This window comes from Podarcis gaigeae (assembly GCF_964106915.1).
Source record: "Podarcis gaigeae genome assembly, chromosome: 9".
NCBI lineage: Eukaryota > Metazoa > Chordata > Lepidosauria > Squamata > Lacertidae > Podarcis > Podarcis gaigeae.
Window position 1 is genome coordinate 55,771,508 of NC_139685.1, and position 487,957 is coordinate 56,259,464.

Below are 487,957 nucleotides of genomic sequence, written 5' to 3' on the forward strand. Positions count from 1 at the left end.
AAACACTCTGTGAGGTCAGTGCGGCTGAGAGACTTCAAAAAAGTGCGACTAGCCCAAGGTCACCCAGCAGCTGCATGTGGAGGAGCGGGGAAGCGAACCCGGTTCACCAGATTACGAGTCTACCACTCTTAACCACTACACCACACTGGCTTACTACACCACCACTGCAGGCCCTTCAGGCTTGTCTACCTGGCCCTCAGAACTCTCCCCAAGCCACACTGCTGCTTCACATCCTGAGTGGCTAGCTGGCATGTCTCTTTGGAACTCTGGCAATGCCTCCTTGAGAGGATGAAGGCTAGAGGAAAGTGTGTGCATGTATAAACTAGCTTATTGGACAAAGGTAAAATTGACTTTTGTTGCTCTGTCCACTTTTGCCTCTGTACCTACTTTTGCCACCTGTCGTGGATGTGTGGCCTGAGAAAGGAATGTAGAACTCAGACTGAAAAAGTTTCCCAGCCAGATTTAAGGCTTTCAGTGCAAATAAGGTCATGGCCAGCCAGTGGCAGAGCAAGTGGACCGGTTGCCCGAGGGTGGGGCCAGCCGCCCACGGGGGCACCGCAGGGCCTCCAAGGTGTCTGCCTGTCTACCATTCAGCTGCCCTACAGCTGAGGGGGAGGCAACAGGCGGACCGTTTGGATAGCATGGAGCCTGCGGTTGCTCAAGCCACTGCGTCACTCCCAGGGGAGATGTGTGGCTCGGGCGCACTGCAGGCCCCACGGTGAGTGCCGCCTGGCATTTTGTCACCCCCCTCAGTGGGGACACCTGGGGCGGACTGCACCTACCGCACCCCCTTGCTACGCCCCTGTAGCCAGCAGACATCAACGTGGGAGAGATCAACACAACCATCTGAACAGAAGCACAAAGGAAAACTTGGCTGAGTGGCCGTACCAGCGGCCCACGGGAATGTGCACATTTTTCAGCTTTGTCTTATGCAACTTCAGGGCTTGGGATACATCTTACTTCTAGAGCAGCCACCCAATTAAAGAAAGCTTGGTTGATTAACTGTTCACCATTGTTGACACAGCATATTAAGCCAACGCTGTCTCAGTATCTTCTTCAGAGGTTCTGGACATTGATGCAGTGCCCTGGTGTTTAAAAAGTGAGAACAATTTTTTAAAAATGTTTCCCACTCAAAAAACAAAGGCAACAAAAACCATAGCAGCTGCTAAAAGCCAGTTTAAATAATAACAAAAGTATTGGACATAATTTGAAAATCTTCAGGGGACACACTGTAGCTTCTCTAGGGATACATGGGTGGTCTAACAAATTGCTTTGAGGGTGTGTGTGTGTGTGTGTTTTACACTCTAGCGGTATGTAAACTTTATCAAATAAATAAATAGTCTTCATACTTTTTTAGTTTGTAAGATTTTTTTTACCTTCCCAGGTTGAAAAGCAGTTTTCAGTGGATATTTCCAAGGAAGTGTGAATTTGTCCACTAGGGGTTGCTGTTGCACACCAATAGCATATGTGCTGTGGAGCCCACAATACCTATTAAACAATACAAAACAAAACAAAACAGGAGAAAGAAATGTACAAACCTATACAATGAAGCAACAACATTCATAATAAAACTTTAATTAAAATATAATGCAATTCAGGGAATAAACAATAATCAGCAGCCAGGGTAAAGAGGCATGGTTTTAGCCAGTGGTGAAGGTTTTAAAAATACATTGCTCCAAAATAAAAATATTATTTCCTCACCTCTTATTTTGAAACACGAATGGGGTATTGCCAGGACAACTGTATAGAAAATCATGTGTGGAGCTGTGGTTTAATTTATAGTATTCAGAACGCACACAAACACAGGGAAAGTATTTGAATTAAAAGAACATCTTGAAGAATATTGGAATTATATTATTCCTCTTGCATCCACTGTCCAGGGACAACAGGTTAGTCATACCTCAGTATTCTTTTGGACAAGGAGGGGAGATTCAACTACCCTGCTGCTGCTCCTTCTCTGGTCCATGAGTGGCCCTAGGTTAGACTCACTCTTGATACCATTTCTCAGAAACATGGAATGCAACCTCCGGTGACCTTAGGTTCTCTGGCCAATAGCAGAAGCCAGCGAGTGCCTTCCCTTCTGCTCTCCAGTCCTAGTGTAGCTATGTCAGGGAGGCTGATGTTTCAAAAGGAAGTAGGTGGCTGATGGGAAATGTTTGCCTACTGCCATTTTGTTTTGCAGAAGCAGGCAGAACTGCACTTTCCTTTTTATATATAAATATATATTTTTATTGATTTTTACATAAAATTTCCACAAATCATATAACATATTTTCTTATCTTATACAATGTTTTGGACTTCCATCAACCACATCTGAAGATTTTTCAGTCTTTATCACTTAATCTGCATTTCATTAATTTTAATAGTCCACTAATAATTCTTTTCATACTTTCCCCTGCAATATTTTGCATAGGCCTCCTTACAAAACTTCTTGCAATCCTACTGGCGTAATCTGTTGATTACAATTGCTTTTCAAATACTTCACATATTTACTCCAGTCCTCTGAGAATCTCTGATCCCGCAGGTTTCGAATCCTTCCTGTCATCTTATATGATTCTGAATAGTCCATTCATTTTGTCTGCCATTCTTCTTTCGTCGATAGTTCCTCTTGTTTCCATTTCTGTGCCAATAGTACACTTGCTCAGACCTGCACTTTCCACTGAAGTGAACAGGAGGAGACTCTGTGCTCTCAAGTCTGCAGTTGCTGCATCAGTGTACAGTGGAACCTTGGTTCTCGAACGCCTTGGTACTTGAACATTTCAGCTTCCGAACATTGAAAACCCGGAAGCAAGTGTTCTGGTTTTCAAATGTTTTTCAGAAGCCGAACGTCCAATGCAGCTGTGCCTGTGCCGGTTGTAAGCTGTGCCTTGGTTTTCAAACATTTTGGAAGTCGAACAGACTTCCAGAACAGATTACGTTCAAGAACCAAGGTACCACTGTATGTGTCTTTGACCTTTCAAGCGGACCAATGCTGTGTAGTTTGCCCCCCCCCCCGGCTTTTCTATGGTGCTAAAAAGTACTGGTAAACACAGATCACAGATCTCTTGCTTGTTTCCGAAACAAGCTCTAGCCGACTGCTAGGTCGTCATGAAATCAGCACAGATGCTCTTGGCCAGGAGATTGACATTGGAAGGCTTTGAAAGGAAATGTATTTAAGGAGGGATTAGAAGGAGGAAATGAAGGAAGCTTGGTATGTGAGGAGCTCTGATGAAACATTTCAGCTAGGTCCATAAATGACTGGACAGCAGTCAGAACAGTTTCATCAAAGGGCTTAATGGACACTTGATCCACAAGTGTCAAACTTGGAAAGTCCCTTGGCTGGTTGTGTTGCCACTAACATGCAGATTCACAAGGGCACTAATCTAAGTCAGTAAGTCTCGAAAGGAACACCTGTGGATCCTTACTGTTCCTGGGAGTGTAAAGATAGGTGGCATTCTCCTGCAAAGAGGCACATGGTTTTATTCTCAAAGAACTGCATGATTAAATGTGGTCTCTGAAAGGATAGAGTTTGCTATCAATTTATCCTTTTCCTGCTCCTGGCAATAAACTGTAACTACAGAAAACCATTCCACGTTTGCTTGGAAAGTTGCATAGTAAGACAACCAACTTTATTTTAAGGCAGCTACTAGGACTTGCCGATCAGATGGTCGGCGGTTCAAATCCCCACGATGGGGTGAGCTCCCGTTGCTCGGTCCCAGCTCCTGCCCACCTAGCAGTTCAAAAGCACGTCAGAGTGCAAGTAGATAAATAGGTACCGCTCCAGCGGGAAGGTAAACGGCATTTCTGTGTACTGCTCTGGTTCACCAGAAGCGGCTTAGTCACAATGGCCACATGACCCAGAAACTGTACGTCGGCTTCCTTGGCCAATAAAGCGAGATGAGCACCGCAACCCCAGAGTCAGTCATGACTGGACCTAATGGTCAGGGGTCCCTTTACCTTTTTACTGGGACCATATAAACCTGGTTAACTATTTTAAATAATAACTCTGCAGAAGATGAAATCCTACGAAACAATGATTGACGCATGTCCTCCAAACAATCAGTAGAAGCTGGTGTGTATAAGTGGGGGGAGGGGAAAGTGACAAAGTTGAATTCAAGTAGTAAAAATTAAAAGACTTCACAGAGCTGGACCCATAAATGTAGACAGTGTGGAAAATGACAAGGGAAAACTGTAACAAAGGATGGATCTCCGCAAATATTCTGGCATGTACTTAGGCTTCATTGCAGTTGTGAATGGGATCTGAGAGAAGTTAATGGTTTTGGCGACAGAGTTCTTGGATGTCTCCTGATGACTTGTTTATTGAGCATTTATCCTGATTGATTTGCATGGTGGTTACGTTACTTCCCAACACTTTCCTTGCCGCAAAAAGTCCAGGTTTTTCTAATTTGGTCCATTGCCACAGGAATGCTTTAATTGCATGAACCTAAACTGTCAGTATGCAACTGAATCCCTCCTGCAAAATAGCGACAGTCTGGATGGGGCCCTAAATATTGGCGAGAGAAAGTGCTCTAGTCCAAAGCAGTGCGTGACTAGAGAATAAAAAATACTTTAGTTGAGGATATGGAAAGAAGCCATAGATTTTCATAATGGATAGGGAGACAGAATAGATCACGCCTGGGGGCCAAATGTGACCCTCTAGAATTCTGGCCAGTGGAACACACACTCTCCCTATACTCTCACTGGCCCTCTAGGCACTCCAAATGTTTTTGCCAAGCTGAAATAAGACTTGATTCAAGTTTAGCAGGAGCTGTTGGCTAACCTGTGTGATGAGCTATCAGAAATGCAGCTTGGAACATCTTTCTTGCAATGGTATATCCCCACGCTCTGCCTACCCAATGCAAAGTGGCTGTTGGGCTCTCCCGGCCAAGAAATTGTATAGAAGAATTCTGGTTCAGGCTGGGATTTTGTCTGAGGAACACGGTCTTCCTCAATTTGAGGGGTTTCTGTGTGTCCCTCCACTGCTGACTCCATAGCCCAGTATTGAAACATAGATTAAAGAAGGGGAGCAAATTAGAAGAAATAAAGGGGGAGACCTGAAAGCTTTCCTGCCTAATCAACAGTCCAAACTGGTGTGTTGATGAGTATAAAGTGTAGTCAAGGACCGAAGAGCTGATGAGGAAATATGTGCTGCTCATTCTTAAGCAAAGTGTTGGGGAGGAGTTTCAGCCTCTCCAGACAGCGACATGGCGTTGATGCAGTAATAGTGTATCAGTGGTGAATTTATACTGGACTGTCTATATGTCATTCAGCTTTCTTAGTTGTTCTGCCACGCATGCCCAGTGTTACAGCATTATTGCCATATGGTGGAGTAATCTTGTGCTATGAAGCACAACCAAGGCGGGACCAAAAATTGTGTTTGTGGTATATAAAGTTACAGGATTTCAGCAGGACATTGTGGGGCACGCACTGTTTTGAAATGAAGCAGTATGTCCACCCCAATAACATAATGAAAGCTGAATTAAAAGGATGCTTGGAGGGTCCCCTAGTAATTGTTCACACCTCCTTTTAGGTGCACATCTCACAGAGCAATTCAGCACATTTCTGCATTCAAGAAAAGAAACAATCTGTTCAGCCGCTTCAAAGAGAGCAAGTATTCCTACCCCCCCCACCCGAAAACCACAAAAGCAAAGGGGTAAGAATCCAGCCAATAGTTTGTATACAGTGACACCTATAATGACAATTATATTTATAGATCTATAGGTCTCACAACCTTAGGCGCGGCACGATTGGTTGGAGAACTTAACAGCACACCCTTAACTTCCACTCCAGCGGTGTTGCACAGAAGTTACCCTGCTCTCATTTGGAGCTCTCTCTATTTTATTTATATAGGTTTCTAATTCTTCTGTGCTAGAGACCTAATGCATTTTATTCATTCTTCCCGCGGCTCAGTGCGGCCACTTTTTGTTCTCCTTTTACATTCTGTGTATACTTAACAGCTACCAACTGCTCTGTTGGAATGAGGATGAGAGTTTGTAAGGAGTCTCTCCTCTATTACCGCAAACAGCTCTCTGGTCTTCTGCCAGCGTCTTTAAGGCTACCCCACTGTGCTCAAACCACTTGTGTTTCAGATCCTTTAGGTCTCTCCTTGGCTATCCAATTCCATGCACTTGCTTCCTAGCAAGGCCTCCTAACAACATGATAGCACAAAGCTGAGCCCTGGGACTTTAAACAGTTAAAAACAGGTCCTCTTATCTTAGCATGAAAACATTTAAGGAGTGAGGATATTGGCAGTAGCTTCTGGTCTGGTAATTTCATTTACAGATATCATGGAATGAGTATCAGTTTTACAGCATGACTTATAACTGAGGATTTTCCAATGAGCAGATATTATTCCAGAGAGAATGAAACACCATCAACATAAAACAGTGATGCCTCATAGTTTCTTTTGTCGAAAATCTCCATATGTACTAGTGAGCAGGGTTTATGTTTGCAAAGCATATTTGGGATGCATTCCAGAAGCCACTTGCTTAAGAGGAGTCCAAATGGCATCAGTGGGACTCCTTCAGATTAAATGGCTTGTGGCTTTCATTGCCTTCCTTGCCTGCACATGCTATACACACTTTGTCAAAGTTGTGTTAGTGGTTTCTGTCTTACAAAAATCACTCATATTTTAGTTCAGTAGCTATTTAAAGCATGCTATACAAACAAAGAGGAATGCATTAAAGAAGAAGATACCTTGAATTAGTTTCTTCTAATAGGCAAATCCCCAAAATTCAAAATGTCTAGAAGAAGAGGGGTTATTACATGCGCCCTAACTTGAAGATTATAACCCCAAAGTGAAGTATGAAATTATTTCCAACAAAGCACCTTAAGTCAGAGATGCATCTAACTCATGATTATTAAGAGGGGAAGATGTGAAGGCAATAAATGACTATTGCAGCCCCACCACCCAGCCTGATTGCAGCTCATATCCTTTGGCAATCTAAACCCAACATGCAGTAGCTTGCAAACAACCTGTGTGCTACTCACAGCTTCAATGGATGGAAGGTATGCTAGGCAACATCCTTGTTGCCTGGGTCATTCTAACCTTATCTTCCTGATTGGTTGAGCACTCCTGAATATCAACAATGGTGGCAACTCTACCTTCTCCATCCTGATGGACAGCTCCTCTGTCACAGAGATGATTAAAAAAGTACAGTTATCACCAGAATTCTCACTTGTGTGCCCATAGTTCTGTAGATATAAGGGAAGACTGGTGCAACCCTATTTGCATTTTTGAGCTGTGTTCCAATATTGGGGCTTATATACTCCTGATGTCATGCTATGATTAGCTACCGAGTTAGTCAGAATCCTATTTTCCAATGAAGGCTGCAGGGAAATAACAACAGGAGGCTCCTCATGGCTCCAGAGGAAGAGTTCAACTTACCCCTTCTGCCACTCAAGTATATACTCCTCATCTTTATCTTCCTCCTCCTCGCCATAATTATGTCAGGTGAATAAGAGGCCTCTTCAAAAACCAAATCCTAGTAGTCAATGGGCACTGTCCATTTTTAGCCAACACACACAATATGCAGTGGGTAGCAGGCAGGTAAGGGAGAAAGGTGTTACTATCAGTCTCATATTCAATTTTGAGCCAGAGAGGAGCTTACAGGGCAATAATGCTCACCACATTTTGCAGGCGGACTTTACAAAATTTCCAAATCTTGTATTTCGTACCAAAAAAACTTGACTGACATCATTATATAAAATGCATATAGCAAGACTGTTCTGCCATCAACTAGGTCTAATCAATAGAAGTGATGCTAGAATTAGTTTGCTAGTCAACTGGGGGGGGGCAGGACTACTTTTTGTTTCTTGTAAATTGTTAAAATTAGCTGATAACTTAGATGCTATCTAGAGTTGATTTTACATTGCTTCATTACATTACTTGAGTTTACATTGCTTCAAAATCTTTTTCATTATATGAGACTGTACTGCTATTCATTTTTGAGCAGGCAAAGCATAGTGGTCAAGCCTGAGCTAGGAACCAGAAAGTTCCTTGCTCAGATTTTACTTTATCCACAAACTCTCTAGGCAGAGGCTATTCTCTTAGTCTCAGCCCACAACTACTGTATGAAGCCAGCCTTACCATGAGCCATGCTCAGCACAGATCAGCAGGGGTGGCAGTTTGAGTGTCTCTCCCCCCCACTGTCTGCTGGGCCACCCACAACAGGGCAAGTGACTAGCCAGTCACCTGACCATTGCGGCCACCAACTGCTTCTCCCCACTCCTGCTGATGCTAACGCCCAATTGATTGGCTGTCAGCAAAGCAACGGAGGCACAGACACTCTCAGGAAGGCGTGATCATGCCCATTGTTGCTGTGATCACCTTGGAAAGCAGCTGTGCCACAGTTTCTTTGCTGCAATGGCAGCAAATGCTATTTAAGCAGTATTTTAAACAGGCACAGGGTGACCTTGTACACAATGCCTCACCCTGAGGAAGGACCCCAGAACATTGCATTGGGCTTGCCAAAGGTTGAGAGCCAGTGTGGTGTAGTGGTTAAGAGCGGTAGTCTTGTAATCTGGGGAACCGGGTTCGCGTCTCCACTCCTCCACATGCAGCTGCTGGGTGACCTTGGGCCAGTCACACTTCTTTGAAGTCTCTCAGCCCCACTCACCTCACAGAGTGTTTGTTGTAGGGGAGGAAGGGAAAGGAGAATGTTAGCCGCTTTGAGACTCCTTAAAGGGAGTGAAAGGCGGGATATCAAATCCAAACTCCTCTTCTTCTTCTTCTTCTTCTTCTTCTTCTTCTTCTTCTTCTTCTTCTTCTTCTTCTTCTTGTAAGACAGAGGAGAAGAGGGCACTGGGGTGTTCTACCCAGCTCAGGCAATATGATGCCTGGTGCAGACCTTGGCGGAGATAATCATACTGGCCTTCCATGCTCCAATCCTTTGTAAGAATTATTGAGATGAAGTAAGTCAGAGTTGGACAATCTGTTTCTGGACTCCAGCACCCATTAACCCCAGTCAGCACGGCCAGTTAGGGATGCCAGGAGTTCATACCCAAAAACATCTGGAGGCCTACATGATGCCCACCCCTGATATAAGAGAAGCATTTGAACACTTGAAATATGTTATATCACTCAGAAGTACTGCCATTTAATGCACATTTGCTTTTAGCCCACAAAGTTTTTGTGCTTCCCTCCCCCCAAAATGAAGACATTTGCAAAACCATTTTTAAAACAACAAAATTATTCTCTACATTGATTGTCCTAAGAACATCCAAATCTAAATTTATGGATTGACTCACTAAAAGCTACAATGCAATGGCTTTAAGAAGAAAGTTTGTTCCTTGCCCAAAGACATTAGTGGTGCATTATGGACGACATGGAAAATGTAGCTTTTAATGGAAACTGCAACTAAACCATGTACTATTAGCACTGCAAATGCCATACTTTGATAAAGGATCTGTCACTCCCTGAATGAACTGTCTACGATGTCGTGTTGAAGGAATCAGTTGTTTTTGTATGGTCCCCTCCCGAACTGAAAAGAAAATCAACAGATTGACTTGGATGAAAAGCATAAGAATTGTCAGCATGAATGTTGTTATGATTCTTTTGTGACTAGAAGTTACATAAGAATATTTAGTACACATTTTCAAGTAGCTGGTAAATGGCAGAGCAAGCCTCTTTTGAGAAAGAATTATGATGCAGATCTCTAGATGTTTAATTACCGTTACTGCATTCATATAAGGGGACAGATGTTTCCCATCAGAGATGAGAAGAGGTGTCTAGGAAGGAAAACGTATTTCCTTGTAAAGCATGTAATGAATGGCAATACATTCACATGAACAAACATGTTAGACCCAAGTGTTTCTTCAGTATCCAATTCAGGGTAGGATGTTTCCATACCTCCCTTCCTCCTTTTCTGAATTCCCTCCTGGATTTAACAACTCAGATCACCTTGGCCTGTTGCGTAGCAGCACCAACGTACTGTATTACTTCAAACTTAAATTTCCACACTTTGTAACGCAGGTGTGATTTGATGGTTGCTTCTTAAACTCCTTTACCGTCCTCAAAATCCCATGTGAAAATTTCACAAGAATCTGGGAATAATAAATTGTCTTCCTGAAATCTCACTGCAAATTTTTTAAATATAAAGTGTTATGATGAAAATTAACCAAAATGCACCTAAAAGACTCTGCCCACCATGTTCATTTCACTGGCTGCAGCTTATTCCATTTCCCAGACATTTCCCTATCTATTAATTTCTGCATTGCATTTGAGCTTTCACATGGTGAAAATCATGGAAGTAAAGTGACAAAATTTGGGGTGGCATACAAAATTTGGGGTGGCATATAGTTTTCTGGCTGCTTTCTTGGGGGAATAATGGGGGAAGAGAAGTATGCACGTATTGAAAGAGTGAAGGAGGAGTGATGTTGTCCAATGATGTTCATTGTTGTGTCACACCATGGCAACTGCTGTGAATAAAATTTAGCATGACATGCTGGTGCAGTGGTACCTCAGTTTAAGTACTTAATTCATTCCGGAGGTCTGTACTTAACCTGAAACTGTTCTTAACCTGAAGCACCACTTTAGCTAATGGGGCCTCCTGCTGCCACCGTGCTGCTGGAGCACAATTTCTGTTCTCATCCTGAAGCAAAGTTCTTAACCTGAAGCACTATTTCTGGGTTAGCAGAGTCTGTAACCTGAAGCGTATGTAACCTGAAGTGTATGTAACCTGAGGTACCATTGTATATCAAACAAAAAGCTAGTTCCATAATACTACAGGCACTACAATGTGAAAGGAACATTCAAAAACAGGACAGAAGCACTAACATTACAATCAGGAAAACTAATGTGCTATTCCCCATGTCTCAGAATGCACCCCATGTCTTCTTTTAAATTCAGTTTACATGCAGGTCCCACTGTCAGAACACTTATTATACACAAATTCAGTTATCTATACATAAATAATTATGCCTACACACACAGCTGATTCACATATCCAAACAGGCTGAGTTTGCCCACTTGCTTACTTGTTTGTGCTTTTCTGGACAACAACAGCCATTTTGGGGCAAAAACCATGGAGAATGGGAGTGGGGAGAGAGATTGCACAAATCAGGGATCTGGAGAGATCAGACAAATCAGTTTTTCCTTTGTCTCTATTTGGCTGGTTGCAGCAATTTAGGAAGAAACCCTGGAGGAAGATGGGAGAGAGATCATGGATTAGAAATAGGAAATAATGGAAACTGTGGACTCTTTATGCAAACGTTCACCCAATGAACAATTTCCTAGGAATGCATTGTGTTTGGAAAGCGAGACCTAAATGCATTTTTAATCAAATGCACCCAACTTTTGGCCTAACATCTTGTTCACAGCAGTGCTGACACACATTAATGCTGTTGTAGAAAAAGAAAAAGAAAAACTTCGGGGAAGGCTGGTGATCTGTTGCTGCTGCCAGGCTTCAGATTACTACTGCCCCTCTTGTGCTCTCCCAAGCAAACATTCCCAGCATGTCTGTACTGCTGTCTGAGCGACATCTACACAGGCTTGGTCATGTCCACGGAATGGAAGATGGCAGGATCCCCAAGGATGTGCTCAATGGGGAGCTGGCTCAGGCACCAGGCCCATTGGCAAACCAACTCTGTGTTATGAAGATGTCTGCAATCGTGACATGAAGGCCAGCAACATCAACCTTCTCATGTGGGAATCCCTTGCAGACTACTGCAGTGCCTGGAGACAGGCAGTCAGGTTGTGCAGCCATAGCAGTGACCAGAGGAAGAATGACCACTGGGAGGAGCACACAGAGAAGAAACACCATGGTGCATCTGCAGCAGCACAACCAGATGCCTTCATTTGCCCCAGCTGCAACAAAACATGTCTCCCCCATGTTGGTCTCTACAGCCACAGCAGACACCGCAGCCTTCCAACAGTTTGACGTTACCTCCAAAGGCTCACTCCTCCATTGTTTCCATTGTCTGTCTTGACAGACAGATTCCAACAACCAACAGCACACACAATAAACAAAACAATACTCCCACTCACCAACTAGCAGATAAGAATAAAAGGATATTTAAAAACAACAACACTGGATTTAAACTCACATATGTAAAATAATTCAAAGTTAATTCTCTCCCCGTACTTTTTATTGAACCAACATTTGCAAGTTCACAGAAGCCCCAATATATGGCAATCTATGACGCTGCCCTGTAAATGTCATTGCTTTATATCATCTGTTGTGGTAAATATCTTACTAGTGTTTGCAAAAGTGGATTTGTGCAGTGGGGTGTTTATGTGAGCTGAGTAGCAGCATCCATTAGTAGCTGTGAATTTACTGTTATTACACTTTGTAAAATAGATGCAAGCAACTTTGCCATTGCCATCAAAGGTGAATAATGCCTGCAGTGCAGTGAGGGGTGAACCATAGAAATAAACACAGGAGATTTGTAATGGGTTGAAATGGAACACAACTTTTTTATTGCTTACAGAAGGCATTGGGTATGGATCCAGTATCAAGCAACCAACATGCTGGTTGATAAATAAGCTGGGGTCAACCCAGAGCTGGAGAATCACCCCTGACATATACCAGATGCTATTATCTTGCTTGGGCTGCCACTGTAAGAGGTGCTATGGCCCATTGGCTCCCATGTGGATTCCCAGTCAGAGACTCCCCTCCCAGATCCCTGATCAGCTAATGATCCAACTCAATGCCTTATGTTGCCACCTGAGCCAGACCCCACCTCGGCCAGCTCACCACCAAACCATTGACATCTGCAACCAATCCCCAAGGTCCTTGGCCACCTCCTTCAACCGGAGTCCGTTCCCTGCATGTCATGGACAGGCTGAATGCAGAGGAGTGGTGGGAGGCACCAAAGCTCTCCTGCTCTGCTGCATCCAGAGGTTCTTCCTCAGATACCAACACTTGGGACCATTTGAGAAGATCCTCAGGATTGTTCTGAGGGGCCCTACTTACTCATCAGGGTCCTTGACCTCTGGGGTGTCCCTTTCATCCTCCAAGGACTCTATTCCTGTCACAAGGTCAGGATTAGACATGACAAACCCATTGGAACACTTTGTTCAAAATGCGGGGGGAGGGACTATTATAAGAGAAGAGCTATTACACATTATAGATTAAAAATGAATACAAATTGATTTTGATTAAAATAGATTTGTTATGTTATGAAGACTGAATGTAGTTTAATTAATACTAATGGGTGGTTGGGTTAATTTTTCCTTGTTCTACTCAACTGCATCTTAACCCATGGAACTGGATATAGATTTTATTTTTGTTTTTCCTTTTCTATTTCATCTTCTTTCATGATTGCTTTCTTTCCATGTACAGTGATTTCTTAAATAGAGGAGGGGAGGATCCAAAGTTAACAGACCTCTGTGGGTCCAACAGTCAAATAGACAGTTTCCGCATGTGCTGTAGAGAGAAATGAGGGGCAGATGGAGTTCACCAACCTGGGAAAGTAGCGCATCTAGAACGAGAACTCTGGTCCTAAACCTCTGCTGCCTTGTAGGATATCTTCAGGAGAAGAAAAGGTCAAGGAGTAAACCCTACACAAATCCAGAGTGGAGTCTCTAAGACAACTGGATGGTGCCTTGTACACCTCCTTCTGGCAACTCCTGCAGCCAAGCTCATACCACAGGTATTCTCCGCTTTCCTTTGGACCACATCAGTGAGGCCGAGAGGAAGGTTTTGTCATCTGGGCACCCCAAGACCTCCATACACACTGCACAGACTTGCACCCTGGGGAGGTCACTTTGGTGCTGCAAACACAGCTGTTTGTCTTTACACTTGGAGGCACACTCCATTGTCTCCTGAGATGCCAACAACAATTACCGTATTGGCCTGAATATAAGCCTCACTTTTCCCCCCAAATGCTGACTGTGAAAAGTTAAAGTGCAGCTTAAATTCACAACCTTACAAAAATTTGCTTTAATGATATTGCTGCTGAAACAGACATACGATAAAACAGAACGGGTTTGAGTGCCTGCAGAATTTTAAGGGAATGGCTTATATTTGGGTATTATCTCTCCCCGCCCCCCCCCCCCTGAATTTTAAAGGTGCAGTTTATATTCGGGCTAATACGGTACAGCTGATTTTATATGCTGGCGGAAGAGCTGCTGAGATAACAAATCTGTGGTGCTTTGAAGATTTAGGGAAAGGATTATAAGCCACCCTGAGAGCTCAGTTTGAGTCCTATAGATGGGGTACATTTTAAACACAAATAGATATGTAACAACACAGAAGTCTTAATGGGTAAGCTGAATTCTTCCTATTTAACCTCAAAACCCAGGAAGCGCTTGCTCTCCTTTAAAACGTGCAAACACTTCAGCATTCCATGACTGTCATAATTCCAGCTCATCTATCAAGTTGTGCTGGAATATATGACTGGCATTTGCTGACCTCCTAACTCCTAACTGCTGCAAGAGTTTCTCTCACTTTCATTCCGCAGCACTTGCCAAATGATGTTGTTTCCCAATTCTAAATTATTACAGTATTAATAAGGGCAGTGATTTAGTATCTGCATTTTGATATTCACTTAGCTACAATTTCTGTATTCTGTCATCTGTCCAACAGTCAAGTTGGGTGTCGGGGAAAGATGGATGAGGGAAGCATCAAGGCATCCCCTCTAAAATTATCCACAAGAGGGCTCATTGTGAGCCGTGTATTACTAGCAGTCTAGTAGCAAACATCAAACAAATGAGGAAATGGAGGGAGAGCCCATAAAACATCCCCATTTGGTTGAATGGCTTTTTAGAAAATTGAGAACTGAAACTGCCATCACCAGAGCTGACAACTTTCCTATCTGCTGCTTACAAGCTAAAGGTTCTTCATATTACCTGCTTATTGAACATTCATCCTGATTTGCTTCTAGAAAGCCTACGCAGTAGTTACTGGTAGATTATGTCCAATTTTTACTGAGCTTTCATTCTTACTTGTTTACAGGGAAGGTTATATGACAATGAGCATTCATCCTGATACACCTGTTCATCATTCGTTCATCCTGCACTTTGCAGTGCATTCTCCCCTTCACTTTTCTAACTGCAAAAAGTTGTTTTTAAAGTAGATGCGTTGTGTTAGGGCGGCAGAGCACTTTAATCCACTTTCATTGGGCAAACATAAATGACCAGTATGCACTTGAATAGCTTGTACAAGATATTGACGGTCTGGAAGCACCCTAAACCAATGGGTGTTTCATCCTGAAAATAGTCACCATTCCATAGGCAAGTCTCTATTTTTTTGTACTTTTCCAGTGAATTGCTTTGAGCACCATATATGTACAGAATATGCAAAAGAAGTGACACACACATAAAGTCATTATAATATGCCCCAAGCAAAATTGCCACCATGTAGCGCTCTGTTAGCCTACTCTGTAGCTGCTTTTCAAAGTAATACAGGAAGTGACCTAACCTCACCACCCCCATCTCTCAATTGTATCTAATCTCTTTCCTTTCAGTCTAACTAAGATGGAAGAGGAGATACAAGCCACAGCAGAGATTATGGTACATCTGGGAGCCGAGTCGCTGTATGATTAGTTACCATTTAATTTTTCTCTCACTCCCACTCCTTTTATGGGCAAGTGAGGCACACACACTTAAGTGGTTTTCCTTAATGTACAATTCATGCCATATCTTCTTCTGTGACAATGGCAAACAGCACTAAGCAGCACTGATTCCTCACTTCATTCTTTTATTTCCTTTGCACAGAGTGGAGGGGTTGGTTCTGGAGTTGTGTCATTTTCTAGGGCAGTCCCAAAGCAAACACACCATCATTTATTAATATATAGGCCATCACTGGGAAACATGAACAATGACTTATTGTGTAAGAGACTGTTGATGCGTCAAGTTCAAGCCCCCAGAATTCCTCCTCCTGGGCCCACAATTGACCCATAGGATCCCTTCAATTCCATTGAGAGCCCTTTGTTTTGTATTTCTATTAATAATTATGTTGGGCGTACATATTTGCATGCCTGTATACCCAGAATGCACTGTGCTTTTTTTTTTTGCTTTTTTACAGATACTCCAAGGCAAAGCTGTTGCAAATTCTAGACTCAGAGTTGAGAGGACTCCAGTTTCCCTCCTCCAAAAATATATTTGGGCAACGGGGTAATGAAGACCACTTCTCCCCCGTCATTCATTTTATATATCCCAGACTTACCTCTTTAGAGTGTGCAGAGTGATTAATGTAAGTGTGAAATCCTTTTTAATATCCTTTCTTGAAAACCTTTGGAGGTGTAGGGTTTCAGCGCAGCACTCTTCTCTGTAATTCAAACTGAGTACTAACTTGTTATAGCAAGTGTGCAATAAATAATGGATTTTACTTGGAGTGAAATCCTGTGCGTGGTGGACTTGTTGTATTACAAAAAAGCTTTATAGGAAGGACTTGTATTTAATTCATTGCTAAAAAGCTTTGCAAATGCATATTTTGGCTTTTTACCTGGAATCTTGGATAGCACCCCTCTAATAAAAAATAACAATACTTTTCTTCGGCTACTGACAGTGGAATTAGAATTCCAGTTAGCAGCAGTGTTGTGATTTTGGACACACATGAAAAAAGGGAAGAATGCAGGGCTACTAATGTCCAGAACCAGATGGTTATCTCTGCAGCCGAGGTCCTTTGCTGTCTCTGGATACTTTTGGTACAGTACTTCAGCAAATACTTGACCTGGCTTTTGTGTAGATTCACAAGCTGTCCCTACAAACAGCAGGAGATTTATTATGTCTTTAACTTTTAATTTCCTTGCTTGGACTGTGGAAATGATGTGATGCGTGAGTCTGATGGTACTCCTTAAACAAATGCTGCCAGTATTTTAAACAGAACAAATAAGTTTGTTTCGGAATAAACAGGGTGTTGGGGGAATAAACTTTTCTTAAAACAGCTTTCAGGATTTACTGCATGTTGAGCCATCATTCTCTTGGCAAATTTTACTATGGAAGGAGAACAAATTTAAAAAAACACACTTTTGTGTGGGTGTACAAGTCAACACACACCACTGAACAACTTTCATCTCAAAAGTGTTTGGAAATATCTGGAGACTAGGACTTTCGAACCCTTACATGCCTATTCTCAAGATGCTATTAGTTGTCAGACTCTTCGCTGGAAGGTCTTGTGCTGATGTTATTTTGCTGAGCCAGGGAGTGGGATATTTAACCTTACAATTCATTCAGGATAGAAGAAGCCAAAATGAAGGGCAATTGTCAGACGGCAGTGGTGGTTGCTCTTGAGTAATCAGTCGGGACTCAGACCTGTCTTTTACAGGGTTTATTTTGGCCCAAAACTATTTACAGTGCAGAGCCACAAGTTCATGTCTGTCTCAATCGCTAGCAGAATCCAGGAGTAGTTGTTTCCGGGACCTCCCTCAACATAAGAGCTTCATCACCCCCAGCCTTTTCCTTCTTTCTTTGCATTTTACACCTCTGCGCAGGGTGGGCGACGGAAGGGGTGTGCTTCCCTCCTGGCTGGCTTGGCCAGGAGCAGTGCTGAGGCTCCCAGCATCCTCCTCTGTTCCTTTCCCCTCTTCCCCACTGGAGGTGTGGCTTTCCTCGCCATAGGAAGAGGAACTGCTACGCAAGAGTTTCAGAGGTTCCCTGTAACCCAACTGCCCCTCTGATTTCCTACCCTGTTCTGATGGCAGTACCTTGCGGGCAATGAAGGAAAGTTGCTGAGAATCCAGAAATCTCTGACTAGCCATAACTGGTGTGCCCCATCCTGCTTCAGAATAAGTTGCATGAGGAGGGGAACAGTCCTTACAAAATGTTGCCGTCAGACATTGCAAACTACGGTCACCATATTTCAAACAGTGAAAATCTGGACAGAAAAGTTGTTGATTTGCAAAATAGCAAAAAAAATATATTTTTTTGCTGTTTTTTAGCCATTTTTATGGAAAATTGGCACTGCTGACATGGGGTGCCGTTTGTCTGGATTTTCCTGGACATTTTTACTGATTTCTGCCTGGAACCTGCTAGAGACGGCAGTGTTCCAGATATGTCCGGGAAATTCCGGGTATATGGCAACCCTGTAAGAAGCAACGAGGACCAGAATCTTCTAGGTGTTCATATCAGCAAGGAAATCTGACTTAATAAGCTTTTGTATACCAGGGATAGCTCGGTTGGTAGAGCATGAGACTCTTAATTTCAGAGTCATGGGTTCAAGCCCTACATTGGCCAAAAGATTCCTACATTGCAGGGGATGGAATAGATAACCCTTGTGGTCCCAATTCTATGAATCTATAGGTCAGGACCTGATTCACACTGGCCTATAGCTGTGGTTGCCCCTATGTGATGAAATGCTCTTCCCTCTGTGGCAGCCACCAGTTGCTTCAGATATCATGTAAAACCTTCTCCTTTTGCCCAGGCTTTTCCTCATTTGTAAGACTGGACCTTCTTTGATGTGCTTGACTCCCTCAAACTTATTGTTTAATTTGCTTTTACATGCTTTGCTGTGCTTTTAGACTACTGTTCTAGGCTGTATTTTTTGCTTAAATAATATTGTTTGTTTTTAATATTGTATCACTGCTTAGACTTTTCTTTCTTTTCTAACATTAATCAGAATGTAAGTGCTCTTAAATAAACAAAATAATGAACAAGGGATGTCCTTGGTGGTGAGGCCATTTATTTGAAGTTCCCTCTGGCTATCAGCAGCCTGAGACTCTCCCTGAAGCCTCTCTCAAGTTACCATTTCAATCTTGCCCACCGCATTGAAATAAGTGTCAGAAGCACACAAAATTCACTTGCACGTACTGATGTTTCTTTCTTCTGTTTGATGATTTGCGGTGCTCATGCTCGGTGGTGTCTTCTCTTTGATGCCAAATAACACAAATGCTTGGTTAATCTCAGGTTCCTTTAAAAAAAGAGAGAAGTTCATCTAATGTTTTGTCTGACAGCCCTCTCAGTATTAATGGGGGGCCGCCAATGGCATTCCACAGCTGTTGTCCCTGTTTACAAATTGTAACACATGAGGACGTTCCCATTGTGGGGCATATGGAGCATGTTCTGTATGTTACGTTTAGCATTCTGCGATGTCTTGTTAAATCTCAATTTTACGGCCTTACCCTGTAAGGCTTTTCTGAACGAGACAGACAAGAGAGACAGGTGTGTCACAGATTCAGCATGGTGACAAGTTTTCAAATTCAGACGCATTCTTTGAGCCACAAAGTAAAGGAGCAGCTGGTGGCTCAAGGGCCTATCTGATTCTGCTGGAATTTGTGGCAGAAAGAATGAGTTGTTTTGTACTGCCTGAGAGCAACACCAGGCACATTTCTGTGGAGATACGATTTGTGTTTGATCTTGTCAGGTGGACTTTAGCCTTCACTAGTGGCCTGGCCATTATCTGTTCAGCTCTAAACAGTGTCTTGTGTTGGGGTTTGAATATTCTCAGCTCCTATTAAGATCAAAACTGTCTGAAAGTGCTGAGTGTGTCTGAATATACAGGCCTCATTATTTATCAAAACGTGACACGAAGGAAGAGAAGACTGTATGGGTACTGCAATTACATATACAAGATCATTTATGACAGTCATTTTAACACCATTGCTTTCCTTCTAGAAGGAATACTGTCGGTCCAGAGTTGGGATGCAGCTGAGGCAAAGGCAGAAAAGCATAAAAAAGCCAAATTGTGCTGTTAAAGGCAGATCAGTAGTTGGGTTCTGGAACACAGAGACAAGGATGCAAATGACCAGAAGTAATAATGGTGGAGGAACTGAGGTTGTATTCAACAAAGTCCTACTCAGAGTAGACCCACTGAAATTAATGGATCTAAATTAGCCATGTCCATTACCATCAATGGGTAATAGGACTAGCACTGAATAACACTCTGGTTTTTTTGCAGATATCAATGCAAACTGTCCTGATCCACACATCCTGGTCTCCCCCACCAGAGGTAGTACTACCCTTCCCCTAACACTGTTGAAAGTAGAATAATGTATAATCACCCAATACCAGTATGAACACACAATAAAATCTGGAGGGGCCCATGTGTGTTCATCTGATCAACAGAAAACATAATTTTTCCGAGCAGTTCTGGTCATGTTTATTTAAATCTAATAAGATGCTTTGAGAATATAGCATTATCAGTGCCCAGCTATTTCAGTAAGTAGCACAAGAGCAAAATAGGAAAATGCAAACATTTTGTGCTTAAGAGTTGTATGATAAACCAGATTACCTCATCATATTCCTCTTCTGCTTTGCTTTGCCAAGCTTTCTGATGTCGAGTTCCCATGTAAACACATGTAGCACTACAACTTTTCAAAGGCCCCTTGAGTAATTATCCTAAGATATTTTCAGAGGTAGGCCAAGAGGTTCCATGTGAAATTTCCTGGAGATGTTAAATGGTCATAAAGTAAAATTGAACATAGGTTTGAGGAATGTGCATTGCAATTCAATACGGCAAGCAAAGATCTATACAACATAGGCAACATTTTAAATCATGGTCTCTTTGCATGGGGAAATAAGAGATCTGGGTATCCCTGCCACCCGATCATTATAAACATCAAATGATGTTCATGTAGTCAAGGTGCCTCGAATTATATAATTTGTAATTATGAGGTAATATTGGGGAAGCATCACAGAAGCACTGATTATTCACACGTTTGAGCTGAAGATGATGTCTTTCAGAGCATAAATTCTATCCAGTGGTGAAGAAAAAAACACACTGATCTGTTTGTTGTTTTGCTTGGAAGAAGTCAGAAATTCATTCATCATTCATTTGTGCCAGGAAATTAAGACTGGCTCAAAACACTTTTTAAAACAGAAAATGACATTCAGGGTGTATGTACACCTCTCTGAGAAGGGCATGTAAGGAATTCCCTTGACAATTTATTCCTCACTCACTGGGCCAGGGATAGGGACTATGTGGCCCTTCAGATGTTTGTTAGACTTCAGCTCCCATCATCCTTGACCTTTGGCCATGCTGGCTGGAACTGTTCCCCATCTCTACCTTAGGCTGCCTCATTTGTTGCAACTCCAGATGTTTGAGTTTTGTCCTACTGTCACTTGGACCTGGCCTCCAATGATCTCTCTTGTAAAGTGAAACAGCTGAGTAAAGTTCACACTCTGTCTGCAATCCTATACACACTTGGGAGTGAACCCTACTGAATCCAGGCGTGAGCTACACATACAGCAGAAAAAAGGTGGCTGTCCTGAACCCCTGGCCTACCTGGCATCAAGTCAGTATGTCATGCTCAAAGTCCAGGGGTTAAGCCACACAAGCAAAGTTCAAATCCAAAGTCCAAAGGTCAGGAAACACAGCTCAGGGTCTATCCAAGTAGCCAAGTCTGAAGACCTGCAGTCAGGATACAGTCAAACCTGAAGCACAGTCCTATAGAGGTGCAGGAGCATCCAAGACAAGATCCATCAACATGGGCAGTTGAGCAGACAGCACACCTCAGCTCTGCTTCCCTTTTGTACTTTGCATGCTGATTGCAGCATCTGGGCTTGAGGAGACACGTGAGCCTCACCTGTCCTGAGCCTAATCCATCTGAGGAATCACATTCCTCCTCCCAGAGCTAGCAAGCCCCATCTGGCCAGCTTGGGAGCTGGGCTGTGGGTCCTTGCCTGCCTCAGCCTCCTGAAGCTCCCTACACCTCAGAGCCTGCCATGTTCATGGAGACAGGGGCCCCTCTGGCTCTGGTGGTGCGTCCTGCTGCTCTGGTTCCTGTGCACTGACCTCCATCCCCTCGTCGTCCTCCATCACCCTGCAAGTACTTCCTCCCCCATCCCCAGCTTGCCCCAGTGTGTCCCAGTCCTGGCTACACCACTTGCTGGGATCCTCTTCCTCCACTTCCCTGTCGTCCTGCCAGTTTATGACAGTGCCAGAATGGGCTGTACCACATCAGTTTCAAGATGAAGGAAGAGAAAGGAAGTAGGACAATTCCATTGGCTCTGCCTTTGGTCCTCCCTCAGCTGCCATTCCACCAGGCTACCTGAACTGCTTACATCAGTGATGGCCAAACTCGGCCCTTCACCTGTTTTGGGACTACAGTTCCCATCATCCCTGACCACTGGTCCTGTTAGCTAGGGATGATGGAAGTTGTAGTCCCAAAACATCTGGAGGGCCAAGTTTGACTTTCACTGGCTTGCATCATAGCTGATCATTATTAAAAAACTTTCTAGCTTTAAGAACTAGTGCTTGAGTTTGCTTTTCCCCCACCTCCCTTCCCTTTCCCTTTTGTGCCATATCCTTTAGACTGTAAATTTGTGGGATTGTCTTTTTTTTTTTTTTTACTGCCTGTATGCTGCTATGGGAGTCTACTTGACTGAATAATAGGGCCTTGTGCTTGACTAAATAAATAAATAGGTAAAGGTAAAGGTACCCCTGCCCGTACGGGCCAGTCTTGCCAGACTCTGGGGTTGTGCGCCCATCTCACTCAAGAGGCCAGGGGCCAGCGCTGTCCGGAGACACTTCCGGGTCACGTGGCCAGCGTGACATCGCTGCTCTGGCGAGCCAGAGCCGCACACGGAAACGCCGTTTACCTTCCCGCTGGTAAGCGGTCCCTATTTATCTACTTGCACCCGGAGGTGCTTTCGAACTGCTAGGTTGGCAGGCGCTGGGACCGAGCAGCGGGAGCGCACCCCGCCGCAGGGATTCGAACCGCCGACCTTTCGATCGGCAAGTCCTAGGCGCTGAGGCTTTAACCCACAGCGCCACCTGCGTCCCTGAAATAAATAAATAAGAGCATCTTATTATATGAAAACGATCATCTCAGAATCAGCCCTAAGCAACTCCTATAATAGTTCAGGATGGTGGGTTTTTCTGAAAACCTACTTTATTTAATGTGATATTTTTAGCATTAAGAAATGAACAATTGCATGCACAGGATGGGGCTTTTTTAAAAAAAAACACACACATGGAAATGAAACAGAGAGTAAGATGAATAAGGTTTTGGTTACAAACCCAAGAGAAAGGACAGGGTCCAAGAGGAAAAATTCCTGCATTGAATTAACACATTTTACAATCACGTTGCCGTCCTTCTCTGCCAGACAAATAAGGAGACTGAAAGAGACACTTGGAATGTAAACCATAACTGCATAATTTTCCTTGTCAGCTGATGCACACTGAAATTCTTACAATAACATAATAATACAAAATTAGGGACAGGTTTTTCCCCCCTGTTTTATGAGTGTTTCCCTTTCTGCATATTAAAAAGCCATTGTTTCTTTATTTATCCCTCTCTGTGGAAGATAGGGTTTTCTCCAAAGAAATCTATGTGCCATAATACAACCTTATCCTTCTTATTTTAGTTGTTTGTAAAGGTTTGGAACTGGAGCCTTTTCTTCTTGTTTTATTAGCAGTGGATGCCTTTCCCACTTCCAAACACTAACAGTATATTTTGGCCACGAGAGATGAAATATTCTGGTTCTTACGGAGCTGTTCATATGTGTGGCTGTCTTCCCCAAAGCTCCCCTTTTCCTCCCTTCCTAAGAGCAGCAGCTGTGACCCATGCAGTCGCCCAGTGGATGAAAGGACAATAAAACTCTGAAGTGACATACAGTAGTTGCTTGGTAACCACCTGCCAGGAAGCACAAGAATGGAACATATACAGTGCCCTGGAGACTGAGGGCATCACGTAGACAAATGGGTGCCATGCAGTTGGCCTGAGGATCAGGAGTGTTGAGCATGAATATATCCTACAAGGCAGTCTCACGCTATACGCACTGAACATAGCAGCACCTCAACTGCATCATATTATAGCCACAGCAAGGATTATTTCTTAACTATGACAACAGTCTTGGACAACTTTACCATATAAGTGCACAGAAAAATATCTAGAATTGGAAAAGAGATGACAGAATGGAAAAGCACATGTAATTTAGCCAAGCATTTCTATTTAAATACAATTGAAATAGTTAATCTTGTTTAAATTTCGAGACATTTGCATTCTTTGCTGTGGGTCAAGGCTATGGGCTTTGGACGCGCATCAGAATCCCAGATTAGGTTAGCCACGGTTTGTGCTCAGAGTAAAAACAAAATAGCAGGCCTGGCTGCATTTGAAGTAAGCAGAGCTACAATTCTGGGAGCTGCTTTCCCAGATGTTGAGTCACAAATGCCAGCCATCTTGAAGTAGATGATCTTGCGTAACTTAAGGCTTTCCCCATGAGATTATGTCCGCGTTGGCCTGTAACTTTAAAAGAGATCGCTTTCATCTGGATTTTGTCGGCCTCTTCCAACTTTGGAGCAAACCTGGAATCAGGACTGAAAGACTGATCTCTGATATAATTCTCTTTTATACAGTTACCCAATGGAAAGCATTTGCATGTTTAATAGCCTGTGTGGAACTGATATGTATGGCCCCATTACTACATGTTGAAATTAGAGTGTCATGCATTGACAGAAGACTGTCCTCTACCTGAATGGCTGTTTGAATGAGTCCTTTACAGTGGTACCTCGGGTTACAGATGCTTCAGGTTACAGACTCTTCAGGTTACAGATTTCGCTAACCCAGAAATAGTACCTCAGGTTAAGAACTTTGCTTCAGGATGAGAACAGAAATTGCACGGTGGCGACGCAGCGGCAGCGGGAGGCCCCATTAGCTAAAGTGGTACCTCAGGTTAAGAACAGTTTCAGGTTAAGAACGGACCTCCAGAACAAATTAAGTTCTTAATCTGAGGTACCACTGTATATGACAGACTGCCCAGTCCAAGTCCATTTTGAAAGTAAACCTTAGGACATCTAGCTATACGACTGTGGATTGAATTGGTTTGCATACATGCTATGCTGAGGGAAGAATGGGTGGACTTCATACATCTGACTAAAGTCATTTGAAAATCTGTACTTCCAAACAAGTGTGGAAACCTGATCTGCCTCCATGAGTTGTATCTGCACACACATAACCAGCTAAGCCCTTGGAACTAAAAGCTAAAAATCAGCCTAGGCTGGCCAGTAAAAATCACGCATGCCGCAGCTTGGAAGTGTCATGTGCATTGACCCATGTTAGCAACAGATCAGAATGTCAGCTACAATTGTCAGAGTCGTGTCTCTGAAATAATGGCACAAGCATCATGTTCTTTTGTGGATCCTTTGATGATGCCTGTACAAAATATATGCTGGTGGAATGTGCTCCGTGAGAGTATATGGTTGCTCTACAGCATTGACGTGTCTTCTTCTCCCCGGATCACCTTTCCGGATGCAAAAAGTGTAGCTGTTCTGCTGTTCATGCTAGGATAGGCAGCCTACTGGTATTTTGACTATTCTTGCAGCTGAGGATGTGATGAGTGAGCTGTCACATTTTGAGGAGGAGGGGATTTAAAGGAGTGGACTGGAGAGAGCAGGAAGCCCTTAAAGAATTAGCCCATGCTAAACCTTTCCTCGCATGGAGCACTGCGCGTCTCCTTTAACACATTTTAGCTGTGCACTTTCCAGTTTAGAATTCAGCTGCATGGGAATGGTAAAGCAGGGGAGATTATTTGTTTTCAGGAGGATAACAGCCCACCTTCTACACAGATTATGATTTGGATTTCAGTCCTGAAGCTACCGCTTGTCACCGATGATATTTTCATGAGTGTTTCCCTTCTGTGGGCAACATGAAGATGATGGTGGTGCATGATTTGTATCAGTAGACATGCAGTGATTCAGGTGCCTTGGGAAAATGTGGTGGTTCAGTTTTGACCCATCCTAGCCTCCACTTTGATATTTTCGTCTGTCATAGGGTAATCGTGACCTTTATAACCAAGATCATACTTCCCTTACATTTCTGAAAAGAGATATTAATTTCATCTATGTCCTGTCTTTTTCCTTACGCTGACAATAAAAGGGATATTGAAAACCTGGGCTATATGATATGGACATGTTGACTTCACTGCAGTGTCAACACTGCCATTTCTGTGTGTGGGTCACTGATGTCAATGCTGCCTCTTTGCTTGTTAGTTCACCTTTCATTGGTCATACTGTAGGGTACATTTCTCAAGCTCCACAAACTGAATGTATCTCCCTTTCCTGGGAATAGATATATTTCCAAACTACACAAAATAACTAACGATCTTATTTTGTCATGATCCACTCTATATTTTTCAGAAGGGATAATGTATTCTCTTTTTATTGCTTCTTCCTTTTATTGCCAACAGTTAGTAGGCAGCAAGAAGAGGGGAGTAAGTGACCACTTTCTTATCTGTAACGTTCAGTTGAAGAACAAATAATTTTGGCCAACAACTCGTGGAGCAGACAATGGAAAATAATTGTGGGAATTAAAAACATATTGTTTACACAATTCAGGGCTAACCAGGCATGTTATGTAAGAAACTTATGAATTATGATTATATCTTGCAGTAATCATGAAGCGAAAATGTGAATATTATACAAGCTGAGAAATACTGTACTCAAGTCAAGCGCTGAGATGTATTGCATTTGGTTTTAGGTGGATTCCAGCAATATAACTGAAGAGCCTCAAGAGCAATAGTTTGATTTGATACGTAGCAATGATTAATTTTCTTTCAGTCTTTCCCTTTCTCTGATGTTATTTTCAATTTGTCTTTCATTTTGCTTTTACAGGTCAATTGTTATAATAATTTATAATAATAATAATTTATTATTTGTACCCCGCCCATCTGGCTGGGTTTCCCCAGCCACTCTGGGCGGCTTCCAACAGAGATGAGAAATACACTAAAATGTCACATATTAAAAACCTCCCTGAACAGGGCTGCCTTCAGATGTCTTCTGAATGTCAGGTAGTTGTTTATCGCTTTGACATCTGATGGGAGGGCATTCCACAGGGCGGGCGCCACTACCGAGAAGGCCCTCTGCCTGGTTCCCTGTAACTTGGCTTCTCGCAGTGAGGGAACCGCCAGAAGGCCCTCGGAGCTGGACCTCAGTGTCCGTGCAGAACGATGGGGGAGGAGACGCTCCTTCAGATATACTGGACCGAGGCCAATTGTTGACTTAGTCTTAGGCTTATACCAAATAGTGTCCATCCACCAAAAGGAGCAGACATTGAAACAGCTTCCCCCTTCCTGCCTATTTCCCCAAAATTTCCTTGGGAGACTGAAGGAGCTTGACACTATCTCACAAAGACCCTGCTCCACTGAACTGAAATTTCAGCCTTCACGACATAGGAAAATGGCCAAGTAAACAGCTATTTTTGTGGAGGAGGGTCAAGATATTAACTGATATGCATGAAATTTCATATATAGCTATATAATCCCTAGTGCAGTAAGATAAGACCTTTGGAGCAGGCATTTTTTAAAAAGAGTTTTTTAATGAACAGCCCTAGTAGGGCAGTAATTGTTCCTTGATAATGTGTCACCCCCTCCATGATAGCACCAGGGGCGGCCTGACCCCTGCCCCCCTTCCTACGCCCCTGCCCCCCCAACTCACAACTATAGTCACTTTTTAAATAGCTGAACAGGCCACTGAGCTAGCAAGATAAGGACAGCCTTGCATGTATTGTCAATGTCAGGACCTGGGACCCACTATTGGGACCCATGTCTGGGCTGCTTTCCTCAGCAGTTGTAGTGCTTTTGCAAGTTATAGGATTTCTGGCCATCAGGTTACCTTCTCTAGGCCTTGATTTCATACATTAGGCACAGCCATTTGCTCTCCTCCAGTTTCCCCTTCCTATGTGTTTAGTGAAGTCACCCTTCACAAAATGGATGCATTGACACTGTTGTGGAAATTATTCCTAAATGTGGAATTCTTTGCTGCTCTTGGCCTCTAGGTCTTGACCTTCACTCCCAATTGGTGTATAATTGTCTTCTCCCTAGCATTAGGCTGGAGCTACATGCAAATGTCCCCTCCCCACAGTGTGGAGAATGGTTGATAAAAACCTCCATAAAGGAAGGATCTTCAACTGATCTCTGCTAATTCACATCAGCTGTGCATCAGATCTCTCTCTCTCTCTCTCTCTCTCTCTCTCTCTCTCTCTCTCTCTCTCTCTTGTGTTAAGGAAAGAATTATGATGGGGCAGGAATTGCAAGGTCAGCTACCACAGCTATCTGCAAAGATGCCAGAAAATTGTCATGTGCTGCCAAAAATGTTTTCTACCTCAGTATGCTGTAAATCTGACACAGGAAGGTTGCATGCACTTTTGCAGACAGGGGATAGTCATTTATTTCCCCATTTAACATGCTTTATTGAGTTTAGAATCAAATAAAGAGGCTATATTGCAAGAAAAGCGTGCTTCAGAGTTAAATGAGTTCTGTCAGTTTATGAAGTCTGAGGACCTTCCTCACTATGAATTGGCCTGTTTTCTTGGTCTATCATTCAAATGGGCAACAGTATCTGGAAGGAGGGAAACACTCTTTTGGGCATTTTGTTTTTCTTAAGTAGAGATCCATCTTCCACGGATTCCACCAAGAATGATAAAATTTGGAGCAGTGCTACACTGCTATATAGGAGGGTGAAAAGATGGATTCCCTTTAGAATTATTATTTTATAAGTGCCCTAGTAATAAGACAGCAAAAGCATAGATAGCTGTGGTATGGTGTTGATCCATAGAATTTTAGTAATGTAAATATCTGGAGCAAGCCTTCCTCATCATCTTACTACTTACTACATCTTACTACTTTGGATATGGAGCATTCACTTGCCACTCAGAATTAGCAGAGGGCTACTTTAGCTGTGGGACCTGGGTGGTGGGCTTGCCGATCGGAAGGTCAGCGGTTTGAATCCCTGCGACGGGGTGAGCTCCCGTTGTTCAGTCCCTGTTCCTTCCAACCTAGCAGTTTGAAAGCACGTCAGAGCGCAAGTAGATAAATAGGGAAGGTAAACGGCGTTTCCGTGCGCTGCTCTGGTTCACCAGAAGCAGCTTAGTCATGCTGGCCACATGACCCAGAACCTGTACGCCAGCTTCCTCGGCCAATAAAGCGAGATGAGCACTGCAACCCCAGAGTCGTCCGTGACTGGACCTAGTGGTCAGGGTCCCTTTACCTTTATACTTCAGCTGTGACTTTCTTCCAATATGGATTTTTAATACCTTTTTCAGAAATAAGGGAGTGACCATACACACATTGCATTCACCCCTGGCACATACATTAGGGGAAGCTGATATCTTTCTCAGTTAATATAAATCAGGATCCATTCACACATTCTGCTGTGAACTACTGTCTGCACCTGGACAGAGGCCCCCATTAAAGCCCCTGTTTTGTTCATTTGTGGAAGTGGTGAGGTTTTGCCTAAAAGTAGGTGTGTGGGGTGTGTTTTTTTAAGATGGTGTGACTGTGTGTGGTAAAAGGCATTCTTTACAATTTCTCAGTTCCCTGAAAGAATTGCATCAATAAGCAAAGGGTTTATTCATAAAAATCAGAGCATGTAGTCAACTGCAAAAGCTCTTCCACCCCCATTCCCCCTTCTGTGTTTCAGCACGGTTAGAAAGGAAACATAAAAGGACCAGGTCTACAGAGAATTTCTATGTGGTAGGTTGCTAATTCACAGATGATGTGGAGTTTTATGGATTAAGATGCAATTAACCCCAACAGCTGGATTTGCCTTACAGTTGAGTGCTTGGAGGTATAATCCACAAGTGTAAATAAGAAGTTTGGAAATTCAGATTTCCACTAGGCAATGCAGAGATCACGTTCGTAGTTTGTAGCTGGAAGCCAATTCATTTGGGTGCTTTCAAACCTAGCAGTTGTGACAATCATAGGTGCTTAATCTATAGGGATGGGATGAAAGAAGTTAACACCAATAAATTCACCTGCATTCATGGCACATTGCTATACCTGACATGGCCATTTAGTGTATTGTATTATTTCAGCATTCCTCACCCTTTCCCCGTAACCTTCCACCAAGGTGCTCATTAGCTTAGAGAGCAAAAGCAATACATTATTATTTCAAATATTCTTGCCAACTTTTGTATATTATTGCAACAGTAAACTGCACTGTATTGAAGCAGTTGATCTTTCATAGGTCACTACTTATAACAAACATGCAAGGAACATCCCCTCCTCCCCGCTGCCACTGAATACATTTCCAATAACACATCATCGGGGAAGCAAATTTTGAAACAAATATAAGAATGCTTAATATTAGAAGTGTAGTATTACAAGTATCTGGGCAATGCAACCTATATTTTTTTCCACGGTCACTAGGAAAGATCTTCTGAATATCAGTTGCTGGAAACCACAGGAGGGAAGAGACCTCTTCTGCTTGAATCCTGCTTGCTGGTTTTCCACAGTTCAGCCACTGTGAGAACAGGATGCTGGACTTGATGGGCCATTGGCTTGGTCCAGCAGACTCTTCTTATGTTATTCGGAGTACCAGCAACTTATATGAAAGTCTATTAAGAACAATAGAACCCAAATGATTGATGATGTTATTGTATTATTTGTTTATTTATTGCAATTGTCTCCTGCCTTTCCTCCGTGGAGCTCAATGTGGTGTACTTTGTTCTTCCTCTTCCCATTTTATCTTCACAACAACCCTGTGAGGGAGGTTAGGATGAGATACAGTGATTGGTCAAAGGTCTTCCAGTGAGCTTCATGGCTAAGCAGGCATTTGAAGCCTGGCCTCTCGGGTCTTAGTCCAACACTCTAGTCACTACATCACTATGGCTCTACATAACAGAACACCATAAGTGTGCCTGTCGCTTTACATGAGCTAAAATTCAACATGGGGAAACAGAGAGGAAAGTGGGGATGGGCAGGAGGGGAGGTAAATGAAGGAAGGGGTGAATAGGCTTAGATATAACAGGGCATGGGGAAAATACGTGACTTGTTTATCTCAGGTGCATTTAATGTGTACTGAAAAATACACAGGGCACGTTCACCCGAAGCTCTGCAAATGAATAAGCAAGAACATCCACCAAATCTGCCTGAACAGAAAGCAAGCGAACAAGAAGGCAAAATCCCTTACCACTTGATTTCCTTTTTCTCCCCAACGAGCTGTGCAAAACCCACAAAGAAATACAAAGTTTCTTATTGTATAAAAGCTGTTTCTAGCATCTACTAAAAAAAAGAAGAAGTCTAATTTCATTCTAAGCATATGGTTGGCTATTCCAGGGGGTAAACTTCCTAAAAATTACTTCCAGAAGAGACACTCACATAACAAAATCACATCGTACAGATGATGAAACCTTGGCAGAAAGACATTTCAGCACTGCTGCCAGAGAGAGGAGTTTCCAACCATGTAGGCAAATTCACTTCCTCAGTGATGATTGATACTACCATTATGCCTTCTTCTTGGTAACTTTTCAGTATCTGTTATGTTCCATCAGCCTAACCATTCTCACTGCTTATCTTTTTAGCTAAAGAGCAGAGTGAAGATGCTTTCGTTTAAACCAGTCAATAGATTGTTTACAATGGCTGTGCCTTCTGCTTTCTTAGGCTAATGTCTGGGCCAGTCGGGCAGCTGCTTGAGATTTTTGAGCATGCCAGCTCCCCCGCCTGTCATGTGCAGCCACAGCCACACGCAGAACTGAGCTTTTTGCACATAACCGCTACTGTCATTTCTCTGATTATTTGCAGATGCAGGCAAAACCTTGATTCTGCACGGGGCAGCAGTCACACATGACTGGATAGCAATGGGCAGGGAGTCAACCTGCAGAGCAATTTCAAAGCATCACCACGTACCTAGTGGACATGTGAGAAGACCCAAGGTTTTAATCGGATATGACTGGTAACAATTAGATGTGCTCTGCAGATGTGAGGGAACTATGGAGTGTTGTCCTTTGTACAGTACCATCAATGTGCATGGCGCTTTACAATGCTGGTGGGCAATTGAAGGCTGCATTCCTTCAGGGGAAATGTTTGGGATTCACCTACCAGTGATGGGTAGGGCCAGCACTGGCGGTGATTAGGAGCAAAGCCAAAAGATGGGGACAAAGCTGTATAGAAACCTCTTATACCTCATCCCACGTCATTCATTTTCTCCCTCCCTCCCTCTCCCTCCCTCCCTTCTCTCACCCATCAGAAGAGGATAGGTCCCAACCATGAGAGACCTGTAATATAAAATATGATTTAACAAGCAGAATCATTTTGTTTGAGTCGTTCATGTTTTATTCATCTGATCACTGTACTTGCCAATGATTCCTAGCTCTCAAACAGCATTCAGTGGCATTTTCTTTCTTTTCTTTTTCTGGAAGCTACTAAATGATGTTGTACAATTCTATATGCCCTTCACGTGGAAGTCATGGCCGGATAATCTGTTCCAGTGCAATATTATCACCCATTCTCCTGCTGCAACATTATATAAATCTGAGTGCAAAACCTTGTAATTCCCCAAGCTCATTATACAGGGAGCCTAATATGAAGTGTTTGATCAGATGCACATGGGGGCATTCACATGTCCCAAATGCCCACACATAATCTTGGTCTCGTGAGGCAATGGAGACAGCTTTCAAAGCTGATGTTCATGTGTTTCCAGCATTATTTTAGAAGGCTGGAGACCAGAAAGAGCAGCTCATTAGCACCAAGGAATGCCTTGGAGACCTGTGACATCACAGGTATTCCTTCTCCGCATCTGACCATTTCTGTTCTGTGTTGCAAATGTCCTCTTTCATAAGGTGAGTCAAGTGAAGGTCTTAGCCTGCAAAATACAAGTGAAGGCCTTTGTCTATGAAAGATACAATGTTTTGCAGTCTACACCCTCTCACAAAGAAAAGCAGGCTACAGATAACTCTTTATCTTCGCCTTCGTGTTTCCACAAACCAGAACCTAGAAGCAATTTCAGTAAAAGCTAAGTTCTTGTATCAAAGAACAGAAAATGTAAGATCATATTGCTGAGACACAGTGCCAAGAGTCTGGTAACTCTGTACAAAGGACCTCCATCCCAACAAACACGAACCACCCTGGCCACATTAAAGTAGGGAGGAAGCAACAGAAAATGAATAAGAATTTTAGAGGGAGGGACTAGGCCAGGTAACCATACTTCCTCTCTGCAATCAGGACCAATTCTAGTTTACGCTTGAAAACATTCCCTAAAAAATAAACATAACTGCTAGAGCTGTTGCAAGCAGGTGCATAAATGCGACCGGATTATTACCTTAGATGTCATATTTATACCCTGCTTTTCTATTGAAATAACACTCAAAGCAGCTTACAGTACAAAGCAACAGAAATATAATATAATAATAGAAAATATTAACAACGACAACAACAACAATTATATTATTCATACACCTCCCATCTGGGTGGTTTTCCCTGGTTTGAAACTACATTTTCAATATAATATCAATAAATTTAATGCGGGTCTATCATCTTGTTTGGTATTATGCATTTTGTGTATGTTTGTGTGTGTTTATGTCAGCAGAACAAGATAAGGCTCCTTTTTAGCATGAGGGTAGCATTATGGAATTATTCTACGGCTTGGGTTGTGATTGAACTGTAGTTTTCTTACAGTCTTTTGTATAGAATTCCAACATGTTGAGATTGACTGTAACATTCTAGCAAGTGGCAGGCAGGGAAGCCTACAGTGATATCTCCCCCCATCACCACTAATCTCATCAAACTAGGTGAAGTAAGTGGGGAAGAAATTGCAGGCAGGCTACAGTGGTGTGTGGGTGGAGGCTAGAGGAATTGTATCAGACACCATTGTGCCCCTGGATATAATTGCAAGTATGACCAGGTCTGAACTGGGATTAGAATTAACCAAGCAATTTTCAGATGTAAAATAATAACCACAACTTGGTTTGTTGAGCCCAGTTTTAAATTAGCATTGGGGATGAGGTTGCTCAATGTTAGCTGACACACCAAAATACTTGGTGGGCAGGCAAGAGAATTGACAGGACCTGAGGAGAGTCTGGTTTGGATCAAATGTTCCTGGGATTACGGTTTTTAAAAATGATGAAAATTTAAATGGGAAGAGCATAGAACTCGGCAATAAGAATGCAAAGACATAGAATAGCAATTCAGAGAGGCTGAATTACTAAAGGCCAAAAATAAAGAGCCAAAGACACTGTATGTAAATGTTTATATGCTAATGATGGAAGCCTCTAAGCTAAGATGGATAAACTGGAGTTCATGGTGTTAAGAGGATAAAGCTGATATAATGGACATAACTGAAATCTAGTGGGATGCACTTTCCCCTTTTGCTCCAACTAGTCAGTATAACTACATGTGACTAGAGCTTGATTGGGATGAAATTTTGTTGAGCGGTGCTAGTAAGGCAATGAAGCTGCCAGTACAGAGAAACATGGGAGCATTGCTGTAATTGGGACAATGAAGGACTTAATTTTCCCTCAGTGACATAAATACAGATCCGAATCTGATTGGCTATGTGATGCCAGGACATCATTGCATTTATTACATGATTGCTGACTGGCTTGGATCACATAGCGGAGACATGTTCAAAGTAAAAAGAATGGCACCAAAGCAGCCGTAACAGCACTGCAAGAAAGCCATCGCTGCAACAGGTGCAAAAAAGTGGGAAGCAGTTTTAGGTCTTCATCACTTTTTGAGTTCAACATGCCAACTTGTGTATCAAAAACCCAACCTATTAAAATTGTCGCAACACAGACTGTTGTTATTATTGTTGTTGACATTCATCTGTCTCGAGAGACAATGGAGTGTGCCTCTAGGGGTGAAGTCAAACCGCTGCCTTAGCAGCACAGAAGTGACCTCTCTAGGATGCAAGTCTGGCAGTGTGTATGGAGGTCCTGGGCTGCCCAGACGACAAGACATCTTGGCCTCGCAGAGCAATACATTTGGCATGAGCTTGGCTGCAGGAGTTGTCAGAAAAAGGCGTAAAAGGTGCCATCCAACCAACTTAGGGACTCCACTCTGGATTTCTGTGGGATTTACGCCTTAGCCTTTTCTTCTCCTGAAGATTTCCCTCAAGACAGGGAAGGTTTAGGATTTAGAACTTTTACTTAAATGAGCAATTGCTTTAATTGGAATGGTGATATGAAGGAAGAGGGTTGTGTGTGCATAAATATTTACATAGTGAGTATCATACATTTAAATCCATTGGGACAAAAATGGTCTATGAATGATGCTTTTCACATATAACATAAGAAGATAGAAACAGAAATAATTTCCATTACCTAAGTCACCCTGTCAAAAACATGTTTTGGCTACCTCTGTAGGAAAACATAGCAATGTATATGAATTGTCTTGCTGGATAAGAACCAAACATCCATTTATTATTTTATAGTCGTCTCCTAAGGCTTCCTCCATAGAGATGTTGTGTTGTGTCCCTTCCCGTTCATTTTAGTTGCTCTTTTATGTGTTTATTTTTGCTATATTGTATATTTTAGAATTGCAATAATTACCAAATCCCCAACAGATAATTAAGAACACTTATGTCCATTTATTTCAATAACAGAAATGTGACCAGTATTCTGAATGTGGTTATACTCTACAAATTGTACACTTACGATACTTTATTATCCTTGCTGCTCTATTTGCAAGAGTGAAGATTAATGGCAAATAATGCATGTTTAATTTAAACAATCTCTTTCTTACCTTATGGTGGTAGTCACAAGGGCAGCAACTAGCAACCAAGCACCTGTTCTAAAGAACTGTACAATGCTGACACTAAATACATTTTGTGCCTGTTCTTTGCTATTATTTACTGTGCATATGTTTCACTGCATAAGTAACTGAGCCATGTGTTACTGCTTAGTATATCTATTTAAACACTGAGAGTCAAAAGTAATTTTTTCTTACTTTATATGGGTGACTAAGCTGCACTCAGAGTAGACCCACTGGAATTAATGGATGGGTTATTTAAGTCTACTGATTCTGGTAAGTCTACTCTGAGTATGACTCATTCTGGATATCACCCTGTATTACTCTAAATTTTGTTCCAAATGACAGAATGTCCAAATTCATGTTTGAGTCTCCAAGCAAATGCATGACAGATATTAAACTGCTAAAATGCCTCATGCCTTTATATGTGCATATGAACAATGAATGCCATGCAAAAAGATGATGAGGGGTGCCACAGTTCTGCAGGATCTTAAGCTTCTCTGTTTCCCTGACATGTTCCCAAACTGCTTCCAAACCTAAGTGGTGGTTGCTCTGCCAAAGAATCCCTGCCACCATTCAGGATTGCTGTTCATCATTTTAAAAAGAAAATATCCTGCTTTCCTGTCCGTTTAGAAAGGAGATGGCTAGATCTGCCACAAACAAATGTGTCAATCGATGCAGTTATTGCGCACAAAAGCTAGCACCTGAAAGACCACTGAATTGACATTAACTGATGCTTTATCTATATCACTCTTCAGCCTGTATGTTTTGCAAAGAGGTCTGCTGTTCTTTTCTCCATTGCCTGGGAAAGGAACAATATACGGTATTGTGCTAGGGCTGGTCCAAGAGGTTTTCCTGTCAGAGATGGAGTAACAGCCGGTGCCCACACTCCAAGCCATGGTGCATATTCCCAAGGCCGACAAGCTACTTTGGCACCTGGGACATAAAATCCCACTTGTGCCTCTTCCCCCACCCTGGCAGTAAACCTACATTAATAAAAGATTAAATAACTAGTAGTTTGCTGCCATTTCATCACATCCAAAATCTGCTCCTGAGGCTGCCTCCCCATTCTGCCTAATGCTAGGACAGACCCTGATCATCATGAGTTATTCTGGTATATCAGGCACACCTTTTTGGACATTTTTATGGCTGTGCAACTGCGATTAGGGACTATGGATAAGAGGCACAATTTAGACTTTAAAATACTGCCCTGGTGAGCACAAATTGTTCAATGAAATGCTAATGTAACATTTATAAATGACACGATAATGTAACTCCATGAATATACATGCATGTATTTGTAGACAAGTTGCTTCCAGGTAGAGGCACCTGCCTATGACTGTTCACTCCTTCGTAAGGCTGTTAGGGAACCTAAGCCAGGTTCATTCTAGGACATGTGCAGCATGCACAAATCCTGTCCAGTATGGTTCCCTTTTTCAAAAGTAGACATGGGATCCCAGTCAGGCTGTGCAGTTTAAGAGCTGTGCAGTTTCATTCTGTTTGCGGTCTACAAAACTGTTCCCTCACTGTTCTTGCATGCTAATTAATTTTTATTTTTGCTTTAGATGTTGAAAATTAGCATTAAAGTCCTATAAATAATACTGTCTGTTAGAAAGCTCGGCTTTTCTGGTATTTTATCCTCTCATTTCCTATTAATATTACATTAACCTGTCAGGGTCCCCCCCCCCACTTCATTTTAGACTTCCCACAATAAATATGGTGTCTGATGATGACTTCTCAGATGCTATAGACTAGCTGTATACAGCTACAGTCCATAAGGCAAATCTATCCAGCTGCAATGTTCAACACTCATATTAAAACAAATGGCAAAATATTAGGTGCAAAAGATTGTCAACATATCTAGCTCACCGGTGGCTCCCAATTCTCTTTTAGAATGGATTTAACAGATGAATCTTCTTATCCATTCATTCATTTGCAGAATCATAATCCACTTCCCAGAGAAAAACTACTGAGGCAGTGTGCAATAAGATAAAGCACAAAAGTTTACAAACTCAGTAAATTGAAAGCAATAAAAATACTTCTACAATTCTACAACTAGTGTTCCATAAAATGATTGGGATCCACGTCTTAAATAAAAAATATCTTCAGTAGCCTTCACAATGCTTTCCTCCCAAGATCACAGGCAACATACTTTTGAATACTAGCTGCTGGGAATCGTGGGTTGGGATAGTGCTGTTGCAACCAGGTTTGGCTTGCATGGTTCTCATGAGCAGCCATTTGGTCGGTGCAGGAACAAGATGCTGGACTAGATCAGCCTACGGCTCTTATCTTCTTACTGGCCATCCAATAAGAGAGCCAGTGTGGTGTAGTGGTTAAGAGCGGCAGTCACATAATCTGGGGAACCGGGTTCGTGTCTCCGCTCCTCCACATGCAGCTGCTGGGTGACCTTGGGCCAGTCACATTTCTGTGAAGTCTCTCAGCCCCACTCACCTCACAGAGTGTTTGTTGTGGGGGAGGAAGGGAAAGGAGAATGTTAGCCGCTTTGAGACTCCTGAAGGGGAGTGAAAGGCGGGATATCAAATCCAAACTCTTCTTCTTCTTCTTCAATATTAAGATGGCAGGCATTTGTCTAATTTCAATTGGTAACTGATTCCAGAGGACTAAAGCCGCAACACTAAAAGCCCCAATGTCTAGTAAATGTAAGCACACCCAATCTGTTCAGTGCTACCCAGTTACGTGTGTATCTGGAAAGTATGTCTGTGTAGATGCTGCTAAACCTATTTAGTTAATTTCTACACAAGCATGAAATATACAATGCATTTGAGCAATTATTTATTTATTTATTACATCTATATTCTACCTTGCCTTTGAGGAGCCCAGTGAATGACTTCTCCACTCTTCCCCTATTTTATACTGCCAACAACTTGTGAAGGTTAGGCTTAGAGGCAGTGACTGGGCCAGGGTCACTCAGGAAGTATTATGGCTGGTGGGGGATTTGAAACCTGGTCTCCCAGATCCTATTTGGGCACTCTCAATCACTGCAGTACAGTGATCCTAAATAAGACAATTGGTTATCACGATCCTAAAATGATGAACCAGTTGTAGACTATCATCCTATATTTAGCACAAACCAGCACGGCGTCACTAGTCATGACCTAGCTGCTGTAATACTCCATTCTTCTTATTTCTTAGCATGGTACTTTGCATAGCATCAGGCTCAGGCAGAACCACACACCATACATTTAAAGCACATTCAACACATATGGCTTCCCTCTAGGAATCCTGGACACTGCAGTTGGTTAAAGAGGCTGGGAACTCGGCCTTCAATTCCGGGGGGGGGGGGGGGAAGCCATGCACTTTAAATGCATGTTGAATGTGCTTTCTTTGTATGGTGGGAGTCTGCTGGCTGCGCCTGGAGTCATTTGCATTCTTGTTAAGCAGCCAGAGGGTACCACTACAAGGTTGTTGTGTGGAGGGCAACACAGGAGAGACAGTGGGTGTGGGTGTGAGGATACACACCAAATAAGTTGCCAAAGGGCCCTGGAAGAAAGATTTTGTAACATTTATGGATTGTAAAATGTTTCAAAGCGATGTACAAAAAGAGAAACAACAATTGAAACATTCACAGCCATGGGCGTAGCCAGGATTTTTGTTAGGGAGCCTCCAAAAAGTTGTTGAGCTAATTTTGGGGAGATCGCCTGTAAAAATCCCCCCAAAGAGGACATTATGGGGGGCAGGCTTTTGTTTTTTGGGAGGGCAGGCTTCTGCTGGGGGGGGGGACAGAACCTCAGTTAATTGAGTATTTTTAATGCTTTTCAATACTTTTAGAGGATTTAGGGGGGTAACTGTCCCCTGCCCCCCCCGGCTACGCCCATGTTCACAGGGTGGTACATTGCGATACACTGATGTGAAGCACTGATAAAAACCGAACAACCTTTCTACCTGAGCTGCCTAAAGTTCCGGGACCGATTTTGAACGTAGGTACCTATTTGCGTCCCCTTGAAACTCCTACTCCTGACCTGTCCCCTCTGCTTTCCTCGCAAACTGCAGTTTAGAAGCGATCCCGATCCCGCGAGCCTGGGAAAGCAACGTGACGCCGCGGCGCCGGGGGGCTTTGCATATATTATGCAAATGCCCCTCGAACCCCCCTAGCCTCCTCTCTCCCTCTCTGGGAGCGCGCTGGGCGCCCGCCCCTCGGTCTAGGTGAATAAATTATGCTAATGAGGCTCCCGCGGTTCTGGCAGGCGCTTGGAGGCGGCGTGCGCTGTGCAGAGTCCAGAGAAGAGAGCGCGAGGCTCAGGAGTCGCTGCCGCCGCCGCTACTGTTCCTGACAGCCGCTACCGAAGGCGCCTACGCAGCCAGGGGGCTGCAAACACGCTCCGGGGAAAGGAAGAGAACCGCTGCCGCCGCCGCTCGCCGCTTCCTGGGGTCCCCTCGCACTTGGCTTGCCGCCGAAGTGACCCGGGCGCTGCGTAAAAGCGCACCAAGGAAGCCTGAGGAAAGCGGTGCAACAAGTCTCCGCTCCGCGCCGCCGGGTGGGGAAAACGGCTCCGGGGAGCACCTGGGAAGGTTGTCGGGCTTCGCTGGAGGGAGAATATTCCACGGAGGCGGCGGCGTGCTGACCGTGTGGATGGCAGTTTTGAGGGGCGCCCTGAGGAAGCTCGCCATGGTCTTTCTGCCTTGAAAGCCCCGCTCGCGCTTTGGCAAGCAGGCAGGGGGGGTCTTGACTTGGAGTTTATTTTTGTGGCGAGTGGGGGGCGCGTGTTCGCGTTTCTGTTGGCGGGCAGCTCCGGGCCAAGTGTCCCTCCTCCCCAGAGGAGGAAAGGGGATTTCGCCCTCCGCCTGTGCCAGCAGCCCAGCATGGTGGGGAAAAGCCCGGACGCCAAAGGTCAGGGTGCCAACGGGGAGGCCAGCTGCTGGGGAGGACAGCGCTGCTGCTCCGGCAGAACGGCGCCCCCCAGCTCGCTGTTGGCTGCCCTGCTGCTCTCGGTGGCGTCCATCGCTTCCTGCGTGTATCTGGGGATGAAGACCAGTGACCTTCAGGCCAGGGTCTTGGCCATCGAGACAGCCCAAGGGGACGGATCTGCTGCTGCTGCTTCTTCCTACCAACTGATGCCCAGCTACTCTTTGGATCAGCTCAATGCACTGATGAAGGAGAACGTGGAGCGGCTTCTGGCTCAGGTGGGGTGGCCTTGGGAGGCTGAGGGTGGGACTCCCAGGAAGAGACAGTTAGCCAGCCACCTCAGGAATGCCTCTCTGTTTACTGATGGAGGCCAGTTGCATGCGTAGCCCCAAATCGAAGCCAAAGGCAATAGAAGTAGGGGGTTCGTGCAGGCATGCTTTCAACAGAAAGAGGGAGAAACTGGGTAAATATTAGGAAACCAGTGTGTGAAAATAGCCAAACATTTTTGTGTGGCTGAATGACTTTTAGCTGGTTTTACTGGGGTAATTTGTGGACAGGGCTCCCCATGGCTTAGCCCTTCAGTTGGCTTTGAATTCTACAGAGACACACTCTTCATTATTGTTATTCACAGAGAAATGGAATCATAGAATTGCAGAGTTGGAAGGGACCCTCCAGGTCATCCAGCTCAAGCCCTAGAAATGTAGGAATCCTGCCCACAGCCGCCCCTGGATGGGGTCAAATCACCAGCCTTCTGGTTAACAGCCAGACACACTACTTTGCAGAGAAGCAATAATAATGAAGAGGGTGCCTCTGAGCATGTACAATGCTCCTTTCTGTTTTAACATTAGAAAGGAAAGAAGCCATACAAACCCCAAACAGGGTGCTGTCTAGACAGACTTGAGCTTTGAAACTAAATTAAGCCTTGGGCAGCAATTGCTTGAACAAGATGTTAAAAATCAGGATGGCTGTGTTGCTCTATGAACTGTGTTGCTCTGTGGGCATGGTCTTACGAGACCTGGGATAGCTTGAAAAAAAGAGACATCTGTATTGTTATATCAGGACTGTTCCATGTGTATTTCAAAGTGATGCCGTTCCCACCGAATGGTAGAAGAAATCCCTTTTACTTTAGTGTTGTGGCTCTTAAAATGCTTTTACTGAGATCTTTTGGAAGATAAAAATGTTCCAGACTTGAGGCTCAACAAGAACCCATACAGACATGTGGCTGTAAAATGTGGATCCAAGTTTCAGTGGGCTGCCAGGACCTGTCCCTAGTGACCATTTGGCAGCAGCCAGAATCCAATTGGCAGCGGCTGCTCCTATAATTGTGGTAGCATTTGACCTTCATATATAAAATATTCATTACTCTCTCATCTCTAATTTACAGATATTCACTCAAACCCAAGTTTTCTGCATTATTTTGTGCTTCACAGATGTGGGAAAGGGTGGGTGACTGTGTTCACATGAACAGGTAAAACGTGCGCAAGGGTGATTCAAGTGAAAGCCAGTTTGTGTGTGTGACCATTTAATCCATTAGCTATTGTTGGGGTGAACAAGTGATGTGAGTTGACTGAAATCCAAGTTTAGAGACCGTTGTAACTTAAGTAGGATATTAAACAGAGGTAAATCATAATGCAACACAGATCCACAGAATGTTTAACACCAGCTCTCTTAATCAGTTTCTCCTGCAAGGGACTAACATGCTGCTTACTGCTTTTTCTGTCTTTACCTCTCCTCCCTACAGAAGTCCTATGAGCATATGGCAAGAATCAGAATAGCAAGAGAAGCTCCTCCAGAATGCAATTGCCCACCAGGTATATGGCAGCAGCCTGGACAGTTCTAACTGTTTTTGTTTAATGTTTGTACATGGTTTCTTTGATTAGCTGATAGTGCTGAAGAAAGGTTTGAGAAAGGCTTAACAAGCATATCTCCTGTCTTCTGAAGTTTGAGATTAACAGAGGGGGGGAAATGTTAATTAATATAGCAGAGCAGCCTTAAACTTTCTAAGTAAAGGTCAGTTTTACAGAAATAAGTGGAGTTTTCTTCCATGTACAAGTAATTCACAATTTACACACATTTAATGCTTTACATGCTTGGTAATCAGAAAAAAAATAAAGTGGGGGGGGGGAGGGAAAAAACAACATCTGGGAAAAAAGACTTTGGCAATCCCACTCGCCATTGAAGCCAATGTGTTTTGACTATATGCAATCCCTGTGTAAGTTGATAGTCACCTGTAATGGCAATGTGTGTTAATATTTTGCCTCTTAAGTACTTTTAATCTGTGCTGTGTGATGTTAAGTGTGCTTGCCAAAAAAATTAATTGCATTGTATTCATTTAGACTTCTCCTCTATTAAATCAAGTCTACAGCCATTGGCCTGCGGGGAAGTCCCTTTGAACTCAGTGGCAGGGGTGCCGACTTGAATTAAAAAAGGGGGGGCAGGTAAGCCCTGCCTTGCATAATCACAAAATGCAGTGCACCCACCCATTATTTGAATGGCAATGCCCACAAATTCTGTAGGGGGGAAGCCCCCCTAAATATTTTATTGGGGAGGGGCTGAAGAAGTTGGCTTATATGCTCAATGGACTTCCTTCTGAGCAGAACTGTACAGGATTGCACCATGAGCCTGAAATCCCAGACACAGTTGCTTGGTAGTAAATCCCGCTGGAAGCAGTGGTATGGACTAATGAACAAAATGCATCTGATAAGGTTATAAGGCTGCAATTCTGTTCACATGTGCTAAGATTTAAATCCCATTTAATTCAGTGGAACTTACTTCTAAGTTAATATGCATAGGCTCAAACTGTCAATCCACTTATTTTTTCAGCATGATGCATTCAAATCAGTGGGATTCAATTCGAATAAATGTATTTAAGAGTGAAGTGTTAGAAATGTGATTGAAAGTATTCGTGTAGCAGTACAAGCTTTACAGAGATGTTTGTGTTTAACAAGCAGCAGCACACATTCTGACATTCTGTAGTGTAGGATCGCATCTGTGAGCAGTTCTGTGCAGCTGTTTGGCTCTTCTGAAAGGAGCAAGTATGTTAAGTACATCAGACAGTTCAAAAAACAGATCCAAAAATAATTTTAGTGTTTGGTTTCAGTTTGCATTAAATAATACATAAACTTTTGGGTTACTGTTTCCTTACTGTTTCCTTCATCATTGTAAAGGGATATTTTACCAGGTGACTGCATGTCTCCTGCTGTATATTATTATAAGGGATATGAGTTCACTACTGAAATCCATTAACTTCACTGGACATTCTTTGCAAGCAAACCTTTAAGTGGTGGATTCTATGAAAACGGGGTCAATAATGTGTGAAATGTTATTATCCTTGCAGTCTATTTTTTTGAAAAGACTAGTGCTGCTTAGGTAACTTACCTTAATGTTTTTTTTTATAAGTTATATATGAAGTTTTGCTGTTTTATGTTGGGCATCTTGAAACTGGAATGTGTTACAGGATGAGGGACTGTTGTAGGTATTTATGTAGGGTGCACACCTTAAGCAAAATGCTATTAATTTAAATATTAATGTGGGATAACAATGAGTAAGCCATGTAACTCTCGGTTTTGAAAATTTGCTGGTTTGCCATTATAAGGCACAAAGTATCTTAGCCTGGTAATTAGTACATTAGATACACTTAAACATAAGACCCTCCTTTTCACATATGTACTCATGTGAAGTAGGCATCAAAGGATTACTGGGGAGCAGTTCACATTCCCGGGGGAAGCATTGGGCATTCTGCCTAGTAACCCCTCCCCCCAGCTGACCATACAGTAGTGTGGCCTTCTGTGATGAATGCACAAGTACCTGCTCATGCAGAAGTTTCATGCAACTGGGACACTTGATCGCAGAAGTGTCTTCATGGTAGGAAAGTCTGTGCACATGCAGGCTTTTTCACTGCAGATGACCATGCTAATGTAAGGGCCAGTGGCTGATGCTGCGGGTGGGGCTGGAAATGTGGTTGTACTCTTCTGTAATTGAGTTATGCATGAAAAGGGCTTTAGAGGATGACTGAACCTTGGAGCTAAGGTTCATTACTCAGAGACAAATCCATGTTTTCCACTGAGTGTTTTATCAACAGATATGTGCATTTTTTTAACTGCACTTCAAATATCTTGGATTATATCTAAAAAGAAATATCTGAACAGGCTTGCTTTTCACTGTGATGATTAGTAGAACAGAGCTCTTTATCGCCTTCTTCAACAGCATTGACAGCTAAACTGGCATTAAACTAAAGAGCTGCTAAGGCTTTGGTAACCATTTTGGCTCTCTAGAACAAAAAGCATGGTGCAAATGAGGCGATACCATTTATTAACCCAGGAAATGTTCAAAATGTGAAACTCCTCTGCATCATATTACTCCAGCATTGTTGAGTGGTTTGTATATAATAAAAAGCATGGCTGGCTGTTGCTTTAAATAGCCATGTCTGAAGAAGTATTTTCTGCAGGGGTGCCAACTTGTATAAAATATGGAGAGGGCAGCAAAGCCCCACCCCACATAACTGATCACAAGACATGGCCCATGCACACCATTTGGATGGCAATGCCCATCAACTTTGCAGGGGGCAACCCCCTTAATATTTTATTTGGGGAGGGGCAAGGGACCTCGGCCCCTAGGATTTTGCTCCTATGATTCTGTTTGACCTTAAGACGCACATTAAATTTGTAAGAGCAGAGGTAATACACAACAACAACTTTTCTTCTTCAGGGGAGATACACAAACATTTTGTCAGGCTTGGGCTAATACGTGTGTGTAGCAAACTTTTGAGCTTTTAGTAGGCATGGTTTACTACTTTCTTAAGTGGTATGATCCAACATGCAGATGCATTCTATGAAGCTGAAACTCAAATATCGTGCTCTCCATGATATTCATTACTGTAAATAAACACTATAGTTGCTTCATAAGAATTCCTGATCTACTTTCAAGCTTAGACACAGCCTCTTCATACAGCTGCACTTATTACACATGCTGCTTTTCTTCTTTGCTGCCACTAGAGCTCCACATTATACCAACTATTACCTGAGCATCCTTTCTCTCTGTCTTTAGTATTGTGTTCCATTATATTGAAATTGACTGGATTTGTAAGTACACTGGAAGACATATTCCAACATGCTGAAGAGAAGCATGTGTTGAAATGGCATGTGTCAGGGATAGAAAACTTTAAAAATTAGGTGAGATTAATATAATGTGAATAATTTTTTTAAGGACTTAAATTGTCATGCGATGAAAAAAGCAGACCCCACCTTGTCGCTCTGAAGAAGGTATTGAAGAGTGATCATATGTATGATTACTGCATCTCAAAACTTGTAAATTAAATTTTAAATCTCAAAATTGAAGTGATCTAAAAAGGAAATATTTGAGTTTCCAGTCAGGATAAGAATTTAGGAAATATTTAAATAAAACTACAACAAACAGTTAAAGATAATCTTATACAGCCACTGTCCACTCCTCATGCCTATTCCCTGCACAAACCCTCTTGCAAATCCATCAGTCAAAGTATTTCATGTGTTCTGAGTTTGCTTGGAAGTTAGGCTTCCATTTAGTTACAGATTTGCCTGTTGCATGATCAAATACTAGTAATAGATGCTTGTATTAGCATATTACAAGCCATGCCAGTCTGTGCATCAAGTTAATTCTGACACTGTGTTAGGTCAGGGAGCTTTCAAAGGTAAAAAGAACTTGGTCAGTGTGTTGCTCATCAAACTCAAGCTGAAATCTTTGTTCAGTTATGAAGATCATTAAATGGCTATGGACATGTAGTTAGCCCCAGAAGGTTTATGTATATGAGTCTAAACTTCTGATTGTAGAACAAGCAAGTAGATAACAGCAGCAACAACAATTTTTGTGGGAAAGGCTGTTGACACCAGTTTGAGCAATGCAACAAAAATGGGGTATGCTCAGCCAGAGTAAGAGTTTGAACCATAATGCTTTAAAGTGATCTTATGTATCAATTCTCACATAGGCCTTACTCTATCAGCTGTTTTTTATTATCACAAAGTGGTCAGTTTTAAGATTTATTTAAAGCTCCATAACTTTCTCTTAGCATCACGTGGAAACAGAGCAAGTAGGTCTTGAAATTGTTTATTTAGAATACTTTGAACACAATTTTCTATTTTTGTGGCCATTGAAATGCTCAGGTAAATAGAGATGGAGCTCTGGGGACTAGGGTCGTTTGATGCCATTGTGGTTTAATTCACTGAATTTATTTATTATCAATTCACACAACTGAACGGAGTCCCAAAGCAATTTACAGGAAACATAAAATACAAAATTGCATAATAAAACATTCATGAAAACAATACAAATATACTAAAAGTGTTCATAAAACACACACACCACCTAGTATGATATATAATTTTGATTCCTATGTGTAGACTGTGTTCTCAAATTGATTCTTTTCTTTAAAACTCCACTGTGGTTTTATACTTTATGATTACATTACTGCAAGTCGGGATCAGCACTGGTTTATTTGAATGGCTTCTACAATAGCTGTTGTTGTTGTTGTTGTTGATGATGATAATGCAAGTACTGTGAAATGCTCCTAGCTTCCATGTGACTAGTGACATTCTGCTGGTCCTTTATGAACCCTGTTAAAAATAGTTTGTTCCATTTTCTCCTTGGCAAACTGCAATCTCTTGGCCGTTTAGGAAGTGATCTGATCTCAAACATTGAAGTGCAGTAAGTGTGATTCTGATTAATGTGAGCTAATCACCGCCTTGTGGTTCTCCATGGTAGGATTCTGCATGGCCAGAGAGGCCTGGTCACTGAGAGAAGCCAGATTCATGACCCTTCCCTGGCTGGCCTGCCAACATGCATGGGATTCCTTTTAACCAAATGGAGTCTTTACTTCCCATCCCTTGTCTAGGGTAAATAGGGTTTTCATTTCTTCTTACGAAGAAACTTCTCCAGACTCTGAAATCTGGGTTTCCACCAGTGATGTATGTCTTGTTTATTGGCTGCTTCCTTTTCTGCAGTGACATGCAATGAAGTGTCTGTTTTAATCAAATACAGTCGTACCTTGTTTTGTGGCTGGGATTCGTTCCGGAGCCCCGGCCGCTAGCCAAAAAGGATGCAGAGCAAAGTGCTGCGTCTGTGCATGTGCATGGAGTGGTTTGTGCTTCTGTGCATGCGTGAAGTGCAATTTAGTGCTTCTGCGCATGCGCGAGTGGCAAACCCAGAAGTAACACGTCCTGGTACTTCCGGGTTTGCCATGGACGTTTGCCAGAATGGACGCTAGACAAGGCGGACGTTCACAGAGGTATTACTGTGATAGTTGGGTCCCCCCCCCACTTTTCTAAGAAGCCATAAGCCTCATGCTGAAAGAAAGTCAATTGAAAAAGTCTCTGAGGCTACAATCCAATGCATGCTTATTAGAGAGTAACCACCATGAACACATGAATAGTAAATGGTATATATAAATAATAACAGCCATTCATTATTATTATTATTGCACCATATAGCATGTAATAGATACTAAACTTTTGCCAAATGGAGTTTTATACCTTCGTGTATAAACAAAAATGCTATCCCGTTTAGGAATGGGCTGCAAACTGGAGTGCATAGCCTTCAAGATGTTTCATTTTGATTCTTTTCCTCTTCTAGACAAGGCTTTTCTCAAAGATGGAATTATTGTTCCAACTGTCACAATATACGGTAATCTGTGTTTCAATCACAGTTTCAGTTAATGCTGGCAATTAAAACTGCTTAAACTTTTTTTAGACGGAAATCCCTTGCCTACTTACCTGGCTGTAAGCCTTATTGAACACAATGGGACTTAACTCTGAATAAACATGCATAGTATTGAACTACAAACATGAGCTGTCTGCATGAGAGCTCCATGATGGGTAGAATTTGACGGATGAAAAATTGATTTTTGCCTGCAATGCAGTTGTTAAAGACACAGACCTTCTAGTTTTGATAAGGAGTCATCCCTGAGCCTGCTCATAGCCATGAAGGTTTTAGGAGATGGTAGCTGAATGTAGGGTGTAAATGTAATCCAATTTCAACATTCAAACCATCTGTTTTGATGTGAAAGGGACCAAATTAACTTAAGGCTAATATTTCACGCTGATTCAATACAGTAATCAAGCCTACATTAAATGAAAAATGAATAATTTTAGCAGAGAGAAATGAATTTTAAAAACGTTTATTAACATAATAGATATATTTTCCTTCATTACATGGTAATCCAAGGAGGGTTTCCAATAAAAGTTTAGAATCATAATAAGTTTTACTGTATAAAAATACACATAAGATAAAGCCAATAAAAATCATTCAAATTAAACTGAATACCTTGACATGCAATTAACAATTTGACAATGACACTATTTTGCAAGGTTCTGAAAAGATATAAAAGGGGGGGTGGGAAACCCTAAATATATTTTTTTTTGCTGGGGTAGCGAAGAGAGGGGGAAAGAAACAGCACAGTCCTAAGCATGTTTATTCAGAAGCAAGGGCTATTGAGTTCAGTGGGGTTAACTCACAAGCTTGCTTAGGATTGCAACTTTAGTTGGATAAATTCAGTTTTATCCAATAAGGACCAAGTGAAACAGGCAGAAAGATTAGTAACTGAATGTAACATAAGCTCTGGAAGAAGTGTGGAAAAGGACGTATCCATAAATCACCAGTGCAATAAATTTATTTTGCAGAAGTGAGGAACTTGGAATCTACTATTATATATAGAAATGACACTGTCGTAATTGATATCTTTATGTCTGTTTTGGTTGTGCTGAGCTCAACAGCAGAACACCTATTGATTTCAGTGGAAACAATTGCACAGGAAGTTCACCTAGCATATGAACAAAACTTTGAACGTTCTCTCTGTGCTGATGGTATTTGGCAGAAAATAAACAACCTTCAGTGATGAGCGTTTGTCTTTTTGAGGGTTACAGCCAGTTTGAAAGGAAGATAAAAAATGTGGGGACACTGATATGAGATGAATCGGTTTGCAGTAAATATTGAAGATTCAGTATGTGATCACTTAGCTTAGCAGCTCTACAAAAAGCTTTTATATAGCAGGATGAGTAACTTTTTGTACAGTTCATTTGTTCTGTAACTTAAAAAAATGTTCATTTTAGACTTTGAACTGTAGGGTGATCTACGAGTTTGTTTGGCATGTTATTGTTCGGATAGCTTTCCTTTTCCCATGCCAAGTCAGTTGAGAACAACACCAGCATTTTCAGAACCTAACTTGATATTTCTAGACTTTTTTATTATTATTAAAGAAGCAGCAACAACACCTGTGGTTTGAAATAATTTCCAGTCTGTGGGTGCTGTCATCATTCTGAATTGCCCCTTTCTTCCTTCTTTCACCATCTGCATCTATTTTGTGCTGCTCCTCCAAGAGTCCCATAGTTTTCCATCTGAAGTGTTCTCATGCTTACTGTGCAAATTTGCCATGGTGAGGCCATCAAGTCTGCTTCAGTGCTGTTGTGTGAAAATGTGTAAAACCAAGTAAACGTTACAGGCGAGGCAGACTTGAAATGTTAGCCTGGTATGATCTGTATCCATAGTTTTGATTTAGATGGTGTTATGAAGATGCTCCATTAATTAATTTATCTTGTTGTGGCTCGAATCAGTAAAACGTTTCATTATTTGTCATGATTAATGCCATCAATGTAAGTGGTGCCTTATAGGGTTTTATAACCTCGGTAATGGGCTGGATGAGAGCCAGCAAACTGAAGCTCAAACCAGATAAGACTTAGGCACCTAGACTGGATAGGAGGTTGCCTGCTCTTGATGGGATTACACTCCCTCTGAAAGAGTAGGTACATAGCTTGGGGGATATTCCTGGATTCTTTGCGGTCGTTTGAGGCTCAGGTAGTTTTCCAGTGTTTTCCATCAGCTTTGGCTGGTAGCCCAGCTGTGCCCCTATTGGACAGGAACAGCCTAACTCCTATTGCCCATGCTCTGGTAACCTCTAGGTTACCGTATTTTTCGTCCTATAGGACGCACCGTCCCATAAGGCGTACCTAGTTTTTTGGGGGGAAATAAAGGGGAAAAAATTATTTCCCCCCCAGGTGCGGGGCTGGGGCGGGGGAAGCCCGGGCTTCCCCCGACCCCAGCCCCCAGAACAGGCAACTCTCCGCAAGCCGTGGGAGCCCGGCACCGGGCTCCCGCGCCTTGTGGAGAGCCGGGCGAAGTCTGGGTGCGCTGAGCGCAGCGCGCCCAGCCTTCGGCATGCAGGCAACTCTCCGCAAGGCGCAGAGCCCAGCGCAGGGCTCTCGCGTCTTGCGGAGAGCCGCACGAAGCCTGGAGAGCGAGAGGGGTCGGTGCGCACCAACCCGTCTCGCTCTCCAGGCTTCAGCGAATGCCTGCATTCACCCCATGGGACGCACACACATTTCCCCTTCATTTTTGGAGGGGGAAAAGTGTGTCCTATGGGGCAAAAAATACGTAAATTACTGCAATGCTTTATACATACAGCTGCCTCTGAAGATAGTCTGGAAACTTAAGCTAGTGCAGAATTCAGCAGCCAGGTTACTCACTGGGGCTAATAGTTTGAGCATATTAAACCAATCCTGGCCCAACGCATTGGCTGCTAATTAATTTCCAGGGCCAATTAAAAATGCTGGTTTTGACCTATAAATCCTTAAATAGCTCAGGACGGCAATACCTCAAGGACTGAATAACTGTGGACAAGTGAAGTGACTAAGGTGCGAAAAGGGAAAACCTGAGATAAGAACAAAGTGCTAATCAAGCAGGGAATGGAGCAGAACATGAAATGTCTGTTTAGATGAGGAGATGGAGAAGTGCATAAGTAGACATGTCATGATTTGGCAGCTGGTGTGCATCAGGCTGATGTAGTAATGTTGCTTGGCCAGAAAAATAGTTGGGAAGGAAAAGGAGAGGAATTTTCAGCGAACGAAGTCAGCAGGGCCTTTTTATTTCCTTCAAAGGCATTATTTCCTAAGTACTGCAAAGGCTACTTTAATTTTGTTATGAGATTAGGGGCTCACTTAAGGTGCAGTGCTTAACTGGGATATACACAGGGACATAATGTTGATGATGCAATACTATAGCAACACATTTCTAATTTTCAGTGTTCCATAAAGATTGCTTCCTGAGGCATTACAATTAGGGAAACTCATACAAGAGAGAATAAATCAATTTCAGGGATTAAAACAGGACTGAAATTGATATCAGCAGGGTGTTACTGCTTTATTATGAAGAAAAGAAGAGATGAATTAGGAGTTGCAGGAACCTGGAAGGAAAGCTCAGTTTCACAAAACAAATGAGGCAATGCACTGTCTGCCTTGCTTGTTGACAGGGCTATTCCAGTACTGTTCCTCCTCCCATTCTTAGATGTTAAGTTGTAATGCTGTCCCTTAATTTTATGGGGTTTCCCCCTGTCAGTGCTTTTATGCTCCCTACATAAAGATGTTTGCTGAAGTGGAGTAGCATACAGGCTTTTCCTTAATCTGTTTAAGGTTACTCAGCCTATCCCCTACAGTAGAAATAAATGAGTTTTATTGGCTAAGATAAAACCTTTTAATTCTGTTCGCCATGGGGGACCAATAAAGTTGAAAGGGATGATACAGATGACTAAAGATGACCTGATTGAAAGCTTTAGGTTTAGTTACGGCGTGACACTTGCTGTCTACTGGGAATTATACCCAAAGTAGTTTTGGCTTAGAATTAATACAGTACTTCATCTGGTTGAAATCTGGTTAATATTTGGTTGAAATCTTTTGTATGTGGCAGACAGATTTTGAAAGGCAGCTACAGCAGAATCCTATACATGTCTACTCAAAATTAAGTTCCATTGGGTGGTAGTCAACTAAGTTTTACTCAGAGTAGACCCATTGAAATTAATGAACCTAACGTAGTCATGTTAATTAATTTAAATGAGTTTTCTCTGAGTTAAACTTTTTTTCTGGAGGTCCTTCTTCTGCCTTGGTTAAGAGGAAACCTATTTTGAAGTGCTTCTGCCCATCATTGCCAGTGCATTCATGTAACACAAATAACTCTGGTATGCAAATTGCCCTTATCTCAAGAACAGCCCTATATGGTGGAGACAGACACAATATAGTACTTAGTCTGCCTGCTGCTGATCAGGCTCAGGAGTTGAAGTGGATCTGTTATTCTGTTTAGCCTAATCAAGTACTATTAATAGCTCTTGGATTGGGAGTAATGGGTCCATGATTGTTCAGGCTCTTTGGGAAAATTCATTTTGGCATTAAAGAGCATTTGTTTCCAGCTGAAGGCAGATTTCCCCTCCCCAATAATTTTCTTTCTTTCGGGTGCCTGAGCATCCCTCCTCTGACTGCATTCAGTGTTCTTTACACTGGGGTGCATGTAGGTCATTACAAAGAGGGTTACTCACATCCCTTTCTTGCATTGTGGCCAGACACACTAACCTTTTTGTTAGGCCATGATTGGTCACTTTGGCCTAAACCTTACGAAACCTCTCTGAGCAGAGAGAGCCTTGAGAGGAACTTTGTGTGTGACACACAGACACCAGTTCAAAGTCTGGCAGGGATACTATGGCATTCTGTGAGAAGGGGCTTGAGGGAGGAGGGGGAAGCTTTTCAGAGTGAATAGACAGATGGTTTTTGCCACTTGAAATCATACAGGAGGTACAATGGCTATACCACTTGCATCTTTGCCATGTGGGTTTGCAAGGCTTCTACATGATGGGAATATACACTTTGGATAGCCATAACAGTGAGACATTTGCTTGTTACTGCTGGTCTTTTCTTCTTCTTTGTGGTGAGGTTAGGACTTCCCTTTTTATGTGATGAAAGAAGCTTTACTCAAAGAATAATTTCATAAAGGGTGTTATTGTATGTGTATATATATATTTAGTGTGTGTGTCACTCTATATGTACACACATACACACACATAATGCTTACCTTCTGTGGACTAAACTAATCTTGTATTTGAAATACAATCTAAGTTTACCATAAGAAGAAATAATTCTGAATCCCTTTGGTATTGTGTAGTGTTATAATTAATTGTTTGAATTATGCTAATGGATAATGGTCAGAATAAATTAAAGTTTTAGAGGAAATTTTAATTATGTGCATATTATGTCAACAAAGATAGTGTAGAGGAACAAATTACAAGTAATGTAAAAAAATAAGAAGTGATTGTACATTGCACTGAAACCAGTTGCTCTCTGCTTTTGCAACTGTAATATTTGAAAACATTTCATTTTGTGATTCAGTCTGCTTATTTTTCATATATTTGCACAATATATGTTGCCATGTTTTAAAGAATTAAGAGTGCAATGTTATATGTGCCTCCTCAAAAGTATGTCCCATGGAGTTCCTTGAGGTTTGCTCCCAGGTAACTGGGTATAAGATGGCAATCATAAACTACATTGTGCTACATGGGTGGGGCGTGGGGAAAATTACATTTTACTCTAATTCTATGTTATCATATTATGGGGAATTCTACCCCACACTACAGATAAATTCTGAGGGTGGTTTGCAAACAATCAGAAATAAAAACGTACAAACATTGTGTGATATCAAAATATGTCATGGACCCATTGAAATCAAAGGACTTCCAGTGAGTTTAATTTGAGTGTGCCTTATTTGGATATCACCTTATATATCAAAAGCAGCCAGTCTAAAGAAAACAGCATAAATTCAGCAGCACAGATAGAGCTAGGGGGGGAGGTGGAGTTTTTTTTTGCCAGGCACTTAAATAACATCAAATGGATGCCTGATAAGTCTCTTTGGAGAGCGACTCTCCAAACTCTGGGTTAGCAGTGTTGTCCATCAGGTCCATGCTGCCACCAACCTGGAGCTCTCCTAAACTAGCTGCAACCACTTCCATCCTGGTGAATTCTGCATCACTGCTGCTCCCCCCTCCCCTCATGCACCACTGATGTAACCAAAAAAGCATTTTCCCTGAAACGTCCCTCCATCTTTCAGAGGTACTCAGAGAAGAGCCTCTGTTGAGCATATTAGTCTTGAGTGTGTAGACAGGGACAGGTGGTTTTTCAGGTACCCCACTTCAAACTCTTAATTTGATTTGTGAGAAAATGAAATAAAAGCTGAGAAGGGCCTATGCATTTCTGTCTAATCAATATTTTAATCTAGTAAGAGCTGTTGTATATGTCTCACAATTGGTAATATATATTGTTAATAGAAACTTTATACATTTGTTTTGTAAGTCTGAAGTCCAAAAACGTTACTCTTTCTTCCTTGATTCATTGCACATTTCTGAACAATGTTCGGTAATTTCATTGAGAACGTCTGTTGGAAAGCTCAGCATCATGAAGATAAATTATGATGTTTGTAGGATTTCTGGTGATTATACTTCATCAAAAGTAATTATCTGTTTCCTTAGTGACCTTCCTGATCAGTCCTTTCCCTCTTCCCTAATGCATAAAAAATAAATAACATCAGATTGCTAGTATAAATAGTTCAGCATCATTTTACTGCTGAGTTTGCTCTTTATTTTACTAACAAGCTAAAAGGGAAAAAAAATAGTGACCGGGCTTTGGTGCATCATGCAAAACTAGTATAGAAGCAAGATGCCAAAACAGAGGCACAAACTGTCATTGAAAGTAATTACAGTATGCTACTTATGAATGAAGAAATCTTACAGGAAGTTGGGTCTTTGGTGGAAAGAAGTCTTTACAAAAATTGACCCTCTAGTCACAAAAATAACTAAAATATTTTTAAGAATTCTTTATTTGAAAAAAAGAAAATTTACACCAGGACATTCAAGCTTGAAGTGTGCATGTCAGGATACAGTTTTTGCTCCTAGCTAAAGGCTAAAGGCACAGAGATCTTTTGCATGTCCATCTCTTTTGGGGTAGTATATTAGGAGGCTGGATAGGTGCCACGGGACCACCCTCCTCTTGTTTGCCTGTGTGAGATACCATGTTCTTATAGCCCCAATTATTGGAGCCTTTTGTTGATCTGTTTGACATCCTATAACCTTTTAAAATGTGGCTGTTTTTTGGGGTGTGTGTGTGTTATTGGGTTGTTTTTATTCTGATTATATATGTTGTGATATTTTCTGTGAACCGCCCTGAGACCTCTGGGTATAGGGGGGTACATAAACTCAATAAATAATAATAAATAAAAAAATAATAAGGATCAGGTGCACAGTTTGGAGGTGCTCTTAAAACAGGCTTTGTTCCTGGAAGTTTAGGTGGCAGCTGTAGCTAAGCCTTTTCCTAACTTAGGTTGCTGTGGCAACTGTACCACTTCTTGAGTATCATAATCTCTAAGGAGAGTTATTATTTTGGTGAGTGTATTCTGTGGGTGGCATCTAGTGTTGCAACAGAGGAATTCTGCTAGTTCAATAGAACTTCTCTTTCTTCTTCTGCTCTTCCTCTGCAATGCACCACCAACACCCTGGAGCTTATTTTGAGGGGGCAGGGGGAGCTGAAGGGGACAGAAGAGGAAGAGGAGGCTCTATTGTGTGCGTAGAAGTCTGTTGTGCCAGTGGAGTTGCTGTGTTTGATACAGCCCTGTGGTGTGTGGGTTTTCTAAAATATATATTGTATGTTTCATTTGATATATTTCAGTGTTTTGTATATGGTTTGTTGAATTATTATTAGCAGTAGTGGTTTTGAATGTTGAATTTATTTTGTATTTCCCATATCGATTCCTTTTTGTTGTTATTTGTAAACTGCTTAGCATGTATACATTAAAAAAAATGGAAATACATACACATGAAACAGGCTGTAGTACATCTTTTCAGCACTATGGCAATTGTTGAATTAAGCAACAAGTTAGCAATTTTGTATAGCTCACCGATCATATCCTGAAATCCTGATCACTGAAACACTAAAGAGTCTTGTGGTATCTTAAAAATTAGCAAATTTTTAGAAAAAACCAGAATGTTTTCAAAACAAGCATGTTGATTCTTAAAATCATTGACAGGTGATAGAACAAGTACATTGGACATGCTTATTGTATTTTCTATCTCTTCTGTTGTTAGGGGGATCAGTGTGTATATTTTACATATAGGCTAGCTCTATTGAATTGTCAGTCTAAATACATTTTTCATATCCTTCCCTTCTGACCTCAGTGCTTACAGTGCCCTTTTCTGCATGTGTGAATACCTGCTGTTCAGGATTGATGCATCTAACAAAGAAGATTTTAGTTCACAAAAGCTAATGCCACAATAAAATTTCTTAAACCTGCTCAGAACCACACCTGCCTTTGGTACCTATGCATTATATCGTTACTGCAAGGAAGTACAGTCATACCTCTAGTTGCGTTAGGTTCAGGTTGTGGATTTTTGGGTTGCGAACGCGGCAAACCCGGAAGTGTATACTTCTGGGTTTCACCCCATGTGTGTGTGCAGAAGCATTCTGCATGCTTTGTGCATGTGCAGGAGCACCCTATTGCATCATGCACATGTGCAGAAGTGGTGCTGTACTTACAGACTTTTTGGGGTGTGAACAGCACCCCAGAACGGATCACATCCGTAAGTAGAGGTACCACTGTACGCTTCACACAGGCCCTTCTGCACTTCTTCATGGTTAGAATAATGCTTGATTATGTCTTCCTGCAAATAAAAAGCAATGGAGATTATTGCACAGCCACCAGATTTTTCACACAGATCCTTGTGTTGGATCACCTTTGAAAGTTGGGATGCCATATGCATGGATATGCCAGTTGTGTTGTCTGACACCTACGATTATAAATGAAATCCCCCTTCAATTTGTCTTACGATGCAGAGAGAAATGTATGTCTCCCAACCACTATCAGGGCCAACTGAGCATCATTCCCCCCCCCCCCGCCAATAATTCATTGCTAGTGTTGTGCAACACACTGTTATATATGATGGTCTTTCAACTGGGTCTCTAGTTTTGAAGTCTGTTGGACTTCCTTTGGGGAAACTAGATCAAACCACCCTTTGACTGCAAGAAAAACAAACAAAATGAGAACCTGTTGTTGAGAGCTAATACCTAGAGTATTGGTGTGTGTGTGTGTTTCTAAACAAGGTGGCTTATACATTTTTAATATAGCTTGAATGATTATGGTGCTAATGAATATGGTTTCACTGAAATAAAACTGAGCCTTTAGTTTGCTTCAGAATAAGTTGCTGGGTTTGTTCTCTCTGAAGAACAAAGCCAAGATGGTGGGCGGGATTTTGCATGACCCTGCCGCTAGTCCCATGGGCTTGATAGGCTTTTTCAAAAGATGGAGCTGTATCTATTAACCTAATTAACTAAATTTTAATATGAGCAACTGAATGATCTCAAGTTCTGCCTCAATTCAAGCCTTAGCTGGAAGTTCAGACAAAGAAAATACTGTAAACACTTCCCATACAACATCCATCCTTGGCTTTTTCTCTTTTTCTAGTTTCTTTATAAATAAGATTAACATTTCCCCTGGGAGTAAGTAAGCTTCTGTTTGGCCTCATTAAATGTACCTTTTGGCCTTTGCTCCCCTGTGGTGATGAGAAGCTGTTGGAAAGATTTTGATGGTGATTTGTATGAAGTAAATTTAATTATTATCTACATTTTGTGGAAGCAGCACGCAGGCAGTTTTTCTTCCAAGAGAGAGAGAAGATGTGTGAAAGTTATATGAATTGTAGGCTTAAGGAGCATAGATGAGTTTTTAAAATAAATAAATAAATGAATCTAATAACTTTTTGAGATTGAAGACAACACATTGAAAAGCAGCGACAAATAACATTCTAGCACACAATATCCCAAATAATTTTGTTGGGCAGTTTATTCTTAATTCAATTGCAAGTGTAGAAGTTTTGAACTTGTAAACAGCACTGTTTCCCTCCCAACAGCTAAATTTACAAAAATGGAAGCAAATAGCATTTCGGGTTACTAGACTTTTACTCCCCCTAATCTGGGCAACCCTATCTGCATATTATGCAAATGGTTTGCTGATTATTATAAAGATCAGACATGGGTGGCATGGTCAGTATCAGGACAAAACCAGGCCAGGGTGGCTGTATGGCAGTTCTGCTAGAATTCAGAGTAGCAGGTTTCAGGTCAATTAACTATGAAATGGTTTCATACCATCTCTCTCCCTGTGTAATGCTAGAGAAATCACATTTCTACCATAATCCTAAGTGTATTTCTGTGGAAGACAAATTTCAGTTCAAAAGAAAGCTTGCTAGGCTTACAGTTGCATTCACATGTCTTTTAAATTCATTTTTTTGTTACTGAATATCAGAGCCGAAAAATACATGCTATCGTTGATCCTAAGTGTATTTATAAGGAAGCAAGCTTCACTGAAGTCAAAAAGTAATCATCTTAAAATCAGGATGCCAAGTCCTTAACGTATTTATAATGTCCCAAGACACAGAGTACAGTGTTGTAACAGTATCAGAACTGACCTGATAACACAATTACTTTCTACTAAACATCATTCCTACTAAAGGTTGTTCCTTTTTCACACTGAATGCTTGCTATAATATTATTACCTTTACATTACCTTACTGCACTGGATCATTAAATCTTATAAGGCAATAATTATTAACTGTGCAAAAACAATTCCATTTATAGTGTATGTAATTTCAGTGCTATCAGATGCTATATTTTATACATGCTCCATATACTTAATAAGGAGCCTACTTTGGTAATTCTGGGAGAGTTGTAAAATACTAAGAAATAATAACACTGGAGGTGGGACACAACTTCTTGCGTTCATGCAGCGTACCTATACAATGTCAGGGCATCATTGAACATGTTAGCATGCACCTTGCCTCTCAGTTTACTAACATTGGTTTTTCCAGTTGATGGTTGCTTAAATGTCTATTGCTGCATGAAAATATGTGTTGTAGCTGGATGGGCTTTCCATGTTGGGAGATAAGGCAACTAAAATGGGTGTGAGAGGATTTGGTTCAGACCTTCACTATTTTATTATTACTACTGAAATTGTCTAGCTAGCTGTCTTTCTGCTAAGGTGTTCAAGGAAAAAACATAGCAAAGACACTTTGATAAGCATTATGGCTGGAAAGTAGAATGTGCTGTTATAAATACACATATAGTAAAAACAAAAGCAACAGCAGAAACACACCCTGATTACTATAAACCAGACTCCTCATGGTTTGTTTCATTTTTCCATAGCATCTAATACATTCTGAAACATTCTAACATGGCACTAAAATGTTCTACACCTCTGGCAAATCATGTGTGTGAACAGGGCCCAAGAATCAACATTGTGGGAAGGTGTATTTGTAGAAACCCATGCAGAGGGTGGATGATAGTTTCCTAGATTTGGGAGATGAGGAAAAGTGGAAAATGCTCAGATTTAATTTGTGTTATGACAAGGACACTTTGAAGCTTAAGACGATTCAGTGAGAGGAATTGGTTAAAGCGGTAAGGAGGAGGCCATTCCAGGACAAATGATTTGCTTTACGAATTTTGTATATCATTGCAAATTAATAATTAATTCATAGTACATTTCATAAATGGTCCACTGGTGATCTAGTGGTTAGTGTGTTGGACCAGGACTAGAGAAACCCAGGTATCATAAGTTCAATGAGGTCACTTTGGGTCAGCAACTATCTCTCAACCTCACCTACCTCACAGGGTTTCTATGAGGATAAGATGTAGGAGAGCCATATTTGTTGCCTTGAACTCACTGGAGAAAACGTGGGATATAAATCATAAACACATTGATGAAATTGTTTATCTCTGATCTAGAACACATATTGCACATTGACAGTGCTAAGTAGATGAATAATGGCTAGGTTTATCCTTCACGTTAACTCACAGTCAACAGTTTAAAAGTGCAGCCAAGATATTCAGCTGTCATGGTACGCTACTTTCAGTTTTATTTTGGCCATTTTTAATTTGAAATCATGATCTAAGCATCAGGCCAAGAACATTAGCCTAAATTCCAAGCACCTTGGAGCAATTCATTCTCAGAACGCTAGCATGGGCTAGTGGACATACAAAAATAGCTTAGACCTAAACTACTGATTTTCAAATTAAACTGGAATGCTATTGGACCTTTTCTGAAATGACTAAATCACAGGCTTCTCCATCTTAGTGACATCGTTAAAATTGGAAACATCAAAAATGTCACAGTGTGATGTTGATGTATGAACACATGCTCTAAATTTATTCCGCTTTTAAAAAATGGTTCCACAAATGACCAGATTAATTTTAAATTACGATGATCTTACCACTCTTGTATTCATTCTGCAATGAATCATGCTGTTTGCTGTACACTTTCACATCCCTCACACAGCAGAGACTTGTAATTTACATTGAATTATTAATTGCATTTCACCACGAAACACATCAGAGATGGAGTTGTGAATAGACAATAGACAAAAGCAATTTTAGTACAGTCCAGTAGCAGTTCTACACACACTTATTGTAAGTTCCAGTGAACTCAGTAAATTTAATTCTGAGTAGGTCTGCATAGAATTGTACTACCAGGCCTGGCATTGTACCATACCAAGTACCTGAGGTGAACCACAAAATAGCACTCACCCTCCCCTCTACATCAGGAAAAAGGGAGGAAGATCTACATTGGGAACAATGGGGGAACCAAATCAACCTTACCCAAAGGTTGAAGTGGGAATCCATGGCCATTGTGGGGGGCGGGGCGGGGAGGAAGGGACCTGTTCTGAAGCAGGCTAGGCGACTGAACATGTGGATTTTGTGTGCAAGGACAGCAGGTGAAATACAATGTTTATTGTTGTAGAGGTTTGTTTTTTCTTGTCACTGCTTCCCAAAGGTTGATAGAATTGGAATTTTCATTGTTGTTTTTCTTAATATAGAATTGTAGGGTTTCTGCTATCCTTTCTTTTAATAGTTGGTTGGTCACTAAAATAGGATTCAATGACCATGATGGCAAGGTTTGGGTTTCATTGCTCAGTTGTAAGGTCACTTCTACTGGAGCATGATCAGTGATCTTGATGTTGCCGATGTTCAATGATTGCGTGAAGGGAATTAACTGTGGAGTGAGCAGTAAAAAGTCTAATCTGGATTGTGAAAAATACTAGCTTGAATGAAACGTAATACTGAAATCATTTGGATTTTCTTCACTCTATATATTGTATAAGCCCCATTTTTTAAAAAAATTGAAGGAATTTATAGGCATCTTTGTCTTTATCTTTAAAAAAAGTTCATCCTAAATCTGTATACCCTGGAGAGTGTAGACAATACTGAGCTAGACAGGGGAATGGTCAGACTAGGTGTAAAGGAGTTTCTCAAGTCCCTATGGGACACAAGTTGACATACATTTGCATGCCTTCTGTACATTTAAGTGGTTCTAAAGCAACAATCATTCCACCAGCTGCAACTTCTCCTGTTATAATGATACAGATTAATCCTTCCTTAGGTGTACAGATTCAGATCAGTTGTCTACCATAATCTTGTTCTTTTCACCCAGCTGATAATCTGTTCTTGAGCACCTTTCTGTTTATAACAGATAGCCTATCCTCCAACTTTGACTCGTAGTCCTCTGTGTCATCTGATTTACCCTTAACAGAACCTAATATCTCGCTTGTATTCTATTGCAATGTGCCCCTAAGTTCCATTCCTTAGTATATCTTGAGTGCTTGAGCATAGGCCAGGCTTTGTGATTGGTAGACTCTGTTATTAAATTGCTTTAAGTAAAGTGTTCCAAAAATGCATTGTGTTGCCTTAAAAAAAATCATAATGAAGAACAGCTTTGTTGCTCGTTAGGATTCTTTAGGTGGGGACGGGGGATGGGAAAGAAGCATTATGGAATAGCTTTCAAAATAATAAGTCCTTCTGAGTTGATTGTATGTGTGTAAGTGAGAAAGTGAAAGATACAAAACATTGGATTGCAATGTGAACTTCTAACATCTATGAGATGTGTTCTGGAAGGAAGGCAATGAAGAAATAGGTAGCAAAGGAGCTAATAGAAAGAAGTACCGGTAATTATTTTTTTAAAGGATCTAAGAGGTCCATGCACTTGTGAAGCTGATGTGGCTCTTATGTATATTGTACTTGGGCATATTAACTTACCATTATCTATACATGTGTGTTGAGATGTTTCAAATTATCATAGCAATTTTGCTTCATAAATCCATGTCACTGCATATATATTTCAATATTGGGCTTAAAAAACTGAATCATTCTTCCAAATAATGTATAATTTGGATAATAAAGCAGGTAGTAAGTACCCAATAATCAAATTCTAACTAAATCTGCTGAGACCACCACACCATTTATGATGTATGACTTTGCTTCTTTTCTTGCTCTGTGAGAAGAATTTCATGGGCTTTTTCAATGTAATTATTGCAATTTATTGTGAAGGGTGTGAATGATGAATCTGTGGCAAGTTTAGTACCAGTGTCAGTGGAAAAACTGCAATCAATTCATCATCAAGAAAAAGCAACAACTTCAGCCTGATATTTTGAAGACAAGCTATAGATCAAGTGGCCAAAATTGATTATTTTCTAATGATAAATATATCCCTTAGCTTAATGTGAGACCACTTAGTGAAGGATTTAGAAAATATATTGAATTTTCCGCTAACGTTTTTTCTGCCTTAAATTCTTTCAATGAAACTATAACCTTTTGGCCATAGTCAGTTTCTATCAGAAGTCTTTGATCTTGAAGTTGGTGTCCTTAAATTGAACAAGAGATAATAAAATCATATGACTGTTTTAGGTTGCAATTTATAAAGCTCACCATCTAATAAGTATGAAAGATGCATTAATATAATTGCAAAATATTCCTGACTCTCTTATTTCTTTATGCTATATATCATGGTTTTGGCAGCCCATTTTTAGACTTAGATAGGGAGCTTTTCACGTATGAGGAGATTTTTCTAGTTTATGGAAGCTAGAGCTGTTGCTGTATTATTTTTTTTAAAAGAAAATCTTGATTTTTCTGTTCTGAGATCTTAGACTTCTCAAGGTAGCAAGTGTTCTCTGCTTGAGAGGCTGTCCCTAGAAGCGTTAAGCAACTATCACTCTTGCAATATACTGGTACTCAATATACTGATACTGAAACATCCCCAGTTGACCTGACTGATGTCAGAACCAACTCCCCTATAACTCTCTGTGGTTTTTATACCATTGACCACAATGTCCTCCTGGGACAGCTCTGCAGACTGGGAGTCGGTGGCATGGTACTACAGAGGTTTTGCTCATATCTATTGGGTCATTTTCAGAGACTGGTGATGGAGGACTACTGTTCAACTCTGTGGGAATTATCTTCCAGGATTTGATATTGTTCCGTATGCTATTTAACATCTATATGAAGCTGCTGGGAGCTATAATTTAGAGAGAGGTATCATCAATATGTGGATGACATTCAGTGCTCATTCGCTGCTCCATCCTAATCAGGTGTGGCAGTACAGGGACCTGTGCTAGGAAGCCCAATAAACTAAAACTGATTCCATACAAGATGGAAGTGTTATGGGTGATAGGTGAACAGGTCTAGGTGAGACGCCCTCTTCTGGATGGGGTTGCAATCCTCTTGGAAGAGCAGATGTGTAGGCAGAGGACCCTCCTTGATCCAGCTTTGCTACTCGAGGTACAGGGAGCTTCAATGGTGGAGAATGCCTAGGGCCAGCCTGGTTGATGTGCCAGGAAAAAGCCTGGCTACAGTATCACATGATCAGGTAGCCTCTAGAATGGACTAATCTAATGTGCTCTGTGTGGGGCTGCCCTTGAAAATGGTTTGAAGATTGTGATACAGAATGCAGTAGCTAGAGGTTGATGGGCACTCCTAAGCAGACAGGCATTCTTGGCTGGACTCTTGCTGCCAATTCAGATTCAAGCCCAATTCAAGGTGCTTTTGCAGAAAAATAAAGTTGTAAATGATTGCGATCTAAGTAGATGAAGGAGCACCTTCCACGCCACCAGTACATTAAGATCTGCAGATCAAGCCCGACTGGTCGTGCAGCTGCTAGATTGACATGTGAAAGGGCTTTCTCTGCAGCAGTGTCCCATCTGTAAATGGGTGTGTGTCTAGTATCAATGTTGCTGGCTTTTCATTGGTTGGTGAACATTCATATTTTTGCCCAAGCCTTTGGGAGAGGGTGAGAATTCTAATAAATCACTCAGTTTGAAGCTGTCTGTTATTTGTTATTTGCTACTAGATGCTGAATGGCATGTTAGCAGTATCATGAATGAATAAATATTTCTACATTTAACACAAAGTACATTTTGCACATGTGATTATAATTTAAATGCTCTTTCTAACAGATGGCACAAAAGGATAAATTAAGGGCCAGTTGATAAATTGTCATATGACCACTTCAGCATGTGAGGGTTGTTATTGAGAAGCTTGATTCAGCTGCAATTCTATGTGTGCCTAGGAATTATGTATCTGCTTTGTCTTTCCTTTGAGCAATGAGTGCAGTGCCATTGCAAAGGATTAGAAAAAGGTATTTTCCCACAGTAGCAACTGTGCATGGAATTGAATACTACAATGTAAGTACAAACCTCATTAGTCCCCAGATTCTTTGCCATATCTAATGCAAGTATATATACCCTTATTTGGTCCTGAGGCATCAGGTATCTTCCACCAGTAATTAGATTAAGTCTAAGGGTATGTTCACATTACCATTTACAGTGGCTCCAGCACACTCCCAGTGCTGGTTTTTAAAGCCAGGTTCACATTATATTAGCCACAATCCTTTTGTTTCTTGTAGCTTTTAGAGAAATACTCCTTGCTGATGCACTTTAACCCAGCTTCTGTGTTATTTGAAAATGGAAGCTGTGGTTATGGTGTAGAGGGAACAATTTGGGCAGCTTTTGTGCATGCACAGATGAAGGTATGTTCATAGATGAAAGCTTCACTGAATTGGAGTTCAGTGCAGGGAAGGAAATTATTGGCTGAAGACATCCTTGCCCACACTCTGGTGTGAATAGCAGTGGAAGAAAGCAACTTGGAAATGCAATGTTTCAAGCTGCTAAAGGAACAAACTCGATAAGCGTACTTTTCCTGGGAATCACACCACCTTTCTCCACAAGGAAAAGTAACACTTTCTTCCCTTTTACTGCCAGTCCCTTCTTTGTTTATAACCTGGATCTGTTCACCCAGCCCTTCCCCTTGCTTTTTTTTGTTATTCTTTTCTGTAGTACCTCCTTTCTCTCCGCTTGAGTCTAAGAGGACCTCTTGCCTCTCTTAGTCCTATATCTTTAGGGGTGTCCTTGGATACTTTTGCCAGCTCCCAGCATTCTCACAAGCTGTTTTCTGCAAGATTCATCCCCCAAAACCATAGATGACTATGAAAAAACTCACTAATATATCTGAGAGTCAGCATGGGCAAATCTCTTCCTGCACCATCACATGCTGAAATAATCATGAACATAGGCCCTGGGCATGTGGGTTGTATGGTGTACTGGTGTTCAATATACAGTACTTATTTGGCTTAAGTCATCAGCTCTCTCTTTTTCTGTCTCTCTTTGTGTTTGTGCGTGGAGTGAATGTGTACAAGCCACAGATCAGCAGACACAATTGCTGCAAACTGCCCTTACATGTTTTAGGGGAAGCAAGTTTACAATGTGCATATTTTGTTTGGTCTGGCTAATGGTGTCTCTTTTACCTGCAAAACAAGGCCAGGAGAGCCTTTGTGGGGCATCTCTGCAATACCACCTCATTATTCTACCCTTTCTCTTCCTGTGGGGCTTGGGGCAGTCTGGTTGCAGTGCAAAGCCAAAACTAAGGGAAAGCAAAAGTTGCTCTGCAGCAGCTACTTTACAATGGGATGGGCAAACTGGTTCTCTGCTGTCACTGATCTATAGCAGGCTGGTCACCTGGAGAATATACACTATCCAGAGCAGCTTCAGAAGGACAATGTGGGAAATAAGAACACCTAGTTAGTGCATGGCTGGGGGTGAGCATTGAACTGTGGATGTCCTAGCTCATAGTCACAGCCACTAGACTATTTCAATACCTTTTAATTGCTTGCAGATGTGTACAACTATATATGAGCCCAAGGACAAAAGTGTACCTCTGAACTGGATTCCTTATCAAATTTCATCCCTTGTGGGGGGGGGAGTATCTCTTTCTCTGGGTGATTAAAAGACTACCCCCCCCACAAAACCAGACAAATGGTGAATAGCTTAGTTAGTAGTTCCTACAGCTGAATTTATGAAGAGCACTGTGAAATTGGAGCAAAGCTGCAGAGATATGATAGCAGAGAATGCAGAATAAGAGAATCCCATCTCTGAAAGTAATATCCTTGTAAATAGGATGTTATTTTCCACCATTATTGCCACGGAATGGAAATGCTGTATTGAGCAAATTGTCCCATATGTTGAAAAATAATCTATCCAAAGGAATGGAAGAGAGGCATAAGCTGCCATTCGTTCAGACCATTTACCACCTACCTGTGATATTCTTTGTGTTTTTATGTTCACACAAAAGCTTGTAAGAAAGACAGCTTTAGCACTTTCATCACAAATTGCTGGTACTCTGGATATGTCAGGGACATAGCCCACTTTTAAATCCACCTTGAATTGTAATCATTCTCATTTTTGCATGTTTAAAGGCCCATCTTCCACGCAGTTCAGTAATTGCAGCTGCTTGTTTATTTAAGTCTGTGACTTAAAAATATATTTCAAGGAGCACCTGTTGTTTTTAGTATATTACCATAAAACACATTTCTATACATTGCATGCATGATTTTGATGAGGAGAAATTCCAAAGCAGTTCCAAAGGCTAGTGTATGTATAAGTATTGTAGTAACAAGAGAGGAAGACTTTCACTCCTCATCACAACAAGCTGCACTCATTTTAGCTCCTGTGCACAAAATACCGGTACTTCTTTTTCCTTGTTCACATGTGGAGTTCAAAACTGTACTTTGGTATGCATACACTAGCATGGGGAAATGTACCAAGTGAACTAGTAAGTCACATCAGCAGCAATTGCCTATAATCAAGGAGGAAATTTTCTCATCTGATGCAATCTAGGAAATCTTTCAGTCTGCACATTACACATCTCCATGAAAGCAGGTACAGGAGAAAATCAGGCACAAAAAAAATCTCAGTGCTAGTGAAAGGAAACAAATTGTCTGTTTTGTCCATGGGTGGAAACTCTTTCCTTTCATTCTGAACATTTGAACTACATCTAAAGGACCATCAGAGAGTTGCTTGACCCCCAAACAAATTAAATTTGACACCCACAATTTTTCTTTGTTTAAACATTTTTCAGTTGTTTTCACTACTCAAAGGTAGTCCAGGTGAGGTATAGCTTCTAACTGTGTGAATCATAGAATCTTAGAATCATAGTGTTGGAAAGGACTTCAAAGGTCATCTAGTTGGTAGTGGCTTGGACTAGATGACCTTTGCAGTTCCTTTGAAGTCTGCGATGAAACACAGTCTGCACAACTGCATGTCAGTTCTCCTAAAATGGGCCTGCATCAGAATTGCTTCGAGGTCAGGGGAAAAGGGGCATGGGGAATCTGGAGATGGGGTTGTAGATGGCGTACACCAAATTTACTGTGCTAAAATACACATAACATTTTATTCTAGAATCAGTGAGGACTGAGTACTTTTTTCCCCTATGTTGTTCACACCCAGTCTATATCTAGTTCATGGGGGGGGGGTTGCCCACGAAAAGCACTTATTAACAACTTGAAAACAAATTGATTCTGCATACTCTACAGTGTGTTCATTTGAAAACAGATGGCAACGTGTGTGTGTGTGCGTGTACACACCCACCTGTCCAATGATGTGGTTGGGCATATACCAAGATTATAATCATTGCATCCTGGGTGCATCTTATTCTTCTGGTTGTACAGTAATTTGCTTTAAACAGTTTTTTTAAATACTGCATTTTTAAATTGCTGGAACCCAGCTTGGGACCTTAAGGTGAAGGATGGATAAGAAATGGAAAGAATAACAAATACATACATACATACATACATACATACATACATACATATGAAAGCAGTCATGAAGAAAAGCAGCGATGTTATAGATATTCTCTATGTGTAAAAGAATGCACACATGCCAAGATTAGGGGAGGGGAATCTTAATGAAATGATGGCCTTTTTATAATTTGGAAATGTAATTGTTTTCAAACTTCCCTTCATATGTACAAGGCAGCAATCTAAATGGATGAGTGTAGACTCTGAAGGATAAAAATGGACGCCATGTTGAAAAGAAAACCATTGGTAAATATTGGTGGCATGTGTAGAGCTACGTATAAAACAATAAAAAGGCCATATAATGTTGGAGGTGTGTGGGGAAAAACTTGTTGAAAGAAAGTATTTACCTAAATTTAGGGTTTTTAAAAATTAAAGGTAGCCATGTTTTTTTTTTGGTAGCCATGTTTCTGTAAGAAAAAACCCAAAATACACATTACTGCAATACCATTATTGGGAGAGCCAAAATTTTCGAAATTTTATGCAAGCTTTCAAATTTTCCAGGTAAGATGGTATACATCTTGGGGTAGGAGGAACAAAAGTTGGCTGGTCTTGGAGTCATCAATGAAGTCTGCATTTATTCACAGTCTTGAGATAAAACATGAGAGTAGGCAGCAGATGCTCAATTCAGGCTCTTTTAGGTGCTATTCAGGTTTCAGGTTGCTCACAGGACTGTTGGGAAGAAGAAGCATACAAAGATTGATCTCCCATTTTTAAGAATATAAGATCCATCTGCTTCCCAGATCTTCCTCCAATCTTAGGCAAAAGGCACAAGTTATTTTATAGGTAGAAAACGAGAATTCTGAGAAATTATGCATTTTATATATGGACAAAGCATGGCTACACAGAACATAAGGCCCATTTTGTTCAATGGGACTTACTCCCAGGGTTATGTGTGTATAGGATTGCACCGGTAGAGATGTACAACTATCTTTCAACTTCCCTTTTAGGGACCCCTACCTCACCAAAGAGGGACATGGGTGGGCTATGGTTAAACCGCCGAGCCTAGGACTTGCCGATCAGAAGGTTGGTGGTTTGAATCCCCACGACAGGGTGAGCTCCCGTTGCTCAGTCCCTGCTTCTGCCAACCTAGCAGTTCGAAAGCACGTCAAAGTGCAAGTAGATAAATAGGTACCACTCCAGCGGGAAGGTAAACGGTGTTTCCCTGTGCTGCTCTGGTTCGCCAGAAGCGGCTTAGTCATGCTGGCCACATGACCCGGAAGCTGTACGCCAGCTCCCTCGGCCAATAAAGCGAGATGAGCGCCGTAACCCCAGAGTTGGCCACGACTGGACCTAATGGTCAGGAGTCCCTTTACCTTTACTACCTCACCAAAAAAGCAGGTGGAAATTTAGTGGGAAATTTCATTCAAGTGGCCTTTACTGAGAAACATCACAGAGTGGTGGCACCATTTTTCACATAGAAATGCTTAAAGTGGGGTACTAACTGTGAGGGATATCCAATGTTCACCATACTCAGAGTGGTCTCATTCATATCAGTATATTTATTTATACCCATTGATTTTAGTAGATTTACTCTGAGTACGACAAATGTTGGATATCACTGTATAAATGTGCACAGTACTAACTGCAGATGATGCAAGCTGCATCTATGCCCAGGTGGTCAAATCACCCAAATAAATTGGTCTGTTGCAGATACTCTATTCAGTAATATGTTCAGGGAAAAGGAGGATGTCATGAGGAACATTTGTAGTGGACATTTGGGGGATATTCCCAAACTAACAGTTTTGTAATTTTGTTATGCCCCTTGGGGCAAAATCAGTTACATCATCATCATCATCACTACTTACTACTACTTAGTCCTAAAAAAAACAAAAACAAAAAAGTAACTTAAAATAACTCCCATTCCATCTGTCATTGTTACTTACAACCTTGCAGGAATCAGAAGAAGTCTTTCCTCGGATCTTGATTAAAGTTCTCACCACCTGTTTTAGTGGAATTATTACAGATGGGTCAATTCTAGCCAATTCTCCCTCCTTTTCATTAACAAAGATGAAAATTTCATATGCATTCTATTCACAGCATTTAAAACAGTGGTACCTCCGGTTAAGAACTTAATTCGTTCTGGAGGTCCGTTCTTAACCTGAAACTGCTCTTAACCTGAGGTACCACTTTAGCTAATGGGGCCTCCTGCTGCCACTGCACTGCTGGTGCGTAATTTCTGTTCTCATCCTGAAGCAAAGTTCTTAACCCGAGGTACTATTTCTGGGTTAGCGGAGTCTGTAACCTGAAGTGTATGTAACCCGAGGTACCACTGTACTATAAAGTTACTATTAATATTATTCCCATGCTACAGATTGAGGGACTGAAGCTGAAAGAAGTGGCCTGGCTTTGTGAGTGCATGGCTACAATGAGAAAGGAGATTTCTAGTGCACAGATTCCCAAACTGTGGTCCATGGCATGTCCCTAAAGATAGTTAAAAACCATGGAGAATCTAGCACAGTACATTATAATTCCTACAGCCCACAACAGGCAAAAAAGTCATTAAGTAGTCCCCAATACCCTCAGCAATTTTCAAGTGGACCATCAGGGGGGAAGTTTTCGGAACCACTGTTCTAGCACTTAAGTGTTAACAGCTATGCTACCCTATTTTGTGCCTTAAGTCAAGGTATGCTGCTGTTTGATAAAATTACAGTATTTTATTAAGTAGCTAACATTCATTTTGTTTATTCAAACTGACTGATTTCTGTGTTCTTTGTTCAACATGGAAAGAGAAAAATAGCCTTTACAATAAACAGAAGGTTGACTTTTTTGTAGTACAGAAGCACAGAAACATATCAAAATTTTAAAGCACCCTCTAATGTTTTCGGAATAATACAATCCTGACATCATTCTTTTAGAAAATGTAAGGTGTGGGAGGAGTATTTTTAAAGGGAAATTGTTTAAACACCAGATCCTTCCTTCTGCAGGGATTGTATCATACACCTAGTCTAGTTCATACATAGCCTTATTAAGCTTTCCTGTTGGCTAGAGACCAAGAGCTATAAAAATACCATTATAAATCTGAATGCAAAATAGAAGTGTGCGTATTTATGATTTATGGAGTGGCTGTTGATTATTTCTTGTGTGTGAAGCTGGCTGAAATAGGGTTAAATATTTGAACTCCAAAGGAGAATGGTTGAAGGGCAGTTTGCATGATTATACTACTCCAAATGCATGTGGACAGCACACATGGTGCAAAGCTGAAGAAACACAGGGTACTTCCTCAGCTGTTTGTGTACTGGAAAAGCAGCCTGGGGAGATACACAACAACCATGTGTGCAAAGAAGAGTGGTATTCTACTTAGAAGCGGTGATGATGTCACACTAATAGAATGTGGTGTGCATGAGAAGCAAGCAAGAAAAAAAGCCTTCTATGTATATTCCAGACCAAAATGTGTCATTGTGCTTTAGTTCCTCCCTTTAAAAGTGAAGCAATTCAAGTAAATGCAAGGCGACAATTTATTATTATTGCTTTTTAATTGCTTACTTATAGTTCAGGTGCTATACAGATGATACTAGAATTATAAAATACATTTGCATAAATGGAATTTGAGCCAAGTTTCCAAGATAGAGGTACTGGGGTGAAATCTGGGCGGGTTGTTACAAGTTTCACCAATTTTATTGTTTCAACAAATTTAAAACATTTCCTGTGCTGTAAATAAGAATTATATTCTTAATTAAAGGCGCATGACACTCTAAATAACTTGAGATTTAAAAGAGAATGGAGGTAGGGGAAAATGTAATACAACTGCTTATTTATTATAGCAAGGCATTCTGTCTTCTTGTAAGAACCCAGTTTTCTGCTTTGCATATTTTTGTTTCACACATGAATATTTTTCTTTGTATTATTGCAATTGCTGTACAGTTTATAGCCAGAAAAGCATAGCCAACACACTCTCCTTTGGAAACTAGAATGCATCTATAACAAGACATCAGAGTTTTGCATTTGTACTTACTTTGTGTACACACACACACACACACACACACACACACACATATGCTGGTACAGTAGAAATGGAGGTTACAAGGTAGACTATTGAAAATCTTGGTGCTTTTTCAAAGTTCACTTCTTCAGTATAGTAGCTAAACCTGTCTACTTTTCAACTTTCCATTTTTCAGTCTTGTCCAGTGATCTTTCTTTTCTGCAGGACTTCAGATATTAAAAGGAACCTTCTTACATGGACTTGTTAGACAGGGATGCTATTAAAGCTGAAAGGTTACTGCCAAACACCAAAAGGCTTAAGCTGCAATCACATCCACACTTTGCTCCATTGCATACAATAGGATTTACTTTTAAGCAGAGTGGATTTCATTTAAATCAAATCGATTTAAATCACAATTTAAATCACTAGTCAGTTAGACTTGATTTAAATCACTAGTCAGTAAGACTTGATTTAAATCACTAGTCAGTAAGACTTCATTTAAATCTTCTTTTTTTACAGAAAGACTCATTCTTGCTCGTATAATCTTAATACAGTGGTACCTCAGGTTAAGTACTTAATTCGTTCTGGAGGTCCGTACTTAACCTGAAACTGTTCTTAACCTGAAGCACCACTTTAGCTAATGGGGCCTCCTGCTGCTGCCGCGCCACCGGAGCATGATTTCTGTTCTCATCCTGAAGCAAAGTTCTTAACCCGAGGTACTATTTCTGGGTTAGCAGAGTCTGTAACCTGAAGCTTTTGTAACCCGAGGTACCACTGTATTTACAACCAGATGAAGGTTTCATTTTTGGAATAATAAATTTCCAGAGTAGTTTTTACAGTTATATCATAAATTACTGATTTGATTATACTATTAGAAATACATAGATAATTATGAAATTATTGTGAGGTTTAATAAGTTAACTGTTTATATTTGGACAACTTTTCTGCTGTATTTTATTCGAAGGAGAAAAATAATCACTTCCTTAAAAACAATTTAAACAATTTAATTAACTAAAACAATAACATTATAGCACATGTTATAGTTTGTTAACTGATGTGGTTAAACAGTTTTTTTAAAAAAAACTTCAACTGAGTTTTAGTACACATGAAAAACTTAAAACAAATCCTTTTTTCCTGATGAATAGCCTTTGGACTAGAATGTAACTTAAATAGAAAACTATTTTTAAAAAGATTTTTCCTCAAAAGCATTTTATTTTAAAAATCCAATTTAAATAAAAAAACTGATTTCTTTTTAAAAAATCATTGATTTTTATCCACCCTGCTTCTAAGTGAATATCATCAGATTGATTGGTCAGTCTTTTTGTTTTAGTTTCATGCTACAATGACAGCTTGCATTTTGAGCAATTGATATTTTGGTATTTGAAGCCTTCTTTGTTATGCTTTTCTGCCAGGATAGCTGCCTCTCAAGAGAGACACAATTCTGACAGGTCCCAGGTGGTAGAACACAAGGAGATCAAATATGGCTGCTCTGAAGAGGGTAACCACTTATGCATCACCAAAAAAGAAGACATACAAGAGTTCACAAATCTGCACAGAATTTACATATTATATGGAAACTTCAAAATAATCACTACAATTTAAATTTCACAGAAAGAAAGCCAATTAATTTCCCATCCAAATTACCCTGTATAAATCCTTGTGTTAATTTGCATCCCACCCCAGATGCAGGTCTTCAATTAATTTACCCCAATTAATTTACCACCATTAATTTACACCCAGTCAATTTCCCACCCAAATCTTGCTGCAAAATCAATTTCCCTCCAATTAATTATCCCCTATTCCTCATCAATCATCACGATTGCTCCCCCACATATTAAATCAAATTAAAAATAAAAGCATGCATGATGCTCTTTGGGTGGCTGTGGTGAAGATTCATTCTCTGAAATGATGGTGGTCTCCCCCCACCCCTTAATTAAGCGAAAGGGAACCCGACAATTAAACTCCTGTTACTGGTGATGGCAGCTGCACCAAGCTAATGGAAATCTCAGGTGTTCCTGGGAAATGACAATGTTTCCATTTCCTTTCCAGGGACAGCATACGGAAAAAGAAATAGTTGACCCTGGAAAGCAAATAGAATGTGTTGCTTCCCATGCAGGGGCATTTGAGGTTCAGACTGTGGTGCAGCCATGAGCTGGCAGTGGAAATTCATGTGCCAGCTGTCCTATTGCTTAATTAAGTAGAAAGTAAAGAAATGGGAACCCTTGCCAACTACCTTGTCCTGCCCTGCCCTGCCCTGTCCAGTATGGGCATACAAAAAAAAAGTCACCTCCCTAATCAGTCCTTGAAATACCAGTTGTCCAGTATAAAAGAGGTTGCCTGGCCACCCCAAGGTTGAAATATTCAGCCTAGAGACTTTATCAGTAGTTTTAGGGAGTGAAGGGGACGCGGGTGGCCCTGTGGGTTAAACCACAGAGCCTAGGACCTGCCGATCAGAAGGTCAGCGGTTTGAATCCCCGCGATGGGGTGAGCTCCCTTTGCTCAGTCCCTGCTCCTGCCAGCCTAGCAGTTCGAAAGCTCATCAAAGTGCAAGTAGATAAATAGGTACCACTCTGGTGGGAAGGTAAACGGCGTTTCCGTGCACTGCTCTGGTTCACCAGAAGCAGCTTAGTCATGCTGGCCACATGACCCGGAAGCTGTACGCCGGCTCCCTCGGCCAATAAAGTGAGATGAGTGCCGCAACCCCAGAGTTGGTCATGACTGAACCTAATGGTCAGGGGTCCCTTTAGCTTTTTTTAGGGAGTGAGGTGAAAATGTCTGAAATTGGTTTATGTTGTTGAGGCTTATTTCAGATGAGGTAAAAGACGTGTATTTTCTTTCTTAAATGGGGGTGGGGAGAGAGAAAAGCTTTGCAGTTGCTTCAAGCAGTGACAGTGGAGCTGAAGTCAAAGTAGCTCAACAGAATTCTTATTTGCTGAATAATTGGCCCAATGGGAATGATGTTATAGCATGACATAGCATCTGTTCCTTGGTATTCTTGTGGTAAAAATTGGATGCCCCCATTGGCTCAATGACCCTGTCAAAAGTGGAGGTGCAAAGATGGCCCTGCTTTAAAGCTTCAAGGGTCAAATCCAGGCATGCCTGGAGATGAAGCCCAGTGCAGAAATGTCTGTACCCACAGAAGTTGGAACAGGACTTTTGGTCATTTTGTGAGCAAACTGTGGCACCTAAAGTTGGCAAGTGATCAGAATTCTGCTGTAGGATATTTCCCAGTGTATAACATTACAAATTTGTTTTTATTGCAAAGAAATCATCCGAAAAGACAGCTTGTGATGAGCAAAATAGTTTCATTTTTTTCTTACCAAATAAGAGAGAAGGGAAGACAGCGAATTGCTTTAGTGGAAACTGTGACATCTCTTGAGTTAGAGAATCCTCAGTTGTAATGAAGCATTAATTAGCAAGTGAAGAGCAATATAGCAGAGTGTTGCTATTAATTTTACTGTGGTACCTAGCAGCCATCATCATGGACCAAAGCTCCATTGTGTTGTGGTATTCTTCAGCATCAGTGAATGAAAAAGATGGGACATGACCCAGAGCATTGGCAGACAATGTGCAAGAGACAACAGGTGGACACAGCAGACAGTCAGGGGAACATTGGGAAACAATGAGACATTAATAGTATAAAGCAAAACAGCTGCATAGGAGTAGTATATTGTTCATTAAGCACTGAGGGAGAGCTTTGGTGAACAGGAGGTAATTACCCAAATCACAGTTTAGACCAAACTACAATAAGCTGAGGGATGTGGATCACTTGGTAACTGTAAGAAGAGCACCATATTCCAGAGCATTCTGTGTTGGAAAATATATTGTATATACTGCTCATCTTTAATTCATGAATGATGATCTATGGGAATCTTTGCTTTCCTTCCAGCTCTTTTGCCATAATGAACTTCATCTGAATAGCCACATTCAGCAAACCAGACTTATTATTCTAAATACCCCACACTAAAAACATTTATACGTGGAACTATCTGGTTACTTATGCAGAAGACAAATGTATTGTTACTGTGCTCCCAGGACAATTCCAAACACTGTGAGTAAAACACAGCACACTGTAAATTGTATTGCCTTTGCATGACTGATCTGATCATACAGGATTCAAGTTTATATTAGAGTCAGGTTCTCTTTCTAAGTCAATAGCTTGAGTCATATGGCAATGCTTTAGCCTACCTTATTTATCGGATAGCCTTCTTGTAAGAGTTCGAAACAATGGTGCCTTATTTTTCTTCTCAATGAAAATACCTACCCACAACTTGCAATGATCTTAAAATCCTTTCCGCTAGGCACAGTGAAAAGCAATTACACAAAACAAGGCAATTGTGTTTGACGCAGGGTGGATTTAGATGTCTGGTTTTCTTCCCTGCTGATATTTGCACAGTGGAATCTACAGGTCTGATATGTGAAAGGGTCTGATAGGTGATGGACTGTGATACTGTAGTGATGCTGTTGTTGTTGTTTAGTCATTTAGTCGTGTCCGACTCTTTGTGACCCCATGGACCAGAGCACACCAGGCACTCCTGTCTTCCACTGTCTCCCACAGTTTGGTCAAACTCATGTTGGTAGCTTCGAGAACACTGTCAAACCATCTCATCCTCTGTCACCCCCTTCTCCTTGTGCCCTCAACCTTTCTCAACATCAGGGTCTTTTCCAGGGAGTCTTCTCTTCTCATGAGGTGGCCAAAGTATTGGAGCCTCAGCTTCACAATCTGTTGTTAGAAACAACAAACAAAAGCAATCCTTGTTACTGGAAGGATGGAAGAATAAAACTATGTGTGCATTGATCCAGGAAAGGTGACAGTTTAGGAGCTGCTAGTGAAAGGCATGCGAAGGGGCAACTACCTGCAGCTCTTGATTTGCTAGAAGACCTGGTCAGGGAGGAAACAAAGGACAAAATGTGTTTGTCAACCCCCCATCTCTGAATCTGAGGCCACAGGAAACCATTGAAGGAGCCAGATAGAATGATGGTAGCTGCCAGACCTGTATCTGAGAAATACTAGTTTCTGAGGAGAGGGACAACAGGAAAGGGGTTGCTGAGACACCCTTTCTGTGGATTTTATTGAAGCTTCCAGTTGCCCAATGTTGCAAACAGGATGCTTAATAGGTGGGTGTTTGGTGGGTTCTTCTTATGCTTTTGGATTCTTACAGTTAAATTATTATTTTTCTTGAGTATTTGCATGGATTAATAACAAACACTTTAATATTTGCAAAATATTTAATATTATTAATAATATTTACTCAATTTTTAATATTTACTCAATTCTGACTGAGTAAAAATAGTGTAATGCTTATTCAGTGTCATACATCACCAAATAATCTGGAAGCTCAAACCATCAGTTAATACACTATTGCAGAACTATAGAATTTAAAGCATAGCATAAAGGGAGGAATAGAATGATTGGTATTTAAGGTGCAGCATGAAACCATCAGGCAAATGGCAGGATATAAATGCTGAAAATAAAAATAAAAATGTACATAGTCAGTTGGATCTTTAGTGAATTATTTGCTTTATCAATTAAGTTGATTACTTCAAAACCATATTCAAGAAGTAATCTAATTTTAATAAATCACTTTTGTTCCTCATTGATACTAGTATCTTAAAATATTATTTAGTCTATTTGCCATAATTGTTACCAGAACCTTGTGATCATCCTTTAATAATGATATGGGTCTGTGCTACTTTTGCTTCTTTCCATGGGATATTTTCTTCTTTAGAACTGGTGCTAATGCTATATCACAGAGGTTGAGAACCTGTGACTTCTTAGATGCTCAACTACAGCTCCTACTGTTCCTGACCATTGGCCATCCTGGCTGGAACTATCAGGAACTGTAGTCCCGCAACATCTATTAACTTTAACTCATTTACAGCTGCTTCTATTTTTTGTTTAATTTTCTTCAATGAACCGTGTGACTTTCAGGACAAACCTGAAAGTTGAATCTCTGATGGTTGAGTCGAAGTTAGGTGACTCAAGTATCTTCTCTAATTCCACTCACAGCGGACTTCCTCTTACTTAGAGCAGTAATTAGCACTTTCCTATATGACTTTGAAATCTTAGAAGGAGATGCATGATGGATATCATTGAACATGCTTGAACTTTTTTTGGAACATTCTTTTCACATAGCATTGGTACCAGCTGCTCTTTTAACTCTGTCTGAACACTTATTTTCTGTTGCTGTTCCTCAGAGTACAAACATACTAAACTGACACCAAGACATAAGTATAACTGAAACACTGGAAGTACCCAATTAGCAGCATAAGAGGATACTTTTGCAGTGTATTGTTCTTCGTGTAATTATTGTTTATTGAATTCAGCTTACATTTTTTCTTAGAGCCATGATAAACAGAACTAACTGAACTGTATCTTTAAAAATATTGAATTCAGATAGTTAAATAGTATCTATTGCTCTTTAAATGAATCAGTGTAATTGCAATATGACTAACAAAAGAAAAAGAAGAAAACACATTGTAACATCCCAACACCTGTTTCTTAATAAATAACCTATCCAATTCTCCCTTACCTGGCCATTATAACTGGGCCTCTTCCCAAGATCAGTTACTTCATACTCTTCCTTTCATCAAAATCTTCTTCAAAGTCCTTGCTTGAACTGCCAGCCTTGATTTCTAGTTCCAATACACTTTGTTAGCCTTTAAGGTGTCATAAACCTCTTTGCTGGATTTGATGCAGACCAGACTAGCATCGCCCACTAATTGTTACAGTAAAGGTAAAGGTAAAGGACCCCTGACAGTTAAGTCCAGTTGTGAACGACTTTGGGGTTGCGGTGCTCATCTCGCTTTACTGGCCGAGGGAGCCGACGTATGTCCACAGACAGTTTTTCTGGGTCATGTGGCCAGCATGACTAAGCTGCTTCTGGCGAAACCAGAGCAGCACACGGAAACGCCGTTTACCTTCCCACTGGAGCGGTACCTATTTATCTACTTGCACTTTGATGTGCTTTTGAACTGCTAGGTTGGCAGGAACTGGGACCAAGTAACAGAATCTCACCCCATCGCGGGGATTTGAACCGCCGACCTACTGATCGGCAAGCCCTAGGCTTTGTGGTTTAGCCCACAGCGCCACCTGAGTCCCTCTAAAACCATAACTCTTCATAAAAATCCATCAGCATTTTTGCATAAATTTATCCTTAGGTAAATATTCATGGAATTTTGCCTAATATACACATTTCCCAATTGTTACAGTAGTTGTGATTAATTGGGGGACAGTTTTATTCTTTTGCTGAACTTGTTTCTGAACTATTTGTCCCTTGTGTAATATTGTGCCCATGAGCTGCTTTGGATTCTAAAAATGGGGCTGAATTGCTGTAGAGAAATGATATATAGAATCATAGAAATGTAGAGTTGGCATAGACCCAAAGAGTTTTTGTTTGTTGTCCTCTTTCTTTCATTGTACCATGACAGATGGCAAAAATGCTCGAATTGCCCATCTTTTTTTTTTTAATATAATTTTTATTAACAGGCCAATCAAATCACATTATTTCCAAACCACATTAGTTCCAAATTATACAGCCAAATTTTTAAATTTTTGTTGGGGGTACCCATACTTCAAGCTCCGAAAAGGGGTCCAAACATCACTTATATTGCTGCTTTAATTAGACAGTTCTATCCAGTTCTGTCCAGATAGTCTCTTTGTTACTTTCCACATCTTCTTGTTGTTATCATATATTCCTCTGATAATCTTCACAAGGGGGTTGAAAACAAACATCCTCTGTGTGGGTTTTACACTCTCCAAAAATCATATCACATAAGGACAGACGCCATTCCACACCTCCGTAAAGAACTTTCCCTCAGTCTGTCCGTTGATTTCGCCAGGCTTGCCAAACATATCTCAGAGGGCTCTGCCAGGTCTAGATCACATTCCGAAAATCCTTCGCATTCTGATGATCCTGGTCCTCCTCCCCCCGTCCTTCTTAGGCAAGCCTGTCTTAACGAGACGCCATTTGAAACTGTGTCATAAAACTTTTCTCCATTGTCCGATGTTTACCAATCCTCTCTTTGAACAATAATTCACACAGTTCTTAAATTCCTGATTGTGATAAATAAATTGCAACGATTCTTCTCTCTGGGGTGGAGGGTTATTAATACTCACATAAGGCAAAAAAGAAAGAAAAGTTTTTTCCTCCACCCCCCTTTCCGTTTCACTCCAGACATACCAGTCTTTTAATGGTGGTTCATCACTTGATTTATTTGTCCCGCCCGTCACTCCGCTCCCAGAGATCCATTAATCAGCAGTCTTAACTCCCGATCTTCGCTTGATGTATGTGCTTTAGCTTCTTTCCAATTATGTATTTCCAATTATATATTTCGAGCTAAAGCAAACCAGTGCGCTAATTGGAGACAGCGTCAGGAAGAGCCGACTTCACCCGAGGGCTTGTGCCAAGTGTCCGCACCCCCTTCTTTCAAATCCGGGGGACACCCCTGGCAAGGCAGTCCCCCCCATCCCCTTGGGGGGGGGGCGGGAAGGCTGCATACTTCCCATAGCAGCCTCTTAATTACCTTGTGTGGGTCGGAGAGATGTTATTGTCAGCCATCTTCCAATGCGCCCCCTGGTGGCCCCCTGAATTGCCCATCTTTTATTTATGTATTTGTTTGAGAAATGAAGTAAGTTTTTATTATACATTCCATGGTAAAATACATCATCTTACCAAAGAGTCTTAGTTGCAGTAATAATAAACCAAATGCTAAAGCTACAAAAAGAAAACTTGACCACTTACAGTATTTTCTTCCATTATTCCACTGTGGTACTGTTTGCAATTAATGGTCCAATTCTGTATTCCTTTACATACAGCCTTTTCAGTGTTTTTATTGGGTATTATCCAGTGTTAGGCATTCTCATGACAGATCAATTGAAATCAATTGACTTAAATTACTTACATATGATCATTTAAATTAATTTGCAGGGCAGCAGAGAAAGGCGCCAAATTTGAAAAGCACCAACTTTTAGGTGCAAAGGAAGAATCTTGATTATGCTTTAAGAGCACATCCTGTTTGTTCCCCAGTTTGCCTTCCTTTAGCTGTAGCTTGTACTTTTCAGTCCAGGAAAGGTGGTTGTGGTTAGCCCAAAATGAACTTGCAGGCCATTGTTTAAGAGCCTGTGAGTTGAAATTTCTAAATACTGCCATAAGAGAATCATGAACTGCAGGGGTCTGTATTGATAGCAAATTTCCACATTGGAATTTCTGTAATCCAGTAATTAAGAAGCCCTATTCTATACAATCAAATGCTTTTTCAGCAGCTGTGAAATGCTGTTAAATTTGCCTTATCAATAATGTTGCTTACTTCTTGAATATGGTTTTTAAATGATCTAATTTTAATAAATCATTTTTGTTTTTCATTGATATATTATCTTAAAATATTATTTAGTCTATTTGCCATAATTGTTACCAGGACCTTGTGATCATTGTTTAATAAGGTTATGGATCTATGCTACTTTTGCTTCTTTCCATGAGATATTTTCTTCTTTATGCACCAGTTTCTTCTTTATGCTAATGCACCGGTTCTAAAGTTCTTTAAACTATCAGGAATTGTAGTCCAGTAACATCTATTAACTTTAACTCATTTATAGCTGCTTCCAGATTTTTTTTTTAAGTTTTGCATGCCTTTTCCACCTGGCGTAGGAGGGTGGGGGTCCCAATTTTCTCCATATACAAAAGCTGAAGCAGCTGAACAGGTTTTGGGTTGGGGTATTGCACAGCGACTTTTGTTTCTGTTATTTTTGCCCCAGTGTTTAAATTGTTTAATATTGTTTTTAACTGTTCTTTGACCTTTTTAGAGTTTTCATTGTTTTTGAATGGAAGGACATGGGGTGTACCTGGGATAAGAGGAGCTGGAGAGAGCAGGGCAGAGTGACAATCACAGTGGTTCAGGGTAGGGGGTGTATAGTGTGGGAGGTGGGGCAGGTTGGGTAAGGGGCACACAGCACAGGCAGTTAGTTGCTGTGCCGTGTGCCGGCGCCTCTGCTAACCAGGGGAAGTAAATTACCATAGGGCTGTCCCAACATGTCACTGGTCCAGCACATGTGGTAGGCCATACCATGCAGCTTGTTTTCTCAACTGAGCAGAAAGAGGGTGATCTGAAAGTGGAGGATACTGACATCAGTCCCTTGACATAGCCAGATCACTTTCTGTTGTGATTTAGGCTTACAGCACCTTTTCCACTCCACAGAGGCGGGGGACCTATTAGGATGGTCTGTCCTCAGAGGCTGATTGATCCCCCTTTTTGCCTATTAATTTTTATTGAATTTCAAAGATTTTGATAATTTATGGTATAAAAGCACAAAATACATAGCATGTTTAATTAGCTTGGGAGAAGAAGAATGTCTTTGCCTGGTGCTTGAAGATATGCAATGAAGGTGCCAGGCAAGCCACCCACTTCTAGATTATGCCTGCTAGCAATTTTCTTTCAACATTTCACAGTGCCTTCTCAGTAATGGCACCTACCCTGTGGAATGCCCTTCCATCAAATGTCGAACAGATAATCAACTACCGTATTTTTCCGTCTATAAGATGCTCCCATGTATAAGACCTCCTCCCCTATTTATGGGGACTCAATTTTAAGAAAATGAGGGGAGATGGCCCAAAGTTCTTGAGTTTCTCCCCTCATGCAGCTGTGGGCAGCAAACACTCCCTAGATTGTTTCCCGTGTGCAGTGGCATCAGGGGAAGTTGCGCTTCCACCAGCCGGCTGGCTGGTGGACGTGCCACTTCTCCCCCCATGTCACTATCTGTGTATAGGACGATCCCAGTTTTTTGACACAATTTTTGAGTCAAAAAACCTCATCTAATACGGTATATGACTTTTAGAAGACTTCTGGAGCCAGCCCTATATAGGGAAGTTTTCAATGTTTGATGTTTTATTGTGTGTTTTTTATATTTTACTGGAAGACGTCCAGAGTGGCTGGGGCAACCCAAATGGATGGCATTTAAATAATAAAATTATTATTATTTATTATTAAGATCAAAATAGGACTATTTCTATTCATGAATGGGTGGGATTAATGGGTATAAGTGGGATGCCCACAGGGCTGACCCTGGCTCAGTGTATAAATTATTTATCAAGGTGTAAATAAGCTATATATCCTAAAGACACCACAGTCTCCACTTCCCTTCATTCCAGGGAAACTGAACCCTGGGGATAAGTGATAGAACCCATGGAATCTCACTGCGCAGAGATTGGGGTGGTATGTAAAAATATTATAATACAAATATTTAATGGTGGAAAGTATGTGCTTTAAAACTGGGTGACTTGGTTGAATTGCGTTCCTGCGCTGTAATCTTGGCAAACATTGGTTCACCAGCTGAAAAGTGGCATCCTATTGCCTTCTAGGGGGACATATTATGTTAAGTAGGGTGTAAACACTGCATATGTTATTGGAGAGCCCAATGGGTCATTAAGTAACTTTTACAAAGATGGTTTGGAGCCAGGGTTACTTCTTAATAATTCAAGAAAACATAGAATGTGGGGTTTTTTTGCCAATAAAGTAGGCAATGTGCATTCTTTATACATTTCAGATTTTAAATTTAAATCATGCTTTTTAAAGCACTGTCCCCTCTGCTGCCCTAAGAAATAATGAGTAGAAAATAACCAGCTAGAATGCCTTGCCCTGCATAGCTCTTTCTCAAGACTGTTGAACAAAACCTTTAGTCAAACATAGTACTTGTATACCCGATGGAGTGCTATTAAACATGATGCACTGACTGAGCTAGTTCAGTTTGTTTAATGTAATTAAGAGTCTGTGGTAAATCCTCCCTCTCTTGCATTCCACTGCAAAAGCCACAGTGAATGTGCCTAGTGAATGGCCTTTGCACACAACCTGTTTGTCTCAAATGAACGCCTTTTGTTTTTTAAATATCTGTTTTGCGCTGTCATTTCTGAATGTCTCTTCAGTGTAAAATAAATGGCTTATACAAGTACCTAATGGGAGCTGGAGGACTGTTTATTCTCAAGGAGCCTTAAAGTTCATGAAGAGGGGTCTGCTGGGGCCCAAATCAGTCAATCTTTTTTTAAAAAAATGCAATAAACCAAATAAAGAAACTATAGTTCAGAGAGCTGACATCATACTATAATATTTCCCAGACAACCCAAGACCTCTCATAATGTGTGTTTGATGCTCGCTCTCTCTCTCTCTCTCTCTTTGGTAGACACACACAAAGATTCTAATTGATAAATACTTTTATAGGCATTTTGGAGTTGTTTTGTGCAATGAAGAGTATGCCAGTCATGCAAACAAAACACAGTAGAGCAGCATTTTCAAATGATGCTTGGAATTCTTAGCAGTTCTGGTAGACCCTGGAGAGAAAAAGCCAAAACGTACACACACAAAAAACAACTGTTGAATCAAAAAAGGCACCGAAGTGAAGGAAATGAATGTAACTTATTAATTACAAACTTTTATTGCAGCTGCACAGGGTGTTTGCAGTTGAACACTTTATCTCTCTTTTGTGAAGTGAACTATAAAATGAAAGACTGAAGGTTTCATACTCAGACATGAATGTTTGATCTCTAACTCTATTTTTGTTAAATTATATGTGCTGTACACACTAGATCTGCAGGTTTAATCTATAGCATGACAGTGACCCTGGCACATCCTGCACAGATACCACATTAAGGCATTCCACAGGGTTAGTCAGTGGGGATCAGATTTCCAGATTTATTTTGATTTTATTTTATTTTACTTTAAAGCAGCTTAGGGTTCCCATTTTCAGTGGAACATGAACTCCAGAGAAGATATCGTTTAACCCTTTTCTCTGTGCCTTTTCCCCAGTCAAACTCCCCTCCTTTCTAAGGTACTACCAGGCTGCATTCACATTGCAGTTTATTCTGTTTTCGAGATGTTTTCCTAAGATGCTGCCTTATGCCAGGTCTATGTAGCCCCAATATTCCCTGCAGAAGCTCAAGCATCATCTGCTACTACCTCATTCTACTTTAAATTCAGGTGGTAGGACCTTCTGCTTGTAGAGCATAAGCTCTACCACATAGTCTTTAGTCCCTTTTCAAAGGACTCTCATTCACTGGAAGTTTTTAAGCAAAAGTTGGGTGGGCATCTCTCAAGGATGCTTTAGTTGCGATTTCTGCATTGCAGGGGGTTGAACTAGTTGACTTTCAGGGTCCCTTCAAACTCTACAGTTCCATGATTGACTTTCTAGATTAGGGATGTTCAACAGGTCGATCGCGATCTAGTGGTAGATTCCTGGGACGTTTTGGTAGATCACGGTTGATCACTGGCTTCCTTTTGTTAATGACGGCAAAAGAGCATCCAGCCCTGCCCCCTTCACCTGGTCCTCCATTCTTGCATGATCTGTAGAACGGAAGACGGTGTTTTTGCTGTGAGGATGATTGTTCCCTTAGCAATCTTTTGGTTTACCCCTTTCTCCCTAAAAAAACTTTTCCCCACCCCCCGCTCCCCAAAGGGGTAGGTCACTGCCAGTTTTTTATCGCAGTCTCTTAGAAGTTGGACGTCCCTGTTCTAGACCAACAAGCCAGGCAAAAAAGCAGTTTGACCATCAACCCATCTTTGCTCCTGTTGGGACTTGAATCTATTTCTTATCTTTCTTAATCCAGGCAGTTTATCATGCAGTTAAGAAGTTGGAAAGAACCTCAGAATTTATCTAGTCCCTTCCCCAAAGACCCTATTATGACATTGTGTGAAATGGGTTTCCTAATAGGATGATATCTACAGGATATCCTCTCCTGTAGAAGGTGGTGATCGGTTGGGTATATAAAGGATAAGACAATGTTTTAGGTATCTTTGTTCCAAGTTGCCTAGGGTATATCAGTACCAGCATGTTGAACACAGCCTGGTATGTTGTAATTACTGTTATTCAGTCAGAAAGGGGAAACCCAGCCAGATGGGTGGGGTATAAATATTATTGTTGTTGTTATTGTTGTTGTTGTTGTTAAAGGAAATGCTGTCAATAATAGACTTGTCCTTAACCCCTTTTCCAGTGAGCTGCTGGGATGATACGTCAGATCTGTGATATTTCATGGGTATTGACTTAATATAAGAAATTTGTGTGCACATAAAGCAATAGCTTGCTGATTTAGACTTAGACAACAGACCTATCTTTGTAGAAGAGGATTATTTTATATGGATACAGGTCAGGGCACTAAATTGGAGAGTTGTATGGGATGGATTTCCTGAAAGCTCTTGAACAGCAATTGCATTGAAACAGAAAATAACAGAAGCTGCCTGTCATGTCCTTCCAAAAAGCAGGAAAAAAATAAGTAAATGTGAGTTTAAAGTAAAGGGAGTATGAGTTCAGGTCAATAGATGCAACTATCTACAAGTCCCAGCACTCTCGTATCAGGGTTTTACAAAGAACCATTCAACATTTCAGTTTTATGATGGATTATCTTTCATCATGATTCCAGATAAAGCTCTAAAAACTAGGGCCATCTGTTTCAGTTGCATTGCAAATTCTGCGGCATTATTATCAGTTAGGGGTTTCAATTATTTTACTTTTTTGTCTTTCCATCTTAGTCTTCTGAAAACCAAAAGCATCAATCTTAGGCTCTTATTTTACTCCTAATTGCTTCAAGAAATCTTAGATAGGATGTCCCTTTTAGCAAAGCAGAATCATTTACAGCTGGTGCTAAAAATCAGGAAATGGAGCAGGCACCTCAAAATACTTCAGTTCCCTAAATCACACAAGGGTCAGACTGGAGGAAATCCATTCTGTGGACTTGCTTCCTGTGGCTCTTTTCCATGGATTGGATCATTCATGGAGAAAATTGTTTGTAGGGGAGGCGTTGGGAGAGGCAGGCAGCAGAGGAGACAAATTTCAGAACTTGTGTCATTTTATCTAGTGATTTACAGACTGAGATAAATCCTTCTGATTTTCTTAAGATCTGTCAAAAACAAAATGGCAGATGAGGTGCTTAACTTGTGTGTTGGGGCTGTACCACTTCAGATTACCAGTGTGGGCACTCTCATGATTTCTTCATACCCTCTCCAAGTAAATCCCCACATATAGAAAAAGAATGAATAAAGGATAGACCTGTAGAATAGGAAGTGACCCCAAGGGTCATCCAGTCCACCCCTCTGCCGTGCAGCAATAACTGACCGTTGGCTATCCAACTTCCATATAAAAACCTCCAGTGAAGGTCCAGCAACTTCCAGGGTAGTCTGTTCCACTGTCAAACAGTTCCTATCAATCAGAAAGTCATTCCTAATGTTTAGTTGGAATTTCCTTTCTTGTAATTTGAACCCACAGAGGCAAAAGCTAGGCTAGAGGCCCTTCTGTCCGAAAACCTAAGCCGTGTGTCAGAGGGTGTTTATATATATATATGAGACATACATATAATATGTATGTGTGAAATACATATCTATACTTTGTATATTTGCACTAAATTTCATCATGCTGTGTGGCCACAGATGACACTGTGAATTAGCATGACAAGAGTTGGATGGTGTAGGCAAGCTACAGAGGGACAGCTACAACAGGCTGCAGCAGCCCCTCCCCCAGAAGCCATGCTGCTGTACTGGCACATCTGCCTGCCAGCCCTGGGGCCCCTGTCCCCATGATTCAGATCCCCAGTCTGGCTGGCACTGCTACTGGCTGCCACCCCCCCCCTTTCCACAGCCAGTCAGGGGATCTGCTGCTGTGATGCACATTCTCAAAGCCATATGCCTCTTCCGTATGGTCTGTTAAACTACTAGAGGAATGCCATTTACATATCCTTCAACATTTCTCCAATGAAAATAGGGACGTCCCATTCCATAATGATAATTTTACTATTTACACCCCACACATCTTACTGGGTTGCTCCAGCCACTCTGAGCAGCTTCCAACTTATATAAAAACATTAAAAACATTAAGCATTTTAAAAAACTTCCCTATACAGGATTGCCTTCAGAAGGCTCCGGGGTTGGATAATTCATAACTCCATAGCCTCCAACATTTCTCCAATAAAGATAGGGACATTCGAAGGAAAAGTGACCTAGACAGCATCTTAAAAAGCAGAGACTTCACCTTGCCGATAAAGGTCTGTATAGTTAAAGCTATGGTTTTCCCAGTAGTGATGTATGGAAGTGAGAGCTGGACCACAAAGAAGCTCGATTGTCGAAGAATTGATGCTTTTCAATTATGGTGCTGGAGGAGACACTTGAGAGTCCCATGGACTGCAAGAAGATCAAACCTATCCATTCTTAAGGAAATCAGCCCTGAGTGCTCACTGGAAGGACAGATCCTGAAGCTGAGGCTCCAATACTTTGGCCACCTCATGAGAAGAGAAGACTCCCTGGAAAAGACCCTGATGTTGAGAAAGATTGAGGGCACAAGGAGAAGGGGACGACAGAGGGCGAGATGGTTGGACAGTGTTCTCAAAGCTACTAACATGAGTTTGACCAAACTGCGGGAGGCAGTGGAAGACAGGAGTGCATGGCATGCTCTGCTCCATGGGGTCACGAAGAGTTGGACACGACTAAATGACTAATCAACAACAACAAGGAAAAGTAGGACATTCTGGGATCAAATCAGAAACTGGGATGGCTTCTCTAAATTAGGGATGTCCCAGGAAAATAGGGACACTTGGAGGGTCTGCATTTAAAGGACCATGGAGTGCACTGAATATCTGTTTGAGTGCACATGTTGTCATTCTGTGCTGCATTACTTTTAGTGGGATGCATGTCAAAGTGCACATTCAATTGAAAGCAAAGTGGTGCAGATAGTGCATGCATTTGGAGCAATGTCTCATTTAGTCCTGCCATACCTCATCCGGAAAGTAATACATGGAAGTGATGCATGGAGATCTGCTTAGATAGATAAAGAAGGAGGGGTAAAAAAAAATTGGAAAGCTTATTTCTCTTTGCTTTTCTTATTTGGAGATGAGACAAAAGAAAGAAAGCAATAGCAAAATACACTGACTGCAAAAAAAGTGGGTGTGCATTTGTTTTTATTATTACTATTAAACCAAGGTATTTGATGCTGCATTTACTGGAACAGCACTTGATAAGGGAAGAAAGTGTTCTTTTCAGGCTTTCCAAAGACTTTGAAATGACAGTGAAATACCTAAGCATCAAATCTAATGGGAAAGCTAAAGTTGTCATCACAGCAGCCTATGGAGCTCACCAGAATTCAAGCTGATGAGAGAATTTCAGGAGCACTTATTGTTTTACTGCCATGGTGCTGAAGTAGGCCTTAAAGCCAGCTGTATTAAAGATACAGAGAGTGATTGAGAAGTGGGGAGTTTTACTAAGTTGGACTGAAAAAAGTAAATAAACTGGCAATCAAAATGATCAAGAATAGATGTAATAAATATGATTCAGAGAATTGTGTGTATTAGGCAGTCTGAATACACCCTGTGGTGCTTTGAGTCCTTTCCAAAATCATGACACCTCATAGGCAAGTTTTTAAAAGGCCAAGATTAAAAATCAGTTTACAGTTATGGGTGCTCAATCCTTTGTGTTCACCTAAAATTATGGGGGTCCCTTTGGAATCTATCACAATGAAAGCAAATAGTTCGTTGATTCCAACTGGATTCAGTCAGCTTGCCCGAATCAACTTGAAATAGCAGGTACTAATCTTAACTCAGTTGTAGATTCAGCTTGAAGGTTTATTGAAAAAATATTTTTCCCTTCACCTATGATTTCAGCATGCCATAAACTTAAAATAGTTAAAAGCAGCCAGCTGCAGGAGATGGGGAGGGGCTTGATTTGGGGCTTGATGTAGTTTTGTTTCTACAGTCAAAACCATCCTAAAATTGCTATTTGCCCCATGGGGGTAAACATAGAGGTACCAGTATGCTTCCTTCCTTCAGGGCATTATTAGGTGATTGCTTCAACTGGAAAAATGGCATGTGAAGAGAGTTAAGCCCCCCCTCCCCCGCTTCCTGCCATGGCCCTGATCTGAGTCAGGAGACCACCTGCAGATCTGCTTGCCACCTTGGGCAGCTCTCTTGCAGCCTGAGTGAGCTGTACCTTCAGACACAGATTGAATGAATAGAACAGAAGGGATGTAATTTATGTGGAATATTTACTATGAATTCGCATATGATGTGAATTGGAATTACGGATTTATTTTGTAAGTTGCTTTTTTACAGACAAGGAAAAAGTTGTAGTGTCAACAATAACAAAACCGCTAGATAAAGAAAGGAGAATGTTAAAGGAGAGGGTTATGTTGCAATGCTCCTGTATGCTGTTGAACATCTCTCCTGCTATTCAGAGATGCATTGGTGGTCTTAAACTGTAACTGCACCCTTAGGAGTAACCCCAAATGTTCCAGCTTCTGGTATTCTGCTCCACTGTGCCAGAAATCTAATGCTTCGATTGGGCAACACTACATAAAGTCTGTATAGATTTAGGGCAGCTGGCGTGTTCATTTCTAATTTCAATTTTTGGCATATGGGAACATTTGGCACTTTAAAGTCTTTCATTGTGGAGGTAGGCAGGATATTGCTGTGGGCTATCAAAGATCAGATTCATGATGAAGAAGTTACAGGAATGAAGGCTTAGATTAAAAGACTTTGAGCATCCCAACTTCCTGTATATAGTCTTTATTCCCAACTCAATATATTTTTGTACTTGTTTACTTACCCATGATAGAGTTTACTGTCTCATCATAGAGACAGTTTATTTGATCTCAGCGCATATTTATTTTTCACTTCCTTGACTCAGAAAAATGACAGGCATGCCATTCCAGACTGCATATACCCTAGCAGCTTCGGTGTTTCTGCTGGGCCACTGTCACTACTGGCTCCGACACAGCTCAGCACACAATACATGGAGTCCAGTAGTGTATTTTAATTCTTTATTCCAGAACATGGCTTACAGCTCAGCACTGCCTACCAGCCGAACTTGCTTCCATTGAGCAGGTGCCGGAACTAAAGGTCTCCACCCTCTACGTCCCCCTAAGATGGTAAAGGTAGAGGTAAAGGTACCCCTGACCAATAGGTCCAGTCGTGGACAACTCTGGGGTTGCAGCACTCATCTCACTCTATAGGCCAAGGGAGCCGGCGTACAGCTTCCGGGTCATGTGGCCAGCATGACTAAGCCACTTCTGGCGAACCAGAGCGGCACACGGAAATGCCGTTTCCTAAGATAATAGACCCCACCTATTTTTCAGCTGGATGTTTCCCTAGCAGCCTTTAACTATGGTGGGGGAGGGACCCTCTGTGCCCTTTGTTCTGCTACATGCAAAGCCCTCTGTGCCCTTGGAGACAAAGGGGGAGCAGAGCTTGGTCCAGTAGGAACGGCAAGGGAACATAGAATGCTGATATTTCCAGAAATAAAATTTGCAAAGCATTTCCATTTCTAGGGAGCCAGTGTGGTGTAGTGGTTAAGAGCTGTAGTCTTGTAATCTGGGGAACCGGGTTCGAGTCTCCGCTCCTCCACATGCAGCTGCTGGGTGACCTTGGGCTGGTCACACTTCTCTGAAGTCTCTCAGCCCCACTCACCTCACAGAGTGTTTGTTGTGGGGGAGGAAGGTAAAGGAGATTGTTAGCTGCTTTGAGACTCCTTAGGGTAGTGATAAAGTGGCATATCAAATCCAAACTCATCTTTTCTTCTTCTAGGTGCACTCTTGTGGTATACTGTAACACATATATGAACTCCAGCCAGTTTCAGTAGCACTCATATCCTGAAAGCATGCAGGTATTTATTTGGTGAGCATGAGTAGGCAAAATGTAAATTCATTTGTATGGTTAAATTCATTTGTATAGGGTTTTTTTTCTTTTCTTCTTCTTCTTCAATTTTTAATTTGTTTTTAAACAAATACAAGAGCCATTAAACCCTTATCTAACAGTACATCTAATAGTGTTTGTTTAATCCATTGACTCTAGACATAAACTTATACAGTCAACATTCAAGCATATTACTTAACGTAACCTTTCGACTGAGAATATTGAGCGGTTGGTATAACAAGGTCTTGATTTGATTTTGGCCATTAACATAGTTTAAAAGGAGGTCCACATTTCTTGGAAGATGTCTCTATTTGTTATGCCTTTAATTGCCCTCCTGTGGTTATTTGTTTTGGGGCACAGGCTTCCTCATTGATTGCTCAAGTTAAATGCGACAGTGCTAGTAGTGTCTGGCCACTGCAATTTATTTCTTTGTTCTGCTTACAAGATATAGAAAAATAATCTTCATTGCAGCTTTCTGTGTTCCAGCAGAGCCCTTTGTAGCTCTGAATGCCAGTGTAACCCTGTGCCAGATTCAGATTATAGTTAGCAGCTAGAGGAATTTTTCCCTAGTAGTAGGGCCAAGATGGGTCACCAAGTCTCTTGTGCTGGTGATGTGATGATGTGGAAACTATTACTTTGTAAGTTAGGGCTGAATGTTTGAGTAGGTATGTTTAATACTGAATATATGTACATAAATTGCATATGGGAACAACAGTGTTTTTTTAGCTGCTTGTTGGTTGTTCATATTGCTCACAAGAATTTATTTAAAGAAGAAAAGCTCACTCCTGCATTTTTGCAAGATCCCCTGTCGGTAGGGAATGTTGTGAAGCAATGTATTATTGCTCGGATTTCCTCTATGCCTAATCACCAAAACTCTAATAGATGGGAGTCTGGTTCTCACTGGCCTGCTAAAATTTACCTATCTCCTTTATAACTGCAGGTCTCTCTGCCTTATTCTGGCATTATGATACATATGGAAGATAGACTTAGCAAAATATTGAAACCCGATATTAAAGAGTCTGCCAGACAGGGAAGCAGGACTTGAGAAATCCATTCACTTAATCTTTCTTGTACTCAAGTTTTTTCTCAATGGATTTGTGATAGCCCATAATTGGACCAGAATTACATTTTTTTATAGTGAAAGTCTTGATAAGTAAAGTCTGTGATCTTAAGCAGTTGGGTCCACTGAAATATTTCCCCTTGTTTAAATGGTGATCCCTGCTCTTCTCACATTACTTCCCCCGCTCCTCTGTAAGCTTTCACTCATTCTTTCAGTATTTATTCAGCCCTGCATCTAAATTTTCATCCACAATGAGGATAAAAAAAGCACAATATCCCTGCTTGACTATTCATGGCTTCCCTCCTGCCGTTGTCATTATCACCAGTGGGAAATTGAAAATGGACTGACGGGCTGTCAGATAGGGCCTGCAAGGGCTGGTGGTTCGTGCCCTTGATCTAATACATTTGCTCCCAGATAACGTATTGATTGTTCAAGCTAAATATTGCAAAGAGAGAGCTCATATCTTCTCATGCTTTTCTGTCAGTTGATTCACATATTACATTTTAATTCAATACATTACCTCATGAGATTTTTTAAACTTTGTTTCCATGCTAGTAATTGTTCTTTGGATGTGTAATGGGTAGAGTGTTAGAGTAGGATCTGGGATACCATGGTTAAAATCCCCACTCAGCCATAAAACAGACTGAATCTGTCAATGTATCTTAGTCTACACTACCTCACAGGGCTCTTGCAAGGATAAAGTGAGAAGTGCAAGAACTATGCATGCTGCCATGAGCTCCTCTGAGAAAGGGTGGGTTGTATATGCCAGGAGCCCCTGGAACTGGGCCCCTTGCAAGGTGGGGGGTTGCTTTCCTGGCTTTGGGAAGGACGTGGGACTAGAGTCCTTGGGCCTCCTTCCCAAAGCCCCTATAACATGACTTTGAGGAGGCAGCACAAGGGCTCTGGGATGCTGACAGAGCCCTTGCACCACCTTCCTAAAGCCAGGTAAGCTCAGACGCGGGTAGCGCTGTGGGTTAAACCACAGAGCCTAGGACTTGCCGATCAGAAGGTCGGCAGTTCGAATCCGCAGAACGGGGTGAGCTCCCATTGCTCGGTCCCTGCTCCTACCAACCTAGCAGTTCGAAAGCACATCAAAGTGCAAGTAGATAAATAGGTACCGCTCCGGCGGGAAGGTAAACGGCATTTCCGTGTGCTGCTCTGGTTCCCCAGAAGCAGCTTAGTCATGCTGGCCACATGACCCGGAAGCTGTATGCTGGCTCCCTCGCCCAATAAAGCAAGATGAGCGCCGCAACCCCAGAGTCGGTCACGACTGGACCTAATGGTCAGGGGTCCCTTTACCTTTACCTTTTAAGCTCAGATTGATCACAACTTTACACAGGTGTTTGGGGGAAATAAATAACCGGAGAATGGGTTTCCTCCACTCTCCATTTATTTATTTATTTATTTTCCCTCACCCAACTACACAAAGCTATGACTGAGTAAGTAAAATAAGTTTTAAGTTGCTAGTTATCTTTATAACATCTGTATTAATGTGTATAGAATTGTGTTTAGATCATAGAGTCATAGGATTGTAGAGTTGGTGGCCTGTCACATGCGTTGGGCCTGTGACATGTTGGGACAGCCCCATAGTTTTCTTGGCAGCCGTGAGCCATCCCAGAACCAGTCACCTCAGCATAGATGTTGAAGTTCCCCTAAACTAGCAGTCTGTCTTGTTGATTGGTGGCAGTGGAGGCGGCGGGGGAGAGAGAGTGATGCCAAAATTTGAGGCCCCTCCCCAGCCCTCATGCTGCCTTCCCAAAGCCAGATAAGTGAGATGCTCAGCTTTGAGAAGGACATGCAAGGCTCTGGCAGGGTCCTAGAGCCTTCTCCCCACCTTCCCAAAGCCCAGCACTTCACTTACCCAGCTTTAGGAAAGCAGCTCGAGAGCTGCATGGGGGCATCAAATGCTGCTGAGGGCTGGGCCTCGAGGGCTGCAGTTGGCCCTTGGTCGCATGTTGGACCGCCTTGCTGTAGATGGTGAGAGGACTGAAGTTTCTCCTCTTACCCACCCCCTGCCCCCTGCTCGTCTCCTTGCCACCAACAGCAGCCTCTTTGTTCCTGGCCCCATCTTGATAACAGCAACAGCCTGAACTACCGTATATAAAATGTAGGGAGTCGGTGCAGGGGGTGGGGAAGGGGAAGGCCTGCTGAATGATTATATAGTGCTGTGGAAATTGTCAAGTGTTCCAGATAGTTTTGGATGCGGCCACCTAGAAGAGTAGGGAGATCTAGGTTAGAGTGTTCTTCTTTACTCCATTTCCCCAAGATCCAGCTTATTTGGAATAAGTGAAACTAAACCTAAGCTCTATTCTCACTGCATTCCCTATTCACCCTTCACAGCATCAACATAAGCCAGGGGTCACCAACCTCTTTTTGAGCCCATGGAGATAGGACATTTTTGCAGGCAACACCCCAGCAATTGGCCTAACCCAATCCAGAAATCCAGACTTTCCCAAACTAAAGTAAACCATCCGAGGATGTGTTTGACATTGAAACAACGCATGTTTTTAACTGAAAAGAAAGCTGTTTTCCCTACCACCAGCATGCCAATAAATGCATTGTGCTTAGTTTAATGTAGAAGTGAAGCTTATATGACTGATTGCAAAACACCCTGAAGGACACTTTGTTTTATGTGCTAGATCCCATAATACATTAAATCCAAAGCTGATCAGCTTGCTGAAGTAAGTGAAATGCAGTGGCCACGATCCAGCATAATTAAGTGATGGCCACATGAACAATGCGCTGGATTGCGGCCAGTCAACTAAACTTGGAATTGATTGCACTCCATGCTTATTCTTAAAAGGATTTATATAGGAGGGAAAAACTATTCCATTCTAAATAATCTCAATCATGGGTCAGGGATTGCTTATTTCAAGGGTGCCTAAGATGGTGCCCTACATATATTGAGGAACTCCAGTTCCTATCAGCCCCATCAATCAAGAGATGATGGGAGTTAATGTCCATCGGATAGAAACCCAAAGCTTATCTCCAACACTCAAATTTAACACTCTATGTGTAAGCTATGTATACTGGAATTCTTTTAACATGTCTACTTTATGCTTGCATATAGTATATATACTATCTATTTATTATTGTTGCTTCAAATTTATAACCTTCCCTTCCTCCCCAGAGGGAGTGCAAGGTCGCTCACAATGATAAAAATCACATTAAAAAAAACCTAAAACAATGCTATGACATATTTCAGTATATATGGTGTTTTTGTTTTTAAACAATAAACCATAAAACACTCAGTCTGAATAAACAAACAAAAAGTATCTCCATAATAGTAAAGAATTTCCTAGATTCCAGATTCCATTTGGGAGGGGATTTTATGCCTGGGGTGCCACCACTGAGAATGCCCTACTCTGGGTCTTCTTCCTTTTTTTGTACTAGTTGCAGCTCCCAGACTGTTCTTTAAAGGATACCCCTGTATAGTGCATTGCAGTAAACTATCTGGGGAGTTATTGTGGGTCGCTAAGGTGAACCCCTCTCAGTATATTCATACAATCATAGAACTGTAGAATTGGAAGGTACCCCCTACACTTCTCTGACTTCTCATGGTATATACTGCATGATATCTTAATATACCTGTGTCCTTTACTAAAGGTAAAGGTAAAAGGACCCCTGACCATTAGGTCCAGTCATGACCGACTCTGGGGTTGCGGCGCTCATCTCGCTTTATTGGCCGAGGGAGCCGGCATACAGCTTCCGGGTCACATGGCCAGCATGACTAAGCCACTGCTGGCGAACCAGAGCAGCACACGGAAATGCCATTTACCTTCCCGATGAAGCGGTACCTATTTATCTACTTGCACTTTGATGTGCTTTCAAACCTCTAGGTTGGCAGGAGCAGGGACTGAGCAACAGGAGCTCACCCCGTCCCGGGGATTCGAAACGCCGACCTTCTGATTGGCAAGTCCTAGGCTCTGTGGTTTAATCCACAGCGCCACCTTTACTAGTTCCAACTTAAAAATATTAATGAGAAAGGGAAATCTGCATATATGAAGAACATGTTTTCTCCTCTGATTTTGACATACGCATATCTGTGGGCAGAACTTTTAAATCCAAACTACTGTGTGCTCCCAACTTTGTGTCTTTCCTTTCCTTCCCCAATGTACATGAGTTCCAAGTTGATTGAGGTGGAAGGAGAATGGATATGATGAACAAATGGTATAAAATGGGGTGGGGAAGCATGGGGAGAGAGAATTGATTTGGAGGTTTCCAAAATATGAACCACGCATACTATATACCACATTCACTTCCCCTACAGACTTTAGGTAAATGAAAAACACATGGAGTGACTTGTTGAGTTGACTTTGTTCTCTGCTCTATCCTTGTTATGGATTTGTTTTCTGAATCCAGAGTTCTGAGTGTTTCTTGCTGGATGCTAGCAGGCTTGGAAATATCACAGCATGTGGGACCCAGTAAAACATGAACTTCATTTGTTTTCCTTGGCTTCTGTGTGTCATGATGTGTTCAAGATGACAGAATCTGCAAAACTGTAAATTTTAGTTAGGTCTCAACTGAATCCTGAACTTTGTCCTGCTCAGCTCAGGATGCCCAGATAGGTTGTTAGAGGTCGATTTAATATTCCCCTCCATCCCTGAGAATGTATTTAATTCAACATTAAAGGTATATGAGGTTGTAAAGGCTAGCGGACCTTACACTCAAATAATAATTTGGGTTCCAGTCCACGTACAACTGAAATCAATGGCAAAACTAATATTTATTTTAATGGCGTTGTTGGGCCCTGAAGGCGTTCTTACTTGGTTGGAGCCTTTTGAGTCTCTGCAGGGTTTTATCTATAAACCAGCCACAAACATGGGTTTTTCTGTGGAAGGTGATATCCACTAACTGCACTGGTCATTTTTGGCAATGTGGCTTTATCCTTCCAGCACGTTTCTGTACTCCCTTATCCAGAAAACATAAGTTCACACATTAATGCCCAAAGCTGATGGCAAGGGTGAGGAACTCAAGATACAAAAACCTTTCTGCTTGGTCCTGTAAAAGTTTACTATTAGTGCTGAAAACACTTGGGTGAAATGCGGTCAATTTTACCCAGGTGAAATGCACTTCTAGGCAAGTGGGTCAAAGGACTGTAGTCTGAAGTCGAGTCAAAAGAAAACTGTAGCTCTATCAATGGAACAATGTTCTCTGATCCTTTCCTTCTGAATATCTTAATGCATTTTTAAAACATACTTGACCTGACTTTATCAGTGCCAACTTTTTTTAATGGTAGGAGAATTTCATTTTGGTTTTATGAGGGATATGTTTTTCTGGAGGTTATCATGGCAGAATGCTATTCCCCTGCTTTCACCCTAACTATGGGGAAAGTAGAGTCCTTTTCTCCCTCACTAATTGCATTTCACCTCCAGAGATCTTAGTCTGAGTTGTCTGCATGAACGAGTCAATTTGCTAGTCTGAACACTGTTCCAGTGAGAAGCCATCATGGCTATTCCTGCAAAGAGTCTCTCTCTCTCTCTCTCTCTCTCTCTCTCTCTCTCTCTCTCTTGGAACAGTCCAAGCCGTGAAAGATTTTCAACCTAATATTACAGGTCAGAGGACTGGAAAATCCTCAGGACTGTATGGAGATGAATTGTTGTCATCATTCCCACAGCAAAACCTCCGATTCCAAGACTTCATCAGAAATCAAATTTGTCTGGTTACGGTATTTGCTGCATTTTCTGTTTTTAAAAATATTTCATAAAGACAAGACACTGAAAAAGTTCTAAGACAGGGGAAAAAACCTTGGGGAAAAACATAATCAGCTTCGTGGTTAATGAGCCTTTGGCCTCTCAGAGCAGCTGCTCAGCTTGCAATGTTCTCTGTTTCTGTTTCATGTGGGTGATAAGTGTCTCTTAAAGCCAGAATGAAGAGAGATTGGGACTCACTGCCTCAGCTGTTGATGTGTGTCACCCAACACAGATAATTAGGATTTTCTTCTAACCAACCTTCAAGGTTTCCCAAAGGGATTTTATTTTATTTTTTTGCCTCCCCACTCATAAGGTCAAATGTATAATTTGAGAACAAGAAGACACTTGGGAGCGCTTCGTTTTGCTCTGTGCACTTCCTGGATCTCCTCCAGTCAGCTAAAATAAACAGAATTGCACTGTGTGTAAACTGGGCTAATGTTGTAAACGAGAGCTTTTCCATCAAATGAAGCTGAGTTGCCAAGGTGGGAACTGTATGGAAGCAGCTGATTGTATGTGCAAAGGATCCCTGTGCAGATAATTAAATGTGGGAATATTCAGCTGATGCAGAGGAAGAGGCATGGTGCCTGCTGGCTTGATGAGTTGATATGCTTTTTTGCACAGTAGGTTCTGTGCTTGCATTATGTACTAGATAGCACATACACACGTTATCCCTGGGTGCATATAGCCTCTTTGCAGAAGAACCAATTGATGCATGGAAGTTGGGAACAGGGCCAGCGGGGGGAAATCTCACTCCTGCTTCCATACATTGATTATCCCCACATTTGGTCATTTGCACAGGGCTATAGTGTTTGATTCACATGTATGTGCCTAGCTTAAAACTCCACATTTACTAGAAACTGTTTTTAGAAGCGATTAATGTGGGATGAATTTTATGCTAGATGCATTGTGAATCTGCTCCTCTACAGTTTCTGCATAGATAGGGGTTTGCTCTGATCTTGCAGGCGCTTCCTATAGTCAACCAAAAATCCATCTTCTCAACCCAACTGCTGCTGTCTCAGTTTGGTCAACTTTATCTTTATTTAATGGCATGGTTTGTAAGATTGTTGAGCAGTTTTAATATGTTGGAGTGGAATCTGGCAGACATTTATAAATCAATCTGACACAGCGTGACCCACAAAACTAAACATAGCCTACCCACCATGTATTGTGGACAGCCACCCACCCTCTTCCCCCTCCCCCATTTTTTACTGGGAAATAAAACTGGAAGGATCTTCCAACCATTGCCAAATTGCCAATGGTGGCTGCATTTGTCTTGGTGATTCACATCTGTGGGCTGTGGTGTTGCTAACAGGACTTCCTCTGCAGCTTGCCGTGTCTGGAGAAGTGCACATAAAGCATGAATTTTTTTCAGCATGTTCCCATATACATTAATATTATATAATTTAATGCATTTGATGAAATGGCTTTTGTTCTATGCTGAGTTTCTTCCCTTTGCTGCTTCTTTTTTAAAATTTATTTTTATTAAATATTTCTTGGTTTACAAAAGTATGTGCAATGTCTCTTTTCAAGTTGCATTTTCTACAGATCAGTTTCATTTGTTGAGACATTAGTGTTACATTAGGAAGAAAAGGGAGAAAGAGGTGGAGGAGGATGAGTGGGGTTGGGGTTGGGTGGCAATGTTTCTATTTTACTTAATGCATGTGTGGGGTTTTTTGCCTCTTTGCTATTCACGTGTGTTCCTTTGGTGGTGAGAGAGGTTGGGGTTGGCCCTAGGGTGTGTTTGTTTGTTTGTGATTAGCCGTGGTGAACCTTATTTTCATGTGTGAGTGGGCTAGGTGGGTGTTTTGGATCAGGTTAGCCATATTGATTCCTATGCTGTTGGTAGATTCTTGTCATTATTTTGTTGGGCTGTGTATGTGATAAAGGGGAGCCATACCGGGGTGAAGGCATCTTCTTCTATTTGTCCCCGTGTCAGTTTCAGTTTATTGGTTAATTTTTCTAGTAAGGTTAATTTGGTACCTTTGGTCCATGCTTACCCCTGACAGCTCTCTCCAGTGTCTGGTTATGATGTTTCTGGCTGCTGAGAGTAGGTGGGTTATGAGTTCTTTGTGATGTGCATGGGCATTATTGTCTTGGAAGAAGTTTAGGAGTGCCAGTTCTGGGGTGATTTCTAATACTTGCTTGGTTATTTTGCATATTTCTTTTATGGCTGTTGTCCCTTTCCTTCTTTTGAAACACAAAACCTAATAGTGACTTTGCAGCATCCTTCGTTCTTCTGCTGACACCAAAGACAGACATCATTTCCTCCTCTTCCTTTGCTCCATTTAAAAGAACTTGTAAAAAAAAACCCTTGAACAAATGATCACAGCAGCAATACTCTTCCCTTCCTCTTGTCCACTTCATTCTATTTGAGAGCTTTATATCACAGGAGAAGTTTCGTGTTGTGGTAATCTGTGGAAATGGGATTTAGCCAAAGTAAAGCTCTTCGGAAATATGGAATGAGATTAAAATGACAGGATTGAGCTGTGATGTTTTTATCACTTTAAATACTTAGCTGTCACTTTCCTAGAAAAGAAGAAGAGGCACTTGTTTATATTTATTTATTTAATTCATTCACTGTATATCCTGCCATGTGCCTCAACAAAGCCCAAACACTCAAAATGCTGCTCACCTTGAGTTAAATATTTCTATCGCTACAGCAGCACATCATTAGAAATGACAGTGTGGAGTTTTGTGTGGACACTGTGCCTACACAAGAACAACGGCAGCTTTCCTAGATTTATTAGTGGTTTATCTGGCTTGGTAGCCAATATCTGGTCATGGAGAATCAGATGCCGCTTGCAGAGCACACAAGGCACTGGGATCCAGCAATTTTAGTTCATTGTGATGGACAGCCAAGTGCTTAGGGACTCTCTGATTAGAGTGTTGTATGCCCTGACCATATTTCTTAATTCTCTTTGAAGATTCTATAATCCATCAATTAGTTGCGTTCTGTAGCTCCTCGACTGCCACTGCCACCTTTTTAACCTAGTAATAATGTTTAGCTGTTGTTACATTCCCTGGTGGTAAGGTACAAAATAAGTCAAAACAAATCCAGTGGTTTATATTGTATGGGGGCGGGGACTCTTTCCCTCCCCCATCAAAAATGAAAAAAAGTCTTTTTCTATAACAGAGAAAACAAACAAATCTCTGCAAGTAAGGTAGAAAACCTCGTTCTTTCTGTCTGCTTATTTTCTTTAACCTCTTGGTTATGTTTGTTCGCCTTGTGAAGAGGCTAAAGAATGTACAGATGTGAAGAAGTTAGAGAAAAACCTTTTAACCTTTTGCTTCTGGGAGAAAGTATCATCCTTTGAATTTCTAAAGAAAGAAAGGTTTCTTTTGTGTTAGTTCGGAAGTATGGCTCAAGATTGCTTCTACCAATTTGACAATAAGTGAATAGAGATTGTCCTTATGCACACTTAGATTGTTTTCCATTTCTTGCATCTGTAACTCAAATGTAAAACCCACTTTAGTCATAATCCAATTGGTATAAATTTGACTCTCTTGCACTTTTTATCTCCCATTGATAACAAGTGCATATCCACACAAACAGCATGGGAGGCTCAAATGAGTTTTTAAATTTCACGAGTAAGCATTCTAATTATTCAGGACCCAGTTAAGATGCTAAAATAATAGTAATATCAATTTATATATTGCTTTTTTACAGTTGTCTCTAAGCCTCTGTATAGTGAAATGTAAAATGATTTAAAACCATAAAATCAGAAAATCTTCAGGAGGTGTTTGAAGTTCAACAGGAAGGCAACATCTCAGACATCAATTGGAGGGAGTCCAATAAGATTGCACCCACAATACTGAATTGCATAGCTTCTGGTGGAAATGAGCCATGCATCTGAACTGTGGGGATCTGCTAACAAGGACTTTCCTGAAGACCTCAATGATTGTGCAGGGATTTAAGGGAACAGGTGAACTTGTTCAGGAGAACATTTCAGGAGAACTTGTTTTCTGAACACCAGAAACTTGGTTTCAGATGTGTGCAGCAATAAAGGGGAATCTCAGGCTGAGGAGCAAACCTGCTGCACCTGGAACCAAGTGTGGCAAGAGAAGGTGAATGGGACACAGCTGTGGGAAGCCTGAGGAAGTACCACCCACCTTGGGCCTGCCCATAAAACACAAGTCTAGAGTGAGAGGCTAGGGTGCTGCCTCTGTTTCTTCTCATTGTGAGACTTCTGTGTGTGAGCTGGGAGTTTGTTTGGACCCTGGGTGAGAACCTGGAGGCTGAGAGGCAGGGTGTGTCAGAAGGTAAATGAAATGATATTGGTTTTTGTGTCTATTATCAATTTTGTATTAAAGTAACATTTTTATATGTGATTGTATATTTCTGTAATATTTTGTTGTCAGTTGTTGCTTCAGTTACTTGTACACTACTTAGACATATTTTTAATATATTAAGCAGGATAGAAATGATCAATCCATCAGATGTGTTCTCCAAGCATCTCTGTCTAGTCCTCAGGATTCCCAACCACACAGTCTCCTGAGCCACACCTCTCATCCCTTGCTTTGCACCCTCCTTGAGTGTTATTGTCTGGCTGGAATGTATCACACAAAAACTAACTGCAGTTCACAATGGGCAAATGTTCTGAATCTCTCCTTGCAGCCACACCAGACAAGGAGCAGGGGACGCATATACAGTGGCAGAGGAAGCCGATTGGGTGCCTGGAGCAGTGTGTGACCAGCCGCCTGCGGGGCGGGATGAGCCAGGGCAGGATGCTCTGTGGGGCCTCTGAGGAGTCTGCCTGCCTCCTCCCACTCAGCCGCCCTACAGCGGACCGTTTGGGGCAGAGCAGAGCCTGCGGGCGCCCAAGCCACCGTGTGACTCCCAGGAGAGATATGTGGCTCAGGTGCACTGCAGGCCCCACGGTGAGTGCCACCTGACATTTTGTCACCCCCTCAGTGGTGACACCTAGGGCAGACTGCCCCCCCTCACCCCTTCCTCCGCCACTGCGCGTATGCACTCAAGCCTTGCGTGGGCTTATTCCCTAAAGCACTAAGCCATAGTGTGAGGTGTTATATTGAAGTGTAACAGTACTGAAATGTGAAAACATGTTCTGGGTTTTAATATGTGAGGAGGCTCAGAATGCAGCCTTCACTTGAAGATATTCAAGAGGATAGAACTATATTCAAGTACAGAACCCCTTAAGTGAATCTATGTGTCAATAGTAAGACATCAGTTTGTAATAAACGGTGTTTGTTTCCATTTACAGAAGAGTACAGACTATGCCTTAAGATCAAGAAGCACAGGAATAGTTCCTGTTCTGTATCAAGGGACTGAGAAGGTTTTGAAGAACTTTGTGTACAACCTTTAGCAGCCTCCTTTGTTATAGCAAGGCAGCATTCAGCTACAATCTAGTGCACAATTGACATTTGTAAAGGAGTGCTGGATTGCAATCACTGGTCTTTATAGAATTCTAAGTAGAAATACATACAAACCTTCTTTGTGTGGATACCTTTTTTCTTTCAAAGTTGCAAATGCTAAAAAAAGAAATGTGTATTTTTCCTATTTTGGGTTCATTATTTTAAGAAATGGCTAGAAAGGCTGCCTCATTTATGAAGAATGCAGTGTAATTCACTGCATCACAGATGTTAGGAAATGCAGTGCACAAAATTATTAAGTGATCTAAAGTATATTGTAATCTAACGGATATATATTCAGCTTTCATAATGGGATAACGTTTCCTAAGTAAAAAAAAAATTGCAGCAAATGTTTCAGATCATGACAACATATCAGAGGGCTCGGGTAACCATAGTGTAACCAGGATGAGACCAATGTGCATAGTTTAACCGTACAGGGCTTTGAAATTGGCAGAGCTGGTTGGAGCTGTCCAACAGTTGTTGTGTCAGGTGCAACTGGGGCCAGTCAAGCTGGATTGCATGGAAGGCTAGCTATGACGTGGTGGAGGATGTGCTGCTCTTGTCAGCTTGGAGAAATTCCAAGATCAGCTGCCCAGGACATTAATCTAGCAGGACACAGATGGTGTCACCTTTGGTGGTCATGTTGTAGTTTAGAGCAAACTTGGAGTCTCTGGCACATGCTAACAAGGATTTGAGGATATGACACTCTACATTCCTAGACCAGGGTGGCAGAAGACATTCTGAGGATGTCGAACATTGACCTTCCTCATATAAATGACTAAAAGAAGTGACACATTAGTCATGCTGCAGGTTGTAAAAGTTGTGGATTGTCAAGAGCTGGTCCGGCAGTTCCTTGATTTGGATTCTCAGAATGGTTTGGGAGGGTTCCAAATCTGGTATTAGCTGTTAAAATGTAATAAATATAATGGAACTAGAAACAACAAGCCTGTTTTACCCTTTTCAGGAGTAACAGCATACTCTTGCTATAATAATGTACTGTGTAACAGCATACCACACTGAAAAAACATTGTGTAGTATTAGAGCTTCTCTTACACAACCTGTACTAGTTATGTGAAATGACTAGAGCAGTGAGAAAATCCACAACAGTTGCCTGACCCTGTCTGTTAAAGCATCTAATAAAATAGCTAAGCTTGCTATGTCTGAGTTATGGGAATTTATAGATGCATGTCAGGCTTGGAGTACGCAACATTAGATTGTTCAGAGTGTGCAGCTACATACAGCTCTTCAATTTCTTCTTTAAATTCTGTCTGTATATTCATTTACAAAATGAATAAGGTAGAAGGGCAAGCACTTTGAACATGTGGGTGCACAGTCGTGATATGATATCTGTGGGGAAATATAGAGACATAATCTATTCCTCTTCATGGAACTTCATATGTCTCCTGTTGTTACCTGTGCTGTGACCACTGCTTTTTTTATACTGATGTGGAACTTATCCTTGTGTTTGTTGCCATTTCCCATACCCTTAATGTTTAATTAAGACATGATAAAGTGGATTCTGCTAACATGCCACACTTTTGAATAATTATTATTTTTTAGTTAATTTTTATTGAAAGTAATACAATAAAAGTAAAATTAATCTAAAGACATAGAACAATGAAAAACCAAAATAAGAAAGAAAAATCAAGAAATAGAGAGATAGAAAAGAAGAAAGAAAGAAATATATAAAGGCCCTTCATCACATTTATATCATATCCTTTATTGTGGATGATGATTACATGGACAAGGGCTAGAAAATTACCTTTACCCTAAAGCGTTTATGAGCAGTTTGTTGGATGCTAGAGAACGGAAGAGGGTTTGTTTGTTTGTTTGTTTGTTTGTTTTGCTAGCTTGCTAGCCTACCTACCAGAAAGGTAGACCCTCCTAGCTCCCACCTGGGAGCATGTTTCTTTCCCCAGCCTCCCACTTTGGAGAACTTTCTACTCTGCCTCTCATGCAGGAACCACCATCTTTCAGCTGTTATGAGGGAGAACATACATTCCAAAATTCATGAGCAGCATATAAAGCTGTAGCTTGTGCACTTATTGTGCCAGATGCATGGAAGAAGAAAGTGCGCTTCCATCCCTTCACACTCCCGCATCTTTAGAAATTTCAAAGTCATACTTGGAACATAACTTTCGCTGTGTAAATATATTGATAGATGGCTGGAATAGAGAATATATAATCTGTGACTGAGTTTCCTAGGTGTTGCTAACTCGGTGACTGAAAATGGTAGCAATAAAAAATAATAATCAAACAACGCACAGCAGGGCTGGCCCAATACATTTTGGCACCTGAGGCGAACCACAGAATATCTCGCTGTCCCACTCCTGGCCAGGGAAGAAGGGGTGAGTAAAGCTCTACATTGGGAATGACTGGGAGGAGACCAGCAGTGCCTCCTATTTGCTAAGAGGCTGATGTAGAGATGGCATTAGGAGGCAGAGGCTGCTCAGAGGTGGCAGATCCAGTCTTTGTGGAGCATGCTACAGCTGTTGCTGCCACCATTGCAGTGGGTGATGCACTCCTTGGAGGCCAGATCTGCTGGTCCTGTGGATCCTGTTGCCTGAGGCAGTCACCTCACTTGCCTCATGGGAGGGCCAGCCCTGATGCACAGTCTCTAAAAACACTATTGTCTTGGGTCTGTCTTCTCTGAAGGAAGAGCCATAGCTCAGTGATATAGCATCTGTCTTGCATGAAGAAGATCCAGGCTCAGTTGCTGGTATCTCCATGTAGGGCAGGAATGTTCTCTGTCTGATACCCCGGAGAGCCACTGCCAGTCAGCAGAGACAATACTGAGTGAGGTGAACTGATGGTTATGGCTTGGTATCAGGCGGCTTCCTATGTTCCTATCAGATGTATTAAAGCATTCCTGGGGCAGCAGCATCATTGCTCAGCTTCTTATGTTGCACTTGGCTAGTAATATGATTCTGGCAAGAGCTGTGAAAATGATTTATTGTGGATGATGATTACATGGACAAGGGCTGGAAAATTACCTTTACCCCAAAGCATTTATGAGCAGTTTGTTGGATGCTAGAGAACGGAAGAGGGTTTGTTTGTTTGTTTGTTTGTTTTGCTAGCTTGCTAGCATACCTACCAGAAAGGTAGACCCTCCTAGCTCCCACCTGGGAGCATGTTTCTTTCCCCAGCCTCCCACTTTGGAGAACTCTTTCTAGCTTGCCTCTTCGCAAACCCGATTTCCAGCCAGTTGCCCTAGATAACTTTTGTTGTTGTTGTTGTTAGTGCGCCTCGAGAGTGTCTGTTACCAGTACTGGTAAAAAATATATACAGTGGTACCTCGGGTTACATACGCTTCAAGTTACACACTCTGCTAACCCAGAAATAGTGCTTCAGGTTAAGAACTTTGCTTCAGGATAAGAACAGAAATCAGTCTCCATCGGCGTGGCAGCAGCAGGAGGCCCCATTAGCTAAAGTGGTGCTTCAGGTTAAGAACAGTTTCAGGTTCAGAACGGACCTCCAGAACAAATTAAGTACTTAACCCGAGGTACCACTGTATTTGCATTTGCAGCTTTCCAATGACTAACTTCAAATAGACCAAACACAAACCCATCAGCAGTTGTTTAAAATTAAAGCCAGAAGGTGGTTATCCATCATGCTGTAGCTTATCCTCTGCATGTTGGGCATCCCACTTTGCCCTCCTTCAAGCCAAGTAACTGAAACTGCTGGACAGAATGACTTGGAATAAGGAAGCAAGAAGAACTGGTGGTGAGCCAGAGTCTACTTCCAGCTAGGGATGGGTGCATTGGTTAATTTGGTTTCTCATTTTCCCAGTCTTAAATTAGCTTTCTTTTTGTACAATTTTGAAATCTTGTGGGGTTTGTGAGCAATGCCACAAAAGTAAAAGATGGGTGACTAAATGAGTTTTCCAATGATCAGACAACAGAAGTCTAGTACTCCTTTGTATCTTCTTCTCCTGCCCCATGACTAGCAGAATAAACAATACAAAATAGTAAAAATTATGAAATAAATAATGAGTAGGAATAATATGAAGTAGGAAGTTTGAAGCCTATATAAACCGAGCAAATTCAGCATATATAAATGCTTCAAACTTTGTTTCCAAGGTGATAATTTATATTTGTGTTCTTGTGTAATTGATCTGATAAGACAAGGCAAGAACACACAGTGCAAGTTTGTTAGTACAGTGGACACTTGGGTTGCGAACATGATCCATGTGGGATGCACGTTCGCAACCCGCAGCATTCACAACCTGCGTCTATGCATGCGTGGGTTGCGATTCAGCGCTTCTGCGCATGCGCAAAGCACGATTTAGTGCTTCTGCGCATGCTCAACCGCTTAAACCTGGAAGTAACCCATTCCAGTACTTTCGGGTTTTGGTGGTCCACAACCCGAACAAACACAACCTGAAGCAGCTGTAACCTGAGGTATGACTGTACAGTACTTATATTTCTCCCCAATTTGATAGCACACAAATCAACAGCAAAAAGAACAGCTGAGCCAACGGAGAACAAAGCAAAAATGAAGAATAGCTTTCCTGCATGCTTCCTGTGCCTTGCTTCCCATACTCACTATCACAGTTTCCCTTTTCTGGGGGACTGCATTGCTGGAGGAGCTTTAGGACCTCGTGGTGACCCAGCAGTGAGTGGAGGGATGCTGCCCATGTCACTAGGGCACCCACCTGCGTTATGCCCCCCGGCCAACCAATCGGCCTTGCTATGAGTAATGTTGGTCGCCTGGTTGTTGGGGCCGGGTAGGAATTTCTCCACTTAGCAAATTGGCATCAGCCATTTGGTTTTTGCCTACCTAGTAGCAACTGTCACAACTTTGTAAGGTTAGGCATTGGGTAAGCCTTGTCATGGGAGTGGCGGTTGTTGCCTTCGGCCTGCCCCTCCACATTAAGGGTATCCCGCTAAAGGGATCTGGGGGTGTGGTTCCTGTCCGAAGCCTGGGTGTGAGCTAGGGCCATGCCATGACCCCATTGGTGACCCTTGGGGTCCTCTTAATGGATGTATATCATAGGGCTCCCCCTATTGGTGGTTGACCCTTGAGACTTCCTGCAGATGGGCAGGAGTCAGCTTCGGCATCGCTCTGGGAGCTTGCAGGGCTGGGGGCGGGGGAAGCCCGCCGCCTGCCTCCAAACCACGTTGGGAGACAGCGGGATGGCGCGCTGTGCCTCCCCGCTGTACCCCGAGCTTGCAGGGCTGGCGGCGGGGAGAAGCACGCTTCTCCCCGCCGCCAGCCTCCAAACCAGGCTGGGAGACAGCGGGATGGCGGCGTTCCGCCTCCCCGCTGTCCCCCGAGCTTGTGGGACTGGCGGTGGGGCTCTCCTGAAGCCTGGAGAGCGAGAGGGGTCAGTGCGCACCGACCCCTCTCGCTCTCCAGGCTTCAGCGAAAGCCTGCATTTGCCCCATAGGACGCGCACACATTTCCCCTTCCTTTTTGAAGGGGAAAAAGTGCGTCCTATAGGGCGAAAAATACGGTAGCCTTGCTTCACCCAGTTGCCTAAGTCAAACCGCTCGCATCTGTAACCAATAAAGTTGTGTCCTTATTTATCCCATTAACCCAACATATTCGTGTCTGTGTGTTTATTTCTGTGGGAACTGCGGGGCCCCGGGGCCTCACCATGCAAAGACATCTCTCAGTTTTGCTTGCTCTAATCAGCAGGATCTAAGATCCAGGTAAGCCCATTGCTCTGCTGGCCCAGTTAAAGCATATTCAAATATCAAAAGGGAGCTTTATCTTAGGGCAGTTTTTGCCAGTTTGCAGCTCATGCTCTTAGAAGTGGATTTTAGAATTTCAGATGGATTGTAGCATCTGATTTTGATCAATCAACATAATTTATTCATGTAGGTTCACAGGAGGCCAGTACACAGATCACAGTCAATAAAAATAAGAGAGAGATTTAAATAACAACCTGACATTCGTGATCTTCACATATCCTGAATATTACAATGTGCTTGTCTTTGAAACAGCAACTGCTGTGTTTTAATTGCATTTTGCTTACATTATGTTAATTTTAGAAGAGTCACACATTTCAGAGACTACTCAGCCTTTACTGAACTGGCTTCCTATAGTGAAGGAGAGAAGCATTGGCTCTCTGTTAATACAATCCTTAATAGATTTCCACATTCTGCATTATTTATGAAATTAATTTTGACAACAGGCAGTTTTTTTTTAATTGCTCTAACATTTGCTTTGGATGCTTGAAAGTGTAGTAGCTACTTGTTTTGGTAATTAAACAATGAGTCGCATTATCTGCCACATCAGGCTCTGACGTTTTCAATTATTCAGAAAAATGTTTTTTGTTGTAAGCTGGCACATCCTCATTAGCATGGATCTGGTTGAAATCAATCATGCAGCAACAATTCATAGACCGCTAGTCTTGTCACCTCCACTTAACTCACAAGATAAATTTGCCCTGAAACAAAGCATGTGGATGGTATTGATAGCAAATTATACTTACTATGTTATCATTTAGATGGCTAAATTCTGGCAGATTTAGACATAATGGGAAAGCATGCTTTCTCACTGTGTAAACAATTTATGGAAAGTCTCTGGCTCATACAGTCTCCCCCTCCTGCTTTTGGCACCAGAAGACAACTGAGGAAGCTTCTGATTCTAATTTTAAAATTAACCTCAGTTCCTTGTGATGTCCAAATTCACATAACAGTGGTCTGGTTAAACTGTAGCTTTAGAACAATCAAGGCCAGCCCAAGAAACAGCAAATGTGTCCCATCCTTAGGTCAAGGTACATGTTGGCTAAGTTTGGCACCTTGGACATCAAATTCAACAAGAGCCACTCATTGTGAGTAAAAAAGACAATAGTAATGATTCAAATAACTAACAATTTTCTGGTCTTTCATGACACACAAATTGAGTTTCCTAAGCATATGCCTCACTCTGCCTAACAATGTAGAATAAAAAACCAAGACTTGATCCTGTCTTGTTCTCACAAACCATAGTTTAAACAAACCAAATTAGCCAAGTTTGGATGTCATGGGGAGTTGTGGTTAGTTTAAAATGGGGAGCAAAAGCTTCTGAACTCCCCCTTGCAAATGCAAAAAAAGGTGGTTGGAACATGCAGTCCTAGGACTCCTCACGGCCCATTCACATTGTGAGAAATCATTGCTTTCTCTTACATTTTTTTCCAAGGTTTCTTGATTGAGAGCTGGTTTAGGAGTCCCTCAGAAGATGGTTATGTGTCACATTTATCTGTTGTGCTCCCCTGTGAAAAAGAGATCTGCTATCAGAAACTGTGCAGACACCTGTGCCTGACAAATCTCAAGTTTAATTATCAGAGGGAAAGAACATAGCTTATGTACTTTTTGTGATGATTTTTTTCATAAATCTGTTCTCCATAGTTCAGGAGACTGACTCACTTTTCCTTCTCATTCTGAAATAATTTTAAGCAATTAGACTGCATCGTGTAACAATTTAAAGAGGGAAGGTTTGCTGTTTATCATCTCATTTAGGAAAGATCTCGTTGTATATCTGTGTCCCTCGGGAAAACATTAAAAGCCTGTAAGCCATTTTCTTTTATGCACATATATATGAAAAGGAAATAAACTGCTGTCAGGAGAGAAATTAGAAAATGGGAGTTCTGCACCCAAACTCTGGTATACATAAAGTTTATGGATGAGACACATTCAGTGGTGAAAGTGGGTAAGAGCAAGCTGGTACAGAGCATTGATTAAACCATATGCAGATCTAGCAAAATGTGCCACTACGTTTAAGGTCTGACATGTGCTGTGGCCACTGCATGAATGTGTGGTGTAGTGGCTAGAGTGTTGCGCTTTGGACCTGGGAGCTGCGGTCCTAGTCACTCAGCCATGAAGCTTACTGAATAGTGTGGGGATAATATCAGGAGAAAGAGAACTTTATGCACCACCTTGAGAACCTTGGTAAAAGGTAAAAGGTACATGGGTGTGGAGACTCTCAAGTGCAAAGTGCTGGATCAGTATGGGGGAATGGCTCCTGCGTGCTCTGGATGCAATGCAGAGCTGCCACTATATGAAATCATTTCTGCAGGCTCCCACGTGATAGCTGTAATCAGACCTAAGTAATGGCAAAATGTTGTGGGAGCTCCGGCAAAGCACGTGTGCCATTTTGCATCTCTGGACAATCCTTAGAAGTTTTATCAACTTTGCAACATGTGGTTTTTAACCACAGAACAATATTATTATCCTTTCCTTCCAGCGTGAAGTGTATGCTAGCTTCCTCACACAGCAAATGCTATTACTGCCCCACTGCAGTGGTGGGGATCCTCTGTTCTGTGGGTCTAATAAGGCCTCCCAGTTTGGCTCATGAGGCTGTTTCAACCAGACCATGCACAACTGTCCTTCACCTGCCGCCTACTATGACACATTGCAGTGTATATATGTGTGTGTGTGTGTTTGTGTGTGTGTGTTACAGGCAACTCCCCATTTATGCCAGGCACTGAGTTCCAAGGCACTGTGTGCTCATCCTGCTCTGCCCTACTTCTCACTTGCATTGAATCCAGATGAAATGGTGGGAGTACAGCATTGGCACTTGTCAGTAGTAATGGACTGGATGAGGGTTTAACAAGCAGTGTTAGCAGGTTCCACTGTCAAGATGAGTGGTGTTTAACTGGTTCTAAAAGGGATTGAGCTGAATCTAAAGCAGGGGTCAGCAAACTTTTTTTTGGAGGAGGCCGCTTCACCGTCCCCCAGAGCTTTTCTCTCCCCCTCCCCTCTCCCCCTGCCTACCTCCTCCGCCACTCTGCCTGCGGTTGGGAGCCGGCAGCGGTGGTGGCACCTCTGCCTTTCAGGCCAGCTTTCCCGGGCACCAGGCGCGGGACCAGCAGGCGCACCAAGCTCTAGCCCACAGCACAGCCATGGGGAGAGGCTGGCGGGCAGGTGGCGAGGCTTCCTATCAAAGCCTAGCCCCCTTCCTCTGCAGGGCAGGGAGAAGCCAGGAAGAGGGAGGGAGGAGGGAGGAGACGATGCTGCGGTGAGGGAGGGAGGGAGGGAGGGGGGAAATTACCAAAAATAATGGTGCCGATTCAAGCAGCAATTGCAGAACTCTTCTAGGGCCGGATCCAGAGTGCAATTGTACCGGATCCGGCACACAGGCCTTAGTTTGCCAAGCCCTGATCTAAAGGATAAAAATTGGGGGTGTCTTTGGCCTGTCACATATTGAGAAGCAAGGGGATGGTGCCACTTATCAAGACCAGAAGCAACTGTGCACCATACAATCCAAAAATATCATATAAAAACATGAGGCTAGCACATTTAGGCATATTTTTAAAAGTGGTGACTAATATCATATTTCTTGTAATTTTCTAGATCAGTGCTGCAATTATACAACTGCTTACAGATGAGTATTTGTACTGAAGCCAGTAGAACTCTCTATGACATTTAGCCTTATAAAAATCCTTGAACGTAATAGAAATAATTACTAACTTTAAAATGCTGACCGATATACTTTAAATATTTACAATAATATTTGCAATCCAGGTTTAAACATACAATATTAAACTGATAGTTTAAATATTTATAGTTTGAATGTTGCAAATAGATCTGAACATATTTAAGATTGTTTTAATATATGTAATTGTTTTTATACGTGCAATTGTTTTGTAAATGGTTTTCATTGTATTGCAAAAGTGCTTTGAGATGTTTCAAAAGAAGCAGTTCATAAATGAAATGATATGATATGCAAGATGGTTCCTATTGTTGGATTAATGTCTGTTGGTACTCTATAAGAGTATGTAGGCTCCATTCAGATGTAACACAATGAAGGACAGGAAACTGAAGCTTCCATTCATGGTTTAGTTTTCACTTCATCTTGCAGCAACTCACTGATGCCCAAATCTATCTCTCAGGTTTTACTCTTCCCCCATCATATCACCAAATGCACCCTCAGAAGGTAGTAGCACTGTGGAACTCAGCATCATTGGGCAAAACCATGGTGAGAGTAGCTCTACAAAGCTGCATTACACATTGTTTAATGCCACATTAAAATTTTATCTACATAGGAAAATGAATGAATGGATTAGGCATAAGTCTAAGAGGTCACTCTCCTCATCTAAGACAAGATCTACAACTGACCTCACAACAGTTGCAGGAGGTGGATAGAATGTCTTATTCCAAATGTGCCTTATTCCAAAGCAGAGACATCAGTTTGCAGAGTGTTGTCTTGTTTAAGATGAAGGTCTACTGGTTGGTTGGGAGGCCATTCAGAGTCAGTGTGTCATGTGTCAGTGTCCATGTTTTCTCTAATCATTTGCAAGACATTGCAAAACATTGCATTCATACTTGAAAATTCCTACTTGCAAACCATTTGATAACCTTGTGTCTAGATTATCTTCACAAACCTCTGTTGCTTTCTTGATGTTTGTCAGGTCATCAGCATATAGGGTGATATAGGCCCTTTTTACAAGGTGCTTTGGAAACTCATGCAATACAAGAATTAGAGTTCTGGTCAAGAATGAAAAGTGCATAATTTAAATACCTTCATTTGTCTTTCCCGGTAGAGTTGCTCTAAGCACAAAGTGCTTGAAATGACTGTCATAACACAATGGGGACTGATTTAGTAACCATGATCTTTAAGGCAGTAATCTGTTGGTCTGGTCAAGGAGCTAAGTGCAATTTAACGTGCCCATGATGAGGAAAACATTGGGAAAATGTGTATAGGAATACTTGTTTAATTTCCTCCTTGCCTCTACGCCTACTCTGGAAAAATATGAATTGTCTGGGATTGTCTGGGAAAACTATTAATCATAATGACCATGTTAAAGTGTTCTCCCCACTCATTTAGAGGTCAGCACACTAATTCATGGGCAGTCATTCAGGTCAATAAATGGGTCACATATCCACCTCTGCTTGACTACTGGCTCACTGTGCCGGTTGTCATTGAATTAACAACAGCCAGCTCTTTTGGTAAATATAGGAAATGTGCAGATGAACGGAACTTTAGGGTGGAGTCGGGCATTGCTGCCAAAGTCCAAAAATAACAATTTAAGGCAATTCATCAGAATGATTACCATATCTTGCATATTTTTTATTTTTTGTAGATAGCAAAAATAAATTCGCAGGAATTGATATTTACGCACAATTATGTAGAGTTGTTTTTATTTCGTTTTTAAGGTTCAGACATCGCACATTCATATTTAATCTGAATTGCCATTTGGTGAATCAGTTATGTTAAACCAAAGCCTAATAAATCTAGTGCTAATTAAGTAATTAATTCAGTTCTCAGTCCTGTGAATACAGCAAAGCAATTTTAAAAAATAAAAAATAAAAGAGATTGATGTGTTTAGTAAAGAGATAATTAGATTTCATATTCAAAGTAAATAAAAAGCATAATTTTTCATTAATTAAAACCCTATTGGTGTGCACATAAAATGAAGTTTTAACTCTTCATTCTCAATATTAGCTGATACGTCAGTACCATCCCAATAATACAGAAGAGAATGGAGGCTGTGAGTGACTTCTCCAGGGCCATTCAGAGTGTATGTGACTGAGTACAGATGTAAACCAAGGGCGTCTGGCTGGGCTTAGACACAAGGGGAAATCACAGATCATTACAGCCATAATTTGGGCCGATAAAGATCTCAGCAGACAGATAATAGTTTGCAGTTGTTTGCTTGCTTTTGCTTTCTATCTGCTGATCATTCACTTTAATACCTTCATACCCATCTCCATTGCTCAGAAGCAATGGAGTTTAGGCTAGACAACTCCCATCTCCATGGTGTTGAGGAAAAGAAAATTAGCCCTAACTGTGGTTTGTCAATGATATGTTGATTCAGTCATAACAGCAAACCATAGTTTGCACAAACTGTGGCTTGTAAATGAACCACAAACAGTGGACTTAGATCTTGGTTTGTGGGTTCCAAAACAATAGATTGTGGAAAGACTGTAGCTCTGACATTTAATCAAACCATAGCTCAGCTGAACAAGTCATGATTTCACGTTATGTCTAAACCCAGCCAATGAACTACTTCTGTGTTTTACTGGGTAGTCATGGCTCAGAAGCTATCAGTTCCAAACATGCTTAGTCTGAGCAAGATTTTCTGTCTGCTTAGCAGGAAAAAAATAGCTTTTAAAAACATGCCCCTATTTTGGCATTGCTTTGCAATTCTAAATGCCTAGAGTGACCCCATCACCCATGCCACAAAGAACTTTATTTCCCCCCCTTAAGACTCCAGTTAATTTATGCTGCTGCAGAATCATAAACAACATATTTTGAAACCGCCATCAAGGAACCAACTGTTCCCTGTCCCTTTTACATGTCTGTGCTTTTGGAATGAGGAGCACAATTTTATAAAAACCTTCATGCCTCATTTGTGTATGGCATTAATATTCTTCTGGGAAGTTCACTTTAAAAAAATCATTCAAATGGAGTAAAATAATAGTATCAATACAAATATTTGTATCAAATCAAAGCAAGCAGCATAAAATCACTTTAAGAGAAGCATCAAGTTAGTTAAAAATTGTTCCAAAGACTACGATACATTGAAGCATAATTTTAAAAGACCTGGTAGACTATGAAGGTCTTTACCTGGTACCAAAAGATGTCTCACCCTCATAGATGGGTGCCATTGTGGGTTGGTCCAACAACGGATGGCCCCTTTGAGCCATAGCACAAAGGAAGCCCCTGGGCTGAGCTTGCTGCCTTTGGGGTGGATTCAGCCGAATCGCACAAATGGCAATCACAAGTGGGCATGGGAGTGGGCCACTTCTGATGGGCAGGCCCAACTGGACCTGAAGGTTTCACTTGGGTCTGTGTCCTGAATATAAAGGGGGGGCTATATTTTCAAGCCACTTCTTCACCGGATCTCCTACCCTCTCTCCCTGCATGGTTGACATTTGTTGGTCACCATATTTGGGACCGGGTTGGAATTTTCCCACTTGGCAAATTGGTTCCAACTCTGGTTTTCACCATCCTCGTAGGAGTTGTCACAACTTTGATGGTTTATGATGTTTTAACATGGTTGCAGAGCATGCTCAACTGGGATGCTTCCCAACTGGGATGCCACCCAGAGTGGCTGGGGCAACCCAGTCAGATGAGCAGCATATAAATGACTTTTATTTTATTTTATTATTATTATCCATAGCTGGGGTGCTACCAGTGTAGAGGCTACCCACCACACCCCTTTAGCTGGAGGATCCTAGAGAACTGCCTCTGATAAAGATTTTAAGGCGAGCCAGCTTAGCCCAGCAGTTCCATTGACCAACACATTGGTTGGATCCTCCGATCGCTTCCAGTGGTTTGAGACCTGCGGGTGCTGCCTGGCTTTTTTTTTAAAAAAAATAAAAAATAAAATATTTAAGGTATATAATGGAGGAAGTGATCCTTTAAAAAACCTATCCTCACAACACTTAGGATAAGGTCTGTTCTAACACTATACATGGACCAGGAAGTGGGTTGGAATCCAGTGCAATTGATGAAGTGTTGGGGTGTATCTGCCAGCCCCATTAATGTCCTCACTGCTTTGTTGTGGGCCAGCTGGCGTTTCTGAGCCATTTTCAAAAGCAGCCCCACATATAACACATTAGTTATCCAACTGCGATAGCATCATATTTTGTTGTATAAGCTGAAGCTGATAAAAGACATCCCATGCCATCAAGACCACCTGTGCTTCAGGTAACAATACTGGCTCCAGGAGTACCACAAATTACTAACCTGCTGCTTCAGAAGTTGTGCAAAAGTATCCTAAACAAGTTGTGAGCACACATAACTAGGTAGATGAACTATTTGCAAAGTAACTCTGTCTTATCTAAATTTGAGTTTCAGTTTATTAGCCAGATTGCCAATCATAATCACAATATCCTTTCCACTGGTGCTAGAATATAGGCCCTGACACTTATATATATAATCAGTTCAGCTCTCTCAGAGGTCACCAAATATTAAACAGGGGTGCTGTCCAACAGCTACTGGTTTATATGAAATGGGTTGCCAGCCATAGTCCAATACTTAGTGAAAAGGTACCTTTATCTTCCTTGCTGGTAAGTGGAAGCCTTGATAGAAATTCAAATGTTTGAATGAGCACAATTAATATAGTATTCTAGTTGAGGATGGGCAATCAGCCTTCCACCCACCCTTAAACTGTTCAGGGATTTTTGAGTATTCTAAGCAAACACTCAAAAAGCCTCAGATGCCCTCAAAAACCAGAGGATTGGCAACTTAAGTTGACAGAATATGCAGAACTTGCAGACTTAATATATAGAATAAGAGAGCAAGAAGAACACACATTTAGAGAAGACTGGAAAACTTTTATTGAATATCTGGGAAATGACTGTATGCAGCTGAAAAGGCTGGCAGCATTAAGATAAATTCAACAGAGTAAATAATTTTTGATGTAAAAGTGGAAAACTGATTTGAATGGCTATAGTAAAATATGCAGGGATGTACGGTATGTAAAATGAACCATGGAAAGAGTAGAAGGAAAGTCACTGAATATTTGAAAGCTTGTAAAATGTTTTCTTGGAAATGTAAAATTCAACAAAAAATATTATATATATATAAAAAACAAAAAGCCTCAAATGTGTTTATTTCAAATACTCAAAGCACATAAAGATGCCCACCTTGTTTTCCTGGACTTCACCTTTTTCTCTGCAAATCCACCCCCCCTTCCCCAGCACCCACAAAATATTTCTGCGTGGGAAAAGGTGGCAGGAGACAACAAAATATACAGTAATTTAATAAATAAAGTGGAGAAAAGTGGTCTCTCAAGTAACAAGGTCCCAAGTTGTTTTGGTACTTTGCTATATTTTATATGCAGTATATAAAAGACTTTTAAGCCATAGTGAGTAGATTCAGGTCATTCTGTGGGTTGATGGTAGTAACTGTGTGATTTTTAAAAAATGTTGATTGGACCCATTTCTAGTCTCTATCTAGTATGCTTCCTAAAGTGATGGTATCATCATTTGAAAAAATTAGAGCTGCTGCGTAGAACTTTGCTTTTAGCGAGTGCTGAAGTTGTTCACATCTTAAGATGATTTTAATGGGTCCTCTTAAGGGATATAATCTATATATTTATGAAGGGCATGTAAGGCTTCCCTGTCTCATCCTCTGTTACAACCACAATTGGTAATTATTTGGTGCTATTTCTAATTGCTCAAACCATATCACATACATCATCTCAGCCGTTCCTCAAGAATCCTGGAAGTAGGCCAGTAGTATTATTGTCATATTACAGATGGTGGCCAAGGCTAAGAGGCAGCTGTTTGTATAAGACCGTATGCTAGGGTGATGGTGGTAGGGCATTCCAGCTCATCGCTCAGGCTTTTAACCACTACACCACACCAACTCTCAAGGGCTTAGTGATAAAGGCAAGTGGCGCTGATGCAGGAAGGGGCTATTTCTCCTCCTCCTTTGACTGCTGTGCAACTTGTCCTCAGTGGCATAGCAAGGTCAGGTGGTACCCGGTGTGAAAAAGTTCTTCTCATCCCCACATTGAAATTATTAAAAGAAGGAAAAACAAGATACTTACAGTTGCAAGTGTTATTTTCTGGCTTATTTACTCAACATTTTGAGCATAAGCACTTAAAACCTTTCTTTCGTAATGGGAATTTCTTATGAATTAAATTTTTAACTTAATTTTGCTATTTTGAAGCTTTGGTTTAACATACAAATACAAACAAATAGCATGCATCATAATAATGTTTAGGTTATTTACCAAACTCAGTATCATAGAGGAGAGGATGATCACAATGAATCAAGGAACTTAAAAATGTAACAAAAATAAATTCAGCACAGCACTTATAAGCTTCAGTAATAATGCACAACTAACTCAACAGAATTACGTGGGGTGACTGACCAGCATGGCAGCAGATAGGATTGGTTGCTGGTTGAGTGATGATGAGTCACCGGTTGTTTACGTCTTGCTCGAGTACAAACTGCAGAGACAGACTTCAGCGAATCGGCAGAAGGAAACACCCCCTCTCTTTCACTATCCATACGCTCTCCACTACACAGCGTCTAGTTCAGCCATGTTTCGTTGCGTTTGTTGACTGAACCATGTATTGAACTAAGTTTCAATACATATTATGTTGACTTGTTGAGGTTAATTGTCAGACGAAGTTATTAAACTCGTTTTAAATACAGTGGTACCTCGGGTTAAGTACTTAATTCGTTCCGGAGGTCTGTTCTGAACCTGAAACTGTTCTTAACCTGAAGCACCACTTTAGCTAATGGGGCCTCCTGCTGATGCCACGCCGCTGGAGCACGATTTCTGTTCTCATCCTGAAGTAAAGTTCTTAACCCGAGGTACTATTTCTGGGCTAGCGGAGTCTGTAACCTGAAACGTCTGTAACCTGAAGCGTATGTAACCTGAGGTACCACTGTAATACTATTTTTTTTAAAAAAGTGTCATGAGCCCAATTTTTTATTATAAAAAACCCAAATATTTTTGCCATTTTGTCACTCCCCCCTCAGTGATGACACCCAGGGCGGACCACACCCACCGCACCCCCCTTCCTACACCACTGCTTGTCCTGTCTTGTTATGTCTGAGGAAAGGAGCAGCTATGTCTGGCGCTAAGTTGCTCCCCCCCTCTGTAACACAAAGCTACAGACATTTTACACCTTCCAACACAGGCCTTTCAGATAGAAAAAGAGATTTGCAAGAAAGGCTTCACAAAGACACGCGGGGAAAGGTGGCCTCACAAGGGCACAATGTTGCACAGTTTTTCTTCAGCCCAACAGGTGGCTTGTCAACATGCCATAACTGTAATTTTATATGGAGGTATTTAGAAGCTTCAGTACACAGACTACAGTATTTCAATTATGCCCATGCCTTTGATACTACACTACACGGTCGGGAATAGAATGGCATTATTTCAACATGGTGTATGCCAGTGTTAGCTATGCAGATTTTCTTACGTTGAATGCATGTGGCCAACAAGAAGTTGTACCAGTAATGTTTGGATTTACTTTGATTTGTGGATCATATAGTAAGCACGTGCAGTTATAGTGAAAAGGCATCCTGAAGAATGCATGCACCAAACGGCCATTAACGAAGACTTCTATCTTTAGAGATGCCTTATAAACAAAACGCCATCTACATACAATAATGATTTATTGCAACAGTTTGCTGTTGTGCTTGTGGATTATTGGCTTAGGTGTGGGAACTCGCAGAGAGCTTGATGCGGGAATATTATCTATGGGCAGCAGTCTCTTATGCTGGCAGATGAGGCACACAAACCGTTTGATCCCTTGCTGAATCAAGCTGCATGTTGTTGGCTTAAAAATCTAATGGAAAGAGTGCCCATAACACACAGCTTTCTTTACCTACATTTGGAATTCTCTTGGGATGGGGAGGTGCTTTGGCAGATTTGGAGAGAAAAGGTGACAGGCAGGGAAAGACTGGAGCTCAATAACAGAGTACATGCTTTGCATATAGAAGGTCTAAGGGCTGGGGAAAACTCCTGCCTGAATCGTGGAGAGCTGTTGCCACTCAGTGTACTGGGCTAGATGGGCAAAAATGGTCTGTCTTAATTTAAGATGGCTTTCTGTGTTGTTAGGGTTCTTAGTGTTAAGCACTCCCCCCCTCTCCTTATCCCTTATCTAATCCCAATCGCTCCATTGGAAAATGAAACTCTTCAACTCTTCAGAAGATCTAAGTGATAATAATTTATTGGCACAATTTTAATTCCATTTTGGTACTGAGAGCTTTAAGCAACAATGGCCCTTAATGACTCAAAAGCCACATTTCTGACCAAGTTACTCTCAAGCAGGAGACTGATTAGCTTTCTTCCAATATTCTTACTTGTGTTTGATGAGGACTGGCTTAGCTCAGTGTTTTAGGATATAATATCTATTATACATACAAGATACCCAATTTTGGAATGGATGGGTAAAAATCCCATCAGGTTAGGTGAATTGTTAAATGACTTGTGACTGTGCTTCCTTTTGAAAATGATGCTTTAGGAAACGAATGTAGCTCAGGGGCAAACACTTAGGCATTAAATGCACATTTGCATTTCATGCACTGGGTCATTGTTGTTTTTAATGGGTAAGATTGTGAGCATGGGGAATTTTTAGCCCCTTATTCTCTTTCCCTTGTTGTGTTCCTGAAGAAAACCCCTCATTTGAAGATGGTTCTGCACACTTCTAGCTCTAGGGAAGATAGCCATCCATTGTATGTTTCCTAAGTAAGTAAGACTATTTTGTTCAATAGGACATACTTCCAAGTAAGTGTGTGTGGGATTGCAGCCAGAATCTAGAGCATTATCATTCTGCATTCCCAGCATAAGGGAAGCTAATTTTGTTCTGACTTGAGGTGGGTGGAGTGGAAGATGGGAAGTAATTGAACCCTGGAGAAAACGAAATGCAGTCAGCCTTAGCATACTGCCTGCTTGCCTTTGGGCAGAACATTTTAACCTCTGGTCATAGTTATATGGCATGAAGTGAAACTGTAGATCATCTCTTATGGAAAGGGTCAAGAGCAATCGGATCAGACTCAGAAATGACTTTCTTATTGATGTGGCATTGAAACAGATTGCCTGCTGTATTGAGTGTAATTCTGTGTCTTAGGAATTTAGAAAATACCTTCCACCATGAGCCTAAACACACACATTCAGAAATAAAGGGTGCTTCTGTATGACTCTTTTTCAAAATGGATATAACTCATATGTCAATCTGCTGTGTACAAGGAGCATGCCACGTGCCACAATTTAAAGACCCTAGTGATGGCTATAATGTGTGCACAAACCCTTACGGTGGCCTATGTGCTGCAAGGATAATCTCAAGGGACTTGGAGATCAATCAAAAGACAAAGGGCACAATTTTACAACCAATATATATATAGAAATATATATAATGTGTCTTGATCATTTGATTTGTTTTTTGCAGAATTCAGTATCCCCCTACAAGTTGCAACCAACGATTATTTCTTTTAATACGCCTAGATCCAATTTAAGTTTTATTTCTTAGTGCCTGCTTTTAAATGAACCATTGCACTCAGTCTTATTCTAGGAAACCCATTTCAAAGGCCAATTCTCAAAAGGTCTTTAGCTTTTATCCAGAAGAGACAAAGGCCTTTAGAAAACTCTTCCAGCTTTTACTTTCACTTGACACCTACACAGTAGGTCAGCTTGTGTCCCAGAGAGCCATGTCTAAATGGTTCCTTTTATGCATTTCTAATTGTCTTGCTTTCTCAAGAGGGTCAGACTGAAGCTCATGCTTTCTGGACTATAGTTGGCAGTTCTATCCCTTGAGATGCAGAAGGCAGTGATTTGGAAGCACTTTTAGAAATATTTTTCATAAACACCATGAACTTGATAGTACATAGAGCTAATTCTAGCAAGCTTATTGTTCCATTGAAATCCTCTACCCCACCCTCATTCAAGTCTAAGATAAAGCATGTAAATGGAGCAATCTCACTCATAAATGATTATATCCCTGGATACAGATAGGTAGCCGTGTTGGTCTGCCATAGTCAAAACAAAAAAAATTCCTTCCAGTAGCACCTTAAAGACCAACTAAGTTAGTTCTAGGTATGAGCTTTCGTATGTATGCACACTTCTTCAGATACCTGAAGAAGTGTATCTGAAGAAGTGTGCATGCACACGAAAGCTCATACCTAGAACTAACTTAGTTGGTCTTTAAGGTGCTACTGGAAGGAATTTTTTTTGTTATATCCCTGGATTTCAAGCACCTATCCTCAACATTTGGTATTTATGTACCCCAAGGCATTCTGATTTCTGGGAAAGTTTGGGAAAGGGATTATTTTTAACCTCCCCACCCCCTCAGTAAATGTCTTGTCTATAATGCAGGTTGTTGTATGGTAAGGAAATACTAATACGGATGAACTGTTCACCTGATGTACCGTTGTTACATTTTCACTGCCGAGACAAAAAATTAACTGTGCTGTGCAAAGGATTATTGAGGTTGAAAACAACATAGCCAATAAATGCAGATTAAGTCGATTTAGTGTTTGATTTTAATATTCAGACCGAAGTTGCAGGATTTCAAGAGAAATCTGGGCATTTTGAGAGCATAAATCACCATATCTTCCATTCTATATTTATAACTAAATGTTAAGTGAACACATAGCACTGGAAGAAGGAAACAAGGAGACAGGGATTACTAGTGGTGATACAGGACTATTTCCAGATGCATAATCATGAAAGCACGTTAGCCTTATATGTTTACATGACATTTACATTGATGCAATAATGTGCTAAGTAGAACCACATTACTATTATGGTAGAGTAGTGATTACAGTGATCACAGCAAGACCCTCATTGTTATGTGATTATCCGATGTTCTCAGTGGAAAGAATGTGCCCATCTTGCAACCTACATCTTTACAATACCCCGCAGCAATTCAGAAATTGTTCAAAAGACATGAGGTCAGTAGGCATATATTTAGCTATAGTCAAATTTAGGAAACTCAGATAATGAACTGTATGAATAAACCATGTTAAACAATCTTCAAGTCACCTGAAAGACAGTTTGGAAACTCCAGCTGGTACAGAATTTGGCAGCCAGTTGCTCACCAAGACAAGATGGCTTGAGCATATTATGCAGATCCTGGCCTCACTGCATTGGCTGCCAATTAGTTTCCAGGCCCAATTCAAAGTGCTGGTTTTGACAAATAAATCTTTAAATGACTCAGGACAATATTTCCATACCCTCCAACATTTCTCCAATAAAAATAGGGATGTCCTAAGGAAAAGCAGGACATTCAGGTATCAAATGAGAAACAGGGACGGCTTCTGTAAATCTGAGAGTGTGCCTAGAAAATAGGGACACTTGAAGGGTCTGTAGTCCAAGGACCGCCTTGCCCCATATGAACCAACCAGACCCTGTGATCATCATCTGAAGCCCTTCTTTGAGTGAACCCCCATGAGAGGTCCAGAGGGTGGCAACACAGGAATGGACCTTCCCTGCAGTGGCTTCCCATTTGTGGAATGCTCTCTCCAGGGAGACTCACCTGGCACCTTCGTTAAGTACCTTTAGGTGCCAGGCAAAAACATTTCTCTTCAACCAGGCCTTTGTCTGGTTAACATTCTATGGCCTTTAAAATCTTATCAGGGGTGGGTATTTTTTTGTTTTTGTTTATTATGTATTTTGTGTTTTCATTTGGCATTTTTATGTTGTGAACCATCCTGTGATCACATGAAGGCCTATATACAAACAAACAAAGTCCCCGTAGGTTTCAGTAAAGACTACTTTGGAATACTAGATTTGCAGTTTAACCTCTGTTTGGGGTTAAATGATTTGTTTCATTCACTTTTATCAATGTTCCATTGATTTGCAACATAGTATGTCATTTACGTTCTCAAAAATTGAGTTTTAAATGGAGATTAGAATGCAGATACAAGCTTAGTTTTGATACTTGGTGTCACTATACATGACCCCCTCCCTCCCAATGTTCACCAAAGTTTCTTGGTTTTGTTATCAAAAGAAAAAGCTGGTTGTTTCAAGAAAGGGCTTTAAACCCTTTATAGTATACAGTTTGAGCAGGGTTGCCTTTTTTCATTCCAGCAAAAAAAAAAAAAAAAATATTAAAAATGTTTGATTTATCCTCAACAACATCCCATGGGACTAAGTGGACTGAAATCCAACTGAACTAGGTTACAGATTAGGCCATCTGTCATTTAAATGTCTCAGAAACGTTACTAGTTTAATTGCTTTGCTTTCTATAAATGCTCCTCTGTTTTCCTGCAGTGACTTTTTGGGAGTCATGGAACATACTTCTTTATTGTTTTTATTAGTGTCACCATCAAATGTTAGTTTTTATGTCTAAGCTAGGGGCATTCCATGTTGTGTCTGAGCTATGTTGGCCTCGGGAGTAAGAGGGTGGAGAGGCACTTGACTCATCCCACATTATGGTCTAAAGGCGCATGAAGCCACCACCTTGTTGAAGCTAAGCAGACTTAGGTCTGGTAAAGTTCCTGTATATGAACCTGAGAACCACATATACACTTCCATTGCAGTTGCCCACCTCAGGCTTGTGTGGTAGATGAATTATATACAAAAACTGCTTATTTAATATCAAGTTAAAATGTACTGGAGAACACATTTATATGAGCCAGACCTCACATAGAACTGGATATATGCTCAAATACTTTTTAGCAAAACGGGGGCATGAGAATAGAGTAAATTTCCACCTACCATTTTTCCACCATGCCTGAGTCATGTTCTGGAATAAGAGGCTCTAGGACTGAGGTTAATTCATGCTCTGTAGTAGTCATTGGTCTACCTACTGGGCCAGCCAACAAACTGCTTATTATGATGAGGGAGGGAGGGTTTTTTCTCTGTGTGTTATTCCATCAACCCAGCTGCTGAGTGTGAGCTGAACCAAAGACTGCCAATTTATTAGACTGGCTTGTGGCAACAGAGAAGGCGTTTCTGTAAATGCAAATGTATTACTGAATCTTTTAAACAGTTGCGCACTTCATAATTAGTTTTTCCAGTGGAAAGTTTTTAATAGACACAGTAATAACATTTATTATGGACATGTTTTATATAAAATTATAGCCAACAACTTGGCATGGCGTGACATGGAGATCCCTGTTGGTAAGTGATTTCTCTTGTAAAACATGCAGCAAAGTAATTTTGGTAGCTGGAATGTGAAGGGTTGTGAAAGGCCATTTGTAAGAGCAGACTTTCTGCTAGCTGTGAAGCAGTCACTTGATTCATCTGATTTACTCTCTACCCCATGTCACACACACACTGAAAGGATAGCCACGGAGAATGCTGAATCAGTTTCAGGGAGAGAGCAAAGCACGTGAAGGAGGTATTTCCTTGGTTTCCTCACATATGACTCCAAGGGAAAACAAGTGCCAGTGACTGGTCTCCAAAAATAAATAGTTTAGCAAGGTCCCAAATAGCATATATAATACAGTGGTACCTCGGGTTAAGTACTTAATTCGTTCCAGAGGTCCATTCTTAACCTGAAATTGTTCTTAACCTGAAGCACCACTTTAGCTAATGGGGCCTCCTGCTGCTGCCGCACCGCTGGAGCACGATTTCTGTTCTCATCCTAAAGCAAAGTTCTTAACCCGAGGTAATATTTCTGGGTTAGCGGAGTATGTAACCTGAAGCATATGTAGCCTGAAGTGTATGTAACCCAAGGTATCACTGTATCCTTCTCCACTAACAATGGACCTTCATTCCAACAGACTAATCTGTCCTTCTCAGTGCTTCCCAACCCTCAAGAAAAATAGATGCCAGAACTCACCTTGAATCAGGGTTCAAAATTAGCAAGGTGCCAGGGGCATTTTGCACCTAAAGATTCTTGATTTGTGAACAACGCAAAAAGTCTGGATGCAATTTTTTGCTCTTGGCTGACACTCAGGGATTACTGAAATGCATGTGCTTTGAAGTCTTGAAGTAAAGGTAAATGATATATGCTAAGGAGTTTAACAATAAAGAGTAGAGTGTTTTGAAAACTGAAGTACAGTACATGTATTAAAAATTTCTGCTAAAAAATGAGATATTAACAATGTGTCACTTATGTGAACTGTGTATTAGTTTATGCTTATATTTAAAAAAGTGTGCAATGGTAGAGGCCTGACTGGAAAGCTTAAAGCCCACTGCTTCTATACACTGCTTCGTTTGAAGGAAAGGAAATCCAAAATGGCCCCACCCTGTAGCTTGCCCAGTTGTGGCTAGGAGCAGCTAGAGCTAGGTGGAGTCATAGCTCTAAAAAAAGCGTAGACTCGCACACGCCAGCCAGCTTCCGTTTTCATGCTCCTTGCTCAAGCTATTTTAACCTTTTAGGGGTAAAGCTCAGTGCCAAATTACAAGGGGTGTTAAATGCTTTTTTGCATTCAAGGTTGCTTCCAGATGGCCTTTTTGTTGAACATCCATCCAGATTTGGTTGTGGAGAGGCTATTCAGCTTTGCGTCAGGCTGTTGCTATCTCACAACCAGCCTGGAATAGGAGCCTTGTAGTCTTGTTCTGGCCTAATTGAGAGTAGAGTTTCAGGAGGGTGGAAGCCAGGGGAGGGGGGATCAATGTTGGGCTTTCCCCACTTTCCAATGCAATTCCTTTGAGGCCTTTCCCTGCTGTGCTAAAAGAAAGCAGTAGCAGGAAAGACCTCCGAGACCCCTGGGGAGGCTCTGTCAAGCAGAGTAGACAATTCTGGGCTAGATGGACTAATAGGCAGACCTAGGAGAAGAGAAGGCAGCTTCCTGTGTTTTTGTAGCACAAGAGAGATCAGGTTTAGGGTTGTCAGTACTGACCCAGAGTATTTTATAAGGGGGTGGGGGGCTGGAAAATGAGGGAAAATGTTAATTTCCTGTCAATTCTGCAATTCAGGGAATTGTGTTTTCTAACCTTGTAGCACATATATCTCCACCCACACTCTAATCTGCCCTGCAGGGTACTACTACAAGCTGCTATGTGCTTGAAAAAGCTAATTCCTCCTTCTCCCCAGCCCCCATGCTCTCCTGGTTCCTTCTCAACTGATATATTCTGTGTATCCTAGAACAGAGGTGGGCACCTGGATCTGGCTAGTGGGATGGATCCTGACCCCTCCTAAACCCTGCAGGCCAGTTTGGCATGTGGATGAAGCCACCTACCTGTCAATCACCTGGCATAACCAATGTTTTCCTATGTTTACATGGCTTAAAGTCAAATCATGTGGGCAAAGGCATAAGGTTTTGCAAGCACCCGATAGCTGAATATCAACGCTTGGGCTTTGCAAGTGTTGACAGTGAGCTGACTGGTGCTTTCAAACCCAGGGAGCCATGTCTTTGCCTGTTCCTCACTTGACGTAGTATATGTAGGTGTGGCTGGGGGGGGGGAAATAGCCCCATGAACCAAAGTAGGCCTGCTGGGCCTAATTAGCCCTTAAGGCCATAGGGTCCTCACCACTGTTCTAGGCCATTTTGGTGGGTTTGTTTTTTAACCCTCTTAATTTGTGGCATATTTCCAGGTACCTAAGGAACTCTTACAAAGAATATGACATTATTTCAAATACACACATTTCGGCTCAGTTGCAATAAGCCCAGGACACAGTCTTATTGCAACAACAAAACAAAAAAATGACTTTTTGAGGCAGGGACATAGGGGAGGAAATATGGTCGCATGGAAGCATTCTGGGAAGCAGTTCCAGGCATCATCTTCAAGGGAAAATGGGTACAGTTGTTTTAGGGAGATAGGAGACCTTTGGTTGACCTGTTTGCAAATTTTCATTGCAGCAATTGGCATTTTAGGTCTGTATAACTATACCGTGCAAAAATCTGCTAAGCATTTGGTACTGACAGTTATTGAACTCTGTAATCAGTCTTGCAGAGCCAGCAAATCAGTAGAAATCTTTAAAATAACAGCAACAAGTTTGTATTATGTTATTGAAATACCTGGATTCGTAAGAAAATAAGCAGCATGCCTTCTCCTTGCATCATTCTCCCTTGCAAGCACATGTTTCCAACTCTGAAGTCACTTCAACATTTAGCATATGTTCCATCCTAAATAAAAAATGGTTATTCATTTTCTGAACCTACAGAACAAGAGTCACTTGACGTTTGGCAGGTACTTTTAATAAACTAAGGTGTTAAAATCTTTTTCTGTACAGATCTATATTATCCCCACATTAGCATTGTGGAAAACTTTAAAATACATATAATTCATTTTAATGAATGGGATTATATAAGCACATGTGTTTTGGGAATTAATACAGTTATGCTATACTTTTTGGCTGATTGAATTACACTTGTGCTATTAAATTCAATCTTTTGATGAAGGATTGTACAGATATGTGCATAAGACATGCCTGAGAATTCGCTAGCACTATGGTAGAGCAAAGAAAGGTTTTGCAAAACAAAATATTTGAGTTCTGCTAGTCTGAGATTTGCCATTTGGATTTTAACTGTACCCTCTTGGTGTTGCTAACGCATTATTCAAATAATGCATGCTTGTTTATTTTGGTGTTTCCTTAGGCAGCAGGGTGATTTCTTGCCACAAAGCTCCCAGTTCATTAGCAGTAAAATGGCGTGGAAATAAGAACACAATGTATGATTGTCACAATATAAAATCCATTGCATATATCATAGAAGACATGGCATCTCACTTAGATTGTATCCATACAAATTCCGCAAGTGATGTTAAATTTATGCATTGCCTTCCACTCAGATTGTATATGTTGAAAAAGTAATCTAGGATCGAAATGCCATGTGACTACAACTTCTGGTGACCAAGCTTTCATGTGATAGTTTTATTTTCATATTTAGCCCGGAAGCTCAAGGTGGTTTACAGCATAAAAATCAACAAGCAGCTGAATAAAACAGAGCACTGAAAGGCCATTACCAAAGTGCAACAGTAAAAACAGAGTCATTATAATAAAAATTATAACAGCCATAAAATCAGAACAGCCTTTGCAACTTAAAATCACAACAGCCTTCACAAGCCTCCTTTCACAGCTTGATATGCCCGCAGGAATAAATGTATTTTATGTCTCTCCCTAAAGGCCAGTGATGAGATACATTTCTGCATCTCGGTGAGATGTGCACACCAAGCTGGTCTCATTAATGAATGACACCATTGGGCCTGATCCAGACCTGATTGCTGTGTGAGCCTGGAGCTGGTGCAGGGATGGGAATCCGATCATCTTGCCACTGCTCAACTTCCATTGCAGCTGCCATGAGTGGTTGGGCTGTGAATAGAGCAATGTCTCTTCTGCTCCACAAGGTCCTGTTGGTGGGAGTTTGAGTGTTTGGATTGCTCCCTAACATGGCTGTCATTCCAGAGGTGGATAGAATTGGGATTCCCCCCCCCCCGATTCCATTAGTATTATGTATCCCTCTATATTTAATTATGAATGTGAATTAAAACTTTTCTGGTGCTCTGTACTGGTCCAATTCCTGCTTCCTTTCACCACTGATTCTGACTCAAGCACTGTATTACTAATTCATGTGAACTGTCTGCCTAATGCCTCTAAAATGGGGAAATCGCCTATTGTAGGAGCATACGTGCAATGGGCCAGTACGCCCAGCTGTTAACCAGAAGGTTGGTGGTTTGAATCCATCCAAGGATGGCGGGGGCAGAATTCATGTATGACACACGTTGGTCACGGGTCTCTTCCAACTATACAATTCTATGATTCTCTTCCTGGGATGTTATCTTTGTCATGTATACGTGGTATGAGTTATAGAGTTGGATCCAGAGGTGAGTTGTGGGAGTAACATATATTTCTTCCCCGTTGGCTATTCAGCAAAATCGCTGATCATCTGTGGCACATATTTTGTGTGACGGAGTGTGCTGCCACAGAGAGGATGCAGGAAAATTCAGCTTCTACCCACTCCAATATATGCACTTATCTATGGATCCAACCTATCAAGTCATCTATCCGTTAATTTTCTTCCTTATAATATTTAGTTTACAGTTATTTCAGATTTTTTTAAAAAATAAAATTGTATTTAAATTTTAAAAGCACCACTTTTAATGCTATCACCTCTTCAGCTGTACAAATTAGCTTTTTGATTTGGTTCTAATTTCATGTATATGGAAATACTAATCATATGCAGAATTCGTGCTTAGAGGATCATGTCTTGACTCCAAAGACATTTCTGTATGTCAGAATTCACTGGTGTGAAATCTTAGAACAGAATGTTTTATTTTGGGTACACACACACACCTTCCCTGCCACCAATAGTAGCAAAATGATAGGAAATGGGAAAAGGAAACCCCAGATATCCCAACTGCATGGAAATCCATTCTGTGTATTTAAGGGAAATTGTTTGTCAAGACATGGTATGCATCACTGCTGCCTCTTGACAGGCTCACCATGGAGAGACACAAATTAAATTCTTTCAGTTGCAGTTTTGAAGCTAAAAGTGTTTGACTGATTCAGACTCTGAATGGTGTTTAACGAATAAAGGGAAAAGAGCAGGAAGTTCTAATTGGCAAATTACTCCTTGTTATTTAGTTTGGCTTCCAAGTTTGAAATTACGATAATGAGGATCTTTGTGGGACATGCCCTTGAGCAGATCCAGGGGGCTTTTTCTTCAATTACTATTTAATGTGAAGATAGTCTGGCAACATATTGTAACATTTATGCCATCACTTTCTATTAAACAAATATTTAAATGTAATGATTTTTAAAACTAGCTCCAGTCCTTTTTATGGCTTATTAAATGCCTAAAATGAAATGCAAAATGCAAACAAAAACACAGAAGGGATTTCTGCCCCCCACCTAGGATTAATCAGAACTTTAATTCAATTAGTGCTTGTAAATGACATTCTTCATAAGAGAATAAAATTAAAAACATTCTACAGAACTAGGCTCTGGAAATAATTGTTTTATGATATTGCAAATGTTTGCATATAGCAAGAGGCCACAATAGGAAACAACATACCTTTTTTGCTGCCTAGATTTCCATTGTCTATGTCTCCAATCCCCCATAAAATAGAAAAGGTCATTTATAGGACTCAGTGTATTCCAGTATTTCCATTTAATATTCTTATCAATTAAAACAGCTAAGCATGTTTAGGATTGCACTATTAGGCAACATAGCTTGATACAGCATCCTCTATCCAAATAACTGTATTAGTTGTATTAGTAGTGCTTTGAACTCATTGCAGTTTCAATGGCAGTTTGTGATATTGTCCTGGAGCCTGCTGGTTTTTGGTTTTGTTTTAAATTGAACTTGTACTGAGCATGTGAAAGTTCCTTGCCATGCTTCAAGTAGCTCATGAACTCCATCAAGGTCAACATTTTCCCTTTTGCATGTTTGTAGTATGAAAACTATAAATGAGGCGTAATGTGCACATTTTTGATGTGCAACATCAAAAACATAGTAAGAGTCCAGGTGATTTCCCCCCATTACCCATCATGCAATGGCAGCCAAAGACACACATTACATGCTAAGGATTATTGGGGAAGGGGCTGAAAAAAATTAAATTGGCCATTTCATTATGTTTTTATATAAATCTGTAGATGGCATACAGATCTGGTCACCCCATCTAAAAGCTGGACAAAATACAGAGAAGGGCAATAAAATGATCAAAGGGCTGTAGCATTTTATCCACAGTGAATGCTAATCCATGTCTGTGTGTGCTAGAGGTTTCTACAACTATGTAGGGGAGCGGGTGGCGCTGTGGTCTGAACCACAGAGCCTCTTGGGCTTGCAGATTGGAAGGTTGGTGGTTCGAATCTGCATGAAAGGGTGAGCTCCCATTGCTTTGTCCCAGCTTCTGCCAACCTAGCAGTTCAAACACACACCAGTGCAAGTAGATAGATACCACTGTGGCGGAAAAGTAAATGGCATTTCCGTGCACTCTGGCACTCATCACGGTGTCCTGTTGCACCAGAAGCAGTTTAGTCATGCTGGCCACATGACCAGGAAAGCTGTCTGTGGACAAACGCTGGCTCTCTCATCCTGAAAGCGAGATGAGCGCCGCAACCCCATAGTCGCCTTTGACTGGACTTAACCATCCAGGGGTCCTTTACCTTTTTTTTACAACTATGCATAGTGTAGAGAAAGTGGATACTAATTAGCTTCCTGTGTTCTTACAGTATTTCAGGTTTTCAGCCTCCAAACAGCTCCCCCCCCCCATAATGCTCACTTGTTTGCAAAAATGAAAGAAGAGATTATCATCACCAACGCAGTAATGGTAACATATGTCGAAAGATAATTAATAAAAATCCTAAGGAGTGAGACTTGGCCTAGTCTTATGTGGTTGTTCCCCAAGAAGTGAGGTATATATGTGAAGAGCCTCTGTGTATTCCCTCTTGACTGGTTTGCAAACGAGCCAGGAAAATTGCAGGACTGTTCTTGAAGGTGTGGCAGACTCACATGCACACAGGCTGCCCTCAGCCCTGCTTGAGGCAAAGAATGAGAACATAGGTTCCCTTTTCCTCTGTAACAGGACATTATAGCCCTTAAATCTGGATACACTTTGCAAAATTCGTCAGGCTTTAAAGCCTTGCTTCTCATTAATCCATTGCTTCTCTATCAACATCATTATAAACTAGACTCTGGAATGTAAAGCTGAATTTAAAGAGCTTACTTCCCGGCATGTGTGTCTGTGTTTAAGATCAAAATCACTGAGAATTAAGTATCAAATTAAGTATGTGCCTGAATTTCTTGGTTTCCTAATACCTGGTTGTGTGACATCTTTCATTAAATTCTATCTGGTACTTTTTCCTGGGGAATATTAGCTAACTCCTGTCCATTTAACCTGCCTCTACAGCTGCTCAGCTGCAATCCCTAATTTCTGTACTGGCAGTCTGGCAGAATCATTCGTGCAAAATTTGATGGCTATATGCTGGGGAGTCATATAGATAATTTAATTAAATTAGCTGGATGCTGGTTGCACTAGGTGGCTCAGAGGTGGCTTTTGTGGAGTGAAAATGGAAATAATTGTTTGACATTTCAGAGAAAGAATAATCTTATACTATAATTCCTTCTATTTTCCAACTTCAGGGGTTGAGTGCTGGTGCGTATGTAGCCAAAGCAGAAACATCCCCACACAAGGGAAAGGTAACAGCAATTATGTAAGAATCCTACAGCTTGCAGAATTACATAAATAGTGAGGGTGTTTTTTCCAAAATAGGAGGCAAATGCATTAGCATGCTCACATGAAAAACAGGGGAGAGGGAAACAAGTGCCAAAACAAAGCTTCCTAGCTGGAACTCAAGAGCTGGCTCCCCTCCTGCTGTGACCAGCTCCCCTCCCTGCTGGTCTCCCAGAACATGCAGAGAAATGAAGAGGGCAGAGGAAAGAGAGACAAGATGAAGGAACCTCAGGTTGCTGGGAAAGGAACCGGGTGAAGAGCCTTATAGAGTGGTGGGAAGGTGGGGACCTTCAGTCTTCACAACCGCCTCACTGGGGCAAGATCTACTGGGAAGAGTTGCTGTGAGTTTTGAGGCTAGATCTATACAGATAGTCAGGCCCTGTTTTGGTTTCCTTGAATAAGGAGTTAACCTCACTGACACTGGGTGTTTTATTGCTGACCTGCCCCATACCTCAGCTCCTGTGTCACCCATGCTAACTAAGGGAAGGGAGTCATGTGGCTTGCACATGCAGCACTGGACTTTCAGCACTAATTTTCATGGATCTAGTGCATGTTTAGGCATTCCTACAATATATGAACTATCAAGATTGGAAAGCCTGAAACAGCACAGCCAGACATGAATATCAGAGGATTCTGGAGGCATCCTTGGATCATAACAAGTGTCTTTAAAATCAAATTGTACATCTGATAGTTCCATGCTGGACTTTACATTTGGGGGTTACGTTTGGATTTTAAGAAAATGTATTTCCTTTCAAAACCCTCGCCACTCTGTGTGTATTTATTTAAATCATTTTCATCATTCTCTTCAGCCAAAAAAGGCCCCCAGAGCAGCTTACAGATGTCAATAATAAGACATTCTCTGCCTTCAGGTTTAGAATATAAAAGACAGGAAGACATAATGGGAAAAGAGCCTGGAAAGGAGGAAAAGAGAAAGCTCAGGCATTATTACTTAGTTACTGAGTTCTTGTAACAAGTACAGTCATACCTTGTATTACAGATGCTTCAGGTCGCGTTTTTTCTGGTTACGGACCACCGAAACCTGGAAGTACTAGAATAGGTTACTTCTGGGTTTCGGCGGTCGTGCATGCGCAGAAGCTTTGCGCATGTGCATAAGTGCTGAATCACAATGCGTGTGTGTGTAGATGTGCTGCTGCGGGTTGCAAACGTGCATCCTACATGGATCACGTTCGCAACCTGAGCATCCACTGTACTTGGCATGAGAATATTTTAAGGAGAGGAGGAGCCAAAAGTTCCTGTCCTGCAATCCGCTCTCCCTCTTCTGCAGCCTGATGGAATAGCTGCTGATGTCAGGTGAGGGGAGAGCCTGATGGAGTCAGTATTTAAGAAGAGCATATGGAGAGGTGCCATTTCTCTCTCCTGAAGCCCAATGCTGCTGTAGATGACAGCTGAGGAAGGAACCCTGAACATCACATCTTTTAGCCATCAGTCAGACTAACACAACAGTTGAAAGCATAGTGAAGTTTTTAGTAGTAATAGTTTTTATCCCAGAAGTGTGCAACAGTAGCAAAAATTCCCTCAGCAGATGCCATAGTGATATACAAGATTGGCTGTTCAATACATCCCAATATCTTTTCTAAGTAGATATTCTCTTGTAGCAGCCTTTGCCAACCTGGTGCCCTACAGCTGTTTGGACTGATGGGAGTCGTGGTCCAAAACAGCTGGAAGGCACCAGTTAGGCAAAAGTTGTATTATAGTGTTACATCCTGAAGGGGTGACGCTCTTGTTGCAAAGAATAACTCTGTATGCTAAATAGATTACAGTGTTTCCTGGAAGAGATTTTTATTGCCGTATCCATTAGTCATGCAGTGGCATCAAAATCTTTCACCAAGTGGATAGTTGTCTACTTTCTGTTCCTTTTCTCTGCATGGAAGCCAGTGTGGAAGGCATCAGTTTACAAAGAAAAAAAGGGAGGGAACAACCCACCCCATTTTAATTAACTTCAGTTTATGTTGGTGCTATTTTTGGAAAATATAGGCAAGATGCTATTCATTATTCGTTTTGTGCGCAGGAGAGGAGTAAGGAAAGCACTGTGGTTGGTTTGTGAAATAAATCCTTGTTATTTTTCAGTATGGTTCTGGGGTTTGCAACAAGAACCATTAGTTATAGTGCATAAAGACAAGGATCCAAAGAAATCTGTGACAGGTTCCATGTGCCCAAGGCAGTCTTGGACTTGTCTTTCTTAAACAGCAGCTCTCCATGCTATACAGCAAGCTGTTTTTCTTCCTTTTTCTTTTTTAGATGTGGGAGTTTCAAAAACAGTTTCTGATATTGCATGGTTACAAAATAATGCTTTATTCTGGCAATATTTTGTTGTGTGTTTTTTGATTGTTGTGTTTTTTGAATGTTTTTTGATTGATTTTAACTGCTGATCATATTTCCTTGGCTCATAGTTTTATACTGTTGTTTTTAATAAGGTTAAAATGTTGTAAACCGCCCTGAGTAGTGCTTTTTTGGAAGAAGGGCAGGATATAACTGTTTAGGTAGATAGGTAGGTAGGTAGGTAGGTAGATGATAGGAGTATGCTGCTTAAAATGGGGGATGGGTGGGGATAAGCCAGACACTAGGCATGTCTAAAATAGCTCTCTGACTCTCAGGTATTACTATACATGGATTTTTCTAAATCTTGTTGTATGTTTTCTGAATTCGGAAAAAAATGATCGAAGGCCAGTTGACATGTTCCATAGAGTTCTATGTAACTCTTCCTTCATTTTTTGTGTTTTTTAAATGAAAAACAGCCACTAGAGGCTGAAATCAGGAGCAGAGGAAAGCCAGATATGGAGGGTTTGAGTGTGCGCACGTGCGCACACACACTTAACCCTTTCCCTGCCAGATAATTTTCTTACTGATTTCTACTCAAAGGAAAGGAGACCTGTATCTTTTTCCCAGTAGGGACTCTTAGAGAGGGGGTGATTTTAAAAGGAAAAATAACTGGGTGGGTTAGGGGAGTGGGTTAAGCACCTTACTCTTCCAACCTCTCCTCCATTCCTGATTGTAACATCCAGCATCCACTTTTCTTTTCTTTTTAAATGTTTTTAATGTAGAAGTTTACACAGAGGCCTGCACGTTGGATTTTTGCATTCCACCTACATCTCACTTCTGCAGAAATAGTGAAAATTACTGTGTTGTTTTTAAATGCAAATACTTGTTGCATCTCTGTAATATTTTGCTCGAAAAAGAGCAAACATTGTCATGATTCAGAGAGTCCACGAGGATTTTGTTTATATTTGTATTTAATTTGGTTTGCTTCATAATAAAATTAATGTTCCAGTTCAGTGAATGAATAACTGTTTTGCTATCATTTGATTTTGGAAGTAAATCCCCAGCGAATACCAGATCGCTTTTCTTTTATTAGCTGAGCACTTTCTTTTTCCATAGGCAATTCTTTTGGAACTAATTGGATTATACGTCAACAACATTTATAATTATTGGGGAGGAAAGGTAGCATAATTACATGGTCTAAAGGAAATGGTGTTGAACATAGAAAGCTTCCTTATACGGAGTCATGTAGCCTGGACTGGCAGTGGCTTTCTGGGAGGTGAACTTTCACAGCACCTGCTATTTTCAAGGTACTTTTAAAGAATTTCCAGGGATGAGTGGGGCATTATGGATGCTGAGCTTCTGCTGCACCACTGAGCATGGCCTATCCCCCAGTACCGCATCTGGCTTCATGGTGAAGCAATGATGCTTTGAGGTTCCTGATGTTCAAAACTCAAACTATGTTTGCTGCATCGCTACTACCAAACCAGATTTGGAAAGCTTGTGCTAATAAAATAATATGAGTCTGGAGCTGGCAATGAGCTTATGGTAGACTTAGAATCCCCGCTTTCCCTGCAAGCATGCACAGATGACATATTTCAGAATAGTTACCTCCCTGAAAAATCTATGTTTGGCAGTTGGGCCTCCATGATGCTAAGTCAAGGCTCAGGGAATCCTTCCCCTCCTCTGGTGGCAGCAAAAAAAGTAGGTAACAAGAAGAGTCCTTACCACATAATTTATTCAGAATTTACAGAGAGAGAGAAAGGAATGTAATTAAGCAATGGCGTTGCTCCGAGTAATCTCCCCCACCTTTATTCTACGTCATCTGCAGTGTCACCCCTTCTACAGTGGCTGCGTAAGGCCCTTTGTCTGTTCACTTTCTGCTCTTCCACTTTCACAGCCCTCCTGGTTTTAGGAGAAGGGGGATCGGGTATGCTTTCTAATGATAACATGTTAGCCAAATGTTCTGGCTCTGCTTCTTCCCCCTCCTCCCCTTCCATTATCTCCCAGCTCTGTCCTTCTTCTGTCTCAGACTCGTGACTTTCTGCAAACCACCGTTGTAAATCTATACTGTCCTCCTCTTCTTGTGAAGGTTGGGGGGAGGCGGCGGCCTCCACCATTCCTCTTCAGTCTAGTCCCTGACATGCTATAAGAATTAAATCTTATTCCCACATGGGGCCATGGGATCATGTAGAAAATATCCCAGCACTGCCATGATATTTTCCAGGACAATGTAGTAGATTCATATAGGACTATGTCAGGTCAAAGTCCTATCTAGTCCAACATCCTTAAGAACACAAGACAACTCTGCTGGATCAGTCCAATGGCCCATTCAGACTAGCATCCTGTTCTCACAGTGGCTGACCTGTGAGAAGTCTGCAAGCTGGACATGAGTGTAACTGCCCACTGCCCAAATGTGATTCTCAGTAACTGGTATTCAGAGGCGTAATGCCTTTGAAAGTGGAAGTAAGCCATCTACAACTAGTAGCCATTTATAGTCTTATCCACGAGGAATTTGTTTAATCCTCTCTTAGTACCATTCAAGTTGGTGGCCATCACTGCCTCCTTTGCGTGTACATTCCATAATTTGAAACTATGTGCTGCGTGAAGAATTGCTTTCAGTTATTTGTCCTGAATCTTCTAACATGGTGGCCATTAAGATGCCTATAGGAAGTTTGTGAGATAAATAGACTTCCCCAATGTTGTTGTCCAACAGCTGCTATTCAGAGGCATGCTCCCACTAACCCTGTAGGCAGCAGAGCGGGTAACAGTATTGTTCTCCATGGGAATAGAGGATTGTTTTATGGGAAATGTTTGAGCAAATGCACCATGTGGTTTGATGGGTAACTGCATAACTATGGAGTTAGTCCTGTAGACTTATAGCATGATAAGACTATATAAATATAAAGATAAAGGTAAAGGGACCCCTGACCATTAGGTCCAGTCGCGGATGACTCGGGTTGCAGAGCTCATCTCGCTTTACTGGCCGAGGGAGCTGGCATACAACTTCTGGGTCATGTGGCCAGCATGACTAAGCCGCTTCTGGTGAACCAGAGCAGCGCACGGAAATGCCGTTTGCCTTCCCGTCGGAGCGGTACCTATTTATCTACTTGCACTGCATGCTTTTGAACTGCTAGGTTGGCAGGAGCAGGGACCGAGCAACGGGCGCTCATCCCATTGCGGGGATTCAAACCGCCGACCTTCTGATCGGCAAGCCCTAGGCTCTGTGGTTTAACCCAAAGCACCACCCGCACCCCTTATATAAATATACATATATCTAAATAAAATGTAACACCTCAGGAGTCCCTGCTGTAATTTGGGTCTTATTTCATGGGGTGGTGGTTTAGTTCTTGAACATTTAAAAACTAAATAAATATATATATATTTGCCCATGAAATAAGACCCAAATTACAGCAGGGACTCCTGAGATGTTACATTTTATTTAGATATATGTATATTTATATAAGGGGCGTGTTCTTGAACATTTAAAAATGGAACCAACCAGCCTGCATACAGGTGAGCGTGGGAGTCTGGCTTTAGCTTTTCTAAAGACGCTTGGACTTCTGCAAATTTTTAGTGTTTTCCCAAGCCTCTTGTGTGAGCATGTTGCAGTTTTGGCTCTGTAAGGATTGGCACTCTTTCCTAAACTTTGCAAATAAAGAGAGTGACATATTCTCATGTTTGCTTGTCGTTATTTATAGCATGCACATAGGTCATAACAACATTTGCCAGTATATACAGATCGTATTTTAAATTGCTATATTTTATTGGCAATGGGGTTGATGATGCAGGACCCAGTGTTTCTCCTAAAAATAGCTTGGCCAGACCTATTTGGGGAACGCCCAGCAAACCGCTGGAATATTATAAGCTCAGCTGAAAGTGTTTGTTACTTAAATACTCTACAGCAGCCTTTGCCAAACTGGTGCCCCCACCCCACCCCAGTGTTGTTGGACTGCAACTCCCATCAGCCCCAGCCAAAACATGGTGATCTCAGCAAACATGCTTGCCACGTGGGTTACTAAGTAGTGGTCAAATATGAATTGTGCAGCAAAATGCATCATGTTTATTCAGAAGTCAAGGTTTGTGATTGGCTACAGATAACAGTTAGTGAGGAGAGACTTAACCATGAAATCATTACCTATTCTCCTTTTCTTCACTTCAACAAATGGAACAAGTAAAAAATATCTGAGCAGTTGTCTTGGGGACTGTGATACCAGCCTGCCAATGAACTATTGAAATATTAGCCTCAAAACATTCATTTCTTTGCAGTTGTGAAGACACTTCATTTTTATTAGGAAAAGGATTGAAAATAAAACTGCTGGTATCAGAATGTCATTGTACAAATTTATGATGTGACCACTGTGTATTTCCGTTCACTGCACCTCAGAAAGGGTGTTGGAAACGGTTCAGAAAAGGGAACCAAAATGCTCAATATGCTGGACCAACTACAAGTAAGAGGTGACTTGACAGAGGTGTATAGAATGATGCACGTTGTGGAGAAAGTGGCTAGAGAAGTTCCCCTCCCCAACCCCTAATACAAAAACTTGGGAAGATTCAATGAAGCTGAATCCTGCAAGATTGAGGAGAGACACTGCAGAATTTGCTACCAGGTGGTCAACAACCTGGTTGGCTTTAAAAGGAGTCAAATTCATGGAGAATTGGGCTATCAATGCCTCTGTTGGAGGCATGAATACCAGTTGCTAGGAATCGCAAATGGGGAGATCACTGTTGTGGTCAGATCCTGCTTACGGGTGTCCCATAGGCATCTGGTTGGTGACTGTGAAAATGGGATGTTGGACTAGTTTGAGCTTTGGTCTGATCCAGGGGGCCCTTTTTGTGTTTTTATGTTCCTAAAAGATCATGTTTTCAGCAGCAAAGTTGAACCTACTATCCAGAGCTTAAACATTTGGCATTCTATGAAAATGTCTTTTCTAAAAACAAAACAATTTTTTAAAAATTCTTGTTGTGATTTGAGGAGTAGCTATGGGCAGGGGAACAAGCTCAGAGGAATGGAGCATTGACACAGTATGATTTGCATAATGCACAGCTCTTCTAAAATGAAAATTTCACGGTTTATCAGTTTTATCCCTCCAGTGTGATTTACTTCTCATGAGATACTTCTATACATTTACAGAGTTTTTATTCCAGTGGATTTAGCACCTCTTTAATTGTGGAAGAAGGGGTATTGTGATAATATAGTTGAGCAATAGGCTTTAGGAATTAACATGCACTTTGGTTACCTATTTTTCTTAGCTGTCTAATGCTCAGAAACCCTAATTCCCTTATATGTACAGGAGCCTGTGTATTGCTGGTCACTTTCAGTAGTGCACAGCGAATGGTATCAGTTCAATAAAGAAAGAAACGCTGAGAATCAGAAGTGAGCAGCAGGACCTGGAGAGCTTTATTGCTGTACTATAAAAACATAAGATCTCCTGGATCAGACCATGAGTTCACCAAGTACAGCATCCTGCTATCAACAGCAACCAAGCAAATGCTTCTGAGCGGTTCAAAAGCAGGCATGAAAGCAATGACACTTGCCTGGTTTTTTTTGTTTCCCAGCCACTGGTATTCAGAGTAGGGTGGCCATATGTTAAACAGTCCTCTGTTTAAAAGAATCTTCTGTTTGAAGGGCTGTCCGGTCCAGGCTTAAAGAGAAATAGCCCTAAGAAGGGAGAGCAGCTTTCAGTCAGTTGTCCATTGGCACTTAACATGGGGTTTTCACCTAGTCAGGCACACAACTTACCTAGCCAAAGTCTCCTCTAATACAGTGAGGTGAATTTTATTTCTATATAAAATTTTCTGGCATATTTAAAATGTGTGAAAATCTTGTGTTCTCTTTTGGCCTTTTTGTGTCTGTGTGTGTGTGGGGGGGGGAGAATCCATAAGTAACCACCCTAATTCAGAGGCCTGCTGCCTCTGAACCTTTAAATAATAATAATAATAATAATAATAATAATAATAATAATAATAATAATAAAATTAAACATGATTTTTATACCTCTTAATTTTCTATTACCTCTAAGCATATATAAAATATTCACAGGAAATATTGAAAAAATCAACAGTTGTTGAAAACAAGCTCCATGTGTCATCAATCTCCTTTCCCCTCTTTGTGCAAAGCTTCAACGGGAAAATATAAATTTGTTTTGTACAAAGACTCTCCTCCCTGGAAGAGAGGGGATTGGTTGTGGGCGGGAGCCCGAGCACCGCCCCTAGCAGGGGGCGTTAGCCCCCTGCCTCCACCTCACCTGGCTGGCGCCTACGCCCCCCGGTAGGCATCCAACCAGGTGCCACAGAGGGGGCGTGTTCAGCAGCCTTTTGCTGCAGCGCCAGCCTCTCCCCGGCCTCATTCTTCGCCGTGGGAGAAAGTAGCCATGTTCGGCCCTCCCGACATCCTTGTCATTCAATTGGGGGAGAATGACCTTGCTAACAGAAGGAGTGTGGACTTGTTGTCGGACAGAAAAAGAGACTTGAATGCGTTTGCAGCCTTATGTCCCAGAACAACGGTGTTCTGGTCCTCCTTCCTGAAGTGAACTTTTTGGCGCGGTGCGCAGAGCTGTATGGCCATTGAAAAAACCAGGAAACTCATAAATCGGGCAGTGGCCCGTTGGGTGCGCTTCATGTATGGCCGAGTCATTTGTCATGACCGTATCCGGATCGGCGACCAAGCCTTATACCGGAATGACGGGGTGCATCTATCAGATCTGGGGAATGACATTTGGTTAGACAGTGTCAGCAAAAGCATCTGGGATTGGTTGCAGCCGTGAGGGTATTGGGGGCGAGCCTTTCGGCTCGGGTGGCGGTCAGGCATTGGAATAATGTGTTGTGGTGTGTCAAAGTGCTAGGTGTGGCCATCGCCTATGCCTTCAATTTTTGGGTATTCCGTTAAAGGAATCTGGCGGTCGTGTATTCTGTCCGATGCCTGCTTGGCGGGAGGCCATGGCACGACCCTCGGTGACATCAGGGGTGAGCCTATAGTTGGATTAGCATCAACAGGCTCCACCTACTGGTGAATAAACCCACTTGTTTTAGAGATCCAATGCCTAAGCCAATACCTTTTCACTGCTGTAACCAATAAAGTTGTGGCCTTTCCTTGCCCATTAACCTTATATCACGTGTCCTTGGGTCTTCATTTCACATTGCGGGGGTCGGGTCCTCGAACCACAAATGAAAGCCTGGAGGTTGATATCAGCATGTGCATTAAATGCTCACAGTACATTTTTCAGACTACGTTTAAAAAAGGAGATTGCGCTCCCTCACTGTGATAGTAACAGGGCCTGAATGTTGTTAATCCTCCCCATCTCCACCCAAAGATTCACTCTCCCTCCCCCCCCCAAAAAAAATTCAGCATTGCTAAGAATTACATTCCCTAAATCTATAGCACAGAGTTTGGCCTAGGAATAGCTGGAGGGTCCAGTAGAAGGGGCTGCATTTGGAGAGCTAGGAGATTTATTACGGAGCCTACTGTCAATATTCCAACTGCTTTTTAATATGAAATAGATTTCAGTGTACCTGCCTTCCATTAATGGCTGTTGAATGTATATTTATGCGTTGGTTCCTCACCTTTACTCTGGGGTAGCAGGATATAATATTATCTATGAAGCTGATTGTTTCCAAAAGCTATTTGTCCCATTGTATCATATTTGGAGATGACCTGCTTCATTTCCAAATAGCCATTTGTGTTTTGTTTATACAGATTTGTTTTCCTGTTGACTTTAGAGATGTCAGCATCATCTTCATAAATGGTTGATAGAAACATGGTCTGAATGTTTCTGATAACTCCTTGTGTTCTCCTTTAAAAGGGATATTGATTGCCAGATAACTCCTCCTCCAGCTTATCTCGGTGTTGCAGGAACTTGCTACAGTTTCTGAATGAGACTTGGTGTGCGTGCAGTTTCTATACTGCATACTAATTTGGTAAACATTTGGTATTATTCTTTCATCAGACACCAAAAGACAATTTTAAAATTTCAAGTGACAGGTTAATGATGCAGTAATTACTTAACTTCACCTGCTAATCGTTTCCAGCCCTATAAATATAGTTGGAGCTGAAAACCTCATTTACTTTTTATTTTTAATTTCCACCTATGCATTCAGTTGGTAATGATTACTTTGAAGTATCATAGGAACAAAAGTACTAGTTGCTGGCTGCTATTTTTTCTTTGGAAAGTGCCAGCACTGAGTTAGAAAAAGAGCTAGTTTTAAAACTGAGGAAAAGTTATCTCGTAACGTACGTTCTTCATTAAGGAAGATTTAGTAGCAGAGAGAAATTGCATGTCTCTATTTCACGAAGGCCTAATGGCTGAATTTATTTATGGCTCTTTTATTACTCTGAGATGGACCTACATTGACGCTGATTCTTGCACCAGATTATTTTCTGGAAATCTGTGGTTTAAAAGGCTAGACTATAAAACAGATGGCTATTAAACTAAATCATTATTTAATATCATTTCTCTAGAGTGAAGAAGCTATGGAACCAAAAATGTCCTTTGGTAACGTTATCTACCTGGAGCTATTTAGTTATTGAGAAAGTTTCAGCCATATATTCATTGTTTGAATCAGTATATCTTCCACCTTTGGAATGTAACTTCATACTCTGAATTGCTAACAAGTCAGATGCTTCCCTTGAGAACATGGACCTCACTGTTCTTTCTTGTCCATTTGAATTGCCCTTGCTGTTCTACATACCAGTGGCGTAGCGTGGGGGGTGCAGGGGAGGCCGGCCGCACCGGGTGCAACATCTGGGGGTTAGGGTTAGGGGGCACAAATCCACAGGTTAGGGGGCGCAAATTACTTGCCTTGCCCCAGGTGCTGACAACCCACGCTACGCCACTGCTACATACACTCTCACCATCACAAACCTAACATGTGAGCCTAGATGAGTAAAATTATAAGCTACTGGTGATTTCTTATGGATGTCTTTTAAAAGGCTCTCTCATCATAGAAACGAATGCTGGACAATAGCCATGAACACTTTGCTTGTGCATTGTGAAAAATTGTGTATTCAGGGCAGCTACATGACTTAACATCTGGAAGAACTGGGCATTGGACTGTCAAGAAAGAGCTTCTCCAAACCATTTGTAAGCCCCATGAAGTCTTTGCTGTTCATCTGTCAGGAAGGGTAGAAAGGGAGACAGCTGATTCTTGGCTCAGCTAATGTTGCAGCATATGAGAAAAACTACTTGTTGGGGCAAGTTCAGAAGTAGAGCAAGCTTTCCATGTTTATTTACCATGCAACACTGTTCTCTCTCTCTCTGTATGTATATGAAAGTACAATATGTGGTTTGATCCAAGGGGATTCTGAATTACACCCTTGCCTTGTGCCTTTTAGCCAAGCTACTGAAGAGTTCTGCTGCTCTATATGCAATATGTGGTGGCAGCTTGCAATCAATTGGGGTATTACATTGTGGATTTAATTCTGGTGAGCAAGGTGCAGGATGCTCAGTTGAAGTGGTCTTCCTTGTGATGCCTAGGGGGTGTCAAGCTACAAAGAACAGTAGGGCCTATTTTAGGGACTCCAGGTTATGCCACAGGTGGGTCTTATTTTGATCAGGTCTGAGCTGTGGGAACAGTTTTCAATGCAGGCCTGGTCTCTCTATCTGGCCTTTGGGATTCTCCTCAAGTGGTGCCTTCTTCTTAGGCCACACATTTTACTGGCCCTATTTGCACCCTCCTTGAGGAGACTGGAATGTGTCCTTCAACTTTGATAATGCTTCTAGTTTCCCTGGATGGAGTATAGACCATGTGTACAAAGGCAAAAATTACATTTGCTCTTCCACCCACTTTTACCATTGGCACATGGCCCAGAAGAGAAGGTGCTGTTGGAATCAAGCCTTGTCAGAGGAATGTGCCACTCTCCAGGCACCGGCTGATTTCCTTGTTGACCTCCCCGTCTGCGACTCCCGGCGAGCTCTCTAATCGGCGATCCTTCTCAAACGTGAGAAGAACACACCACTCCTCCCCTCTCCTCCCTGCTATTCCCAGGGAGGGGAAAGAGACAGACAGAAATGTATTTACATGCCTTTATTTCTGTCTTTTGCAGCAGTACAGAGAAACATGTCTGCACTCTCTTTACATCAACAGCAGAGAGAATATAGCTCCTCCCATGTACTTCCAGTACATGTCAGATGACACACTGAGCTAACATCCGGTGCTCAGTACAGTGAATGGACTGCCCCCTTTTCCCACGGTAACAGTCACAAACATCAACATCCTGTTTCCAGCAATCTGCAGCTGCTGCTCGCTGCTGCATTGCTCCTTTTTGGTAACATACTCCCCCAAAAGAATCAATGCGTGCTGCGAGCAAAGCGTGATCCAGAGAAGAAAACAAACAGTTGTTATACATATAACATTCCTCTGTTGTTTCAGTACCACCCTTGGAACTACCCGCCACTGGTTTCCCCAGTGTACCTCTCTGGTTGTGTGACTTCCAAGGAATGAGTGCATCTGCATTACCTTGGCTAGTAACTCTCTGTTGTGTCTTTGTCTCTGACTTAGACACAGCTTCAACCTGTCCTCGGTTGTTTACAACAGCAACACATGCAACAGCTAAGTTGGCAAACTCTTTTGAATACCTCTTGGGTGGTACACCCTTTGTAACTCTCTCAGACCTACGTATGAGGTGCTGATCTACTCTGCTCACTGGTTCAGTCTCCGGACTCTTTGGAGAACCAGTTCCAATTGTAAACAGTGGTTCGTCCTCCACCTGTGAGGGTCTAGCCATTATGTGAGATTTCCTCTCAATGACTGTGTCAACTGAGCTCTTTGAGCTACTACTGTCATCATCAGTACCACTGTAATCAATAAAATCATCATCATCATCCGAATCGTTCCCTGTGGGAAATGTGTGAACAATTACTCTCTCCTGTTCAGGAGCACTCTCTAGAAATTTTGTGAGAATCACCTGACCAGATTCAGACAAAATTACTCTGTAGAGACCCTTTTCATATCCCACAAAAATGCCTCTGGCATTCTTTACTCCACCTGGAGCTTCTGTCCTCACATGAGACCCAAAAACCTTGAAATGGGCAACAGAAGGTTTTCTATGGAACAGTTTCTCAAAAGGAGAACTTCCCAACTCTTTTGAAAACTTTCTCAACCACGTATAACAATATGACAATAGCGACTCCGGCCAGAACTCGTGTGGCAGATGTGAACTAAGCAATTGCGCCTGCATCCCCTTTTGCAATTCTTTGTTCACCCGTACACAGACACCCCTGTTCCACGCTTCCGCTGAAGCAGCAATCTTGTGTCTTATCCCTTTCTTCTGCAGGAACTCCTGAAAATCCTGTAAAAGAAAAATTGGCTTCTCATCTGTGAAAAGAGAATCAATGTTAGCATCATGCATATTTTTAACCTTGTCACAAAACTCTTTAAACCTTTCTAAGGCTTCTTGTGGTTTCTCTAACACATAAATCCAGACAAAATTTGAGAAACAATCCACACACACAAGGCAAAATATTGCATTGCCTCTAGATGGTGCGAGAGGACCAATCACATCAGCATACACCCGCTGAAATGCCTTGTCGACCCTTGTAGTCACCTGCTTGGCATCCTTCTTGGTCATACCTGCAAGAGAGATCATGTTAGAATCAGAAGAATTACATTTCATGTAATCACTTTGATCAAAAGTCAACAAATACAGTCCATCTTTCTCTCTGGCAGAAAGATACAACTCTCCATCTTTGTAGATCTTGCAGCTCTCAGCATCATAGGACAGTTTTAGTCCTTTCTTAGCAATCTGTGAAACGCTCAGCAGATTGAACTTCAACTCTGGAACCAAGTACACATTGTTTATAGTCAAGTTCAGACTCTCAAGATACACAGTCCCAATCCCGGTCGCTTCCAGCTCCTGACCGTTGGCCTGTTGCACAGCGAAGCTTTGCTTCTTAAATGTCGAAAACAGTCCTCTGTGTGGACACATATGGACGGTGCAACCCGTGTCAAGAACAAAAGAGTTCCCCACTTCTGGTATGGCTTTTAGCGACATCATAGCCTTGCAGGTTTCACCTGAGACGTGGTACGACCTTTGCCTGATGCCTCAGGCTTCGCAGAGCTCCCCTTGGCTCCTCTGTGCTGATGTGGCTTCTTACAGTTCCGCTGAAGATGCCCAGTCTGTCCACAATTGTAACATCGGACAACGTTCAGAGCTACAGCATTGTCTCCAGTAGCAACAGCAGTGGGGGAATTAGAACTCCGTTCCTCCCTCCCCCTGTCAGCAACACCCATTGCAGCTTGTACAGGAACAGGAACAGCAACAGCAACAGCAACAGCAACAGCAACAGTTCCTTCACTCCCCCATCTGGGGTCAAAGCTTTCCTCAGCTTTCGATGAGCTCTTAGGAACATGACCAGCATCATCTTGGCTCACCCCTTCTGGGGTAGTCACCCATCCAGACCTTGATGAATAACTGTCTCTAGGCAGGGGAGATGAATAAGGCAAGCCTCCCCCCTTCTTGGCATCCATTTTGAATCCTTGCCTCAGCTCTCACTCTTAAGCCTGCTAAAATCCAATAGCTGGCTGTTTACGCTCTTGGCACCTGGCAGCTCTAATGCTGGCTGCTTTGGAAAGTCCCTTCCAAGAGCTCGTGAGATTCTAGCCAAAACATTCCATTGTTTTTTGCCTCTCTCAGGCCCAGCCTCACAGTCCAGCCCCTTTGAGTAGTTTTCCACTACACTGACGGTTGTTTCTTAGCAACAGTGCAATCCTTTCTTTGAACAGGAAACCTTATCAACCACAAAAATTCCTGGAATGCAAGCCTTCTCACTCGGAGCTGTTTTTTTCAAACGCTGCTCCCGTGAACCAGAGAATAAATCAATCTGCGTTCACACTTTTAGCCCGAAAATTTTCATACCTTGGGGCTCAGTTGCCTGGCAGTTCACCTCGTCTGTTCAGCTTCTGGCTGCACGCAGACGTTATCTTCTTGCCTTAGGTGCAGAGGATGACAAACGACCCATCAACCTCTTATTGCAGACTTCCATGGAGCAAAAAAAACCATCCTCTGCTACCATTGTTGGAATCAAGCCTTGTCAGAGGAATGTGCCACTCTCCAGGCACTGGCTGATTTCCTTGTTGACCTCCCCGTCTGCGACTCCCGGCGAGCTCTCTAATCGGCGATCCTTCTCAAACGTGAGAAGAACACACCACTCCTCCCCTCTCCTCCCTGCTATCCCCAGGGAGGGGAAAGAGACAGACAGAAATGTATTTACATGCCTTTATTTCTGTCTTTTGCAGCAGTACAGAGAAACATGTCTGCACTCTCTTTACATCAACAGCAGAGAGAATATAGCTCCTCCCATGTACTTCCAGTACATGTCAGATGACACACTGAGCTAACATCCGGTGCTCAGTACAGTGAATGGACTGCCTCCTTTTCCCACGGTAACAGTCACAAACATCAACATCCTGTTTCCAGCAATCTGCAGCTGCTGCTCGCTGCTGCATTGCTCCTTTTTGGTAACAGGTGCCCCATGAGCTGAAGGTGGTTTGCTCCCCACCTTGCAGTCCTGTAGTTTATCTGGGTGCCCCATACTGTGGGCTTGGCAGACTCGCAAGCTCAATGATTGGCATTCAGAAGTGCCCATTCATTCATTCTTCCTACTTTGTGGTATGACCACAGTTTTTTCTGTTTTGGTGCTAGAAAGTTGCCAGGAAGCGACATTGCAAGTGTCCTTTTTGGGAGGGAAAGTGGAAGCATCCAGGCTGCTCAAGTCTCCTATGAAAACCTTATGCTGGATCAGATGTCTGCTTTCTGTTAATTCCTGTACATGTACGTGTGGTGTGTTCAGAGCACTAATAAAAGTCAGGCCCAACGTCTTGGTGCTTTAAGATTAACATTATTCATAAAAGATATAGAATCCCCTCAGAACCAGATTGGTCCCCCCCCCCCCAGTATCTCATATGATCTGTTCTATTTTAAGGGAGTTAGGGTGGGGGGAGTGGGGATACACTTTGTTCTTTCTCTGCTGTTTTTGTCACAAAGGCCATTCTGCCTGAAACAGGGAAAGTGAAAAATATGGACAATTGTTTTGTTTTACTAACAGATTCAGATTTCACTGTCCAACTTGGCATGCGTGTTACACTCCATCATATTCTTATACTGAGCCAGTATTTGGGGCTCCCATTGTGCTGAAACAGTTTTGACAGGGAACTTTACAGCTTCTGGAAGCTAACCATGTGCAAGAGTCAGAACAAAAGTGATATGTTGCAGAGGAATATATATATATATATATATATATATATATATATATATAGCAACCCTAAATTGAAAAGCCAGCATGTGCTACATTAGGATTCCCTGATCAGCATGTTATCTGTGCTTATGCCAGATAGTTGATGGAGTTGTGTGGAAAGTGTTCTATCAAGAAAGGCCCCACTGTTTGGTTAATCTTGCAGTTAGCTTTTGGAAAGTGTCTAGCTACAAAAAAGCAAAATCTTTGCTAATAAAGAGGATGCTCCACCCAATCCAATAAATCAGAAGCAGTTGATGGGGTGGGGTCTCTTATCGGACCTCCCAGCACTGGATTCAGTGTTGTTTACAAGGAAGGGCCAGATTGGCTCCACCAGTGCATTCGCACCATGTGAACCACTCTGGTGCCTTTTCCTTCCCAGTAAACCACTGTGACGTTCATGCCAAGAGGCCAGGTAAGTAACACCACGCTGCTGGCCACTATTTAGCTTAGGATGTCATGGAATCCTAGAATTGTAGAGTTGGAAGGAACCGTGAGGGTCATCTAGTCCAACCCCCTATAATGCAGGAATCTTTTGCCCAATGTGGGGCTCGAACCCACAACAGGATGATCAGCAGAATAGGGATAGCAACATTTGTGTCTGAATTTTCACCCTACATTACTCTTATGAAGTTCCATAGGCAAGCCCATAAAAGAGAGCCCCAAAATTCAGGCACTTCTGTTGATCTATTGTGTTTATGTTTAGGGGAATGTAATTTATGTAGTTAATGGAGATAAGAGTGGTCACTGTGCACATTCATCAGGCCTCATAGAGAATGTACACATAATCCAACCATGAAGAGGGAATTATGCCCATTTTCCAGTCAATATGCATGGTTTCCAGCAAGCCTTGGGAGATGTGCACATATCAGTTGAATTGTATAAGTTCTCTGCTATAATAGACAGATTTCTCAAGACCTTTTGAAGACTATATATTGAGACTTTATATGACCATGATTTTGTGCCTTTGAAATCTTCCTGGGTAAATAAACTCCTCTTCCTCTTTTGATCAGTCTTTATATATTTTTCAGTTTTTATTTATTTAATATAATGTAAGGTGGCTAACTTTATAGGCCCAGAACAAGAGGCTGTTTATTTATGAACAGGCTAGGAAACCACAGTGGAAGGAAATAAAAGTAGCCACAATAGCAAGCTGAAGGGTATAGACTTAAATATCTAACTCTACAATTATCAGTTACAACAGAAAACTTGGGGACAACTTACTAGGACCCTAAAATAAATCTATATCGAACTCCTGTTTGAGGTTAAAAACCTGAGTCTTTGCTACTAGGACATGGATGTTAGAGGATTGAACTGTATGCTGTATGCATAAAATGTAATTAAGTTGTGCTCTGTCTTTAACTTGCCAGACAACAGCTAGTTTTTCCACTTGTGTAACCAACATACAAACAGTGGTGGAGGAAGCCACTCAGTCACCTGGGGCGGTGCGCCCAGGGGCGGGGTGTGCCGCCCATAGGGGGCAGGGCCCACCGCAGGGGCTTTGGAGTCTGCCTGCCTCCTCCCACTCAGCCACCCTGGGGGGGGGGCAGCAGGCGGACCGTTTGGGCAGGGTGGAGCCTGCTCGTGCCCAAGCCACTGCATCTCTCCCAGGAGAGACACGTGGCTCGGGCCCACTGCAGGCCCCACGGTGAGTGCTGCCCAGCATTTTGTCACCCGCCTCAATGTTGATACCTAGGATGGCCTGCACCTACCGCACCCTCCTTCCTCTGCCACTGCATACAAACCCTCAACTCTCTCTGCTCGTGGATGCTAAGATTTGTACATGTTGCAAGTGGAAGAGAAGGCTGGATTGGATAGAATGTGCTTTGTAAAGTGGGCAGTTTTTCCGCTGACTAGACTTCATCCTGTCCACATTGCATGATACAGTAGTACCTATCACTGGACAGTGTCAGAGTTTGCTAATGCAAGTGTTTCGGCTGTTCAAGGATCTCCAGCTTTCTCCCATGAGTGCAAGCAGAGCCACAAAAGTTGGCAAGAGTTGTTATGAAACCATTTCCTGGTGAGTGCTGATTTCTAAAAATCCAGGCCTATGTTTCACACTGAGAGCTGCTGGGTCTCCTCTACGTTTCTAATATCTCTCCTGAGTTGTCAGTAACAATTCTTGAAAATTTGTGGCGGAGCTCTTTGAAGAACTGTGCTCTGTGTCCCAATTCTACAGTCCTCACCTGACGGCAGGGCACTATTTTAGCTATGTTAACAGCAAAGTCCTTTTTCTGAAGTTCAGCAATCATACCCTGTAAAGCATTTAATTGCTAAAGGAAATAATAAAGACTTTAACAGCATAAAAGAGACATGGTCCATGTGATATATTAAACATTTCCGTTTAATGACATTTCAACCTTGTTTTAATGCTGTGTGTTTTTATAGGGTGAGGTGTAGTGAACTGTTGGTTATACATTTCTCGCTAGGGACACTAAAAGAAAAACTTCAGTGGTAGCTTAAATGGCTTAGTGTGTGTGAAGGGAAGACCCAGGAGGACCACAGAGTGTCTGAGTTTCTATGGGAGACAGCCAGATGTCAGCTCAATGAGAAATTTTTGTCTGTTTCTGTGCAAGGATAATAAACAGATGGAATATGTTACCCGAGAAGGCTATTGAAGCAAAGAGTACAAATGAGTCCAAGAGAAACCAAGATTTGTTTCTGGAGGATGTCGAGATATTATGAATAGCTGGAGTTTTGTTTTTTTTGCCCCCTTTTGCCAAGTTAAGAAGCCATGTTTGGGTGGGGGAGTGGGTCTTTTTGGCTTAACTTTTATCTTTATTCTTCTCAGTTTCTAGAATTTCTGGGTCAATTGTTGTGATGGAGGAAGGTCGGTGTGAGTTGTTAGTACTATAATCTGGCCCAACTGATAGCCATTTTAGAAATACAAACTCCATTTTGGAAGCTGAACCTGCAAAGTCAATCACTTGTAACTGATATGTGTGTAACAGCTAATGGTCCATTTCCTTTGTTCTACTCAATTTTCCGGTACAGTGAGTACTTAGTTACCTTTTCTTCTAGTTCAGAACGACCTGGACAGTTGTTTTTGTGTGTTCTGTCTCCCCACCAGCACTTCCTGCTGGATCCTCAATTAAAATGTTGATCTGGAGACATTGTGGTTACCTGGCTTTGGTGCCTGATGGCATTAATAACTCACACAAAACTGTGGTTGGTATTTGGCCATGGAGGTCCAATCTGCATACTTAGGTGGGAGGCTTTATGTTTGAAAAAAAGAAAACTCCGGATTTGTTGGAGAACTCTCTTCAGTCTTCCTTCCCAAGCCCTTTTCCTCTCCCCACCAACTGTTTAATCATTCTCCTTTCATGTTCTTTTACAATCTCCTACCAGAAGATTTTCCTGTGCAAGAAAACACATCCTATGAGCAAGTCATCAACTCGAAACCCCCGTGTTCCTTTGCGATCCTTTTCTGCTTCCTTGCCCAATAAACCTTTTTCTGTTTCTTATGCCTACTAGAGATCCATCCTCCTCATCTCTCTCTCTCCAATGAACTGAGACAGATTTTCTGAAATCGGTTATTTTTCAACTTCAAAGCCATCACATGAGATGCCCAAACCCAGGCCTTTACAAGATAACTGTTGCCCATTTATCTTTAAATTCTAGAGCAAGGGAAATGGTGTTCATATTATTGATTCATTATTTTATTGTCCTTTCTTCAGAGTTCCTCTACCCCATTTTATACCATCCCAAAGGGGAGAGGGTGATGCTGTGATCTAAACAACTTAGCCCTCTTGGGCTTGCGATCGGAAGGTCAGTGGTTTGAATCCACACGATGGGATAAGCTCCCATTGCTCTGTCCCAGCTTCTGCCAACCTAGCAGTTCAAAAGCACACCAGTGCAAGTAGATAAACAAGTACCACTGTGGTAGGAATGTAGGCAGTTTTTCCATGCACACTGGCTTCCGTCACGGTGTTCCATTGCACCAGAAGCAGTTTAGTCATGCTGGCCACATAACCGGAAAGCTGTCTGTGGACAAACACTGGCTCCCTTGGCCTGAAAGCGAGATGAGCGCCACAATGCCATAGTTGCCTTTGACTGGACTTAACTGTCCAGGGGTCCTTTACACCCTCCCAACAACTCTGCACATGGATTAGACTGAGAGATTGTGTGACTGGCCCAAGGTTACACAGTGAGTTTCATGGCTGAGTGAGGATTGGAACCTTGGTCTCCCTGCCATAATCTGACACCCTAGCCACTACACTGACTTTAGCAGTGGTGTTTTAAAGAAATATCTGGGACTGTTGCTTGACTTTCTTGAAGAGTGCAATTTTTTTGCAAAATGAAAACAATGCTAGCATTAGAAGTCTAATGCAGTGGTGCTTCCTTTCACCTATTGTGCTTCTCACAAACAGGTATTAGTGATTAGAGGTAGATGAAAGCAGCATGTCAACTTAAGTTGAGAACTGGAAATGGCAGAAGTTCTTCCAAGTGTCAATAATGAAAGTTGGTGTAAGGATAGGATCAAAGCTAACTCTTTACAGTGGTGCCTCTGGTTATGAACTTAATTCGTTCCGGAGGTCCGTTCTTAACCCAAAACTGTTCTTAACCTGAGGCACGCTTTCGCTAATGGGGCCTCCCGCTGCCAATGTACTGCCACAACACGACTACTGCTCACCTCATGGGGCAAAGTTCCCTACCAGGAGCATCTACTTTGGGTTAGCGGAGCTCGTTACCTGAAACGTTCGTAAGGAGGACGGTACGTAACCCGAGGTTCCACTGTGCTTAAAAAAACAAACCCCAAACCTTAATCATTATTTGGGCAGGAGGGAGAGGTGGAAAGTGATACATATGTTAGAATATCAGTGACAATTGGATTAGATTTGCGGACATTTCCTTCCGTGTTAGGAGGCATTCCAGTAACTGGGACTGCAGCAGGTGGCTATCCATGTCTCCTAAATCAATGTCTTCGAACAAAGTTTTTCTGATCCTTGGCTCAGCAAGCTGCAGTGCCTTAAACAAAAGCATTTCCTTTGCCAGACACTCCGACCTGTGTCCTCTCAGATTCTTTCTTTCTGTTTCCTGGTGTAATGTTCCTAAATCACTCACCTCTGTCCAACCATCACATTCTGCCTCAGGTTACCACATTCGCTTGTACTTCTGTGTTCAGACACTTTCCCACACAACAGCTTTCAAGTCCAGGTACAGACTTAAGGAATTTGCCACCACTGTGACTCTTTTAAAGAAAAGATTCGTGCTATAACTCTAGAATGTTTCTCAAGGAGCACATGATTTTGATGAAGGACTGCAAAGTGCTGTCGAAAGCAATGAAAAACCCTTTGCATAAACTCTGCTGAAGAATGATAAAGTGTCTTGGTGTGGAGGAGTCCGCATGAAAATCGATAGACCATCTGTGTGTCTGCGGATGCTGTTGTCTCATCATTTCCAATGAATGTCATTTACTGCCTTAGGAATGAAATTTGCTGTTTGCTAGGGATGACATTATTTCAGTTGATGAAACTTACATGGCAAGAACTGACCAGTAATTAAAACTAAAGATGAGAATAGAGGAAAGAGGCCATTACCCAATACATCAGTTGTCCTATGTGCACACTAGTAGTTCTGTGGAAAAGCAGGGTTTGTTCTAGGAAAAGATCCGGTGATCATCCTCCATGTGTATACGGTTTTTGCCAAATGTCATTCACTGCACACAGATCATGACTAGAGCAGTGGATCCACATGGCCATAGATGCATGGCCACACATGTTTCAATGTGACACTATAGCACCTACAATAAAGGGTGGATGACTCTGCTTCTCTTTATCATTTACCCAGTGCAGATTTTAATGAGCACCCATATCTAACATTTGCAGGATTTCTGGAAGCATAAGTAGTTTTATGTAGCATCTTGTTGCAGCTGAACCTCTCTGGATTGGGGCATGTGCATTTCCTTTCTGTGCTCTCCTTTCGTAGAATGAAATGAAAAGGTGTGTTGTGGTACCTTAAGACTGACTAATAAACTTGCATGGCTACTGCTCTTCTTGAGGTGTTATGGAAGATGTTCCTTGACTCACTCGTTGCCGTTTTCTGTACCTTATACATTTACTGCATTTTATGTTTTCAGGAGAACCGCCTTTGGGATTTTTTTTATTGCTGAAGTGTACCACAGAGCCTAGGACTTGCCGATCAGAAGGTCGGTGGTTCGAAGCCCCACGATGGGGTGAGCTCCCGTTGCTCAGTCCCAGCTCCTGCCCACCTAGCAGTTCGAAAGCACATCAAAGTGCAAGTAGATAAATAGGTACCGCTCCGGCAGGAAGGTAAACGGCATTTCTGTGTGCTGCTCTGGTTCGCCAGAAGTGGCTTAGTCATGCTGGCCACATGACCCACAAGTTGTACGCCAGTAAAGCAAGATGAGCGCCACAACCCCAGAGTCAGCCACGACTGGACCTAATGGTCAGGGGTCCCTTTTAAAGGTAAAGGTAAAGGTACCCCTGCCCGTATGGGCCAGTCGTGTCCGACCCTAGGGTTGTGCGCTCATCTCACTTAAGAGGCCGGGGGCCAGTGCTGTCCAGAGACACTTCCGGGTCACATGGCCAGCATGACGAAGCTGCTCTGGCGAGCCAGCACCAGCGCAGCACATGGAAACGCCATTTACCTTCCCGCTATTTATCTACTTGCACTTGGGGTGCTTTTGAACTGCTAGGTGGGCAGGAGCTGGGACCGAAAGACAGGAGCTCACCTTGCCGCGCGGATTCGAACCGCCGACCATGCGATTGGCAAGTCCTAGGCACTGAGGTTTTACCCACAGCGCCACCCGCGTCCCTTTACCTTTACCTTTTTACTTAGCTCACGTCTGGGGTAGGGGTTGGGGTACCCATGATTCTCCAGATGTTGCAAGGCTATAGCTCTCATCAGAAGTGGCTTACCCAGTGGGAAGGAGTCAACAGTGCTAACTTCCCAACAGTAGCATTGCTGCTGCTAATCAGGAAGGCTGAGGTTGGACCTGAATGGACACTGTACCTACAGTTCCTCCGTCATAGCTGTCTTCCTCTCCCCGTAAGCAGCAGTGACACCGCTGCCAGGAAGCTAGCACTGGGGCTTCTTTCTTCCTGATCACTGGCCATGCTAGCTGGGGCTGATGGGAGCTAGACATATAGTAAGCCACATATTCCTCATCCCTTGTCTAGGGAGCGCTTTCTGTGACTCTTTAGTGAAATTCATTTTCGAAATATGCATGTGGAGAAATCACTTTTAGGTAGCAACAGTATAATTGACCCAGTTAAAATACATTATAGTAACAAGAAATAGCCTGATAAGTATTGGAAGAGATGTGTCAGCAGAGGAACATATTTGCATATTCTGTGAACCTTGCCCAGATGTAATCCAGGCTTTAGCTATATTAAGTCCATTGCAGGATCTGTGGTCCCCTTGAACCTGCTTATTGTTCTCTATTCCAAGTACACAGCTTGAATTAATGGGCCTTTTGTTAATAGCAGCCAAACTGCAATTAGTGTAACAAGTGGAAATGACCCCAGGAACCAACTATTAAGGTAGGTCTCACCAAGTGTGAGAAATATTTGTGCAAATTAGGGCCACTTTGTACTCTAATTTTAAGTGTGGTATATTGGAGAAATGGTCCTTTTTTCTGGTATATGTTGACTCTAAAAGCCGGTATGTGTAAAAAAAACCCCTATCTTATACTTGTCTTCTGGTTTATAATGCACTTTGTGAATACTTTCAGTGAATTCGATATCTGAACACTCTGAAAAGGAGAATATGCAAATATGGTTTATTTTTAAAATGAATTATTAATGCAATGTTTCTCTCTTGTTACTGGTTACAAAAAATAGAACATATAAAAAGAGAATAAATAAAATCTATTAATAAAATGTTTATCTTTTGTAACTGAAACATCTTCAAACAAAGTAACTATAACTAAAATATGTGTACATAATGACTATTTATCTCAATATGTTTTTGAATATACATATTCTCTCAAACTACAAATTAAAGTGTTCCCCCCCTCAATATTTTTGGCTGATTTGCTGCTGCATACCAGGATAGAGAGGCTATAACTTAAAAGTATAATCTTTGATTTTGTTAGTTTTAAATTTTCTGAAACTGTAGAGACTGGCAGTATTATTTTCAGAAAGTCCCAACACGTTAACATTGTGTGAAAGTTGTCTGCTTTATTGTGAGCTACCTCAGCTGATATTATGGCTGTGTGGAATTCACCTTAGATGAACATGGAATAGCAATTTATTACTCTAAATGAGAGTGCTTATAATAAAGCATGTAAGGGGGAGAGGTGAAAGGAATCAACACTGGAATTTTGATAACCTTTCAATAATTGCTTGAGAAAGCAGCAATGCTTGCAACCTGCATCGTGTAGTGAAATTTAATGTGGCAATCATCCATTCCTGATTGGATCCTTGTATTGGGTGCCGCAGGCGATCTTCACACAGGATTATAATTTGTTCTGGAAACTGTTCTCTGCCTCCAACCTTAGTTCCTTGCTCTTGCTTTCTGTCTTCCAAAAACATAGCCCTATTACTGCTCAATAGCAAGCTTGTGCTTTTCTGGAATAAAAACGATTACAGCAGATGAACCATAAAAATAGGGTACTTAGGTCACTAGCAAGTCTGTCAAGAGAGCCATTTCTTAGAAGAAGCATAATTGTTAACCCAGATTAAATATTTTGGGGCAACCGCATGCACAAGCCTCAGATTGTCTATGTGTGTAACAAATGCCCTCTTAAGAAGCACTGTTTTCAAAAGCAGTCCAGAAATTTCAGCTGGTGCAAAATTCAGTTTCCAGCAGCTAGGTGGTTTTATTATATTATACCAATTTTGTATCAGCTGCTAAGGCATGCCTGCTTTAACTAAAACTCTTTTCTTTTCTTTTCTTTTCTTTTCTTTCTTCTAAATAAAGCTAGTACTTGGAGACTTAGGGAAATTAAACAAAAAAGAGAGCGAGAGAACAAAACGGGTAAACCAAAGAATGTCTCATGAGATAGAAACAGGTAACTTATTTATATATATTAAATTTAGTGGATGATAAAAGCTTCCAAAAGAGATAGTAAACACGCAGCTTTTCAGATATTTCACTTCCGTTGCTTAAGTTTAAATGTTTAGGTCTTAAACAAGGTGTCAATTTCCCAACCTTCTATAAATCACATTCCCAAGGCTCCTCTAGTGGTATAACAAACCCAGGAGATCACCACTGCTCTCCAATTGGTTTGGGATTCTTTTCTGTCTCTGGAAGTTCTATCGCCTCCTTACTGAATGGAGACCGAAGTAAAGTGATCCCTCACAACTCCACTTTACCTGTCCCTAATTCAGCACCCCAGTTTTTCCCCTTTTCTGTATACTCCTAAAAAGACACTAATCTCTACCTTTCAGACTGAGCTCAGAGACTTCCTTTTCTGGCTACAGATATTTTTCTCAGAGTGGATCTTACACACACAGCTCAGGAGATATACTCCTATCCAGTGGTGGAGCTTCAAGCTCTGGCAGGAGCATGGTTGGTGCGCGTCCTGGGGGGCACGGCACACTGTCTGCAGGGCATGGTCTGCCACCTGCAGGAGCGTGGCACACATCCTGGGGGTGTGACGCTCCGCCTGCGGGGGCATGGCGCCCAGTGTGGGGGGCGGGAAAGCCACGATGGCACCCCACTGGGATCGTGCTGCTGGGGGCGGTGCGCTCCCCCCACCCCCCTGTTCCTCCACCAGTGCTCCTATCCAGCTGAACATCAAGAACCCAAACACTATCTACTCTCCAATGCTCTTCCTTTTTCCCTCCCAAAGTGCTGCGTTCCCATCGCTCTAGCTAGCTGTACCTACAGCCCATCAGAGTGAAGTTATAGCCCAGCACTCTGTTGAAATTCTGAGGCACTGCATCACCAAGCTCTGGTCTAGCCGAGCTTTCTGTCACAACTGCATTTCTTAACCATAACTTCCCAGAATCAATTTAAAGTTGTTAGTACTGACCAATACAAGTTTTGAATTGTTTGGAATCAGGTGTTTTTCTGAAAGTCAATTTATACCCATACGAACCTGCCTTTGGCAAACAATTGACCATGAAAATGACCAAAGATAGAAGTACCCCTGGATAAGTCACTTAAAAAGAGGGTTGGTGAAGGTGTCAAGGTATTGTACATTTAAAAAAATAAAAGAAAAAATAGGGGTTTTGTTCTTGTTTTCTGCTGAAATTTTCCTGCTTTCTACATCCCTGCCCAAATCACAGTGATTTGAATTGAAAATGATGGCCCTTGGTTAAAAGCTACAGTTGTCGGTCACAAAACAGCACTGCCTCCTCCTCTCTTTTTGCCCTTTCTCCTCCCTAGCATTTTTCTTTTATGGAGAGCATTGCTGGGGGGGGGGGCGAGTATCAATTTCTACATACTCATTGTGTCTCTGTTCATCTCTGAATCACTAATGCAACTTTGAGATGACTCAGATTCAGTTTGGGATGCCTCCGATGACCCTCTGATTCAGATTACCCCCAAAATCTTTTTTAATCAAGCTGCTTTAATTCTCGATTTGAATTTCTGCTGAACTGATTGCACATCCCTAGCATTTATTGTATCTACGCCAGTACTGCTAAACCATGCTCCCTTTGGAACAAGATCAGATTCTTCCATTTACAAACCAGCTAGTAGAGAGAGTAATATCGGCAGAGCTGCTAATATCCTGGGCTGCAGTCCCACATCCAATTAGACAGCTTAAATTCCATTAAAGTGCAGAGTTCAGCTGGTCTCTAGCATGAGATGCCTAACTGGCACATATTGCCAGCATACAGCAGAATCTGTGACATGTCTCCAACAATGTACATGTTTTAGTCATTTTGAGTAGATTACTCCCTAATCATAAAATGCTAATTCTCCAGTGTTATATACAGCACATTAACTAAGACAGATTACCAACAGCAGAAATGACCCAAGCAACCAAAGCTTTTATTTGAACATTTCCCTCCTGAGTATTTAATGTCCCAGCAAGTGTCTTGGCTTGTAAGTATCACTTACTCCTCAACCACACCATTTCCGGGTTGAATGGATGGATGGATTGATTTCTCAGCACCACACATATATGCAGTCATGTGCGCTTAATGCATAGAAGTGGGGGGAATGCCAGTAATTCGTTCAGTTTCTCTGCAAACTTCTCCTTCTCTAGCACATGAGCCAGTGTGGTGTAGTGGTTAAGAGTGGTGGACTCGTTATCTGGTGAACCGGGTTCGTTTCCCTGCTCCTCCACATGCAGCTGCTGGGTGACCTTGGGCTAGTCCCACTTGCCTGAAGTCTGTCAGCCCCACTCACCTCACAGAGTGTTTGTTGTGGGGGAGGAAGGGAAAGGAGATTGTTAGCCGCTTTGAGACTCCTGAAGGGGAGTGAAAGGCGGGATATCAAATCCAAACTCTTCTTCTTCTTCTTCTTCTGGTGTATTTTCATTTTTCTTGTTAGTCTGAATGTCTTTAGTAATATACTCCTCAAATACTTTTTTTGTGTGCTTCCCTTGCTTCAGTTTGCATTTGTTGTGCCAGATTTTGTGTTTTGTCTCCCGCATTCCTCAATTAGTGCAAGACTTCCATTTTCTGAAGGAAGCTTTCTTGCCTTTTATAGCTTCCTTGTTAACCACACTTGCATCTTCTTGGAGGTGATGATTTGTTTTCTAATCTGTGGTACATATTCTAGCTTGACATTATATTATTGAAGTTTTAAGTAACCTCCAATCATTATGGAGAGACTGAACCCATTTCACTCTCCTTCTGAAATTCCTTTTCCTTGTTGTTTTTGAGAAATGCTGTTTGTTTTTTTTAAAGCCAAATGTGAATGTATAGGATTTTCCTGGCCATTCCCTACTTAAATATGTATTGAATTTGATAATAATTTGGTTACAGTTCAGGTCACTTATAACTCACACTTTGAATTCAGTGCAAGGTTGCCTCCCTTCTAGTTGATTCCATGACCAACTTTTCTTAGGTATAATTTGTGTTTGTGTGTGTATAACCTGTGGCCTTCCATATGTTGTTTGACTACAACTTCCATCATCCCTGATTGGTCATGTTGGCTGGGGCTGATGAAAAGCTACATTGAAATCAATGGACATAATTAACTTAAAACCATTGATTTCAATGGATCTGTTTTGACTTGACAAGATATACCGTAATCCATTGTTTCCAATAGTGGTCAGACACAAATCCCAAATATTGAAGGATATTTAAGGGTTGTCTAATTTAGCAGTACTGTTTTATTGTGAGAGCTAGCCTTTCTCCAATATGTATTAAGACACTTTTAATAAACAAACACCAGAAATACACCTGACCTACTTATCAGCTGTTTGCAGATGGTTATGTTGTTCTAATATGAGATATATGAAAGCTTTGTGGCATGTCCTTGGAAATCCTAAAGGTAAAGGGACCCCTAACCATTAGGTCCAGTCGTGACCGACTCTGGAGTTGCGGCGCTCATCTCGCTTTATTGGCCGAGGGAGCCGGTGTACAGCTTCCGGGTCATGTAGCCAGCATGACTAAGCCGTTTCTGGCGAACCAGAGCAGCACACGGAAACACCGTTTACCTTCCCCCCGGAGCAGTACTTATTTATCTACTTGCACTTTGACGTGCTTTCGAACTGCTAGGTTGGCAGGAGCAGGGACCGAGCAACGGGAGCTCACCCCGTCACGGGGATGTCAATTCACACACACACCAGCCTTTTAAAGATAAGAGCAGACTGGTCTAAGACAGTTTGTTGCCAGAGTACAGTTGCTGACTGGCCTGGCAGTTGAAGCTAACAGTCATCACTGGCAGTGGGCCAACCTTCTCCAGTGCACCTTAGGGAAGCAGTTCTGTTTAGAGGTCGCCTGACAATTTGTGTGGTGTACACAGCTCTGATCGTCAGCAGAAGGGAATGTCCTGAGGATTCAGGAGGAACTGCTGAGGTGGGGGCTAAGGTTGGGCTAAAGCGTCCATCATCATCCCTGGCCATTGCTGATGAGTAGCCCCATTGAAATTAATGGACATGGCTAATTGTCCACCCTGCCCTGGATGTCCCTGCTTATTGAAGACTAGAATTGGTTTCTCTAAGAGCAGGGGGTGGAGAGATGTCAAATATGGTTTCGCAAAGTTGTATGCAGAAAATGCAGTACAGAGTTGTATGCTATAAATAAATTTGTTGCTGAAAGCTTTTAAAAGCTTTTAGAAATGTATTTCTTTGTATTTCTTTGTATTCTTACATAAGTCTGAATGATGATCTTTTCCTGAAATAACAAATTTCTCAGGGGAATAGCTGTCGGGCTTAAAAAGTGAGACGTCAGTGTTTTAAACGGAAGTGGCAAAACAATATTTCTTTAAACTGCTGAGCAATAAATAATGCATAATTGTGAACTCTGAAATAATAAAGTAGTTCTTTTGAAGGGTGGCACCCCATTTTCTTCTTCTTCAGAAGAAGAAGAAGAAGAAGAAGAAGAAGAAGAATTTGGATTTGATATCCCGCCTTTCACTCCCTTTAAGGAGTCTCAAAGTGGCTAACATTCTCCTTTCCCTTCCTCCCCCACAACAAACACTCTGTGAGGTGAGTGGGGCTGAGAGACTTCGGAGAAGTGTGACTGGCCCAAGGTCACCCAGCAGCTGCATGTGGAGGAGCGGAGACACGAACCCGGTTCCCCAGATTACGAGACTACCGCTCTTAACCACTACACCACACTGGCTCTCCAGCTCCTGGTAAACCATAAAATGCTTTCTTTGTCCATACAAAAATGTGCGTGAGGAGGGGGTTGTTGAAACATGGTAGTGTTATGTACTGAAGTTCTCACCCTGGCCTGGCCAGCAGGGGGATACTGTAGATAGTTATGCAAATGAAGGATCGAAAGTGACGTTCGGTGATTGGATAGTTTGTATGCAAATGAAGGATCGAAAGTGACGTTCAGTGATTGGATAGTTTTAGAAAGTTGCAACAGTTACATTGTTCTGGAGCTCTATATAAGCAGGCTGACTGAGCTCTTCAGTTCAGTTCTATTCTGGCCTCTGTATAAACAAGACCTGCTGAAGAATCGCTGTGTCGTCTGATATGTTCGCCCACAACTTAACAGGCAGTTTCTGCAGGAGCTGCATAATTTTTAAAAATAGAAATAAAAGTATTTGGCATCTAACCACAGTATTTTCTTCTTCTTCATGGGATCCATCTCCATGTCCTTATCAGATCTCTATCAGATTTCTGTCACTTGCTTGCAAATTTTTGAAAAAAACGTTGTTCAGTATAGATATAGTCAGCTGCAAAATGCTGTAATCAAAATATCTGAACTTCTTTAATCACTTGACGCTAGTAATTAAACTACATGCTTGTAAATCATTATTGAGTTTGTGGTTAAAATACCTAAGCCTGCAATCCTAGACACAATTGTGTAGACCTGGTTTTAAAAATTTGCTACATTTCCTGCTCAGAACTGTGCTTTTAATCAATCATTATTCACGGATGCTGATGTTAAGGTTAACCAAACATGAGATATTCCAGAAAATCTATCCCAGTGGCCTCCCATGTCAGTTACTGCAGTTAAGAATTTCCTCCTCCAGCTAATTAACAAATAAAGCTTTAAATTTCATACCTCCAGAATTTTTGAAATTTAATATTAGCTGATGGACTTTTCTATTGGCAGTTGTATTTACTTTTATTGATTCAACAGGTACAGTATCTGATGCTTGGATTGTATTGTTGTAATTTTCCCCACATTTAAGAAAAGGTTCTAAAGTGGATCCAGCAAGTTTTCATCCTGATAGTTTGTAAAGCACCTTCATAATAAACTGACTGGTTAAAAGAGAAATCTGTTTTGGCACATGAACAAGAAGGGCTTAGACAATCTATAGATCCACTACTGATTGTTGTTGGCTTCAAAATATCTAACTGACAAATATATATTAAAAAATACAGAAGTGCATTGATTCAGCAATTTGATTCAGTTCCTCACATGAGTCTCTGGAAAAAGTTTGCCTAATCAATCATGGATTAAAAAAAGCTTCTTCTTTTTTTACAATTAAAAGTTTTTATAATAATACCTGGTTGAAACTATAGTGTTCTGTGCCAATTGCACAGGCAGAAGTTCATGTGCTAACAGGATGACTTTATTGGATGCAATCCATAATCTGCTCATTGTTTGTACTTAGTGCATAAATTGCTATGCAGGTTGATGCAAATAAATACTTAGTGTGACCCCCCATAGCAGCAAACCACTAGAGTGGGGTAGGGACTGGTTTCTAACTTTATGCTTTGGTAATTTGTGCATCTTACCTATGAGGAATAATTCTTTACTTGGGGAAAGATCTCTTGCCCACTTACCATTTGTACGAAAGAAAAGTTGCACTGGTGTCTATATGAATTTATTTATTTATTATTATTATTTTTAAAATAGTTGGTTCTAATATGCAGAAAATTAGTCGTCTTAGTCTGCCCATTTCTCCCTCCCTCTTACCATACAACAATAAAGTAGTATTACAGCACCCAAATAGCTTTTACAGTATTTGCAGGCAGCAATATATTAAACAATAGTTTTAAATAAATAAATACAGTTGTGAAAAGGATTTTTAAAAAGTAACCAGAGACAACATGGCCTGGTCATAATTGTGGTTTGCGTGTCTGGCCCTGCAGCTAGAATACCTGTCCAGGTCTTCATAGGCTGAAACTCAACCCTTTCTTTAATGAGAACTGAAGACACTTAACCCTCCGGATGATCTCAGTTACATTGTGCCATAAGGCTTGTAAGCCCTCTGTGTTTTATTGGGGAATACTTGTCTTGACCTTGTCCGTGATGTTGAGGAGGGAAGGCAAAAGAGTTTCTGAAACTGAAATAGCCACCCTGTGCTTGACAGATGAGAAGAGCTCCTGTTGTCTCCGCTGGGAACGTGCAAGAGCACAGAAATCTCGCACCTGTGCAAACTATTATCTGAGTAGGTGGACAGTAACTAGTACAGTAGGTTAGAGACTGGCAGCTGATCATGCTGGTATTAGCTGGGAGGGGTGAGGTCTGGATGCCTTGGAGCACTTTTGTCTGCTGCCATCACGTTTTGGTGTTTGAGCTTCAGGTTCTCTGTTCCATGCCTGCAATAAATTCAACAGGAGGGGGGAGGGGGGTTGTGTAATCTTGAGAGCCATATTGACTCAGTGTATGTGGCACCGTTGTAATGAAAATACGTTTCACAGAAAGTAGGGATAATGCCACAGCATGAATTGCTAAAACCATTGCTTGGGGATGGGACTCCAACTATGTTTCTTACATTTTCTGAATATCACAGCATCATCAGCTACATGGGACATTTTGTTCAAGCGCTGGGTGGTTGACAGACAGGCCCATATTTGGCCTTCAGGCATTACTTACGCCCCAGCGCTGTGAATGGTGAAACTGTATAGCACAGATTCAGAAAGACTATAGGTGGCAGCAGGTGTTCCATTACTCACTGTCTGATAAGCCTATTCTTGAGTCCTCCTTCCCCTGCTGTCCAGTACAATGCAGCAAACTGTGCCAGTAGCCTCTGTTGCTTGAATATGTTTTTTTTTTTTTTTTTGCATTATGTTAATACCAGAGAAATTCTTGTGGAACTTTTACATACCTTCTTGAAAAGGTATGTCAATACATGTTGCTTTAGGAGCTGAATAATTATTCTGAGGTGCTCAGGGAAGATGAAGAGCTAATCTGTTGACTTCATTTCAGGGGTTGTGCCTTGATTTTGCTCGCAGCCACACACACAAAAAGCCATTACTGTTGTTCATTTTGCAATGTGTGGAGATGATAAAGGGGAGGGATGAAAGGTTAAGACCTCAACCAGTTCATAACCAGTGTGTGCAAATTGGGTATCGCTGAAGAGGGATGTTGGTAGAATAAATGTATAATTTTGTCTCGATCCTGGATTCTACAAGAAAGGTAGCAGAGGCTGTACATATCTTTTGAAACTTTCCTTGGAGCTGCTGAATGAATGCAGTTATTCTTCTGTTATTCTTGCTCTTAATTGCGACTTTAAGCTGGAGAGTTGCACTTTGTAGTACCGAGGCCATTTCTTTCAAAGTTTGAAGTCAGGGAAGAAATGAGCACTCGAAGAGAAGAAAATACCATTTTGGTTCACAAAAGGTATGTTCACCATTATTATTTTTTAGGATGTAGGCAGGGGCTACAGATGTGGTAGACAGAGGGCTTCCTTTTATGTATCAGATTCATATATTCAAAGGCAGGAGGGAAACCTTAGCAACACACATCATAAGCACATGCTGTGCGACTAGAATAGATAACGGCTCATAATTAGGTGCCAGGGCACACTTTTTGTAGAGTACGTTGACTCTCATGTGGAATTGTGAGAACTTAGTCCTGAGATTGAGCATCCAGATTTAAGGCACTTGAAATAGTCTCATTAATCACCTGCTGGTGCTGCAATAGAAAATCAGCAGTAAGCAGTGATTGCAAGTTACAGAAGTGATGAGACCTTTTGGTAGCAAGTACTTGCCATTTCACATGTAACGAGAACAACAAAACAATTTTACGTAATCAATAGGTAGTGCCGAAAGCATAAGTAATAATCTTATTTGATATTTCTCTGCTACATTGAACTGTGGTTGGGAACAAACACTCTCTCAACATTTTTTTTTTTTGAAAAGCTTGCTTTCCCTTTTTTTGTGGAATTAAGAGACTTAAGACGAAGTTAATGGGAACACAAAACTATTGGAGAAAAAGAGGAGAATGGATCACTCTGTCATACCACTTACAGGAGGCTGATGTATCAAATACTTGAGGGCAAGAAGATAATACTCAGCTACCTTCTGTTCTTTGTGGACTACTCCATTCTGATTCAGATCACACTCCAGAGATGACATCATATTCCCAGTGTAAGGCCTTAGATGGCACCCCCAAACTTGGCCCTTCAGATGTTTTGGGACTACAGTTCTCATCATCCCTGACCACTGGTCCTGTTAGCTAGGGATGATGGGAGTTGTAGTCCCAAAGCATCTGGAGGGCCAAGTTTGGGGATGCCTGCCTTAGATGCACCAGAACATTGCTCACAAAACTTGCTCTACGTTAATTCCCAGGTCACCACTGCTCCTTTCCAAGGTTTTAAATTAAATATTAGTGATGCTAGCACAAATGCTAGTCCTAGGAGATGGATTGAAGGCACATGATTGCAACAACCTTGCTAGAGCTGAGTAGGCTTGGGTCTTACCCATGCCAGGATTGGAGACCAGCTGGAAAGCCTTTGTATGCTGCCTTGAGTTCCACTGCAGAAGAATGGCAGTATATAAATGAAATAAATCCATAAGAGACCCTCAGCCCTCATTAGCTTTTCCCACATATCCTGCTGCATGCTGTTACTCGTCTTCTCTCTCCCTGTTCCTGGGACCTGCTGTAGTTTTTGACCATCTCTCTCTTTGCCTTTAGTACCTCTTCCCCAACTTTTCTGTCCAGAAAACGCAGCCCTTGCATAATGGAGAAATACACATACATCACATGCCACAAAGAATCTGTGCACCTGTAACTCTACAACATTGAGTGGAGGTCAGTGTTGGAGGTCGAATTTGTTACTATGATCCTCTGACCTCCTCCATGAAGGATGGTAAGAGCATGGGCAGAGCATCTGTGTGGGCTGGGCAATGTTGTAGTGGAGTGCCTGGCTTACACACTGTTTGAAAGAAGGGCAAAAGAAGAAAGACCATAGTGGGGACAGCAGAAGCAGATGAACGGGGTTCAACATGTAGAAAAGTGAATAAGACTGTCTGACCTCCATATGTTGAACTGAGCTTATGTGCACACAACTTAGATATGAATGCAGTCTGCTTGATCAAGGCCTTGCATTTTTCATGGTTCCTGGTTATGAACCAACTGTATAAGGGAGTTCTGTTTTTACCTGCCAGCCAACATATGGACACCAAGAACAGGGCGATCAGGCAAGCTCATACTTCTCCTTTACACGTTGATCCCACATGGTTTTTGAAGGTGTGAAAAGGGCTCTCGTCAGTGGCGGATGGTAAAAAACTTGCTGACATAATTAAAAATACATCTGAAAAAGGGAAAATGTATTTTTATAGACATTATCTAATGCTAAAAGCACTTATGCAACTAGCTCTGTTTTTCTGTAAAAGTTAGTCTATGTTTTTGTTCTGAAACAGATTAGTGTAAAGAAAGAGCTTCGTTATTCTTTTTTGTAAAAAAAAAAAATCCTCAAAGGAGAATGAGGATTTATTTAAGTTAGATGTAGTTGGAAGCCTAAATCAGGAGCATTAATGGCAATGAGTATACCTAGAGTGGCAACGAAAAGTTCTGCTGAAGCTATTAAGTATGCAATTATGGAGTAAAGGTATATGAAAGAGCAGCTGTGGAAGAATCCTGGGCTTCTTTCAGCAGCAATGTTCCAAGAACAACCAAGGTCTAAGTGTTCCTCTCCCACATCTTTCCCATCCATTCCTGATATTTCTTCAGTGGGCAATGCATAAATCTCTGTATGATGCTCTATCAAAATACCCTGTATTCATTATGCTAAAGCTCTAGGGAGTATAGACTCCGCCTGTGAAGGTTATGAATGGGTTTCTTACATTTACTTCTTTTGTCTAGGCATCTATCCTCATCCTAAAGCACTTAATCATTGTACAGCTTTCAACGCAGCTGATTATTATATACTTGGCGAAATCCCTCATGTATTTTTACAAGTTGCCTGGTTCCGTTCTAAGATGGCTTCATTCATAAAACACCTGACCATACAACAGATGTATCAATAGGTGGCTATTGTTCTCGGGGGGGGGGGGGAGTTGGAGATAATGAATGACATTCTATAGGCTTCTGATCTGCCTCTGTTTAATATTTATATGTAGACTTTGTCAAATTATTCATAGTCAAGAGATCTTGTCTGTTGTTAGTCTACAGTTATGGCAGCTAGATTGAGAAAAGATGAAATATTATCTTCCTTTACTGGCAGCAGATTGGCAGAGACAAATATAACGAAGTTTTCATACTTCCTTTAAAATGACTTTTTGCTTGATTCCTTGGCACTAATACGTTACACAGATATATTTGATAGCTGAATAAGCTTTAAATTGTGTTGCGAAATTCAGAATAACCTCTTCTCTTACTTACAGTGCAGTAGTGCTTTCTAATACAGAAAATTTTAGAAGCTCTGAAAAGTCTTCTTTTCAGTGAGTCCCTTCGGGGATATGGTTATTGGCAAATGCCCAGCTATACCTGCCCAATCCTGGCCTTGGGCTTAATATGCTTTTTGTTCAAACTGTATTTTGATAGTTAAGAGTCGGGTAGAATAATTATTGTAGTGTTTCTTTGTCCAAGTGGTATATGTGTGTGTAAATAAAGATATATATTTAACAAAGTTGCTGGTTAGGCTACCTCGACAGGGTGAAGAGAGTCGTTCTCACTCCCTAGAGTCCCTTGAGGAAGAATGGCATATGAATGTAATCAACTTATAACAGATACTTGAATATATGATACAATCAACCTTCTCAGAGCCCACTTCCATGAGAATTTTGTGTGAGTTCCTTTTGGTCAAAGTGCACATAATATATTCAAGGTCAGGTGCAAATTTAAGTTGAAAATCCAAAATAATTCAGAGGATATCAGCCAAATCCTGGTTCAAATTGTGCATAAAAAGTAGGAAGCAGAATGTGCAAAGACGATTCTATTTTGAGATATTTTGTGCATCCAGTTTGATGTATCAGTTGTGTTCAATTTTCCTTTGTATTTGGCTCCTTTAGTGGAATTCTTGCTAAGAATGATCATATATAATACGCTATGATCAGTTGACTCCTTTTTTTAATGAAATGGTTGTGATATCACAAGAGTGACCTGGAAGAAAGCAAAAGAATACAAGGTACACCTGGGAAAAGGCAGTAACAGAGTAGATTAAGTTCTCAGTGTGGATACAGGTGACTGTCAAAAGATGCTGCTTTTTTTTTTTTAACAATGGCATTAAGAATAAGGTGGTTTTAAAAAGAAGAAAAAGAACAGCCAGACCATAGATGGTTTTTTGACACAGTCCGAATCACTTCATGTATTCGAATTATAAACAATTGAATAGATAGAACATTAAATACTATTCTACTATTGCAGCCTTCTCTTCTGCATCAAATGGGGCAGGGGGAATTTTTCCTCTCATCTGGCTATTGCATAGTTATTGGCTTTATTTATCACAGAAAAGGCTGATTGTTTTATTTTTATTTACTGATGTAGTACCAATCCCAAATAGTTCTCCCACCTTTTCTGAATAAGGACTATAACAAAAAGTCACTCACTTTTGTTTTTAAGGCTTTGACATAATCCTGTCTGTCTTAGTTATTTGTTCCTTGCAAACAAATGTGCAACTTAGTTCATGGCTGTTATGCAACAAGAGGATTAATGAATGTATGAATGCCACTGATGTTTATTTTTTATTTTTTTTAAACTCACTTCTGCAGCTGTCACTAAGCTCCTCTTCAAATGATATATTTATTATGATAGATATGGGAGGGGGATACTTGTACAAAACTTTGAAAGCAATATGCCTGGCTTGGGTTGGCTTCGGTAGAGAGTCTTATGCTTAAATGGATGGCCTGCCTGTGTGGGTTTGTCTGAGATTATTGTAGTGCCAGTGTGCCTGACTTACTAAGTGCCGCCTTTAATCTCAAAGTATTGGGTTTCACTGTCACTGAAATGAGAAACCACTAAGTTCAGTGGCCATTTTAAATTGTCACCGTCATCACAAAAGTCTTGTCAGTCTTGGCTTAAAAATAAAGCCAGAATATCAAGTTTACTGTAAGAAGAGACACATCAGCTTTACAAAGTAATGGACATTAGCTGGACATTAGTTATTAGATACAGCAAATAAATAAATGTGCTGTTTTAAGTTAGTAAGGGTGATATTAAAATAATTAATTAAGGGACACTACATATATTCATGTTTGTAGCTGTTTCATTTGAACACAACAATGCAAACACAGCCTTCGGATACCAAAGACCATTCAGCGAGAATGTACCGACCAGCACAGAAATAATGTATATTTATGTTTGCATTTATTTATTTACACAAAAACATTTGCACCACACCTTTCAGCCCATAAAGACATTTCAAGGCAGCTTACAATCATAGCAGATATAATTACAACAACAACATTTATTTATACCCCGCCCATCTGGCTGAGTTTCCCCAGCCCCTCTGGGTGGCTTCCAATCGAGTGTTAAAAACAATACAGCATTAAATATTAAAAACTTCCCTAAACAGGGCTGGCTTAAAATTACAACAATACACAGCAGAGAGAATTGAAAAGTAGATAAAAACCTAGCCACACATCAGAGATAAAGTGACATCAAGCTAAATACTTGGCAGAATGTCTTGTGTCTCCGTTGAAAGCCACAGGAGCCAATCAGGTCTCTCTAGCAATAGCTCCATGACAAGAAGTCAACATTCCATATCTGAGCCAACTGAGTCTCAGATGGCAACAAGACATGGAGTAGGCCAGCCTCATTAAGATTTGCTTTTACTGACCTGCGTTTTCAAGCTATGGATGATACAGCAGAGTACTGTATGAAGACAGAGTCTGTATATGTGGGCAACCGCCAGTGGAAGACATCTTGCACCATTTATTATATTGCCCACTAAACATTGGACCTAAGACGCAATTTCTCACCCTGCTGTCCATACAGGAAAGATGTCTCTGCTGAGAAGGTACTATGGCTTCTTAGCAATGTAAACATTCTAGTGACTCTTAAAAAGTCACCCTTTTTGCTTTGGCAGCCAAAAAGATCAGAAAGAAGACCCTGGACTGTGAACTGTAATGGAGATGCAGAGATCTGAATAGAGACTATTATTTGTGGCACAGCATCCCTTTTGCTTGTATTTATTTTTGATTCATATTTGTTATGTCCAATGGCTAGTGAAATAAAGTTATTTGGAATGGATTGGACTGGACATGAAGTAAGTCATCAGGTGATGACCACAGTTGGCAGGCAGGCAGGCAGGCTCATGCGGGAGAAAGCATAAGCATATAAGAAGTGTTTCCTGGATCAGGCCAGTGGCCCATCTAATTCAGCATCCTGTTCTCACAGTGGCCACCCAGATGCTTTTGGGAAACCAGGAAGCAGGACTCAAGCACAAGAACACTCTTGTGGTTTCCAGAAACAGATATTCAGAGGCCTTTTTGCATCTGACAAATAGTTTTCAATTTTTTCAAACAGTGTAGGTGAACTTTGAATCATTTGTAAAGAAGACTGTTATTAACTGAATTTTTCCCCAGAGGAAAATGGTTTGTAAGTTTCTCGACCAAAGATGTCGAGAAACTCAAGCAAAGTCACAGAGAAAATCAAAGCAGAGGTAGAAATGCCTCTAACTTCTTTCCTCTGGTGTTGATAAAGAGATCTATGTGCTGAAGCAGGCTTCCATTCTTGAGCCACTTGCTGCATTTGTAAGCATGGGATGTTTTCTTGCCCGTATGAATGTGCATCTGCATTCTGCCACAGCTAGTCATGCATCATACCATGCTGAAAAGCTAATCATGCATAATACCATTATTATATTCCTTTCCAGTTATCCTAGCTGGAATGTGCCTTTTTCACTGATGCCATACACTGGGTATTATGTGTGTGTATGTATGTATATATGTGTGTGTGTGTGTTGCCATTTTACTGCCCATTCACTTAGTTTGGACAGCTCCTTTTGAGGCTCTTCACAGTCACATATTGTCTTAACCACTCTGAGCAATTTGGCATCATCAACAAATTTGGCTACCTCACTGCTCACCCCTAACTCATCAGTCTTTATTACAGTCCAGAGACCCAACAAATTGTTACAAAGCAATACAGAATTCATACAGCCTACCTCCAGGTTAAACAAGCATTTTGTTCAGAATGTAGGGATCATTGGATCATATAGGGATCACTAATTTATGAACAAGTTTTAAAACACAGGTCCCAATACAAATCCTTGGGGGGACTTCACTTTCTCCAACCTTCCACTGGGAGAACTGTCCATTTATTTCTACTCTCTACTTCCTGTTTCTTAGCCAGTTACAAAAGGACCTCTTTTCTTTTTCCATGACTCCAAGTTCCTGTCTTGTGTCTTACTAAGCTTAAGTCTTTCATGAGGAACTTTATGAAAAGCCTTTTGAAAGTCTAAGTACGCAATGTCAATATCTTAAGGACTGACATGGAGTATGGAGCAAGCTCTGGAGAGTAGGACTTGAACCAATGGATACAAATTACAAGAAATAGATTCTGCCTAACATTAGGAGGAACTTTCTGACAGTAAGAGCTTTTCGACAGTGGAATGTTCTCCCTTGGAATGTTGTGGACTCTCCTTCATTGAAGGCTTTTAAGGAGAGATTGTATGGCCATCCATCATGAATGCTTTAGTTGAGATTCCTGCATTGCAAGAGATTGGACTAGATGACCCTTAAGGTCCCTTCCAGTTCTACAATTCTATGTTTCTATGACCTGGACCCTTCTGACTTAAAAGTACCTGTCTTTAGAACTGTACCCTTAGAAAGGATACAAAATAATATATTTTAATATAATATTAATATTATCCTTTAAATTTCTCTGAGAAATTTGCCTTTAAATTCCTTATTATCAGTGCAACTCAATTAAACCGGTTTGTAAAAATGCAGATGTGATTGTTTGTGTTGTCTTTTTACAGCATGTTTTTGTGTCTTGATAAGGAAAACATTTGCTATGACAAAGTAGTAATGCATTGGAATGGCAAACTGAAACTACAAGAAGGCTTTCATTCCATGCTAGTATAGAATGACTCTGCCTGCTTATTTCAGCTGTCCTTCAGTCATGTCTATCAAGTAAGTGACAGCAGCTATTTCTGTGTTTGCCAAGGTGAATATATGAGGTTCCTCTATTTTGTGCTAGCTAAAACAAAATGTAACATCTCTTAAGAAGATTTTCTCTGCACCCCCCCCCACCAAAACAGTAGGACTTGTCAGGGTTGTCATGAATTCTGCTCATATTGATCCAGAGCAGATTCCAGCGTATAGTTCGCAGAGTAAAATAAACTTAAACACCATTGCAGGTTTCTCAAAAAAATAGACCAGAGGCGATTAATATTTCATCCAGCAGAGCTTTACAATGTAATTAGGATTGGCACTGTCCATAAGAAATCCAGTTGCAGCAGACTTAACTTAAACTTACAATAATTTATAAAACACTAAAACCTTAACACTAAGCATACTACATACAGAACACCACACCAGAAGGAATGAGAGGTAAAAAGTGAAACTCAGGCTCCTTGTGGCCTGTTATTATGGGACGCAATGACCTTGAGTGAAAGAGGTAAGAGCACTAGTTCAAACCGGCTGTTTCTCTGAAGGAATAACCCAAACCTCAGGAAGCTTCTGCTTGTTTCTAGGCAGAATATAAACTTGCTTGAAGAAGAGCCCTCTTGAATGAATCAATTGGAATAGGAAAGATCTTTACATATCAGATCAATACTTTCTTTACCAAGAAATGCAAACTGACAAGGGTTTTTTTAATAATAATAATAATAGTAATAGTAATAATCAGAGAATTGCAGGGTGCTAGCATGAGATTTATTTCCAATTATTAATTCTAGTGATGGTCTTGGCTCCCATTGAATTCACTTGGATAACAAGTGGAGGTATTTTATTTTTAAACTGAAATCATTGCATTTAATTTTCAATCCTCAAAGTCACAGTGGTAGTAGCTATGGTACAAGCACGCTGTGGCACAAGCATGATAGGGAGATCAGATCTTCTTTCTGTGCATAGTTGCATTGTTACTGCCAAGCCAGGAACTCTTCTCTGGGGTTTGGTAATGCTTACCTCTTCAATGGAGTGACCATTATGAACTAGCACACATCCAAACCTGAGCAGTTGCCCCTGTAAAAACATTTCCCAAGAGCAACCGAGGTCCTTCTCACTGGCATATTACTAGCGCACCAGAATCAAGAGAAACAAGATAAAACCAGAAGCCATGCTTCTTTCTTCCCCTGGCTAAGGCACTAATGCTGCAGTAGTCCATGCCAGGTCTATGCCTGGATTGGGGTTTGGGAAGAAAAAGGGAGTGTCCTTATTCCCAGCTGCTGAAGAACAATAAATAACGTTTTCCCTGCAAAGCTTTTATTTCAAATGTTTTAGGTTGGTGCAATAAATATGCAAAGTGCTGGTCTGGTCTTAGGTGCAGCAGGCCATGCACATAGTTAATCCAAGGCACAGTTATACAAAGGCAGGTGATCTATCTAATCAAAGCTTAGACATTGGTCTGGCACTTGACACATTCCTTGCTATCCTATATAAAGCAATGGACTGGGCTCAGCTTAGTGCATCTATACCTTAGCTACCAACCTGGCACTCCGCCTTCAATGTGGGATCTGCTGCACATTCTTACATCTCCTGTGGTTTCTCCAGGACTGAGGTAATGGAAGGGGTATCTCTGCCCTCTTTGCAGAAGCAAGGCTAGACCCAGCATCTGATCACTCCAGTATGGGTGGCACAAGAGGCACCGTGAAGTAGTCAGAGACAGGCTCCAGCAGCTGTGAAGAAGAGGGAGGTGGGGCTCACAGCACTTGCTGTGGGTTCAGGTGAGGTGAGAGAAAAGGCTGAGGGAAAGGCTGCACCCCACTTGACCCCTGCTTAGAATCCTTACTATCAGGCTCCCCCGTGTCTGGAAGAACCCCCACCCTATCCTACTGGAGCCCTCCCCATTACCCTCCAATAAGCTATCCATTTGTATGGTCCTGTCCTGGCCAACCCATGACAGGGAGTTTGAGAGCTGAGTGGTTACAAACACGTTCTTGCACAGCTCAGATTTTAATCTGAGCCAAAGAAGAATTCAGGGACCTTGTAACAGTCATCTTTTCTTTTGAAGTGAATATTAGGGCCCCCCAAAGTCTGTATTTGGACCAGAGCCCAGTGAGTTTTGCAAGATGACAAGTAAATTCCATGATCTGTACAAGATTCCAACCGCTTCCTTGATTTCATATTTTATTTTTGTTGAAAGCCATCAAAACCCTATTCTATTAGTGATAGGGGAGCGTCATGTCTGGATGGACTCTTAGTGCATATAATTAGACTGGCTTGTCATTATACTGTAATCAATAGCTTGGTTGAAAAAACAGTATACGTATATTTTAAAAATATAGATTTTACCTTTATCTGCTTTATTTTGCTGGTTATATTTAAAGCTAAGATTTAACAGATCCTGTAACTTGTTCAGACAGTTCATGATAGCAAGGGATTGAAATATAAACCAACACAGTTTCTGAAATTAAATTGATTAATGCTATCCTCAGCAACAACTTGTTTAAAATACCTCTCTAGAGAAGCAGGAAAATAGCACCAGATCTTGCTGTTCTACTTAAAACATTGAATGCTTTATAAGTAGCCATCAAGTTGAACTACTGTACACTGTTTTTTCTGTGTATTATTTGGTTTCATTAATCTTCATGACACCAGTTTGTTCCACCGAGAAGTCACCTTTCTTTCTCAGAGGCTTTAAAACTGAAAGTGACATTTAAAACAAGAGGTTGTTTCTAAAGTGCTTTGTGTTGGTAAGGTATTACTTGGCACAGAAATTACTGCCTGTACTTAAACATTAATTAATTGTTTTGAGATTAATTGTGACTTTTATATTGGACCAGGAATTGCAATACATGTGGTACTGTACACGGGGATCCCTATTCTGCATGTAGAAAGGAAGGCATGGAATTCTGCTGCAGAATCCTTTTCCAAGCTAATAGCTAGAACATATGGATAGGGAGATAACAAACAATTGCCTTTTCTATGCCAGAGATTCTGCAGAATGCTGTACTTGAGTCTCTTGCACAAGCTGGCCCAGAATTCAGCATTTCCCTCTGCTTCTCCTGGAAACGCATTGCTGCCTTAAAAGGGAGAGGAAATAAAATTTTAAAAGGGAGAGGAAATAGGGCTTTATACATTATCCCTTGATGCTCAGACACAAATGCAGTTTGCCAGCTCTTCTCCTTTTGCATGGTGGAGTAATACTAACAACAGCCAATCTATCCTACAACCACATTTTTGATATTATTAGTGATGGCACGTCAATTAAATGTTTAGGGATTAATTTATGAAAACAAGTTCTCATCAACTGTATTGTCCCAGAACACTGTCCAGCAGGATACAGGCAAGCAAGTCTATAAGTCTAAAGGAGTCCGGGAACTGCCATCTTTCTTTCTCTTCAATGCATCTGGAATGGTGCTACATTAAGACTCAGTGTTCTTCAAGCATTATATTATGGGATGGCATGGCAGCTGAGATGAGCTTAGGGCTACTGTTCCTAGCTACATCAAGCGGCCAGGAAAATATATATTACAAAAAGAAGAAAATGTTTAAGATGCTGCCCATCTTTACCGGTAATCTGAAACCGACCTCAGTATGTTACAACTTTTGCTTAGGACTTGAAACATTTGAGGTTTTTCCCTCCAACATTTGTCTATTCCAACACACAGCCACATCCAGAATGTGCAGAAAAATCCAGCCAGCCCTGCAGATGTCCCTAGACTGCAACTTCTATTATCCTTGATAATTGGCCACTTTGATTAGTGCTGGTGGGAGTTGGGAGTCCAACAACATTATGGAGGGCTACAGGTTCCTCATCCCCACTTTATTTCAAAGGTTAAAACATAATGCCTGTCAGTATTTCAGATCTATTTCAGATGACAGTGCAGTGCAGTGCAGTGCAGAAATGTGCAGTGTAGGTAACTGGGAGAGGCCTTAATAATGGCATCGTGGCTCTGGATTTCATGTAAGGCAACAAGCAAAGATTGCTTTATTTCAGGTGTTCTGAGTTACTCTGTTTTGACTAAGTTGTTCAGCTTTTTTATTGCAAAATCTCAAAAGAATTATGATGTTTTTGAGCTATCTTTCTGGAATTAGCCAAAAACTTCTGACATGGGTTGCCATATGTGTCCAGATTTTTCAGGGTATTTTTGCAATTTCCGCCTGAACACAGTGCATGACAGCTGAATCCTGGGTGTGTCCAGGAAATTCCGGACATATGGCAACCCTAGTTTTCACTAACCACTGCTGCAAGCAAGACTTTTTCATTGTTACTAGTATGTTACACATGTGCTGGACACTTCTGTTGTTATTTAAACCACTGAGGCATTCATAGTTTTGTTGTTATTGTTTAAGGCTGCAATCCATTACACACTTGCCTAGAAATGAGCACGGCATACCTCTCAGTAAACATGCGTAGCACTAGATGTGCTAGGCAAGGCAAGCAGTACAATGACATGAAATAAGTAGTGCCAATGAATTCTGTGGCATTTCTGCTGAGGGTGGGACAAGGAAGATTATTTTTCTGGAAAGACCATTTGGAGGCATTTGTGGTTGAATCGTGATCAGTGGCGTAGTGTGGGGGGTGCAGGGGGGGCCGGCCGCACCGGGCGCAACATCTGGGGGTTAGGGGGCGCAAATCCACGGGTTAGGGGGCACAAATTACTTGCCTTGCCCCGGGTGCTGACAACCCACGCTACGCCACTGATCGTGATGTCACTGATCCCATTCTGGGTGTCACATTGACTTCATGCATGTACTAACCCACTTCAGTTGCACTCCTCAATTACAAATCGGAAACTGTTTGCTTTTCAGGTCCTCCTGGTAAACGAGGCAAGCGAGGAAGAAGAGGAGAGATTGGTATGTTTCAGATTTAAAAGTAATGCTTCTGGTGTGTGTGTTTTCAGCATCACCTGGTTCATTCTGTGAAGGCATGCTTCATTTTGTGAAGGCATGCTGATACTGTTTCATATATGAAAAGCAATTTTTATAGTATTTTTTCCCCAAAGAAACTTAAAAATATAAAAACAGTAACAACAAAACAGGTGTAACAAATCAAAGCTTTCAACAGCTTACTGACAACCATACCACAAGAGGAGAAGCGTGAGAGCCCTAGGCAACTCATCCTCATAAATCAAATGAAACCACTGTGATTTGGCATAGCATTTCAGTAGTCCTTGGAGCCTTTAAATGTCATAAACACATGACATTATTAACAAATGAAACTAATTTGATTTCTGTTAGAAAAAGACCTTGTAAGTTTAGTTAACTACACAATAAAATCACATTGTTAAAAATGAAAGTCTGACTATATTTAAAGCAAACTTCAAGGACAGCTGTTGCTATTATGTGCCCCCTTTGCAACATACTTGAGTCGGAAGAAAAAGGGAAGCATAAAAGCTAATGAAAAGTCATTGATTTGATGGCTACAGCTGCTCCTGAAAGAAATATTAGATGTGATTTGCAGACCTCTGATCATGTTCTCTAGAACATTTGTACAAAAAGCTTCTGAGTGTAAATAATTGGAAAAATGTGCTAATATTGCTTCATAAAGTGTGACATTTTTAATGGGGAACATTTTATAAGTAGGCCTTGAAAGGAGTTGATTAGAAAAGAAAGTTTGCCTGTCTTAGGAAAAGTAGAAGGAGTAACTGTAGATTCAAGCAATTCTGCCTTGGTGTTAAGTTTAAATCCAAGAGGAGAAAGGGAGGGAGTTCCTATGAGTCAGACTACAAGGGTTGCAGAACTGTATGTTTAAGAAAAATTCTGTAGACAGAGATGTACTTGTGAACACAAAGTATTTTGTACATGAGATGGCTTGGCACTCGCAGCAAAATAATGATCTTTAATGCTGGGTGAGAAGAATGAAAATGCCACTACTTTCATCAAAAAAATATCTATATGGACACTCTATATGAATACCTTTCAAGTTTTCATAAACTTACATATATTTGTCTTTCTTTCCTTGTCTTTTCTTTTCGTAGGACCTCCTGTAAGTACAACTGATATACTATTGGATCATCTATGGTTATCATGAATGAGTCAGAAAGTGCTTTTGAAAACTGGTAAAAATTATGAATATGTTAAATGTACCAAGTATCATCCTAAATACATTCTCAGTTATTAATATGCTATAAACATCAAATGGTTTTTCAGTATTATTTTTTATCTTGTTTTGGGTTTTGCCTTTTACATTTTGAAGCAGAACAGTATACATGAACGCTGGAAGCAGGTTATTATTATTACTATTTGTTTGTATACTACATTTCAGCCAAAAAAGCCCCCAATGCAGTGAGCAGCACATTAAAACAAAATATACAGCAGAGTACAATAAAAAGTCACAACACAGAATGGCAAGAAGAAAGCCTTTCCAAACTAGTGGCTGAAAAGATGCTGTTACCAACCCAACAATCCTACACACTTAGAGGCTAGAAGCCTGAACAGACAATGGGGGAAAGCTCATTCCATCTAAAACAGGGGTCTGCAACCCGCGGCTCCGGAGCCGCATGTGGCTCTTTTACACCTTTGCCGCGGCTCCGGGGCGGATACTAGCGAGGGGAGGAGGCGCATTGTGCGCCCTGACACTCCCCACTGTGACGAGCGCTGTACTGGCTGTGATGTCGCATGGGGGCGGTGCGTGCGTTAGTCACGCACTGTCCCGACGTCACCTTCCCACCCGCTGTCAGATCGCGGCTCTGGAGATATATTTGTTTTAAATGTCGCAATGGTTTTGCGGCTCCCAGTTTTTTTTCTTCTTCGGAAATGGGTCCAAGTGGCTCTTTTTGTCTTAAAGGTTGCAGACCCCTGATCTAAAAGAATGCTCTTACCACCAACCCCAGTCTATCAATTCAGCGTTAGAATGTTTTAGAACAGAACAGAAAGTAATATGCTGACTTTTTTCTGGTGGCGTCTCTTTCTGGCTTCTGTAGTGGAACCCCTCTCCAACACACCTCACATGTGGCTGAAGGGCTTTGAGATACATCCAATTTAATCTGTGATTAAAAGGTGAGATCAGAGAAACCAAATCACACTTTGCCAACAGCCCTGGAAATTCACTTTTATGGTAGAGAAATGAGCAGCAGCAACAGCGGCAAGAAGAGGAACAAAGTCCATCTTGTCCATTGGTATCCCATTCTTCATATGTAACAGGCCACACATATACTATTAAGAGTGAACAAGCCTTACACGAAACCAGTGGTTCAACTTTGGAATATGACTAGTCATATCTAAGTAAAATCAGATTGTTTTGCAGTCAGTAGATCATGTGAAAATTGTTATTATTTTCTTACGACAGTTAATAGTAATGAGAATTGCTTTGTTATAACTGGAGCTTCTGTTTGTCAGAATTTACTCCAGTAGGTTTTTTGTATGATTAAGAAAGGGGTGGGGCCCTCCACTGTTGTTGAGTTACAACTCCCATCATACTTAACATTAGCCATGCTCGCTAAAGCGGATGGGGGTTGAAATCCAGCAATATCTCAAGAGTCACTGGTTCCCCTTCCTCTGGATAAAGAGTACCATGAATCTGGAAACCTCCTGCTCCATCTGATTGATCCTTCCTTCTCAACATACAACACTTGTTCAGTGGCCTTTTCATTACTGTAATTCATATCCTTATTTAAAGCTGGGGGATTTTGGCTCAAGCTCTGCCCTGCAGAGGGAAGAGCAGAGATAGGTAGATTTTGGCACAGCAAAATTACAACAAATGTGGCAGAAGCTTCCTTCAAGCCACCAGAGCCCATTCATTGGAAAAATCAGTCCACCATATGGAAACATTTGGGTAATGTTGGAATACAACAATAGGAGCAAACAGGAATAGCAACTGTGGCGTATTGGGCCCTAGATTTGTTTACCCCCAAAATAGTTTCAGCTTTTTTCCTTCCGTTCTCACATTATAGACAAAGGACACATTTATCGCTGGTTTTTTATGATTGTTCATGATGTGTAACTAAAGTGTTTGTTTGACTTACTGGGTTTTCTGCCATCTGCAAAGCACCTGCTGCAACCTAAATCCAGTGAAGGAGACCACATATATTAGGGTTACCAGACATCCCTGGTTCCCAGGGACAGTCCCCGGATTTGCAAATCTGTCCCCAGGAAATGTGGCATTGGCAGCCTTAGCAGCCCGGAGCCAGCCTGGTAGCGCAGTTGGCTCTGGCTGGTTTCAGTAGCTGCTCACTGCTGCTGCCGCTGCCACTGCCAAAGGGGAAGTGGGGACGTTCAGTGGTACAGATCTCCTGCCCCCTTCCCCCTTTGTTTTGACAAAGGCTCGGGAGTCATGGTTGAGTGCTTGTTGCCTAGGAGGGGCGCAAGGCGCATGGTTTCTCTGCCAGGCAAGGTGCAAAGCCCTTCTTTTGCACCCTGTAAAACAAAAATGTGCAGAGTTTTTTTTTAAAAAAACCTGGGCAACAGCCACTCGCCTGTGACTGGTGAGCCCCCCCCCCCCCGATCAGTCAAAACAAAGGAGGAAGGGGGCAGGAGATCGGGGAAAGCTTGGGAATCATGGGCGGGTGGTGCGCTGTTGCCCAGTTTTTAAAAATCTCTGCACATTTATGTTTCACAGCGTGCGAAAGAAGGGCTTTGCATGTGTGCTTGGGCCCCAGGGTCTTTTGCCTCACCATCCCCACTACTGACTCCCTGTTGCTTAAAAAAAAAAAAGTGTCCCCGGATTCATTGAAAAAAATCTGGTAACCATAACATATATGGACTTTGGTTGACCCCACCTCCTGGTCCATGCTGCAGTCCTATTTAGCTGAACCTGAGCTACCACAGGTGATTTGCATATGCATGTGAAACCACCAAAGTGTTTGGTAATAGTCTGAAAGATAGCATCTTGATGGAGAGAGATAAGCTTTCTTTGCTTCTTTCACATTTGCGTGTTGAGTCCCACAATTGCCACCCCCACAAAATTCACACTTCACACATAATTTTTTGTTTAGGTTTTTGGCATAATTTTGGCCACAACTTTATTCAGATACAAAAATGTGAGTGGTTGCTTAGGCATTGGTTATGACTATCTGTCCTTGCCCTCAGGGACAGAGCTGACTTCCGGATTCCAGCGGAAGCCAGCGTGGGAAACAAGTATTGGGTGAGAAAATGAAGCTGGGCAACAGTCCCTCACTTCTCACCCTCATGTTCCGGTGGGGCTTGCACGGCCCAAGTCCGACTCCGGGGACAAGGACGAAAAGAATGGCAAGCCCCTGGATTCCTTTAACGGAATTCCCTTTCCGCATCATTTGGAGGGATAGGCACCTTACCCCTCCAAGCACCAATTTAACCAATGCCTAACCGCCAACCTTACAAGTTGTGACGATTTGCTACGCAGTAGGCAAAAACCAAATGGCACCAGCCAATCGGCAAAATTCCTACCAGGCCCCCGCACCAAGGCGGACGACCCCATGACAGGCATAGCAAGGTCAAGCGATCAAGAAAAACCACCCTATAAAAGGGAGGGAGGGCGGGTGATCCGATGCAAAACGGCCAAGAGGAAGGCCCAACGTTTGGCCTCTGTATTTATATACTCTGACCCCTCCTCCAAATTGGCTACAATCAAAACTCCCCAGCAACCCAATCTTAACTCCTTAAGAGGCTTGGGTTTCTCCAAATCTGCCTAGTCATGGCAAGGTGGCTTGTTCCCCCAACCGAAACACGTGCTCTCTGTTAGGGAGAACACGCTTTCCTGTTTATAAAATAAGGCTCTCTGTTTTAAGTTCACTTATTTGAGAGAAAGCCCCTTTGAAATTCAGTGGGACTTTCTTCTAACATGACACACATTCTAAAATAGGGATTTTTAATTGAATGATATAAAAGTTTTTTTTCAATTATAAAAGTAAGTGAAGTCTTGGATTTTCATGTGTTGTTATGCTGCCTGTTCACAACCTTGGATTTTTAAATGGGATTAAATAATCTGAGTGTGTTTTTATACATTCAGAAATATAAACACTGCTTTTCCACCTTCCCTGGGAGACTACATGCTCGTAGGGAAGACAGAAGCAAGGGAACCCAGGCCAGGGTTGCAATTTCAGCTGAATTTGGGGGAACCACTTGAAGCATCTGCTGTTTAAGAGCCAGTGTGGTGCAGTGGTTAAGAGCGGTAGTCTTGTAATCTGGGGAACCGGGTTCGAGTCTCCGCTCCTCCACCTGCAGCTCCTGGGTGACCTTGGGCCAGTCACACTTCTCCGAAGTCTCTCAGCCCCACTCACCTCACAGAGTGTTTGTTGTGGGGGAGGAAGGGAAAGGAGAATGTTAGCCGCTTTGAGACTCCTGAAGGGGAGTGAAAGGCGGGATATCAAATCCAAACTCTTCTTCTTCTTCTTCAGGGAACACACATTTCATCAGCTGTGATGAGAAAATTCTGTCAGTTTTCATTTTATATAGTGTACATTGTACACCAACCTGGGTGCCTTGGCAGAAAGGCGTTACATAAATCCAGTAAATAAATAAAGCACCATGCTTTAGGAATGTGATTATAGCTGCTAAACAAAACAACAATACAGATAACTGATTTTACCACATAAAGTAAATCACAAATGAATTTGTCTCTTTTTGCTTTTGAAATTTGCACCTCTTTAAATATATGAGTAGTGTTCCTGAATACCATAAATACATTTAAGCGATCTTGAGTATAGAAAGAGCAATTTGATATACCGTGGTACCTCAGTTTTCGAATGTCTCCGTTGATGAAAGTTTTGGAACTCGAATGCCGTAAACCCAGAAATAAATGCTTTGGTTTTCGAACACACCTCGGAAGTCAAACAGGAAATGCAGCTTCCGCTGAGTGCAAAATCCCGAAGCCTAGCTGTCAGCTATTCAGTTTTGGGTTTTGAACGTTTCAGAACTCGAACAGTCTTCCGGAATGGATTACCTTCGAAAACCGAGGTACCACTGTACTTTAGGTGCAACGGAAATCCTGCAATCAGTCCTTGCATGCATGAATCCCACTGAAACCAGTGTTACTTACTCGTAAGCAACTCAGCTGTAATCCTATGCACACTGTAAGCCCCGTTGGATTCAGTGGGATTTATTTCTAAGTAAGCATGCATATTCTGCTACCCTTGACTGAAAAAACAAATACTGAATTTAAAACAGCATTTTTGTTCCTATAAATGCACTTTTCAGGGCAAGAGAATATAAATAATTGTAAAAAGAGACAGTAGTGATACAAAGTTACATTTACTGTTAATGTACAAAGCAGGTGTGTAGCCTCACATATCATTGTATGTATTCCTAATGAGTATCATTCCATTTCATTTCATTCAACCAGGGTCAACCAGGGCGAAATGGCTACCCGGTAACTGTCCTACTGTATATTAATGGAATGCATGTATCACTTTCAAAACCATTATTTTCTTAACTATATTTGTGCTTTTCTATGGCTGAATAAGGAAATTTAACCTTCCCTGGTGTATTCTGCTGAATTCAGAATGAGACATTTTCTATATTTCTCTTAGCAAATCTTTACATAGGATCTAGCAAGTAAGACTAATTCCATGATATATACATGGAAGACAATATAGCAATTGTTTGAATTTCTGTTTATTGAACTTTCACATTCTAGAATGGCGACATCATTTTTAAAACCATAATTTAAAACATTACTTAAAGTACATCCATCTTGTATATTAGTTTTCTTCATTCAAATGCTATTTGTTCGGATACTAAATCTACAGGTTCTACAGTTGTAAAAAAAAAGTGACTTAATTTTACACATCTCCAGCAAAGATAATTCCAGTGGTATTTGAAAATTCATAAAATCTCTTAGAATAGCAGTTTTTAGCAGCATATATAACCCACTTCTGTACCATTTGCATGTTTACAACTTTATCTGAGAAATTTAAATATATGAAATAATGCATCCATCATAATTAAGACTGTTATGGAACTACTAACCAAATATATACTTTTGTGTATGTGACATGTCCCTTTTTGACAGAAAGACATACAAAAAAAGATGGCTTACCATAATTTTCACGGGGGCAGTAGTTGCGGCCTGGCATCACTGCTAGGGTGTCAAGGTTGCGGTGCTGGAGGTCTTGCATGGTCAGCTGACATCAGCTGTGGTCTTGGCCATTGGCAGGGGAGGGGGAGAAAATGCTAGTGGGGTTGCCCACCAATAAATTTGAAATGTAAACTGCCCGGCCATTGGCCATTGGGGTATATGATGTCCCTCTTGTGGACCTGATTATGCCTGTTCTAGGTTGAGTCCACTTATAGGGCATAAAAGATGACTGCATTGAAGGCTCATGGCATAGTCCAAATCGGTTGTCCCACCCACCCACTGTCTTTATCTGGTGTCTCTGTCCACTGGTAAGTGGGCAGTTCTTTTATTTGCCTTTGCTGTAGAATTGTTTAGTCACCATATTTGGGCCCAGGAAGGAATTTGTCTGCAGACAAGTTGCTCTTGTATGTAGGTATCTTTTGGACATGATTTCATGATTCTAAAAAGTGAAAAACAGGAAGCTGCCTTATAATGAGATAGACCACTAGTTCAGTGCTGTCTGTAGGTCTGATGAAGGTTTCAGGGGCATCGTCAAGCCTGTTTAATTGGGATTCATTTCAGTTATTTGGGCCTAAAGAAGAGAGAACAAGATGCTTGTACATATTCATGTAATCTCAACTTTTGCCCATTGTGGCTTATAAAAGCTAGTTGGTGGGTATTGACTGGGTTGGTTTGGGGAATGAAAAATGTTTCCTTATAGGAAGGGGATTGTGCTAGCTGCTCTTAAAGAGGCATTGATATATCTCTCCTCATGAGGCTTTCCTTGGACTCAGTAGTGTGACATATACCAAGGTGCTTGAGAGAGAGATGACTGGCCAGCTTTGGATGTGCCTTCTCTAGATTCATTTCAATCTGATTTAAGGCTTAGTTTTGGCACTGAAATAACTTTACTTGTATTAGAGGAATGGGGGTATGATCCTGCTAACTCTCATTGATCTCCCAGAAGGTTTTGATACCATCAACCATAGTGTTTTTTCTGAACTAGATTTGTGGGTTAGGAATAGAAGGCACTGAGTTATGATAGTTCTGCACCGTCCTGCCAGGTTGGTTCTAGAAAGTAGCAACGGGGGGCTTTTGTTTTGCTCCTTAACGCTTGTACTGTGGGCTCACCATTATGTTAATGGCACCCAGTTCGGTCTTTCCTTTCCACTGGATGTTTATGAAGCACTACAGGTGCTTAATCCATGCCTGGAGGCAGTAATGGATGAGGGCCAATAAAATAAAGCTGAATCCTGACAAGATGGAGGTGATGTAGAGTGATAGTTCCTGGTGCCAGGAATTAGGGGAATGACTTGCCGTATTTTTTGCCCTATAGGACGCACTTTTTCCCCTCCAAAAATGAAGGGGAAATGTGTGTGCGTCCTATGGGGCAAATACAGGCTTTCGCTGAAGCCTGGAGAGCGAGGGGGGTCGGTGTGCACCGACCCCTCTCGCTCTCCAGGCTTCAGGAAGCTATCCGCTAGCCGTGGGAGACGCAGCTGAGCTCAGCACACCCCAAGCTTCGGGCTTCGCACAGCGCTCTGCTAGCGGTGGGAGAGCCGTGCGAAGTCGCGCGGCTCTCCCACGGCTAGCGGATAGCAGCCTGTTCTGGGGGCTGGGGTCGGGGGAAGCTCGGGCTTCCCCCGCCCCAGCCCCATACCTGGGGGGTAAATAATTTTTTTTCTTTATTCCCCCCCCCCCAAAAAACTAGGTGCGTACTATGGGCCGGTGCGTCCTATGGGGCGAAAAATACGGTACTTTGGATGGAGTTGCACTTCCACTGACAGATCAGCTACCTTGTCAGACTTAGAGTTAGGCACTCCTAGCATAATGAAATAAAGATAGATACTATGAAAAGCTGGATGCCTGGCAATTGTTGCTTGGTCTTTGTTCCGAAAGCAAAAGCAATTGCTTTTTCTTCATGATCTTATTTACATTGGACCACTTTTCTTAAAAGCCTAATCCTGTGTATGCATATAAATGTAGGTTGTGTGTGTATGAGAATGAGAATGATTTCAGCATTAGAGCTTACACAAGAAAAAGTATTGAGTATGCATCTGAGACGTTGCTTTTGGAGTCAAGCCAATGGCCTGACAAGCTGTGCTTCTTGGTTTGAGGCAAGAGCCTTTCCTACCAATAGTCATTTGGACTGAAGTTACCAAATGAATGAAACTGCAAAGCAATGTGCTCTATCTGCTTCTGCGCATACTGCTGCACATACTGCCGAACAGCTGTAAAGTATGTCTTAGCGTTTCAAAAATTAAGGGTCATGTTCAGGGGTATGTTTTCATTTAACACAGGTATCGTGTCTCCTGATTGGCAGTTACCAGGATTATTTCAGCTTGCAGATTTTTCAGAGAATTAGAGCAATCATTTAAACTTTTCATAGGTGAGTGTGAATGGGTGGATTAGAGCATGTTGCAGACAGCTGTGGTCATTTGTAAGTTTTAATATCTTTCACCAGCATACCCTCTGAATATATTCCTAATCAATGCTTTAGTGCAAGACTGGGGTTTAATAGAAATTATTTAAAAGGTCCCATTTGAATGGAACTAATTGGCTGTGGTTTCCTTCAGGTAGTCTAACCCATTAGCCATTCCACAGCATATCCCTAAATAGGAAATGACCTAAGCATTTCTACTTCCAGCTGTGTAGATCAATTATCCAGAGCTTTTCCTCCATGCTCAATGTGATAGAAGAGCACTTATTTTGAATTTTTGCGTTTCACGTGTGTAAAGTGTGATCTGGTATTTCTATCATGCTTTCCCAGATATGATTAAAAGCATATGTTGTTTTTTTTATTCCACAGTGGGTATAAATAAGCTTAAAATGTAGTTAGAGAGTTGGAAAGCTTCTGGTGTTTGAGGTGGATTTAGGGGAGGCAAGAGTCTGGATTTCAAATAAGTAACTTTTTTATCAAGGCAGCACTCAAATGTGTGATTTGGCAATTTATTAAAACACTGGTCTTTTACATAAAGATTTTATCATAGCTTATTTTAGAAACTGCAGGACTGATGGAGACATCACTAGCTAGGATTGGCTAATAACATAGCCTTTATCAAGTTAACAATCAAAATTATGCCACACACACACACAATGTTAATGTGGACTTAAGTGAAAATTGCAGTTGTGCAAACAATTTTAATATTGTGGAGGAGTTAATAAGGAAATTTGGAGTATTTAATGGAAGTGTTTTTGCAATTTCACCGGTTTCATGCAAACATTTCTAGATATAGTTTTTGCAGTGAATTATAATTATTTGAACAAGTTTTTGTAGGAGAGAATTATTGGATGCAGACAAACTGGAAAGGCACTGGCAAATGGGATCCAGTTTTTTAAGTTCACTCTTATTGCCCAAATATCTTGTGGTATGTATCCACCATGTATCATCTAGAAAACCTTAAACTATAGCCCTGTTCAGATGTTCAGTACCCATGGGAATGCACAGGGTTAGTTTTGATGCTGATATCTTGCTGGTTAATAAATAAATGATAAAGAGGTCAGTGGAAAAGTTTCCATCCCTTTGGAAACTCTACTACATGAAGCCCCCTGATGCTGGTCATGTGTAGGCTGGGAGATATGACGGATGCACATTTGAGCATTGAAATTTCCTCTGATCCCTTCAAAAATTAGGAGCTCACATGGGTAAAAAAAAATGCCTTAATAAGTCTTGTAAAGACTTTTGCCATCCTCCTTGAATACACAGCACAATTTTGCCACAGATGAAGGTTATCTTCTGCAGGTGTACACAAGTTTTAGCAGTAATGATCTGCACCTCTTTTTCTCCTGACTGCTATAGTAAACTGAAATGCCCAGTGTTGTATTGGTCATCTATAGAAAATAGGTGAGTGTGGACACAAGCTCATTGTCAGGGTGGTCGATGGGTTTCAAACCCTTGGTGACTTCTCCTGCACGCTAAGAAAGGCTCTGTCGGATTGAGTGAACAAGACCCATAGTGGGTCCAACAGTCAAGAAGGCAGTTTCTGCTTGTGCTGTAGAGGAAAGTGAGGGTCAGATGGTGCTCATCAACTTCGGAAGGAAAAGGAGAAGGAAACAATGATCCTAAACCTCTGCTGCCTTGTCTTTGGGAGAAGAAACAGCTAAGGAGTAGACCCAACACAAATTCACAGTGAAGTACCTAAGATGGTTGGATGGTGCCTTGTATACCTCCTCCTGGCAACTCCTGCAGCCAAGCTTGTGCCCAATATATTGCTCTGCTTTCCTTTGGACCACATCAGCAAGGCCAAGAGGGGTTCTTGTTGTCCTGGCAGCCCTGGACCTACATACACATTGCCCAGGCTTGTGCCCCACAGGGTGCTTGTAACACAGCAGTTGGACTTCACTCCCGGAGATTGTCTCTCGAGACAGATGGATGTCAACAAGAAGTATACTTTTGTGAGATGCATACTTACTTGCTTTCAGCAACCATTTCAGTACCTAGCAATTTGATCTTGCTCTAAACCACCAGTGCCTGGCATAGGTACAAAGAGGAATAGAAAATTGGTTTGCTTCTTAAATTGAAGCAAGACAGCCCTGTTGCTGGAATAGAGTTCACATGCTGGCAGTGGTGGTGAACTGTCTGTGATTGTGGTCCTGCTGTGCCTTTCAAAGGAGCTCTCCCATAAAACGGAAAACAGGGGCACAGTCATGCCATTTTGAGTTATTTGGATAATTTCAGATCCGTAGTGAGAAATATGTTGTATCCTGTTCCAGATGCACAACCTGCAATCAATTACTTTGAACTCCAGTGATGAGGGTGCAATGCAGCACAGCAGCCCTTTTCATGAACAACAGAAAAAGAGAGTGAGGGGGACAAATCTCACAGGCAGCATTACAGATTAAGGGCAATGCTTTTACTCTGGAGCCCAAAGAGGAGAAACTCTGCTTGATTTCATAGGTAGTATAATTTGCCCATAGGGCAAAGCAATTACAGACTTCATTTGCTGATACTTTAAGATCCCTGAACCAGGGCAATAGTGCTAATATCTTTTTTAAACAAAAAACAAAAAAACACCCACACACACCCTGGAATTTAATTTATTTTTACTTTTTTAAAAAAAACCTCTGGATCTTTTGAAACAGAATTGTGACCTGCAAAAAAAAAGTCTTCTTTTTGGAACAAGAAGCAAGCTGCAGACTTGGTTGTTTAGAAATGATTGTAGCTCAGTGGTAGATCATCCCAGGTCTAGTCCCTGGCACCTCTAGGTAGAGTTGGTAATGCTCCCAATCAAAAACCCTTGTAGAGCTGCTGCCAATCAGTGTGGACAACACTGAACTAAATTAACCAATGCAGCTTCCTATTCCTGAATTAACGAAGAGTAAGAAACAATGAGGATCAAATGAAGAAATTATATGCTTTTATGTCAACATGAGGGACGCAGGTGGCGCTGTGGGTTAAAGCCTCAGCGCCTAGGACTTGCCGATCGAAAGGTTGGCGGTTCGAATCCCTGCGGCGGGGTGCGCTCCTGTTGCTCGGTCCCAGCGCCTGCCAACCTAGCAGTTCGAAAGCACCCTCGGGTGCAAGTAGATAAATAGGGACCGCTTACCAGCGGGAAGGTAAACGGCGTTTCCGTGTGCGGCTCTGGCTCGCCAGAGCAGCGATGTCACGCTGGCCACGTGACCCGGAAGTGTCTCCGGACAGCGCTGGCCCCTGGCCTCTTGAGTGAGATGGGCGCACAACCCCAGAGTCTGTCAAGACTGGCCCGTACGGGCAGGGGTACCTTTACCTTTACCTTTATGTCAACATGTCTTGGATGGCTTCTTCAGTCATCAGCACTCCCTTCTACACTTTCCGGTCTGAAGACGTGGCTGTCCCATTATCCTCAGACAATGGGAATGACTCTCCCATGGTTTCTCCACACAGGAGCACGCGACTCCAAAATGACCTATGGGCTCATTTTAAAGGTTGCATATGTCTCCTGAGGAAGGGGGCAGAGCCACTGTAAGAGGAGATGACTTGAGGCAACATATAATCACAAAATTGTAAGGGGTGTGGAAGGGACTTTGAGGGTCATCTAGTCCAACCCCCTACAATGCACCCCTTATCACCCAGTTCTGTGGCCTCTTCAAGTGCTTTCACCTGACTGCATAGGAGCCATCTCCTAGGGGCCATGGGGGCTTCGGCCCCCACAATAAAATACTTGAGGGGGCCAAGCCCCCACAAAGTTGATGGGCATTCCTATTCAAATGGTGTGTGTGCACTGTGTCATGTGACTGATTATGCCGGGCAGAGCTTACCTGGGCTACCTTTCTGAGTAAAACTCTCACAAGGCAATTTACATAACAATCTAAAATTGTTTCAATCTAAAAGTTTAAATAATAATGTTTAAAAAGTACGATGCAGCTTCCGAAAACCTCCACAACATTAGTAAATCAGCAGCACTAAAAACACACATGTACGTGCCCGGCTCCAAATATAAACACAAATTTGAGCAAAGCCAACAGCTAAAAGAAGCACAAATGTAAAGGAAATGCCACTCATGCTTAGCCCACCTGGAAAGAAAAGGTGTTCAAGGACTAGAGTGTGGTAGCTTTCTAGAAGTCTGCAGGTAATTAATACCAGAGTCATGGGGCCACCACAGAAAAACATATTGGCTCTCCCCCTTCTCTCACTTGCACACCTTGACATACTGTAATGGGTATGCCCAGTGGAAAACTGGTTGCTTATTAAGTGGGAGATAATGGAACAGATTGCTGTTTAGAATTGCTTTGGTATATTAATGATTTACATCGTGCCAGGGTGGAGGGAGGGGGAGAGATAGCGTTTATTCAGAATTATACCAGGACAGAACAAAAATCTAATTCATCAAAGTCATCATGCCACAGCTGTTACAACAATCCATCTCCCGCTGAATTCCAGCCAGCTAATTTTTGAGAAGTGACATTTTTCACAGTTTATTGTTTTCTCATCAACAAGGCACTAGCCACATCAAATATATTCACAGAATGGCATTGGCATTGATGAATTGGCCATGTGCTTTCTATTTAAAGATATGAGGGCTGCAGTTTCTTCGAAAAGAAATTAGGCATTTAAGCATGGGGCAGAAGGCTTCTTTCTGCTTTATAAAAAAAATGCTTCACACATGTTCATCGTGCCTAAGCATCCAACAAACAAAGCAAAACGAAAACAAACCAGTTTATGATATCGGGTAAATGATATCACTTACCAAATAAATTAAGAATAAGGATGATAGCCTAGTATATGCTTTCTATCCATCCTCTATGGCATTCTTTTTAGGTATCTGGGGATACCAGTTTAATCGCAGCCTGGAAGTGATTAAACATCCGCTGAAGAAGACATATCCATTCCATTTGGCCTTTGGAGATAGATGAGATGCTAGGCTATGGAATTGTGTATTGCTTAAATATGTGGAAGTCTATTTTGTTTATTGGTGATGTTTTGGTTTTAATGTCTTCAATTTTTGTGCTGTGTCTTGTAATTTCTGTACTGCCCTAGGATCCTTGATTAAAGGAAGTTTTTTAAAAAGATAATAAATTAATTAATTGAAATAACAGTTGTTATAACCCAGAAATATTACCTCAGGTTAAGAACTTTGCTTCAGGATGAGAACAGAAATTGTGCTCCGGCGGCACGGCAGCAGCAGGAGGCCCCATTAGCTAAAGTGGTGCTTCAGGTTAAGAACAGTTTCAGGTTAAGAACGGACCTCCGGAACGAATTAAGTACTTAACCTGAAGTACCACTGTACTTCAAATGTTTAAGTATATGGTGTGGATCAATGCTATTTTTCCAGAAAAAGAGATGCCAGAATTCACCATGAACGCCTCCCTTGTTCTCTTATAATGGCAATGGTGCCCACCTGAGGAGTGCCAGAACTGAGTTTCGGTGTGTTCTAGTTGACCCCCCCCCCCCAGTCTGGATATGTTTGAGATCCAGCACAGGACCTTGGGGTGGGTGAAAGTAGTTTCTTCCTATTGCTGATTTTAACAACAGTCCACTTATACTCGTTCCAACAGAAGCAGCAGCGAGTTTCATTACTAGAAAGGATTTAGCATGTAGAGTAACTCCTCTATGAAAGGGAAGGCAGCAGGGAGAAGCTTAGCAAGAACAGATTAGCCTACCTACCTGAATTCCAAATTTCCTGTAACAAAGAAATCTCATCAGACTACTGGGGAATCACATAAAAGCACCCAATATAAAGCGGCTATTGCTAAACATATAATTAACTTAGGTAGGAAGAAGAAATGGAGATCATTTATTTTTAATGGGTTTCATGACGAACAGCAGCAGAGTGAATCGTGAACCAGCAGAGGAAAGGTTATCAGAAACATGTTCCATCTTTCATCTTACCTGAATCTAAACTGAATAATTTGCAAGTGCTGTTTAACACAGAAAAGCTTTTAAAATTGGCATTTTAATATTAACCTCTTATTAATATTAACCTCTCTTATAAATACAAATCTCTATGTGGCTTTCTTTTATCCACTGATATATTTTCCATTCAGTGAATAAAATTGGTTTTGGTCAAGTGCTCAAGAGTTGTCACAGTACAATGTACAAATGATTTGCAAATTGAGATAATTCTTGTAGCTAGACTCCTTAAGCATTTACCCTAAAATAGACCTGTTGAATTGAGTAAAGTAAATGATTTCTTTCCTGGCAAGAAGAGGACTATTTATTGTATTTGTTAGAAAATAAGTGAGATGGTGCAAGTATGATAACCAATTACATGGAAAGAAAGCATTCCCATAATTTTTTTATTCAGTGCTTCTGCCATAAATTGAAAAGGCAAACATACAATGGCCTCTCCCCATAAAAGCTTCACCTGTTGAATTTTTGCCTTTTCATGCAAAGGGATGTAGGATTTCAGTTCATTATGCAGTTGGGAGCAAACCTCCCCATTCCACATCGGCCACAACATGCTCAGAAACATAGCCATGTGTATCAGATCACATATCTACAAATCTTCCCATAGGAAATAAACAACTATGTGACTTTTAGAAGACATCTGAAGGCAGCCCTGTTTAGGGAAGTTTTTAATGCTTGATGTTTTATTGTGGTTTTAATATTCTGTTGGAAGCCGCCCAGAGTGGCTGGGAAGGCCCAGCAAGATGGGTGGGGTATAAGTAATAAATTATTATTATTATTGCCAGAGGGTGGTTCATCACCAACCTACATTTGCATAAGATAGCCCAATGAATTCTTGGGTTCTTTCCTTCTTTTAAACAACAAGCCCTAGCTGTCTGCAGTGGCTAGAAAGCATGGTGCTTGCCATACTTGTTAAAAACTTTTGACTAAAAAACCTCTGGAAATGGTGGAAAATACTTTATGATGTGCCACCCCTTCCTGAGTGTATGGACAAAAAGAAGCCCTCTGACATCTCTTCTTCAAAGCAGTAATAATAATAATAATAATAATAATAATAATAATAATAATAATGTCTACCCCGTGGCTTCCAACAAAATATTAAAATACAATAATTCATCAAACATTTAAAACTTCCCAAAACAGCGCTGCCTTCAGATGTCTTCTAAAAGTCAGATGGTTGTTTATTTCTTTGACATCAGATGGGAGAGCGTTTTTTAAAAATTGTTTAAACGATTTCCCTCCCCGCCCTGTTAAAAAAATAAATAAATATCCAGATCAACTTGCAAGGCTTCTTGTGAGCAAGGGACATGGACAAGATCAATACTGTAAATTTTTTGTACATTTTCTAGGGAGATCACAAATGGTGGTTCTTGCAGGTGAAAGGTTGCAGGTTCCTCAGGCACAGTTCATTTTCTACATGGTTGTCCATGTACTCAAAATTATTCAGGAGGAGAAAGCAGGTGAGCAAACTCACAGATATGTGGAAAATAAATATACAAGATAAGGAGGTGATGGAGACAGCTGAAGAAAGGTCACTTTGATTGACATTGTAGTCCTTTACATTTCTATTCAGAAGTAAGTCCTCTTGAATTTAATGGAACTTACTCCCAGGATAGTGGGTATAGGATTGTACGTAAAATGTTTTATTCTGCTGTGGACCAAACTTGTTAAGCTTACTGCTGGCTGACAGAGCCCTAGAGGAGGCATTTTAAAGGATTTATCTCTCTATCCATTTGCACAACATACCTCACCACAGAGGTGAGGATTAGCTAGCAAATATTTATATAGCACTCTGTGGAAATAAGTCTTCTTTCCAGCCAAGAATCCCTCAGACACCCTCCTTTTCTGCCTGCACAATTGTCCACAGTGATAAACAGCCCGGTTCTAAATACATTCACAGTCATGTTTGAAGACAGTGGAATGTACTTCATAGTAAATATGCTTCAAATGGCAGCCAATGTTTAATTATTGCATTAGTGTATATGGGACAGATTCCCAAAATCCCCCAGGGGTTTGATTTTCAAGTGTTCAACATCCAAATTTAGAGACATGTTTTCAAAAGAATACAGCCTCGATTCAAGGTCAGATTTTTCAAAAGTGCTCAGAGCACAGTAGCTTCCTTTGTTTCACCCCTGGGCAGATTGTCAGAAATGTTTTGCGAGCCTGGGAGCTCTTTTGAATTCTAGCCCCAATTGTGGGTGCAAGTCTGTGAATGTAATTATCTGAGGGTGTTAACGAAACATCAACCCAGAGAAAAGGCCATTATTGTGCTGTTATGTATGAATATATGTATGGGGCTGACTTACGTTAAGGACATATAAATAAGCAGATAGAACTGAGAACTCATTTGAATAAACTTAAAACACATTGCTTTCATTTATAGAAAAAGCTTAAATGTTAATACTGAAGGGAAGCTGTTTTTCCATGAGGCATGTCCTTAAGGTTCTGTGGAACCCAAATCATACTGCATAAACAGCTTTCATCTGTTAACTCCAGACTATTTCTTCCAGCTGTGAAATTTGATCACTTCATCTGCTTTATGATGGACTAAGACAATCTGCAGCAATATTTAAAAAGTTGACATTAAAGCTTTTCTTTCTTTTTTTTTACAAAACAACCAACCAACCAAAACATTTTCCCTGCATTTGTGAAGCCCCTTTGAATGTTAATTTCCATTACTTATCGATTTAATCTCTGTAAATACTGTAATTTTTGATTTTCTTACAACACAAAACCCTGCTCCCCCACTCCAAAAGCCAGAGAGACCATTCTGAGCTAAAAGTCTTGACCTTGTAGAAATAAATAAGCCAATCTTATTCTGAAAGTTAGTAAGAGAGACATATATTCAGAAGACAGTACATCATTCTAGAATCCATATTGGTGAATTTGTCGAAATCTAAAGAGATCGCCACAATACATGTTGGTACATGGGAAGTCAAGATGCTCAAATATTTACAAAAAGACTATTTCGGAAAGGGAAGTTTAGGAGAAAGAGAACTTAAACTGACTATTATTGATCCCTCTCCAATTAATCAAATGGCAGTAAATTAGTATAATACCCCAAATCTATGCAAATTTTATGCAAATCTGTGGCCTTTTCTGTGAGTGGTTTGAAGGGCTCAGTCAATATTCAGTACACAGGTCCAAGAAAACCCTGTTGGCACCCGCTGGTTATTGGACAGTGCATCTTTCATAACATAAATAAGTTTAGTTACCTCACCCTTGAATCGCATCCAACCTCCAAGAGACAAGTATTTACACTCAGGATATGTTTTTGAACTTATAGTTGTGGTAGCAGCCTAATTGTACACAGCTCACCTCATGTAGCTACCTAGTTGTTCAGAAGGAAAAATAAAAGCCAGATGCATTATTTCATATATTGTGTTGCAAAATAACATTTCTGGCTTGCAAGTCTAGCTTTCACAAACTCCTCCTTGTCAAGCACCAACAACTGCCTGGTGACTTTCCAACATCGTGTTCTGATTAATACCTTTCTATATCTGCTTCCCCTGCTGTTGCTTTCTCTCAGCTTTGCTGACTGAGATGCCCTAAGGGCATTGCACCTAACTGCCGACAATCAGCAAATAATAGCCTAAACTTTTCCACAAGTTTGCATTTACCCTGACATCAGCATTCATTTGATTTAACAATTTTATGTCCTTTTGGCTTCTGATTATCCTAGGGTCCAATTGGTTTGGATGGAAAGCTGGTAGGTGACTCCTCTTCCTCCCCCCCCCAAAAAAAAACAACTACTACTGAGCATTTCAATGTACTTTACTTTTTTCTTCCTATCTTGAATCACTTGTGAAGCTTGCATATTTTTGTCAACTTACAATTTACTATTTGTAGACAAAATTACGGAACTTTTATCAAATTGGCTTGCTTTAAGTACCTTTGTCTTTTTCTTTTTATATAACCAAATTCACTTGAGAGTAGCCATTCAAAAGAGTTTTATAATTTATAAGGGGGTTGCTGTTTTTGTTTTAGATACTAACTTGTGTTTATAGTTTATAGTTTATAGGGGTGGTTATTGTTTTGATGTTTTTGTTTTAACTATTTACTTGTCTTTTATCCTGTGAACTGCTCAGAGATGAAGGGTGGTATATAAATCTAACAAATAAAATAAACATAAATAAATAATATTTTTTATTATTATTACTGTATGTTAAATTGAAACACCACCTTTTATTCAAAATGAAGTTCATAATAGATACCAATAAACAGGCTTCGGTATATTACTGCTCCCTGGCCTTGGATCCTAAATCTTTGGAAACCAGTGGGACTTCAGATGTTGTTAAACTGTAATTCCCACCACCTCTGATCATTGCCTGGGCTGCAGGTTTCATACAACATCTGGAGGTCCAAAGTTTTTCCCATCTCTGCTACAGCCCCTAACTTGGAGTTATCCATTATGAGATGCATGCAACCTCAAATAGTCAATTACATGGCAAATTATTGTATTTGTTTCCTATAGGTGCTATATGATATAGGAACTGGAATTTTATATATATTCAGTTAGCCAAAGGCTTTCTTCCTCAAGGAATTCAATATTCAGCCACATGTTAAAAGTCTAGTAAATGGAGTTATTCAGTGCCAGAATGTTTGTGGGACTGGGTCCTTCTGTGTAGAATTTATTATATCAGTAAAAGGCAAAATAATTACTGAAGCTCTACAAGTGATTTCCCCTTATTTGGTTGAATTTTTTGTTATTCACCATGTGATGGGAATCAATGAAAATTTATGGAGCCTGTTGTGCAAGGGGGGGGGACACTTTCTAAAGAACACTTCAGAGAGATGTACTGACACCAAAGGTGCATTTAACGTTCTCCCCCATTAATCAGATTGCAATCCTATTTTCAAACCTTCATCCTTTGAGTTATGGGTAAATGGGCTGCTATAGTCCACAAAAGTGGCAATATTAATAACTTAGAATATTGCCTGTCAGATAGCTGCAGTCCTCTTAGTGGATGCCATGAGTACTGCTGAGACTTGCAGTGCTAGATCTACTAGGGTAAACTGGATATTCACCAACATGAAATACTGCTTCTTGATACCTCCCACTTCTGTGTGGATGATGCCATTTTGGCTATATAGCGCATCATGAATTGAGAGAATGATGATATGCCTGGATTCCTAGAATGTTTCCCATTTGACAACTTACCAGAAGATCAAATGTTTTTATTAGTACAAGACTAACAGAGGAAAATAATTATTTGATCTTATGATGATTTGTATTCCAGGAACAGGAAATATGTCCAATAATGTAGTGTCCACTTACAATAAGTCTGTTATGCTATTTTTAATAAAATGACTGCACAATTTTTGCAGCTATGTGCCACGTATAGCAGTATTGACTTGAAAATATCTTACCATACTCCATGTATTCTGAACCGAAGAAAGGGTTTTTCATATCCAAACTGGCCATGGGATGCTCTCTGCTCTCTGTTCATTGCAACTGTTTCATAGTGTTGCATGCCACCCCAATCTCTGAGTGTCCTAGACACTTAACCAGTGTTTCCTTTTGGAATGAGGCCCAACAGAGACTGTTGTGTCTTTATGATATATGGCTTATTCACACAAATATACAACCTGAGCCTGCAGTGGAGGGGTTAACAGCATCAGTACCCCAAAGGGGTCTTGCTTCTTCCATAGCTTCTTCAAACATTGCTCCGACTCCCTCTCACTTCCAAGCTCACAACTTTTTCTTCTCCCTTCTAGCTCACATAACTCAACTTTCAACTCTAGCCTTCTGTCTTTCGAAGAGACATTTGCCCTGTGGCCCAGAGCCACTCCCTTTGTCACCTTAACAACCCATACTTAGCGGGCCATTACCAGGCTTGCCTAGCTATTCCAGCAATTGAATCCATGCTGGATCCAGGAATTAGAAAGGTTGGGGGTAGGCATTAGAAGAGTCTTGTCTTTCAGCCTACTCCCCCTCTAAACCTATAACAATAGCTATATTCTTGTTTCAGCAAAATGCCTTCTGAGCTCTTACAAAATTCTCTTTCTCCCTCCCTCCCACCTTTCCTAATGGAAACATTTACCGGTATATATTTTAATAATCTATGGTGTGGAAATCCAGGCATCTTTTTGTAGCACTGGGCATATATAATTTCTCTCTCGGCTGGGGTTGCAATGTGTATGTTTTTGAGGGATATCATGGTGCAAGAAAGTATAGAGCAGTATGCTTTCGTGTAATTCTTTGGCCTGAGAAAACTAATAGAACATATATGAAAGTAATGAAAATTAACTATCAGTTTTTAAAAATTATCTAAAATTGATTGTGTGTTTCTACCTGCGTGTGTGCATGCAAAAGACACGCCTCTTCCATCTCCTCATCTCTCTGTCTCTTAAGCAATGGAAATGTCTTGAAACAGAACATTGCACTTTGCTAAATTTGGATTTTACTGTCACTTATTAAATAATATAGCAACCATATAATGAGCTGTAAAAGATGAAGGGCTACTATTTTGTGCAACTATAGAATTTAAACTTCTGCATCTTTGTGTCTGCCTAATTCATCTTACTTGGCAAAGCTGCCATTTTGTCCTGGTGCAGCACTACAAGTCCGAGACCAGAAGCTGGATTTTGTCCCTGTCTCACAGTTATCAAAATGTTTGGCCAGCAGTTTGTGATTCTGTGCAAGACAGTAAAAACCCAGCGGGACTTTCAGAAGTCAGATTTAGTTTAAAGAAATTTCAATTGGTAAATGAAATTGGACTCCCAGTAAGAATTAAGGCTGCAACAATTCGTGAATTAAAACAATACTCACAGTAGTGGGAATTCAGTTTGATAAAAGAATCCATTGTTGGTGGTTCTGTAGTTACACAAGAAATTTCTGGAGGCAAATTCAGAAAGCAAAAAATAATATTTTGGAAGACTGGAGTTAGGAACCATAGTATTATTGGTAACAATATTGATAGTGATTAAAAGGGGCTTTGTTCCATATGACCATAGATAAGTGAGGCAGCCCTGCAGGCAGAAAATGGGTAGAGGGCATACAGAGCTATTTGACCCATGCAGATCATATTTTACTCCCTAAGCTAGCCCTCAGGTGCCATGGAAGACTACATCCCATCACCAGTTGTTGGTTTTTGTACATGGAATGGTGGAGGCTGCCATCTCGTTGCCTCAGGCAGCAAAAATGTCTTGGAACAGCCCTGATTAAAACAGCCAGATTTAATTTATGTCAGATATTGGAGGACTCCGCAAATACCTAAATTAAGAGAATGGTATGTAGAATTAAGGGATACAGCTGTCTTAAGTAAACTAACATGAGCATTATGGATGAAATAGGGAGTGTGTAATGAAAGGGGCTGCTTTATACAAGAATGCGAGACCAAATTACGTAGTAGGGTATCTGATTCAACTGTTATAGATGTTTTTCCATTGTTTTCGTATGTGTAACATAATACACAGATTCTTTTATTGTAAGTTCCTTTTAAAAAAAAAGTTTAATAATTCTAGTGCATTATGAACAACACAAAGTTCTCCAGCAGAGGAAGTCTGCAATGCAGAACACTGACATGTATCCACATTATAGGCCTTGAATGCAAACAGGCATGTATGCATAAATACATACATAAACAGTATGGAGTCATTTGAGGATGGGTGGACATTCTATGAGTAGTTTTGCAAGTTTTTAATATTGTGGTATCCTATGGGTACAATTGAAGAGGTAGTGGAGCTGTTTCAAAATCTAGCAGAGTTAGCTTTATGCTTTGGGGTGGGAAAGGAGATCAGCTGGCTGACAAATCCATTGTTCTGCAGGCCAAGTGATGGAGTGCAGCTTTTTATTTCTCTCTCTCTCTGTGACTTCTCATTGAAGGTGCCTTCACTTGACTTTCAAGTACCCCCACTATTTCTCCTTGCACATATGGCACAAAAAAAGCTCGCCCCATTTGGCACAGTCCATTCTCCCACTTGACACTCAGTAGAGTATTTTCAGTGGGGAGGCTGCTGTATGGTGGTGGAGAAAAGCAGGGAAGTCAGCTTTCACCAGTTTCATTATTATTCACACTTAATTCTGGATCCAACCCTGTATTTATCAGATTCTTCATTTAGAGTCTCCTCTCAAGCAGTCTTACCAAAATCCATTATTAGCTAGTGACCCTACCTCAGAAGTATTGTGGTTTAAGGATTGTAGCATGCATGCAGTGGGAATCACAAGTAGCTGGAAATGGCTGTTTTTCTTCCAACTTTGTCTGTTGGTCACATTAATTTTACATAAGTCATTAGCAGCCCATTTTGAAAATAAAATTGCACAGCTTCTTCATCTCACATTATACACCAAATTTGCTTCTGGCTTGTACCTAACTAACTAGACGCTGTAAGAACTTAAGAAGCTTCTTAAATGAAATTCCTTCTTCAAATAATTCTGTCACTCCCATTACGGATCTGTTACTTTTAACTAATTCACTAATTGGCATTCTAACCAAGTGTCTTTAGGCTATGAGCTTTCAGCTGCGGAGTTTTTGTATTTATAGAGGCTGCATTTCACCTGATGCTCAATGACTTGTGGGTCTGGGGGGAGGGGTGGGGAGGAAACCAAGTTTAGACCTTTTCTAACTCCTTTCCTTTCCTTTGCAGGGTCAACCTGGTCCTCAAGTAAGTGTTAATTTTAAATTATTATGCATACTAGCAGAACTTACAGCAAAATGTAGCAGTGCATATTGTTCCTGTTGAGTCTGCCAGGCAGCTGTGCATTCTTTCATGATGTTCCTTCCCATTCTGCTCACCTCTGGCCTCCAACAGACACTGTGGCCTCTAAGTATGCTCAGTCCTCCCTATTTGGGGCAAGGGCTGCTTTGTGGGAGATGGAACTTTTTGTGGTGGGAGGTGGGTTTCCTTGCAAGTTTCCTCTCCTCTTCCTTCTCAGTATAGCCCTGCATTGGCTACAAAGTTGCAGTTAAGTCAGCCCCTGAGTTTGCTATTAGCTTATTACCTGTAATTTTAGTCTCATCACCATCGTCTTCCTTTATTGCAATAGCTATCGACCACATGGAACAAAACTGATATTGCAGGTTTGGTCTGGTTAGTTTAAAATTGCTATCATTACACAATACAGTAGGCCACATATATTTCCCAGAAGAAACAACTGGGGGCCCCCATATGCTTGAGTTCTATCAGCTGTTTGACCAGATGGTGCTTTTAACAATGTATTACTAAATAAAGCAGGTCTCTTAACTATGGCTTGGAACTTTGTCGCAGAACTTTGAAGTTAGATAAAATATCTTAACAAATGTGTTGCGGGAGCTGGTTTGCATTAACTGCTTATTAATCACATGCTAATAATGCTGCTGTAATCCAGGAAGCCTTCAGTTACTTAGGATAACATTGGCCACTTTGATTAATTATATGCAAGCCCGGGACCCGATGTCTGCTTTGTTTAAGAATAGCCCAACTTGGAGCATAATTAAATAAATGTGAATTCATCCAAAAAGAGAGAGAACGTCCTGGGTCAGACATGTAAAAGAAAAGCACTGGGGAATAAATTGTATGGAAGTTACAGGGCAGGGGAGGGGGGTGTTGAGGGGTTACCAGAAGGAAAATGGAGGAGTAGCAGGCAGTGATCAAAACCACATCAGGCTTTTGTTAAAATAAAACTGAAGTTCTCGTATGAGGTTTGACTCACGTTAACAACTTTCTTGAAACATGGCTTTGGCTAGCAGAGTTTCCTTCACCAGCTAATAAATTTTGAGAACTGTAGCCACATTCAAGCACTTAGCGGGACTTGTGCATTCCATTGGGTTCAGTAATGTTGTGTGGCTCACATAGAGGGCAAATGTTAGTCCACTATGATGACATAGTGGAGGCCCTTGAGTTCAGGTTTTTAATTATTACCATTTAAACACTTGTATGATTCTCTTTGAGAAAGGATATGTATTTGTTAACTATCCATGCCTACTTTGGGTTTTTCTTTTCTTTGAAACAAACAAATAAAAGGAACATGTTGGTTCTTTCATCCAACGGGTGTTCTCTAACCTTAACAGAAGTATTCTAATGAACATAGGAATCCATGCAATGGGGTGAGCTCCCATTGCCCTGTCCCAGCTTCTGCCAAACTAGCAGTTCGAAAGCATGCCAGTGCAAATAGATACATAGATAGGTACTGCTGCGGCGGGAAGGTCAACAACGTTTCTGTGCACTCTGGCTTCTGTCACAGCATTCTGTTGCACCAGAAATGGTTTAGTCATGCTGGCCACATGACCTGGAAAGTTGTCTGTGGAGAAACGCTGGCTTCCTCAGCCTGGAGCAAGACGAGTGCCACACCCCATAGTCACCTTTGACTGGACTTAGCTGTCAGGGATCCTTTACCTTTACCTTTTTCCTATGCTAGTAACACAACCATTCCAATGCCAGTGGAAATTCTCCACCACCTCCTCCTCCTCTTCTTCTTCTTTAAATTTGTAGACTGCCCTTCAGTTGAAGATCGCAAGACAGTTAACAATGTAAAAATTCAAAATGAGAACACAAAATATATAATAAAACAAAAACAAAGCAGCAACCCCCTCCCACAAGCATATTTAAAAGACCATATAAATGTTCCCTGCATCTGTTCTGGATGGTGTGACTGGTCTCCATCAAAATATAGGAGTTTATCACATCTGCTAATCAGTTTCATATACCATGCAATTGATGTCATGCATTCATTGTAGTTTAAGTGTGCTCACCATATTCTACAAGGGAGCATATATTTATCCAGCTTTTAAAAGGGGCTGAGGCAGGGGTCAGCAAACGGGGCGGACTATATTTTGGGGGGGAAAAGAATAAATTCCTATGCCCCACAAATACCCAGAGATGCATTTTAAATAAAAGGACACATTCTACTCATGTAAAAACACGCTCATTCCCGGGCCGTCCACAGGCCGGATTTAGAAAGTGATTGAGCCGGATCTGGCCCCCGGGCCTTAGTTTGCCTACCCATGGGCTAGGGTAACTGAGTTCTCTTCTTCCTGTGTCTCAGTGTGTATGTCTCTATGTCTCTCTCCCTCTGCCCCTAGTTGTATCCAAAAGGAATATTATGATATAGGGCTGCAGAAATGCCCTCAACCCCACATTCAGCCTTACAGAGAGCAAATGAAGTGTTTGTAAGGCTATGGAGAAATACCTGTCTAGTGGCTCCTGGTATTTGAGGGGTGGGAGTAGGAACCAAAATCCAATGACAGGAATAATAAATGAACAATAATTGTGCACTGATTGTAGTTCTGGACCACAACCTTCCTTCCCTCTTCCCTGATATACTGTGTGAGATAGACCAACTGATACAAGACAAATTCGTGTGCTATTATTTGTTGAAAACAGGGCAAGAGGATGGTAGAGCAGAAACTTAATTCTTCCACTGACCATTGTTTCTTTCCTAGTCTTGTTTTTATGGAGTGTTTCCTATATCTGTTCAACACATATAGAGAATGAAATGTGAACATGTAAAGGAAACTTCAGTGTCCATTTTCATCTTGAATCTTTTTTGTTATACTGTTTCCCTGACAACTGTCCCTTTAAAGCAAAGCAACTTTACAATAAATAATTAAAACCGTTGAATTGTAGTTCTGGATTTAGGCTTTTGTTTAGTTTTTCACTATTTTGGTACAATAAAATGGTATATGTATTTCAAACTATAATATTTGAAATATGAAATCTCCTGTTTCTGTTAAACTGCTGGCAGTGAAAAAGCAAAACAGTACTGTGGAATTTTTGCCAAAGTCTTTAAATGATATGGTTTTTTTTGTTTCTTGAAAAGGATTAGGTTTCTCTGTATGTACCTCCCCACCCCCTATCCCTTCATTTTTATGCTGAGGATACATTGTGAATGAATGGCATTTGAGCTTATTTAATGCAAATGCTTTATCCAAAAATTGTGTCAAAAAGCTTTAAGAATTTCCTTGTCCAGTATTTGAAATCGCCCAATTTACCTCATCAAAACAGTTTCTGTACTAATTCACACAGCCATTGTTATTTCTGTGTTTTTAATATACCACCTTGCCAATGCTAGTTAGCAGATGAAATGAAATAATATACATCAATGGAAGAAAAAATATGCAACAATAGAACAAAACATTAGCAATAATAAATATCAGCCTACCACAGTGAAAACTTTGTACAGCAAAATTCCCTCCATTCATAAACATAATTCAACACAATAAAGCAGAGGTGTCAGGAATTAAAATAGATAGATGATAGATGATAGATAGATGATAGATAGATGATAGATAGATGATAGATAGATAGATAGATGATAGATAGATAGAGACGATAGAACAATCTTATGCCACAGCATTCACTTGTTGAACAGGATTTAATCACACCCAAACCTTGTGCACCAGCAGAACACAGCATTTCTGCTTGTGAAAGACCAATCCAAACACTAGTGCAGCAACGTCCTTTTGCCATCATGACGCTATTGCAGTGCAGTGGATAAAAATGGTTGTCATTGGGGTACAGAGGCGAAGGAGTAGCAGTTGTAGGGATCCTATGCTCCTAGCAATGGCCTAATTTTACACCTCTAATAAAAGTTGTAAGTGAAAACACTCCTGTGCAATCAGATGGCTCCATCCCTTCCTTGCAACTCCTACCACAGTGGAGAATTCCAGTTAACTCGGGAGCCAATTCCACAGCACACTACCAGAAGTACAGAAGCTGCAGCCAGAGACCACAGCTCCATTGCTCACATATTTCAAGATCTGTGACATGAGGGCACTCAGCCTTTGTCTGTCCGGTATAACCTTGATGAAGGAGCACTTTGCACAAACAGCCCGCCAACCAGTCACCAGGGAGAATAAAAAACAAAAGCTGGGCAGCTGAATAACACATCATCTCAGAATCCTTACAGGCTTCCTGCCACAGGACTTCTGACCTCAGCACCCACCAGGGATCTCAGCTGCACTTCTGCAAGGATAAAGCACTTCACAGAGGTAAGCAAGACAGGAAAAATTATCAGATGGGGGAATCCATGCTTCAGTTTGTGACATCTACACCTCCTCCATCCCTGCCCCCAAATACCCCAAAGGAAGGAGATGCAGAGTGGGGTCACCAAACACACCAATGTGCAGTTCTGGAGAAAGTGTGCATTAACTATGCAGTCTTCTCTCACTGAACAGGGTAAGCTATGCAGAAAACAGAGTTTTCAATAATGGGGTCAGCAACCTCCTGAATTCAAATAAGATTCCAGCATGTACCAGTGAAGGCAATGGGAAGCACAGTCAACTCAGTGAATGCAAAGCTCTCTGTTTTCCACTGTTAGCACTGCTGGCCAAAAACATGTTTGTCTTTGCAGAATTGGAGTCAAGGAACATGAAACAAAAGAAATAGGCATCCATTGCCAAAACCATTATTTAATGGATGATTATTGTCTTGGTCAAATTGAGGTTGAGTTGAATGGTATCATGTCACTGATAGAAATCCTCTGTCAGCAGAATGAGGAGGGAATTCATTCTTGGCTATTTTCCCATGCCCTCTCCAATCTACTGCAGAGGGTTTGGGGACCTATTGGATAAGATTTAGAAAGTGCAGGAGACAGAGGGAATAGATGAAAAAGCCTTCCCTTTCTGTTCTGCTGAGGAAAGCCTTCTAATGGATTCCACCCACTATCTCTCCCAGCCAATGAAACACCCATATAAAGGACTGCCAGTGGAAAACTAGGTTGCAATGTGTGGGAGCAGAAAGCCCTTAATCAACCTTCCTCAGCTTGGGGTCCTCCAGATAAAACTCCCATGAGCCCAAGCAGCATGGCCAATGGTCTGGAATAAGCTAGTCCAACAACATCTGGAGGGTCACAGGTTGGCAGAGGCTGACCTGGATGATAGCACCCTCTCTCACTTCTTCATGCACCCCTCAATGACAGTATTTTTTATTTTTTTTGCAGCTGCTAGCCATTACTCACTATTATTCCTATTTCTTATCCCTCTACAGGTACTATTCAGTGTGAAGGCAAAGATACTCATCACCTCCATGCCTATTCAGCAGCATTGGAGCCCAGTAGGAAGCTGGTTTTCCCTCTCTGTTGGTCAGAACTTAGAATCATAGAATTGTAGAGTTGGAAGGGACCCCAAGGGTCTTCTAGTCCAACCCCTTGCAATGCAGGAACCTCAACTAAAGCATCCATGACAGATGGCCATCCAATCTCTGCTTAAAAACCTCCAATGAAGGAGAGTCCACAACCTCCCAAGGGAGACCGTTCCAATGCTGAACAGGTCTTACGGTCAGAAAGTTCTTGCTCCATAACTGATGCTGTTGAATAAAAGATCGACTGTTTCAGCTAAGCCTTTGTTCTCATGATGATTAATGTCCATTTCTGCAGTTCAGGAAGGCTGAAACTTGGGAAGAGAGCTGTTGCTTCAGCAATAAACTAGGTCACACTGGGAGATTATACAAGAGCTGGAGGCTCCACCTCTTCCTGGCTCTTAATAAGGCCTTGATTTGGACAGGTTCTTCCATGTGCTTCCTTCTCTTTTGGAGTAGTCTGACATTTATTATATTATTATTTATTAAATTTCTATACTCCATGCAGGAATCACAGGGTGGTTTGCAGTATAAAAGCACAAAAATACATACAGTAGTAACGAATAAACATGCAGGTAGCTGATCACTTCAGCAGCTCTGAAATTCCTGCCTAGCTTACCATATTTTCTGCTTGTCTGAGAGCTGGACAAGAACACAGGCATCTGGTTTGGTGACCTCCAGTCCTGACACAGTAATGTCTGGATGCAACAGCCCTTCAGGGTTTTTGTTGGACAGGGATTTTTGCCCCGGGGTGTGGAAATCCTCTCTTTAAAGCTGAAGTGCAACAAACAGCAATTTGGGTTTTCCACAGTTTGAAGATTGCTCCAATTCTGTTTTAAAGAGCAGGTTTTCATAGGGACATCTCTGGAGCTTAAAACAAAAAAGAGCATTTGGACCTGAAGCTTTAACATGCAGGCTGTGCCTGGAATGCACAAAGGAAGGGGAAGTGTGGATAAGCCCTTAGTTTGCTTTTGCAAACATTTGTGGCAGATTGTATCATTTGGCACCATATAATGAAACAGAATAATACATATTATACTCAAACCATTGTGGTAATAGACTTTAGGAGTTTCTTGCCACATAAATGATATAATGTATATAAATATGTATGGAATGCCATGGTCTTCTGTACAGGACATTGGCATAATTTCTAGGGAAGGTTGAATCCCAGCATCTCACATTTATAAATTAAACCGTACTATATGGCATAGGTCCTTGAAATTCTCACAAGACTGGGGGATATACTTAACTTTCCAACAGAAACCAACTAGAGTTTCAAAATGCTTAACTTTAGCTGGATTGGACCCAGCATTTGTAGATTTACATTTCACTTATACTGTGTTTGAGGCTGCAACACAAGTAGGTGATAAATTTGCAGGCTTGTGAGCTTATGAGGGTGGGTGGAAAGAAAGGGATGACAGATCCTCAAGAGTAATTTTAAAACCACATATTCCTTTGAAAAGTTCATATTCTATAGGTGATATTTTGACAACCAAATACTGCAGACCATCATCTCAATTATTGGTATTTCCAATGAAAACAAATTGTAGCATGGACATGGGAAGTGGGGTAGGGGTGGGGGAATCCTACACTTTGGTTGCGTTTTATATTACCATCTCAGAAATTCTGCCCCTTGGGAAATATTTTACAAAGCTATTGCTTCATATCCATATTTTACTGCTACTATTGGCCTACAGACCAGTTATGACGTGGGGATACAATCCATCACCTCTTTTACAATCAAATTTTATGGTGGTATCTGTGGATATTGCAAGAGGAAACCATTTCTGGTTTGTTTGTTTTAAAAAAACATTCTTAAAAGAGTATAAAGTCATAGCAGAGTTCATAAGTGATATAAATGTTAACTTCAGGGAACAAAAATATGCTCTGAAGTAGGAGACTACACAAAGGGAAGTTGCTGCAGTTTGGTGCATAGGAGAATAATACATACTGTTTGTCTTAATACACTAAAATGCAAAAAAAAAAAGTAGTAGAAAAGTATATTGCTTGCAGAAAGACTACAAGCACAAGGCAGTGCTGAGTATAGTGTTATTTCTATGATATTTTATTTTATTTATTTGTATACCACCCTTCATCCATCTTACCTAATGCCATTGAGTAAATTCAGGGCAAATAAATGTTTCAAACCAGAGGAGATTTCTTGTGGCACTAGCATTATTTGGTAGTGCTAGTACATTAAGTATAGCTTTCCTATAGTCATAATCATATGGATACTGATGGCACTTTCCTGAGCATATGGAGAATGAATATCACCTGTTTAAAGCCCTTGTCAATAACTAATGACTTTTTTTCTTAACTGAACAAGGGCCATGGTGCCAGCAACACTGGCTCTTTCCACCTGCTCCCTTAGGAGCCAGGATATCAGCGTGGGCATGAGCAGAGAGTCTTTGCAAAGGCAAAAGTCTGAAATTCTGTTGCTGTGCATACTTTGAAGAGGAGGTTAAATTGAGCTTTAAAGTCAAGTGATTTCTATCTTGGGATAAGTGAAAATAAGCTTAGAAACTTCTCTGTCACTAGTGTGATAGAACTTGATTGATATCTTCTCTTCTCAGTTAAATGAGTGTTGAAGTTGTTAAATCTTCATCTCTTTCTTTTTAATCCCCTTTCCAGTCTTTTCCAAATGCCCTTCTAGAAATGGTATGTGTATGAAATTAGCCTGATCTAATTCCTCTCTTTATGTATTGTTACAGATGCTCTCTCATCGCTTACTTAACCCAACCATTTTATCTTTGTTTCTTTGGTTGTTGTATCCGGATACAAACAATAGATAATAGAACATGGATGAAGAACATCTGACCTGTTGACTGTATGAGACCGGCGAGGGTTCCTAATTTGACCCATGAGGTTGTTTTCTCCACTCACCTGATTTCATGTGATGTCAGGTATAGGACAGATGTAGTCATGGCTGCAGAAAAACAACTTTGAGCCTTAGATTGTGCTTCCAATTGCTCTGTTGCGAGTATGGCTTCAATTCAGTACCATTTAGATTTGTTTGGTTCTTCACTTGTAGAACAGGTTATCCACCCCTGGAATAGGGGTGAAAATTAAAACAGAATACTTGCTGGGTGTTCTGGATACCAGCAAAAGTCCCATAGACTCTATTTTGGAATTTCAGAAAAGAAAACTATAGGCAATATTGGGCAGTGTACCCAGACTTCCTTTGCTTGGAATCATGGGCCAATGGAATTCCACAATAATTTTGGCTACAGGTCTGTTAGTTGCTCTGGCAAGTCAGCTGCATTCTCATCTGAAGGCCTCCATGAGCGTTTTTCACATTGATCTAAATCTTCAAATAGCTTTGAGATATCCCAAGGATGCAAGTTTCTCTTAACAGCACTGCAAATGAGTGCTGTTATAGTAGGCAAGTACAAGCTCTATCTGATAGTATCATTTCGCCCCAAAGCCCCATTCCTTATGAATATTAGTATTTTTGTATCATTGAAAATCACTTCAGGCATTTTTCTTTTGGTGATTGCAATAGGAAGAAAGTAATTAGCTACATCACATTGTGTAGTTTCAGTCCCAATTGACTGGGATCTTCCACGAGACCTGTCCAAAAAGCATTGCCCTTGTTCTCAATTGTCTCTGAATTATTTATGCTTGGTAATGTCTAGTCCAATCTGGTTGGCTTTGTAGTGTCTTTGCCATCCTATCTACAGTGTTGTCAGCCTGTTCATTGTGTGATTCCTGGTTGGCTGGGATCACCCAAGCAGCAACAAAACATTCTGATAATTTATTCTCACAATTCAGGGTTTTCTCAGGAACCCACCAACCACCATTACTTTCAGCATGGGCATTGAAAGAGGAGAGCCTTCAGTGCAAACTTTTTTTTTTAGTAAAGGTTCCTCATGATCTGACTTGTAGATGTTGAATAAACAGAACCTAGTCACCAGGAGCTTATCTTAAAATCAGCGAGAACAATGAGATATTTAAAATAACAAGGGCTTATGTCTCAATATAGGCAGGAAATAATAAGGGTTCAGCTTTGGAAAAAGCAATCAATAAATACATCTGGAAAATTGCACAGAATCTTAAAATTAAAAACTGTGGAAAGAAACCTGGAAAACATTTGTGCAGCGAAACATTGATAGCAGATAGAGGGACAGTAATATTTCAGTCTGGTAATGCAAAAGGATCCCACAGTGGAGAAGGGAGCAATTATCATGCTGTATGGTACTCTCTTTCAACTCTACTTCGAGTTTTACTATCTATGTTCAGCTCTTAACATTTTGCATATGAGGAAAAACTGAGAGGCTGGCTCTGTGGCTGCATTGTATCTTCATGTGATCTATATATTTTTCAATATACCTTTTCAAGCTGCACTGGCTCCCGGTGGAGTTCAGGGTCAGATTTAAGGTGCTGCTTTTGACCTTTAAAGCCCTTCATGGCCTAGGACCCTCGTACCTACGGGACCGCCTCTCCTGGTATGCTCCACGGAGAGCCTCAAGGTCCATAAATAGCAACACCCTAGTAGTCCCAGGCCCTAAGGAAGTTAGATTGGCTTCAACCAGAGCCAGGGCCTTTTCAACTCTGGCTCCGGCCAGGTGGAATGCTCTGCCTCATGAGACCAGGGCCCTGCAGGATCTGATTTCTTTCCGCAGGGCCTGTAAGACAGAGTTGTTCCACCTGACCTTTGGCTTGGAGCCAATTTGATTCCCTCCCTCTCTTTCTTTTTTCTTTTCCTTCTCCTCCTGCGATGAGGCTACATTTTAATATTTTAATGTTCCATTATTTTAATGTTGTATTTTATTTTTGTTTTTAAGTTGTAATCATTCATCTTGTTTTTATTATTGCTTGTAAGCCGCTCTGAGCCCGGCCTTGGCTGGGGAGGGCGGGGTATAAATAAAAAAAAATTATTATTATTATTATTATTATTATTATTATTATTATTATATATTGTACTGGATCTCATGAACTTACAACACAGCAAGCTTACAGCTGCGTGAGGGGCTGTACATGGAGGCAACCCACAGCCATTACTATGAAAAAGCAGTGAGTTTGCACTCGTCCTTAAATTTTCTAATCAAAGGTTCATTCCATCTTCTTTTTTAAAGTTTCTTAATTACCTTGTGAATGAAGTTATTGCAATCCAAATATTTGTATAGTTAACTTTAATACATTGTCCCTGCTTGATGAGCAATTACGTTCTCCAGTTTGTACGTGGACATAGATTTCTAGCTGAGACCTATCTGATGTTCAGTTGTATGACACTAAAATCTATTTTGTTAATCATATTATGTTATGGTTATTAATTCCAAAATTACAAATCACACATGAACACTCCCTCCCCCTCCCTCCCCCTTTTTTTGGGGGCCTTTAACAAGGTTCAACTTGAGATTTGCCTGTGTTATCATTCCTAGATCCTTAGACGTGTATTCACTTTCTTCTCCTTTCTAACATGTAATACAGTGGTGCCTCGCAAGACGAAATTAATTCATTCCACGAATTTTTTTGTCTAGCGAATTTTTCGTCTTGCGAAGCACAAAATCCTATAGGAATGCATTGAAAATCAATTAATGTGTTCCTATGGTCAAAAAAAGTCCAAACAAAGCCAAATTTGGTCCAACAAGAGTTTATTAAGTGCTCTTTAAAATCACACATACTGTAAAGAGCATTTCAAAATTCAAACCCAGAATTTTTTTAAAAAAACAGCAGAGTGACCCAATGGTCACAGAAAATCATAAAAATGCAGGGGAAAAAAACAAGCTTCCAGATTCTTGCAAACCCCTCCCCAGCACCAAGTCCTTGAATTCCAAACACCCCAACCCAAAATCCAACCCCCCCAAAAAAAGTTTTAAAAGCTTAACTTACCAAATGGCTGCAAAAGAAGTTTTGGAAAAGCTTCAAAAATCACCAAAGTCTTTAAAAACCTCAAAAAAGGCTACTATGTACACTGCGTTCTATGAGTTGCTCCTTGAAGTCAAGTCGCAACTGTATTAACGGTGATAAGAAAAAGGAAACAAACTTGCAAGACGTTTTCATCTTGCGAAGCAAGCCCATAGGGAAATTCGCCTTGCGAAGCAGCTCATAAAACGGAAAACCCTTTCGTCTAGCGAGTTTTCCGTCTTGCGAGGCATTCGTCTTGCGGGGCACCACTGTATTCAGTATTCCCATTTTACCAGTGCCATTTTTCAATTTGTATCCTAACCTCGAAAGCTTTTGCAATTCCTCCTATGAACTATCTTCCAGTTTAATATTGATACCATCAGCTCCTTCATCCAAGACATTCATTGAAATGCCATATTTCTATTAACATACACCCATTTTATTTTAGCCTTTTCCAGCCAATAATTCCATCTTCATCCTCCATATGTAAGCCACAATATATCTCCCCTTGTCACCTCAGAACTGGTTTCTCTAGCAAAAATGGAAAGCTGGTTGCAAGTGAGCACCTTATTTATCTGTTGTTTCTTCTAATGTTTTATTTCATATTATTTTCCAACTTTTATCTTTGTAAAAGGAGGGTGTGGGTGTGGGTGTATGTGTGTGTGTAAAAGTAATATACGTAGCTTATTATATCGTTTATTGGTTGTTTTATAACAACCTTTATCTCTTCTACCTTGAAGCTTTGGAGTATGTAAAGGTACATTTTTTTTGAAAACAGAAATATAAGATAATTGAGTTAACATCTGATTAAAGCAGTTGAAATATCACTGATGTCCAAGCTCTTTGGGAGCAATCCTGCATGCAAAGTGCACCTATATGGAATTTCCCCCTAGCTGCTAGTACAGCTCTTCCTTCCCCACTAGGCTTCCTTTGAGTCAGGTTGCATCACAGCCAGCATGTTCGACCACAAAGTCCTTCCATGGATCCCATTGGGAGCATCTTATCCTTCCTCAGGTTTCTTCCACCTTCTCTTAGGGCTAGCAATTACTCGTTAGTGCCTAAGAATCTTGAGCTGCTAGGTGCCATTAGGGGATGCAGATGGAAGCTTCCCAACCAAGCTCCTAAAAGTTAGATGTCAAATAAAAAGGCACAATAGACCTTTGACATGGAGCAGTTCAATAACTGTAGGGAAGTCACTGGGAATGCCGTCTACCCTTTTTTGTGGCATTTTTACTTTTTGAAATATGGCAGCCCTACCCGAATTTGTTGTATGTGCCTTTGTTTGGTGCACAGTTGGTAGATACAAGAAGCTTCATCTAGAAATGACACATGGATGTAGGTGTCAGGGCAGGAGTCAGGCGCAGGCCAGCAAGCAAGAAGCAGACTTCCCAGTAAGTCTTGCCCCTATCAGTTGCCAAGACTGATGGCAGGTCCCCACCTTCAATTGCTTCTAAGGCTCATTCTCTGGGGGTTGTTTCCCAAGCAGTTTCAAACTGCATATGGGCATCTCTAATCTCTGTTCTGCTTTATCCATCACTCTTTGTGTCCTTAGAGACAAGGGTAGAGGGGAACTTGTCACATTAGGAGAGTCAGGCTCCCTGTATTGCCCCCTCTCCTCTGCTTCTGCCTCGGAGCCTGAATTGCTCCCTAGCACAGGTTCCTTCTGCTCACTAAACCCTGTTGCTTCTGCCTCATCTGGTACCACCCCCCCCTTCTCCTTCTGATCTCTCCCCTTTGTCCCACCACCAATCTCCGGACTCTGAGCCTTCCTCGTCTGAGGTTTCCCATGGGGATTCTCTGACTGCTGCCTCTCACCACTCCTCATCACCTAGCCAATCCCTGGCAGTAGAAGGGACAATATATTTTATACTCTGCTCGAACCTTGCCTCTGTGTTGTGAATTTGAAGCAGGGAAGTGTATTTAACACTGGAGGGCCCTGTTTTGCATTTACACAATTGTAAACTCCCTTGTAGTTGAAACATTATTCCAGCATCCTGGCTCCCACCCAAATCACGCAGACTGGGGCTCCTGAAAGTAAGAAAGAGATTATTATTCAGGCAAGTGCTGGTACAGATGCAGCAGCTGACAAATACCTCAGGAGTCACAATTCAAGATTTCAGGAGCAGGGAGAGAAGTTCAGAACTAGCCAGAAGCGACAAAGATGCAACAAGAAGTTTCCTGACCACCCTACTGAGAATTTAAAGATTTTCATGGCCCACTCAGTTGCTAGACACTTGTGGGAATGTGGAGGTTGCATGCATGTGCTTTGTCAAGGTGGGTGGGTCTGCAAAGGTGGCATCTGGTTCTAGGCAATGATATTCCTGTTCAGCCTCAACTGCCTCTTGCTCAGCCTTGCCTCCTCATCTGTTGAAAGCCCTCCCAGCCTCCAATGAGGAACTCTGCTTTGCAGGAAGGGCGGGGGGCAGAGTCAGCACCCCTGCTCCCTCCTCCAAGGCAGCTAAAGTCAGGGAGGAGGGGAGATTCCCTCACTCCAACCCAGGTTCCTACAATGCAGTCCTCCCCTCTCCTCCTCCTGAATCAGAACCTGCCAACCAAAGCCTGATTTCAACAGCACTGAAGGGCTCATGACAGTCTAAACAGAACTGATGTCGATCATCAGATCCGAAGGCGAATCTCCTTGCGCCACTGGGATGGGAACCAGAGAATTGGTGACATGAAAGCTCAGCTTTTCAAATTTAGGCTAAAATAATTAAATATTCTTTTGTGAACTTCAGCTTACCTAAAGTGAGTAAGTGAAAGCATATGACGGTAAAAAAAAAAAAAAAGTTAAGATCTCACAAAGGATTTAATTGCTTCCACTTGCAGGAGGTGCTGTTTTCCTATGTTTAATTTTGCATTGTGTTAGGAAGGCGCATTCTTCCCTTATCCCGGCAATCTTAAAAGCCTTAAATTCCATTTGACTTGATCAGACATCTTTTTAAGCCTCCTCCTCCTCTTCTCTGCTCCTATTTTCCTTCCAGTTCTGGGCTGCTTTAATTGCTTCCATATGGTTGAGTCTTGTGATTAGCATCAAGCTTCCCGTGCCCAACAGGCTCCCTCAACGCAGCTCAGTCAAACATTCATACCTATTGAAGAAAATGCTCAGTAATAAAAGATATCATCACAAGGATACCCTTAAAAAAGGGGGAAGCAATCTTTTTCCATGGCTGTGACCTGATAAGTGGGGCAGACTGAGAAATTCGGCAGCTTCTATTTGGTTCACTCTCCCCCCTGCCCATTTCCCCCCACTTCGCTTCATGGTCCCTTTAATCTTCAGTGCAGAATGAAAGGTGTGAAGTTATAAATCCGTTTATAGCTGTTGCTCACTTTCTAAGCTTAGCAGAGTTTGACATTGTAATAAACACTGGTCTTCTGTGGAAAGGTGGGACAGAGTACTTTGATAAAAATAATTTTTTTTACATAGTCTCAACTTCTTCTATTATAAATTCTAAGGCAGACGTTTTATTCCTTTCAGCCTGGTTGTATGTGTGGGGTTCATTCTCTCTCTCTTTCTGTCTCATACAGCTTTGTGGCTGGTTGATTTATTGTTCTGCTTCCTGAATTTCAATGCAGTCATTTCTGGTGACTGCCATGAATATATATTAACAATAATACTATACCCTAGTCAATTGAACTTCCTCCTTCTATTGAATCCTATCAGCATACTTTCCAGTATCTGACAAAGGGAAATAGGTATATATGTTTAAGATTAAGTGAACAAGTGGTTTGTATAATGGCAGGGAGCAACCAAATAAGTTAACCCCTTCCACAGGGTCAAGTAACTGGGCCTGTCAAAGAACTTGGTGAGGTATTAACTTGTAAACAAGCTTCTTTTATTCACACACAACACAATATCACTCTGACATTTAGCTATCAACCTAAAACAGGTGACTAAATGAAGATTGTGGTCCACTGGGTGGTTCCTAGCTGGCCGCCTATTGATTGCTGGTTGCTGAGATGTCTGAGGGAGGACCATAGCTCAGTGGCAGAACATCTGTTTTGTATGCAGAAGGTTCCAGGTTCAGTCCCCCAGTTAAGGCTGAGAATATATCCTGCCTGAAACCCTGGAGAGCTGCTGTCAGTGTAGACGATACTGAGCTAGATAGACCAGTGGGTCTGACTCAGTATAAAGCAACTCCATTGAAGACTCTTTTGAAACTTCACAGGAGGCAGTGATGGCCACCAACTTAGATGGTTTTAAATTTTGATTTGGCAAATTGATGGAGGAGAGGTTTGTCAATGGCTCCTAGCCATGATGGCTATGTTCTACCTCCGCAGTTGGAGGCAGCAATGCTTCTGCATATTAGTTGCTGAAAACCACAGGAAAGGAGGGTGCTCTTGTGTTGACATCCTGCTTGCTGGTCTCCCGCAGACATCTGGCTGGCCATTGTGAGAACAAGGATGCTGGGCCGGGTGGGTCATTGGCATGATCCAGCAGGCTGTTCTTATGTTCTTAGAGTTACTCAAGTGGAAGTAGAGGAAGCAGTACTGAGAGAGAGGAATGGAAGCTTTGCTGCAGAACCACCGTGAACTTTTAAGAGCATTTGCAGTTTTAATCCTTGGCATTCCGTAGCTTCTAGTCTAATGCTTTTCTTAAAACATAGCCAAATTCAATAAAGTCAAAACCACACCACTTAAGTTTCAGAGCTCTCATAACAGACAACAGAGAAAATAATATTCCAAGAAGCACAACAATGTGGTCATTCCACCCCCAAGACTTTCTGTATCACTTCTCATGATTCAGCACATTTCTCTGCTGATAAGTGTTTGTGGGACCATGATAAAGTTGGACCGTGAAACTAAATTGTTATGACAAGATGGCTACTTTTTTTGTGAGCAAAAATGTGATGGAATTAAAACTAATGATTGTACTAGTTTTTGTTTCTAACCAGGTTAAACTGTTTTCCACTTTGCTCAGCTATACTCAGTATTTTTTATCACCAAAATAGGTGATAAAAAATATTTCAAACCTGTCTCGGGAGGTTGTGGACTCTCCTTCCTTGGAGGCTTTTAAACAAAAGTTTAAAACAAAAGAAGTCTCTACCACCTGATAGATGGTGACTTCAAAACTGCTTATAAGTCACACTTCAAAGCACTGTGCAGGGTTCCTTGCAATCCCTGTATGGTGCTTGGAAATCCTGACGATTATCTCCTGACCCCTCTCACACATCATATTTAGCCTGCAAGGGGTAAAATAATCAGATTAGGTTCCCCAACCCTAGTTTATGATACCTTTCATCCTTCAGTAATTACAATCTTGCAATCAATCAATCAATCAATCAATCAATCAATCAATGAAGACCAAAGAGGTTGTTTCTCAGAAAAGATCTTGCAAACATATCTGGAACTTAAATGGAGTGGATATATCAAGTACATTTTTTCAGGTTTTGGGGAGGTATTTTTTCAGATAGGAAGCTGGACACAACATCTTAAAAAGCAGGAAATGGCAAAATGGGTTTTGCTTTTGTTTGTATTTCTATAGAATGAGGGATGTACCAGCATTGGAACTGTACAATGGCAAACTTATTCTTCAACGTCTGCATGGGCTCCAGGTGTGGATCTCTGGGAATTTACACCCTTTGGATGTTATTCAGAATGAAGTCACAGAATCATTGCTGTTACTTGTCCCATTGATTTATGTAGAGCTATGTTGACCATAACAGCAATACAAATAGTGGCATTTGACTAAAAAAGATATTTAGTAAGCCTTGCTGCCCTCTTAGAGTAGTCTTTGAGGAAATGAACACTCTTGGGTTTGTTTCATCTCTTAGTTCAGGCTTTTCTGAACAAAGTTCTGAGATAGCTTTTACCAAAAGCTTTTGAAACAGATATTGTCTGATATATCCCTTGGACAGAGCAACTGTATCAGTTTCTAAAATAGCACCATTGTATGAGAATTTCCCTTACATTCCTGTTGTACTACCTTGTTATTTTAAGAATTTGCAGAAACAGAGAGACATGATAGCTTTTACTAAAGCCCAGTTAAATCTGATGCTCTCAGCTGTCTTAAGAAAGGTTCAGAAATATCCCATATTCTGAACGTACCTGTTCTTGTGGTTTAAACTGAGTTAAAGACGTCATACATGTGATTATATATTCATTGTTGTCTGTTCTGAGAAAATATCACTTGGGACAAATTTTGGTGAGAGATGTGGAGAGGTCTGACCATGCATCTGTAATTTATTTACTGGGTGGACAGGGTAAATATGCAACAGTGAAGACTGCACATTTTCTATCTGTAGTAACTGATAGGAGGAGAAAATGCTGAGGAGAAAAAGTGAGAATGTTGTGTCTTGTCAGGGAAATTTCACACTTTAAGTATTTATATGTTATATAATTTTATTAAGATTTGCATACCTCCATTTCATTTTAACATTTGTTAAAGGAGGAACAACAATTTTTAAGGGGGCATATTGTCATCTGTTAGGGAAATTTAATTTATATTACCCTATTAAATGTTTGGCTGATGACTAGATTTAAGAATCCTGAATCTGATCTACTTGATTGACATAACTTAGACAGCTCTGACATCACACCATTGGGAAAAAACTAAATTTTACTCAGAGTAAGCCTATTGAAATGAATGGACCTAAGATAGTCGTGTTCATTAACTTCTTTGAGACTACTCTGTGTGAATCTTAGTGGAATACAACCCAATTTATGGTTATTTGTTAGTGGCTCTATAACATTTCTGAGTTGGTCTGTAATGCTTCTGGCCTAGTTTGTGGTTCATTTGCAACTTAGGCTAAGCATCCTTCAGAGCCAGTTGAACAGACATAGCTGGTGGACCTTCAGGAAAGGCCTGAGAATAATGGGTAGAAGGGGGAATGGGGGGGCATGGATGGAGGCTGCTCATGCAAATTGTGCTCAGCTGTGGGTCAGGCTGTGACTTGGGAACTTCTCTGGAAATGTAAGGGAGAAGCAAAATCTTTTAATACTTTGAGCACTTCCATCGTATGCTCAGGTGATATATAGGTAAAGGTAAAGGGGCCCCTGACAGTTAAGTCCAGCCGCGGATGACTCTGGGGTTGTGGCACTCATCTCGCTTTACTGGCCGAGGGAGCCAGCGTTTGTCTGCAGACAGCTTCCGGGTCATGTGGCCAGCATGACTAAGCTGCTTCTGGCGAACTAGAGCAGCACACGGAAACGCCGTTTACCTTCCCGCTAGAGCGATACCTATTTATCTACTTGCACTTTGATGTGCTTTCAAACTGCTAGGTTGGCAGAAGCAGGGACTGAGCAACGGGAGCTCACCCCGTCACGGGGATTCAAACCACCGACCTTCTGATCAGCAAGCCCTAGGCTCTGTGGTTTAGACCACAGCGCCACCCACGTCCCTATATACCCAGGTGGTATATAGGTGTGACTAAAACCATATATCCTACAGACACCACAGTCTCCACTGCTCAGATATTGGGGTGGAACATAGCAGTATGTTAGGAATTATTTCTGGAAGTAGTAAGAATAGGACCAGTTCACATTCTAGTTAATTGTGAACTATTTATCTCAGCAGCAAATTGTATTCGACCACTCCATAGGAACATGGACAACACGCTGTGAGAATTACCTCCGGATTGTATCTTGCACATGTTAAAAGATGCTCTAATGGGGTATAGTTGCATACATGGTGTTTCTGCATCACACACACAGCTGATCACCTGTTTGAGTGAGGGGGGAACTGAATCCAGGCGCTTTCATTCCATTCTCTCCTCTCAACAGGTGATCAGTGCTGCCACAGATAAAATGGCCATATGTTCTATGGAGCAGATCCTTGCATGCATAAGTGTGAACACAAACCACTTCTGCACATGAGATTCTCTGGATTGCAGCCAGAATGTTTAAGGCAGAGGATGTGGGTTTTACATTTAAGGTACTCCTTTGAGTAAAATAAAAGCATAGCTCATGGAAATAACACAGTGTAAACAATATTGTATACCTGTTACTGAACAAGATGGAAGGGCAAAGTATTTTAACATGCATGAATGTTAACAGAAATAAAGTTACCTTAGCTATTGTTAAAATTTTTTTTTGCCTCAAGTCCTTTTGCTGCCTCTTTAAAAACCTGTTTTGTGTTTGCACAATATTAATGGATTATCTGAAATATCTCTTACCTATAAAACAGAGAAATCATAATTTGCTATTGCATAGCTACCTGTAGGGTGACAAATTTCTGAGTAAATCCTATTCAGGGAATCTATTGATTATGAATAGTAGGTGGGCATCTTAACCTAGCAACCTAATAAAAAGGTGGTGGGTCATTTATACTGTGAACGTTTTTTGATTTTTATATCAAACATTCAAAAAGAGAGAGAGAGAGAGAGAGAGAGAGAGAGAGAGAGAAAGAAAGAAAGAAAGAAAGAAAGAACACGTATCAGATCCTGATCGCTACTGCCCTTAGCACATAGTGCTGAGGTTTACATGGCCATCTTGCATTGGACTGACTCCCCCTACGCAACCTCCACTGTGTTCACATGAACAGGGCCTATGGAAAGGGCCTGAACTGTTCCAGCTGAGGTTGATGTGAGTTGTAGTCTAAAACTACATCTGGAGGGAACCATGTTGGCAAAGGCTGTGTAATGTAAAATCAATATGGAAAGCCAGAGTCGAGAACTGAAGACCTGGACTTTGGTTTCTGTTTACTGGAAAAGTACAACAGTATAAACTCTGAAAAATTGGGGCAAATGGGCTGCATCCAAGAAGTATCAAACAACAACATTGCCATTTTGCTTGTCAAGTACAGTTAAAATGATGATATGCTCTAAAGGGGAATAGCATCCAAGACTCTCAGGGTGAAAGAGAATATCTTTGCTCACTGTGTTGCACCATGCCATCTCATTTAATAAGACTTCTTTGTACACAAAGGGAGTATTTCAGAATGAAAAGTTCCTTTTCCACACTGAAGGCAAAGTGTCAGCATTTATGGCAAATTCATAAAACCGAATCTCCATTAGGTATGTTTGCCAAGGCAGTTTATGGTCCAAGTGCACACATGCCACTGAGCATGGAGATTAGGGAAGATGAATACTCACAATGAAGTTAATAAAATCACTCAGAAGGTGTACATTGCTATTCTGCTATTCAGTTCTACTGTATTATTATTCCTTTTCATCTCTTTGTTCGGTGTTTGTAAAATGTTAGGAGCAATTCAAGGATGGCTTACCCTGTCTTAAAGATACTTCAGCAGTAAAATAATCACCAAATTGGCCTTAAAAATGGCTAAGGATATGCGCCTTAAGACTAAGCTTAAAATATTAATTTATTAGCATAGTTGGTCTGCCACATACGTGAAGGTTTGGCTCTAGGAGTCCGTGTGCAAAGGCAAAATCGTGCAAAGTCAAGAACCCCCAGAACTGGTCCCTCCACAAGGCAGAGGGCTGCTTACTGGGCGCTCCTGTGACCTTCCCAGAGCAAAGTAAGCAAGGAACACCTGCTGGGGGCATGGGTGGGAAATAAAGAAATAAATAGCAGGGAATGGCGGGTCCCCCCTCCCATTATTTACTCCCCCCCCCATCCATGTAAGGTTGCGATCGCATATGCAAAGTGAGCATGTGCAAAGTTGAAGCCCATTGCACTATCTGACATTGGGTTTAATTATGATGCAACTATGGTGTATCTAGTTCCTCCTCTTTCATCTTGCTTATGGCATATCTACCACCTTGAAGAATCAGATTTGTGGGGGGGGGGGGGGGCAGATTCAATTTTTGGAAGGCCCTGCCTTCACGCTGTCCTGTTTTGTATGATAAGCCTGTCAGTTTATGCATGCAACTTTCTGGGCCAATCTGGCATGTTTTTGCATACAATGGTTGAGGCACTAAGCCTGTGCCTGGGCTCTAGCCTTCACAACAAGATAATTTCCAATCTGCAGGGCTCAGGGCCGGTCCTATCATTAGATAGAGGGAAGCAGCAGGTGCTGGGGGCACAGAGCGGTAGTGACATGCTGGAGTACAGAGCTGTGTGTGCCATGCAAACTATCTGTGCCTGCGTACCTCAGGTGTAGTGGAGGATGTCATCCCATCACCAGTGTTGAAGCAAAATTCATATACTGTATACCTAATCAATCACAGCACCCTGCAGGTGAGGGCCTCCTACAAATACCATCCTATCAGGAGGTCCATACAGTATAGTAATCAGGCCTTGGTGTTCAGCATTCCCTCCCATTAAATAGTAGATGGGGGCCACCTATGTTGTCTGTTTGTGCTTATTGAAGACCTTCCTCTTCCAACAAGGCTTTCAAGCAGAGTTCTTTCCAAGTCTGCATCTGTATCGGAATTGCTTTTAAGATGTTTCAAAGATGTTATTATATGTTTTAATTGCTTCCTCACGTGTGTGCTTGCTACCCTAGGCTCCTTTGGGAGGAAGGGTGGGATATATTATTATTATTATTATTATTATTATTATTATTATTATCAAACTACAAATCTAGCTGGCTTCTGTACAAGTAATTTTGCAGGGCGCCATCTTGTCCTTCACCTCCGGTAGCAAATACCTTGTTATATGGAAGAACATTCAGTCAACTGTCCTCCCCACTGCTTGTCCCTCACTCCTGCAGTCTATAGGCACCTGATTCATGTGAGAACCAGACATTTTTGGCTCACCGTGACCACCTATCATTTGTTAATGAATATATTTTCCTGTTTCTTTCAGGGCCCACCTGGTCCAAAAGGCGAGAAGGTGAGTCTCAGCATGCTGTTGCCACTAACACAATAAGTGGAAGCCCTCCTGGTGTTAACTGGTGGCTATTGAAGCAGTATGATGTGAGATTATTTAAGAGAGCTGAGCTAGCACACAGATGCTGTGTTAAAACTATCATCTCATCTTTCCACTTTGCAGGGAGATCAAGGTGATCAGGGCCCTCGGGTAAGCATATTAACAAAAATGTTACACTTCCCCTTCCCTGACTAGGCAATTAGTCCTTAGTGCAAAACTAAACTGAACAGAGTGTCAAAGCTCATTTTGCTTTTCAGCTGCTTTTACCCCTGCATGTTGTAGATCTCCAGGAAGGCAATAGCCAAGAATGATTTCACGAACTATATAAGAAACATTTGACTAGAATTAGTTCATGCTGCACATTACTACTCACTAAAATTTGGAATTTCTGCTGTTAGGTGGCAATATATTTCAGAGTGGTTGTGATATGCTTAAAAATGAAGAAGCAGTTTCACTAAACAAACCTTCCAGCTTCCACCTGTTTGTGTCAGATCTGCATGAGCTTCTAATAAAGCAACAGCAGGTGGATTTTAACAAATTAGAATTCTATGAGCAGGAAGCATGCATGTCCTTAGTACTTGCCTTTTTGAAATAGCAATTTGTTCCACACATCTAGAACATAATATATCAGGAACACTGTATTCAAAGGATTGGGTTTGTTTGTTTTAGAGCTAAAACAGAGAAACAAAGAAGAAAATTCTGTCATGTTGAGAGCGCCAGTTGTTTCTCTTTACATCTGTGCACCGTAGTAAAAATAGAATAAACACCAGCTGGTACTGGGAAACAATTGTCAAAACAGCAAGAAGCTAGCTTTCCCAACAGCCATTACAATGCTGGCTCCAAAGATTTTTGAGGGAGGGGGGCTTGGGCACTAGAAGTTGCTCCAAGTTAATCTGGCTTCTTAGCACTGTAAGCAATGGCCATTCAGTTGTCCTCTCTCTCTCGACTCAGTTTTCACCATTGCCCAGAAGGAGAGGGCACGTGGAAGCCATTGTTCACTCTCCTTGCTTTTGCTTCTGACACATTCCAGAGGCAGGTAAAGAGGCAGCAAGAGCAAGAAGGAAGAGGAAGAGGAAGAGCTGGGCCAGGCCTCTGTTGTAAGCAATGGAGCCTTAGCAGGACCCAACAATGGAGGATTTATTTTTTTAGGTAAAGGTAAAGGGACCCCTGACCATTAGGTCCATTCATGGCCGACTCTGGGGTTGCAGTGCGCATCTCGCTTTATTGGCCGAGGGAGCCGGCATACAGCTTCCGGGTCATGTGGCCACCATGACTAAGCCGCTTCTGGCGAACCAGAGCAGCGCACGGAAACGGCGTTTACCTTCCCGCTGGAGCGGTACCTATTTATTTACTTGCACTGGCATGCTTTCGAACTGCTAGGTGGGCAGGAGCAGGGACCGAACAACGGGAGCTCACCCCATTGTGGGGATTCGAACCGCCGACCAGAGGATCAACAAGTCCTAGGCTCTGTGGTATAACCCACAGCGCCACCCGCGTCCCTATTTTTTTAGTGCTCCCTAAAATCCAGTGCCTCCTGCAAAGAACTAGGATAGACTCCTCTTTCCTGCTGTGCTAGTCTTTATTTATTGGGGGGCCGTTTGTAAGCAAGATCAGACCAGGCCCCAGAATCCTGGCAAAGCCAACTGTTACTGGGGTGCCTGTACAAGGTAGTTGGACCTGGGAAGCTGCTATTTTTAATTTCTCCCAAGGCTATACTGGGCACTCCAGGGCATTGTGAGAAATGTAAAATGGTCAGTTTTCTCCCACCTGTCCAGGAAAGTCTGCAACCAGGGATACCCACTACTGCAGGAGAGGTGCCCACAAAACAGCACTTGGGCAAGTGCTCTTTCATCCTGGCAAACAGCCCTGGTGGGAGACCAGTCATCTGAAGTGATGCAGTCCATTCACCACTCCTGGGTGAGAGGTTTGTACCACTTCCTTGCCATCTCATTTATCTGCATGTGAAGAGACACTGGCCTTGGGAATACACTGAGTATTGCTATTTTCTCAGGTCTGTATTTATTTTCTGTTCAGGATTTCAATCATTATTAGCTAACGTTTTAATGCTGCACTTCAGTTGCATGCTAAAGAAAGTCAGAAAATGACTAAGGCGTGGCTATTCCATGTGATGGTGATTTCTAAGCCTTGGCCTTGTTCCACATGATGTAGGTTGCCAGAAGCTTCTCTGCCATTCTGGTAATTGTGATGGGATGCTTGGATCCTTTGGATAGATACCCTGATCATTTCCCCCCCTGCCTTCATCCTCCTTTCCTGCCAGGTGCAGCAGAAATGAGCCAGATTCTTGCTGTGCTTGTAGCTAGAAAACTCTGGTGAGGGAAACTACTGTTTAGAAACCTTTATGGCTCTTCAAAATAGTATTATGGCTGTTTTGTACTTTTACAAAGGCACACACAGTATTACTAAGATAAAACAAATTCATGTTAACTTTGAACCAAGTTATGAAACATAAGAGAAAAGAAGAGACTGACAGCAGGTTGTGATTATGCTCGGAAGCCCAATTGTTTTATACCATTCAAAACTATTGCTAAGGCATTCCTCTCCTTTTCAGAGACTTGCTATTGCTGCTGTCTGTCACTAAGGTTCAATCCCCACAGTGTATGAAAATATAGCTAAAGCCTCTTTTTGATGCGTGAATAACTTTAATTAGCTCTCAAATTCCAGTAATGGGTCTGCTCTCAGTCATTTTTTTTAAAAAAATCATTCTATTCAAATGTGTATGGTGTGGAGCGAAAGCACATGAAAATATATTTGGCACCACATTCAAAAGAAGTGAACACTTATACTAGACTATAATTTTTTTTAAAGTCTTTTAAAATATCTGATTTGATAGACTTTACAGTAGGTTTTCAAAACCAAAATACCTCCACATAAAAACACAGGAAGCTCTTTTATCCTCTGTCAAACCATTGGCTCATCTAGGTCTATGCTGACTATCAGTGCCACTCCAGCCCTATCTAGAAATGCTGTGGATGATGATGATTGAAATTTCTGTACCATCCTTCACCTGAGGATCACAGGGTGATTTACAGTATAAAAACACAAAATACATAACATAGTAGCAAACAAAACAATAATACCCACACACAGCTTAAAAGGCTTTGCTTAATTGGCCAAAGGCCTGGGAGAAGAATAATGTTTTTGCCTGGTGCCTAAAGATATGTAACGGAGGTACCAGCTGAGCCTCCCCAGGGAGAGCATTCCACAAGTGGGGAGGCTTGTGTTGTCATCCTCTGGACCTCTTGTGGAAGGGGCACACGAAGAAGGGCCTCAGATGTTGATCACAGGATCCAGGTTGGTTCATATGGGGAAAGGTATTGTGGTCCTGAGACATTTAAAGCTTTATAGGTCAAAACCAGCACTTTGAATTGGGCCAGGATACTGACTGGCAGCCAGTGCAGTTGAGCCAGAATTGACATTAAATGCTCATAGCGTACATTCCTTCTTATTGCAGACATTCCGATTTCATAGACCAAGGGTGCAGCATTTACCCAAATTTGAAAGAGCCATTAAAGAATTATTGGAATCTTTGTAATGTTTCCTTTGTTTACAAATATACAGGTTGAACCTAGGTGAAGGCACAACTTAAACACTCCACAGATTGGCAAAGGCAGCTTCAACCAGTTCAGATTTCTGTGGAGACAGACAATACTCAAAACTAAGTTTTCTGTCCCTGTTCACAATTTGGCTCAAACTTCAGCCGTGTCCTTTTATTTTCTTAACATGTAATGCTAAAGCCAAATCATGAGCAAAGAGTGAGAATTGAGGTTGATGCCCTCCTACCTAGGGTTGCCATATGTCCAGAATTTCCTGGACATAGCCAGTATTCAGCCTTCGTAAACTGCATCTTGGCGGAAATTGCTGAAATGTCTGGGGAAATCTGGATGTATGGCAGGCCATGTTGGTAGTGTAGATTTTGGCAGATTTCATAAAAAATAGCTCAAAAACTCAACTTTTGTTTCCGGATTTTCACTTTTTGAAATATGGCAACCCTACTCCTACATTGCTGCTTTTCTACCTGGGGCTAATCCATGGTTTGGCTTAGCATTAGGTCTGAACATATGGTTTATCAGAGGAAGACAATAGCAGCAGAACAACTGGGTAGAATCAACTGGGTAGGGAGCCCACATGCCTGCATATTCACAAGATGTTATAGTTTGCCATGATGCGTGAATCAGAACACTGTAGGACACTTAAGTTTTTCTAATATGTATTTAACATAAAGAACAATCACCATCTTGATTTTTAAATCAATAGAGAACAGACTGGGGAAATAAGCGGAGGACATAGCAAATTAATCTAGTCCTCAACCAAGAATAAGGAGGCAAAAATTTCTGGTAGAACAAGAGGGGGCAAAGGCATAGCCCTATTTGTTATCTGTGAAATGTTGGCTGGTATATCCAACAACAGTACTAAAGATTTTACTGATCTAACAGCTCAGACCTTAATATCTTACTTGGAAGTGTGCCCATTGATTTTGTCTGGCTGGACTCCAAATGTCTAGCAGCCCAACACTCATGGGAAAGCTTCCTTCTTCAGCTTGTAGTAGAACTTTGCACGAGGAAAATAAAACCTTATACAGGGATTTTGTTCCAAATGTGAAGATCAAAAGTAGCACATTTTCTTTCAATGCATTCATTTCTTACTCTAGGATTTGTACGTCCTTGCCTGAAACTGCAAGGAGTAATTTCCTTTCCACTTGCAGCCCTTTGGATCCTGGCCAACATGTTTTAGGCTGAACATTATTATGTCTTTGGAATTTCATAACGGCCATATATAGTCATGATGAAGCATTTATGAACTCAGGATTTCTGGATAGGGTCCTACACATTTGATGTTATATGGCAGGCAAGGAATGTGGTTTTGAAAATAGTTTACAGAGCCAGAACAGTTTTCAGGGATTTTCTTTTTAGCAGTTTGATCTTTTTAGTTCCACATTCACGACTTCAGCATTTTTACTCTGTTTTTCAAACTTTTATTATGAATACAAAATGCTATAGTGAGCTTGACTGTCCTTATCACTGTAAATGAGTGGCCAAGGACTCTAAAACAGTAGTAAAACCATTAGTCCATCCAGGGATGAACGAAGGCTTTGTGACACCCAAAGCGGCAAACCGCTATGTACGGTGCATGTGTGGTGTCACTACATACAGCGCATGCGCCATACATAGCGATGCCGCTCCAGCGCCATACAGACAGTGCTGGGATCCTGTGCTCGCGGCTGCAGCCACAAATGGAGGACCCTCCGTTCATGGCTGTAGTGGCAACAGAGGGATCTCACCGCCGTCCGTACAGGATCCTCCACATGCAGCTGTGGCGGCGCGATAGCTGCTCACGCTGCTGTGAGCCCCCGCGGTGCCGCCTTGTTACCTCCCCCCAGACATGGCACCCAGGGCGCACCGCCCCCCTGGGTCCATCTAGCTCAGTAACATTGACACTGATTAGCAGTTTCAGACAGGAGACTTTCCCAGCCAGCTTAGAGGTGCTAGAAACGGAACATCAAGTGGCAAAATGGGATGCACCACCCTTGAAAACACTAAACCAGTGGTTCTTAAACTTTTTTCTCTGGGCCACACTTTCAGAACAAAAATTGCTCCCTCCACCCCAAATGTTTTGGAAAGGAAAGCATTGTTACAACTCCTAGCAGTGCTTGATTTATAACATAGAACACAACTGCTTTATAATATGATCATGGGGCATCCATAAAATATAAAACAATGCAGGTACATAGGAACATGAATTATTCCCAAAATATTATATTCATTGCCCTTGAATCTTCCTGACACCCTCTCCTGCCACATCAGTTCAGTGCTCCACATGCTTTGAAAACCACTGGACTAAACCATAATTTAACATTATAAGAATGATTGTCGCCTTCCCCTGGACTTAAACGCTCCCCGCACCAGCATGGAGGAGTTGGGAAGCTTGTGATTAATTACAGCTTGTCATGCCATCCAAAGCCAATTGCAATTGAGGTTAATTTTAACAATGGTTGGTGGGAATGAGCCAGATTTAAACCATAGTATAGTGTAAGCTGACTTGTTTTCACTAACCATAGCTAAGATTAGGATTTGGTTTACACAACAAACTATAATTAATTTTAAAATGGAGATAGAAACTCCTGATCTCCTTGTAACCATGCCTGAGGTAGAGGAAGACATCTGAGGCTAGACTCATTCTCATCTGAACACAGTCTGGCTCCAAGTAAACATTCATAAGATTGCACTGCAAAGAATCTTACCCATGTGAAATCAAATGGCATTGCCCAAATAATTCATTTTAATAATTTTAAAAAGTGAATGCTAAGAGACATTTTTTAAAAACTTCTCAGAAGTCAGCCTGTATAACTGGTTAACTGGAAGCATAGCTTGATGTGTGTTTGTTTTGAAAAGTATTTGCATCCAGTAGTTTGGAGTGGCAGTGTGTTTCAGGATGTCAGCTGAAGGTAGTGATAATTCTAGCACCAAGATCAAATATCCCTCACAATATCACAGCCAATGTGCAGTTCTCAGATTGTGAACAGCTGAATTTGATGTGAGAGTTGTGCCACAAGTTGCAGCATAAGAAGAGATCCCTTTAGGACAGCAACAGAAGCTTGTTTGGCTCAGCTTTTACCTGTTGCATTGCTTTGTTCTGATGCAGTAGCAACTGTGGAAAGATGGAAGTCTGAGACTCAGTTTCATATCCCTGGTCTGCCCCAAAACAAAAACTTCCCCAGCTATTAGGGGTAGCGGTCTCTAAGTAAACAGAATTACATACTGATGGGAAAGGACAGCTTATACCATATCTGAGAAATGTGTTTCTCAGAACCTGGCCACAATAATACCAGATGAAACACATTGTGTTGCTTGGCTTTTGTGCAGGATCCTACCCTTTGGGCAACTTTATCTTGGCACTGAAGTGCAGTAGAGAGGTGGCAAGCACCTTCTTCCTCTGGCAAGTTTCCACAATGGCACAGACAGTAAATTGTTTGGGTTGGACTGGTAGACTTGCTGCTATTAAACCACAGACACCTTATACTAAATGGATTTTAGCAACTCAGTAACTCTTATTTCACAGGATTATTGAGTGAAGAAACTAGATTATAGTTTCTAATTATAAGAATTTAGTTCTCTGGGGAAAAAAGATATTAATATGGTTAGTAACAGTTGTGGCTCTAAAATATTAGGCACCCAGGCATAAATATTTAACTAGCTGACTGACACAGGAACATTTTTTTTGTTTCCAGATCTAGACAGTGTATAGCTAAAATTCTCACTCTTCTTTCCGGAGTACACAATTGACTCCTTGTCCAGTAAAAATTAGGAATGTGCACTGACCATACGTGGGTGGCGCTGTGAGTTAAACCACAGAGCCTAGGACTTGCCGATCAGAAGGTCGGCGGTTCGAATCCCCGCGACAGGGTGAGCTCCCGTTGCTCGGTCCCTGCTCCTGCCAACCTAGCAGTTTGAAAGCATGTGAAAGTGCAAGTAGGTACCGCTCCAGCGGGAAGGTAAACGGCGTTTCCATGTGCTGCTGTGGTTCGCCAGAAGCGGCTTAGTCATGCTGGCCACATGACCTGGAAGCTGTACGCCTGCTCCCTTGGCCAGTAAAGTGAGATGAGCGCCACAACCCCAGAGTCGGCCATGACTGGACTTAACTGTCAGGGGTCCCTTTACCTTTACCTATATACAACCTGAGCATATGATGGAAGTGCTCAAAGTATTAAAAGATTTTGCTTCTCCCTTACATTTCCAGAGAAGTTCCCAAGTCACAGCCTGGGATCCAGCACAGAGCAAAACATGTCTCCGCAACCCCAGAGTCGGCCACGACTGGACCTAATGGTCAGGGTCGCTTGATTAGGTACTTCCAGAAAGCCCAATTCATTTTAAGGTGCTTTGTAGACTGAACAGTTTGATTCAGGGTCTATCCAAGTCTGCTTTGTACCCCCCATTCACTATTAGGATACCTCCCCACCTTTTGACAGAAGTGAATGAAATTTGCGTGCTAGTAGGCCCTACACCTACTAGTATGAGGCACACTAGCATTGCATGGAACACACATTGCAGCATTATTTTCAAAATGTTGATCTGGCAATCTTTCCGCCTTCCCTCAAGCAGCGGAAGTGGAGAGACAAGAAGGTGGAGGTGTGAGTTTTGCATGGCCTTTCCCCACAGAGCTAAGCTCAACTCTCAAAGTGAACAGAAATTTGCATACTAGTAGGCCCCATACACCTCTCTTTGGGGTAGCAGAGGCAGTTCAGAGACCAAGGGTGGCAGCAGTGGCTGCCCAGAGGACATTCAAGGAGAGGAAGTTGAGGAAACACTCCACAAGGGAGGGTATTTGAAAAAGGGTGAGAAGCTGCCATAACTGGGCTTCTGAACCCTGCAGGGGTGCCGCAGAAAGAATGTAGTTGGTCAAGGGAGCCATGGGCTCAAAAAGGTTGAAAACCTCTGGCCTACTTACAGAAGAATTTCATTTAGGGCATTGCAGGACAACTTCTACAAGTGAAACTAAATTAATACATATTAAAATCTCCTGAAGAGTTCTTCTTTTTGTAAACACTTATATCACCAAATGTCTGAAGAACTCTCCATCAGTTTTATCCTGAAGAAGGAAGAATTAAGCCGGACAGTTCTGTGTACCACCCAATGCACAGCTTCTGTTTACTTCAGCTGTACTTGGAAGTCTTTGCACTAGAGAAATTAGCAAGCACTTCCAATATTTCAAAATGACTTTTACTTAAAGAACCTTGGCACTTGAAGATCATTCATGATTTATTGTCCAACCAGAGCAGTAATTAATGAAAATAGACCTTGAGCATGCACTAAACGGCTCTAATTGAGTATGTTAATCTATTTCCTATCCCCTTTCTGCAAATGATAATAAAGCACTACTGCCATTCAGTTCTGATATAGAAAAGATTTATTGTTTATCAGGTCTCACAATCATTATCCAGCAGCTGACTTTAAATTAGTTTTGGGGTCTAGGTGCAATAAGAAGCCACACAGGGTGCATACTTAACTATTTTCATAAAATTATTTTCTCCACATGGAGTGTTCCAAGTAAATTTTTTTAACAGCTGGGGCTGCACGCAACTGATAGCATCTTTCAAATGTCTTCAGCAGGAGGGATTAAGTTCCAGAAAGCGAAGGCATTCAGAACTTCCTTTTATTATCTTAACCTTTGTTAACTTGAGTGATTAAACAGATTCTTTTGCTTTGGTAAAACTGTTAGGACTCTCTAGTTAATATTCTTGTATGATTAACCCTTGTTTTGCCTCTGATTGCCTCTCTAACGCATGAGCAGATGCTCAATAATAAAGCAGAAGTAATAAATTATGCAGCACTTGTAGTGGTTTGTGATTCATGTCTCCTTCATCTTTACCACAGTCCCATGCCATGCCAGGTTTATGGGCAGGTAGTTGAGACTGAAAGATACTCATTTGGCCAATCCATTCAGTAAGTTAGCAAACCTCTGATTGGACTGCTGAACCCAGAATCGAGTTCCTATGGGAGCTAACCTATCAGAAAGTGTTCTGCCTTTTCAGCTAGCCACATCATATCATATGTGAATTGCAGTCATCCCACAAAAAACAGCTCCATTTGGTAGAACGCTGTTGCAGGATGTTGATAGATTAGTCAACCCATCGTTATAATTAAACATCTACTAGCCAATTCTGAGTCTATCCCCCACAGAGGTACTGATTCACATAATTAAAATTAGGGTTGAAAGAATGCTGCCCAGAAATGATTTGCAACATGAAAAGGGTAACTTTTCAAGCTAACTGAAAAGTTTCCTGAAATACCCCCTGTCCGTAGTGCATCTTGTGTGTGTGTGTGTGCTGGTTCCTGATGACAGCTCTACTCTCCTGAAAGTTTGGAATAGTTCTTTCCCTTCCCCATAACAATGAAATAATCACACAGTGCATTAGATTTGGCAAAACGATGTATGGTCAGTACATCCTTAATAGGCATTGCCCTTCAGGGTGAGAAAATGTTCACTAAATGCACCCCACTCTTGTTTCAGTCTTAGCCCTAATTAAGCGTATATAATGATAACTAGTAGCAAACATGATTTTATCAGGAAGACATCCAGAGCTACTTGGTTTTATGTTTTCATAAATAATTAAATAGATATTGGGATATGTCTTACAAAATGAGTTGCAAAAATTGGTTATTTGGAGCAAATGGTTGAGAATGTGTTATTTATTCCTCAGTTGGAATTGAACATTGTATATGTTATAAGGCACACTTCAGATGGCTTTGTGTTGCATTTTGAAGCTGATGAATATGAAATATTGGAAGGGGGGATGTAAAACTGGGAAGATGGTTGATTCTTTGTATATGACGAATGGCCCAAAGGTTTCTAGCATTATTGGATGGTAGTGGACACTCCTTCATTGGAGGCTTTTAAGCAGAGGTTTGATAAGGCCATCTGTCATGGATGCTTTAGTTGAGATTCCTGCATTTCAGGGGGTTGGGCTAGATGACCCTTGGGATCCCTTCCAACTCTACAGTTCTATGATTTTGTGAAATGGACTGAAACAAGGGCTTGACTGACATTAATCTAAGAAAGCATATATTTGTTTATTTACATGTATATATTGGTTTTCCCCCACTGATGTGAGCACAATTCACTGCAAAATGAGAGCAGTAGAATAAAACATGAATCAAAATGTGTGTTAGATGCATTTATGACTATGCACCTAGGTGAAAAATAGTAATAGTCATAAATTATCCTATGAAGTTTTAGGGTGCTAGATCTGATGCTCTTCAGCGTCGTCATTAATTATTTGCATGGGGAAGTTCCATTATCCAAAACTGTTTACTTGTGGATGATGCAGAACTCTGGAGGAATGCTAATACTTTTAAAACCCAAAGACGTCTCATTGGAACATTTATTCCCTGCCAAGGCGTGAGTAGAAATAGATCACTGAATGCCACAATTTTTGAAGAGGCTGCATTGCTTACAAAACATTCCCTTCCCCCTCCCAAGAATACAACCATTTCATATCAGATTATTTCTTATGACTGCAAAGTTTCCAAGAAGTGACACCCTCCATTAAAATTAAAGCTCTGCTTTGAATGAATGCACATGTTGGGAGGAAGAATGCCCTTTGGCCTTCTCATACTCTGCGGTGTATTATTGTTTTAGTTTGGCTGCTGATGGAGAAAGCAGCAGTTGCAATAAAAGGGTTTATATAAAGCTCCTGCTGCGAGTCTTTGGCAATACACGGGGAACGATGCAAGACACTATATTCCCTAGAGCAGGTACAATAATGAGCACCCGCCTGAGAGATTAATTGGAGCTTGAGGTGGTTGTAGGGCGGGGAGGCCATCATATAATGTGTCAGGATCACTCTGGCCTTCAGCTCGAGTGATCTGATGTGAAATAGTAGCAGCTGGCTGTAAATGTACGAAGTGCAAGTGAGCAGCAGGTGGCAATTCCTGCCTTGTTTGCCAGATCTTCACAGGAATATGTAAGCTTGTGTAGCAAGGTCAGGAGCAAAAGCAGACTTTGCTGTTTCTACCCTGAGAGGCACAGTAGATAGGCAAAGGTTTGCTCACAGCCGGCAGCGTTCACAAAGGAAGCAACGTAATATATTAGATAAAGGTAAAGGTACCCCTGCCCGTACGGGCCAGTCTTGCCAGACTCTGGGGTTGTGCGCCCATCTCACTCAAGAGGCCGGGGGCCAGCGCTGTCCGGAGACACTTCCGGGTCATGTGGCCAGCGTGACATCGCTGCTCTGGCGAGCCAGAGCCGCACACGGAAACGCCGTTTACCTTCCCGCTGGTAAGCGGTCCCTATTTATCTACTTGCACCCGGAGGTGCTTTCGAACTGCTAGGTTGGCAGGCACTGGGACCGAGCAGCGGGAGCGCACCCTGCCGCGGGGATTCGAACCGCCGACCTTTCGATCGGCAAGTCCTAGGCTCTGAGGCTTTAATCCACAGCGCCACCTGCGTCCCGCACATAATATATTACCGTGTTGTAAATATGCAGGGAAATTATGAAGTGCTGTCTGTGGAGCAGTTATCCAAAGGTAGTCACAGCAAGCATCCTACAACAGGAACTTCCTGCACAGATAGCTTCATTCCTGAAGGAAGGGTAGCTTTCTTAGGATTGTTGCAAGTAGCACATCTATCGCATGTGAGAAAATGACAAGCCCAAGGAAGTCCAAGAGATGTGTTCCAGTATCCTCTGAGATAATGGACACTGAGATGACTTGCAAAGTTGGGCAAAGAAGAACATAGGAGACCACAGGAAACTGCCTCATGCTTGGTCAAGTTACTGCCCATCTAGCTCAGTATTGTCTACTTTGACTGGCAACAGCTCCGCAGGATCTCTAACAGAAATCTTTCGTATCACCTGTTGTCAGAACCTTTTTAACTCAATATGCCAGCATGTGTTTTACCCAGAGGCGTACCCAGGGCCATCTTACCCACAGGGGCACCCGGGCACCGGGCTCTCAGGGGACCAGACCGAGAGTCCAGGGCCTGGGAGTTGAGTCCGGGAAAGAGCCCGCCCGTCAGTCGGAGTGCCGCGGTGGGCTCTTCTGCAGGCTCTTCTGTGCCGCAAGTTCGGGGGCGACCGAGCCAGAGAGACGCTGAGGCGGCCGGCTGGCTCTGCCCTCCTGCACACCTGGGACTGGGCAACCTGAGGGGGTGGATCTTTGCACCCCAGCACTGCATATGCTTAAGACAGCCCTGGGCATACCTAGGGATTGACAAAACTGGCCCTGCCAGGGGCACAGGCACAGGGGTGGCACAAAATCACCTATACAGACTATGGAGTGCATGACAACAGGCACTGTCATGGTGAGATCAAATGTAGGGAAAGAGTCCTGTCCAGCACGAAGGCATGCAGTTTTTCCCCACCCTCATTCCAGATGCTTTGAGTACTTGGGCTGCGTAAAACGTAGTAATTTCTAGTGGAGCTTTTGCAGTAAAGTCATTTGGGGGGGGGAGAGATGGGGCACGACACTGATACAGCACCTTGCCAAGGGTGAAGGGGATCTTAGTTATGCCTCTGGCTCTATCACTGAGCTATGGCTCCTACCTAGAGCCAGGTGAGGGAATCCACAGTGCAGGAACTACAAAGTCCCAAGCTGTAAGGGACTGACTTCTTTTTTCAACCATTGCCATCCTTTCCTTTCTCCCCACACTTTGTATTTCCCTCCCATTGGTTCCATTTATGGGTTTTGGAATCAGTAGGCCAGCTTCAGACTTGGTGTACTTCCAACCCCTGTTCTGGTTTTTGGTTTTTTTGATTGGGCAGTTCTAAACTGGCCCCCAATCCCCATCTCTGAATTGCCTTTTCAGGTATTGGAGCACCACTGACAGTGGAAGGACAATGGTAGTAGACCTTTCTAATGTTACTCCAAGGAGGCATCCACGTACATACCTCCTTCTCAGAAGACAGACCTTCCTCTCCACCCACTTAGGGGGTGATCCACTATATCCTGTGGTGCCTATAATGACTATGGGATTGTTCCCTACACAGCTACTCCTGCAGTATAAATTATGGTTGTAAATCACTGAGCTTAAGAACAATGCATAATACATCAAACTAAGAACTATCTACTCCACCATGTTGTTTCCAACTATATCTGGAAGATCACAGTCAAGTCATGGGGGCAATAGGTGTATTCTTTGATCCCAGAATCTGGTATATAGAGGTGAAATGCCTCAGTACATTTAGGTTACCTTTGGCTATCGTGCCTCTGTGAACTCACCTAATCCTTTTTAAAAGTCATCTAAATTTGTGGATGTGCCCACATGAATTTTATCAATTTCATTATGAAAATTCACAGTGGATATTCTTGAGTTACATATTTGCAGTCATCAAGGTTTCTGAATAAAAAATTTCCTGTTAAAAAGATGTTCAATTTTCCCCTAGAATGGTCATTTTAATTAACATTACTTTTTAAAAGAAAATTGATCCGCTTTTAAAACCGATATTATATATATATATATATATATATATGCAGGTTTTGGTGTCCTCGGGTGTCTTCCCGTGTAAAAGTTGGGGTGTCTAGGCGACGTTTCGACGAGGTCTCACTCGTCATCTTCAGGCTGGTGCTTTCGGCTTCTTGTTACTGGAACAGAGCGGGATCTCAATGTTTGAGTTCCTATAAATACTGTAGAGGGGGTGTGGTGTCTAGCCTCCAATGTTCTGGGCAGAGAGGAAGTTCCCAGGCTAGTGTGCCTTTTCTTCTTTTGTTCCTTAATTACTTGAGAGATACCTTGAGTGATTTCTTGAGTGATATCCTGAGTACCACTTAGGTGGGTCATTAGGTGTGGATTAGTTGCTAAAGTCTTTGTGTCTTGACCTCTTGAACTTTGTGAAGAGTTTTCCTGAGAAGATGGCTGTATTGCACTTAGTTGTGCTTTGGCTTGGCTTCGTGTATAGGGGCGAGCTGTGGTTTTGTGGCTTGTGTCAGCCAGATCTGTGGAGGGATTGCAGGGGGGTGCAGCATCCGGAGGTGCCACCATGGATTGGCTACTGGATGGTGTCAGTAATTCATCTGTGGAGAGGGTCTGGGTTTGGGTCTGGTGTGGTTGATTGGTGTTGGCGTTCTGTGTGCCTCTGGATCTGGTGTCAGTTTTTGTGGAGAGGGCTAATTTCCAGATGTCTGGCAAGCGGGATGTGTCGTCACGCTTGTTCATGTTGTGAGGGTGTTTCTCTATCTCGATGGCTTCCATGATTATTCTCTTGTGGTGATGTTCCGTGTTAAAGAGCAATTTGGAATCTGCAAAATTAATTTCGTGTCCTGTTTCTTTCATGTGTTGGAAAAGAGAGGAAGTTTTTTCTTCTTTTTTGACGGCATTCTTGTGTTCTGCGATACGTGCATTTATTCGTCTGTTTGTTTGTCCAATGTACGTGGCTGGGCAGACTTTGCAGGGTATTTCATAGATCCCTTGGTTTTCCAACTGGATTTTATCCTTGGGGTTTCTGAGGATATTGGCTATTTTTTGGTTGGTGCAAAAGGCTGTTTTGATATTGTGTTTATGGAGGATTTTGCTAATTTTATCTGTAGTGCCCTTGATATAAGGAAGGAGGGCCATGCCATTGTTTTCTTCTGTGTCTTGGTTTTTGGGGGGTGTTTCCTTTTGGATTAGCTTCGTAATCCTGTTTTGCTGGTATCCATTGGCAATTAACACATTTGAGAGATTCTGTAACTCAGTTGTCAAGTGGTCTTTGTCAGCCAGGCGTTTGGTTCTGGAGATGAGAGTCTTGGCTACGGAGTTTATTTGTGCAGGGTGGTGGTGTGATTGTGCATGTAAGTAGCGGTTGGTGTGTGTTTTTTTCTGGTAGATAGTGTGTCCTAGGGAGCCATCAGGTTTTTTGTAGATTAGGACGTCAAGGAAGGGAAGTTGGTTGTTGGCTTCTATTTCCATAGTGAATTGTATTTTGGGGTGTAAGTTGTTGAGATGTGTGAGGAAGCTATCCAGTTTTTCCTTCCCGTGTGGCCAAATTACAAAGGTGTCGTCAACATATCTGAGCCAAAGTTTGGGTTTGTGTTCTGACTTGTCTAAAGCATTGGTTTCAAAGTGTTCCATGTACAGGTTTCCATGTAAACGTCGCCTAGACACCCCAACTTTTACACGGGAAGACACCCGAGGACACCAAAACCTGCATTCCTGTACCCGTGAAAATCTACGAAAGCATATATATATATATATATATATATATATATATATATATGTATGTCTAATTTCTTTGGACTTAGTTTCTGTTTTTATTCAGTAAGAGTTGAAGCTGTAACGTGCAGAAAAAGGCTAATGAATCGCAGGCATTCTGGTTATCATAAGAAAAAAAAGAGGTGCATATATCTAGACAACAAGGGCTGGGAATCTCAGGCTCTGGTTCTGGATGTGGCCTCAACCTTCTCTATCCAGCTCCTCTCCAGGCCACACTGCTCCCCATCCCTTCATCACACCTTCATCCTTTTCTTTTTCTTAGTGGGAATGCCTTTGTTAGTTGCCAATGCCATTTGAGTAGCTGGATAGAAAAACATGTGCATTCGGTATGTATATGTTGAAACCTCCGATACGAGTGTTTCTGCAATGCAGCTTCTGTACAATGTTAAGAGTCACATCCATTACTCTGAGCACTTTTGTCTCTGGTCTAGCCTACTACAGTGGTACCTCAGTTCTCAAATATAGTCCATTCCGGAAGACCATTCGACTTCCGAAACGTTCAAAAACTGAGGTGCAAAGGACTGGCTGCAAGTTCAATGGAGAAAATAGAAAAACACGCAGTGGAAGCCATTCGACTTCCGAGCGCGTTCAAAAACAAAAAAAATTACTTTCGTGTTTTCAGCATTCGAAAATCGAAATGTTCAGCTTCTGAGACGCTTGAAAACCGAGGTACCACTATACCAACATGTGGCTTCTGGAGGTTTTCTCTTAAGGAACTGTGGCTCTTTTGCCAATTCAGTTCCGCACCCCTGTTCTTCAACACATATACTGAGCAGTAAAATTAATGAAAACTCCATCTAGTTTGCTGTTTCTGTAAGCAGGGTTTCTTGTCCTCTGCTTATCTGAATTTGGAGGGGAGGGTTATTTTATGCAAATGATATGTATTCAAAACTTATGGGGGGCACAAGAGTGTTTTTTTAAAGAAGTAACCAAACCAAAATACTTGCCTTGATTTTAAAAAAAAGAAATCCTCTCTCATTCCTTAGAATTAGGTGACGAATCGCTGAACCAAAATTAATGGAAATAAGTAAGAGCAAACTGATAGGAAAGGCCTTTGCTTTAACAAAATTATTTTAAAACACTCCAAAGAAGAGGTGGCTCTTCCTGATTCCCTTAAGTAGCACTTTATGAGGAAAAAATAGGTGTTGGTAATGATTTACACTAAGAGTAAAAAGCAAAGGAAAAAGCAGAATCCTGTGGCAAATCAGAAGTAATCTCAGGGGCTCTCTGTGTAACATTCTGCCCTGAAGATTATCGGAGGACATTTTTCACCTATATTGCAAAGGTTGCTGGCCTCTAATGCACCCCTCCTTCTCAATCATCCAGTGCGGTACTCGAGAGGTACAAGAAGCTGGGCGCTCTTGTCACATCTGACAGCCTATTCTGATTGTGTAAATGGTGCTAAAATATAGCAGTGAGCCAGTCAATGGGAAATGGAAGAGTTGAACTTCATCATGTACATGAAATACAGCTCTATACGTACCGAATGTTGATCTCAATTGTTTTTTTAACACTCTGGATCTAGCATTAGTCCAATGTCCAGTGTATTAATGTCTATAAATACTGTCAGTTCATGTGCTTTGTGTTGCATGGTAAAGGGAGGATTTTAAAATGAAGTTAGAAAGATCTGTTGTTTCAGAGTTTGTTGCCTACACGGCTCCTGTGGCCTTAGCTTAACATGCGCTAAAAAAAGAGGTGTCTTTCTCTCCTGCTAATGTACTAAAAACTAATAAATATTCACAATTGTGACCTGTTTTTCTTTTTAATAAAAAATTAAACATTTATAATTCTGAGTGGCCTTAAACTTTCTTGGACCCCTCAATAGAAAACAGAATTTCTAACAGGCAACAAAAATAACGATAGAGATAAGAACCTATTAAATGTCATGTCTGTTATTAAGTTGTTGTTCTGTGTGACGTTTTGTGTCGTGTTATTTTGGTACCATGTGTGTGTTCCTAGGGTCTGCCAGGCTTTCCCACAGTTGCTGCTCTTCACAGTAATCAGATCCTGACCCTCAAGGTTTGTGGCTGAGCTGTACCAGCTAGCCAGTCTTTCTGTATCAGCATAGAAGTGTCATGAATGCTTAGTTTGTTTTTGAAAGCTGGCTAGCCCACCCTACATATCGTAATTGTCATCACACGTGCTGCTTCAGTGCTGTTGTGCTATCCAGGTATCAGTGGAACTACCTGACGTATGAGAGGGCACAAGGCTAAGATTACGTATGCTGGTATCTCTGCCAGCTTCCAGCCGTGTGTGTTCTTAATGAGAATTTTCTTAGCAGGAACTGTATTGCAACTCGGCTTGTAAAGGACACGCAAGGATGCACAATGCCTCAAATGAATCTACGTCAAAACGCTAAGAGTAATAATGCAGTTTATTATGCATTCATGGCTTCACACTTGAGCACATGTTTTCCATTTTTTCAAGTATTAAGCAGAAATGATTTAAGCTATCTATGGACCAGCAGACTCAGTATGTCATTTTAATGGCACCATTCTTCATGGCACAATATGCTGTTTGGAAAGTCTGACTAAATGCTGAACTGGTGCTTTGTCTCCAGGAATCTTTGCTTGTGAAGCATAATAAAGGTGTTCAGTGTAGTTCTAAATCTTGGCCAAAAAAAGAATAAAAACCATAGTTGCAAGAGAAGTTTAAGAGTAAGCTTGACTTGCATTACCTTTGCATTCATTAGGTGACAATGTAATGAATAGACTATTTCTCTTTAGATTAGTGCTGCAATTCTTTTAAAAGAAAGCATAGATTCCTTTACCAGACACAAGCACCAGTTGATTATTATATTTGCTATTGCAAGTCTAATGTATATATTTCTATTTCTTTCTTGGGGCCTTCTGATGTCTATTCTCCAATTCTTTCACCTCTGAACTTCAACCTTTGACCTCACCTGCCTGATCAGATGGTGTTTCCTAAAATCAATCATGGGTTTCTCTCTGCTGATCAGCAGCTCATTAAACGCCGCCTCATTAAGGTAGTGCTTAATCTCTCTCTGCACCTTTTGCCATGCTTTTGCTTGCAGCTGATTGCTGAATTGTAAATATTGCTGAACCATATAGTTCATAATGAAATGGTATTTATTTATTTATTTATTTATTTATTTATTTATTTATTTGCAAAGGGCTAGAAGACACTGCATGGAGCTTTGCCGTAAAACACATAATTAATTTTGCCAACTATTTTCTGTTAGCTTTTTACTGGAAACTGGACAGAACTTAGTATTTTTGAAGAGGAATCATTGTGATTTAACAGTTCGTTGCCCAAACTAGATTAAATTATTCCAATGTGGATATATTTGAAGCTGTAAATGTTGTTTCTCAATTGACGCTATAAAATGGCTGCTAAAGAGAGATTAAATATTATTGCTGTTTGATTTATAGCATGAAAAGTACTGTACAGCTTTTCAACAAGGCAGTTATATTTCAGAGCCCGCTTAGAGCTCAGTCAGTGTCGCTTGCTGGGTCTCATGAACCAGTTTTGTAAGCTGCCCATAAAAGTTTTACGGCTTCCACACAGGTCTAATCACTCAGTCTTTAAAATGAACATGCCGGCCAAGTAAACATTTGCCCCTTTGCAGAAATCATGGGCGTAGCCAAGGGAGGGGCAGCTGCTCCCCACATAAATATAAATAAATAAAATTGCATAGCAAACTTACATAGCCTCCCTGCCCCCCTAACAAAAGTCCTGGCTACTCCCATGGCAGAAATATATCGGTAGAATTTTGCAAGTTTGTGTTAAACGTTCCTGAATAGTGTCCTAATGCAGAAAACAAACTTCACAAACTGAAGTCATCCTAATGTAGGTAGTCAGTGTACAATCCCCTAGACCTGCATGTGTAATGAGGCACTATACACATGGTTATAGGCTGCACTAGTGTGCTTTTTAGGGCTAGGAGTGTGGATTTGATTCTGTCTTTGTCCAGAACCTTAGGTGAAAGTCCCATTTCAGATGGTTGACACTAGCATCTTTCAAAGCATATTCAACAGCAGCCTCACATAGAGTACATTGCAGTAATCCAAGCAGGAAGCTTGTGAAAACACTGATAACTAAGGCCAAATCCTTGTCTGAGAGGATCAGCCACAGCCAGCTTACTAGCATATGTTGGCTATGGTCCTAGTCTTTGCTGCCACCTGAGAATCCATCGGTAGTGCCAATAAGTTCTTTGAGGCTGAGAGGTTGGAGTCCAGTCCCCTTTCCTCCACACACAGGTGCTGTGCTGTCAAATATGACAGCACCAACCATCTTGATGGTTCTGCACACAGCTGGATTGAGATCTTTGTTTAACATATGCTTTGAGCTCTTTTGCCCCTTCACGAACTCTTCCCTTGAATATCGCCTCTCTATCTCTCTCTCTTACTGTGTTTTGTGCAATTGAGAGCTTATCTGCTAAGATTCGAAAGCTGTCTACTAATGCTGATTTTACTGACTGGTGTTCAGGGTGACCAAGGACAAGCTGGACCCCCGGGGCCTCCGGGGCCTCCTGGACCAAGGGGTCCTCCTGGAGATACTGGCAAAGATGGCCCTCGCGGAATGCCTGGCTTACCGGTGAGTCAGCCATCCATGTGTGTTAATATCATAGATGTAGAAAGGCTTCTTATAGCGGAGAAGTATTCATTATCCATGTTTTGTGAGTGGAATTACAGATGCACATTGGGAATGTGTGATGCTACTTGCAGATACAGTGTAACTAGGCACTGTAATATATCAGTAATAATAATAATAGTGGTGATGGTGTTTAATTGTTTTTTTAATTATTGTTTTGTCAATGTTTTTAGCAATCTTGTTTTTTCCCCTGCAAGTCACCTAGAGTTCCATCAGAGGAAAAGGCAGGTATAAGTAATTACGTAAGAAATAATACTCAGATGCCCTGGTCTTCTATCTTCAATACAGATTGATCTTTCCAAATAATTTTAGATAACTGGCTGGCATTCACTTTATAGAACTGCTATGTGGCTGTATTGCACTCATAGCAAAAGCATTTCTGCACAACCTTCATTCTGAATAACCTTTAAAAAGCAAAGGCATTGCATTTGATTTTATAGCTGCTTCTTCAGTGATAGTTAACATTAAGAGAAGATAAACAAATAGTATTTAATTATTAATGTATGGGTGTTTGATTTCTTATTAAGAAAGCATTTTTGTTTACTTTTAGACCAGGGTGACTAATATGTGGCCTTCCAGATGTTGCTGGACTCTCAACTCCCATCAATGATAATAGTTGTAGTTTAGCACCACCTGGGAAGCAGCCCCTCATTTAAGCATTTATAATTTGTTCTTATGTCACCTGACTCATTTTCAAAACATTGACAGATTTGTCTTCCAGAGGACGATGACTATCATAGCACCTTATAAGCCCTGGCCTGATACGTACTTGATCAACTCTTTGATCTGATTCAATGTCTAAAATTAGAACTTGCCCTATAACACTTAAAAATATTGTTACACGCCACCCAGCTAATTAAAGAGCATATCCTCTTAGAACACTGCCAGATCTGTGGTCACATTTCTGGTCACATTTCTGTGAACACCAGCAGCAGGGAAATTCTGGTAAGCAAGGCATAGCAGGTGCTCTTCAAATGGTCACAAATTCGTCAATAGATATTTCACTGCAATATAACAAAGAGACAGTTGACATTGAAAGAACATAGGAAGAGCCCTGCTTCATGCATTTGCCAATTCAGTACTTTATGGAAGCCCCAAAGCAGGCACAGAGATGGTTTTATACAAACCATTTTGCAGTGTGATGATTAAGCAGTGTATAAATCCTGGGTTTTTTTTTAAAAAAAAAGAAGAACACACCCTGTTGTTGGTCTGCAGCATCTGATGCTCAGTGGCCTCTGAACATGGAGGGTAGAAATTAGTGTTGTGGTTGTCAAGTTGTTTCATCAGGCCAAGCATTACAGCTTGCCAGACAGAAAAATGTTCCTGTTCCCACCTCCCATGCACCATTCTGGAGGTTCTCCCAACCCAGTTTTGGGGGGCATGTGGCGGGAGAAGAAAGCCCATGTGCACAGGAGGAAGTTCTTGTGCAGGGCTTCCACTGAGAGGACTGGTTTGATGAATCCCATCCAGAATCTCCATATAGCTTTCATCACTAATGGCCATTGATAGACATATCCTCCATAACTTTGTCTATTCCAATCTCCTTTTAAAAGCCATCTAGACTTTTCAGATGCAGGATCCACTTTTAACCCAAGCATGTACTTGAGGACACATTCCTTAGTCTTTTACCATATATTTGCATGGTTGTAGTGCTCCTGTTATGGCCCACCTTGGATCAAGCGGTGATCCGGAACCACCAGTTTAAGACCAGTGATCTAGACTACTTGCCATCTCGTAGCAGTTAACTCTATGATTTATTAAAGCACAAACTGAATGTAAACAATGGCATTGATGTTGATAACATTTTGTGTTTAAGGGAGAGCCAGGAAAGCCAGGTGAACAAGGCTTGTTGGTAAGTCCTCATTTCTTTAACTGATAAGAACAACCTGCAAGAAGTCTTATAGTTTCCCTTCTCTAATCATTTCCTTTTGCTGCAAGGTATATGGTATGCCACTCATGAGGCCAATGGGAGTTGCAAAATAAATCATCAGGCAAAGTCAAGAAAGAGCTGACAGAGATCTCTATACACAAGTTTCCACAAACAGAAGAAAAAGTTGGAACCTGTAGATTTTTTGTTTTCTTTTGGAAAGGGTATATCTTATAGCATTAACATTGTTAGAAAAAATAATCCCAAATTATATTCTCTTCAAAATCTTAATGCTATTCACAAGGCCCTAATCATTATAGAGTTCTCTCTTGTCCTGCCATTTAGATAGGCCTGGAAGAAAACATAGCAGCTGATAGCAATTCTGAATATCAGTGGAGATCTTCAAATTGTCACATATCAGATATTTCACTGTATTATTACAAAGCGACACCTGATATTTAAGAAGATGAGAAGAACCCTTCTGAGTGTGACTATTTACCCGGAAGAACCATCCTGCTTCTTACAAAGGCCAACTTAGGCTTGAAATAATGACCAAGCAATAGCTGGGTTTCTAATTATGGCTATCATTTCTTATAGACATTTCAGGTTGGGAAAACCATGGTAAAATACTGCATCAAAACCAACCCAAAGCTACAGTGAAACACTAGCTCTGCTTTCTGCCTAACCAGGGGCCCATGCGCTTTGCTTAAGAAGCTTTATGTTTTCAGAAATGAGGAGCAGCTATTGGTTCTTTATCTCAGAATTTTAGATGTGCAACATTATACCTGGAATATGTAGCAGAGAGTTTATTCAGCCTGCAATATCCATATTGGGCCTGGGTCTACCTTATGGCTACAAAATCCAATATAGTTTTTGTACTCCCACCCCCAACACCCTGCTTTTTGCCTGATTTTGCCTGATGAAGAGTTCTGCAGTACTCAAAAGCTTGCCAGTGTTATTTTTTGTGATATTTTGATGGAGTCTAATGAAGTGGGTTTTGAAGGGTTTTTTCCTTATTGACCAACACAGCTGCTTTTAAAATCTGTCTATCTGTATATCTATCCATCTATCTATCTATCTATCTATCTATCTATCTATCTATCTACAACAACATATCCTGACAGACCTCCCTGTCTTGTCTTTACCTAAATGTTCAGTGTTCAAAACTGCAGGTTATTCATATTCACTCTGCTATTTAGCTATCCATTTATCTCCTTTGGTATATAAATAGCTATAATTCCATTGTTCTCTCTGGGAGCTTATTGAAAGGTGGGGCAGGGGAGAGAGAGAGAAAGGGAGAGTCATAAATAGATCATGAACAGGTCATCTGCAAAGGCTTTATAGCTTGGAGGGCCAAGCCTCCCTTACTCCCAATGGCATGGGAGAAATCCCTCCAAGGAAGAAGGCTGCTGTTTGGCTCAACTCAATGAGCTGAAAGTTCACAGGGTAAGGAGCACTTGTCAGTATGAATAAATTCTGAAGTGTATTTTTGTGGGAGGTTTTAATTACAATTGGCATATCCATGCACAAATGCTGGAGGCAGACACTTTGCTGGAAAAAAAGTGATATAATGCATGATTCATATAATACAAGAACTCAGCAATATTTGGAAGTACATGAGCATATGTACACAAGACCCTAGAGATGCTTTAAATTCCAGTGTAAAACTACTATCACTTATTAAAAGCCTTAACTTTAAAGAGCATATTTTGTTCCAGGCTCAAACATTATAATTATAATACATTACAATGATTGCTATTTATTTATATCCAACCTTTTTCTCCAGAGAGCTCAAAGTTGTGTATATAGTTCTTCCCTTCCTTATTTAATCCCCAGAACAACTGCAAAGAGGCAGTAACTGGTTCACAATCACCCAGTAAGCTTCATGGATGAGTGGGGATTTGAGCCCTGGTCTCCCAGGTCCTAGTCCGGCACTCTATTCACTGTGACACTCTGTACTTGTACATGATGCTTGCATATCATGTATAATACTGGTAAATTATTCCTAGTTTCATAAAGCAGTGGAAAGTGCATGAGAAATCAGCAAGGTGTATTCTATTCTGTGGTAGAAGAAGAGGGAGAGAGAGCAGAGTGGATGCCTTTAACAACCGTCTGGCCTTTTGCAGCTAGCTTATAACTAGAGTGACAAGGCTTAATGAAAGATGAAGGCCTAGTCATGCTAACCCCCTCCCTGCTTCAGATTAGTTCTTGTAAAAGTATGGTCTAAAATGAAGACAGCGGCAGACTGTGACAAGCAACCTCTGCTCTGCCATGAGAGTGGAGTTTGGTCCAGGTTGTGCTAGAGAGGCATGGCCTTTGCCAAGAATGGGAAACTTGCAGTCCACTAGATGTTGTTGGACTACAGTTCCCATCAACCATGACCATTGGCCATGGTGAGTGTAACTAATGGGAGTTGAAATCCAACAACATCTGGAGATCCACAGGCTTAGTGGGTGATTTGCTTTGAGGGAGTTGGTGAGGAGTGAAGGAAGACAGAAGCCTGCTACTAGAACTTCCCTAATCCTTTTGTCAGGGTTTCAAAATATGGAACAAATTGTAGAAGTCAGTTGTAGAAGTCAGTTAGGTTTTCTTGAAACTTGCATTTAAATCTTACCCCTGCAAAACTAGGAAAGATGTACAAGACGGGGGACAAAACCTGCTGGAAATGCAAGGTAAAAGAAGGAGACTTCCATCATATGTGGTGGACCTGTGAAAAAGTAAAAGGGTTCTGGGGACTTATTTATGACGAACTAAAAAAAATTATGAGATACACCTTCCCCCCAAAACCCGAAACCTTTCTATTAGGGATGGTCGGGAAGGAGATTAGGCAGGAGGATCATACTATGTTCCAATACGCAACGGTAGCGGCCAGGATACTGCTGGCGCAGAACTGGAAAACCCCTAATAATCCCAACTATTAGAGACTGGCAATCCAAGTTATTTGAATATATAGAGTTAGCAAGGATGACAAAGAAGATCAGGCAGCAGAAAAACGCAAAATTTATTAATGACTGGAGTAAATTTCTCACATATATGGAAACAAATTTAGGAAACATTAAAATTACAGTAGGCGATGTATAAAGTTTGAGAGGTGTAAACAAAGGAGATAAGAATCACCCCGCAGGAAGATGACGCGGGACCACAACTCAGGCCGTTCTGAAGGGAAGTCAATCACTGTTGGTGATGGGTGGGTGTGTTGCTTTTTGTTGGTTTCTTCTGTTTCTTTTTTGTTGTTGTGTTTGACTTTTTTTTCTGTATGAGAAAGAACTCAATAAAAAAATTTATAAAAAAAGAAAAGAAACTTGCATTTAAATCCACAGCAAGTCAATTTATAGAAGTTGTTGTTGTTAACTACCACAACCCCCAAGTTCCTTACACAATGATGATTGTGGATGGAGAGTAAACATGTCTTCCAAAATCATTCATTACATGGGTAAATCATAAATTGAATGCCTTTTTTCCACACCTAACGTTATCATGCTAGTAAAATGTCTACTTTTCCCTCAGGTTTTAGTTCCTCATATTTATAGCTTAAATCTTGACAAGCTATTTCGTACTAGGGAAATATGTCCTTGCCAAAATGTTGTCATGTTATCATCTGTCAAATACATAATAGGAGGCTCAGCTATACAGCTGCAAATAAAATGTTTCAAGTGTGTTTTAAGTGCAATATACAATGTGACACTGGATGGCAATGGTGAGACTTATGGAAAATTCAACGTATTTTTTAAAACGCTTTTTTTTAAAAAAGCATTTTCAGAACTGTTTTTAAATGTATATAGATTCCAACATGGAAAGTTGAAACTAGCTTTTACCAGGTATTAGGAATAGAAAATGCTGTCCAACAATGGCAGATTTATTGGTATCAGAAGAGCCAGGTTGGAGTGGAAGGTAGAAAGTTAGCATGGATGTAAGCAGGAGTTGGAATTTTGTTAGGTCCAGTTGCGAATGACTCTGGGGTTGCGGCGCTCATCTCACTTTATTGCCTGAGGGAGCCAGCGTACAGCTTCTGGGTCATGTGGCCAGCATGACTAAGCCGCTTCTGGCGAACCAGAGCAGCGCACGGAAACGCCGTTTACCTTCCCACCGGAGCGGTACCTATTTATCTACTTGCACTTTGACATGCTTTTGAACAGCAACAGGAGCTCACCCCGTCACGGGGATTCAAACTGCCAACCTTCTGATTGGCAAGTCCTAGGCTCAGTGGTTTAGACCACAGCGCCACCCGCGTCCCTTTACAGCTTGTAGTTAATGCTAAACAGAGGAGAAAAAATATCCATTATACATTTCTAGTACAGAGTTTTGCATTTCCTTGATGTGAAAAACATTGGCTTATTTTGACCAGCATAGGAACATTTACACAATGGGGCATTTTAATTGGTCATTTAAAGCTAAATTGGCTGCATTATTATGCTAATTGAATTACTGTTGTTGTTTTTTGCTTTTCAGGGGCCTCAGGGGCCTCCAGGACAAAAGGTATAGTATAAACGATGCTGTGAAAGTGATTATACTTCCTACTGCCAAATTTCATGCTGTCAGAATGAAGGGCATTAGCTACTGTATCCCACACTGAAGCAGTTAGTTTAGTCTGTGTCAAGCTCTGTTTTCCCAAAATACATAGCATGAGATTCCCAATCCTCCGCCCCTCTGTATGGGAAGGAGCTTGAGCAAAGCAAGACTTGTTTTCGATCCATCTGCTGAAGTTCCATGTTACAGAAGTTACTACAGTTTTCTTCTTCAACTCTGGGAAACTGATGAAACCAAACTTAAAACATTGTGGGATATACAGCTAGAGTTTCAAATGAGAGGCATGTGTTATTCAAATAGATCACTGCCATATGACACACACACACCCCGAAAAAAATCCAAACGAAACAAAGGATTCTAGGTGTCGCTGATAAATGGTGCTTGGTGGCTGGCCAGTGTCTTCCTATTTCTATAGTAACCTGAGAGCTCACTTCCTGCGAATGCTTCCAATATTACTTACACTCATCAGGGTTTACAGCTAAAGTTTGATAGAGTGAACCTGCGATTTATGGACTGCAGCATTAAACCAATACTAAATATATCAAGACTAAAAACAGTTTAAATGGGTTTTTGCATTTAACCCCGCCCTCCCCTTCTCAAATCAGCTCACGGCAAATTGTTTTAAAAGCTATCTTTAAAAGTTAATGTATTATAGTAGGTGTTTCATAAAACTAAAATGTTTAGGAAGAAGCTGAAGAAAGCTGAAAAGAAAAATTAGTAGCATTGCACGTGGGGAAAAGCATGAATCTTCTGTTTCAAAGTCGCAGACATAATTTCCTTTTCTAACATCACCATCCTTACAAAATCAAGTAACACATTGCTAGTATGATACTAGTAAGTAGGGTTGCAATGAACATGGAGTGGTTAGCAGTAATGGCAGACATTAAAGCTGCTCTAATCTGCTTATCACCACTTTAGAGTCACAGCAAGAGACGCGGGAGATCTATAGCTACAGATCCCATTTTGAAAACATCCCCCCACATTCTATATTCCTGGAAAGAAACTAGAAGACAAACAAATACAATATGAGTATCCAATACTTTTACCCCCTCACTAGAGTATGTCTTCTATTGTTAAATTTCAGTAATGCTCTGTAATGGCCATTGCATTCATTGTTGACATTCCCAGCCTTTTTTCATGTGACAGTAGCCCTAAGGATATGCTGCCAAATCTGTTAGAATATCTTCAAGGTTAGGGGCAACTTCATTCCAACACGGACGGGTTGAAATCCAACCTAGTGCTTCTGATTCGCATTTGCTGGAAGCCTATGATCACTGGCAATTCTTGCTGCCTCTCCCTTTTGTTATGTTGTTACATGGACAATATTGGAAAGTATTGTTTATTTCTATAACCTTCTTCACAAATAAGGCTTAGGCATAGGGTACAGAAAGGTTTATCCTGCATTGGACCAGCTACATTAGTTCTTCCAATAACTAAGTTGGATCTTTAAGGAAGTACAGTAAAGTACCCAAATAAGCTTAAGAAGTTAGTAACCAATAAATGTACCTTAATTTTATTAAATCCCCATTGGATAATCCTAGCTGCAGCACCTTTATTCTACGGTCTTGCTTCTTATCATTTTATTACCTCACAAATACCTTCCACTAGAGGTAAGTCTGTAGTAAAAGTCTGTAGTAAGAGTAGTGTCCAGGTTTACAGAACAAGGCCACTGAAAGTTCAGTGGGTTAATTAAACTCCTCAGTTATAATAACATATGGAACGAAAGCACTGCATTTAAACTGAGGTATCTCACGAGGAGTGTGATATATATTTTTGAATCCATATATTTGCTTCTCTTCAGGGTTCCTTTGGTGCACCTGGTATCCCTGGGATGGATGGACAACAGGTGAGTCCCACACAGTTTTCTACCCTTGATTTTTGTTTGTAGTAGCAAAAATATTATTTTTGCAAATCCAGTTAATCAGGGCATGCATTTTTCTAATTAAACAAAGAAAAAAGCAAGTGACTAATAAAGTAAATAATAAATTAAGTCATGGGCCCAGTGGATTTATTGGATAGGAAATACACATTGTAAACATTGTGGCAAACCACCCCTACACAATCAACAATGTGTAACAAAAATGACTGCAATCCAACACATTGTTTCCATGCATACGAATCTAACTGAAATGAATGGACCCTTAAGAAGTGAATTAGCACTGTGGGATTTTTGCCTTTTTTGATGACAGAGAGATTACAGAGGAATCTATCGAGATAAGAAACATATGAAGAAAATAAAAGTTCATCCTGGAAAGAAGGGGAAAACGCAAATGAATGCATTTGGCAATACATAAGCTAGAGATGATCTAAAATAAAGCTAAAAGGAAAAAGAAGTAGTCGTGGCTTAGATTGCCCATAACATGTGTTCAGTAGTTCAACTCTTTCAGTTCCGTCACCAAATTGGGTCACAGTTCACCGTGACTGGCAGCCTACATTCAGTCTCTTACTACAACAGCAGGGTTTTTTCACATCAGCACTATAGACTGTTGGCAAAGCTGGTTATACATAATGTCTGGCCTGACACTTGAAAAATACTGTGCATCTATTGTTCTCATAAACATTAACTTTTATATCAAACTCGTTTTAAAAATTATGTGACAGCCACAATGTAATGGAGTTATTGCATTTATACAAGAGCAAGTCATTGCACACAACAGTACGAGTACATAAAATCTGGTGCCCAAATGGTAACAGTAACCACATTGTTTGTATGTGATTTGTAGTTTTAGAATTTACACCTAACGGTGTGTGGCTCTTGGCTAATAAGGAGTAAATATTTTAATGACTTATAATTTAGGTATTAACAAATAATAAGCCTCTTACTGCTACACTATTGGAGACAGTAGGGCTTTTAGAAAGCATTGTGCTTATCAAATTAGAAGGGAAAACTTTCCTATAGCTTATGAACAAACATCTGTTTGTATCTAAATTTTCAGCCATGGGTGCTGATGAAAATTGCCTTCCTTTCCAGAATGCAATGGCTAAAACAGCATGTCTTATGGATTTCAACTTATACCTGCAAATGCTAGTAACTTGTAGCTCAATCATGGTAACTCATACGTATCATGGTGGCAGAGGTCCACCCAGTGCATGGGTCCAGAAATTGCAGAAAGGGTAGGAATGGGATGGCACATTTTCTGTGATATTCCTGTGTTGAATGTCTCAGTGCTGAGTTTGAGGCTGCCACAGGATAACAAACTACATTTTGCAAAGTCTCTCAGCCCGATCTGAAAACTCACATAGTATTTCCATCAAGGCCTAGGTGACCCATCTGAACTGCAGTCCAACTGGTTTATCACTTGGATAGCAACAAGGGATGGAGGAATTGGTCAATTTAACTATGTCTCAGTTTCTCATTTTTCCAATCTTAAGTTCTGCTCTCAACATTTCCACATCATTTTGCATTTAAAAAAACAGAAAAACAGTTCTCATAAAAATTCACCAGCATTTTAGTGTGGTTTTCACAAATCTACACATTTTGTATGCAGTTTTGCCTAAAGTACAGTATGCTATTTTCCCTAAATATATGCATATGTACACAATTTACCCTAGTTTATGCATTATTATTATTTTACATATTTGCTTGGCTAGAGAACTTCATTGCAAATTCGGAAAACTGCAAATTTCAAAGGATCGCTTTGTTTCAGTTTATGGATTGTTTTGAGAAGTGCAAACTTAGTATGTTTGCGTTTAAATGTGAACTGAGTCAAATTTCTTTCCTATCCATCCTTAGCAGTGGCAGAGTCATAATAATTTTGGGATTTTTTTACAAGCTTGACAGCTCCTTATTAGAATGTGTGCTCCTTCCTTTAGCAGCATTTTTTCTAAAGCCAGCTTCCTCTTAAAAAAAAAAAATTCTGGCTAGTCTCAAAGTGCTGAACATAGTATTCCATATGCTTATATACATTTTTACAGTACTATTTTTCTAGAAAAAGGAGTGCCAGAACTCACCATGAACACCTCCCTTGTTCTCTTAGAATGGCAATGGCGCCCACCTGAGAGGTGCCAGAACTGAGTACCAACAAGTTCTAGCTGAAGAATGCATTTTTCATCTTCCCCTTTCAGTGGCTGAAAAAAAACCTTTGACTTTATCCTCTTTGACTATATATATGTTACAATTTAAATGAACTAAGTCACAAACCATCTAGATGTTTTGTGGTAATGAATTTTATAAGTTAACTTTGGTCATCATTATAGCAATTAAAGGGAGCAGGGATGTTTAACAGTCCAATTCCATAAATTAATCTTCATTATACGCATCATATGAATCCAGATTTGCTTCACAGATATCTTTAAATATAATCTTATTTGAGAAGCAGGAGGATCCTTTAACTGGGGAAATATACAGTGGTACCTCAGGTTACAGACGCTTCAGGTTCTAGACGCTTCAGGTTACAGACTCTGCTAACCCAGAAATAGTACCTCGGGTTAAGAACTTTGCTTCAGGATGAGTTCAGAAATCATGTGCGGTGGCATGGCGGCAGCGGGAGGCCCCATTAGCTAAAGTGGTGCTTCAGATTAAGAACAGTTTCAGGTTAAGAACGGACCTCCAGAATGAATTAAGTTCTTTACCTGAGGTACCACTGTATATGATTTCACAGCCGTTAGAGTTGCTTCTGCAGGGCATGTTTAAACGTTGTGTTGCTCAGAAAAAAGGAAGATATTATTCAGAGCATAAAATCAGCTGCTGTTTTTGTGTCTTCATCTGTTTTCGCAGTTTGTGTTGTACATCACAGGTATGCGGGTTAGAGTGGGGGGAGATTAGCATGACATCATTTTATGAAAGGAGATCCTAGGATCCCTAAGGAGCTAAGGACCCACTAGGCCAGTTCTCAAGAACGTGTTTCTCCTGGAGCTCTGAAGACTCTCTGGTCACAAGGGGGAGAGGCAAATCCCTGACACTGCAATGGAAGGTTATATTCCAGTTTTAATTACTATGTGCACAAAGGCATAGACCCAGGTCTGCCTTGGAACTGGAAATCAGAAAGCATCTCATGCATTATAAGCAACCACCAGTGATCTGTTCAAATGCTGCGTAGATTAAAAACAAAGGATCAGGGCCACAACATATACTAACAGAGAAAACTTAATAATGTGTTCACACAGGTGTTCTTTTTAAACATTAGCCTTTTGCATTTGGCAGCAGCCCAGGAGTTTTGCTACCAGAAGGTTAATCCTTCAAATAGGATACAAAGCCAAAGTTCTGCCAGTTTTGTGAGATGCAGGGTATTGTTATGCAAGATGTGATGTCAAATGGAGCTGAGATAACTTTAGTGCCTGGTGTAATTCTCCCATTGTCCATTATAGACCTCGGCTGCTCTGCAGTCTCAGACTGGCCTTTTGAGGAATCAGTGTTTCCGTTTTCACAACCAGACTGAACTGAATTGAAGCTGGCTGTGGGTTGCTTGCTAAAGTCTTTGGCTTCATCCTTACACGTTTGTGGCTTTTTACTAAAGGCCTATGATGCAAACAGAAGGCCTTAAGACTCACAGCTGAAAAGCTGTATTCCTTAAAGCTGTATTCCTCTAAAATTCTTATTCTGGAATAGTTCCATAGACTTCAGCAAGGAGATCTACTTTCAGTGATCTGAGGACTATGGACATACTACTTTTTTCTTAACCGATACGTGGTCAATAGCAAAGATAAACAGACTGCTACTGCTGTTTCCTTCTGCTTAAGCAGCATTCTCTGAGCAGTCATTTGGCTTCTGTCATAGCATCACTATAACAGTATCACTATGATAGGGGCATCACTAATTGTCACCTGAGTTGATGAAGCTCATTTGACATGGACATGAAACTGAGTCTTTAGTCTTATTTGCCCAGTCTTGTAGAATGCTCTTCCAGGAGAGATTCAACAGCTGCCCTCTCTATTGACCATTAAGGTTTCCTGAAAACTTTACTTTGTAACAGGTTTATGTAGAGCAGTAAGTTAAACATTTTCTGAATAGTGATTTGCTTTAGATTTTTAAAAAGTGGTTTATATTGTGTATATATTATTGTTGTAAACCACTTTGATATTTTTTAAATGAAATAGCAGCATACAGGTTTTTTAAAAAATAAATAAATGCAATCACTACCATGTCATTCTGGTGTTTGTAGCTGGAGTGCAGTTCTGAGCAACACTAAGTAGACAATTTTCACAGAACACAAATTCTCTTTGTCCATTAGCTGTCATAGAAGAGGGTCCAAAACACATTACTTCATCTAATTTTCTTTTCTTTATATGCTGAGAACAATGTGTGTACCCATACATTTAGTTTTTTTAAACAGTGTGACTAAAGCCGTACTCACACAACAGTTCCACATTCAGTGAAAACATAGAGGGGATTTTGTCCATTGATCCAATTCCAAGTATTGCATATTTAGCTATTCTCTGGACACAGAAGCTATACCATGTTGCTCTCCAGATGTGTTGGACTACAGTACCCTTCAGACCCAGCCAGCAAGACAGTGGCTACGGATGATGGGAGTTGTAGTCCAACATCTGGAGGCCACCAGGTTGACTGTATACCTCCCCGCATTTACAGCTAGTACTTTTTTAAGTTTCTTTCTGTGCTGTCAGTGATCTTGCAGGTTTCCAGACTGTACACAGGCAATGTTTACAGGTTTGGTTGAATGCACAGAGTCTTGGAGCATAGTCAGCGGGCACAATCCTGCTCCCCCCTCCCCTCCATGCAGTCACTGGGCTGGATCCACACCATTGCACTTAGGTCTCATTGAAACCAATGTGAAGGATCCATTGGTTTCAATGGGACCTGAACGGCAACTAATTAACTTCATCTGGATCCAACCCACTGAATGCAGAATTGTTATGCAAACAGGATTTGAGCTTCCTTTGCCACAAACTGATAAGCCACCGAAGTATTTCCATTCTTTTTTTAAAAGTGCCAGTAGATTTATGTAGTGGCTCATACATACCATTGCCCTTTTTGATGTTTATTTCTTAGCATTAGTACAGCAAAGAATAATTCTTCTTTACTATTATTACATTGGACACACTATTTCCTCTCCCCCTCCCTTTTCAAGAAGGCTTACCCCGCTTTTTTCCCCTTTTCCTTTTAAGGAGCTGGATTTATGTGTGTATAAATCACGTTGCTTATACTGCAGTTTATTAAAAGGAGAAATGAAAGGGAAAGAAACATCGCTGCATATAGTTCACAAATTCTCAGACAGGTTTTGTGGGCCATCTGAGTATTGTTGAAAAGACTTCTCACTTACTTTCACTTGGTGAGTGGGCCAGGAGAGGTTTCTAACCTTAAGAGAAATAATTTAAAAGTTTCAGGCAGGTGGAAAGGAGAGATGAAAAGCAAGATGAAGAGGTAATTCAACACTGCTCTGAAATGAAGTCCAGGATGGGGCTAGCAGAGAACACGGCTAATGAACCACTTGCTTTGCTTATACAGAGAATGGTAAAACCAAGTTTGATTAGGTTGGGGTGATGTGGGGTGGCTTTTCTGTTTCCTCAGTCTTAAAATGAATTGCATTCCAGTGACTGGGGAAAAAATTGACAGAAAGATATAATCTATTGCTGCGGGGAAAAGGTTGTGTTTTTCATAGCAACTATGTAGAAGCTGCTTTTGGCGGTAGTTTGACCTCAATATATTTTTTTAAAACTTTCCTAGATGGTGAATTGTATATGGAGGGGAAATAGCCTGAATCATATTAATATTTAAAGAATAGAAAAGGGCTATGTTTATTTGTAGCCTGCAACTCCCTTGAATTTAGAGATTCTCTTCTCTCATTTTTTGAAGCAAGGTTTTCAGTCTTAAAGAATCTAAACATGTTAGAAGCATGTTAGGAGCATGTGCCATAAGGCAAAGGGAATCAGAAAACTAGCAAATGAAAGAAGCCTAACTACAATTTATTAAAACTTAGTTACTGCCATGTTCATTTCACTTTAGCTGAATGGCTATTTCAAGATTTCCCACACTGGTTTTGCTGCTTAAGATTTAATAATTTAATAATAATTTTAATATACGTACAAAACTGACAGTTTTGTAACTTACATAGTATTAAAAATGTTGCTAATAACTAACATTCAACAAAGGAAAATGGAAACACTTGTTGTAAGTTAAAAGAGCAGAGGTTTATCTTCTCCCTGTACAAGGTAAACAGTGAAATCCCTGGTGCTTTGCAATAGAGTGGACCTTCCCTTGCAGTTTCTCTGTTTAGATATGCTGTGGTTTTTATTGGCACACGTCTCACACATCCCAAATACTAAAGCAGCCTTCCTCAACCTGCTGCTCTCCAGAACAAAACTCCTACCACCCCTGAATATTGGCCATGCTGGCTATGGCTGATGGTAGTGGTAGCCCAAAACATTGAGAGGGTACTGGGTTGGGGAAGACTGTATTAAAATCTTTTGATGTCATCATTGTGGCAAACAAATCTTATGTATTTAATAAACTTATTAGACGCTTGTCACCCAGAGGGTCCTCAAGCAACTTACATTGAAAAATATATACATAAATTCATTGTACTGTAAAATGAGCAGAGGATCATATAGAACATTAGTTTTCCATACAGCATATAAAAAGGTAAAGGAGCCCTGACAGTTAAGTCCAGTTGTGAACAACTCTGGGGTTGTGATGCTCATCTCATTTTACTGGCCGAGGGAGCCAATGTTTGTCTACAGACAGTTTTTCCGGGTCATGTGGCAAGCATGACTAAGCCACTTCTGGTTAAACCAGAGCAGTGCATGGAAACGCTGTTTCCCTTCCTGCCAGAGTGGTACCTATTTATCTACTTGCACTTTGACATGCTTTCAAACTGCTAGGTGGGCAGGAGCTGGGACCGAACAACAGGAGCTCCCCCCGTCACGGGGATTCAAACCGCCGACCTTCTGATCGGCAAGCCCAAGTAGAGGGGGTTGAATAAATGAATTCAATGTAGCCTCACGCTTCCTACATTAATTTGGTGGGGCAAACTTTATGGAAGACCAGGAAAGACTTGCTACATCAGTTTGTTGGAGCTTTCATTTTACTTTATTAATGAAAACCCTGCCATTTTACTCTGTACCATATGAACAAAATAAAAGAAATGTCATGTGTCAGCAGCATTTGCATTCATGTTAAATGGTCAGTTAACACTAAAGGAGCACATGCTCCTACCAAGGGCTCATTTGCATGTTTTAAGAGTTCTGTGGGTCTGACCAAATATGCTCTTGGTCTGTATATATTTTTTGTGCCACAGAAGATGAATGTGTTGTCCATTCAGTTCTCCTTGAAAAGGTGATCTGAGGCTGCTGTTTTGTTCCTTCCTCAAGCTATGGCACATAAATTCTTAGAATTTAAAAGTATTAAACAACCGCATAAGAAAAAAATGTGCCAGGGGTTTTTGTGTATTTTTGGAGGGGGGAGCCTCAGTATTAAGTGGAAATCACTTTATCTGTAACATTAGTATTGCCATTGTCCATACTGGTTGGGTATTCAAAGACTATCTTAGTTCACAGCAATATAAAGTATCAGATTCAAAATCAAAATTATAAGCATCTTGCATTTTTAAAAAGTATATATGAAAAAAAATGGTGTTACATAATTACATCTGGAATAGTTCTTTAATTACTTTATCTTCCTGTCATATTTTATTTCAAAATTTTATATACCCCATTCCTTACATTAATGTGTCTCTTGGGGTACTCCCAAAACATTGTTTCAGATAATTACAAAAAACCTCCACAGGGTTTTGTACTAGAAACATGTTTTCAAGAAAATGAAGCTTTTAGCCAGATAATTTGCCTATACTTTCTAAGCTAGTAATTTACTCTTTTCCTTTTCTTTGTTAGTTTTAATGCTAAAACAGTCCATTGGGACTCATGTACTTGCAATAATACAGTGTTTGTAATATGCAGTAAAGAAGTTTCATCAATTTCTATAAAACCTTTAATGTTTCTCCTTGATATTTCATGCTGTAAAAATATGTTGTTGTAAAAAATAACCTATAAATGTGGTCAAACCTTTACCTTCTGTTCCAGTCACCCTCCTGTACTATTTAATCTGCATATACATTTCAACCAGAGCTGTGCTGCTAATATTTAATAATGATGTTTCTCCCTAAAAAGTTTAGGGACTTTTACAAAAGTCTGTATGTGAAAGTCTACTGGCATACACGTAGACTCCTCAAGATCTTCTTGTATAAAGTCTGTGCAACTGTGAACTATTTGTTGCTTTAGATCTATTCTGTATCAAAAGTTACATACTGAAAGGATTCAGATGCATTTGTGCATGCTTCTTGCATTCCTGCTGAATCAGTGCATTAGCAACCTGAAAAATTCATTTTGTGAACATGCTTTTGTAATTAATATATACACCAGGGATGGAGATCCTGTGGCCCTCCAGATGTTGCTTGACTACAGCTCCCATCATCCCTGTCCATTGGCTGTTCCACCTGGGGCTGATTCAGCCACATCTGGAAGACCACTCCTGAAATACACAAACTGATTCAAGTTACCTTCAGATCCATCATTTAAGCTTGGGCCCTTGATACTGCAATGTTCCATTGTGGTTTGCTTGATCCATTGCTGTTGCTAACTCCACATTGATAGTATAAGATCAGTTGGCTACAATACTGCCAATTTTGTTATAAACTATCCTACAAATCAGTTTAATAATTTCTACTTGTATTAGCTGCACTTCCACCAAGTGTAGGGGTGAGGTACAAATAAAAATAATTATATTATAATTTCAGTACCTAATCTTTTTGAGAAGTATCTGTCACTGATCCATGGATTCTGCCAATAGTTCAGTAACATTTTTCCTTCATGTCATTTTAGGGTGCACCTGGTATAATGGGAGAAAGAGGAGTTCCTGGGCTTAAGGTTAGTAGAGAAAACTCTTGTTGTTCTTTCTCATTTGTGTGTATACTTCATTGTTCTTATTTCATTTATAATTATGAACAATGTAGTGAATAGGTTGGGACTTAACAACTTACAAAGTTTTACCCACTGAGCTTCATGATGTAGCAGGAACCTGAATCATAACCTCCAACACCCATACTTAGCACTTTCTTTACCATACTACTCCATCAAGTACCGTACATTGGCTTGGATAACTGACTTTGATCCTATCTGAGGGATCATATATTTAGTTAAGATGGCTGGCAGAAAGGAGGGAGATGACTTTTGCTAATTCTCCCTCTTTTAGCTCACATGTACGGAGAGTTGGGAGACCCTCTGGAAAAGTGTAGGCTCCTATCTTCCATGAGGAAGGGGGAATTGGCAAAAGTCTTCAAAAGTCTTCCATGGACAGACGGAGCCCTTCCATTTATGGAGGGTGAAATCTGTATCTAGGCTATTGTATGCATATAGTTGGAATTATTGTTTTGCTTTCAAGTTTTGTTACTGGAAAGGCCATAGATTACCCTTTGTATTAATCCAGCTGGACTTTTAAACTGATCCAGTGGCTTTTAAAGTCGGTTTTCATGGAGGGTACCTCCTTCACTCCCTGTTAAATGAAAAGCAAGCTTGTTCTCTTGCATGAGAGGTGACCACAGAGCCCTTGCTTTGCATGCAAAAGGTTCAAGGTTCAGTCTGTAGTTCACTCTGATGGCATCTAGAAGGGCTGGGAAATATTTTTATCTAAGACCCTGGAGAGCCACTGCCAGTCAAAGGAGATGGGCAGATAGCTTGGCCTTATTTACTTAAGGCAGCTTCCTGCGCTCCCCACTACGTTCTCTCATTTATTATGTGGCATTGAGGGTTGCAGGGGAATCCTGCAATGAATAAAATGTGATTAGGGCACAGTTTGATCAAGCAAAATAGCCCCAAATTCCTCACAATATAATAAAAGGAACACATTATTCTACTGCCGAAATGTAATTTCACTTAGATTTAATGACATTCCTGTAGCCTGTCTAATTACGTCAGCTGTGCCAGTGTATGTCAGGAAGCACATAGGCCTCTCAGCAGAATTTGCACATTATATTGCTATTGACAGCTAACTAGGTACAGGGAGGGGGCGTAAAAATCATGGGCTTGCTCTTTGTCCATCAGGAAAGAACACAGGCCTTTCGGGAACAGCCATTTCTCACTTCAGAATCCCAGCGATGACGCTTAATGCTTAATTAGTTTCCACGGCAGTATCTTTTAGAATTGCAGAGGAATCAATAGCCCTCAAATGGGATTTGAATGAGCTACAGTGGTTAAGCTCTGACAAGATGAGCTGTCTAGGTCAGGTTCAGAGAATTGAAAAGTGGCTTGCCAATGTTCTGGTTTGTCAAGCAGTCAGTAATTTAAAGAGCAACAGGTTTAAGCTTTAATCTGTAGGCCACAACTCGCTGAAGTTTATGGATTCTTGCCCATATGCCAATTTGTCCTCATCGATGTCCATAATATTCTCTATCATTCACCCATACGCCAAGCCATCACAAGATGGAGAAACTTTTGTTTTTGTGCTACCCCAGAGGGAACAACTAGAACCAATGGAAATTGCAAGCAAACAATTTTTTTGGTTAAACATTTGACTATGACAGTGGAAGAAGAATAAGAGTTTGGATTTGATATCCCGCCTTTCACTCCACTTAAGGAGTCTCAAAGCAGCTAACATTCTCCTTTCCCTTCCTCCCCCACAACAAACACTCTGTGGGGTGAGTGAGACTGAGAGACTTCAGAAAAGTGTGACTAGCCCAAGGTCACCCAGCAGCTGCATGTGGAGGAGCGGGGAAGCAAACCCGGTTCACCAGATTACGAGTCCACCGCTCTTAACCACTACACCATGCTGGCTCAACTATCTCAGGATGCGATGGGCTCTCTTTCTCCTGAAAGAAGCAAACTCACAGCAGTACAGATCTGATATGTACAAACAAGCCACTTATTGGTCTTCTGAAATGTATTTGCTATTGACACAGGGAGGTGCTCAGCACTTAGCACTCAGCACTCAGCACCCAACCTATGCTTCTGCTGTCACATCCCAGTGTATCTTGCCAGGCAAAGAGTCACTCCATTATTATTATTATTTTTATTTAGAATATTTCTTACTTGCTTTTCCCCATAAGGTCCCAATTGTGAGGTAGTGTGGGAGTTAAGGCTGTGTTAGTTGTTACCCAACAAATGGCCAGTAGCTGGGGTAGAGAGCCTCCAGCCCATGAGCCAATCTTGGCCTACCAGTAGGTCCAACTTGCCTCCTCACAAGACCATTCCCCCCAAACTACACATTTGTCCTTCAACTGATGTCATAGGGTGATATCAGCTGGTGGGCAGTGGGTGGGGTTCCCTGTAGAGAATACACTGGTGAAGCAGACCCCTTCAGGGAGCAGGACTAAATCCTACCTCACCCCACCCCGCTCATCAGCTGATGGACAGAGAGTTCAGTGCTACTAGGTGCTGCTTTGCTTGAAGGGAACATGCTAGTTAAGCATAATTCTCCCCCTATCCCATGGGTCAACTTTGACAGGCAAGTGGGTGGGATTGCCCACTTATCAGTCACTAGCCATCATCATGATGTCAGATGACTGACACTAACTTGTTAAAGTTAGACCACAGGTTATGGGAAGATAAAAGTTCTGGCTCACCTGACCAAAAGGGCTCTCTACTCTAGTCTATAGTGATTCTAGTAAAGAAAGGAGGCATAAGAAGTATTTGGGGTGTTGCTGCCACATGGCATCATAAGCAATTGATACTGGACAAACAAAAAACTAGGTGGAAGCAAGTCAGCTTTGTATAAAAAGAGGCTTTCTCTCATTGATTTAATACATTTAAAAGTTGGATAAGATATAAATTATACTATCCAAAAACTTTTTTTGAAATGTGATAGAGCTTCCTATTTGTGATGAATCAATTTCAAAATTATTACTACATATCATCACATCCTTTAAAAATTGCACAAGTTAAATTAAATATTTTCTTACAGATTCATTTTAAGGAGGATCTTACAACTCTGTACTACCTGTACTTTGGAGCCATTACTGATCTGAACTTTTGCTTCTGTCTTCTGTTTAAATTAGGGTGACCCTGGCCAACGAGGAGAAAGGGTGAGCTGTACGCTTTCTTTAAAAGCATATACAAATAAATCTAAAATCATTCTCAGAGCTTTCTTGACATCTGATGGGAGGGCATTCCACAGGGAGGGTGCCACTGCTGAGAAGGCCCTCTGCCTGGTCCCCTGTATCTTCATTTCTCACAGTGAAGGAACTGCCAGAAGGCTTCTCAGAGCTGGACCTCAGTGTCCGGGCTGAATGATGGGGTGGAGATGCTCCTTCAGGTATACAGTCCTGTGTTATAACCACTGCTCTTTTTCTAGAAATAGAGGTGCCGTAACTCTCCATAAAAACCTCCCTTGCTCTCTTGGAATGGCAATGGCACCCCCTGAGATGTGCTGGAACTGAGTTCTAAAGAGTACTGGCTGGAAAAAAAACCCTGGTTATAACAACTTTGGGGGGGGTATCAATAACAATATAATTGGGAGGAAATATTGATAGTGTTACAAAATTTTAGTGGGAGGCAGATGTTGAATTAAACACAGTGCACGTATTTTATTGATTGTTTTAATTTTTAGGGTGATTCCGGAGAACCTGGGCCCAAAGGTGACTCGGGAGAAAAGGTACAGGTCATAGTGCATTGTGGGGGAAAGATACGTTCACAGTAATTTAATGTTTAAAAAATGTTTTGAAAAGTATCGAAAACAAACTGCATATAGAATATTTTTTTAATGTTTTTCTCTGATAAGAAACAGAATAGCAATAAGCAAGAGTACAATAGCTATTGTTACAGAATGCATGGTGCTTTACACATCTTGGGGGACCGTGACTGGTTCTTGACCCACATACCTCCCAGGGTGGTTTGGGATTATTAAAATGCTTATTCATTATATCTCTCTATTTCGACAACATAGTTTACATTTACTCAGCTAGCATAAAATGAGATAATGTCACACATCCCCCCCCCAGTATTATGAATAAATCATAAACATATCAAATACAACTGGATTTCACAGCTGCATCTCTCCACACAACTATTTCTTTGTTTCTGAATACAACAGGGCAAATCTATTTTCAAATATTATTTCTCAAAGCATGTTATTTACAGTCAAGTGGATATTGCAGATACCTCAGTCTTTTTTGATCTCCCCATCTCAAAAATTCTTTTTTAAAATAGTTCCTTTCATTAATTTGAGAGTGTTTATATCTGTGGGGTTTACAGAACAAATTCAAGGACAGCCAATTTGAAAGGCATGTGCTCCACCAGAGTGAAGCTTTCCCCCTCTTTTTCTTCAGTAAATATAATATGAACATAGTATTATCCTGTCATTTGTGATACCTAGTTAGATTTCAGTTCTCAACATAAACTTTGTGATGAGTTGGAGAAAAGGGATGATAGCTCTGACAGATCTTGACTGAGAATAAATAGATGACTACAGGCCTCTTTCAGCCTGACTTTATTAATTTAGAGATTTCAACACATCTTGCCATGATAAGTAATTTTTGGGGAGAGAAAGATAGTCACTTTTTCTAAATAACGGCAATTATCTTGTGATATATATTTTTATATGTTGTGATATATATATATATATATATATATATATATATATATATATTAAGGGACGCGGGTGGCGCTGTGGGTAAAAGCCTCAGCGCCTAGGGCTTGCCGATCGAAAGGTCGGCGGTTCGAATCCCCGCGGCGGGGTGCGCTCCCGTTGCTCAGTCCCAGCGCCTGCCAACCTAGCAGTTCGAAAGCACCCTCGGGTGCAAGTAGATAAATAGGGACCGCTTTCTAGCGGGAAGGTAAATGGCGTTTCCGTGTGCTGCTCTGGCTCGCCAGAGCAGCGATGTCACGCTGGCCACGTGACCCGGAAGTATCTTCGGACAGTGCTGGCCCCTGGCCTCTTGAGTGAGATGGGCGCACAACCCCAGAGTCTGGCAAGACTGGCCTGTACGGGCAGGGGTACCTTTACCTTTTATATATTTTTAAAAAACATGAAGAGTCTACCTTCACACGCTATTCCTTTTTTCCAGACCTGTTTAAATTGGCTGTGAAACATGAAAATGAATCTGTAATAATGTCATATAAAACAGGAAAGTTGAAGAAGCATTTTTTCTTAGACGTGAAATGTTCATTTCAATTACCTGTTCATCTTTGGTCCTACAATGGTCTATGTATGCATGCCTTACCTTTCAAGGTGGCAAACATGGTCCCCCCACCCAATTTTTTCTTCACAACAACCCTGTAAGGTAGATGAGACTGAGAGATAGTGGCTGCCCAAAGGGTCCCCCAATGAGCTATTTGGCTGGTTGGCTGGGGATTTGTCCACCAACAGACCTAGTCTGACATTCTAACAGCTCTGGTGAGCTACAATTGTAAGTGATTTATGCCCTTGCTGAGATTTGCTCCTTGAACCTTTTCCCTAAAGAAGGATTAATCTGAAAAATACTAAGCACCTGTGGTTTCCTCCTCTTATTTCTTGCTCATGGGGCCTTCCTGGTTTTATTCTCACAACCACATCACACTCACTCTCAACTATAGTTTATGAGTGAACCAGACCCATAAAATATTTCATGATTATATTGGTTTGCTACAACTGTTAAATCTCCACTTAGATTTCCACATTTGATCATTATTTCTGGATTTTTTTTATTCAGGGTGACCCCGGATCTTCTGCTGCAGGAATTAAGGTACAGTAATATCTCCGCAAAAGTCCACCTCATCTAGCGTCCACTTCGGTGAACATCCGCAGCAAACCCGGAAGTACCGGAATGGGTTACTTCCGGGTTTGCCACTTGCACATGCGCAGAATCACTAAATCATGCTTCACGCATGCACAGACAAGGCGCATTGCTCTGCGTCCTTTTCGGCTTGTGGCCGGGGCTCTGGAATGGATCCCGGTCGCAAAACAAGGTACGACTGTAATGTATAAATCACAGCCTTTCTCAGATAGCTTTGCTACTCAATGCCCAAATGAATTTTCCTGCATTTTCCTTCCTTCTTTCCAGCTTGGAGGCACTCCTACACCCATTTTATTACATTCTATCATGTGTTTGTTTTAGGGAGAACCTGGAGAATCAGGTCGACCAGGACAAAAGGTAATGTTTCAAAGTTATTCACTTATATACTTGCAACTGATAATAATGTTCCATGCATCTGATTAAGTGCTATAGTCCACAAAAGTTCATGCCGTTAAAAAAATATATCTTCAAGTTGCCACAAAACTATTTGTTGCTTTTGCTGCAAAAGACTTAACACAGCCACCATTCTGGAAACTTAAATGATTCTTTCCCTCAGTATTAAATCTGTGAGATGAATTGTTGTTGTTTAGTCATTTAGTCGTGTCCGACTCGTCGTAACCCCCTGGAGCAGAGCACGCCAGGCCCCCCTGTCTTCCACTGCCTCCCGCAGTTTGGTCAAACTCACGCTGGTAGCTTCGAGAACACTATCCAACCATCTTGTCCTCTGTCATCCCCTTCTCCTTGTGCCCTCCATCTTTCCCAACATCAGTGTAATGGTTGTAAGGGGTTACTTGTGCGTAAGTTGCCTGCTAGTTGTGTCCAATTGCCTGGTTCACCATGCCTTGGCTGACAGCCCTCACTCCGTGGCCGGTCAGTCGCTTGCAGAATCTGTCAGTGGGTGTTTCTTGAACCTTTTCCAGCATAAGAGCTGTTTGACCCCAAGTCTCCTCCTATTTTCCCTGTGCGGAACTCGTCTGTGCAAGTAAGGGGAAGGCAGGGGTGTGCCAGCACTCTCTCCACTAGTCTCTGATGCAGGGTCTTGGAGACCAGTCTCCAATTCCTCCATCTCCCTCCCTTCTCTACTGGTGTTGTGCTGAATTCCTTCCCCCCTGCTGGTCCCCTCTCTGGCATCGCTCTGGAGCCCTGCCTCCGCCTCTCGTACTGATGTCAGTTCCCTGACAATCAGGGTCTTTTCCTGGGAGTCTTCTCTTCTCATGAGGTGGCCAAAGTATTGGAGCCTCAGCTTCACGATCTGTCCTTTGAGTGAGCACTGAGGGCTGATTTCCTTTAGAATGGATAGGTTTGATCCTCTTGCAGTCCATGGGACTCTCAAGAGTCTCCTCCAGCACCATAATTCAAAAGCATCAATTTTTCGGCGACCAGCCTTCTTTATGGTCCAGCTCTCACTTCCATACATCACTACTGGGAAAACCATAGCTTTAACTATACGGACCTTTGTTGGCAAAGTGATGTCTCTGCTTTTTAGGATGCTGTCTGCTGAATTAATGTGAGATGAATTAATGTTCATTTATTAAGCTCCCTACCACACCATTATTACTATTGTTATTATAATTTCAATACCTTTCTATACCACCTTTCTATACCACCCTTCACCCAAATATTTACAATATAAAAACACAAAAATACATACCATAATAACAAAGAAAACAAAAACAATAGCCAGCACTCCACACATAAAATGCCATGGAAAGTCTGAGGAGAATTAACAAGGACATATTTCCCCATCTTTCTCCTGACAGAAGTCATCAAACAGGGTGACCAAAGCAGTTTCTGTGCCAAAACCAGGCCTAAGCCCAAATTGAAATAGATCTAGAAAATCAGGTTCCTCCAAGTAGTAGCAGAGCAAGCCGATTGGGTGCCTAGGGTAGCACATTTGCCCTGTGCCCAGGGGCAGGGCAAGCCAGGACAAGACTCTTTCCAGGGGCCTCTGAGGAGTCTGCCTGCCTTCTCCCACTCAGCTGCCCCACAGCTGGGGGGGGGAGGCAGCAGGTGGACTGTTTGGGGCAGTTCGAAGCCTGTGGGCACCCAAGCCACCACATCACTCCCAGGAGAGACACATGGCTCGGGTATGCTGCAGGCCCCGTGGTGAGTGCCACCCAGCATTTTGTCACCTCCTTCAGTGGTGACACTCGGGGCGCCCTGCCCCCACAGCACCCCCCTTCCTCCACCCCTGCCTCCAAGAATGTCTGGCTCTGGTCTGTGACCACCTGCTCAAGAAACCTGCCCAATAATGGGAGATTAGCAGAGAGTGTTTCTTGATGAGTGGTTTTACCACTCCCTCCTTCAAGCAGGCAAGGTCCACCCCCTCTCGCAAGGACGTATGAGGCACCTCCGTGGCCCAGCCAGCTGTCCTCTCCCTGCTAGTTTTCATCAGTCAAGAGGAGCAGGGCTCAGCTCAAGATGTTTTGTTACTTGATGCAAAGGACAAGAAGATGCAATCCCCAATCCATATACAAAAGCCAACTAGGCTGGCAGATGAATCTTGCTTCAACACTGGTGATGAGACACTGTTCTCCACAGCTGGGAGACAGCAGACTAGCTTAGGGAGTGCAGAACTGACCACTTGAGAGTTTTCCTGCAGAATCTGCCACCTGAGCCATCTGTCTCACTCTGCCTAGGGCCTGTCCTGAATAATACAATGAAATATTCAAGGTGGGGCCACTAGGGGCACATCGGAAGATGGCTGACAATAACATTTGTCCAACCCACACGAGGTAATTAAGAGGCTGTGATGGGAGTAAACAGCCTCCCGCCCCCCTCCCAAGTGTGTGTGTGGGGGACTGCCCTTGCCTGCTGTGCCCTATACCACCCCCGAATTTGAGGGGGTGGGGGCCCTAGGCAGAAAGCCCTTGTGTGGATTTCGGCGCTCCTGGACGCTGTCCCTGGTTCACGCCTCTAGCTGCAGCAACTTCAAAAGAAACAATTAGGAGGAAGCTAATGCACATATTTCAATGATGAATGGGGAGTAAAGACTGCTAACCGAAGAGATCTCTGAGAAACAAGATGGGTCGGAGGAACAGGAATAAATCATGAGAAGACACACCAAGGCTCGGTATGTTCGGCGACGGGACTGGATGGGGGAGGGGAAAAACTTTCCTTTCTTTTCTCTATGTGATTAACCAAGAATCCCCCCCCCCACAAGTTACAAGTCAGAAATGCCGTTTAAATTACTTAAGCTGAGGATTTAAGACTGTGTGGAGATAATTTTCTAACCAAAGCATGTTTTAAGGAGACTGTGGAATGTATAGGAGCTTTGGAATGACGCAGTAAAAAATACCGTCGCCATTTTGGCAAGCTCTGTCGAAAGACTTATGTCTGAGAGGAGGAGTAGATTTGTTTTCATATTGTGAGTGGCCTCCTCAGAGGGACTAAAGAAGGCGACAGTTTTACGAGACTGATGATAGAAAGAGAGCTTTTATTTATGAAAGTGATGATATATGGAAACCATCTCGACATGATGATTGGAAGAACGGAAAATTCACACTGGATAACAACTGGTGTTTACCTACTTAAGGAGATTATCAGAAGAGATCATAAAGAAAAAAAGAAAAAATATACGAACAAGATGAGATGTGAGAACAGCAAGAGAGGACTGGTTAGAATTATGAACATTATTTGGACAGATTTGTGGATATTAATGCAGCAGCAAGAAGATGATTGGAATCCCCTTCGGAAATTGAAATATGGGTCCCCCCCCAAAAAAAATTTAAAATTCGGCTTTGTAATTCGGAATTTATGTGACGTGATTTGATTTGATTTGATTTGATTTGATTGGTCGGTTAATACAAATTATTTAAAAAAAATAATACAATGAAATATTCCCTTAAAAATAAGGGGTTTATTAAACTAATATGGAATGCCCAGCTACCCTGTTCCCAGTGAAGCACATGAACTCTCCTGGGACCATCCCTCATCGTTATTCTCTCCTGTTTTCAGTATCACACTGGAAATATATTTCCTAATATGCTTACTTGCCTGAAAAAAGATAACTAGATCATATAAAAATTGCACACCAGGCCGTAAAATGTTTTAAACATTTCACTTTTTATGACACAGTTTGTGCTATGTTGGCTAGGTGCTTGGTTCATTCATTTTACTAGGGATTATATGGGAGGAACAGCAGAAACTACTTAAACTTTACGGAGGATGTTAAGCTCCATTTGGTGGATGGCACCCCAGGGCAGATAGTCTGTCAAAGTCTATAGGCCAGGATATGGAGAGACTTGCTTAAAGGCCTCAGCATGTCCAGTGGAATGTTTGGGCTTTCGCCCCTTTGAGCAGCAAACCCTCAGGCAATATCACAAGCACCTTTTGAAAGTTGCCTAAAGTGCTTTCCATATGGCTGTTTGAGAAACTCAAGGCTAATGCCCTTTGGGTGTCCAGAATGAACTGTCCTCCTCTTTTGAATTCTAGTCATGGATTTTTAAAAGAATGGCTCAAAAAAATAGTGCTTATTTTTTTTAAAAAAATTGTTGATAAATATGTACATAAAGTATTTGCAGCCAATGGATATTTATGTTTAAAACTGTTATGATCTGCAAATTTATTTTGTTCATAAGAGTCTCTTTTAATTGGAAAAGCTAGTTAATGCATCTTAGATGAATTAATCTATAAAACCATTGAAATTGTTTATAATGCATTGGATGTACTACAGCATATTTTAAACCATGTTTGAATCATGTTCTCTATTGCTCTTTTCATCAGTCAGGGAATATTTTGCTGAAATGTGGCATCACTAAAGTGGCTCTCGCTCCATTACATTCATGATTGACCAAATGAATGAGATTGCAATGAATAATCCATAGCCATGAAATCCACATTAATGTAGAATTTGATGAGATTATTGCTTTGGGTGGAAATGCATGATACCATAAATAAATAAATAGATGTAGAGGGCACAATCCATTGGGGATTTCTCCCGCGCAAGATTCATTGCAACAAAAGTCATCACAGCTGTAGTGTTGTGGAGCTCCCATTGGACTTGGGTCACAAAGTCCATTAAGTCTCATCTGATTCAAGGACAGAAAAATCTGTGATGTTTTAAATGCAATACATTTCTCATCTAGTCTTGAGGATATAAGTAAATGTTATCATCTTACATACTTATAGGTAGAATCCTGATTCTGAAAGGTAATATTGCTTTGCTGTATTATTTTAGCTGGATTCTTAGAGCTGTATAGCTGTACAGCTATAACAAAGGCGGCATTTTTCCATCTCCGCCAAGCTAAGCAGTTGGCTCCTTACCTCTCTCGCCCTGACCTAGCCACTGTGATCCACGTGATGGTCACCTCCAGATTAGATTATTGTAACTCGCTCTACGTGGGGCTGCCCTTGAGACTGACCCAGAAACTCCAGCGGGTGCAGAATGCTGCAGCGAGACTCCTTACGGGGTCCTCGCTGCAAGATCACATTCACCCAGTGCTATACCAGCTGCACTGGCTCCCGGTGGAGTACAGGATCAGGTTTAAGGTGCTGGTTTTAACCTTTAAAGCCCTATACGACCTAGGACCCTCGTACCTATGGGACCGCCTCTCCTGGTATGTCCCACAGAGAAACTTACGGTCTTCAAATAAAAACATCTTGAAGGACCCAGGCCACAGAGAAGTTAGGCTGGTCTCAACTAGAGCCAGGGCTTTTTTGGCTGTGGCTCTGATCCGGTGGAACATTCTGTCACAAGAGACTAGGGCCCTGCGGGACTTGACATCTTTCCGCAGGGCCTGCAAGACAGAGCTGTTCCACCAGGCCTTTGGCCAGGGCACAGCCTGACTCCCTCCTTCGGCAATCTTCATGGAGCTCTGGCCCAATGGTTGCCAGTGGTTTGTTTTGAATTAATTTTATAATGAATGATTTTAGAGTGTTGTGTTGTACTGTTTTATTGTTGTTAGCTGCCCTGAGCCCGGCTTCGGCTGGGGAGGGCGGGATATAAATAATTATTATTATTATTATTATTATTATTATTATTATTATTACCGGTACATATCTTTTCGTCTGTGGTTCCCAGTGGTGCTCAACACATCATAAACTCCATTGCACAACAAATCTTAGTTGGATATAATACAAGCTCTCATATTCTGACCTCCCAGTATATCTCTGCCTTAAAGCACTTGCAATTTCATCTTCAGACCTGTACAGCAGAAGCTATCAATTAGCATTAAGTGATGAGTTTGTGATGGTGCCTAACATATCCTGAGAACCTCTCTGACACCATGAAATCTATGATCCACCATAAATGATGTCTGAACTAAAGACACTTAAAGTAGAAATGAATTGATGTACTGTGCTGCTTGCTGCTTTATTTTCAGTGTGTATAATTCCTATATATAAAATTTTGAAATTTAGAAGCTAGATAAATGCTGGTGACTAAAATGGTTGCAGAGTGATCTATCCATCAGATACTGCTATCATGCAGTGTCTGGTCCATTTATTTCAGAGGTACTTGCACGGGTCTCTTCAGTGCCAGCCAAATACATGTTGCTACCTGAAGCAAGCCCAAATGGCACTTGTGCATGCACACATGCCAGGATCAGCATTTTAAAAACTTTGGCTGCATCAAATTCCTGCCTTCGTCTATCTTCACTGACCTCTAAGACCAGCCCTGGATCTCTTAAAAATAGCAGCTAGAAGCTGAGCAGTGACAGTTTTTGATGGCCTTTTTTATTATCACAAGTGATTCATAAAATGCTTTTTCCATTTCATACATCTGTGAAGCAAATAAAATGCATACATTCACTGTGAATGTAAATTTGATTTTAACATGACAAAGGACTTGAAAGTCTTAATGGATGTCGCATTAGAGCTTAGGAGGAAAATGTCCCTGCATAGCAAGGTGAAGGACAAAGTACAGGAGCACTAATGGTTTTGTACAAACTGGTTGGCTGATGGATGTTATAGTCAAGCAACATTTGGAGGACTATAGCTTCCTCAGTCCACAGGCTAAATCTATGAGGCCCTGATCTTTACAGTGTTCAAGTCTTGCATCCTACAACACCATCTCCATTGCCACTGTAGATGCAGCCATTAGTGCTCCTGTACTCAGGAGCCTTGCCATGCCTCGCACATTTATCCTAGCTCTAAGGCAACTTCCTGTAAGGCTTTCTAGCCCTTGGCGGTTTAGTCTCTTTTGTCATCAGTAGAATTGGATTTAAGAGCAATGGTAGCAACCACCACGCATGCTGCTGCAGCTAAAACCAGTTCATTAGACTGGGCTGCCTGTCAGCACTTCCTACTAAACAAGCACTTCTGCCAGTTCAGTGCACACTCTGCCAGTTTACTGCACAAATGTACATCAAGGGCTTCTTATTTACTTCTCAGCCTCTTCATCAAAACTGTGACCTCATGGAACTGCCTTTGAATATTGTTAGGCAGCAATTTTCACCCTTCTCCCTTGCTCTTAATTTTTCCACAACAGAACAGAGCCCTGTTAGTTTAATGCCTAATCCATTGCTTCGGAACTCAGTTTGACAGCAGACAATATTCAGCATATCAGCAAGTGCCTACTATGGAATAAAAATATGAGCTGTAAATCACAATAAGCTTGTGCAGAACATTAGAGAGGAGAGAACTTTACCACTGTTCTTATATTAGCATAAATAGAACAATGGCTAATAACTGGAGTTCATATGCAAGCAAAGTTGTCACTTGTCAGTGCTGTGGAAAATATAATTTATCCCTTGGCAATATTAAATGGATGGGTAGTGTTAATCTGAACCAGTATACCAGCCTAATCTACAACTGAAGTAAATCATGATGCTTTAAAGCAGTCATCATCTTGCATTTTCGGGAAAAGTTTTAATGGGCATGCAGAGTTAATTGTAGATTCCATGCACATATGGAACTCCTACTTGGGCAAAGGCTTTTGTCAATGCTGCAACCATGTGCCTTGCCTGTTGCATTCAGTTTTGTACCAAAGTCCTTGGGTTTAAAAATATTTGGTTTCTTGAATGTGAAGGATATCCCTTTCAAGTAAGACATTTACGACAATTGTTTAGAGCATGAGAAACTGTTTTGCTATGAATGCCCCAGTAGAACTATGCTATCATAGAAGGCCTGTTCAAATGATGCTTGACCCACAGGACTCTAGCTTGTGGTGAAACTTGAAGCAGGCCTTAGCCTTCCTTTGTGGCTTAAAAGGCCATAGACTGATTAATCAGCAAAAGCCTGGTTATGTAGGAACGTTTTTGCCTAGTGCCTAAAGATATGTTATGAAGGTACCAGGTGAGCCTCTCTGGGGAAAGCATTCCATAAACAGTCTGGTTGGGTTCATATTTGGCTTGTCAGATTGAATGATATCCCTTTCTTCCCCCTGTTTGCTGTTCTGGAGGTTTTCTGGATTCTTCCCAGAGTAAATTTGGGGGGGCCTGGGGGGAGGAGAAGTGCAGGGGAACCCCTTACACTAGCATGGGCTTGTGCTAGTGGGACTAGTTATTTCAATCCTTCCACATATATTTAATTTTGACTATGTAGCTATCCTTTGGCTACTAAATGTGGTTTAATATTCTCCTGCAATGCTATATCATTTTATTTTGTAGGGTGAGCCTGGGCTCCCTGGACTTCCTGGACTTCCTGGGATTAAGGTAAATATAATGATGATCTCCATGTAGTGAAGTTCAACCTGTTAAATGAATATGAGAAGGGTGTGTTAACATGTCAACTGGATATATAGAAAACTTACATTTTTTAAAAAAATATATGGAGACTTCCAATAAATATGAAATATATTAACAAACAGCAGCAGTAATCTCACATAGTCAATGGGCTAACTTTAATAGGACTGGTCCACTGACATTCGAAAAGGCATGTGCATAAAATCCAGTCATGTACATGGACTCAGACTGTAATGTCATTTCCTATACTTTATGTGGCATGTCAAACCATACAATCATGGTTTGCAAGAGTTGGATTTTACACACAGACGTTGCAACAGAGGCAGGAGATTCATGCACATCAGTGGGTGAGAAGGGAAAGCATGTTTTCACTGCCCACCACAAATAGGAAAGCAAACTTGACAAGTGTATTGTTTGATACATAGCTGTAAGTTACAATCAATTATGCATTCTTGATCATTGTTTAGTTTTGTAGATTAGGAATGCAATTGTGCATGATTAGCATGGAAGTAAGCCCATTATATGCAATGGAAGAAGAAGAAGAAGAAGAGTTTGGATTTGATATCCCGCCTTTCACTCCCCTTCAGGAGTCTCAAAGCGGCTAACATTCTCCTTTCCCTTCCTCCCCCACAACAAACACTCTGTGAGGTGAGTGGGGCTGAGAGACTTCAAGGAAGTGTGACTGGCCCAAGGTCACCCAGCAGCTGCATGTGGAGCAGCGGGGAAGCGAACCCGGTTCCCCAGATTACGAGACTACCGCTCTTAACCACTACACCACACTGGCTCTCACTGGCTATCTGGAGCTTACTCCCAGATAAGTGTGCATAGGATCTTTAAGAGTTGGGCAAATAAATGTCTGATGAGCACAGAAGCATATCTTATGAATTCATTACATTCAGCAAGAATGTTCTTACTGTGGTATCATAGGAATAAATTCCATTCATGTTTTTCCCTCTTTCCCTTTCCCATTTTTATTTCAGTACATCAAGAGTAGCCAGTGCGGTACCCTCCAATGTGTAATTTTGTCACACTACAGCTCTTATCAGCCCCAGCTAGTTGGCCAATGATCCGGGATGGGAATTACAGTGCAGGAAAATCTGGAGGGCACCATGTTGGCCCTGCCTTTCCTACACTGACAGCTGGTTATTAAAGGAAAAAAATCCAGAAATTCAATATGTTATAAAGCCTCCTGTGCTGTTGTTCTTTTGGAATAGTTAGAAATGTTACTGGTGTGAGAATGTGCTCCACAGTTTCATTCAGGAAACAGGCAGAGTACTCAAATATAGAATATTGACTCATCAGTGTGAAATCCCATGCTCCCCTTTAAACAAGTCTTCCTTGAACCTTGCACTGTGATACAAAGCAAAATGCCTTTTGGCTTTGTCTGCATTCCAGTATCCCAGGAAGTGATACTCCGTGTATGCATATAATATATACACACCGATTCCTGGTGGACAGGGGGAACTCTGGAAAGCATAAATTATTGCCTCTCTTTCTCTTAAAATTCAAGACATGAAGGCTGTCTCTTAATAGCAGCCAGCACTCCAGCACTAAGCAAGCCAAGGCACATATGGGACAGGATGTTGACCCGTGTGAATTCCAAAACAGTATAGGGTTAGGGGAGGGTGGATTTGCAATGGCAGCCAGATATGTAAATCTACAAATTGAACCCGCCACACAGGCATAGGGGATAAGTCTTTATATTATTTAACAATATTTTGGATTAGGTGATTGGAGAATAGCAGTGGTTATCTGTGCTTGCAAAATACAAAGTGCATTTTATTTCAGAGATATATAAATTAAATCATGTTTAAATATGAGTATTTTGATGCACTAGAGTTCTACTAAACAGCTGAGACAGAGAAATTATCTGGGAAATGTTTGACTGCCATTTTCTCCACAGGCCTCTTGATGAACCTTGTTTCCTCCAACTTGTGGCTTACTGAAATTGGGATGGTGCAGCTTAATTTATGGTTACACTTCCTGGGGAGCATCGCACTGGCTCCCCCTTTCTTACATGTACCATGAAGTACACAAAGTCAAATAGTTTTTAAAACAGTATGGAACAACAGTGCCCTGCCCCACAGCTGCTTGGTGCATGCCATCTTGAACATGCAAGAGTCTTAAGTGCTTTCTTCCCCAAGCAGGCATTGACTTTGTTTAGGAAAGAGTTGGGACCCAAAACTACCATATTTTTCATCCCATAGGACGCACCGGCCCATAGGACGCACCTAGTTTTTTTGGGGGGGAATAAAGGGATTTTCCCCCCTTTATTTCCCCCCCAAAACCAGGTTGGGGAATCCAAACCAGGTCGGGGAACAGCAGGATGGCGGCGCTGCGCCTCCCCGCTGTCCCCCGAGCTTGTGGGGCTGCCCGATGTCTGCCCAAAGCGCAGGGCGCTTTGCTTCAGCGCTCCCCGCACTCCGTGCAGCAGGCTGCTATCCGCAGCCTAGGGAGCCCTGCAGGAACTCCTGCAGGGCTCCCTAGGCTGCGGATGTCTTCCCGAAGCGCCGGGCGCTCTGCTTCCAGCACGCCTGGGAAGCAGGCTGCTATCCGCAGCCTAGGGAGCCCCTGTGATAGTCATTTTTATATGACTATCACAGATGTCAGAGAGAATGTGGTGAAGCTGTTAGCCCCCTGAAGACTGGCTCCATGGAACCTCAACTTGGTGCATCTAAGAGCTGGGGGGGGGGAGTGGGTGTCTCCACTTTAAGAAAATACCAAAATGCAGTTTCCTGTATTCTTGGCTATTTAAGAAGAAGTCCTCTATGGTTTCTGATTCCATAAGGACCCAGATCAAAACAGAATGGGTCTCTTGTTTTCATTTGCCTCTGCATTGCAGAGGCATCTGTACGCCTTACTGAAATGGAACTGCCTGTTTACTTTGTTTCACACGCCATTAACATCACTAATCTGGGTAGAATTCCATTTGCTTCTTGCTATCTCAGTGGAGTAGTTGATGACAACACAAATCTGAAAAGAAGCAATGTTTGTAGAGTATTCTTGGTACAGTTATGTAAAAGAACATTTGAAGTTTTTGTATTTCTTTCTTGAATAAACCTGAAAGGAGGGTCATAAGGGGAGCCAGAGTAACTTTATTCAAGAAGCCAAATGGATTATTATGTTGAAGTTCTTTAGTCATGTTTTGGTTGAAATGGCTGGTGATAGTTTTGGCAAACTGGCAGATATCAAGGAAGCAATATGTGATGGCTAAATATACAGTGGTACCTCGGGTTACATATGCTTCAGGTTACAGACTCCGCTAACCCAGAAATATTACCTCGGGTTAAGAACTTTGCTTCAGGATGAGAACAGAAATCGTGCTCCAGCGGCGCGGCAGCAGCAGGAGGCCTTATTAGCTAAAGTGGTGCTTCAGGTTAAGAACAGTTTCAGGTTAAGAACAGACCTCCGGAACGAATTAAGTACTTAACCCGAGGTACCACTGTACTTTGCTCTATATGTAATCCCATCTTATCTTTTGAAATTGTGTCTTATTTGGATTGTCAGTTTGTTTGAAATGACATGAACTCCTGCTTTTTTGACTCTTATTAGTCCTGTGCAAACATTCAAATCACTCTCGGTTTCAGCTAATATTGTAGGTAAATGTAGAAAAGAGAGTATGATGTCAATCTTGATGTTGATGACATATCAAAAAAACAGTGGTATATGCAGAATTGCTGGCTAATAAGGAAAAAAATTGACTTAGATTAGTTTGTTTTGGGCTTGATTGGCAGGTTTTGGGTGGGGGTTGGAAGAGGTCACAGCAGCAGAATTTTCTTCTTTCAAGCGTGGATGCTGGAACTTCATTTTAAGGGAGCAAGTTACTGAGCTCACTTCTAGCACATAATTCCACATGCAAGGTGGCTGCAAAGGCTGCAGGGTGCATGCATACTGCTTCCTCCATAGTCTTCCTCACCATGGTTCTGCTGAGCCAAGGAACATAGTAAGCTGTCTTATATTGGGTATATTAATTGTTCCACCTAACTTGCTATTATGTGCTGACCAGCAGTCACTCTCCAGGGATTGTTTTCAGCTTTACCTGCAGATGCCAGGGATTAAATTTAAGGTTTTCTTCATGCAAAATCTGTGCTCTGTCACTAAGCTACAGCCCTTCCCCAAGATGGGGTTGGCAATGGCAGGGCAATATGCCAACTTGGCATTGTCAGCTGTTGTGGTTGCATTTATGTTCCCCTCCATCTACAGCTCCTTCAGATTTAGCCAAGAACTGGCTACCGGCTTGTTTCTGGGATCATTTCAAAAGTGGCAATTATAGCTATGTCAGAAAATTGGTAATAGAAGGGAGGGAAGGCATTTGTTGGAGGTGGGGTGTGGTTATGTCTTTATGTTCTTTTTGACAATCAATTAAAAACATTTGTTTTTCAAATAAATAAATAAATAAAATTAGTAATAGGAGATGATGTGTCTTAACATCCAGCAACATTCGCCAATGTGGGCTTCGTTCCAAATATCTGATCATGTTTAAAGCCAAAGGGTTGGTCCTGGCACTGCCTACAAACACATGCATGGTTGCTAATGCGAGTGCTAATAAATGCCAGAATTCTGCTGGCAAAAGGCTTATACAATGGTGCTTTCCTGGGGTTCTTTAAGGATTATATCTGCACAGGCAAACCATTCAAAAAGGCTGCTTATAGGAATTAATTGTAGATTAAGATGTTTAGTCAGAAGTATCCAGTGACAAGGAGTTGTGGCCTCTCTGTGTGTTACGGCGACTTGAGAAAGGGTACATGAAAGCTGACTGGGACATTTTAGCAGTACTCTTGGCCTGGCAGTGATGGAGATTTCCTGTAACACAAGAGGAGAAGGAAGTAATCAGCCTCTTGTTTGTACAAATATATTTAATAGGCTTTCACATGCCAAAATGTTAGTACATGTAAAACTCATGGCAGCGATCGTGGTTACAAAACAGGGGGTTGAGGTTTATTGAGGATGAATTAACATGAAGCAGCATACTGATGTGATTTTGAGCATGTTGCAGTAGTGTGAGAAAGTTTTCTAGGAACTCTGCAGAATCAAAGCATTCTATTAATATTTTTGAAGATGATTTAAGAGCCTTAAAGTGTGCTTATTAAAGTAAGTTTGATCATGAAATCACTTTTTATTTCTGGCCATTGAAATAAGTTTGGAGTTGTCAGATTGCTGGACTGACTTGTAACAGTGTTTTCATCATTTGCCTCCCAAATAAAAAGCTGGTAACTATTTTCATTGGTGCCTTTTAACAGAGTTTAAACATGCTCTTTTTTTTGCAACCTAGCTCATGACAGCAGTAATAAAACAAATTATTTACTATTCTTTACCTCTCCCTCCTTTTGTTCTTGGCTCTCACTTGCAATTTATTGATCCATTTAATGTTCTCTGCAATGCTTACACACTATGCTAATTTATCCAAATACAGTTTTTGTTTCCAGCTGTTCAGGAAATTTCTTTGCCTTCATAAAGTGGTAATGTTTTTCACACCAACATAACTTATTTGTCAGTCAGCCTAGAGGGCAAGCTGACACTTCCCTGTTCTTTCACTGTATAATTAAGCCTGAGTTATTGACATCTGTCTCTTTTCATAGTAATGCCAACAGTTACAGTGCAAAATTTGTTTGTCATTTTTCATTATTTTGTAGGCAAATATCTCACATTTCATACTAGTTAGTACAAATAAAAATATTGTGCTTGAATTAAGGGACTAATTTAAATTAAGCGACCAGTGTGGTGTAGTGGTTTAGAGCGGTAGTCTCGTAATCTGGTGAACCAGGTTCGCGTCTCCACTCCTCCACGTGCAGCTGCTGGGTGACCTTGGGCCAGTCACACTTCTTTGAAGCCTCTCAGCCCCACTCACCTCACAGAGTGTTTGTTGTGGGGGAGGAAGGGCAAGGAGAATGTTAGCTGCTTTGAGACTCCTTAAAGGGAGTGAAAGGCGGGATATCAAATCAAAACTTCTTCTTCTTCTTCTTCTTCTTCTTCTTCTTCTTCTTCTTCTTCTTCTTCTAAAGCAGCAAACCCGTGCATACTTACTGGTACTTGAGAATAAGTCCAATTGTGGAATGAAGATAGCGGAACTTACTTCCGCACAAACATGAATAAGATGGGTGTGTTGGGCTGCAATCCTATACTGTACTGTCTTTCCTGGGAGTAAGTCCCACTCAACACAATAGGACTTACTTTTGAATATAAATGTATAGGGCTGCATTGTTACACTTCATTTTACTTTCTGCACTGGTGGTTGACTGCACAAGTAATGCTTTTTAAGCATTTAGCATGAATCTCACCTACAGCAGACAAAATCCTTACTACAGTTCTGCTATTGTTTGTAAACTGCCTTGATTATTTCTATAGAAGGGCAGGAAAGAAGCACTAGAAAGTTTATCACATTAGTTTTCTAGAACAAATGAAAAGAACCCAATTTTTATTTGCATGTTGCTCTTTTCATTCAGTTTCTTCCTCTTAAGTTAGTTTGTAAATCTATTGCCAAAACTGTTTAAAGAGAAGGGGGTTGTATTTGTCCTGGATTCTGATATAACATCTGCATAATAATGTCACACACAATTGTTCTTTTTTTTAATCCTGGAATGAAAATTTGTTGTAACCAAAATTGCAAATGTTTAATATTTTGTAAGTTGTGAATGAAATTTAACTACAGCTAATTAGTTCCCTTTTCCCACTGAATCCGTTATGTTATTAGTCTTGCCTTGGTATTTTTTTTTATTTTTTTACATAAACTTTAATGTAATCCAGGAAGCCGAACATGCATTAATTCCATGAAAAACAAGATGTAAGAGCTTCCAGTTCATTTGCTTTTCTTGAACTCAATGAAGCTTTTCTTGAAGAACTCTGTGCTGATGGAAATCAAACTTGATTAATTGTATCTGTCTATAGCAGTTGGATTTGCAGTTAGAAAACCATGGGCGACTAGGAAAAGTACCATTAGAGGTAAACTTATTTTTACTGTAATTATTCACAGTTAAATTAACAGAGATCTAATGTGCTCATTTTTCAAAGGGTGAACCGGGTTTCATAGGACCACAGGGAGAACCTGGATTGCCAGGATTGCCAGGAACAAAGGTATGTTTCACATCTCCCTCCCCTTAATATATGTAGCTTACTTCATATCATATTAGTTCAAAACCTAATCCTTATCCTAGACCAAAGCACATTCACCCAACCAACCGTTAAAGCCAAACTGAAATGATATGTACATTTTGCTGGAACTGAAAGAGAGAATAGAATCAGGTCCACTGGTGGCTCTGTTGAGAAGCCAGCTTCTTCTGTTTTCTCTCTCCCTCAAGTGTCACTAGAAGCAGCCATTGCAGAAGGAGGATGAGAAAGCAAGCAGAGCTCAGCTGAGAGACCAGAAGCTTTTGGCTCCACCTCCCCTTGAACATTTTCTATTCCAGCTGCTTGTTCTAGGAACTTGGTAAATAAGGACTAATGACTGAGGGCAGATCTGCACCAAACATTTAAAGTGCCTTCAACACACATGACTTTCCCCAAAGCATGCTAGTTTCTCTTCTAGTACCTTTATCAAACTACAGTTCTAATGAAGCTTTGGGGGAAATCACCTGCTTTAAATGTCTGTTGGCTGTGATTTAAATAGATGCTGTGGATCCGCCCTGAATTTACTTTTTTCCTTCTACCCCGCAATCCTTTAGTCTGCTGTGCAATATCTGTTCCAGCAAACCTTTGCAGGGGTCCAGCTTGCCACTGGAGGCATAAGTGACCTCAGCTGCAAGGAGTACCTTTTACTAGCTACAACTGGTTCACTAGTAATAGACGTTTCTGCACAGGAATAGCCCAGGTGGCCCAGTCAAAGCTATCAGGACATCTGACTGAAATCCCTTTGGACTACTGTCTGGGTTTTTAGCAAGACCGTATCTGCCAGCTTGGGCAGGGAGACTGGGGGGCAGCAGGATAAGCAATACGACCCATTCTGCCTCTATGGCCCAGTGTTAGGTATGGTCCCTTGATAATGCATTTTGAGTAGAGCTATTTGTTTTATTTTAACATCAAGCTCTTCAGGACAAGGAGTTTGTACTCTGTAAACCATCATTCACTATCTTGGTGCTGTATAATAACAAATAATATGGACCACTCTGTTTGCTCTGAGCATGTTCTTAATTGTACGATCTGAACTGCCTTTCAGTTTTCTCCTTAATCAGAGCGTTAGAGACTTCTAAACTTTCAGATTCACTTAATGAAGGAATGGGGAGCCCATGGCCTTCTGGCCAGATGTCCAACTCACATAATCTCTTGCAGTTGGCCATGCTGTCTGGCGCTGCAAGAGAGTTACAAACAATGTCTGCGAGGCCACAGGTTCCCTTCCCCTGCTTTAGAAGCCACAAATGCTCTTTGGAAAATTCAAATCTCTATCCACATTAGATGCATTCGCTTCTCAGTTGAACTATTACACTAAATTTTCAGTGGGTGGGGCAATATCGCCCTCTGCTTAGCTGCCCAGTTGCTCACCTTGAAAACAGGATGAAGAACTGAAAGCATCTAAGACTCTGGTGATTGTTTAAAACACTGGAACTAATAAAATGAAAGCACTTTAAAAATGGGTAGCTTTATCTCTCTCGCTTTTCCCTCCCCCTGTGCTTCATATTCATATTTAATCCACAGCATTTGAAACTTTCACGGTAGTTTAACATTGACAATTCAGATGAAGTAGTAGTAAGCATCCACTTCTGGAACATAATTTATTTTCCAAAAGGAAAGTTTGTTGCTGTATTGTGCTTATCAGCTCTCCATTTGAAATATGTTCAGGATATGATGCTCTTTAATGTTTCTAAAATGGCTAGTTACCATGCCTGCTGTTGCCTGCATTCTATAATATTTTCCTCTCATCTTGCTCTCTCTGGTAATTTTTGAAAGGGTGAAAGGGGAGAAGCAGGACCCCCTGGGAAAGGTGAACGAGGTGAGCCTGGAGCTCCAGGGCCAAAGGTCAGTTCGGTTTAACTTTGACAATTAAAGTGTGCATTTTGGAGCTTTGTGTTTTGGTGTGTGTGTTCTTAAAAAAATAAAAGCTCTGCTAGTGATAAAAATAAATTTCAGTGTGATTTATGGTGCACTACAAAAGTCATTTGAATTTATGCTGGTCACTTTGGGGCACAGCCCAGCCAGAAATTATTTATGTAAACTGAGGGATCAAATGTTAAAAGCCAAACCTGTAGCTATGCACAAAATTTCTTCTTCATAATTGTAATATTGAAATTTAGGACTCTCAGGTATGTCTATGCAGAATTAACAGCCTAAGGTGCTTACCATTGCAATGTTTCAAGTGCAGCTAATAAAATAAAATAAGATATTGACAGTGCAATCCTATGTCTGCTGAGAAGTCTCATCAAGTTACTGTGAGGTAAGTTTGTATATGAGTGCAACCTTAACCTGGTTTCTAACTTTGAGACAAGAAGGAGTATTTCTACGTACATTCCATTATCTCGTTAATTTACTGCTACAATAGGATTTAGGAATTCTGTATGCTTATTGCTTGCATCAATGTAATTTATTCTAAAGGTTTGAGAGCTACCCAAAAAATTAAGATAAGAATTAATTACAGGCCTATGGGTAGTATTCAATATTAGTCATACTCAGAGTAGATCCATTCTACTCCACTGAAATTAATGGGCAAATTATTGGTAAAATATCTTGCCCGCCCTTCACCATAAAGTCCTAAACTGAGTTACAACAATAGAATATACAGTTATAAAAATGAATAAAACCATTGCAATTATGAAACAAATAAAACCATTTTGTTTGGGCAGAGCAGTATAAATTCAGCAAAAGAGGTGGACCTTTACTGTCAAAGACCAGACATAACCAACGTAGGTCTATTAATAACCAACGTAGGTCTATTAATTTCAGTGTAGAACTTTTTTGGAGACAACCCTCTATAATGAAGGCATACAGTTTTATTTCCTCACTTATTCTGAGTAAATGGTCCCATCCAAATTGGTTTCTTGATTTGCAATGGTTACTATATCTGACAAGTTGATGTTGGGGGGAATGACATGTTGAGAGAATTCAGTAAGCTGCTGTAGTAAGAATTATCATGTAGCCTGGATTCATTAATACTAAATCATTCATCATTCATATATCTGCATTAATATCTGTTATTTAGAAGAATAGTTGTCATTATTGTAAAATGAAGTGTTTCTACCACACCAGTAATGGGGAACCTGTAGCCCCCTGATGTTGCTAAGCCGGAGCTCCAATGATCTCTGCCCATTGACCATGCTTGCTAGTCCAACAACATCTGGAGGGCTACAGCTTCCCCATCCCTGCACTAACTTTACAGGTAGCTGATACTAATTCCTTTTCTTCTCACTTTCCTTTTTCTGTCCTCATTTCTCCTGTCCATCTTGTATGTATTCCATCACCCAGGGAAGGTCAGGCGAATCTGGAGCTAGAGGCCCAAAGGGGTCGAAGGTCAGTAGTAAGCAAATTTTGGTTTTACTGATTCAATGTGATGTGGTGAGGTTTTGTGGTCTGTTGTTTAGTTCATTTTATATGTGTATAGACTGCCCTTCAAGCAAACAGTTTGCAGGGAAGATTACATTAAAACAAAGTGACGGCAAAATAGCAGAAGGCCTTTTTCTGTGCCAGCAACCTGGTTGTGGAATTTCCCCTCAAAGACTAGTCTTGTCCCTGATGGTGTTTAGGCAGAGAGTGAAAACATTCTTATTCTGTGTGGCTCTTGATAGTTTTTAACTTATGATTGAAGAGTATTAACTATGCTGCTTTTGATTACAGTCATACCTTGGGTTGCAGACGCTTCAAGTTGCGTTTTTTCAGGTTATGGACTGCCGAAACCAGGAAGTACTGGAACGGGTTACTTCTGGGTTTCAGTGGTCGCACATGTGCAGAAGCACCAAATTGCACCCCGTGCATGCACAGGTGCACCGCTGCGGTTTGTGAATGCTGCGGGTTGCGAACATGCATCCCACACGGATCACATTCGCAACCTGAGCATCCACTGTATAACTTTTTTCTTTTTCTGTTTTTGTTACTCGGTAGTGTTTTCTTTCATTTTGTTCTTTTATGTAAATTGCTTTGATCCAGAATGCAGAATACAACTGTTTCAAAGGTAGTCCTGTGGGTAACATTAAAGAAGTAAATCCAAAGTTTTAGCAAAGCATATTTAGCAAAGGCCAGACTGTGCAGGAGAGGCCACAACTGGTATACTAGCCTAAATGGATGAAGGGCACTCTAGATGCTGTTTGGGGCTGTAATGACAAAGCTATATCCAGGAGCACCACTAAACTGTGAACCAGATCCCATACAGTGAGTGCAGCTCCATCTAGATCAGACTGAACACTACTGTATCTGCCTCAGCACAGCATCCTTAGCTGGATAGATGTTGCCAAGCTTGCTCAGACACATCTGCACACTGTTTCCCTATATTCAAGAGATCACCAATGATGGGGGGGATTTAGCCAAATGTTGCACAATGAGGAACTGTTCCCAACATGACCCTCTGCAAGAAGATAGGCTGCTAAGGTCGCCTCATAGAAATTTCACTGTGCAAAGGCTGCTAAAGTGTTATTGTTGTAGTTTCTTATTTAAAACCACATTAATACTGAAAACATCTTGGTTCAGTCACAAGCCCAGCTGTACTGTCACAAATAGCTCAGAGCTGTGTACTAATGTCTTTCTAGAGCAGCCTTTCTCAACCTGTGGGTCCCCAGATGTTGTTGGACTACAACTCCCATAACCCCAGCCAGCAAGGCCAGAGCTCAGGGGTGATGGGAGTTGTAGTCCAACAACATCTGGGGACCCACAGGTTGAGAACCGCTGTTCTAGAGTCTTCTCTGACTTTCCAGTAGATTATTGTTACTATGAGCAAATGGGTACTCTAATCCTAATCAAGTCTCATACTGAATCTAGGCTGATCACAAAGATACAGCCCTTCTGTTATGTACAGTGAACTACTTGCATATGGACCGCAGCCTAGCAAAACACATCTGTTGCTGTTCAAACTCACCTATCCGTGGTGCCACTGGTAGTGGGGCGAGGTGGGCAGACCACAGGTGAGCAGACTTTACTCCAGTCCGCACCTGAGGCTTAAATTTGGGGCGGAGCCTGCACTGAATGCGCAGTTGCCTTTGGATCTTCAGAGGGAGTAGCAGGTTCCAGTGAAGACTCAGAGAGAAGTGTGCCGTGGGACAGAGCTACTCATAGTGAGTTTATTGCGTCCTTCCCCACGTTAAACTTGAAATACTTATTTTGCCTTTTATTAGGGTGATTCTGGAGACAAAGGTGATTTGGGGGCAATGGGCCCAAGGGTAAGTGACTACCATTTGAGCCATTCCATGCAGCATGATATTCGTTGCAGCTCATTTCCTCAAGCCGCCCAGATGAAATCAGCAACATTTTAAAACAACTAAAGTATATGTCTGGGTAGGATTGCACAAATAAAAAAATTGTTTTCCGCAGGCATCTAAAACAGTATAGCAAGAGTACCTGTTTGATGTTAATAGGCAAAGAGATCTAAAAGTATTCAGCCACACTAAATGGTTGACTCCTTAGAGAAGCAAAACAGGTATTATCTGTGAATAAATATTATAGCCTTGATCTGCAACATTTTAGCTTTGATTTGCATTATATCTCTGATGCACGCTGGGTTGTGATGTGTTTTTCTGAGACTGCACATTCTAGTTGTTATAATATTAGTCAGTTTTCCATTTAACACATTGGTATGATCAGACTAAAAGAACACATTGTCACTGATGGCATTGAATAGATGATTAATCTTGTCTGTTCTAAAGTTATCATTAGCATTATCAAGGCCAATCAACTCTTAAGCACGTCCATCAAGATTTTATGTGCATTTGTACACCTTGGGTAGCACAGACTGTGTGATACCAATAAGCTATCTGAAGAGCGTGAGCTTGGTGCAGCATTTGAAAATGAAGCAGGAAATATGCATCAATCCATCATATTCTGGTATAAATCTTCCAGGCAGCTAACATGCCATTTCTGTAATATAACAAAATGATACCCTGAATGGAACTGTGCTGTAATCAGCAGCTCAGGCAAAATTTTATGTTGCCTTCCTCAAATTGATGAGAATAGTGAGTGATTTGTATGCTGTGCTCTTGATCCAAATAACATTTTGGGGTGAATGTTTTACAGGGCCCTCCTGGACAAAAAGGTGATCAAGGGGCAACAGAGATAATTGATTACAATGGCAATATCCACGAAGCTTTGCAGGTATGTCACCAGACGTCATGCACAGTAGGCGTAATTATATTTTTCCTTCCATGCCCTTTGAGTTGGAATAGAAAGTGTAATCATGGTATTCATATGTTGCCATAGTTTAGGAGTTGAGTATGTGCTTTGCATCCATCCATCCATTCATCTATCCATTGCCAGTCCCTGTGAAATATCTCAGCAAGTCTGGTAAAGAAAGTACACAATGGTAAGATAAATGGATTGATAGTCTGACCAAGGTAGCTCTCTCTGTGTGTGTTTTAATGATACTCTAGAATATTCTGTTACTGGCAGTATAGTGAAATGGACACTCACCTGACTTTCTGACAACTGAGTCGCTGCTGCTTACCAGAAGGGGATGGATGAGTTTGTAGTGAGGTTGACAGGATGCAAATGCATCAGCTGAGCCAATCTGGTGCTTCTACTGGAGAATTTATGTAACACTGACCTTCCCACCCCCTCCTTCCTGATAAGCAACATGGACTCAGCTGTCAGAAGGTCAGGTGAATACAGCTACCACACTGTCCGCTATTGGCTTCTGGCTTCAAAAAACAAGCAGAAGCACCAGATTAGCACCACCTGCACATTTGCAATCCACCAACCTCACAATCGCTGCACCTCTTGCTCCAGCCATCCTGATACACTGCAGTGACTCAGCAGGACTGAGGTCCGATGACTAGTGCAGCTCCACCATACCACTTGCTGCTGTTTCCATTTATATGTCAAATCCATCTACAACCCAAATTAGTAATAGTAATAGCCTTCATAACCTTTTGCCTGTCTTTGTTGTACTCAGTAATTCATAAAAGCAAAGGTCTGGTTAAGAATACTTTAGGTCAGGCGAACAATTACAGGCTCTGGCATTTAGGTGAATTTTCTTGCAGATAGATGCACTATGCTGCCATCTTCCATGTGCATTCACTCACAGGGAGAAATGGTGTCATTGGCATATGAAACACAAATGTCTGATAATAATTTCTTAGAAGGTTTGGGTGATTTCAACTCAGCCTGTTGAAATACCTGGGTTACAGTGCCATGACTGAAATTTATATAACCACATGAGGAGAATCAAATAGGCCTAAAAGCCATCCGATGTAAGTAGATCTAAAAGGACTTGTAGATCTAAAAGGACTTCCAAGAGAAGACGAACAGCAGTATTGTTATATGTCAGCTGTACCCTAATAATTAGCAGTGATCTTTTCCTGTCTTCTGAGATTCATCAATGCACACTGAACTTACGGAAAATTCAGAATTTGGCTGTTATTTAGCTCCCCTCAGGACTTGGAAATACTGTTTCAAGTAGGAATTGGCTTTGTTCCTCCCAACAAGAAGGCTGTCCTCCTGGATGTGTGCTTAAGACCAGGGAAATAAACCAAAAAATAAGACAGAATTTTGCTGGCTGGCTTGCAGTTCCTCTGAGTCATTCCTTCAACTTCATTACACGGGTCATTAGAGAATAAGTCATTTTCATTCAAGCAGCACAGAACACTGTAAGAATTCAAAACAAAATAAGACTACTTCTCCTACAAGTGGCCAATCCCGATGTTCACTTCTTCCTTCAGAAAGATCAAAGACTACAGTGAGCCCCAATCCAGTGAGATTATTTTACCCATGCACTACACAGGGGGTTATGTGTATGAACAGTAGGGCTCTCGCACTGCAGTCACATGCCTACCCAGAGGTCAGTTCTGTTAAGGGTCTTATGGTCAGCTAAATATGTATTGAATGACAGCATTAGTAACCTTTAGCGCTTTGCACAAATGATCTCTCAAAGTTCTCCACTATTTCTATGGGAAGATAAATTAGAGGCCATTTTACAAATTTCTTAGTTTAGGTGGATAAGAAATTATTAATTTCTCTATTTTTTCTATGGTGTTTCTTTTACTTTTGCAAGTGGTAGCAGCATTAACTATATTGGCAGCCATATACCACTCTAACCCTCCACACCATTCCAGAACATTAGGGTAGTTGGGAGAATGTAAGCTACACACACCCAAAAAATTTGAGAATTTTCAGAGGGGGAAAAATATTTAAAGTGATCTTTAAGAGAGTAGAGCTGAGAAAGAAAAATCTCAGGCTATTTTTTCCAGGAAAAATAATGGCTTCTAGGAAATTTGGACTCACCTCGTCTAGTTTTGCCAAGCATTAAGTCCTTCAGCAGCAGTACTCCAGCAAACTGCTTTACAAACTGCATTTCAAGCTAAATAATTTTTCATACATGACCTGTGTAGCTGTTATTTTCCATAATAGTAAATTGTTTGTTTGCTGGCTTGCTTGCTTGAGTTCATACATGCCCTTTTCTGTAAGATCCCTTAGTGGGTTGCAACGATATTACAAATGGTTAAAACAACGATGGTTTTAACAATGGTTAAAAAAAAACATAAGAAGCATATATATTGCATGTGAAAGGCCAGGCCACTATAGATGTCCACCTCTGACTCATTTCTGCAGATCAGGATCAACAGTTCTAAAGAGAGGTTTGGTCCTTAAATCCTACATTTTATAAGGTGTGTGGAGTAAATATTGCCATAAAGTGATATTAGGTATTAATGCTAGGTATACAATAATGACAAAACCAGTGTATTAGAAACCATTAATTTACCAGAAAAGAAAGGAGTATTTAAAACTAATACATCCATTTGGATGAGAAAATGAATTCAAAGCTCTAAACACTATAGGTCTCAAATGAATCAGACCATTTCCAACAATTATCTGTATGCCAAGTTTGCTACAACAGGGGCATGTAGAGATATATTTCGTCTATGGGATTCCCTTTTCCTTCCATTTGCAGATTGCCAAAATCCAACTTGGACTGTCTTATGGAAATGATGCAAGGGTTTTTATTTGAGTCATAGTTTAGTGGTCAGAGATAGTTTAGTGGTCAGAGATAAGCAAGGGGTTGCTTTAGTTATACATTTATTAATAATCCTTGTGTTTCCTTTATTCTGCCCTATAAAGATTGGTATCAAGCCAGCACTTTCAAGGAACAATGCAGGCTATAAATCAAAATAGACAAGCATGGTGCTTCTCAAGTCATTTTTCATGGCGTTAAGCAGAGCTGAATATTAGTGTGCTTCATTCTTTATATGAAATAATTGAAAATGTTCCACCTTACAGAGAGCCATTACAATGCTAGATGCTAGATTCCTAGTTAGGATGATACCACTCTTTTATGGAAGTAAGCAACGTAATATTCTGTTAGATGCAGACAATAGGTGATGGCGTTCTTCAATAACTGTGCAGGATAATTTTCATAAACAATCAGCCTAGCAAATAGTGTTTTCTTACTCTAGTAGTGTTACTGCAATTCATGAACAATAGTATGTAACCAGCACAGCTTCTCAAAGTTTGATGAGACACTGTTCTTTTTCTAAAAGGCTATGTGGTACTATCAGGAAAAGTGTGAGGATTGTACCACTTACCTTCTCACAATGTGCCTATGTGTTTGAGTTGGACTTAGCAGTTCGAAAGCATACCAGCGCGAGTACATAAATAGGTACCGCTGCGGTGGGAAGGTAAACTGCATATCCATGTGCTCTGGCACTCGTCATGGTGTCCCATTGCTCCAGAAGCAGTTTAGTCATGCTGGCCGCATGACCCAGAAAACTGTCTGTGGACAAGCGCCGGCTCCCTCGGCCTGAAGCGAGATGAGTGCTGCAACCCGGTAGCCACCTTTAACCGGACTTAACTGTCCAGGGGTCCTTTACTTTTACTGATAAGGATCACAGTCTTAAATTGCTGGTGTATCTCTGAGATTAGTAGGTCTATTTCTGTCCTGAGCATACTGGAAACTCATTGGAATTTGAAGAATACACAAGAATATCATGTTTAAAGAAATGTCTGTTTTTAACAGTAATTAAACCTATGCAGCACATTCCACAAAGCATTTAAGATTTGAGTACTCTTAAGCTTATTAACGTCTTTGATGCCAATGTTCTCTAATGTGTGGATCACAGACATTTACTGGCAATGCAAATATATCCTTTTCAAAATCTGGAGGTGCCTTGGGCATGAAAATCTTATGGACAGGTTAAAGTTTTTTTAAAAAAACAATCATACAAAATAATATCAATTGTGTTTAATGTTGTTGTTTTTTTATAAAAAAAAGACAGTTTTCTTTAATTTATCTGAGACAGTCAAACGCTTATCCCAAACTGCCCAAATTCTGTGAAATCCATTACTAAACAAGCAAAGTATTTTATTTCAAACTGAACATCTGGTAACATTGTCTTCTGTTAATACATTTTGCCAACAGAGGATTACCACCCTAACTGTCACGGTAATTCCTATTGCATGACTTATAGTGATTTGTAGCTGTTTTCCTCCTTGGTGTTGCATGTTCATAACTTGCCTGATTTAGAATGTGTCTGTTTCATCAGATATTGACTTATCACTAGATATATTTCTACATCAAGTGTTATCAGTGTTGAAAACCAGAACTGCAGTTGAAATTAATAGCAATGATCCCATTCATTTCAGTAAAGAAAATGATTAAAACTCTTGTTTGCTAGTCTAACAAGTTTATCTTTGTTACAGCTGTGCATTTTCACTTCTGTTTCTTTTAGTAGGAATTTTTGAAGGCAAGGCTTGCGTAGGATATTTCCCAGTAGTTTTGTGTTTTGGATTGTTTTTTTTTAAAAGCCTTATTTGATAGAAGTTATATGCTAGAAAACACAGACCACACTTACTCCAGAATATTCTTTAATTCATCCTGTAGAATTCATTAGGATCTAAATGACAGTGCTCCAAAATAAGTGATTTGTGAGCTGCAACCAGAGTTGTCATCTCAAATGCAACTTCTTTACATTAAAAAATGTCCCTTTTCCTGTTCAGTGTTGGTAGAAAGTAAGTGTATTAATTCCAGATGTAAAAAACATGGTTAAAGGAAATTTCAGTTGAGCAAGCTGAAAATTTGTCTGTACCTCAAGATCTGATACAGTGAACATGGTCTTCCTCCTCCTCCTTCTCTGCCCTCTGCTTTCATTAACCCCCAGTGGATGCATGCTGGACTGGAATTCTGCCATGCAGTATTGCTAGGAAATAATGATAGTTAAGACTATGAGGCTTCTTGGAAGGTAATTAACTATCTCTAGCAGTTAAGAGAAGCATGTTTTGACATCTGTACGGATGCTTTTAAAGCCATAGATATTCTTTCTGGGACATCTCACTGCAGTGTAGTACTGTATTACCTTGGAGTGGTAATAGCCACATGTTAAATCTGTGCTGCAAAAACCTGAAGTGCCACAGTCCAGAAGAACAGGGCATGGCTTGCATGCAGGAGGCATCAGAGCTAACCCCCCCAGGATCTCCAGGGGACCTCAGATAGGGCTAGGAAAGTTCTCTAATATCTTAGCAAGCAACTACCAGTACTAAGTTCACCTGTGAGTCTGTGCTCGAAACACAAAGGAAACTGTATTAGTCACCATAAATTATGTGGTGCATTGTGAAGGAGGTTAAAGGGTTCTGTAAAAACTTAACTAATTCCAAAAATGAGATGGGAATCTCTAGTTAATAATGGTTTCCATCTGTGAGCTGAGATGTTCTGTCCTGAGTCCTCACTTGCCTTTCCCCCTTCTGCTTATGTGCTTTCTACCTCACACAAGAAGTGATTTCAAAACCACACGAACCTATTCCTGTCCAATTCATGGAAGGCATAGTGATGTGTGTGTTTGCACTTTTGTCTTTTACTGTTTCTTGTGCATTTGCACACACCTGTAGCGTAAATACTGCTTCCATGATTTACATGTGTATATTGGGTCGCGGGTCGCGCTGTGGGTTAAACCACAGAGCCTAGGACTTGCTGATCAGAAGGTTGGCGGTTCGAATCCCCGTGACAGGATAAGCTCCCGTTGCTCCTGCCAACCTAGCAGTTCGAAAGCATGTCAAAGTGCAAGTAGATAAATAGGTACCGCTCCCGCGGGAAAGTAAACGGCATTTCCGTGCGCTGCTCTGGTTCACCAGAAGCGGCTTAGTCATGCTGGCCACATGACCCGGAAGCTGTACGCCGGCTCCCTCGGCCAATAAAGCGAGATGAGGGCCGCAACTCCAGAGTCGGTCATGACTGGACCTAATGGTCAGGGGTCCCTTTACCTTTACCTTATTGCCAACCTTGCTACGTGAGATTTTATAATAAAACTGCAGTGTTTTCCATCAAGCTCCTTTCTCCTCTATGGCATATATATATAATGCCAGTGTCAAGAAAAACTTTATCTAAACGTATCAACCCTACCTCTTTGGCACAGAATTCTGAGAGGCAAGCACAGGATTTTTCTTATAATTTAGCTGAATAAAAAACAATATAAGAAATGAGGCAGCAGAGGCCCTGAAAACTTAATTCTGTGTTAGGGTGGGCCCATACCTAAGGTTTGCACTATATGCAGTCATCTTAATTCATGCAACAAGAAGGGAGTTGCTGTCCACAGAATTAGGCCTTTACCCTGTTCCACCACTCACTACCTAAATGCCAATAGCTGCACATGGCACAGGTTAGCTGTTGGCAGAGAACTTACTTACACAGTAATTCTCAAATGGCCACCATTTGCCCACTGGTCAAAAATTGCTCTTATTTCAAAGTTAAATGTGCTTGTTTTGTTTGCAGAAAGCTATAGACTTTGTTACCTAGAAGTTAGAATGCTAATGGGCATTCTAATAGAATTTCTGTTTAAGAAAATAATAATTGAATTTAATTGTAATATGTTTGTGCTGTCTGTAGTTGATCATTGAGTGTCATAGTTGTTAACTGCTTCTTAATACAGTGGGTTTTTTTTGTCACATTAGTATAACTGTGCCTGGCAGATAAATACTTTAGAAATCTGGATGGTGCTAGATTAAAACATGAACTGTTGTTTACCTTTAGGGTCCTCCAGGTCCACCTGGACCCCAAGGATTGCAAGGGTCAAAGGTGAGTTTCCAACTGTTACTCATTGGACAAAGACCCCCTGAGCTTTAATTTATTTCCATGCAGAGTATGGTCTGAAGGCACACGAGGCTACCACTTTGTAGAAGTTAAGGGGGTCAGGGTGTGATCATTGTCTGGGTTGGTGACCTTCTGGAAGCAGCATGTATGCTATCTTGGGTTCAATGATGGAATAAAGGCAGGACGTCAGTGTAAGAAAATAAATACTGTGCTCTTAAATGCATAATCATCACTAATAGCACAATCCTATGCTTGTCTAAGGAAGCCCCACTGAGTAACCATGTGTAGGATTTCAGCCTAAGAAACTTTTTACTGCATTATGTTTTATATTTTATTTTTCCTTCCTTAATATTTATTAATAATTTTAGCCAGCATCACAATAATTCATTTAATTAATAACTTAATTTGTAATTTTAAATTAAGATACCTTAATTTACCCTAAGTAACCATACACAGTCTGTGTTCTTTTTGATTCTCATCTAAAGAATACTGTTGCTCAAAAGGTGGCCAGGAGAACAGGAGTAGCCAACATGGTGCCCTTCAGATGTTTTCAGGCTCTAACTCCCATCCAACAACTTCTGGAGGCCAACTGTATAACTGAAATGGGTGGTCTTCAAAACATTCCCACATCCACCTAGATCCTGGCCAATACCTTATTCTTATTTGTTTTACTAGGCTGCCTGTTGACGTATGAAATTATTATATACCAGCATAGTTAATTCATATTGACCCAGTTTGGACCTAATAGTATACCATGGTTTAACACTATGCGGACAAATGTGGACAAACACTATGTTTGAGGCTCACAATCCTAGGTGCCCCCTCCACTTCTTCATCACAGCCATGAACAAGAGATAAGACTACTTTCAGACTAACTGCAGCTTATTTTTATTTGTAAAATAATTTCAAAACAGCTGCTTCTTATTTCCTCGTGGCTGTTCCATAAGAGGGATGGGTGTGTGTAAGCGTAAGAATCAAGCAGTCTTATTAACAAAGCATTGAACTACAGTATATTCCAGGAAATAATAACATAGTGAAATTAATTTTCACTTTGCAGGGTGAACCCGGATCTCCAGGATTGCCAGGTGCTGATGGAGAGCAGGTACTTGAACAATTGCTACTGAACATATGAATGATACAATAACAGGTTTGAAAAAAGATAATGAATAAAATAATTATTTTTGTTGCACAACTCTTTCCTCCCCCTTTTCTTTTGTTACGGAATGAAAGATACTGCCAAAAATGAGTGAATATAGTACCAATAAACAACCCAGAAGATGTTTCTGGATTTACTGGCCCAGTTCCCACATCATGGTAAACCATGGTTATTAACTCACTGGGAGGGGAATGCTTTCCATATAAAAGGTCCCAGTTTCAATTTCTTGCATCTCCAGTGTTAAGAGAGACTTGGGTCTGAAACCCTGAGAACTGCTTCTACTCATTGTAGACAGCGCTGTCCAAATCTACTTGAACGAGTGGTCTGACTCAGCATAAAGCAGCATCCTGTATTGCAATAATTACTGTGAATATATCAGTCTGGGGTGTTCTGTTGCTTTTCACTCACAATGAGGAGGAAGAAAACCACAATATATGGTTCGGCATTATGTCCAAACCAGAGATCATGGTTTGTTTTCCTCTTACAAACCACTATTATTCATCCGAGAACAAGCTTAGCTACAGATTGTAGTTTGTTGGGAGTGAAACCAACTATGATCCCTGGTTTGGACATAATGCTAAGCCAGGGATTGTGGTTCTTTTCCTCCCAATGGAAGCGGATAGGAGGAAGGCAGAGCAAAATGGGAGTGGTTTGTTTATACACAGTAAGTCATGCTCTGAGGTTGATTTTAGATGATCTTGTAATATAAGACTCATTTATGTGACTGTGCTATTGCAGGGGCCTAAAGGCTCAAAAGGTGATACGGGTGACCCTGGAGTACTAGGAGAAAAAGGAGGAATTGGACTTCCAGGATTGCCAGTAAGTTTGCTTTAAAATGTACCTGCATTTTTAACTACATCTTCAGTGTCTGCTTACTCTTTAAAAGTCAAACAATATTATTATGAAGAGGTCCATTTTAGCACCATGCAGAAGGACTGACACATAGAGAAAGATCTCTCTAACAAGGAGCTTATAAGGTACACAATGACAGAAAGAGAGATAACAGGAGATCAACAGAGGCAGGGGAAGCAGAGGAGAAAATGTGTACAAAGTGATGTATTTGGCTTAGTTTAGTTTCACAGGATGAAGATTAAGAGATCCAAAGTGAAAAGAGAACTTTAAGGAAGGCTTTGAAGGAAGAGAGAGAGACAGAAAGAGAAGGAACCATTTGGGTGCTTTCTGAAGTGATCTCCAGGCAAATAGGGCAGTGAGGAAATGTCAGCTTAGTGATACAACATGATACAAAATACTCATGATAAAAAAATGCATGGGATGTATGAACCTTAGACCAAAAGTTGTATATGTCACAGCATGCCCTTCTAGCCATCTCTTTTCCTTTGGGAACATTGAAGTTTAACTGCTTTGATGGATAAACCATTTGCTCTGTTTTCACCCTAGAACGTGAAATTTGGCAAAATTTCAAAGAGTATGTTAATTGAACAGTGAAGGGGGTGGTGGAATCTTTTATAAGGAGAGGCACTTTACTGGGATTAATCTTAAATGTATTGAGATGCAACCTATTTGCAGTTCTTCCTGGATAAGTCCTTTTGACTGTTATCTCATTACAAGGATCAAAATTTAACCATAACGTATTTTAAGTGATTGTATAAATGTAATTTTAAATAGTGAGTAGTAAAATGATTACACTTTAAACACAAGAGGAAAATGTTCCATAGACTTTATGCATTCTGGGCTCTCTGTATTTACTATGACATTTTGGCATGACACATCATTGATAATTGGCAGTCTGATTGAGCAGTGCTGTTCTGTGCACAGTAGGGATACTATACCCATGAAAAATCTGCTCCTCATTAACAGCCCCCTATGGGATCTTGTATACAGAAAACAAGAACAGATGCACATGGGGTCCTACTGAGCATGTATCATGTTGAGCAGATCTGCTGATCAATTTCTATGTGCACAAGATGTTCTGTGTTGAAATGGCCATTATTAGTGATGCTGTCAAAGTTGGCAATTACCTGGTTCAGAATGCCCATCCGCCAATGCTTGAGTGTATTGCCTAATTTCCCTAAGAAATTATTGTCCAGTTTGTGGTGTAAAATGAGATTATTTACATGTGCCATGTGTGAAAATCAACCCACATCAAATTGCTGTATAAAGCACTAGTCAAACACGATTCTGTAATTTACAGGTCAGTGTGTCTAGATAGAGGCCAGTATTTGTATCTGTAAGCCCACAAGAAAAGCAAAATTGTAGTAGACCATCCAGAAAATGCCCTCACACAAATTTGCCTTGTACTTTCATTTATTTCATTTTATTTAAACCCCATCTTTGAAACAAGAAGCTCATGTTGGCTAGCGAAAGATAAACTTAAAGAATAATATAAACTAAAAAGAATAATAAACTTAAATGTAATAGAATAAACTATAAACAACAAAGCAAATCAGCTAACAGAAACAAAGTGAAAGGGTCACCAAAACTGTAAACCTGCCATAACGTCAACTGTAGAGACATGCTCCAAGTACATTAAGACTGCAATCCTATATGTGTCTACTCAGAAGTAAGTCCCATTGAATTCAAATCTGACTTCAGATCAGATGGAGGTTGGCTAGTGCTGTAAGAGTTGTTGAGACAGGATATGGGCATAAAGCAAAATAAATGATGCCTATAATTATAAGTGTAAGTGATGTAATGAAAATCCGTCTTCTGAACTAAACAATATCCATGAGTTGATAAGATGAAAGCTTTGTTCAGTGCATCAATACTGATTTTGTAGGGATCTAATGGTATGAAAGGAGAAAAAGGAGATGTCGGCTTGCCAGGTCCTCAAGGTCCCTCTGTAAGTATTTCTATGCTATCTCAGTGCTTCCATAAAAATATACTAATGTCTTCTATTAATTTTTTTTATTTTAAAAAAAGAATGTTTTGGCATCACAGCGCAAGGGCATCAAACAGAGCAGTCAGTTAAAAATGTTTGAAATAAAAGCTGATAGGTCTTGGAGGGCCACAGAAATGTTTTGCAGGGTGGGATATGGCCCACCAATTATTAGTTTGGCACCCCTTCTCTATTGCCTTCTTGATAGAGGCTAATGGGGAAACCATTCAAATAAGTTTTTCTATGTGATACAAAGCAACAGTGCATTAGCATTTATTACTGCAGGCACAGGAATGGTGAGTAAGTTAGCTCCTGAATTTATATCTCACCTCTTCAACTGGAATGCCAACCACTGACAAATATTTATTTGTTGTTTATTAAATACTCCGATGCTGTACAGTAAATGCTTTACTGATATTTCAGTTATGTTTTGTAGATCGATTTTATTGCATTCTATTTGTTGCAAGCCGCCTTGTTACATTTTATGAAAGAACATTTTCAAATAAATAGTATATTTTATCTCACATAAAGGATTGCAGCTTTCAGGCAGATGAGAGGTGCTACAATTCAATAAGAACATGTGTTAGTCTGAACTAATTATCCTGCTTTTATATGTAGATCATAGGACCACCGGGACCTCCAGGCCCTCATGGTCCACCTGGACCTATGGTAAGTCCTTTTCGGTTATCACATATGCAACTGCTGAGCGATCAGACCAAAGAAAAATCATTCCTCTTTCTGGAAGCTGTGGATGGAGGACATTGCAAGGACAGGGCTGGTAGGGGCAGGAGGCAGGTATTAGTAGGATCAAGACATGGGTATTTTTGTGGGTGTAGGGCAAATGATGACACCTGAAATTGTGGAGCAAAGGGCTCTTGACCGTATAAATGTTGGCAATCATTTGTATGTCTGACTGGATATCAAGGGGGAAAATATGGAGAATCAAACGTTTTAGACATGGATCCAGCTGACTTTGAAAATTAATTGTAGTTGGAAGTTGATGCAGAGTTTCATTCTGTCTTGACTAGTTAGGTATTTGCCAGTTAATTAAGGATTGTTATTTTATGCAGCTTTGGAACAGCAAGCACTAGCTATTGGCAAAGACCAATTTGTAGTTTAGAAATGTCCTCTCTAACTATGACATTTTCATTCTTATTTTTTAGGGACCTCATGGACTTCCAGGCCCAAAGGTAAAGAATCCAATACACAACTATCTTCATTATGTTTATTTGTTATGCACTCATTCTCGTTAATCATGTTGAAGCATGCAGTCATGTTTTGTTCTTCGTCGCACTTTTCTGTTAAATGTCTTTTTATATTCTTAAACCTTTAAGCAGCTGCTTAAGATAAAGCATTAAAAATATTTTAAAATGATTTATAGCAATTTCCTGTGTCTGTTCCTCATCACCATAAGTTGAATTAGCTTCCTATAATGTTAATTATAGAGAGCCAATAAAAATATCTAGTTGTCTGGTGAGAGATTCAAGCTATGCCATTTGGAACTACCTTACACGTAAGCTTAGAAAAACAGGGGATGAGTGTGTTGTGCACTTAAGAAGTAAAGTAAAATCATTTCCAGATATTACTTTCTTCTTTACCTTTCTCCTTCATTCCTACTAATCTTTCCTGCTCAAGCTCCCACCTTTTACTACCTTTTATAATAAGTTCTCTTTCATTCTTTCTGTCCATGCCTTCATCTTTGAAAAGGCATTCCTAACAAGGGTCTATATCAGTGAAGTCTTCATTGCTACTGCTGGAAGAGTTATTCCAGATATAGGGGGGAAAGCCTTCAGAAGCCATTCCTGAAGGAATATGTATTTGAAAGAACTCTGTATACCATAGCTAAACTTAGTTTCATTTTTTAAAAACTCTTTTACCAGAATCTGTTGTTTGTTTGTTTTGAAAGAAGAGAAAAGAAACATGCTGAGGAGTCCATTATGTGTAGGACTGAACACTCACAAAACTGACCATAGTTTGTTCCGTGCCAGGGCTACCCTAATCTGACCTGAAGCATGTTAATGGAACTCATGACTCCTTGAGATTCTCCAAGCACCAAGTACTGTAGTTTTTCTTTCTAAATCTTCAATAGCACAATCCTATACATGTCTACTCAAAGTTAAGCCCCGTTTCATTAAATGAAACTTATTTTCAGGTATGTGGGTATATGGTTGCAGCCTAAAAGAATGGGATTGTAATGGAGTATGCAATTGTGGAAAGAAAGCCATTCTTCTGCTCTTGAGTACCAATAAAAGAGTAGGATATTTTCAGAGTAATAATAATAATAATCTCAAAATAAATGGTCTGAAAAATTTGAGGGTTGCAAGATTCAGTTCAGTCAACTTCTTTAGAATGTCCATTGAATTAAATTGAGCAAAATTAGTACAGTGGTACCTCGGGTTACATACGCTTCAGGTTACATACACTTCAGGTTGCAGACTCCGCTAACCCACAAATAGTGCTTCAGGTTAAGAACTTCGCTTCAGGATGAGAACAGAAATCGTGCTCCGGCAGCGCGGCAGCAGCAGGAGGCCCCATTAGCTAAAGTGGTGCTTCAGGTTAAGAACAGTTTCAGGTTAAGAACGGACCTCCAAAACGAATTAAGTACTTAACCTGAGGTACCACTGTATATCATTTTTGTGTTTCATTTTCATTCAAGCCTCTTTTGAAAGCTTTATCTGTCACAGATTCACTCAATCTGTCACAGATTCACCTAGAGAATAAGCGTGCTAATAATTATTTGTTAGTAAGCCCTAGCTTCTGCAGAGCAAGGGAATATTGGCACTGTAGTTCTCTGGGTGTATGTGTGTGTGTGGAGAGAGAGAGAGAGAAATCTGAGATCTACAATAACAAGATTTCTTTGCTTAGGAGCCATGACAGTTAAATAGGCTTGGAGGTGGTTTAAACTGCAGGGTGGACATTGCCCTTACAGTGATATAAGGATACAGTAGCAATTATCTTGGGCAGCTCCCGATGGGCTTGTGCAGAAGTTTTTAGCAGATTGTACTCTTGTTCGCCTATGCTTCAAAGCGGACTTACTCCTGGAGAGCAAGCTTTTAATGTGGATTTTAATACATAATATATAATAAAGCTATATTATAGCATATTGTTGCATATATTAATTTCATGTGAAATTTCATAAACATGAAAAGATAACTAACTTCTGTTGTTAACAGGAGTGTAATCACCTTTTTGGAGACCATTTCCTCATGATTCCAGTGCATATTCCAATAAATCACACTCTTCCTCTGTTTAATTAATTATGCTTAAAGGTTTAGAATATCTTTCCAAGATGTACTGCACATTCCAGTTCACCATGAGAAGAAAAAGGGGCCACTTAAGGCTCACAATTTTGCTTCAGAAATGTTTCAACATCATGATGATGATGACTTGATTTGAATTTGCAAAATAATTTTGAAAGCTTTATGCCTTTGATTTTAATACAGATCACTAGCATTCCTCCATTTATTATATCATAGTCTGATAAAGTATATTTCACTGAACAGAACCAGTTGTGTTAAAGAACTGGAGTTTGCATCCACGTCTGACTGGCTCTCTTCTGTCCCAGCTTGAATACCTCTACCAGCACCCCCAATATACTTATACTTTTACATTTAGGGTGAACCAGGGTTAAATGGTCTTAAAGGATTGAAGGGTGAACCAGGTCACAAGGGTGACAGAGGGCCCCTTGGTCTTCCAGTAAGTAAAATACCTATTCAATTTCAGTGCAAATTGCAAACTACTCTTTCTGCTTTCAACCAAAAACTCTGGTTTACTCGATAGCAAATATAAAACTATATCATGTTGGAGTAAAACATTAGTCTTGTTTTGTTTTTATCCAGAGTCTGTTCTTGTATCATTTCATAACACATAGTTCTGTCAGTTGTTGGTTTTAATTTTTATTACCATTTTTGTGTCATTTGTCAGTGTCAACAATGTTACAGTATCATGTTCCTCCACATTAATTATGCCATTATTGAATGTTGTGTGGTGTTTGATTTTACTATTTTAAGTATAGTGTATATATATATATAAAAAAATTCAATATTTTTTCCCTTGAGTTCAGTATTTATAAGGATTGAGACGTTAAGGGTGAAGTCTTAAGAAACTAGCTTGAGTAATTTTAAGTTTTTTCATTTACTCATAGATTTGTGGAATTGTTCTGATTTGACTATTTTGGAATAGTTCTTGTTGGTGGTGCTTATAGTAAATTTGCCTTCAATGAAAGTGTGCTAAAATCAGGATTACTCAATACTGAGAATGAAACAAATGTGCTGGAGCTAGACTATGTTAGCCATGCTATAGCCCCATTAAAATCAATCAGACTTAAGATAGTCATCATGACTAACGTGTTCCACAGTTTTCAATGGGACAAATGTGTGACTAAGTTAATATGGATCCAACCCAGTGTTTGGTTTCTTGTAGTCTTATAATACCATAAATACAAACACGTTTTGCCAGTCTTTTTCAGTAGACCTTTCACACAGTGAAATGAAAGATGGCCCAAACCAGTTAAAATAATTCAGACACACTGTTCAGAAGAGGCACAGTCTAGGAAAATCAAGCACTTTTAAATCAGTTGAATTCAATGGGCGTTCCACATGTGCTTAACTATTTCCTACTGAAATCAGTGGGGAATTAAAGTGTCTAACTCTTCCAGGGCAAGATCAAGGTTTTTAAAATATGTGAAGGGCCCAGTGCTCACAGACATTGGTTCTTTCCAGTGAAGCCATCTGACCTGTTTAATTCAGACAGTAGTATTAGCACTTTTGGAATTTTGCAGCATTGGGCTTTCCTTGTTCACACAATATCCGCCAGGGGTCCTCTGTTCCTCAGCAGTGCCAGAATGAATAGTATAAAACTTTACAAAAGTTTTATACATCCTGGCCGGAGACCACATCCTATGGAAGTGATATGTGGAACTAATTTCAATGAATTAAGATTACCCTAGTGAAAACCATTGACACACTGGTGTGCTCAGGAACATGTTTTAATTTTTAATACAGTGAAGAAATAGAAATATTCTTTAAGAATCTAGGTATTTTTTCTCATCTTATCATTAGGACATTCCAATGGGAACCCATATATTGTTTGCAATGCTCCACAGTTTTCTTCTCCTTTCAGTTCTGGTAATGAAAAGACAGTTGACGTGTCTGTGCAAAATTCATAATTCCCCTTGTTTTATCTTCCAAGTTAAAAGTCTGTTTTACTAACCTATGAATAGAGATGTGTGTATTAAAGTACAAATAAACTTCCATGATAATATATGAGGTTTGTAGCACTAATACATCTAGGGGCTCATTCTGATTTCATAAAATTGAGGTGAATTTCACTAAAAATAGTGAGATTACCTTAATGTGGGGCACGTTGCAAAGGGAATCAGAATCAGACTCTTCATGTTGTGTGTAAATTAAAACTAACCTTATGCAGTACTGTGATACTTATTCTAGAACCCTGTAGCGGCTCGCATCCTGTGTATAAATAGAAGTTGTATTTGTTTCATCATCACCAGTTACTAATCTCACATTCTTGTCATTCGTGTTATCCCTGCCATCTATGCTTCCACTTAACCATACAGGGAGCATCTGGCTTAGACGGAAAGCCAGGACCCCGGGTGAGTCCCTTGTGTTTGTATGTCATACTTCACTACTAAATCTACATGCTTTACGGCAGGCAGATTTCTTTTGCAGTTCAGTGTGGTACCACTGCTGCTGCTGTTATCCCTTCTGGTACAGTGCTGTCTAGGCATTTTACAGGATGCTCCATCAGAGGAGGAGCCCTGGCTAACAAAAAAGCTAGTAACCTTCGAGATGCAAAGGGCCTAAGGTGCTATAGCTGTGTCCAGTGTGAAATACCGGCTGCATCTAACCCTGTTATACAGCTGCCTAAATACCTGCTACATAGGGCTAGTGCATGGGGTAAAGAAAAAACAACAACACCTTGTCCATGACAGGTGACATGATAGAATCACTGATCTCATCATTCAAATAAAAATGGCCATGTGGCTGCATCACTCTTGCCTGGTGCATTGATCTGATCCTGCTAGCTTTGTTAAAGAAGCCAGCTTTCAAAGCCTGCATTAGTAAAACTGCTGTTTGATTCAGATACAGCCTTTTTTCCCTTTCTCTTTTTCTCTATTTCTTCCTTGAGAGTCAACGTTAGAAAGTTACTGTTTGCAATGCTCAGAACAAGCCCTTCCTGATCTTTTTAAACCACTAAGTTACACCACTGCACTTCTCCTGCTATTTGAAACAAATACTGCAGCTTTTGAATAATGGAGAAGTTAAGGAATAGCATAGCGGTAAACTTAAAATCTCCTCCTCTAAGCTTGCCATCTATCCTTGTGGGTCTTCATGTGAATTGTGCATGATTGTTGTTGTTGTTGCTGTTGTTGTTGTTGTTGTTGTTGTTGTTATCCTAAGTCCCTTTGTTTCAACCTTTAACCTATGCCCCTGCTATCTGAAAACCTTTAAATCCGCTGATCTACAACATGAAAGTAGAGATGAATGAGATGGGAGGAAGCAGTGTTTGATCTTGCCAGAAGGATTGGGAGCTCAGCTGCCCCTTCAGTGAAAGTCCAGCCCATATTCTCTGTCTGATTCTCATGAAATTATTTGCTAATTATAAACCTTCATTCAGAGTTGTCAGCTCCTATTTGTTTAATCTTTCAGGGCATGGATGGTCCAATTGGTCCTCATGGCCTTGCAGGTCCAAAAGGAGACAGAGTGAGTGTTTGCAGGATATCTTCTCTTTGGGGTGGTTCTCTTCTTTTGCATGATAAAGGTATCAATTCAGCATATTGAATTGTGTTTGTTCTCTTGCAGATATAAATAAGGAGGATTCGTAGTTGTGCAAAAAATAACACATATTCACCCCCCAAAAAGAGAACTAGAATAATAAATTCTTTATTTAATTTGTGTGTGTTTTTTAGTTACTTATATATTTTGTTAGTCACTTTATCATGCTCAAGGCAACCTAAAGCAATTTACAAACTAACAAAAAACCCCACATAGCTACATACTATTTTTAAAAATTAAATTAAAATAAAACAACCAAATCATTTAAAGGTTCAGAATTTTAAAGCTAAAATGTTGTTGTTTTTTTCAAAAATATGTGTAATAGCTCAGTCAGTAAAGCATAAGACTCTCAATCTCAGGGTTGTAGATTCAAGTCCCACATTGGGCAAAAGATTCCTCCATTATAAGCAGGACTAGATGACCCATGTGGCCCCCTTCCCACTCTACAATTCTATTATTCTCTACTGCCAGTGGAAGGCACTCAAATCTTTTACTGCTTTTGGCAATAACTGGTAACATATTAGCAAAAAAGGCTAATTAATTTTTTTTTAAAAAAAGCACTCCATAGCAGTTGACCATTGTCCATTTAGGTATAAACTAGAGCAAAGTTCAAATCTCAAGTATTCTGGTATATTGAGAAGTTCTGGATAGTACCTGTGTGTCCATATTAAGGCACATCATGACAAATTAAAGAAACAGATACAATGGTACCTCGGGTTACATACGCTTCAGGTTACATATGCTTCAGGTTACAGACTCTGCTAACCCAGAAATAGTACCTCTGGTTAAGAACGTTGCTTCCGTATGAGAACAGAAATCGTGCTCTGGCTTTGTGGCAGCAGCAGGAGGCCTCATTAGCTAAAGTGGTGCTTCAGGTTAAGAAGAGTTTCAGGTTAAGAACGGACCTCCGGAACAAATTAAGTACTTAACCCGAGGTACCGCTATACTGTCTCCCACGAGTTAGGCATCTTTGGTAGAGGGTTTCATTCTTTAAACAGCTTACGGAAGCCTATAGAAAGTGTGCTGCAGCCACTTAAGGCTTGCCTCATATCAGCGAGACCTGGCTTTGAATTCCCACTGAGAACCAAACTGCACAAGTAAGCTGCTGTGAGTGACGAGGGGCCCTTTCCCTCCATTCCACATGGTTCCCATTCCTATTCAGTTGCTATTTGCACAAGAAGGAGAAAATACATGTGACTAGATTGTTACCATACAGAACAAATGCACCTGGGAGAATACTTTTGATTAATAAAATGACAAAGAGGGAGATGGGTTTAACAACCACCCCTGACAATACTCTGTCCCCCCATCCCCACCCCAAATGACACCCACCTGCGACTTCATTTCAGTATTTAAAAGATGTCAAGACAGCTAATGAGGAAGCTCCCATGCAATGTCTATTTCTGCCCTCATACATAAAGTATACTGGCTAACCTTAGGATGACCTCAGGTATGTTGGGGTGGGGGGGGGGAGAAACAGGATAACTTTATGTGCAACCCTGAATGTTTGGTAGGACAGAAATGTAATAAATATTGTGTAATTGAAATAAATGCTACACAAATAAATGGATTTCAAATACACAATAAATACTGCATAATTGAAAACAAAACCTCTTTGCCCTTTGTAATGAACATTTCTGATATTGTATTTTAGGGTGAAAAGGGAACCACAGGAGATCCTGGGCCCAGAGGTCCATATGGCTTGCCTGTAAGTTACACGACATCTTTGGAAAGTGCAATTTTCAGAAATCCTTGATTAAATCCTACTGTGTTTTATGACCATTCATCACAGAGAAATGCAATTAGTTTAAGTTGCCCAAGGTCACTGCTCATGAAGCCATCCCTTATCTCAAGTTTAGGCAGTTTCATTCTCTCACATGCATCTATGCATAAATAATAGAGTAGGTTGTGACATAAACTAACAACAATGAGAAAAGCCAGAATTAAAAGTGACCCCCTCCGCGCAACTCCTGCCATTTCCATTTTGCCGTACATGTGTTATTGCTTGTCTCTAGGCACCAGAAAGTAATGGCAGGAATTCAGGTCAATAAAAAAGTCTCAGGATCATGTTGTTTCTCCTTAAATACCTCAAAAGACTCTCCAGTACAAAGGGCAATCAGCTGTCATTTATGCAAAATGCTTTGTGATTCATTTGCATTTTGGGGGAATCTGTTACAGTTTCATATAGCATCTTCAAAAAAAACCTTGTGCAAACTGATTTCGCTGTGTGGAAGGATGGACTAAGTAGGTATCACAATCCATTGAAGGTGATTCTTAATATTTTTGTCCAATACAAGTAGTTTTCCATTGTTTACATACACAGTATGAGGAGAATGCCATATATCCAATATAAAATAATTTTGAAATATGCGTTATTTGCCTTTTGCTTTGTATGAATATCCCAGCATTCAAGTTGATTCTGCAACATTTTATTAAACTTGCAGAAGTATGAAGAATGAGTTGGATCTTAAGGTGTTTTTCTATGCATAGAATTGCTTTTCGTCCAACAGAAGATTCCACTAATGGAAATTAGCGGGGAATTACTCATTCCCCTAGCAGCTCTCTAAACTGCCCGGACAGTTTTCAGGTAGATGGCTAGAGAGATAGAGGGATCTATCTTAGACTTAATGGTATATTATCTTTTGCTTGACTCTCTACATGTGGCCAACTACATAAGGATATATGCTATGCACTCTGCAATCATTGAAATACATTCCATGTAGGAATTTTGTGACATTTTAGTGGAGGGTTCCCACTTACTTAAGCATCACCAAAAAGGATGACAGAAGAGGATACTGATTTATATAAAATGTGCATGTGCTAATTTTTATGTATGGATGCAACTTTAGAAATAATGGCAGTAATTTAAATTTTAGAAAAATGCATCTCACCATAGTGGGGAAGACTGTGGCCAGGTTGCTTGTGTGCCAACTGCTCTCCCTTCCAATGATTCTTTAACTTGGATTGAATAGCTGAAATATACTCAGAGTCGAGAGTGGATTTCATGCTCTTTATTCAGTTCATAGCGGTGAGGAGGAAATGGAAGTTCCCCCAGAATATCTGCTTTATATACATTATTTACACAATGGGCCCCACGTTATTGGCTAATTCCGGGATTCACCTGTAGGCCAATCAGGTTCCGGATTCACTTCCACCTGGAGCTGGATTGGGTGGCTCCTGTGGACCAATCAGACTGCTGCATTCTGGACCCTATTGTTCTAGGACCAATCAGACTGCTACATTCTGAATCCTATTATTCTAGGACCAATCAGACTGCTGCATTCTGAATCCTATTATTCTAGGACCAATCAGACTGCTGCATTCTGAATCCTATTGTTCTAGGACCAATCAGACTGCTGCCTTTTGGATCCTATTCAATTCACTACATAATAATAGCCCTTCAAAGAAGGGGCTTCTTCAGATGGAGGACAGTACTCAGACAGCATTTCAAACAGAGACCTATCCTATCCTCCATTAATGTCTGGTTGCAATAAGCAGAGAGAGCAGTCCCCACTCTCTATTTCTCTTGTTTCCACACACACATAAACAATAGTGGCTGGAGGGGTCGAGCTGCTCTCCTGCATTCTTAATGCATCAGGTTGCTGCCTTTTACTGAGGGGGAGAGGGGAGGGCCATGGCAGTGGGAGCTTGGCACTCTCCATTCTGACCAGCAGAGAGTGAAACCTGATCTGCCGCACACCCTTCATGTTCCTGACACCCATCCCCCTGCAATTCCCATTGAAAAACAACCAGTGCTTACACAAGGGCATTGTTCCCTTGGGAACAATGGAATGCCATTGCTCTATCTGCATTCAAAGCACATGTTGGCAAGAAGCCCCTTGTGCTAACAACTCAAGTTGTGGTTGGCTAGAGACCTTATTTTGGAAGTATTAAAAAAAAAAGACGGAAGACTGCAGCCCTTAGACCACCAGCTTGTAGTGGAATCCACTGAAGTGCAGATTTTGAAGCAGACCATTGATCTGATCTGAATCATGATCTGCCCAGATACGATAAGGTGAGTCTGTTGTGGAAACCAGACAGGCTGGATTCCTCCTCCATCTTCTCCATTATTGTCTTTCATTTAAGAGAGCTTGTGTGCCAGTCTGTGTTGTATACACAATAAAGCAGCTGCATGCCTAAATAGTTCTGGCAGACGTCTTACACAAGCTGAGCTAACAAAGCTTAACATAATTAATATGATTCTTTAATAGGGCAAAGATGGCGAACCTGGCCTTGATGTAAGTAATATTTATCATCACTTTATTTGTGTGGTAGGTACATGTTTGTTTTACAGCAATAGTTGCATGCTTGGAGCATGTCGAATTTCCCCCCATTTGTTATGCATGACAATCATGCAGAGAATATACTAAACATTGCATTGTCGTTTGCCTTGAAAATAATCATAGAGATAGGAAAATAACATTGAAGAGTGTGGAGAAAGCAGTGCTAAGTAAGGGCAGTCTTGTAAATCCCACCATAAATAGTGCCACTCATAAGTGCCCACAGCAACTGCTGCTGCTAACTAGAGCACCTGACAGATGATCACGGAAAGTACTATTATATTTCTCCTGAGGCCTACAGATGCAGCCAGTATTGCTTGAAAATGTAACCGTATGGGGAGTGCGTGGCATGACACTCCATTTGTGATAGCAGCTCCTTACAAATTTCTGGTGGTTTTCACCATGCAGAGAACGTCGCTATTGCATGGTTAAAAACAGTTGAAAACTCATGAGAAGCTGTTTAGAGGAACGCTTTGACACATGGAGCAGCCTCCATGCAGTTGTGTTTTCAAGCATCACTGATTGCAGGTTTTGATTTGCAACCAAGTGTGTTTCTCAACAGAAGTTGCAGTTGGGACATTCCTGTTACGCAACTTCTTTTGCAGTGTGGGGAGGGAAATAATTGTAACCATTTTGCCTTCTTGACTGAAGCACTTCTCTTTTTAACATTGCCAGTGCTAATTTGCATGTAGGAAAATAAGGGTGTCTTTTGCTGGGCATCTTCAATAACTTTCTTGCTATTATGCGCTTTCTAATTTCAAAATCATTTGGTACAGTTTTTCTGGTGTGTGTGTGTGTGTGTGTGTGTGTGTGTAGATAATTCAGCTACACAATAAAGGCAAGCCCACATACAGAAGCCAATAGAGGTATTTTTGTTCATTTTTTATAGGGTTTCCCTGGTCCTCGTGGAGAAAAGGGTGATGTAGGAGAAAAGGGAGAAAAGGTGACTTCAATGCTATTAACTGTTGTTTGATTACTTAGCCTAGTCAGCTCTTTTGTCCCAGTCCTATAATTTGTCCCATTAAGCTAGAGTTTTCTTCCTTCTGTGTGCCAAAAGCCATGTCATGGATCTTTGCTAGACAAAGTCATCTGTCAGAATGTGAAAGAAAGCTTCCACCCAGATCCCAAAAGGTCAGCAGTTTCCATAATGGGAGAAGAGAGGCTTTCTCCTACAAGACTCCTGACAGTCTGTGTTTGTTTATACAGTAGTTACTGACAAGAGACATTGGAGTAGCAACATGGTAGGAGACACTGGGACAGATTGACAGCTTGTGTAAATCAATATAGGTCCATTGGCTTCAATTAAATGGATGCTGTATTTATACCTGGAAAGCATCTGGCTTGTTGCTGAGAAGACGAAAGCTAAACCAAAAACACTTTGAGCTAATCCAGAGAAAGTTGGGTACATTTCAGCTCTCAAAGTGATGGTTAAGCACACAATTAAGGGCTTAACTTTGTTGATGGACCTTCAGTGTGCCTAATTGTCATTGGATTGCTCCCATGTGCCATGATTGATCCTCTCCTGGCCAGTATGGGAGGTCTGGTGCAGGTGCAAATCTCTTGGGGATACAAGGCAAAAACAGATCTCTGTGCAGTTGGTTACGTATACTTCCCTTGCACTGGTAGAGTTCTGAAATTGAGAGCTCTGGTATGCAAACAGGCCTCTTGCACATGCAAGAGATTCCCCAATCAGATCAGTGGACAGGACCTCATGAGCCATAAATCTAGTCCCATGAGCCCAGCAGAGCTTTAGGCTCGCTTTGCTTAAACAGCAGCTTTCCATGCAAAAGGGTAAACTGTGTCTGAAACCTAGAAAATTTCAAAAATGACATGTGACATGCATCTAAACTTAATTAGCTAAGGTTGTCATGGGGCTGTCAAGTATTTCTCTAGGCTAGCTATGCCACAGGGCTGCTTAAGATACTTTAGGTGGATCCCTGCAGAGTTCTACAATCTTCTAATGTAGCCAGGAGGAGAAGACCTCCCTGGCCACTTTGAAGGGCTGCCCCTTGAGGACTGTGCAGATGAGCCCTCTGTGCAGTTCACTGCCTCCTCCAACATCAGAATGCTCACACCCATGAATTCCACACTCTTGGTAGAACATCTGAAAGTTGTAAACATAAAGGGTCTTCCATGTGATCTGGAACTCTCATCATGTTAGGTTCCAAATTGTGTGGAAGCCCCCAGTGCATGAACAGCTATATGCACATAGGGACCTGTTTTACTGTTCAGTGAAACAACAGAGGTATGGGGCATAGTCAATGACTATGGCTACCAGTCATGGACCCACTTTCGCCTTTGTGTGTTCACTGTAAACAAGGGAAGGGAGCTTGTGGACAGGAATGTCCACCCTTCAGCAGAGCGCTCAGGTTTTATGGAGTTTTTCTATTAAAAAAAACAACAACCCCAAACATAGTTATTTTTATATTTTATGTTATTTTAAATATGTTTAATGTAAATCATTTTGAGATTAGAAGAGTGGTACACAAATGTCTTAAATGAAGAACGTAGATAATTATTTAATTCCCTTCTATTAGCCGAACAACTCTTTGAATCCAAGTCAATGACAGCAGCAGCTCTTTGTGAATATTTTTATTACCCATTCAGAGTTGTGGAGAAGGACCATAGCTCAGTGGTAGAGCAGCAGTTTTGCATGCAAAAATCCCTCCTTCAATGACTGGCATCTCTAGGTAGGGCTTGAAATATGCCCTTGCCTGAATATCCTGGAGAGCTGCTACCAGTCAGAATAGCAGCACTCAGCTAGCTGGACCCAGTGGTCTGGCTTCCTATGTTCTCTGACATTTAAGTGAACAGACTTGTATATCAGAGACCCACAGGTCTTTGCGTTGGGAACATTTTTAATATTAAAATAATCAGCTTCAGCAAGTAAGGGCAAGGACAAAGAAATAAGTTAACAGTATCCAGTTTCTGGCATTCTGGCAGGTGAAGTGCTTCTCATGCATTTAACTGGGGGGGGCAGGGGCTGCGGTGTTTCTCCTGAGCTTCTGCGGCCTCAGTTCTGTGTAGGTTAGGAATCAATATCTGCAAGGGGAGAAATCTACATGCCTATGGTTCCCCAGCTGTTGGAATCCTTCACAGTCAAGGTTCCACCTCCCAGGGAAGCCTATCACACATAGAGGTCTATGTTTATAGCTTGTTGTTCCCATGCAGGGGGAAGGTGGGAAACCACAAAGTGGGGTAGTACTGTGGCCCTGCCCCCCTGAATTCACATGAGTACCACTTCGCATGTAAAACCAGGAAACAGAAATTTTTTATCAGCTTCCAACTGAGAAGCATTAACTGCAAACCTAAGAGTGAAAATGGATAGTTATTTAAATCATATTTATCTGAAGAATAACTGTTTCAGTTTCCAAAGCTAGGGAACAACCCTGAAATGGTGGTATAACACAGAAGCTTGTGCCAATGCCATTGTGGCAGTTGGTTTCCCCTTCATAACCATTTATTTGCTGTCTCAGTAAGTCTTAGGATGAGGCCATTTTACTTCCTTAGCCAGACCATTGTTTGTTGAAGTCAACGATGGCAAAAACTGCAAGGACAAACTGTATTGATTTCCCCTAGATTTTCTAGGAGTAGGAAATGAATTGGGATTTGGATTGAGATTTGCCTTTAAAATCCATAAATGCTTCCTTGTCCTTTAAACATTACCTCCAAATCTAAATCCTACATAATCCAGGGGGGTGCGAGATTGCAGGCACTTACCCAGGATTCGTCTTCCTTTGGAATCAGGAGTGGACATTTTAGTGTCTTAATGATATATGGTTTATTTACACATATAGCCAACCTGAGCCTATGATGGAGGGGTTCACAGCATTAACACCCTATAAGGGTCTTGTTCCTTCCATAGCTGCAGACTTGGGTGCAATCCAGTATGACTCCTTCTCTGGCTTCCCTGCCTACAGCTTTTGCATCCAGCTGCTATCTCACATCACTCAACTCTCCACTCTGGCCTTTGTCTTTCTAACTACCAGCGAGTTGATGGGAGGGAGTGAGCCCACCCATTTGCCCTCTGGTGCCAAACCTCTCCCTTTGTTTCCTTAATGGCAAATATTTAAGGCTACTACTTCACCAGGAAGCTAGCCTGGCCATTGCTTTTGTTATTACATTGAAGAAAAACACAGTGTTCCAAACAAAATAGAGTTACTTGAATCGTGGTTTTCTGTGTCCCCTAAGTTTCTGAATTGTTTTCCCCTAAGTGCCTCTACGTAATATTTTGGCACACAGTCAAGACAGGCGAATAGTGTCATTCATATGATGTAATACAGTATATCTCTCCATGGAAATGTGTTTGATTCTCATTGGAATGTTTGTCCTATATGCCATAGTATATCATGTGTGTTGTGTAATTTCACTTTTCAAATGCATAATAGTATGATAAAGTATGTGTGCTCTGCCTAAGACATTGTAACATGAAAAAGAAACTCTAGCAAACGTTTTATATTCTGCTGTAAATGGATGCATAATATTTTTAATGAGAAAATGGGTGAATGTTCATTTCCTTTATGTCAGGGATGGGGAACCTGTGGTCATACAGATGTTGTGGAATACAACTCCCATCAACCCTTGGCCATTGGCCATGCTGGCTGGACCTGATGGGACTTGGAGTCCCATGGAATCTGGGGGACCACAGGTTTTTTAGCCCTACTATTCATCATCCTAATCCCTTTTCCCCTTTCAGAGGTGCATCCCTCCCTTCTCCTTTTACCTTGTTTCCTTACAATTCATCTTGTCCTTTTTTTACCCCTTTTCCTTACAAATTAAATCTTGCCTCCAACCACAGCCTTGACAACCCTTCCTTGGTTGCTCTTTATTTTATTCTACTAATTTTCCTTTTGCTATTTCTCCATCTCTATAATATTTTTGATTTCCCCTCATTGCGTGTGGTGGGTTTTAAAATTAAAACAAACAAGCAAAGAGAGGCACTTTTGGTTTTTGTTAAAAACTGTGAGTGAGCCTGAAACTCATTTACCATTGTGATCATCTGATCATTTGTGAGATCTATTTTAAATTAGTTCTCAGACTGTCTCCCTCTGGCTGAAAATGAAGTCATTTTCTCAGATAGCAATTCAGTCCACCTAAGCATCAAATCAGTTTCATCAAATCTGTGCATTAGCACAAAATTCTAAAATTCCTATAATGCACGCCCCTTAAAAAGCAGCTCCATTTTCAACCGCATGGCTGGATTTTTCAGTTTCAAATTCAGGACACATAACTAAGCTCTGAAAGTGATGTTTTAATGAACACGTTCTAATATTGCGTTAGAAAAAGAATGTACATTGCAAAGAGGATCAGAGGATCTTTTGACGAAGAAGATTTCTTTTGAATCCTTTTGCAGGGCAGAAAAAGAGAATACATGCTTAACTCTCTAAGTGACTGATGGCCCTTTATTGAACTTTTTAAGAATGGGATTAGCAGAGCATATTTGGCCAAGACCCTTTTAGAACTAATGACAAAAACAGTCATTTGGGAACAGAAGCAAATTGACCTCATTAAAATCCACTACAGATTTGGTTCATCTTATTTTCTCCTCTCATTCAGCTTTATTCTGTTCAGTGAAGCTGCACCACACAGATCTATTCAGTCCCTGTTAAGCAGAACTCCATCCTTTGGATGGAGGGAGCATTCCTAAGTATTAAAGTGCAGCACGCTTAGGACAATAGCTCCCTCATTGGCAAAAAGATTTTATGAAGAGAAATCCCAATTCGGAGCAATGTTTGCATACTTAGACAGATGTGGAATTCATCTATGCACAATGTTTCCCATTCATTTCAGTGGAATGGGCAGCTCCCTCTGTACAAAAAAGGCATGAATTTCCCTTAGGTGCAGTTTACATTGCACTACATTGGAAAGGGGAGTGACTTCTCTGTGCTCTGTGGCTCAGTCCCACACAACCCTAGGAGTCTGTGCACATATGTGAAAAGGGTGTGACTGGGACAAATATCCCTGTCCCTGGGAAAAACAGCATTTTCTTGGGAAAGAACCGTAAGAAAGCGGCTCCTCAACCAAGGTAAATGCACTGAGCCTTGCTGAATGCATTGGAACTTGCATGTCTTCACGAGCAGGCTGATCGGGGTGGATTTTCTCTGAAGGCACTTCCAGGTGCCTCTTTGACTCAAATGACCAACAAAGCATTCATGCTTTCAAGCCCTGCTCTAGGATTCAAAGTGTTCATAATGATGACATCAGTACGGAAGCTCAGTAAAACCCAACTGATGCAGTTGTTGCTCATGACCACCATTTATTTTTCCACATAATGCATCATGCAAAGTAGAACACAGTGGTAAGTGTCCTTTCAGCCCTCCATTGGCTTAAAAAAATATCTTTTAAAGCATCTCTTTTTTCCCCTGAAAAGAATGAAACATTTGTTTTGTCCAAACCATTGTGTCCACAGGGGGAAAAGGGAAAGAAAGGCAAAAAGGGGCCTAAAGGGGAGAAAGGAGAACAGGGTGCCCCTGGATTAGATGCACCTTGCCCATTGGTACGTCTCACTTAGTGTTTTGGACATGTCTCCTCATACAGTAATATAGTAGGTCGCTGCAATATGAGGAGGAGCAAGCTACTGATATTGTCTAATGCTGGTATCCAGCTGGTATTCAGACCAAAGAATCCAGTTGCCCATTTAAAGAAATGGTGACATTTCATCTAACTCTTTCAAAAAAAAAGTGAAGATTTTAAAAATAGAATAGATATTAACGGAAAACATTTCCATAATTTGTGGTATAAAGGCTTGCATTTGCAATTATTAGCTATATTTTGTCATACAGGTCACTTGCTCTGCTACGTGGCTTATTTCTGAGAAGCAAAATACCAACATTATAACCCTCCTGTTAGCTTGCTCCTCCTTTTGTTCCTTCCTTCTTTGTTTATTCCAGCGAAGTCAATGCAAAATATATTTCTTAGTAACGTTGCAAGTTAATCTTTACAAACAGGGATTCCGAGGAATTAAGGGGGAAAAAGGGGAGCCAGGCCAGCCAGGCCTGGATGGGCTGGATGCCCCTTGCCAATTGGTACAGTATTGCTCTTTCCTACCAACCCGCATGCAATTCCTGTGTTTCTAGTCAGTTGTTTCCAATGTAAAGTTTAAACCGACCAGACTTTACATTTACATGTCCCTGTACATGCATGTGCATGATCAAACTGGCTGCTTTGGTGATCGTAACAGTATCCAGAGATCACAACATCCTCTCAACATCTGCAACGTAACACTAAGCACTTTGTGCCCGCCACCATACAATGATTCTGAGTTTGTTTTATTCCAGCATTGACAATAAGTGTAATTCCCACCCACCCTACTTCAAGATTGCTTGTCTCTCTCCCCATCCTCACCACCACCACCAAAATGTGTTCTATCCCTACTTACAAGAATGAAGTTGCCCTCTTTGCTGACACAAACCAGATATATAAACCACAGGAATGCCCAATTTAAAGAACGTATCATTTTTATTCCTGCCCTACACATTTTATCTTAGCTCATTCCTGAACATGTTCCAAATTTTTAAGTACAGTGGTACCTCTGGATATGAACGGGATCTGTTCTGGAGCCCCATTCGCATCTAGAAGCAACAGCACGTGTGCGCACACATGCGTCGCTTTTCGCTGCTTCTGCGCATGACATCATTTTGAGCATCTGCGCATGTGCAAGCAGCAAAACCTGGAAGTAACATGCTCCATTACTTCCAGGTTGCCGCGGAGCGCAACTTGAACGCGCTCAACCTGAAGCGCATTCAACCCGAGGTATAACTGTATTCAGACTGCTCTGTGGCTTTTCTTTTTAAATTAAGCAAGGGTACTATATATGCACAGGCAGGGGGAGGAATTAATCTCTAATCCAAGCCACTTTAATGCGAGATCATTTTTTATTCCCTGCAGTAATATTAATATGGTAGCTCCACTGTGTACACCAGGGGTAGTCAACCTTTTTATACCTACCACCCAATAATGCATCTTTCTTGATGGTAAATTTCCTTACCACCCACCAGTGCCCAATGGAAGGAGGATTCAGCTTGTGCCGTAGAACCCTCTACCGCCCACGTAGAATCCTGAAACGCCCACTAGTGGGAAGTAGGGACCAGATTGACAACCCCTGGTATACACGGACACCCCACTTCAGTAAGCACTTGTGGGCACTGGAATTCAAGCGCACCTATGTGTGCCTATTCATTCATTACATTTATATCCCGCCTTTTCTCCAGGAAGCTCAAAGCAGTATATGAGATTCTCCCCTCCCCATTTTTCTCCTTGCAACAACCCTGTGAGCTAGGTTAGATTGAGAGACTGTGGCTTGCCTTAGTCACCCAGTGAGCTCCAAGACTGAGCAGGGATTTATGCCTTGGTCTTCCATATCCTAGTCCAGCCCTCTGACAACTGCACCACACCTTGTTAACTTCCGTAGATGGGATAGCTTCATTCATACTCTTCTGTTTAAATGAAAGGGAAAATACACACACAGGAAGGAGCTCTGTTAATGCACAAAGGATCAAGACTATGGGCTCTAATGTGTACCATATCTGTTGGACAACAGAGCTGCTCCAGTCTGTTCTATGCTAACAGAGTTCTCTGCGCATGTATGAGTAAAGATATTCCCCTGATATTGTTAGTGAGAAATGTTTTTTGATGTATTAGAATAGGCACTTTAATCAAAATCCTCCAGGGAGCTCTCTACTGCTGCCAATGTTAAAAATATGGAGACGATGGTATAGGTTTGGGTTTTTTGTTGTTTTTTGCCTAAAATTATATAGGCATTTAGGATGACTTGGAACTAGTCTTCAGGACCTCACTAATGTGTCTGCAGTCCCTATGAACAGTTCCACTCTTATATATTGGAATGCTACACACTTCTGAAAGTGAACTTCTCAGACATTTGTAAGGAGTTAATGGCCTGCAGCCCAAAGCCCTCACTGTCTTTGTTTCTTAAATGTTTCCAGTGTAACAGTCTTTCCTTTGAAACTTAATTTCCCACAATATACACAACAGTTCCCAACTTTATGTTAGCATGAGTTCAAGCTCCTACCTATACTAAAATTCTACTCATCGATCCCTCTCCCTTGTACCAATCTGGCAACACTCTTTATTTTCATTATTATCAAAATATTATTATTATTATTTTCATTCATTTTAAAAATCAACATTATTTACACATTTCTAGAAAATGCCAAAGGCTTTTTAATGGTTAGCAGTTACAGCTGATCTGCATGTTCTGATACTGTTTGTATAGTTAAAGCACGAATGTCAAAGTTAAGTAGGTTTTATTTCAAGCACAATGTTTCTAATCTAAGTTATCAAATGAATATTTATCTGACTACACAGTCCATGTTATATTTGGTTTGCCTCTGATTAATGATAACTTATAGTTTATGTATTTGGTTGCAAGTAAATCAAGCATGCCTTTATGATTCGTAAAGGGGAAGAAGGTTTGCAGTATCATTTCTGTCTGGAAGTAAACGGAAGGCAGGCAGCTATAGGACAAACTTAATAGCCACTAGCAGTGTTGTTGTTGTTTGCTCAAATTATTGAAGATCTCCCATAAGGAAATTTGTTGGCATATAGAAAATCCAAGTGTAAATTACACAACTGCCTTGACCTTGAATTGGGCCCACTCATGAACTATTTCAATATTTCCACTTAGACAGTGGAACTGCCCATCCTGCTCCTCTACCTACATGTCTCCCATGTTCTTCCCAAATTTGCTCCAGAGGATTGGGGAAATACCAAGGACAGATGTGGGGGTGAGGTGGGGAGAGGAGAAGAGAAGAGAAGAGAAGAAAGGGAAATTCCATTAAACAACCAAAATCCTTGCACTAGTGGTAGGAAGCACTCAGTTGGCTACTGCCCAATATATTTTAAAAGAATAATAAAATGACTTGTCACTGTGGACATATTTGGCCAGCTGCCCGGTGAATAGAAAAGGTATTTAAAATGGGGGGGGGGAGATAAACAATCCTGTTTGCCCCAATGGTTCCCAGCATGCCCACGCCAACTCAGGTGCTAAGATGGGGCCTTTTTGCTCCAGCCCCCCATCATCTGCCACTTTCTGATTCCATTGAGGCCAATGAGGATGGTAGAACTTATATTCAGGTACTCTGAAACCCTATGCCAGGGGTCAGCAAACTTTTTCAGCAGGGGGCCAGTCCACTGTCCCTCAGACCTTGTGGGGAGCCGGACTATATTTTGAAGAAAAAAATGAATGAATTCCTATGCCCCACAAATAACCCAGAGATGCATTTTGAATAAAAGCACAAATGCATTTTGAATAAAAGCACCCATGTAAAGACATGCTGATTCCTGGAACGTAGGCAGGCCGGATTTATAAGGCGATTGGGCCGGATCTGGGCCCCGGGCCTTAGCATGCCTACCCATGCCCTATGCATATGTTACTCATGTGGAGGGCAACATTGTAGTCAATACCTTTAGCCCCTCTCCTAAAATCACATCTCTTCTTTCAGCCACTCTGCATTGCATGTGGTTTTTTGTGAAGCAACTCCAAATGCATGAGCTCCTGCACATGCGTAAGGGCTTCATGTGATCAAGACACCCTTCCCACTAACTACTAGTCATGATGGCTATATTATGGCCAGTATCAGAGGCAGGATGTCTCTGAATACCAGTTGCTGGGGAATCACAAGAGTTGTTGCACTCATGCCCTCCTTTACGAGCTTTTCATGGGCATCCGATAGGCCAGAATACTAGTCTGTTCTGATCCAGGACTCTTCTTACACTCTTATTGTTTCTGTGAATTTAGTTTTCATTAGTTTTCATGTAGAGAGTTTTAATTCTAAACACGTTCTTACTGAAAATAAACCAGCATGTTTGGGTTTAGCTAGCCTACAGCTGAATTGATTTACTCCCGGGAGAGTAATTCCAGATAGAAATGATACACTCTTGCTCATGGAAAGATTATTCTGAATAGTTTTGTCATTTTCCAAGCCTATCCTGTCCTGCCTAAATGGACTAACTAGTCCAGTTCACAGTTGATCCAAGGCAGTGAACTGGTAAAGGCCACTTACAACATCCTTCTTGATGCATTGGAACTCTAATTGTCCTTTCATTACCACAATTACATATGGATCAATGGAGATCTCAGAGCTACAAATAAATTTGCATGAAATAAGGCACTTGTTAATCTTTAAAGTGTTCCTATGGTGGTTAATTGTTCTTCAGAAAATCCAAGGAACACAGGATTATGTGTGTTAAGAGAATCTTCATGCATCCCACCCATTCTTCTGCTGAATGTTTCAGTCTTACTTATCTTCCTAAACAAGTTTTCATTTGTGAGATATGGAATGGTGTGGGTGTGGGTTCTTGTTGAGAGATGTTGTTAAACCTTAATCATGAACTTTGTTCTTCAAACAGGGACCAGATGGCTTACCAATGCCTGGCTGTTGGCAAAAGGTGAGGTGCTGAAAATCATCTTGTATGTCCACTTTTTATTAGGCAAATTAAGTTTGGACAATCAAGGGGAATGGCAGAATATTATCAAAATGCTTAGACTGTAGAAAGGAAGATTTTGCCAATTTCCTCTAGACTTTCACACTGTTCTTGGGGGAAACAGCGGGAAGGGGGAGTCAGTCCAAACTGTCCCATTTTCCACTCATGGGAGATCAAAGACAGCTCTTCATTCAGCCCATTACTTAGTTGAAGCAGACATTTGAGCTCATTACTAACCTTGCCAAAATGTTGTTTCTTTGTTTTTTGCAGTGATGAATCTAACTTTGCAAGCATGAAGTTGTGTATATAACACTCCGCTCTTGTATTTATAGTTGAAAATGGAACCATTGATTTTACAAGTCTGAAATATGTTTACACGTAGCTGCTTCTACTTGTTTGCAGTAGTCCATGTGTACCTCTATTCTTCACATACATCTGCAATTCAACAAAATATAAACTGCAACAAACTTGCAAAATCAAGTATTAGTCTCTATACAGAGTTAATCTTTACAGAGTGATCACTCATAGACATTTGAGTTGTTTCTGCAGTTTTCCAGTTTTTCTTTGTTTGTCTTCTTTTGGGCCTGCATGGACAACAAGTGCCATGAACTAGTTTACATGAAACTGTGACCAAATATGAGCTCAGCGCTATGAAACGTACTGTACCCGATTGCCATTGGAATACAGTGACTTGGCTATCATGTTCACCTTCATCAATCTTATCACTGGTTCATAGCTCACATATTTGCTTGTGCTGACTAAAATCAGAAGCATGACTCGTGTGCCAAAACAGCTTGTTGTGTGATCATCCCCGTGAGCTACAATGGTTGCTTGCTGTGACTTTTCATTCAGACACCTGAATTGTTCTTTTTTGTCATCTCAAGGGAGTCACACCATGGCTTATTGCAAAAAAATGATAAGAGGAGGAAATTAAGACAATGGTCTTGAATTTGGAGGGAGCTGCAGTTCCTTCCAGCGGTGGATGGCTTTCAGTCTTCTGGGTTATGAAGCCACCTTTGTCAAAAGGGTGAAACCTCTTCATCAGCCTCTGTTTGCTTGCACTCCTCGCAGTCACAAGCCATTCAAATTGGGTGGATTTCAACACTAGTCCCTGTTGACTATTTAACCAAGGAGGAAAGAAGCATGAAGATCTTGCTTTGCGAGTAGGTTGATGAAGCTGCAGAGAGATACCAAAAGGATCATTTGATGATAGATCTCAGTATCGACATGACCATTTTCAAGGATTGGTGCAGTATTTGTTTCACATACTGCATTTTGAGATTTTTGAAGGCAAGGATTCTTGACAAAAGATACCATGAAATGCCTAAAGCAATGGAACAGACATGACTGTATATGGCTCGCCATTTGAATTTTAGAAGTTCCTGATGAAATATCAAATGCTTATAGGATTTTGGAAAAATATATTTTATTTTATTTGTGTTTCAGTTCGCTATCATCCAGCAGATACATGCTTCCTGAAATTTAAGTTCTGAAAAATGCACTTGTGTTCAACTTCTTTCAGTGTTGTCTTTTTTTGGATCTATAAGGTCTTTACTGCTGCACAGCAGGGATTTGTTTCTTTTTAATTCCTATGAACACATTTATTCATATACCTTTTTTTCCTTCTACAGTTGTCCTGTTTTGGGGTTCTGTAACCCAAAGAGTATGCAATAGGGAAAGAATATTACATGACAGTAACAGCAACATTTTTATTTCAAATGTATAATGAATTTCATCTGAATTTTAGATTGCAATCCTGTGCATTCTTCTCTGGGACAAAAACCCATTGAATTCAGTAGAACTTCTGAATGTGTTCCAATTGTGCTGCATATTGCTTAAAAAACCAGCTTTCATTTCTCTCTTTTGAACACATCTGCTTAACTTTCAAATCTTTAGACTTGTATTCATAAAGTACATTTGTAGACACCCCGAGAAACTAATTTATGTTGCATTTTTTACTTTGCTTTTAAAAAAAAAATCATTGCCAGTGTTGAAATGGTGATTGAACCTCTATGTACATTCATAAAAAAGTCTGACCAAATAAGAGATTTCATACATGTGTGATATAATGTGAGGAAGACACAGTCATGTGTTTCTGGAGACAAGCATCAGTTGCTCCAGAAATGTCATGTGCATCACCTCATAATGATTCCATTTCCAAATAATGGCTACTTTGGACATCACACTAAACCATTGTTTAGCATGATGATAATATGTTGCAGCAAGCCTTGGGCTCATGCACCTCCTCTGGTACATGTGCAAGGAGAACAAATGCTTACATTTTCATTTTAGATGAACTGCAGTATAGTATGCTACCCTATCCCTAAAGTATGGCTAATCTTAAGTGCATATTTAAGATTAACCACAGTTTGTTTAGGACTTTGAGCACCAATACAAGCTGCAGTTAATCTGAAATTGGAGTGCACACTTCAAAACCCCTCCTCACTACTGTGCCAGGGGGCAGAGTGGAGTGCCCAAACCCAAAGCTCACCAAAGATAATTGTCATCACAATAAACTATCATGTCTGAACCATACCATTAGCTTGCTACAATACTGCCTTCTGCCCATGAATCAATAGTATCTCCAGAACTCATTTGTACTTTTACTTCGGATTTCATTTTCATAACGTTTCATTTTCATTTCAGATTTCATTTTCAGAATGTCAAAACCGTTTAATGAAAATAATATTCCCCCCCTTCAAAACAACTTCCTTTCCCACGCACCCTAAAGAGCTGGGGAAATTTCTGTTCAACAATAACTGCTTTAATGCTGAAGCTTTTGTCTTAATAGTTCTAACAAATATTTTGCCAAAGTTTCAGTGATGGCCTCTGAGCAGCAAGAGAAAAGAAAGATCAGGTGCTCAGGGAACTCAGAAAAAGGATGCTGTCTTTGCTAACTGCTTTATTTGTTGTTGCGATTCTGTTTTAATTTTTATTGTAGGCTGCTCTGTGTGTGTAGAAAGACAGGATTTAAGCATTTAAATAAATGAGATAAGTTATATTGATCTGCATGTGTGTGCATACAGGTGTACACACACACTAACATTAATGCACACATGCAAATAAAACATATCTTTGAACAATTTATCCACAATGCAAGAAGTTTGTTATTGCATCCCAAGACATTTAATGCATAATTTTAAATATGTTCTGATGTCCATATTCATAACCAATCTCATTATGTAGAAATGGAGCCTGTCAACTCCCCGTGTACATTCCAATGTACATTTTTATTAGTTTGTATTTCAGATTATTATGGCACAAGTGTCTCCATTCATCCCTCTTGTGATTTAAAACAAGAGGCTTATGAGCCTTCCTTGTCTGACTACAGGAGGTTCCCTACAGGACTAAACAGATCCATTTCCCCACCCTAGCACTCATGCAATGCACAGATGCACACAGAGGCAGTGTGTCAAAAATGAAGAATGTGTGAGCTCTTCTCATGTTTCCATTTAACTCTTCCTTTCCACTTGGTCAAATTATGCCAGATCTGCTCAAGAAATGTGAACAGGTGGAGTGGGGAGGCTGGATCAGATGTAAGGGCTACACGCAAACCTGTAGCACATCCTTTAGTGTCCCAACATGTGGCTTGCAAGCAAACTTGCCAAGGGTCACAAATTGGAGCTCCATTGACCCCTATGTCGAACCCTTAACACACATTTTCAATCCACTTTAAATGAGCTAACAATGGGGTATCAACCACTAATTTTAGAGTGAAATTAAGTTCATGAATGGTGTCTTTGTAAATTAATAAGTTTGCATGCCAGTCTACTTTGCTCTAGCTGCCAGCCGCCAATTGGCATACAGATCAATGTAACATGTGATTTTATATAATCACAGAAACAGCTGCCAGCAATTCCCATTGTGGTCAGCAGTCATTTTGATATATTTAGCAACAGACAGGTATGTACTGTGTGAACTTCAGGAGAAGGGTCCTCCAGCTGTTGTTGGACTACAACTCCTATTTTCAGCTAACCATTGGCCATGACAGCTGCGGCTGATGGGACGTGAGTCCGACAACACCTGGAGGGCTACTGGTTCCATACGCCTGCCTGAGTTGGTTTTCATTTTCTTTCTTTCCCTCATTTATTGTTCCATGAGTTTGGCATACATCTGCTTAGAACTGGCCATTCAGTCATCTTAATTCTTGCCCATTGTAATTAAAATGCTTTTGCTTGTTAGCAAGAGCCCATTCCATTTTGAAAACGCCATCCTAGTAGAACTACATTGTGATATGATAAGTCAGTTGGTGAGATAGCAAAATAGTGTCTGGTTTTTTAAAATATCTGTTGCCCGATGAAAGTGCAAACGTGCTCATTCTAGCCATACAATCACTTTTGGAAGACATGCAGTGCCTTTTGTGTTGATCTTTGACAATTATTTTGGTGCTATTTTTTCTTCTTATTGTGTGTCTCTAGTGTAGCTGTTTATGTTTTGCTGCCGCAGGTTTCCTTTGCTTAAAATCTGCAGGTTTGTTGGCGGTGTGATCTTTTTTCTTTCAGTTCAAACATTGGACACAGCTTGAGTTTACTTAAGGTCTGCAACTCCAACTTCTTGTTTCTGTGATTATATTTCTTTTGCTGTTCCCCACCCCACCCCTCAACACACACCTCCCTGCAATATTTATTTGGTGTCCATCCTCATGGGTATCTTTTACTCAACAAAGAAACAGCATGCCTGAAACCAACATGTTTCAGATTAATCTTTCATTTAGCTCCATAAATGGAGAAGCTGCTTTCCTTTAATTTCCATAAACTGAGGAATTGTATCTTCCAGGGTGCTTACAGAACAGATAATTGCAAGGGATGATGTAGGACCACAGTTCATAATGAAGCATTCATTTCTCTAATCTGTTTGTAATTTTAGAATAACAGAGAGATGTTATAGAGAGGTTGAGTGATGTCATGTTCCATATTGTGTCTATAAGAGGCTTAGATACAATCAAACTCATCCAGAGGTTTCAACTGTGTGCCCAAAGATCTCCCAACTACTTTCCTATGCTGTTCATTTAAATGGAGGGTGAATTCATGTTTTCACAACTTGTGTGTGCAGACTTTCCATTGAAGTTAATGATAATGAAGGAGCTCCATGTGTGCCTCAAAGCACCCAGGGCTCTTGAAGTAGAGCTGTTGTATTTCTTCTCACTGTCAAATGACTTTTCTTTATGTTTGCCTATGTATCATGCTATAAAGACTTGAAATGCATTGTTCTTCATCGTCAGTATTATGTACAGGCTTGAAAGTATTTTAGTTTTATATGGGACTGGAAAGATATCTATTAGGCTTTGCTGTTGCATTACTGTTTAATTTTGTTGTTTCTGGGTTGTTGCTTTCAATTAAGGGAACCCAGAGGTGGAATTTTGACTTTTGGTGCAATAAAAATGCCCCAAAATGTTAATGCTGGCTAAGAACAGGCAAGAGGCGATCCAGTAACATTCTTGTAGGTTCTGAATTTATTCACCGTACAGAACTGCTGGATGCAACTCTGGTTTACATAGGGCATTGTTAACTATGAGAATACATGGTTGGATTTATTTTGTATAATGGAATTGTTCTGTGTAATTATTTTTTTAAGAGTAAAAGCTACAAGAATGGGTGCACTCTTCTACAAGAGAATGAGGTTTTTGATGACATGCGTTTTCTTTGCAAGCTTTCTAAGCTCTGTTACTTGACTGTCATACAGTTATATCTGTATCTTTTTGTTTTACCTAAAAAGAGACTTTTCCTTTTCACACCAAAAACTACATTGAAATAAATAAATAGAATAAAAACACAAGTTGTCTCAACATGGTCTCCAGGAGCTTTGAACAATGAGACCTAAAGCTGTTAAGAGAAACATCTTTCTTTTTTTTCTTGTGTGGCATCTCAATATCAGTCTGAATGGTCCAGTGCTGTGAAATATACAATTCATTTCTGAAACTGCCCAATGATTGGCTAAACACTGCCGGGGTGTGTGTGTCACATCAATTTCTGATCATTGCTGTCTGACTGTGTGACAAGGTCACCAAAACAGCAAAATGGATGCTAAAAAGGATGAGGTTTCTGTAATATTAGGAGTTTGTTTGCATTTTAAAAAAATATTGGTATTTGAAATGCATCCTGTTTACTATGCTGCTCAGAAAAAGAATTGTCTTTCCTTGGATCAACAGGGGGCCTTATTCCAGCCAGGGACCTTCAGTGTTTACCTTTAAACATTTTTGCTGAAAATCCATCTAAATCTACTCAGTCACACTTGGTACTGCTTTGAGATAATTTGGAAGCATTTGATTGGGAGAGGGGTTTATTTTAAATGTTGTTAATGTTGGTCACAATCCTTTGTCCAGCTCTCCAGGGCATTTCCAATAAAATGAAAGGGTGCTACACAATAATACTGCTGCACACAATCCCAATCTCCGAGTGGTGCAAGAGTCCAGGGGTTCCAAGCACGTATTACCCAGGGTTTGTGTTTCCTTTTGGAATGAGACACAACAGATAAGTACAGCTTGAGCCTACGATGGAGGGTTTCACAGTATTAACACCTCAAGAGGGTTTCACAGAGCTGCTTTCCTTTGTTCCCCTGAATGGCTCATCACCAGGAGGCTAGCCTTGCTTGTCCAATCATTAGAACCCTTGATTAAATATTAACACTTGCTCAATCCTGGGATTTAGCGGGGTGTGGCATACAACTTAACTCCCCATACTCGGAACAATACTATCAAAGCCTTATGCAACTTTCATCTTGGAGCTTGTACAGGAGAGCTTCCCAATGGATTTTGCCCATTCATTGTGGATATTTTTCTGTTGTACATGTTTGGGAAGTGTAGTATAATGCAACCTGGTAACAATTTTTAAAGGTGTATGTATCTGATCATTTTTCTTTTTGGAAAATATTATATTTTTAATTTGTGTTTTTTACTTTTTTTAATTGACCTGTATGTGCAGTTATTTTGATATTTCATAGCAGTCTTTCTTAAAAGAAGATGATGAGATTTGGAGTGAATTGTCACTGTGGGAAACATTACATGAGTCATTCTCATATCACATATTCTGAGTGTCATTTCACTGTAAAACTATGGCTGTGTAAATAATTTCAAGGCTTAAATCATCACTTTTGATTTGTTATACATTTTTACTTAAGTGTGGCTTCTGGTTCAGACATAATTCAAGGCTGAGCCAAATGAAACAATATGAATTACTTCTTTTCTTTGTCAAATTCTCCTGGTTTCTCCTGTTCTTTACAGTTTCAAAATTGTTCCTGTTTCTTTGAGTTTTGTATTTGGTTTTTGTTCCTAGCTTGTGAGAAGTTGATCTTCAGAATTATTTTTACACTATTTATGACTTATTTTCATAATGTAAAAAGTGTGTAATTATTAAACTCTTAATCTTACTATTGAGGGTGTTTTGTCTTTGCTCTCCCTGAGTTGTAAAAATATGCTTGCCGTTTCAAAAAAGATACCCTTTGCACAGTGCAGTTTCTGTGATAGTGTCTTTCTAAATGATCAACTATTTAAAATATTAATCTGAAGAAATAGTTGGCTTAAATACCAATATTTTATTCCAGATGGTCTTGAATATATTGGCCAGTGTTTGCCTCTGCCTAGCATATGAAATTTCCAAAACACTAAAACCTTCCATTTAAGAGTGTTCTTACAAATTTACTCATGCACCAAACAACATAGAAACTGCAAGAACTCAATTTATTCCTGCTGCCTGCTTCTTAACTGGTTAACTGAGCCACAAAAATCCTTGCCTTAGTATCCCATGACTGCTAAATTTGCTCAGGAAAATGCTGTAAAATCACTGGAACTTGGGTGAGGGCCTCTGTGAGGGGCACCGACTTGCCCCTCACCTTGAGGGGACCCAGCGTCACATGACGCGTCCTGCCCCCACCCAGTGGCAGCAGGGGATGGGGAACACAGAGGGTGATCTTCGCCCTCCATGCACCCACCCCTCCCAGCTTGGCCCCCTCCCCACAAATGTTATGGGGACTGAAGCCCTTTCTGCCCCCTATAGTTGGTGCCCCAGCCTCTGTCAGAAAGGTTTTGAAACCATTTCTCAAACAACAAACTCCATAGGCTTTTTGCTTTCTTGTACTTTTTAGACCATGCTGCAATCTAAAACTTTCATCTTTCGATCAGAAACTTAGAAGAACAACTAGCATTCAACCAGCGTGCTGCTGCCTGTTGTTCTGTTCTTTTAAATAGCTCTTCTCCACAGGGTACTTCACATATCAGTGTGTACAAAAATCACTCGTGCTTCACAGCATCTTGCATTTAATCTAACTTCTATAAATTTACAATGTTCTGTGATAGAGATTCCGCCTGAAAAAAAACTTTTATATTTTATTTTACTCAATACCCCTCATAGACTGCCATCTAGCGGTTCAGTCATACAAACACTTTTCAAAACCCAAGCGGATACTGTATGTTGTTTTGATTTTTCCTACTACTGACTCAATGCGCATTTCTTATTAAAAGGGAAAGGTGGGGAAAGAAAATCATAGTTACAGTGGTACCTCAGGTTACATATGCTTCAGGTTACAGACTCCACTAACCCAGAAATAGTGCTTCAGGTTAAGAACTTTGCTTCAGGATGAGAACAGAAATCGTGCTCCGGCGGCGTGGCGGCAGCAGGAGGCCCCATTAGCTAAAGTGGTGCTTCAGGTTAAGAACAGTTTCAGGTTAAGTACGGACCTCCGCAACGAATTAAGTACTTAACCCGAGGTACCACTGTATATGTAGCATAACCTTTTCAGATTCCACAGCTCTGAAAGGTCTGTTCATCTTGAAATTCTGCTCTGATAATAACGTTTCTGGCAGAGGGGTACCTAGGCTCTCTTGCATCCTTGGCAAGGAGATTTATCAGCACCTCCCAAGGCTTTCTTCAGTGGGAACTCCTCACTGGAGGTAAAAGGTAAATGACCCCTGGACAGATAAGTCCAATGAAAGGTGACTATGGGCTTGTGGCGCTCCTCTCGCTTTCAGGCCAAGGGAGCTGGCGCTTGTCCACAGACAGCTTTCCGGGTCATGTGACCAGCATGACTAAACCGCTTCAGAAGCAGTTTAGTCTTCATTGGAACTTGGTTCTGGCACCTCTCAGGGCCATTTTGTTACCTTAACAACCCATACTTAGCGGCCCATTCCCAGGCTGGCCTGTCTATTCCAGCAATTTACTGTATTTTTCGCCTTATAAGATGCACTTTTCCCCCTCCAAAAATGAAGGGGAAATGTGTGTGCGTCTTATGGGGTGAATGCAGGCTCCTTGGCTTCAGCGATAGCAACGCGAAGCCTCCGAAGCCTGCTCTCCTGAGGCTTCACATTGCTTCCGCTGAAGCCAGGAGAGTCTGCTCTTTGAGGCTGGCGGGGGGGGGAGCAGTGCTTCCCCCATCGCCAGCCCCAGAGGATGGAGGGCAGTGGGAAGGTGTGCGACGCCTTCCCGCTACTCTCCAACCCGGCTTTGAGGCTGGCGGTGGGGGAAAGCAGGCTTTTCCCCAAGGAGGGAGAAGGGACTGAATGGCAGAGTCCGTCCCTTCTTGCTCCTGTGGGCTTTTGCGGGAGATGGGGGAAAGCGTGTTCTCCTTCATGGATAGCACATGTTGCAGTGGGGACCGCCAGGACACTCCAAAGTTGGGGGCGGGCTAATTTTTTGTTGGCCACTGATGCAATTGGGGCTTCCCTTGTTGTTGGGAAGAAGTTAATGTTGCCATTTGTTGATTGAAAACTCCTTGCACGAGGCTAGGGCTTCCTCTTTTCGGCCGTGCATCGGATTGCCCGTTCCCCCCCCTCCCTAGAATTAGAGTTGTTCGCTTTGACCTTGCTATGCCTGTCACGGGGTCGTCTGCTCTTGGGGCAGGGGCCTGGTAGGAATTTTGTCCATCTGGCTGATTGGCTGGGGCCATTTGGTTTTTGCCTACTACGTAGCAAATCGTCACAACTTGTAAGGTTCACGGTTAGGCATTGGTTTATGGTTTGGTTGGTAGAGGGGCATGGATTGGCTGTGCCTGCCCCTCTAATGCTGCTGCTGCAAGGGATTCCGTTAAAGGAATTGGGGGCTAACTATTGCTTCTCCACTCTGTCAAGGGGGCTCGGGCCATAGCAATGAGCTCCTGGTTGAATTTGGGGTGAGGGCAGGTTCCCTACTCTGTCGCAACCCCCAAGTGTATTCCCCTATTCTGAATTTCGCATCATGCGGAATGTCAGTCTGTCCCCCATGGTGGGGGCAGATAGTCGCAACCAATGCCTAAGCAACCACTCACAAATTTGCATTTCAATAAAGTTGTGGCCAAAATTATGCCAAAAATCTTAAACAAAAAATTATGTGTGATGTGTGAGTTATTGGGGTGGCCCTGGGGACCTCGACACGCAATTCCCCCACCTCCTGCAAAAGCAGGCAAAAGCCGTGCGCTCTTTAAAGGGGCTGCGTGGCTTTGCTGGCTTTTCTAGGAGGTGGGGGAATTCCCTCACATCATAGAAAAGCCCGTAGGAGCCGCGCAGCCTTTAAAGAGCACGCCGCTCTTGGGGGCTTTTCCCCAAGGAGGGAGAAGGGACTGACTGTCCGTTTCAGTCCCTTCTCCCTCCTGGTCGAAAAGCCCGCAGGAGTCGCGCGCGGCTCCTGTGGGCTTTTGCGGGAGGTGGGGGAATTCCGCCACCTCCCGCAAAAGCAGGAAGAAGGTCTTGGAGTAGCGCACAGGCTGCGTGCAGCTTGTCCGCTGCTCCCAGAGCTGCGGGGGGGGGGGATCATATTTTTTTCCTTGATTTCCCCCCCCCCCCTGAAAACTAGGCGCGTCCTATGGGCCAGTGTGTCCTATAGGGCGAAAAATACGGTAATCCATGCTGGATCCAGGAATTAGAAGGGAAACTCTGGGCTACAGCCGACCCACCAGTAAACTCATAACACTATATTCTCATTGAGCATTATTGAGCATTATCCAACATTAATCATACAGCCATTAAATCAGTAGATTTCAGTTATGTCTGTTGATTTAAATGGGTCCGCTCTGAGGATGACTAGTCTTGGATATCACCCATTGAATTTAGTACTCAGAATACTCTTGGGCAGGGTACTCCTGCAGAGGATTGTGTTGTAATTTACTCTCTACCCTCATAAATTAAGGGGCCTGTGCATTAGATTAAGACATGACTCCCCAGGTTTCCATCATTTATCAGCTGCCTCGTTCTCTAATGTTTGATTTGGGAAAACACAGGGAAGCCCCTGCCCTAATTATATCTCCTGTGCAAATGTCACTGCATGCTTTCATGCACATAAATATCCTTCAAACAGTAACATTAAAGACGCAGACAACCCATGATTAAAGCAAAGGGATGAAATAATACAATGTTCATTTTTAAAATAAAATCTCCCAAGCTTTTATCGTCCATAATCAAAATTTTTGCTCAAAGCAAATTATTTATTTCTGGACGTCACATCACAGAAAATGAATTATTATTATTTTGAAGACATTTGAAGGCAGCCCTGTATACATAAGTTTTTAATGTTTAATTATTATTATTATTATGTTTCTGTATATGCTGGAAGCTGCCCAGAGTGGCTAGGGCAATTCAGTCAGATGGGCGGAGTATAACAACAACAACAACAACAACAACAACAACAACAACAACAAATCACAGAGCTGGAAAAGGTGCAGAAATGTTATAGATCAAGTATAGTAGAGAGACTTCACCCCCCCCTCCAAAAAATACCTCTCCCCTATAAACCCAGTGTCATAATAATCTCCTTTGTGAAACTGACTGCCGATAGATTCAGAGCAGGCAAGATAAAATGCTTCTTCACACCATTAATCTATGGAATTCACTGCCACTAGGTGCCCCCTTGCTTACATTATCTAAAAATGAGATTGGCCAAATCCATAGAGAAGCAGTAAAGAAACTCAGGTTTGGAGGCCAAACAGGCTTCCCAATCTGCTCCTCGGAATTCCCCTCACACACCTCACTTGTCTGACTTAGAATCCCATTTGTTTCTGCCTGGCTGGAACGTGTCCTTGAACTCTGTCAATGCCTGTTGCTTGCCTAGATAGAAACAGGCGTGTGTCTGTAGAAACTTGCCCACTGTATCAGTGTGAAATCTGCATTCCTTGCTCCACCCACTTTTACCACTGGCCCTGCCCACTTCTGGGTCCCCCAGAAGCAGATGTGTCTCTTGGGTTTAAACATCACCCCAGCCCCTGCCATAGCAGATAGGCTTATCATTGGTTAATACTCCTGTCATGCTAGCTTTATCCTGGTTCAGAAGCAGAAAGGCATTGCATAGCAGTTTATTGGAGACCATCAAGAGGAGAGGGCTTTCGCATATACCCAATATATAACAACAATTACAACATGAAAAGGAAAAAAAATTGAGAGGAAAATGCAAAAACAAAACTCCAACTTACTCCCCCTCCCCACTCCGGGATGGATCAGTCTACTTAAGTTTCATGGAATTGTAGAATTGGAAGGGACGCCAAGGGTCATCTAGTCCAACCCCCTACAATGCAGGAATCTCAGCCTAAAGGCTGTGATTTCAGTGGTTGCCATTCTTCAGAGTTATCAGTAAATTATTTTCTAAAAGGGTATCATGCTTCAACAAAATCACCAACATCATTTGTATTATTCAGTGCATGCAATCTGTTTCTTAATTTTTCTGATACAGCAATCAACCATACCTGCTGTTTCCAATGAGAAATACACAGATATTCTAAACTTTTCAATTCCGTGCCATCAGCAGGCAGGCTGCCACTAAAAGAAAAGCAATCAGTTCTTTATAGCAAAGGTCAACTTGCCCTTCTTTAAAAATGGTCAACTAATCCCAAACTTAGGGACGCGGGTAGTGCTGTGGGTTAAACCACAGAGCCTAGGGCTTGCCAATCAGAAGGTCGGCAGTTTGAATCCCCGCAACGGGGTGAGCTCCCATTGCTCGGTCCCTGCTCCTGCCAACCTAGCAGTTCAAAAGCACGTCAAAGTGCAAGTAGATAAATAGGTACCGCTCTAGCGGGAAGGTAAATGTCATTTCCATGCGCTGCTCTGGTTTGCCAGAAGCGGCTTAGTCATGCTGGCCACATGACCCAGAAGCACCACGACCCCAGAGTTGTCCGCGACTGGACCTACCAGTCAGGGGTCCCTTAACCTTAAAAATCCCAAACTTGGAGTACACTCCATATGTTGACACTTAATATAATTTATCTCTGAAAATACCCTCTGCCAGAAAGGCTTTATATGCTATTGTTGCCTTGATGTCATGATGCTGAAGGAATCTGGCTGGCCATTGTGTAAGGCAGAATACTAGACTGGATGCATCCCTTTTGTCAGATCCAGGGCTGCACCTCTGAAGTTCTTAATAAAAATTAAGTTTTGTAATTAAAAAATAAAATCACAATTGGCCAAGGTGATGTTAATGTTGTTTTTCTAGTTGTATGTTCAAAGTTTCTAGATCTCTTTAGGCCACTATTGTCCATATCTGTAATAATCAGTTGAAGTCATAGGCTTCTCATGCCCCTCAGGCAAACATTTCCCATCACCCCTAGATTAGCCTTCTACAGACTCAAAAAGAAAATAACCCCCAGTTCTGGAATCAGGCACTGGCAGATTGGCATGCTGTTGGCTTCTCTCTAGAAACATGCTCTTGTCACTGCTTCCCACCTCCCTCCACATGAAGGAATGGAAAAACACTACCTACATAAACAGTAAAAAGTGCCAAGCCCATAGGCGTCAAGCCAGTATTTCCAGTTAAAGTTCTCTTCAAAAGTTCTTAGCCAACTATTTAACCTTGATTTAATGGTGCCATTACGCTGAGAATTTCCCCCACCCACCCACATGGGTGCATCATGTAAATTTGCACCCCTCCTCACAGCTGTTAACTATCCATAGATAAGAAGTTCCTGGTAATTTCATTGTTTCAGTCCTCTTCATTTGCAATTCCTTGTTTACCCTTCAGCAGGAGGTAGAACGGTCAATGAACTTTCCATATTTTTCACTATCTCTTATGTGATTGATTCAAAGATGGGCTCTTAATATTCTTTAACAGGAAAAGGCTTTTGAGGGGAAATATCTCCCGCCCGAAATTCAGCATTGCCTTTAAGATTGCACTGGTTACATGTAGTGACTGTTCCCTACTTGCTGGTTTTAATTACACAATAAAGGCAGAAACATGCGCAGCCAAAATCAACAAGCCTTATGTTATTACATATACTTACTGCTTTTTACGGTGCACGTGATGAGGGTATTCACATGTGCCGTTCATTCTGCAGAATGTGACACCTTTCTCTCGCACGAAATGTAAGTCTCCAAATGTAAATTTGGAACGCTTTTAAAGCAGCTGCAGAAATATACGATGCAGCAGGAGCTCAGACAGTTCTGTACAAGGAAGAAAAGCAATGAAGAAAATGACGTAAAAATCCTGGTAATGTAGGTGCTGGGAAAAGGGTGCTGAGGATTGTTAATCCCTTGCAGAGCTACAATTCCAAGTGCAGTTTACCGAACAATCCCTCTTCCTAGGGAATATCAATATATAAAAATTAGCATATTCAAAGTTTATCAACGTATTTGTCACAGACGTGTGGAGTTCTTTAAGCACCTAGCAATCGTCGTCCATTGACTAAATAGCCTCGGGCAGTGTGCATACAGCTGAAAAAGTATTCATTCCAAATGAAAATAAGATTAGCTTTAGTGGCACTTATTGGGCACTGATAAGTCTCCCCTGATAAGTAGTGTTTCACTGATACCCCTTGCATGCTTTTAGGGGCCCTTGATATTGAGGCTCTTTGTTACCACTAGAGGGCAGGCATTGACAAGGAAGTGTGTTGTCCTTAAGAGCCCTTCTAGATTCCCTCACTTGTTTATTTTCATTATGAGGCACTGAAACAATGCCCAGACTTTGTTGGTTCTTGTTTACATTTAGTTCGAAACCAAAGTTTGTAACTAGGTCACCATTAAGCATGTGAGCCCAGAGCTACAGCTCTTGCATCATAATGCAGAACAGTTGAAAAAGAAAAAGAAAATTAAAGGCAGTAAAAAAAACCAACCCAGCTTTGGAGCACAAATTAAGACTGCCTAGAATTTCAACAGCCTGGCTGGTTTTAAACCAAATTGATTATTTATGCTGCCAGGTTTTCGGATGCAACCAAGAAACAGATGACAGAACATACGTAAAAGGGCAAAAAATAGTTTCTGTTTTATCTGAGCAAACCCATGTTTCAGAATATAAATATTGATTTCATGATATCCACATGGCAAGATGGGAAGAAATTGCACTCCAGTGGTTTGCATGTCAAATGGGCTCTGCTGGTGCATTTGCACCATGCCAACCTCACTGCTGTGTTACCCCTTGCCCTCCCAGTACACCACAGCAATGGGAGGTCAGGTAAAAGGCATAAGCACTCTGCTCCACCAACCTCTACTGCTCAGAAGACACAAAGTTGGCCAAATGGTTCCATCTCCTCTCTCTTTCTCAGAAAGGGGAAGCTAGGGTTCACTAGAGACTGGAAGTAACAGCCCACTTCAGAAAGTAATTATTTTCCTTTGCTTCACGTTGGCCATTCGCCTTTGCTTTTCCAATTCATTCCAATTGCAGAGCAGTTGACAATATTCTGATTGCATTTGAGTTCTTCATAATAATGATAAAAAAAACCACACCTGTCCTTTGCAGGTCTCTGGGCCATATGACTCACTTTGTAATGACATCCCCCTTTCTTCTTCTTCTTTCTTGAGTGTATTTAGAATCTGCCAGCTGATATGCATGATCACTTCATTCATCTGATGACCTTAGTTAGGGCCCACAAAGCTTGGACCATGACCTATCTGCTAGCCTGAAAAGCCACAAGACTCTTTGTTATGCTTTTCTTTTCTTTTTTTTACTATAACAGACTCAGGTGAGCCCATTCCTGAAACTATTTATGACAGCTTATTTGTGCCAAATTTAGCCTGGGTGTGTAGAAATAACTTTCCAAAATGCATCCATCTCTTCAGTAGCCCAGGTTCGTGGAATCATTGAATTGTAGAGTTGGAAGGGACCCAATGGGTCAGCTCATCCAACTCCTTGCAATGCAGGACTCTCAGCTAAAGTATCCATGACAGATGGCCATCCAACCTCTGCTTAAAAACCGCCAATGAAGGAGAGTCCACAACCTCCCAAGGGAGACCATTCCACCGAACAGCTCTTACTACCAGAAAGTTCTTCCTGGTATTTAGTCAGAATCTCCTCTCTTGTAACTTGAATCCATTAGTCCTGGTCCTTTTCTCCAAAGCAGGAGAAAATAAGCTTTCTCCATCTTCCATGTGACAGCCCTTTAGATATTTGAAGATGGCTATCTTATCTCTTCTCAATCTCCTCTTTTCCAGGCTAAACATACTCAGCGCCTTCAACCATTCCTCATAATTCTTGGTTCCCAGACCCTTGATCATCTTAGTTGCTGTCCTTTGCACATGGGAGTGGATAAAAATGCAATTGAAATTCCTACTTGCCTATTGTTCTAGGATCCAAGCTTAGTACATAAAAGCAATAAATAAGTAAATAGTATTTCGACTTCTGGTCTGCTGTGAAGGGAAATGGCAGCGAGCTCCGTGTCGTCCTATTAAGGAAGGACACGGTCCAGGCTGCTAGCGCTTTGGGGGTGAGTGCCAGGGCTAGGCACCCCCCCCCAAAAAAAATTTCCACTTGGACTCCTTGACAGGTTTTGAATAAATATCCACAAATTTATTAATAGAATATATGACAGATAAGGTAATGATATGTACAATTTTTAACATGAAGAGAATAATAAGCGCAAACAAATCAGAGAAGGGAGCTGAGGGAAGTCTTGGCAGGGAGAGGGAGGAACGGGGAGGGGGATAAAAAGGGGGGAAATAATGTAATTGACTATTCGGATTGATTGAAATTGTTTAATAAAAATATATTTTAAAAATAATAATAATTAAATAGTATTATTCCATCTTAGGTGACCCTTTACCCACAATTAACACTACATGGGAGAAGAATTGAGGACAAGTGTACATGCCACTGCTACTTTGCACAAATCAGAGGGTTACTATCTATACTAGGAAGCTGGCTGGACTTGTGCAGGCTACCTGGTTGCTTTAGAACCTTGCTTTTTCCAGGGTTCTAAAATGTACAGGGCATGAAGCAAATGTGCGTGAGCATCCACTCTTGCGGAGGGTAATGGAGGGATCAGGGGTAAGCTTGCTAGCCTCCACATAGTGTTGGTCCCATGGTGAGAGAAACACCTTAAGAGGGCTAGCGTATCCCTCAAATCTGAAATTATTCAAATTGGCTTTTGGGAGTCATGGGTATAAGCTGGGGTTTAATTAGGGTAATTAATCAGGAGCTTTAACACATTCTAATGTGCAACTGAGTTATAATGCTAGGGTGGTGGTACATATTTTAATAAATGGATAAATAATAGCATGTTGCATTTTCCCTGGTAAGGCCCACTGAATTAGCTGAGTACATCTAAGCTGGGCAATCTTCCAGTTATGGGTTGGCACAAAGTCAGAAGCTTCCCTCACATGGTGCAGGAACAGTCTGAGCTCCATGGGTGGACCTAATCTGCTGCCCAGGATAGAAGACCACTAGCAACTCGGTTTAATATTGGCAGAAAGGTGTAATAAATTGTTGGTTTTTTTAAAATGCCACCTAATTTTTTAATGCTTAAAAAAACACAGTGATGTTAGAAGCTGATTTCTTTATTATTCCCCCCCCCCCCCTAAGGATTTGCTTCACTTTGCTTTCAAAAATCCCATGCAATTTAAAAATAAATACAGTGGTACCTCGGGTTAAGAACTTAATTCATTCTGGAGGTCTGTTCTTAACCTGAGGGACCACTTTAGCTAAGGGCCTCCCGCTGCCGCCACGCCACCACCGAGCGATTTCTGTTCACATCCTGAAGCAAAGTTCTTAACCCGAGGAACTATTTCTGGGTTAGCGAAGCCTGTAACCTGAAGCGTCTGTAACCTGAAGCATATGTAACCCGAGATATCACTGTATCACCCTTCCTTCCTCAAAAAAAAAGGGGGGTAAAGGACCTTTGACAGTTAAGTCCAGTCATGTACGACTCTGGGGTTGTGGCACTCATCTCGCTTTACTGGCCAAGGGAGCCACCGTTTGTCTGCAGACAGCTTTTCCTTCCTCAAAGGACCTCCAAAGAACTGGTGGCAAGCAGCATAATTTAAAAACAAAGTAACCTTATTCACAATGAAGGTTTACTTACTCAAAATACCATAGTAGACCTACGCTGCACAGTTCCTTTCATGTCATTGTCACTAGGGGCATTTCCACTCACTGGGTTATACGTAACTTTTTCTCAAAGCTGACCCACTGAAATTAATGGACCTCAGTTGGGCATGGTCATTAATATAAATGGGTAAATGCTAGCTTCCTAAACCCACCCACCCCACATCCAAGATAGCAGAAATCATACATTCACATCAGAGGCTACTGGACTTTATAGAAATGGGAAAAGATTGTCACAAGGGGCCACCACAGGAAAATGTGAGCAGGGCCTTTAAAATGGAATGCCACCTCGCCAAGCTGCACCTACAAGATGTTTGTAATTTTATTTATTATTACATTTATACCCCACTTCCCCCCCCCCTCCATTGTTATCTTCACAACTGAGAGGATAAGAGACAGTGACTGGCCCAAAGCTACCCAGTGGGCTTCATGGCTGAGCAAGGATTTGAACCCTGGTCTCCCAGGTGTTAGTGCAGCACTCTAACCCCCACAGCACAATGCCACTGGTACAAGAATCCTGGTCTCCACATTGTGCCCAGACAGTGCCCATTGCTGGCTCTGCAGTTGCCTCACTGGCCATACTAAGGGTGTTGCCATCTTAAAAAGGTGGGTAGGGTTTTCTTGTGGTAAAGGTAACGCTGCAAAACAGGTTAGCTCTTCACAGAGGGGAACTCTACCCATGCCAACCACGACAACCATATGCCTCCTCCAGACTAAGAGGCGATATATCAGCTTCTAGAGTGTGAGAAGAGAAGAGTCATTGCTTTCACGTCCTGCCTGAGGGCTCTTATGTTCTTACAGCATCATAATGAGATCCCTTTCTTATGGTCCAACATTTCTAACCAAGGTGCCAATCTTGAACTTGTGCACGAGATTTTGCCAAAACTTGACAATCCCACCAAACATATCAACCAGTTTCTGCATCTATTTTGTATGCTAATGGCATTAGGAAGTATACACCACCTCCCATCATGTTGATTACATCTTCCATAACTACCTATTCACACCAACAGAGGGAAGGGTGTGGTGATAGACAATGAATGCGAGCTAGTTGGATCTCGCCAGTATTTTCCTGCCTTCAGCATTTCCTCCTGAAATAAGGGGATAATAACATTAGCAGCTTACTTCACTGTATTTGTATTAGGATTACTAAGGCTGTGTTAGCATGTTCCAGCAAGAACAACAAGGGACCTGGTAGCCCCTGAGGCTTAACTTGACGTTGTTAAGGTTGGTTGGTTTGTTTTGGTGAGTTGGAGTGCACTTCGTTAGACACATGAAATGTTATTCTCAGTTGGCAGATCCATGTATGATGCTGCAGGCCAAAATTGAAGAGAAGTTATTCAACAGATGCAAGAGAACAGGTGTGCCCCATTGCAATGTGGGCACAAAGAAAAGCAAGATCCACTCCCATTTGAAGAGGACCATTTATCTTCCATATCAAGCTGGCCACTTGGAGAGGCTCGACTCCGCCCAATTCTGATGGCATTAAATTTGCATCTCAATTCCAGTTCAACAGCCCTGCAGGGGAGTCTGTCTCTGAAACTTTTTTGTTCCTTTTTTGGTTTTGTTCCCAGGGTGAGTTACAGCAATGCAACCATGCAATCAAGAACAAGTAAAAGGAGTAGAACAGACTGTGTACAAACAAGTGCATCTGTTCCAAGCCAAAAGGAGCACAATATATAGATTAAGCAAAACAGAAGAAGTGGAGTCCCATAAAGATGGACCTTAGCTGTCCAAGGCCAGGGCAAAGAGGTGCATCTTCAGCATAAGCTGGAGGATGTCCCGTGAAGATGCTCCTGTGAGGAAGGCTGCCACAAAGCCCTCTTCTGGACAATGCCTTTCCTAATGAATGCAAAGGGAAACTCTGATCCTAAACCTGTGCTGCCATGTGGGATATCTTTGGGGGAAGAAAAAGCTAAGGGGTAAACCAAACACGGGTGGTGCTGTGGGTAAAACCTCAGCGCCTAGGACTTGCCGATCGCATGGTCGGTGGTTCGAATCCCCGTGGCGGGGTGCGCTCCAGTCGTTCAGTCCCAGCGCCTGCCAACCTAGCAGTTTGAAAGCACCCCCGGGTGCAAGTAGATAAATAGGGACCGCTTACCAGCGGGAAGGTAAACGGCATTTCCGTGTGCTGTGCTGGCTCACCAGATGCAGCTTGTCATGCTGGCCACGTGACCCAGAAGTGTCTTCGGACAGCGCTGGCCCCCGGCCTCTTAAGTGAGATGGGTGCACAACCCCAGAGTCAGACACGACTGGCCCGTATGGGCAGGGGTACCTTTACCTTTACCTAAACCAAACAAATACGAAGAAGTGAAGTTGGATGGCGCCTTGTACACCTCCTCCCAGCAACTCCTGCTGCCAAGCTTGTGCCAAACACATCGCTCTGCTTTCCTTTGGATCACAAAGGATGCAGGGATGGGGCATTTGTGGCCCCTCCAGATTGTGCTGCCTTCCAGTTCCCATCAGCATCCCAGCCAGGATTGCCAAGGGTCAGAGATGGTCCAACAACTTCTTGAGGGGACATAGAATCCTAGAACTGCAGAACTGGAAGGGACCATGAGGAAGATCAGCCAGCCCAATCCCCTGCAATGCAGGAAACTTTTTGTCCAATGTGGGGCTCGAACCATGATCCAGAGATTAAGAGTCTACCACTGAGCAGTACCGGATTTACGTATAAGCTAAATAAGCTATAGCTTAGGGCCCCACTCTCTTGGGGGGCCCCACAAAAAATTAAAGAAAAAAGCTGGATGAACATTTCCAAAATATAAGATAAAAAACAAATAAAATAAAACCTACATACAGCAACAGTGTTTTGTGTTGTGTAGGCTCCTATTTTGTTATGTGCAAATAGTTTTGATACCTATTAGGTCCATAAATTAGGGACGCAGGTAGCAATGTGGACTTGCTGATCAGGAGGTTGGCAATTCAAATCCCCGCGACGGGGTGAGCTCCCATTGCTCGGTCCCTGCTCCTACCAACCTAGCAGTTCGAAAGCACATCAAAGTGCAAGTAGATAAATAGGTACCACTCCGGCAGGAATGTAAACAGGGTTTCCGTGCGCTGCTCTGGTTCGCCAGAAGTGGCTTAGTCATGCTGGCCACACAACCTGGAAGCTGTACGCCGGCTCCCTCGGCCAATAAAGCGAGATGAGCGCCACAACCCCAGAGTCAGCCATGACTGGACCTAATGGTCAGGGGTCCCTTTACCTTTAGGTCCATAAATTACCATATAGAATATATTCAATACAAAAAACTGTGACAATTTGCTGTTGACAAAGGACAGCTGGACATTTAAAGGGCCCCATTAAGGCATCATCAAACCTAATTTCGGCCCTGCCACTGAGCTATCTTATTGGTTGATTTGGATTATATTTCTGTGCCGCTTTGCATTGCAATGAATCTCAAAGCGGCTTCCAAACAGTCAAGAACAATAACGACCTTATTTATTTATTTATTCCCTGCTTGCTCTTTGCTGCAACGGACTGAACGGGGCTAAGCCCAGGGAAATCTTCAAGCCGAGAGACGGTGGTGGGAAGACCGAAAGCGGGGTGTGGAATACTCCGGATTCCAGGGCGACGGAGTGGGGTGGCTTGAGGACTACCTCGTGCGGGTAAAGAAGAAGAGGTGGCTGGAAGCCAGCCTTGGTACTTTTGGCGGGTGGCGCGGAGATGGGCGGCGCGCAGGAGGCGGGGCCTGGGCGAAGGACGCGGCGGCCCCTGCCGGGCATGGGATAAAAGGCGAAGGCGGCTGCCCGGGAGCAGCGCAGGGCGAGTTCCCCGGGGCTGCAGAGAGAGAGCGGGCGCGCGAGACCAGGCACGATGGAGATGTACAGCAAGGCAGAGACGCTGGAGCTGCGGAAGAAGCACATCGGGTGAGCCAGAGGGGCAAAGCCAGGGGAGCGGGGAGGGGGCGCCCCGGCGCAGGCATGCAAAACTCTCTCGCGCCCCGGAAAAAAACTTCCCAACTTTCCACCCCACATTCTGCAATCGCTCTCATTCTTCCTCCGGCAAGATTGTTATTTATTATTAAATTTGCATACTGCTGCTCATCCGTAGATCTCAGCTAATAGACCCCGGCAGGTCCTCTACCTGCGCGGTAAGGCTACCTGCAAAAGATCTCTCTAGCGAAGATGGTGGCCGGGATCTCTCCGCGGTTGGGAGCGGGGTGCAGAATCAAGGTGGCGAGGTCTACACTCATCATGGCCAGATCAAACTCTGAACCAAATTGAAAGGGGGTGGAAATCAACCTACCAAAACCTTCTTTGCCCTGTCCCTGCCATCCGCAGAACTGCCACTTTCCCTGTATAAAAAGCCTCTGACATTATCTTGCACTAATGTATTTCATAGCCCAAAATTGTCACATTTTCTGAAAGGATCCGTATTTGATCATTTGAACTATCATGAATATTTTCTTTTTCGTAAATAGAAAGAATTTAAAAGCAACAGTTTCAATGGGAAAGTCAAGCACATGCTTTAAAATCTCCTCTTAAAATCCATGGAAGTTGCAGCCTGCATGTTTGGAGATTTCAGTGCAAATCTGTGCATTTTTGCAGATGTTCGGACCCACAGTTTGCATAGAATTTAAGCCTTTTAAAGCACTTAACTTTTGGTGGGTCGTATGCTTACCTAATTGCCCCCCTTAAAAAAACCACTTTTAAAAGTTTTTAGCACTTTCTAGGAAGGCTTATTTTTTAAAAAAAATCCAAAAGTTTTTTTTTAAAAAAAATTTCTTAGAAACAAAAATGGGGAAATGCTACACTTTCAGTGACACTTAGAAATGCCCGTCCCTCTCTCTCTCTCTGCCATGCAGTCAGTTGAAGCCCTGCTGATACTGAAAATTATTCACTTATCTGGGGTGTGATACTAAGACATATATGCTTGAATACTGTACAAAACCCCATCTGGCAGTCCAAAAAATCTCCTTTGCCTCTGGGCACAGGACATCTGTGGCCTTATCTAACCCCTGTATAAATAGTCAGATTAACAGCCAGGAAGGTGGATCAGTGTTTGACCTTCCAAAGGAAACTTGGACAAGTGCAGTAAATGCACAGAGGTGCATGTGATGTCAGTGGCATTAAACAAGCATGCAAGATTGTGTAACCAGTTGATACACTGTACTCACAGTCCTTGCATAACCCAAGTGGATCCTGGGCGTTCTGCAAAGCCAAGCCTGGAATTCTGCCCACTAAAGAGGCGAAAAGTTCTGTGCAAACTCTGAGAGTTGTTGTCTCCCTTGGATTATTATTTCATCCTTAATACAATAATAAGCTATTTTGGTTCCATTGGCATACAGTAGAAGCTGGGAACCAGCTAAAGATACAAAAGGCCAGCCAAAACAAACAAAAGGTTAGGGCTCAACTCTTTGGGGCTGTCTTCTTGTGGTTCATTAAAAAACCTAGGAAGAGCCCCACTCCAGGTTGTATTGTTCTCCCCTTCTCATGCACACTGCTTAATGCATGGGAGTCCCTACAGACGCACTGGGAACCCCTCCCTTCCCCATATGCAGCCCTGCTGTGCAGACAGTTCTCTCATGGAAGCAGCTGTATGCACCCAATGGAGAGTGTGGGAGAGGAAATGGATGAAGCCTTTTTTGTGTGGCGGGTTTGATCCTTTCTTAATGAATGGTTCCCAGTTTCCCCAGTCTATGCTGTTTGTGGTGAGGGAACAAAACCCTGTGCATGTCCAAAATAACTCTGTTATTTGGAGATTGGCTTGGTGTGTTGAGCAATATATCACATTTAAGTTACTGTCCTTTTCACAGGTGGGAAGAGATACTAAATTCCTGTACTATGATGGGTGTTCCATGAAGCCAGCCATATTTACACTCGGAGAGACATAATTTACTATTTCCCCCTCACTGACTGAGTCTCCCCAGGACAAGGCTTGAGGACTCCTGATCATAATGAATTTGCTGCATTTACATGGTTTTTTTGTTTTGTTTTTTAAGATTATGAAAATAAACTCCCCTCCTCCTTAATCCAAAGTACAAAATTTTGCATATATCTCTCTCGCTCTTTTGAAATAGAAGCCGTACAAAAAAAAAAGCCAGGAAACACTTCCAGTCAGCAGGTTTACTTTCCACAAATGCATTTTTAAGTTCTGAAGCAAAGTCTGCCCACGAGTTTAATCCAGTTTACAGTTACAACCCAAGAAATGTGTCCCCACTTCTGCACACGCCCTGGCATCGCAGTTCATTCAACCTGGCCATTGGCTGTTGGCCCCCAGAATGAAGACACTCTGAGCCTTTGGGCATCTCTGCAAGGAGCATCCAGTACCAAGCTGATGGGTGGGCTCCGCAGAGCTCCAGAGTTTGTGGTCTGGAGAAGGAGCTTTTCAGCAGACCTAAACTAAAGCAATGCTTTCATGCTTTTCAGGCCCTCGTGCAAGGTCTTCTTTGCTAAGGACCCCATTAAGATTGTGTGTGCCCGTGGGCAGTATATGTTTGATGAGAATGGAGAAAAATACTTGGACTGCATTAACAACGTAGCACATGGTAAGAACTGTGGCTTAATATATGTTGACAACTTTTAAAGCGCTCCCATTCATTTGAGGTGGATTTGGGGTCTTTTTTCAGGTACTCTCAAATGGGTTCATTGACTTCTCTTCACTTGGTCCTTTCCAGTTGGACACAGCCATCCAGATGTGATCAAAGCTGCGGTGAAACAGATGGAGTTACTCAACACCAATTCTCGCTTCCTGCACGACAATCTGGTCCAGTATGCCAAGCGTCTCACTGCGACCCTCCCAGAGCCTCTCTCTGTTTGCTACTTTGTGAACTCTGGGTATGGCTAAAGGACTTTTCATTGCTATTATCTTTTGGAAACTTGTATAAATTAACTTCTACATTTTAATAGCTTTGGGAGATAATGAGACAACAGAGTTAACAAATATAGGGTTTTCTAAGGTTGTGCCCAGGTTTTCATGTGGGCAAAAATTCATGTGGTCATAGTATTTGTTTATCTTTTACATTTCTATCTCATCTATGCATTCATGTTTATTTACGGGACCGCCTCTCCTGGTATGGCCTGCAGAGGACCTTAAGGTCCATGAATAGTTTAGAGGTCCCGGGCCCTAAGGAAGTCAGACTATCCTCCACCAGGGCCAGGACCTTTTCAGTGATGGCTCTGACCTGGTGGAATGCTCTGTCCCATGAGACTAGGGCCCTACAGGATTTAATCTCCTTCCGTCGGGCCTGTAAGACAGAGCTATTCTACCTGGCCTTTAATTTGAATTCAGCCTGATCTTTTATTTCCCTTCTTCCCTCCCCCCTCCCCTTTTATGAAGATTACCCGCTCTGAGACCCCACAGCTAATTCTCTCCTGGCTTCCTCACTGGCCCAAGTAAGACCAATTCAGCCAGCTAGCCCTGGGGATTATCTAATGTTTATTTCCCCTAAAGTGTTTTCTGAATTGAATTTTATTGTTATCCATGTTTTATACTGTATTTTATGCTGCTTTTACGATTAAGTGTTTTTAATTGGTTGTTAGCCACCCTGATCCTGGTTTTTGAACAAGGAAGGGTGGGGTATAAAATTATTATTATTATTATTATTATTATTATTATTATTATTATTATTATTATTATTATTTATTATTATTATGTTTCTCTTGTTCCTATTTTACTCTTGCAACAACCCTGTGGGGTAGGCTGAGAGACAGTGAGAAAAAGCTTCATGGTTGTTGAACCTGGGTTTTCCTAATCGTAGTCTGAGACTCTGTACTTTCAGCAGATAAGGGTTATGACTCTGCAAATGAAATCTCTGCAGAAGAAGGTTTCACTAGATACAATCAGTTTTACTAGATACAAAACATAGGAAGAAGCTTGCTGCGAAGGAAACAACAGATTGCAGGGTGAGGGTTTCTCCAGATGCAAAACAACCAGATTGTGCAATGGGGAACTGTCTCTCCCTCTCCCAGGCCTCTTTGGATCAGTCCAAGGAATTCCTCCCATCAGCTCCAATGCATTCAGTGAGCTCCATGCCCACAGGGGCTCCTCAGCAAGGGATGTTCTGTGTACACAGTGGGCCACATCTCTTCACAGAATGGGAAGGCTTCACATACAGGCGGCACCAGATCATGTCCACAACCTGTATGTCCCCTCATTTTCCTGAGCAGCCCTCAAGATTAGCAATGTAAACCAAAGCTGAGCTATTCACAAGTTCATAGTTTGTGTCCAGCTGTAGATTTTGTGATAATCAAGACATGAACAAATGTGCAGAATTCACATAGGCTTAGATGTGATCGCTATGGGATGCTTTAGTTGAGATTCCTGCATTGGACTAGATTACCCTTGTAGGTCCCTTCCAACTCTACGATTTTATTTCCATGCATGTGTCCATGTGAAGCAACTCTTTGGCTTTTCAACCCAGAGAGAATCCTGCCCTCATTCAACATTTTCACTCTGAATCCAATAGGTGTGCTATTAATCATTTCTAGGGGATTAGAGATTGACATATGCCTGTCTGGAGTTATTTTATTTTTGGCTTAAAAGATTAGTTTATTATGTAGTTCTCCTGTTACAATAGCAGCTTTGATTGCCTTCTAATTATGTCCTGCAGATCTGAAGCAAATGACCTCGCTTTGCGCCTGGCCCGCCAATACAGGGGCCACCAAGACGTGATTACACTTGACCAGTAAGTATGCTGATGGTATGGATGAGATCAGTTCCTTGCAACATGATGCAGATGGGTCATGTGCCACAATAATGATGGTTCAGTCTGTAGCCTAGCACCCAGAGCCCCCATACATTCACAGTTAGTTTCTCATTCACCTCAAATGAGGTCACTGATCAGCACACAGTGATCTGTAAATAAATGTATCCATTAACTTCATCAAGACTTCTTCATTTTAACTCAAACCTCTATTCTGACTCATCTGTTTCTGTGAGGAAGGGGTTGTCTCTGCATAGTTGTATGTCACAGAGGGAAACTGTCTACTAATTCCTATTAATTAAAGAATACTTGCATTTGCAGTTCAATAATAATAAACATTAAGAACAATGAAAATTGTGATCGACGACATTGAATATGTTGCTGTAATGATACCACATACAGAAAACTAAGGTTAAACTGAGATTCATTGTCAGTTTAGGTGCAAAACGTATGTAAAACATGTGCAAAACTAACCTGTAACAGAGTCTGCTTCTGTTGAACTCTTTCACACCCTGGAGTCACTTGGCATCCATCTTCTGTTTCAGTGCTTATCATGGCCATGTTACATCGCTGATTGACATCAGTCCATATAAATTTAATCAACTGGGGAAAGAGGCCAAAAAGGAATTTGTACATGTGGTAAGTGATTATTATGCTGGATTCTTACTGCCCTTAGCATATTTCTATTCATTGCAGATACAAATGAAATGCAAAGCTAAACTGCATAGCAATACCTCCACAAAAATCAATAGATACTATTTTAGATTTTGGTTGGCCTAATCAATGTAAGAAGCCCGGGGCACTTCTTACAAGATGAATTGTATATGGACAGAGATATATTTTGTCCTGAAAAATGCAAGATACCTGCTTGTGTATATTAAAAAGAAAATGCATGCTAACCTACAGTAGAAAAAGCATGTTTTTAAAATACAAAAAACCACCATAGGTTTCTGTATCCAAGAATCTCTTAAGAAGTGGCTCTTAATTGTCATGAGGAATTCATGGACAATAAATCTGACAGTGGCTGGTAAGTGTAGCTCTTCCAGGGTTCAGCATGAGCAGGCCTCAAGATCTGGAAATCAGAAACATCCTGCCTTCTAGATGCCAATGCACCCTTCCCTCATGATATGCCTGCACACACAGATCCCTGCACACTTTGAAGCCCCTTCAGACTGAGGTCAATTAGGCTGATGGACAACAGGGGCAGACTCTAGTAATATAGCGCCCTGAGTGAGGACCATTTTTTGTGCCCCCTTCCCCCTTATTTTCACAATAATTCTTTTTGGTGCAGTTTATCCATATAAATATAAGTTTTTAAATTATTTTGTGCTCTCCCTCAGCTCAGCACCCTTCCAGATCATGGGGACAAGCAGCAGAAGATTGCTCTTCCAAACATCTAATGGGGGTTGTTGAGAACAGATATTGAACTAGATATAAGCCAGTGTATGTTATTATGGTCTCAGTTCTTTGTCGTTTCTGCCTTCTGTCCCACTTCCTGGAAAGCCAGGGATATGGAAAACCTGTGGACCTATACATTACAATACTGGAAATTTTAAGGACCTCTTGTGCCTCTGATGCATGGTTTCTTATTAACCTGCTGTGGGAAGATTTAGAAGAAAATCAGCATGTCCTACGTGAACCCTTCTTAGGTGCACACCACATAGGGTTTTTAAGGCCAGTTTTGTTCCTGTCTGAGGAGGAGCCAAGAACAGTGCATTCAAAGATTTCAAATCTTCTTTTGCCACTCTTTAGGCTCCTTCACCAGATATATACAGAGGAAAATATAGAGAGGACCATCCAGACCCAGGAAGCGCTTATGCCAATGATGTGAAAAAGATAATTGAAGAGGCTCAGAAGAATGGACGCAAGGTATGTAAGCAATGGAGGAATATGAAAGCCTGCTCAGATTGTGTCCTGAAAAATGCTCAATTAGGTGAACTTGACTGCTTTATACAGCTGGAATTTCTTTTGTTTTTACTGGATTCCTGGATTTTAAGGTGCCTTCTACACACACACCCTTAACTTGCACTCAAAACTCTCACAAGAAAATAATAGGTAGAAGAAGAAAGGAATAAATAAATCTAAACCTCCGTTTCATACGTAAGAGCAGGCTTAAAGCATAAAGTGCTGTTTTGATTGTGCTCTCAATCTGCACATAGAACTTTTGCTGAAACTAATGGGGCTTTATGTAGCAACAGTTAAAAGGCACAGGATATAATGCACTGCAGTTTATAGCCTCTGTTCCTAAAATCCCCACCCAGTTTGAGACCTCATTCCTAAAGGGGGCTTACATTTATTTATTTTTGCAACCACACAAAATCATACAAACTACCAAACAGATTAACAAGAAGAAATATATAAAAGCCCAGCAGCTTCTCAGAATTTCTCCCGGTGGTGTCCCAGTGCAAAGAGAAGAAAATCTGTAGGATCCAGTGGGATGTTGCACTTTGAGGATCCAGAGACATGAATTTAAATGCTAGCTCATGTGAACGAAAATTTACACTCAAAGCAGCTGACAAAATGGCAAAGTAAGCTGTAGATTTAAAACACAGCATCTTAACACGAGTAATAATATAGGAACTTGCTGACTTTGGTGTCGAGAGATATTTCTAGAACTCGCATGGAGGCTTGTTATTATTAGTCACTTCTTTTCCAGAAAGGTGAACTCAAAGGAACTTGAAAAAGCAAACAATACAAACAAGAATAAAAACAACCTAAAATGCCCACAGGTAGTGATTGGAGCCACTATTTCCCCATCACCTTAAAGTCCAAAGGAGCCCACCCATCTGTCTTTAATTCCTTATTGAGATTTATAAAAAAGAAACTAACAGATAGTTTCTATTTTCCCCCCTTTGTCTGTTTCCTCCCTTCCCCCTCGCATTATCTTCCTCATAGGTTCTGGTGCCGTAGACCTCTGCCAGGAGCAGTTGATAAAGTTCACAGACTATGGGGAGCCTCCTACTGTCTGGCTGTAGTATACCACTTCGAATATAGTGTACGCTTCTTTACACGTTACCACACGACCTTCTTTCCAGGAAGACGGCACTGCTCAGGCTTGCATGGACCCCTGGCTGATACTCGGGGAGGGTTGTGCAAGAGTGAGGGAGGCAGTCAGTTAAATAGCAGATTTGGGCTGACCCTCCAGGCAGACTTGGGGGAGAACACAGGCATAATGCTGAATGCAGAAAATGTAAGCTTCCAGTTCCAGTCTATCTGATCTGCTGATCCCAAATAATCTTTTTTGGTTTGTTTGTTTTCATTCCTAGCTACTGGAATCACTTCAGCTGTAGGCTCTGTCTTTTTGTCAAATGCCTCATCCTGATTTGCTCTGCATAAGTTTCTCTTCTTCTGAAGCAGGGGTGCCCAAAATACAGCTCTGCACATCTTCAATGCATTTGTTTCCCATTTTGAGCCACAGGAAAGGGGTTAAATCGGCTATCACAGAATGCCATGTGAATGAAGCTGATGGAGGTTCACAGGTTCACAGGGTGAAGCTGATATAAAGACTATAAAGCACATTTAGTAATTAAATTATTGAAATGTGGACAATCATTAATAATAAATAGATAATAAATAACTCATCAGAACAGTGAACCCATCAGATACTTCCAGTATCACATTTGTATTCTGCAAGAACAGGCCGACTAAATGAGTTTTTAAATAAATGCGCACAGTAAATCCAAGACTTCGAGCATTGGGTCAATAATGAGCTGTAGAATTATGCTGGATGCTTGCCCTGGCATTGAAAAATTGGGCACCTCTGCCTTTTTTGTTGTCGTTACTGTTGCTCACAGCTGTTCAAGATGCAACATAGCTATCAAAACCGCATATTCATTTATCTCACCTGTTTTCATAGGGTTCGTGCCTGTAGCTGTTGTTTCATTTGCAAACGAGTAAGCAGAGGAATGCTCTTCTTATAACATCTTCTCTTACTTAGATTGCAGCCTTTATTGCTGAGTCCATGCAGAGTTGCGGAGGCCAAGTAATTCCACCTGCAGGCTATTTCCAGAAAGTGGCAGAGTATGTACAGTGCTTGGGATGGGTTACTTACAGCAGGTTACTTAGTAAAAATCACAGGAAGAGTCTACTTATTTGGTTCTTTGTGTAGCTTTAATCTTTGTTCCTTGAAATTTAAAACTGCTACAATGACAATTTTTATTTTTGTAAATAAATATTGCCCAGTAACAAGAGCTGCCTTTCTCAAAGTAAAAGGTAAAGGGACTCCTGACCATTAGGTCCAGTCGTGACCAACTCTGGGGGTGTGGCGCTCATCTCGCTTTATTGGCCGATGGAGCCGGCGTACAGCTTCCGGGTCATGTGGCCAGCATGACTAAGCCGCTTCTGGCAAACCAGAGCAGCGCACGAAAACGCCATTTACCTTCCTGCTGGAGTGGTACCTATTTATCTACTTGCACTTTGATGTGCTTTCGAACTGCTAGGTTGGCAGGAGCAGGGACCAAGCAACTGGAGCTCACCCCATCGCGGGGATTCGAACCTCCAACCTTCTGATCGGCAAGTCCTAAGCTCTGTGGTTTAACCCACAGTGCCAACCGTGTCCCATTTCTCAAAGTAGCTTTTGGCAAGTCAAATCCAAGGCCAATAAGCGGGGGGGGGGGGGGGAGGTTTACATAAGGAATATAAGTATTGCTCAAGGTTTAGTGATGGCAGACAAACTGGATGGCTTTAAAAGAGGACTACACAGGATAAGGTTATTAATGGCTACTAGCCAGTTACTATGCTATCACAGTCTGCTTATGGGATTCCCATAGGCAGCTTGTTGACCCACTGAGAGAACAGGATGCTGGGCTATTTGCAATGAACAGCATGACTTCTTATTGCACAGTAGCTCTGAGGTGATCTGCACATTAAGAAAAATCACATGGTATATCATTCCTAGAACTTGAGAATACAGGAGGCATCCTGTCCTAGAACTTGAGAATACAGGAGGCATTGTGTGTATCAGATCTTATTATCCAATATTTATAGACCACACATATCCTTCTGTGACCTGACAGAGTGAACTCAGGTCAACTTTATCCATCTTCTGGCCATAGTATAAAGACCATATGGCCTGATAAGCATTTTTATGAATTCTCAGCTGTAAATGCCCCTTCCAGGACCAAAATTGAAGTCTTCATGTAAATGCTCGTATTTTGGGCAGGGTGGTTATACATGACATGACAGTGACATCACAGTGAGGCATCTGTTCTGTTCCCTTTTTATTTTCAGTGCTGTCCACAAAGCGGGTGGAGTTTTCATAGCTGATGAAGTCCAGGTCGGTTTTGGTCGAGTTGGAAAAAAATTCTGGGGATTCCAGCTACAAGGCGAAGACTTGGTGCCTGACATTGTCACTATGGGGAAGCCAATTGGCAATGGCCATCCCATGTCTTGTGTAGTTACCACCAGAGAGATTGCGGAAGCTTTTGGTGCCTCTGGACTGGAGTACTTCAATACGGTGAGCTTCTCTTCTAATATTATCATTTATAGTTATAAATTGTGTATGAGGAAACTTTGGCTCTCCAGATGTTGCTGAATGATCATTAGCCCTGGTAAGTTTGGCCAGTGACCAGGGATGATGGGAGTTGTAGTTCAGCAATATTAGGAGGGCCACATCTGTTACAGGGGCCTGGCATACGTAATTGCACCATCATAGATTGTTACAGAAAGAATGTTCAGAGCACCCAGCAATGACTCAAATAATGCTTTTCAGTGAAGCCAGTTCACCCAGTTTAGACAACAGAATCAGGAAACATCTGGCCTTGATCCATCTCTTATGTATGGTGCGAAGTGAAATAGTACCTGCCTTCTCCATCCATTTGGAAGCACCTCATTCAATCTGGGCCAATGTCCTTTGGATTCTCTACCCATAGGTTCAGCAGTGGCCCAGGGGGTGGGGGGGGGCAGCAGTGACAGTATGCTACTGTGTAGGCCAGCACTGCCAACCCAGAGTTCCTCTGCCCTCACTGCTGCCCCAACCCCATCTCATCTACACACAGCATTGCTGCATAGGCATGAAGTATTATCATCTTTTGAAGACACTGGTGGCACACCAGGAGGGTGGGGAAGACAGGTGTGCTCTCAATTCCCCATTAAGCACAAGGTGATAGGAAATATTCAGCCTAGTAAGGTTTGACCATACGTTGCAATATCATGCATGCACCAATTGAGTCTCGTACTAAATAGATGCTCAGGTTGAGCTTCTTAATGCCTAAATGAGACTTTGACAATGTACAGCTTCGTCATGCAAATAATATTGAGCACATGGTCTCTTGTGTGTATATGTAAAACCAGTACATGGTGCTTACTGTTTTATTTCTTTAAAAGTGGAGCAGGAGCCTAAGTTATAGCAAAGCTTCACTCTGTGTAGGAAAGCAGTACAAACCCTGTGGTGTTTTATTCCCTTTAAACTTTTCAAAATTGAAACTGCGAAGAAGAAATATGACACTCCATAGCACCATATAAGGTGCAAGTTAAAAAGACAGAAGGAAATTTGCACCCATTATTTCTTGTTTGCCTGAGAAAATGATCTGATACCAAGCCCCGTCTTGGTCAAAACATTCTTTGGATGAAGAAATAATAGAGGCAGCAATAACCTGTTTCTTCTTGGTCATTTCCCCTCCCTCAGTTTGGGGGCAACCCAGTGTCCTGTGCAATTGGACTGGCTGTTTTGGATGTGATAGAAAAAGAAGATCTCCAAGGGAATGCCACACGTGTTGGAAACTATCTCACTGGACTACTGAAGGAACAAAAAGAAAAGCATCCACTGGTGGGAGATGTCAGGTAGGCACAGCAGGGTAAACATTAAAAAAGTTTTTAGATGCAGAAGAAAGTATAACTAGGGGTGGCTTCTTCAATCCAATGACTGCATTGCCCTCTGAAGACCCAGGAGACGCATTCCAGTGGTGGGTGCAATCATACCCACCCCCCACCACTGACAACTACTGAATAACAGATCAGATAACTGTTTTGTACAGGAGACCTACCACACTACATTGTAAAACTATTTGGAGTTGTGTGCCTTTTGTGCAACACTGAGATTTGATTGCTGCACCTCTGATTCCCTCCCTTTTCTTTATTTTTCAGAGGTGTTGGTTTGTTTGTTGGAGTGGATCTTGTGAAGGATCGACAAAAGAGAACGCCTGCCACTGCTGAGGCCCAGCATATTATCTACAAGTAAATATATACTGGCTTGCTTTAGGCATTCTTTTCATCAGTTTTAACTTTACAACTTCCAGGCTAGACATTCAAACTGAAGGAGCTGAAATTCATAGTCGGGTCAGGGCTGAGTAACTGAAGATGCCCTCACGATTCACCCAGAATCATAAAACACAGCTTTAAAGGAACTGGCTGCGTTATAACTTCACATACCTAAATGTATTTTGGAGTTTGCATTCTAAATTAAATCTGTGTTCCCTTCTAATCAGGCTGAAAGAACAGAGGATTCTTCTGAGTGCTGATGGACCTTATCGAAACATCTTGAAATTTAAGCCACCCATGTGCTTCACTAAGGAAGATGCAAAGTTTGTAGTTGATCAGATTGATGAGATCCTCACAGGTAAGCATTTTTTCAAGCCTACCGGTTCTTTTACATATATGGCCTCCAATTTTGTTCTATAGGTAACAGAGGTAGTGGCAGAGAACTGGGGAAGGAGAGAGAAAGGGTGCAGTAGCTGTAGCCTTTCTTAGTGTCTTGGCACATTTAAAGATATAGGAAAGACTTGACAACTCCAGATGTCAAAATCAGGCAAGAACTAGGGGCCAGCATAAGCTTGTGACCCATTGCAGAGATGTCTGATCATTGTTGGAGATGCAACATTAGATCACGTAGACTGCCGAACCTGGACTGATTCAGCCAGGATAATTTCAGCTCCCAGGTGAACTCATAGTGGTAAGTTGGGGATACGTTGCTTGTTGCTGAAACGTGTCTTAAGTGAATTCTAAAGAAATTTATCTAGTTCTACAAGAAAATAAGCAAGTATTTAATAATAATAATAATAATAATAATAATAATAATAATAATAATAATAATTTATATCCCGCCCTCCCCAGCCGAAGCCGGGCTCAGGGCAGCTAACAACAATAAAACAGTACAACATTATAAAACATTATAAAAATGAATTAAAATCAAAATTAATAGCAACCATAAACTAAAGTTTTGTAAAGATTGCCAAAGGAGGGAGTCAGGCTGCGCCCTGACCAAAGGCCAGGTGGAACAGCTCTGTCTTGCAGGCCCTGCGGAAAGATGTCAAGTCCTGCAGGGCCCTTGTCTCTTGTGACAGAGCGTTCCACCAGGTTGGAGCCGCAGCCGAAAAAGCCCTGGCTCTAGTTGAGGCCAGCCTAACCTCTCTGTGGCCTGGGTCCTTCAAGATGTTTTTATTTGAAGACCGTAAGTTCCTCTGTGGGGCATACCAGGAGAGGCGGTCCCATAGGTACGAGGGCCCTAGGCCGTATAGGGCTTTGAAGGTTTAAACCAGCACCTTAAACCTGATCCTGTACTCCACCGGGAGCCAGTGCAGCTGGTATAGCACCGGATGAATGTGATCTCTAAGCGAAGACCCCGTAAGGAGTCTCGCTGCAGCATTCTGCACCCGCTGGAGTTTCTGGGTCAGTCTCAAGGGCAGCCCCACGTAGAGCGAGTTACAATAATCCAGTCTGGAGGTGACCGTCGCGTGGATAGGTCAGGGTGAGAGAGGTAAGGAGCCAACTGCTTAGCTTGGCGGAGATGAAAAAATGCCGCCTTTGTTATAGCTGCAATCTGCGCCTCCATGGAGAGGGAGGTATCGAAGATTACACCCAAACTCTTAACGGACGGTGCTGGCACTAATTGCACCCCCGCAAGAGATGGGAGTTGCCCCCTCAGTCCCATGTTGTCCCGTCCCAGCCAGAGGACCTCTGTCTTCGAAGGATTTAACTTCAACCGGCTCCCACGAAACCATCCAGCCACAGCCTCCAAGCATCTGATCAGTGTGTCTGGGGCCGAGTCTGGGTGGCCGTCCATCAACAGATAGAGTTGGGTGTCATCAGCATACTGATGGCAGCCCAGCCCAAAACTCCGGACCAGCTGGGCGAGGGGGCGCATAAAGATGTTAAAAAGCATCGGGGAGAGTATTGCACCCTGGGGCACACCACACACCAAGGAGTGGCGGGATGACAATTCCCCCCCAAGCGCAAACCACACGAACTTCTGTACCTAATGATGGAAAACTTACTTTTCTCCCCTCTTGTCCCAGATTTAGAAGATTCAACAATAAACAGGACCAGAGATGAATTGCCAACAAATGTACAGAGTAAAAGAAAAGTAAGTTGGAAATCCTAAAATGACACTGCCAATCAATATAGACAAAAGTAATCTGTGGGTTAAACCACAGAGCCTAGGACTTGCAGATCAGAAGGTCGGCGGTTCGAATGCCCACGACGGGGTGGGCTCCCCTTGCTTGGTCCCTGCTCCTGCCAACCTAGCAGTTCGAAAGCACATCAAAGTGCAAGTAGATAAATAGGTACCGCTCTGGCGGGAAGGTAAACGGCGTTTCCGTGCGCTGCTCTGGTTCGCCATAAGTGGCTTAGTCATGCTGGCCACATGACCCGGAAGCTGTATGCAGGCTCCCTCTGCCAGTAAAGCAAGATGAGCACCGCAACCCCAGAGTCGGTCACGACCGGACCTAATGGTCAGGGGTCCCTTTACCTTTACCTTTAATCTAGATGGACCATTGTCCTGGCTCAATATAAGACAGCTTTCTAAGTTCCTATGAGCTATCTGAAGACTTTCCTGTCTTATAAAACTTCACCCACGTACCTCATGTTTGGGGCTTTCTCTCAGTACACTTTATGTCGTGCCATGCTCTCCCCCCTCCCAACACTCATACAAGCAGCTCAAAACTCGCCTATTCCATAAACCATTGGCATAACCCATAGTCATAACTGAAATAATGCCTAAATTAAGTGCACACAGCTGCATTCGCTCGCATCATTCTGTTCTTATCCTTGGCTTTGCATCCTTCATCTCTCTGCTGATTTCCTACACTTGCCTCTCTTCTGTCTCATGCAATGTCTAAAATTTGATTGTAAACATCTCAGATTAGGGACCTGTTGGGCTTGGGTCCTGGCCTCAGCTTTTCCACAGGCATCTGGTTGGCCACTGTGAGAACGGTGCTAGATTAGATGGGCCGTTAATTAGCCCAACCCAGCAAGCTCTTCTACATTTTGCACCAATAAATGCTGATAACCTAGAACCACAGGCTTGTAAAATCTGTGGTTCCGATTCTGTGGTTCTGGCAGTTCCCATGACATCAAATACCTGCTGATGCCAATATTTGCATATTCAATCAAATTGTGCATTTGTTTTAGATGCCCACAGATGGGAGCTCCCAGCTGGAATGCATCAACGAAAGCATAAGCCATATCAATGGAAGTGCCTGCAGACAAAATAATGGATTTTATGCTGAAAACAACTCAGTGCCTTGCAAAAGGATCAGGACATGAAAAGAAAATTCTATAAATAAGAATAACTATGTACAGTTGGGTTTGTTTAAGGATGAATGGGTGTGTGCAATAATTGGTAAGAATATTGGCTAGTTAAACATTATGATGAAGCATCCATTTACTTATGTTCTAAATTTGGAGCATCATGCTTTGCAGCCATAGTACAAGGGTAGCATGGCCTCATTTGTTTCAGATGTCTGAGTGGCAGTCACTGACTGATGTGTCTTTGTCCTTTTGGAATCTCAGTGTTCGGTATTGAGATTTTAATAATTTTCCCATGTTTTAATGGTTTATTTGTTATACTGTGCAACTTTCTGGTGGGGCAATTCATGCCAATGCTGAAATAAATAGAAATGTTATCTTGTATATCTCACATGCAATCCAACAGAGGACACATGGAATAACCAAGAGTGTTCCACGAAAACCTGCCAATCAGCTTCTTAGGCTGCCATCCTATCCACATTTACATGGGAGTAAGTTCCACTGAACTCAGTGCAGCTTCCTTCCTGAATGTGTGGGGTTGCACTGTTGGTGGAGATGGGAGTGAGTCCAATCCCACATTCAAATGGATTTCAGATTTTAAAAAAATAAATAAATAAAGGGAGCATACACAGCACCTATTTCCACACACAATTTCCCCTTCCAGCTAGGGATGCACAATGGAGCAATGTTGTAATATTCAATGACAAAGATTTTATAATAATTATTAATTGTACAGTATTAACTATATTGAAAATGAAAACTTTATAAAGCACTGCTGTATTTAGAGAGTATGCCTTCTTGGGCTATATTTGTCAGTTGTATCTCTGCTGTTATCAGTGTTGTTTATGAACTCTGTTAGGACACCAGTTTGTTTTCCATTTACTGGAAACTCTTGTTTATTCCAAAAAAAATAAAGCTATTTTTAACCTACAGGTCATTGTGTCATGAAATGAATAACCATCAATATTTAATAATTACTTGGTAAGGTTACATTCTTCTTAAAGTTGATCTTTGGCCTCATTTACTCATCTCAAACTAGGCTTGGCTATAAATTAACATGATTAATGCATATGGGTATTCCTTTCTTGGAGAAGATGAGTAATGGTCCAGAGGTCGCAGGCACATATTGCTGAATGTGCACAAGCATTTTGAATTATGCAAAAGTAATAGTGAGCACCTAGGAGACAGAGTCTATATTTGTCCACAATTAGATATAGATATAGACAGATTTATATAAAGGTAAAGTTTATATAAAGTTTACTTTGGAAAAGTAAACTTTACCTTTACAGTGGAACCTTGGGTTATGTACTGTCCTCTTTACAAACGCTTCGGGTAATGAGCTCCACTAACTTGGAAGTAGGTGCTCCTGGTAGCAAACTTTGCCTAGGATACAAGTGGAAGTCGCACGCCATCGGCATGGTGGCAGTGGAAGGCCCCATTAGTGAAAGCGCGCCTCAGGTTAAGAACTGTTTTGGGTTAAGAACGGACCTCTTGAACAAATTAAGTTCATAACCCAAGGTACCACTGTATATAAATATTTACTTATACAAAAAAGTAAACTTTGGAAAAGTTTCTTTTTTTAAAAAAGTAATATTTATTAAATTTTCCAATAAAAACATACAAAATACAAAACAACTACAATAAAGACAAACACAAACAAAAAACAACAATTACAGATAGGTAGCCGTGTTGGTCTGCCATAGTCAAAACAAAAAAAAAATTCCTTCCAGTAGCACCTTAAAGACCAAATAAGTCAGTTCTTGGTATGAGCTTTCGTGTGCATGCACGAAGAAGTGTGATGCACACACTTCTGAAGAAGTGTGCATGCACACGAAAGCTCATACCAAGAACTGACTTATTTGGTCTTTAAGGTGCTACTGGAAGGATTTTTTTTTTTGAAAAAACAACAAGTATAATTTCAAAACTTATTTTCTGAACCTTTTTCCCCCGACTTCCTCATACCTCACCGTTTTGTATTCTAGTTTCATTATCCCATCAGCAACTCCATTCCCTTATTTCCCCAAAATTTCTTACTAATTCCATTCCTTTTCTTACTTTAATGTCTCTGAAAACCAATATTTTTAAGTCCATGTCAATCTAACATTCTTTAATCTTATAATATTTGTTAAGATAGTCCTTAAATTTCTTCCAATCTTCTTCCACTGTCTCTTTCTCCTGGTCTCGGATTCTGCCCGTCATCTCTGCAAGTCCCATGTAGTCTGTCATCTTCATCTGCCATTCTTCCAGAGTAGGTAGATCTGATGTCTTCCAATACTTTGCGATAAGGATCCTTGCTGCTGTTGTGGCATATAAAAACAAAGTTCTGTCTTTCTTTAACACCACATGGCTGACCATACCCAGAAGAAAGGCCTCTGGTTTCTTCAGAAAAGTGTATTTAAACATCTTTTTCATTTCATTATATATCATTTCCCAGAAAGCCTTAATCCTTGGGCATGTCCACCAGAGGTGAAAGAATGAGCCTTCATTTTCTTTACGCTTCCAACATTTGTTATCTGACAAGTGGTAAATTTTTGCAAGCTTGACTGGGGTCATGTACCACCTATATATCATTTTCATAATATTTTCTCTCAAGGCGTTACACGCCGTAAATTTCATGCCGGTGGTCCACAACCTTTCCCAGTCAGCAAACATAATGTTATGACCAATATCTTGCGCCCACTTAATCATAGCTGATTTAACTGTTTCATCCTGCGTATTCCATTTCAGCAGGAAGTTATACATTTTTGATAAATTTTTAGTATTGGATTCTAACAATTCTGTTTCCAGTTTCGATTTCTCCACCTGGAAGCCAATTTTCTTATCCATCTTATAAACCTCCATTATTTGATAATAGTGGAGCCAATCTCTCACTTTAACCTTTAATTTCTCAAAACTCTGCAGTTTGAAGTTACTACCCTCCTGTTCTAAAATTTCCCAATATTTCGGCCATATACTCTCCATATTGAGTTTTTTCACCGCTTTTGCCTCCATTGGTGAAAGCCACCTTGGAGTTTTACTCTCCAGTAGGTCTTTATATCTGATCCAAACATTGTACAATGCTTTCCTGACAATATGATTTTTAAAACCTTTATGAACCTTAACTTTGTCATACCACAAGTATGCATGCCACCCAGAAACATTATTGAAACCTTCCAAATCTAAAATGTCTGTGTTCTTAAGGAGCAGCCAATCCTTCAACCAGCAGAAAGCTGCTGATTCATAGTAAAGTTTCAAATCTGGCAGGGCAAATCCCCCCCTTTCCTTTGCATCAGTTAAGATCTTAAATTTTATTCTGGGCTTTTTGCCCTGCCAGATAAATTTAGAAATATCTCGCTGCCATCCCTTAAAACACTCCATCTTATCAACAATTTGCAATGTTTGAAACAAAAATAACATTCTAGGCAATACATTCATCTTAATAGCTGCTATTCGACCAGACAAAAAAAGCTTCAAGTTCGACCAAATTTCTAAATCTTTTTTCACTTGGTTCCAACATTTCTCATAATTGTCTTTAAATAAGTTCATATTTTTAGCTGTCATATTAATCCCCAAATATTTTACACTCTTAACCAGTTAAACCTGTTTCATTCTGAAACCTCTCCTTCTCTCTTACTGTTAAGTTTTTCTCTAATACCTTAGTCTTTAATTTATTTAATTTAAATCCTGCCACTTGACCAAACTCTTGAATTAATTCCAAAACACTTTTCATACTGGATTCCGGCTCTTGCAATGTAAGTACCAAATCATCTGCAAATGCTCTCAATTTATATTGTCTCGCTCCGACCTGAACCCCTTTAACCAGCTGGTCCTTTCTTATCATGTTCAGCAAAACCTCCAGGACCGAAATAAAAAGTAGTGGGGAAATTGGGCACCCCTGACGTGTCCCTTTTTCTATCTTAAGTTCTTCTGTAATAATATTATTTACAATTAGCTTTGCTTTTTGTTCAGAATAAATTGCGCCTATACCGTTTTCAAAACCTTGGCCTACCCCCATCCCATGGAGATTCTTCTTCATAAAGGTCCAAGAAATATTGTCAAAGGCTTTCTCCGCGTCCACAAATATCAAAACAGCTTTTGTGTTTATATTGACTTCTAACATTTCCAAAATGTCTATGTTCCTTACATTATCTGATAGATGTCTTCTCGGGAGGAAGCCCGATTGATCCCTATGAATCTCCCCCATCAAAACTTTTTTCAATCTCTTAGCTAAAATGTCAGCAAAATTTTTGTAATCCACATTTAATAAAGAGGTTGGACGGTAGTTCTTAAGTTGGGTCTTTTCAGTCTCTGTCTTCGGTATAAGCGTGATATAAGGCTCTTTCCACGTATCAGGTGCTTCTTTCCCCTCAAGGATTTCATTACAGACTTCCTTCAAAGGTTGTATTAGCCATTCTTTTAAAGCCTTGTAATATTTGGAAGTCAGTCCATCAGGTCCCGGAGATTTGCCCAGTTTCATGTTTTGAATGGCATCTTCTATTTCTTGTTCAGTTATTTTCTGATTCAGAAGCATTTTGTCTTGACATGAAATTTCCTTCATCCCATTTTTCTTCAAGAATTGTTCTATATCAATCTCTTTTTCTGGCCCTTGTGCATATAGTTGTTTAAAATATCTCTGGAAGCAGCTTCTAATTTCAGTTGGATTGTTAATGTTCTTTCCATCCACTTCTAAATTTGTCACTGTATTTAGTTTTTGTATCTTCTTCAATTGCCAAGCCAAAAATTTCCCACATTTATCAGCAGATTCAAACGTTTTCTGTCTCATTTGTTTAATTTTCCATTCTATTTCTTGGTTCATCAGTTCCATATATTGCATTTGGTATAATTTAATTTCTCTCAAGATCTCCTGAGACTTTGGTTTTGATCTCAATTTCTTTTCTCCTTCTTTAATTTTTTCTAATATCTTATCCTTTTTCTTGTTTTGGCTTTTCTTCTTTATTGCATTTTGTTGTATCAAGAAACCTCTCATGACCGCTTTGCTTGCGTCCCAGATTACTCTTTTTTCCACATTAGTTCTCATGTTAATTTCAAAATAGTCTCTTAGTGTTTTGGGGGCCTTTTTACAAAATTCTTTATCTCTGAATAATGAGTCATTCATCCTCCATCTGAAAGTGCCAGCTGTTGTTTGATTCATCTCCATCTTCACGGCGTTATGGTCGGCGCAAGTCTTTGGGCAGATTTCCACTTTTTTTATCTTTGATGCCAGTCCTCTAGTAACCCATATTTGGTCAATTCTAGTCCAGGTCATTTTGGCTTCAGAAAAGAAGGTTCCTTCTCTTTCAAGAGGATTTTTTAATCTCCAAATATCGACTAAGTCCATATTGTCAGTCATTTCAAAAAATGTTTTTGGTAGCCTTCCGTCTTTAGAAATTACTTGTCTTTGTGCTTTGTCCATGTTTGTAGAGACAACTCCATTCATATCTTCCATCAAAATTATATTTGAATCCATGTAGTCCAGCAAAATCTCATGCAGCTTTTTAAAAAATTCGGATTTGCCTTCATTTGGTGCGTAGATTCCTAGAATCAAAAATTTCTGGCCTTCTACTTGGATTTCAATTGCCAGATATCTTCCTTGTTCATCTTTAAATATTTGTTTCGGCATCAATCTATCCATTGCATATATAACCACTCCTCTTTTTTTCACTCTGTCAGATGAAATAAATTCATGTCCTAGTTTTGTATTGATAAGTAGTTTTCTATGTGTTCTTGACACATGTGTCTCTTGCAGGCAGATCAAGTCCAATTGTTGTTTCTGTAGAATATGAAAAACATTCTTCCTCTTCTGAGGAATATTGAGTCCATTACAGTTCCAGCTCAATAGTCGCAGGGCCATGATGGGATTATTTACTTACTCCTCCTACTGCTCCCAATTGTTGCTCTTCTTCTGTTGGTGGCTGTAGTCCAAACGATAAATTTGCCAAGTCCAATATTCCTTTTCCTGGAATTGTTGGCTCTTCTCCAAGTTCTGCTTCCTTCACTAAATCTTCTTCGTGATCTCTCAAGAATTTGTCTTTGTCACTCAGTGTCCTTAGTCTAACTTTCTTTCCTCTGTATTTGAAAGATAGGCCTTGGGGGAATTCCCACCTAAAGAAGATTCTGCTTTTTTTCAGTAATACAACCAGATCTTTGTAGTCCTCTCTTGCATCTAGAATGGGCTTTGGGATATCTTTGAAGATCTCCACGAAAGAATCCTCAATTTGCAGTGTATTTTGATAGTGCAAATTTAAAATTTTATCTCTTTCCTCCTTTGATCCCAAAGTAATCAAGCAGTCTCTTGGCTTGATCTTTTTTTGTCTTATTCCAAGTCTGAATGCACTCACAATCTTAACTTCCTCCCCCTGCAGGCCTTCTTGCCAAAAGTCATAGAATTATTTTGTAATAAAGTCCACCAAGTTGTCCTGTTCACTTTCTGGGACAAATCTTAATCTTAAGTTACGATCCCTCCTTTGAAGACCTATCATAACAAAGGATAAATCATGGTCCGCCAGTTTCTTTACAACCGGTGGTATTTTTCCCTGAATTTCGGTTGCAACCTCCTTTGCCTCCTCAGCAATCTTTCGGGTAGTAGCTGATTCCTCTAGGAGTTTCCCAATATTCTGAGCATTAGCAGTAACTTGAGTTCCCAATTCTTTTAGGCTAGAAGTATTCAGATCAAGTTTTTTTGAGATCTCAGCTACTTGTTTACTTGTATCAGTCCCTTGTTTCGTTAAAAATTCCAGAGATTCATTTATTTTTCCAAGAGCTTTCGTCAGAGCATCTTCTGCAGACATGGTTTTAGGTTTTGTTTGTGAGGCCGCAGCTGCTCCTATCAATGAGGCCCTTCTTGGCTGTGTAGTGCTGTAAGTTTTGCCAGATCTGAGGTTTTTCTCCTGAGCCTGATCTGTCTTTCCTTTACCATCTGCCATGCCACTATCAGCCAGGTCAAGGTCAGTCCCACACTCCTAGATTTGTTTATACTAGTAAATTTCAAGTGACTCAGCTTCTAGTTGCTTAGTTGTTTCTCACAATGTAACAAAGTCTCCTCTAGAGGGGGGAATTCCCAACTTGCATTCACAGTTCACAGTTCTTACAACAGATATATTGTTGTAACATCAAAAGTTTCAACTGGTTCCTTATTGTAAATTCCCTTCAAAAGACTGTGCAGTAGTCTCAGATCCGCTCCATTCAGTGCCGGATTTACGTATAAGCTAAACAAGCTATAACTTGCCCCATTCTCTTGGGGGCCCCCAAAAAAAATTAAAGGAAAAAAACCTGGATACTGCTTGTTGTATTTCAGTTCAACAATTACTTTGATAAAATACATTTTTTGTTATGTGCAAATGGCTTTAGATACCTATTAGGTCCATAAATTACCATATAGCATATATTCAATACAAAAAAACAGTGACAATTTGTTGTTGACAAAGGACAGCTGAACCTATAAAGGCCCCCATTACCTTCAGTAGCTTAGGGCCTCATCAAACCTAAATCCGGCCCTGACTTCATCCCTCTGTACTGGGATTTCCTCTTTGCGTGTTCAGACCCAGAAACCTCCCCCCTAAATAAATTCACACTTGTCTCAAATTTTGGTTTGGTTTTTGGCAGAATTTAGGTCACAACTTTATTGGTTGCAGAAAGTGATTGGTTGCATAGGCTCTGGTTCGACTAGCTCCCTGCCATGCAGGTAGCGCTGACCCAGGGCACCAGCATAGGTCAGCCTAGGGTGAACACCTGGATGAGTGGAAAGCTGGCAACGGGCTAACTCCGCCACCCAAATGTCCCCCTGGACTTAGGCACGGGCACAACCCCCTAACAGGGGTTGACCAAACCATCGAGTCCCTGGATTCCTTTAATGGAATGCCCTTCACATAGGAATGGCGAGAGCATTCTCTCATCCCTATTACCTGAACCAGAGCCTATCTGCAACCTTACAGGTTGTGACGATTTGCTACGCAGCAGGCGAAACCCAAATGGCACCAGCCAATCACCCATGAGGGGAAATTCCTGCTGTGCCCCTGTCCCAACGACAGATGACACACGATGGCATAGTAAGGTCAAACACAAAACCCTAAGTACAGGGAGAGGAGGGCGGGTGTTCTGATGCATGCACTGAAAGAGGAAGCTCTGGGTCACGTGCATTGGTATAAATAAGTCCCTCAAATCATTTGGACTGCTTCCCATTGGCCAGATTGCACCCAGCTACGAGGGACCTACCAATAAGGTGTTGTGGCTGACCAATCATACCCACCCACAACACAAGGTGTCAGTTTCCAGGTCTCACCGCAATACGTGCCCTCTTTTAGGGAGGACCCGATTTCCAAAAACATTGTGAAAACACTGTGCTTTCTGTCAGTGACAGCACAGGAAAAGGAATTTCTACAAAACAGGGCAGGTCTAATTCAAAGATAGATCTTCAACTCCATGAGGAAGAGCAACCTAAGCTCCCATCTCCATTACTGTTCTGTATCCCAAAACAGGTAGACCTGCTCAGTTGCTTGTCTGCAGACACCCTTAAGCTAAACTTTCTGGCAAGAGGCACCTAATTCATGGGGAACGTTTGTGAGCCCAGCACTGTGGTTGTGTTTTTGTGATTTTCCCCACTAGATTTCTACAACTCAAATTAGTGGGATTCTGGAGTGGAAAATGTTAGCAGCAGTGCAGTATGTCTATGTCAATGCTGAATGTCATTATTGATGTGTTTCCCTCCATATGTGGGGCTTGGCACAATACCCCTTCCCCATGGAATACTGATTGACTTTGGAGAGCAGAGGGAAGGGAGAAATCAGGGATTGGGGTAAGGAATGGAGTGGCTGGAATCACGAACACAGTTTGGAGATGTTGCACTCTATGCTGCAACATTTTGTTGCAGACTCTGCTGCTATTAAGTTTGTGATCAATACAGCCATTTTAGTCAGGTAAGGCTGAAATTTATCTAAAGAAACTTGCCAAGAGACAGATCCCTCATTTTCACAGTTGGCTTTCCTATAAAATTTCATATTACAGTAAGCTTGTTAGTCTTTTAAGTTGCTGAGAGCTAATTTGTAATTCTACACCTGGTATTCAAACTGTATCCTTATGGTTCCATCAGCATGGTTCTAATTAAATAAATCATTTGAATGTCAGATTAGAGAACAGGTTTCCTAAACTGGTTTGTTTTTACTATGAGACGTTACATTGTGAAAATCTATATAAGCCACCTTTCTATAGATAAATTGTATTGCTTATCTACAGCTTTCTATAGAAAGGAGTTTAAATGAGTTTTTACAAGGGTTGGTTGTTTGAGTAATAAAAAAGTTTATTATTATTAGCCAAGTACCCTGAGAGTACTGACTCACAAGTAAAATTAAAAGTTTGTCTTACCACAAGAACTGCTGATTTTGGATACATTCTTAATTGAGACAAAAGTCCCATTTTCAAGATTAATCTTAAATGGAAAAGCCAGACTTCATGCAGGTAGGCCTGTTCTGTTATTAAATATAATGAAAGGAAAGTGAAGCACACACGGAAAACAAATATTTGTCTGACAAGTAAGCTGAACGTTTAATGTTTCACAAGCGATAGTTTGTTAATTAGCAAAGTAAGGCATGTGGTTACCTTCCAGTAAGAAAATGGGAATCAATGAGGTAAGCAGGAGAAGTCGTGAGTTTGGAACATTTAACATCTATGTATATTTGCACTTATTTACAAATATACAACTGAGCAGAAGTGGAGGAGGAACTTACATATTCCAACAAACTAAAATGTACTGTTCCTGTGTTTCAGCACCCTGGAGTCCAAACGCCACACAGAAAGAGACATGTTGATGTACATTCTCATGCCCAAAATAGACATGATCAGACTTCACAACAAAAAAACAAAAAGCAGTTGGAGCAGGGAACTGTAGCAGGGTATGTTTAATTGTCCTCTTATACACACCATTTTTATAATCTAAAACATCCCCACCAACTAACAGCAGCTATTAGCTCAGTAGAGGGGAAATTCAGGAACCGGTATTAAGCTTGTATTTTATTTTATTTTATTTTTCCTTTGCATGTGCTAACAGCAATTTTGTGGCGGCAAGAATTTAGATAGGGGAAATAGCAAGAGAACGCACTCTCCACTTCCAGTTCTGCTGCCAATCAAAATCAGAGATTTTAATATTTTAAAGTAATTATGCTCAGAAACATCAAGAGATCTGATCACAGGTCAATTGTCACCTTTGCCTTATGCCTGAGTTAGTCTATTCCTGTTGGATGATTTTACTGCCTCCGAAATTGCACATTTTAATCAAGAATTATTGGAAAACAAGCCATTATCTCTCAGCTTCGCCCCCACAATCTGGGGCTGGAAACTGCTGTTCAAAGACTATTTTCATAAACAGAAGTCAAAAGTCCAACTGGGTGTGCAAACCTGTTGGCATAAATCTTTGTTTTTAGTGTCAAGCAGTTATACAGCACATTTTATTCTTCAGAACATGGGCAGCTAAGCACTGGCCTCGTTCACCCTTGGGCAACCCCTAGGGGCTGCATGATAGAAGGGAGGCTAAAAGTGAGGGGGGCCACCCCACACTTTGTATGCATACTCACAGGCACAGAAACACAGTTCAGATGTGCCCCTCACTATAGCTCAATAGCGGACCATCTGCTTTGCATGTGGAAAGTCCCAGATCCAAACCACAGGATCTACAGGAAGGGCTCAGAATGTGTATGTAAACCTTGAGACCCACTGCAATACTGAGATAATATAAGGCAGCTTCCTCTATGATCAACCTGAAGACCCAGGAGGACATGTCTGATTCACCACCAGGTTGCTGGGCTCCACTCATCAAAGTGCTGTCCCTATTTTGATATCCTTTTTTGCTTGTTTCAAAACTAGTGTGCTCTTGGCAGAACAAGGAAATTTTGCTTCCTGCGGGTCTCCTTTAGAATCATGATTTCCCTTGGACTTGCAGCAGTGTTCCCTTGAGGCTAGGCCCTGAAAAGGCTCTCCGGAAGAGGCCTTGGAATGGAAAATATTGTTCATAATTAATGTTACAGCTTCTTTTGTCACGGCCGATGGTTTTGGCAAGTAAATAAATAGGCTGAAATCAATAATGAATGTGTCTGTAGGAGATGACATACAGTAGACATAGGAAGACACACAGCATGGTCTCTGTGAACAGGCTCATTTTATTCAACAGAATTCTGGTGCTGAACAAAACAGATGCATTATTAGGCCTCCAAGGATCTTTCATAGTTGCCTGGTCCTGGGATGAGGAATTGAGCAAAATATAAATTGGGCTGGAGCAACAGTAGATCCTGACTCTACAGCAGCACCCTAAAGGTGGCCTTTTGCCATGGATCTCCAAACTACAACAGGGATTGGAAACCTGTGGCCCTCCAGGTGCCTCTTGAACTACAACTCCCATCATCCCTGACTAGCCTGGGGCTGATGGATTTGGGAGACTGGAGGGCTACAGTGTCCCTATCCCTGCATTACATCTAATTTTTCGTTAGAATAGCAATGTGACAGCTCTACAGGATGACGCAAGGGCAATGCCTTTCTGCCTTTTATGCAACAACCAATCATTTGAAAATCTGCCAAAATCTGTTAGCCACTTAACTATTATCAGGCTCCCTGAGAACTTGTAGACACAGGGCAAGGTCGGGCAGGAGGAAAAAATGCTTACTGGGCACAGAACAGCTGTTTAGAAAGAGGGCACAGAAAGGTCAAACAACACTGCTACTTCAGCTCATGATTCAGCAACCAAGGCTGCAATTGTATATCTACTGATCTGGGAATAAGTATCACTGAAACCAATGTGAGTTATTTCTGTTTAAACATGCATTGGGTTACATTGTTATATATTTGGATAATGAAAAATGAAAGGCAAGATGCCCTGTTTCTGTAAGCAAGTTCAATACTACATAAATTTCAAAGAAAACCATCAAATTCAATGGCCAAGGTCATATGTACAGTGGTACCTCAGGTTAAGTACTTAATTCGTTTTGGAGGTCCGTTCTTAACCTGAAACTGTTCTTAACCGGAAGCACCACTTTAGCTAATGGGGCCTCCTGCTCCCTCTGCGCCGCCGGAGCAAAATTCTTAACCTGAAGCACTATTTCTGGGTTAGTGGAGTCTGTAACCTGAAGTATATGTAACCTGAAGCGTATGTAACCTGAGGTACCACTGTAATGCTAAACCGTGGTTAACATTAAACAGGGTTTCTAACCAACAACAAACAATGGCATATAAAGCATGGTTAAGCCACTGGGCCAGGTTCGGATGCTTGAATTAAACCATGGTTTATAAACCACGATTTAGTGTTACGTGCAAACCAAGCAAGAGTAATCTATTCTTCCCATTATCTGCTTCAAGTACCGTAAATTTCGCTCTATAACACGCAGATTTTTTCTCCTAAAAAGGAAGGGGAAATGTCTGTGCATGTTATAGAGCGAATGTGTGGTCCCTGGAGCCGAAAAATCAAGCAAAAATCAAATCGCGGGGCTGCACGCTGCACAGAGAAGCGAAACTTGAAAAGAGAAAGCGGCTGCTTTCCTGCATTCTGCCTCAGGGTCTTACTGCCCACCCTTCTCTGTTTCCTTGCTGCGTTTGCTGAAACGGAACAAAGAGCAGGGAAAGCCCCTCCCCTCCAGGCAAGCTCCGGTGCTGCTGGGGGAGAGGGAGAGAGAGGGGGGAAGGGAGAGAGAGGGGGGGGGAGGGAGGGAGGGAGAGAGAGAGAGAGAGAGATGGCTGGCTGGCTTGGGTGGGGGAAAACTTTTGCCTTCCTTTCCTCCCTACCCCTCTCCTGCATTCTTAGCCAGCTGCTTCTCTGCACACCCCTCTCCTGCTCCTTGTCCCTTCTGTGTTTTTCCTTCCCTCCCCACTTAAAATGTGGTTACAAAGCATAGATCCTCAGGATCTTTGCATTGGGTCACCCCAAATTCACCATCAGATCACATAGCATGTCCATGGCTACAGCCTGCCCCCCCAAAATCACGCACCCACTGTTGCCTGGGGCTGCAATGGTGCAAAAACGTGGTTAAAAAGCATGGATCCACAGGGATTCTCAGGATCCTTGCATTGGGTCACCCCAAATTCACCATCAGATCACATAGCATGTCCATGGCTACAGCCTGCCCCCCCAAAATCACGCACCCACTGTTGCATGGGGCTGCAATGGTGCAAAAACGTGGTTAAAAAGCATAGATCCACAGGGATTCTCAGGATCTTTGCATTGGGTCACCCCAAATTCACCATCAGATCACATAGCATGTCCATGGCTACAGCCTGCACCAAAAAATCACGCACCCACTGTTGCCTGGGGCTGCAATGGTGCAAAAATGTGGTTAAAAAGCATGGATCCACAGGGATTCTCAGGATCCTTGCATTGGGTCACCCCAAATTCACCATCAGATCACATAGCATGTCCATGGCTACAGCCTGCCCCCCCAAAACCACGCACCCACTGTTGCATGGGGCTGCAATGGTACAAAAATGTGGTTAAAAAGCATGGATCCACAGGGATTCTCAGGATCCTTGCATTGGGTCACCCCAAATTCACCATCAGATCACATAGCATGTCCATGGCTACAGCCTGCCCCCCCAAAACCACGCACCCACTGTTGCCTGGGGCTGCAATGGTGCAAAAACGTGGTTACAGAGCATGGATCCACAGGGATTCTCAGGATCTTTGCATTGGGTCATCCCAAATTCACCATCAGATCACATGTCTGTGGCCACAGCATGAAGCCCAAAAATGATACATCCACTGTTTCATTCAGAATGTTTTTCCCCTTGTTTTCCTCCTCTAAAAACAATGTGCGTGTTATGGTCAGGTGCGTGTTATAGAGCGAAAAATACGGTACTTTGGTCAGGAACCATTTAAAGGCAAGCACCAACATTTTGAGCTGGACCTAAAATCTGGTGAAGAGCTTTTGGGACTTGCAAGATGTGATCAGTGTGAGCAATGCCTGTCAAATGCAGCAAGATTTCCATCTGTATTATATTTGTAGTGGTGCAAGCTAACACTGGGAAATACATCCCACTTCAAAGCAGTGCAATTTTTTTTAGCACAACATGAATTTGATAATGTAGACCAGCCTTGCCCCTACTATGTTAGACTACAACTCCCATCTGGCCCAGGCACGGCCAATGGTCAGGGATTATGGGAGCTGTAGTCCAAAACATCTGGAAGGCACTGGATTGTGGAAAGCTGATGTGAACAATATATATACTCATGCTCAGTACAGAATTGAAAAGCTGCATAAATGTGAATATCTATTTCTCAACATTTCATTTCAGTGATGTGATCCATGACTGTTACAAAGGTGACCTGCATGAGGCCATTCTTGCTCTCCTAAGAGTGCTGTTAAAAGAAATACATTCATTTCTAAATAAATTTACCCTCTCCAATACAGTGGTACCTCTAGTTGCGGACTTAATGCATTTCGGGGTACCGTTCACACCCTGAAAAGTCTGCAACTAGAGTGCTTCTTCTGCACATGTGTGCGGCACAATCAAGTGCTTCTGCGCATGCACAAAGCACACAGATTGCTTCTGCACATGCGTGGGCAGCGAACCCAGAAGTAAACACTTCTGGGTTTGCCACGATCGTAAGCTGAAAGTCCGTAACAAGAGCAGAACACAACACAAGGTATGACTGTACTCCTTCTCATACATAATTCTTGCCTGGCAGCATGTTTAGGAAGCCCAGTTTGGGCTATGTTCTATGCTTCTTGCTGAATTTTGACACCTTTCCCTGCATAACAGAACTTCCTAGCATCCACTCAGTAAATCAAATTTCCAGAGGCTTTATTATGTCCATCTGTGTAAGTATTACAACATCTTCCCTGGTTTTACTTAAGACCCTGGTAACATGATGACATAATGATGGCAATTCACTCTGTCCCTCTGTGGTTCTTCAATGTAACATTCCCCTCCTGTCAACTATGTCTGCCTACTGGCATGAGATAAACAACCAGCTCAGCTTCTTCCAAGAAATGGATATATCTGTCATGTCTGAAACCTTAGGTGAACCTAAATGTTTCCCTGTTAAACTGCTGCCCCACTTTCGGACATGACACAGTAAACAAGTACTTGCATTCCTCTAGCTTGCAGTTAAGCACACATTTGGAGCAACACATGTACTTTTAAAGCCCTCTCTGGCCATAAAGGGGGGGAGGTTTATGCCACTGGTTAAGTCCTGAACGTTGCAGTGTATGTATTGCATACACTGGATTTTCAGGGGTGAACTAATAATTACATTACTGCACAGATGGGGAAACTTGTTCACCCTGAGGGCTGCATTCAATTCTGGGGAACCTTTTTCAAAGTTAGGAAAACAGGGCTGAATAGATCAGTCTATTCTAAGTCTGAATGAGTTTCTCATGTGCTAATCCATAAATCTGATCTGTCCCATTAAAAGGTTGTACATTCGCATTATTTTTGTGTGCATACTATCGCAAATTAGGAGTGACTGATGGGGAAAGGCATTGCCTTGAACCCGTTTCCTGATAGCAGTGTGACTGCTGGCACACCAAGGTGGAGTTAGATCAAGAAAGTATGATGTGGCACCACCAGCAGAGCCAATCTGGTGCTCTCAGTGATGCCCCCACATCACTCCAACCTTGTTGCCACTCTACCCTACAACCACACCATCCAGTATGTGGCGATGATGCTCCTGCTGGAATGCTATGCCTGCAGGGCTGCCCCTCCCCACTCTTGCTTCAAATATGCATTTTTGTATACGCATTTAGATGCATTTTTAAAGACAAAAACACTTAGGCAAGAATAACCAGCAGCACAAATATGAGATAGGGGACACCTTGTGAAAAGGATCTAGGTAGGGGTCTTTGTAGACCACAAGCTTAACATGGGTCAACAGTGTGATACAGCTGCAAAAAAAGAAAAGCTAATGCTATTCTAGGCTGCATCAACAGAACTATAGTGTCCAGATCAAAGGAAGTAATAGTACCACTCTATTCTGTCTTAGTCAGACCACACCTAGAGTACAGTGTCCAGTTCTGGGCACCACAATTTAAGGATACTGACAAGCTGGAATGTGTGCAAAGGAGGGTGACCAAAATTATCAAGGGGCCTTGAAAACGGAATGGTTTAGTCTGGAAAAAAGGAGATTAAGAAGCTATACAATAGCAATCTTCAAATATCTGTCACATGGAAGATGGAGCAAGCTTGTTTTCTCCAGAGAAAATAACAGAACAAGAAATAGAGGGTGCCATTCAAAATATGCAATTAGGGAAATCTCCAGGACCAGATGGGTTGACCTCCAGATATTACAAGGCTTTGAAGGAATGGTTAGTACAACCGTTGAAGGAGGTCTGCAATGAAATTTTAGAGGGGGAAAAGGCACCTGAATCTTGGAAAGAAGCATTTATTACACTTATACCAAAAACTGAGACTGAAAAGAACCAGATAAAGAACTACCGCCCTATATCATTACTTAATGTGGATTACAAAATATTTGCTGACATTTTGGCAAAAAGATTAAAGAAGGTGTTGGTGGAAGAGATTCATAAGGACCAGGCTGGCTTTCTCCCAGGGAGACATTTGTCAGATAATGTGAGAAATATAATTGACATTATGGAATTGCTAGAAGTTAACATTAATACGAAGGCGGTATTAATATTTGTGGATGCGGAGAAAGCTTTTGATAACATTTCCTGGAATTTTATGAAGAAGAATCTCCATGGGATGGGGGTAGGCCAAAGGTTTGAAAATGGTATAGGTGCAATATATTCTGAACAAAAAGCGAAATTAATTGTGAACAGTGTGGTTACTGAAGAACTTCCTATAGAAAAAGGGACACGTCAGGGGTGCCCAATATCCCCACTACTTTTTATATCTGTCCTGGAGGTTTTGTTAAATATGATCAGGGGGGACCAGCTGGTTAAAGGAATTCAGGTCGGAGCTAAACAATACAAATTGAGGGCCTTTGCAGATGACTTAGTTTTAACTTTACAACAGCCAGACACTAGTACGAAAAGAGTTTTAGAACTAATTCAAGCTTTTGGTCATGTAGCAGGATTTAAGTTGAATAAGCAAAAGACTAAAGTTTTGGAGAAAAACTTAACAAATGCTGAAAAAGAGAGATTTCAAAGTGAAACTGGATTAATGGTGGCAAAGAAAGTGAAATATTTGGGGATTAACATGACATCTAAGAATGTGAACTTATTTAAAGATAACTATGATAAATGTTGGACAGAGATAAAGAAAGATCTAGAAATATGGTCAAGTTTGAGACTTTCCTTGTTAGGCCGAATTGCTGAAATTAAAATGAATGTATTGCCTAGAATGTTATTCTTGTTCCAAACATTACAGATTGTTGATAGAATGGACTGTTTCAAGAAGTGGCAGAAAGATTTATCTAAATTTGTCTGGCAGGGCAAAAAGCCCAGAATAAAATTTAAGATATTAACTGATGCAAAAGATAGAGGGGGGTTTGCCCTGCCGGACTTAAACTGTACTATGAATCGGCAGCTTTCTGCTGGTTGAAAGACTGGCTACGTCTTGAGAATACAGACATTTTGGATTTGGAAGGGTTTGATAACAGATTCGGTTGGCATGCATATATATGGTATGACAAGGTAAAAACTCATAAAGGATTTAAAAACCATATTGTCAGGAAAGCACTATATAATGTTTGGATTCGATATAAAGATTTGCTGGAAAATAAAACCCCTAGGTGGTTGTCACCAATGGAAGCTAAGGAGGTGAAAAAACTTAATATGGAATTGAAATGGCCAAAATATTGTGAAATATTGGAGCAAGAGAGTGGAAAAATCAAATTACAGAATTTCGAGAAAATGAAGTCCAAGGTACGAGATTGGCTTCATTACTATCAAATAATGGAAGTGTTCAAACAATACAGGAAAATTGGCTTCCAGGTGGAGAGATCAAAATTAGAAATAGAACTGTTAGAACCCAATACTAAGAATTTGTCAAGAATGTATAACCTGCTGTTGAAATGGAATACACTAGATGAGACAGTTAAATCAGCTATGATTAAGTGGGCACAAGACATTGGTCATGATATTATGTTTGCTGACTGGGAACAGTTATGGACCACTGGCATAAAATTTACGGCATGTAATGCCTTAAGAGAAAATATTATGAAAATGATTTACAGGTGGTACATGACCCCAGTCAAGCTTGCAAAAATTTATCATCTGCCCAATAATAAATGTTGGAAATGTAATGAGACTGAAGGTACCTTCTACCACCTTTGGTGGACTTGCCCGAGGATTAAGGCCTTCTGGGAAATGATTTATAATGAAATTAAGAAGGTGCTTAAATGTACTTTTCATAAGAAACCAGAGGCATTTCTCCTGGGCATAGTCGGCCAACTGGTGCCTAAGAAGGACAGGACTTTTTTTATGTATGCCACCACAGCAGCAAGGATTCTCTTAGCAAAGTATTGGAAGACACAGGAACTACCCACATTGGAAGAATGGCAGACGAAGGTGATTGACTATATGGGACTTGCGGAGATGACCGGCAGAATCCGTGACCAAGAAAAAGAGACGGTGGAAGAAGATTGGAAGAAATTTAAAGTATATCTTAAGAACTGTTGTAAAATTGAAGAGTGCTAAAATGTCAAGGGAAAAGAAAATATTGAATTATAGCTACAATTGATTAAGTATGAGAAGAAGCTAAAAAAGAAAATAAGTAATTAGACAATTGGTGTGAGGAGTTGTTGAAAAAATCTCAAAATAGGGATGCAGAAAAGGGGAGGTAAGGGGAAGTCAGGGAAGTAAGGTTTATGAAAATGAGGTTTGAAATTATACATGTTTATATGTTTTGTTTGTTTATGTATGGTGTCTTGTTTTGTGTATATATATATATATATGCAGGTTTTGGTGTCCTCGGGTGTCTTCCCGTGTAAAAGTTGGGGTGTCTAGGCGACGTTTCGACGAGGTCTCACTCGTCATCTTCAGGCTGGTGCTTTCGGCTTCTTGTTACTGGAACAGAGCTCTGTTCCAGTAACAAGAAGCCGAAAGCACCAGCCTGAAGATGACGAGTGAGACCTCGTCGAAACGTCGCCTAGACACCCCAACTTTTACACGGGAAGACACCCGAGGACACCAAAACCTGCATTCCTGTACCCGTGAAAATCTACGAAAGCATATATATATATATATATATATATATATATATATATATATATATATATAAGCTTGTTTTCTCCGGCTCTGGAGGCTAGGACCCAAACCGATGGCTTCAAGTTACGAAAAGGAGATTCCGACCAAACATCAGGAATAACTTTCTGACAGTAAGAACTGTTTGACAATGGAACGGACTCCCACAAGAGGTGGTGGACTCTTGTTCCTTGGAGGTTTTTAAGCAAAGATTGGATGGCCATCTGTCATGGATGCTTTAGTTGAGATTCCTTCTCAACTAAATTCAGGGACATGTAAATACTGAAGGGTAATTGCTTTCTGATCCACATATTAGTCTCAAAATTGCAAATCAGGTTGGTTTGCTTGAAAATGCAGACTGAAAGAAATCCTCAAGCATTCCTATAGGAAAGGTGATGGACAGAAGAGACTTTTTGCCACAAAGTCATGCCAATACTTTTGTCTTCATCTTTCACCTATTCATATAATTTCATTGCATACAAAGTGATGAAATGGCATATTATTTAATTCTATTTTTGCTTGGGCAGCATAAAAGTTATTACTCTGAGAAGCTGAGTGCCAGTTCAAAGATGGGGGAGGATCACACCACCTGGTACACACCACTTGCATTGTCTCCTATTGAGCACCAATAGCTGTCCACAGTCTTAGGCAGTTGTCCTTCTGGTTCTGCTACTTGAAATCCTTCCGCTGATGGTGATGCCAGGAACTGAATCATTATGTAAGCAGCATGTGTGTTCTACTACTTAGGATCTCCCTAAGATTTTTGGATCTGTAGAATTCTGGTCAAAGGGATTGAAAAGGAACTGATTCCAATGAAGCTGAGCTTTTAATCTAGGATTCCAGCTTGACAGACTAGATCACGTGTGTTTAAGGGCCTATCCCTTGTCTGACAAAAGAAAACACAGGATGGGCATCAATGGCAAACGTGCTCCTCTGCAATCTACCGTAGTTCATATCAGTTTTTCATCTTACCAATACTGGTGGTATCCATTAAGACTGAAGATATCACACTTGCAATTAGCAGGTGATATCCATTGTTAATACTGTGAGTATTTCCACCATTTACATTGGTGGAATCAAATTACTTAATCAATTTCAATGGGCCTATTCCGAGTATGATGAATGCTGGATATCCTCAAACAGAAGCATATACAGTGGTGTCATGTACATGACATTAGGTGCATGGCCAAAACTTAAACAAATGAATGCAGAGTAGCGGGAACCCACTGCAGAAGGAACTTTTTTAGGCATCCTGCTTGCTTGCTGGGCTCTGGGAATCACCTTTAACAAAACACATCTCCCATAATTTTTTGGGGGGTAGTGCTTAAATGTACTGTGTGAATGTGGCCCTAATCTATTTTGCTTCCTCTTTTCCTTGGAATCACTTGTTAGATTGGAAAATTACATAACCAACTTAGAGGTTACTACAGGGGCATTGACTGTGTGGCATCCAGACAAAATTTCCAGCAGGCTTTAGGTTGTGACACAGGCTACTCCTATAACTTACTATGACTACAAGTACCGAGTAGAAAAGTTAAATTTAGTAACATTCGTGATCTTCTGCTCATCATGAGACCTTCTTGATAACAACAGGGAAAATCTGGAAATGACTTTTTTCTAAGTAATGTGTAATAATAAAAAAAAAACATTGCTAACAAACACCGAATTACAGGCATTTCTACATGGAATCAGGACTAATCATCATTGCACTGTGCATTACTGCAGCTGTTCAAACTAAAAAGCGATTTAAATTAAAAGTATGGTTTGCAAAAAATAATGCACTGATGTACATGAAATATGTACTTTCTACCAATACCTGAACAGTTTTGGCAATAGTAGGTAATACATTGTACAGTTATATTTTTATGTAAATTGCACACCTCCATGCATGCATACATACATATGCAGACATGCCCAAAGTTCGCATTCTCTTGGAACAGCTGGGTATTTTATTATGGAAGACAGTAAAATCAGCATTTTTAAAAGTCTACCTATGCTATATACAGCCTTCCAGTCCTTTAAATCCAAATTGCATTTTATAATTTCCAATTTTGGTTTATATGCTACTGGAGCGAGCATACTTTATAATTTATTCCTTCTTAAACTATTCATATTCTACACAGGTTGAGCAAATATGACTGCATCTCCCTTCAACTTCAAACTTATCTCAGAAAACAGAGGGGGAGGGGGAGAGAACAATTGTTCAAAGGATTTACATTATTACTCAGGAAGGCACCCACCCCAATCCACCAAAACTGTACTTAAATCCCAGTTTTTCAATAGTTTGTCAGCTTACAAAGCTCCATCAATCCCCCCTTTTTGCTTCTCAAAGATCTTCGCTGGACCATGAACCAAGGAATGGGTAAGATATTTTTATTGCTTAGCTGGTATAGGATTTTGAGGGGGGTGGGAGCTTAACACTTTCTTTATTTGCCTCTCATTTTTAGTGTGGGTCTGTGGCAAAATTGCTGTGCTTGCTGTAAAAGCCTTGGGCGCTTAGGGAAACTTTACTTCCATATTCAAGTACATGTGAGTAGTTTCCCTTCCCCTCCATCTGTTTACCTAACACTTGCATGATTTTAAATTACTTTCAGTCCATAGAATTGTAGCCAGTTAACAGTGTCTTATATAAGGCCCGAACCTCTTCTGAAAACTCTGCTTGCTTGCTTGCTTGTTTTGTAATTCCTGAGGTCTTCAGGATGGGGGAAAGCCCTTAGCTGTAGTGAAAACACTCTTTAATCTCTCTAAAGGGTAACACTTTATTTAGAGAGGTTAGGTTCTTTTGTTTTGTTTTTAATAGGAATAAACAGTGCCAGTACTCACTATGAGGTAAGTGCCACACTTTAACATTGGGGGGGGGGGAGATGCTGGTACTACGTACCTTTGAGTACCCCCAGAAAAAGCACTGTTAAAACCAATATGCTTAAGCCTAATTAATGGCTAATCACTGGCACCTCCAAGCATGAGGCCCAGGCTCTGAGCTTATATTCTTTTTTAAAAGTAAGTCTGTAGCCCTCCTAGAAAGAAAGTTATGCAGCTGCAAAATATGCAAGAGGAACCCTTCTAAAATGAGCCAGCCTGTAGGTTGTTTTAGTCAATGAGTGAGGTCAGAGCTGTGGTTGATAAGTGAATTGCTGGGACACTAGGCAATAGGACTCCCTGGAGACCTTAAGAACTGTGCTTTTCACTTATCCTTAAGTGCACTTTTCCTGCTTCTGCCTTATTTTCTAGTCCGTGGAATCACTAGTTCGCTTTGCTTTCCCCCTAACAACCAGGATGCATCTTTCCAGTGCTGGGTTCATCTGAGATCAGAGACACTCTAGAAATTATTTTCTGAAAATACTACTGCAAAATAAGTGAGGGCAGATGGCCCTCATGGCAACAATTTTGGGTTATGCTCCCCCCCCCCAAAAAAAAAACACAGCACTGTCTCAAAACGTGCTAACTCATCCAAAGAGGCTGGCAACCCCTTTGGAAGGATATGCTTGAAACCAAACAAATGTGAGCTAGCAGACACCATCTCTGTGTGCGAAACTGGCCTATCACCAAAATCCTGAGGGAACACAGTAGTGCTTTCTTGCCAAAAGTGAAAGGGTTGGCTGGGTGAGGCTGCTTTCTCAGAAAGGGTCAAGGTGACAGGGGGGCATGCAATAGGCTCTAGGAACCACCCACCGAGGATGCAGCACTTTCATTGGCTCTTTTCAAAACATCAGTGTACACAAGTACATAGGCCACAGATTGATGTAACTAGAGTGGAGGGACATTTGGGATGGTGCCTGATGTTTTACGTCAGGTCTGATGAGCATTATTTCAAAACATCTGGAGGGCACCAAGTTGTTGCCCCATTCTAAGTGGCTGCTGGGTTTAGCTAAAAGAACCCCCCCCCCCAGATGTTTATTTCTAAAGGTCTGACATAAAGGGTAATAAACCAAACTTTTTAGGGGGTAAAGGGAGAACCAGAACCAGTGATATAGATTTCTGTGTCACTGAAAACCTAGTTTCCTCAGTTGGTAAAGAACTCAGAGTTGTGAGTTTGTGCCCCACACTTAGCAAAAGATCCTTGCATTGTGGGGGATTGAACTAGATGACCCTCAGAATTCCTTCCAATTCTACAATTCCTTATTTAATTCTTACCAAAACCATACTTCATCTAAATGGGGAACTGATGCACACAACCCTGTTCCTTAACCTTCATAACCCTATCCTGGTGTCAATTCCTTAGCTCCTGCAGGAGTGTGACAAAATGGTGGGAGAATGTGACCAAGTTATAAAATGTTGAGAGCTTGATAATGTATAATATCTGCCATTCAGGCTGAGTGTGAGATCTGGCTTCAGGACAAGGGGGCCAGATTCTGTCACCTACCCACCCTTCTGCAGGTAGGATATAAAGGACAGATAGACTACATACGTACGTAAATATACTACAATGGCTTATGGCTTTTGTTGCATTTATCCTCCTTATTTTGTTAAGATAGTGTGATGACTTACAGTTTTACGGAACAGATTTGAATATGTGTATACATTCAGTATATTCTGCCATGACATTTCTTTCAAATGTCAATGAATCATGAAAGCTAGTTCTGTCGGGTGGAAAGTATTTCTGGCATTTTGTAAACAAGTATTCTAAAATGGCATGGGCTTGATGAGTTCACCAAAAAAGCATTTCAAAGAAAGATGGGATCATCTTAAAATTCAAGTGAGAGAGATGCTGTTTTTGACATCCAATAACAACAGACTCTCTCTCTCTCTCTCTCTCTCTCTCTCTCTCTCTCACACACACACACACACACACACACACACACACACATATTTCTACTAAATGCTCAAGGATCCTGTGGGCACTTTTTTTGAAAGAGGAAAATAAAAACAGGCACATGAAACCAGTGCTTTTCTAGAGCCACTACCAATCTCTGATCTCCAACTTCATACACAAGTTGGTAATGGCTGGGTATGAGGCAAAAACTTATCTTCTCTAGTCATTTGTAAGCAAGAAATAGCAGGTGTGTTTGTATGTGTATATATTGCACATTAACTTCACCCCCACCCCCGCAAAAAGGACACTGTTTTAGCAGCTGGATGAAATGCTCACAAATCTTGTGTCATATGCCTTTCTATCTCTTGTGGTGTAATCACGTAATGTAAGCTGTTCCTGGTAGTATTGAGTTTTCAATCCCTTGACCTTTTGGCTGCCTGTTGGAAACTTACCGGTTTCATCCTGTCCGTGATGGTTTCAAGTTCAGTTACACTGATGGACTTTCAGTGCAGAAAGAATAGCCTAACTGGAGTGGTGCTGGTGGGGAGAATATCTAAAAGACAGTAAAGGTAAAGGTACCCCTACTCATACGGGCCAGTCGTGTCCAACTCTAGGGTTGTGCGCTCATCTCACTTAAGAGGCCGGGGGCCAGCGCTGTCCGCAGACACTTCCGGCTCACGTGGCCAGCGTGACGAAGCTGCTCTGGCGAGCCAGCACCAGTGCAGCACACAGAAATGCCATTTACCTTCCCACTATAAAGGGTACCTTAGGGGTACTTAGGGGTGCTTTCGAACTGCTAGGTGGGCAGGAGCTGGGACCGAAAGACGGGAGCTCACCCTGCTGCGGGGATTCGAACCGCTGACCATGCGATCGGCAAGTCCTAGGCACTGAGGTTTTCTTGGTTTTTTTTAAAGAAGAAGAGTTTGGATTTGATATCCCGCTTTATCACTACCCGAAGGAGTCTCAAAGCGGCTAACATTCTCCTTTCCCTTCTTCCCCCACAACAAACACTCTGTGAGGTGAGTGGGGCTGAGAGACTTCAGAGAAGTGTGACTGGCCCAAGGTCACCCAGCAGCTGCATGTGGAGGAGCGGGGACACGAACCCGGTTCCCCAGATTACAAGTCCACTGCTCTTAACCACTACACCACACTGGCTCTCCAGGCACTGAGGTTTTACCCACAGCGCCACCCGCGTGACAGTAGACTACCTTGAATCAAATAATCACCTTAAATTAAAAAAATTAACATTTTTAATATAACCAGCTTTACAATGGATATTTAGGAAAGACTCAGACCCGAAACTACATGTTTCCTTATACCTTTCTTTTCAGGCTTATTTTAAGGACCTTAAGTTGAACTAACTTAGCACAGTGCAGACTCTTATTTGGCCCATGTCACCTCTCCAAGGAAGAAAACAGAGTTTCCTTTGTCTATAGCAAATGTATGCAAGTTTTAAGAATGCTCAACATTTCCTTGCAGCTTTGCTGTGCAAAATCTTTAGGTCTATGCAAGTACTCAATTGTTCCCGAAGAAAAGACAAATGGAAAAAGGAAAGACTGAGAAGATAAACAGAGTAGTGTTCCAGGCCCCAGTGGCCATTTCTGGGTTTCCTTTTAGTCAGGATGGGTTACATTCCTAATAAAACCAATATCTGAAAACCCAGGAGTCGCAACCGTAGGAGTAGCAACCCATATGTTCCATCATCTTTCACTGTACACCTTTTAACAAGAAATCCTTTCAGCACAAAGGGAAGAAAGTCACGTCATACATCATTTCCTCGACATCTAATCAGCGCAGCACAACAGTATTTCTTAACCTGCCTGGGTTGAAGGCAGTCTAAAGCTTACAGCCACAAATACCAAAATATCAAAAAGCAAATCCCACTGGGGGGATTCAATGATTCTTCTGAATTCTCCAGACACCAGTATATCTGAATCAAACCTGTAACCTTCAGGGCCTGGGAGAACCCAACAGCAGCAAATGATTAAACCAGTACATGTAGGAAATTCTTGAAACCGTATTACAAGTACTAAAAAGAACAATACATTTTAAGGTTTTATTTATTTGTATTTAACTATGTAGGCTGCCTTTTAACTGGGGAGGGGGGAAAAGCTTGTGAATTTGCAGAGGAAAGGAAAGCTCCACTGAAGCGGATGGGAGGCATGTTTCCGTTTGCAAATTGTTAGTGCAGGGCACATGGTTCAAACTGGGACCCTAGCAGGTTGCAAAGGATCACACCCCACCCCGATCACAATCCGGATCAGTTAGAGATGGGCTCTGCACTGGAACACTGTATAAAAAGAATCCTTCACTCATGGAATAGATCTAGTTTGGATATCATCTAGTTTGGCCCTTGAAAATATGGGAGCAATGATCTTTTCTGACCATTTCCCACACAAGCAGGATGCCCTCTCACTGCGTTCTACAAGAGAGGGCATCCTACAGATACTATGCTATCAGGAGGTCCATTCCACCCCATGTTGGAATCACAGAATTGTAGAGTTGGAAGGGACCCCAAGGGTGATCTAGTCCAACCCTCTGCAATGAAGGGATCTCAGCTTAAAGCATCCATGAAAGATGGCCATCCAACCTCTGCTTAAAAACTTCCAAGGAAGAAGAGTCCACAATCAAGCCTTTAGTGTGGCAGCACCTACACTATGGAACCCTCTCCCAATGGCACCTTCTCAATTGTTTTTTCAGCGCCTAAGGACATTTCCCTTTCCACAAGCTTTCTAAAATCTTCATCTCAGTTGGCATCTGTCTTGGATTTGATGTTTGTATTCCTTTTAAAGAAATGTTTTATGTACACAGCTTTTATATTGTAAATCCCTTCCGGATGCATCATGTGATTAAACAAACCATCATCATCATCATAAACAACTAGTGATGAATGGCATTTTTGCATTTGACAAAGTATTACAGCTTTGGAACAACGTTTTTTACTGGATGGAGCTCAAAGGAGCTAAGGCAGGCTGCCTTTCACAGGATGCCCAGCTGGAGAGCAGAAGCATGGCAGAAATGTGCCTGCAATGCAATCAGCTCAGGACAACGGCAGGCCAAGGCACACAATGCAAGAACATTGAAGCAAGCCAACAAACCAAGAATCTCTGCAGTCAGTCTGACCTGGGAAAGGGGATGGGAATTTTCTCTTGGCCCAAAACAAGGCTATGAGGCAGGCACTGCGCACAAACAAAACACACATCCAGGCAGTTTCCAAAAGGAGCATAAGAGCCTGCTGGATCAGGCCAATGGTCCTTCTAGTCCACTATCCTGTTCTCACAGTGGCCAACCAGGTGCCTGTGGGAAGCCCATAAACAGGACCAGAGCTCAACAGCCCTCTCCCCACTTGTGATTCTTAGCAACTGGGTGTGGGTCACATTACTGCCTTAGAGCGCAGTGAGGTTGCTCACCTGCTAACTCTTTTCCCGCTAGCTGTTCACATCAGCATGGCTTCATTAGTGTCAGATTCATTTCCTCGTCTTTACGGGACCGCCTCTCCTTGTATGCCCCACAGAGGACCTTAAGCTCCAGGAATAACCATAGTTTAGAAGTCCCGGACCCTAAGGAAGTCAGACTATCCTCCACCAAGGCCAGGACCTTTTCAGTGATGGCTCTGACCTGGTGGAATGCTCTGTCCCATGAGACTAGGGCCCTACAGGATTTAATCTCCTTCCGTCGGGCCTGTAAGACAGAGCTATTCCGCTTGGCCTTTAATTTGAATTCAGCCTGATCTTTTATTTCCCTTCTCTTCCCTTCCCCTCCCCTTTTATGAAGATTACCCACTCTGAGATCCCACAGCTAATTCTCCCCTGGCCTCCTCGCTGGCCCAAGTAGGACCAATTTAGCCAGCTAGCCCTGGGGATTATCTAATGTTTATTTTCCCCTAAGTTAATTTCTGAATTGAATTTTACTGTTATTCATGTTTTTATACTGTATTTTATGCTGCTTTTACAATTAAGCGTTTTAAATTTGTTGTTAGCTGCCCTGAGCCTGGTTTTTGAACCGGGAAGGGCAGGGTATAATTAAATTTTTTTTTATTATTATTATTATTATTATTATTATTATTACACACAGGGGGATGTTGGTGCAGTGGGAATGTCTTTATGCAAAAGTTCACAACTTGGCTAGAGAGGAATTAGGAATGGCTTAAGGACTCCAATCAATGTGAAGCTTATTTGAGGAACAATACATCAAACAGTGGTGTTTTATGTCATGTGAACACCGATTAAAAACCCAGCATTAGAAATACACTGAGTGCACAATAAATGGGAATGTGAACACAGCCTGGTGTTCAGAGGCATGCTACCTTTGACGGCGTAAGTAGAAAATAGCCATTGCAGCTAGTAGCTAACCTTACACTCCAGGTATTTGTCTAATCCTCATTTAAAGCTGTTCAGTTTTAATATGGCTAGGAGTTCAAGGGTGGGGCCTGTGGGGTCACCCACTCCCTCCCCAACTGTGGCATCCTAACTACCATGTACTGGCCGGACGACAGGGAGGAGGAAGAGGATCCCAGCGAGGGGTGTAGCCAGGACTGGGAAACACAGGGGCAAGCAGGGGATGAAGAAGGAAGTACTCACAGGGTGATGGAGGACGACGAGGGGATGGAGGTCAGGAACCAGAGCAGCAGGACCCATCACCAGAGCCAGAGGAGCCCCTGTCTCCATGAACACAGCAGGCTCTGAGGCGTAGGGAGCAGCAGGAGCGGCACTCTAGGAGGCTGAGGCAGGTAAGGGCCCACAGCCCAGCTCCCTGGCCAGGTGGAACTCGTTAGATCTGGGTGTGATTCCTCAGTTGGAGTAGGCCTGGAACAGGTGAAGGTCACCTGCTTCATCAAGCCCAGATGCTGCAATCAGCAGGCAAAGTACAAAAGGGAAGCAGAGCTGAGGGGCTGTGTGTCTGCTCAACTGCCCATGACTGACAGTTGTGATTTTGTGGCTCACAACTAATAATAATAATAATAATAATAATAATAATAATAATAATAATACATTTTTATTTATACCCTGCCCTTCCAGGTTAAAAAACCGGGCTCAGGGCGGCTAACAACCAATTTAAAACACTTAATTATAAAAGCAGCATAAAATAGAGTCTAAAAACATGAATAACAATAAAATTCAAAAATCAGTTTAGGGGAAATAAGCATAATCCCCAGGGCTAGTTGGCTGAATTGGTCCTACTTGGGCCAGTGAGAAGGCCAGGGGAGAATTAGCTGTGGGGTTTCAGAGCAGGTGCATAAAAGGGGAGGGGGAGGGAAGGGAAATAAAAGATCAGGCTGAATTCAGATTAAAGGCTAGAGAGAGGGGTGGGGTTAACCATCACCAGCTGAAACCCCATCCCTGATATTGCCTCTCCCTGCTGCAATTAGGCCTGAAAAAGCCCTTCTACTGGCTCCAACAGAAGGTCTCTTCTAGCCCAATTGCTGGTAGGAGGGGAGAGTGAGTGTGTGTTCATGTGTGCCGTTGTCATGGTTGCATGTGTGGACATAACTGAGGTGTGCGTATGGTTGTTGTGCCCACTACTATTTCTACAGTTCACAAATGTATCCCCAGGACCTCAAAGGCTGGTGACTCCTGCAATAGTTTGACTTTGGCTGTGGCAGTAAGTTGTACCCCAAATAAAAGCTCCCTTCCATTATATGCATTTGGTTGTGACCTGGTTTGACTTGTTGTTGTGTCTGGGCTATCTTACATCTTATCTTATCTACCCAGATCTGTCCAGCCTCACAGTGTTCAGTCCTAGATGCTATCTGTCTACTGAAATATTTGAGTATTAACCTGTACTCTAGCTCTGGCTCCAGCGATATCTAGATGACATTGCTGGTATTTTTAGAACACCCTTCCTCATTGGAGCTGTCACCTATTTTATCATCATAACAACCCTATGCGATAGGTTAAGTTAAAAGAACGTGCCTGGCTACAGACCACCCATGGGCAAATAGAGACTTGAACCCAGGTTTTCCTGGCCTAAGGGCAGTAGCTCAGTGGTAAAGCATCTGTTTTGTATGCAAAAAGTCCTTGGTTCAGTCTTCAGCATCTTGAGCTAGGTCTGGGAGAGGCCCTGCCTGAAAAGCTGGAAAGTCACTGCCACCCAAGACTGGACAGTACTGAGCTAGATGAGCCAATGAAAGACACTTTCCTGTGTTCCCATGCTCTTTTTTCAGGTGCCAAATTACGTAAGATGCCCTTTCTAACCCTATGAATGAACACCAGCCAGAATCCATTTTAGCAGGAACCAAAAAAACAGATCATTACTTTCAAACCTAACATTGGTATAGAACAGAATAAATGCAGCTCATGGTGCAAAAATGAAAGGGGGGGGGGGAAGTTGCTTCTAGGGGAATCCAATAGCCTGGGACAGCATCCCACAATGGCAATATTACCTACAAAATATAGTTTCCTGAAGGCAAAAGCATTAAAAAGCACTACAAATAATCTGTAAGCTTGACTGCAGCTCCCTTGGGAAGCATGGCAAAAACAGGATATCAGCAAGGAGGCAGGAAGCTAGCTGAAAGCAGACTCAGGTTGATGGAGCAGTGTCCCCTGAATTTCTAAATGAGGGCCAGGCAGTGAGTGGGCAGAACTTTTACCCACCAGAGTTGTCCCTATTCCTGAGAAAACTAACCCGTTTGGGACTTCTTTTAGGGTTAAGGGAATCTCTCACCCAGTGCAGAACCTGATCCTTCATTCCCAGTGTCCATGGCTTACACAAGCTGAGTGTGAAAATTAATACGATCTTTCAGGGCTTGCCTGTTTAAATGCTATACTTATAGCTGCTCATTTGATCAACAGCATGCAGCTAAAAGGAGCACACTAGGCAGGGGAAGATAGCTCAGCACAAAGCCCTGTGGGAGAAAAGAGGTTAGCTCAGGACAAGCCACAAACACATGGCATCATCATCATCATGGGAGTGGATTGGGTGCCGGTGGAGGGTGTGCGTCCCTTCTGGTTCCTAGGCAGAAAAGGAGCTCCAAACCAAAACAGTGAGAAAGTGATTGACCAGCAGTTTGCTGAACTTTTTTTTTTTTTAAGACCTTGTGGGTTTAAGAGAGGACATGTATTTTACAGCTTTGCAGAAGAAAAAAAACAAACAAAAAAGAAGTGTTGATTAGTGGATTTAAAGGGAAGACAGATGCATTACTAATGGAGTTTTTTATCATGTAGACACAGGTGGCGCTGTGGTCTAAACCACCGAGCCTCTTGGGTTTGCCAATCAGAAGGTCGGCGGTTCGAATCCCTGCGACGGGATGAACTCTTGTTGCTCTGTCCCAGTTCCTGCCAACCTAGCAGTTCAAAAGCACACCAGTGCAAGTGGATAAATAGCTACTGCTGTGGTGGTAAGGTAAACAGTGTTTCCGTGCGCTCTGGCTTCTGTCACGGTTTTCCATTGTGCCAGAAGCGGTTTAGTCATGCTGGCCACATGACACGGAAAGCTGTTTGTGGACACACACCGGCTCCCTCAACCTGAAAGTGGGATGAGAGCTGCACCCTATAGTTGCATTTCACTGGACTTAACCATCCAGGGGTCCATTACCTTACCTTTTACCTTTAGCAGCCTTACCCTATAAAACTGCTGCTGAGATGCTAAGCTTCCTAACAGGGCTGGAGAAGTGTTAGGTATTTTCACACATTACCACTCTGGAATGGGTCAACAATAGCCTTCTGCAGCCTGACACTGAAAGCCTGAGTTACTGAAAAAAGATTCCTGAGCTCAAAGCTGTCCTGATTCCAAGTAGCTGTGTGGGGAATAAACAAAGGCCGCATAAGCCATTTGCAGCCAGTTCAACAGTATAGTTACCTCAGAATTGTCAACACTGATTGGAAGTGTCCCTCCAGGATTTCAGACAGGGGTCTCTCCCAGCCCTACCTGGAGCTGCCGGGGATTCAACCTGGGACCTTCTGCATACAAAACATATATGTTGCCACTTGAGCTATGTACCTTAAGTCCACGGGCAGCTAGTGCATCCTTGCCAAGTAAAAAAGGCTAAACAATGGAGATGATCTAGCCAACAGGAAAGGAAGGAAGCAGGAAGATAGTGAATATGGCCTTTATACTGCAGGCTAGAAATGTGGGCATTGTGTGTGGCAAGTTTCCTAGCAGAACCAAACACAAACACATTATGTTCAGATTCCCTTTTAGCACGGAATTAGTGCATTCATTTCTATCACTTTTGGATAAAGCATTCAAAGCAGTGTGCCACACTTAAAATCTCATAAATCAATAGCAAAGGTGTCATGACTTTGAAGAAGCACGAAGTCCTCATGACTTTGAGGAAGGCAGTTTGGCAAACCTTCATCGTGATCAATTCCTGCCCGGAAACCTATGTCCCCACTGTGGAAGTATGTGTGGATCCAGAATTGCCCCCCAGAGTCACTTACAAACTTACTGTTAAGACCGTGTTCATGGAAGATAATCTTACTCAGCTATGAGTGATCACCAAAGAAGAAGACCAACTAAAAACAGGCTGTAACAAATACAGTATATCAGAACCAGCAACTTCAAAGGTGGACTGAAAAATGAAGGTTTTAATTTGCATCCAAAAAGACAATAGGGAGGAATCACCTCCATGTATCAAGGGTTGCAGCAGGAAAAGCCCTGCTTCTTGTAGAAGTCAACCTGACCATATGACACTTTCACGGGGCCCAGTTCAGTGGCTCTCAAGTGATGCAGGAGTTTTTACAGGAAGCGATTCTAGACTGTTTAAGGCTTTAACAGACCTTGAACTGAGCCCAAAACAAACTGGCAGCCAAAGAGTTTTCTCATGACAAGCATTATATGAGAGTGTTGACTCAAGTCTGCCAACTGGTAAGTGGCAGCATTCTGCAGCCACATTCAAGAGCAGTTCCACACACAATATGTTACAGTAGTCCTGGCATAGGCAAACTCGGCCCTCCAGATGTTTTGAGACTACAGTTCCCACCATCCCTGACCACTGGTCCTGTTAGCTAGGGATGATGGGAGTTGTAGTCCCAAAACAACAGAAGGACCAAGTTTGCCTGTGCCTGCAGTAGTCCAACTTGGAAGTCACCAAGGTGCAAATCAGCCTTAGCCAACCAGGTGCCCTCTAGATGTTTTTGGGCTACAATTCCCATCAGCCCCAGGGAGCAGGGCAACAGCTAGATCTGCATTGTCCACTTGTGGGCACAGCAGCTGAAACAGCAAAGGAGCATGTTGGGCCATGGGATGAGAAATCCAAACACTGGATTCGGGGATCCACATATGTCACTTGTTAAACATGTCATATGCCACTCAGAATTTGTTTTTTGCACAGCAACTTCTTAGCTGAGTACCGTAGTTTTCGCTCCATTACACGCATTTTTTTCCTCCTAGAAAGTAAGGGGAAATGTCTGTGCGTGTTACGGAGCGAATGCTTCTCTCCTTTGTGGTTTCCAGCGGGAGAAGAGCCGCTGAATGGGGAGGAGAGAGGGACAGAGTGCCTGCTTCTTTAAAGGAGCAAAGCGGGAGGGGAGCCGCTTACACGGCTCCTGCCCGGTTGGCTCCTTTAAAGCAAGCAGGCTCTCTGTATCTCCTCCCACTTTGCTGGAAATAGCAGGAAAGATTTTCAGCTCGCTGAGGGCGGGGGGGAGGAATGAGAGAAGCAACCTGCTTGCTTTAAAGGAGCCTACCGGACAGGCTCCTTTAAAGCAAGCAGGCTCTCTGTCCCTCCAGCTTGCTAAGGGGGGGGGGGAGGAGGGAAAGAAGCAGAGCTTGCTCCACGTGTGCTCCTTGTCCTTTGAGTGCTTTTCCTTCCCTCCCCACTTAAAACTCCCCACTTAAAGCAAAGCACAGATCCACATGGATCCTCAGGATTTTTGCACTGGGTCACCCCAAATTCACCATCAGATCACATAGCATGTCCATGGCTACAGTTTGCACCAAAAAAATCACGCACCCACTGTTGCCTGGGGCCGCAGTGGTGCAAAAACGTGGTTACAAACATGGATCCACATGGATCCTCAGGATTTTTGCATTGGGCTACCCCAAACTCACCATCAGATCACATGTCTGTGACCACAGCATGAACCACAAAAATCATACATCCACTGTTTCGTGTAGAATATTTTTTTTCTTGTTTTCCTCCTCTAAAAACTACATTCGTGTTATGGTCGGGTGCGTGTTATTGAGCGAAAAATACGGTATGTTCTGTTTTAAGCAACAGCTTCAGCAACATGGAAACAAGGCGGCACCCTGGACAGCTCCATGCAGGATTTAGGCTGGAGATTCCGTTACAGCAGACCGCAACAGCCATCTTGAGACTCAGCCTATTTGTTTGGTTGGTTGTTAAATTGCTTTGAGTTGTTTTGGGCAAGATACAGTGACTAACAAATATAATAATAATAATAATAATAATAATAATAATAATAATAATACAGCAGGTACAGCTCTATCTCAGCAGCTGGCTCCACATTCCATGAGAGCAGCCTTTGCATTTAAAGGGGTCCAGACTGCTTTAGGAGTAATAAATTCCAATGGAGTGGGTAGGGCAGGCATAGGCAAACTATGGCCCTCCAGATGTTTGGGACTACAATTCCCATCATCCTTGGCTAACAGGACCAGTGGTCAGGGATGATGGGAATTGTAGTCCGAAACTTCTGGAGGCCTGCAGTTTGCCTATGCCTGGGGGAGGGGACCATGGTTCTACTAGGGCTTCTGAGCTGGAGTCAGAAGTGAACAACATGGCCTTTTCATGCTGGACAGGTAATGGAACAATAAGATCCTCTTGCACAAGTGATTCGGATCCCAAGGACAATTCCCTTGCCCACTTGAAACCCCCAGCCTCATTATCTGAAGATCACAGAGCTGGGAGGGATCACAAGAGCCATCTGGTCCAACCCCTTGCAATACAGGAATCTTTTTGCCAAAGATGGAGCTCATGGTTAGGATTCTCATGCTCTGTAGATGGAGCTATAGATAGGAAGCCCAGTTCTGGGGTCATGACATGGTCATAGGCAGGCCAGAAATATGGGCATATTTAGACCTTACCATGTATTGGGGCAACATTGATCAAACATGTACATTGACACTTAGGTTCCATCGGCACAGCTGTATCTGCATAATCTACCAATCATTTCCATTAGCTGCAGTTGGAAGCAGCACTTGGCTGATTATGTCCTCCCTCATTTCTGTTTATGAATTTACTATTATGAGACTTTGCCTGTATTTGCTATCATGTGGGTAGCATTCATTTTCCATGTCTGCAAAAGATTAGGTAACTATTCAGCAAAACAATTGCAGTTCTAAGAAACTTAAGACTGTTCCGCATATTTAGTGGTTCAGGGACATTTTTACAGGCAGGACCAGGAAATAATAGCTTAGCAACAATAGTGTCTTTATTACATTCCCAGTAAATATTGTTGTTAAGATGTAGCCAGATATTTTGTTTCTAGGGTGAATCATATGAGCCCATGTGCAGATGACCGAGGAAAGAGGAACACAGATTCCAAATTAAAAATAAACTGAAGGGAGGGTAGAAGGGAAAGTAGAGCAAGAGGAAGAGATTGTAAACAGAACTGCTGCCACAAGAAATTCCAAAGGAAAACTGATTACAGTGAAGTCTGATAAAAACCTAACTTTTCCCTAGTTTTCTCATCTCATTTTATCTCAGAATGGTATAAGTAAATCCTATTATTAAATCTCATTAGGTTTCACTTCAGTACACAAAATCCATGCAAGCAGTGCCACCTGCTGGCAAAACAATGTAATACCTACTTAATTGCTTTCTTTGATATACTGTACAGTATCTGTATTTGTGGCATTCAAAATACAGCAACAGTATTACATCCCCTCTGTTAGCAGGTTTTCTGGTGTACCTAAAAGGGGTTCTACAGTCACTAATGCATATTGCTGTTCAGAAGAGGCATTTGATGGGGATCAGGTGTCATATAAGTTATACGTAGGGCTGCCACTGAAGACAGTTCAGAAATTTCAGCTGGTGCAGAATTCAGCAGCCAGGGTGCTCACCGGAGCAAGACGATTTGAGCATATTACACCGATCCTGGTCCAACTGCACTGGCTACCAATTAGTTTACAGGCCCAATTCAAAGTGCTGGCTTTGACGTATAAAGCCTCAAACGGCTCAGGACCACAATACCTCAAGGACCACCTCTTCCCATATGAACCTACCCGGACCCTGAGATCATCTTCTGAGGCCCTTCTTCGTGTGCCTCCTTCTCAAGAGGTCAGGAGGGTGACAACACGAGAACAGGTCTTCTCTGTGGTGGTCCCGTGTTTGTGGAATGCTCTTCCCAGGGAAGTTCGCCTGGCACCTTCACTATACATCTTTAGGCGCCAGGCAAAAATGTTCCTTTCTAACCAGGCCTTTGTCTGACCTGATCTACATCCTATACCCTTTTAAAAATGCTGGCTCTTTTTAGGGTTTTTTTTAATTGGGTTGTTTTTTGTATTTTGATTTTATGTATGTGATCCTTTATGTGAACCGCCCTGAGACCTTTGGGTATAGGGCAGAATAGAAATAAAATAAAATATGCACTGTTAAGTCTATAGTCTGTCACTTTCATTAAAAAAAATGAGGGACAAGAGGACAGACAGCAAAGCTTGATGGGACGAAAAAGTCTTACACTACCCAGTAGTATCATAACTCAGAATAAATTAAAGCTATTGGGCCTCCTGAAGTGAAAAATTCCAAGTCTACATGACCAGTCTGTAACAGCAAAGAGCCGTTCAAACATTCTCCCCATCTGTAAAACAAAAATAATACTGGCCGCCAGGCGGAGATGTTACGAAGCAGTAATCAACTTAGTCTGAATGCCAAAAATGCTCCAATATATGAACTCTGTATTAAACACAAAGTAATTTAGTAGAAAAAGATGTTTAATATGTCTTTCTTATCTTTTATGAAGAGGAAGAACTACATTCACACAATAATGGATTTTTCCTTCACACATGTATTCTCTTGCTGCGTTAGAATGAATATCAAAGTAAACATTGCCCGAGACACTGCTCTGATAGAACACACACCCCAACTGAGAAGATACTCCTATGTGCAAAGCAGGTGAACTCTGCTGCAGGAGCCTGGTGTGGAAAGTGGAAGTCTGTACCCAATATCCAAAGTTACACAAGAGCAGCCCCTGCCCCTCATGCACACTATGCAAAATGTTTTCCAACACCAACCACCTGTTAGGCAAGGGTGGGGTTAAGGAAGCAGAAGCTCAACTGGAGCCTCCACAACCCTACAACTCTTTGACATCTCACAGCTTCTCAACATGTGATAAGCTCTGTCAGCTTGCACTGCCTAACCCAGAGACAGGCACAACGTTTTCTTTCTGCCATCGCAGGCTGCTGTATCAGGGACAGGTGGTATATGGCAGTCAAGTACCACTGGCAAATACTTCTGTCAATTTGCAATCATGAAAATGATCAGTTTATATTCCTCTAACCCCCACCCCCATTCTCTCAAAAGGAGCAATAACAAGCCATGGTGGTACATGAATAAAAGTATTACTTTTGGCCTTAGGGGTGCAGATGGGAACAGAACTGAAGGACAAAGGTTTTATGTTTATGGTTCAATACACTTAGGCCTAGTTAACACTTCAAAGTATTTTTTAACAGTCATAAAAATAGACACAAATCTGTTAATAAACTAACCACCTGTAACAAGTGTTGCTCTTTATACAAGAAGAAAAGGAGAAAGCAGCCCTTTCCTTAGTTCTTTCTCTTTTTCTTGCCTCTCTGGACAGGAGGGGTGGGGCTGTGGAATTTTTGCTATTCATTCCTCTTCACGAAGAGAAGAAAATCCAATTTCTGCTTTGCGACACTCCAAAATAAGGCACTAACCCATTAAGTAGCCCCTAGAGGACAAAGGGAAGATTTGAACAGAGAGGGAGGGAGGAATATATTACTGATTGTTTGCTCTTCATCAGGGTAGGTTACAATTTAAAATACAACATTAAAAACAGTTGCGATTACACACAATTGCAAAATCTACAATCACCAAAAATAGCGTGGGTTCTTAAACTATACATTTCAGGTGTCAAAGGCATTCACTGAAAACTGTATAATGAAGTGGACAGGGTGTTTCACAACTTAGGGGCTGCCACAGAGAATGCCCTCTCCTGGGCCATCACCACCTGGAGTTTCTGAGAGGGGTGGAACTACCAAGAGGGCCTCCTCTGCTGATCTTAACACTCAGGACAAGAAAGGAGGCAGTCTTTCATATATTTGGGGTGGGAGTGCTTTAGGGCTTAAAACACTAATGTGAGCATCTTTTATAAAATAAAAGAATCACTACATAAGTATAGGAAGCCACCCTACACACCAAATACTTCTGTGTAGGAAACCATCTATGGGTCATATTTAATTATTGTACTCTCATGTGCTTGCTTCAGGTTTACATTGCTGGAAGTCATGGTTAGTGACATGATCTACATATACAATAGAAGAAGAAGAAGAAGAGTTTGGATTTGATATCCCGCCTTTCACTCCCCTTCAGGAGTCTCAAAGCGGCTAACAACCTCCTTTCCCTTCCTCCCCCACAACAAACACTCTGTGAGGTGAGTGGGGCTGAGAGACTTCACAGAAGTGTGACTGGCCCAAGGTCACCCAGCAGCTGCATGTGGAGGAGCGGAGACACGAACCCGGTTCCCCAGATTATGTGACTGCCGCTCTTAACCACTGCACCACACTGGCTTTATATACAATAAATTGTTGTATATTCCTAGATAAATGTTCCTTCAATCATTCTTGGTTTCCTTCTGGACTTTAAAGCTAGCCACAAAGACTCTGCCTCAATCTCCCTCAAACTGCGGATAAAACTGATCTCACTTGCAGGATTACTCTAAACAATATTAGGTGTTTGTGAAATGCTTTTTACAGCAGTACTTATATAGCTTTCCACATAAATAGTATTGATTCCCTCATCTCAGACACTGTAGTCAGTTTTTTTAAAAAAATAATAATTCTGATTTCATGGCCTGGCATCTTTCAATATTATGATTACTCCTCTAGAGTGGACATTTGCTTGTCTATTGAAAAAAAACCTGTGGTGTAATTCACACTGCTCCAAACAACGTTTTAAAAACATGAGAAAAGTCCTTGCAATACCTTTATTTTCCCCTTAGTACTTATTTCATCTTTAGATTGTGATAAAGATTAAAAGTGGAGGTCGGAAAATCATAGGAGAAACAATTTACTTACGGTAATTTCATCCTCATGAATACTCTGGCCATAAAGAAACTCAACAGGACACTGACAAATCCAATAAAAAGCAGCAGAAATCTGTTCAGCTTTGGGATATTTGGTGCATTAGAACGGTCCAATATTATAAAGCCAAGGCCTCCCATTGTGAAGAGGAAGCTGGAAGCGAGCCCTTCCATAATGTACTGTCCATTTACTCTGCATACAAGACAAGGAAATATTTTAGTTTGAACAGCAGTGCTACGGATTATCTGGCTAACCTGTCACATTGTGTAAAATTCACAAACTTAGGTGCATGCATATATTCTACTCTCACACACAAGAAAAACAGTCATCATGATACAGTGGAAGGTAGAAAATAAAATAAATGATCAGTGTCACATTACAGGAAAACCTGCTTCCTCTTTGAAACCATTAGAGACTTGATGCTATTAAACAAAGATGAGAAGTTTCCAAAAGCAGTGCAGATAGCTACCATACCCAGAGCTCTATAATTTATTGAGAAGCAATCCCATCAAACATCTGGCTATTCCTTCAGCTATAACTATCAACACGCACAGAGCCTGATTTTTCCTCAGAATATGTCAGGCACTTATTACTGGTTTTCCCTTTGCCATGATACTTCTTGTTGCTTTAGATCCCTAGTCCCCAAACAGGATGGCCCTACAACTCATTGTAGCTACACATGGTGTGTATTCTCTGACAATTAGTTTCCATCCTTGACAGTAGTTTAAACCATATGAATGACTATTAACTCAGTTCAGCTAAGACTCTGTTCCAGAGAGCAGGAGGACTGTCTACTAAGTTAAACAACTTCATTTAAAATGATGTTAGTGTTTCTATTCATTTTTGTAGCTTGGTAAAGTTACAATGAGCTTTGATCACCATGTTCCAACAACCAGCTCACCATGTAAACAGTAGTTCACTGTCAAAATACTCCATAGTAATCTTTAGAGAAATACATTTTGCTAGTATCAAGTATGTTTTCTACCTGTACGCCAAGAAGGCCACAGGCCTCTGATGTCCATGTTCATCTGTCATTGAGCCAACACTGGGAGGTTCTACAATCACATCATAAATGATTCCTACAGAAAGAGAGAAAAAAATGTAAATTTAGTTTGAAAGAACACACATGTACACCACCTTCCCTAAGCCTAAAGGTAGAAAGTCAGAAGTTCATGATTTAAGGTCTTTTTTTCATGTGAAAAATTTGGTGGGCTGCATTTAGTTTTAGATATACAAAAGTGTGCAGTAGAGTACACAGCTACTATTGCCATATCACAAGTTTCAGGGAGAATGAGGAGGGCTCTCCCATTGCTCTGTCCCAGCTCCTGCCAACCTAGCAGTTTGATAGCACACCAGTGCAAGTAGATAAATAGGTACTGCTGCAGCAGGAAGGTAAACGGCATTTCTGTGCGCTCTGGTTTCCGTCATGGTATTCCATTGCACCAGAAGCGGTTTAGTCATGCTGGCCACATGACCCAGAAAGCTGTCTGTGGACAAACACTGGCTCCCTTGCCCCAAAGCCACCTTTGACTGGACTTAGCCGTCTTTTATCCTTTTTTTAAAAAAAGCCTTACTTGCAACAACCACTCTTGTCACCAAGAGCCAGTCTCCTACTTAGAATGGGCCCTCAAATCCCCCTCTCCAGCCGGCACTGCCCAGACCACCACCCCACACATCAGCCTAGTGCTTTCATAGGATCATGTTGGGAGTCCAAAGATCATCAGGTTCAACCTCCTGCAATGCTCGGCTGGGGTGTGTCTTTAGAAACTTTAAAATATGCCAGCCAATGGTGCTGTAGTGGACAGTGTCAAACTAGGACTTGGGAGGCCAGGGTCCGAATCCCTGCTTAGCCCTAAAGCTCATCAGGTGATCCAGTGGGCCAGTCACTGTGCCTCTCAGTCTTAGCTACCTTATGGCGTTGTTGTGGGGATTCAATGAAGAGGGGCAGGGAAGTGGTTTGTTGCAGGGATTCTTCAGGAAGGAAAGGGGATATTACCTACACATGCCACCTCAAACTCCTTAGAGGGAAAAGGCTTCAGGGCATAAACAAATAACAAAAGAAATGAATGAAATGGAACAGTAGAGTTCTGCACCCGTCCCCGGGTCACTTTCATTTGCTAGTGTCTCTAGGGTTTTCCTAAAAACATTAATACAGAAACACCCCTTCCGTAGCAAGGCACAACTCAGGACCACCCTGGCAGGCGAATGGGAAGCCTGGCGAGAGACCCATTCGCTTTTCATGCCTTTCCCCCACCCATTTTTGTCTTTTTTCACTCCTAAATGGAAGATTACAACTAGAATAAGGGGCAACGGAGGAAGAACGAAAATGGTTTATTGAATATTTACAAACAGATTGTAAACAGGTAAGAACACTGGCGGGATTATTGTAATAATAACCCGCAGTTTTCATAACAGTTTATCTTTAAAGCAGATAAATGAATGAACAAATTAAGATAAATTCGGATATGAAGAAAATATTTTTAAAAATCAATTTAAGGAACCGCAAAAAGAGGGGGGAGAAGGGAGTCGAGTTTTGAAATGTTAAAATGACTGTAAATGAATTCCAGTAGCACCTTAAAGACCAACTAAGTCAGTTCTTGGTATGAGCTTTCGTGTGCATGCACACTTCTTCAGACCTGTAAATGAATTGAGAGGCATAAAGCTGAAAATTCTATATATGAATATGGGGCAACCGAGGAGGCAGGAATGAGCTGCGTGTGGGCATTTGCGTGTATTTTTGTGCGCGTGTGCATTATCGTGTATTTTTGTGCGCGTCTGAAGGCCCACCGCGCAGAGCCTCCCGTCGTTCCCAAGGGAATTACCTCCCGTGATGAGGAAGTACGAGACCACCACCAGCGCGTAGACCGTCATGGCCGAGGGCATGTGCACCCAGCTCGGTTTCTTCAGCTTGATGTTGGGGCACTCCAGCACCGCGAACGGAACCCGGTAGAGCGTCTCCATGTCGACTCTCAGCGGCGGAGGCGGCTCGCCCGTCCCGTCTCCTCAGGCCACGAACTGCCCTCGTCTCCCAACGGCAGCTTAACTCCGCGCATGCGCCCTTACGGAATCGATCGGCTCGTCGAGGCCACCGTCCGTACGATAACGAAAGCTGAGGCGGTAACTAGCTGGGTCCTGCAAGGGAAACACGACAAACACGTCTCAGGAGAAAGGGGAAGGAAAATATCAACGTGTGGCTTAAACGAAACGCAAAACGAATAAATTTGGAGAAACCTGAATTTGAACGCGGCGCGTTATTAATATTGTTTTTACCCTCCCGCGGCGTGCGGTAAGGAGCGACTGGGAGAGGATACTGATCTGTCAAGTCCTGGCGACGCTCAACGTGGCTTTCTAAACGGGTAGACGTGGCCCTGCCAGGGCGCGCACAAGCCACGCCCCCTCAAATAAGCCGCGCCCACATTCCAAGTAGAAGGTGCCATCTGCTACGTCACACCCTCTATCTTACTATTTTGTGCAGGATTTATTAGAAGGAAGCTCCGCTTAATCTTAAAGAGGGCACAATACTTTTTCTTTTCCTGCGACCGACTAAGGAGCTATCTGCAGTGACAGTATCATATTGCATTAAACAATCAGAAATTCCCCCAAACAATCCTGGGAACTGTAGTTTTTTAAGGGTGTTAAAAAACTATGGTTTTCCCATTAGTGATGTATGGAAGTGAGAGCTGGACCATAAAGAAGGCTGATCACCGAAGAATTGATGCTTTTGAATTATGGTGTTGGAGGAGACTCTTGAGAGTCCCATGGACTGCAAGAAGATCAAACCTATCCATTCTTAAGGAAATCAGCCCTGAGTGCTCACTGGAAGGACAGATCCTGAAGCTGAGGCTCCAATACTTTGGCCACCTCATGAGAAGACTCCCTGGAAAAGACCCTGATGTTGGGAAAGATGGAGGGCACAAGGAGACAGAGAACGAGATGGTGGGACAGTGGAAGACAGGAGTGCCTGGCCTGCTCTGGTCCATGGGGTTGCGTTTAGTCGGACACGGTTAAACGACTAAACAACAACAAAAAGACCTCTATTCCCCTCAAAGAGCTACAATTTGCAGAGTGGTTTAATGATCTATCTGTCTTGACAGGGAGCTCTGAAATTGTACTTCTCTGAGTGGGGTCTCCTACCAATTCTCAGCACCCTTAACAAACTACAGTGGTGCCCCACAAGACGAATGCCTCGCAAGACGGAAAACCCGCAAGACGAAAGGGTTTTCCGTTTGCAAGTTGCTTCGCAAGACGAATTTCCCTATGGGCTTGCTTTGCAAGAAGAAAGCCCATAGGGAAATCTCCGGGGACCTCTTTTAAATGCTGGCGGTGGGGAGCAAAGCCTTCCCCCCCCCTCCGGCCTTCAGAAGAGGTCCAGGAAGGCCGGTGGGGGCCGAAAGGCTTTGCTCCCCACCGCCAGCATTTTAAAAGCGGTCCGGGATAGCAGGGAAGCGCTTCCCGCTATCCCGGACGGCTTTTGAAGGCAGGCGGGGGGGAGCAAAGACTTTCGCCCCCCGCCGGCCTTCAGAAGAGGTCCTGGACCTCTTCTGAAGGCTAGCGGGGGGCGAAAGTCTTTGCTACCCCGCCTGCCTTCCCGGGGGCTTTAAAATCGTCCCGGGACAGCGGAGAAGTCCGCTGTCCCAGGGCGATTTTAAAATGCTGGCGGGCGGCAGCGCTGCCACCCGCCAGCATTTTAAGATCGCCCCGGACAGCGGAGAAGTCCTCTGCTGTCCCGGGGTTTTTTAAAATGCTGGGGGTGGGAAGAAAAGCCCTTGTCCCCCCCCCAGCCTTCAGAAGAGGTCGGGGGACAGACTGTCCCCGGACCTGGTCTGAAGGCGGTTTCCATAGGAACGCGTTGATTGATTTTCAATGCATTCCTATGGGAAACCGTGCTTCGCAAGACAAAAAACTCGCAAGATGAAAAAACTTGCGGAACGAATTAATTTCGTCTTGCGAGGCACCACTGTACAATCCCCTGAATTCTTTGGAAAAAACCATGACTGCTTAATATGACTTTTAAAATGTGGCTCCTTTTTTGGGTTATTGCTTTTATTTTTATTTTATATAATGTGATCTTTTTATGTGAACCGCCATGAGACCTCTGGATATAGGGTGGTATATAAATTCTAATAATAATAATAATAATATGCATGATGCTGCTTTAAATGTACAGTGCTGATGGGGCCTAATATGGTGTTATCTCTCGAAAAGGCTTTGCTGATCTAGGCCTCTTCTACACATTTTTTAAAAATCTACAACTCCCATAGGTCTCAGTCAGTGTAGCTAACGGGCAGCGACACTGGGAGTTGTATTCCCAAATAATTGCCAGACATTTGGTTGGCAAAGGTTGTCCTGGGAACAGTGGTTTCCATATTTTTTTCTCTGTCAAACCACTTGAAAAGGCTGAGGATCTTGGTGGAAAACTTAATGATTTTTCTGCCTTTTGCAGGAACTGGAATGTGCTGCACTAAATGCTGTATGGTTTTTAGCTGTATTTTTACAGACACATGAAGCCTAAATGAAGCTCATGGTTCAAGAACGCCCTGCCCTGGAAAAACTTCCAATTTCATCCACTTGCTGCTCAGTTATCCTTCACTATTTATTCACCTTAGAGCAGAACAAGGCAGTAGAATTCCGAGCTAAGGATTTCAAAGGTCAAGATCAGAACTAAGAATTGAGCAGTGAAGCATATTGACAGTTAGTGAAACTCCCTTCATACTGGTTTTTAAAGACAGTCCCAAATACAGCACATTAAAGTCAATAATGTTACTAGAGCATGAATAACTTTGGGCAAACTCTCTAAGAAAGGGTGCAGTTGGTACACCAGTAGAATGGTCGGGTAGTGGAGGGAACAGGAAAGTGTCGTGTAATTTTGCCTAGAATAATCTGTGGGTGTTGAACAAGACTTCTTGGGTTTGATAACCTTTATAGTTTGTGCTTAACATTTCACCTGCAGCTTGGATTTAAAACACATTAATGATATTTATATGGGGGGCATTATAATTCTGTGACTTTCTGTGCATGAGTACCTGCTTTGACTTCTTGTTTCTATCAAAAGTTGATTCTTTTAAAAATACTAATCTTCATAGACATAACCAGATGACAAGATTAGTGATAGTAATTGCAGTTGATAAGAGTAGCCACAGCATGGCAGAGTTGCTCTCTAAGAACAAGCCCGCTCTCTCTAACTTGAATCTTCTTTGTTGCTCAGCTTGTCAAAGCATCTATGTCTTTGCCAGAATGTACATAATCAATATACATGTGGAACTTCATAATTAAAGATGCAGTTTTCAAGATTGAAATTAAGGTTAATGAGTTACACTTGATTTTTTTAAAAAAGCAGACTCGGTAGAGGGGAATAGCCTGAAGAGTAAGTACAACACCAAACCATTAGTGGCTAACTGGTGGTCCTCCAGCTGTTAACTACACTCCCAACCCCAGCCACCATAACTGTGATAATGGTAACTATTGTCCAACACGAGAGCTACAGCTTGCCCCCCGCCCCCAAGAGTGATTAAATAGTATTTTGGAAGTACAGTACAAACTTCAAGAAATTGTCAGGTATATTTTATACTCAAATCATTATTTCCATCACCCTCAAGATTTTCAATAAGCTAAGGAGTTAGTATACTAATATAAAGTTTTAAACTACTGAAAAAAGAGGATTTGGTGCATTCTGCTATTTAGATTTAGCTAGGTGGCTGTCTCAACCCATCAAATGTTGAATTGTTCTGTTTATATACAGAAAAGAGTGGTGGATGACACCAGCTGTTTAAAAGGCTGCCTCTTTCCAACACATTCAACAGTTATGCTTTCCTGGGTCAGTTTAGAGCCATTTCCTCTTTTAAAAACCAGTGTTTTCCCTTTCTCATTAGAATTAACAGGAAAGGTTCTGCTTAAACTACTTTAACATGCAACTCACAAACTGAGGTAGTTTACTTTTAGCATGCCCTGCAGCATCAGACGCCTCTTCTCCCGATGTTCTTAATAAATTCAAAACAAAATTAGGGCTTTTTCATTAAACATTAAGCTTCTCCTGTCTCCGAAAATCACGCAACGTTTATTAAAAAAATTCTACTGAAGCCAATTAAACTTTCATCATCTAAATGAATTAAGATTCAGGAGTTAGAATAAACAAGCATTTGCCAGATTTTAACCCTTTCCCTTGCACAAGAAACCTCCTGGAAGCAACCTCAACTCCTGTCGTTGGGCAACTATGTTCATATACACTTTTGCTAGTGCTGAAACATCCATTCCCAGTGTATTTTCCCCAGCTAGACTGGTTGCTCCCAGGCACTGACCATGCTGGAAAAAACAGCTGAAGTTGGCACTTCCACATGTGCCGGGCCATTGTTAGATTCAAAGGGAAAATATTAATGGACATTTAAATGAGTCTACATTCACTAAGAAGTATGAGTTTTGCCTTTTCAGAAAGCTGGTAAACAAAGCTGAGATAATTCCACCTGAGGGAGAAAAGTGTTTTAGCACCACATGCTCTTTCCAAAAATTGTGATATTCACTGAGCTTGTTCATAGGAAAACTAAGGCTGCAACCCTAGTCAAATATAGGAGTTAATGCCTATTGAAATCTATGGAAATTACTTTCAAACAAAAATTAACAAATGTTATATTTAGACTTCTAAACTTGATGGTAAATCATCTTAAACTATGTGCAAATGTTTTTCATCCATTCATTTATGCTGTGTCATTTTAAGACTTCTATGAGCAGGTCTTTAAAAAACGTAATCTGGTACCTCATTGCATTATAGATGTCACCATAATGGTGCTTATGTAGATGAGAGCCGTCATGTATTTTTTGAGTTTGGTCTGCCTTGATATTGCAGCAGTCTCTGTCTTTTAATCAGGGGGGCATATTACCGTTTTAGTGCCTGCATTGTTTTTACCACTAGCAAGGCTTTTTATCAGATTGTAGTGATTATTCTAAATCATCTTTGTTGTTCACTCAAATGCAATTTAATGAATTAGCTACTTCTTGGTTTTTTACCTCATCTTATTGTTAAGAACTGAAGATACTACACACTCAAAATTTAAGATTAGGAGCAAGATCTCCTTTCCAAAACATCATTTAATTATGGTGCTGTCCAGTAGCTTTTAATACAAGCTAAGTCTAACCGAATACTTGCAGCAAAGATTAAGCAGACACCTGTCTTACTTTTTTCATTTTTCCTGACAAGAAAATCAGAGATGATACAAAAGTCAACTCACAAAGGTTTTAAGGATATTACTGAATAGTTCCTTTCTAAGACAGAAAGGAAATTAAGAACAGCTTATATAACCATTAGTTCGTATATTTCACAAGCATCACAGAAAGTCTCTGGTTGCTTTCAGAAGTGCTCCAAGAGCCTATAAGGTAAAGGTACCGTATTTTTCGCTCTATAACACGCACCCGACCATCACACGCAGGTAGTTTTTAGAGGAGGAAAATCCGTAGGCATTCCCTTCATAACACGCACAGACATTTCCCCTTACTTTCTAGGAGGAAAAATTGAGTGTTATGGTGCAAAAAATACAGTAAGCACTAAACAACTTACCTTGCAAGATCCCACATAAATTATGGGATGAATCCTGTGCTCTGTGTGCATAGATCTGCTGGTGCAACAGGAATCTCCTCCCTCACCCCATGCCCCAAACATCTGCTTTGGATGGTTCTTAACTTTCCAGAGCAGATTCTGAGATTGCATGGGGAATTGGACGGACCAAGAGGAAGCTCCATTGCCTGCACAGTAGTTCACTGACCAGCAGAACTGATATTGGATATTGCCCTATATTTAGTTCTTTTAAAATCACTTATGGCAGAAGGGTACATTTTAAACAAAACAAAAAAAATACATTTAATTATTATGCAGGTTCTGCTGTAATACAAGCTAACTACATCCTCTTTCTCACAGTGGAAGTAAGCTAAAAACAACAAAACTCATACTAAAGATCAGTAGTTTTCATCGCTTTTGGCCCATGAGGCACATTTAGAATTGTAGTAAGCAGCACAAACGCAGGAAATGCTGCCAAGCAACTACCCCTGACAAATAATCCTTAACTAAAAGTTAAAAATCGGGAGTGATGGGGTCTTGATGGATGGCAAAGGAAATGTCTAAGGTTGACTCCAGGCTTACGGTGTCACAAAATCAATCCCTCATGAAGGTGTGATGATTTCCTTGCTCATGCTAGTTTCTCCCAGTGGATCCTCAGCTCCTTGTTCCATGCCACTTGTTTAGGGTATTTATTTAATGCTTTAAAAAAAAAACACCGAAGAGAGTAATCAGCACAAAGCCCCCACCCCTTACAACTCCAGAGTTCACCTCAACACTGAACATATTTGATAAGTTCTCCAGGAAAAAAATCACTACACATGGAAGTTAAATCTTCATTTATTAGGGAGACAACACAAATTATCACTTTGATTTCTGACTCTGTGCTTGGGCCTTTAGCACCTTGACAACAATCTTCTGTTCCTCAATAAGGAATGCTCGTTTGATTCTAGAGAAAAAAGAAAGCACTTGTTACTACCATGATCTGAGAAATCAGAAACAAGCCCTGTGCTCACTAGGTCCCTTGTCCCCTTACAGTGCAGAAACGGAGGACACTGGTAATGGAGGAACAGATTGCACTGTTTCTCTTTTGTCTCCTCTTACTCAACTGGAGGGAATTCCTGGTGACCCATGATGACCAGGTGAACAGTTAAATACAAAACAGATTGTGCTGCTGATTGCTTACAAGCTGATATGGCTGGAAGTCAAAATAAGCTATTTCATTCTGAGACAACAAGCAATAATCACTTAGTAAAATAAAACCCACAACACAATTTGTAAAATATACTTGTCTTCTTTTATTGGTATCTCAAGCAGGGATGAGTTAGGTTGGGTTTAACAATCATCCATTTGTACAGCACAAATTTCAGTCCAGATTTCTACAGTCGCAAAGTTATTTATTTTTTAAAGACATTCCTACAATGCCTTTCATATCAAGTCACAAGGCGGCAGACAGCAACTTTAACATGCAGGCATCAACAACAGATATTATTTTAATCAGTGCTTAAAGGCCATTAAAGTTGCCTAAGCTCAGGGTAGAGGTGGCTGCATGAAGAAGGGGCCACCACTAAGGAGGAGTTACAAGAAAGAAACAGATATTTGAAACTAAAAATTATAACCCATGAACTAAAAAAAAAAAATGCTTATAAATTACCTGTCACGAACGCATTTAGCACACATGGACCCACCATAGGCTCTGCTAACATGCTTCTTTGTTTTTGACAGCCTCATAAGAACTTTAGGGCGAACAGCACGAACCTGTAAGAAGTGAAAAATACATTTGTATAACCCACAGTCTGCATGATTTGCAGTCTTAGGCTTGTTAAAAGACAATCAAATGAAGAGACAATAGGCATATAATAGTATGAAGCACTCTTGTCCTGCTTGCAGGCTTTTCACGAGCATCTGGTTGGAGACTGAGACCAGGATGGACTAGATAGGCCTTATGTCTGTTGCAGCTGGGCTTTTATGTTCTTAAATAACTTTAAGACATTATAAGCAGCTAAGAACATGCACTTTGTTTTTTGAATGGCAGACATATATATTTTTCTAAGAACCAGGGAAATCTTTTGAAAGACAGTACTTTTACACTAAAATTGCTTTGCTACTTAGTGCTTCCCTTAAGCAACCTTCCACGACGTTGAGGAAATCAATTTTAAAGTCTTAGTTAAAACAACATTGAATATATTCTCTTCAGATATTCACTTCACTAAATGCAGTCAATAATTAATTTCTCTTTCATTTCTTCACTACCTGTTCACTTGCCCTCTTAAACCACACCAGAATTCAATTCTGTACTGTTACAAGACTGTATGCACACCATTATGTTAAAAACAGCAGCAGTTTATTAGCATGTTATTTTCAGCAGTAAAGCACTTCCAATTCTGTAATAATGGTTCACTGTTATTACCATGAAATAAACTATTCCTGTTTTGTCACAATGTAAGGGGGGGGGGAGCAATTGCTACTTAGTTGTGGAAAATAGAGGGCACATGAAAGAGGCAACTCCACATAGCTAATTTTAGCTAAGATGGAAGAGGTATTTTCTGTTTCAGATCTACCTGGACACCACTGATTTTTCTATAATGCTTGAAATTAATGACAAATGAATAATGATCAAGTGCAAAACAAACAATAGAAGGGGCACACTTATAGTTTCAGCTCTAAGATGCTATAGCAAATGACCCACATTGTTATAGTCCAACAGTGCATTAGGCACTGGCTTGAGCATCATGCCAACAATGAAATTACAAATGTATTAACAAGCAATTTCCTGTGCAACACTTTATAGATTTTTACAAGCAAGATTGGGGGGGGGGGAGAGATTTACCTAAGATCCACATATACCAGATTTTCCAATATAAATTGGGCAATGAACTAGAGTTCCTGTCTTTATCTAGGATGCCAATCAACACAAGTAAAAGAGAATACACTTACACCACGAAGTCTTCCTGGGCACACGCCGCATGCAGACTTCGGTGCCTTGCCCACTTTCTTCGTGTACAAATAAACAATCCTGTTGCCTGGTGTCCGGGATCTGCATCAACCAAAGAAACAGTCGTTTAATTTAAGTGTTAGAAAATTTATTTAACAAGAATACAATCATTTAATAATAGGATTTTACTTACAGCCTGGTCTTGTTAGAGGCTGTGTTGTAGGACAACCTACGTCGGTATGTTAGACGCTGGACCATCGTGTCTAAACAAGGTCAGAAAATGCAGTGAGAGAAGGCAGAATTCTAAGCAGAGTATGAGACAGAGAGAAAACACACACACCCAATTGCCAGTGTTACATGACTATTCTGTCATTCAAATGAGATAGAGGTAACATAGTTTCTCACCAATTCCCTGTGGGGTATGATTGGTAGGCTAAAAGAAATAATAACTGGCACATGAAAGTTCTTCCCAATTCAAGTCTCATACTTTATTTCGTAAAATTAATATATTACTTGATTGCAAAACAGCAACAACACCCCAAAGCAGTTAGCCATTTTACCACACTGTTACAGCAACACAGTTTGCAATCAAGGTGGTGTATGATCACATTTGCCATTCCTCCAATGAACTAAGTGTATTGCTTAAGGTTTATTGACTACCCTCAAAACAACCCTGGAAGGCCAGTGAGGTTTAGAGAGACCACAAAACTGGTGAATTTCATGGCAGAAATAAATGCTGTACTTGAACTCTTACCCAAGCCAACGCTTCAGAAACCACAGGCACATCACTCTTGCAGTTCGGCTTGGTTCCCCCCCCCCCCACCCGCCGCCAATTACCCCGCATTTTTAAGGGAGAATATCTCAAAATCGATTCCCCGGTGATTCTGCATGGAGAAGGAAGAGACCGAACCCAGATGCTAAATAATATGTCCTCGGCCCTTTATTTCTCACAGTGAAAACTGGGCATCGAACGCGCCGTTGGATAAGGAAAAAAAAAACAATTTTATTTAGCCTTCCGACCGAGTGCGAGAGAACTGGAGAGCCCGCGATTATTCATAGCTCTGCGCGGCTTCGGAGACTAGAAGGCCTCGCTCAAGCCTGTGCGAGGCGAAGAGGCCTCCACGCAAGACTCCCACCCAGGCGCCGGCCTCTCCTGGCTTGCCCGCCGACATACACCCCTCGTCCTTCACCCCAAGCTCCCAAGTACCCTCCGACGTACCCGCAAGGCCCCTCAAGCCCTCCCTGCCGCGGATGGAAACGGATTAAGCCAAGCTCCCCGAAAGAGACAGACTGAATCGCTCTTACCTGGAGCGGGAGCCGGCACCGGAAGAGGAAGCAGACGCTAGCACGCGGGTCAAAGTTCAAGAGCAGGCGCCCAGACCCGGAAGTGCGTCGACGTATTACTTCGTTCTTGTTGCTAGGACGCCATGGAGTAGCCCGAACTGGGCGCCGCCATCTTGTACGGCAACCGCAAGAGGAGGAACCTGAGTGTTTTTCTCAGGAAGGGAGGAGTTATGCAGCTTTCTTATTTTTACCCTTTGCCTTGGTTCCCAGGACATCTTGCAAAAAAATAAAGTAAAACAACAGAATGAAAACATACTAAAAAAACCCCTGCAGTTTTAATACAGCGGCATAAAACAATTAAAACTAGTTCAAGTTTTAAAACCTGGTAAAATGAAATGGCTCAGCACTGAAATGATATTGGTGTAGTCACTTTTATAGACCTACTCTGTTCTGAGCATCGTTTATAAAAACGCCTCTTCTCTGATCTTCCGCTTCATCAACATGGGGGCCTTTTTTGCAGGATGGTTGGTGATATGTAGTGGGTTTTTTTCTGCAGAAAAGGTTCCGCCTTCATAAAATTATTAACATAATGAAAAGACAATACACATTCCAGTTAAACTGGGAAAATGGAAGGGAAAAAATAATGTTAAAATCTAAAACTTGTAATTACTATTTTTCATGAATTTTAATAAGAGTTTTCAGCACTTTTATTTTATCCCTTCACGCTGCAATCCTAAACACGCTTTTTAGGGAGTAAGCCTCAATGATCAGTGGAACTCTGAGTAAACATGCGTAGGATGTTAAAGTATCTAGATAATATATGGGAAGTGTATGCTATTGAGGTACAATATCTTAGAATATTTACAACCATTCCAATAAAAATAATTTCCAAGTAAAGCTGTGCATTTTATTGTAGTTAGACATTTAAACCACACAAAGTGCATTTTGTTGCTTTCCCTATTCCCCATTCAAATATTTTAGTTCAAGTACTTTTGGCTATTGGAGAAACTTTTCAGATATTTACACAGCACATAAAATGAACAAGGCACACTTTAAATTTCACAAGTGAAAGTTTTTTAGTTTTTTAAAGAGCATGCTAAATCAGATTTAGGCAATTTGTTTTTTGGTTTTTTTAAGCACATAGTACTGACGATGCCTGAAAGCACAACCCAAGCATATTTAAAACAATGATTTTTCAATGCAAGTGATTTTCACTGACTAATGTACAGGGTGGCAAATGTTAGCCCATGGACAAAATTCAACTAAAGTAGGCCACTGGCTTGCCCTTAACATAAATAACACCCTTCTACCCTGTGAAACCTGTTATGATTCATCAGGTAAGTCCTAGGCTGAGGAGATAGCAGCTGTTAGAACTTTCCAGCCAGCTGTGCTCATTAACCATAAACTACAAAGAGAAAGGATGGGAAATAGTAGGAAACAGAACTTGCATGGTTGCCGGGCAACATATAAAAGATCTCATATTACTGTTATAATCATGAAGCAAAAATGATAGTCACGTGGTTGCTTAGCAACCACTCCCTTTCCAAGCTTTAGCCCTGCCGACATGAATTTTGGCTTAACGGTTATATTTCTGCCATCATTATACTTGAAATTTACTATGGCCTTGAGAGAAACAACAGCCGCTGTGCTACCGCACCTGCCCAGGCATACCTCCTCCCTATCAGCTTGTTTAGTGGCCTTGCCGGCTCAGAATGCTTTGCATTAAAACCAGCTGTTATGTCAACTGTGAGCTTATCTAGACAGAGATAGCCTTGCACTTAGATTATTGTAATGCATTGAACTGTCTTTGAAAATAGTTTGGAAATTTCATTTTGGTCAAAATAAGGCAGCAAAATCGTTAACCGGGATTGGAATGTATGAACACATTGCCCCAGTATTTTGTCATTTGTCCTGGCTTCCAGGCTATTTCTATTCCCAATTCAAGTGTTGGTATTAGCATATAAAGGCATACATAAAGCCCTTAATGGCTTGGGGCCAGGTAACTGAGGATTCCTCCTTCATTTACTTACCCAGACTTTGATATAGTCTTTGGAGATGCTTCTCCAGGTGTCCCTGCCAGATGAGTTGTGGTGGGTGGCTACTCCAAGCAGCTATACAGGAATGTTCCTCCAAGCAGCTTTACATTATTATTTTTTTGTCTCCACTATGCACAACCTCCAAGAAAAAAAGAGGTCAAGGTGTGCTGCATGGAGATTGCTGCCCTTTTGTGTTCTGCTGTGTGGCTGAAGAGGACACAAGTGTGAAGAAATGAAAGAGAAATTAATTATTGACAGTGTCTGCATTAACGGAAATGGAATGCATTTCAGAAGTGCAATTTTCTTCTTGGGGGGTGGGTGGGGGAGTATGTTTCGTGACTACAGTATCCTGAATCAAATGTGAGCATTCATTCTCTTCTGTTTCATCGCTATACAGCCTTCTTTGCAAGCGAGCAGGCAGCCATTGCAAAGCAACTACAGGGACTGGCAGTGAGACCCCTACTAGAGCATTGCTGTTGGCAGATGCCCAATGAGGCAAAACCCAATGCCAGCCCTAAGCACAAGACATGGTTTATTTATACTGTCTCTTTACATGTATTTCCTGTGAGACCACCCATATTTAATTTGCAGAGGCGCTGAGGTTCTACCGTACCTTCATTTTCACTGTAGCAGTGCTAATCACCTAATGTCAGATCTATTGTTGCTGTTGCTATTATTATTATTATATTAAGAAACTCTACCTTTTGCTCACATGCTGTTGACTACTCTAGGTTTTGGATATCGGATGATCCATTCCAGATAGCCACAGAAGTATGTGCCCGAGCATAACATGGGTGCAACAGGGCTTTTGACTGACTTTTAAACCTTCATCCTTCTTATCACACTCCAGAAGACCTTTGAAACCTGTAGGACAATCCTCTCGCCTTGCGGTATGTATGATTCTCTGGATGGGGTCAACAGGTTCCAAAGTAAGCTGTCTTCCCAGACCCTGTGATGTCTGATGCCATCATTATCTGCTTCTGCTTTCGTCTTTTAAATAGCATGCTTTCAAAAAGCTTTGATGTGTGCTCATGGCCTTATTTATAAATTTGTAACTTACAGTTTGTTATGAAATAGCCTCTCTGTATGATATCTATATAATTATTATTTTGGTTAATTATTGGCTGTTTTCAAATGCAAATTTTAGACACCCAACATTTCTCCGTCTCATGAAATAATGAGAAGAATATGTATGAACTAGATATGCAAGCTCATTTTAAAAGGAACACATTTTAGACCACAAGTGAGTTGCAGAGCAATTAGAGTATTTAATTTGAACTTTCTGGGTCCAGAGAACCCTAAGGGGAGGAAAGAAACCAATTAAATTAAATTAAATAATAATGCCCTAAATAGAAAAATGTAACAGGATCCAATTGTTCAAGAACAACACTTAAATTGCTGATAAAGGAATTTGGAAATATTTTATAAAGGCAACACTACTGAATCCGTATCTTTAAACAATAGTGCTGATGTTAGTTGGACATGACAGATTTGGGCCACATGTTCAACTGACAGAAATCCTAACATTAAAAGAAAAGAAAAGAAAAGTTCTAGAAATATGGAAAGGGAGGTTTTCCAATTTGCATAAAAACTTGACTGAAGTATTTAAAGTGTAACAAACGCAGTGCATTTTACAGAAGTAATGGAGCTATCATGAGCTAATTTTAAGTAATATTTTAATGGTTCCCTCCCCCCCAAAAAATATTTGTCCAAGTGCCCTACATGTACTTTAGGAATGCATACAGAACCTCTGTGGAATGTACCACCCTAAGTGAGCCTTGCAATGTAAGGAGCCAAATTCCAAAGTACTTGCCATTTTCCCAGTTCCTCCATCTATGTGTGCCATTATACCAAACAACTATCTCGTGAGGAGGAATTAAAGAACCTTTCAATGAGGGTGAAAGAGGAGAGTGCAAAATATGGTCTGCTCAACATCAAAAAAACTAAGATCATGGCCACAGGTCCCATCACCTCCTGGCAAATAGAAGTGGAAGAAACGGAGGCAGTGAGAGATTTTACTTTCTTGGGTTCCATGATCACTGCAGAAGGTGACAGCAGCCACAAAAATAAAAGACACCTGCTTCTTGGGAGAAAAGCAATGACAAACCTAGACAGCATCTTAAAAAGCAGAGACATCACCTTGCCGACAAAGGTCCGTATAGTAAAAGCCATGGTTTTCCCAGTAGTGATGTATGGAGCTGGACCATAAAGAAGGCTGATCACCGAAGAATTGATGCTTTTGAATTATGGTGCTGGAGGAGACTCTTGAGAGTCTCATGGACTGCAAGAAGATCAAACCTATCCATTCTGAAGGAAATCAGCTCTGAGTACTCACTGGAAGGACAGATCCTGAAGCTGAGGCTCCAATACTTTGGCCACCTCATGAGAAGAGAAGACTCTCTGGAAAAGACCCTGATGTTGGGAAAGATGGAGGGCACAAGGACAAGGGGACGACAGAGGACGAGATGGTTGGACAGTGTTCTCAAAGCTACCAACATGAGCTTGACCAAACTGCGGGAGCCAGTGGAAGAAAGGCGTGCCTGGCGTACTCTGATCCATGGGGTCACGAAGAGTCGGACATGACTAAACGACTAAACTGGCTGGTGTGGGAGGAGGCAGTCCTCTAACTAGTCTGGTCACAAACCCATTTGGAGCTTCATAGCTAATTACCAGCACCTTGGACAAAGCTATAAATTTAAAATAATTAAATAACAGCAATCTGTGCAACTAAGAGGCTCAGCTAGGAATCAGGAAATCCCCAATTTGAATCTCACCTCCGCCTGAACACCTGAAGTGCCTGCCGACTTTTTCCTCTCCCCACACCCATTGCAGTTTGCAATATTTACTGGGGGGGTGGGGTGGGCGGCCGTAATATTTATAAGATTGTTGTAAAGGTTGACAAGATAATGTGCCAAACACCTGGGTTGGTACACAGCTAGTACAAACTGATGCATGTCTGCTCCAAAGTGAGTCCAATGCGGCTTTCTTTCAGGTAAGTCCATTTCAAATTGCAGCCTCATCAGCAATCTGTATACTAAGTATTATTATTATTATTATTAACTCTACTGCATTTCTGAAAGAATCATACACAAAAAGAGCACCATTTTCCTTTCCTTTTTAGCCATCTAACATTTGTCTGCGTTGGCATCTATTCACACACACCTTAATTTAACCACTCCCCAGCATGGACCTGTGAAGATTGGGTGATGTTAAAAGGATCCAAAGTTCATTTCCACTTCAATGGTGCATGTTCAACAAACAAAAATATTTTGTAGCAAGGAGGTAAACAGTTTAGCAGAAGGCAGCCCCTCACATGCATACAAACATACGTAATATTACATTTGGACTGGAACTTTTTTCTGTGTTGTTTTTTTTAAAATGTCACAACCCCGTAAGAAAGAGAATTAAAACCCTGTTATTTTAATTTACATCTACCCACAAGATAAGTAAAGTTATCATTGAAATTCTAATTAAATAGGATGATTGACTAAGGTAGGACATCAAAGAAAAGAAGTGAATATGATAAGTCGAAGTCTTATTAATTAGTCCGCATGGAAGAAATTCCAGAGACGTCAAGCTGAGGCTGCTGCAAGGAGGAAAAATAGCAGACAAGAAAATGTGTGTTTCTTTGAAGTTAGGAATGGAGATAGTGATGGAGGTAATTGTGTCTGACTGGATCCAGTAATGAAGAGCCGTAAATCAGACCTAGGAATCGGAGGCAAGAGTCTGGTAACGAATATGGTTGCCCCCCTGCTGTGAAGAAACAGAATGCAGAGCTGACTAATTGACCCAGTCTATCTCCCAGTAGCTCCCTGTTATTATTTATTAATTTTTAATTTCTGAATTATTTACGTCCTGGGAAATTATTTTTGACAGCCTGTTAGGAGCGCCAAAGCTAATGGAGGATGAAAGGGCTGCAACCAGAATTAGCAGGGATGCAGTCACAGGCTACTGGATTTAATGATTTTGGAAAGGAAAATTGATTTCACACAGCGTGTCACTTTATACTACTTTAGGGATACACCAGCTATTTTATTAATTGAGGAATAACCAACTCAGAAGTATATTTGAAGTGTAAATGAATTGCAGGCCTCAGCTATTTATTCTTTCCCCACAACATACACATTTGAGGGAGAGCAATGAGTTTGCTTAAAGTTGCTAATTAAAACCAACAGAGGTGGAGATCCTATTGAACCTTTGTTGGGGCTTTTTTTTTTGCCCTGGGAGGGTGGCAATCATTCCATCCCAGGAAAATTTGTAAACCTTCTGCACTTTTCAAGTTACATTCCTTTCTCCTCGTGACAAATCCCAGTCATGTAAACCATCCATGTTTTCAGCTCACAGGAATCACGCTGGATGGAATTTAACACCCATCCCTAGGACTGGAACCAGCCATGAAAGATGGTCAACTGGGGCTGTACAGTGGTATTTCAGGCTGTTAGCTTGAGCAGGAGGACAGACACTGTGATAAAGTCAACAAACTGCCTCAAAGTTTTGTGATGGCTTTCTAAATCCCAGAAAGCCACATTCTGAATCAGGTTACAGCCATTAAATTGGGCTGTTTGCACGCTGCCATTTCTGTGCTTTTCTATACTGGCCAAAGTTAACTGTCATGTCAGAAGTTCAATAAATCCTACAAGCAAACAATCTCTTGAATGTGGCAGAGAGAACCCCCAGCCCATAGGGCTAGTCCGACCTCTTTCTCAAGAGTATGTCAAGGAAACAGTAAGATTTATTCATGCATTGCAAACACAGCGATCTAGTGATCATCATTGACACAGTCTAGAAATGTTTTCTGATCTCAAATCCACATAGAACAAACATGATTCCATGGAAGAAGCTGGGACAGGAAAATATTTTCTTGCTGCCTGCTCCCCGTCCCCCCGCCCGGGGGAAAAAAAGCTCTCCAATAATTTCCTGTAGTATCATAGCAGTGTCCCTATTTTCCAGGGACATCCCTGATTTGGAGAAGCCATCCCATTTTCTGCGTTGATCCTGGAATGTCTCACTTTTCCTTAGGCTGTTCTTCCTAAGGAGAGCCAGTGTGGTGTAGTGGTTAAGAGTGGTAGTCTTGTAATCTGGGGAACCGGGTTCGCGTCTCCGCTCCTCCACATGCAGCTGCTGGGTGACCTTGGGCCAGTCACACTTCTTTGAAGTCTCTCAGCCCCACTCACCTCACAGAGTGTTTGTTGTGGGGAAGGAAGGGAAAGGAGAATGTTAGCCGCTTTGAGACTCCTTAAAGGGAGTGAAAGGCGGGATATCAAATCCAAACTCTTTTCTTCTTCTTCTATTTTCGTTGGAGAAATGTTGGAGGGTATGGAGTTATCTGACCCCCAAGCCGTCTTAAGGCAATCCTTTATAGGGAAGGGTTTTTTTTTAAAAAAAATGTTTTATTATGTTTTTATATATGTTGGAAGCTGCCCAGAGTGGCTGGAGCAACCCAGTCAGATGTGTCGAATATAAATAGTAAAATTATCATCTTGGAATGGGGTGTCCCTATTTTCACTGAAGAAATGTTTGAGGATATGTTTGGGACTGTTTGTTTGAGAGGGTTTGGGGCTGTGGAGCAAGAACAGTAAGGGGATTTCCTGCTGCACAGAGATAGCTGCTACTTCCTACTGTTTCTCTCTCTCCAAACTTACCCATAGTTAGACACAGCAGGGCTTCCTGGTTTCTTGACTTCAGCAACTGCTTGTCTAAGCTGTGAGCAGAATAGGCAGTGTTAAAGAAGAAGATAAGAAGAGTCCTGCTGGATCGGACCAAAGGCCTATTTATCCATAAACAGAGAATACATGTTCTAAAAATGATTCTTTTTGGACCTTCATATGGAGATAATTGTGGAAGCAAAGAAAGGTTGTGCTGTAAGGAGTTTATAAGTTGTTTAAGCACATCCCCTCAGCTTATTCCTCAGAGCAGTTCATGAGCACTGTGAACATTCCTTTTACTGACAAGAACATGCAAGGCTAGTCTGGGTTTATCTGTTACTTTGTGGATTATACCACTGGCAATTAATGAAGGCAGGAGGATCAAGTCATAGAAGGAGTTATGTGAGATGGCTGACCTGTGGCCTACACTTCAAGCTCTGCGTCTTTATCACTCCCTCACAGATCCACAATATTCCTGCAGTCCCATTTGGGTGCATGGTTTTACTTATGATTAAGACCTAATCAGAGGGCCAGGGACATTAAAACATTAATACAGAGATGAAAAAAATCCTAAATTAGGCCCAATTAAAAGAACTATTTTGTTTACAACAAAACCTTCCACAGTGAAGGTGCTGCTAATGTCGCCAGATGCACAAGGATGGGCCAAAGCATGAATTTTTGGCCATCAACTTTCACGGCTTTAAAAGCAGATTAGACAAATTTATGGAATGTAAGGTTATTACTGGCTACCGTCAATGATGGCTATGTGCTACCTGCCCTGTTGGAGGCAGTGTGCCTTTAAATACCAGTTGCTGGGAATTTAATTAGGAATTCCTAGTTGCTGGGAATTAGATATTCTGGTTGCAGGCTTCCTGTTAAGTTGTGGGTGAACATATCAGACGACACAGCAGTTCTTCAAACAGCTCTTGTTTATTCACAGGTCAGAACAGAACTGGGCTGAAGGGTTCACCCAACCTACTTATATACAGCTCAACTACAAGGCAACAGTAACACTTTTCTGTAACTATCCAATCACTGAACGTCACTTTCAATTCCTTATTTGTATATGTGGACCTGAGTAAAAACCATCTACAGTATCCCCCTGCTGGCCCAGGGTGAGAACCTCAGTACATAACACTTCCCATGGGCTTCTGGTTGGCCACTCTGACAGGCCCTCCAAGTGTCCCTATTTTCCAGGGACATCCTTGATTTAGAGAAGCCATTTCAGTTTTCGATTTGATCCCAGAATGCCCCACTTTTCCTTAGGATATCCCTATTTTCATTGGAGAAATGTTGGAGGGTATGCTCTGAGAACAGAGTGGTAGACTAGATGGGCCTTTGGCCTGATCTGTCAGAATTCTACTTATCTTCTTAATTCTGCCTACACTTATCCTAATGCAATTGTATTTACTTCAGTTTGGTTTATAGTGGTGCTAGCTTTAAGAGGCATAATAGTTGCACAGAATTCCTACCTACCATTTAAGATCTTCAGTTTCCCTTCTCCTGCTGTCCATGTCCTCCAAGTTGAGGCAGATGGAGGTCAAGGAGAGGGCTTTTTCTGAGGTGATACCAAAATTATGGAACTCATGTTTGCTGAGCAAAACTTTTGATATTTTTATGTTCCATTTTAGGCATGCCTCTTTTTTCTTGCATTTCTAATGATGTCTGAGATTCCTTAATGACTTTAGAGTTGCTATTTGTCTCTGAAGATCTTCCAATCTCATCTCTGTGGTTTACTTTTGTTTAAAATATATTTTTATTGTTTTTATTATTGTTGTGAACTGCCTTGAGGATGCCTGACAGTGAAAGGCAGGATATTAAGCCCTTACAAATGCTTGCTGGTAGCTGTCATCATGTAAGATAGCTGTCACCATGTTACCGCCATTTTGTCACCACTCTCCTTGGAGAGTGTTGTGGGACTATTACTACCATTGTTATCCTCACTGGCTCCAGTCCTGACGTGGCTGCCATTTTGGGGCATGCTCTGTTCCTGCAAGAAGTGTGGCTACTTGGTTTCTATAAGCCCAGTTTACAGAAGCCAAGAAAAGAGAGACATAACAACTTGTAATGGGAAAGTAAGGCATCTAAGTGGAATGACTCTGAATCTAGAAAGATAACAGGTAGTGTTGAGACCAAACGTCTGTCTGAAAGAGGGCACCCTCCCTCATATATCCTGTCCGAGCATTCCCTGTTCCCCCATACAAGCAAGGCATCTATGTCACACACAACTTTTCACACAGAACCTGGTATTTTCTTAATATACAGGTTTACCTGACCACGCTTACCTGCTAATGGTTTTTACCTGCTTATGGTTCGTATTTTGTTCTAGGGCGTTCCCCATCCCTTGTAGCATTACCTTGAGAGGGGTTGTGATTTTTCAATCACGCTCTCCGGCGTCAGCCCCTATAATAACGCCTGCCCTCTGGAGGGCAGAACCCCTTTTCAGAGGCTATAGGGGGGTTTCAAGGATGGAGAAGGCCTTCCTGATTACACATGAATCCCAGAATACAGCTGAGGGTATAGATGTGATTCATTTCACATTTCCTTCTACCCCATAGAAATATTCGGTGTATTATAATTCACAGTTCTGGATCATTTGAGATATAATGAGGAATAGATTGTTTTAAAAAATCATTTATTTGCTAAGAGCATGACTGAACAGCTTATGTGACGTGATGGAATGTTCATTTGGAAAGATTCACACTGTGAAGCGTGTGCTATGAGCAAAATGGAAGTGGACAAAGGAGCTTTGGAGTCTAGAAACTATAGCACAGAATTGCTGGGGCCAATAGACTGATGGAAAAGTAGGAAGCCAGAATTTTGGATTCAATTTCAAGCATATTTTTAAACATTGGAAATTGAGAGGCTGAAGGCTCTAATTTTCAGTACTAGAAACTGTATGCCCTGTTGCTTACATGGCAGAATAATCACACGCTTCCCTAGATCATTGAGCTGCCTCCTCTCTGTTTCAATATTAAAACAAAGGGTATATTTTTCTGTGCTGTGCAGTGTTCTGGGATTTAAGCTCACAACTCCAATTAAGAGCAACTAATTCCCCACACAGAATATTTACCCCTAAGAGTTGGCTTGATATAATGAGTCATGTGTTTTGCATTTAAGCTCTTAATGCCTAGAGGATTTAGCTTTTTTTTTAAAAAAAACCTTTCTATTTTGATCACTTCATATTTTCATCATTTGAAGAGCAGCTTTTTACCCCTGGCAATTAAGTATATACATTACTAGATTAATAAAGTGACATAGATAGCTGCCATTTCCCTCTCTTTCCTCCACTGCCATATCTCTCTTGAAAAGGACAAAGAATGGGATAGCTGCTTCATTATTACTTATGTCCGACACAGCAAATTTTAAAGCTAGGCGGAAGAGAGAAGATTGATTCAGAGGTTAGCAGTATACATGCTGGACTGATATTCAGCAGAACTTTTACAGTATAGCTCATCCTATTTAAAGATGAACTGTTTTACAACAACCAGCACTGACCCAAAAGCTGGCACTGGCAACAAAAATCACACATACCCACTGAGCCTCAGTCCCTGAGCCTTAATCCAGCATTGTCACCCATTGTTGTGCCCTCCATACACCTGATGTACAGCTTACACAGTCCTGGTGGCAAGAGGGTGCCACCTGCTTAGCAGCCAGCAGCCATCTTGTTGTTGTTTAGTTGTTTAGTCGTGTCCGGCTCTTCGTGACCCCATGGACTAGAGCATGCCAGGCACTTCTGTCTTCCACTGCCTCCCGCAGTTTGGTCAAACTCATGTAGCTTCAAGAACACTGTCCAACCATCTCATCCTCTGTCATCCCCTTCTCCTTGTGCCCTCCATCTTTCCCAACATCAGGGTCTTTTCCAGGGAGTCTTCTCTTCTCATGAGGTGGCCAAAGTATTGGAGCCTCCACTTCAGGATCTGTCCTTCCACTGAACACTCAGAGCTGACTTACTTGACTTACTGACCATCTGCTTAAAACATCCAAACGCATCCCCTCAGGCCAGTAGGAGCTGACATAATTAGCAGCTGCCTTTGGCTGTACTGCCAGTTTATCTCTTTACTACTCCATTCATATGCAATAGATCTGTGTTCCTGACAAGGATTGTTGTTGTTGTTGTTGTTTAGTCGTTTAGTCAAGTCTGACTCTTCGTGACCCCATGGACCAGAGCACGCCAGGCACTCCTGTCTTCCATTGCCTCCCACAGTTTGGTCAAACTCATGCTGGTAGCTTCGAGACCACTGTCCAACCATCTAGTCCTCTGTCGTCCCCTTCTCCTTGTACGCTCCATCTTTCCCAACATCAGGGTCTTTTCCAGGGAGTCTTCTCTTCTCATGAGGTGGAGCCTCAGCTTCAGGATCTGTCCTTCCAGTGAGCACTCAGGGCTGATTTCCTTCAGAATGGATATGTTTGATCTTCTTGCAGTCCATGGGACTCTCAAGAGGCTCCTCCAGCACCATAATTCAAAAGCATCAATTATTCAGCAATCAGCCTTCTTTATGGTCCAGCTCTCACTTCCATGCATCACTACTGGGAAAACCATGGCTTTAACTATACGGACCTTTGTTGGCAAAGCCACTCCAGTATCCCTGCCAAGAAAACTCCATGGACAAAGACAACAGGAGCCATCTTAGCAACATCCAATCTGTTGCTGACGTCACACCAGGCATCACACTTGGAGGCATCTAAGATGGCACCTACCTGATGATGGTCCAGAGCTGAGCAGCAATTTGGAAGGAGGCAATAGCAGGCAGGCACTTTACTGCCTTTCTGAATCAGTCACCTGGGCCCAATGGCATGTTGTCGCTATTGATAGGGCTGGGTCTGCTAGCAACAGTGGCACCACCAGGACCTTTGGAGTAGAGGTCAAGAGGCTTAGCAGGATGAGCAGAAGGGCTCCAAATGCATGCAGCAGGTCCTTTGTAAGGGTGGTTTATCATTTAAAGAGGGCGCCCCTGTAACCTCATTAAGTCCTGAGTTTAAAATTATGTAACTGTGCAGCAAACATTTCCCTATTCCTGCCGCTTTGTTAAGCTAGACTGCCATTGATTTAAGAACATCAGCTTGAGCAAATTTTATTTCTCCGACTTTCCACACTTCTGCAGCTCACAATAAACAACAACAAAAGAGTAACACTCGAAGGAACATATCCAGGGATTGGGAGGGGGAAAGAACCAAATTAACATGACACCTCAGGGTCAAACTTCTCCCTTTCAGGAAACCGAAAGGAAAGTGGCAACACTAATGACTCTCTTCTGTTTAAAAGACTCTTGAGGTTGTTGTTTTTTAGCACTTGGAAGGAAAGTATTAAATTTTCATTAAAGGGACGCAGCCAATTTGGACATAGAGGCTTTTTGATTAAAATACATGAGTTTGTGGTAGAAATAAACATTGTGCTTGGTTGATCAAAGAAACATAACCATGCCGTGCAACACAATAATCTTCTATTGAGCCTTATGAGCTTTAAATCCAGGTTGCTCCAACATGAGCTTTGCAGTAAACCTGTGAGGTCTACAGGGTATTTATATACCCTTCATTAACCCACTATCACCTATCATTAAGCAAGGGGAAGAAGGGTCAGTGTCGTGTATATTTTCAGTAAATGTATATTTCTATTTAAGAGCAGGTTTTTAAAGATCCAAATAGCATTAGCTGGTGAGGACTGAAAATGATCATGACTGGGAAGAGAAGTATAACCTTTTCCACCCCTGATGCTTATGGAGGAATTTCCTTGCAATGCAAATAGCAGCTTCAGAGGAGTTTTATTTAATCAATACATCAATAAGCTGGAATGGGTTAAACTTCTCCCCTGTTTCACTATGCATATTGTTTCAGAAAGTCTGAATTTTTCTTAAGTTCACCTTTGAATGTGAACTAAATCAAATTTCTCCCCCATCCCTACTCCCAAGTAAATGTGCATAGGGTTGTTGTGCTCTTAATGAAACCATTTTGCCAAGTCAGCAGCTATACAGTAAACGTGTGCAGAAAATCCCAGATTGAGCTGGACGGAAAGCAATACATATTTTAGCTCCTTGTTCTATTTCCTGCAAATGCCCCATACACGAGTATTGTAAAGATAAGACTTGCTTCTATGTACAATCTAACCTGGCTCTTTGGGCTCTCTGAATCTCTCTCCTTTTCCTTCCTGCTTCCAGAATCTGAAATGGCTTTCTTGCCAATATGATAGTGGTGGTGGTAGAAGACAATGTAGTTTGGGCTCAGATATAAACAAAGAGAGCAACTATTCACGTAATGAATTGTTTGGCACAAGAGACATTTTGAGGACAATAGCACTGCTGCAGTAGGAGTCCTTTTCTTCATGCACGCTTGAGGAATATGCATTATGTAACAGGAGAAATAAAATAACACATAGACGGCAGAGCTCAAAAGAGTGTTAGAACACAAATTGAACACTACTTGTTAAACAAGGTTAATTTGTTCCTATTCCACTTGAAATGGCTTCAAACACTTCTAAACTAGGTCATTTGATTGCTATGAAAATACATGTACAAGGCAGCTGTCTTTTTAGCAACAAGTTTATTGGAGAGTTTTGATTGCATCCCAAAAGCTTGTGAGATATTTCTGACCATATCAAAGAAAACTCAACTGCATTATCAAGGCACTCTAATGAGATGGTTTGTTTAATTGAAATGCTTTAAATTACCATCTGGTACAGCATGAAAAAATCATTATTTTCATTAGAAGAACTCCTCGTTAGCTTGAAATTGAAGTTACAAAATAGCACTGCATGATCTACTAAAAGTATTGTAAAGTGTGCTCAAATTCGGGTTATTAAGAGACTTTTACATGCCAATTTCACTTCTGCATTCATTAAGTGCCATCTCCCAACTTATACATTTGAGTTTATTTTTTTAATCATGCATAGGTGGAGGAACGAAGTAGTGTGGGGGTTATTCCATGGATAAATCATAAATCTGGGTGCCACAGCTACTTGGCTTAAAATGAAATTGGGGGGGGGGGGGGACAAGGCAACCTCAAGACATATTTGCATAAAATTTACAATAATATGATAAGTCCAAGACAAGAGCTAGTACCCACATTACATTTACTCCTATTGCTTTCATTTCTTTAGCAGTTTAAACATGCAAAACTCTTTACACATTTATCTTGTCCTCTTGTTAGTGACAATTCATAAGATGACTAGTATTCCCATTTTATGGATGGAAACCAGCCAGATAAGAAGTGCCTCTTCTAGAGATATTCAGAGAATTGAACTCAGCATAAACTTGGTAATTGTGATATGTGATGTTTTGATTTTCATGTAATTCAATCCTGGGAACTGTAGTTTGTTTAGGGTGCTTTGAACTGCAGCACTGAGTGGTGAACTACAGTTCCTAGGGTTATTTGGGGGGGGGGCATGTGTTTTAAACATTTTGTGTATATGCATCCAGAGTCATAACTTGTGTCCAGCCCTGGAGAAGCAGAACCTGGTGAAGAAGAGGATGCAGATCTGGCGAGTTTGGGGACAATGGAAAGGGCAGGCAGGAAACAGGTAGGATCCAGTCAGAATCAAATAACTAGGATGATCAGAGCCCTTTATTTTCCTTGGGTGTGACTAGGCCCTCAGAGTTAGAAATTATGATATGCACAAGGACTGTGGTTTCTGCGATGGACTTATAAAAGGCTTCATTTTCAAAATAGCTGAGTGACTGGTCTTGTCAAGATGGCTTTTTATACTTATTCAGCTATAAAATATGCACATTATGCAGCCACTATTTGGGCAGAGGGACCAATTCTCCTGCCTCCTTGTCATATTTCTAAAGGAAGCTCTGATACTTCAATATTTCAGTGTTCTTCTTCATAGCTCGAGACCTTAGCACATCACAAGATTTCTAATCCATTTGAATATGAAATGTCTTCTTCCCTTTCCTGCTTCAGGCTGAAAGAATTCTCAGACAATGATAAGTGGGGCTTCGTACTGGCTGCATTTGGACAATCATTCCTCAGCTTAATAAGTTGAAATATGAATGAGTCTTCTGCCTGCACACACACAGTCCTTTCACTTGAGCTGAAATTAAGCTAGGAAATCTCCAACTCATCTTAATTTCCTGTTTTGTCCAAACTGGGAAATGATGGCTAGCAGCTTTAGTACAAGCCAGCATCCGAAACCTTGGTTTGAAGTTGGTTTAGGCGCCTGGCTTGTCCTGAAGCTGGTAACCATGGTTTCAATGCAATGGGAAACTACGGTTAATTGAAGACATATGTGTTGCACCCAATCTTGCTGCAAAAGGAATAGCCAAGAGGTTACACATACCAGCAAAATACTTGTTCACATCTCTACGTGGTAAGAGAGATGATTGTCCAAATTGGGCCTATGCTCAAGGCACATTCTTCCATCCCCCCCCCCCCTTGAACAATCCCTGTGAGCAGGAGTTCTGCATAACTCAAAAGCTGTCACAATGCATTGTTGAGCACTGGCTGGCTTGCTCTGCTAAAAAGGAGGTATTTCACTGTCCTGGCAAATTTCCATTTAAGTAAAGTTTGGCATCAGCAAAGTGTCCAGGGTTAAAATTTATCTTTTCTAAAAAAAAATTATGTGGGTTTTAGGATCCCTCTCCCTCTCCTCTATTGAAGGCAATAGGGCCATTACTGGAAGATTAGCATTAGCTCTGTTTAATAGGCCTTTTTTATCCCAGTTTACGTTGAATAAAGAAGATTCATTTGTTAGCTTAAAAAAATCCAGAGACTTTAATTCTTTATCATCACTCCCCAGAGATCCCAGTAGGAGTCCTCTCATCATCGCTGATCAGGTCTGAACTTTTGTGTGTGTTTGCTCTTCACCGTTCTATGCTTTCATCATTTTAGACAGAACCAGCAGGCATTCTGCACTGCAGAAAGGGAGTGAGTCCCTTCAGCACTAAGAAAACACACACACACACACATATATAATTCACCCAGGCTCAGTTCCCTATAACTTCCCAAAAAGGACCCTCATTTGCATTTGATTAAAATGAATGAGCTTCCTATGTTAATTATAGGGATAACAGCAGCAAATGCATTTTAGTAGGTTTGACTGAATTCACTGAGAACTATAAAGTTTATTAAAAGTAGATAAGTGAATTTTTAAGTTGACCGAGCTCCACTGATGACTTAAGCTAACTCTTTGCATTACCTGCCAGATAAAAGGCATTTGGTACTTTCCAATGCCACAAAGTCTGCCTAGCCTAACATAAGAATAATAGGTTTACTCGGTCCCAGCTCCTGCCAACTTAGCAGTTCAAAAGCATGTCAAAGTGCAAGTAGATAAATAGGTACCGCTCCGGCGGGAAGGTAAAGGGCGTTTCTGTGTGCTGCTCTGGCTCGCCAGAAGCGGCTTAGTCATGCTGGCCACATGACCCGGAAGCTGTACGCCGGCTTCCTTGGCCAATAAAGCGAGATGAGCGCCGCAACCCCAGAGTCGGCCACGACTGGACCTAATGGTCAGGGGTCCCTTTACCTTTGTGTGTGTGTGTGTGTGTGTGTGTGTGTGTGTGTGTGTGTATATATATATACACAGAGAAGCTCATGAGATAATTTGCCAAACATAGGGTTGTATCTAATGTGGCTCTGTGTTAAAGTCACTTACATACTTGCTTACTTGTTGCCATAGCGGAACATTGTTGCACAAGGAGAAACACAAGCACATTAGCAAAAATTGTTGCACAGCAGATTGCACAAGAACCAGCTGTTGTAAGGCAAATGTTGCATTGTGCAGCCTTTAAACAAGAGCTCTGGCACTAGCAGACAGAGAATTTTGGATACAGCCCAAGGTACTTTTTGAAGTATAATGCACTTTGCCTTGCGAGACATCTTTGGGAGAAGAAAAAGCTAAACCCTACACAAATCCAGAATGGCATCCCTAAGACAGTTGGATGTCGTCTTGTCTGCTTCCTTCCAGCAACTCCTGCAGCCAAGCTGGTGCTATACATATTGTGCAGCCTTTGTATGGGCCACATCAGTGAGCTCTTGTCATCTTGGCAGCCCAGGACTGCCCAGACAGGCGAACTGGGCTCACGCCCCAGAGAGGTCACTTTGGTGCTGATAATACAGCAAAAACAATGCAGGAGTCAGCAGTTGTGAGTTACTGCTCTCTGCAGCCATTGTAGGCACTGTGATTCTCCAATGGTTTGGCTTTACCCCTGGAGGCACACTCCATTGTCTCTCAAGACAGACTGATACAGACAAATGTGCTTTGCAATCTCGTGCCATTCAACTTCACAACATACTGCTGAGTTTCTATTTAGCCAGAAAACAAGTTCATAGAATTATGGATAAACTAGCATTTAAATCTAGCTCTTACAGGTGTACATCTTGCACTCTCACCCTAATCTGGATTCCCTACTGGGAATAATAATGTTGGTTTTCTGGCCCCGGTCAAATGTGAAGAAATTCATACATACTAACAGATTTTGTGCAGGGATTGTCCCCACCAGGGCTTGAAAAGGTTGCAGTAGCCATCACACAATGATTAGCACAAACTTGTTGTGCTTGTGGAACTTACAAACACACACACTTTTGTTGGGGAGAAGAAATTAAATCCATGCACCCTGTCCCCCTCTCTCTCCAACTGATCCATCTGTTCAAAACTAGGAGATGGGGCAGATCCACAAGAACTATGGTGCTATTAGATGTATGGATTGTTGTGGGCTCATTTTATACTAGTGTAAACCAGTTCATTGAAAATGTGCCTCTCTACAATAATCATAGCAATCATGGTTCATTTTTATTTAAAGTTGCATCATTATGAAAGGCATTTTCTCCTGTAGATGGCACTCCATAGCTAAGTAAAACTGTGAGCCCTAACCCAATATTCTATCCATTGGACTACAGTAGATATTTCGATATCTGACGAGATAGTTATGGGTGGTAGGCAGAATTGTCCATCATCTAACAGCTACTTAGATCCATGCTGATTGATTGTAGATGCCATGAAACCATCCTCAGGAGCTCTCAGGAAAGCCTGATTCTGGGTGATACATGCAAAACCTCTTCCATTACGTGATCCACACAGCCCACTTGGTTGTCACATCACTGCAAACTGTTGCCAGGACGGTCTTGACTGTTGCAGCATGCAGACAGATCACAGTGTGTGCACTAATGTGTGCTAGCATCCTTGAGCAGCTCGCCCAATTTAATAGGGTCTCCATGTTGCCATCATATTGTGAGAAACAGACCTCAACTAATTGGCGTGTTCCAAGCTTTGCTTTCTTTTTGCTATTGAGTCAGAGCATTGAATCCTGTACTATACCACTGCTCTATTTCTATTCAACTGGGGATGTGAGCACTGTGCTAAGGGACGGAATCAGCCCTTTTTAATAAACATTTAAGGCAGTCATACTCACTTAGATAGCACCTCTCTATTTGTTCTATATTTAGCATTAATTTGGAAGTCCACTTTTTTATTAGACACATTGGAATCTGAATTTAGAATAACCTGGTTTTATACCCCAAGCATGTTCCATCTGAGCAGAGATGGGTATATCTGCCAACATCGGTTTCTCATTTTTCCAATCTTAAATCCTGTTCACCACATTTTCACACCAGTTTGCAATTTTTTTTAAAAAAAGCCCTCATGGAAATTCATCAGTGAATTTCTCCTAATTAGTACACTTTTGTGTGCAATTGTTCCAAATATTTACATTTTTGCAAGCAAGCCCCCCTAATATAATGCATTTTTGTATGTTATTTCCACAAATATATGCATTTTTAAGCACAATTCACCTAAGTATATGCATTTTTGTAGACATCATATGGCTGGAGAGGTGCATTGCAAAATTCAGAGACATCCAAATTTTGAAAGCTGGCTTTGTTTCAATTCACATATTGTTTGAGAAAGTGCATATTAAATGCAAACTGAATCAAATTTCTCCCCCATCCCCACACATGAACTTTTTTCTTTTAGATATCATGCCTTTTATATATTATATGTAGATTGAGTTCTCAGTAAATTATGTGTAGTTCTAAATATTGTGTTAGGAGTTAAGAGCAGCCGTTTGTGAAGTTCTGAAGTGAAAAAAATATTTCAACATTAAAACTGCTGTTTCTCAGTCTCTTAAAATAATATTCAAAACTAAGGCTGGGGAGGGCGGGATATAAATAATTTTATTTTTATTATTATTATTATTATTAATTTTACTTAGGATGAAAGGTTTGGTGGCACGGAGGGGGGGGCAGTGATTATCAAGACAGTTCCACATGTGAAAGCAGTTTTGGGATTAAGCAAAGGCCAGCTTTTCAAAGGTATGTTTGAGATAATGAAAAGGGGATGCTTACATGGGGCATGCTCAGATTCCTGTGCCAGAACGTGAGTTATTCCCAAGTGCTTCAGCCATTCACTAGGGAAAGCCAATATCTAAATCCACCCATAATTTCCTTGCTCTGCCGTTATCAACAGTATTCATTTTACTTGTATATGCAGCTGAACTATTCCTCTTGTGCCAGTGGAACTTTGCATCGACAGAGGGCAGCAGAGGATGAAAAGATACCTGCGTTCCCTTTGTCTTCCATTCTTATGTGCCAGTTCTCCTTCAACATTCTTTTCAGAAAGTGCTCTTTCACGCTGTCAGACAAGAAACTGGCTACAATCTCAGTTTCTGCAACATCCATCCTTCCATAAATACACACTGCCAACAGTTTTAGACTGATATGATGGAACTCACAGATGCAAAAAAAACTGCCCCTCTGGGAGGAACTTTAAGGGAGAATACTTGCAGATATTGATTTTCTCCAGTAATTGCAGGACTTCTGGGGATGACTGGCGTGTGGACATTCTAGAAAGCCAGATGCCCATAAGCCAGAGGTCAACAGTAGCCATTTCCATGTTTGAGCAGTGCCAGCTCCTGTTTTGGGAGGGCGCTTGAGGTAGACAGTCTCCATCGCTCCTCTCCCTCCATGGGAGAATCTACCTTCTCACCACCATGACCACCAGCTGCTCCTTTACTTCTTCATCTTTGCTACCACCCACTTGCTTGCTAGGCAGGGAGACAACGAGGCAGTATCATCAAGTGCTCCTTTTCACCACCACCACTGTTGAGCAAGAGACAGGTGAATAAGCAGGTTGCAATGGTGGAGCAAGACCAGGGAAGCTCTTGCCATATGCCTGACTATGCTTTCTTCCACAGTGGCCAGAATTCTCTGAGGGAAAGGGTATGTTTTAAACGTGCTTTAAAGGTAAATTGTGAGTACATGGCCTCCCTAGGCCTTTGGTCTGATCTGGAGGGGCTCTCCTTACACCAGTGTTTCTCAAACATGGGTCTCCAGCTGTTGTTGGACTACAACTCCCATCATCCCTGACCATGGTTCCTGCTAGCTAGGGATGATGGGAGTTGCAGTTGAACAACAGCTGGAGACCCAAGTTTGAGAAACAATGCCTTACATTCTTAACATGGTGCAGTGGAGAGTATCTCACAAAGACATCTTTGTGTGTCTCTACACACACACACACACACACAGTGTACATATAACCAGTGCTTTTTTTCCTGGGGGTACGCATACCCCTAAACATTTTGCGAATCTAAGTTTGGCCTCATTGAGGGGCAGTTTTTCAATATGAGTAGGAAAATGAGAGTACCCCTAAACATTTTTTTTTGGGGGGAGCACTGCATATAGTAAAAGCAAAGCACTCAGCAAAGCACCTCCTGGCAAAGCCAGGCCTGTTGTGGGCTTATATAGATATCTTCTGATCGTCCAGATGATGTTCTGACAACAAACCATCTCTTCCGTGTAAGTGTTTCAAACCATCATTGCCAGCCTCAGTATTGCCAGAGGGTTTGCTAGAGAGCCATGCAAGCATCTCCCTTCTCTCCCACAGCTGAGTATACAGCTGAAATTTATAGTCAAGTCACCATGGCACTTTTCTTCAAAGCTACAGACAGCCCCACCAGTGATGCTGCCTGGTGTGTGCTTGGGTTCCAGCTACGAGCATTCTACCTCCTGCAGATGTCTCAGCGCAGCCAGCTCAGTTTCACGTTCTCCCAGGAGGAGATGGGGCTGGTTGGGACAGTAAATAATTAGCTTTGCTGCCGTTGGCTACAGGAATGATTATGAATTTTTAAGCGCGGCAAGCGATTGAAGAAGTTTCTGTTTGCTTTCCTCCAGCCAACTTGCAAACCTTTGCTCCTGGAGGTAGAATATTCCCTAAAGCAGCTTGACATTCAGGTGGGAAAACATTTAAGGTGCAAAAAAAAAACCTGAGCCGAGGGTAAGTTGCTCAGAATTCAGGGGGAGTGGGGGGTCATGTTATGAGGGAAATTCCAAAAGTAATGCATGTTTTTTAAAAAAATAAGTTTCTTAATTGTGCAGTCCTAGGTCTATCAATTAACAGATTATACCTGGAGCGGTTTGCTTCTGGGAAGATAAATTTGAGTGGGTTATGAGTAAAGAAACTCATCTTTGGAAGATTTTTTCAGTAGTTTTTTGTTATTGTTGCCTTAAATCTTTTTAAAATTAGATGCTGGTGAAAGGCATCACTTTGACAGCTTAAGAAATGAAAGTTTTCTCTAAATCCCCATAAAAATTCTCTCACGCAGCCCCCTTTCCCCACAGAATACTTCTGGTCTGATCTCTGTTTGTATCATATTTTTTATTCAGTGCTATGGAGCAGGCATATAGGAATTATAGGCGGCGGGGGGGGGGGGGAGAGCAACTTTTGCCACCTTTACTATACCTACCACTTCAAACAGCCATGGCTTCACCCAAAGAATTCTGGGAGCTGTAGTTGTTATCCCTAAGTTGATGGATTGTTAAACCATACTGGGAGTTATTGGTCTGTAAGGAGAATAGGGAGTAGGATTCTTTGGGGGGAAACTATGGCTGTTTAAAGTGGTATGATACTTTCAAAAATGTGTAGTGTATATGGAGCCCTTAGCTGAATACAACCCACTATTAACAGAAATTGCAATTCAGATTGTTCTGTAATTGGTGACAACAACCTTTTTATTTTCCCAGGCACTTACTCTTTAATCTGAGCAATGGTGCTGCCAGTTTTATCCTCTTCTAAATTTAATTTCATGTTTTAATTGCTGTGTTCTGTGGAGGCAAACCACCCTGAGAATATTGAAGAGTGGCATACAAATGTATTAAGTAAATAAATAAAGACATAAAGATGACGTCTTTTTTCCATTCTGATACAAAGCCTGTGCCTTTATTAGCTTCATGTTAGGCATACGCCAGTAAAGATGATGGACAGACTCTGTCAAGTTGGTCCAGCTGTAGTTATATATTATTACTAGCTTGTAACTATTAATTCTCTTAATGCTGGAATAATGGACAGCCTGTTTTAAGCATATTGTCATTCTATTAGCCTGTGGGGGAAAATAGTAGAAACAGAGAATACTCCACCTTGATGGAATATTGTCCCTCCCTGCAGTTCAATTATCTTTATTACATGCATGATCATAGTGTGTCTCAAGGCTTCCGGTCTAGTTCTGATACCCAAATGTACATTATATTATAAAGAAACAATGCACATAACTTTAGAAGCTTTCAGTTTCAAAATACTCTGAAGTGGGCCAAATCTTTTACAAAATGGAGACACTTCAGCTAAGAAAAAGAACAGAACCCAAATGTTTCCCATTCGCAGAGTTGGCCCAGTGTAATTCCAGTAGTTCTGGTTTATTTATTTTGTTAGACCAAACTAAAATGGTGGGGTGTTTTTTTAAAAATGTATTTGATATTCTGATATGCTTCTGCCTTTTATTGTCATCTGCTTGAGGCAAAAGTCACAACTACTGGTGCTTTAATTTTTTGAAAAAATAATTATGCCAAGAAGAGCCCCCATCCATCCCCCCCCCAAGATAATACAGTTGTACAATAACTTTAACATACACTTTTTCTAAATGTTTCAATCAGCTCTGAGTCAGTAGGGCTCATGTGGCACGAGTTAGCTTAAAGGTTACATCCTAGATGCCATACATACTTCCATCCAGCTTCTTTTGAAAATCAAGTTGTGAACCAGGTTTTGAAGAGGTGCTGAAGTGTGTGCTCTTAGCAAAAGAATAGACCAGAAAGTGAAATAACAGAAGGGGGATGCTCAGATGGAACTAACCAAAACATTTCTTTCCCTTTCCTTTGGCATAGGACTTGTTCCCATCAAAACTAAAGGTTGTGCCCCGAGTTGTGCAGCCTGTGGAGAGAGGCACTTTGATGTGAAAGAGAATCCTGGTGAAGTACCGGATACAAATGTCTCTGTGGAAACAGGAGGAACTTCCAGAAGCAGGAAAAAACATTGTCAGAGAGAGGGTTTATTTATCCCTTCTCCATCATCACTCAGACAGTCTGGGTGGTTTCCTCTTGCAGGTCTATGTGCTGTGAGGAGGGTTCCGTGCTAATCATGGGGCAAATGTTGACAAATGTCACATGATCATCAAAGCATAAATATCCAGTCTCACACTTGGAGATTGGATCAGGCTCCAGACCCAGCTGTTCATGACTTGGGACCAGAGACTTGGGGAATCTGTCAATTTTGGTTTCACTCAGTTTCTAATTTTTTAAATCTTGTTTTGTTTTCCCACATTTCCACATTAGTTTGTGATTATTATTTTTTAAGTCCTCATGAAAATTCATCCGTATTTTAGTGTGGATTTCTCCTAATGTACAATTTTTTGCAAGCCATATCCGTTTTAATGCACCTTTTACCCCAGTAAATGCCTTTTTGTACATATTACTTGGCTAGAACTGTGCTGAAAAACTGGGAGAACTGCAAATTACAAAAGTACAGCTGTGATTCATTTTCCATGCTAAGTAAGTTCTTCTTACACGCAAACTGGGCTGAATTTCTTCCCTATCCTTACTAGTGACACATCTTGTTTCAGGAAAGCCACTTTCTATGTATTAAGTCTTAACTTCATGAGGCTGTCAATATTTAAACTGTCGCTCTGTACTAGGGACAGGGAGTAAGCCCTGTTGAATTCAGTGGAGTTTAGCTCTGAGTAGACATGCATGGACACACACTATCTGTTATGTGTTTCGGATCTCTTTGTGAGGTTCCCCTGAGATTGCTTCAGAAACTGCAAAAGGAAAGCAACTTATAAATGAAATAAATAAATCCCTTATTCTACCCTGTCCCTAGGACTTAAAGTCAATCAAATAACACACGTTTTTTAAAAAATCCCAAAGACTGAGTAGTACTGCAAAAATATACTACATGCAAACTATAAAAGCCAGCAAAAGCAAATTGAAGTACCTACTGAAAGCCAAAACCAACACATTCATTTATTTAAATATTGATCTTCAAAATGGTCAAGAACAGTTTAAGAAATATATGTAGTTAATAAACAGTATACCTTCTATTTGATATAGAATCTTGAAATCAAAGCTAGCCCACACTATTCTCTGAAAGGTTGCCAAAATAAGAGAGGCATATATCACTCTTAGGAGGCATTCTAGGTTGGAATTTGATAGACCTCTAGAGGAAGTCATTTCAACAGTTTTGAGGAGAATGAAAATGGCTGTGTGATCCCTTGATACTTGGATCAATAGTTCAGTCAAGAAGACACTCTCAGTTGATCTTTAGGACCATAATAGAGAATTTAGAAATATAGTCCAATTATAGTTCTCTGGGTCTAGACTACTTTTCTGTACTTTTCCAGATCTGGCTTAACCTTGGCTGGGCAAAAGCAAAAGCTCCAGACTATATGGTCAGCCTCAGATTTTGACAATCCTGGGCACGAAAGGCTCAGATCATTTTGGGAAGATATACCTGTATACTGAATGTGCGAATCAGCTCTAACTCGGGTGGGACAATGTAGTCTTAGTTTAACATGTGCATCTTAAATATTTTGTTGTGCAATAGCACACAAGCTACATCTGAATGAATAACTGAATGAATAACTGAATAGCACACAAGCTACATCTGAATGAATAACTCCTTATTAAGGAAGGAAAGCCACAGACAGGGTACAATGAAATCTGAAAGAGGAGACACAGAGAGGCAAAGAAATGAGACCAAAAGGCAAATTCTTATAGTATAAGGGTTCCCCCCCACTCTCCTATACCTGAGTTTGATGTTCTTTCCTTTTATCTTTCCATATCAAGGAAGCAATAAGTCTTACCAGCCTCAGGGGTTGAAAAACAACAGAAGGTGATGCAATGGTTGCTCATCACTGCATGACAGGTGAATTGCCCACAAGCTATTATCTATAAAGATGGGAACAGATCAGTTAGGAGTTGCCCAGCCACCAAACCGCAACAGCATACATATGTTGTGATGTGACATGCCTGTCTCTTTATATCTATATTAGCTTCCATAAGTAAAATTTACTGCTGCAAACCAAGTAGTGAACAACATCTGTGCACTTTATCATAATTGTCACCTTTAATTTAATCAGTCCGCTTCTTTCCCAAGTTAAGGCCCTGTGAGAATTTGTGTTCATTGCTCCTACCTTTAGTGTTAATGCAGCAAATGATCCACAGAGTAAGCCAACAGAGGACAGAGGGGTGGTTTATTCTTGACATGTCCCCTTGTGATCACCTCAGAAATGTGTGGGTTGCTGCCATGTTCATAGCTGAGCTGGGATCCTGTAAACTATGCTATAATTATAGCAATCAGGGAAGCCATGTATACACCATGTTGCAGCCATGGCTCATACAAATACAATACACACTGTTTAAAAGATAGATTGTCAAAAATATCTCACAGTGATGTGATTATTGCTGTTCATTGCATCCCGTATGTTCTGGGGTCTCTGCCAAACAGTGAGCTAGTGTAGAAAAGTGGTTAGAGTGTTGGACTAGGGTTGGGAGAGGGTGGCACTGTGGTCTGAACCACTGAGCCTCTTGGGCTTGCCGATTGGAAGGTCGGCGGCTCGAATCTGCACGACGAAGTGAGCTCCCATTGCTCTGTCCCAGCTCCTGCCAGCCTAGCAGTTTGAAAGTTTGCTGCGGCAGGAAGGTAAATGGCATTTCTGTGCGCTCTGGCACTCGTCACAGTCCTCCATGTGCCAGTAGTGGTTTAGTCATGCTGGCCTCATGACCCGGAAAGCTTTCTGTGGACAAACAACAGCTCCCTTGGCCTGAACAGCGAGATGAGCGCCGCACTCCATAGTCGCCTTTGTCTGGACTTAACCATCCAGGGGTCATTTATTTTTTACTTGAGAGAAATCAGGGTTCAAATCCCCACTTGACCATGAAGTACACTTGGCGACTTTAGGCCAGTCTCAGCCTCTCAGCCTAACCTAATTCATCACAGGGTTGTTGAGAGGATAACATGAAAGTGTGTGTATGTATGGACAACCATGTATGCTACCTTGAGCTTCAGTGGGAATGGGCACTGGAATATAAATGCAATGTAAAATATCTATTGTCTGCTTGCGCATGCACACAGAGGGGGGAGATAAATGGCAATGTACACAGACTAAACAGTTTTTAGGAAATAGTTGTGTTTCTATGTAATCCACTTATATTAAGTGATATATGAACATTAATAAATAAATAATAGGAGCAGAAACAAAGTGACCAAACAGGAGATGAGTGAGATCGCACATCAGGAACTGTTGCCTGTTCTGAAACTTCTGTGATACAACAGTATAGATTACATAGTGTGAAAAAACTATGTGCCCTAACAAATAGAAGAAGTATCTATTATTGTATCTGAAGAAGTGTGCATGCACACAAAAGCTCATACCAAGAACTGACTTAGTTGGTCTTTAAGGTGCTACTGGAAGGATTTTTTTTTGTTTTGAAATAGAAGAAGGGACTTGGATCAGAAAGACAGGAATTCAGTTCCTTGCTTGGCCATGCATTCTATTAGACCAAAACAAAAACAAAAAATTCCTTCCAGTAGCACCTTAAAGACCAACTAAGTTAGTTCTTGGTATGAGCTTTTGTGTGCATGCACACTTCTTCAGATCTATTAGACCAGTTCCTGTCTTTCAGCCTAACCTAGCTGACAGTGTTCTTGTGAGGAAACATGAGGTAAACCATCTGAGCAGAGCTACAAAGAGTGGAGCACAGCACACAAAGGGAAGAAACAAATGTGTAAGTGTAAAGTTTTCTTTTACTCATCCCAGAATGCAGCTCTTGTCTTCTAAATTTCATTATAACTCAATTGGTTGTGACTAGATATATAAAGCCAGATTTTGTTTTGCTTTTTTTTGAATCAATGAGATGTAGAAAGCTATTGATCTGAGTGCTGGAACTTCTGTTTGCACTGACAGTTCTCATTCCCCTTTGATTTTTAACAACAGTGGGTGTTTTATGCCCTAAAATCACGTGACCCAATGAAACTTGGGAGACAGAAATCATGCTGAGGTACCCCCTTGGTATCTATTTACTTTTGCTTGTTTTAGCAAGGCGTACCCATGAGATCAAAGAGCTAAATGCTATTGTACGGTAGCTAGTTGTTATAAACATTTTCTTCCCAAAAGTAAATTGCAGAATGGGCTCTTTATTTGTGCAGTTGCATTTTACAGCTGGAAATAATGCAGGTTGTGATTCTAAGAAGAATTCACGTTGTTTTCATTTTCTTAAAGCAAACTCTCTTTTTTGTGGTTGAGGGGTTAAATTAGCCACCACAAAGGAAGGCAGCTTTAGAGTACCACACTGCCCTCTCTGCATGTCTTTCATACTTGCTTTCATCTCATGTTATATGCTTGGGTGTGTTAGGCTGTGGTCAACCGGTCTGGAAAGAGAGAATTATGCCAGCTTTCTCTAATAAACCTGGATTATGAACACACTAAATAATAAGGATTTGAGGAAGTGACTGCATAATGCTATGTATACGTAAGCTGCACTGAACACTATAAAATAAATAAACATGCATTGGATCGCTCTGTGAATTAATAAAACATTTAAATCAGAGATGAATTGGTGATTCCATCATGAGAATAAAATAGGCAATAGAAAGGCGAGCTGTGGAGACCATGAAAATGTGCTGATTGTTAGAACCTAATAACCTAAGAAGAACCCCGCTGGAGCAGGCCAAAGGCATATCTAAAAGGTAAAAAAAGGTAAAGGACCCCTGGACAGTTAAGTTCAGTCAAAGGTGACTAAGGGTTGTGGCACTCATCTTGCTTTCAGGCCAAAGAAGCCGGCATTTGTTCACATACAGCTTTCCGGGTCATGTGGCCAGCATGACTAAACCACTTATGGCACAACAGAACACCGTGCCAGAAGCCAGAACACACGGAAATGCCGTTTACCTTCCCGCTGCTATGGTACCTATTTACTTGCACTGGCGTGCTTTCGAACTGCTAGGTTGGCAGGAGATGGGACAGAGCAGCGGGAGCTTACTCCATCGTGGGGATTCAAACCACTGACCTTCTGATCAGCAAGTCCAAGAGGCTCAGTGGTTTAGACCACAGTGCCACCCGCATCCTTAACCACCCAGGGGTCATTTACCTTTACCTATCTACTCTAACACCATGTTCTCATAGTGGCCACAGAATGAATGAGTGAGTGTGTGAATATGTGTTCTAAGAATAAAATTGATTAGTTAATGGATATGTTATAGCCCTTTGTACTATATTGAAGTGAGAGCATATTGAGCCAACGTGTGTGGTGTCTCCTTAAGGGTAAAGGAAGTGTTGGATTTTACGTTGAATTTGTCAATGTGAGTTCTTATTTCTAAACTTTCAAAATGCCCCTTCATTCCCTAATGTGCAGTTAAAGCTTACTTTGGCTTCAAATGAGACACATTTTGTTTTCCAAGCTTCAGAAACATTTTGGTCACATTTGTCACTTTGCTAGAGAGAGGAAGGGGAAAAGGGCATTTGGCAGCTATGTGAAGGAAGGCATTCTGACTGGAAAGTGGGGGGAGAGACTACAGAACTTTTCTGAATCACCAGCCTTTCTGCTTCCACTTATCACTGCATGAACCATAACGATGCTGGGTCATTCACTGATTTATAATATCAAAATATTTAGCAATAGCCTGATCCCAAATTCTAATCACAGGCTTAAATATAGTCTAGTGTAGAACAGCTTGGTCTCTGTCCTACACACCACTTATGGAGCAGAAGAATAATAGAATTGGCTAGGGAAGAAAATAATTCTACCCTAAAGCCATCATTGAAATAGCTTCACGTAAATGCACCTTAGTCAGTCTTTTTCTTTTTTAAAAAAATATTTTTTATTAACAATTTTTTGTTTGAATCACAATGCCAATAAAACAATACAATATAACATCTCTTAACATAGATCTTTTCACTTCTTTGGACTCCCTCGCATCTCCCGCTCCTGCGTTCCTGTTTATAATTTTATTCAGCAAATTTATCCCCTTATTTCTAATCATCATATCTAATTTTCCAATGTTATATCTCTAATTTTGACTATCATTTTATTCAAGTCTTAAAAAATTTAAATATAACCAACATATTCCAAATTTTTTATCTTTTCTTAAATTTATCTTATCTTCATAATTCACTTCCTTCAACTCGATGGTGCCAAATTGTTTATACTCTAGCATCCTTCTTAACATTCATACAATTTACAATATTTTTGTAAATAAATCTTAAATTTCTTCCAATCTTCTTCCACCGTCTCCTCTCCCAGGTCTCGGATTCTGCCGGTCATCTCAGCCAGTTCCATGTAGTCTATCAGTTGCATCTGCCATTCTTCCAGTGTGGGTAGATCTTGTGTTTTCCAATGCCTAGCGACAAGTATCCGTGCTGCTGTTGTTGCATACATAAAAAATGTTCGGTCCTTCTTTAACACATTCTGGCCGACAATACCCAAAAGGAAGGCCTCTGGTTTCTTAAGGAAGGTATACTTAAATACCTTTTTCAACTCATTATATATCATTTCCCAGAAAGCCTTCACTCTAGGGCAGGTCCACCAGAGGTGAAAGAATGTTCCTTCATTTTCCTTACACTTCCAACATTTGTTATCAGACAAGTGGTATATTTTTGCAAGTTTGACTGGGGTCATATACCATCTATATATCATTTTCATAACATTTTCTTTCAAAGCATTACATGCAGTAAACTTCAACCCAGTAGTCCACAACCTCTCCCAGTCTTCAAACATAATGTTATATCCAATGTCCTGTGCCCACTTTATCATAGCCGATTTAACCGTTTCATCTTGTGTATTCCACTTCAACAGCAAGTTATACATTTCTGAAAGTACTTTAGTCTTAGGCTCTAACAATTACGTTTCTAGCTTCGATTTTTCCACCTGGAATCCTAGCTTTTTATCAAGTTTAAAAACTTCTTTAATCTGAGCATAATGTAGCCAGTCTCGCACTTTGTCTTTCATTTTCTCCTGACTCTGCAATTTCCAATTATCTCCATCTTTTTCTAATATTTCCCAATACTTCGGCCATTTGGCCTCCATATTGAGTCTTTTCCGGGCCTTAGCTTCCAGTGGTGAAAGCCACCTTGGAGTTTTATTTTCCAATAAGTCTTTATATTTTATCCAGACATTAAACACTGCTTTTCTGACAATATGGTTCTTGAAAGTCTTATTAATCTTAACCTTGTCATACCAAAGATATGCATGCCACCCAAAAGCATTGTTAAAACCTTCTAAATCTAGTAGATCAGTGTCCTCGAGAAGTAGCCAATCTTTTAGCCAGCAGAAAGCTGCGGCCTCATAATACAACTTCAAGTCTGGCAGGGCAAAGCCCCCTCTTTCTTTCGCATCAGTTAGTATCTTAAACTTAATTCTGGGCTTTTTGCCCTGCCAGACAAATTTAGAAATATCTCTCTGCCACTTCCGAAAGCACTCTGTTTTGTCCACAACTTGCAAAGTTTGAAACAAAAACAACATTTTTGGCAATACATTCATCTTAATAGCAGCAATTCGGCCTAACAAGGAAAGTTTCAATCTTGTCCAACTTTCTAGATCTCTCTTAATTTCTGACCAACATTTCTCATAGTTGTCCTTAAATAAACTCAGATTTTTTGCTGTTATATTTACCCCTAGGTATTTTACTTTTTAAACCACATTTAACTCTGTCTCTTTCTGAAACCTTTCTGACTCTGTAACTGTCAATTTTTTCCCCAAAACCTTAGTTTTTTGCTTATTTAATTTAAATCCCGCCACCCGACCAAACTCTTGAATCAATTGTAGTACTCTTTTCGTACTAGATTCTGGCTTTTCAACTAAAGTCTTGATAGTCCTCAACAAATGTTTTGTCACTCATTCTTCATCTGATGATGCCAAATGGGAAATCAGAGGATTTAAAGTCCCACAGAGAGAAGTGTTGCAGGCCAAATGCTTGACATCTCTTGGGGAGTGGGAGGCTAAAATGCAAGGAAAAGGTGTACAGTTTGCTTCAATTTTATTAGCACCCTCAACTCCTACAAGAGAAGAAAGGCACTTCTGAGGAACCGCAAAAGGTAGCTTGAATTAATGGCATTCTAAAATGAGGATGTGAGAGAGACATGTGTTAACTGATGAGGTGTTCACTTCTTGTTCTTTTCTTGTACCAGCAGCCTGCTATGGTAGGAATAATTTCAGTCATGTGATGATGAATTATCTCAATTTGATATGATAGCATTTCAAAAGTGTGTCTGGCTATGCATTGCAATGGTGACTAGTCTAGAGTAGATAACTGGTGACCAACTGCAGTCAATGTTCAGGGCACTGCCAGAAAAAGACTTTAGCCACGTATCAATTAGCAATTAAGTGTTTGTGTCAGCTTTTCAAGCAAGCACTTATAGTGGTGGCTCCATGGAATGAGACTGAAATGGATTCTGGAGATATCACTGCTTGGTTGACTAGCCATCATCCCTTCAACTAAGCAGTTTGCTGTGGTGGCTTCATGGGTCTGATTCCTAGAGTCCAGCACAAGAATCAGTATCCAGCATCTTGGCTGTTGTGCAGGATCTTATCATGATAGTCCCCATTGACATACCTTTTCAGTGCAGGATCTTACCATGATAGTCCCTATTGACATACCTCTAAGAAAAGGCCATAGTGATTTCAGGTTTCTAAGGAGCAACCACCATTTTCTTTTGTGACACATAGAGAATTAAACTAGATGATACAGCTAGTGCACTACTGAAAGAACCTAGAACATTGCCTGTTCTGGTACAGGACCCCTCTGAGGTGAGAGATGAGAGAGGATTAATAGGTGGTCCAGTGGCAGTAGGGCATGAGTCCATTACTGCTTCAGGTATTAAGAGTGTATCTTATATGTGTATACTTGGCAGTGATCCTTTGTATGTGGGTTGTAACATTGTTGAGTGTGAGTGGTTTATGACTAAGTGGTTAGGAGAGGTAGTGAATGATTATAACGGTTGTGTGAATGGATGGCATGTGAGATTGGATGAGCGTTGTGTTGTTATAAATTTTATATTATATCTTAGGGAACATTTTTGGGCTGCTCCCTCACTCTGTATGTTTAAATCTCTCTTTAAAATTTTATCCTTTGGGTCTGGTTGGCTGGTTTGATTTTATCTGATGTAATGTAACATAATTCTGTATTTTAAACTGTTGATTTTTATTGTATTATTTGTTGTTTTAGATGGCATGCTCCTTAGGGTAGAAATTCGTATTTCAATTGGGCACAGAGCCATGTACATTGATGTTGCTATATAAATACATGTTGTTAATCAAGTCCTCCCTTAAAGAGAGCATGTGTTGCGGTGGGACCTGGCAACCTAACCCTGTGTTGTGGGTGGGTACATTTGGATGGCCACAACATCCAATTGGTAGGTCCCTTGATGCAGGGTTCAATCAGGCCAATGGGATGCAGGCTAAACGGATCAAGGGACCTAAATATACCTGTGCACGTGACCCAGAGCTTCCTCTTTCAGTGCGTGCATCAGAACACCTGCCCTCCTCTCCCTGTATTTAGAGCTTTGTGTTTGACCTTACTATGCCGTCGTGTGTCATCTGTCGTTGGGACAGGGGCACAGCAGGAATTTTCCCCACATGGCTGATTGGCTGGTGCCATTTGGGTTTCGCCTGCTGCGTAGCAAATCGTCACAACCTGTAAGGTTGCAGATAGGCTCTGGTTCAGGTAATAGGGATGAGAGAACGCTCTTGCCATCCCTATGTGAAGGGTATTCCGTTAAAGGAATCCAGGGACTTGATGGTTTGGTCAACCCTGTGAGGGGGTTGTGCCCATGCCTGAGTCCAGGGAGGCATTTGGGTGGCAGAGATAGCCTGCTCCGGCCTTCTGCCTACCCAGGTGTTCACCCTAGGCTGACCTATGCTGGTGCCCTGGGTCAGCGCTGCCTGCAACAGTGCAGAGAACTAGTCGAACCAGAGCCTATGCAACCAGTCACTTGCTGTAATCAATAAAGTTGTGGCCTAAATTCTGCCAAAAACCAAACCCAAATTTGAGTCTTATCTGAATTTATTTAAGGGGGAGGTTTAAAGGTCTCAACACGCAATTAGTAGTAGTAAAGTAGATGTTATTAGTAGTAATAATGGTAGTAGTAGCAGTAGTAGTTATGTAATGTTTGCTCAAAGGGGGATTTTTTAGAAACCGAAGTCATGCATTCTCCAGCAAGCTATGCTCTACAACCCTTCGAAGTGTTGGCCTGACATTGGAGAAGAGGTTTAGTTCCCTGTAGCTGGTCTTTCTCAATGTCCCCTGTATTATTCTATTGGTTGTTAATGACTCTGCATGTAATCTTTACACTTTGCCATAACCTGCCATGGGGGAGAAATGGCTGGCAAAATGAGAATAAAATTTCAGGTCAGTTTTGCAGGTCAGCACAACAAAGCCTTAAGACTTTTGCTACTGAGCAGAGTGCATTGCTTATTCCTATTCTGCTGTCTCTGGATTTTCTCAACGTGATAAAATAAGTTGCCCATCGGCAGACGCGAGTGATCGCAGGTGGTGCTGTTTCTAAAAAAGGCTGTCCCATTTCAATCTGACAAGTGCTTCTGGCATTTGAAAGTAACAAGGGAAATCCCTGTATTGAGATAATCTAGGATTAGAGAGAAGTGTTTCAAGCAGGTACCTGAGGCAGATAGAATGAATTTGGGTTAAGCCCACAGCCAACATAACTTTTAAAACCATGTACAAATGGAAACATGCACACATTTCTGGTGTAATTATCCCTGACCTACTGTTACTATTGCGGTCTTTTGTCCTCTGTTTACTCCTGTCATAATTATGCCACATAGGATTGACCTGGCAAGTATGCAAATAGAAAAAATACTCTAGTAGTGTTAATAATAATAATAATAATAATAATGTTGTGAGAGGTAAAATAGAATGGCTTATAGCTGAAAGGTTTCAACACTTTGGCGTTAAAAAGGAACCAGTTGACTAACCACAGACAATTGCTTAAATCAGAGGCTTCTGGAAGGTTGGAGCAGCAGCTATAATACACCCAGTGCCCTGTTTGGAGCTCCTTTGTATGTTTTATTTTGGTACTGAATTTATCTTTGTGGTCAATTTTATTTCAATGGTACTTAAATGTAAAGGGACCCCTGATCGTTAGGTCCAGTCGCAGACGACTCTGGTGTTGCGGTGCTCATCTCGCTTTACTGGCTGAGGGAGCTGGTATACAGCTTCCAGGTCATGTGGCCAGCATGACTAAGCTGCTTCTTGCGAACCAGAGCAGCGCACAGAAATGCCGTTTACCTTCCCACCAGAGCGGTACCTATTTATCTACTTGCACTTTGACGTGCTTTCGAACTGCTAGGTTGGCAGGAGCAGGGACCGAACAACGGGACTCACCCCATCATGGGGATTCGAACCGCCGACCTTCTGATCAGCAAGCCCTAGGCTCTGTGGTTTAGACCACAACGCCACCCGCGTCCCTATCAATGGTACTTAAGCATGACATATTCCAACACTAGCACAGCAGCAGTCCCTGCCAGACACCCATAGGACCAGGTTGGAAATAAGGCTGCTCCTAATTCTTAGGACTGGTATTTCATAATTTATGATGTTTATGATATTTATGATATTTCATTAAAAAAAATACCCCCACACCCCAACAAGTCATTAGTAAAAGGTACTGGAAAGTGTATTAGCCCCAACCAAACTAAAGATGCATCCGGACGGGAGTTTAATTTTGCAAAAGGGTCATTCAAGCTACATCTGCACTATACATATAAATTAAAATTACACCACTTTAATCAGTCATGGCTTCCGCCAAAGAATCCTGGGAACTGTAGTTTGTTAAGGGCGCTGAGAGTTGTTTGGACATCCGCTATTCCCCTCACCAAAATACAATTCCCAGAGTTAATCTGACAATTAACCCAGGGAACTCTGGGAATGGCAGCCACCATGAAAAGGAAAATCCAGTGAAAAGAGGAGCTTCATTCAAGGTTTAAAATTTAGGATCAAATGAAGGACGCTTCCTCTAATGAGTACCGCTTGAGTAGCACTGTGTCCGTGAAGCGAAAACCCACTAATTTTACCAGAAAATCCTGTAGTACAAACATGATCTAATATTACAGAAACATGTGCTGGCTGCTTCCACTAGATGGTGCTGGATAATGGCCCTAACTTATAAATTAAGGAGATATTATGGGGGGGGGGGTGATTCCCCAGGAACCACAAGAGAACTAATTATTTCTCTTGTTCCTTGCAGTTTGTCCCAAAGTGGTTCTTCTGTAAAGTTGTTTAACAAGAGAATGAGGATATTGGTAGGTAAGTTCATCAGTGGATTCATCGTAATTTTCTCCTGCTAAATAGAACGTGCCTCTCACTATAATATGGTGGTGAATTACTTGAGATTGTCATTTCCCTTCAAATCTATGGTGTGCTCATCTGGATATTTGTTTTCAGAAAAGAAAATAGTACTGTATGGACCGGATTAAAGTATGGGTCGCAATGGGGTTTTCCCTCCCCTCGCCCCACAATTGGCTTGTAGTGGCTTAGGGATCCGCTTAGCACTATGCTGAATTCCTCCCACTATTTCTGCATCAAGACGAGAAAGTCTATACATGCCCAAGTAGTCCCTTGAACATGTATGCTGATAAAGGAATGGCCACAATAGTAGATCAATATAGTAGACTATATTTTGAAAAAGAATATGAATGAATTCCAATGCCCCACAAATAACCCAGAGATGTATTTTAAATAAAAGCACACATTCTACTCATGTAAAAACATGCTGATTCCCAGACCGTCTGCAGGCCAGATTTAGAAGGCGATGGGGCTGGATCCAGCCCCCGGGCCTTAGTTTGCCTACCCATGCTGTTGGCAGCACAAAATGTATTCTGCTTAAATAAGTTCATACCTAGTTGGACTTACTATATGTTTCTGTATGTGTGTTTTCAAATTTCACAGAAGAAATGCTCATGACTGCCACCCCAACAACTGCTAAATCATGTATGGATAACCAAGAACAAATAAAACACAGAGGAGAGAAATCAGGCACCTCTTCTCCTGTCTGATATGCATTAGAAAGACATTCCAAATGGCTGGTGGCTCTACACTAAAAGCCCTGGACTTAGAGGTCATATAAAGCTCAGCAGCATATGGGACTACTAAGAGGGTCTCTCCTGAGGTTCAAAGTGACTGGGGAAAGTCATACAAAGCATACCTTCCAACACTCCTCAGATGAAAATAGGGACATTCTATTCAGGAAGCTCCCATATTTGATCTCCTTCTCACATATTCGTCATATACACATATACATCTGTCACCTTGAGCTCCTTACAACCTCTCAGCCTAACCTACCACCCAGGATTGTTGTAAAGAAAAAATGCTTGAGGGAATGTACAACACATTCAATGGATTAATAATAATAATAGAGTCAAATAACTATTTTAAGTTCAACCAAGTAATACTAAGTAATACCAGCATGAGTTTGACCAAACTGCGGGAGGCAGTGGAAGACAGGAGTGCCTGGCGTGCTCTGGTCCATGGGGTCACGAAGAGTCGGACACGACTAAACAACTAAACAACAACAACAATGCTGGTGTAATTTTTAACAAACACCCCCAAACAGTTGAATTTTGAAGGGAAAATATTTTCATTCCACTTCAATTGTTTTCCAACAGCGGACCTCCAGCTTGGCCAATATAATTATGAAAATGTTTTTGCTGTATATGTTCTTAACCCAGTCATTAAGCTGTGCATCATCTTCTGTAATTAAGGTTATGTGTGGTGGCACATACTATTATTGACCATGCCCTTATTCTTCAAAGACTCTTGTTATATTCTACCTTTCATATACATATATGAAATCTATTTAAACCATACAATCAATTGTGATAAAAACAGCACAGCACAGGACTTTCACTGAAAGCAATCAGTTCTCAAAAGCCTGTTGGAAGAAGTTACAGTCTTCACTTGATGGTGGAAGGACAAGGAGGGAGCCAGTCTGGCTTCTCTAGGGAGGGAATTCCAGATTCTGGGAGCAGATGATGAGGCCTTGACTTGCTGGCTGGGGCAGAGCCTTTAAGGAGCGTCTCCACCCCCATCGTTCTACCCGGACACTGAGGTCCAGCACCAAGGGCCTTCTGGCAGTTCCCTCACTGCGAGAAGCCAAGTTACAGGGAACGAGGCAGAGGGCTTTCTCGGTAGTGGCGCCTTCCCTGTAGAATGCCCTCCCACCAGATGTCAAAGAGAACAACAACTAGCAGACTTTTAGAAGACATCTGAAGGCAGCCCTGTTTAGGGAAGCTTTTAATGTTTGATGTAGTACAGTATTTTAATATTTTTTTTGGAAGCCACCCAGAGTGGCTGGGGAAGCCCAGCCAGATGGGCGGGGTATAAATAATATATTATTATTATTATTATTATTATTATTATTATTATTATTATTATTAAATTTCCAAGCAGGTGAGTCTCTCTTGCTTACCGAGGGGTGGGGGAGGAGGAAGGATGAGAGGATCTGGTGGAGAAATCTGGGTGGTGGAAACACAACAACAGAACACTCAGCTCTCTGCCCTGTCTCAAGAAGCAACAGTGAGCCATCTGCCAGGAAGTGAGTATATTACGCCCCATCCAGAAAGCTGCTTTTGATGGTACTTGTGATAGAAAAATGCCTTACGTCTGGTAATCTCTATCCTGAAACAGACTTTTGTAACACTTTTCAAATTTAATTAACACAGCATCGACCAACCAACACCCCATTCCTTGTGTAGAATAGCAGGCTAAGCTAAGTAGATTTCATTTATCCACAACAAGATCTAATAAAATTATCGCTCATGTTTTATGTCATCAGCAAGATCAACAAACCTTTATGCGTTACAAGTTTCCTTCACAAAAGGGAAACAATACGAAAGCTATATGCTATATGTAACAGAGGACATTGGAACGCCCCTATGACGACTGCATGTATTCATGGGTGCCAGTAAAGGGCACTGAGTTGTCAGTTATTCAGTTCATTTTGTGGCGGGTGGCTGCTGCCATTTAGATTTTCAGAAATGAAAACATATGGTCACATCTGGCTTTAAGTCATATAGAAGCAGAAGCAGCTCTCCTATGTGCAGTTGTCGCATGTAACTATATATATGCAGATGAAGTTCTATATTATACTGAAGCATTTTTGTAGGAAATTTGTAATGCGTGTATTTAGTATATGGTTCACTTTTCAGCCTGCCTGTGAGAGATTAGAACTGACAATAGTACTTCAAACAGCTGTAGTTCAAGGGCTAAACTCAATGTGACTTTGCTTCACGATTGGATCTCCAACTCCCCCCCTTCTTCGGGGGATCAGATTAGGGCACCTTGGTGCTAGGGGATAGGTAGTTTAAACATATTCCCCAAGCTGGTTTCAAAATTTAAATTATTCTACAATTTGCCCCACCACAAGGATAAAATATAGAGGTACCAGATAGGTATGTGTATGATATTCCCCAAAGGTCAAATATTTGTTTATCTAATTTGTGCCCCACCTTTCTGCCAAATGAAGTGGCATTTCACCCAGTTTTATAGGCTGATTATCCGTGGCATTAGTACAGCTGTAAAAGTGTGAGCCCCTTGCTTCTAGCTATCATCTGTTCCGCAGTATTTCTATCACATATCGACTGTGATTTCCAGAGCTCCTCTCATTCCCACAACTACTGAATAAAAGAATTGTGTTTTGGCAGATCTGTGCTGTTCGCAACGTGAATCCTGTATGAAAGGAGCAGCCACCTGGGAGGAAGCATCGCTTGGAAGAAGAGCCACTGACAACATGCTTGTTGTGAAACAGCTTGCCTCTGCTATACGTTGCAAGCATTTCCTTTTGAATGATGCCCCCAAACCATACTTAACCTCTAAACTCACTCTTGACAGCTTTAAGAACTGCTGAACCCTTTGGGATCCTATATCGCTTGCATCTCAGCTTTACATGGAAACTTTGTGTAAGGATGTAATGAACACCAAAGTTCCATTTTTGCGGGTGAAAAGCTGGAAACTGCAAAACCAGGGAAGGGGACTGTAAGCTCACAGGTGGAGCATGGGCTTTATATACAGAAAGGTCCCAGGTTCAGTCAAGCCCCAGCATCTCTATTAAACAAAGGGCAAAAAGTTGGTAGCGGATGAGGAGGAAGACCTCTCTCCGCATGAGACTTTGGAAAGCTGCTACCAATCAGAGTGGATGATCCAACGCTAGATGGACAAATAGTCTAAACCTGGGATAAAGCAGTTCCTTGTATCACCTGAAAATGAACAGCCCTTTGGTAGCGAAGCAAGAGAAATAGTTTTTCACCCTTGTTAGATAAGGAACCTGGGTACCATTCTGGTGATATTTTTATTTTATTTATTTGAAAATGTGTCATAAAATATAACAAGGGGCTTGCAACATACAAAATGCATTAAAATGTGTCCACAAATATCTATAAAACATAATTTAAAACCTCAAGAAAACATGAGCTGACTCTTGCAGGTTAAAGGTAAAGGGACCCCTGACCGTTAGGTCCAGTCATGGATGACTCTGGGGTTGTGGCACTCATCTCGCTTTACTGGCTGAGGGAGCCGACGTACAGCTTCTGGGTCAAGTGGCCAGCATGACTAAGCTGCTTTCTGGCGAACCAGAGCAGCGCATGGAAACGCCATTTACCTTCCCGCTGGAGCGGTAGCTATTTCTCTACATGCACTTTGATGTGCTTTTGAACTGCTAGGTTGGCAGGAGCAGGGACTGAGCAACGGGAGCTCACCCCGTTGCGGGGATTCGAATCGCCAACCTTCTGATCAGCAAGCCCTAGGCTCTGTGGTTTAACCCACAGCACCACCCACATCTTGCAGGTTAGTCAAAAGCTAATACTCAGGGTAGAAAATTGGGGAATTGACTTACATGTCATGTAGTTAATTTGCTCCACGCCTATTTGGTGTCACAGTGGACAGTGCACAGTGGGCAGCTCAGAGGTTTTTCAGCTATCATACCTCATCTATGGAAATTCTTCCCTAAGGTGGTCTGCCTGGCTCAATCTTTGACCAACTTTATATGTATGGCAAAACATGGCAATTTATAAGTGCTTTTGAAGTACAGGTGGCTTGATTAGTGTTTTTATTTCAGGTGCTGTGTTTATTGGGAAGGGTGGCTAGAGTCCATTTATTTTAGTGAGTGTGTTCCACAAAGAGGCTTTTTTTTGTGGGAAGTAGAGAACTAACACATAGCTGTGTGGAGGCACTGATGTGATATGTGTACTGGTTTGTGCAATTCCTCACACCTTCTGGTTAGCTCGCAACCCTATTGGGTCATTAGCTGTGTGCAAAAACTAGCTTGTGTTAACACCGAACTTGAAGCCCAATCCCACACATTTCCAGTGTTCTTTGGAATTTATAAATGTTTGCTGGCTTTATGCAAGATGCTACAGTGCTACACTGAAGGTAATGCTAGAACACCAAGCAAGTAGCACACTTTCAAAGAGAGCGGAATACACAGCTAAGACTCACTCCTTTCTCCAGCCGCAGGGTACGTCTCAGTGAAAAACTTGTAAAATCAGCAAGTGTGGTGGCTGATCTCCTCAGATAAAAGAAGTGTTGCCTGGGCCGTGCCTATCTTAAGACAGAATCAAACTCCATGGGCTTTGTTTGTCGTTTTTCCACTCGCAACCAGAAGTGTTGCTCGACCAGCATCGAAATCTCTGCTTATATCTTATCGTTGCCAGCATAACAGTCAGATTTTGATGTTTGTTGTCTTGCAGGCACCCAGCAATCCATCCTGATGGAAAGAAGCATTAGACACGCAGTCTTAAGAGTGAAAGAATGACTGAGGGGGGAATGAGTGATAAGCAGAAAAGAAAAAGAGCGAGAGAAGAGCTTGAGTTAGCACCTCCACCGAGGACCCACATAGAGGCTCTTTTAGCCCTGATGTGAGACAATCCTTGAGCTATGTCTGGCATACAAGAGGATAATAAAATGCATTCCTCCACTCTGAATATGTGCATTAACCTTTCTGTGCTGGTTCTTGCTGCAAAAATTGTGTGGCTGGAGCAACCCACTGAATAGTTTTGTACGTGATTAACTCCATTGCTTTTAACAGACTAATCCATTTATCTGATTAAAATAAATATCCCAGGGCCTTAAGGCGTGCATCGCTTATAAGAGATTTGAGAGGCAATGTGGTGTCCTAACCAGAGTGGGGTTTTTGTTTGTTTCAGAATGGGAGAGAGAGGCAGGGTTCAAATCCCCACTCAGCTAGGATGCTGATCATGTGGCATTGAGGGAAATGACAGTCTCTCAGCCTAACCTACCTTGCAAGCTTGTGCTGAGGATAAAATGAATCTGCTGGCCAGTCTTAACTTTCTGGAGGAAGGGGAGGATAAACAAACTGTGTCAGCAATGACTTACTGCTTAAATTTAAAAATGAGGTATGGTGAGTTTCTAGACTGCCTGGAAGTTGCATGTTTTGTCCTGGAAGCCCCCGTGTGTGGGAGCTGGTTGTGATTGCTCAGCTGGAATGAAATTGCATTCATCATCACCATCATTTATTGTCTTCTTAGCCATAAGCACTTCTGAGGCTGTTCCCTTTCTTACTCTTCCCATTAAGAAGGAACTCAGTTTTCTGAATTGCCAAGTTGCTGAAGGGGACACCAACGTATCTGTGGTTGTCTTGTGCAAAGAAGTAGCAGTAGTAGCCAGCTTACTACATGTGCACGCATTAGATTCAAAGTGCCCTGTTCCATAACAACAGCCCAGTCTAGACAACATTGCCTGAAATTTCAAAGCCACAAAATCTGGGAAATGCACTCTGCACATGCTAAACGCATTCTCTTTATTACATCACATGCTCCAAGGCTTAACAATGTATTTAAAACAGATTCCAAGTCTTAAGTCCTGGCAAACTACGGTTCCCAGGATTCTTTGGGGGAAAGCATGACTATTTAAAGTGTTATAATGCTGCTTTGAAAGTATAGTGCAGATGGAACCTCTGTGGTGCACAGAAAGTGATCAGAGCTTTTGGCTTTCTTTCATATCTTTTTCGTTAATTACTGTGTTTGGTTCTGCGTAAGGTGGGCCAGGAGACTTTTGCTGGGTACATGAAAATCCATCCCTTATGTGTGTTCTGGAAGCAGCAGATAGCAAGAGGAATGGGAAGAACTATAGAATACGATCGTAGTATTATGCCTGTCAAACTTTTCCTGCAGCCAAATGCAACACACACATACTGTGCCCAAATTTTGGAATTCTGTGTTTATTTGAGTGAGAAAAGGGGGGGAGGTGCTTTTCTTCCTGATGAGAAATGGAAATAAGGGGATTAAAGGCATCAGACGAGTGATTTGTAATTGGTCTCCTGGCTGCCCTCCTTCCTTTAGCGGAGTGAATAAAATGGCACAGAAGGACTTTATTAGCAGCAGCTTTCTTTCCTGACCCTGGGATTAGAGGAATACTTTAACCTTGACACATTCATTCTATATCCACAAAACATCACTTTTAACGGTCTTATCTCCATTCCTCTTCATACTTGTCTGGTTCTGTTTCTGCTTCACGTCTTCCTTCAAAAAACTAAAAGAGGATTGTATAGTGTCCCCTATCTGAAAGTTAACACACACACACACACACCAACTCTGGTTATCTTTGACAGCAAGAGCATTAGGGATTCAACGTAACTTTCCAAACTTGGTTGTCAGAATAGAACAAGTGTTTAGCCAAAGGTTGGATTAGACCAAAGGTTCATTTTGTTGGGCATTCTGGTTACAAGAAAGCCAATGCTTTGCTTGGGTGTTCACCCAAGAGAAAGCAGTGCCCAACCTGGTGATAACAGAAAGAATGATACAAGGAGGGAGCTGTAGCCCAAGGTAGGAAAAGAGGTGGTAATGGATGAATTCATTTAAATGAATTCAGATCTCTAGGACCTGAGAAACTACACCCAAGGATAGTCTTTCTTCTTCATCTTTGGCAATCACTCGTAGCCAAGTAAGATTGTCTTCCATCAACACAGTCTTCACAGTGAGTCCGTAAGTGACTGTGGAGGCCAATTTTGGATTCACACAGTGGGGACATAGGTTTCTGGGTGGGAGATGATCACAGTAAGGGTTTGCCAAACCTGTCTTCCTCTTAGCACTTTTCTCCCTTTCATCCTGAGTTCGAGCATCTTTAAAGTCCATGACACCTTTGGTAAAGGCTGTTCTCCAATTGGAGCACTTGCAGGCCAGTGTTCCCCAATTGTCGGTGTTTATACTACTTTTTAAAAAGATTTGCCTTGAGACAGTCTTTAAACCTCTTTTGTTGACCACCACCATTACGCTTTCCATTTATAGGCTTGGAATAGAGTTAGTTGCTTTGGCAAACAATAATCAGGCATCCAAACATGACCAGTAGAACGAAGTTGATGCTGAAGAATCATTGCTTCAACACTGGTGATCTTTGCTTTTTCCAGTACACTGGCATTAGTTCACCTGTCTTCCCAAGTGATGTGTAAAAATTTTTGGAGACACCGTTGATGGAATTTTTCAAGGAGTTGGTGATGGCGTTTATAAGTGGTCCGTATTTCACAAGCATACAGTAAGGTAAATAGTACAATAGCTATGTAAATAATAATTTTGGTTTCCCTGAGAATGTCCCAGTCCTCAAACACTCTGCACTTCAACTGGGAGAAAGCTGTACTACTAGAGCTCAGGCAATGCTGGATTTTGACATCACAGTCGGCCCATGTGGAAAGATAACTGTCCAGGTAGGAGAAGTGATCAACACTTTCCAATATTGTTTTGTGTTTGTTGGTGCAGCACTTTGGTTTTTTTGGATGTTGAGCAATAGGCCAAGCTTTTTGGTAAGCTTCTGTGAATATATTTATGATGGTTTGGAGGTCATCCTCTGAGTGTGCACACACTACGTTGTCATCAGCATACTGAAGCTCTATGACAGAAGTTACGGTACCTTACTCTTTGCTTTCGGCCTACTCAGATTAAAGAGCTTTCCATCTGTTCGATATATGATTTCTACTCCAGTGGGGAGTTTCCCTTCAACAAATTGTAGGATCATGGCATTGAAAATAATAAATAGAGTTGGGGCAATAACACAACCCTGTTTAACACCTGATCTGACTGTGAATGGTTGCATGTAGGCTGCATCAACATGGGTGTAGTGTCCTGAAAAAGGAAAATAACAGTCCTGTCTATTCTGCCTTGGTCAGACCACACCAGGGTAATTGTGTCCAGTTCTGGCTGCTACAATTTAAGAAGGATATTGACAAGCTAGAATGTGTTCAAGATTATAAAAGGTCTGGAAACCAAGCCTTATAAGGAGTGGTTGAGGGACTTAGGTACGTTTAGCCTAGTAAATAGGAAACTGAGAGGAGATATGATAGCCATCTTCAAATACTTAAAGTGCTGCAACTTGAAGAATGGAGCAATCTTGTTTTCTCCTGCTCTGGAGGCTAGGACTGACCCAATGGATTCAAATTACGAAAAAAGAGATTCCAACATCAGGAAGAACAGTAAGAGCTATTCTACAGTGGAACGGTGTCCCTTGGAATGTGATGGGCTCTCTTTCATTGGAAGTTTTTAAGCAGAGGTTGGATGGCCATCTGCCATTTATAATCTAGTTGCATTGCAGGGGGTTGGTCCCTTCCAACTCTGCAATTCTATGATTCAACTATTGAAGGGCTTATTAGCAGAAGTTTTCCATTAGCCTAATACTTCTTTCCATCCCATCTCAATCCTGCTATCAAAGTGCCACGGAAGATGAACCTCTTAATGCCTATAACCAAGTCCCAAAATTGGGATACTTCACAGGATGGAATGGGTGGTGATGGAAGGGTAAAAGAGAGGTAAAGGGTGCTCTGTGGCATATACAGATGGTGGAAGGAAGAATGCTTAGTGAGACATCTGAAAGTTAATTGCGGAATAAAGAAATATCCCTCAAAGGTATACATTTCCCCTGTGCACTGATTTATTATAATTACAGAGTTTATCTATACCTTTTTTCTTTATCCAGCCACATATTTGAGTTGCTTTAGATTAAAGTATATGTCTTGTTAATTATGGCATTTAGTTCTCAAAATGTAATTGGTGTCTGGTGCTCTTAAGCTCCTATAACTCTTCTTGTCACTGTTTCAAGGGGGCCTGTTTAATTTGCCTGGGGTAAGCTAAAATGGAAAGTACCGTCTTACTTAAGTAATTTGAGTTTCTTCTTGTGGCTTTAGTGATTTAATATCACTCTGGTGTGGAGGGGGAGGGAGGAGAAAGGGAACAGAGTTTGGTAGCCCTGTCTTGCCAAGATTTAATCAAGCCTTGTGCTCTGTGCCAATAACAATTTTAATGGCTTTATTATGTCCTCTGAAAAGATGAAAGTAGCAGTGTTTGTAGTAAACAAAGCAGCACTGGACACTGAGCAAACGCATAGGATCAGACTGACAAGCAGTTTCTCACAAAGCCTTTCTTTTAAAAAAATCTACATGGAGTGCATAGACGCTCATGTGTATCTATGCACATAGATACTTGAATGTGAGTGAAGGGAGCCGTTTCCAATACAGCATGGCATTTTACCACAACTAGTTAACCATTTCCTTCAAAGTCCAGTCTAGTTTTGAAAAGGACTAGGTAAATTACTGGCATGGGTGGCTGTCGATAGTTGTCAGGACCTCCATCATAGCACGTACAGCACTTTAGGAAATTATGTTGGGAAGAAGTACAGCCCCAAGGGCTTTTCAAGATTCATTTAGCACAATTAATGTTTTTTCCTTTAACTTTCTGTGGTGGCAAAATTTTGGACGCTCTGGCCCTGACTGAGAGATCTTTCTGCTTGGGGAAACTGTGTGTTTGTGTTTCCTTTCTCTTCCTACTGAGCACATACCGTATTTTTCGCTCTATAAGACGCACCAGACCACAAGATGCACCTAGTTTCTGGAGGAGGAAAACAAGAAAAAAATATTCTAAATCTCAGAAGCCAGAACAGCAAGAGGGATCGCTGCGCAGTGAAAGCAGCAATCCCTCTTGCTGTTCTGGCTTCTGTGATAGCTGCGCAGCCTGCATTCGCTCCATAAGATGCACACACATTTCCCCTTAATTTTTAGGAGGGAAAAAGTGAGTCTTATAGAGCGAAAAATATGGTAACTGTAAACTGATTGCCCGCTGGAGGAAGAGAAAAGGAGAATGCAATGCCTGAATTCAGTATTTCTCTGTGGGAATCAGAATCAAGTCAGGGGTGCTAATCAAATAATAAGCTGTGCATATGGTGCTAAATGTGAGTTTTTGCTTCATACAACATCTTTTTCTACACTCAAGCACTGTTCTGATCTCTACACAGATGTGTGAATCACCTTGGCTAGAACTGGAATATCTAAGTTTACCCTCATAAAATATACAATAATGACTGAAACGTCTTCTTCCTAGGAAGAATGATGAACTTTCTTTAAACTTAGAAATAGGCAATAAAAGTTTTAAGTTATGTTATAATTGTCTCAAGTCCAACTGCTGAAAAACCCTTTTATATTTAATCCAAGATAATTTCGTTATTACGTATCATGATACTTAAGTAACTTGAGAAAGCTAAAAAGAGATTCCTACATAATTTTCTGTCCTCCAGGCTACTCATAAAGAGAATGATGTATCGTGCAAAAATCTTTATTTTATAATCACCGTAAACTTTAATTTGATAGAGTTAGAAATCAGTTTGAGGCAAATTCCACATCAAAATTTAGAAGCCTCGTTTTTGGCAATCTTTCCGTAAGTGTTTTTTCCTTTCCCCTCTAACTGCAACTACTGAGGTGCAAATATATGTCAGTAATAAACTCTCTTTCCTGTGACCTCTTCCATAACTTACTGACATCAGCACAGCTTGTGAAATGCTTAGACAAAGCTTTAGGGCAGTAGTGTTCAGCCTCTGTATATACAAGACCTAACTTTAATGCCATAACCCCCAATCCCGATCTATCCCCGAACTTTCCCCTTGAAAACCTGCTCTTTAAAGCTGAATTGGAGCAAATGTCAATTTGGGTTTTCCATGGATTGACGTTTCCTCTGATTGATCTTTAAAGAGCAGGTTTACATGGAAAAATCCATCTGAAGAAGTGTGTGGTATCTGAAGAAGTGTGCATGCACACAAAAGCTTATACCAGAACAAACTTAGTTGGTCTCTAAGGTGATACTGGACAATTTATTTATTTCATGTAAATTCTGTTGTACACAAGGTATAATCATCACATGGAAATCAGAGGCATGATTCCATTCCCCCTACCATACATTGATTATACAAAGGTACAAGTCACCTGTACAGGGTCCATCTCCTAACCTAATCTACCTCACAAGGTTGTTGTGAAAATCAAATTAGAAAGCTTGATATACATTGTCCTAAGCTTCTTGGATGGTGGTGGTTGTTGTTTAATGTGTCCTTAGAAAGCAATGAGCACCTGAACTAGAGATCAGACAAAAGAAATAATATGGCAATAACACTTCATTTGCAATAACACATCTTCTATTTATTAGGGCCTTTTATCTCTTCTCTTTTTGAGTACTGCAGACCATGATTTTTGATGTAAGCAGATTGCTAAGAAACTGCTTCAAAATGAGGAGCAGAAGGAAAAGAAATTGTAAGTACCATTTATAAGATATTTAAGTCAGGAAAATCTTCTTATCCATGTCTGCATTAAAACTTGCACTTAGGATGTTAATTCAGAAGAGAGGCTGATATCCTTTTAACATATGCTATTTTTGCTTAAGTATTGCATGGCAAAATGGCTTGTCACACAAAGTAGCCTTTTGAGCTGTGCACCAGGTCTCAGACATGGAGGGGTGATGAGGGAAAGTGGAGAAAAGCCCAAAACACGGAAATTTCAAAACCATTTTTTCCACTAAATTATTTTCATGGGTTCACGCACCATTTTGTGATTTCAGGTATGGAAGGTGACTTTGTCCTTTATGTGATGTAAGTGCTTGGTTTTATGAGATCAGTCTTCAGCACTACACCTGGGGAATTCTAGAGCCAACAGCCAATTATTAAGCAAAGCAGATCGTTATGAAAATTCACTCCTACCAGGCACAGATTATACCTGCACAAAAGGTGTCATGTCAACAATATAATCCACCAGCATTTATTCAAATTGCCTAGAGGAGATTCAAAGCCTTTGGTTGTTTCAAAGTCCAGATAAATAGGGTTGTTAACAATAGAGGACACTGATGAAGAAGAAACCAGGAGTGAGGATACACTAAATTCACACAATCATTCAAGGGACTCAAGATAATTGAGATTCTATGTATTGCTATGATGTGGCCTTTGCTCATAATTAAATGGCATGTCAACTTAAGTGGAATCAGTAGCTAAGTTTGTTCTTTTGTCTCTATCATATTCGGGCACATGCCTCCCTACCTTTGTATTTCTGCACAAAAGTTATTGAGTGCGGATAAAAGATCAGCACCTGGTCTATAACTGACTCATCTTGCTAGCTGCTTATGTGATTCACTGGGTGGAGGATAGCAAAGTACCTGTCAATAAGATTTCAGTAAACACAGGTGAGGATGAGCATGAGGTTTTCTGCACTTGAGTATCACAGGAAATGCCTGATCAAAATCTGCAACCACCTAAGTTTCTTGACTTACTGACCATCTGCTTAAAACATCCAAACGCATCCCCTCAGGCCAGTAGGAGCTGACACAATTAGCAGCTGCCTTTGGCTGTACTGCCAGTTTATCTCTTTACTACTCCATTCATATGCAATAGATCTGTGTTCCTGACAAGGATTGTTGTTGTTGTTGTTTAGTCGTTTAGTCAGGTCTGACTCTTCGTGACCCCATGGACCAGAGCACGCCAGGCACTCCTGTCTTCCATTGCCTCCCACAGTTTGGTCAAACTCATGCTGGTAGCTTCGAGAACACTGTCCAACCATCTCATCCTCTGTCGTCCCCTTCTCCTTGTGCCCTCCATATTTCCCAACATCAGGGTCTTTTCCAGGGAGTCTTCTCTTCTCATGAGGTGGCCAAATTATTGGAGCCTCAGCTTCATGATCTGTCCTTCCAGTGAGCACTCAGGGCTGATTTCCTTCAGAATGGATAGGTTTGATTTCTTGCAGTCCATGGGACTCTCAAGAGTCTCCTCCAGCACCATAATTCAAAAGCATAAATTCTTTGGCAATCAGGCTTCTTTATGGTCCAGCTCTCACTTCCATGCATTACTACTGGGAAAACCATAGCTTTAATTATACGGACCTTTGTTGGCAAGGTGATGTCTCTGCTTTTTAAGATGCTGTCTAGGTTTGTCATTTATCTCTTTACTACTCCATTCATATGCAATAGATCTGTGTTCCTGACAAGGATGCTCTTGCAAAATTAGGAAGGAAACAGGGTTACCGTCCCCCATGCAGACACAGCTGGTGTAAATGTTACCTACCCCAAACTAGTGGTAAGGGCAGAGACAGGATTCACTTTGGAAATAGGGAAGATCCAGAGCTGTTGTCACAGCTACCTACAAACTAAGATTGGGCCAAAATCCCCTTTCCTAAGAATATTCTCCTTTAATAAATATGCACAAGACTCAAACTAGGAGACAGTCAATAGACATCATAGTGGCAACAATTTTTTTTCCTGTTGCAACAACAATAGTATTTCATTAGTATTCTAAGTGTTGGTCAAAATTAGTATTGGGTGCCATGGGAAGACTTCAAACATGAACCTTAAAGCAACATGGAAGAGTACAAAGGGAAACTGTAACAGGAGGATCAAATAATTCAACCCATGTGGCTCAAGCCAGATGTAGACTCTAACAAGAAGCAATGACAGGCATTCACATGAGACTTGCTCTTGAATCAGATTTGCTTAACTTTTTCCAGATAACACTGCTGCAGGGAACTGGGAGTGAGGTAAACGGGGAAATGGTGCGAAAAGAAATAATCAGGCATTATTCATACAACATAATGCCATAACTCAGCAATGAGAGCAATACAACTAAACCGTAGGCACACTTACTTCAGAGTATACACAGTATGTATAAAATTGAGCTGCACACCTAGAACCTATACCAGATTGATTCCATCCCCAAGGTTTAGGGAAGGAAGGAGTTGCTTTGAAGAGTCACTACAAAGAAGGAGTGTATTTCATTGGGAACTGGATGCTGTGCTCCCAAAGACCCTTTTGAAAACCTTTGCTTTAGGTCTGAGCAAGTTTAAACCTATGTCATTCTCTCTCAGGCCAATTTTTCAGAGCGGTCTGTTGCAGCAATATCAACAAAGAGCCTTATGGCACCATCCGCAGAATCAGCTAGTTTACGAATATATTTTGTTGCCTTTGTTACTTTACAAAGTCCCTCCCCTTCCTTTTTAACCTCTTGCCAAAAGCCAAGGGGCTGAAGGGCAGGTGGGGAGGGGAGAGAGGAGAGGAGAAACGCAGTGCTGAAAAATGAATGGAAGTTTCTGTTCCGTGTACATCTGGGGTCCATTAGTGAGAAGACTGTAACTGAAGGCACTTTGACTAGGCAACTTCAGCCTTCCTTGGGCAAAGATCATGCAGATGGGGGGGAGGGGAGTTGCGGTCTTAGCGGTTGATGAAACCTCAGCCATGCAAAAGCAGGCTCCCGGCAGCTGCTGTCGCCGCAACCATGGTGCGAAGTGCACTCCTAGGTGAAAACTCTCCCCGGAGGACTGGAAGAGCTGCTGCCTCAGAAGTCAAAGCCATATGAAGAGATTGTGGCATGTCAGAACGCACTGAAAAAATGTTCCGCCTATGCATTATTTATTGCTTTCCTGTATTTATATAATATTCAGCTTCCTGAAAGCAATTTGTTTTGGATTGTGTAATGTTGGGCAGAACATCAAAGGTATGTTAATCAGTGGCAATAAAACGCAAAGGTTTTATGGTCACTGAGGTATTAAATATTGCTAATAAATTACAGGGTTAGGATTTTTAAATGAGCTATCGCTGGAGAGGAGCATCAATGCCAAGGCCTAAAAATACTAATCGCCATGGCTTGACTTATCAACAGCTCCAAATAACTGGGCTTTTGAAGAAACACAAGTTCTCAATACCAGGTGCTTGTACAATATGAAAACACACAAATACGTTAAGGGCACATCCAGACAGTCACTATTTTGGGGTGGAATTCAATCTCATACTGGCCAGCCCAGGTTGCACCATTTAAATTGATTTGGCACTCTTGCACAATATACCTGTTTCTGCGCCCTGCCCCCCAATCAGACTTTTTGCAATAGGAAAAGTGACAAGAAAATGCACTGGAAAATGTAGGGTAGCACTTATTTGATGCAGCATCAAATATCCTCCTTGCAAGCAAATCAGGATGAATGCTCCATAAACAGCTGACACCAGCTAACTGCCCCACAAACTTTGTACAAACAAATTGGGATGAATGCTCAATAAACAGGTTGTCTGGAAACGACCTAAGTAATACTTAACACTTTCACCTTCAAAGCATTCTATAGATAATTCACATTTTTTCAAAATGTCAAATGGTTCTTCTAAGGACCACACAGTAAGTGGGGTCTCAAGGTGTATACAGACCTTCCCATTGTGTTTCTGTAAAATAGAAACAGTGCTTATTTTCTTTGTAGAGAAAGTTACAGGTGTGTCAGGTTCAAGCTGGAACTGGACACGATGGAGGCTGCATGGTTACCATAGAAAACACCAGTGCCACATTTTGACCTTCCCTACTACCAACAAAGAATGGGACCACAAAATGCATGCCATGATGTCTTCATTCTCAAGTTTTCTGCATCACCACAAGCAGAAGCCAATGAAGTGAGGGCAGGGGATCTCTAAGTCCAATGATGTCACATTGTTCTTTGTAGCATGTTATGTAGTATTAGGTATCATGGTGAGGAACGAAGAAGAGTCCTGTTGGATTGGGTCAATGACCCATCTAATCCAGCAGTCTGTTCTCATAGTGGCCAACCAGAGACCCACAGAAAGCCTGCAAGGGGAGTCTGAGCACAACTGCACTCTCCGGAGTGCTGCAATTTCCAGTAACTACTATCCAAAGGCATTCTGCCACTGGCTGCGGAGGTCAACCATCGCCATTTGGGCCAGTTCTCATTTATAGACTTCTTCGCCAAGAAATCTTCTAATCCTCTTTTAAAGCTGTCCAAATTGTTGTGCATCACTACCTCTTGTGGGAGCAAATAGCATAGTTTAATGATCTGCTGTATGAAGAAGTGCGTTATTTTGTCTGCCCTGGATCTTCCAACACTCAGCTTTCTAGTAGTGTGAGAGGGGGAGGGAATGCCTGTGTTTTTTTCATTGAAAGTGCCTTCACAACAGCAAAGAAATTGGTATTCTTAGGCCACTATTTTAGCACTTCATTGGCAGGTTGTATCAGGCCTCAAGAAACCTGCTGAGTCATTTTTGACTTGTTCCATGTGTTCACTTCAAGAAGAGAAGAAGACCTATTTGACTTTGCTGAATGATAGAGGGTATGAATTTACAGGTAATGTTCTAAACATGAAATAAGAATTGCTGTCTTTATGGGAAAGAAGCCAGGAGACTTGAGGTTAGAAAATTCCCAGTAAATTTATTAAGAATGGAAAATAGCTTTTCCAACAGACTAGGGGGCGGCGGTGGGGGGGGGGGGAGATATTGACAGATTTTTTTCCCCTTGCGAAATTTCCTGCCAGGACAAAAAGGACAGCTGATCAAGAGTGTTTGTGGTTTCCTGAACACTTAGTTTCAGTCTGGATGTCCTAAACATTATTTTTATTTTTTGTTGGAAGCATTCATGTGTTCATGGATTTCCTATGGGATGAAGAATTCCTTTCCCGAGCATTCATAATCTCAAGGTTTCTCACAACAATTACATAAAGTGTTCATCTAGGTCAATGAACTTTATTTGGCTTTCTAAAAAAAAGGACAAAATCACTGGTTAATAAACTACAGTGCAATCTTAGTCACAACTCAGATGTGAATCCTACTGAATTCAACAGGGCTTACTCCTAAGTAGGAATATCTGAGAATTCCAACAGAAATGGAAACAGGAGCAGATTTTGCCATTATTTGCACGTTTGCTAAAGGTCAGGAACAAGAATCATGCAAGTTCTATCTTTTGTTTTAGTCTGCAAACTTGTAAATAAGTCACCATACATGGCTTTAATTATGGAAATGTAGTATGTAAATAAAATGATGGTGATGGTGATGAAATACCACAAAAAGGTAGACTTGAAACATATTCTGGCAAGATAGCATCACTGCAAAGGTAGTTAAATCTGATAACTCTTTGAAGACAATGGAAAGCTTGTACAGGTTATGTCACACTGCAAATTTGTTATGAGATTAGAAGTGACATGCTATGTGCACTGTAGAATAGAAAAGGAGATGCTTTTACAATGACCTTTCCTTCCCTGAACATTCGTTCCTGATTCTCAAGGCTTACCAATTCTATAAGTGAAATCTTTGTTTTGAGCTAATACACATACTGCAGCCACTCTCTCTTTTCATTTGCTAAACTTCTTTTCCTATGGTAATATACTTTGGTGTTCGGCTGTTTTAACTGCATTTTCAAGTGTTTTATGTTGTTGCTGTTTTTAAATGTTGATCGTTTTAAATATTGACCTTTATTTCATACATAAAAGGACCCCTGACCGTTAGATCCAGTCGCGACTCTGGGGTTGCGGCGCTCATCTCGCTTTATTGGCCGAGGGAGCCGGTGTACAGCTTCCGGGTCATGTGACCAGCATGACTAAGCCACTTCTGGCAAACCAGAGCAGTGCACGGAAATGCCATTTACCTTCCCGCCCGAGCGGTACCTATTTATCTACTTGCACTTTGACGTGCTTTCGAACTGCTAGGTGGGCAGGAGCAGGGACCGAGCAACGGGAGCTCACCCTGTTGCGGGGATTCGAACCGCCGACCTTCTGATCGGCAAGTCCTAGGCTCTGTGGTTTAACCCACAGCACCACCCGTGTCCCATATTTCATACATACATGTTAGCAAATTATTGAAGGGACACATTTTGCACAGAATAGAGGTTGAGCCTAAATTTTCCGTCTGGAATAAATAATAAATAATAATAAATATTTTTTTTATTTATACCCCTCCCTCCCCGTCCAGGGCCGGGCTCAGGGCGGCTAACATCAAATATGAATTACAATAAAGCGTAGTAGAGAAAAAAAGAAAAAGATAACAACAAACAAACAGTTAATTAAAATACGGCTTAACATACAGTTTAAAATACAGGTTAAAATGCAGCCTCATTTTAGTAGTAGCCCATAAATCAAGACCATAAAGGGAGGAAACATCAGATATTCACCCGAGCCAGCTATCCATGCTGGTCCTATGTGGGACAGCAAAAAAGCCAAGGGAAAATTTATATACCAAATCCCATATAAGGAGTCAGAGTCTAAGCTGAAGGCCAGGTGGAACAGCTCCGTCTTGCAGGCCCTGCGGAAAGATGTCAAATCCCGCAGGGCCCTAGTCTCTTGTGACAACCAATAAATTGTATGGCAATAACTGCACCAATGATGGTCTCCCCTTTTGGAAGTGGGACAGTTGGTTCACTTCGGAACTATTTTACAGGATCTGTATATGACCAAGGAGCAACTGGGGACAATAAAGTAATACTCTTCCAAATCTGTCAAAAGAAAAATGATTCCCAGAAGCAAAAGCATGTTTGTGCAGTGGTATCTCCCTGGTTCTCCCCCCCCCCTTTTGAAAAGCAGCATCAGAAGCAACAATCAGGAATGAAAGAAAGAAAACACTGGGGACAGGGACAGCTGAATCTTTGCCTTCCTATCACTGAACCCCCACACCTCCCCCACAAAATGAAGAAAAAGGTGTGGGTCTCATTTCTTGTACGGAGAAGAGCAGTTTGGGGAGGGCACCTTTGAAGAAACTAATAGCAGAAAGGGAAAAGAAAGCACCCCACCACCAATCTGCCACTGTTCATGAAAACTGCTTCTCAGAGAAAATTGGATGATCTCCTGTCTGTCATCCTGGGTAAATAGTATCCTTGGTCAGTTGTGGTGACCTCACTATCCCACTAGGGACCACTCCTGCCCTAGGCAACCTAAGCAGTGGCTCAAAACTGCCATTTTAATTTTCCAAGAATACCTTCAATACTATATTCTGGGCACTGTGGCAATTTTTTTCGAAAGGGACAACACCAGGCCCACCCAGTACACAGCACAGCACTGCTGCTGCCACCACTACCAGCTTAACCCACTGAGGCACACCGGCATGGGAAGGGACCCATCTAAGAGCACTTTGCCAAAGCAGTGCCATAGCTATGGGAGGGACTAGCCAGGGTTTTGTTTTTTTTTTTGCCCCGGGTGAAGCCCCCTCAATTCCTGTCATCCATTTCATTTCAGCAAAACACAGGCCAAAATTGCCTCCATGTTGTTCTGCCCCTATGCCCTGACAGGATATTGTAAATGTTAAGGAGAGTGGGGTAGTGCCGATAGTATTGACAAAGGAAAGTGGGAGTATTTTTATGCAATCTGAGATTAGAAGCCAAGATGACATATTGCTTTCCCCTCTTCTACATAAAACACCCACATGTGAGATTGTGAGTCTTGCAGGCAAGAGTATCTGAGTCAAAATATGTTCCACATGAAAGTCTCAGTCTATAAATTTGACTGCAGCTCCTGATGAGGAAGGAAGACAGGAAGGAAATCCTTCAGGCTTCTTGTCACACACTGATATTTCGCAGTCATATGGAATATCGGCATAATTTCTTTTTATAGACACTAGTTAGAACAGCGTTCATTTGTCCAAATCCAGAATTATAAATACACAGTGATGATGAAAGTGATAGTTATAAGATGGGATATATTTTGGACCCTAAAATAATAGGCTATAAGCCTCTGACTAAAATCCATTTTATTAAATGTGATTCTGGTAGGTTCTTCACAATGCTGGTAGGTTTTCTCACAGGGTGATTTCACCCCTCTCTTACATTTTACATTTTTCTTATAAGTCCAACCATGTCCCTGACCTTTATTTAGGATTGTTATGTGTCCTACATTATGATGGTAGTCCTCCACTGATATTAGTCCTCTATTTGAAGGGTGGTCCAGTCCCAGTCTGCTTTAAGGATAAGGAACCCTAAGAAGGGAGGGGCCTCAAAGCTGCCCAGCAATGGTTAGTGCTCGGGGGTAGGCTTAGCAAGCACACAGATGGCCCAGTCAGATTAGACTTTCCCTGTCTGTGAAATGTATTCTATTTCTGTTTTCTATTATAGAAATTATTTCTACGTTTTATGTATACATAAAGATTGACATGCACAATTTTATGACCTATTTTTCCAAGGGTCCTCTTTTTCAGAGATGCATAGGTGGACATGCATGCTTTGCAGATAAGTTGAATTATTTCTTTACATCTGTCTTTACAATGGAAGTGGGACACGAGTGGCACTGTGGGTTAAACCACAGAGCCTAGGACTTGCCAATCAGAAGGTCGGCGGTTCGAATCCCAGCAATGGGGTGAGCTCCTGTTGCTTGGTCCCTGCTCCTGCCAACCTAGCAGTTCGAAAGCACGTCAAAGTGCAAGTAGATAAAGAGGTACCGCTCTGGTGGGAAGGTAAATGGCGTTTCCGTGCGCTGCTCTGGTTCACCAGAAGCGGCTTAGTCATGCTGGCCACATGACTTGGAAGCTGTACGCCGACTCCCTCGGACAATAAAGCAAGATGAGCACCGCAACCCCAGAGTTGGCCACGACTGGACCTAATAGTCAGGGGTTCCTTTACCTTTACCTTACAATGGAAGTAACCTTTGTAGGAAGTGGGGCTGAGGAACTGAGACAGATAGTAATAATGAGATATAAAATTTTAGATTTACAAGGCAAACTGACAAATTGCCAGGTCCAGATGGCACCCACAGGAGAGTTCCCAAAGAACTCAAATGTGAAATTGCATATCTTCTAACAAAACTATATAACTTACCCCTCAGATCAGCCTCCATGCCTGAGGGTTGGAAAGTAACTAACAAGACACCATTTTTAAAAAAAGTGACCAGAGGCATGTATGCGGAGATGGAATCCTGTAAATTGCAGGCTTATTAGCTTAACAGCTGTCTTGAGAAAACTGATGGGAAGTACTGATAAAGATAAAAATAGCCAAGCATAAAGAAGAACAAACCTTGCTAAAGCAAAACCAGCATGGCTTCTGCAAGGGCATGTCCTGCGTCACAAACAGTTCTTTGAGATTGTACTTGGGCTCAGTGGCATACTGTGGGTTGCCAGCACCCGGGGCCATGCAGAGAAGTAGGTGGGACTGAGGCAAATGGAGTACGCATGTGCATTCAACTGCCTAACAGTGTCTACATCTCCCAGGAGATTGCTGTCACAGAGATAAGAAAAGTCATTCCACTATCTGGAGAGTTTACTTCTTGGTTCTCATGGAGAAGCCATTTTCAATGGAGCCCAACAGAAGAATGCAGCCATATTGAGACAGTACTGGGTGTTGAAATTTTGCTCCCCTAACAGTTTTGTGCCTGGGGTAACCGGTTCTGTTGCCCCCTGTGCTACGCCACTGCTTGAACTTTCTGAAGGCTTTCGGCAAAGTACCTCACCAAAGACCCCTGAGTAAGCTTAGCGGTTAAGGAATAAGAGGAGAGATCCTCTTGCAGATAAACAATTGTTTAAGATGCAGAAAGCAAAAAGCAGGAATAACTGGACAGGCACTCCAATTTTAAACAAAGTAGCAAAACTATTGATTTTGCCTGTGTAGCTTGGCATGGCATGTATAGAACAAGCAATATAATCTCCAACGGAGCATGCCTTGTTCAGATCTAGATTTCTGATTGGCTGGACATTTTTCCAAGTGTTATTTTGCACTGAAGCTTGGACAGACTTTGCAACATTTAATGCATATTGGAATAACGGATCCAAATAAAGATCAAGACACAGAAGCACAAATGAGCTTATCTGAGGCCAAAGAAAATGGAGCTATTCTAATCAACCAGACTCCAAATCAAGGACCAGACTAGAGCAAATTAGATACAGTGCAGCTGATCTTAAGTCAATAATCAACAGAGCCCAGGCAGTTCTCAAAGTCAATGAAGCAGAAAGATTTAAAGCATGACAAATTCAACACAGCAAAGCAAGAGCAAAACCAAGCTTTCCCTTCTGCCAGCAACAAAAATAGCTTCACTGAACAAAAACACAATTCCCATGTAGCATGCTAAAACCAGAAAGAGATGTAGATTTGTCTACAGCCAGAACTCTGATAGCTTCTGAAGCATTGTGAAGATGCTCTTCTGAGGGGGCAGCAAAAGAAGAATAATGTAAATACTGCATATAGATTTTAAAGTCCCAAATTTATATTAGATTTCAGAAGGCGAGTATCTGTCTGTATCTAGGCCAAGCATTTGCAAAAGTCCCTGAAGCACTCCTAAGCTGCGTAGTCTTTTTGTGTTTTTTTACACGCCGTGCTTTTCTGAGTCCAGAAATCTGCTCTCACTCACTAATTCATTCAATTTTAGGATGTTACATTAAGGTAGGAATCCAAACATTCACTTTGTGCTGCAAATATTAGGAAGCACAGTGAAACACTGGGCAGTTTTAAAAGGCCATTATCTTGTATATTGAAGTCTACATCAGTTCAATACTCCGTAGAAGCTAATATTACCATTTCAAAAGGATACTGGTGCATCCTGTTCTCAAAGAGAAAAATGCTTCAAACTATGTTTTGCCATATGCAGTGAATGGAGTGAGGGTCATACTGTGACTTTGGCAGTGTCGTAAGAGTCTAGACTATTAGCCAGTGCTTTTTTCTGGGGGGGAGGGGGACACAGGGGTATGCACACTCCTAAACTTTTTGTGAATCTAACAGGAGAAGAAACTATTTTTTTAAAAAAATAGTTTCTTCCCTAGCACAGTGAACTGTCAGTTCTGTTGAACAACATGGTGAATCATCAGTTCTGTTGCTACCCCCAATGGCAACCTCATTTCCTTTCATGGTGTTAGTCTTAGATGGAAGCGAGTGTTTAATGTGTGAAGTAGGAGTTGGAGTCAAGCATGGTGATTGTCAGTTTCATTGCTACCACCTCCGATGGTGGCTTTATTTTATTTCCTGGTGTAATGCATGTTCTTTGTACTTTTGTCCACTTACTGTATTTATTTTTCCTGATTTGAACTATAAAATAGTGATTTTCTTGAGTCAAAATGAGAGCACCCCTAAACATTTTTTAAAGAAAAAAAGCACTGCTATGAGCTATTGAAGAACTATAGGTAAAATATTAGATCCATTTAGAAGAGAGCTGGTGCAGTGGGGAACTATGCCATGAAAATCCATTAATATAATTTAATATAGTATTTTTAAAATGTTTTAACTTAACTACAAGGTCAGTGTTCCTTTTTTCACAGTTCACCTAGATTTTAAAAAGCAACACATACAATATCCACCACAACTGAGCATCTTGAAAGTAGTATCATTGGACACATATGGAACTAAGCTCAAGTTACAAATTTTGTGGTGCTTTGAGAAAATAGCATTAAGACGCAGCCGAGGATGTAAGGAAATTGCAAAGGAGGTGCTAAAAGAGTGACAGGCTACAGTGGAGTGGAAGTCTTGACAGGACCAATGGGAAGGATGGAAGACCATGGTACTGTGTTGAATGAAGTGAAGTACTATCAGAGAGGAACTTTAAATGTTTCTTTGATGGTCATTGAATGTCCCCACACACTTGCCATTCTTTCCTGCCACACCAGTGTGGTGCTCCACACTCTTTGATTTAAAGCATTCTCATTCCATTTTAAGAGTCACCGATTCCCACCCCACCCTGTGATGCCCTGTGATGATCCAGTTTCCTTTAAGCCAAGCTTGAGACTGGGAGATATTTAACTCTCTTGGGAATTGCAGAGATCTTATCAGAAGGGTTCTTTTTTTCTCAAGTGTTTCTGGAATTGGATGATGATGATGATGATGATGATTTTACCACCCAAAGGTGTTTTCAGTAGTTTCATAAAGAAGTGACTCTTCCCTACACTACCTCTTTGAGTCTGGGTGCTTGGTTCCCTAGGCTTTTAACAGGCATGGGAAAGCAAAAATGGTGTGTGTGTGTGTGTGTGTGTGTGTGTGTGTGTATATATATATATATATATATATATATATATATATATATATATATAAAATATATGATTGGAAATACCCCATTTTTGCTTTCTCATACCTGTTAAAAGCCAAGGGAAACAACCATCCAGACTGAAAGAGGTAGTGTAGGGAAGAGTTCCTTCTTTATGAAATTGCTGAATAGTTTATATAACGTTTTCTTTTCCGAGCAGTTTATAGTGGATCACCCTGTAGGGAGGGGAGAAAATAGAAAATAGAAAGTACATACCGGTATATGTATGTATGTATGTATGTATGTATGTGTTTATTGCAGAGAGGGAGGAGAAAGAGACTTCTTTAGCATAAGCAGAGTACATTGTGATTTCACCTCCCTTATCCTGTAGAAATGAATAGATTCATTCATTGCAATTAAGAGGTATGGGAGTGGGGTTAATAATTTCAAAACTGCATACCAAACAAAAATCCATTGAATCTTCATTCAACTTGGCCTATTCATTTCCTGAATGCTTGTGGTGTATGCCCCCAGGAAGGGACAAATCCAGACCATGCTTCTATTCCAAGGAAGCTACAAAAAAAAAAAAAGTTGTTAATCTACAACGTAGCCCTTTACCCAGACAGGCCAACATTGTGTTGGACAGAGCAGGCTTCTCATAAGAAGTCTCTTTAAAAAAAAAAAAAAACAGCTCAAGAAGTCTTGGAGCTATTAACACTTTAACTGCTTATAATCAGGGGCACCATCTAAAGGACATGGTGCGTAGACTCTCTTCCTTCTCCCCAGCAGCATAGTACGGTTTACTGGCACCGGGGGGTGGGGCACACACATGTGGGGCACAGAGGGTGAATAGAGCTGCCATGCCAGCCCCACTGCCAGAGAAGCCCCCCCACCCACTGGAGTGAAGTGGGGCAGTGCTGTGCTGCCTGCTTGCCCGTGAAGAGAAGGGCCCGGCCTGCAGGGGCCCAGCCTGCACAGGCCTTGGGTCATCCTAGCCTCACAAAGTGGCTCAGGGCTGGCAGGACGATGTGAGCAGGATGCAACAGTCATGCGCCCTTCGATTCCAGCCTCACAAAGCGAGGGTGAAGCTGGGATCTGATGGCATCTAACTGTCATGGCTTTCTCATGCCACCCTGCCAGCCCCAAACCCCTTTGGGATGCTGGTATCTTATCTGAATGATTCACCTGGCGAAAAACAAGTAATTTTTTATTTTTAAAAACAGGACAAAATACAAGTGAAGATAGGTTTAAAAACAAATGAAGACCTAAGGTAGATACCTTTTCATCCAGATGGAGAAGCTTGCCAACACCAAAACACTTCAGTTCTTTCCAGAAAGTACAGAGGGTGTGTGCCTATCATACCTGAGCAAAGATGCTGGTCCTCCAATGTTCTGACAGCTTCCTATGTTCATAGTGTGGGGAAGGTGTATTAGCCAGTCAATGAATATAAGTAAAAGCTGTTAGAACATCAGTCCATCTAGCTCAGTATTGTCTACACTGATTGGCATTTTAGGATTTTCAGACAGGAGACATTTGGTGAGGCTGGGAACTGAACCTTGGGCTTTTTGTATGCAAAAGCTACAGGAAATTGGCACTGGGTCATGTGGTCCTGTGGTTTGAAGTAGTGTCTCTGGCCAAACACATCACTTTCCATAACCCAACACATCTGTAAAGAACCCTAGATTTAAAATAAACAACCATTTTCTTAATGGTGCATAACTTTGAAAGTATCTAGAGAGAATATTTTGTTTATACCCCTGCACTGAAATATCACCTAGGCCGAGGGCATCGCAAAATAGATAGACCAGTGGTTTGAAATATTAAGTCTCATACCCCCAAGGAAAAAGCCAGAGGAAAGAGGCTACAGACAAATACATCACTTACATGTGGTTTGGAAGGCTTCCAAAATGGGGCACACAGAAGCCACGTTTTCCTTTTTAAAGTGTCACCCTTCAGGTACAGAGTACAAACAGCAACAAAACCATAATCTCCTCCCCACATGAAAGAAGGAGAAGGGAGAATTAGGCAAAATGCCAGCTGCCTGCTGCTTAGAGACAGACCACGTCACACCTTGTGTTTTGAAGTTCATTAATAAACCCAAAATATTGACACTTCAGGGGACTTGTGGGTGGAAGCCAGAGGGTTTTCCCTCTCTCTCCTTCTCTCCTTTAAAGGCTCTAATTAATTTATTCAGCAACACGACTAATGATTGAGAAGAATATTCCTTGAGGTCCTGCTCATGGCATGTCCCCACCACAGCTCACATGTTTGCTGTTGAGTCTAGAGAAGCAAATAGTGCCTGAATGAACATAGTTGTATCTCGCTGAGTTATTGGCCCGTTCTCCTATGCATTCTCACCCATGCATTCTCAACTTCACTAGTTATTTATCACTGGCCCATGCCCATGGCCTGATCCTTCAATCAATGCAAAAGGAAGTCTTTGCAATAACACTACACTGTAAAAATCCCAAAATACATGCTCTGTCTTTGAAAATTTCATGTATAACAACAATTCACACATTTCTGGAGGCAAGTCTTTGATGAAATTAATAATATTACACATTGCAGCTTTGTACCTACAGCTAAGTTGGCAGCATTAAGCACATTTGGACAATAACTTTAGGACACTGTGCCCAGAATCCTCCCTGACTTTTTTAATGCTTGGCAGCTAAGTTAGAAATAGCCCACCTGTGGAGGAGCAAAGGTTTCCCCTACACTAGAACAATAATATAGAAAAAATATAGTCCTTGGCATTAATGGACAAATGAACAAAACAAACTCATGCCTATAATAAGTGATCTGAGGCTCCTTTGTGAATGAATGGCATCCATTCATTTTGTCCGAACCACTGAGAGACATGCCATTCTGTTCTGATATACTTGTGGCATAAGTAAATTAAGTCCTATTATGGGGGTAAGGCAGAAACTACGAAACAGACAAATGAGGATAGCGTAAAATGCTGACTGATGATGACAGAATCAGTTGGGTGTGGGGAGACAGAAAACCAAAAAGAAGGGAGACCAAACTGAAGTGGCTGGAAAAAGAGGACAGAGAAAGGGACTCACAGAGGTGGGAAATAGAGAGAACCATTGCATTGTCTGGATAGGTTATTTCCTGTCTCATTCTAAGAAACTATTTTTAGTTGTCCCTGGGAACAGAAGTGAGAGTTGTCTATAGAAATCAATGGAGACATACAAGATTTTAATGTCACTGAGACTGGGCACCAGTGTCTCCATGGCAAAAACCAAAGATATCCAATAAAGCTTGGATTTGTCAAAAGGGCATGAAAAGCTGACTACCTGTTTGGGGTAGAAGGCAGATATCCATGGCAGACAGGATGGAATGGAATGGCTAGAACCATAAAGAGAAGCACCCCACAATGCTAAATTTTGTTTTAGGACCGTACGTGTTTCTTTATGTTGTTCATTTCGTCTTTGTTGTTGTTGTTTAGTCATTTAGTCGTGTCCGACTCTTCATGACCCCATGGACCAAAGCACACCAGGCACTCCTGTCTTCCACTGCCTCCCGCAGTTTGATCAAACTCATGTTAGTAGCATTGAAAACACTGCCCAACCATCTTGTCCTCTGTTGTCCCTTTCTCCCTGTGCCCTCCATATTTCCCAACATCAGAGTCTTTTCCAGGGAGTCTTCTCTTCTCATGAGGTGGCCAAAGTATTGGAGCCTCAGCTTCAGGATCTGTCCTTCCAGTGAGCACTCAGGGCTGATTTCCTTCAGAATGGATAGGTTTGATCTTCTTGCCGTCCATGATACTCTCAAGAGTCTCTTCCAGTACCACCTACTCCTACTCTATATATTTAAAGCAGTATCACGCCACTTTAGGCAGTCTCTGCTTCCCACAAATAATCCGGTGAACCATAGTTTGTTGAAGGTGCTGAAAGTTGTTAGGCTGTTCCCATCATAGCACTGCAATTCCAAGAGTGGTTTAGCGATCAGTCCCTTATCCCAAGCGAACTCTGAGAACTGTAGTTCTGTGAGGGGAATGGGGTCTCCTAACAACCCTTAGCACCCATAACAAACTACAGGCCCCACAATTATTTGGGGGGAAACTACTGCTTAAAATGGTATGGTTCTGCTTTAAATGCATAGGGCAGATTGGACCTCAGAGCTTCATCCTTCATCACAGCAACTTGTTTATAGGGTAAGGATTGTACTAGTTTCCTGCTCTCTTTACCTGATTGCTGCCTGAATTCCTTATTCTACATACTTGCATATGACCTGTTAAACGCTTTTTGTTGTTGTTCATTCAGGAACTCACCACTGCCTCTGGCCTGCTTGGACCAACAGCCAGTGCCTCACAGGTCCCAGACCCCAGATGATCTAATGCCTGATCCTGCTGAGGTTTGATGGACTTTCACCTTGATGCATAGCTAAAGTGGTGTGTTGAGTGCAGGCATCAGTGCCCAATTGATATAAAACTGACCCACACCTTAAAGGTAAAGGCAAAGGTACCCCTGACTGTTAGGTCCAGTTGCAGACAACTCTGGGGTTGCGCACTCATCTTGCTCTATAGGCCGAGGGAGCCGGCATTTGTCCGCAGACAGCTTCCGGGTCATGTGGCCAGCATGACTTAGCCGCTTCTGGCGAACCAGAGCAGTGCACAGAAACGCCGTTTACCTTCCTGCCAGAGCCGTACCTATTTATCTACTTGCACTTTGATGTGCTTTCGAGCTGCTAAGTTGGCAGGAGCAGGGACCGAGCAATGGGAGCTCACACCATTGTGGGGATTCAAACCGCCGAGCTGCTGATCAGCAAGCCCTAGGCTCTGTGGTTTAGACCACAGCGTCACCCCAGACAATTGGCAGCTGTAGCACTGGGTTGTCAGAAACTGATTCTGAAAGATGCTTCTGGGCTTTGCTAAATGAAAACTCTTACATTCTAAACATCGATCAGCAATCAATCAAAATGTAGCAGAGAAATCGCTTTGTATTCACATGGTAAAACTTGCGCCACTACTCTACCCATCAAAACATGTTAGCAAGTGTGACTCAGTCAGTACATTTTGCACGCAGGAAATAAAGATTCCAAAGATAAGATATTAGGGGTGAATCAATAAAGAGTTCTCTTTTACATATCCCAAAAGTCTAATTAACTTCAAAGTAGCTGATATGAATATAATTAAAGAGAAGAACAAACAGCAAAAGGGGTGGGTGGGTGGGAGAGACCTGATTCAATATCATCGCTAAAATGACAGTGCTGGGCTGTGCACTGAACCATAGGAAACTATGATATCAAGTTAACATAATTGTTAAACAAATAATAATAGTGACATTGTATGAATTTAAATGTAGCAATGCAGATGCCTATGTCAGAAAAAAAACAAATAAAAGGACAAAAAGAAAGAAAGAAAAGAAAGGAATAGCCAAGTGGGACTATTTTTAAATGGCCAAAATGAGATAGTGGTGATTTAATGAGCTTATGTAGACATCAAGAGGCAACATAAAATTAACATCTGGAAAGTAAAGTAGTGCTATTTATGCTGAGAAGAAGACTAATATAGCCTATAGAATAAGCCTTAGTTGTCTGAGAGCAACTTCGATAGAGAATACACTCATCCTATTATACTTCACTGATAACAGGGCAATTGTTCTTTCATTTTATGAGCAAGTCAGCTATATTTCCAGATGTGGAAAACTTTCAAATAGAAGAAACACGGAAGGCCTTAGAATATATAGGTTCCCTACTAAACAAAGATCAGCCATGATAATTGTGATTGTGTAAGAAAGAGTCTGGCATTGATTGGCAGACTGTGATGCTACAGAATATCCATACATATTCCAACTTCTCAGGAAACAAAATCTGTTGGCAACAAAATTTCCACAGTTCATCCTGTGAGGGAAAGAAAAGTTGTCACTTTGATTAGAAGCCTTGCCACCTTTTCTGTTGAGGTGAGTCAGTTGAGTGGGGTTGCACCAGTACTTGGGAAACTTCTACTGCTCTGGGTAATGCTCCATTCTGTAACCTTGGTGTCTCATCACATAACAACTGTGATAGTCCTACAAGAGGGATGGGGAATCTGTGGCTTTCCAGATGTTGTTGGAGTACAACACCCATCAGTTCTGACCATTGGCCATGCTGATGGGAGTTGGAGTCCAACAACACCTGGAAGACCACACGTTCAGAGTCCCTTCCCTAGAAGCACCTGAAACTGACGGTGTTAGTTTTACCTTTCTGATCTAGTTTTGGCTATGGAGGTTCTCTACTAATCAGGTCTTGATTCTTCTTTTTCCTTTTCACCCTGTGATCTAATCATTACAGGCCCAGATGAAGGCTATGAAGGTCTTATGACTAATAGGAAGGAAGGTCAGTCCTAAGTAGTATGTACAACATATTGTAACAAATAAATAATTCATAAACTCATCAAATGATTTAAATTAAAATATGTATTTATTTTTTTAAATATTTTTTTCCAGACATAAATCATTCACTACACTCGTATCATCAAACATGTTCTTTTCATTTTATTTCCTGGCTCTCGTTGTGGCAAAATTATGAATCAGAGTCAACAACGTGTTTGGTTTTGAGGGCATATTTCCAAGCTAGAGAAACTCTTCTGGACAGCACAAACGCACACACAAACACACCACAATCAGGGACACAACTGGCTAATGGCTACAGTAGAAGGCTTTTTTGAAGCCTGATTTCAGCAGAGGAAGGGATGGGGAAAGAGGTTCATACATGTACCACAATGGTGATTGTGATGTCATTCCTCCCAGGGGCTGAAGGTGGCACACAAAAATAGGTTTCCCAACAGAAACCCTGTGAGAAAGATAGGGCTAAGAGAGAATGGTTGGTTAAAGTCACCCAGTGAGCTTTGTGGTTGAACCTGCAAACTGAGGGCCTAAAAAACATGAGGCCCTGAGGCTATCACTTTAAAGGTAAAGGTAAAGGCCTATTGGTTAATCCTGCCTTGAATTCTCACTTCAGACTTGCAAGCCCATTTTGGAGAGACAAACTGAGACAGCCTTTATTAATGTCAAATAACATACAGCATTAAATGTCTTCAGAGGGGAAAGTATGAATGCCTCTCTTGCTCATGGTGCTCATCAATGCCTCTCCCTCTTTAAGAATATGATTAAGGGGTGTCAATGTACTAATAGCATAATCATATGGAAAGTCCTGAAAGGAACATCATCTCATTTGGGGTTTACGGTATATATACACACACACATATACTCTGGCATGCTCCTACCAAGTGTTAAATGAGAATTTACAGTGGTGCTAATTGAAGCAGCATTTTGGTGTTCACTGCATGCTGTTAGGAAAAATGAGGATCCTTTTGCCGGAGATTAAAAGTTTAATAATATCTTCTTTATGTTTACACCAGTTTAATGCCAGAGTTAAAAAATAATTATTACAGCAGGCTGTTAATGGATTATTATTTTTTTTATAAAGATATTTATTAGGGTTTTTTTATAAAAAATACAAAAATAATAAACAACATTCCTTTTGTCTTAACAAATTTTCAAACCTTTTTGGACTTCCTCACGTTTCCCGTTCACACTTACATTGTCAATACATTTTTCCAAGCAAATTATCATGTAATTTATAGTCGCTCTTTTAAATGATAAATAACAATTCTTCAGCAATTTTTGTTTTCTAAAATCTCACTTATCTTCCAATTCAAATCCAAATTAGTGATGGCCAATTTTTTGTAATCAAGCACCCTTCTTAACATTCCACCAAATTACAATATTTTTGTAAATAAATCTTAAATTTCCTCCAGTCTTCTTCAATCTTTTCTTCTCCCAAGTCTCGGATTCTGCCGGTCATTTCCGCCAATTGCATATAGTCCATCAGCTGCATCTGCCATTCTTCCAGTGTGGGTAAATCTTGAGTTTTCCAGTTCTTAGCGATAAGTATCCTTGCTGCCGTTGTAGCATACATAAAGAATGTTCGGTCCTTCTTTAACACCTTCTGGCCGACTATACCCAGGAGGAAGGCCTCTGGTTTCTTAGTGAAAGTATACTTAAATACTTTTTTCAGCTCGTTATATATCATTTCCCAGAAGGCCTTCACTTTCGGGCAAGTCCACCAGAGGTGAAAGAATGTTCCTTCATTTTCCTTACATTTCCAACATTTATTTTCGGACAAGTGGTATATTTTAGCAAGTTTAACAGGGGTCATGTACCATCTATATATCATTTTCATTACATTTTCCTTCAGAGCATTACATGCAGTGAAGTTCAGCCCAGTGGTCCACAACCTTTCCCAATCTTCAAACATAATATTATACCCAATGTCCTGTGCCCATCTTATCATAGCAGATTTAACCATTTCATCTTGTGTGTTCCATTTCAACAGCAGGTTATACATTCTTGATAGTATCTTACTCTTTGGTTCTAACAGTTCTGTCTCTAACTTCGATTTTTCCACCTGGAATCCTAACTTTTTGTCATTTTTAAAAACTTCTTTAATCTGAGCATAATGTAACCAGTCTAGCACTTTACCCTTCATTTTCTCCAAACTCTGCAATTTCCAATTGTCACCATCTTTTTCTAATATTTCCCAATACTTTGGCCAATTGGCCTCCATATTGAGTCTCTTCCGGGCCTTAGCCTCCAGAGGTGAAAGCCACCTTGGGGTTTTGTTTTCCAACAAGTCTTTGTATTTTGTCCAGACATTAAATACAGCTTTCCTGACAATATGGTTCTTAAAGGCCTTATTGGTCTTGACTTTATCATACCATAGATATGCATGCCAACCAAATGCATTGTTAAAACCTTCCAGATCCAACACATCCGTGTCTTCAAGAAGTAGCCAGTCCTTGAGCCAGCAGAAAGCTGCTGCTTCATAGTACAGCTTTAAGTCCGGCAGGGCAAAGCCACCTCTTTCTTTCGCATCAGTTAGTATCTTAAACTTAATTCTAGGCTTTTTGCCCTGCCAGACAAATTTAGAAATATCTCTCTGCCACTTCCTGAAGCACTCCGTCTTATCCACAATTTGTAATGTTTGAAACAAAAACAACATCTTTGGCAATACATTCATCTTAATAGCGGCAATTCGGCCTAGCAAAGAAAGTTTCAATTTTGTCCAACAGTCCAAGTCTCTCTTAATTTCAGACCAGCATTTTTCATAATTATCCTTAAATAGACTCAGATTTTTTGCTGTTATATTTACCCCTAGGTACTTAACTTTTTTCACCAATGTTAGTTCTGTTTCTTTCTGAAACCGTTCTGACTCTATGTCTGTCAAGTTTTTCCCTAATACTTTAGTTTTCTGTTTATTTAATTTAAATCCCGCCACCCGACCAAAGTCTTGAATCAATTCCAAAACTCTTTTTGTACTAGATTCTGGCTCCTGCAGGGTCAAAACTAGGTCATCTGCAAAAGCTTTAAGTTTATATTGTTTCGCTCCGACCTGAATCCCTTGCACCAACCGGTCCCCTCTGATAAGATTCAGGAGCACCTCCAGGACTGTAATAAACAACAGCGGGGAAATTGGGCAGCCTTGTCGTGTTCCTTTTTCAATTTTAAACCCTTCCGTAACCACATTGTTGACTATCAGTTTTGCCTTTTGTTCTGAATATATCGCATCAATCCCGTTTTCAAAACCCCTCCCCACTCCCATTTCTTTTAAATTTCCCTTCATAAACTTCCAAGAGATATTGTCGAAGGCCTTCTCCGCATCTATAAAAACTAACACTGCTTTGGTATTAATTTCTGTTTGCAACAGCTCCAAAATGTCAATAATATTCCTTGTATTGGCAAACATGTGTCTGCCTGGGAGAAAGCCTGCTTGGTCCTTGTGTATTACTTCACTTAAAACTCTTTTAAGTCTGTTTGCCAAAACTTCAGCAAATATTTTGTAATCCACATTTAGAAGGGAGATGGGACGGTAGTTCTTAAGCTGTGTCTTTTCAGTTTCTGATTTTGGTATCAATGTGATAAAGGCTTCTTTCCACGATTCCGGCGCCTTCTTCCCCTCCATAATCTCATTGCTGACCTCCATCAGTGGTTGTATCAGATAGTCATTTAATGTCTTATAATACTTGGAGGTCAAACCATCTGGCCCTGGAGATTTGCCCAGTTTCATGTTCTGAATGGCAAGTTCGATCTCTTGTCGAGTTATTTTGCTATTCAAGAGTGTTCTATTTTCCTGTGACAGTCTTTTGAGCCCATTTTTTTCCAAGAATTGTTTAATTTCCATCTCATTTTGCGGCCCTTGAGTGTATAGTTTTTTGAAATATTTCTGGAAACACTTTCTAATTTCCACGGGGTTCTGGATATTTCTTCCTTCAATTTCCAAATTTGTTACTGTATTCAACTTTTGCCTCTTTTTCAACTGCCAAGCCAGCAGTTTCCCACATTTGTTTGCCGATTCAAACGTTTTTTGTCTCATCAACTTAATCTTCCATTCAATTTCCTGATTTATCAATTTAGAATATTGTGCCTGGTGGAGTTTAATTTCTCTCAAGATCGGCTGCGATTTTGGATTTGCTCTTAACTTCTTCTCTAGTTCTTTAATTTTCTCCAAAATCCTGTCTTTCTTTTCATTCTGTGTCCTTTTCTTTATAGAATTCTGTTGTATCAAGAACCCTCTCATGACCGCTTTACTTGCATCCCAGATTGTTCTTTTTTCCACCGTCGTATTCAAATTTATTTCAAAGTAGTCCTTTATAACTTTTTGGGCCTTCTTAATGATCTCTTGATCTCTGAACAAATTGTCATTCATCTTCCATCTAAAGGAACCGGTTGGTACTAGTATCATGTCCATTTTCAAAGCATTATGGTCGGAGCAGGTCTTTGGGCAGATTTCCACTTTTCTCACCTTAGGTGCCAGACCTCTAGAAATCCATATTTGGTCGATTCTTGTCCATGTCAGCTGGGCTTCAGAAAAGAATGTTCCTTCTTTTCCCAAGGGGTTCTTTGTTCTCCATATATCAATCCAGTCCATATTATCTGTCATTTCAAAAAAGGTCTTTGGTAGTCTGCCATCTTTGGTAACATTTTGTCTTTGTGACTTATCCATATTGGTCGATACGATCCCATTCATATCTCCCATCATAATGATGTTATCAAAGTCCAGATATTCCAACATAATCCCTTGCAACTTCTTGTAAAATTCTGATTTCCCTTCATTTGGAGCATAGATTCCTAATATCAAAATTTTCTCTCCTTGATGCTGTATTTCAATTGCCAAAATTCTTCCATGGTCGTCTTTAAATAAAAATTTAGGTGATAGGCTCTCTTTTGCATATATCACCACTCCTCTCTTCTTAACTTTGTCCGAAGATATAAATTCCTGGCCAAGCCTTTTATTTATTAATACTTTTCTGTGGAGCCTAGTCACATGTGTTTCTTGTAAACAGATAATATCCAATTGTTCCTTCTTTAAAATGTGAAAGATTTTCCTCCTTTTTTCCGGGCTGTTGCAGCCATTAATATTCCAGCTCAAAAGTTGCAGGGACATCCTGGATAAATCTGGTTATTTTCCTTGGGATGGTGTTTGGTTCTGTGGGTCTTTAGAGTCCACAGGTGTAGGTACCTCTGGTGGTTCGGGCCCAGGGAGTAGTTCAAGTCCTTTATGAAGGTCTTCTCCGTGGGCACTCAGAAATTTATCTCTATCTTCCAAAGTTTTAATTTTAATCTTCCTTCCTCTGAAGGTAAAGGACAAGCCTTGTGGAAAATCCCACCTAAAGATGATTGAGTTGCCTCTCAACAATTTTACAAGCTCCAAATATTCAGATCTAAGATCCAACAACTGTTTAGGAATGTCCTTATAAATTTCAGTTCTTCTGTCCAAAATGTCCAGAGACTTCCCGTAGTGAAGGCCTAAAATCTTGTCCCTCTCCTCCTTTGATCTCAATGTTATCAAACAGTCTCTGGGCTTCTCTTTCTTTATAAGTCTTCCAAGTCTAAAAGCTGACACAATTTTAAAGTCTTTTTCCTCTAAATTCCAAAACTTGGAAAATTCTCTAGTCAGGAACTCAGCTAGGTTGCCTTCTTCCACTTCTGGTATTGCCCTTATCTAAGTTGGTCTCCCTGTTCCGAAGTTCAATCATAGAGAGAATAGTTCTGATGTTCACCTACTTGTTTAGTGAGTGGCCTTACTTCTTTTCCAGCCTCACCCAATCTTTGGCTGGTGTCTTCAGCCAATTTCTGATTTTCACCTGCAGCCTCCTTCAGTTGTCCAATAGCTTGTGCATTCTGTGCCAACATTGCCCAGACAATTTGTTTTAAAGTTTCCTGTGTTTAAAATCTATTTTTGCTGTTTGCTGGTCCACTTTCCTATCCAAAGATTCCAATTTCTCTAGGATTCTTTCTAGAACAGAGCCAGATGCTCCTGAGGCCATCTCTTCTAATTGTAATTCCTCAGTTTCTTCCTCCCCTGCCTGTGGCAGAGAGGCAGCTTTTTCCTCAGATGATAAAGTAGGCACAGATGATCTGCGTGCCTGTGAGGCTGCAGTTACAGTTGTTAGAGTTGTTTGTCTGGTTCTTGGTCCCCCCTTTCTTTTTGCGCCACTCATTCCAAAGTTATCTAAAAGTCAAGGTCAGGCTGAGTTCCCATGAGAAAGCAACGGCCCAGATGGTAACAGTCATACAGGAGGCCGGGAAATAGAAAGTAAAATAAAAGTCTCTGTTGTAAATTCCAAATCCTCTAGGGGGAGTTTGTAATAGTTTTGAGGAAGAAATAAAATTCAGTCCAGTACAATTAATAACTATTTGAAATTCAAAGTCCAAAGCCCTCACAAATAATTCCCAGCAGAGTCAGAATTTGCTGTTAAACAGTGACAGTGTTTCAAATAGTGCTAGCTGGTATTCTCAATGTTTCAAAATAGCAGGTTCTCAGATTGTTTCAAAGTTCAGATTCAAAGTAACCATGTCAGCAGACTGACAGTTCAGTAGCACAGGCAGCTCCAGCACCTGGGTTTCTTGCTTATAATGTAAATCCCATAAGAAGATGTCACCATGCCAATAAGAAACAAAAAATCCACCATTCACAGCTCTAAATCCACTTAATATAAAGTTCAATGGGTGCTCAAATCAAGTAGCTCAAAAAGTCTCTCTTTACCTTCACTCTCCAGCTCTTTGCTTTGATATTCAGTGGGAGCGGAAGACGGACTTCCTGCTTTTCGTCTCTCCGCTTTCGGCCAAATTCAGTTTAAATTCAAATCTCCAATAAAATATGATCCTTACTCACGGGTTGTAGTTTTTTTCAACTCCAATTTTGCAGGAAAAGAGGTCAGCGCTCACCGGCAGCAGCAGCGCGGCTTCACTCCGCAGATCGTGAACCGACTCACAGCACCGCAGCCCCCTCCACCGATCCAGAGCCCCTTACGGGGTTCCTTCAGCGATTTGGGGGTCGCTCCTGGTGCCCGCCGAGTCTCAGGACCACAGGCTCTTGCT

General features: G+C 41.4%; 4 protein-coding genes and 3 long non-coding RNA genes across 9 annotated transcripts; 4 read left to right on the top strand and 3 right to left on the bottom strand.

The window, feature by feature from the left end:
* Positions 1-18,655: 18,655 nt before the first annotated feature.
* Positions 18,656-23,431, bottom strand: LOC310853097. The gene is made up of 5 exons (XR_014568533.1): positions 23,291-23,431; positions 22,821-22,899; positions 21,084-21,209; positions 20,091-20,243; positions 18,656-18,770 (listed from the first exon to the last, which is right to left on the bottom strand). It is a non-coding gene; the product is annotated as an uncharacterized lncRNA (long non-coding RNA).
* A 16,033-nt stretch (positions 23,432-39,464) lies between these two features.
* COL25A1 (collagen type XXV alpha 1 chain) lies at positions 39,465-332,051 on the top strand. The gene is made up of 37 exons (XM_083756612.1): positions 39,465-40,402; positions 41,866-41,935; positions 180,016-180,060; positions 181,185-181,192; positions 204,093-204,110; positions 225,993-226,019; positions 226,179-226,205; positions 244,672-244,743; positions 246,207-246,314; positions 248,188-248,223; positions 252,688-252,714; positions 254,567-254,611; positions 263,539-263,583; positions 266,706-266,732; positions 267,257-267,301; positions 269,337-269,369; positions 269,742-269,777; positions 277,970-278,014; positions 285,053-285,115; positions 286,922-286,990; positions 288,431-288,475; positions 290,287-290,331; positions 291,182-291,259; positions 295,515-295,538; positions 298,116-298,160; positions 299,233-299,277; positions 300,070-300,150; positions 302,069-302,131; positions 302,786-302,836; positions 303,331-303,357; positions 308,836-308,889; positions 310,616-310,669; positions 313,173-313,199; positions 314,131-314,184; positions 320,189-320,266; positions 324,609-324,647; positions 325,568-332,051. The coding sequence occupies exons 1-37, from the start codon at positions 40,082-40,084 to the stop codon at positions 325,598-325,600; spliced, it is 2,010 nt and encodes a 669-aa protein (XP_083612738.1). The 5' UTR covers positions 39,465-40,081; the 3' UTR covers positions 325,601-332,051.
* Positions 332,052-338,858: 6,807 nt separating this feature from the next.
* LOC310852952 lies at positions 338,859-344,384 on the top strand. The gene is made up of 3 exons (XR_014568477.1): positions 338,859-338,928; positions 341,586-341,671; positions 344,169-344,384. It is a non-coding gene; the product is annotated as an uncharacterized lncRNA (long non-coding RNA).
* Positions 344,385-346,457: 2,073 nt separating this feature from the next.
* Positions 346,458-362,918, top strand: ETNPPL (ethanolamine-phosphate phospho-lyase). The gene is made up of 13 exons (XM_083756653.1): positions 346,458-346,747; positions 349,250-349,368; positions 349,498-349,657; positions 351,433-351,507; positions 352,071-352,164; positions 353,278-353,394; positions 355,463-355,545; positions 356,755-356,980; positions 358,151-358,305; positions 358,609-358,698; positions 358,950-359,080; positions 360,756-360,823; positions 361,870-362,918. The coding sequence occupies exons 1-13, from the start codon at positions 346,695-346,697 to the stop codon at positions 362,002-362,004; spliced, it is 1,506 nt and encodes a 501-aa protein (XP_083612779.1). The 5' UTR covers positions 346,458-346,694; the 3' UTR covers positions 362,005-362,918.
* A 35,725-nt stretch (positions 362,919-398,643) lies between these two features.
* OSTC (oligosaccharyltransferase complex non-catalytic subunit) lies at positions 398,644-404,302 on the bottom strand. Its single transcript, XM_083756994.1, has 5 exons — positions 404,221-404,302; positions 403,812-404,121; positions 401,975-402,068; positions 400,984-401,181; positions 398,644-399,638 (listed from the first exon to the last, which is right to left on the bottom strand). Exons 2-5 carry the CDS (start codon positions 403,948-403,950, stop codon positions 399,620-399,622), a joined length of 450 nt encoding a protein of 149 aa, XP_083613120.1. The 5' UTR covers positions 403,951-404,121; positions 404,221-404,302; the 3' UTR covers positions 398,644-399,619.
* Positions 402,569-437,865, top strand: LOC310852886. 3 transcript variants are annotated; one of them, XR_014568383.1, is made up of 4 exons: positions 416,666-416,712; positions 428,572-428,678; positions 428,841-428,941; positions 437,506-437,865. It is a non-coding gene; the product is annotated as an uncharacterized lncRNA (long non-coding RNA). The 3 variants fall into 3 exon arrangements; XR_014568381.1 differs by lacking the exons at positions 416,666-416,712; positions 428,841-428,941; positions 437,506-437,865 and adding an exon at positions 402,569-403,352 and having other exon boundaries at positions 428,572-428,672; XR_014568382.1 differs by lacking the exons at positions 416,666-416,712; positions 428,572-428,678; positions 428,841-428,941; positions 437,506-437,865 and adding exons at positions 402,569-403,352; positions 403,771-403,896.
* Positions 410,353-440,479, bottom strand: RPL34 (ribosomal protein L34). Its single transcript, XM_083757013.1, has 5 exons — positions 440,476-440,479; positions 412,657-412,721; positions 412,466-412,565; positions 411,183-411,286; positions 410,353-410,477 (listed from the first exon to the last, which is right to left on the bottom strand). The coding sequence occupies exons 2-5, from the start codon at positions 412,719-412,721 to the stop codon at positions 410,393-410,395; spliced, it is 354 nt and encodes a 117-aa protein (XP_083613139.1). The 5' UTR covers positions 440,476-440,479; the 3' UTR covers positions 410,353-410,392.
* Positions 440,480-487,957: the final 47,478 nt, after the last annotated feature.

Bases quoted from the DNA above. Each gene is read 5' to 3' on its own strand.
- OSTC (XM_083756994.1), bottom strand. From the start codon at position 403,950: ATGGAGACGCTCTACCGGGTTCCGTTCGCGGTGCTGGAGTGCCCCAAC. The intron at 402,069-403,811 runs GTAATTCCCTTG...CTCTTTCTGTAG, and splicing joins GTACTTCCTCATCACGGGAG to GAATCATTTATGATGTGATT. The intron at 401,182-401,974 runs GTAGAAAACATA...TCTTGTATGCAG, and splicing joins GTGGCCTTCTTGGCGTACAG to AGTAAATGGACAGTACATTA.
- ETNPPL (XM_083756653.1), top strand. From the start codon at position 346,695: ATGGAGATGTACAGCAAGGCAGAGACGCTGGAGCTGCGGAAGAAGCAC. The intron at 349,369-349,497 runs GTAAGAACTGTG...GGTCCTTTCCAG, and splicing joins CATTAACAACGTAGCACATG to TTGGACACAGCCATCCAGAT. The intron at 356,981-358,150 runs GTGAGCTTCTCT...CCCCTCCCTCAG, and splicing joins GACTGGAGTACTTCAATACG to TTTGGGGGCAACCCAGTGTC.
- COL25A1 (XM_083756612.1), top strand. From the start codon at position 40,082: ATGGTGGGGAAAAGCCCGGACGCCAAAGGTCAGGGTGCCAACGGGGAG. The intron at 263,584-266,705 runs GTTAGTAGAGAA...TGTTTAAATTAG, and splicing joins GAGGAGTTCCTGGGCTTAAG to GGTGACCCTGGCCAACGAGG. The intron at 285,116-286,921 runs GTATGTTTCACA...AATTTTTGAAAG, and splicing joins CAGGATTGCCAGGAACAAAG to GGTGAAAGGGGAGAAGCAGG.
- RPL34 (XM_083757013.1), bottom strand. From the start codon at position 412,721: ATGGTCCAGCGTCTAACATACCGACGTAGGTTGTCCTACAACACAGCC. The intron at 411,287-412,465 runs GTAAGTGTATTC...CACTTCTTACAG, and splicing joins GCCCAGGAAGACTTCGTGGT to GTTCGTGCTGTTCGCCCTAA. The intron at 410,478-411,182 runs GTAATTTATAAG...TTTTTTCTCTAG, and splicing joins GCTAAATGCGTTCGTGACAG to AATCAAACGAGCATTCCTTA.